At 47.0% G+C, this 528,619-nt stretch overlaps 4 protein-coding genes and 2 long non-coding RNA genes across 6 annotated transcripts; 3 read left to right on the forward strand and 3 right to left on the reverse strand.

Moving 5' to 3' along the window:
- Window positions 1-13,688: 13,688 nt before the first annotated feature.
- Window positions 13,689-15,598, reverse strand: LOC135056010 (uncharacterized). Its single transcript, XR_010243865.1, has 2 exons — window positions 15,116-15,598; window positions 13,689-14,917 (listed from the first exon to the last, which is right to left on the reverse strand). It is a non-coding gene; the product is annotated as an uncharacterized LOC135056010 (long non-coding RNA).
- Window positions 15,599-15,795: 197 nt separating this feature from the next.
- On the forward strand, window positions 15,796-302,203 carry ACSF2 (acyl-CoA synthetase family member 2). The gene is made up of 16 exons (XM_063960699.1): window positions 15,796-15,979; window positions 79,600-79,795; window positions 99,890-100,018; window positions 105,740-105,793; window positions 107,687-107,805; window positions 109,099-109,261; window positions 152,905-153,003; window positions 153,909-154,057; window positions 159,018-159,106; window positions 166,790-166,866; window positions 240,105-240,212; window positions 240,295-240,446; window positions 273,999-274,140; window positions 274,225-274,335; window positions 292,185-292,253; window positions 299,102-302,203. Exons 1-16 carry the CDS (start codon window positions 15,888-15,890, stop codon window positions 299,150-299,152), a joined length of 1,800 nt encoding a protein of 599 aa, XP_063816769.1. The 5' UTR covers window positions 15,796-15,887; the 3' UTR covers window positions 299,153-302,203.
- On the reverse strand, window positions 218,755-225,613 carry CHAD (chondroadherin). Its single transcript, XM_063960698.1, has 4 exons — window positions 224,804-225,613; window positions 223,871-224,034; window positions 223,644-223,789; window positions 218,755-221,375 (listed from the first exon to the last, which is right to left on the reverse strand). Exons 1-3 carry the CDS (start codon window positions 225,578-225,580, stop codon window positions 223,648-223,650), a joined length of 1,083 nt encoding a protein of 360 aa, XP_063816768.1. The 5' UTR covers window positions 225,581-225,613; the 3' UTR covers window positions 218,755-221,375; window positions 223,644-223,647.
- Window positions 302,204-366,388: 64,185 nt separating the features above from the next.
- Window positions 366,389-462,386, forward strand: RSAD1 (radical S-adenosyl methionine domain containing 1). Its single transcript, XM_063960701.1, has 10 exons — window positions 366,389-366,423; window positions 366,567-366,752; window positions 381,332-381,465; window positions 407,503-407,707; window positions 410,190-410,555; window positions 411,109-411,172; window positions 438,716-438,863; window positions 440,326-440,380; window positions 460,103-460,206; window positions 462,124-462,386. The coding sequence occupies exons 2-10, from the start codon at window positions 366,600-366,602 to the stop codon at window positions 462,263-462,265; spliced, it is 1,371 nt and encodes a 456-aa protein (XP_063816771.1). The 5' UTR covers window positions 366,389-366,423; window positions 366,567-366,599; the 3' UTR covers window positions 462,266-462,386.
- Window positions 424,649-431,640, forward strand: LOC135056012 (putative nuclease HARBI1). The gene is made up of 4 exons (XM_063960702.1): window positions 424,649-430,473; window positions 430,569-430,940; window positions 431,026-431,202; window positions 431,476-431,640. Coding segments are annotated over exons 1-3 (1,134 nt in total). The 5' UTR covers window positions 424,649-429,713; the 3' UTR covers window positions 431,028-431,202; window positions 431,476-431,640.
- On the reverse strand, window positions 435,494-437,586 carry LOC135056013 (uncharacterized). Its single transcript, XR_010243866.1, has 3 exons — window positions 437,410-437,586; window positions 436,163-436,341; window positions 435,494-435,999 (listed from the first exon to the last, which is right to left on the reverse strand). It is a non-coding gene; the product is annotated as an uncharacterized LOC135056013 (long non-coding RNA).
- Window positions 462,387-528,619: the final 66,233 nt, after the last annotated feature.

The following is a 528,619-nucleotide window of genomic DNA, read 5'->3' on the forward strand; positions in this document are numbered from 1 at the left end:
GACAAACCATTAGGGGGTACCATCAGGAACCAGGGTTTTCACAGATGTGGAGACTGTGGGATGTGTAAGAGCTGCCCTTCCAAAATAAAGAAGCTTTCGTCTTTTGATTGGAATGGCAAAACATATAAGATCCAGCAATTTATTACTTGGAATAGTAAATATGCCATATATGCCATACAATGTTCTTGTAATAAGTTGTATATTGGGAAAACCAGCAGGAGTTTAAAAGTGCGTTGGTCTGAACATCTTCGCAATATACGAAAGGGGCTGATTACCCACCCTTTTTCACTTCACTTTAAAGAAATCCATAACTGTTCTACGGACCATATTACATCTTTTTGGGCCATAGAATTAACTAAGGATCAATGGAGAAATAATAATAAAGAGATTAGGCTAGCCAAAAGTGAGATGAGGTGGATTTATAATCTAGAATCGCTCATCCCTATGGGTTTGAATCATGAATTCGAATTGAGATGGTTTTTATGATGTGTATGGTATTTACAATTTTGATGCACAACTACATTCCCAGGTGGTAGTGTTATAAATATGGGATAAGAGGGATGGTTACCATATTTTTCTACATACATACTTTTCTACCATCATTATTCATTAAATATTAGATTATTCACACAACAAACATTAGATCCATTATGTAAATGGTAGTATATGTTTTCATGCACTACCATGACAATTCCTATAGGAAGTGACGTCTTTGCTGGGTTAATATTATATTCAATCTGTATATGTAACATCACTCTAAATTCAGATTGTTAGGCACATCTATTGTGCCTACAGACATTACCTAAGATAGGTTAAATTATCCTTTTTCTGTGGTGGCCTGTAGCGACATAGGTCACCATGGAAATAGTGATAGGAAGTGACGTTACGTCAAGGTGAGCGGAAGCGTTTGCTTGTTCACGGGCGATTATGCCCACATAGGGCAACCATCCATATAATATTATTCCCTGGACATGTATTTGCCTGACTGGCACTGTTGCAGTTGAGGTAGATTATCCTATTCCTGTTCCTTCTGTGGCGGCTCGTAGCGGTACGGGTTGCCATGGAAACGAGGACCGGAAGTGACACGATGCTACTATGGGCGGAAGTGAGCATTCCGTCCATGGTGCAAAGATACCCATACACGATATGAATAATTGTCATTTATTCCCAGCATTTTGTGGCTCCACATGGAGGGACGTTGCTACAGTAACGCAGCTAACTCTATTCCTTTCTTAGCTCATCCCATCCCTGTTCCTTCTGTGGCGGCTCGTAGCGGTACGGGTTGCCATGGAAATGAGGACCGGAAGTGACGCGACGCTATTATGGGCGGAAGTGAGCTTTCCGTCCATGGTGCAAAGATACCCATACAGGATGTTAATAATTGTCATTCATTCCCAGTGCATTGTGGCTCCACGTGGAGGGACGTTACTATAGTAACACAGCTGATTCAATTTAATTGTTTATGAGCCAATTTCCGGATTTTTTATTTAAATAGTAGTTAGTCTAAGGCACTCTTGTTCCTTGAAAAAGCCCCATTTGCGGGGAGAAACGCGTTGGAAAGGGTGCAGCACAGGTAGTATCACATATTTACACTTGGGAGTGTAGTCGTGCATCACATCTGGCTGGGTTTGCCGTTTTCGGCCGGCGGTGAAATACTGGCTTTGTCACTTCTACCCCTGAGTTGTTATGTGTGGTCTCCTGTTAACTTTCTTGTTTTAAGTATTTTAAATAAACCAGTTTTTATTCATACTTCATTTGTCCGTGATTGAGGCAGAATATTCAAAGAAACCGTTATGGGAGTTTCCAATCTACATTCTGAGTGAGTAATGGTACGCTTTCAATGCTATTGAATATTCCTGCTATCCAGTTTTAAAAGATACCTTTATGTGTGGAGCCATATTCTTTCCATTGTGAGTGGGGTACGCCACCCTTGAATATTTGGCTTAATTGATTGAAAGATTAGAGTGATATTGGACATACTACACCATGAATTGTTATTTGTTTTTCCATTGCATATCATCGTGAGTCATCTGTGGAATAGAGGATTCATACGACATCTCCACAAGAGGTTTAAATTGAAGCGGGATTCTTCTTTCCATCAGCACATTTATGGACTTTAAGTATTGACTTTGTTTTTGATTGTATGAAACCACACTCAGCGCCTATTCTTGAGTATTTGTTTTCTATATCATTGTTTATTAGGGTAAGGTGGCCCTTTTTTTCCTCAAGTGGCTGCACAAGTGTGTTTGCGCCTTGGGTTTCTGGTTATTTGTTTTTGTTGAATTGTGCTACAAATCCAGCGAGCAATAGTCTGCTTAGAAGCAGGAGCACCCAGTTTGCTGGGTGCATACAGGATAAACAGCGAGTCAGTTCTCCTGACTCTAGCCGTCCTGGAAACATAATTTTTCAAGGGCCTGACTACGTCCAGTAACTTGGAATCCTCCAAGTCCCTAGTAGCCGCAGGCACTACAATAGTTGGTTCAAGTGAAAAGCTGATATCACCTTAGGGAGAAACTGGGGACGAGTCCTCAATTCTGCCCTATCCATATGGAAAATCAGATAAGGACTTTTATATGACAAAGCCGCCAATTCTGATACACGCCTGGCCGAAGCCAAGACCAATAACATGACCTCTTTCCGCGTGAGATATTTTAGATCCACGGTTTTTAGTGGCTCACACCAATGTGATTTTAAGAAACTCAACACCACGTTGAGAACCCAAGGTGCCACTGGAGGCACAACCGGGGGCTGAATATGCAGCACTCCTTTTACAATGTTTGAACTTCAGGTACTGAAGCTAGTTCTTTTTGGAAGAAAATCGACAGAGCCGAGATCTGTACCTTAATGGAGCCTAATTTTAGGCCCATAGACACTCCTGCTTGTAGGAAATGCAGAAATTGACCTAGTTGAAATTCCTCTGTTGGGGCCTTTTTGGCCTCACACCAAGCAACATATTTTCGCCATATGCGGTGATAATGTTTTGCAGTTACATCTTTCCTGGCTTGAATCAGCGTAGGAATGACTTCCTCCGGAATGCCCTTTTCCTTTAGGATCCGGCGTTCAACCGCCATGCCGTCAAAACGTAGCCGCGGTAAGTCTTGGAACAGACAGGGCCCCTGCTGCCGCAGGTCCTGTCTGAGCGGCAGAGGCCATGGGTCCTCTGATATAATTTCTTGAAGTTCTGGGTACCAAGCTCTTCTTGGCCAATCCGGAACCACGAGTATCGTTCTTACTCCTCGCCTTCCTATTATTCTCAGTACCTTTTGTTTGAGAGGCAGAGGGAGGAACACATAAACCGACTGGTACACCCACGGTGTTACCAGAGCGTCCACAGCTATCGCCTGAGGGTCCTTTGACCTGGCGCAATATCTTTTATAGCTTTTTGTTGAGGCGGGACGCCATCATGTCCACCTGTGGCCTTTCCCAATGGTGTACAATCCTTTGGAAGACTTCTGGATGAAATCCCCACTCTCCCGGGTGGAGGTCGTGTCCGCTGAGAAGATCTGCTTCCCAGTCGTCCACTCCGGGAATGAACACTGCTGACAGTGTTAACACATGATTTTCCGCCCATCGGAGAATCCTTGTGGCTTCTGCCATCGCCATCCTGCTTCTTGTGCCGCCCCGTTGGTTTACATGGGCGACTGCCGTGATGTTGTCTGATTGGATCAGTACCGGCTGGTTTTGAAGCAGAGGCCTTGCCTGACTCAGGGCATTGTAAATGGCCCTCAGTTCCAGAATATTTATGTGTAGGGAAGTCACTTGACTTGACCAAAGTCCCTGGAAGTTTTTTTCCCTGTGTGACTGCCCCCCAGCCTCAAAGGCTGGCATCCATGGTCACTAGGACCTAGTCCTGTATGCCGAACCTGCGGCCCTCTTGCATGGAACCTGCCGAATGGGATTGCTTCGTAGGAAGCTACCATTTTTTCCCAGGACTCGCGTGCAATGATGCACCGATACCTGTTTTTGCTTCAGGAGGTCTCTGACTAGAGATGACAGTTCCTTGGCTTTCTCCTCCGGGAGAAACACTTATTTCTGTTCTGTGTCCAGAACCATCCCCAGGAACAGTAGACGTGTCGTAGGAACCAGCTGTGACTTTGGACTGTTTAGAATCCAACCGTGCTGTTGTAGCACTTTCCAAAATAGTGCTACCCCGACTAGCAACTGCTCCTTGGACCTTGCCCTTATAAGGATATTGTCCAAGTACGGGATAATTAAAACTCCCTTTTTTCGAAGGAGTATCATCATTTTGGCCATTACCTTGGTAAACACCCTCGGTGCCATGTACAGTCCAAACGGCAGTGTCTGGACTTGGTAATGGTAATCCTGTACCACAAATCTGAGGTACTCCTGGCGAGGATGGTAAATGGGGACATGCAGGTAAGCATCCTTGATGTCCCGGGATCCCATGTAATCCCCCTCGTCCAGGCTTGCAATAACCGCCCTGAGCGATTCCATCTTGAACTTGAATTTTTTTATGTATGTGTTCAAGGATTTTAAATATAAAATGGGTCACACCGAACCATGCGGTTTCGGTACCCCAAACCGTGTGGAATAGTAACCCCGTCCTTGTTGAAGTAGGGGCACCTTGAGTATTACCTGCTGGGAATACAGCTTATTAATTGCCTCTAGCGCAGCCTCCCTGCCTGAGGGAGTTGTCGGCAAGGCATATTTGAGGAAACGGCGGGGGGGAGACATCTCGAATTCCAGCTTGTACCCCTGAAATACTACTTGAATGAAACAGGGATCCATCTGTGAGCGAGCTCACTGATCGCTGAAATTTTTGAGACGGCCCCCCACCGTACCTGGCTACACCTGTGGAGCCCCCGCGTCATGCTGTGGACTCAGAGGAAGCGAGAGAAGAATTTTGATTCTGGGAACAGGCTGACTGGTGCAGCTTTTTCCCTCTCCCCATGTCTCTGTACAGAAAGGAAGCGCCTTTGACCCGCTTGCTTTTCTGAAGCCGAAAGGACTGTACCTGATAATACAGTGCTTTCTTAGTCTGTGAGGAAACCTGAGGTAATGGATACGAGGTCCCAGAGACCATCCTCAAATAATTCCTCACCCTTATAAGGCAGAGTCTCTATGCGCCTTTTAAAGTCAGCATCACCTGTCCAGTGACAGGTCTCTAATACCCTCCTGACAGAATGGTCATTACATTCATTTTGGATGCCAGCCGGCAAAATATCCCTCTGTGCATCCCTCATATATAAGACGACGTCTTTAATATGTTCTCATGTGTGACAGGGTCACCGACCACGCTGCAGCAGCACGATCTGCAGGTCTCAGTCTAGTACCTGAGTGTGTAAATACAGACTTCAGGATAGCCTCCTGCTTTTTATCAACAGGTACCTTCAAAGTGTCCGTTCCTAAAACGGCAGTGCCACCTTTTTTGACAACCGTGTGAGCGCCTTATCCACCCTAGGGGATATCTCCCAGCGTAACTTATCCTCTGGCGGGAAAGGGTACGCCATCAGTAACTTTTTAGAAATTACCAGTTTCTTATCGGGGGGAACCCACGCTTTTCACACACTTCATTCATTCATCTGATGGGTGTCACAATCCTGACTGTAGGTTTATATTTGGTGACTTACCCCTGCCATCTGTCCTGGATCCTGTGTCTTTTCACTCACGGAGTTAAACAGCTTGTCAGCACTATGAGTATTCCTGAGTTCTCTGCCTGAGAGGTAATCAGCTCCACCTGTGGTGATCTCCTCCTGTGTGAGGCTGAATTCAGTAATCTAAAAGCAAGCATCCTGTGTTTTGCAGAAGTCCAGGCTTCAGTGTTCTCTTGGCCTGCTAGGCCTCATTCTACATCACAGCCTTGGCTAGAGTAGTCACATGTCAGTGACATCACCTAATCCTGCCCACCAATCATCAAGGACCAGGAAGTATAAATCAGGAGGCTGAGTTGCAATCTGGGCCAGTTCCTTGTGTCACATACAGCCTTGTGTGAGTCTGAAAAGCTGAGCTCCCTAAAGGTAACCTTTGTACCTAAGTTCCTGTGGAAACTCTGTTCCCTTGTTACCGTATGGTTTACTTTTGTGTTGCCATTGATTTCACCATTTCCCTGAGTCTCAATGTAAAGGCACAGCTGCAGTGTTTTGTCTTAAAGGCACAGTACAGAATTCCGTGTTCTCCACTAAAACCACAGTTGTCGTGTTTCAGTTTTACTACTGTTGTAGTTGGGATCTCCAGAGCTCAGTACTTCCGTGCTTCCAGCACCTCGTGCCTCAGTACCTCCGTGCTTCCAGCACCTCCGTGCCTCAGCACCTCAGTGCCTCAGTACCTCCGTGCCTCAGTACCTCCGTGCCTCAGCACCTCCGTGCCTCAGCACCTCCGTGCCTCAGCACCTCCGTGCCTCAGCACCTCCGTGCCTCACCACCTCCGTGCCTCAGTACCTCCGTGCCTCAGTACCTCCGTGCCTCAGCACCTCCGTGCCTCAGTATCTCCGTGCTTCCAGCACCTCCGTGCCTCAGTACCTCCGTGCCTCAGTACCTCCGTGCTTCCAGCATCTCCGTGCTTCAGTACCTCCGTGCCTCCACGCACCTCAGTGCCTCCACGCACCTCAGTGCCTCCACGCACCTCAGTGCCTCCACGCACCTCAGTGCCTCCACGCACCTCAGTGTCCGCAAGCACCTCAGTGTCCGCAAGCACCTCAGTGTCCGCAAGCACCTCAGTGTCCGCAAGCACCTCAGTGTCCGCAAGCACCTCAGTGTCTCCAAGCACCCCGTTAGCACAATTATACCTGGTATTCTTCACTGATTCATCAGTGCCTTTCCAGTTCTGTCTTTCAGGAGACCTTCAGCATGCCTCCTGTCTGCCGACCTAATCCTGCATGAGGAGAACCTAGATTCGGCCATCTCTGCTGCGGTTCCTCTTCCCAGTCACCGGAGGAAACCCAGAGTCCACAGCATTTCAGAAACCAGGTCAGTGGTAGTATTCACATAATCCTCCAGTCGCCCGCACAGACTTCACTACACCGGGTTCACAAAAACCTCAGTCATGACAGTAGGAACTGGCCACATGGACCCGGCCGAAAGTGTTAGTCTGACGCATGACCTCCTAAGCAATATTGCAGGACGCTTGGAAGGTCTGGAGTCGACTCAGCATCGATTGGCACAGTGTCTGCAGCGGAATTCGTCCTCCAGTGATTCGATGACCTTCTGCTCTAAGACTCCTGACCAACTGCAGATTTTCTACCAGATGTTACTACAGTTACAAGAACTTTTGCCTAGTATTCTCTCTGTGATGCCTGATCTCCTCAGGAATACTACCAACGTTGTTGATCCTGTTTTGTCCCATCCAGTTAATAGAGTCTCTTCCTCTGCGCAAGGGAAAGTTTTTCATCAGAGCTATCCACGGCCCAAGCTCTCTGAAGCTGAACGTCAGCGGCGTAAGGAGCTACATCTCTGTCTTTACTGTGGAAATTCTGGTCATTTTGTTAAAGACTGCATTCTTCGCAAGCCAGGTAATAGTGACAAATCTCAGTATCATAGTGCTCATGTCTACAAGTCATCCACAGTATCCGATCCTTCTGCTGCTGACGGGGGTATCAAGAAGGCTACTCTTCTGAGAGAGACTCAAATTTATGACTGGGGTCCGGTGGTTAAAAGACCTTATCCCAAGTTGGGTGTCCAGAGAAGAATGTTCAAGCCATTTACAGTCACAGAGGAGTCCGTGTCCACAGCCCCAGGAGGGGCGTCTTCAGAGCGTCCAGCCCAGCCAGAGATTCTACAGAGTGCTGTCCAGCCAGAGATTCTACAGAGTGCTGTCCAGCCAGAGATTCTACAGAGTGCTGCCCAGCCAGAGATTCTACAGAGTGCTGCCCAGCCAGAGATTCTACAGAGTGCTGCCCAGCCAGAGAGTCTACAGAGTGCTGCCCAGCCAGAGAGTCTACAGAGTGCTGCCCAGCCAGAGAGTCTACAGAGTGCTGCCCAGCCAGAGAGTCTACAGAGTGCTGCCCAGCCCCGTGAAGAGGGGGCTCTCGCCTCAGCCCAGCCCCGTGAAGAGGGGGCTCTCGCCTCAGCCCAGCCCCGTGAAGAGGGGGCTCTCGCCTCAGCCCAGCCCCGTGAAGAGGGGGCTCTTGCCTCAGCCCAGCCCCGTGAAGAGGGGGCTCTTGCCTCAGCCCAGCCCCGTGAAGAGGGGGTTCTTGCCTCAGCCCAGCCCCGTGAAGTGGGGGCTCTTGCCTCGGCTCAGCCCTGTGAAGAAAGGGCTCAGCCCGTCCCGGTTCCAGCCGGTCCAGCAATACTCCAGGCCCTGCCTGGTCAGTCCGTCCCGGTTCCAGCAATACTCCAGGCCCTGCCTGGTCAGTCCGTCCCGGTTCCAGCCGGTCCAGCAATACTCCAGGCCCAGCCTGGTCAGTCCGTCCCGGTTCCAGCCGGTCCAGCAATACTCCAGGCCCAGCCTGGTCAGTCCGTCCCGGTTCCAGCCGGTCCAGCAATACTCCAGGCCCAGCCTGGTCAGTCCGTCCCGGTTCCAGCCGGTCCAGCAATACTCCAGGCCCTGCCTGGTCAGTCCGTCCCGGTTACAGCCGGTCCAGCAATACTCCAGGACCAGCCTGGTCCGTCTCCTTTGGCTCCAGCCAATTCAAGTATCCTCGGATCCAATCCAGTCCTACTCGTCCAGCCAAAGCTTCCTTCAGTTTCATCCTCTAAGCTTTCGTCTGATGGTTTTCCACCTATTTTCTTTGATGGAGATTTATTGCAATATGCCGCTCTGGTTGAACAATTTCTCTCTCGGATGGAGTCTGATCCTTTAGGTGCAATAACTCCTTCCAACGTTACTCGATATCTGTTCCTGGCATTCAGAGGAAGAGCTTTGGAGTGGGCCAACATGCTCTTTGAGAGTAATGATCCTGTGTTCCATGACTTACAGACTTTTAGTAACGCTGTAGTTAAAGAATTTAGTCCTAAACCTTTGGAACCTTCTACAGTTTATTCCTCAGTCCTTTCGGATGAAGGAAATTCCAGTCTTGTCTATGATGGATGGTCTACCTGTTCTGAAGATGAAGATCAGGAAGACTTCTAAAGAATCCAGCTTAAGTTTTGTTCTGGACCCTCTGGTTTCCACTTTTTAGAAGCTTTGTGTACAAGTTATTCATCAAGTTCCTCTAAGATTCAAGATGGGTGTCCGGAGTCCACCCTTGAAGAGGGGGATACTGTCACAATCCTGACTGTAGGTTTATATTTGGTGACTTACCCCTGCCATCTGTCCTGGATCCTGTGTCTTTTCACTCACGGAGTTAAACAGCTTGTCAGCACTATGAGTATTCCTGAGTTCTCTGCCTGAGAGGTAATCAGCTCCACCTGTGGTGATCTCCTCCTGTGTGAGGCTGAATTCAGTAATCTAAAAGCAAGCATCCTGTGTTTTGCAGAAGTCCAGGCTTCAGTGTTCTCTTGGCCTGCTAGGCCTCATTCTACATCACAGCCTTGGCTAGAGTAGTCACATGTCAGTGACATCACCTAATCCTGCCCACCAATCATCAAGGACCAGGAAGTATAAATCAGGAGGCTGAGTTGCAATCTGGGCCAGTTCCTTGTGTCACATACAGCCTTGTGTGAGTCTGAAAAGCTGAGCTCCCTAAAGGTAACCTTTGTACCTAAGTTCCTGTGGAAACTCTGTTCCCTTGTTACCGTATGGTTTACTTTTGTGTTGCCATTGATTTCACCATTTCCCTGAGTCTCAATGTAAAGGCACAGCTGCAGTGTTTTGTCTTAAAGGCACAGTACAGAATTCCGTGTTCTCCACTAAAACCACAGTTGTCGTGTTTCAGTTTTACTACTGTTGTAGTTGGGATCTCCAGAGCTCAGTACTTCCGTGCTTCCAGCACCTCGTGCCTCAGTACCTCCGTGCTTCCAGCACCTCCGTGCCTCAGCACCTCAGTGCCTCAGTACCTCCGTGCCTCAGCACCTCCGTGCCTCAGCACCTCCGTGCCTCAGCACCTCCGTGCCTCAGCACCTCCGTGCCTCACCACCTCCGTGCCTCACCACCTCCGTGCCTCAGTACCTCCGTGCCTCAGCACCTCCGTGCCTCAGTATCTCCGTGCTTCCAGCACCTCCGTGCCTCAGTACCTCCGTGCCTCAGTACCTCCGTGCTTCCAGCATCTCCGTGCTTCAGTACCTCCGTGCCTCCACGCACCTCAGTGCCTCCACGCACCTCAGTGCCTCCACGCACCTCAGTGCCTCCACGCACCTCAGTGTCCGCAAGCACCTCAGTGTCCGCAAGCACCTCAGTGTCCGCAAGCACCTCAGTGTCCGCAAGCACCTCAGTGTCCGCAAGCACCTCAGTGTCTCCAAGCACCCCGTTAGCACAATTATACCTGGTATTCTTCACTGATTCATCAGTGCCTTTCCAGTTCTGTCTTTCAGGAGACCTTCAGCATGCCTCCTGTCTGCCGACCTAATCCTGCATGAGGAGAACCTAGATTCGGCCATCTCTGCTGCGGTTCCTCTTCCCAGTCACCGGAGGAAACCCAGAGTCCACAGCATTTCAGAAACCAGGTCAGTGGTAGTATTCACATAATCCTCCAGTCGCCCGCACAGACTTCACTACACCGGGTTCACAAAAACCTCAGTCATGACAATGGGGGAACAAAACACTGCCTGCTTTTTCTCCCCAAACATAAAACCCTTTTTTAGTGGTACTTGGGTTAATGTCAGAAATGTGTAACACATTTTTTATTGCCGGGATTAAGTCACGGATGTTCCTAGTGGATTGTGTATATGTCTCAACCTTGTCGACACTGGAGTCAGACTCCGTGTCGACATCTGTGTCTGCCATCTGAGTGAGCGGGCGTTTTTTGAGCCCCTGATGGCCTTTGAGACGCCTGGGCAGGCGCGGACTGAGAAGCCGGCTGTCCCACAGCTGTTACGTCATCCACCCTTTTATGTAAGGAGTTGACACTGTCGGTTAATACCTTTCACCTAACCATCCACTCTGGTGTCGGCCCCACAGGGGGCGACATCACATTTATCGGCATCTGCTCCGTCACCATATAAGCCTCCTCATTAAACATGTCGACACAGCTGTACCGACACACCGCACACACACAGGGAATGCTCTGACTGAGGACAGGACCCCACAAAGCCCTTTGGGGAGACAGAGAGAGAGTATGCCAGCACACACCAGAGCGCTATATAGTGGGGATTAACACTATAACTGAGTGAAATTTCCCCAATAGCTGCTTGTATATATAATATTGCGCCTAAATTTAGTGCCCCCCCTCTCTTTTTAACCCTTTGAGCCTGAAAACTACAGGGGAGAGCCTGGGGAGCTTTCTTCCAGCTGCACTGTGAAGAGAAAATGGCGCCAGTGTGTCTGAGGGAGATAGCTCCGCCCCTTTTTCGCGGACTTTTCTCCCGCTTTTTTCTGGATTCTGGCAGGGGTATTTACCACATATATAGCCTCTGGGGCTATATATTGTGGTATTTTTGCCAGCCAAGGTGTTAATATTGCTGCTCAGGGCGCCCCCCCCAGCGCCCTGCACCCTCAGTGACCGGAGTGTGAGGTGTACATGAGGAGCAATGGCGCACAGCTGCAGTGCTGTGCGCTACCTTGGTGAAGACTGATGTCTTCTGCCGCCGATTTTCCGGACCTCTTCTTGCTTCTGGCTCTGTAAGGGGGACGGCGGCGCGGCTCCGGGACCGAACACCAAGGACTGGGCCTGCGGTCGATCCCTCTGGAGCTAATGGTGTCCAGTAGCCTAAGAAGCCCAATCCGGCTGCAAGCAGGCGAGTTCGCTTCTTCTCCCCTTAGTCCCTCGCTGCAGTGAGCCTGTTGCCAGCAGGTCTCACTGAAAATAAAAAACCTAAATCTATACTTTCTTTCTAAGGGCTCAGGAGAGCCCCTAGTGTGCATCCAACCTCGGCCGGGCACAAAATCTAACTGAGGCTTGGAGGAGGGTCATAGTGGGAGGAGCCAGTGCACACCAGGTGACCTAAAGCTTTCTTTAGTTGTGCCCAGTCTCCTGCGGAGCCGCTATTCCCCATGGTCCTTACGGAGTTCCCAGCATCCACTAGGACGTCAGAGAAATTAATATACCCCCCAGCCCACCACCCAGATAACAGTAATATACCCCCATAATATTAATACACCTCCCCCAGCCCACCACCCAGATAACAGTAATATACCCCCATAATATTAATATACCCCACAGCCCACCACCCAGATAAGAGTAATATACCCCCATAATATTAATATACACCCCATTTCACCACCCAGATAACAGTATTATACGTCCATAATATTAATACACCCCCCAACCCACCACCCAGATAACAGTACTATACCCCCATGATATTAATACACCCCCACCCCAATAACAGTAATATATTCCCCATAATGTTAACACACCCCATCCTCTTAACATAACCCCCACAAATAACATCAATACAACTCCAGACTACATTAATATACCCCCCTACACTTCCCCATATACAGGTGCTTACCTCGGTAGGAAGTAGGCTGCCTGGTCTCAGCAGACTGCGGAGCTGGAGCTCATGGGGAGAAGGAGGGACAGTCACAGATAGGGCAAAAGAGAGGAGGAGAGGGAAATGGTGGAGGCTAGGGCAGGATAAACAATGACATAGAGAGTAAGGAGAGAAAGGGGCGGAGCTTCACGGCGAATAGGGGCGGGGTCTCAGCCGGGAGGGGAGTGAGTAGAGGCATCCTCACAGCAGCCCATTGGTGGCAGTGATTGACGACCAGTTAGGCTGTGACTGGCTGCTGAACCCACTGAGTGCTGGCCCCGATGACAGCAGCTATACAGCAGCAGAAGCTGCGTGCTCTTGGGGCCAAAGTGAACAATTCCTACTGGTCCAGGGGGGCCCCAGAGATTTGGGGGGCCCAGGGTAACGTACCCCCTGGGACCCCCCCTTAATCCGGCTCTGCATGTTGTTGCTTCTACCGACACAATAAGGTGGGTCCAGGCGGATGACCTAACTTTCCCTACCCTACCTCCAGTCCTCTGGTCATGGTAGCGGGAGCTATTCCTCTGCCGGCGTCTCCCCTTCCAGGCTGGAAGTTCGATGGCGTTCACAGAGATATCGTTAATACACACTGGTCTGATGGACCCGCGATATATCGCCCGTTATATCGGTCGATATATCGGCACCATAAGGGTCACTTATCTAGCACAGCCTGTAAAGTGACAGCAGATGACTGGTTGGTACTTTATCTCTCTCCCCACTGTATCTCTCTCCAAGCATCGATACTATGCTATGCACATCTCCAGCCATCGCCACTGACTGTGGGGAATGCTCGGTGTATCGTACTGTAGTTATAACACCGTAGTTTCCTGCACCTCAACAGTTGCAAACGCAGAATTTCAATGGATGTCACTGGGGATAGCGCTCCTCTTTGTCCAAAAAATTCCCTCAAAAGGAAAAAACAAACATAGTGTAGTCTGCCTTAAAGAAATAACTATAATGTAAAACATCATGAAGTGGAAGAAAGAAAGGGTGTGATTGAACTCCTTTGTTGATATCCCCTTTTGTGATTGAGGTTACCTTAAAGATTACATAAAAAAATCAATTGAGGCACAATTTACAGAGTGAAGTTACACAGAGGTAGAGAAGAGATTTCCACAGCCACTTCGCTAAAAACACCTCTTGTGGTAATATGGTTACCTCACAGACGACCTCAATAAGTTGACGTTAAAAGGCATAAATCATTCCAAGGCAATACAGCAGTCAAATAGTGAATTTTCTTTATTGCAGTGTCTGCAGCAGAACTGCAGCGGATTTATATGGAGAAAATATATATATTTTGCATACTGTGATACTGAATCAAATACTTTTTAATATACACTTAAAAATACATATAAAACAAATACAAAGAAAGGGAAAAAACCTAGTGAAATTGCACGCCTCCCAGATGGATAAATGTCTGAGCGAGAAATCAGACTTGCACATAGGGGGTAATTCCAAGTTGATCGCAGCAGGAAATTTTTTAGCAGTTGGGCAAAACCATGGCCCTCATTCCGAGTTGTTCGCTCACTATTTTCCTTCGCATCGGTGCGATTTTCTGCTAACTGCGCAATGTTCGCACTGCGGCTGCGCCAAGTAAATTTGCTAAGAAGTTTGGTATTTTACTCACGGCATTACGAGGTTTTTTCTTCGTTCTGGTGATCGTAGTGTGATTGACAGGAAGTGGGTGTTTCTGGGCGGAAACTGGCTGTTTTATGGGTGTGTGTGAAAAAACGCTGCCGTTTCTGGGAAAAACGCGGGAGTGGCTGGAGAAACGGGGGAGTGTCTGGGCGAACGCTGGGTGTGTTTGTGACGTCAAACCAGGAACGACAAGCACTGAACTGATCGCACTGGAAGAGTAAGTCTCGAGCTACTCAGAAACTGCACAGAAAAATCTTTTCGCAATATTGCGATTCTTTCGTTCGCAATTCTGCTAAGCTAAGATTCACTCCCAGAGGGCGGCGGCTTAGCGTGTGCACTGCTGCGAAAAGCGGCTAGCGAGCAAAAAACTCGGAATGAGGGCCCATGTGCACTACAGGGGAGGCAGATTTAACATGTGCAGAGAGAGTTAGATTTGGGTGTGGTGTGTTCAATCTGCAATCTAATTTGCAGTGTAACATTAAAGCAGCCAGTATTTACCCTGCACAGAAACACTATAACCCACTCAAATCTAACTCTTTCTGCAAATGTTATATCTGCCCCCCCTGCAGTGCACATGGTTTTGCCCAACTGCTAAAAAAAATTCTGCTGCGATCAACTTGGAATTACCCCCATAATTAGAGTCCCGGTTATTCTACAAAGATAGCAGTCCTTTGTCCCCAGGAGCAGATGGCAAGGGGCATTTCCACTTGGGTTCCCTCCATTGGCATCGCGTATCGGTTTCCCTTCCTCAGGCCACAGAAACGCAGAATTTCTAGAGGAAGGTTTTCAAATGCAATCCACAATCTCCCACTCTGTGGAACATGGAATACAGTATTAATATTTAACTCTATAGATAATCTGTTGTATAGGCTATATCAAACATATTTAAATAATATAAATAAGTGATCAGAAAAAAGGTTAAACATACTATAATTAATAAATAAATAAATACATAAATACGCAAACTTAGTAGAACCAACACTACACTTTCTAAGCACACATTTTCCCACCTCATGGTAAGGCTTCTGTCTCTTTGTCCTGGAAGCCACTCTCTGGTCCAATGCATTGATTGAGGACTCAGATCCACACACACACAGCATACTTGGTAGAAAAAAACTGCTACCACCGGGCATATGCAGCAGCTCTGCTTTGTCCCTTAAGATGCTTGATATGGTTGCAGCTCTAGTAATCATATTATATACAATTGCTCGTCATAATTTGAGCCACTTGCCAAGAGGAGGGGGGTTTCCAGGCAACCAGACCCCACCCCTTGCCTATTATTTATCAGCAGTTCATTAGCAGTTTCTCACGCAGCTTTGCAAACAGCAGTATTTAGCAGCAGGCAGAAGTAGAAGACACGCCTGGCCAGCCACATACATCAGCCACGCCCACACTCTCGGGTAAACACTACTGTGGCATAGCTAATCCGACCCTGGGCATGAAGCCCATACGGATTATGCACTGTAGCTGCCTCAGACTAGAGTGACAGCCAGGCCGCGCTGTAGCGTTCGTAGACGGCCCCTTAATGTCCACGTTCTATCCTTAACGCGTGTGATAGAATGTGGGCGGAGAGTGAGCGCTGTACGCTGCCAGGGTCGCCGCCTTCGGTGTTGGCGCTATGCCTTTTGAAAGGAATGATCTACAAATAAACTGCTGCCACGGGGCGGGGGCTATCACGATATGGGCGTGGTTTGAGGCAAGTTCGTCGAGGTTTTGAACGGGTTCCAGTGGTGCCGTCCTGCTGCTGCTGCTGTGGTCGCTGAGTGCGGTGTGTCAGTCACTATGGCGCTATTAGGGCTGATGCGGGTCCTGAGTCTGAAGGCTGGGAGAGCTGGGGTGCAGAGGGTGTGCTGTCAGGGCATCCACCTGGGAAGGTAAGGGTAAATTGGTATCTCGTTTGTGCACATATTCCTCTGCAGAGCTCAGGGCATGTGTGCAGCCTAAAGATTATTTGTTTGTGCCTGGTGTTTATACTTATTTATACTGGTGTGTATTGTCTGAAGTCAATCAACTGACAGTGCAACATAATAACAGTATAGGAAAGCTGTAGCACTGTACGCTAATAAGATATGTAACGACTAGGGGTCCTTCCGGGTGCACAGCTCTGCTGGGACAGTTGTGCATTAATGTGTTGTTCAACAGCTGCTTTCTATACACAGTGTAGGCAACATCTGTAAGTCAGACTAATGATAAGTGCATGTCCTCCAGGAAGCAATGCAGAGAGAAGGCACACTACACATTTACATGTTGTGGTTATGGGTAGTGCTGTAACTAGACACTTTGGCGCTGTGTGCAAGTGTAGGCAACATCTGTAAGTCAGACTAATGATAAGTGCATGTCCTCCAGGAAGCAATGCAGAGAGAAGGCACACTACACATTTACATGTTGTGGTTATGGGTAGTGCTGTAACTAGACACTTTGGCGCTGTGTGCAAGAAACGGCATTGGCGCCCCCCCCTTTATGTAAAATAGAGTCAGTGTGCGCGTGAAAAATTTAGGGGCGTGGCTTCATGGTGAAGGGGTGTGGCCACAAAATAATACCAATTCATATTACGGTGCATAGTAGTCTCCATTATTCAAATTACGCCGCACAGTGGTGCAACTACACCAGGTAGAGACCCTTTTACACATTACGGCAGACAGCGTCCCCTTTTTACACATTACGGCAGGCGTCATCCCCTTTTTACACATTATGGCAGACAGAGTCCACTTTTTACACATTACGACAGACCGCGTCCACCTTTTACACATTACGGCAGACAGCGTCCACTTTTTACACATTACGGCAGACAGCGTCCACTTTTTACACATTACGACAGACAGCGTCCCCTTTTTACACATTACGACAGACAGTGTCCCCTTTTTACACATTACGACAGACAGCGTCCCCCTTTTTACACATTACGACAGACAGCATCCCCCTTTTTACACATTACGGTATACAGCGTCCCCCTTTTTACACATTACGGCATACAGCGTCCCCCTTTTTACACATTATGGCAGACAGCGTCCCCTTTTCTCTAACGTCCTAGTGGATGCTGGGGACTCCGTAAGGACCATGGGGAATAGACGGGCTCCGCAGGAGACAGGGCACTTTAAGAAAGAATTAGGAATACTGGTGTGCACTGGCTCCTCCCTCTATGTCCCTCCTCCAGACCTCAGTTAGAATCTGTGCCCGGACGAGCTTGATGCACTTTAGTGAGCTCTCCTGAGCTTGCTGGATAGAAAGTATTTTGTTAGGATTTTTTATTTTCAGAGAGATCTGCTGGCAACAGACTCTCTGCTACGTGGGACTGAGGGGAGAGAAGCAGACCTACTAACTGCGGATAGGTCATGCTTCTTAGGCTACTGGACACCATTAGCTCCAGAGGGATCGAACACAGGAACGCACCCTTGGTCGTCCGATCCCAGAGCCGCGCCGCCGTCCCCCTCGCAGAGCCAGAAGCCGGCGTGAGAAGCAAGAAGACTTCAAAAGCGGCGGCAGAAGACTCCAGTCTTCATATGAGGTAGCGCACAGCACTGCAGCTGTGCGCCATTGCTCCCACATTACACCCACACACTCCGGTCACTGTAGGGTGCAGGGCGCAGGGGGGGGGGGGCGCCCTGGGCAGCAATTAGAGACCTCTTGGCAAAGTGGGCATATATACAGTTGGGCACTGTATATATGCATGAGCCCCCGCCATTATTTTACACAAAATCGCGGGACAGAAGCCCACCGCTGAGGGGGCGGAGCTTCTTCCTCAGCACTCACCAGCACCATTTTCTCTCCACAGCTCCGCTGAGAGGAAGCTCCCCAGGCTCTCCCCTGCAGAAGCACGATAGAAGAGGGTGAAAAAGAGAGGGGGGCACATAAATTTGGCGTAAAACAATATATACAGCAGCTACTGGGTTAACACTACGTTATTGTGTGATTCCTGGGTCATATAGCGCTGGGGTGTGTGCTGGCATACTCTCTCTCTGTCTCTCCAAAGGGCCTTGTGGGGGAACTGCCTTCAAATAGAGCATCCCCTGTGTGTGTGGTGTGTCGGTACGTGTGTGTCGACATGTCTGAGGTAAAAGGCTCCCCTAAGGAGGAGATGGAGCTTAATATGTGTGTGAGAGGGTGTCTCCGTCGACAACGCCGACACCTGTTTGGATATGTGTAATTAAGTGCTAAGGTGAATTTATTGCACAAAAGATTACAGAACAGACAGGAAATCTACCCATGTCTGTCCCTATGGCGCAGAGACCTTCAGAGTCTCACAATGCTCACTATCCAAAATAATAGACACTGATATCGACACGGAGTTTGACTCCAGTGTCGACTACGATAATGCAAAGTTACAGCCAAAATGGCAGAAAAGTATTCAATATATGATTATTGTAATAAAAGATGATTTGCATATCACTGATGACTCATCTGTCCCTGACACAAGGGTACACATTTTAAGGGGAAGAAAGCTGAGGTAAATTTCCCTCCTCTCATGAGGAAAAAGAGCGGGAATCTCCAGACAAGAGACTGCAGCTTCCCACAAAGAATTCTCAGGCAGTATCCTTTCCCCACTAGGGCCATGATGTGATGGGAATCTTCCCCTAGGGTGTCATGTTTGCCCAAAAGGTAGCCCTAGCTATTCTCAGGGATCCTGCAGATAGCGTGCACATTTGGGTACACTCAGTGGTGCAAGTAGAAAAAATGTCTTACGGGTACTGTGTGCGCGCGCAAAAAAATGGGTGTGGCCATGGGGGCGTGATACACATATGGGGGAGGGGTAGATACACGTATGACCCCAATAGTGCCATATACACGTTGCCCCACAGTGCCAGATATACATTGCCCCACAGTGCCAGATACACATTGACTAACAGTGCCAGATACACATTGCCCCACAGTGCCAGATACAGAAATGCCCCCAGAGTGCCAGATATACATTGCCTCGCAGTGTCAGATACACGTTGTCCCACAGTGCCAGATATACATTGCCCCACAGTGCCAGATACACATTGCCCCACAGTGCCAGATACACAAATGCTCCCACTGTGTCAGATATACATTGCCCCCCGTGCCAGATACAGAAATGCCCCTACAGTGCCAGATATGCCCCCAGTGCCAGATATCCCCCAGTGCCAGGTATACATGCCCCCCCAGTGCCAGATATCCCCCAGTGCCAGGTATACATGCCCCCCTGTGCCAGATATCCCCCAGTGCCAGGTATACATGCCCCCCTGTGCCAGATATCCCCCAGTGCCAGGTATATATGCCCCCCAGTGCCAGATATCCCCCAGTGCCAGGTATATATGCCCCCCAGTGCCAGATATCCCCCAGTGCCAGATAGAAATGCCCCCCCAGTGCCAGATAGAAATGCCCCCCCAGTGCCAGATATCCCCCAGTGCCAGGTATAACATGCCCCCCCCCCTTCCCTGCTCACCGCTGCCGCTGGCCGCTGCCGTCCTGTGTGAGGGAAGGAGAGCGCAGCCTGTGCCTCTCCTTCCCCTCAGTCTCCGGCGGGTGTCTCACAGTTTAATTCAGCGCCGATCCGCGAGCTCTGATTGGCTCACGGATCGGTGCTGAATTAAACTATGACACCCGCCGGAGACTGAGGGGAAGGAGAGGCACAGGCTGCGCTCTCCTTCCCTCACATCAGCGGCGGTGCGAGGAGCGGCGTCCCGTCGGTGTGGGTACGGCGTACCCACGGCTAAATTCTTACGGGTACGCCGTACCCACCCGTACCCGCCCACTTGCACCACTGGGTACACTACTCAGACCGGCGATTGTGTCGGCATGGGTTTATAGCGCTGTGGCGGCGTGGACAGGTACCTTATCAGCAGAAATTGAGACCCTAGTATTTATGTATATATATATATATATATATATATATATATGTGTGTGTGTGTATATATAGTAGTGATGAGCGGGTTCAGTTTCTCGGAAACCGAACCCCCCCGAACTTCACCCTTTTTACACGGGTCCGAGCCATACTGGGATTCTCCCGTATGGCTCGGTTAACCCGAGCACGCCCGAACGTCATCATCCCGCTGTCGGATTCTCGCGAGATTCGGATTCTATATAAGCAGCCGCGCGTCGCCGCCATTTTCACTCGTGCATTGGAAATGTTAGGGAGAGGACGTGGCTGGCGTCCTCTCCGTTATTGTTGAACTTGATTGTGCACTATTGCTTAATTGTGGGGAGGGCTGGGGAGCAGCTGTATAATATAGGAGGAGTACAGTGCAGAGTTTTGCTGATCAGTGACCACCAGTTATTCGTTCTCTGCCTGAAAAAAACGCTCCATATCTGCGCTCGGTGTGCTGCATATATCTGTGCTCACACTGCTTAATTGTGGGGACTGGGGAGCAGCTGTATTATATAGCAGGAGTACAGTGCAGAGTTTTGCTGACAGTGACCACCAGTATACGTTGTCTGCCTGAAAAACACTCCATATCTGTGCTCAGTGTGCTGCTTTATTGTGGGGACTGGGGACCACCAGTATAATATTATATAGGAGGAGTACAGTGCAGAGTTTTGCTGACCAGTGACCACCAGTATATAATATATAGCATTATGGTACAGTAGGCCACTGCTGTACCTACCTCTGTGTCGTCATTAAGTATACTATCCATCTAGATTCTATACCTGTGGTGCATTTCAGTTGTGCAGTTTGCTAACACAGTGACCACCAGTATATATAGCAGTACGGTACGGGAGCCACTGCTGTACCTACCTCTGTGTCGTCATTAAGTATACTATCCATCTACATTCTATACCTGTGGTGCATTTTAGTTTTGCAGTTTGCTGACACAGTGACCACCAGTATACTATATATAGCAGTACGGTACGGAAGGCCACTGCTGTACCTACCTCTGTGTCGTCATTAAGTATACTATCCATCTACATTCTATACCTGCGGTGCATTTTAGTTTTGCAGTTTGCTGACACAGTGACCACCAGTATACTATATATAGCAGTACGGTACAGAAGGCCACTGCTGTACCAACCTCTGTGTCGTCATTAAGTATACTATCCATCTACATTCTATACCTGTGGTGCATTTAGTTTTGCAGTTTGCTGACATAGTGACCACCAGTATACTATATATAGCAGTACGGTACGGAAGGCCACTGCTGTACCTACCTCTGTGTCGTCATTAAGTATACTATCCATCTACATTCTATACCTGTGGTGCATTTTAGTTTTGCAGATTGCTGACAGTGACCACCAGTATATATAGCAGTACGGTATGGAAGGCCACTGCTGTACCTACCTCTGTGTCGTCAAGTATACTATCCATCCATACCTGTGGTGCATTTCAGTTGTGCGCAGTATATATAGTAGTAGGCCATTGCTATTGATAGTTACTGGCATATAATTCCACACATTAAAAAATGGAGAACAAAAATGTGGAGGTTAAAATAGGGAAAGATCAAGATCCACTTCCACCTCGTGCTGAAGCTGCTGCCACTAGTCATGGCCGAGACGATGAAATGCCATCAACGTCGTCTGCCAAGGCCGATGCCCAATGTCATAGTAGAGCATGTAAAATCCAAAAAACAAAAGTTCGGTAAAATGACCCAAAAATCAAAACTAAAAGCGTCTGAGGAGAAGCGTAAACTTGCCAATATGCCATTTACGACACGGAGTGGCAAGGAACGGCTGAGGCCCTGGCCTATGTTCATGGCTAGTGGTTCAGCTTTACATGAGGATGGAAGCACTCATCCTCTCGCTAGAAAAATGAAAAGTTGGCAAAAGCACAGCAAAGAACTGTGCGTTCTTCTAAATCACTAATACCCAAGGAGAGTCCAATTGTGTCGGTTGCGATGCCTGACCTTCCCAACACTGGCGGGATGAGCTTGCGCCTTCCACCATTTGCACGCCCCCTGCAAGTGCTGGAAGGAGCACCCGCAGTCCAGTTCCTGATAGTCAAATTGAAGATGTCACTGTTGAAGTACACCAGGATGAGGATATGGGTGTTGCTGGCGCTGGGGAGGAAATTGACAAGGAGGATTCTGATGGTGAGGCGGTTTGTTTAAGTCAGGCACCCGGGGAGACACCTGTTGTCCGTGGGACGAATATGGCCATTAACATGCCTGGTCAGAATACAAAAAAAAATCAGCTCTTCGGTGTGGAATTATTTCAACACAAATGCGGACAACTGGTGTCAAGCCGTGTGTTGCCTTTGTCAAGCTGTAATAAGTAGGGGTAAGGACGTTAACCACCTCGGAACATCCTCCCTTATACGTCACCTGCAGCGCATTCATCATAAGTCAGTGACAAGTTCAAAAACTTTGGGTGACAGCGGAAGCAGTCCACTGACCACTAAATCCCTTCCTCTTGTAACCAAGCTCCTACAAACCACACCACCAACTCCCTCAGTGTCAATTTCCTCCTTACCCAGGAAAGCCAATAGTCCTGCAGGCCATGTCACTGGCAAGTCTGACAAGTCCTCTCCTGCCTGGGATTCCTCTGATGCATCCTTGAGTGTAACGCCTACTGCTGCTGGCGCTGCTGTTGTAGCTGCTGGGAGTCGATCGTCATCCCAGAGGGGAAGTCGGAAGACCACTTGTACTACTTCCAGTAAGCAATTGACTGTCCAACAGTCCTTTGCGAGGAAGATGAAATATCACAGCAGTCATCCTGCTGCAAAGCAGATAACTCAGGCCTTGGCAGCCTGGACGGTGAGAAACGTGGTTCCGGTATCCACCGTTAATTCAGAGGCAACTAGAGACTTGATTGAGGTACTGTGTCCCCGGTACCAAATACCATCTAGGTTCCATTTCTCTAGGCAGGCGATACCGAAAATGTACACCGACCTCCGAAAAAGACTCACCAGTGTCCTAAAAAATGCAGTTGTACCCAATGTCCACTTAACCACGGACATGTGGACAAGTGGAGCAGGGCAGACTCAGGACTATATGACTGTGACAGCCCACTGGGTAGATGTATTGCCTCCCGCAGCAAGAACAGCAGCTGCACCAGTAGCAGCATCTCGCAAACGCCAACTCGTTCCTAGGCAGGCTACGCTTTGTATCACCGCTTTCCAGAAGAGGCACACAGCTAACAACCTCTTACGGAAACTGAGGAAGATCATCGCAGAATGGCTTACCCCAATTGGACTCTCCTGGGGATTTGTGACATCGGACAACGCCAGCAATATTGTGCGTGCATTACATCTGGGCAAATTCCAGCACGTCCCATGTTTTGCACATACCTTGAATTTGGTGGTGCCGAATTATTTAAAAAACGACAGGGGCGTGCAAGAGATGTTGTCGGTGGCCCGAAGAATTGCGGGCCACTTTCGGCATTCAGCCACCGCGTACAGAAGACTGGAGCACCACCAAACATTCCTGAACCTGCCCTGCCATCATCTGAAGCAAGAGGTGGTAACGAGGTGGAATTCAACCCTCTATATGCTTCAGAGGATGGAGGAGCAGCAAAAGGCCATTCAAGCCTATACATCTGCCCACGATATAGGCAAAGGAGGGGGAATGCACCTGACTCAAGCGCAGTGGAGAATGATTTCAACGTTGTGCAAGGTTCTGCAACCCTTTGAACTTGCCACACGTGAAGTCAGTTGAGACACTGCCAGCCTGAGTCAGGTCATTCCCCTCATCAGGCTTTTGCAGAAGAAGCTGGAGACATTGAAGGAGGAGCTAAAACAGAGCGATTCCGCTAGGCATGTGGGACTTGTGGATGGAGCCCTTAATTCGCTTAACCAGGATTCACGGGTGGTCAATCTGTTGAAATCAGAGCACTACATTTTGGCCACCGTGCTTGATCCTAGATTTAAAACCTACGTTGGATCTCTCTTTCCGGCAGACACAAGTCTGCAGAGGTTCAAAGACCTGCTGGTGAGAAAATTGTCAAGTCAAGCGGAACGTGACCCGTCAACATCTCCTCCTTCACATTCTCCCGCAACTGGGGGTGCGAGGAAAAGGCTAAGAATTCCGAGCCCACCCGCTGGCGGTGATGCAGGGCAGTCTGGAGCGAGTGCTGACATCTGGCTCGGACTGAAGGACCTGCCAACGATTACTGACATGTCGTCTACTGTCACTTCATATGATTCTCTCACCATTGAAAGAATGGTGGAGGATTATATGAGTGACCGCATCCAAGTAGGCACGTCAGACAGTCCGTACGTATACTGGCAGGAAATAGAGGCAATTTGGAGGCCCTTGCACAAACTGGCTTTATTCTACCTAAGTTGCCCTCCCTCCAGTGTGTACTCCGAAAGAGTGTTTAGTGCAGCCGCTCACCTTGTCAGCAATCGGCGTACGAGGTTACTTCCAGAAAATGTGGAGAAGATGATGTTCATCAAAATGAATTATAATCAATTCCTCCGTGGAGACATTCACCAGCAGCAATTGCCTCCAGAAAGTACACAGGGACCTGAGATGGTGGATTCCAGTGGGGACGAATTAATAAACTGTGAGGAGGGGGATGTACACAGTGAAAGGGGTGAGGAATCGGAGGATGATGATGAGGTGGACATCTTGCCTCTGTAGAGCCAGTTTGTGCAAGGAGAGATTGATTGCTTCTTTTTTTGGTGGGGGCCCAAACCAACCAGTCATTTCAGTCACAGTCGTGTGGCAGACCCTGTCGCTGAAATGATGGGTTCGTTAAAGTGTGCATGTCCTGTTTATACAACATAAGGGTTGGTGGGAGGGCCCAAGGATAATTCCATCTTGCACCTCTTTTTTCTTTCATTTTTCTTTGCATCATGTGCTGTTTGGGGACAATTTTTTTGAAGTGCCATCCTGCCTGACACTGCAGTGCCACTCCTAGATGGGCCAGGTGTTTGTGTCGGCCACTTGTGTCGCTTAGCTTAGTCACACAGCGACCTTGGTGCGCCTCTTTTTTTCTTTGCATCATGTGCTGTTTGGGGACTATTTTTTTGAAGTGCCATCCTGCCTGACACTGCAGTGCCACTCCTAGATGGGCCTGGTCAGACGCGTGTGTGTGAGCTCCTGAGTTCCACTCGAGTGTCGGATTACACCCAAGATCCCTGGAGCCCTTCCCAGCTGGGATGGAGCCTCCCAGGGGTAAGGTGAAGCAGTTTCCCCCGGTTATGGAGCCTGACCCAGGGGAACCTATACTGTGCAAAGGTTCTGGTGCTGGGGATTCAAGTCCAGTGTCCCAGTCTGCTGTAAAATCATCCTGCATGCAGTCTGCTATGGAGGTCACTGTGGAAAGCCCCAGCAGTGTGTCTAAAGCCTGTGGTTTAACTACAATTACTGACCTATCTACAACAGCTGGTTTATCTACACCAGTGTTCCCTGATCCTGCAAAGACTGCTCCTAGTTTGCCTACTAGTGGATCCCCTGCTGCATCTGTTAATGGCCGGAGCATGGAATCTTATGTGGAGCCGCTGCAGAGTACCGGGGGCTGTGCTCCCTTTTCAGCGGGTGCTAGCGGCGGAGTCCGGTGGTCAGGAGAGCCGGTGAAGACCTTAATAGGCAGCCCTGAGCTCCCCCCTGCAAGCGCTGTGAATGGCGTCGGGATCCGGCATCTGGAAGTGAAGCCGCTGGAAGGAGAGTGTTCTGCCGCTGGAGCCCCTGCTGACGCGACGGTGAAGAGGTTAGTAAGTCCGGCCGTCGGCGGGTTCCCTGCGTGTGATCGTCGCTCTGTAGATGCAGGGGCTGGTATAGTGGCCCCTGGGTCTGCAGCACCAGTGTGCACTGCTGCCAGCCTTAATGTAAAAAATCAAAAGGAGGTGGAGGAGGTTTTGGATGGTGATAAGGACAATCAGGGAATAAACCCCCTGCTAGTAATGTTCCATCCATGCCAATAGGTGTTACTAAAGTGGTTCCCCCCATGTTAAGTTCGGCTGCCAATAAATCAGTGACAATGATTAAGGAAGGTGACGTTCAAGTGGCGCCTATTTCTACATCTGCTGTGCGTAAAAAAAATCCTGTGTGCCCAACTGGTGATGAGACATCTATGATTAAGGAAAAAGTGACTGGGGGCTCGGTTGCTGTGAAAATTGAGGGGTGTCTAGTGAAGATGACCCCCTGTACAGTGAATTTAAGTCCCCTTGTTTCCGTGCCATCTGGATCTGCTTTGTTGGTGTGTGAGGGAAAGTCTGTGGCTGCTACCGTGGGACCGGTGACCAGGTCCAGAGCTGTTAAACCTGTGGTAGCCCCTGCAAAGTTTATTGTGGGTAGCTCAGGGATCGGTGATGTCAAGAAACCAGCCACTGTGGCCTCTGTGTCAAAAACAAAGAAGCCGGGGCTGAAGTGTGATGTCTTGGTGGAGTCAGGTTCGTTGCTCGATGTGGTATCCTCTGACACCGAACAAACGCAAGCACAACTCTCATCCGCTGCAATTGGGGGTAATCTCCCTGCGACAATTAAGTTGGAGTGTAGGGCGGCTGGTGCCCGGAGTGTATCCTCTGACCTGCCTGTGGAGGTCCAGGACAAAGTGACAGAGCAGTCTGTCTGTGAGACGGGTTTGTCGTCTGGTGACTCCCAATCTTCTTGTGGGACTAGCAAGGCAATTATCGATGAGGGTAGTAAGGAGATGGAGATGCAGGACTTTGCTAGCACTGGTGAATCGAGTATTGACATTGCTGAGTTGAAAATGTTAGTTGTTAAGAAGGGGATTTTGATTGCGGAGAAGAAGAGGAGGAGGAACACTTGTCCAAAATGGGAAAGGGAGAGGATGGAGGGGGACATACGCAGGTTGGAGCTTGAATGTATATGTTTGGAGGCCAGGATGCTAGCACTTCAGAAAGAGCTGGAGGAAGAGGAGAAAATTGAGTGTGAGCCAAGTGGATCGACCGTGCCTGAGGAAGAGGATCCAAGGTGTGATGGTGGTGCTTCTGCTGGTGAAGATGCTGTGGATTCTGCGATGGATCAGGGCCTGGAGTGTAATGTTGCTATGGTGGAGGAGGCGTCTCCTCTTTTGATTGTGGAACAGCGGTTGGATGGTGGTCTGGGAGGTGTCGCTGTTCAGGCTGGTGTTGCTTGCTCGGGGTCGACCTCCCAAGATCTGGCCTCCTCCGCTGGGAAGCAGGTTGCGTCCATGGTGGGTCCGGCGCGTGCCGGTGAGATGGCTGAGGCGAGTCTCCCCAATCTGCCTACGGGTGGTGGCGTTAGCAAGCCAAGCATGGTGGCAGGGGTGAGTGTTGCCAAAGACGCCACTGGCACTAATGTTGATGGTGTCACTTGCTGTAAGGCTAGGGCTAAAACAAAACATGTTGCCGAGACTGGTGTTAAGAGTGTGTCGGTGGGTCCAGTGTCATCGTGTGGACTTGCCCAAGGTCTTCCGGCATTAAGGAAAGAAGATTTATCTGCAGAGGAGCGGGCTATTGTTGATGGTCTATATGGTAGCTTGGGCGTACCTGTGAGATCCTTGCCAGCTATATCCGTTATTAGAACCTCTTTGGCCAATAAAAATGCTAGTTCTGTATCTGTTGGGCAGGGTGCTGGGCGGGGTAATGTTGTAGGCTCTGTTGGGCAGGCCTCGCCTCAGGTAGTTCCTAAGCCGGGCTTGTCCTCTTATGCGGGTGCTGTCTCAAGTGGCAATAGGATTGTTGCTCCAAAGGTGTTTTCGGCTTCTGATCAGGCTGGTAAGCGTCGCAACGTGGTTTCACTTAAGTGGATAGGGGTTGAGGAACCCCCTTCTAAAGGGGATTTCCTGGAAATGGTGTTCTCATTAGGTTTCCATGCCCCTGATCTTTTTGCTTGCATCCACCCTGTAAAGACCCCTGACTTCGACCTTAGTTTCATATCTTACCAAGGGCTACGGGTGTTCTGGGAACAGTGGGAGCTAAAGAAGGGGTGTGAGCCGTATTGTCGCTATAAAGCGGCGGCTGTTACTCGCCAGGATAGAGTCCGTGCAACTGTATTGGTCAGGAATGAATCCCTCCCTGCTGCAGATATTGGCTATTGGTTAAGTCGATATTGCGACATCTTGTCTCCTCTGGTGAAGATTGATTTCACGAAAGGTGTGTGGGGTGGAGCCTGGTCGGCTGTGATCAGGCTTAGGCATAATGGTCAGGTGCCTTGCCATGTTCCCTCTGCTGCTTTCATTGGGAGAGACAAAATCCAATGTTTTTTATCCTGGTCAACCTAGACAGTGTCACCGCTGCAGAGACTTTCGTCACCTAAGCAGTGACTGTACTGTCCTGAAATGTGCCCTCTGTGGTAAAACTGGGCACGTGGCGAGGGATTGTGGCAACGTAACCTGCAACCTTTGTGGGTGCGAAGGCCATCCTTATAGTAGGTGCCCCAAGGCCTCCCATAACCTTGAGGTTATGGGGGAAGAGCTAGAGAGGGAAATGGGGCGTCGTTTTGAGGAGGAGCGACGGGAGGTTGTAGAAAAGCAAGTGGTGAGGGCGGTGGTAGAGGAACACTGTGGTGAGGAAGGTGTCTGCTGAGGTGGATAAAGATGGCTTTCAGGTGGTTGAATCTAAGTCAAGGAAAAGGTTGGCCAAAAGAAGGGATTCAGACCCTGGTATTTTTTGTGTTAATAGATTTCAGTTTAACTCTGAGGAAGAGTCTGAGGTGGAGGACAGTGATATTGTCTTATCTGAAGGGCAGCTTGTCCAGGTCCCAAGGGATAAACCCAAGAAACAAAGAAGGAGGTCCTCTGTTAAGAGTTCCTTTGGGGAAGTAGCGTCCGTGGTGGAGGGGAAGGGGTGTAGGAGGAGTGAAAGGAGGAGAAGAAGTAATGAGGTTGATAGTTCTGGTCAGGTGTCTTCAAAAGTTAGATCGGTGGTAACATCAGACACTGGTGGGAAACCTCAGAGTTCAGTCGGGGAAGATGTGGGGGATTTTTCCTCCATGCCTTCCTGTACCCCTCAAATCCTTTCCTCATTGCCCCATGATCTCGTGGATCCTCCCCCTGTCCCTGTGGACCCTAGGCCCTTTCCCGCTTCTCCAGGAGCGGAGCCTCCTGATCCGGGTCCTCCTCATGATGATTTGGGCCAAGATATTTCTGCTGTTTTGGGGGAGGCTCGGGGCATGGACCTCTCTGTCTCTCCCACTGCAGGTGAGAGTGATACTGAGGAGGTGTTTGTTGGGGAGGATGATCCTCTTCCCTTGGGGACTAGTTTTAAAAGGTATGGCTCCGATGAGGAGTCAAGTAGGCAAGCAAAGAGAAAGTGATTGGGTCCTACCTTACAATCCAATGAAACATGGATCCCCAGCCTATACGATGTGCCACAATTAATGTGGCTTCCGTTTTGTCCGAACGTGCTCGTTTTATGGCCTTTGATTTTTTCAGCACAATTGAGGCTGATTTTTTATTTTTGCAGGAGACCAGGACTGGTGATCTGGCGGTTCTTCATAGAGCAAAGCGTGAATGGAGGCGTGGACCGTCTTTCTGGTCTCTTGCGGCCGAGCCGTACGGTGGGGTGGCGGTGCTTTTTACCGGTATGGTAACCGTGCACAGGATTGTAGAGTTACAGGTAGGTAGGTGTATGGTTTTGGATATCAACTTGAAGGGACAGAACCTACGGCTAATTAACATCTATGGGCCCCAGTCCCCAAGGGACAGGAGATGTCTCTTCACGGAGATAAAACCGTTTCTTTTTTCAGCCCGGCAGATTGTCTTTGGTGGCGATTTTAACGCTATCACTAGGCCAAAAGACAGGGGGGGCACAAAGACAACCCTGGGTCATGATTCCAATTTTTTAGCTAGCATGACTAGGGAGGCTGGTCTGGTGGATGTGCACGTTCGCCATTTTCCAGACCTCACGGGTTACACCTTCTATTGTGGTAGTCGTAGGTCTAGGATAGATAGGTTTTTTGTTAAGGAGTCCGCGAAAACTTTGCCTCCTGAGGTGAAGCTAGTAGAGTTCTCCGATCACTGTATTCTGAGTTTTGCTTTGAATGCTTCGGAAACCCCTCAGAAAGGGCGGGGTCTATGGCGGCTGAATTCGGGGCTCCTGAAGGAGGAGATGGTGAGACAGTCCTTTAGAGATTTCTTTCAACTACAAGAGACTCTTTTGGAGGCAGGTTGGAGTAGATCCGAGTGGTGGGAGGAGTGTAAAAAGCGTACTCGTTGGTTTTTCCGTAGGCTGGTAGCCCGGAAAAACTTGAGAAAACAAAATGCCTACTATGACTTGCGAAGGAAACTTGATTTCTTGATCTCTGAGCGTGGAGATAGTGGGGAGATCTCTCGGGTGAAGGCTCGGTTGAGGGAATATCAATACAGTCGCATGGCTTCCTTGATTTTGGAGAGGGATTATGGAGCTTACCACTCACCTGATCCCTGTCAGAATTGTAGAAAGTCGGTTGATCTGAAGGAGGTGCGGGGTTTGGTTGATTCTCGGGGTGTCCTTCGTGAGGATAGGGAGGGCATTCTGGGGGTCATCAGATCCTACTACTCCGATCTTTTGTCCGAGCAGCCACTCATCAGAGAAAGGATGGAAAGGTTTCTTAGGGAGACACCTGGGCTCGGGGGCCTTGATGCCTCTTTTGACTCTTTGGGAAGTGATGTGATGGCGGAGGAGATCAGGAAGGCCATAGACGGTTTGTCTATAAAGAAATCTCCGGGCCCGGATGGCTTAACATCTGAATTTTTTAAGGCATTTTCGGACCTCTTGGTTCCTCATCTTGTGGAGGTTTTTAATGAGAGCCTGGCTGAGGGTTTGCTCCCTCCCTCCATGAGGTTGTCCGCCCTCACATTATTGTCCAAAGGTAAGGATCCATCTCGTGTTGAGAACTGGCGCCCCATCGCTCTTCTCAATACAGACAGGAAGATTTTGGCAAAGGTGCTCTTCAATAGGCTGATGGAAGTTTCCGGGCTGTTGCTTTCTTCTTCTCAGCATGGTACCGTGAAAGGCCGTAGCACCTTTAGTGCTGTCCTTGGTGTCCGGGAGGCTGTGGAGCGATGTCGTGCTGAGAAGTGGGGAAAGTACTTGCTGGCATTGGATCAGTCTAAGGCTTTCGATAGAGTCAATCATGAGTACCTGTGGGCCTTGCTTGAAAGGTATGGACTTCCAGTGAGGGTGGTGGTTTGGCTTCGCGTTATTTATAATCAGGCCGAGAGTTTCCCGCTTGTCAATGGTTGGGTAGGTCCTGCCTTCGCGGTTAACTCCGGTGTCCGTCAGGGTTGTCCCTTGAGCTCCCTTCTGTATGTGTTCGCAATCGACCCTTTCGTCAGGAGGGTTGAAAGTGGTGCACTCGAAGGGGTGCAATTGGGGCCGGAGTGTCTGCTGAAGGTGGTGGCCTATGCAGATGACGTCACGATTGTCGTGTCGTCTACGACTGAGGCACGTGATGTGGAACACCTTATCTGCGAGTACTCTGGGGCCTCGTGCTCCATGATAAACCAAGACAAATGTGAAGCTTTCTGGATAGGAAAGGAAGGTGAGGAGTTCAGCCTTCCGGACAGCCTTCCCCGGGCCAATTCGTCAATCAAAATCTTAGGGATTTGGTTTAGTCATGGTGATTATACCACTCTAAATTGGGTGAGTAGGCTGGAAGTTGCTGCCCGTAAAGTAGAGAGCTGGAGAAGATGGAAATTTTCTCTCAGGGAAAGGGTTGACCTGTGTAAGACTCACCTGATCCCGGTGTTTCTTTATGTCAGTTATGTGTGCTGTTTGCCTCAATCTTTGTGGTCCAGGATTTATTCTTTGTTCTTCCTGTTGTTGTGGGGGAACAGGATGAATCTCGTTAAGAGAGGCATCACCTACAGACCGAGGGCAGAGGGTGGACTTGGTATGGTCAACCCTGTGGTGTTTTTCACATCCACTTTTGTAAAGTTACATCTTGGGAGTCTGTTTTTGGAGGCCCCCCCTCGGTGGGTAGAAGGCTTTAGGGTTTGGGTGTACCTCTTCCTCAGGTCATGGATAGATGGCGGTCAGGTGAGAAACCTCCGAGTTGATAAATGCGGATACCTCCCGATCTACGTCATCTTGTGCTTGAAGGTGACAAGGCTATGGGGAATTTTGATGAGTGAAGTCAAAGGCTTCTCTAGAAGGGAGTTGGAGAGGAGCATTTTGCGATCTCATTTTTATGCCCAGCCATCGCTAAGGGACAGCCCGGGCAATGTGTACTCAGCTGGGTTGAATCTGATTAATTCTCGGAGGATCCCACTGAAGTTCAGGGACATTGCCTGGCTTCTTTTTCAAGGGAAGCTTTATGTTAGGGGGAAGATCGGGTTTCGAGGTGCCAGTGATCGTGTTTGCCCACGTGAGGAGTGTCCTGGGGTGGTGGAGACTGTGGACCACTTCTTGCTCGAGTGTCCCTTTAATGTAAAAATTTACAAAGCCGTTTCAGCCGCTTTACGCCTTCCGTGCCTTTCGGGGCTTAGTTACCCTGAGTGGGCGTATGGGGCGTTCAAAAAGAGGTTTGGGAGGTTTGATTTAGTCACCATTTACTTAGTTTAGCGGTCAGGTACCACACTTGGAGTGCACGGTGTCTAGTTTCCCTTAGAAGGTTAGTCCTTCCCTGTACTGAGGTGGTTGGTACCATTCTTCACGAGGTAAAGAGGATGATGGATATGGATCGAGGGAGGATGGATGCCGTCAGTTGGTCCAGGCTTTGGCGCCATCTGAGACCCCCTTGAGTGGGTGGCTGAAGTCTTTCCTTCCTTTCATCCTTCTGGCTTTCTTTTCTTTCACCCCCTGTAGATTTTGTGTTATAGTTTTTTTTATGTTATGGTTTTAACATACGACTAAAAGCTCACCTCATTTTCTCTATGTTTGGATTTTGTTGTGTGTTATGGCTTGATTTTGTACATATTGGTCTGTATATTGCTATTGATTGTCTATTTGACAAACTATTATTAATCTTGCCAGTGCTATGGAATTTTGAGTTTATTTGGCATTGCCTCTTCATACACTAATCTGATATATTATGCCATCGTAGTCGGACTAAAGACTTTGGACAATATTATTTAAGTATGGCTTTTGGCTGGTATCACCTTTGTTTATGTAAGTTATTATTTTTTTCTCGTGTTTGTTGATTGCTTTGTTTTGTTGTTGCAATTTTTCTAATAAAAACATAGCCACTCCTAGATGGGCCAGGTGTTTGTGTCGGCCACTTGTGTCGCTTAGCCATCCAGCGACCTCGGTGCAAATTTTAGGACTAAAAATATTGTGAGGTGTGAGGTGTTCAGAATAGACTGGAAATTAGTGGAAATTATGGTTATTGAGGTTAATAAAACTATGGGATCAAAATGACCCCCAAATTCTATGATTTAAGCTGTTTTTTAGGTTTTTTTGTAAAAAACACCCGAATCCGACAAAAAAATTTCGGTGGGGTTTTGCCAAAACGCGTCCGAATCCAAAACACGGCCGCGGAACCGAATCCAAAACCCGAAAAATGTCCGGTGCACATCACTAATATATAGAGATTATATATATATATTTTAAAGATGCTGTCTTAAGAGATATATATCATAAAACATGCCCAAAGAGACATGAGTATACTGGGTCCTAGAGGCAAAGCTATGTCGATTTCTGCTAGACGTATCCTGTAGAATATGCAATGGACAGATGATGCCAACTTAAGTGGCATATGGAAGGCTGAGGATTGTGTGGAGAAGGGTTCTCGGACCTGGTCTCCACAGCTATAGCTGGTAATTCTGATATTTTGCCTTATATTCCTGCACAGCCTAGGAAAGCACGTCATTATCAAATGCAGCCGTTCGAACACAGAAACAAGAAAGTCCGAGGTGCGTCCTTTCTTGCCAGAGGCGGGGGCAGAGGAAACCAGCTGCAGAACACAGCTAGTTCCCAGGAACAGAAGTCCTCCCCGGCCTCTACGAAAATCCACCGCATGTCGCTGGGGCTCCACAGGCGGAGCTAGGCCCAGTAGGGGCACGCTTTCGTAAGTTCAGCCACAAGTGGGTTCACTCCCTGTTAGATCCCTGGGCAATAGATATTGTGTCTCAGGGATACAGGCTGGACTTTGAGAAGATGCCTCCTCACTGACGGCCCTGCCGGCTCCCCCCCCCCCCGAGAGGGAAACAGGGTTAACTGCAATTCACAAATTGTATCTTCAACAGGTGGTGGTCAAGGTTCCCCTCCTTCAACAAGGAGAGGGTTATTATTCGACCATGTTGTAGTCCCGAAACCAGATGGTTCGGTCAGACCCATATTGAATTTAAAATCCCTGAACATATACTTGGAAAGTTCAAGTTCAAGATGGAATCGCTCAGAGCGGTCATCGCAAGGGAGGGGGATTTTATGGTGTCTCTGGACATAAAGGATGCTTACCTTCATGTCCCCGTTTATCCACCTCATCAGGAGTACCTCAGATTTGTGGTGCAGGATTGTCATTACCAATTCCAGACGTTCCCGTTTGGTCTGTCCACGGCACCGAGAATATTTACCAAGGTAATGGCAGTAATGATGGTGCTCCTGCGAAAGCAAGGAGTCACAATTATCCCATACTTGGACGATCTGCTCATAAAGGCGAAGTCCAGAGAGCAGTTGCTGATTAGTGTAGCACGCTCTCGGGAAGTGTTACAACAGCACGGCTGGTTTCTGAATATTCCAAAGTCGCAGCTGATTCCTACGACGTGTCTGCCCTTCCTGGGCATGATTCTGGACACAGACCAGAAGAAGGTTTTCTCCCGACGGGGAAGGCTCAGGAACTCATGACACTGGTCAGAGACCTCTTAAAACCAAAACAGGTGTCGGTGCATCACTGCACGAGAGTCCTGGGAAAGATGGTGGCGTCATACAAGGCCATTCCCTTCGGCAGGTTCCATGCGAGGACCTTTTCAATGGGATCTGTTGGACAAGTGGTCCGGATCGCATCTACAGATGCATCGGCTGATCACCCTATCCCCCAGGGCCAGGGTGTCTCTTCTGTGGTGGCTGCAGAGTACTCACCTTCTCGAGGGCCGCAAGTTCGGCATTCAGGACTGGGTCCTGGTGACCACGGATGCAAGCCTCCGAGGGTGGGGGGCAGTCACTCAGGGAAGAAGTTTCCAAGGGCTGTGGTCAAGTCAGGAGACTTGCCTTCACATCAATATCCTGGAGTTAAGGGCCATATACAACGCCCTAAGTCAAGCGGAGACCCTGCTTCGCAACCAATCGGAGCTGATTCAATCAGACAACATCACCGCAGTGGCTCATGTAATCCGCCAAGGCGGCACAAGGAGCAGGGTGGCGATGGCGGAAACCACCAGAATTCTTCGATGGGCGGAGAATCACGTTACGAGCACTGTCAGCAGTGTTCATTCGGGGAGTGGACAACTGGGAAGCAGACTTCCTCAGCAGGCACGACCTCCACCCGGGAGAGTGGGGACTTCATCAAGTAGTCTTCGCGCAGATTGTAGGTCGGTGGGAACTGCCACAGGTGGACATGATGGCACCCCGCCTCAACAAAAGGTTACAGAGGTATTGCGCCAGGTCAAGAGACCCTCAGGCGATAGCTGTAGACGCACTGGTGACACCGTGGTTGTTCCAGTCGGTTTATGTGTTTCCTCCTCTTCCTCTCATACCCAAGGTGCTGAGAATCATAAGAAAAATAGAAGTGAGAACAATACTCATTGTTCCGGATTGGCCAAGAAGGACTTGGTATCCAAAGCTGCAAGAAATGCTCACAGAGGACCCATGGCCTCTGCCTCTAAGGCAGGATCTGTTGCAGCAGGGACCTTGTCTGTTCCAAGACTTACCGCGGCTGCGTTTGACGGCAGGGCGGTTGAACGCCGGATCCTAGTAGAAAAAGGGATTCCGGATGAGGTTATTCCTACGCTAATAAAGGCTAGGAAGGACGTGACGGCTAAACATTATCACCGTATACGGCGAAAATATGTTGCTTGGTGTGAGGCCAGGAATGCCCGTACAGAGGAATTCCAGCTGGGCCGTTTCCTTCACTTCCTACAGTCGGGAGTGACTTTGGGCCTAAAATTGGGGTCCATTAAGGTCCAGATTTCGGCCCTATCCATTTTCTTTCAAAAAGAACTAGCTTCTCTACCTGAAGTTCAGACGTCTGTAAAGGGAGTGCTGCATATTCAGCCCATGTTTTTGCCCCCAGTGGCACCTTGGGATCTTTACGTGGTGTTGAGTTTCCTGAAATCACACTGGTTTGAGCCACTTAAAACCGTGGAGTTAAAATATCTCACGTGGAAAGTGGTCATGCTATTAGCCTTGGCTTCGGCTAGGCTTGTGTCAGAATTGGTGGCTTTGTCACATAAAAGCCCCTATTTGGTTTTCCATATGGACAGGGAAGAATTGCGGACTCGTCCGCAATTTCTGCCAAATGTGGGGTCATCTTTTCATATGAACCAACCTATTGTGGTGCCTGTGGCTACTCGTGACTTGGAGGATTCCGAGTTACTGGATGTAGTCAGGGCTTTGAAGGTTTATGTAGCCAGAACGGCTAGAGTCAGGAAAACTGAGTCGCTGTTTATCCTGTAGGCGTCCAACAAACTGGGTGCTCCTGCTTCAAAGCAAACTATTGCTCGATGGATCTGTAACACGATCCAGCAGGCTCATTCTGCGGCTGGATTGCCGCTTCCAAAATCAGTAAAAGCCCACTCCACAAGGAAGGTGGGCTCTTCTTGGGCGGCTGCCCGAGGGGTCTCGGCATTACAGCTTTGCCGAGCGGCTACTTGGTGTTAGGTTCCTGGTGCTCAGAACAAGGGAGATGTTATGAAGCGAGTCCAGAGCACCAGGACGTAATGCTGGGAAAGGGGAATGGAAAGGGAATAGCCCCTGGCGCCCTATCTCCGTTGTCTCGCCCGTGCTGTCAGTACACTCTTGCGAGACTATGGCTGCTTGAGCCCATGGCAGACGCGTTTGAAGGGCGGATCACGTCTGCCCAACTTCGATGCCCCCCCAGGTCCCAATGAGAGACAAAGAGTGAACCGAGACAGGGTGATAACAAGGGGCCCTCTGACTAAACAACAAGGCCGGGGGCTACTAACAAACCTAAAACCAAGGTATGTGCGGCTTGCCGCCAAAGGAAAAGAACAAAGGAAATGCTGACCACACGCCGACACAATACTTTTGTGTACCGGCGGTGACAGCATAAGCAGAACCCTCTGCAAAACACCAGTGACAGAAATAATAAGGGAATACAGCGGCCTAGGCCGACGGACGCGGCAGTGCCGCTACTCACGGAACCGGTACGAATACTGGCAAACGGACAGGAACTCCCAATGCTGCTGACACAGACTCTCAGAACTGGAGGTCAGACAGAATCCCAAACGACAGACCGGTGGACACCAAGAAGCCAGAAACTTGACCAGGCACAGGCAAAGGCACTGGAACCTCAGGACAGGAACGCCTCACGGCAGGACACGGGATCAGACATAGGAATCGACACAGGAAGCTCAGGAACTAGCAGGAACCAAGCTCAGAACTCAAGCAGACTGAAAACCCAGAAATATCACCAGCGTCTGTGAATAGCACTGAGCCAGCATATAACAGAGAGGCCTAATTAATAATCTCATGCAGCTGCCCTGTTGCATGACTCCAAACTGACAAGATGCAATTAGCAGCCAGGTGAGGCTGAACACATGGGAACAAGCTGCAATTACACAGACTCACCAGCGGCAGCAACCAAGAGTACTCTTAAACAGAGCAACGGGAAATCCTGGCCTGCGAAACAACTTATAAACATAAAATAGGAATGAACCACTACCTGTGGTTCATAACAGTATCCCCTCCTTAAGAGTGAGTTCCGAGCACCCCATGACACCCACGGGGAACATGAACAGAAGAATAACATAAAATACCTAACTGACATGCAAAACAGGAATGAGCCACAGCCGTGGCTCATAACAGTACCCCCCCACTTGAGGATGGGTCAAAGGACCCCAAAATACAGACTATCCAAAACAAGGGATACAAAAAAAAACCTGACACACTGGTCTAACAGATACGAAAACAGAAACAAGCTGCAACCACAGCTTGTAACAGTGCCCTCCCCCTGACGGTGGCCACTGGACACAAGATAAGGGAGAAAAAAACTTTTTTTTTTTATATCAAGGCAAGAGTCAAAAAATATTTCTTTTTCTTCTTCTTCTTTTTACAAAGCTCTTTAGGTCTGACCAAGGTAATTCCCCAAACATTGTCTGAACTGATGGTACCACCCAGCAAGGCTGCGTTCAAATCAGAGACAGGTTTCTTACCCTTGGGAGCTGAACTTTCTGGCAAAGTACTATTATTAGAAGAAGAAGAAGTCAGAAAAGCACATCCTGCAGTCAAAACAACGGGCTGGAACTCTTGTGCCGAGTTTACAGTATTTGGTGGACTCTCAGCAGACAAGACGGGTGACTTAGAGGAACCTGAACCAATTTCTTTGGAACCATATCTTTTAATAATTGCATCACTGAATGCTGGGGGATCCTGAAGAATGGGATCTTCAGCTTTCATTAGGCTGGTCGCCCACTCAAAAGGCTCTCCTCTAAAAGAATAAATCCGATAAAGCACAAGGTTCTCTGAAGTGATGCCCAGAAATGGTCTAGACAACATAATAATGTAATAGTGTTTGTAAAGTGCCAGAAATTGGGCTAAGTCCCCATCAAAGATTATGGATGTTGAGATATCAGAGGCAGGATCTGTTTCCTTCCCATCTGACTGACTGAAGTGCTTTGCTAGGACCTGGTCACTATTGACCTTACCCGGGGCAGTGACTTTCTGAACCCCACCTGGGGCAGTGACTTTCTGAACCCCACCTGGGGCAGTGACTTTCTGAACCCCACCCGGGGCAGTGACTTTCTGAACCCCACCCGGGGCAGTGACTTTCTGAACCCCACCCGGGGCAGTGGCCTCCGGGAACCCCGCTGGGGCAGTGGCCTCCGGGAACCCCGCTGGGGTCAGCACCTCGGATTCTTTTACTGGGACCGAGCCCTCGGCCTCCCCCACTGGGACCGAGCCCTCGGCCTCCCTCTCTGAGTCGATAATTGTCGAAACTTCTCCCGGAACTATGACTTCCGGGACTTTTGCTGAAGCTATAACCTTCAGCACCTCCACTAATGCTACGCCTCTTAAGTTCTTTCCTGGGGAAGCGACCTCTAGACCCTTCTTAGAGGCTGCGTCTCTCGAGACCCCACTTGAGGATATTACTTCAAATATCCCTTCTGGGGTTTTGCTTCTCGAGTTCCCTTCTAGAACTATGGTTTTAGATACCCTTTCTGGGGTTGCGCTTTTCAAGTCCCTACCTGGAGTAACAGCTTCTGAGACCCCTTCTGGTATGGACACCTGAACTATAATATTTGATGTCCCTCTATAAGCTAGGGCATCGGGTACCGCTCCAGAACTCTGGGCATCGGGTACCGCTCCAGCACTCTGGGCATCGGGTACCGCACCAAGATCCTGAGCATCGGGCACCTCTCCAGGACCCTGGGCACCACTCCAGGACCCTGGGCAACGGGCACCACTCCAGGACCCTGGGCAACGGGCACCACTCCAGGACCCTGGGCAACGGGCACCACTCCAGGACCCTTGGCAACGGGCACCACTCCAGGACCCTGGGCAACGGGCACCACTCCAGGGGCTTGCAACTCTGCTTCAACAGGAACCTCAAGAGAGGAGAGGAACATTCTCTTTTGATTCCTGAATCTATAATGGGGCTCCCTTGCCCAAGGACCCCAATTATAGGACAGAGAGCTTTTTAGTGTGGGTTGTGTGACAAGTACCTCTGCCACAGTAGAGACAGGAGTAGGTCTTGTATCCTGACTCAACACCACACTTTGGCTTGCACAACTCACAGGTCTGCAGATAGTGGCCTAAACCCCCACAATATAGGCATAAGTTTAAGTTTCTGCGACGCAGACGCTCCTCTTCTGAGAGCCTGGGCCGCAGAAAACTTTTAAACCTTTTCTCTTCAATTAAACCAGAGGATTCTCTTGTCACCATACTGTGAACAAGAGTCTCTTTAGAGATAGATGTACTCTCAACGACTTCTGGCAAGATGAACAAGATTTTAGTCAGAAGGTTTTGCAGTTGCTTTAGGGATTGCTGCAAAACTTCTAGTCGCTCTGGTCTCAAAGCACTGAAAGCAGAGTTCAGGGCTACGAGAGATGCCTGCAGGGCTTGCATAGTAGACATAGGAGGATTTAAAACTAGACAAGACAAGGCAAGACTAGACAAGGCAGGACTAAATTTTTGCTAAACAAAACAAGACTGTTTTTTTTTTAAAAACACCGGACTGGATTCTAAACACCGGACTGGATTCTAAACACCGGACTGGATTCTAAACACCGAATTCTAGACAGGACTGGATTCTAGAGTAGACACTGGACTGGGCCAAAAAAGAAAAAAGTTTTATTTCTTTTTTGTGGTATGGCTGGTGATAATGTTAGGTTCCTGGTGCTCAGAACAAGGGAGATGTTATGAAGCGAGTCCAGAGCACCAGGACGTAATGCTGGGAAAGGGGAATGGAAAGGGAATAGCCCCTGGCGCCCTATCTCCGTTGTCTCGCCCGTGCTGTCAGTACACTCTTGCGAGACTATGGCTGCTTGAGCCCATGGCAGCCGCGTTTGAAGGGCGGATCACGTCTGCCCAACTTCGATGCCCCCCCAGGTCCCAATGAGAGACAAAGAGTGAACCGAGACAGGGTGATAACAAGGGGCCCTCTGACTAAACAACAAGGCCAGGGGCTACTAACAAACCTAAAACCAAGGTATGTGCGGCTTGCCGCCAAAGGAAAAGAACAACAAAGGAAATGCTGACCACACGCCGACAGCATAAGCAGAACCCTCTGCAAAACACCAGTGACAGAAATAATAAGGGAATACAGCGGCCTAGGCCGACGGACGCGGCAGTGCCGCTACTCACGGAACCGGTACGAATACTGGCAAATGGACAGGAACTCCCAATGCTGCTGACACAGACTCTCTGAACTGGAGGACAGACAGAATCCCAAACGACAGACCGGTGGACACCAAGAAGCCAGAAACTTGACCAGGCAAAGGCACTGGAACCTCAGGACAGGAACGCCTCACGGCAGGACACGGGATCAGACATAGGAATCGACACAGGGACTGACACAGGAATCGACATAGGAAGCTCAGGAACTAGCAGGAACCAAGCTCAGAACTCAAGCAGACTGAAAACCCAGAAATATCACCAGCGTCTGTGAATAGCACTGAGCCAGCATATAACAGAGAGGCCTAATTAATAATCTCATGCAGCTGCCCTGTTGCATGACTCCAAATTGACAAGATGCAATTAGCAGCCAGTTGAGGCTGAACACATGGGAACAAGCTGCAATTACACAGACTCACCAGCGGCAGCAACCAAGAGTACTCTTAAACAGAGCAACGGGAAATCCTGGCCTGCGAAACAACTTATAAACATAAAATAGGAATGAACCACTACCTGTGGTTCATAACAGTATCCCCTCCTTAAGGGTGAGTTCCGAGCACCCCATGACACCCACGGGGAACATGAACAGAAGAATAACATAAAATACCTAACTGACATGCAAAACAGGAATGAGCCACAGCCGTGGCTCATAACACTTGGTCAGGTTCAAACACCTTTGCAAAGTTCTACAAGTTTGATACCCTGGCTAATGAGGACCTTGTGTTTGCTCATTCGGTGCTGCAGAGTCATCAGCACTCTCCCGCCCGTTTGGGAGCTTTGGTATAATCCCCATGGTCCTTACGGAGTCTCGAGCATCCACTAGGACGTTAGAGAAAATAAGGTTTTACTTACCGGTAAATCTATTTCTCGTAGTCCGTAGTGGATGCTGGGCGCCCGTCTCAAGTGCGGACTTCTTCTGCAATACTTGTATATAGTTATTGCTTAAATAAGGGTTATGTTATGGTTGCATCAGGTTTGTCTGATGCTCTGTTGTTGTTCATACTGTTAACTGGGTAAGTTTATCATGAGTTATACGGTGTGATTGGTGTGGTTGGTATGAGTCTTACCCTGGATTCCAAAATCCTTTCCTTGTACTGTCAGCTCTTCCGGGCACAGTTTCCTTAACTGAGGTCTGGAGGAGGGACATAGAGGGAGGAGAAAGTGCACACCAGTATTCCTAATTCTTTCTTAAAGTGCCCTGTCTCCTGCGGAGCCCGTCTATTCCCCATGGTCCTTACGGAGCCCCAGCATCCACTACGGACTACGAGAAATAGATTTACCGGTGAGTAAAATCTTATTTTTACACATTACGGCAGACAGCGTCCCCCTTTTTACACATTACGTCAGACAGCGCCCCTCTTTTTGTACATTATGGCAGGTGAAGCCCCCTTTTACTCATTACGGCAGGCAGAGCACCTTACATCCCCCCCTACGCTTAGGCTGTAATGTAGTGTAGTGTACTTTAGGGTAGTGTACTTTAGTGTAGTGTAATGTAGTGTAGTGTGTGGGCAGCCACTTACGTGATTTCTCCTTCTTCCTGTGGCTGTGCTGCTGCCGGCTCATGACCCAGCGCTCCCTCTGTACACTGCACTGCAGGCCAAGAGAGGGGGCGGGCCGCGGGAGAGCAGTACATGGGGGCCGATGGAGGGGGGCTGTGGGAGCGCAGTACACGGCCCAGAGAGGGGGCGGGCCGCAGGAGCGCAGTACACAGGGGCCCAGAGAGGGGGCTGGCCGCAGGAGCGCAGTACACAGGGGCCGATGGAGGGGGGGCAGTCGGAGCGCAGTACACAGGGGCCAAGAGAGGGGGCAGGCTGCGGGAGCGCAGTAGACAGGGGCGGGCAGTCGGAGCGCAGCACACGGGGGATTTACTGATAGCCAGCGCTGCCGCTGACTGTATGAGGCAGAGGCTTTAGCTGGTTAGGGCTTGTCTGCGGGCGCCAGATGCTGGAAGAGCATACAGGGGAGGGGGATCGAGAGGTGCGGCTGTCAGCAGGAGGAATATGCGCTGTAATTAGGCGTGCGCTGTGGGCAATACCCCTTCTGCACACACCTAGTTACGGCCCTGGTTATGGGTCAATAGATCTACAGTAAAATGGTCTACAATCAATAAGTTGACATTGAAATGGTCGACAGGGTCATTAGGTTGACAGTACAGAAAAATCGACACATGAAAAGGTTGACATGGAAAATGGTCGACACAAAAAGGTTGACGCAACATATATTTTTTTTAAACTTTTTTTGGTGTTGTTTTTTCGCCTTCAGCACACAGGGAACCCCAGTTAGTGCACTGTTTCCCCACGCATGGTGAGCAAACTTCCGTCAAGGCTAATATTCCAAATTTTAGTCCATGTGGATGGTAAAGTATAAAAAAGTGGGAAAAATGTAAAAAAAAAAAATCCTTAAAGGTTGTGTCAACCATCAGCATGCTGACCATTTGATTCTGTCGACCATAAGCACTTTTGACCTAATGACCACGTCTGCCTTTTCACTGTGTCAATCTAGTGCATGTCGACCATTTGGCGTCGACCTATTCACTGTAGATCTGTAGTCCAGATACCATTGTTGCATATTGCTTTCTGGCTCTTGACGAATTACAGGGAGGTTATATAGGGGCGCATTTATCATTGATCGCATATTTAATGCGATCTGGTCGCTAGAGTAGCACCCAGGATCGCATTGCAGTAAGCAGTCACATCAGCGGGATGTATGCAGGGCTTCTCTGCAGTCACAGTCCCTTTGACCATACATGCACAGAGGACATTTCCGTGGAGGGTTTCGCGGAGGAACCCTCTGCCAACTGAATACACAAGGTGTGGCCCATAGACTACAGTGGGCTACTGCTATCTTCAGATGGTGGTAGCTTTGTGGGTCAATCTCCAGAATGCTTCACGTTCCAGAAATGGATAAATCTGGCAGCATGGCATCATCCCCCATAGAAACCTATGGGGGATGTGGCTGCTGGTGGAAATGGAGGGATCACGCAGGTATGGAAGATATCTTCTGCAGTCCCGCCTACACACATTCGGGGAATACTTAAAATTTACGTCTAACCCCTGAAAACGGGTGTGTTTGGTAAAATATCCGCTAATACTGTTTGATAAAAGAGCAGTATAATATGTCTTATAGTGGTGGGGACACACATATAATACTTTATTAAGAGCAACAAGTAAACCAATTCTTATATGCAACAGGCATGTCCAGAAAAGTAACACATTGGGGTCAGTCCATTAACCTGCAGTTTACTTGCTGTTGTGGGTAAATGCCATTTTAGGCCGCACGTATGGCCCCGCGTGACTTTTGGATTTTGTACATAACCCCATAGAGTTCTGTACAAAAATCTTTGAATCTTTCCATATCCATGATTGATAAAAGGTAGAGTTGTGGATAATTAACAAACATGGCCGTGCATATGTTTGTGCATGATATATATATATATATATATGTATATATATATATATAAAATCTCCAACAGCAACACTAAATATAAAAATATAAACACAGCACTATAGCTTTGCAGACAGTCTGCAAAGCTGTAGTACTGTGTATATTTTAATCCTGAGTGCCACCGATGGAGAGATGTATGACATGCAGCTTTAGGCAGCTTTAGCTGTTTTGTGGAGGGTATCTGGAGCAGCATTCACGAGTGCCGGAGCTGGGAGATATAGATATATAGATATATAAAGCGAAAAAGGGATGGGGGTGTAGCGACCAACGGTGTCTATAATAAAGTGATATACCAGTATAAAAATATAAAAAGTAATTTATTAACAATATTCTAAAAAACAATTGTTGTAAAAATCTCTTTAAAAAAATGGGACAAGAAACATACACAAAAATAAATATAAATCTAAGTAAAGTGCAGAATATATGTAAAAAGGAGGTATCTTATCTGGATAAGAGGTCAGTACAGGTTGGCCAACGCGTTTCGTCACACAGACTTCATCAAGGCAGTATATCCAGATATATAAGCTACATTGATATATATATTTGTATTTTATCTGTCTCACACTCTGCGATATCGGCAATTATGCACTATTGCAGAGGTTCCCAAATGCGGTCCTCAAGACACCCCAACGGTCCTGGTTTTTAATGTATCCATGCCACAGGTGACTTAATTAGCACCTTAGTCAATTTGATTTAACCATCTTTCTCTGACGTCCTAGTGGATGCTGGGAACTCCGTAAGGACCATGGGGAATAGCGGCTCCGCAGGAGACTGGGCACAAAAAGTAAAAGCTTTAGACTAGCTGGTGTGCACTGGCTCCTCCCCCTATGACCCTCCTCCAAGCCTCAGTTAGATTTTTGTGCCCGAACGAGAAGGGTGCAAGCTAGGTGGCTCTCCTGAGCTGCTTAGAAGTAAAAGTTTAAATAGGTTTTTTATTTTCAGTGAGTCCTGCTGGCAACAGGCTCACTGCATCGTGGGACTAAGGGGAGAAGAAGCGAACTCACCTGACTGCAGAGTGGATTGGGCTTCTTGGCTACTGGACATTAGCTCCAGAGGGACGATCACAGGTTCAGCCTGGATGGGTCCCGGAGCCGCGCCGCCGGCCCCCTTACAGAGCCAGAAGAGCGAAGAGGTCCGGAGAAAGCGGTGGCAGAAGACGTTCCTGTCTTCAAATAAGGTAGCGCACAGCACTGCAGCTGTGCGCCATTGCTCTCAGCACACTTCACACTCCGGTCACTGAGGGTGCAGGGCGCTGGGGGGGAGCGCCCTGAGACGCAATAAAAATGATATAAAAACCTTATATGGCTAAATAAAATGCATCACATATAGCTCCTGGGCTATATGGATGCATTTATCCCCTGCCAGTTTCCTGAAAAAAGCGGGAGAAAAGGCCGCCGTGAAGGGGGCGGAGCCTTTCTCCTCAGCACACAAGCGCCATTTTCTTTCACAGCTCCGCTGGAAGGACGGCTCCCTGACTCTCCCCTGCAGTCCTGCACTACAGAAACAGGGTAAAACAGAGAGGGGGGCACTATTGGCAGCTAATATATAAATACAGCAGCTATAACAGGGAGTAACACTTATATAAGGTTATCCCTGTATATATATAGCGCTCTGGTGTGTGCTGGCAAACTCTCCCTCTGTCTCCCCAAAGGGCTAGTGGGGTCCTGTCCTCTATCAGAGCTTTCCCTGTGTGTGTGCTGGGTGTCGGTACGATTGTGTCGACATGTATGAGGAGGAAAATGATGTGGAAGCAGAGCAATTGCCTGTGTTAGTGATGTCACCCCCTAGGGAGTCGACACCTGACTGGATGGTAGTAATTAAAGAATTACGTGACAATGTCAGCACTTTGCAAAAAACTGTTGACGACATGAGACAGCCGACAAATCAATTAGTGCCTGTTCAGGCGTCTCAGACACCGTCAGGGGCGCTAAAACGCCCGTTACCTCAGATGGTCGACACAGACCCTGACACGGATACTGAATCCAGTGTCGACGGTGACGAGACAAACGTAATGTCCAGTAGGGCCACACGTTACATGATCACGGCAATGAAGGAGGCATTGCACATTTCTGACACTACAAGTACCACAAAAAAGGGTATTATGTGGGGTGTGAAAAAACTACCAGTGGTTTTTCCGGAGTCAGATGAATTAAATGAGGTGTGTGATAAAGCGTGGGTTTCCCCCGATAAAAAACTGCTGATTTCTAATAAATTATTGGCACTATACCCTTTCCCGCCAGAGGTTAGGGCACGTTGGGAAACACCCCCTAGGGTAGATAAGGCGCTCACACGCTTATCAAAACAAGTGGCGTTACCGTCTCCTGACACGGCCGCTCTCAAGGAACCAGCTGATAGAAGGCTGGAAAATATCTTAAAAGGTATATACACACATACCGGTGTTATACTGCGACCAGCGATCGCCTCAGCCTGGATGTGCAGCGCTGGAGTGGCTTGGTCGGATTCCCTGACTGAAAATATTGATACCCTGGATAGGGACAGTATATTGTTAACTATAGAGCATTTAAAGGATGCATTACTATATATGCGAGATGCACAGAGGGATATTTGCACCCTGGCATCTAGAGTAAGTGCGATGTCCATTTCTGCCAGAAGAACGTTATGGACGCGACAGTGGTCAGGTGATGCAGATTCCAAACGACATATGGAAGTATTGCCGTATAAAGGGGAGGAGTTATTTGGGGTCGGTCTATCGGACCTGGTGGCCACAGCAACGGCTGGAAAATCCACCTTTTTACCCCAGGTCACCTCTCAGCAGAAAAAGACACCGTCTTTTCAAACCCAGTCCTTTCGTCCCTATAAGGGCAAGAGGGAAAAAGGCCGCTCGTTCCTGCCCCGGGGCAGAGGAAGGGGAAAAAGACTGCACCATGCAGCCTCTTCCCAGGAGCAGAAGCCCTCCCCCGCTTCTGCCAAGTCCTCAGCATGACGCTGGGGCTCTGCAAGCAGACTCGGGCACGGTGGGGGGCCGTCTCAAGAATTTCAGCGCGCAGTGGGCTCACTCGCAAGACGTCTCCCCCTCGCCGGTTCCTGAAGTCTGCTCTACCAACGTCTCCCTCCGACAGGGAGGCAGTATTGGAAGCTATTCACAAGCTGTATTCCCAGCAGGTGATAATCAAGGTACCCCTCCTACAACAGGGAAAGGGGTATTATTCCACGCTGTTTGTGGTACCGAAGCCGGACGGCTCGGTGAGACCAATTTTAAATCTAAAATCTTTGAACACTTACATAAAAAGGTTCAAATTCAAGATGGAGTCACTCAGAGCAGTGATAGCGAACCTGGAAGAAGGGGACTATATGGTATCTCTAGACATCAAGGATGCTTATCTCCATGTCCCAATCTACCCTTCTCACCAAGGGTACCTCAGGTTTGTGATACAAAACTGTCATTATCAGTTTCAGACGCTGCCGTTTGGATTGTCCACGGCACCACAGGTCTTTACCAAGGTAATGGCCGAAATGATGATTCTTCTTCGAAGAAAAGGCGTATTAATTATCCCTTACTTGGACGATCTCCTGATAAGGGCAAGGTCCAGGGAACAGTTAGAGGTCGGAGTAGCACTATCTCAGGTAGTGCTACGTCAGCACGGGTGGATTCTAAATATCCCAAAATCACAGCTGATTCCAACAACACGTCTACTGTTCCTAGGGATGATTCTGGACACAGTCCAGAAAAAGGTGTTTCTCCCGGAGGAGAAGGCCAGGGAGTTATCCGAGCTAGTCAGGAACCTCCTAAAACCAGGACAAGTGTCAGTGCATCAGTGCACGAGAGTCCTGGGGAAAATGGTGGCTTCTTACGAAGCGATTCCATTCGGAAGATTCCATGCAAGAACTTTTCAGTGGGATCTGCTGGACAAATGGTCCGGATCGCATCTTCAGATGCATCAGCGGATAACCCTATCTCCAAGGACAAGGGTATCTCTCCTGTGGTGGTTACAGAAGGCTCATCTTCTAGAGGGCCGCAGATTCGGCATTCAGGATTGGATGCTGGTAACCACGGATGCCAGCCTGAGAGGCTGGGGAGCAGTCACACAGGGAAGAAATTTCCAGGGCTTGTGGTCAAGCATGGAAACGTCTCTTCACATAAATATCCTAGAGCTAAGGGCCATTTACAATGCCCTAAGTCAAGCAAGGCCTCTGCTTCAGGGTCAACCGGTATTGATCCAGTCGGACAACATCACGGCTGTCGCCCACGTAAACAGACAGGGCGGCACAAGAAGCAGGAGGGCAATGGCAGAAGCTGCAAGGATTCTCCGCTGGGCGGAAAATCATGTGATAGCACTGTCAGCAGTGTTCATTCCGGGAGTGGACAACTGGGAAGCAGACTTCCTCAGCAGACACGACCTCCACCCGGGGGAGTGGGGACTTCATCCAGAAGTCTTCCAAGTGATTGTAAACCGTTGGGAAAAACCAAAGGTGGACATGATGGCGTCCCGTCTCAACAAGAAACTGGACAGATATTGCGCCAGGTCAAGGGACCCTCAGGCAATAGCGGTGGACGCTCTGGTAACTCCGTGGGTGTTCCAGTCGGTATATGTGTTCCCTCCTCTTCCTCTCATACCAAAAGTACTGAGAATCATAAGAAGGAGAGGAGTAAGAACGATACTCGTGGCTCCGGATTGGCCAAGAAGAACTTGGTACCCGGAGCTGCAAGAGATGCTCACGGAGGACCCGTGGCCTCTACCTCTAAGGAAGGACCTGCTCCTGCAGGGACCTTGTCTGTTCCAAGACTTACCGCGGCTGCGTTTGACGGCATGGCGGTTGAACGCCGGATCCTGAAGGAAAAAGGCATTCCAGATGAAGTCATCCCTACCCTGATCAAGGCCAGGAAGGATGTAACTGCAAAACATTATCATCGCATTTGGCGAAAATATGTTGCGTGGTGTGAGGCCAAGAAGGCCCCTACGGAGGAATTTCAACTGGGTCGTTTCCTACATTTCCTGCAAGCAGGATTGTCTATGGGCCTAAAATTAGGATCCATTAAGGTTCAAATTTCGGCCCTGTCGATCTTCTTCCAGAAAGAACTGGCTTCAGTGCCTGAAGTTCAGACGTTTGTCAAAGGGGTACTGCATATACAGCCTCCTTTTGTGCCTCCAGTGGCACCTTGGGATCTCAATGTAGTTTTGGGGTTCCTAAAATCACATTGGTTTGAACCACTTGCCACAGTGGATTTGAAATATCTCACATGGAAAGTGGTAATGCTGTTGGCCCTGGCTTCAGCCAGGCGCGTATCAGAATTGGCGGCCCTTACCTGATATTTCATTCGGATAGGGCGGAATTGAGGACTCGTCCTCAATTTCTCCCTAAGGTGGTTTCAGCGTTTCACATGAATCAACCTATTGTGGTACCTGTGGCTACTAGGGACTTGGAGGACTCCAAGTTGCTGGACGTAGTCAGGGCCCTGAAAATATATGTTTCCAGGACGGCTGGAGTCAGAAAATCTGACTCGCTGTTTATACTGTATGCACCCAACAAGCTGGGTGCTCCTGCTTCTAAGCAGACGATTGCTCGTTGGATTTGTAGTACAATTCAACTTGCACATTCTGTGGCAGGCCTGCCACAGCCAAAATCTGTAAAAGCCCATTCCACACGGAAGGTGGGCTCATCTTGGGCGGCTGCCCGAGGGGTCTCGGCTTTACAACTTTGCCGAGCAGCTACTTGGTCAGGGACAAACACGTTTGCTAAATTCTACAAATTTGATACCCTGGCTGAGGAGGACCTTGAGTTCTCTCATTCGGTGCTGCAGAGTCATCCGCACTCTCCCGCCCGTTTGGGAGCTTTGGTATAATCCCCATGGTCCTTACGGAGTTCCCAGCATCCACTAGGACGTCAGAGAAAATAAGAATTTACTTACCGATAATTCTATTTCTCATAGTCCGTAGTGGATGCTGGGCGCCCATCCCAAGTGCGGATTGTCTGCAATACTTGTATATAGTTATTGTTACAAACAAATCGGGTTGTTTATTGTTGGAAGCCATCTTTTCAGAGGCTCCTACGGTTATCATACTGTTAACTGGGTTCAGATCACAAGTTGTACGGTGTGATTGGTGTGGCTGGTATGAGTCTTACCCGGGATTCAAGATCCTTCCTTATTATGTACGCTCGTCCGGGCACAGTATCTTAACTGAGGCTTGGAGCAGGGTCATAGGGGGAGGAGCCAGTGCACACCAGCTAGTCTAAAGCTTTTACTTTTTGTGCCCAGTCTCCTGCGGAGCCGCTATTCCCCATGGTCCTTACGGAGTTCCCAGCATCCACTACGGACTATGAGAAATAGAATTATCGGTAAGTAAATTCTTATTTTAACCATCTGTGCTGAGCCATGGATATACCTAAAACCTGGACTGTTGGGGTGCCTTGAGGACCGTGTTTGGGAACCTCTGGCATAAGGCAAAAGATAGCAACAGCAGCAGCAAGAACATCCATTGTGTCAGGCCCATTGTACCCTTTGTATTGCAATATTGTTTGATCAGGTGCAATCTGAAGACATTAGGGCTATTGCAGAGTCATTCCCAAATGGGTGTAAATTCCTCTTAGAAAAAAAAAAATGAAAGAAAGAAAAAAAAGAAAGCACACACAAAAATAGTATATTTGTGCATATATTCTGAGCTGTACACTTGTATACTGTAGATGTGGCTGACACCGCATTTGACGCATGTGCCTGTTTAGGCCAAGTAAGCATCATTAGCGTTTATATGATTATGTCCTAAGCTGCATGCTTCTGCAGGCCTGCATGAGCTGCATCTGCATTAATGCACCTTACTTTACATGGCATGTGTTTCATGCTTCTATCCTGCCATGTTCTACGTTTCCAGTCATAAGGAGTTGTGAATTCCAGATAAACACAGGTCTTCAGTTGCACATATATGCATGCATTCACTTTGTGAGCATGAACAGATCCATTTCATTCTACGCACCTGCAATAGTACTTGTTCTATGTCAGCCCCATTAGCTGGATTTCTTCCTCTCTGTAAGGGACTTAGGCTCGATTCAGACCTGATCGCTGCTGTGCATTTTCGCACAGCGGGCAATTATCGAACTACTTCGTATGCATATGTACCGCAATGTGCACGTGCATCACCAAACAAGGATGGTGTAAAAATTTTGATCGCACGGGCGTTCGCAAGGTGATTGACAGGAAGAGGCCGTTTGTGGGTGGTAACTGGCCGTTTTCTGGGAGTGTTGTGAAAAAGCAGGCGTTCCCAAGTGTTTTCAGGGCAGGTGTGTGACGTCAGCTCCAGCCCCGATCAGCCTGATTTCTTCACACTGGAGTAGTAAGTATTGAGCTATGCACAGACTGCACAGAATGGGAAAAACATTCAGCTGTGCGCCAGCGCATGCAAGACAGCTGACAGCTGTCTTAGCCCTGCGATCACCTCTGCCTGATTGACAGGCAGAGGCGGTCGCTGGGCAGGAGTGGATGGGCCGGCGGCATTTGGCCGCCATTTAGGGGGTGCAGTCCGGGCAACGCAGGCGTGCTCGGACCGTTGGTGGGGTGGGCCGCAGCGGCTGTGTGACATCACACGCAGCTGCTGCGACCCGGGCAGCGACGAGTAGCTCCCTGACAGTTTTTTCCAACATCCTAGGCATTTCCACGTATAATGCTTTCGGATTGTCCATCAAGATCAATCCAGCATGGAATATGACCTCGTTTCACAACAGGAGAATCTTCATTGAGAAGCTTGGCATGGCTTTGGTTTCCCACCACATTGAAGGAAGAAAGCATCTGCCAAGAGCAAGGGCTGCCCGAGAATTGGCGGTGAGTATTCGAAACTCAGAACAACCTGAACTCCGACCTGAAGCATCCGGAAGTGTAGCAAGTTCTAGCAAAAGGGGAAGATGTCACTTGTGCCCACAGACTAACAACAGAAGTTCTGTAAAGTGTTTCAAATGTGGAAAGTTCACTTGTAAGACACATTTCATTCAAGTGTGTAACGATTGTATACAACGTAACAACTTACAGACTAACAAATTTACAAATTTTCTATGACTGCCCTTCAATGTTTGTTCAAACATCTAAAATTGTATAGATGGATGTAACCTAAATGTTTCACAAATATTTTGTCTGTATTGTGTAATTTTAGTTTAGAAAATAAATAACTAATATACACAAGTGCGAATTTTCTTGTTCTATCAAACAAATGTAAAAATAAATATATGTAATAAATACAGGAAAAATACGTCATACATTGTATTTTTCGAAAGTTTACAGTGATTTTCAGGGGTGAGTGATTGAATTACACCATTTTTATTCCATAAATAAAATGCTCTGGTTCATTAAATTCATACTCCCTTATGGTTATGAAAACTTACCTGTAAGGCGATGTTAAATGATACACAAATACAAAAAAGGGGAAAAAAAGCAAAAACTAAATAAATAAATAATTAAATTACTAATATTAAATAAAATGTGACTATAATTCTATAACATTGAATAATACACCATGGGTCATTTTTGACCCGAACACCTTAGGTGTATGCTCCATTGCAACACCCTAGGAAGGTTAAACGATAATCCTGGTTACTCCAACTCTGTATGTTTTTCCACACTAACAAGGTGCCCCAACATGTCGACTTAACCTTAATTTAAATATGAGACATAAGGGGGAATCATAGTGTAAAACAGTACAAGTTTGTTTATATCAATCACAGGTAAAACAAAATGGCTGTGACCTTTTTTGAAAGTCACAGTATAGAGCGTATAAGGTGTCACCTTGAAAAAGACCTGGGATAGGTTGAACTATGTTGGTGTATCCTCTGGAAGTGCTGCCACCTTGACCCTGAGGGAGGCAAGGACAGCTTAGTAGACGATGCTATAACACCCCTATATATTTTATGCTGTGCCTTTCAAAAAAGGGCTATTGCAATGCCTTCTACCTGGGTCACCCAGCAAAAGAATTGCACTGCTTGCAGATGGTACAAAACGCAGCTGCTAACCAGCCAGCCCCGTTCCAGCCACACAACACCCATTCTCTACTCCCTTCACTGGCTGCCTGTAAGTTGGCAAATCGTTTTCAAGATAGGCTTACACACTTTCAAAACCCTACATGACCAGGGCCCAAGGTACTGGAAGCAGCGTCTGATTCCTTACTGTCCTATTCAATTACTGCGATCTGTAGATGAAGGACTACTAACAGTACCTATATCTACCGGAATTCATCTGGGAGTCAATCTTCCAGTTTTGTGGCTCTGACTTATGGAACTCTCTTTCCCTGCGCAGTTTGTGAAGCCACCACTCTAGAATCCTTCAAAACAGATTAAAGACTTACCTATTTACTCAGCATTTCACTAATATCTACTGTTACGCTTGTTTTGTTTTTTTGTGCTGTAAAAGCAAATGTAAAGCACTTTGAAGCCTATTAGGAAAAAAGTGCTATATAAATATTATTATTAATAATAATAATAATAATAATATTATTAGTTATAATACTAATACTTTTAATAATTTTGTGCTGTAAACCAAGTTTGTTTGCACTGAGCCATCAGAAAGCAAAGATGCCACTATCTCAGTCTTGCTCAAAAATTTTGTATTTTGAAATATTCCATATTTCGGAATTTTATATATGCGAGAGTCAAACTGTACAATAATTTTTGCATGTGATTAAAAGACAACTAGGCTATTAGTGTGACTTAATAAATCCTATTCTTTACTAGTATCTATCTCATGAGTGTAAAGGAAGTTGGGTAGTACAGGCAGGGTCACAGTGCTACAGGGGAAATCCTCAGTGGGCCCCCAGCCCTCCCTCCAATGTGAGGTTCCAGACTGCACTCAAATTACATGTATTTACTCTATTTCAGGGTCAGTTACACGGTCTTTAATGGCTGGCCAAGCCACACCCCTTAACCACTTGCCTGGAATGGTTGTATCGTTTGCGACCACACCAGGCTTGATCCGGTGCAAACAATGCGACCAGTCAGATGCACAAATGTCACTGAATTACTTTTGTTTTATCTTGTATGTCATCTCGCCACCTCAAACTCAATTATTTCCGAAAACAGAATTAATTATATTTCCACCGGCCAATAGTAGTTACCAACCTTATATCTCTATCACTGTTTCGAACTCAACAACCAATCCTACCTCACAAGCTAGTTGCCTAGCTCCCTGACTCTGAACTGTCCTTTGTTTCACACATTCATTCTGTCTCAAAATCATGCTACATGCCTGTAAAAAACATATCCAAAATACGACACTAAACTCACACATGATACTGCAAAAACTAATCTATGCTCTCATTATCTCATTATTGATTACTGCAATAGTCTTCTTACTGGTCTTACCAAAAAGAGACTCTCACCACTACAATCCATTCTAAGTGCAGCTTCAAGGCTAATCTTCCTTACTAGATGTTCACTGTCTGTGAATCCGCTCATTGGTTACCTGTATTCTACTCTTTTCAATACAAAATACTTTTATTCACACACAAGGCCATTAACCAAACTGCACCAACATACATCTCTTCACTTATCTTAAAATATCTCCCAACCTGACCTCATTATTCTCTTCAATTCACATTTGCAGGACTTTTTTCAGGCTGCCCCCACTCTGTGGAATGTCCTCCTATGCACTATAAGATTATTCTCCTCTAGTCTCCAAACCTTCAAGCATTCCCTGAAAACTCACCTCTTCATGTAAGCTTATCAAATTCCGGAACTGCCCCCATAACCTTCATAAACAGTTACATCCCCACTATACAGTCCACACATATCCTCACATAATTTCTCTTTCTTCATTTTTCCATTCTCCAGACCCCAGGCCAACATTGCTGTATGACCATATCATACAGCCCACCAAGAACCTTTGCAATCTGGTGGACTATTATGCAAAAGATAGCATCTATCCTTATGTATTAATGCCTATTTCCCTATAGATAGTAAGCTTGCGAGCAGGGCCTTCCTACCTCTATGGCCTAGTTTTGTGTTATTACTATTGTTTCCAATTGTAAAGCACAAAGGAATTTGGTAATTTTCTGTGCTATATAAGAAACTATAAATAAATAAATAAATAAATCATTCACAGTGTGGGCGTTTGCAGGAAGAGAATCTTCCCGCAGCTGCTGTTCTCAGATGGATCTTCCCACAGCTGCCGAGGAAATGTAGATCTGTAAATCCCCCCCAGCCTGTGAAAGACACCATGTTACAATGTTTGAAATGCTGATACATTTTTATTTTTTCTAACAATTATTAAAGAAAAACGTTTGTTTTTTATTTTTATTAAATTGTCTTGGATAAGTTTAAAAACATGTTCTTCACCTCGCTCAAAACCCCCCCTGACCATTTTAGAGTGGTTTTTAGAAAAAAAAAATTGCCAGTTAAGTGCTTAAGCAAGGATCCCTACCACTGCATTCCCGTGGGGGGCCCTTCATGTCGCAGTCCAACAGTTAATACAGTTAGTACAAGATTGGGCACATTAGCATTACTTGTGCTCTTTGTTTTCCTCTTCAGTTCATCTACAAGTTTCCCTTTGACATACTGTAATGTGAATTTGACGTTTGGTTGAGCATGAAGGGCGGCCCCAACTATTTCAATTTTATATAACAATTACAATACCACAGCTCTCTGTGACTGATCAGAGCTCTATACCATGCCACTTACTGCTGTCTATGACTCTTATCGCATGTGACCTACAGCATTTTACAACTCATGGGCTTTCAGAGGAAAGGACATGAACAGAAAGTTGCCTGTTTAATTGATGTCTAACCATAGTATATCAGAGGCGCGTAGCACCAGCAATCAATTCATTTTCAAAGTTCCGTAGTTACAGAAGGGTTGTGTATGAGTTACCTGTGGCCGGATACCCATACGGCTGAATGCCGGTGGGGTGGGGGTGGGGGCAAGCACAACAAAGCCCCTTGCGGGCTCACTGGCAAGCTGCGCTCACCACAGGTTCTATTCCCACTCTATAGGTGTCGTGTACACCCACGAGTGGGAATAGTCCCTGTTAATCGGCATGCCGACTGTCGGGATTGAGAGCGGCAGGATGTCTGAATCAGTATTGTTACCGGTGATCACATAACAACATCCCGTTACAGAAGACCATACAGCTTGTGCGTGATCATTTTAAAGGGTATATTTGCCAATAATCGGCAACTAAAACTATAAAACAAATCTCAAATAAATAGCTTTCTCATTACTCCAATTTCTCATTAAGTAAAAAAGCTTACAATTGCGACTTACTGTACAGTACCTTTTAGTAAATGCTGTGTAGTGGATCTTCCTGAGAAACACCATCATCCTTTTTGTCAATATTATACCTCTTTTCCACATTCCATTGCAGGAAGTTAGTTTCTGTTAGCTATTACATTTTTCCTGTCCATACAATACTGCAGTCTCAGTATCTGTCTGCTAAAAGGTGAGTGGCCTAGGAAGAGACAGGCGCTTCACTTGTACTGTTTGTCAGTAGTGTTGGTACCTGAGCTGCTATGTTTGCCTGTTTCACACAGTCTGAGTGTTCGTTACAGTGCTCTGAAATCTGAAAAATAAGGTTTTGTAATTTTGTAGAGGAATGAAACTGTATTGTGCCTGACTAATATTTTTGAATGTCTGCCCAGGTTAATCAGAAAAACACTGAGGAGTTGTTGTTCTATTCATGTTTCCTCAGCAGTTTAGTGAAAGTCTATTTATTTGCGTTCACTTCAAAAGTTTGTGCTTTGAGGGTAATTTAGATCTGATCACTGGGCTGCTTTTTTGCTGTCCTGCGTTCAGATAGTCGCCCCTTACAGTGGGAGTGCATTTTTGATGTGCAAGTGTGCGATGCTATGTGTACGCCGAGCTGCTAAAATTCTGTGAGCAGTCTCTGCGCAGCCCAGGACTTACTCTTCCAGTGAGATTGAATCAGGCTAATTGGGGCCGGAGCTAACGTCAGACAACCTCCCTTAAAACGGGTGGGCACGCCTGCCTTTTCCCGAACACTCCCAGTAAACGGTCAGTTACCACCCACAAATGGCTTCTTCCTGTCAATCACATTGCGATCGACCGTGTGAACTGATTTTTTGCACCATCCCACCTCTGACTGGCAATCCCTGTTGTTGTTTTCCGACGCACGTGCACATTGCGGTGCATACGCATGCACTGTTATGACCAGATCGTCTGCTGTGCGTAAATGCACAGCAGCAATAAGATCTGAATTACACCCTTTGTGCGGCATATTGCACCACCTATCCACAGGGGCAAATGCAGAATTTGTAAGGGGGGAGTTGAAGACATAATATACTGTATATTAAATATCACCTCCTTACTTCAATGTACCAGAGTTTAATCAGTCATCAGGAAGAGTGGAAGCAAGAATGTGTGATTTGTGCCATACTTTTAGCCCACTGGAGTTTCTGCCAAGTTCTTCTGATACACCAGAGTAATTATATAAGAACCTTAGAGCCATGCTAGAGTGGTCTTCTGCCTATAACAACCGCTTGTTGTTCCCTTAAAGTTAGGCACATTCACTGGTACTTAGGATGCCATCAGGTCTTAAACTCTGTACAGTAAGGGCTTATATATTTAAGGGTAACTGCAGGAGATAGACTTGTGCAGATAAGTACTGGTACAGGCCTGGCCAACCTGTGGCTCTCCAGATGTTGTAAAACTACAAATCCCAGCATGCTCTGCCACAGTTTTAGCATTCCCTAATAGCAAACCTGTGGCAAGGCATGATGGGACTTGAAGTTTTACAACAGCTGGAGAGCCACAGGTTGGCCAGGCCTGTACTGGTATATATGAAGTAGGGCTGAAGACTTGCAATTGACAATGGTAATGTAGCATCTAGTGTAGTATGATGATATATAATAGCAGCTGACAGATGTTGTTATTGCAGCAGTGCAGGAGTTAACCAGTTTCCAAATGCAGGGAGAGACGGCAACAGCTGACAGATAAGAGTTGGAGCAATGAAATAGCAATGCAGGGGCAAAGCAGAGTTTCAAATGCAAAGCTCAAGGATTCCAGGTATGACAGGCAAGGTGAGGCGCAATAAGCAATGCCAGGGCACACACAGCAACGACAGACCAGAATTTTAGGAGCACAGGAACAGGATTCGGTATCAAGACACCTAAGCATGAAGCTATCACTGGCAGGTGTGTGGGACTTGACCGCATTTTAACAGAAAAGACACCCAGTCAGCAGCCCATAGAGAGCCCAGCCCTAATGATAATCTAATGCAGCTGAGCTACTGTACATACACATCTAGCTGTTGATCAGGGACTAATGCGTCTGCCTGGAGTGCCGATTGCCTGGCAACCACTAGGACTACCTGGCAGTGCAGCCGGTGTGCTGCTGCATCAAGTATTGTATTTTAGTACCGTGCACTGTGGCAAGTTAAGTTTGTGGGGTTATCAGAGTGCCTTCCCTGATTGACTGTATATATCTTATGGTGTATAAACATGGCTCCGCACTTTAAATGCTGAAACATTGAAAGTAAAAGCTGCATATCTACAAATTCCTAAAGTGCCATGCCATGTTTATACTTTATAAGATGGGGGTTCTACACATTGGATCTGCATTATCTTTGATATAGGTACTCAGGTGGACGGGTGTGACTGGGTCCCACTAGTTTCTGCCAGTTCTGAGCTGATGGCACTGCTGGATATCTTCAAATTTAGAAGAGAAGTAAGTCTTTCACCTGATGCACTAAGTTTCCTCAGCCAACCATTGCGTCTTCAGCCCTCAATGTTGCCCGTTTCTTTGTGCTTCAATGCTGAGAAATACAGGCAGATACTTATCCATCATGCAATACCATCAAGGAGGCGTCTGATTGGCTCCAAACTTATTTTGCAGCAGAACAACGACCCCAAACATGCAGCCAATGTCATTAAGAACCATCTTCAGCATAAAGAAGAACAAGGAGTCCTGGAAGTGATGTTATGGCCCCCACAGAGCCCCGATCTCAACATCATTGAGTTTGAATGGGATTATATGAAAAGACAGAAGGATTTGAGCACGCCTACATCCACAGAAAATCTGTGGTTAGTTCAAGATGTTTTGGAACAACCTCCCTGCAGAGTGCCTTCAAAAACTGTGTGCAAGTGTACCTGGAAGAATTGATGATGATGATGATATGAAGGCAAAGGGTGGTCACACCAAATATTGGGGGTTATTCAGAGTTGTTAGCAATTGGGCAAAACCATGTAGCACTGCAGGTGGGTCAGATGTAACGTGCAGAGAGATTTAGATTTGGGTGGGTTATATTGTTTCTGTGCATGGTAAATACTGGCTGCTTTATTTTTACACTGCAATTTAGATTTCTGTTTGAACATACCCCACCCAAATCTGACTCTCTCTGCACATGTTACATCTGCCCCCCTGCAGTGAACATGGTTTTGCTCACAACTCTGAATAACCCCGATTGATTTGATTTAGATTTCTCTTCTGTTTATTGACTTTGCATTTTATTAATTGATAAAAAATAAACTATTACTTATATTTTTGAAAGCATTCGTACTCTGAGCATTTTTATCCACACCTGTCTAAAACTTTTGCACAGTATTGTGTGTGTGTGTGTGTGTGTGTGTGTGTGTGTGTGTGTGTGTGTGTGTGTGTGTGTGTGTATGTATGTTTGTGTGTATGTATATAATGTAATAGATATACCACTCCTGGGTGTGCGGTCGTGATCTGATATGCGCATGGCCCCAAGCGTTAACTACCCAAGGCATGCATATATGTCAGAGTGCGACTGCACACCCAAGAGTGGTATATCTATTTTATAAAATGGTCCTTGTTGTGACAAAATAATTCTATGTGGAGATGTAACAGAATAGAAGGACAAAATAGTTCAGAATAGGCTGTTTCAGTATGACTGCCGTATTACATGTATCTCAATGGCATGCATACAGTACAATGCAGGGAAATAAAAAAAAAACAGATGATATGGACAAACAATGAAATAGAATTACAATAATAAACAAAAATACTAGAAGATATATAACTGAATGTAAAAAGGAATAAAGTCCTGGGTTTGAGAAATTTGTGCAGTGCTGCGTTCCTTCTTGTGGACAAAAGTTCAGTTTAAATGGTAAATAGGTAGGTAGTGAGGTACGGCATCTCGCTTCCTCACTGGGAATATTCAGTGCACAGTGCGGTGGGTACCTTAATGCTCATCCTGCCCAAGAGAATGATCCTCGTTGTGACCCGTGGCAGCGTTCGCAGTGGCGACGGCTGTCAGGGGTGACGGCTGTCAGGGGCTCTGGTCTTGTCAGAGTTCAGTAGGAATACTGCGGCCAGTGGTCCGTCCTTGTTCTTGACGTCTCCCTGGTCTTAGATCCCCGTCTGAGTCTGACCGTTGAATGGGGAGGGAGTGTTAATGGTTCCGGCTTTTTAAGCCTGAGCCACACACACCTTTCACTTCTGAGTACTCGCATAACAACAGCCTCTGCCTCTTGCTGCACCATCCGATGCTGCAGGTTCATTTGCTGGCCGGACTTTCTCCTTTATAGAGTCAATCTTCCGGTTGCAGCGCTGTGGTATTGTGGGGTGCAGCTGCTGCTCTCCACTGTGTTACTGCAGAAGTTTAGATGTTTGCGAGTATGAGTAGAATGATTGTCTCCTATGTGTAGGGGCCTCCTGGCCTTCCTTCCTTGTCAACCCAGGGCACAGGATAGTAATCAAACTGAGAAACTTTATTTGACTTTCTGAAGTCATTACAGAATCTCAAAGCTCCCGAAGGCTTAGGCACTAACATAATGGGATTATTCCATTCAGGGCTGTCTTTTTATATGGGCTCAATGGGCAGTTACTCAAGGGCCCCAGGAGTAGCTGAGGGTCCCCTTTTTTCTAGGGGTACCAGATTTTTGGAAATCGTCCCTGGGGAACAAGAGATATCCACCTTCAAACCAGTGGTCCCATCCAAGCCTGTTAATTGCTCTTACCAGCCAGATATCTCGGGTTCTGTCTGACATACCATTTTTCTGAGGGCACACTCCAAAAGCTGGGACTCTCCCTTTTCAGTGGACACTGGTGGCTTGTCTCTACTATACCCCGAACCAGAGATATCATCCTTCCAGCAGCTATTCCTTGCTCCAGCCCCACACACCTCCCCAGAACCTCCTGAAAGGTGGGACTCTCTAACTATTTATCCAATTGAAAGCTAATAAATCTATTTCCAGGACCTGGAGATATCTGCAGTCAAGCAAGCTGCCCTCCCACCTGAAAATTATGAATATTAAGCCCACTCCAGTATCCACCCCTCCCCTGCATAATAAACACCCCCTCCCACCCTGGAAATCATGTACTGTGGCTCCTTCATTCAGCCCAATGCCCCCTTCTACAGTTTAGTGTTCTCCCTCCCACCTCATCTCCCACCATTTGTGCAGTAAAGGAGTAATTAGCAGAAATTACTGCTCCAGGTCCTACATGCTGAGTGGAAGATTGAACACACCCTACAGCCTGTGGGACATCATAGCTGCCGCTAGTAGCACCCCCCCCACCACCACCCCTATCACTGAAGGGTGGGTAGGAGCCCCGGAGCATTGCTTTGCCCAGGGGCCTATACAGCTGGTAAGACGGCCCTGATTGGGTTCAGTATATAATACCGATGGATGGGATGCTGACTGTCAGAATCCCACCTCCTGTCTGCATTTTGACGTTGTGATTCTGGCTGCAAGTTGGGATTCCGGCGTTGTTATTTTAACTGCATCCCCCCTGATTCCATTCATTGTTTGATTACTCTACAGTGATCGCGCTGAGCCCCCAAAAAAGTGGGTCCCAGGGACCCCTCACTTTTAAAAATTGGGGTCCTACCGGGTTTTTTTTGGGGTCCCATCGGAATGAAGGTTCTTATTCATCTTAATCTTGTTTGGACACTACAAAAGTGTTGCAAGGTGGGGGGGATGGGGTGACAATGCTGCTGGGCTGTGTAGCATGCAGGACACCAGAGCCGGCCCTAACCAATATGATGCCCTAGGCAAGATTTTGGCTGGTGCCCCCTAGCACCACCACCAGTTCCGCCTCTGACCCTGCACCCCTTTCACAGCACCATCACCCCCCCCCCTCTCTTCCACCCATAGCAGTTTTTTTTTGGGGGGGGGTTTCCTACCCCCTGTAATTTAAATAAGAACAGTTTGCACATTCGGCGCACAGCCCAAAAAGGTATGTGTTTTTACTGGCAGGGGCATGGCCACACACTAGTACCCCAATTCAAATTATTCCTTACAGTAGTGCAACTTTATTCACAATTTATCATGCAATAGTGTCCCTTATTCACATTACATCACACAGTAGTACCACTTTACCTTATATACGTTACGCCTCACAGTAGTGCCCCTCATTCACATAACATCATACTGAATTGCTCTTTATTCTCATTACACCACACCATATTGCTCTTTATTCACATTAGACCACAGTGTAGTGCCCTTTCTATACGTTATGCCACACAGTAGAGCACCTTATACACACAATGCCACACATTGGTAATGCATTTAGACACATAATACCACACAGTAATGCCCCTTACACATATGACACACATTATTATCCTTATAAACATAATACACATTATGCCAACCCTTATTAATGCCCTTATACACATAATGTCCCATACACATATGCCGCACATTATTAATGCCCTTATACACGTAATGACACACATAATGTCCCTTACACATATGCCTCACATTATTAGTTCCTTTATACACATAATGACACACAGTGCCCCTTACACATGTTACACATTATTAATGCCCTTATACACATAATGACACATATAGTGCCCTTTACACATTTGCTGCACATTATTAGTGCATTTATACACATGAAACACATAATGCCCCATACACATATGCCGAACACTATTGCACAACTAATCCACTCACACACACACACACAGCACTCACACGGCCGCTAACACTGCTTGGATACAGATGTGTCTTCCTAAATCTTGCCTCATGTGCCATGCAGCAGGTGATGCTTGGCGTGAGTCAACTGGCAGCTCTGCTAACTTCGATTTGCCTATTTATGATGAAAATGCATCTTATTTGTATTGCTATGTGACTAGGATGCACAAGCAGCTTCTGCTGATTAAAATGATATGCGGCAAGCCTATATACCGTGTGCGACTGTGGCTGTAGCTGCAGACGAAATGCTACGCACAGAATATAGGCATGCTGCATATCATTTTAATTAGCAGAAGCTGATTGTGCCCCTAGGCATACCAGATGCCCTAGGCAATTGCCTAGTTTGCCTATGCCTATGGCCGGCTCTGCAGGACACCCTGCACCAAAGGTGTAACTAGACATTTTGGTGCTCTTAGGCAGAAAGTGAATTGGTGTGCCACCTCCCAGATCGCAAAGTATAGGCAGTGCGCGCCGTAGGCGTGCCGCAATATTATAAAGGGGTGGCTTCATAGGGAAGGGGCGTGACCACATAATAGTGCCAATTCACATTACACCACACAGTAGTGCCGCTTATACACATTGCACCAGGTAGAACCTCCTATGCCCACTGCGCCAGGTAGAACCTCCTATACACACTGCGCCAGATAGAGCACGTTATACATATTGCGCCAGATAGAGCACGTTATACACTTTGCTCCAAGTACAGCACGTTATACACAATGCGCCAGGTAGAGCATGTTATGCACAATGCACCAGGTGGAGCACGTTATTATACACAATGCACCAGGTAGAGCACGTTATTATACACAATGCGCTAGGTAGAGCACATTATTATACACAATGCTCCAGGTAGAGCACGTTATACACAATGCACCAGGTAGAGCACGTTATTATACACAATGCGGCAGATAGAGCACGTTATTATACACAATGCGCCAGGTAGAGCACGTTATTATACACAATGCGCCAGGTAGAGCACGTTATTATACACAATGCACCAGGTAGAGCACGTTATTATACACAATGCGCCCGGTACAGCACGTTATTATACACAATGCACCAGGTAGAGCACGTTATTATACACAATGCGCCAGGTAGAGCACGTTATTATACACAATGCGCCAGGTAGAGCATGTTATTATACACAATGCGCCAGGTAGAGCACGTTATTATACACAATGCACCAGGTAGAGCACGTTATTATACACAATGCGCCCGGTACAGCACGTTATTATACACAATGCACCAGGTAGAGCACGTTATTATACACAATGCGCCCGGTACAGCACGTTATTATACACAATGCACCAGGTACAGCACGTTATTATACACAATGCACCAGGTAGAGCACATTATTATTCACAATGCGCCAGGTAGAGCACATTATACACATTGCGCTCGGTACAGCACGTTATTATACACATTGCCCCCGGTACAGCACGTTATTATACACATTGCGCCAGGTAGAGCACGTTATTATACACAATGCACCAGGTAGAGCACGTTATTATACACATTGTGCCAGGTAGAGCACGTTATTATACACATTGCGCCAGGTAGAGCACGTTATTATACACATTGCGCCAGGTAGAGCACGTTATTATACACACTGTGCCAGGTAGAGCACGTTATTATACACATTGCGCCAGGTAGAGCATGTTATTATACACAATGCACCAGGTAGAGCATGTTATTATACACAATGCACCAGGTAGAGCACGTTATTATACACAATGCACCAGGTAGAGCACGTTATTATACACATTGCGCCAGGTAGTGCACGCTATTATACACTATGCACCAGGTAGAGCACGTTATACACAATGCGCCAGGTAGAGCACGTTATTATACACATTGCGCCAGGTAGAGCACGTTATTATACACCTTGCGCCAGGTAGAGCACGTTATTATACACAATGCACCAGGTAGAGCACCTTATTATACACAATGCGCCAGGTAGAGCACGCTATTATACACATTGCGCCAGGTAGAGCACGTTATTATACACATTGTGCCAGGTAAAGGCACACTGCACCAGGTAGAGCACTGAGGCACATTGCACCAGGTAGAGCACTGAGGCACATTGCACCAGGTAGAGCACTGAGGCACATTGCACCAGGTAGAGCACTGAGGCACATTGCAGTAACCACTTATGACCTCCAGTCCGTCCCCCCGTCACGTGAAACCTTCAGCAAGACCATTCACCAACGACCACACGCAGCCTACTGCAGCCCGGGCACACATGCCGCTGAGGAGGAGTGAGGCAGATACGGAGCGCTACTCACTGTCAGAGGAGGTGCCTGGTGAGCGTGGCCAGTCTCTTGGTGCTGGCGGCGAAGTGTGCAGCGGGGAGGAGATGGAGCCGGATGAACGGGGCCAGTCTGTCAGCGCTGCAGCACAGAATCATGTGCTGGCGCGGAGCCCAGGTCAGCGGGGAGGAGGGGAGCAGGATTCAAAGCGGGCGGACTGGCGGTAGACACTGCAGGCTGTGATTGGCTGGAGACTACAGGAGGTGATTGGCTAAGGAAACAGCCAGTCACCTCCAGCGTTCCGCTGACTGGCTGGCGCGATGCAAGCACACATCCAGATGAGCGCGTCCTGTGGGACCTGCTCATCTTCTAAATGTGAGTCCCGGGCGTCCGTTTCTGGGTAAAATATGCGCCATAGCGCGTTTTTGCGATCACTGCTCTAAGACCCCTAAGCACAGCATCTCTTCCACTTCCCGTGTTACTGCTGCCCATTTGGCCTCAGGTACGCAATATGGCCTTTGTTTTATCACCACTCTGGGTGGAGTAATAGTATCATGCTGTATGATATGGGTTTTCCCCAGGAGGGCAGAAAACACATCCTGGTACTGTGCTACTAAGTTTACGACTTCTTGCTTCTGGCTAGGACCCAAGGTGACATCAATGGGCACCTGACATTCTGGGGTTTTCACAGCCACTAAAGAGGGCTGATTGTCACTTTCCAAGGGTTCAACAAATTCACATGGTAGACTTGTACCTCTTTCCTTCTACCCTCCTGCCATACCTTATAGTTCACAGGTCCCACTGCCTCTATTATCTCATAAGGGCCTCATCTTTGGGCATACAGTTTACTTTCAGCGGTAGGCACCAGTAACTTGTCTCCCGGATTAAAGGTCCGGTTGACAGAGGCAATGTCATAACAGCGTTTTTGATGCTGTTGAGCCTTTTCCATTTGTTAATTCAGAAGTGGTGCAATTTGCTTTAGATGGCTATACAATTATCACACAAACTGAACGATGTTAGGCACTTGAGACAACTGCTGTTCCCACCCTTCTTTTAACAGATCTAGTATCCCTCTGGTCTGTCTCCCACACAGGAGCTTGAAGGGGCTAAGCCCCGTAGAGGTTTGGGCACCTTTTGAACCGCAAACATAAGGTAAGAGTAGGTCCCAATATTGGGGGTAATTCCAAGTTGATCGCAGCAGGAATTTTGGTAGCAATTGGACAAAACCATGTGCACTGTAGGGGAGGCAGATTTAACATGTGCAGGGAGAGTTAGATTTGGGTGTGGTGAGTTCAATCTGCAAACTTAATTGCAGTGTAAAAATAAAGCAGACAGTATTTACCCTGCACAGAAACAAAATAACCCACCCAAATCTAACTCTCTCTGCACATGTTATATCTGCCTCCCCTGCAGTGCACATGGTTTTGCCCAACTGCTAAAAAATTTCCTACTGCGATCAACTTGGAATTACCCCCACTGCTTCTCATGTAACAACGCCTTTTTTATCATCTGCATAAGAGTTTGATTAAAGCGTTTGACCAAGCCATCTGTCTACTGGTGGTAAACCGAAGTGGTAATTCTATCTACCTTCAACAGACGACACATGTCTTCCATTAATTTAGACACAAAAGGGGTACCTTGGTCTGTCATGACCTCTTTTGGTATTCCCAGACAGGTATACAGCATCAACAACTCTTGGGCAATAGGGCCAGATTTCATGTTACGTGGTGGAATTACCTCCAGGTACCTGGTGGCATAATATCCCACCACCAATATATACTGATGCCCACGAGCAGATTTTTTCACTGTCCCTATCAGATCCATACCAATTTGTTTAAAAGGCACATAAATGATAGGCAGAAGAATCCTTGGCACCCTAAATTCTGGCCGGGGTGAGGTCTTTTGGCACATTGGGCATTCCTGACAATATATTTTTACTGTGGCATGAATGCCTGCCCAGAAGAACCATAGCTGGATATGTTGGAGAGTTTTCTCCTCCCCTAGCTAGCCAACCCATAAATGTGTGTGAGCCGTCCTCAATACCAGCTGTTTGTGTTTCCAGGGCACCAGCAACTGGTCTACCCTTTTACCAATCAAATAGGTTACACGGCAACCATGAAGTAAGGTACACTTTACCATTTACCATTACTACATTTTCAAAAGTTGGACTAATTCCCATCAGTCTGTTGATCTCACTCAAAGTCCTGCAAAGATACGATTTCAACAATGGGGAAACAGTGTGTCTTAATCTCACCTCCCCCATGCTGCTCACTTGCAAGAGAAGGCTTTACAATCATACAGCCATGCTTCCAGTAGATCTCGGCTCCTGGGTTAGGTCAGCCTCTGTCTGTCTGTCAATGTTATGCCAGGTAACCACCTTGTGTAACAGCGGAAAGTCCCGACCAAGGAATAGCGAATAAGGAAGCTTGTATGCTACTGCTGCTACCATTTTTATTGGGCATCCTTTAATCACCACCAACAGGTGCACTCATGGGCATTCTTCTATGTCCCCATGTATACACAACAACTTTACCGGGAGTGAAACCTGATCAGAGTCAGGAGGAACCAGTTTAGCTAAACTGATAGTCAGTGCACTGCCAGTGTCAACCAAGGCCCAAATATCCCAGCCTTCAATCTGTACCATCAGACCAAAAAGGGTGGTTTCAGCCGGGAGATTTACTTTCAGTCACCATGCTGACTACAGGTTGTGCTGATTTCCCTGCGCTGCAATCCATCAGCTCATTCTGCTTTGGAAAATCTTGCCTTACAAGACCAGGCTCACCACACTCAAAACATGTTTCCACTGCTCCACAGTCCAGTGTCTGTGTGCTTTACACCACTCTGCTTGGTATTGTACTTGGTGATGTGAGGCTTGTATGCAGCTGCTCGGCCATGGCAACCCATTCTATTAAGTTCCTGCTACACAGTTTGTGTGCTTACATTAATGCCAGTGGATGTTTGGAACTCTTCAGCTATGGAATGAGCAGAGCATTGGCAAGTGTTACGCACCATGTGCTTTAGCAGTCGTTGAGCCCTCTCTGTGATTTTACATGATCTTCCACTTTGAGTTTGAGTTGCTGTTACTCCTAAACACTTCCTTTTTCTAATAATATCAGTTACAGTTGACCATGGAATATCCATCATGGATGAAATTTCACAAAGCGTCATATTGCAAAGGTGGCATCCTATCACAGTACCACGATGAAGTCCCTGAGTTCTTCAGAACTACCCATTTGTGTCACAATGTTTGCAAATGGAGATTGCATAGCTAAGTGCTTGATTTTATACACCTTTGGCAACAGGTCTGATTCAAACACTTGAATTCTATAATTAACAGGTGTGGCCAAATAATTTTGTCCATTTAACATGTCCATGTTGCCCCTCAGAGGCTCTTTAAGAGTGGAGGGGCCCATGTGTAGTCTCCAATTAGGCCTCCCCTCTCCGGTGGTGCAGTAAACACTGGCATTGCGCCAAAGCCCATTGTGCAGGTCTCCGGGAACATGGCACCCATGACGCTTTTCTGGAAACATCTTTACTGCACATGTGCTAATCACCGTAAACTAGCTGCAGCGGCCATTTTCTGAGTGATATTTGCCACTGGGCCGACAGAGAGGTGAGTATAGTGAAATGGGTGCAGGGTGTGTGGTGTGTGGGCCCCCCTGGACCCAGGGGCCCATGTGCATAACATATCTTGCACCCATTATAGATACGCCAGTGCCTCTACTGACATGCTCATGCTGCATGGCAGTACAGATCTCAGAGTCGAGCTGACTACCCACCACTGCAAGGGAGGAAGAGCAGCTCCCTTTCAGACGTCTTCTCTCCTGTTCATTCCAAAGCAGAGAGCTGTGGCGAGCGCAGCTCTGTGTCTGCAGAGCTGCCGGCATCTCCGCTCATTGCTGCAGGAGGCAGTAACAGTCAGGCAGCTGTCTCCATCTCCAAAAAAAACCTTGGTCCATCAGGGGAGGTTTCTGGGTACTCAGACTATGGTGACCCATATAGTCTGTGAATGATTGCAGTGTTATAAATGTTGCCCATCATATTTTCAGTATTTATCTAACCATGCTTGTGATGTAATGTTTTTCACCTGGAACTTAATTTAGATTTAAATTTGTTGTTAAATGTACTGTATGATTTATACAAAACTGCTTGCATGTTACAATATGAATGACCAGGCGTTGTCAATGGTGAGGCACAACCAAGGAACTATGATGAAGCAAGATAGTAAAGCCATCATTTGTTGGTTAGTTTATTTCTGTAAATGCATAAGTGGGGGAAACACAACAATCATCCACGAAATCTAAGGGTAATTGGCAAATGACAGATAAATACTTTGCATTATAGTAGAGTATTGCTCACATTACAATGAAGTACATTTCTTTCCATTGCTTACTTTAAGCAAAGTGTATAATGTAAACCAAAGACATGGAATACTTACTTGAAGAATGATGTTTACATAGTTTGTTCAGAAACATGAGAAGGAATGTGTTCCTTTACCGGAAAGACTTTAGAGAAGATTATGGACCTTACTGAGGTTTGTTAACAAACCAAAAAAGTTAGCAATTGGGCAAAACCATGTTGCACTACAGGTTGGGCGCATGCAACCTGTGCAGAGAGAGTTAGATTTGGGTGTGGTGTGTTCAGGGTGTAGTATGGCTAACCGGCGGTCTCCTGACCGCCGGTCAGCTTACCGACGCCGGGATCCCGGCAGCATACCGACGCCGGGATCCCGGCGGGGAGGGGCGAGTGCAGAAAGCCCCTTGCGGGCTCGGTGGCGACCTGCGGTCGCCACAGGTTCTATTCCCACTCTATGGGTGTCGTGGACACCCACGAGTGGAAATAGTCCCTGTTGGTCGGCATGCCGACCATCGGGATAATGAGCCGGCGGGATGGTGGAGGAGGTCATGTGACTGTCGGTCAGCAGACCGGCGGTCACATGAATACCACCCGTGTGTTCAAACTGAAATCTAAATTGCAGTGTAAAAATAAAGCAGCTAGTGTTTACCAGGCACAGAAACAATATAACCCACCCAAATCTATTTCTCTATCGTCCTAGTGGATGCTGGGGTTCCTGAAAGGACCATGGGGAATAGCGGCTCCGCAGGAGACAGGGCACAAAAAGTAAAGCTTTTCCGATCAGGTGGTGTGCACTGGCTCCTCCCCCTATGACCCTCCTCCAGACTCCAGTTAGATTTTTGTGCCCGGCCGAGAAGGGTGCAATCTAGGTGGCTCTCCTAAAGAGCTGCTTAGAGAAAGTTTAGCTAGGTTTTTTATGTTACAGTGATTCCTGCTGGCAACAGGATCACTGCAGCGAGGGACTGAGGGGAGAAGGAGTCAACTCACCTGCGTGCAGGATGGATTGGCTTCTTGGCTACTGGACATCAAGCTCCAGAGGGACGATCACAGGTACAGCCTGGATGGTCACCGGAGCCGCGCCGCCGGCCCCCTTGCAGATGCTGAAGACAGAAGAGGTCCAGAATCGGCGGCTGAAGACTCCTGCAGTCTTCTAAAGGTAGCGCACAGCACTGCAGCTGTGCGCCATTTTCCTCTCAGCACACTTCACACGGCAGTCACTGAGGGTGCAGGGCGCTGGGAGGGGGGCGCCCTGGGAGGCAAAATGAGTACCTATAAAGGCTAAAAATACCTCACATATAGCCCTAGAGGCTATATGGAGATATTTAACCCCTGCCTGATTTCTCAAAATAGCGGGAGACGAGCCCGCCGGAAAAGGGGCGGGGCCTATCTCCTCAGCACACGGCGCCATTTCCTCTCACAGCTCCGCTGGTCAGGACGGCTCCCAGGTCTCTCCCCTGCACTGCACTACAGAAACAGGGTAAAACAGAGAGGGGGGGCAAATTTATGGCGATATTTTTATATAACAAAGCAGCTATAGGGGAGCACTTATTATAAGGCTATCCCTGATATATATATAGCGCTTTTGGTGTGTGCTGGCAAACTCTCCCTCTGTCTCCCCAAAGGGCTAGTGGGTCCTGTCTTCATTAGGAGCATTCCCTGTGTGTCTGCTGTGTGTCGGTACGTGTGTGTCGACATGTATGAGGACGATATTGGTGTGGAGGCGGAGCAATTGCCAAATATGGGGATGTCACCTCCTAGGGGGTCGACACCAGAATGGATGCCTTTATTTATGGAAGACACAGACCCAGACACAGGCGATGACTCCAGTGGTGACGGTGACGAATCAACCGTATTTTCCAGTAGGGCCACACGTTATATGATTTTGGCAATGAAGGAGGCGTTACATTTAGCTGATACTACAGGTACCACTAAACAGGGTATTATGTGGGGTATGAAAAAACTACCTATAGTTTTTCCTGAATCAGAAGAACTAAATGACGTGTGTAATGAAGCGTGGGTTGCCCCTGATAAAAAGCTGATAATTTCAAAGAAATTATTGGCATTATACCCTTTCCCGCCAGAGGTTAGGGAGCGCTGGGAAACACCTCCTAGGGTGGACAAGGCGCTAACACGCTTATCTAAACAAGTGGCGTTACCCTCTCCTGAGACGGCCGCACTTAAAGATCCATCAGATAGGAGGATGGAAAATATCCAAAAAAGTATATACACACATGCAGGTGTTATACTACGACCAGCTGTAGCAACTGCCTGGATGGGCAGTGCGGGGGTAGTTTGGTCAGAATCCCTGATTGAAAATATTGATACCCTGGACAGGGACAATATTCTACTGTCGTTAGAACAAATAAAGGATGCATTTCTTTATATGCGTGATGCACAGAGGGATATATGCACACTGGCATCACGGGTAAGTGCTATGTCCATTTCGGCCAGAAGAGCTTTATGGACGCGACAGTGGACAGGCGATGCGGATTCAAAACGGCATATGGAAGTTTTGCCGTATAAGGGGGAGGAGTTATTTGGAGTCGGTCTATCAGATTTGGTGGCCACGGCTACAGCCGGGAAATCCACCTTTCTACCTCAAGTCACTCCCCAACAGAAAAAGGCACCGACTTTTCAACCGCAGCCCTTTCGTTCCTTTAAAAATAAGAGAGCAAAGGGCTATTCATATTTGCCACGAGGCAAAGGTCGAGGGAAGAGACAGCAACACGCAGCTCCTTCCCAGGATCAGAAGCCCTCCCCGGCTTCTACAAAAGCCTCAGCATGACGCTGGGGCTTCTCAAGCGGACTCGGGGACGGTGGGCGGTCGTCTCAAAAATTACAGCGCGCAGTGGGCTCACTCGCAAGTAGATCCCTGGATCCTGCAGATAATATCTCAGGGATACAGGTTGGAATTAGAGACAGATCCACCTCGCCGTTTCCTGAGGTCTGCTTTACCAACGTCCCCCTCCGAAAGGGAGACGGTGTTGGAAGCCATTCACAAGCTGTACTCTCAGCAGGTGATAGTCAAGGTACCTCTTCTGCAACAAGGGAAGGGGTATTATTCCACTCTTTTTGTGGTACCGAAGCCGGATGGCTCGGTAAGGCCTATTCTAAATCTGAAGTCCTTGAACCTGTACATAAAGAAGTTCAAGTTCAAAATGGAGTCACTCAGAGCAGTGATAGCGAACCTGGAAGAGGGGAACTTTATGGTATCCTTGGACATCAAGGATGCGTATCTCCACGTTCCAATTTACCCCTCACACCAGGGGTACCTCAGGTTCGTTGTACAAAACTGTCACTATCAGTTTCAGACGCTGCCGTTCGGATTGTCCACGGCACCTCGGATCTTTACAAAGGTAATGGCCGAGATGATGATTCTTCTTCGAAGAAAAGGCGTATTAATTATCCCATACTTGGACGATCTCCTAATAAGGGCGAGGTCCAGAGAACAGCTAGAGATGGGATTAGCACTGTCTCAAGAAGTGCTAAAACAGCACGGGTGGATTCTGAATATTCCAAAATCCCAGTTAATGCCGACAACTCGTCTGCTGTTCCTAGGGATGATTCTGGACACGGTTCAGAAAAAGGTTTTTCTCCCGGAGGAAAAAGCCAAGGAGTTATCCGAGCTTGTCAGGAACCTCCTAAAACCAGGAAAGGTGTCTGTACATCAATGCACAAGAGTCCTGGGAAAAATGGTGGCTTCTTACGAAGCGATTCCATTCGGCAGATTCCACGCAAGAATTTTCCAAAGGGATCTGTTGGACAAATGGTCAGGGTCGCATCTTCAGATGCACCTACGGATAACCCTGTCTCCAAGGACAAGGGTGTCTCTTCTGTGGTGGTTGCAGAGTGCTCATCTATTGGAGGGCCGCAGATTCGGCATACAGGATTGGATCCTGGTGACCACGGACGCCAGCCTGAGAGGCTGGGGAGCAGTCACACAAGGAAGAAACTTCCAGGGAGTATGGACGAGCCTGGAAACGTCTCTTCACATAAACATTCTGGAACTAAGAGCAATATACAATGCTCTAAACCAGGCAGAACCTCTGCTTCAGGGAAAACCGGTATTGATCCAGTCGGACAACATCACGGCAGTCGCCCATGTGAACAGACAGGGCGGCACAAGAAGCAGGAGGGCAATGGCAGAAGCTGCAAGGATTCTTCGCTGGGCAGAGAATCATGTGATAGCACTGTCAGCAGTGTTCATCCCGGGAGTGGACAACTGGGAAGCAGACTTCCTCAGCAGACACGATCTTCACCCGGGAGAGTGGGGACTTCATCCAGAAGTCTTCCACATGCTGGTAACCCGTTGGGAAAGACCAATGGTGGACATGATGGCGTCTCGCCTCAACAAAAAACTGGACAGGTATTGCGCCAGGTCAAGAGATCCGCAGGCAATAGCTGTGGACGCGCTGGTAACGCCTTGGGTGTACCAGTCGGTGTATGTGTTTCCTCCTCTGCCTCTCATACCAAAAGTATTGAGAATTATACGGCAAAGAGGCGTAAGAACGATACTAGTGGTTCCGGATTGGCCAAGGAGGACTTGGTACCCGGAACTTCAAGAGATGATCACGGAAGATCCGTGGCCTCTACCTCTAAGGAGGGACTTGCTTCAGCAGGGTCCCTGTCTGTTTCAAGACTTACCGCGGCTGCGTTTGACGGCATGGCGGTTGAACGCCGGATCCTAAAGGAAAGAGGCATGCCGGAAGAAGTCATTCCTACTTTGATTAAAGCAAGGAAGGAAGTAACCGTGCAACATTATCACCGAATTTGGCGAAAATATGTTGCGTGGTGCGAAGATCGGAGTGCTCCGACGGAGGAATTTCAACTGGGTCGATTCCTACATTTCCTGCAATCAGGATTGTCAATGGGTCTCAAATTGGGATCTATTAAGGTTCAAATTTCGGCCCTGTCGATTTTCTTTCAAAAAGAATTGGCTTCAGTCCCTGAAGTCCAGACCTTTGTTAAGGGGGTGCTGCATATACAGCCTCCTGTGGTGCCTCCAGTGGCACCGTGGGATCTAAATGTGGTTTTGGACTTCCTAAAATCTCATTGGTTTGAACCACTAAAAAAGGTGGATTTGAAATATCTCACATGGAAAGTGACCATGCTTCTAGCCCTGGCTTCTGCCAGGAGAGTGTCAGAATTGGCAGCTTTATCTTACAAAAGCCCATATCTGATTTTCCATTCGGACAGGGCAGAACTGCGAACTCGTCCGCATTTTCTCCCTAAGGTGGTGTCAGCATTTCATCTGAACCAGCCTATTGTAGTGCCTGCGGCTACAAGTGACTTGGAGGACTCCAAGTTACTGGACGTTGTCAGAGCATTAAAATATATATTGCAAGGACAGCTGGAGTCAGAAAATCTGACTCGTTGTTTATATTGTATGCACCCAACAAGATGGGTGCTCCTGCGTCTAAGCAGACGATTGCTCGTTGGATCTGTAGCACAATCCAACTTGCACATTCTGTGGCAGGCTTGCCACAGCCTAAATCTGTAAAGGCCCACTCCACAAGGAAGGTGGGCTCATCTTGGGCGGCTGCCCGAGGGGTCTCGGCATTACAACTTTGCCGAGCAGCTACGTGGTCAGGGGAGAACACGTTTGTAAAATTTTACAAATTTGATACTCTGGCTAAGGAGGACCTGGAGTTCTCTCATTCGGTGCTGCAGAGTCATCCGCACTCTCCCGCCCGTTTGGGAGCTTTGGTATAATCCCCATGGTCCTTTCAGGAACCCCAGCATCCACTAGGACGATAGAGAAAATAAGATTTTACTTACCGATAAATCTATTTCTCGGAGTCCGTAGTGGATGCTGGGCGCCCATCCCAAGTGCGGATTATCTGCATAAGTTGTACATAGTTATTGTTAACTAATTCGGGTTATTGTTAAAGGAAGCCATCTTTCAGAGGCTCCGCTGTTATCATACTGTTAACTGGGTTTAGATCACAAGTTGTACGGTGTGATTGGTGTGGCTGGTATGAGTCTTACCCGGGATTCAAAATCCTCCCTTATTGTGTACGCTCGTCCGGGCACAGTACCTAACTGGAGTCTGGAGGAGGGTCATAGGGGGAGGAGCCAGTGCACACCACCTGATCGGAAAAGCTTTACTTTTTGTGCCCTGTCTCCTGCGGAGCCGCTATTCCCCATGGTCCTTTCAGGAACCCCAGCATCCACTACGGACTCCGAGAAATAGATTTATCGGTAAGTAAAATCTTATTTTCTCTGCACATGTTACATCTGCCCCACCTGCAGTGTAACATGGTTTTGCCCAATTGCTACCTTTTTTGGTTCGCTAACATACCTGAATAACCCCCCGCATACAATTCTACTGTCCCTCTGATTAGCTCTACTTCTGTATAAGTAAAGCTAATCAGAGGGACAGTAAAAATTGTATGCGGGGGGTTCTTCAGGTTTGTTAGCAAGCCAAAAAAAGTAGCAACTGGGCAAAACCATGAGATACGCAACCTGTATACAATATAGTGGTCTTTTTTACTCTTACGTGCCTATCTTCCATACCTCTTCTCTGGGAAATTGGTATCTAAGGTAGGAAAAGAAGAGGTGCATCATCACATGGCAAGACATACAGTGGCATTAATTGTGTTCTCACCAGTGGTGGTTCCAGAGGTGGCACTAGTCCAAAATGAAAATAGATGAGCCACTAGATGATAGTAAACAGATGATACTAAACTGTGTAGAATACTTAATTCAGACAAGGATGTTGAGCCTCTACAGAACGACCTATTTACATTTGAAGTTTGGGCAGATAATTGGAGAATGAGGTTCAGTATAGAAAAATGTAAAGTTATGCTCTTTGGGACTAAAAACTAAATGTGAAAAAAAACAGGGGGAAATGTTAGCTGAAAAAGATTTGGGGTGCTCATTGATAATAGACTTAGTAGCAGTAACCAATGTCATAGTGCAGCATCAAAGGCAGATAAGGTGTTAGCACACATGAAGTGGGGAATTGAGCCAAGGGATGAGAGTGTAATCCTGCCATTGTACAAATCATTGGTACGGGCTCACCTTGAATATTGTGTTCAGTTCTGGCCACCACTCCACAAAACAGACATCTTGGAACTTGAAAAGGTTCAGAGGCGAGCCACCAAATTGATTAATGGGTTAGAGGCACTGGATTATGAGGAAAGGCTTTCTAGTTTAGGTATGTTCACACTTGAAAAGAGGCGGCTAAGAGGAGACATTATTAATATTTACAAATATATAAAGGGACAATACAAGGATCTATCAGGAGATTTGTTTATTGGAAAAATCTCTACACAGGACATGCGGACACCCTCTGAGTTTAGAGAAGAGAAAATTTCATACATAACGAAGGAAAGCGTTCTTCACAGTAAGAGCAGTAAGGATCTGGAATTCCCTACCTAAGAAGGTAGTAATGATGGACTCAATCAATATGTTTAAAAATGGATTAGATTAATTCTTAACTGAAAGAAATATCCAAAGTTATAGCATTTAAAGTGAGTGTATTTTGGAGAAACCATGAATTATAGTGTTAGCTAAGACTTAATAACTTAACTTCATCTGGGCCATTATAGTTAAACTAGTGTTAAATGTAATAATTATATATAAAAAGGTTGAACTAGATGGACATTATATCTTTTTTTCAACCTCAGTGACCATGTTACTATGGGCCTAATTCAGATCAGATCGCAGCAGCAAATTTGTTAGCTAATGGACAAAACCATGTCCTCTGCAGGGGTGGTGGGGGGCAGATATAACGTGCAGAGAGCGTTAGATTTGGGTGGGTTATTTTGTTTCTGTGCAGGTTAAATGGCTGCTTTATTTTTACACTGCAATTTAGATTTCAGTTTGAACACACCCCACCCAAATCTAACTCTCTCTGCACATGTTACATCTGATTCCTCCCCCCTGCAGTGCACCTGGTTTTGGCCATTGGCTAACAAATTTGCTGCTGCGATCAGATCTGAATTAGGCCCTTGAGTCTCAGCTGGCAATATTTGGCAGCATTGGGAGGGTTAGGGTTAGTTGGTGTGGTTCCCCTATTTGAATTTATTTAAACTGTGGGCTGCGCAGCCTCACCTCTGGAACCGCCACTGGCCATCACCCTTGCCAACTCATTATTTGATTGTAAGCTTGCGAGAAAGGCCTCCTACCCCTATGTCTGTCTAGTTTTACCCAGTTTTGTTCTATTACTGTTGTTCTAATTGTAAAGTGTAACGCAATATGCTGCGCTATATAAGAAACTGTTAATAAATAGATAATCGTAAAATTATTCCCTACAGTGAGAGATGACCATATCACCCTGGTGCAAACCACATACCCCTGCTGGCTTTCTGAAATGCTGGACCTCTTCCGCGTAAAACAAAAAAACATTAAATGACATCTGCCATTGAAGCAATGCTGTCAGCAGGGCATTTTTCCTGTTTGTCCACCGCCACACACACACACACACACACACACACACACACACACACACACACACACACACACACACACTTTAAACAAACCGAAAACACAAGTTGATACCACTTAAAAGTGACCTTGTAATAGATGGAATATAAACTTTGAGTTTACAAGGAACTAATTTAATGAGCCACAGTTCTCTGACCTGCAGCTACATTTACATTTTACAATCCGCAGATTGTCAAATGTTTTGACCTCAAAATTTCAAACAACTAAAAAACTATGCAAAACCGGTAATGTTTTGTTTTTAGAATTATTGTAACTAGTAAATCTGTAATAGGGTGTAAGAATCATAAAGTGAGAGATTTTGTGAGAGTATGTGTGGGCTTTTTAAGTGGCAATCATTCACACAGCAAAATCAACCTGATTTTGCTGTGTAAATGATTGCCGCTTTAAAAAACCCAGAAAACTGTCACAAAAAATCTCATTTTCTGATTCTTACACCCTACTACATCCAATTATCTGTGGTAATTTACTGTGGATAATGGATTTGCTGTGCGCTATCCAATTATCCACCATAGACAGCACTTATCCCCCGATGCTGGCGCCTATGGAATTTGACATAGAATTTGACAGCAGATAAGAACCACTTGGCCCATCCAGTCTGCCCCTTTTTTACTATCGTGGTTTTGGTTTTACCTGACTCAGGCAGGCAAAGTAAAATCCGCAATAAGCTGACTTTTTTTCAGTGATCGCGGCTGCGATAATACATACGTAGATCGGTGGCTGCTCACAGACCATGTGTACTTTCACACGTACGTAACAATAGGATAGCAGCGGAAAAAAATCTGCAACATTGTTTTCAAAAATTGAGAAAGCCACAGAATAGTCACCATAGAAGTCACTGAAAAATAAATGTTTTTGTTAAAATGTCAACTTTATTCTGTTTGTACTGTTAATACACTTGGTGCTTGAAATATTTGTACTACTATTTCAAAAGAATAATAGATTTGGAACCAATACTTCCATTAAGAAATGTACTTAAACCCGCACTGCCTTGTTACTCATGTTTTGCTGGTATTAGTTACCTAATCGGATTTATAACAGTTATTGCCTTGTAACAGTCATTTTTGGTAACAAACACTTTTAACTTGTTTTATTTCTTGTATTTTTTAAACTATAAATAATTAGATTCATTATATTAAAATGGAGATGCAGTTCATATCCCGGATGTTGGGATCCCGGCGTTCAGGAGACCGATGCCAGGATCCCGACAGCTGATGAAATCTCGCTGGTCGGAATCTCGACAGATGCGGGTTATTCCCACTCAGTTGGTGGGTCCATACCACCAACCGATTCGGAATATAACCTGTGGCGAGCAACAGATTATAGATCCTAAAACTTTTAATAAAATAACAACAGAAAACAAACCGATGTTCATAAAATGCTTCATTCATGACATTTTAGTACAATTTTTTTTGTACCATTTTATCAATAAAAACAAAAAAAGTACACACATTAATGCTTTATTCTCTGCTCCACAGCGTTCTGCTCCGAGACACTCCTCCTCCAAGACCTGTCACTTCCACTAGTTATGTCCACGGTACATCGGAAATACCACTAACCAACAGGACTATGCAGCAGTGTCTGTACGACACCACTCAACGAATCCCAGATGATGAGGCTGTTGTAGTTGTGCAAAGCGCCACCAGGAAAACATTCAGCCAACTCAGCAAAGATGTATGTGCACGGCAATCAGAACATGTATGAATGAAATGAGTGTTGTGTACAAGAAGGAAAATAGGTTAACAGACACAGACAAAGAGCTGATGTAGTGTAGAGTAGAAAAAAAGAAATATGTTGTCCGCACAGACCTAAGAACGAACCAAAACAAAAAATAACTCAAAGTCGAAGGACAATCATTAAATAAATGACACTCATACCCCAATTTTCTATATCGTGCACTTCTATGCTTTTGTATTAATTAAAGACACGGGGGGGTGCTCCCTGAGAGTTAAGTTAAACTATTACACAAAACTATACCAAAGAAGGTAGACAAGAACTCTCCTAGAATGGGGCACTCAAATAGTGTTAAATGTGTGTGCTACAACATTGGATCAATAATAGGGGGGGGGGGGGGGGGAGAGAAAGAAGGACAATGTATTAAGACTTAACTTTTATTAAGGATCAAAAATTAAAATTATTTGGAGATTATACTCTCTTAATCTAAAAAGGCGAAATATAAACACAATACATACAGTACAAACTATAACAATTTAAAAGGTACAGGTGATCTATGAACTCCAACGGGCCTTAGCCCTTTCAATAAGGGAGAATCAATTTATGAATGACAATAGCAATACTAAGTCAATACCTTATGGCGTGTTTCGTGGTTCTGCTGCCTCGTATGTGCTACAGCATTATATACGTGGTGAGAGACCCTTACTTATGCCAGTCTCTAGAGTCATAGACAGTGCCGGAGCATCCACGGAGAGTGTCTCATTCACCTCTGCTTTTGGTTGATGACCCTAGGGTCAGCGCAGCCAATGAGAGAGCTACTGACACTCTACCTGCTCTGGTGTTGAAAAAAGTACAGAAAGTATAGAAGGCAAGACTATGTAGCAAACTTCGTGGTTCTGCTACCACGCATGTGCTATAGCATTATATGCGTGCTGAGAGACCATTACTGATGCTAGTCTATGGAAATATAGACTAAGCCAGATCAATATGCAATGTGTCTCATTCGCCTCCAACACTGGCTGATGATACTGAGATCAGTGCAGCCAGTTTGGGGGTTACTGACACTATGCTTTTCTGGTGTTGAAAAAGACACAGAAGGCACTGTTAAATTCAGTACAAGAAAGAGGGATATCACATCTACTTGCTCTTTATATAAATGCTGCGTCTATCACAGCATCCCAACCTCATCTCAGTACATAATATGAGGACATTTTGTCCCTTTAACTTGTGCCCTCTAATACCATATAATGGTTGGTCTCTAAATAGAGTGTACTTCGTTACAATATTTCACTTGCTTGAAACATCTATTATCATCTAATACACATTATCCACAGTAAAGATCAGCATATACTGTTTATCACAGAGAGGATAATTTTCTCTCAACACCCATCATAAGTGTTGCTCAGGTTTTGTTTTCTATATATACAAATGAATAGTTCATCATAGTTATAACCTTTTACACAACTAAATGATGTTTAGAATGTAACATGCTGTCTTTAGTATTCCCTTAGCCTTCTATCTTATACTTCTGAATTCTGATTGCTATACAGACAAATATAATCGTTCATCCAAAAAACAGCAGTGAATTTTATGGTATATACCCTGACTATGAAGCACGGTGGTTACACGTATATAAACTAGGTGGTCTGTTGCCCCTGGTAACAGTGCTTAAAGGCTTGTATTTTTATACCATATCCCTGGACACAGAAAAAGTGTACAGAGTTGATACAAAGTATAAATCTAATCAAAGAGGATGCTGATAATTATATCACACCTGCCTCCTAACACAGTACTTCAGGATTATCACTGCTGTATTTAAACATTAGAGTCATTCATAAAAAACGGAGAGACATAGTGAAATTAAGCATATACAAGCTGTGAAGCATACATATATACAGCCTATAATGGCCTATCACCCCTGGCAACAGTTATCATGGTAGACGGTATTCATATATCGTGCACGGACCGTGCATGTAATAGCATGCAATTCGTTATGACGTCAAACCAACAAATGCCTTTAGCTGGGGGTTTCACAGTTAAACAGAACATAAGAAAAAGTTTAAAGAAATGAATAATTGCACAAGGTAGATATTAGCAATGAGCAGATATGCTAATGAAACTAAAAAAATGAAAAAAATAAATAACATTTTTAAATAGCATTTTTACTGCTGGTTAAGAGTAAAAAACAACCCGTGTTTTCAATCCTGCGCTGTGTAAACCACTTTGTATTTCAATATGTGTTAAGTATTGTACATATTGTCTCCACATACATAAATCTTTTGTTAATATAACTCCTGAGGGTAGCGTCTGGGATGTGACAGTTACCCTCAGTTTACCCTAAGTCCTCATTGTTATACAGCTAAACAACCATGTATGTATCCCTGATCCAGCACTCGGTGTAAGTTGCACCCCGGGTTTGCTTATCTATTATAGGAGCAAAAGTAACAGTGTCAGCCATATAGTCACTAACTTTGCACACTATTTCATATATAATTAAATTAATATCCTACTAATAAAGTGTGAGTAAATAGATATCTAATGGTGAAATTAATAGTGTTAATATAACATATAAGTTATGTACCATAACTGATCAGTGTAATGTGAACGTGTGTGATTTGGATTTGGCATCACACACGTTCACATTACACTGATCAGTTATGGTACATAACTTATATGTTATATTAACACTATTAATTTCACCATTAGATATCTATTTACTCACACTTTATTAGTAGGATATTAATTTAATTATATATGAAATAGTGTGCAAAGTTAGTGACTATATGGCTGACACTGTTACTTTTGCTCCTATAATAGATAAGCAAACCCGGGGTGCAACTTACACCGAGTGCTGGATCAGGGATACATACATGGTTGTTTAGCTGTATAACAATGAGGACTTAGGGTAAACTGAGGGTAACTGTCACATCCCAGACGCTACCCTCAGGAGTTATATTAACAAAAGATTTATGTATGTGGAGACAATATGTACAATACTTAACACATATTGAAATACAAAGTGGTTTACACAGCGCAGGACTGAAAACACGGGTTGTTTTTTACTCTTAACCAGCAGTAAAAATGCTATTTAAAAATGTTATTTAGGGGCGTGGCCTAGCTGGCATCAAGGGAGGTCAGGATCTTGCAGAGCTCCAGCCAGCAACTTTTTAAAAAGACCCCCTGGCCCAGATTTGAGGGCTTCTATACACCTACACAGACCCCTAAGCCCTGCTGAATCACCCTGCATTCAGAGGTCGAGGCTGCGGAATCGGGGGGCCCTGCGCTGCCCCCTGCGGATTGCGGCCTACCTCTGTCCCTGAAGCCGGGGCCTCGATTTTGGGGTGAGGACGGGGAACCCGGGCCCGGAGCGGCGGCTGTACGGACTTTCCCCCCCACCTAATCAGCTCTCTGGGGGTCGGACATCCTGCCCAGCAAGCCCCTAAAGCCCCACTGAGGACTGGAGACCGGGCGGCCTGCGGGAGACAGTGGCCGGGACACACAGAACGGGCGGCCGGCGGCCATCTTGTGGTTGGCACCGCCTAAAATTTCATCTTCTGCGCTGCCTCGCCGATCCCCGGCCTCTACAGGCGCCTGACATCCGCCCCCCGCCTCACTTACCCCCGTTTCACAGCTCCCCCACTCCGCTGACGGGAGATAACGGCCAGCAGAGCTCCGGAGGGACCTGGTCTCATCGACTGGTGGCGGCCATCTTGAGTTTGGCATGGCACCCATCCTGCTTCATAGCTGGAGATAGGCTGTAACAGGAGCTCCCTCTGGTGGTTGCTTCTGGATTTGCAGCTGCTACATATGTATTCCTATAATCCTGCCTGTCCACAGGTCTCCTATCTGACAACCGAAGGGGAATCATCACTATATATCATCTTGAAATACCCGATGTGATACCTCAACAACCCTGTCGTAATCTGCTGTGTCCTGAAGCTGTGGGCTCACTGAAGTGGATGTCTAGCTCTCACCACGTCACCTCAAGCCTTTCGACATATACATCACGCGGCTGTGACATTTCGGAGTGTCACATGGTGACACCGCTAACACGTTACTTCTTGTGAATTTGCCCCGTAACGACCTGACATGTCGGCTATCTTCATAGCAATGTAACTTTCCAAGACCTCCCCTACGCTGATGTGACCCCCATCGAATCACTCTCTGCGCCCTACTTTATTTCTATTTTACATATCTATTTCTGACGACCTCATATGGAAAAGTTCCTGGTGTCCACTCCAATGTCCTCAACTAGTCTTATCTCAGGCACACGCGAGGACACATCCCGCAGAAATTCTTCTGACTCCGATTGCTCCACCACCCGTTCCCGTTCCCAAAGAAAACGTACTAATACTACGACTACTAAACAGCCTAAGATGAAACCCACTGACATTGCTGCGGTTCTCGGACCTCTCCTAGACGAAAAACTGGCGGGCATCAAAGAAGCCATTGACTCCACCTTAGCCCAGCTAACTCAACACAGTGGTCGTCTAGATGAAGTTGAACAGAGGGTCTCAACATTGGAGGACGACCTACAAGCCGCACAATCTACCATACAGTCCCAGACCACAGAAATTAAAGGACTTACTGATAAACTAGATGACTTGGAGAATCGGAGCCGTCGAAATAACCTGAGGGTGGTGGGCATACCTGAGTCGATAAGGGGCCATGCACTGCTGGACCTTTTAGCCAACTGGCTACCGGACAAATTAGGTATGGATCTTCAGGGCTCTTCGTTAGCCATTGAAAGGGCACATAGGATCGGCCCTGAACGCAGAGACTCAGCCGGACGCCCTAGACCTGTTATCCTACGGATTCTAAACTACGCGGATAAAGCCAAGCTCTTAGACCATTACCGCAAGTCAGAGAGTCTCCTCTATAAGGGTGAAAGGCTGCTTATCTTCCAGGACTTCTCCACCCATGTCGCCAACAAGCGCAGAGAGTTCGCTCCGATATGCAAGCGATTGTTTGAAGACAACGTCAAGTTCTCACTATTATACCCTGCCCGTCTTCGGGTCTTTGTCAATGGGAAACCATGCTTTTTTGATGATCCGATGGCGGCAAAGGCCCATTTTGCACACCCTGACACTTGACTGTCCACCATTACTTAACGTTTGCATATCTTTATACTTGTCTTGATTAACAGGTCACACAGTGTTCGGGATATGATATAGGCATGCTATTTGCGCATGCCGGAGGCTCCACCTCCCATTGTTTCATATTTGTTAGTTTAATGTCTTTGTCTGTTTGTTTGTTTGTTTGTTTGTTTGCTCGTTCTGCCTGCTGGGATAATGTGTCTCGATCCTCCATAGGTTGGCCCCTCCTTGCTCATTGGGACGGGGGGGGGGCACCATTTCACCTATACGATTTTGATATTCTACTTTCCATTTACGGGGGTAGGATAGCATAGCTACCCATGCTACCACTCAGACCTCAACTCCGGTGACAACCCCACTTTTAGATTTTAATATAGTTTCTTGGAATGTGGAGGGCCTCAACAGCCCCATTAAACGCAAGAAGGTGACTGCCCACCTTTCTCGCTTATCCCCCCAAGTCGTGTTCCTACAAGAAACACACTGGGTGCATGATTCCCCTGTGTCACTAAAAGCCCCCTGGATTGGGGAATGTATATCTGCTCTTTACACCAATAAATCCAGAGGGGTTGCCATCCTCTTTCATAGAAATCTCCAATTCTCCATCCTTAAAAAATATATTGACCCAGAGGGCAGATTTATCCTCCTAGATGTCTCCATTGATAGTGTGATATATACCTTTTTGAATTTATATGCACCCACCGGATCTAACAATCTCTTCTTTGCAGATATCCTTCAGAGAGTTCTGTCCTGGGGCGGCAAAAATTTAATCCTAGGGGGAGATTTCAACACGGTCGTTGATCCATCCATGGACAGGTCGGGGGTGAGTACCAAAAAACCCGGATCCTCTTCTACTCTGCTTTCCTCTCTTTGCTCTCAACTTACCTTACTAGACCCTTGGCGTACACACCATCCCCTCCAACGGGATTATTCTTTTTATTCACACCCGCACTCCACCCACTCTCGCATTGACTATTTATTTCTGTCTAAACACCTTTTCTTTAAAGTCACCCACACCTCAATCAAGGACATCATTATTTCAGACCACGCTCCCATCACCCTGTCCCTACATTTATCCCTACCCCAGAACATTTCTAAATGTTGGAGATTCCCAGCATATCTCATACACTCAGAGGATTTCTTATTACATCTCAAACATTCCTGGCATAATTATACTACTGACAACTTAGATCAAGTATCTAACACTCCACTCTTTTGGGGGGCCTCTAAGGCAGTCCTTCGAGGCCATATTATCTCCTATGTTAATTCTAAGCGTAAGAAATTCAACACCAAATTGCAGGAACTTAGCGCAGCTCTCACACTCGCATATCGCACTTACAAACAATGCGACAATCCTACTCATAGAGAAACGTACCTCATGGCAAAACAAATCTATGATACCTTTCTCACCGAACAGGCCCAGATCAGCTATGATTACGGCAGAAACAGATTCCATAGGTGGGGAAACAAGTCTGGCAGACTATTGGCCAACTTGGTTAGGGGGCCCCGAAACAAAACATGGGTTGACTCATTGCACAGCTCTGGAGGTGTTCTTTCTGATCCCACTGACATTTGCTCGGCCTTTATGAGGTTCTATAAATCCTTATATACTGCCGACACTGATAACGCAACTGATGGTCAGCTATTCCTGGCTGAGGCGCAGTTACCAAGGCTAGAAGTGGAGGAAAGGGACTCGCTGGATGCTCCCATAACCGATGACGAGGTACGGGCCACCATTAAGTCCTTACCCAATGGAAAGAGCCCTGGTCCTGACGGCTTCAGTGCCGAATTTTATAAGATGCTGGATGCCGATATACTCCCTACATTAACACGATTATATAACCACATCCTAACAACAGGAGAGACTCCCCTTCGTTTTAACGAAGCCAAGCTTATAGTACTCGCAAAACCGGGCAAAGACCCTGCCCAAGTAGGGTCATACCGTCCCATTTCACTCCTCAATCAGGACTTTAAAATATTGACCAAAATCATAGCTAATAGGTTGCAAGCCTACCTACCCCGCCTTATCTCACCCGCGCAGATGGGGTTTGTCAAGGGTAGACAATCCACACGAGGAGTGCGGGCGGCCCTGACTGCGATATCTCATACCCGCTTCAATCAGGCCAAAAACAACATCATTGTGAATTTGGACGCAGAGAAGGCGTTTGATAAAATTGCCTGGCCTCACCTATCCCGAGTACTCGCCCAGCAGGGATTCGGCACAGCGTTTTGCAACTTGGTACAGACCTTGTACAATAACCCAGTGGCACAGGTCTTAGTCAACAATGTGACATCTCCACCCTTCACGTTGGAAAGAGGCACTAGACAAGGATGCCCCTTATCCCCCCTCCTTTTTGATCTGGCATTAGAACCTCTTATACGCCACATTCTGCTACACCCAAACTATAGGGGCATCGAGGTGGGTACACAGGAATTACGGGTGGTGGCATTCGCAGATGACCTCCTCCTTTTTATGTCAGACCCTCACCGTACGATCCCACAGCTGATTGCTGTGATTGATCGTTTCTCCTCTTTTGCAGGGTTTTCCATTAATTACAATAAGTCGGAGGCACTAGCCATATACGGACAGGCGAGATTGGGTTAGGGGACCACTTTTCCCTTTAAATGGGCGAATACACACATTACCTATCTAGGCGTTGCACTCCCTACCCACCCCTGCCACCTGTATAGGCTTAATATCACCCCGGTCCTCCATAAGATTAGAACCGAACTTGGTCTCTGGCAATCCCTCCCCCTTAACATGCTAGGGAGATGTAACCTATTTAAGATGGCCAGCTTCCCAAAACTCCTCTATGTTCTACAGATGACCCCCCTTCTATTATCCAAGTCGGATATATCTTCTCTGAATACCTCTATCTCCAGATACATCTGGGCTGGCAAACGTCCAAGGATTAGCATGAAAAAATTGTACCAGACGGTATCTAGAGGAGGAATCAATCTACCTGATGTTAAACAATACAATCTTGCGTGCCTCCTCCGCATTGCTATGGACTGGCTTGGAGACAATAATTACTACACGGACTCCAACCTAGACTCTCAACTCTGCGCCCCCTTGTCCCTTGGTTATCTTCTTCATGCCAAACCCTCCAAGTTGGCGCTACATATCACCACTAATTCATTACTACTCCCCATAATACAGGCGTGGCAAATGGCGAGGAAATCTCTCAAACTTCAACACTTATACTCACTCTCGATGCCCCTTGTAGGCAACCTGGAGTTTCAGGAAGGAGAGGCTCTACAACCCTTCATTGCCTGGCACTCTCTTGGTATCCGCAACCTACGCAACTTGCTTAATTCCTCCCGCGTCCCGCTGTCTTTCGCGGAGGCATGAGAAAAATATGGCCTGCCCCCTCACCACGAGTTTGCCTACTTCCAGGCAATACATTATCTTAAAAATGTACTTTCGAAATTGACAGGGAATGATTTTCTTAACTTTCTAGATACATTACTCCAATCAACATGCTACTCTATATCAACCATTTATACACGTATTCGTCATGAACTCATCCCTGACACGGACCTTCCAGAGCTGTCCCAATGGTCCTCCCACATTTCAACGGTAACCCCTGAATCCCTCCTAAATCACTTTCAACTCACCCTAAAACTTATCCCTGCAAGCTCCTATCAAGAGATGGCCTATAAAATGCTCCATAGGGCATACATCTCACCTAAACGCCGATCTTTGATGGGCATCTCAGGAGACAGCAAATGCACTAAATGCTCAATGGAGGGGGCCAACCTCTTCCATTGTTTCTGGGACTGTACTCTGGTGTCACGGTTTTGGCATGGGGTACATTATTATGGAACCACCTCCTTAGGCATATCGTTTAGTTGCACTGTTTCTTGGGCATTGTTTGGGTGTTTGACCGACCAGCCAGACATCCCCAGGTCTAACAAAAAACTACTTATGATATTATCTGCGGCTGGCAGGAAGGCAATCCTACAACAATGGATCCACAACATACCTCCTAATCTTTCGATGGTGACCTCTAGATTATTTTTTCTATTCACCATGGACTGGCTGGAGGCCTCTATCCATAAGGAGAGGCTCACCCCTGCCCTGTTCCAATGCTGGGACACATACATTTTGACACTCCCCCTACACACTAAACAAGCCATTGACAAATGTTTTCAATCTACCTCATGGTACCTCCTCCACACATTAGCCCAACCTAACCCCTAGAACATCTGATTTGCCCTCTCTCCTCTCCTTTTTCCGGACCCCTCCTCCGCTCCGTTCTATTTTCAATAGTCTACCGGGTTGACTAGAAATATAGACCCTCGATATGGGAAGATTGCTCTGTGGATGGATCGACGGCCCGTGTCCCATAGTAGGCATTATATGTTAGTTTATTTTCTTATGTTCTAGATATTATGTATATGTTTAGGGAATTCGAAATACTCTGTCCATATTGGCAGAGAACCGATGTTTAAACCACCTCTTTTCATCTATAGTCTGCGACACTTGGAGATCTAAATCACGTTCTCAATTCCCTGATATCCTTAGTTATACATAAGTTACCTTTCTTGGAAGGGTACGAAGGTTTTATGTAGAGAAAAGTTTGAAAATATGTTTTGATCTCTACCAGGTTTTATATGAGACTGAATTATCTGTAACTTCCTGTCTTTTGTCTAGAGGCTTATATATAGTGCATATTATGTTGTACAATGCTAACTATATATTCCATTCGATGTCTCGAAATGCTATATATCTACTCTGTATGGTGTGAGATTATAATAAAAATAATTTGAAAAAAAAAAAAATGTTATTTATTTTTTTCATTTTTTTAGTTTCATTAGCATATCTGCTCATTGCTAATATCTACCTTGTGCAATTATTCATTTCTTTAAACTTTTTCTTATGTTCTGTTTGACATAGTGCTTAAAGAGACTTAGTAACTAACTATATGTATCTGGTTCTCTCCTCTTTACTTTTCCCTCAATATATCCTTTCCTTTCAGAATAAGTAGCGACTTGCTTTTCTCTAATTAGAGATAATTGTGCACTGGGTCCCCTGATTGACTCATGTGAAGGCTCTAAATAACACAGGCTTAATACTGGAACAATTAAGCACTTAATTCATGTAGCTTTTGTGTTTTCACGGCTTTTGACAAAATCTTAGCAACTTATGCATAGGCGCATACCAGCGCGGTTGTCATACGGCTACAACGTTTAACAACAATGTAAGCCGTTAGTCAGCTAAGTTTCATTTCATAAAGGTGAATAAATACACTTGAGAATGAATGATTCCCCCGTGAATAGAGGAAAATAGTTTTCACGCCCCCTACGGGGGGAGGGGATAATGGTTTATAAGGAAGTTGGACTGACACTAATCAGAAGCTGTTCCCCCCTTTGTGAGCAAGCCACCGGGCGAAACGTACGTTAAAGGAAGGAGTGCGCACGGCGGGCTGCCCCCCCGGTACAGGTCGTATTACATAGAAATATGTTCAACTGTGAAGCCCCCAGCTAAAGGCATTTGTTGGTTTGACGTCATAACGAATTGCATGCTATTACATGCACGGTCCGTGCACGATATATGAATACCGTCTACCATGATAACTGTTGCCAGGGGTGATAGGCCATTATAGGCTGTATATATGTATGCTTCACAGCTTGTATATGCTTAATTTCACTATGTCTCTCCGTTTTTTATGAATGACTCTAATGTTTAAATACAGCAGTGATAATCCTGAAGTACTGTGTTAGGAGGCAGGTGTGATATAATTATCAGTATCCTCTTTGACTAGATTTATACTTTGTATCAACTCTGTACACTTTTCCTGTGTCCAGGGATATGGTATAAAAATACAAGCCTTTAAGCACTGTTACCAGGGGCAACAGACCACCTAGTTTATATACGTGTAACCACCGTGCTTCATAGTCCGGGTATATACCATAAAATTCACTGCTGTTTTTTGGATGAACGATTATATTTGTCTGTATAGCAATCAGAATTCAGAAGTATAAGATAGAAGGCTAATGGAATACTAAAGCCAGCATGTTACATTCTAAACATCATTTAGTTGTGTAAAAGGTTATAACTATGATGAACTATTCATTTGTATATATAGAAAACAAAACCTGAGCAACACTTATGATGGGTGTTGAGAGAAAATTATCCTCTCTGTGATAAACAGTATATGCTGATCTTTACTGTGGATAATGTGTATTAGATGATAATAGATGTTTCAAGCAAGTGAAATATTGTAACGAAGTACACTCTATTTAGAGACCAACCATTATATGGTATTAGAGGGCACAAGTTAAAGGGACAAAATTTCCTCATATTATGTACTGAGATGAGGTTGGAATGCTGTGATAGACGCAGCATTTATATAAAGAGCAAGTAGATGTGATATCCCTCTTTCTTGTACTGAATTTAACAGTGCCTTCTGTGTCTTTTTCAACACAGAAAAGCATAGTGTCAGTAACCCCCAAACTGGCTGCACTGATCTCAGTATCATCAGCCAGTGTTGGAGGCGAATGAGACACATTGCATATTGATCTGGCTTAGTCTATATTTCCATAGACTAGCATCAGTAATGGTCTCTCAGCACGCATATAATGCTATAGCACATGCGTGGTAGCAGAACCACGGAGTTTGCTACATAGTCTTGCCTTCTATACTTTCTGTACTTTTTTCAACACCAGAGCAGGTAGAGTGTCGGTAGCTCTCTCATTGGCTGCGCTGACCCTAGGGTCATCAACCAAAAGCAGAGGTGAATGAGACACTCTCCGTGGATGCTCCGGCACTGTCTATGACTCTAGAGACTGGCATAAGTAAGGGTCTCTCACCACGTATATAATGCTGTAGCACATACGAGGCAGCAGAACCACGAAACACGCCATAAGGTCTTGACTTAGTATTGCTATTGTCATTCATAAATTGATTCTCCCTTATTGAAAGGGCTAAGGCCCGTTGGAGTTCATAGATCACCTGTACCTTTTAAATTGTTATAGTTTGTACTGTATGTATTGTGTTTATATTTCACCTTTTTAGATTAAGAGAGTATAATCTCCAAATAATTTTAATTTTTGATCCTTAATAAAAGTTAAGTCTTAATACATTGTCCTTCTTTCTCCCCCCCCCCCCCCCCCCTATTATTGATCCAATGTTGTAGCACACGCATTTAACACTATTTGAGTGCCCCATTCTAGGAGAGTTCTTGTCTACCTTTTTTGGTATAGTTTTGTGTAGTAGTGTAGAGTAGGTCACATAATTAGCATCAATTATATGTGTAAAAGTAGTGAATTTATGTACATATGCAACACAGGTAATTTATTCTGGTCTGTAGCCTACTGTATGTGTTTGTGTACTGTACGTCAGGCACATGTGACAAACACTTATGTCCCACTTTCTTCTATGTTGCAAACCATTTATTTTACGTGCAATAAACTCATTCTCTGTTATAAATGAATTAAGATACCATGACTGAGCAAGCTTTGGGGGGTGTATTTGAGGGTGGCGTTCTGTCCTGGTGTTCTGTTCCTATTAGTGATGACCTCTAGGTATCCTCTAAATGGGTTGGGTTTGTTTCTTAGTCAAAATTATATGTTAATTGTGGAATTATATAGGTGGTCATTCCGAGTTGATCGCTAGCTGCATTCGGTCGCTGTGCAGCGATGAAGCAAAAAAATGGCACTTCTGCGCATGCATATGCGGCACAATGCGCACGCACGACGTACTATTACAAAAAACAATGTCGTTTCACACAAGGTCTAGCGAAGCTTTTCAGTCGCACTGCTGGCCACAGAGTGATTGACATGAAGTGGGCGTTTCTGGGTGTCAACTGACCGTTTTCAGGGAGTGTTAAAAAAAAACGCAGGCGTGCCAGGAAAAACGCAGGCATGGCTGGGTGAACGCAGGGCGTGTTTGTGACGTCAAATAGGAACTGAACAGTCTGAAGTCATCGCAAGCGCTGAGTAGGTTTTGAGCTACTCTAAAACTGCACAAAAAAAACCAGTGGAAGGCGGCATAGCATTTATACGGCTGCTAAAAACAGCTAGCGAGCAATCAACTCGGAATGACCACCATAGTTATTACTGGTATATACATAATAACAATTTGTTTCATAATATTTGTAGCTGTAATGCTGATGATGAAATCCTGAAAACATGAACTGCTATGCGTATTTGTTTTCAGTTTTGTTTTATCAATATTATTTATTATTAAATTCTACACTTAAATGTTTATTATATAAATGTGATATTATACAGATGTATATTTCTGTCCACACATTTAAAATTCTTCACATGGCTGATATGTGCATTTTCTTTTTGCAGTGAAACAGAGAAAGCAATTTTGTTTCGTTTGTATAAAATGAATGTTAAGGCCTGTACACATTAGACGATTCGCTCCAGGAGCGATATCGCCTAGTGTTTCCCCTCCCAGGCCGCCGACATTGTGCATACACGCTGTGCGAAATCGCTAGGAAGCTTACAATCTGCACCTTTGTATAATGTCCACATGAACCCTAGGGATCATATATTGGGGCTATCCAACTAGATGCAATTTCGTCGTTAAAGACGATTAATGACCGATGGTCATTATTGTTAACTGAGGAACGCGAAGCATATTAGCCGATCGGGGTGATAACGGTGCTGGCATCGGGGCTAATTGGATAGCCCCGGGCGATCCTATTAGCAGCGGTAAAGTGTGTGTAAATCTGTCTCTGGTACTAGCCACTGCCAGCGCCTCCTCAGCACATCACTGATCGTAGTCTCCACTACAAATAAGGGGGACTGTGATGTGTAGTCTAATTAGCATTTTACAGGAAATTTCTGTCAAATCTTCTACATAAGGCTATTAGTACTTAACATTAATACATACATTTATATAGAAACTGCAATTACTACATAATTTTTTTTTTAAAAATTGGATAAATAGGCCCCTAATAGCCACATTTAGAAAGCATTAACACACCTTTATCACCATGCTATAATGTGCCACTGATAACTTAACACCATATTATTTCAAATATGCATATATGGATCCTTAGGGTGACATTAATGCAAGCACTTTATGTGACCTTTTGACCTTTATGTGATATATGCAGTATGACTGGTTGTTGAGTTTGGGGATCACACTGGGATATTATATACAAAAGCAAATAATCTTATTCAGGGGGGTATTAGGTGAGTCAGAAAGAGAACTCATTTGTGGTAGACACTTAATATTGTCAGAAGAATTATTAAAAAATAACTTTTAGTAAGTACTTATACAATAGTAAAAACTGCTAAACCAAAAAATCTCACTATAAATAAATAAATAATTAGAATTAAAAACATATAATGCTATTAATCTACTGAGATTAATGTGGAGAGAAAGCTCTTGTCAACCAGCTTCTAAATGCCATGTTACAGCCTTATGGCCTAGATTGATCAAGCCTTGGAGAGTGATAAATTGCAGGTGATAAAGTACCAACCAATCAGCTCCTAACTGCCATTTTTCAAACACAGCCTGTAACATGGCAGTTAGGATCTGATTGGTTGGTACTTTATCACCGTGCAATTTATCACTCTCCAAGGCTTGATAATTCTGGGCATATGTTGATTGGTTGTCTCTTTTCACTTTTCACTCTCCAAACTATGGTAAATTTCCACATAAATCTCAAGTAGTTAAGCTCATAATAAAACTTAATTGAGGGAAAAGTATAATAATACAGATGGAGCCATGCTCTTTGAGGGTGAGGTGGACTCAGAGGTGGGGGAGGGTACTCTATCGCAGGGAATAGAAGCTCTCATAGAAGCTATCAGAGATGTTCTGAATATCCCTGATAAGGTGACAGAGGAGATTGAGAAATATTATTTTAATATAAAAAAGAAATCCTCAGTCACTTTTCCTTTGTCAAAGGAACTAAATACCCTGTTTGAAGAACCGTGGGTTAATCCAGATAAGAAACTTCACTAAACGGTTGTTATCATCTTTCACTTTTCCTCTTGACCATAGGAAAAAATGGGAGAATCCACTGGTAGTGGATGCATTGTTCTCCAGGCTCTCACGGAAAATTGTATTGCCTGTCCCAGGTGCAGCATCCCTAAAAGACGCGGCTTACCACAAAATTGAGACTACGCTCAAATGTTTGTATACAGCTCCGGGGGTGGCCCAGATACCCACTATAGCATGTGGGTGGATTACGCGAGCCATTGCTAAATGGTCGGGTAACCTAATTGAGGGTTTAGATACCTTCCCTCAAGGGGAGATTATTTTGCTCCTGGAACATATACAGAACTCTGTGAACTTTATGGCGGAAGCCATAAATGAGATAGGTTTGCTTAATGCATGCACTACAGCTATGGCAGTGTCTGTACGCAGGGGACTATGGCTATGCCAGTGGACTGCGGATGCGGACTCCAGGAAAGGCATGGAAGGCCTACCTTTCACAGACAAGGCTTTATTTGGAGATAAACTAGACAAATGGATCTCCATAGTTACTGCGGGTAAGTCCACATATCTTCCTTCTGCTGCTCCCCTAGCTAGGAAGGCCTATTCAGGATCCAACTTACAGTCCTTTCAGACAGCCAAGTTTAGGGGCAAGGCCGGAGGTTCCTCTACCGCTGCCAGAGGTGCTAGAGATAAACCACGGAAACCAACTACTGCTGGTTCACAGGAACAGAGTTCACGCTCTGCTTCCTCAAAACCTTCCGCATGATGGTGGACTCCAATGCCTGGAAGACTGTCGAGTGGGAACCCGGCTAAACTTCTTCTGCCACATCTGGACAAGTTTTGCAAGGATCCCTGGGTCATAGACCTTATATCCCAGGGTTACAGATTGGAGTTCCAAGAGCTCCCACCTCAAAGATTCTTCAAATCAGGCTTACCAGTTTCAAAAGAGGCAAGAATAACCTTACAGGACGCCATTCAGAAACTATTACAGACCCAGAACATCAAATCATTGAACACATACTTACGAGTGTTCAAATTCAAGTCTCTGAGAGTGGTGATCTCAGATCTGGAGGAGGGTGATTTCCTAGTGTCTCTGGATATCAAGGATGCGTACCTTCATATTCCGATCTGGCCACCTCATCAGGCTTATCTACGATTTGCACTGCAGGTCTGTCACTACCAGTTCCAGGCCCTGCCATATGGTCTCTCCAGGGCACCGAGGGTGTTCACCAAAGTGATGGCAGACATGATGTTTCTACTCCGCAAACAAGGAGTGAACATAGGGGGTCATTCCGAGTTGTTTGCTCGTTGCCGATTTTCGCAACGGAGCGATTAAGGCAAAAATACTCATGCGCATGGTACGCATGCGCTAAGTATTTTAGCACAAAACTTAGTAGATTTACTTACGTCCGAACGAAGAATTTTCATAGTTGAAGTGATCGGAGTGTGATTGACAGGAAGTGGGTGTTTCTGGACGGAAACTGACCATTTTCTGGGAGTGTGCGGAAAAACGCAGGCGTGCCAGGATAAAGCGCGGGAGTGCCTGGAGAAACGGGGGAGTGGCTGGCCGAACGCAGGGCGTGTTTGTGACGTCAAACCAGGAACGGAACGGGCTGAGCTGATCACAGTGTAGGAGTAAGTCTCGAGCTACTCAGAAACTGCTAAGAATTATTTATTCACAATTCTGCTACTCTTTCGTTCGCAATTCTGCTAAGCTAAGATACACTCCCAGAGGGCGGCAGCCTAGCGTGTGCAATGCTAAAAGCAGTTACCGAGCAAACAACTCAGAATGAGGGCCATTATTCCGTACCTGGACGATCTTCCGATAAAGGCACCGTCCAGGGAACATTTGTTGGAGAACATTGGCCTCTCAACCAGACTACTCCTGGATTACGGGTGGATTGTGAACGTACCAAAATCTCACCTAGACCCAACACAGAGGCTTCTTTTTCTGGGAATGATACTGGACACAGAGTCTCAGAAAGTATTCCTTTCCTTGGAAAAGGCAATGGTAATCCAGTCGATGGTTCGGGCTGTCCTGAAGTTAACCCGGATCTCGGTGCATCTCTGCATATGCCTTCTGGAGAAAATGGTGGCCTCTTATGAGGTGATTCAGTATGGAAGGTTTCATGCAAGGCCCTTCCAGCTGGATCTGTTGGACAAATGGTCCGGATCGCATCTTCACATGCACCAGAGGATTCGTCTGTCGCCAAAAGCCAGGATCTCTCTCCTGTGGTGGCTACAAACTTCTCACCTAATCAAGGGTCGGAGGTTCGGGATTCAGAATTGGATTCTACTAACCACAGATGCAATCTTTGGAGGTTCAGTTTCAGCGAAGATGGTCAAGTCAGGAAGTCGTTCTTCCAATAAACATCCTGGAACTCAGGGCTATTTACAACACTCTTCGACAAGCAGCTTTTCTTCTTCTAAAGTAGGCTATTCAGGTCCAGTTGGACAATGTGATGGTAGTGACGTACAGAAACTGACAGGGTGGAACGAAAAGCAGAGCAGCAATGTCAGAGGTGTCAAGAATTCTCTTGGTGGAAAAACACGATGTGGCGTTGTCGGCGATTTTCATTCTGTGGTAGACAACTGGGAAGCAGACTTCCTCAGCAGACACGACCTGCACCCGGGGGAATGGGGCCTTCACCCGGAGGTGTTCCGGTGGTTGACACGTCGGTGAGGATATCCACAAATAGACATGATGGCCTCTCGACTCAACAAGAAGCTCTAGCGGTATTGTTCCAGATCGAGAGACCCACAAGCAGTGGCGGTAGACGCTCTGACTACTCCGTGGGTCTACCGGCTGGTGTACGCGTTTCCTCCACTTCCGCTGATCCCAAGAATTCTAAAAAGGGAAAAGGTTCAAGCAATCCTCATTGCTCTGGATTGGCCACGAAGGGCCTGGTATGTGGATCTTCTCGAGATGTTGCTTGAAGATCCATGGCCTCTACCTCTTCGCGAGGATCTTCTGCAACAGGGCCTGTTCGTCTATCAAGACTTACCCTGGCTACTTTTAACGGCATGGAAGTTGAACAGCTGATTCTAGCCAGGAGGGGGATTCCTGACAAGATCATCCCGACAATGATTCAAGCCAGGAAGGGGGTAACGTCTAAACATTACCTCCGTATCTGGAAGAAATATGTCTCTTGGTGTAAGAGCAGACAATTCTCTGTGGTAGAATTTCATCTGGGACGTTTCCTGCTTTTTCTGCAGTCGGAAGAGGAAGTGGGCCTACGTCTAGGCTCCATAAAAGTCCAGATTTCGGCCTTATCTATTTTCTTTCAGAAACTATTGGCTTCTCTCCCTGAGGTCCAGACGTTCTTGAAAGATGTTCTGCACATCCAACCTCCCTTTGTGTCCCCCACGGCACCTTGGGATCTCAATTTGGTGCTGCAGTTCCTCCAATCGGATTGCTTTGAACCGTTACAGGAGGAACACATAAATTACGTTATGTGGAAGACCGTCTCACTGTTGGCCTTGGCTTCGGCAAGACGTGTGTTGGAGTTGGGGGCTCTGTCTTACAAGAGCCTCTACCTAATTTTCCATGAGGACAGAGCTGAACTTCTTCCTAAGGTGGTGTCAGCGTTTCACATAAACCAACTAATTGTGGTTCCGGTGGTTACGCACACCTCTTCTACTTCAAAGTCTTTGGATGTTGTGAGGGCTTTGAAGGTGTATTTAAAGAGAACAGCTTGTCACAGGAAATCGGACTCGCTGTTCGTTCTCTATGATCCCAATAAAATTGGGTGTCTTGCTTCAAAGCAGTCCATTGCACGCTGGATCAGGCTCACTATCCAGCATGCTTATTCCACAGCAGGCTTGCCAGTTCCTAAATCTGTACAGGCCCACTCTACTAGATCGGTGGGTTGTTCTTGGGCGGCTGCCCATGTTGTCTTGGCTTTACAGCTCTGCCGAGCAGCTACTTGGTCTGGTTCGAACACGTTTGCTAAGTTTTACAAGTTCGATACTTTGGCCTCTGAGGACCTTCAGTTTGGTTAATTAGTTCTGCAGGAACCTCAGCACTCTCCCACCCGGTTTGGAAGCTTTGGTACTTCCCCATGGTACTAAATGGATTCCTAGTATCCTCTAGGACGTAAGAGAAAATAGGATTTTAATTACCTACCGGTAAATCCTTTTCTCGTAGTCCGTAGGGGATACTGGGCACCCGCCCGGGTGCTTCGTTCTTCCTGCAATGTTACTTGGTTAAGTAATGTTGTTTAGTTCAGCTGTTGCTGTTACTGTTTACAAGTTTTGGTTAGCATGGCTTTCCTCTTGTTATGGTTGTGCTGGTTCGAAATCTCAGCACTTTCCTTTTTCTATATGCTTCTCTCAAAGTATGTCCGTCTCCTCGGGCACATTTTCCTAGACTGAGTCTGGAATGAGGGGCATAGAGGGAGGAGCCAGCACACCTAATCAAACTTCTATAGTGCCCATGGCTCCTAGTGGACCCGTCTATACCCCATGATACTAAATGAATTCCCAGTATCCCCTATGGACTATGAGAAAAGGATTTACCGGTGGGTAATTAAAATCCTTTTTTTCCCATTATTTGGAATATTTGCATACACTAACGAGATATCTCGCGGATGGAACCAAAGTCTAAAGACAATGCATGTGTGTTTCTATTACACCTTATACACAGGGTCTGAATGTAAATGTATACAATATTTGTAATAATTTGTGCATGAAACAAAGTTTTTGTACATTGAACCATCAGAAATCAAAGGTGTCACTATCTCAGTTACACTCAAAAGATTCTGTAATTCTGAATTTTGGATTTGGGAGACTCTAAGTAACATTGCAGGGTGTCCCCAGCAGACAAGATAATGAGTAAGTATAGAGAAAATGTGTAAAGAAATACCTTTAGAATAGAGATCTCAAATCAATTCTTCCAAGGCTAGTTTAAGAACCATATTTTCTCTGTCATCAATAGAGCAGTGTTTTTTTTTTCAGATGGAGATTACGCTTCTATAAATAATAAATTGTGGATTTTTTTTTACATATGTAAACCTGAGAGATTGAGGCATGACTGCATACTATGAATGCAGTAGGTTCTAAGAGAATATTTTGCATGATTATTTTGTCTTTCAGGTAGAGACAGTGGCTGCTGGGCTTTTAGCACTAGGCCTGAAGAAAGGAGAGCGTCTGGGAATGTGGGGGCCAAACAGCTATGAATGGGTTGTTATACAGTATGCAACGGCTCAAGCTGGGATCATATTGGTGAGATCAGCTTTGTGTTTTAACCATGGGCATGGTGGTTTTATTTTCAATATAACCGTATCTAGCATATAAATATAAGCGTGGTCCTGCTATCTACACACTAAACATATATATATATATATATATATATATATGAAAAGGTAACAAAAATAATCATTGTTCTATTTTCTGCCAACTGCAAAACTTTCTTCAATCTCCACCTTATTCTTTATATATATATATATATATATATATATATATATATACATATAAAAATATATAATCAGTAAATATATTTGTAATGGCACTATTGTAATTCAGTTTTCACCATATGTCAGCACCAACCCATGATATCCACACATGCAAAGAAATCAAACCACAGATGTCAATAAATTATGTGAAATAATGAGCGGTTCTAGGCGTGGGTAAGCCTGCAGGTGCCCACCCACACCCCGCATCCCGGGTGCAGCAGGCGCCGTGGGCGCCAGCTGCAGCCAGCACCATTGAGGGAGAATAGTCAGACGCTAGAGGTCCTAATTGACCACTAGTGTCTGGAGAAGAACAGGGAGACAGACACTAGAGGTCAAGTGGGACCTCTAGTATCTGACTCTGACTGACTGTCTCCCTCGATGGTATTGGGTCCAGCAGAGAAGATAAGGCATGGCGGCAGCTTTGTGTGTCTGGAGCAGGCGGACCTGCTGCGTCCGGAGAGCTGGTGAGTAAGACACACTCGCCTCCACCACACACATACACATCTACCACACACACACCTCCACCACCACAGACACACACACACACACCAATCCCCTCCCTCCTCCACTCTCTCCTAAGAGACTCTACCTGTCACAATGTGTATAAGGGTCTACCTGGTGCAATGTGTGTAAGGGGTTACCTGTCACAGTGTGTATAATGGGCTACCTGTCGCAGTGTGTATATGAGTCTACCTGGTGTAATATGTGTAAGGGGCTATATGGTTCAATGTGTGTAAGGGGCTCTACCTGGCGTAATAAGTTTGAGGGCCTCTACCTGGCGCAATATGTACTACTGTGTGGTATAATGTGACTGACGGACACTACTATGCGGTGTAATGTGAATTGGTACTATTCTGTGGTCATGCCCCTGCCCCATGAAGCCAAGCCTCTATTTTTTGGCGTGCACTAACCTTATTTTACCTGGCGGGGGGCGAGGGGGAAGTGCTTCGGGGTCGCCATAAGGAAACTTTCGCCCTGGGCGCCAGAAGGTTTTGAACCGGCCCTTGTAATAATGTAAAATGACACAGGGAAAAAGTATTTAACACATGAAGAAAGGGAGGTGCAAAAAGGCATGGAAAGCCAAGACACCAGCTAAAATCTATCAGTAATTAGAAAGCAATCCTGCCCATTTTCAGTGCAATTAATATAAGATGGTTCAGTCCCTACTGATGGCCTAGTGTCTCATTACCAAGGTTTCACAAAAGAAACATCTCATAATGGGTAACTGCAAATAGCTCCCTCAAGACCTTCACAACCTTATTGTTGCAAAACATACTGATGGCATTCGTTACAGAAGGATTTCTAAACTTCTGAATGTTTCAATGGCACTGTTGGGGCTATAATACAGATGTGGAAAGAACATCATTTCACCATAAACCAGCCATGACCAAATGCTCCTCGCAAGATTTCTGACAGCAGAGTGAAAAGAATTATCAGAAGAGTTGTCCAAGAGCCAAGGACCACTTGTGGAGATCTTCCTAAAGACCTGGAATTAGCAGGTACAATTGTTTCAAAGAAAACATTAAGCAATGCACTCAACCGCCATGGCCTGTATGCATGCTCACCAGCAAGACTTCATTGCTCAAGAAAAAGCATGTTGAAGCTTGAGTAAAGTTTGCTGCACAACATTTGGACAAGCCTGTGAATTACTGGAGGAATATAGGGCCTAATTCTGAGTTGATCGCAGCAGCAAATTTCTTAGCAGTTGGGCAAAACCATGTGCACTGCAGGGGGGACAGATATAACGTGCAGAGAGAGTTAGATTTGGGTGGGGTATTCAAACTGAAATCTAAACTGCAGTGTAAAAATAAAGCAGCCAGTATTTACCCTGCACAGAAACAAAATAACCCACCCAAATCTAACTCTCTCTGCAAATGTTATATCTGCCCCCCCTGCAGTGCACATGGTTTTGCCCAATTGCTAACAAACTTGCTGCTGCGATCAACTCAGAATTACCCCCATAGTCTGGAGATCAAATATTTGCAGAAGACTCTTGTGTGACCCATGAGACATACACAAAGGGCTCAGGAACATCAATTTAATTTGCCTACATGTGTGTTGAATACGCCGCACTATTTTTAGTGCTCATAGGAAACTGTAATTTCTGATTTCCGATATACCTATTTGTGTCTCGAAGATTGGTGCTTAGGCAACTGCATTGAACAAATGTGACATGTATCAGAGTTATTCAGTGATGTCAATAGAGTGTGTAACGTAACCAAATGTTTACATACTCCAGACTGTATGTTCATTCCTCTCGTTCAAATCGAAACTAAAAGGCCGTATTCACAGGCCGATTTGGGTTAAGGTGTGTGCGGAGCGTGCGGGGGGAGACGAGGGGTAAAGTGACCGACCTGCTAGATTGGCCTGCATGCATGCTGCGCATCGCTATCGCTGTGAGGGGTACACATAGAGTAATTGCTGCTTAAAATCTAAGCAATCTAGTCAGATTGCTTAGATTTTAAGCAGCGGTCGCTCCGTGAGTACCCCCCTTAACTCTGCGGACTCCTACCTACAGATTGTATGCTTATTTCTTTCATTCATACCTAAACTTATTCTGTGGACTCTCATCTACGATTCAGAGGGTCAACCCTATGTCTAATGTGGACAGCAGATCCACAACCTTATCTCGTAACTATCTTAATTAGGTGTACTTTCATTGGTGATTCGGCAATTCTGGGTCTATTTTCTTTACTACCACACCTCACCGCAGGAGCCCAATCTCGTCCGATCTTGTAAGCAAAACGGTGATGGGCTGGGTCAGTACCTGAAGGGGGTACCCTCAGAGAATACCCGGTTTAGTAATCTTGGACCTTCCTCGACTAAACACCAACAGCAGGATCACCACTTTTCTTCTTTCCAATCCCTAGGAAATTTTCCTCCACTACTGAGGCTAATCCGTAGAGGTAAAATCAAATCACAGAGAGGTACAGACAATATGCATGTTTACCATTTTGAATACACGCATGAGGTCGATGTGCTCTTGATACAAGAGGTCCGGCCAATGTATGACCCAACAAGGTCCTATTAAGACAAGCATTGCTTGTGCTGGTATGGCAGGAGTCTGATCTTGAACTATAGTGTCCACATCCCCCTGCCAGTCTATTACGGAAATAGATAAACCGGAACATATCTTATTTTAAGAATTTGTATGTGTGTTTGTACTTTTGTTCTTAGTATATCGACTTTATGGTGGATCAGTGGATATTAAACTTATCTTAAATTATAATTATTAAACGTTATGTTTTAAACTTACTTCATCAAATTAAACACAAATAAGAGTGCACCCACACAAGAGTCTTCTGTAAATATTTGATCTCTAGTTTCTCTTCTGACTCTGGGTGCACCACCGGGTGTTTTATCAGAGACTCTTTCTCTTACATGGATACAATGCTGGTACGAAATATCATTTGAATTTATTGGAACTGGTGCGGAATCAAACACTTTTGCTTGTTAAGGAATAATGGGGGTCGTTCTGACCCGTTCGCATGCAGCGGTTGTTCGCTGCGGTGCGAACGGGTCAGAACTCAGCATGTGCGCTTGCGCACGCGCGCTGTTGCCCGGCGACAGAGCGCCTAGCGTGCAGAAAAGACGCAGCGCTGGACGGAAAGAAGATTGACAGCGAAGAGGCGGTCCGGGGTGGATACTCACCATTGGAGGTCGTTTTCAGGGAGTGATAAGAAGAACGCAGGTGTGTCCAGGCGAACGGAGGGCGGATGTCTGACGTCAGGACCAGGACCTTCATCGCTGGATCCGTCACACTGGGTATGTAGCTGTAGGGCTGGTCTTGTTTTGCAGGAAAATTTTAAAGCATAGCAGGGCTGCACAAGCGATCGCAGCCCTGCTATGCTAAAATACACTTCACCATAGACGGGGATTAGTTGATCGCAGCAACAGCAAAAAGTTGCTGGCTGCGATCAACTCGGAATGACCCCCATAGTCTGGTCAGATGAGACCAAAATTGAACTCTTTAGATGCCATAATACACACCATGTTTGGAGGAGAAATGGCACTGCACATTACCCCAGAAATACCATACTAACAATGAAGTTTGAAGGTGGGAACATCATGGTGTGGGGCTGTTTTTCAGCATACGGTACTGGCATACTTCATATATTTGAAGGAAGGATAAATGTAAAAATGTACCAAGACATTCTTGATAAAAATCTGTTGCCATCTACCAGGATGCTGAAGATGAAACAAGGGTGGACAATTCAGCAAGACAATGATCCCAAACACACAGCCAAGGACATTCTCAATTGGTATCAGAGAAAGAGAAAATAAAGCTGCTAGAATGACCCAGCCAAACACCAACTGAAAATCTATAGAGAGAACTAAAGATCATTGTTCATAGAAGAGGCTCAGGGAACCTTTAAAGATTTGAAGACTGTATGGAAGAATGGGCCAAAATCACACCTGAGCAATACATGCGCCTAGTTTCTCCATACAGGAGGCATCTTGAAGCTGTCATTACCAACAAAGGTTTTTGTACGAAGTATTAAATACATTTCAGTAAACGTGTTCAATACTTTTTCCCTGTGTCATTTCACATTATTACACATAACTTCATTTATGGACATCTATGGTCTGATTTCTTTGCATGTGTGGATTGCATGGGTTGTTCATTACAATAGTCCCATTACAAATATATTTACTGAGAAAAATGTTGATGCGTTCAATACTTATTTTACCCGCTGTATATATACTAATAAGTCACAGCCTAAGGCTCTATCTTAAAGAAGTTTCCTCTTTAAAATTGTATTTTACTAGAGAAATACCTTCTGTTAATGATAGAGATTAGTTTGTGGTCCTTCACCTGGGATCACCATACATGGTATTTAGCAGTGTCCCGGCATCTATAGTAGAGAAAATATGGCCATACTGTATACTAAACAGCTAATGGTAATGCTCACATGTGGAAGGACTCCTAACAAAGGGGGTCTTTCCGACCCGATCGCTCGCTGCAGTTTGTCGCAGCGCAGCGATCGTGACGGAACTGTACATGCGCCTGCGCAGCCATCGTTGCCTAGTGATCACCTCTGAGACAGAGGTGGTCGCTGGGCGGGAGGAGGATGCACGGCGGCGTTAAGCCGCCGTCTAGGGGGCGCGGTCTGGCCAACGCAGGTGTGGCCGGACCGTTGGGGATGCGGGCCACGGCGGCTGCGTAACGTCTCACCCAGCCGCTGCGGCCAGTGGCAGCGACATTCAACTCCCGGCCAGCCGCAGGAGCTGCGCTGGCCGGGAGTTACTCCACAAATACAAAAGTATCGCCACTGTGCGATGCTTTTGTATTTGTGCGGGAAGGGGGGGGGACTGGCATGCGGGGCGTCCCCCTACAATAAACTCGGAATGACCCCCAAAGACTATTACGTCAAATAGACTTGATGTTTAAGTTGGCAAACTGTTCAACTTTCTTCCTGTAAAATATGCTGAATAGATAGAAATACTTTCTAATTACACATACAGTGTATAATAGTTTTTCTGTCAACAGGTATCTGTGAATCCAGCATATCAATCAAATGAAGTGGAATATGTTCTCAGAAAGGTATGACAGACCGAATGCTGCTAAATGTATGTGGGCACGTGCCTAGGGGTGCCACTTGCTGGGGCGATGCTTGGATATTTGATTTATTACTGTCAGTCTAAAATTCCCCAGTAAACAGGCCATCTTGAGTGGAGCGTGGACAGATAGGACATGCTTACAGTATGGTACAGTGTTAACATTCTGTAGTTACTTGGAAATGGATGGATCAGTGCGTGCTTGGGTTTGGAGGCTGGCCAATCAGAAGGCAGCCTATGCTGGTGCCTGACCAGTTATCAGAGGCATCCCTGACTGGGCTGCAGATGCAGTGGGATATGTGACCCGTCCACATTCCAATCAAGATACGGAATGTTACAGTGGAAATATTTTGTAGCTACTGGGTAATTTCAGACCTACAGACCATCACCAGGTATCTGCTTGTTTTATTGCTAAGTATCAGTAAAAAAAAAAACAGCAAGTGGCTCACTTATCATGTCAAATGTAATAAGTCATGGCATGCTTTATTATGCTATACTTTTAATCATTAAGTTGGGGCTTTTAACGTAATAATGAAAATAATAAACTTGGGAGTGGGTTGCGGACATTAATGTTGTGCTTATGTGTGGTCTGATCCCTAAATCCGCCCCTGCTCCTATGTAAAACTGAGTAGGACTTCACTATGGAAACAACCAGCAGCATTAATTATAATTGTAATATATAATGAGTTATGCAGTTTTCTCACCTAATAAAAGGCTTAGTAAATCTGTCCGATACAGTGTCCATGAATGATGGCATTCCCAGAAGCAATAATCTTATTATCGGGGAGTGTTTAAATGAAGCAGCGAGGGAAGATCTAGTTCTTATACTATATAAATAAATATTAATATATATATGAGTATAGCAGAAGGGGATTATATGTATAGCTTTGTGACAAGTAAAGATTAAACATGGGGCTAAGACAAGTGGTATTGCTCATCATTATTCATTTTATTTTACTGTAATATTTTCTAACTAATATTTTAGCTTAATGACAAACAAAATTTCTGTAGAACAATAAGAAAACAGTTTAGGAAAGCCAGAGGAGGAAAGGGGAACAAAGGAGTGAAATAAGGAGGAGCCAGGGAGGCAAGGGGTGTGGGTCCTGTCTGAGTGCCCAGGTAGGTAGGATCAGTACGGAATGTGAAAGCAGGGTCATAGTGCCCAAGTGCCATACCTAATTATTTCCATGTGTGCCATTACCCAGATGTGGGCTTGAAAGAGGAAATGTGAGAAGTAGGATGTGGTCTCCTGATTCTTTAAAAATGTGTCTTCAGTTAATTAAAATGCTTTTCCCCAGATGACCTGTCCCTGTTCTTCATCTTCCCCCTCTCAGTCTTCTTCCTTGCAGTGATATGATGTGACAATATAGCCATTTTGGCTGAGAATGCATCATTTTTGGCCATGTTCACAATTCAGGTTGGCAGATGACCACGAAGGGTGCGCTCATCTGTTACTTCAGCTCAGCCTGAAAAAATTACAGATTTGGAAGCTCCTCCTGTCCCCGTCCCCCAGTGCTTCAGCTGAAGATATGTAAATTATTATTGTTTTTTTATTTTGACGTCAGACTTAAAGTGGTGCAAATTGTGTTCTTTACTATAGTCTGGGTGTGTAGGTGACGTGCTTCCCCACAAATCAGACTCACTGCATGTTTACATAAATATTCTCACTAGTTACTGGTAATTGCTTTATATTAAGCAGCTTGCATTTTAGTTTTATTGGTAACTTCTCTGGTGTTCAGCACCTCTGCAAGTTCAAGTTATGTATTTTATTGTTGTTATTATCATATTTCTTGTTTTTATGTTGTATAATTACGTTTATACTTTTGTAACTTTTCAGTCACCCTTATTGATATTCTCCCTCTTGTTTTCTAATCCGCAGGTTGGCTGTTCTGCCCTTGTGTTCCCGTCACAGTTTAAAACACAGAAATACTATGAACTATTTAAGCAGGTTTGTCCAGAGATAGAACATTCACCAGCAGGTGGCATTAAGAGTAAGACGTAAGTGGTCTGTTTCTCATTTCGTATGTTTATTTACCCCTCTACCCCACTGGGGTTCCCATTTCCACTTTTCTAAGGGAGCATTTAGTGAGCTGTACATGTTACATACAATAAGAAATGTGATATAGACGGATATTTCAGCTATTTCATTTTCTAGAAGACAAGGTGAGGTGACAGGAGATTTTTGAGATACATTTTTAAAAGTTGTGATGCATTCATACCCACTAGCACGCACCTCCCAGAACACTTACCACAAAACACAGCTTACTGTGCACAGCTAATAACGCCACATATAATTGAGGAACCACAAAGATATTTACTTCCAGTTTGTTTAATCCTTGTGTTTTAATCCTTGTTTATGCCTGTGTCCTTTATTTCCCAGGACATATCATTCCTAAAGCCCGCTGTATGACACATAAAATACTTTAGTTTTATGTGTTGTTGATGATTTTTTTTTTTTTTAAACTGCTGTAAGTCTTGAAAGATTGGAAGCAGATATTTCCTATTATATTATATTATATTATTTTATTTTGGGCAGTACGGATGGTGTAATGGTTAGCATTACTGCCTCACAGCACTGAGGTCATGGGTTCAATTCCCACCATGGCCCTAACTGTGTGGAGTTTGTATATTCTCCCTGTACGTGCATGGGTCTCCTCTGGGTACTCCGGTTTCCTCCCACATTCCAAAAATATACTGGTAGGTCAATTGGCTCCCAACAAAATTACCCTAGTGTGAATGTGTGTGCGTGTGCATGTGGTAGGGAATATAGATTGTAAGCACTACTGGGGCAGGGACTGAATGGTTGAATATTCTCTGTAAAGCGCTGCGGAATATGTGTGCGCTATATAAATAACTGGTAATAATAATAATATTATTTATGTTGCTCTCCAGTCTAACTGCTTTATATGCCTCATAGGCCCAAATGTAATATCCCGTGATTGGCAGGTACTGGCTCAATTTTTTTTTTTTTTGGCTCAATTATTTTTAATGCAAAACCAGGTTGTGTAGTGGCTATCTTGGCAATATCGCTCTTTGACCTGCTAATCACAGTCTATTACGTTTGGGTCATGGTTTCCATTTCTAAGTATAAGCCACTTACATATCCTGGTCATTTGCACTCATACTTCCGTGTATCCATGGTGTATCCATGGTCATTTGTTAAAACTGCCATGAGTACAGTTACAGCATTTGACATGGTGTTTGCTAGTTCTTTTAATGTGAGTACTTTACCTTTTAAAGAGTAATGATTTATTTTTTTTGCCATGTGTCTTCCCCATCTCCTGTTTGCAGACTCCCAGACCTACGCATTGTGATAACCTTGGACAAGAAGTATCCAGGTGCTTTTCAGTTTCAGGACGTGATTGATGCTGGAAGCTCTCAGTATGTAAATCAGCTGCATGATTTGCAGAAGACATTATCCTGCGAAGATCCCATCAATATTCAGTTTACTTCGGTGAGTTAACATACATCCAATACTAACAGCTAAATCATATCCTATTACTCCTGACCCACGGTCCTCCTCTTATCTGATGATACCAATAATAGTTTTTTTTTTAATAAGGCATTTGCATTCATCATGAGCGTGGTGCAATGTAACTAAACACTGGTCTCTGGAAGCTATGATATGATGTTTTGAAAGATTGATAAAACCATTCTTTAACAACTGAGCTGAAATTTTACATTTCTTGTACCTGAAAGAGTAGGTATTGCAAGAGGCATGTTTAGGCCCTAATAAAACACTGTAATGTGGGACAGCAGGACTATCCTGCTGGAAGACAAGAATGCTCTGCAGATCATTTACTAGCAGGCCTTTCACAAGAGAACCATTCATTCTGGCAAAACGATAAATGTATCATTCTGATGTGCAGCACAAAAACTTGTTATGTTATCCTTCAGTTTCAGAAATATATATATATATATATATATATATATATATGTTTTTTTCTTTAGTTATTTAACATATATTTCTGTGTGCTGTATTATCCCTCTACTCTGATTGTAGTTACAAAGGCAGCTGTACTTTGGAAATGCAGTGAGAAGACAGACTGAGCAGTCATTATAGTAGTTTGAAAAGAAAAATGGCTTCTATCTCTATAGATTTGGGCGGAGGCATTACAGCTTACTTTTAAATGCTGTTCTCTAGGTTTAGTAAATCATCTAGACAAACAGTCATGTGATTTTTTTCAAATAAACCAAACATATTTACCTGAGAAGTTTGTTTAAATCATGAGACTAAAACAAGAACTGCAGGATTCCTTGAAGTCAGCTGAAAAATTTAGAGGTACTAAAACCAATCTCTTCCAAATGTGTCTTTTCCCGAAATTTAAAAGGGCAATGCTTTTACTAGCCGTGCTTTGCTAGTAAAATCATTGCCCTTTTAAATTTCGGGCATAGACACAATCGGAAGCTCCGGGTTTTAGAACCCGATACATAGTAAATAAACCCCATAGTATCTTAAGTAGAACTTTGATAGCATAGAACAGTGATATGTGTAGAGGTATTTTATCTTTGAGACGCATCTCTACTGTTGTTATTATTATTATTATTATTAAATTTTATTTATAAGGCGCCACATGTGTTTCGCAGCGCCGTACAAAGGACAGTGCAGGGAGACAAAACATAGTATTACAGTAAATAAATAACCGAAATAGAGTACAGGTAACATAGAGCACCACATATTCTCAAGACATAATACAGCTAAGATGTAAGTATTGAGGGAGTGATCATCGTACTACTAGAGGGTGGTGGCCATAGATGGTGATGAGCCTTTACTAGCAGGGTAAAGATGGTCTTTGAGTAGGGAAGAGCTGCGAGTGAAATGTGTCGAGACGAGGGCTTAGATAACAAGAGGAAAGAGGGCCCTGCTCTGAAGAGCTGACAATCTAGTGGGGAGGGGCGACAGACAGATGACAAGAGGTGCAGGCAACATACTGTTATGTATTAGCCAAGATAACCAAACTTGTGTAAATCGATCACACTTCTTATGCAGATAGTATGTAGTAGTAGTAGTTGATCATCTAAGTGACTAGGATCTAGTTGCTTCTAAAGCTGGGTACACAGCATGCATTCCATGCAATGTCGCTTGGATTTCCCTTGAACTCCCGACAAACAATATGGGGGGTAATTCTGAGTTGATCGCAGCAGGATTTTGGTTAGCAGTTGGGCAAAACCATGTGCACTGCAGGGGAGGCAGATATAACATGTGCAGAGAGAGTTAGATTTGGGTGTGGTGTGTTCAATCTGCAATCTAAATTGCAGTGTAAAAATAAAGCAGCCAGTATTTACCCTGCACAGAAACAAAATAACCCACCCAAATCTAACTCTCTCTGCAAATGTTATATCTGCCCCCCCTGCAGTGCACATGGTTTTGCCCAATTGCTAAAAAATTTCCTGCTGCGATCAACTTGGAATTACCCCCATTGTGCGTATACACTGAGTGATTTTACAAACGACCAAATGATGTACCAAATGGTTTGTGTCACAACTGAGGGCCTGAGCTGACGGGAGGCAGCCTCAGTTGTAGGGGCTGAGATGTACCGGAACCTGGGAGGTTGTATCAGACCCCTGGACATGTAAGTAACATGAATAATAACTGCCCGAAGGCGTGACCACGACAACTTGGATAAAAGTCAATGATGTTTATTATGACAACTCCGCAACACAGCAGCAGTAAAAGAAAACGTAAAAGTCAGCAAATAATAAATACAGTTCCTGGGTACTACAGGATGGCAGGAGCCACAGGGCACTGGTAGTGTGAGATAGTTCTTATGATCTTCTAGATGGAAAGTCCTTACCAGGCCCGACTGTAGCAATGGAGATAACCCAGGATTGTGCCAGCTGGTGTTCCAGGAAAAGCTGGGTTGCTGAAGGTAAAACAGCTGCTGTGGATACTGGCTGGAACCAGACTGTTGTTAGCACGGAGTGGATACTGGCTGGAACCAGTTAAATAATAGATGAACTTGGGAGCGATGAAATATGAACTGAAATGTAGAACTTGAGAGCGGAGAAATAATAATACCGGTGGAGAGTGGTAAAGTGTAGAAAGGACACCGGCCCTTTAAGGGAAGCTGTACTCTGCTGGAAGCTGAGCTGGAAGCAGGTAATGTTGTAGCTGGAAACAGATGAATCCACAATGGATTGGAGAGTCAGGCTACACCGCAGGTGGAATGCTGGTGCGGGTCTCTATGGTGGAAGTCTTGAGACAGGAGCTGGAACCTGGAAGACAATCACAGGAGAGAGACAAACAGGAACTAGGTTTGACAACCAAAGCACTGACGCCTTCCTTGCTCAGGCACAGTGTATTTATACCTGCAGCAAGGAAGGGATTGGCTAGGCAATTATGCAGATTATCAATACTGAGAACAGATTGGTGGAAATGATCAGCTGACAGAATCCAAGATGGCTGCGCCCATGCAGACACTTGGAGGGAAGTTTGGTTTGTAATCCATGTGGTAATGAAAACAGTAATGGCGGCGCCGGCCACCGGAGACAGGAGGCGCCAGGCTGACAGATGCACATCCAACCACGCAGACACAGCGGAGGCCGCGGCTGACGTAATCGCCACTCAGACACTCTGCATGCAGAAGTTCAGGGACGGCGGCGGAGGCCGCGGGAGACGCCATGCCAGGTGTAATATGGCGTTTACTGTGACAGCGTCCCAGAGTGACAGGAGAGGATACAGGAATGTACACATCAGGATAACAGATGGGATCCGGTCCTGGAGCGCTGAGCCAGCCTTAGGAGGCATCTGATGGGTAAGAAATGGCGTCCAGATACCCGGATCGTGACAGCACCCCCCCCTTTAGGAGTGGCCCCAGGACACTTCTTTGGCTTTTGAGGAAACTTGGAATGGAATCTCCGGACCAAGGCAGGAGCATGGACATCAGAAGCATTGGTCCATGAACGTTCCTCAGGACCATAACCCTTCCAGTCAATAAGATATTGTAGTTGACCGTAACGGTGACGTGAGTCCAGGATCTTGGCCACTTCATACTCAACGCCTCGTTGAGTTTGGACTTTCGGAGTTGGAGGAAGTGAGGAATGAAACCGATTCAAGATCAGCGGTTTCAACAGGGAAACATGGAATGTCCTGGGTATTTTTAAGAAGGGAGGCAACTGGAGTCTGTAAGCAACAGGATTGATGACTTGTTCAATCTTGAAAGGACCGATATAGCGAGGTGCAAACTTCATACTGGGAACTCTTAACCTCAAATTCTTCGTGGATAACCATACCCGATCACCCACCTTGAGAGCAGGAACTGCTCGACGCTTCTTATCCGCAAACTTCTTGTACCTGAACGATGCCTTGAGCAGAACTGATCGTACGCTCTTCCAGATATTGGCAAACTGATGCAAGGTGATATCCACTGCTGGAACAGAAGTTGCTGGAAGCGGTTGGAACTCAGGGACTTTAGGGTGGAATCCAAAGTTAGTGAAGAATGGTGTTAAAGCAGATGAAGAATGATACTGGTTGTTATGACAGAACTCGGCCCAGGGAAGTAATTGAACCCAGTCATCTTGAGAGGAGGACACATAGATGCGGAGGAAGGCCTCCAAGTCCTGATTCACCCTCTCGGTTTGACCATTGGTCTGAGGATGGTAAGCCGTGGAAAACTTTAGCTTGACTTGGAGGACTTGACATAAACTTCGCCAGAATTTGGCTGTGAATTGAACTCCTCGATCTGAGATAATTTCTTCAGGAAGACCGTGGAGTCGGAAGATCTCTTGTATGAATACTTGAGCCAACTTGGAAGCTGACGGAAGACCGGTGAGAGGAATGAAGTGTGCCATCTTGGTGAACCGGTCAACTACCACCCAGATGGTATTGAACTTGTTGCACATAGGTAAGTCTGTAATGAAATCCATCGACAAGTGGGTCCATGGTCGACGGGGAACGGATAGTGGAACCAGTTGCCCCGCAGGCGACTGGCGGGATACTTTATGTTGGGCACACTTTGGGCAAGATGCAATAAACTCCAAGACGTCCTTTTTCAGAGTTGGCCACCAATAGGACCTAGAGATAAACTCCAGGGTTTTTTGGATACCTGTATGTCCGGCAAAACGGGAAGCATGGGCCCAATGCATGAGCTTCTTCCTTAGCATCGGCTTCACAAAACTTTTCCCTGATGGGGGCGTAGAGTCCATCCCTACCGTGGAGAATGCCAATGGATTTATAATAGGATGCTTGTCTGAAGACTCTGACTCATTTTCTTGCTCCCATGAGCGGGAAAGGGCATCGGCCTTGCGATTCTGAGAGCCCGGACAGAACTGGAGTTTAAAGTCGAACCTGGAAAAGAAAAGTGCCCATCTGGCCTGACGAGGGTTGAGACATTGTGCGCCCTTCAGGTATAAAAGGTTCTTGTGGTCTGTAAGTATGGTGATTAAATGAGAAGCTCCCTCCAACAGATACCTCCACTCTTCTAGAGCGAGCTTGATGGCTAGCAACTCCTGGTCGCCAATGGCATAGTTGCGCTCAGCTGGGGAGAACTTCCGGGAGAAGAAACTGCAAGGATGTAAATGGCCATCTTTAGCCCTCTGAGATAACACCGCTCCTACTCCAACGGAGGAGGCATCCACCCCTAGGATGAAAGGAGAGTCGATGTCAGGCTGTTTCAGGACAGGCGCAGAGATGAACCTCTGTTTTAAAAGATGAAAAGCTTGCATGGCTTCTTCAGACCACTTGGACGGGTTAGCACCCTTCTTGGTGAAAGCAGTAATAGGCGCCACAATGGTGGAAAAGTCTCGTATAAACTTTCGGTAATAGTTGGCGAACCCTAAGAACCTCTGGACCCCTTTGAGGGTTAAGGGTACCGGCCAATTTTGGATTGCTTGTAGTTTCTCAGGATCCATCTCTAGTCCGGAACCGGACACAATGTACCCTAGAAACGGAATGGACTTGACTTCAAAGACGCATTTTTCTAATTTGCAATAGAGATGATTGACACGGAGACGGGACAGAACCTCTTTAACCCAAAAACGATGTTCCTCTAAATCGTTGGCAAAAATGAGGATATCGTCTAGATAGACCACGACATGACGGTATAGAATGTCTCTGAAGATCTCATTGACAAAATGCTGGAAGACAGCTGGAGCATTGCTCAATCCGAAGGGCATGACGAGGTACTCATAATGTCCGTCACGGGTGTTAAAGGCGGTCTTCCACTCGTCACCCTCACGGATCCGGATGAGATTGTATGCACCTCGCAAGTCCAGCTTTGTAAAGATGGTAGCTCCGCTAACTCTGTCAAAGAGCTCAGTAATCAGGGGTAAAGGATAACGGTTCTTGATGGTAATGTCGTTCAAACCTCTGTAGTCGATGCACGGCCGCAGACCACCATCTTTCTTTTTTACAAAAAAGAAGCCTGCGCCGGCTGGAGAAGAAGAAGGTCGAATGAACCCCTTTGCTAGGTTCTCTTTAATGTATTCCTCCATAGAATGCGTCTCAGGCAGAGACAACGGATAAGTTCGGCCTCGAGGTGGAACCTTCCCTGGAACGAGATCAATCGGGCAGTCCCATTCTCTATGAGGAGGAAGGATATCAGCAGAAGCTTTACTGAACACATCCGTGAAATCTTGATATGGAGGAGGTGGAACATCAGACGACCTGGGGGAGGAAGAACAGACAGGCAATACTTTAAACAAACATGTCTCTGCACAGGAGGAACCCCATGCCAGGATTTGCGTAGTCGTCCAATCAATTGTAGGATTGTGAAGACGGAGCCATGGAAGGCCCAGGACCACAGGATGTGTGGCTCTTGGAATCACTAAAAGTGAAATAAGTTCGGAATGAAGAACTCCCACTCTCAGACGAACTGGTAGAGTCCTTAGAGCAATAACAGTATCAAAAATTTTACTGCCATCCACGGCAGTTAAGGAAAAGGAGGAAGGAAGTCTCTCGGTGGGTAGGGACCACCGTTTAACATAGGCTTCAGTAATAAAGTTCCCAGCTGCTCCGGAATCAAGGAGAGCAATGACGTTCCGATAACGTTGAGCAACTTGAAGCGAGACTGGGAGATTACAATCATGAGGAGATGGAGAGGAGATCATTACTCCTAGCCGGCCCTCTCCTGGGCGAGCTAGGGTTTGGAGTTTTCCCGGACGTTCGGGACAGGCATTGATGGTGTGAGACGGAGCTGCACAGTAAAGACAAAGAGACTCAGAGAGACGTCTTCGGCGCTCAGCAGGAGTTAAACGGGAACGGCCAATTTGCATGGGCTCATCTTTAGATGGTGACAGTTGACGAGGAGGAGGAGCAGAAGATTTTGGAGCAGATGATCTTCCACGCTCAGTTGCTCTCTCTCTGAAACGTAAATCAACTTTCGTGCAGAGTGAGATTAGCTCATCTAACTTAGAAGGTAAGTCTCTGGTAGCTAACTCATCTTTAATAAGCTCAGATAAGCCATGCCAGAATGCAGCATACAGGGCCTCGTCGTTCCATGCCAGTTCGGATGCCAGGATCTGGAACTGTATCAGATATTGTCCTACAGTACGTGACCCCTGGCGTAAACGGAGAATCTCGGATGAAGCTGAGGTTACCCGGCCTGGCTCGTCGAAGATGCGCCTGAATGTTGACACGAATGCAGTGTAAGAAGATAGCAGGGTGTCGGACCTCTCCCATAACGGTGATGCCCAGTCAAGGGCGGAGCCACTGAGAAGAGAGATGATGTAGGCAATTTTTGTACGGTCACTGGGAAAATTGCCAGGTTGTAGCTCAAACTGAATCTCACACTGGTTGAGAAATCCCCTGCAGAATCTTGGAGATCCGTCAAATTTTGCTGGCGTTGGAAGATGAAGACGTGGAGCAGAAATGGGTAAGGTGGGTGGGGTTATAGCTGGAGTCACTGTGGTTGACGCACCAGATGCGCCTGATCCACGGAGAGTTGTCTGAATCCCATCCAGCCGAGTAGAGAGATCCTGGAGACAGCGGATGATGTGGCCCTGTGCAGCCTCCTGATGTTCTAGTCGGGCTGCCAGTTCTTGCATCGGCCTGGCCGCTTGATCCTGGTCTCCGGCTGGATTCATTAGGTCAGTGCTTACTGTCACAACTGAGGGCCTGAGCTGACGGGAGGCAGCCTCAGTTGTAGGGGCTGAGATGTACCGGAACCTGGGAGGTTGTATCAGACCCCTGGACATGTAAGTAACATGAATAATAACTGCCCGAAGGCGTGACCACGACAACTTGGATAAAAGTCAATGATGTTTATTATGACAACTCCGCAACACAGCAGCAGTAAAAGAAAACGTAAAAGTCAGCAAATAATAAATACAGTTCCTGGGTACTACAGGATGGCAGGAGCCACAGGGCACTGGTAGTGTGAGATAGTTCTTATGATCTTCTAGATGGAAAGTCCTTACCAGGCCCGACTGTAGCAATGGAGATAACCCAGGATTGTGCCAGCTGGTGTTCCAGGAAAAGCTGGGTTGCTGAAGGTAAAACAGCTGCTGTGGATACTGGCTGGAACCAGACTGTTGTTAGCACGGAGTGGATACTGGCTGGAACCAGTTAAATAATAGATGAACTTGGGAGCGATGAAATATGAACTGAAATGTAGAACTTGAGAGCGGAGAAATAATAATACCGGTGGAGAGTGGTAAAGTGTAGAAAGGACACCGGCCCTTTAAGGGAAGCTGTACTCTGCTGGAAGCTGAGCTGGAAGCAGGTAATGTTGTAGCTGGAAACAGATGAATCCACAATGGATTGGAGAGTCAGGCTACACCGCAGGTGGAATGCTGGTGCGGGTCTCTATGGTGGAAGTCTTGAGACAGGAGCTGGAACCTGGAAGACAATCACAGGAGAGAGACAAACAGGAACTAGGTTTGACAACCAAAGCACTGACGCCTTCCTTGCTCAGGCACAGTGTATTTATACCTGCAGCAAGGAAGGGATTGGCTAGGCAATTATGCAGATTATCAATACTGAGAACAGATTGGTGGAAATGATCAGCTGACAGAATCCAAGATGGCTGCGCCCATGCAGACACTTGGAGGGAAGTTTGGTTTGTAATCCATGTGGTAATGAAAACAGTAATGGCGGCGCCGGCCACCGGAGACAGGAGGCGCCAGGCTGACAGATGCACATCCAACCACGCAGACACAGCGGAGGCCGCGGCTGACGTAATCGCCACTCAGACACTCTGCATGCAGAAGTTCAGGGACGGCGGCGGAGGCCGCGGGAGACGCCATGCCAGGTGTAATATGGCGTTTACTGTGACAGCGTCCCAGAGTGACAGGAGAGGATACAGGAATGTACACATCAGGATAACAGATGGGATCCGGTCCTGGAGCGCTGAGCCAGCCTTAGGAGGCATCTGATGGGTAAGAAATGGCGTCCAGATACCCGGATCGTGACAGCACCCCCCCCTTTAGGAGTGGCCCCAGGACACTTCTTTGGCTTTTGAGGAAACTTGGAATGGAATCTCCGGACCAAGGCAGGAGCATGGACATCAGAAGCATTGGTCCATGAACGTTCCTCAGGACCATAACCCTTCCAGTCAATAAGATATTGTAGTTGACCGTAACGGTGACGTGAGTCCAGGATCTTGGCCACTTCATACTCAACGCCTCGTTGAGTTTGGACTTTCGGAGTTGGAGGAAGTGAGGAATGAAACCGATTCAAGATCAGCGGTTTCAACAGGGAAACATGGAATGTCCTGGGTATTTTTAAGAAGGGAGGCAACTGGAGTCTGTAAGCAACAGGATTGATGACTTGTTCAATCTTGAAAGGACCGATATAGCGAGGTGCAAACTTCATACTGGGAACTCTTAACCTCAAATTCTTCGTGGATAACCATACCCGATCACCCACCTTGAGAGCAGGAACTGCTCGACGCTTCTTATCCGCAAACTTCTTGTACCTGAACGATGCCTTGAGCAGAACTGATCGTACGCTCTTCCAGATATTGGCAAACTGATGCAAGGTGATATCCACTGCTGGAACAGAAGTTGCTGGAAGCGGTTGGAACTCAGGGACTTTAGGGTGGAATCCAAAGTTAGTGAAGAATGGTGTTAAAGCAGATGAAGAATGATACTGGTTGTTATGACAGAACTCGGCCCAGGGAAGTAATTGAACCCAGTCATCTTGAGAGGAGGACACATAGATGCGGAGGAAGGCCTCCAAGTCCTGATTCACCCTCTCGGTTTGACCATTGGTCTGAGGATGGTAAGCCGTGGAAAACTTTAGCTTGACTTGGAGGACTTGACATAAACTTCGCCAGAATTTGGCTGTGAATTGAACTCCTCGATCTGAGATAATTTCTTCAGGAAGACCGTGGAGTCGGAAGATCTCTTGTATGAATACTTGAGCCAACTTGGAAGCTGACGGAAGACCGGTGAGAGGAATGAAGTGTGCCATCTTGGTGAACCGGTCAACTACCACCCAGATGGTATTGAACTTGTTGCACATAGGTAAGTCTGTAATGAAATCCATCGACAAGTGGGTCCATGGTCGACGGGGAACGGATAGTGGAACCAGTTGCCCCGCAGGCGACTGGCGGGATACTTTATGTTGGGCACACTTTGGGCAAGATGCAATAAACTCCAAGACGTCCTTTTTCAGAGTTGGCCACCAATAGGACCTAGAGATAAACTCCAGGGTTTTTTGGATACCTGTATGTCCGGCAAAACGGGAAGCATGGGCCCAATGCATGAGCTTCTTCCTTAGCATCGGCTTCACAAAACTTTTCCCTGATGGGGGCGTAGAGTCCATCCCTACCGTGGAGAATGCCAATGGATTTATAATAGGATGCTTGTCTGAAGACTCTGACTCATTTTCTTGCTCCCATGAGCGGGAAAGGGCATCGGCCTTGCGATTCTGAGAGCCCGGACAGAACTGGAGTTTAAAGTCGAACCTGGAAAAGAAAAGTGCCCATCTGGCCTGACGAGGGTTGAGACATTGTGCGCCCTTCAGGTATAAAAGGTTCTTGTGGTCTGTAAGTATGGTGATTAAATGAGAAGCTCCCTCCAACAGATACCTCCACTCTTCTAGAGCGAGCTTGATGGCTAGCAACTCCTGGTCGCCAATGGCATAGTTGCGCTCAGCTGGGGAGAACTTCCGGGAGAAGAAACTGCAAGGATGTAAATGGCCATCTTTAGCCCTCTGAGATAACACCGCTCCTACTCCAACGGAGGAGGCATCCACCCCTAGGATGAAAGGAGAGTCGATGTCAGGCTGTTTCAGGACAGGCGCAGAGATGAACCTCTGTTTTAAAAGATGAAAAGCTTGCATGGCTTCTTCAGACCACTTGGACGGGTTAGCACCCTTCTTGGTGAAAGCAGTAATAGGCGCCACAATGGTGGAAAAGTCTCGTATAAACTTTCGGTAATAGTTGGCGAACCCTAAGAACCTCTGGACCCCTTTGAGGGTTAAGGGTACCGGCCAATTTTGGATTGCTTGTAGTTTCTCAGGATCCATCTCTAGTCCGGAACCGGACACAATGTACCCTAGAAACGGAATGGACTTGACTTCAAAGACGCATTTTTCTAATTTGCAATAGAGATGATTGACACGGAGACGGGACAGAACCTCTTTAACCCAAAAACGATGTTCCTCTAAATCGTTGGCAAAAATGAGGATATCGTCTAGATAGACCACGACATGACGGTATAGAATGTCTCTGAAGATCTCATTGACAAAATGCTGGAAGACAGCTGGAGCATTGCTCAATCCGAAGGGCATGACGAGGTACTCATAATGTCCGTCACGGGTGTTAAAGGCGGTCTTCCACTCGTCACCCTCACGGATCCGGATGAGATTGTATGCACCTCGCAAGTCCAGCTTTGTAAAGATGGTAGCTCCGCTAACTCTGTCAAAGAGCTCAGTAATCAGGGGTAAAGGATAACGGTTCTTGATGGTAATGTCGTTCAAACCTCTGTAGTCGATGCACGGCCGCAGACCACCATCTTTCTTTTTTACAAAAAAGAAGCCTGCGCCGGCTGGAGAAGAAGAAGGTCGAATGAACCCCTTTGCTAGGTTCTCTTTAATGTATTCCTCCATAGAATGCGTCTCAGGCAGAGACAACGGATAAGTTCGGCCTCGAGGTGGAACCTTCCCTGGAACGAGATCAATCGGGCAGTCCCATTCTCTATGAGGAGGAAGGATATCAGCAGAAGCTTTACTGAACACATCCGTGAAATCTTGATATGGAGGAGGTGGAACATCAGACGACCTGGGGGAGGAAGAACAGACAGGCAATACTTTAAACAAACATGTCTCTGCACAGGAGGAACCCCATGCCAGGATTTGCGTAGTCGTCCAATCAATTGTAGGATTGTGAAGACGGAGCCATGGAAGGCCCAGGACCACAGGATGTGTGGCTCTTGGAATCACTAAAAGTGAAATAAGTTCGGAATGAAGAACTCCCACTCTCAGACGAACTGGTAGAGTCCTTAGAGCAATAACAGTATCAAAAATTTTACTGCCATCCACGGCAGTTAAGGAAAAGGAGGAAGGAAGTCTCTCGGTGGGTAGGGACCACCGTTTAACATAGGCTTCAGTAATAAAGTTCCCAGCTGCTCCGGAATCAAGGAGAGCAATGACGTTCCGATAACGTTGAGCAACTTGAAGCGAGACTGGGAGATTACAATCATGAGGAGATGGAGAGGAGATCATTACTCCTAGCCGGCCCTCTCCTGGGCGAGCTAGGGTTTGGAGTTTTCCCGGACGTTCGGGACAGGCATTGATGGTGTGAGACGGAGCTGCACAGTAAAGACAAAGAGACTCAGAGAGACGTCTTCGGCGCTCAGCAGGAGTTAAACGGGAACGGCCAATTTGCATGGGCTCATCTTTAGATGGTGACAGTTGACGAGGAGGAGGAGCAGAAGATTTTGGAGCAGATGATCTTCCACGCTCAGTTGCTCTCTCTCTGAAACGTAAATCAACTTTCGTGCAGAGTGAGATTAGCTCATCTAACTTAGAAGGTAAGTCTCTGGTAGCTAACTCATCTTTAATAAGCTCAGATAAGCCATGCCAGAATGCAGCATACAGGGCCTCGTCGTTCCATGCCAGTTCGGATGCCAGGATCTGGAACTGTATCAGATATTGTCCTACAGTACGTGACCCCTGGCGTAAACGGAGAATCTCGGATGAAGCTGAGGTTACCCGGCCTGGCTCGTCGAAGATGCGCCTGAATGTTGACACGAATGCAGTGTAAGAAGATAGCAGGGTGTCGGACCTCTCCCATAACGGTGATGCCCAGTCAAGGGCGGAGCCACTGAGAAGAGAGATGATGTAGGCAATTTTTGTACGGTCACTGGGAAAATTGCCAGGTTGTAGCTCAAACTGAATCTCACACTGGTTGAGAAATCCCCTGCAGAATCTTGGAGATCCGTCAAATTTTGCTGGCGTTGGAAGATGAAGACGTGGAGCAGAAATGGGTAAGGTGGGTGGGGTTATAGCTGGAGTCACTGTGGTTGACGCACCAGATGCGCCTGATCCACGGAGAGTTGTCTGAATCCCATCCAGCCGAGTAGAGAGATCCTGGAGACAGCGGATGATGTGGCCCTGTGCAGCCTCCTGATGTTCTAGTCGGGCTGCCAGTTCTTGCATCGGCCTGGCCGCTTGATCCTGGTCTCCGGCTGGATTCATTAGGTCAGTGCTTACTGTCACAACTGAGGGCCTGAGCTGACGGGAGGCAGCCTCAGTTGTAGGGGCTGAGATGTACCGGAACCTGGGAGGTTGTATCAGACCCCTGGACATGTAAGTAACATGAATAATAACTGCCCGAAGGCGTGACCACGACAACTTGGATAAAAGTCAATGATGTTTATTATGACAACTCCGCAACACAGCAGCAGTAAAAGAAAACGTAAAAGTCAGCAAATAATAAATACAGTTCCTGGGTACTACAGGATGGCAGGAGCCACAGGGCACTGGTAGTGTGAGATAGTTCTTATGATCTTCTAGATGGAAAGTCCTTACCAGGCCCGACTGTAGCAATGGAGATAACCCAGGATTGTGCCAGCTGGTGTTCCAGGAAAAGCTGGGTTGCTGAAGGTAAAACAGCTGCTGTGGATACTGGCTGGAACCAGACTGTTGTTAGCACGGAGTGGATACTGGCTGGAACCAGTTAAATAATAGATGAACTTGGGAGCGATGAAATATGAACTGAAATGTAGAACTTGAGAGCGGAGAAATAATAATACCGGTGGAGAGTGGTAAAGTGTAGAAAGGACACCGGCCCTTTAAGGGAAGCTGTACTCTGCTGGAAGCTGAGCTGGAAGCAGGTAATGTTGTAGCTGGAAACAGATGAATCCACAATGGATTGGAGAGTCAGGCTACACCGCAGGTGGAATGCTGGTGCGGGTCTCTATGGTGGAAGTCTTGAGACAGGAGCTGGAACCTGGAAGACAATCACAGGAGAGAGACAAACAGGAACTAGGTTTGACAACCAAAGCACTGACGCCTTCCTTGCTCAGGCACAGTGTATTTATACCTGCAGCAAGGAAGGGATTGGCTAGGCAATTATGCAGATTATCAATACTGAGAACAGATTGGTGGAAATGATCAGCTGACAGAATCCAAGATGGCTGCGCCCATGCAGACACTTGGAGGGAAGTTTGGTTTGTAATCCATGTGGTAATGAAAACAGTAATGGCGGCGCCGGCCACCGGAGACAGGAGGCGCCAGGCTGACAGATGCACATCCAACCACGCAGACACAGCGGAGGCCGCGGCTGACGTAATCGCCACTCAGACACTCTGCATGCAGAAGTTCAGGGACGGCGGCGGAGGCCGCGGGAGACGCCATGCCAGGTGTAATATGGCGTTTACTGTGACAGCGTCCCAGAGTGACAGGAGAGGATACAGGAATGTACACATCAGGATAACAGATGGGATCCGGTCCTGGAGCGCTGAGCCAGCCTTAGGAGGCATCTGATGGGTAAGAAATGGCGTCCAGATACCCGGATCGTGACAGTTTGATTTCAGCCCAATTTAACATGTCACTCGTTGTTAGTAGCGTACACACTGCACGATATGGTCCTAGTCGCTAACGGCAATGTTGAAATTAAGCTGCATGTACAGACGACACAGGACATCAGTAACGATCTGCGCGTGCGCGCATCGTTATAGGTTTATAGGGGGTCATTCCGAGATGATCGTAGCTAGTCCGCCCCGCATGTCAGTGAGGCCCCCCCCCGCAGAAGTGCAAAGGCATCGCACAGCGGCGATGCCTTTGCACTTCAAGAGTAGCTCCCGACCAGCGCAGCTTTAGCTTACTGGCCGGGAGCTATTCGTCGCTTCCCGGCCCGCAGCGGCTGCGTATGACGTCACGCAGCCGCTGCGGGCCACTCCCGCACGGTCCAGCCACACCTGCGTTGGCCGGACCGCGCCCACGAAACGCCGGCCAAACGCCACCATTCCGCCCCCTCCCGCGCAGAGACGATCGCAGCCCAGCTATGGCCTTCGGCCGTCTGGCATGCGCCAGCGCACTACGACGGCGGAGCATGCACAGTGGGTACCTGTTCGCTCTGCTGCGATAAAAAGCAGCGAGCAAACGGGTCAGAATGACCCCCATAGTACATACACACTGGATGATAAAACAAATTTCTTGTTAGATTGGTTGTTATCTGTAAATTTGTTTAAAATGTTGTCTAGTGTGTACCCAGCTAAAGACTTGACTATAAAACATTTAGTTGCACATAGACACACGACAAACTGTTTTCACTTACTCTATCTATCAGAGGACTTAAATTCTGGCCATGGACACCAGACAGCTCAGAACTCTTCATTTATATCAGCATCTAAGAAGAGGTCATCCATTGCCATGTAGTGGTCCAATCTATTGACCCATTCTTTAACTGTGGTTTGGGAAACAGCCTTCCAATGAATGTGAATCACTGGTTTAGCTGTACTATTAAAGTAAAGTAGGGATTTTTCTGTAGCCTGCAATGGAGCTGGGTACCAGGTTGAAAAGCCAGAAGGAAGGACCTGTAGGAGAGTCTCTGCCTAGGTGTGTAGTAGAGAAGGAGAAAACTTGTATCCAGAAGGGCCGCAATACCACCAGATATGTAGTGGAGAACCTACTGCTTGGTTACATCTCCAGCAACTACTAGAAATCGTAGGGAACATCTTTGCAGAGCTGAGTGACAGCGGTACCACCGAGACAATACCTTAAATTGTGTTTCTGTTACTGAATAACTCCCAGAATATGAAAAGGTTGTACGAAAAACTTTCTGCCAATTCTTCTGATCCAATTGTAACACCAGCTCCCATTCCCAATACTCCATAATTATTTAGGGAGCATCGGAAAGGAATACTCAATCAAGAGTTTATAACCGCTAGAGAGGAAATGAGCCGGACTTACAGAAGTCAGACACATGTCAAAGGGGGTCAAAGGCCTGCAACTGGCCCCTCGCAAGTCCTTGCTCTGGGTAAAATGTTTAAGCTGCAGGTATAGTCAAAATTCAGAATCAGGCGAAGACCAAGCAGCCTGTAAATCACCAAAGGACAGCACACACCCCCACCCCCCACCAGCTGACCCACACGTGTCACCCCCAACTGCAGCCACACTTTAGAAGCAATGATCGAAGTACCAGGGGGGAATTTGAGGTTGTCAAACTATGGGGTCAAGGGGGAGAACAGAGAGGACACCCTAAGCTGCCTCTGTAATGTGTTTCAGCTGGGGAATGTAGGGCCTATGGTATATTATAGATACCTTGGATCGCCAGGGATATACAGATATTGGGACCAGGAAGAAATGGTTTCCTAAAACGACCCACTGTTTGCCCTCTTCTATTCTAAACCAGCCCATGACCTGCCCCAACATATAATAGTGTCATAATATGAGGGGAAGTGAGGAAGCAGGAACCCTCCAACGTGTATATGTTGAAACAGGATATCATGTTTGAAACGGGGCTTCCGTCCCCCCCATACAAAAACCCTCACCAGTCTTTGCAAGTCAAGGAACCACAGTTTATGGAATAAATGAGAAAGGCCTGCAAGAAATAAAGCACCCTGGGCAGAACATTTATTTTCACTAACTGGCCCTCCCGAACCAAGAAAAGCTTGTTTCCGTAATGCCCCAAGCTCAAGGGGGCATGGCGGAGTATGAATCAGAAGGGCAAAAGTTGTCGGCATAAAGTCGGGATAAGTCAGTATTCAAAAGAATCCCTAGGTACTTAAAACTAGTGGTGTTTCAAGCGAATGCAAAGGACTGTTTCAATTAGGCCTGCTTTGAGGAAGGGGTTGTCAGATTAACAGCCACTGGTTTTGAGTCATTGACTTTAAAATTAGCAATCAGGCTGAATCTTTGGAATTCGGCCATCAGGTTGGGGATTGATACCAGGGACGTGCAGTCAGGGGAGGCAGGGGAGGCAATGCCTCCCCTGTCATTTATGATGAAAATAATACAAGGAAGATACATATGACACATATTATGTGTCATATGTATCTTCGTTATAATACTGTAATAATTTTGAGACGTGACTAGTATAGGAGGCACTGCTAGCAGTGCCTCCCGTTGTCAGTGTTAATGGGCATAAAGTGGGGGGCGGGGCCAAGGACTGGGCTGCAAAAGCCCATTGAAAAAACTATGATACAGCGGCACTAGTAGAAGTGCCTCTGGGACAGGGCCTGATATGATTGGACAGCGGATCCAGGGCTGGATCCGCTGGTCCAATCACCCACATGCTGTGGCGTCGCTCACCTCCCTCTCCTCCTGTCCTGTCATCGCAGCGCCGCCGGTGCGTTAACCTCCGTGACCCCGCCGGAATGTGAGGTGGCCGCTGCTACTGATCCACACCTGGTGGAGGGTCGGAGCCTTCCGCCTCCCTCCCCCGTGTAGTTGTCTCCCCTGCAGCGGCCCGATGATTACAGAAGCCACCTTCTGCTTCCGCCGGCAAGTGAGGACCTGGAGTCCGGAAGCTGCACGTCTGATCCGAGGTTTTTCTTTCTTTCTCTCTCTCTCTCTCTCTCTCTCTCTCTCTCGTAAATGTATTTTTATTTTCCTTGTCATAAGTAGCTCATTTCTGTACTCCTTCCTCCCACTTCTCTTTCCTTCTGTCTTTTTTTGGGTGGAATGTACTAACCTCCCCCGCAGCGTTAAATGCCTTTTCTGCTCTCCCCAGACATCTCTGTAACCTGGCTCCTCCCCGTCCCGGCACTGCTATTCGCTCCTGTTGTTTCCGCGTCACAGCTACCTCTCCGGATGCTGTGGTATGAGCACATGCGTCGCCAGTGAATACCAACGCTCAGCGCGGCATCCGCAATGCTGAGTCCTGAGTGGTTGCGGCAGTGAGGAGGCGGTGCATGTGAACAACAAGAAGCGAATAACAGCGCTGGGACGGGGAGGAGCCAGGTTACAGAGGAGATGTCAGGGGAGCGCAGAGAAAGGCAGTTAACACTGCAGGAGAGGTTAGTACACCCCGCCCTTTCTCACCTGTTTATTCTCTCTCTCTCCTCTCTTGTTTTTTTGTTTTTTACTTTTTTCTCCCCTACAGGTCCCCCTATTGGATTCTACTGGACAAGTGGACGTGATTATCGGCGTGGGATGTAGGTAAGTAATCTCTCATTTTTACAGGTCCCACTATTGGATTCTACTGGACAAGTGGACGTGACCGGCGTGGGATGTAGGTAAGTATGTGTGAGTGCGTGTGTGTTTTAATAAATTTTCACTTTCACGGTGTGTGTGTTGTGTTTTTATTTGGGTATTTTTGTTGTTGTAGAACTACAGGTACCAGCGGACCCGTTTTTCCCTGCATGCTGGTACTTGTGGTTCTCCAAGTACCAGCAAGTGGGGGAGGCTTGCTGGGCCTTGTAGTTCCACAACAAAAAAACAATATCCTTTTTTATTTACACACTTATGGCTATCAGCCGGCACCCACCGCCCAGGGGTGCTGGGGACAGCCTCGGGCTTCACCCCTGGCCCTTGGGTGCCTGGAGGGGGGGACCCCTTGATTTAAGTGGTCCCCACTCCTCCAGGGAACCCCGGCCAGGGGTGACTTGTTGGGGGGGTAATGCCATGGCCGCAGGGACCAATATAAAAGTGTCCCCCGGCTGTGGCATTATCTCTCTGGCTAGTGGAGCCCGGTGCTGGTTTTAAAAATACGGGGGACCCCTACATCTTTTGTCCCCCGTATATTTTGAACCAGGACCGGACTAAGAGCCCGGTGCTGGTTGTCTAAATATGGGGAACCCCTGTCCAATTTTCCCCCCAGTATTTAAACAACCAGGACCGGCTCAAAGAGTCCGAGGCTGGTTATACTTAGGAGGGGGGACCCCACGCATTTCTTTTTAAATTTTAACCCATTCACACCCTTTTTCACAGATAAGCATGCACGGATCTCACTGATCCGTGCATGACTATCACAACACACCAGCAAAAAGCTCAATTTTATTACGAATTCCATGCTTTCTCAGAAGTGTTTGACTATTGTCGGCAGTGACTGAGAATGCAGTGATGCAAATTAGTGGCGGAGGGCTGGGTCAGTTGATGGTGGGCGCGTTTGTAAGCCATTGGCTGTGGCAGCGGGCATCGGCTCAGGGGCAGTAGCGGGCATTGGCTCGGCGGCGGTAGGTGTCATCGGCAGGATTCGGCGGACATTATGGCTGCAGTGCCTCACCAGCCACTGACCTCACCGCACGCCACTGCCCTGGACCATGCAGGGAAGAGACTGGCGTGAGCTATCAGAGGAGCGGGACCCATCACTTCCACTCAGGCTGTCCGTCCGTCCTGTGTGAGCCTGCTATCAGCATGGAGGGATCAACGGTGGCTGGGACCCGGGAGCTGTTTAAGAAGAGGTGAGATCCATTTTCAGCTTATTCTAACTGCGCCGAGTCCCTTCCACTCTCATACTGCTCACTTCTTCCCACCACTACTCCCATCCTGCCCCCCTTCTAGTACTCCCTGCCTGACCTCGTACTCTGCACTACTGTTACTCCAATCCTGTCCCCCACTCTCTACTACTACTTCCATCCTGCCCCCTGCTCTCCACCACTACTACTCCCAGTCTGCCCCCTGCTCCTCCTCCCTTTCTCTCCAGTCTCTCCCTATTCCTCCTCTCTCTCTCTCTCTCTCTCTCTCTCTCTTGGCTCCCCCTGTTCCTTCCATCTCCATATTTCTCCTCTCTCTCCTATCTCCCCATATTCCACCTCTCTCCCATAAAATTATAAAAATGTACAATATATTAGCCACCTGCTCATCACAAGTTTGAGTAGCAATGATGGCAGCATCAGACTGAGATGCAGATTAGCGGCTGGGGGGCGGGCGGTTGATGGCGGTTATTTTGTAGGCCATTGGCAGGGGTGACGCCCATTAGTGGTGGCAGTAGCTAGCATTTGCCCAGCAGTGATTGGAAACATCGGCGGGGCTCGACGGACATTATGGCTGCAGTGCCTCACCAGCCACTGACCTCACTGCACGCCGCTGATTGATACAACCGGGTTGGACAAGATCGCTAGTAAATTATCAACAATAAACACCAATTTATACTCCATGCCATCCACCAAGAAGATTGAGGAGCATTTTAATAAAAGATGCAAAAGGACTTTTGTGCTCTCTGGTGTCAAAGAAAGGACCTGTTTCTGAAATTTATCGGTCTATTAACTAAGCCTTGGATGGAGATAAAGTGGACGGATAAAAGACATAAAGTACCAGCCAATCAGCTCCTAACTGCCATGTCACAGGCTGGGTAATAACAGTTAGGACCTGGTTGGCTGGTACTTTACCTCCACCCAAGGCTTAGCAAATAGACCGCACAGTCTCCTCTTCCAAATCTCACTATAGTGAGTATATGCTCGGCAAGGTCATATACAAAATGTAAGCAAACGTATTATAAATAAATGAAAAAACATTACTGCAATCTTACCTGTCACATGTAGCCCTAGCAAAGTCCAAAGTCTGTAACTTTAAACCTACACCAAGCAAAACCGGTATTTAGCATATAGTTATGAAGGCCCACTTATGTCTTAAAGTGACCATAATCATATTACTGGTTGAGTATCCCTTATCCAAAATGCTTGGGACCAGAGGTATTTTGGATATGGGATTTTTCCGTAGTTTGGAATAATTGCATACCATAATGAGATATCATGGTGATGGGACCTAAATCTAAGCACAGAATGCATTTATGTTACATATACACCTTATACACACAGCCTGAAGGTAATTTTAGCCAATATTTTTTATAACTTTGTGCATTAAACAAAGTGTGTCTACATTCACACAATTCATTTATGTTCCATATACACCTTATACACACAGCCTGAAGGTCATTTAATACAATATTTTTAATAACTTTGTGTATTTAAACATAGTTTGTGTACATTGAGCCATCAAAAAACAAAGTTTTCACTATCTCACTCTCACTCAAAAAATTCTGTATTTCGGAATATTCCGTATTTCGGAATATTTGGATATGGGATACTCAACCTGTATAGGGAATATGTTACTATACTCCAAATCTCTCCCCACGGGACCCTTATTTCACCACACCAGGACCTAGCTCCCCACGTTTCACAGGAGCAACCTTTTTTGGATTTGTAGATACAAATTTGCAAGCAGCACCAACCTTTTCTCATAAGCAAATGCAAATTTTCCACCCCTGCAGATGCCCAATCCTGGCACTTATGTGCCTTATTTTGTGTATGACATTACAACATTGCATTTGCTTGACTACAGAGGCAAAAATTATGGCTAAAGTGGACACAGATATGGATGCATATCTTCCGACATCTGTTTTTCAGGAATAGGGACACCAAACACTGCTTATAAAAAGACAGTGTTGTGAAAGCATGATGAAGGATAGACTGTGTGACAGTGTGACAAACTGTGGCTACATTCCAGATATGGCTACATTCCACGGGGAAGGGAGCCTGGCCTTAACATCCCTCCTACCCTCACATAAAAATATCTGAGAATTGCCTCGTGCACAAACGATATTGACACGGTTGTGAACAGGACATACATAACAACATTTGCGACTGAAAGGACATTGGGAATATCCCCTAGAGCAGAGACTGTCCTGACTGCATCAAGGAGCTGGGGTGTGTGCAGATGTTCTGCTTGTCAGACTTCATGTATGTAACCAATATAATTGAGTAGGTTTATATAGTGATCATATACTACTGGAAGTTCAAAAAGTCCCTCTGTAGTGAGCTCTGTCTCTGGCTGCAGATCTGCTCAGCAGCCTTGGGAGTTTATAGAGTGACAACACTTTCAACACCTAATGTAGATAAGTAAGTAACGAAATTCTCTTTTATTTCACATAAACAAGGTGTTTAAAACAATTATATTGTCATACAACTTGGCACACATTTTCTGCTCGGAGACTTGCTTAGCACACAGTCACTGCGGAGGGACTTTTTCAACTATAATTTCTGCTATAAAGAGATTTAATTACCAAGTAATAAATCCTATAGAAATGAGAAACCGCGCTTGTTAAGGAAATAAGATATTACACATTCCATATGGAATCGATAAACTCTAGCAATATTTAATAATGTGCACTAAAACATACAAACACAATTAAAAATGATGAATAAAAACAAAATATGCCAAAAATGGCCCCTTTTGCCAGTTCCAAATGTTCATTTGTACCAGAGGTTTGCAGCAATTTAAGTCATGTTCCTATATGGACCTCTAATTTATAAAGCAAATAGCACTGTCCAACAGTGTATAGTTGTGTGTATAGCGCCACTGCCCCAAGCCGCGACATTTGTAGATATTGCGGAACCATTTCAACATCCTGAACCAGCTCTCCAGAGTGGCCGTGTTTACAAGATGTCTGTGTGTTTAGCAGTGGCGTGCGGTGAGGTCAGAGGCTGGTGAGGCACTACAGCCATAATGTCCGCCGAATCCTGCTGATGACCCCTACCGCCACCAAGCCAATTCCCGCTACTGCCACTGAGCCGATGCCTGCTGCCACCGCCAATGGCTTACAAACTCGCCCACCATCAACTGACCCAGTCCTCCGCCACTAATTTGCACCTCAGTCCGATGCCGCCAATGCCCGCTGCCTGCCTGCTCATCATACTTGTGATATATTGTACATTTTTATAAAAAAAAAAAAAAAATTAGTGTTTGGGAAGGGAGTGGGAGGAGGACATGAATGCAATTTTGTTGTCCAGGGCTTCCATTAACTTAATGGAGAAGGGTCTGAATGGGTTAAAAAAAAAATGTGCGAGGTCCCCCTTCCTAAGTATAACCAGCCTCGGGCTCTTTGAGCCGGTCCTGGTTTTTTAAATACTGGGAAAAAATTGGACAGGGGTTCCCCGTATTTAGACAACCAGCACCGGGCTCTTAGACCGGTGCTGGTTCCAAAAATACGGGGGACAAAAGATGTAGGGGTCCCCCGTATTTTTAAAACCAGCACCGGGCTCCACTAGCCAGGGACATAATGCCACAGCCGGGGGACACATTTATGTAGGTCCCTGCGGCCGTGGCATTACCCCCCCAACTAGTCACCCCTGGCCGGGGTTCCCTGGAGGACTGGGGACCCCTTAAATCAAGAGGTCCCCCCCCTCCAGGCACCCAAGGGCCAGGGGGGTGAAGCCCGAGGCTGTCCCCAGCACCCCTGGGCGGTGGGTGCCGGGCTGATAGCCATAAGTGTGTATAAAAAAGAATATTGTTTTTTGTTGTGGAACTACAAGGCCTAGCAAGAGAACCTCAAGTGCCAGAATGCGGGGAAATAACGGGCCCGCTGGTACCTGTAGTTCTACAACAACAAAAATACCCAAATAAAAACACAACACACACACCGTGAAAGTAAAAATTTATTAAAACACACTTACACACTCACACATGCTTACCTACATCCCACGCCGGTCACGTCCACTTGTCCAGTAGAATCCAATAGGTGGTTCCTGTAAAAATGAGAGAGAGATTACTTACCTACATCCCACGCCGGTCACGTCCACTTGTCCAGTAGAATCCAATAGGGCCGGTACCTGTAAAAATGAAAATAAATACTTACAAACAAAGTAATCCACAGGAGGAGAGAGAGAAGTTAATGAATATTATACACTCGCTGACGCGGGAGGACGTTAGCACAGACAGGGGAGAGTGCTGCTGCTAGCTGGGATGATGGAGCAGGCGCCCCCGATAGTTGTGAGCCTAGTAGCTATACTCCTAGTAGCTTTGCCCCCTGTAGCAGTGCCCCCAGTAGCAGTGCCCCGAGTAGTTGTGACCCCTGTAGTTGTGCCCCTTTTAGCTGTGCCCCCTGTAGCTTTGCCCCTTGTGGCTGTGCCCTTAGTAGTTGTGACCCCTGTAGCTGTGCCCGTTGTAGCTGTGCCCCTTGTAGCAGTGCCCCTTGTAGCTTTGCCCCCAGTCGCTGTGGCCCCTGTAGCTGTGCCCCCAGTCGCTGTGCCCCCAGTAGTTGTGACCCCAGTCGCTGTGCCCCTTGTAGCTTTGCCCCCAGTCGCTGTGCCCCCTGTAGCTTTGCCCCCAGTAGCTGTGACCCCTGTAATTGTGCCCTCAGTTGCTGTGCCCCTTGTAGTTGTGCCCCCAGTTGCTGTACCCCTTGTAGTTGAGCCCCCCAGTTGCTGTGCCCCTTGTAGTTGACCCTTCCAGTTGCTGTGCCCCTTGTAGTTGTGCCCCCCAGTTGCTGTGCCCCTTGTAGTTGTGCCCCCAGTTGCTGTGCCCCTTGTAGTTGTGTCCCCAGTTGCTGTGCCTCTTGTAGTTGTGCCCCCCAGTTGCTGTGCCCCTTATAGTTGTGCCCCTTTTGCTCTGCCCCTGTTGCTGTGCCCCTTATAGTTGTGCCCCTGTTGCTGTGCCCCTTGTTGTTGTGCCCCCCAGATGCTGTGCCCCTGTTGCTGTGCCCCTTGTTGTTGTGCCCCTTGTTGCTGTGCCCCCCAGTTGCTGTGCCCCTGTTGCTGTGCCCCTTGTAGTTGAGCCCCCCAGTTGCTGTGCCCCTTGTAGTTGTGCCCCCAAGTTGCTGTGCCCCTTGTAGTTGTGTCCCTTGTAGTTGTGCCCCCAGTTGCTGTGCCCCCAGTTTGCTGTGCCCCTTGTAGTTGTGCCCCCCATTTGCTGTGCCCCTTATAGTTGTGCCCCTTATAGTTGTGCCCCTTTTGCTGTGCCCCTTATAGTTGTGCCCCTGTTGCTGTGCCCCTTGTTGTTGTGCCCCCCAGTTGCTGTGCCCCTGTTGTTGTGCCCCTTGTTGTGCCCCTTGTTGTTGTGCCCCTTGTTGCTGTGCCCCCCAGTTGCTGTGCCCCTGTTGCTGTGCCCCTTGTTGTTGTGCCCCCCAGTTGCTGTGCCCCTTGTTGTTGTGCCCCCCAGTTGCTGTGCCCCTTGTTGTGCCCCCCAGTTGCGGTGCCCCTGTTGCTGTGCCCCTTGTTGTTGTGCCCCTGTTGCTGCCCCCATCACAAACACATAAAAAAAACACCACACACACATACTTACCGCTCCTGCAGCGCTGAACTCCGTCTCCGTCCGCCGGCTCGTCTCTGCTGTAATATGGGAGAGACGTCATGACTCATGACGTCTCTCCCATAGTAGCGGTGCTGGCTGCAGCAGGCGCCCACACAGCCCACGGCGCCTGCTGCAGCCGGGAAGGGGGTGATTGGACAGCACTGGATCTGCTGGGCCAATCACATCTGGGGCACTGACAGGGGCGTGCATTCATCGCACGCCCCTGTCATTGCGGCACCAGTATAGGTGCCGCTTCCCCATTCATTTTCAATGGGCTTTCACAGCCCATTGCTGCGCCCCGCCCCCTGCCCGCCCCCCGCTGCCCGGACTTTTAGTGTTAGCAGCGGGAGGCACCTCTCCCGCTGCCTCACACGCAGCCACAGGGGAAGGGGGGATTATTAAAATAATAAAAAAAGATATGACTGTGTTATAAATATCTTCTTTTTATTATTTTAATCATTATGACAGGGGAGGCACTGCCTCCCCTGACTGCACGTCCCTGGTGTTTAGGTGCACGTTATCAAATATTGCTAGATTTTTATCGATTCCATCTGGTATGTGTAATATCTTTTTTCCTCAACAAGTGCTGTTTCTCATTTCTATATCATTGTGTTTTGGTTTGTGACTATCCCCAATATTAAACATCAGCTAGGAAAGTGTAACCCATTGTAGCGCCCGATCTGAAATTCTAGTTATTTCTTCACCTTTTAAGTAATAAATCCCATTTGACAGTCATTAGTCTTTTATATCTCTTTCTAATGTGTAAATTACTGAACAAACTGTATCCCTGACACATGCTGTATCCCTGTTACACACTAGCAACTTATAAATAGAATGTTACACACTTAAGTACAAATAGTTCTCTCACTTATGGAACTTGACTTGTACACATGAGCTTGTAGCATGCAAACAGTGACACCTAGTGGTGTAAATTATTGATAAAATCAATTTCTTCACTTGTCATTTAAGGGAAAGTTTATGTGCTATTTTATTTATCACATCCCTCTCACCCCAAGAATCAGAATAGTGGGTCTCTGAATCTTACACTTCATTCCAAGTACATCATGAATCTGGGTTCTTCAAGTTAAGTTGTAAGTTATACAGTGAATCCACTGTGCAGCATTTTTTAGGTTTCTTGCATAGACAGTATTAAGTGATTCACCTATGCACAAACTCAAATGGCAGCATTAGTGTATAAACATGATTAACGTGATACATGGTCATTAGCTGTAGACACCACACAAAAAGGATTTATACAGAAATAGTGTAAAAACAATATAAACTTTATGGGGGATATCCAATTAGCCCCGGTAAATTACCGTGGCTAATTGTCCTGCTGGGGGCTAGCTAATTAGCCCCGATAAGCCGCTGCATGTGCCGGCTTATCAGGGATTTTGTTTCACCTGCCTCCGGCAGGCGAAGCAGAATCCCCGAAAACAGCCAGTTTTCGTCCGAAAACGGTGCTGTTTCACACGAAAATTACACAGGTTTCACTGAACCTGTGTGTTTTCGGGAGAAAGGTTTTTTTTTTGTTTTTTGTTTGTTTTGTTTTTTACAGGCGATCCATCTGGATAGCCTGTAAAATAAATCGGTGAAACATCGGAAAAGAGTCAGAAAAATGGCTGTTTTTCGGACCCAATGTTTTACCGGGGATAATTGGATATCCCCCTATAACTAGCAGTAAGCAATAACTAAACAAGTCAGTGTAATGTGGGATACTCATTGTAAGGACCACTGTTACCTTTTGTTATGTATGTATGTATGTATACATACATACATACATACACACATACACACATACATACATACATACATACGTACGTACGTACGTACGTACGTACGTACGTACGTACGTACGTACGTACGTACGTACGTACATACATACACACATACATGGGGTGTGAAACTGTCTGAAAAAAAAAGACCACAATACATCAAGTTCATGATTGTGAGTTGCCCACAATTCTGACTGTGGACCAGTATAGCGATATTTAGTAAGCTGTAAAAGCGTTCCGGCCTGCATACGCAGCATAGAACAATTATGAGCGATTCAGAGTCTGACACATCTCTGTTTCTTCTCACATAGGGTTGTGATGCAGTTTTTATGTACAGTGAAACATTAAAAAATGATGTTGAGTTTTTAACTGTGAATTTCCTTGCAGTTACTGTTATTAAATAAACCACACCTATGGTGTATTGTGCAAATGTGTACCTTGGAATACCTCACACTGTTCCTGGCCAGCAAGGCAAACAGGACAACCCAGAGATCAGTCTTCAGCTAAAATGTTCTGAGGTGCACATTTGTGCAAAATGTATAAAGGACACTGATCTCTGGATTTGTTTGTCTTGTGGGGAAGAAAAGTCTAGTGTTCTGATGGGCAAATGTATACAAAATATCTGCTGTTAATTTCTTTTAACAAAGCTATGTACTTGTTATATAGGAGGCCTTCATTTTCAGCAGCACCCTCTGCCTCCTCTGACTTCTTGTATGACAAAAAGAATCAGACACCCTGGATAAGTTTACTAAGCGTCAGTTATGCAATCTGCTCATTTATTAAAGGCCAAACCGTCTTGAACCGACCAAGTGACCGACTTTAGAACACCATAGAACATTGGCTCGCTATTATTATTATTTTTGTTACAAGATTAAAAACCTCTGTTTTACAAGGTAGGCGAGTTGGTGTGAAGCACTGTACAGACCAGTGACGTGCGGTGAGGTCCGGGCCTGGGGAGGCACTGCAGCTAAACACCCCCCCCCCCCCCCCCGGAAAAAAAAAAAGTGCAGTCCCCCTACACCACTAAAACCAGCACCAGGCAGAACCAGCCAGGGGGGATAATGCCATAGCAGGGGAGACACTCAGTGTGGGGTCCCCCTGCCATGCCATTAAACACCCCCCAAACCAGTCAGCCCAGGGCTGGAATTCCTCGGAAAGTGGGGCCCCCAAAAAATCTAAATGGGGTCCCCCCTCCCGAGCAACAACCAGCACTGGGCTGATAGCCCAGTGCTATGCCCCGCACCCCTGGTGGCGGTGGGTGCGGGGTTCATTGTATGCTAATACTGTTCTTTACAGGTGGCCTACAGATCCCAGCAAGCCTGCCCCAGCATGCTGGCACTTGGAGAACCACAAGTGCCAGCATGCCCGGACATAAAGGGCCCGTTGGCACCTGTAGTCCACCTGCAAAGAATAGTAATATTGTTCTTTACAGGTGGCCTACAGGTCCCAGCAAGCCTGCCCCAGCATGCTGGCACTTGGAGAACCACAAGTGCCAGCATGCCCGGACATAAAGGGCCCGCTGGCACCTGTAGTCCACCTGTAAAGAAAATATTGAAAAAAAAACAAAACACATTCTTTAAAAAATCCTTTATTAAACTGGGTCTTCACCTGGGGGCGGCGGCCTTTAAGCTCTTTTGCATGGCCGCCGCCTTCCCAGGGCTTCCGGCGTCTTCACCTGGGGGGGCGCCACCTCCCCAGGGCTTCTGGGGTCTTCCTCCGGCGTCTTCACCTGGTATGCGGCGGCTGCTAAGCTCTTTTGCATAGCCGCCGCACATCCAGGACTTCCACGACGTCTTCACCTGGGAGGCGGCGGCCTTTAAGCTCTTTTGCATGGCCGCCGCCTTCCCAGGACTTCCAGCATCTTCACCTGGTGGGCGGCGGCTGCTAAGCTCTTTTGCATAGCCGCCGCCCATCCAGGACTTCCACGGCGTCTTCAGGAGCTCTTCTCCGCTCCTCCTCCGCCGTCGGAGTGACAGCCGCTGCCTCGCGCTGACTTATATAAGTCAGCGGGAGGGGGCGGGGCGATGACGCGGCGAGCCATGATTGGCTCGCGGCGGCCATCTTGAATTTCAAAAATGACGCTGAGGCGCCATTTTTGAAATGGGTACCGCTTCCGCTGCCAAACTCTGCACAAGAGGTCTGAATGCCGCGTCCCGCCGCCGCTACCGCCGCTCGCCTCTCTGCCGCCAGCACCTCCGCCGCCCGGCCCGCCGCATTCCGCATCTCCGCCGCACGCACCTCCGCAGGTACCGACGCCCACACAGTGATTGACAGCGGATCCAGTGACGGATCCGCTGGCCAATCACTGTGCCTTCACTCACAGGGACGTGCTTTCATAGGTTGAAAGCACGTCCCTGTAGGAAAGCGGCACCACTAATGGTGCCGCTTTTCCATGTTATTTCAATGGGCTTTTCCTGCCCATTGCTAGGCCCCGCCCGCGCCCACCCCCCGCTCCCCATACCTTTCCTAATCACTACGGGAGGCACCACGATCGGTACCTCCCAAACTGATTTTCACATAGGTAAAATAATAAAGAAGATACTTATGTGTCATAAGTATCTTCTTTGTATTATTTTACTCATTAATGACAGGGGAGGCACTGCCTCCCCTGCCTCCCCTGACTGCACGTCCCTGGTACAGACCACTACCTGTAAAAAAAATAAAATTAAAAAGACACAACAGGAAGTTCTAGCGGGTCCTTGTTGTCCAGGCATGCTAACACTTGTGGTATTCAACAAGTGGCATTCTAGAAACCTTGGCTTTAGTATGCGGTGGGTTTAGAGCCCACCATAAAGTCGACAGCAAACCTGCCCAAATAATAGACCTGAGTTGGTATAAAGTACTATACAAACCAATATGATCTGTACAGGCTTTGTTGTTTTAAAAATTGTTAAATGGTGTAAAAAATTAAAAAATAACCCCTTTGACTTATCTTCTCTATACAAGTGTTAGGGGAAACAGTGGGTTCTGCTGAAAAAGAAGAGTTCCAATATATCAAATCAAATTTGAAATGATCATTGAAATACATTTATGCTGTTTGGCCATTCTGTAAACATTTATCACCCTTGAAGCTTGAAATGTACTCCATATACTCTACATGCTTTATTTTATAGAACCGTGTAACAGCTGTTATAAAGAGAAATCGTAAATAGTAAATTACGCAAGGGAAGTCAATTAACCATCAGGTTGTGTCAGGCAGCCATAATAGTTTCTCTAACGTCCTAGTGGATGCTGGGACTCCGTAAGGACCATGGGGAATAGACGGGCTCCGCAGGAGATAGGGCACTTTAAGAAAGCTTTGGATTCTGGGTGTGCACTGGCTCCTCCCTCTATGCCCCTCCTCCAGACCTCAGTTTTACACTGTGCCCAGAGCAAGATGGGTGCACTGCAGAGAGCTCTCCAGAGTTCTCTGCCTGAAAGCATTTTTGTTTGGATTTTTCTTTCTACTTTTTACTACTTTTTCACAGGGAGCACTGCTGGCAACAGGCTCCCTGCATCGAGGGACTGAGGAGAGAGGAGCAGACCTTCTTGTCAAAGATAGGCTCTGCTTCCTCGGATACTGGACACCATTAGCTCCAGAGGGGGTGAACGCAGGTTCTTACTGGGCATCCACCCCCGGAGCCGCGCCGCCGTTCTCCTCACAGAGCCAGAAGTACAGAAGACAGAAGTCGTCAGGCGGCAGAAGCCTTCAGGTTCACTGAGGTAACGCACAGCACTGCAGCTGTGCGTCATTGCTCCCATACACCTCACACACTCCGGTCACTATAAGGGGGCAGGGCGCAGGGGGGGGGGGGGCGCCCTGGGCAGCAATATAAACCTCTGCATGGCAAAAAAGACTATATACATGTACAGGTGGGCTCTGTACATGTATATAAAAGAGCCCCTGCCATATTTTACTAAGTTTGAGCGGGACAGAAGCCCGCCACCGAGGGGGAGGGGCTTCTCCCTCAGCACTCACCAGCGCCATTTTCTCTCCACAGCACTGCTGAGAGGAAGCTCCCCGGACTCTCCCCTGCTTACACACGGTGAAAGGGTGCTTAAAAGAGAGGGGGGGAGGGCACATAATTGGCGGTTTACATATTACACAGCGCTGCTGGGGAAAAACATTTTGTGTTGGTCTCCAGGGTTATTGCGCTGGGGTGTGTGCTGGCATACTCTCTCTGTCTCTCCAAAGGGCCTTGACAGGGATACTGTCTTCAGAAAAGGGGTTCCCTGGGTGTGTGAAGTGTGTCGGTACGCGTGTGTCGACATGTTTGACGAGGAAGGCTCGCTTACTGTGGAGGGGGAGTGTTTGAATGTCAGGTCGCCGTCGGCAACGCTGACACCGGAATGAGTGGATATGCTGAATGTCTTGAATGCAAATGTCAATCTATTGCATAAAAGGTTAGACAAGGCAGAAGCTAGGGATCAATCAGATACCCAGTCCATGCCTGTCCCTGTGGCGCCAGGCCCGTCGGGGTCTCAGAAGCGCACCATATCCCAGATCGATGACCGAGATACCGACACAGATTCTGACTCTAGTGTCGACTATGAAGATGCAAAATTACAGCCGAAGGTGGCAAAAGGTATTCGGTACATGATTATGGCCATTAAAGAGGTTTTGCATATTACTGAGGAACCCCCTGTCCCTGACACGAGGGTACACATGTATAGGAGACCACAAGTTCCCAAAAGGATTCTTATGGCGTATCCTTTTCCACAAACTGATAGGATACGCTGGGAATCTTCACCAAAAGTGGACAAGGCGCTGACACGCTTGTCCAAAAAGGTGGCACTGCCTTCTCAGGATACGGCTTCCCTCAAGGAACCGGCTGATCGCAGGCAGGAAATTACGTCGGCCTGGGTTTGTAGTGCGGTTGTGGCATGGGCAGATTCCTTATCTGCTGAGATTGACACCTTAGATAGGGATGCCATTCAAATGACCATAGAGCATATCAGAGATGCTGCCTTGTATATGAGAGATGCTCAGAGAGACATTTGTTTATTAAGCTCCAGAATAAATGCTATGTCTATTTCTGCTAGGCGACTCCTGTGGACCCGGCAGTGGACGGGAGATGCCGATTCTAAGCGGCACATGGAGTCCTTGCCGTACAAGGGGAAGGAGTTGTTTGGAGACGGCCTCTTGGACCTTGTATCTACGGCTACGGCTGGTAAATCGAATTTCTTACCTTATGTCCCCCCGCAGCATACTAAGAAGGCACCTCATTATCAAATGCAGTCCTTTCGTTCCAATAAAAACAAGAAGGTGCGGGGATCGTCCTTTGTTACCAGAGGGAAAGCAGGGGAAAGAAACTGCACACAGCTAGTTCCCAAGAGCAGAAGTCCTCCCCTGCGTCTGCAAAGTCCACCGCATGACGCTGGGGCTTCCCGGGGGGAGGCAGATCTGGTAGGGGCTCGGCTTCGGTTTTTCAGCCACGTCTGGGTTCAATCGCAGGTGGATCCCTGGGCAGTAGAGATTGTTGCTCAGGGATACAGGTTAGAATTCGAAGACTTGCCTCCTCGCCGGTTTTTCAAATCGGCTCTGCCGACTTCCCCGTCAGAGAGGGAGTCAGTGTTGACAGCAATCCAAAAATTGTATGTTCAACAGGTGATTGTCACAGTTCCTCATCTCCAGCAGGGAGAGGGATATCATTCAACCCTGTTTGTGGTCCCGAAACCGGACGGTTCGGTCAGGCCCATTTTAAACCTAAAATCTCTGAACTTGTACTTGAAAAGGTTCAAGTTCAAAATGGAATCACTCCGGGCGGTCATCGCCAGCCTAGAGGGGGGGGGATTGGACGGTGTCCCTGGACATAAAGGATGCATACCTTCATGTTCCAATATTCCCCCCCCCCCCCCCTCCCCCCCATCAGGCGTTCCTGAGATTTGCAGTGCAGGACTGTCACTACCAATTTCAGACGTTGCCGTTTGGGATTTCCACGGCCCCGAGGGTTTTCACCAAGGTAATGGCGGAAATGTTGGTGCTCCTGCGCAGGCAGGGGGTCACAATTATCCCATACTTGGACGATCTCCTAATAAAGGCGAGATCTCGGAGAAGTTGCTGGACAGCGTGTCTTTGTCCATGAAGACGTTGCAGCTACACGGCTGGATTCTCAATATACCGAAGTCCCAGCTAGTTCCTACAACGCGTCTGACCTTTCTGGGCCTGATCCTAGACACAGACCAGAAAAAGGTTTTTCTTCCGATCGAAAAGGTTCAGGAACTCATGACCATGGTCAGGAACCTATTGAAACCAAAGAAGGTTTCAGTGCATCAGTGCACGCGGGGTCTGGGGAAGATGGTGGCTTCATACGAGGCCATCCCTTTCGGCAGATTCCATGTGAGGATTTTTCAATGGGACCTCTTGGACAAGTGGTCCGGGTCCAATTTACAAATGCATCAAAGGATCACCCTGTCTCCCAGGACCAGGGTATCTCTCCTATGGTGGCTGAACAGTGCTCACCTTCTAGAGGGCCGCAGGTTCGGCATTCAGGACTGGGTCCTGGTGACCACGGACGCAAGCCTCTGAGGCTCTGGAGCAGTGTCACTGGGAAGAAATTTCCAAGGTCTCTGGTCAAGCCTGGAGACTTGTCTCCACATCAACGTCCTGGAGTTGAGGGCCATATACAACGCCCTGCGTCAAGCGGAGAACTTACTTCGGAGAAGACCGGTTCTGATTCAGTCAGACAATGTCACGGCAGTGGCTCATATAAACCGCCAAGGCGGAACAAGGAGCAGAGTGGCCATGGCAGAAGCGACCAGGATTCTACGCTGGGCGGAAGTCCATATAAGCGCGCTGTCAGCGGTGTTCATCCCGGGGGTGGACAACTGGGAGGCGGACTTCCTCAGCAGGCACGACCTGCATCCGGGGGAGTGGGGACTTCATCAAGAAGTCTTTGCACAGATTGCGGATCGGTGGGGCCTGCCTCAAATAGACATGATGGCGTCCCGTCTCAACAAAAAGCTAAAGCGGTATTGCGCCAGGTCAAGGGACCCTCAGGCAGTAGCGGTAGATGCTCTGGTGACACCTTGGGTGTTCAGATCGGTCTATGTGTTTCCTCCACTTCCTCTCATTCCCAAGGTGTTGAGAATTGTAAGAATAAGCAGGGTCAGAACAATCCTCATTGTTCCAGATTGGCCACGGAGGACTTGGTATCCGGAACTGCAAGAGTTGCTCACAGAAGATCCGTGGCCTCTTCCTCTAAGGCAGGACCTGTCTGTTCCAAGACTTACCGTGGCTGCGTTTGACGGCATGGCGGTTGAACGCCGGATCCTAGCGGAAAAAGGAATTCCGGAGGAAGTCATTCCTACCCTGATCAAGGCTAGGAAAGACGTGACATTGAAACATTATTACCGTATATGGCGGAAATATGTTTCTTGGTGTGAGGCCAGAGCTGCTCCTACGGAGGAGTTCCATTTGGGCCGTCTACTTCACTTCTTTCAAACAGGAGTGACCTTGGGCCTAAAATTAGGGTCCATAAAGGTCCAAATTTCGGCCTTATCCATTTTCTTTCAAAGAGAATTAGCCTCTCTTCCTGAGGTACAGACTTTTGTGAAGGGGGTGCAGCATATTCAGCCTCCCTTTGTACCTCCGGTGGCGCCTTGGGATCTTAACGTGGTGTTACGTTTCCTCAAGTCACCTTGGTTTGAACCACTCAAAACTGTAGAGTTGAAATACCTCACTTGGAAAGTGGTCATGTTGTTGGCGTTAGCTTCGGCGAGACGTGTTTCAGAATTGGCGGCTTTATCGCATAAAAGCCCATACTTGGTTTTTCACGTGGATAGGGCAGAGTTGAGGACTCGTCCTCACTTTCTGCCAAAAGTGGTCTCATCTTTTCATGTGAACCAACCTATTGTCGTGCCTGTGGCTACAAGGGACTTGGAGGATTCCGAGTCCCTGGATGTAGTCAGAGCTTTGAAGATTTATGTGACCAGAACGGCTCGGATCAGGAAGACTGAAGCTTTGTTTGTTCTGTATGCGGCCAACAAGGTTGGCGCCCCTGCTTCAAAGCAGACTATTGCTCGCTGGATCTGTAACACGATTCAGCAGGCGCATTCTATGGCAGGATTGCCGTTACCGAAATCGGTTAAGGCCCACTCCACTAGGAAAGTGGGCTCTTCTTGGGCGGCTACCCGAGGGGTCTCGGCATTACAGTTGTGCCGAGCTGCTACTTGGTCGGGGACAAACACCTTTGCAAAGTTCTATAAGTTTGATACCCTGGCTGAGGAGGACCTCCTGTTTGCTCAATCGGTGCTGCAGAGACATCCGCACTCTCCCGCCCGTTTGGGAGCTTTGGTATAATCCCCATGGTCCTTACGGAGTCCCAGCATCCTCAAGGATGTTAGAGAAAATAAGATTTTACTTACCGGTAAATCTATTTCTCGTAGTCCGTAGAGGATGCTGGGCGCCCGTCCCAAGTGCGGACTTCTTCTGCATGACTTGTATATAGTTATTGTTAGGCGCGCGGTCCGGGGCTTCCTCCTTGCCCGGCGCCTAGCAACTAGGGACGCCGTACGCGCTGAGCCGCCGGGTCCCTAGCAACGCTAGGACGCCGTGCGCGCTGAGCCGCCGGGTCCCTAGCAACGCTAGGACGCCGGGCGCGCCGAGCCGCCAGGACCTTAGCAACGGGGACGCCACAGGCGGACCGCTTTCCCCGTTGCAGGGTTGATTATTGAAGTGTTCACATATGTTTCTCTGGTCGTGCAGCAAGGCAGCTGCACGACATTTATGGTAGTCAGGCTCTGTACTCTGATTGGAGGGTTCCCTGTTAAATGCCTCCTCAGTGCCTCACACAGACGCCGGTGATAGCTTCCTGCATGCTGCTCATGTTTGGTGAACGTCTGTTCCTGGTTAGCTGTGTCCGGTCCCTCCAGTTCTCTGAGTTCCTGAATCTTGGAGTTAGTCACCTGGTCCCAAGGAGTTCTTCTGGTCCAAAGTTACCTGTGGCAGTCGATTGAGGTTCTCTCTTGGTTTCGTGAGTGGCAGCCTGCCGTATGTTGCGGCCTAGGCCAATTTAGTATTGTTCCATAGTCCTCTCCGGTACTCGGCGGTGCCGTGTAGGAGAGTGGACAAGTGGAATATTTTGGTTGTTCTTTTCCCTGGCGGTAATCCGCGCATACTTTTAGTTTCAGGTTTGCCAGTAGCCCCTGGCCTTGTTGTTTAGTTAGAGGGCCCCTTGTTATCACCCTGTCTCAGTTCACTCTTTGTCTCTCATTAAGACCTGAGGGGGCATCAGAGTTGGGCAGACGTAATCCGCCCTTCAAACGCGGCTGTCATGGGCCCAAGAAACCATAGTCTCGCAAGAGTGTACTGACAGCACGGGTGAGACAACGGAGATAGGGTGCCAGGGGCTATTCCCATTCCATTTCCCTTTCCCAGCATTACGTCCTGGTACTCAGGTCCACCGTATAAGATCTCCCCTGACCTGAGTATCAGGATCATAACAGTTATTGCTTACATAAGGGTTATGTTATAGTTTTCGGTGATACCGTGGCTATGTTGTTGTTCATACTGTTAACTGGGTAAGTTTATCATAAGTTATACGGTGTGATTGGTGTGGCTGGTATGAATCTCGCCCTTAGATTTACAAAAATCCTTCCTCGTACTGTCCATCTCCTCTGGGCACAGTTTCCCTAACTGAGGTCTGGAGGAGGGGCATAGAGGGAGGGGCCAGTGCACACCCAGAATCCAAAGCTTTATTAAAGTGCCCTATCTCCTGCGGAGCCCGTCTATTCCCCATGGTCCTTACGGAGTCCCAGCATCCTCTACGGACTACGAGAAATAGATTTACCGGTAAGTAAAATCTTATTTTTCCCTACAGAGAGATATTGGGGGTTATTCCGACCCGATTGCTCGCTGCAGTTTGTCGCAGTGCAGCGATCGGGTCAGAACTGCGCCAGCACCGCAGTGCCGTTGCTGTCGCTGGGCAGAGGTGGCTGGACGGTGGCGTTAAGCCGCCATTTAGGGGGAGCGGTCCGGCCAAAGCAGGCATGGCTGGACCGTTGGGGGCAGGCCGCGGCGGCCAGCGACGAACATCTCCCGGCCAGCCGCAGGAGCTGCGCTGGCCGGGAGTTACTCCAGAAATACAAAAGCATCGCCGCTGTGCGATGCTTTTGTATTTGTGTGTGTGTGGGGGGGGGGGGCTGGCACTGACATGCGGGGCGGACTAGCCCTGTGCTGGGTGTTCCCCCTGCATGTCAGGGAAGACGATCGTAGCTGTGCTAAATTTAGCACAGCTATGATCAACTCGGAATGACCCCCATTAAACAGATGTTAATGATTAGTGGTAATATAGCTATGCAAGCTTAAAAGGTGCTTAACTTGCTCTTACCCACTGCAGTGCTGAGGCCGAGTAGAATCTCCCCCATCCTGACACCTACATCAGGGCCGGTTCTTGGGCGCTGTGCGCCCCGGGCGACAATAGGGGGCGTGGCTTTGTACAGGGGGCGTGGTCATTTACGCCCCCTGTACAGACTGAAATGATGTGCGGTGCGCGATGACGTCATCGCGCACCGCACAGCAAAGGTCCTCTCCACGAAGGGAAACTAGACGCGTGGCAGAGCACCTTCACAGCGGCAGCGGGGGGCACAGCAGCAGCGGATCTTGCCCTGGTGCGGCGCCCTCCGGAAGACGGCGCCCCGAGCAAAAGTCCTGCTTGCCCGTGGCAAGATCCGCTACTGACCTACATACTCGAAAGCACCCTAGTTTGAACAAATAGAGTCACCTCTTTTCATCCATACACCCTCTTAATAATTATCTGGTGATACCAGAGAATAACGGGATACGGTCTTTAGGTCGGCATGCATTATGTCCACATGGTCAGTAGGTCGACATGGTAAAAGGTCAACATGAGTTTTGTAAAAAAATTTTAAACTTTTTTATACTTTACGATCCGCGTGGACTACAATTGGGAATGGTAACCTGTGCCGAGTGCAGCGGTAGCGGAGCGAACTGAGCCATGCGAGGGGGCACGGTGCACTAATTGGGGTTCCCAGTCACTTTACGAAGGCAATGACACCAAAAACAGTAAAAAAACAACAACTCATGTCGACCTTTTTCCATGTCGACCCTTTTCCATGTCGACCTATTGACCATGTCGACCAACAGTTGTCGACCTAATGACCCATACCCGAGAATAACATCCTACGTTAGCGGTCGGTGGCAGGATCGTTCTAATGCCTAGATTTCCTCCTTCCCGGTTTCAATCTAGAGGTGTCCTCATTTGATGCATTAGGGTAGGATGTCTAGTTTTCAAAATGCCTTGTTGAGCTGTATTATTCACAGTTTGGGCCTGAGTCGGATGCAGTGGAAATGAGAATAGATCTCACAAATATTTGTAAAATGCGTATGTGCTTTTGAAAAGCGATCGATGATTTTGCATGGCTTGCACCGTGCATATGGGCACGGATGAAGAAAGAAAGCACAGACCGATTGAAATGCACCCCTCTATGCATTTTATTAGAACTAGCAAAAAAAAGTATAATGAACTAAAAATTTTAAGGGCAGCTTTTATTATGAAAACCCATGTGTAGAATTCTGCATTTTGCGGTTTTAATTATTGCAGTTTTAATTTGTGAAAAAAAGGCTTTGGGTATTTTGGTAGATTTTCTATGCCATGTGAGGAGGTGCAGTATAAACCAACTAATGGTGTTTTCTTAAACTTCAAAGTCGCCCGGAAAAAACAAAGACTAACTTGTCCTTGTAAAGCATAAAATAGTTAATTATATTGCTGTTGGGATGTGACCAACACAGGGGTGAGAAAAGCCTTTGAGATAAATGTAAAAAAAACAACAAAAAAAACTTATGCATGGTATTGCTGCTTTAATTCTTGTGTTATTGGATTGCTGTTTTCCTAGCACTGAATGATGCACCTGGGTCACCATTCAGCACAAACACTGTATTTAATATTACAAACTCCACAAATATGACACAAATAGGGCATGTGAAAATAGTCTTATTGTTCCCCATGCTTTGGTAATATGAATACAAAAAGGTTATATAGGAACCGTCCATGGCTGTTAACCTTCTAGAAGGTGCTAGATAAATGACAAGTAGAATCTGTTTGGTTGTTCTGACCGACATCTCCTAATTACAATCAAAAAATGCATTGAAACTTCCAAAAATTGCCATTTTGGGAGGTTTACCGCAATACATTTTGATCCCTATATACATATTAAAAAGGACCCGTTTACAGCAGTCTTCCAAGGTTTCTATGGGGCTGTGGTGTGCCCACATGCAGTAAGCTCCAGAAGTGTAAGGGAAGCAATAGAACAGCGGTGGCCAACCCGCGGCTCTCGAGCCACATGTGGCTCTTTCAACCTCTGCATGCGGCTCGATCACCTCCCGGCCACCGCTCCCTCCCTCTGCTGCTCACCGCGCTGCTGCTGTGAGGGGAGGAGAGTGCAGCGTGCGCCTCTCCTGCCCCTCGGTGTCTACCTTCAATTCGGCGACTGGCCCGTGAGCCAATCAGAGCTCGCGGACTGGCAGGCAAGGCTCCTGATTGGCTTCCAGACCGCAAGCTTTGATTGGCTCACGGATCGGCGCCTAATTAAAGATAGACACCTGCGCCACCGCCGGAGACTGAGGGGCATGAGAGATGCATGCTGTGCTCTCCTCCCCTTACACACAGGACAGCAGCAGCACGGTAAGCAGCAGGGGAGGGGGCACTGTGAGGACATGTGTACCAGGCACTGGGGGCATTTCTGTATCTGACACTGGGGGCATTTCTGTATCTGGCACTGGGGGCATATCTGGCACTGGGGGCATTTCTGTATCTGGCACTGGGGGCATATCTGGCACTGGGGGCATATCTGGCACTGTGGGGCATTTCTGTATTTGGCACCGGAGCATATCTGGCACTGTAGGGGCACTTCTATATCTGGCACTGGGGGCATTTCTGTATCTGGCTCTGGGGGCATATCTGGCACTGTGGGGACATGTGTATCTGCACTGGGAGCATATATGTATCTGGCACTAGGGGCATATCTGGCACTGTACGGGCATTTCTGTATCAGGCACTGGGGGCATTTCTGTATCTGGCTCTGGGGGCATATCTGGCACTGTGGGGACATGTGTATCTGCACTGGGAGCATATATGTATCTGGCACTAGGGGCATATCTGGCACTGTAGGGGCATTTCTGTATCAGGCACTGGGGGCATATCTGTATCTGGCACTGTGGGGGCATTTCTGTATCTGGCACTGGGGGCATTTCTGTATTTGGCACCGGAGCATATCTGGCACTGTGGGGGCACTTCTATATCTGGCACTGGGGGCATTTCTGTATCTGGCTCTGGGGGCATATCTGGCACTGTGGGGACATGTGTATCTGCACTGGGAGCATATATGTATCTGGCACTAGGGGCATATCTGGCACTGTAGGGGCATTTCTGTATCAGGCACTGGGGGCATATCTTTATCTGGCACTAGGGGCATATATGGCACTGTGGGGGCATTTCTGTATCTGGCACTGGGGGCGTTTCTGTATCTGGCACTGGGGGCATATCTGTATCTGGCACTGGGGGCATATCTGTATCTGGCACTGTGGGGGCCCTTCTGTATCTGGCACTGGGGGCATTCCTGTATCTAGCACTGGGGGCATATCTGGCACTGGGGGCATATCTGTATCTGGCACTAGGGGCATATATGGCACTGTGGGGGCATTTCTGTATCTGGCACTGGGGGCGTTTCTGTATCTGGCACTGGGGGCATTCCTGTATCTAGCACTGGGGGCATATCTGGCACTGGGGGCATATCTGTATCTGGCACTAGGGGCATATATGGCACTGTGGGGGCATTTCTGTATCTGGCACTGGGGGCGTTTCTGTATCTGGCACTGGGGGCATATCTGTATCTGGCACTGGGGGCATATCTGTATCTGGCACTGGGAGCATATATGTATCTGGCACTGTGGGGATGTGTATCTGGCACTGTGGGGCATATATGTATCTGGCACTGTGGGGACATGTGTGTGTATCTGGCACTGTGGAGGCATATACAGTATGCATCTGGCACTGTGGAGACACCCATGTTTTGGTGTTTTTATATGTATGTGGCACTGTACTGGGGCATAATATGTATGTGGCACTGCACAACATGACGAAAAATGGGCTTATGATATGAGGTCATACTCCTAAAACGTCATACCGAAAGGTGTGCGCACAAAAATGGGGTGTGGCTTTGTGACAACTTCGCCAACGCATAATAGTGTTTCTTACCCTTGACTACAAATCTTTTCTGGCTCTTTGCCTGTGACTGGTTGGCCACCCCTGCAATAGAACATTTACCACACACATACAAGAGATGCTTTACCAGATTCCATAGTCCATTGGTGCACCTAGTTTTGCTGGGCTGTGCAGAAACAAGATTTCCTTTTGTAAAGTGACTGAAATTAGCTACACGGGTCAAGAGAATGCATTGTACAGACGTCCTTTGCTGACTTCCACATACTTACTTTTGAAATGATTAGATGTGTGTTTCTATGGAACTGATTCAGAGGTGGATGCAGTTTTGATCCTTTAAGAAAGGCCGATGGTTTGTGATCTGCATGTGTGTCTGGGCCGTACTGCGCATGTGCGTGATGGTCTTTGACGGTGGCCGCAGTGTGGTTTTAGGCACAGTTTGACTGCAACCATTTGGGGGCAGTGACGGGGAATGGAGACGAAAACACAAGTGTGCTGGTGCCGCTATGGGGGCGTGTCACAGCAGCGGTTGTGTCTTTGGCACAGAATCACAAGCCCTGGCAGCATATTTGCAGTGGACATTCTGAGCAACCATAACGTTGTTTTGAGGTCCAATTATCTGACTGATGTTTTTTGATGTTCATCTGATGTGGCGTCTTCGGATGCGGTGGTGATTGTCTCACTAGCATATCTTCTCAGGTCTGTTGCAAACTTATATGCATACACCCCTGAATCAGGCTCTTAGCATATACTGTTATATTTATTACAGACTTTTTCAAATGGTTGGCCCTCATCAGGACCCAAAGGATATTTAATGCATTGTGTATACGCCAGACCTGTGTTGCACATGTGCAGTATGGGCCTGTGACAGCGAATGCCAGACTGTATTAGACTGTCAGTGATTAACAGTTTGATACCGTTTGTGTACGGGGAAGGGGGGCAGCGACAGTCCCCATTTCTTAAAATAGAAGCGTGTTGCTGGCGTTTCAGGGGAGAGTCGATACCAGGATCTTGATCAGAGGACGGAGGTTTCCTGGCCTCTGTGTAGCAAATGCGGTGGCCAGCTTTTGTGACCAACATGGGTTATGCAGCCAGCCGATGGTGTGGGAGATGATCCGATACTGGTCGGATCAGCAATGCAGCAGGAGAGTGATGCCCCCTGCTGTATTCCATAGTAACATAGTAATTGAGATAGAATAGAGGCAAATTGCCCATCGTGTTCAACCCGTATTAAGTTGTGATGATTCTAACCCATCTTCCCTGTTAAGTTTGATTAACTTTCAGGAAAAACCAATACCTTATTGCACAGTGGTTCGGGCCGCTGCGGCCGCTAAGTGTATTCGCTAAACCTTTATGAATATGTATACACGTTTGCGTAAGCACGCCGACACGCTGTGAGCACAATGCAGCTACGCGTGTGGGTGAATACACCTTAAATCCTTAACAGAAATGGAATGCGACACCAGTAGTTATATGTTATGTTGTGGTCCAACACAGCAACAAATATTTACTTAAAAGGGGTAAACACAGAATATACAACACTATTACAGAGAAGAAGCTACAACCAATGGATACATACGTTTGTTCGCCTGCGCCACCCGGATCCGGTCCTCAGTCAATCTGGAAAGATGACCTTCAGAGAATAGACTGAGGCCGGCCAGGAGGTTTGGCTTTTATGCAATAGTCCAAAGCATGAAACAAAGGAAACTGTAAGCTCTTCATCCATAGGTCAAGGGGCAGGTCATTTACAGTATGTGAAGGGTCATAGGTTGGTTTGAACAGGTGGGCGATGCTTGGTCCAGGTGTACTTGCTGGTGTCCGCCACTGGGTTCCCGCCGAATATCAGGAGTACAGTACATAAAGTGAGATATGACTATTGTATTCCTGTGCACAACTATGCGAAGGAGCATGCGATTATCTGCAAACTGCGATCGGAATATTGCCCATGAATTACTGTACATGTGGATACCAAACAGTATGTTCTGACCTATTTCTGTCCCCTCACAGCCTGTAAAGTTGAATACCTCCGTTGCTATATATTCTAAGCAAGTGTAAGTTGCTGGTGTGGTGCGTGTAGACTATGTGTAAATAATGCACTATGTGTATAAAATATAGAATATGTCTATGTGGCATTTCTATGCGTATGCTACCGTATTTACTCATACCATGCGCTAATACGCAAGGCCCGCGAGCCAACGTACGCTGCGTGCGAGTATGCGCATGCACGGCAGAACCCGTGCACGCACAGAGTCCACTCTGTGTGGTGTTTGCACGTGATGCATGTGGGTATAATATTTTCGACTTCGACATCCCTTATTCCCATCTTAGAGCTATTGCAGCTGCTTCCATGTAAGCAGAGCGATAGCATCTCTATCCACATCTGAATAAGGGGTATTATTATTTATACTTTATGTACGTGTCAGCTGAATGGTATTTTTTTCCTTCTGTCTCCTACCTGGAACTGATACAATTAAAATGTTTTTAATTCTAGTATACACATAAATATTGAAGCATTTAATTAACACAACAATAGATTTTCTTTGTGTCCCAGCATGATCCATGCGTAAAGACAATTGTGAGGTTCATATGTGTATTAGGAATGGGATCATAGACATTTTGGCTTATTTTAAAATATGTACTTGTATACAACTCCATTACAGGGATCATGGTTCTGTGCTTGTAGCATTTTGGTTCCTTAGTCATAAATCTCGTCTCTTCATTATATTATGTCATGCTGTCCATCTCATCTGTGATATCTAACATACACAATTCCTAATCTTCCTCTTAGTGAGTAACACTCGTTCCTTACTCTGCTCTGTCTTAGGGTACAACTGGATATCCCAAAGGAGCGACTCTGAGCCATCGCAACATTGTAAACAATGCGACTTTTGTTGGGATGAGATATGGCTATAACTGGAGGAAGGTGAGAGACTCAATACACGTAGGACATGATTCAGATATGGACGCAATGTCAGTGTACGCAGTGGAGCGATTTTTATTTATTTTTTGCCACTGCGCATTTGCCTGTTGCTCTGCACATGTGCTGCGATGGTTTTGCAGTGGTGAGCACAGCCACAGAGAGGATTTATTCGCAAAGTGAGTGGTATTGGGAGAGTGCAGGCATGCCGCAGTTGCTTCATGGGCATGTCACAGCTTGCCTCTGCGATCCTGTAGATAGTTGCAATTACTCTGGCATTCTACTTTGAGTGGCCATGTTGCGCGACCATAGGATTACTTGGGAGGTTGATGCTGATTGATGTTCATCCATTGATTGCATCTTTGGGCCTGATTCAGAGATGTATGTAAACCCGATGGTGCCCCCAAGCTGCAGCCTGATTGATAGGCATACCAGCATTTGGGGGTGTGGGCAGAGCTGGGCAAAGTTCCCGAAAAACGGGGGAATGGCGCCTCCATTTTCTGGGAGTAGTGAGGACCCAGTCTGCGCCTTCAGATACAGATTTCCTGGCCTCTGCAGCATGAACAGCCTGGCCGTCCTGTGTAACCTGAGGCCTACTCCGATGGCCGATGTCCATGGAAGTGATCTGGTGATGCACCTTCAGACGCAGCACTGGATCACAGAAGCATGCAGGAGGCGTCCATCTATGAATCCGGCCCTTTGTACGCAAGCAGCAATTCAGAGGCACATACAGTGGACGTTTCAATAGAAATCCTGACGGCTGTGACATTTGCATATTTTTGCAAAGCTGATGTATACAAATACACAGCTGCGATGCATTTACGTACATTTCTGAATCAGTCCCCTAGTTTACACATTATACTATATAGGCTAATCACCATACTTTACCCTTTTCATTGTCATTTCTTAAGGGAGACCGGGTAGCTCTTCCAGTACCCCTGTATCACTGCATGGGCTCCGTTCTTGGCAGTCTTATAATGGCTGTCTATGGTCCCACGCTGGTCTTGCCATCTCCAACTTTTGAAGCCCGAGCTGTGCTGGAGGCCATTTCAGCAGAGAAGTAATTTATTTATTTTAGTATTTGTGTTCCTATTTAAATGAATAATGTCTGAGTGTTTACTCTGTTCGCTATACACAATTGTTGCTAATATATATATATATATATATATATATATATGTGTTCCTATAAATAAAATCTGTAGAATCTGTGAGTTCTGATGATGTCACTTCGGTGGTCATCAGGAAAACCTGTGTGTTATAAGAGAAGTCACTTTTATTTCCATGACCTACATAAAGAAATTCTTGTCTCTAGCTTTGGGCCTTTTATATGGGAACAGACTCCTCAGTGACTTCTAATATCTTGATAATGTCTAAACTCCTGGTGATGTTGGCTGTATACAGATGTGTCCTCATACCCCTATCATGTATACATCATACTGTGTGAGAGGTGTAGCATACCGTCTTTTTATTTACATTTTGTGTCTTACATACACCGCAGACATAGTAAAACACCTCTTGCAGTGTACTAGAGACGCTGGGCTGCAACTTTAACCACACAGGAATTAGTTTTAGACACATCCAAAGTCACAGAGGAAGCTCAACTGAACTTAAGGGCCCTACACATTGAGCGATCCGCCGCCGAGCTGCTCGATGGCGGATACGGCTGACGGGCGACCCGGCAGTGGGGGGGCAGTGATGGGGGGAGTGAAGTTTCTTCACTTCCCCCTTCACCCGTCTCCATAGAAGTGCAGAAAAATATGGATGAGATCGTCCATATTGGCCTGCATGCACAGGCGACGGGGCACCAGCGATAAACGAGCGCGGGGACGCGCATCGTTCATCGCTGGTGCCTCCACACTCAAAGATATGAACGGTATGAACGAGATCGTTCATATCTTTGAGTATTATCGCCCAGTGTGTAGGTCCTATTAGAGTGAGAGAAAGCCACAGCTGCTGCTTCTTAGCCCTCCTTAGATACAGGCTCAGTCTCACACTGATGTACAAGTGTCACACATCAAACTGATCAGTCCAGTCTAGCTAAGTAGTTTTGTTGCTTTCACTTGTTTTATTTGTTTGAATAATACACATATTTGAGGAAAAAAGACGCACAATGCGGTCCAGTCACCTTGGACCTGGCAGACAGAGAGCAGATGTTTACGTGACTTGAGTAACAGAGTATGAGGTCACATCTGTGACCTGTAAAATAAATAAATATATATATATATATATATATATCTTATCAGATTAAGGGCCTAATTCAAGATACATGTAATGCAGATGTTTACACAAATCTCCAATGTTTTCAGATCTGCACGTGTTCAGAAGCAGCACTGTGCTTCTGCAAATCTGGAAATGGTGTGTTGGCCCATTTTCTAGGTGTGCTGAAGCCAGTGGCTGCGTCGCCTCAGGATTACTCACACAGTATGTCAGATGTTCACAAGGTTGATCCAAAGTCTTTGGATGTAGCAGCTAATCACAGAAGTCTGCAGTTGGCGGTTTTTAACACAAAACACCGCCTGTGGCTGTAGCTATAGTGTCCACCTCCTGATTCAGCCCCTGTATTATTCAATGTACGCAGTTTATTACACAAGCATGTATTTCTGTGTTATTTGCCTTGGTGAATATATGTTTTTATTTTGGATTAATATTATTTTCAGAACTTATGGTGGCACGAAATTCTTCATCATTGTACATTGAAGGAATAGAGCATAAAACATAAACTATAGAGGGCTACAAACAATATACAGAACAGGCAAGAATTATAACTCCAATAATAGCAAAAAATTAAGCATAACACGTAAAGTACTGAGAAAACAAAGCTTAGTAGCGAACATGCAAGAGGAATAATACAAGGACACACAGACCACATGAAAGTGGACATAAAGACAGTATTGAAAGAAACCTGTATGTGAAAGATTACAATTTTGGTTTTCTTTTCTTTTATGTTAAATGTAATAGTCTTTAGATATCCATAAGTATAAGTATATTGGCGATAAACATGTTACTACAACTACTGACTGACAAACTCATGCGTACACAGAAGAATAATATTTCTCCAGATATAGATAAAACACTGCCATCAACTTTCAGTTAGGTCCATATATATTTAGACACTGATACAATTTTTTGTATTTTAGCTGTTTTCCAAAACATATTTCTGTTAAGCTGGCGATACACCTAAAGATTTATTGTCCGATCTGGATGGTTGGCGCTAAAACCTAGCAATATATGGGGGCAAATGACCATTGACCATTTGCTCCTAAATGCCGTAAAACTGACAAAAATGGTCGTTCAGACAAATTGGTTAAATCAAGTGGATTTAACAAATTTGTGTGATTGACCATTTTTGTCTGTTTTCCAGTGTTTGGGAGCAAATGGTCAATTGTCATTTGCTCCCACCCATTAACAGATTTTAATTCCAACCAGCCGGATCGGACAATAAATCTTTAGATGTGTGGCCGGGCTAACAGTTATATAATGAGTATGATATTAAAGTGCAGTTTTTCAGCTTTAATTTTAGGGTATTCACATCCAAATTGAGGGAAGGATTTAGGAATTCCGGCGGTCATTCCGAGTTGATCGCACGCTGCCGATTTTCGCAGCGCAGCGATCAGGTTACTACTGTGCATGCGTATGCACCACAATGCGCACACGCGTCGTACGGGTACAAACAGCATCATTGCTGGGCAGTGCTTCTAGCGACGAATCCATTCGCAAGGGTGATCGCAAGGAGATTGACAGAAAGAGGGCGCTTATGGGTGTCAACTGACCGTTTTCTGGGAGTGTTTGGAAAAACGCAGGCGTGTCCAGGCATTTGCAGGGCGGGCGTCTGACGTCAATTCCGGGGCCGGACAGGCTGAAGTGATTGCAAGGGCTGAGTAAGTTCAGACCTACTCTGAAACTGCCCCAAATTTTTTTCGTCCCGCTCGGCTGCACATGCGATCGCACACTTGCACAGTGAAAATACACTCCCCCGTGGGCGGTGACTATGCGTTTGCACGGCTGCAAAAAGTAGCTAGCGAGTGATCAACTCGGAATGAGGGCCCACAACTGTTTAATTTGTACCCCCTTCTTTTTTAAGGGCCCAAGGGGGTGATTCATACCTGATCGTTGCTGTGCGTTTTCGCCCAGCAGGCGATCAGGTACTAACTGCGCATGCGTATGCACCATAATGTGCACGCGCGTCGGATAGCAACAAAGGGCATCGCCAGTCAGCGACTTGATGGTGCGAAAAATCCGATCACACGGGCATTCGCAAGGTGATTGACCGGAGGAAGACGTTTGTGGGTGGTAACTGACCATTTATTGGGAGTGTCCGGAAAAACGCAGGTATGGTGTCTGATGTCAGCTCCGACCCCGATCAGCCTGTTGTAGGCTGCGCAGAGACTGCAGGTCTGAATCACACCCCAAAAAGTAATTGGACATTTGACTCAAAAGCTGTTTCATGGCTAGGTGTAGGGTATTCCTTTATTATTTCTTCATCAATTAAGCAGGCAAAAGACCTGGAGTTGATTCCGAGTGTGCATTTGCATTTGGAAGATGTTGCTGTAAACCCACAACATGTGATCAAATGAGCTCTCGATGCAAGTGATAGAGGCCATCCTTAGGCTGCAAAAAAAAAAAAAAACTCCATCAGAGATATAGTGGGAACCTTAGGAGTGGCCAAATAAACAGGTTGGTACATTCTGAGAAAAAAACAAACACACTGATCAGCTCAGCAACACAAAAACTCCTGGACATCCATGGAAGACAACTGTGGTGGATGAATGCAGGCTCCTTTCCTTGCTAAAGAAAAACCAATTCACAACATGTGAAGAACACTTTCCAGGAGGTAGGCATGTAATTATCCAAGTCTACCATAAAGATAAGAATACACGAGAACAAATACAGAGGGTTCACCACAAGGTGTAGACCATTCATCAACTTCAAGAATAGAAAGGCCAGATTAGACTTGACATCTAAAAAAGCCAGCCCAGTTCTGGAACAGCATTCTTTGGACAGATGAAACTGAGGTCAACCTGTACCAGAATGATGGGAAGAAAAAAGTATTTTTAAGGCTCGAAATGGCTGATGACCCAAAGCAGTCAACGGTGGAGGCAGTGTGATGGCATGGTTATGCATGGCTTCCAGTGGTAAAGGGTCACTAGTAGAAGACATATATGGTCTGCTTAGTTTTAGCCTTTTCAGCCAAATTTACCAATTTACTGCGAAAGCAACACAGCTTTTTGTTTTTGTTATTTTTTTCCCACACAGAAACTTTATTTTCATGTATTAAGCCTTAAGGAAACCAACATATATACTGTACATAAGTCCCATCAATGAGGGTAACATATCTGGTTGGTGGTGTTCCCTAGAGTCCAATTACAGTACTGCAAACAAAGAGAGGGAGGAAACTCTTGCCGGGCCACCCAGGAGTTTTTTTTAAGACAAAGAAGTGGAATATTCTGCAATTTGCGAGTCAGTCACCCGAGCTCAACCCGATTTCACTTGCTAAAGACAAAACAACTAGAAAAACTCATTAACAAACAACAAATAATGACATCTGCAGTAAAGGCCTGGCAATGCATAACAAAGGAGGAAACCCAGAATATAGCGATTGCATTGGTTCTAGATTTCAGGCAGTCATTGCAAGTATGAAAAATAAACATGTTATATATGATTGTTAATTTGTCCAACTACATTTGAGCACCTGCAAAAAGGGGATTGTGTATAAAAATGGTTGCAATTCCTAAACGTTTAATACGATATTTTTTTTCAGATTGTTCAGTAGCAGATATGTATATAGCAGCATACGCTGAAAGAGGGGCATCTTTGTGTTTGCATGTTTTTGTGCTTCCTTTTACATGTTCTCCTGTTCCTTACATGTCCCCCTGTCGTTATAGCTATAGTTATGTACTTTTTATATATGAATGTCTTTTGTTTCTGATCAAAATCTGTGCAGAGATTTCAGCAGGCATTATGTGAGAATACTAGTGTGTTCTACTGTCATTTTTATGTATTGTTCTCTCAATGTACCACAGATGTACAAGTTTTTACGGGACCCCTACAATGTACGTAGATATGTTGGGGCAGCCAGACTATGCTTCTCTTACATCTACCCTCATTAATGGTACGTAACAGTCAGTTCGCATCCAGCATAATGTAACCAACTTAGATTAGAAGTGGGGTTTCCATATGGCTTAATGTGATGCTGAGTGGCCAGTGATCATCAAAAGCACTAACACAGGCATTCCCAACCTCTGTCCTCAAGGCACATAACAGTTATATAATGAGTATGGTATTAAACTGCAGTTTATCAGCTTTTATTTGAGGGTACTCACATCCAAATTGGAGAAAGGGTTTAAGGGGGGTACACACGAAGAGATCCGTGTTTAAAATCGAAGCAATCTGACTAGATTGCTTAGAACTTAAGCACAGATCTGCTGTGTGTATGCCCCCTAGCGATAGCGCTATCGCCAGTGCAAGAATGAGTCTGCATGCAGGCTCAATCAGGTCGCTCACTTCAGTGCTGTGTGAAGTGAGCGGCCCCCCATCCCCCTCCCCCTCGCTCAGCACACATCACGCTGTGCTGAGTGGGGGGAGAGATGTGTGCTGAGTGGTCTGTGATAGATCGATCAGCACACATCTCTTTAGTGTGTACCCCCCTTTAGGAATTACAACTGTTGAATTTGTACCCCCCTCCAGCCAGATTGGTCAGATAAATCTTTAGGTGTATGGCCAGCTTTACAGTCCAGGTTTTAGAGATATCCAGGCTTGAACACAGGTGACTTAATTAGTACCTCAGTTATTTTGATTGAACCATCTGTGCTGAAGCCTGGACATCACTAAAACCTGCACTGTTAGTGTGCCTTGAGGACGGAGGAGGTTGGGAATGCCTGCACTAACATTTTTTTTTTTAAATTCAATAATTTTTGTTGGTTTTTCACTTTGCAATTAAACAATACAACAAAACTACTAAACATACAGTGTTCCAGATAAGGGAATACGCAGATTCCCATCCAAAAAGTTTCAATCACAGCATGTGAGATGTGCAGGCTCCACTCATGCATATACATTTATAAATCAGGAGAAGTGACAGATATGGAGACAAATTATTCAGCTATAATAATCATATATATCTCAAAAACTAATCAACCAACTATATTTGTACAACACATAACCTCAAACCCGGGCAAATGGGTGGCCGGCCGCGGCCCCATGGGCGATACACGAAAGGGAAAACAACGCCATCAGTACAGACCCACCTACACACCTCCACACAATCCCCATGGTACATGGCCCATCTCTCCATCCCGTCATCATATTGGTCACATTGTAGCAAGTAATCAGTCACTATGGTTCGTTGAATTAGGAGAGTGGAGCCATCTGCCCCATAGGTCGTGATACTTTTTCCTTGCTTTTCTAGCCATGTATACATATTTTTCGTGAGCAGCCGTTTCATTGACAAGCGAAACCCATGACTGTACTGTGGGAGCATCCTTAGCCAACCATAATCTAGCGACACACACCTTGGCTAAAGCACACAGATTAATCAGATATCGTCTGCTAGGAGCATACAGGGTCTCTTCCTTCAAAGCCGACAACACACATACCACCGGAGTACACACATCCAATGGAATACCAGTCGACACCATAATACTAATTACACCAGACCAAAACACTGCCATCCTGGGGCAAAGCCAAATAATGTGCCAAAAATCAGCATCCAGACTGCCACATTTAGGACATCTGGTGGTATGCGTACCGCCCATGCGGGCCAATCTCACTGGTGTCATGTACACTCTGTGTATAATAAACAATTGGATTTGCTGATATCTAGTGGTGGTGGTAGATAACCGTGGGGAGCAAAGAGCATTCTCCCATACCTCGTCAGAAATTGTTCCCAGGTCCGATTCCCATTTATTTCTAAGAGAGGATAATGGGTCAGAGTAGTGAGAGCGGAGCATACTTGTATAAATACTGGATACCAAATGCCCGTTACCAAGATTCTGTAAGAGTAACTTGACTGGGGAGGCCAGAATCTTCGGAGGGGTATTAGAAAACTGTACAGTAATCGCATGTCTCAGTTGCAAATAACGATAAAAATAAGAGGAGGGTAAATTATAGTCCTGTTGGAGCTGCTGGAAAGATTTCAATATATCGCCATTATACAATTGCCCCAGGGATGTTACCCCCCACCTACCCCACACCGCCCTAGTATGGAGCGAGGCTAATTCTGGGAGACCAAGGACATTATCTAATGGAGTGTCTGGGTCTATACCCTGGCCCAGCAATATAGTATGTACCCGCTTCCACACAAGAGTGGCCTGCCTTATTATAGGGACCTCAGACAATTTAGCGTTCCCACAGAGTAACAACTGCAACGGCGTGCCATCAGGATACTCCTGCAGAAACATTTGTGAGTGTAAGGTGAGTCTGTCGGAGTCAGACATGCCTGCACTAACATTTACATAAAATGTGTCCTTATGCCAAGGAAACAAGATGGATATTTATGCAGTCTGTGTATGGTAAAATGTCTAGTCTGCTATACATGTTTTAATTTCTTAACTTTATCTATTCAAGTCAACCTTGGAGGCACAGTTTAGTAGCTGGACCATCCTGAGTCAGTTGTATTATTTAATGCCATATGCCGAGAAAAACTAAAGCAACAGGCTTACCTGTCCAAACAGGACATTATAATTGGCTAATAATCACTTGACATTTACATCCAATCATGAGGCCGATACAGAGTTGAATGTAAGTTGACTGTATAACCTGGTCAGTGCAGTCACTGTTGTCAACTAACCAGCTAACTTATTGGCTCAGATGTAGGCCTGTGTCTATTAGTCAGACTTACTGTAACTAACTTCAGGGGCAGCTGGTAAGGGAATCACAAAGTGAATATTCATATTCAGAATATTCATCAAACATACAAAATCTGGGACCAGGTAATTACAACCTAAAAATGTACATTTCTTATGTAGTGACCTACGTGTCTGAACATGGCTAAGAATAGGAGATGCACAATCAAAACTCTTAAGGTGCATATACACGTGGCGATATTTTAAACGATGTTGCTCCTTTTCACCCTTCTGAGCGATATTGTTTGTAATATCACCCAGTGTGTACGCTACAAACAATGGGGGTAATTCTGAGTTGATCGCAGCAGGAACTTTGTTAGCAGTTGGGCAAAACCATGTGCACTGCAGGGGAGGCAAACATAACGTGCAGAGAGAGTTAGATTTGGGTGTGTTGTGTTCAATCTGCAATCTAAATTGCAGTGTAAGAATAAAGCAGCCAGTATTTACCCTGCACAGAAACAAAATAACCCACGCAAATCTAACTCTCTCTGCACATGTTATACCTGCCTCCCCTGCAGTGCACATGGTTTTGCCCAACTGCTAACAAAGTTCCTGCTGCGATCAACTCAGAATTACCCCCAATGAACGATGCGCGCTCCTGCAGGTCGTTAATGAGGTCTTCTGTTGTCTGTGCATGCAGCTCAGTTTTGGCTATGTCGTTAACAAGAAGGTGCATATCGTTAAGTGTATACGCTACAAACGACCCCCATGAAATTCCGACCCAGTGCCTGAAAAACCCTAGTATCGGATGACTCCTGTATATCGTTGGTCATTTGTAAAAATCGTTCAGTGTGTTCGCTCAATATTATTTGTCCGGGACTCTGGGAAGTTCACGTGGCATCGTTCAACTATATCGCTCACGGAGCAAATTGTATAATGTGTACGCACCTTAAGAGCTGTGTGTGCAAATGCTAGGAGCTTTGGAGATAAAATTCCAGAACCAATTGCAATAGACAAGGGATGATTTGGATATTGTAGCTATTATGGAGTCCTGGCGCAATGAAAAACATGACTGGGACAGAGCTATACCAGGTTACCCTTTATTTAGAATGAATAGAATGGTAAAGATCGGAGGAGGGGTAGCAATGTATCTGAAAGAGTATAAATGGAATTTTAATACAAAATTTTGACAAAAAAACTGATGTCCTTTGGGAGACCATAGAAGTGGAGGAGAAAGACATTATTTGCACTGGGGTGATCTATAGACAACTAGGCCAGGGAGAAAAACTGGACAGGAAACTGTTGCAGGAAAAACCCTAGTATCGGATGACTCCTGTATATCGTTGGTCACGCCCGCGTTTTTCCTGGCACTCCCAATAAACTTTCAGTTACCACCCACAAATGGCATCCTTCTGTCAATCACCTTGCGAATGTCCGTGCGATTGGATTTTTTGCACCATCCCGTTGCTGACCGGTGATGCCCTTTGTTGCTGTCTGACACGCGTGCGCATTGCAGTGCATACGCATGCGCAGTTAGTACCTGATCGCCCGCTGTGAAGTGATCAGGTCTGATTCACCCCCATAATACCCACAAATGGTGACAGAATATCAAACATAGGGTCTAATTCAGACCTGATCGTAGATGTGCTACAATAAGCTTCCCTGGGGGGACGGCCAGCACAGGGCTAGTCTGTCCCGCATGCCAGGTCCTGCCCCATCGCGCAAGTGCAAAAGCATCGCACAGTGGCAATGCTTTTGTATCTGAAGAGTAGCTCCCCACCAGTGCAGCTCCTGCGCGCTGGCAGGGAGCTACTCGTCACTGCTTGGGTCGCATCGGCTGCGTGTGATGTCACGTAGCTGCCGCGGCCTGTCCCCCACAATGGTCCGGGAACGCCTGCGTTGTCCGGACCGTACCCCCTAAGCGGTGGCCAAACACTGCCAGCCCACCCCTTCCTGCCCAGCGACCGCCTCTGCCTGTCAGTCAGGAAGAGGCGATCGCAGGGCTGAGAAAGCCATCGGCGCAGGCGCATGTGCAGTTCAGACCTGATCGCTGCTGTGCGAAAACGCACAGCAGCGATCAGGTCTGAATTAGCCCCATAAATATGGGCGAAAACCTAGGATCCAGTGACCATCAAGCAGTGTGGTTTACTATAAATTCAGCAGGAACCAACTCATGTCACAAAAAAACCCCAAAAGGTGTTGGATTTTAGTAAGACTGATTTTGCAGTTATGCGGAGATGTATAAGCGATTCATTGGTAGATTAGAGGGGTGTAGTACTGCTGACCGGCGGTCAGGAGACCGCCGGTCAGCTTACCGACGCCTGGATCCCGGAAGCTTACCGACGCCGGGATCACGGCGGGGAGGGGTGAGTGCAGCGCTCGCCACGCTGCGGGCTCGGTGGCGACCTGCGGTCGCCACGGGTTCTATTCCCACTCTATGGGTGTCGTGGACACCCACGAGTGGAAATAGTCCCTGTTGGTCGGCATGCCGACCATCGGGATAGTGACCCGTCGGGCTGGTGGAGGAGGTCATGTGACTGTCGGTCAGCTGACCGGCGGTCACATGAATACCACCAGATTGGAGGAACTTGGAAGGAGTGCAGGAGAGGTGGGGAAACTTAAAAGGTGCAATACTAAAAGCAACAGACCTTTGCATCAAAAGGTTTAAGAAAAGCACCAGGAAAAGAAGGCAGTTTGATTTACAAAAAAAGTATCAACTAGTGTGAAAGTAAAAAAGATGGCCTTTAGGAAATATAAGCAAAATTAAATGAAGACAAAGAGGAGTATATCGTCAGGCGGAAGGAGGCTAAAAAGGTAATCAGACGTGCAAAGGCACAAGCTGAGGAGAAAATTGCCCTGTCAGTAGGTAAAGGGAGGAAAACTCCCTTTACCTACTTATTGATTTTTTTTTGCTCAGTGACTAAAATAATAGATGAAGGTGGGGCTGTCAATGTAGCATATCTAGGCTTTTGATATGGTCCCACAATGCAGACTGCTAAATAAACTCAAAAATGGGGGTTTAGATTCTAATGCCAGGTACACACTGTGCGATTCAGACTACGGCCGATATTGACTATATGATCTGGCCGGAGGCATGAACCTCTAATATAGTCAATATTGGCCTGCCTGCACAGTCAATTTTTCCTTGTGATGTCGATACCGTGGGACCGCGCATTGGCATCGCGAGGTATTTCCACACGGTGCAATGTTTTCTACCGATATGGACTATATAGTCCATATCGGTGGTTAATATCACACCGTGTGTAGGCCCCTTTATATGGTTGAATGGATAATAACTCTGCTGCAGGTTAAAAAACAGAGTTGTAGTAAATGGAGTGCAGTCTCTGGAGGGAAAGGCTACAAGTGGTGTACCCCAGGGATCTGTACATGCACCAGTGCTTTTTAATATCTTTGTTAGGGATATTGCAAATGGTATTAAAGGGAAAGTATGATTTTATGCAGATGGCACAAAAGTATGCAATAGGGTAGACACACCAGGAGGTGTGAAACAAATGATTGAGGATCTAGGTATTCAAGAGGAATGGTTAAGAACTTGGCAACTGCAGTTGAATGCCAAAAAATGCAAAGTCATGCACCCAGGTCTCAGAAACCCAAAGTCTAAATATAGTGACTGCACTATTATAAACACTAAATGAGGAGGAAGGGTATCTAGGAGTCACTATGTTAGGTGACTTTAAGGCAAGTACTCAATGTAACAAAGCAATGAGGAAGGCAAGTCAAATGTTTGGTTTCATAGGGAGAGGCATGGCCGGATTATAGGAGGGGCAACAGGAGTGGCCGTCACCGGGCTCCCACACACAGACTCCCCTCTCAGAGGCAGATCGATCGACAGTGGACAGTACTAATAATGAGGCAGACTGACTTAAGTTATTATTAGTTGCCGTGAGCAGTCGCAGCAAAAGCAACGGAGACCGAGGAGAGGAGGAGGGGGCTCATCCCTACCTGGTCTTTCATCTTTGGCTCCTCCTTTCTGCTGTTGCTAGCGGGGACTGACTCGTAATTGTGATGTCAGATCCCCCATCCCCTGCTGCAGCCGCCCCGCTCCCTGACCTTGCCAGTTGTGAGTGGACCCAGCCTCCCAGGTAGGCACCACACTCACCAATGAAGGGGGGGAGGGGGGTACTCTTTACCTGGGCCAGATGGAGGGGCCTGGCATGGGCCCAGGTCCCGCTGCCCCTCCTTCTCTGTTCCCAGTTCCAGACAGTAGGGAGAGAAAGGACTGAGTGCTGCAGCAGCAGCCTCTATCTCCCCCAGCCCAGCACATTGCACAGTCTTCTATCTCCCTGCATCTAGAGAAGCAGCATTGTGCGTGTGTACATACATAGTATATATACTGTATATGCATGTACTGAAATAAAATAAATAAATAAAAAAAAAATATATATATATATATAGAGAGAGAGAGAGTATTTGATAGGGCCCCCACATATTTGTTGCCCAGGGGCCCTCACAGACCTTAATCTAGCCCTGGGGAGAGGAATCAGTAGCAGAAATAAATAATTGATAATGCCACGATATAGGTCATTGGTACGCCTTATCTAGATCACTGAAAAGAAGGGTAAGGGGGGACATGATAGAAACTTTCAAATATATCAGGTATTTTAACAAGGTACAGGAGGGAGACATTCTTCAAAGGAAAATAAATATTAGAACACAAGGACACATGTTAAAACTGGAAGGTGGTAGGTTGAGGAAATATTACTTTACAGAAAGGGTAATGCATAGGTGGTAATAGCAATTTAAACATTCTTGGGAAAGGCCTAAGAATATACTTACAACAAAAATAAAAATAAGGATCAAATAGGGTTGAGGTTACCAAAAGGTAAAAAAGGGGCAGATTAGATGGGCTAAATAGTTCTTATCTGCCGTCAAAATCTGTTTCTGTGTAACTGTTATTTTCTTTTATTTTCCAGGCCTCCTAGAGGTAGGAATCAGGTCTGCAACCAATCAAGCCACCTATTGATTTTGTTTTCCTACATTTTTTTTTCTAGGAGTTATTGCTGGATCCATTGCTCCCCCTGAAATTGTAAGGAAACTTGCAACAGAAACCAACATGAGAACTATCTTGGTAAGTGGCCCAACAATGTTTTCATTTAATGCTTATGTATACATTACGTTTAAGTGCATATTTGCAGTAAACCATATCAATCTATTAGATAAGTATTTACTCTGCAGATATGGGTATTTTCACACAATTGCAGCCCGTGCAGAATACTACAATAGAAAACCTACATCTTGCATTTGTTCAACCACTGGTGCAAAATACATGGAGATGTTGATGTTAAGCAGCAGCAGATTCTGGTTGGCTATGTGTGTCTTGATCTCTTCTGTTCCACTGATACAGTGACTACTAGTAGTGTGGCTACTGCAGTCTATTTGCATTAATTAACTGATATTTGAAATCGCTGTGTGGCACAAAAGAAGATTCTCATGTTATTTTTTTTATACCTTTGTTTTTGTATTTGCATCTGTATTTAATTGTGTTTTACATGGTAAATCATTTTTCTCTAACGTCCTAAGTGGATGCTGGGGACTCCGTAAGGACCATGGGGAATAGCGGCTCCGCAGGAGACTGGGCACATCTAAAGAAAGCTTTAGGACTATCTGGTGTGCACTGGCTCCTCCCCCTATGACCCCCCTCCAAGCCTCAGTTAGATCTCTGTGCCCGAACGAGAAGGGTGCACACTAGGGGCTCTCCTGAGCTTCTTAGTGAAAGTTTTAGTTTAGGTTTTTTATTTTCAGTGAGACCTGCTGGCAACAGGCTCACTGCATCGAGGGACTAAGGGGAGAAGAAGCGAACTCACCTGCGTGCAGAGTGGATTGGGCTTCTTAGGCTACTGGACATTAGCTCCAGAGGGACGATCACAGGCCCAGCTTGGATGGGTCCCAGAGCCGCGCCGCCGGCCCCCTTACAGAGCCAGAAGGCAGAAGAGGTCCGGAAAATCGGCGGCAGAAGACGTCCTGTCTACAACAAGGTATCGCACAGCACTGCAGCTGTGCGCCATTGCTCTCAGCACACTTCACACTCCGGTCACTGAGGGTGCAGGGCGCTGGGGGGGGCGCCCTGAGACGCAATAATAAACACCTTGGATGGCAAAAAATGCATCACATATAGCTCCTGGGCTATATGGATGCATTTAACCCCTGCCAAAATACATAAAAAAACGGGAGATAAGGCCGCCGATAAGGGGGCGGAGCCTATCTCCTCAGCACACTGGCGCCATTTTCCCTCACAGCTCCGTTGGAGGGAAGCTCCCTGGCTCTCCCCTGCAGTCACTACACTACAGAAAGGGTTAAAAAAGAGAGGGGGGCACAAATTAGGCGCAGTATTAACTATACAGCAGCTATAAGGGGAAAAACACTTATATAAGGTTATCCCTGTATATATATAGCGCTCTGGTGTGTGCTGGCAAACTCTCCCTCTGTCTCCCCAAAGCTAGTGGGGTCCTGTCCTCTATCAGAGCATTCCCTGTGTGTGTGCTGTATGTCGGTACTTTTGTGTCGACATGTATGAGGAGAAAAATGATGTGGAGACGGAGCAGATTGCCTGTAATAGTGATGTCACCCCCTAGGGGGTCGACACCTGAGTGGATGAACTGTTGGAAGAAATTACGTGACAGTGTCAGCTCTGTATAAAAGACAGTGGTTGACATGAGACAGCCGGCTACTCAGCTTGTGCCTGTCCAGACGTCTCATAGGCCGTCAGGGGCTCTAAAGCGCCCGTTACCTCAGATGGCAGATATAGACGCCGACACGGATACTGACTCCAGTGTCGACGGTGAAGAGACAAATGTGACTTCCAGTAGGGCCACACGTTACATGATTGAGGCAATGAAAAATGTTTTACACATTTCTGATAATACGAGTACCACCAAAAAGGGGTATTATGTTCGGTGAGGAAAAACTACCTGTAGTTTTCCTGAATCTGAGAAATTAAATGAGGTGTGTGATGATGCGTGGGTTTCCCCCGATAACAACTGATAATTTCTAAAATGTTATTGGCATTATATCCTTTTCCGCCAGAGGTTAGGGTGCGTTGGGAAACACCCCCTAGGGTGGATAAAGCGCTCACACGCTTGTAAGGGCTCTATCCTCTCCTGAGATGGCCGCCCTTAAGGATCCTGCTGATAGAAAGCAGGAGGGTATCCTAAAATGTATTTACACACATACTGGTGTTATACTGCGACCAGCAATCGCCTCAGCCTGGATGTGCAGTGCTGGGTTGGCGTGGTCGGATTCCCTGACTGAAAATATTGATACCCTAGATAGGGACAGTATATTTTTGCCTATAGAACATTTGAAAGATGCATTTCTATATATGCGTGATGCACAGCGGAATATTTGCCGACTGGCATCAAGTCTAAGTGCGTTGTCCATTTCTACCAGTAGAGGGTTATGGACACGTCAGTGGTCAGGTGATGCGTATTCCATACGGCATTTGGAAGTATTGCCTTATTAAGGGGAGGAGTTATTTGGGGTCGGTCTTTCAGACCTGGTGGCCACGGCAACAGCTGGGAAATCCACGTTTGTACCCCAGGTCGCCTCTCAACATGAGAAGACGCCGTATTATCAGGCGCAGTCTTTTCGTGGATAAGCGGGCAAAAGGTTCCTCATTTCTGCCCCGTGACAGAGGGAGAGGAAAAAGGCTGCAGAAATCAGCCAGTTCCCAGGAACAGAAACCCTCCCCCGCCTCTGCCAAGCCCTCAGTATACGCTGGGGCTTTACAAGCAGAATCAGGCACGGTGGGGGGCCCGTCTCAATGAATTTCAGCGCGCAGTGGGCTCACTCGCAAGTAGACCCCTGGATCCTTCAGGTGATATCTCAGGGGTACAAATTAGAATTCGAGACGTCTCCCCCTCGCCGTTTCCTAAAGTCGGCTTTACCGATGTTTCCTTCTGACAGGGAGACAGTTTTGGAAGCCATTCACAAGCTGTATTCCCAGCAGGTGATAATCAAGATACCCCTCCTGCAACAGGGAACGGGGTATTATTCCACACTGTTGTGGTACCGAAGCCGGACGGCTCGGTGAGACCGATTCTAAATCTAAAATCTTTGAACACTTACATACAGAGGTTCAAATTCAAGATTGAGTCACTCAGAGCAGTGATTGCGAACCTGGAAGAAGGGGACTACATGATGTCTCGGGACATCAAGGATGCTTACCTTCATGTCAAAATTTACCCTTCTCACCAAGGGTACCTCAGGTTTATGGTACAGAACTGTCACTATCAGTTCAGACGCTGCCGTATGGAGGGTCCACGGCACCCTGGGTCTTTACCAAGGTAATGGCCGAAATGATGATATTCCTTCATAGGAAGGGAATTTTAGTTATCCCTTACTTGGAAAATTCCCTGATAAGGGTAAGATCCAGGGAACAGTTGGAGGTCGGTGTAGCACTATCTCAGGTAGTGTTGCTGCAGCACGGTTGGATTCTCAATATTCCAAAATCGCAGCTGGTTCCGACGACTTGTCTTCTGTTCCTAGGGATGATCCTGGACACAGTCCAGAAAAAGGTGTTTCTCCCGGAGGAGAAAGCCAGGGAGTTATCCGAGCTAGTCAGGAACCTCCTAAAACCGAGCCAAGTCTCAGTGCATCAATGCACAAGGGTTCTGGGTAAAATGGTGGCTTCCTACGAAGCAATCCCATTCGGCAGATTCCACGCAAGAACTTTCCAGTGGGACCTGCTGGACAAATGGTCCGGGTCGCATCTTCAGATGCATCAGCGGATAACCCTGTCACCAAGGACAAGGGGTCCCTCCTGTGGTGGTTGCAGAGTGCTCATCTTCTAGAGGGCCGCAGATTCGGCATTCAGGACTGGGTCCTGGTAACCACGGATGCCAGCCTGCGAGGCTGGGGAGCAGTCACACAGGGAAGGAATATCCAGGACTTATGGTCAAGCCTGGAGACATCACTTCACATAAATATCCTGAAGCTAAGGGACATTTACAATGCTCTAAGCTTAGCAAGACCTCTGCTTCAAGGTCAGCCGGTGTTGATCCAGTCGGACAACATCACGGCAGTCACCCACGTAAACAGACAGGGTGGCACAAGAAGCAGGAGGGCAATGGCAGAAGCTGCAAGGATTCTTCGCTGGGCGGAAAATCATGTGATAGCACTGTCAGCAGTATTCATTCCGGGAGTGGACAACTGGGAAGCAGACTTCCTCAGCACGACCTCCACCCGGGAGAGTGGGGACTTCACCCAGAAGTCTTCCACATGATTATAAACCGTTGGGAAAAACTTGACAGGTATTGCGCCAGGTCCGGGGACCCTCAGACAATAGCTGTAGACGCTCTGGTAACACCGTGGGTGTACCAGTCAGGGTATGTGTTCCCTCCTCTGCCTCTCATACCCAAGGTACTGAGATTGATAAGATGGAGAGGAGTAAGCACTATATTCGTGGCTCCGGATTGGCCAAGAAGGACTTGGTAACCGGAACTTCAAGAGATGCTCACGGAGGATCCGTGGCCTCTACCTCTAAGAAGGGACCTGCTCCAGCAAGGACCCTGTCTGTTCCAAGACTTACCGCGGCTGCGTTTGACGGCATGGCGGTTGAACACCGGATCCTGAAGGAAAAAAGGCATTCCGGATGAAGTCATCCCTATCCTGATCAAAGCCAGGAAGGATGTAACCGCAAAAACATTATCACCGCAATTGGCGAAAATATGTTGCATGGTGCGAGGCCAGTAAGGCCCGACGGTGGAAATTCAACTGGGTCGATTCCTACATTTCCTGCAAACAGGAGTGTCTATGGGCCTGAAATTGGGGTCCATTAAGGTTCAAATTTCGGCCCTGTCAATTTTCTTCCAAAAAGAACTAGCTTCAGTCCCTGAAGTTCAGACGTTTGTAAAAGGGGTACTGCATATACAGCCTCCTTTTGTGCCTCCAGTGGCACTTTGGGATCTCAATGTAGTTTTGGGTTCCAAAAGTCACATTGGTTTGAACCACTTAAATCTGTGGAGTTAAAATATCTCACATGGAAAGTGGTCATGCTGTTGGCCCTGGCCTGGGCCAGGCGCGTGTCAGAATTGGCGGCTTTATCCTGAAATAGCCCTTATCTGATGTTCCATTCGGACAGGGCGGAATTGAGGACTCGTCCTCAGTTTCTCCCTAAGGTGGTTTCAGCGTTTCACCTGAACCAACCTATTTGTGGTGCCTGCGGCCACTAGGGACTTGGAGGACTCCAAGTTGCTAGACGTTGTCAGGGCCCTGAAAATATATGTTTCCAGGAGGGCTGGAGTCAGGAAATCTGACTCGCTGTTTATCCTGTATGCACCCAACAAGCTGGGTGCTCCTGCTTCTAAGCAGACTATTGCTCGTTGGATTTGTAGTACAATTCAGCTTGCACATTCTGTGGCAGGCCTGCCACAGCCAAAAATCTGTAAATGCCCACTCCACAAGGAAGGTGGGCTCATCTTGGGCGGCTGCCCGAGGGGTCTCGGCTTTACAACTTTGCCGAGCAGCTACTTGGTCAGGAGCAAATACGTTTGTAAAATTCTACAAAATTGATATCCTGGCTGAGGAGGACCTGGAGTTCTCTCATTTGGTGCTGCAGAGTCATCCGCACTCTCCCGCCCGTTTGGGAGCTTTGGTATAATCCCCATGGTCCTTACGGAGTCCCCAGCATCCACTTAGGACGTTAGAGAAAATAAGAATTTACTTACCGATAATTCTATTTCTCATAGTCCGTAGTGGATGCTGGGCGCCCATCCCAAGTGCGGATTGTCTGCAATACTTGTACATAGTTATTGTTACAAAAATCGGGTTATTATTGTTGTGAGCCATCTTTCAGAGGCTCCTCTGTTATCATGCTGTTAACTGGGTTCAGATCACAGGTTATACGGTGTGATTGGTGTGGCTGGTATGAGTCTTACCCGGGATTCAAAATCCTTCCTTATTGTGTACGCTCGTCCGAACACAGTATCCTAACTGAGGCTTGGAGGGGGGTCATAGGGGGAGGAGCCAGTGCACACCAGATAGTCCTAAAGCTTTCTTTAGATGTGCCCAGTCTCCTGCGGAGCCGCTATTCCCCATGGTCCTTACGGAGTCCCCAGCATCCACTACGGACTATGAGAAATAGAATTATCGGTAAGTAAATTCTTATTATTATTAACACTGTTCAGACACTGTCTTATGTATATGGTGCTTCATTAAAGTACTATTTTGTTTATGACTTGCATACTGTGACTTCGGCATTTACTGCTAATACTGTCTAGTCCTATATTCTGGCTTAAACCAAGCACATATACCGGTGGCCCATGCAGGGAGTGTCTCTGAATACAAAAAAACTCCCCCTCCCCCTGACAGACAATTTTTTCCCCAGTAATGGCTGCAAGAGGGGTCACCATGTCATTAGGTACAGCCCCCTCATGATTAAATGCCACAATTCATGGGTCAGTGGAGAGGGGGTGGGACCAAAATGATGCAATTTCATTAAAATTATATAATTTTGTCCCCACCCCCTGCAGATAGACCCACAAATAGAGGAGATATACATATAAGCTTCAATTCAATAAAATTGTGAGTACGGGATATTGGCCCTCATTCCGAGTTGATCGCTCGTTAGCTGCTTTTAGCAGCAGTGCAAGCGCTAGGCCGCCGCCCTCTGGGAGTGTATCTTAGCTTAGCAGAAGTGCGAACGAAAGGATAGTAGAACTGCTACAAAAAAGATTGTGCATTTTCTGAGCTGCTCGAAACTTACTCCTTCCTTGCGATCACTTCAGTCTGTTTAGTTCCTGCTTTGATGTCACAAACACGCCCTGCGTTTGGCCAGCCACTCCCCCATTTCCCCAGGCACGCCTGCCTTTTCAACTGACACGCCTGCGTTTTTTAGCACACTCCCGGAAAACGGTCAGTTACCACCCAGAAACACCCACTTCCTGTCAATCACTCACCGATCAACAGAGCGACTGAAAAGCATCGCTAGACCTTGTGTGAAACTGCATAGTTTTTTGTGAAAGTACGACGCGCGTGCGCACTGCGTACCATGCGCATGCGCAGAAGTGCCGCTTTTTCAACTAATTACCGCGCTGCGAACGAAAGCAGCTAGTGATCAACTCGGAATGAGGGCCCTTGGTCTTCCATTTGGTTGCACGTCCGCTCTTAAACTCCTGAGGAAATCCAGCAGTAGCATGTAAGGACGAAACACATTGAGTGACAAGGACCACTACTTTACCCCTTTACAGATGGGATTGCAAGCCATCTCAGATAAGCTGTTTTAACTTTTTGAAATTGTACGGGCATTATTTTATTTTTTATTAATAAATCTGTGTAAAATTGTATTACACTATTTTGTATATTCTCTATTTCTCTAACGTCCTAGTGGATGCTGGGGACTCCGTAAGGACCATGGGGAATAGACGGGCTCCGCAGGAGACTGGGCACTCTATAAGAAAGATTTGGTACTATCTGGTGTGCACTGGCTCCTCCCTCTGTGCCCCTCCTCCAGACCTCAGTTAGATTTCTGTGCCCGGCCCGAGCTGGTTGCACACTAGGAGCTCTCCTGAGCTGCTAGAAAGAAAGTTTAAATTAGGTTTTTTATTTTACAGTGAGACCTGCTGGCAACAGGCTCACTGCATCGAGGGACTAAGGGGAGAAGAAGCGAACCTACCTGCTTGCAGCTAGCTTGGGCTTCTTAGGCTACTGGACACCATTAGCTCCAGAGGATCGACCGCAGGACTCGTCCTTGGTGTTCGTTCCCGGAGCCGCGCCGCCGTCCCCCTTACAGAGCCAGAAGCATGAAGATGGTCCGGAAAATCGGCGGCAGAAGACTTCAGTCTTCACCAAGGTAGCGCACTGCACTGCAGCTGTGCGCCATTGCTCCTCATACACACTTCACACTCCGGTCACTGAGGGTGCAGGGCGCTGGGGGGGGGCACCCTGAGCAGCAATAATATCACCTTGGCTGGCAAAATAACCACAATATATAGTCCCAGAGGCTATATATGTGGTAATTACCCCTGCCAGAATACAGAAAAAAGCGGGAGAAAGGCCGCCGAAAAAGGGGCGGAGCCTTCTCCCTCAGCACACTGGCGCCATTATTCCCTCACAGTTCCGCTGGAAGGAAGCTCCCTGACTCTCCCCTGCAGTCTACACTACGGAAAGGGTAAAAAAGAGAGGGGGGCACTAAATTTGGGCGCAGTTTAATATAATAAGCAGCTATAAAGGGTCATAATTCAGTTAGTCCCTGTATTATTATAGCGCTCTGGTGTGTGCTGGCATACTTTCTCTCTGTCTCCCCAAAGGGCTTTTGTGGGGTCCTGTCTCCTTGTAAGAGCATTCCCTGTGTGTGTGTGTGTGTGTGCGGTGTGTCGGTACGGCTGTGTCGACATGTTTGATGAGGAGACTTATGTGGAGGCGGAGCAGATGCCTATTAATGTGATGTCACCCCCTGCGGGGCAGACACCTGAGTGGATGGATTTATGGAAGGAATTACGTGCAAGTGTCGACTCCTTACATAAAAAATTTGACGACATGCCAAATGCGGGACAGCCGGCTTCTCAGCTCGTGCCTGCCCAGACGATTCAAAGGCCGTCAGGGGCCCTGAAACGACCACTACCTCAGATGGCAGACACAGATGTCGACACGGATACTGATGCAAGTGTCGACGACGATGAGTCAAATTGAATGTCCACTAGGGCCATTTGTGGCATGATTGAGGCAATGAAAGAGGTATTACACCTTACTGATATAAACCCGGGTACCTCAAAGAAGGGTATTATGTTTGGGGAGAAAAAACTACCTATAGTTTTTCCCCCATCTGAGGAATTGAATGAGGTGTGTGAAGAAGCGTGGGCTTTCCCCGATAAAAAATTGGTGATTTAAAAAAAATTACTAATGGCGTTCCCTTTCTCGCCAGAGGATAGGTCACGTTGGGAAACTCCCCCTAGGGTGGATAAAGCGCTCACACGTTTGTCTAAAAAGGTGGCACTACCGTCTCCGGATATGGCCGCCCTAAAGGAACCTGCTGATAGAAAGCAGGAGGCTATCCTAAAATCTATTTACACACACACTGGTGTTATACTGAGACCAGCTATTGCCTCAGCCTGGATGTGCAGTGCTGCTGCTGCTTGGTCAGATTCCCTGTCGGAAAATATTGACACCCTAGACAGAGACACTATATTGCTAACCATAGAGCATATAAAAGACTCGGTCTTATACATGAGAGATGCACAGAGGGAGATCTGCCGGCTGGCATCTAGAATAAGTGCTTTGTCCATTTCTGCTAGGAGAGGCTTATGGACTCGGCAGTGGACAGGAGATGCAGATTCTAAAAGGCACATGGAAGTTTTGCCTTATAAGGGTGAGGAGTTATGCGGGGACGGTCTCTCAGACCTTGTTTCCACAGCAACGGCTGGGAAGTCTGCATTTTTGCCCCATGTCCCCTCACAGCCTAAGAAAGCACCGTATTACCAAGTACAGTCCTTTCGACCCCAGAAAAACAGGCGGGGAAAAGGCGGGTCTTTTCTGTCTAGAGGCAGAGGAAGGGGGAAAAAGCTGCAACACACAGCAGGTTCCCAGGACCAAAAGTCCTCCCCCGCTTCTTCCAAATCCGCCGCATGACGGTGGGGCTCCACAGGCGGAGCCAGGTACGGTGGGGGGCCACCTCAAAAATTTCAGCGATCAGTGGGCTCGCTCACGGGTGGATCCCTGGATCCTTCAAGTAGTATCTCAGGGGTACAAGCTGGAATTCGAGGCGCCGCCCCCCCGCCGTTTCCTCAAATCAGCCTTACCGACGACTCCATCGGGCAGGGAGGCTGTGCTAGAGGCCATTCACAAGCTGTATTCCCAGCAGGTGATAGTCAAGGTACCCCTACTTCAACAAGGCCGGGGCTACTATTCCACACTGTTTGTGGTACCGAAACCAGACGGTTCGGTGAGACCCATTTTAAATTTGAAATCCTTGAACACTTACATAACAAAATTCAAGTTCAAGATGGAATCGCTCGGGGCTTGTTATTGCAAGCCTGGACGAGGGGGATTACATGGTATCCCTGGACATCAAGGATGCTTACCTGCATGTCCCTATTTACCTTCCTCACCAGGAGTACCTCAGATTTGTGGTACAGGATTGCCATTACCAATTCCAGACACTACCGTTTGGACTGTCCACGGCACCGAGGGTGTTTACCAAGGTAATGGCAGAAATGATGATACTCCTTCGAAAAAAGGGAGTTTTAATTATCCCATACTTGGACGATCTCCTTATAAAGGCGAGGTCCAGGGAGCAGTTACTGGTCGGAGTAGCACTATCTCAGGAAGTGCTACAACAGCATAGTTGGATTCTGAACATTCCAAAGTCACAGCTGGTTCCTTCCACTCGCTTACTGTTCCTGGGGATGATTTTGGACACAGAACTGAAAAAAGTGTTTCTCCCGCAGGAGAAAGCCAAGGAGCTGTCATCTCTAGTCAGAGACCTCCTAAAACCAAAACGGGTATCGGTGCATCGCTGCACACGAGTCCTGGGAAAAATGGTGGCTTCATACGAAGCAATTCCATTCGGCAGGTTCCATGCGAGGACCTTCCAGTGGGACCTCTTGGACAAGTGGTCGGGATCGCATCTTCAGATGCATCAAATGATAACCCTGTCTCCAAGGACCAGGGTGTCTCTACTGTGGTGGCTGCAGAGTGCTCATCTTCTAAAGGGCCGCAGATTCGGCATACAGGACTGGGTCCTGGTGACCATGGATGCCAGCCTTCGAGGCTGGGGAGCAGTCACACAGGGAAGAAACTTCCAAGGACTATGGTCAAGTCAGGAGACTTCCCTACACATAAATATTCTGGAACTAAGGGCCATTTACAATGACCTAAGTCAGGCAAGACCCCTGCTTCAAAACCAGCCGGTACTGATCCAGTCAGACAACATCACGGCAGTCGCCCATGTGAACCGACAGGGCGGCACAAGAAGCAGGATGGCAATGGCGGAAGCCACAAGGATTCTCCGATGGGCGGAAAATCACGTACTAGCACTGTCAGCAGTGTTCATTCCGGGAGTGGACAACTGGGAAGCAGACTTCCTCAGCAGACACGACCTACACCCGGGAGAGTGGGGACTTCATCCAGAAGTCTTCCTACTGTTGGTAAACCGTTGGGAAAGGCCACAGGTGGACATGATGGCGTCCCGCCTCAACAAAAAGCTAAAGAGATATTGCGCCAGGTCAAGGGACCCTCAGGCGATAGCTGTGGACGCTCTAGTGACACCGTGGGTGTACCAGTCGGTTTATGTGTTCCCTCCTCTGCCTCTCATACCAAAGGTACTGAGAATAATAAGAAGGCGAGGAGTAAGAACGATACTCGTGGTTCCGGATTGGCCAAGAAGGGCTTGGTACCCGGAACTTCAAGAAATGATATCAGAGGACCCATGGCCTCTACCGCTCAGACAGGATCTGCTGCAGCAGGGGCCCTGTCTGTTCCAAGACTTACCGCGGCTGCGTTTGACGGCATGGCGGTTGAATTCCGGATCCTAAAGGAAAAGGGCATTCCGGAGGAAGTCATTCCTACGCTAATAAAAGCCAGGAAAGACGTAACCGCGAACCATTATCACCGTATTTGGCGAAGATATGTTGCGTGGTGTGAGGCTAGGAAGGCCCCAACAGAGGAATTTCAGCTGGGTCGCTTTCTACACTTCCTACAGTCGGGAGTGACTATGGGCCTAAAATTGGGTTTCATTAAAGTCCAGATTTCGGCCCTGTCGATTTTCTTCCAGAAAGAACTGGCTTCACTGCCTGAAGTTCAGACTTTTGTAAAGGGAGTGCTTCATATTCAGCCCCCTTTTGTGCCTCCCGTGGCACCTTGGGATCTCAATGTGGTGTTGAATTTCCTAAAATCACATTGGTTTGAACCACTTAAAACTGTGGATCTGAAATATCTCACGTGGAAAGTGGTCATGTTATTGGCCTTGGCTTCGGCCAGGCGTGTGTCAGAATTGGCGGCTTTGTCTTGTAAAAGCCCTTATCTGATTTTTCATATGGATAGGGCAGAATTGAGGACTCGTCCCCAGTTTCTCCCTAAGGTGGTATCTGCTTTTCACTTGAACCAACCTATTGTGGTGCCTGCGGCTACTGGGGACTTGGAGGATTCCAAGTTACTGGATGTAGTCAGGGCCCTGAAACTTTATGTTTCCAGGACGGCTGGAGTCAGAAAGACTGACTCGCTCTTTGTCTTGTACGCACCCAACAAGATAGGTGCTCCTGCTTCTAAGCAGTCTATTGCGCGCTGGATTTGTAGCACTATTCAGCTGGCGCATTCTGCGGTAGGCTTACCGCAGCCTAAATCTGTAAAAGCCCATTCCACACGGAAGGTGGGCTCATCTTGGGCGGCTGCCCGAGGGGTCTCGGCTTTACAACTTTGCCAAACTGCTACTTGGTCAGGGGCAAACACGTTTGCAAAATTCTACAAATTTGATACCCTGGCTGAGGAGGACCTTGAGTTCTCTCATTCGGTGCTGCAGAGTCATCCGCACTCTCCCGCCCGTTTGGGAGCTTTGGTATAATCCCCATGGTCCTTACGGAGTCCCCAGCATCCACTAGGACGTTAGAGAAAATAAGATTTTACTCACCGGTAAATCTATTTCTCCTAGTCCGTAGTGGATGCTGGGCGCCCATCCCAAGTGCGGAGTGTCTGCAATACTTGTATATAGTTATTGCCTAACTAAAGGGTTATTGTTGAGCCATCTGTTGAGAGGCTCAGTTATATTTCATACTGTTAACTGGGTATAGTATCACGAGTTATACGGTGTGATTGGTGTGGCTGGTATGAGTCTTACCCGGGATTCAAAATCCTTCCTTATTGTGTCAGCTCTTCCGGGCACAGTATCCTAACTGAGGTCTGGAGGAGGGGCATAGAGGGAGGAGCCAGTGCACACCAGATAGTACCAAATCTTTCTTATAGAGTGCCCAGTCTCCTGCGGAGCCCGTCTATTCCCCATGGTCCTTACGGAGTCCCCAGCATCCACTACGGACTACGAGAAATAGATTTACCGGTGAGTAAAATCTTATTTTTCCTCACTTATTGCATATTCCTTGGGCATCCCATGAGAGGAATCTTTCCAGACTGCATTGGAGCTATGAATACATGTGAATTATTGATCCCGCATTGATAGAAGTGGTTGCACAACCACCATTCACCGTATACCTCCATTGCACAGGGTGATCTATTTGAGGTGAAGGGTAGAACTCTTGGTTATATATTGCACTAGGAGGTGCTTTTTTCACCTTTATTTCATGCAGCTGCACGTCATTAGTAATTAACTGCTCCCCTCTCACTGCCTGCATATTGATTGTTCAGTTACCCTTTATATACCTTGCTGGCCACTTCTTCTGTGCTGTGCTATAGTTTACCCTGCTGTGTAAACTGCTGGTCCATGTTACCTGTCTTGATCATTGTCCTGTGGATACTCTGCCGGAATACCTGCCTGTCAGTGTCCTGTGTCCTGCCAACTCTAGCTCCCAGGCTAGGAGCTTGCATTACGCCTGCACAGAAGAGGCATCTTCCCTGACAGAGGTTAATCCAGCTCGTGCCTCATAACTTGGGCAACCATGGGCCTCACTCTTGGCCGGTACTCAGTGCTATTCGTGGACTACAGTCTTTCGGGTGAGCTCCTGTTGCTGGAGGTATTCTGTCCAGGGGCCCCCTAAGTACCAGTGTGCGCAACAAGCACTAAGGGAACAGCGTGGGGTTGCTATTGGTGAAAACCCTCTTGAGGGCCATAGGAATCTCACCCCAATAGTACTAGAGTTCCCCACGACCCAAAGCTAGGCTAAGTGCCCTTCACGTCTAGCAAGTCCAAGTATCTTTACATCTAGGAAGTCCAAGTATCTTTACGTCTAGCAAGTCCAAGTATCTTCATGTCTAGCAAGTCCAAGTATCTTCACATTTAGCAAGTCCAAGTATCTTCACATCTAGCAAGTCCAAGTATTTCCACACTCATCAAGTCCAAGAACACTCTATTCCAAGCAAGTCCAAGAGTCTGGTTGCCAAGCAAGTCCATGGTTCCTAACAGATGGTCACAGATTGACACTTGTTCATGTAGGGCTAACTCTCAACTTTATTTGAACGTGTTTGTATGTTTCAAATTTAACTGGACTTGGAGGAAACTGGTTCTCTTTTCAAGAATCCCAGCTAAAGTATAGTTCCCCGACATTATTCTTGTCTATCAAATTGAGCACCAGATTGTAAGTATAGGAACACTTGGAAGAGCTGCTCTCTATCTCCATTACTTAATGCTGTAAACTAGGGAGGCCAAACCCGGGCCCTTTTTTCAATCGGGATTGAAAAATGGTCAATCTCGGGATTCTCAGTGATTTTCCCTCCTCCCCTTGATCCGCCCAGCTCACTCTAGCCCACTCAAATACTCACCATCCTAGACAAGAGGGTTCACTGGCTGTAGGCTGTGGCGGCAATGTGCTGTCCGGGCGGCGCAGGCGGTTGGCATCAGACAGCGCAGTGATAATGCAGATTTATCAACAGGAATGAAAAGCTATACCTTATACACACTTTAAACACACTTTACCATGGAGCCACTGCGGCCGCTAAACTTAATACACACTCTACGCACCTTTTACGCTGTTAGCGTACAGAGTCCCGTACCGTGTACACTTTAAACCTTATACAGCAATGCAATGCGATACTAATACACTTTAAACCGTAGCAGGGAAATGAAGACACGACACCAGTCTGTAGTTAAACCACTGGGTTCCAACACCACAGCGTATTATTGCTGAAAGGGGGTTACAATACATACAATACAATACAACAGAATAATGGCTACAATCAATAGTACATACGTGAGTGGATTAGCTGCGCTACCCAGATCTGGTCCTCGGTCATCTGATAGATAACTTTGTGAGTCTTGTGTCAGACCAGGCCTGCAGCAGGCTCTCTTTATACAATTCTTCCAAAACTTAACACAATGGATACTGTAATCTCTTTGTCCATTGGACACAGGGATAGTCATTTACAGTACAGGAGAAGTCATAGGTCGGTTTGAATAGGTGGGCGATGTCTGTTCCAACTGCTCTTGTGGGTGGTCTCCTCTGGATTCCCGCTGCATACATAATGTACAGTAAATACAGTTTATATCTATATTCTGCTCCTGCACATAACTATCCGCAGGAACATGTGATCTTCCTCAAACCAACACCGGAATATTACCCTTAAAATACCCTACAGCTGGATACCAAACACCACCTTATAACCTTGTTCTGTCCCCTCCTATCCTGTAAAGGTGAATCCCTTTGTTCTGAAACCATTTAAACTGCTGTAACTTGCTGCTGTGGTGCAGGGAGGCTATGTGTAAAATGTGCACTACTTGGATTAAATATGTAATGTGTTTTGATGGCTTTTCCACGCGTTCACAAACTCTACCGTAAATACTCATACCACGCGCTAATACGCAGGTCCGCGGGAGCGACCATATACGCAAATTGCGAATATGCGCACGCACGGCAGAGCAAGTACGCGCATAGAGGCCATCTGTGTGTAGTTTGTACGTAATGTATGTACTGCAATATTTTTCAACTTTAACAGTCCACCCTTTGGCAGTCACCAATAACTGCCACTATCTAATCACTAAACAGAAAAATATCTATACAATATCTACAGAAGCTTTGATGATCGGGGAGAGTTGTAGGTGGGAAATGTATGACCTAGTGGGATAGTAAAAAGCATGTATGTATGAATCTATGTCTGAGGGGCATGTATCATCATGCCGTATATGTTCTAAATAAGCTTCGAGGTACTGCTAAGTATACATTAAATCCTTCTCATCCCGTATTAAGGGTCTGTAAGTGGGCCAACAAACACTACCGAGCTCTTTTCGGCTTCTTGTTCCAACAAATGGGGTGCACATTTAGTTGATGATACATGGAGGGGGATACATATGTGAGTTCTAGTATATGTGGATATCACCTGTCGACTATGTGTGCCATTAACTGAAGGTTGCAGAGATGAAGATAAGACACATATATAAAAATACATTTACATAAACATTTTGGGTAAGGCTGAAGTCTTTTTCCGGATGGATGTATCTCGGCAGAGGGGGAGACAAAAGAAAAACGGGTGAAAGAAACAGGCCATGAAATTCATTTGCAATCCTTATCATAACACTGTCTCTATGGATGGGTCATAAATCAAATCTGCTGCTATAACAGCGCCCTCGCTCCTTAGACTCATCAACTTTGTGCCGTGCTTGCGCCGCGTCACAATTCGAACACACCTAAATATCAAACCAATAATTATGACGACTCCCAGGATACAAAGGAGAAACTTCCCTACACTCATGATGACATTTTGAGCCCACTCTACTAAACCTGAGAACCAATTGCGTGGGTTCAACCATGAGACCCAGCCGGTCAGTTCATTACTCACAGTCGCTAAGGTAAGGTTGTGCTTCCTCCTGAACTCCCACTTCAACTGCAAGATATCGTCCATCTTTTGATCGATGATCTCCGTGTGGTCGTCAGTGCTGTCCATGATATATGTACAGCACTTCACACCATATTGAGTTGCTAGAGTAACACAGTACCCACCTGTCACGGCTGTGGCATAATTAAGGACCATCCTGTGCTGAATCAGTTCCTTATTGTAGGCTTGTAACTCCCTTCCCATATACCTGAAGTTGTCGTCATACATCTCAGTGATATTGTCTATCAAGTTCGCTAGCGCGTGGATATACCTATAATTTATAGTTCCTCTGGCAGTACGGGTGATGTCTAATGTGAGAAGGAACTGAATCCCGGTGGATTCGTGGATCAAATCAGAGGCTGCGTGCTCTGTCCTATCTATGAGGTGTCTCTTGATGATGTGTTCATAGTGAGTATAAGTATAAGGAGCCTGAGCACTGCGGTGAACGTCTTTCATCTTATCATGGGTTATGGTCATGACCTCTGGCAGTACTCTCCCAATATAACACAATCCCTCTGAGCTTGGGGCAAGCCACTTGTACGCCTTCCTCCCACATATAAAATAGGCATCATCTGGGAGAACATAGGGGACAAAATATAACATTACCATATTACAAATTTTCCAAGTAAAGAAACCAATCCTTAGTTCTCCCATCTGCTCAGTACAAGTATCAGGCTGGATGATATGGGCACAATACCCTGGCGATACTTTTCCAACCCACATGGTCTTGCTTCCACGAGTATACCTATACCGAAAATACCTTCCACTGTTGGCTATTTGGCGTACAAGTTCAGAGTCTATGGGTATCCTATCAGCTCTATGTGAAAAGGTCATTGTCTGGTTGTTCCACGTCACTTCCCAATTTCCTGGTTTTAGGTAATTGGAAATATTAAAGCACAGTAAGGACCTGTCTACATGATACTGGTGGAGCTTCAAACTAGGGGGCCTAGAAATATTGAATTTCTTGTCCACCGGTCTCCCACCTCGTAATTCGAGTACCTCATCTACTGCTAAAGGGATGGTACCAATCCTGACTTGCTCTGACCTTGAGGTACTTCTGAGCACACCCAGCATTCTGTCTGGTTTAAGACCTTACCCACTAGTGAGTGGTAATCACTCAACGGATGACGGTCCATGTCGATACTAAGGTTGGACTGACATCTCTGGATGCAGCCATACTCGACTATATTTTCACAATTCCTGCAGATACAATTTTCATCAGACAATAACCCCTCACAGTGCCTCCGAGCTCCCTGACTACCAGAGCGCTTACTGATGCTAGCCTTTACTTGAGCGATGTGCCGCTCCTGAGATCTTACAAATTCATACTCGTCATCAGAAACCATTCCAGATCCCTGCTCGACCTCTCTGGGGCCCTCACCAAAACAAACTGTCCTGATTAAAACCAGAATTACTAACAGAACCCGAAACTCAGTCTCTTGTGATTGATCCATTTCGTTTGGGGAAAGGAGGAAAGTAAGAAGGAGAAAAGAAAGGAAAATGCAGGGGGAGGTGAAAAAAAAGAAAATGATACAACAACCGTTCTAGATCTGTGCTCGGATGCCCTTCAACAGTCCTGCCTCTCAACCTTCCCGGAACAGACACTCCAGTGATACGAGGTTCTTTACACTCTACTCTTTGTCACGAGTTCTCTCCGGGTCAGCGACCTTCTTGCAGTGGGACAAGTGGACCCAAGTCTCTCTCTCGGCGACCTTCAATGCTGTCATGCTGGTTAGCAAGACTTGGTATGGTCCTTCCCACCTGTCTATGAGGCAACCTGAGCGTAAGAAATTTTGAATCATTACATAATCCCCAGGTTCAATGTCATGACAATTACTGTTCGGTAGGTCAGGAATCACCAGCTTTAAATTTCTTTGTTGATTTCTCAGCTGCTGGCTCATCCCAACCAAATATTTCACAGTCACTTCATTATTACATTTTAAATCATCCTGGGGGTCTATCATTACATGAGGTTGTCGACCAAAAAGAATTTCAAAGGGTGATAGGTTAAGGGGAGACCTGGGAGTGGTTCTGATGCTGTACAACACTAGTGGCAAAGCTTCTGGCCACGACAATCCAGTCTCAGACATTAATTTGCTCAGCTTGTTCTTAATAGTGCTGTTCACTCTCTCCACCTTTGCACTCGCCTGTGGACGGTACGGAGTATGCAGCTTGCTATTAATTCCCATAAGTTTGCACATGACCTGAAAGACTTCACCTGTAAAATGGGTACCCCTGTCACTTTCAATTATTCTAGGGATACCATATCTACACACAAATTCTTGCACAATTTTCTTTGCAGTGAACGTAGCAGTATTTGTGGCAGCAGGATACGCTTCTACCCAGTTGGAAAATACATCAATACAAACTAACACATATTTTACATTTCTACAGTGTGGTAACTGCATGAAATCGATTTGTATTACCTGAAAAGGTCCATCTGTCGGGGGGATATGGGATGGCTCTGTTGGTATTGACTTACCAATATTCTTCCTCAAGCAAGTAAAACATGTCATTGCTCTCTTACCTGCATGAGAAGAGAATCCTGGCGCACACCAGTAGGCTCTCACCAGCTTACACATACCCTCTTTGCCCAGATGAGTCAGACCGTGTGCCGCCTCAGCTAAGCTTGGAAGATATGCTCTGGGGGCCACCGGCTTACCTTGTCCACCTGTCCACAGTCCTGAGGACTCCTGGCCATACCCCTTTGACCTCCAGACCGCCTTTTTCTGCAGGGAACACAAATCTTGCATTTCAATGTGTTTAACTGTTGTGTATTATCAGTTGTGTGAAGTAAACCGTCTGTGGAAAGCGAAAAGAGAGGGGAAATAATAAAAAGAAAATTTGTCAGATTTGCGTTCACCATCAGGCTGTCACACCATCATGCATATCGGTGTCTATGCACAGTCTCCCTTCACCAGTATTCCCATTCTCCACCCTTTGTGCATGACCAGGCACACTGCATTAATACTGGTGTCCCTATGCTGGTGAGATATACTGGATTTGGGCAGAACTCTGAAGGACCGAGTAGGCATGTGGCGTCTGAACTGTAATCCTGTCGGTGAACGTAAGAGATGAAGAGGAAACTGAAGACAAATCATATAGAGTTTAGTAACCGATAAGTTTGTAGAGGAAAAGAAGATTTTACAAAATTTGACATCTGGATTGGGCCCTACGGGGAATGATTCTCTACTCGGTCTGCTCCCCTAAAAAAATTCTATTTTTATGTGTGTTATATCTCTACTGGGACTATCCCAGCCATCAATCCAGTGTCCTGTCCATTCTAAGTTCATAGGGAACCCGGTATCTTTGAGATAATTTCCTCTACCTGTGATGGACATGCAACTAAAACAGTAAAATGAAACATTAGTCTTCGTGGGTATCCAACATACTTTGTACTTCCTGGGCGGGAGCACTCAATATGTATACCATCTCTAACAAAACTCCTGCTAAATAAATTAGAGGTCACTTCTGCTAGAGAGAGAAGCAAAAGTTTAGAGGCCTCCTAATCCCAGCAAGTTCTGTCAAAAGGGTAAAGTTGCATTTATTCTGTTCTTCCCATTAACCGAATCTGTGTTTTCTATATGGCTCGTGATTCCTTACTATATGTCCCTTGATCCCGTCTATGTGTTTAATAACATGGCTTGTTTTCTCTGTCTAGGGGTCTATCTTGACTATGTGTTCTACTATACCTACAACCTCTGGCAAAATGCCCTTCCTTCCTACAAGTGTAACATATCCTAGGTCTTTTCTTACTATCCGGTTTTTGGGGTTTAGGTTGATGAGACTTTGATGTAAGAGCCTGTATTCTTTCAATCCTCAGCCTCTCCTCCTGTAGTTCTCTACGCCTAGCAATATTCTCATGGTGTTCAATCGCGCACTCTCTAAGACAAGCTACTGTGGCCCCTCTCCAATCAGGCAAAAATGTTTGTACCCTGTCCCTTACTGTCTTATTGAGTCCGTCCATTAGCACAGAGACAGCCACCTCCCTGTAATTCGCATCGTTCCCTGTATCTGATACCCCAATGTATCTATCCATTATTTGCAGGGCCCGATGGAAATATTCAGATGTCATTTCATTTTCCCTCTGTTTTATGGAGAAAATTTTTCTCCACTTAACAGTTGTGGGGAAATACAACTCTAGTTGCATGTTAATACACTCTAAGTTCTCCTGATTGTGTTTGTCAGTCATAAGACTATCCGACTCTAATCTACAATCAGTGATACATTTTTTTGGTTGTCAATATTAGGGGGTAAGCATGCTTTCAAAAATATCCGCCAATGTTGGTTTGTCGGTTCATACGCATTACCCAGATCTCTGATAAATTTCTGACATCTGGCTTAATGCTTCCGAGGGTCGGGGAATTCTGAAATGATTGATCGCAGCTCATCTCTGGGCCACGGGCAACACATTGCATTATTCCTGGTGAGGACTATTCCCTGACTATCGGTTCCCCCATTGGGAGTTACTATTTCCAAGACAGGGTGTAACTCTACCATTCCATTCCTAATCTGTTTACTGTGAGGTGTTGTTGCAATGAACTGTCTCACACTTACTGGTAGCTGTGACCTCACCAGTTCTTTCACCCCACCTGAGTTCCCTGCAAGGTGACTGCTTGGAGGAGAGCTGCAATTTGGCTGGATCCTTCATCTTCTTGTGACCTATAACCTTGAAAAGACTTCAAAACAGGATACATCTTGCAAATATTAGGGTTAATACATTGTTTATGCATACTATTATCATTTACTGATATACCATTGACTGTAGCCGTCTCTTCCCCTTCGACCTGTGTCGACAATGTTGTGTTTGTGTTCTCATTCCCGCTAGGTTTTTAACCTGTTTTGCGAATTTGTTCCCTTTGCATATCCCCCTCTTGTTGCCATAAATTTAAACAATCATTATGTCTAATCCTTTGTTTTCTGGATTTAAGAAGACACATTTTACTGCTTACATTCTGCAGTGCCTCTGGTTCAAAGCTGCCCACTTTAGGGAATGGTACCCTATCTTTGTCAGTCATACGTACCCATTCAGACAAAAAGTCTTCCGTGTGTGGACCGTATTTCCCACACATAACAAACATCGCTGACCCCATGGGCCGCGGCTTTACAACCTGAACCCTGGTTACAAAACGTCCACCGCTTGTGCAATTGAATCCCATCACGGACTTTTTCCTTTTACGCAATCCCCAATGCACAATACGAATAGTCGGTGAAAGTTCTCAGAGCGCTTTCACCCACTCACGCCTACGTTGGCCAGTACTACCATACACTGTCGATAGCGAAGGCAATGTACCCAACCTAGGGCCCTATCACCTATATTTACTGGAAGTTTTTAGGAATAACTTACCTTTTCCAGTAAAGTATCGGACGTTGGAGATTTTCCTGAGAGAGACCAGTGAAAAAACTCCCTATGCACTTTATTGTACACAAATCACGCTTGCGTATGCTCTATATAGCGCTAATGATACCGCGATTTTACGCAAAAGGATATCAGGTTGCGCTATGTATCGCACCCACAAACGCGCGGTCCAATCGCTCAGCGTATAGGTACTTGTTACTTATCTGCTGTACGACCACGGGTCGTTGTACAAACTGGGACCCTCAGTCCGGAGCGTAATACCAAAAAAACCTTTTTACTTCAATACTTCGCAATACAATGCACTATCACGCTCCTCTACAAATCACCTCACGATTTGCGTATTAAACCTTATACTAACGTGAGTCAGCCTTCTCATGCCACCAAGCCTCCACTCACTTGATGTACCAAACGACGGGATCCCGAATTCCGGGGTTCGAATTTCACTCACTCCTACGTTCGCTCACTCAGGCATACTTTGTTTTTCTGTACAGAAAATTTTCATTCATTCGGATAAGCAGCTTTTCCCCCAGAGGCAATACAGTTTAAACAAAAAGTTTTATACTAATCTTTGGAAACCGAGCAGTTTTGTGCTATTGTAGCGTGGCTACTGTCCCACCTTTAAACTAAACGAACTATCGTGTGGTTTTATTATGCGCACACAACCCTACGCAAGCTTGCGTAATTACGCAACTGTGCGTACCTCTATGCCACGTGCACGTTTTTGTACACTGTCCTCACGTTCCGTACCACGTGTACCAATGTGCGTACGCAATAAAACAGATCACACAACTTCTATAAATGTGAGCAATAAAACTACTATTGCCCACTAAACACAACCCACACTTGTTCCGTTTTAACCCTCTTACTACTGGGCCAGAACTGCGTTTTGTGATTTTACTCTTACTTCCTTAAATACTTTTATTTTTTAACTATATAGCAACAAATGTATTCGGTTTCACACAGATCTAAATGAATATAGCAATCTGAGTGTTATGGCAACAATGTGAGAGGGTATACAAAGAGTATGGGTGCCTTTTGTTGTGTACGCTTTTGGTGCCAGAAAAAAAAAATTCACAGACTTTTAAATAGCTTTTTTCCTGTTTACTTTACGGGTTCTACCAGCATACCTACAAACCATACAGAGCAGACATCATCTAATCAGCAAACAAGTAGGGTTTTCAGTGCATCCACCGACCAAGAAGAGGTTACGTAGGATACTTTCTGTCCGCCCTTTTGCTGATAGATTAAGTCTGCTGTGACCTGTTAAGCTGTGGGTATGTGGAAAACTGGACGCCCCCCCCAATTGATAATGCTGATTTATCAACAGGAATGAAAAGCTATACCTTATACACACTTTAAACACACTTTACCATGGAGCCGCTGCGGCCGCTAAACTTAATACACACTCTACACACCTTTTACGCTGTTAGCGTACAGAGTCCCGTACCGTGTATGGACTTTGCGTACAAATGCTGCTCTGACGGTACAAAGTACACACAGCGCGTACACACCCAATGAATACACTTTAAACCTTATACAGCAATGCAATGCAATACTAATACACTTTAAACCGTAGCAGGGAAAGGAAGACACAACACCAGTCTGTAGTTAAACCATTGGGTTCCGACACCACAGCGTATTATTGCTGAAAGGGGGTTACAATACAAACAATACAATACAACAGAATAATGGCTACAATCAATAGTACATACGTGAGTGGATTCGCCGCGCTACCCAGATCTGGTCCTCGGTCATCTGATAGATAACTTTGTGAGTCTTGTGTTAGACCAGGCCTGCAGCAGGCTCTCTTTATACAATTCTTCCAAAACTTAACACAATGGATACTGTAATCTCTTTGTCCATTGGACACAGGGATAGTCATTTACAGTACAGGAGAGGTCATAGGTCGGTTTGAATAGGTGGGCGATGTCTGTTCCAACTGCTCTTGTGGATGGTCTCCTCTGGATTCCCGCTGCATACATAATGTACAGTAAATACAGTTTATATCTATATTCTGCTCCTGCACATAACTATCCGCAGGATCATGCGATCTTCCTCAAACCAACACCGGAATATTACCCTTAAAATACCCTACAGCTCAGGGGCGGATCCAGAAGAAAATGATAGGGGGGGCACCATGGAAGCGGCAAGTACATTTGCGTGCGGCTTCGGTGCATGGTGCAGTGTGCAGGGGGCAGCGTTTGAGGGACAGGGGGCAGCGTGTGAAGGTCAAGGTGCAGGGGGCAATGTGTGTGGTGCTGGGTACAGGGGGCAGTGTGTGAGGGGCAGCGTAATAATGCCCACAGTAGTAGCACCCCGTAATACACATAATGCCCACCACAGTAGCGCTTCTTATACAATGCCCACAGTTGTAGCGCTCATTATGCAATGTCCATTGTACTGGTAGTGCCCCTTATATAGACCCCATAGTAGTGGTGCCCCTTATGCAATGCCCGTATTGCCCCCAGTAGTAATGTTGTCTGTAGTAATACCCCCAGTCATTTAGCACCCTAGTAGTTATGCCCCCAGTGGTAATGCCCCTGCAGTTATGACCCCAGTAGTTTACCCCCCCTTTAGTTTAGCCTCCCAGTAGTAATGCCCCCAGTAGTTTGCCTGCTTGTAGTTTAGCCACCAATAGTAATGCCCCCCTGTAGTTTGCCCCATTGTAGTTATGCCCCCCTTGTAGTTTAGCCCCCAGTAGTAATGCCCACAGTAGTTTGGCCCCTGTAGTTATCGCCCAGTAGTTTGGCCTCCCTGTAGTTTAGCCCCCAAGTAGTAATGCCCCTGTAGTTACGCCACCAGTAGTAATGCCCCTGTAGTTACGCCGCCAGTAGTAATGCCCCTGTAGTTACGCCGCCAGTAGTAATGCCCCTGTAGTTACGCCGCCAGTAGTAATGCCCCTGTAGTTACGCCGCCAGTAGTAATGCCCTCCTGCAGTATGCCCCCAGTAGTTAGCCCTTTGTAGTTTGCCCCCTTGTAGCTTACCCCCAGTAGTTTGCCCCCTTGTAGTTGGCCCCAGTAATAATTTCCCCCAGTAGTTTGCCCCCAGTAGATGCCCCCCAGTAATAATGTCCCCCAGCAGTTTGCCCCCAGTAGATGCCCCCCAGTAAAAATATCCCCCAGTAGCTGCCCCCAGTAGTAATGCCCCAATAGATGACTCCCCCCCAGTAGTAATGCCCCCCAGTAATAATGCCCCCAGTAGTAATGCCCCAATAGATGACTCCCCCCCAGTAGTAATGCCCCCCAGTAATAATGCCCCCAGCAGTAATGCCCCTTGCTGCTGCCCCCTCCCCAGTAGTAATGTCCCCCGTAAATTGCCCCCAGTAAGTGCCCCCGCTGCACTAAGAAAGATAAAAAACGACATACTTACCGATCCCCGTTCCCGCTTCCAGACATCCTCCTGGCGTCCTCTCCTCAGCACTATGAGAGAGACGTCATGACTGACGTCTCTCCCATAGCACACGCCGCACACAGTGACAGCGCCGGAGGCCGGAGCTCAGTACTGAGCTCCTGCCTCCGGCTGCCGCTGTGCAGGGAGACGGGCGCCCGCTGGTAACACAATCTCAGCGGGCGCCCGTCATTTCCCTGTGCGGCGGCGGCAGCGGGGACGGACGACGGAGAGAGAACGAACAGGGGGGGCACGGGCCCGAGTGCCCCCCCCTGGATCCGCCACTGCTACAGCTGGATACCAAACACCACCTTATAACCTTGTTCTGTCCCCTCCTATCCTGTAAAGGTGAATCCCTTTGTTCTGAAACCATTTAAACTGCTGTAACTTGCTGATGTGGTGCAGGAAGGCTATGTGTAAAATGTGCACTACTTGGATTAAATATGTAATGTGTTTTGATGGCTTTTCCATGCGTTCACAAACTCTACCGTAAATACTCATACCACACGCTAATACGCAGGTCCGTGGGAGCGACCATACGCAAATTGCGAATATGCGCATGGAGGCCATCTGTGTGTAGTTTGTACGTAATGTATGTACTGCAATATTTTTTGACTTTGACAGCAGCATGACCTCTGACATCATGTCATGCTGTGTGGTACGCACAGCTGAGGGCAGGTGGATCTGGGAGGAAGGAGCTGTGCAGCGTCTGAGCCTGCTGAAGAGGTTCAACGCTGCCTTATAAGTGATTGCCTCTTTAAAAAAGTCAGAGATCAACCGGTATCTCGCACCTCCAGCGTCATTGCATCCAGCCCCTGGAATCTGGATGGGGGAAGGGAGCCCTGTAAGGAACACACAGATGGAGAAGCATTATAGTAATAAGGGAGGTGGGCTGTTCATGAGGAGCACATTTAAGTATATACAGATGGGTTGCAGGGAGTGGGGGTGAGTGGCACAATAAGGAACATCCAGGGTTGGAGGGAGTGCGTTTGAGGAGCTATGTAAACACAGGGCCTACTTCATGTTAGTATGGAATTGCACAGCTGCAAGGAAGGAGCTGTGCAATTCTGTGTAATTAAAATTCAGACGCCTCCTGCATGCATTAGCGAGGATCCGAGTGCTGCGTCTGAGGACCATCAGTTGCAATTCACAATGTTTTTAGGCTCTGGTCAGCATGCGTAAGCTGTAGCTTACTCAGGTTGTCCATCGGATCCCGACACACCTTCAAAACGGGGATGAGCCCCTCCCCCCATCCATTTTGAAGAACAGTGCCGGGAGACACCCCTCGCTCCACCCTCAAACACCGATAGGAGGCTGCGAGTGACATTGCCTGCACAGACCCCACAACATCGTCTTTGTATGTAAACCATTGGGTTTACACTAGGTAGAAATTTGAAATATGCCTATAGTACAGACAAGGTGGGCACTGTATGGAAAAGAGTTTTTTTTTCCCTGTCAAGATTCCTAATGGATTTGTAAGTAAGAGAAGGAGTTTTAATTTCAGTGTGTCATGTTTTTGTCAGATTTTCTTTACAGGTGCACTTGTGTTTCTCCAAGAGCAAGCATGCCCTGGAAACCCTTAAAATGGAAAATGACAGGGCTTCCTGGGACCTGTAGTGCACCAGTAAGGAAGAAAATGAATGCTATTAATAACCATTATTTAATTACCCCACACCCACTTTTTTTTTAAGGCACTACTTCCCGAGGGAGTCCAGCATTGTGCTGGTGGCCTAGGGCTGGTTGGCACTGTTGCAAGGAGATCCCTCGCTATAATGTCACCAGTTCTGGCTAGTAAAGTCTACTGCTGTTAAATAAAAATCAGGGTCGGGGGCTTTTGTTCCCCAATTTTCCCACTACCATCCTAGGCTTAAAGGTCTAGACTTGGATAGCATTTTGGGTAGACTCAGGCAATCAGTACCTAACTGCCTTGTTACAGGCTGGATTTGAAAAATGACAGTTAGGATCTGGTTTGTTGGTACTTAGGCCCAAATGTATTAAGACTTAAAAAGTGATAGAGTGGGGATGGATAAAGAGTGACAAATAACCAGCCAATCAGCTTCCCAACTGTCAGGTCACAGGCTATGTTTGAAAAATGACAGGAGCATGCGTTCCCCTGACTGTATGCAGAGACCACTGTTGCCTATGGAGTCAGTTGCAATAGAACTGGCAGTACACAACCATGGCTATTACGGGGTGGTGACCTGAAGTATTATGAAGTGGCTATCTCATGGGCATGTTATGGGAATGCCACAGGCCTGTCAGTGAAAGCAGCTGCATTCCTAAATGTATATCCATAGTGACAAGGTTCAGAGACGGGCGACCAAATTGATGGGGACTAGAATACGAGGAAAGGCTTACTAGGCTAGGCATGTTTACACTGGAAAAGAAGAGCTTAAGAGGGGACATGATTAACATTTACAAATATTTAAGGGGTCAATACACGGAGATAGCGGTGGATTTGTTTTTGGTAAGATCATCACAAAGGACACGTGGACACCCGCTTAGGTTAGAGGAGATGAGATTTTGCACACTGAGAAGGAAAGATTTCTTCACAGTAAGGACAATACGTATTTGGAATTCCCTGCCTGAGAGAGTAGTAATGATGGACTCTGTCACTACTTTTAAGAATGGGCTAGATAAATTCCTAATGGATAAGGATATACAGGGTTATGGTAGGTAAATCATGGACTAAAGTAATAACAATAAATAAATAAATAAAAACTAGGAGGAAGTGACATAACAGCTAAACATTCACTACAGTTAAAATTAGTCTTAAAAATATTACAGTGTAGGAGATCACTAACAGGTTGAACTCGATAGACAAATTGTCTTTTCTCTGACGTCCTAGTGGATGCTGGGAACTCCGTAAGGACCATGGGGAATAGCGGCTCCGCAGGAGACAGGGCACATCTAAAGAAAGCTTTAGGATCACCTGGTGTGCACTGGCTCCTCCCCCTATGACCCTCCTCCAAGCCTCAGTTAGATTTTCTGTGCCCGACGAGAAGGGTGCACACTAGGGGCTCTCCTGAGCTCTTTGTGAAAGTTTTAGTTTAGGTTTATTATTTTCAGTGAGACCTGCTGGCAACAGGCTCACTGCATCGAGGGACTAAGGGGAGAAGAAGCGAACTCACCTGCGTGCAGAGTGGATTGGGCTTCTTAGGCTACTGGACATTAGCTCCAGAGGGACGATCACAGGTTCAGCCTGGATGGGTCACCGGAGCCGCGCCGCCGGCCCCCTTACAGAGCCAGAAGAGCGAAGAGGTCCGGAAAAATCGGCGGCAGAAGACTTTCCTGTCTTCAGATAAAGGTAGGCGCACAGCACCGCAGCTGTGCGCCATTGCTCTCAGCACACTTCACACTCCGGTCACTGAGGGTGCAGGGCGCTGGGGGGGCAGCGCCCTGAGACGCAATAAATCGATAGAAAACCTTTTATGGCTAAAATAAATGCATCACATATAACTCCTGGGCTGTATGGATGCATTTAACCCCTGCCAAAACATACAAGAAAACGGATGATAAGGACGCCGAGAAAGGGGCGGAGCCTATCTCCTCAGCACACTGGCGCCATTTTCCCTCACAGCTCAGTTGGAGGGAAGCTCCCTGGCTCTCCCCTGCAGTCACTACACTACAGAAAGGGGTTAAAAAAAGAGAGGGGGCACAAATTAGGCGCAGTATAAACAATACAGCAGCTATAAAGGGAAAAACACTTATATAAGGTTATCCCTGTATATATATATAGCGCTCTGGTGTGTGCTGGCAAACTCTCCCTCTGTCTCCCCAAAGGGCTAGTGGGGTCCTGTCCTCTATCAGAGCATTCCCTGTGTGTGTGCTGTGTGTCGGTACGTTTGTGTCGACATGTATGAGGAGAAAAATGATGAGGAGACGGAGTAGAGTGTCTGTAATAGTGTTGTCACCCCCTGGGGGGTCGACACCTGAGTGGATGTACTGTTGAAATTGCGTGACAGTGTCAGCTTTGTATAAAAGACAGTGGTTGACATGAGACAGCCGGCTACTCAGCTTGTGCATGTCCAGACGTCTCATACAGGGGCTATAAAGCGCCCGTTACCTCAGATACAGACGCCGACACGGATACTGACTCCTGTGTCGACGGTGAAGAGACAACCGTGATTTCCAATAGGGCCACACATTGCATGATTGAGGCAATGGAAAAAGTTTACACTCTTCTGATAATATAAATACCACCAAAAAAAGGGGTATTATGTTTGGTGAGGAAAAAATAAGATTTTACTTACCGATAAATCTATTTCTCATAGTCCGTAGTGGATGCTGGGGACTCCGTCAGGACCATGGGGAAAAGCGGCTCCGCAGGAGACAGGGCACAAAAAGTAAGCTTTTAGGATCACATGGTGTGTACTGGCTCCTCCCCCCATGACCCTCCTCCAAGCCTCAGTTAGGTACTGTGCCCGGACGAGCGTACACAATAAGGAAGGATCTTGAATCCCGGGTAAGACTCATACCAGCCACACCAATCACACCGTACAACCTGTGATTTGAACCCAGTTAACAGTATGATAACAACGAAGGAGCCTCTGAAAAGATGGCCCACAACAATAATAACCCGATTTTTGTAACAATAATTATGTACAAGTAATGCAGACAATCCGCACTTGGGATAGGCGCCCAGCATCCACTACGGACTATGAGAAATAGATTTATCGGTAAGTAAAATCTTATTTTCTCTAACGTCCTAGTGGATGCTGGGGACTCCGTCAGGACCATGGGGATTATACCAAAGCTCCCAAACGGGCGGGAGAGTGCGGATGACTCTGCAGCACCGAATGAGAGAACTCCAGGTCCTCCTCAGCCAGGGTATCAAATTTGTAGAATTTTACAAACGTGTTCCCGCCTGACCACGTAGCTGCTCGGCAAAGTTGTAAAGCCGAGACCCCTCGGGCAGCCGCCCAAGATGAGCCCACCTTCCTTGTGGAATGGGCATTTACAGATTTTGGCTGTGGCAGGCCTGCCACAGAATGTGCAAGTTGAATTGTACTACAAATCCAACGAGCAATAGTCTGCTTAGAAGCAGGAGCACCCAGCTTTTTGGGTGCATACAATATAAACAGCAAGTCAGACTTTCTGACTCCAGCTGTCCTGGAATTATATATATATATATATATTCAGGGCCCTGACAACGTCTAGCAACTTGGAGTCCTCCAAGTCCCTAGTAGCCGCAGGCACCACAATAGGTTGTTTCAGGTGAAACGCTGACACCACCTTAGGAAGAAACTGGGGACGAGTCCCAGTTCTGCCCCGTCCGAATGGAAAATCAAATATGGGCTTTTGTAAGACAAAGCCGCCAATTCTGACAATCGCCTGGCCGAGGCCAGGGCCAACAGCATGGTCACTTTCCATGTGAGATATTTCAAATCCACAGATTTGAGCGATTCAAACCAATATGATTTGAGGAATCCCAACACTACTTTGAGATCCCACGGTGCCACTGGAGGCACAAAAGGGGCTGTATATGCAATACTCCCTTGACAAATGTCTGGACTTCAGGAACTGAAGCCAATTCTTTCTGGAAGAAAATCTACAGGGCCGAAACTTGAACCTTAATGGACCCCAATTTGAGGCTCATAGACACTCCTGTTTTCAGGAAGTGCAGAAATCGACCTAGTTGAAATTTCTTCGTGGGACCTTCCTGGCCTCACCCACGCAACATATTTTCACCACATGTGGTGATAACGTTGTGCGGTCACCTCCTTCCTGGCTTTGACCAGGGTAGGTATGACCTCTTCCGGAATGCCTTTTCCCTTAGAATCCGGCGTTCAACCGCCATGCCGTCAAACGCAGCCGCGGTAAGTATTGGAACAGACATGGTACTTGCTGAAGCAAGTCCCTTCTTAGCTCCTGAGGCCATTAGTCCTCTATGAGCATCTCTTGAAGTTCCGGGTACCAAGTCCCTCTTGGCCAATCCGGAGCCACGAGTATAGTTCTTACTCCTCTACGTCTTATAATTCTCAATACCTTGGTTATGAGAAGCAGAGGAGGGAACACATACACCGACTGTTACACCCACGGTGTTACCAGGACATCCACAGCTATCGCCTGAAGGTCTCGTGACCTGGCGCAATACCTGTCCCGTTTTTTGTTCGGGCGGGACGCCATCATGTCCACCTTTGGTCTTTCCCAACGGTTCACAATCATGCGGAAAACTTCCCTATGAAGTTCCCACTCTCCCGGGTGGAGGTCGTGCCTGCTGAGGAAGTCTGCTTCCCAGTCGTCCACTCCCGGAATGAACACTGCTGACAGTGCTATCACATGATTTTCCGCCTAGCGAAAAATCCTTGCAGTTTTGCCACTGCCCTCCTGCTTCTTGTGCCGCCCTTTCTGTTTACGTGGGCGACTGCCGTGATGTTATCCCACTGGATCAATACCGGCTGACCTTGAAGCAGAGGTCTTGCTAAGTTTAGAGCATTATAAATTTGCTCTTAGCTCCAGTATATTTATGTGGAGAGAATTCTCCAGACTTGATCACACTCCCTGGAAATTTTTTCCCTGTGTGACTGCTCCCCAGCCTCTCAGGCTGGCCTCCGTGGTCACCAGCATCCAATCCTGAATGCCGAATCTACGGCCCTCTAGAAGATGAGCACTCTGTAATCACCACAGGAGAGACACCCTTGTCCTTGGATATAGGGTTATCCGCTGATGCATCTGAAGATGCGATCCGGACCATTTGTCCAGCAGATCCCACTGAAGAGTTCTTGCGTGAAATCTGCCGAATGGAATCGCTTCGTAATAAGCCACCATTTTTACCAGGACTCTTGTGCAATGATGCACTGACACTTTTCCTGGTTTTAGGAGGATCCCGATTAGCTCGGATAACTCCCTGGCTTTCTCCTCTGGGAGAAACACCTTTTTCTGGACTGTGTCCAGAATCATCCCTAGGACCAGCAGACGTGTCGTCGGAACAACTGCGGTTTTGGAATATTTAGAATCCACCCGTGTTGTCGTAGAACTACTTGAGATAGTGCTACTCCGACCTTCAACTGTTCTCTGGACCTTGTTCTTATCAGGAGGTCGTCCATTTTCTTTGAAGACGAATCCTCATTTCGGTCATTACCTTGGTAAGGACCCGGGGTGCCTTGGACAATCCAACGGCATCGTCTGAAACTGATAGTGACAGTTTTGTACCACGAACCTGAGATACCCTTGGTGAGAAAAGGCAAATTTTGGGACATGGAGGTAAGCATCCCTGATGTCCCGGGACACCATATAGTCCCCTTCTTCCCGGTTCGCTATCACTGCTCTGAGTGACTCCATCTGGATTTGAACCTTTGTAAGTGTTCAAATATTTCAGATTTAGAATAGGTCTCACCTAGCCTTCTGGCTTCAGTACCACAATATAGTGTGGAATAATACCCCTTTCCCTGTTGTAGGAGGGGTAATTTTATTATCACCTGCTGGGAATACAGCTTGTGAATTGTTTTCAATACTGCCTCCCTGTCGGAGGGAGACATTGGTACAGCAGACTACAGGAACCTGCGAGGGGGAAACGTCTCGACATTCCAATCTGTACCCCTTGGATACTACTTGTAGGATCCAGGGGTCCTGTACGGTCCTAGCGTCATGCTGAGAACTTGGTAGAAGCGGTGGAGGGCTTCTGTTCCTGGGAATGGGCTGCCTGCTGCAGTCTTCTTCCCTTTCCTCTATCCCTGGGCAGATATGACTCTTATAGGGACGAAAGGACTGAGGCTGAAAAGACGGTGTCTTTTTCTGCAGAGATGTGACTTAGGGTAAAAAACGGTGGATTTTCCAGCAGTTGCCGTGGCCACCAGGTCCCATGGACCGACCCCAAATAACTCCTCCCCTTTATACGGCAATACATCTTTGTGCCGTTTGGAATCTGCATCACCTGACCACTGTCGTGTCCATAAACATCTTCTTGCAGATATGGACATCGCATTTACTCTTGATGCCAGAGTGCAAATATCCCTCTGCGCATCTCGCATATATAGAAATGCATCCTTTAAATGTCTATAGTCAATAAAATACTGTCCCTGTCAAGGGTATCAATATTTTTAGTCAGGGAATCCGACCAAGCCACCTCAGCTCTGCACATCCAGGCTGAGGCGATCGCTGGTCGCAGTATAACACCAGCATGTGTGTGTATACTTTTTAGGATATTTTCCAGCCTCCTATCAGCTGGCTCCTTAAGTACGGCCCTATCTGTAGATGGTACCGCCACTTGTTCTGATAAGCATGTGAGCGCCTTATCCACCCTAAGGGGTGTTTCCCAACGCGCCCTAACTTCTGGCGGGAAAGGGTATACCGCCAATAATTTTCTATCGGGGGAAACCCACGCATCATCACACACTTCATTTAATTTATCTGATTCAGGAAAAACTACAGGTAGTTTTTTCACATCCCACATAATACCCTTTTTTGTGGTACTTGTAGTATCAGAAATATGTAACACCTCCTTCATTGCCCTTAACGTGTGGCCCTAAAGGAAAATACGTTTGTTTCTTCACCGTCGACACTGAAATCAGTGTCCGTGTCTGGGTCTGTGTCGACCGACTGAGGTAAATGGGCGTTTTACAGCCCCTGACGGTGTTTGAGACGCCTGGACAGGTACTAATTTGATCGCCGGCCGTCTCATGTCGTCAACCGGCTTGTTTCAGCGTGTTGACATTATCACGTAATTCCATAAATAAGCCATCCATTCCGGTGTCGACTCCCTAGAGAGTGACATCACCATTACAGGCAATTTGCTCCGCCTCCTCACCAACATTTTCCTCATACATGTCGACACACACGTACCGACATACAGCACACACATAGGGAATGCTCTGATAGAGGACAGGACCCACTAGCCCTTTGGGGAGACAGAGGGAGAGTTTGCCAGCACACACCAAAACGCTATAATTATACAGGGACAACCTTTATATAAGTGTTCCTCCCTTATAGCATTTAATATATATTCATATCGCCAAATCAGTGCCCCCCCTCTCTGTTTTAACCCTGTTTCTGTAGTGCAGTGCAGGGGAGAGCATGGGAGCCTTCCCACCAGCATTTCTGTGAGGGAAAATGGCGCTGTGTGCTGAGGAGAATAGGCCCCGCCCCCTTTTCGGCGGGCTTCTTCTCCGGAGTTTGTGATATCTGGCAGGGGTTAAATACATCCATATAGCCTCAAGGGCTATATGTGATGTATTTTTCGCCATACAGGTATTATACATTGCTGCCCAGGGCGCCCCCCCCCCGCGCCCTGCACCCTCCGTGACCGCTGTGTGAAGTGTGCTGACAACAATGGCGCACAGCTGCAGTGCTGTGCGCTACCTGATGAAGACTGAAAGTCTTCTGCCGCCTGGTTCCGGACCTCTTCAATCTTCAGCATCTGCAAGGGGGGTCGGCGGCGCGGCTCCGGGACGAACCCCAGGGCGAGACCTGTGTTCCGACTCCCTCTGGAGCTAATGGTGTCCAGTAGCCTAAGAAGCCAATCCATCCTGCACGCAGGTGAGTTCACTTCTCTCCCCTAAGTCCCTCGTAGCAGTGAGCCTGTTGCCAGCAGGACTCACTGAAAATAAAGAACCTAAAAACTTTTTCTAAGCAACTCTTTAAGAGAGCCACCTAGATTGCACCCTGCTCGGACGGGCACAAAAACCTAACTGAGGCTTGGAGGAGGGTCATGGGGGGAGGAGCCAGTACACACCATGTGATCCTAAAAGCTTACTTTTTGTGCCCTGTCTCCTGCGGAGCCGCTATTCCCCATGGTCCTGACGGAGTCCCCAGCATCCACTAGGACGTTAGAGAAACTTCCTGTAGTTTTCCTGAATCTGAGAAATAAAATGAGGTGTGTGATGATGCGTGGGTTTCCCCCTGATAACAATTGATAATTTCTAAAAAGTTATTGGCAGTATACCTTTTCCCGCCAGAGGTTAGGGTGCGTTGGGAAACACCCCCTAGGAGGGATAAGGCGCTCACACGCTTGTAAGAACAAGGGCTCTACCCTCTCTTGAGATGGCCGCCCTTAGGGATCCTGCTGATAGAAAGCAGGAGGGTATCCTAAAATGTATTTACACACATACTGGTGTTATACTGCGACCAGCAATCGCCTCAGCCTGGAGGTGCAGTGCTGGGTTGGCGTGGTCGGATTCCCTGACTGGAAATTTGATATCCTAGATAAGGACAGTATATTATTGCCTATAGAGCAATTAAAAGATGCATTTCTATATATGCATGATGCACAGCGGAATATTTGCCGACTGGCATCAAGTATAAGTGCGTTGTCCAATTATACCAGTAAAGTGGTCAGGTGATGCGGATTCCAAACGGCATTTGGAAGTATTGCCTTAAAAAAGGGGATGTACCCCAGGTCGCCTCTCAAAATAAGACGCCGTATTATCAGGCGCAGTCCTGGTTGGCAAGCGGACAAAAGGGTTCCTCTTTTCGGCTCGTGACAGAGGGAGAGGAAAATGGCTGCAGAGATCAGCCAGTTCCCAGGAACAGAAACCCTTTTCCGCCTCTGCCAAGCTCTCAGTATGACGCTAGGGCTTTACAAGTTCAGGCACGGTGGGGGCCCGTTCTCAATGAATTTCAGTGCGCAGTGGGCTCACTCGCAAGTAGACCCCTGGATCCTTCAGGTAATATTTCAGGGGTACAAATTGGAATTCGAGACGTATTCCCCTCGCCGTTTCCAAAAGTCTGTTTTACCGACGTCTCCCGCTGACAGGGAGGCAGTTTTGGAAGTCATTCACAAGCTGTATTCCCAGCAGGTGATAATTAAGGTACCCCTCCTGCAACAGGGAACGGGGTATTATTCCACACTATTGTGGTACCGAAGCCAGACGGCTCGGTGAGACCGATTTAAAATCTAAAATCTTTGAACACTTACATACAGAGGTTCAAATTAAAAATTGAGTCACTCAGAGCAGTGATTGCAAACCTGGAAGAAGGGGACTACATGATGTCTCGGGACATCAAGAATGCTTACCTTCATGTCAAAATTTACCCTTCTCACCAAGGGTATCTCAGGTTATGGTACAGAACTGTCACTATCAGTTCAGACGCTGCCGTAGGGATGGTCCACGGCACCCCGGGTCTTTACTGAAGTAATGACCGTAATGATGATATTCCTTCGAAGGAAGGGAATTTTAGTTATCCCTTACTTGGACGATTCCCTGATAAGGGTGAGATCCATGGAACAGTTGGAGATCGGTGTAGCACTATCTCAGGTAGTGTTGCGGCAGCACGATTGGATTCTCAATATTCCAAAATCGCAGCTGGTTCCGACGACTTGTCTTCTGTTCCTAGGGATGATCCTGGACACAGTCCAGAAAGAAGGTGTTTCTCCCGGAGGAGAAAGCCAGGGAGTTATCCGAGCTAGTCAGGAACCTCCTAAAACCGAACCAAGTCTCAGTGCATCAATGCACAAGGGTTCTGGGTAAAAATGGTGGCTTCCTACGAAGCAATCCCATTCGGCAGATTCCACGCAAGACTTTCCAGTGGAACCTACTGGACAAATGGTCCGGGTCGCATCTTCAGATGCTTCAGCGGATAACCCTGTCACCAGGGACAAGGGTATCCCTCCTGTGGTGGTTGCAGAGTGCTCATCTTCTAGAGGGCCGCAGATTCGGCATTCGGGACTGGGTCCTGGTGGCCACGGATGCCAGCCTGCAAGGCTGGGGAGCAGTCACACAGGGAAGGAATATCCAGGGCTTATGGTCAAGCCTGGAGACATCACTTCACATAAATGTCCTGAAGCTAAGGGCCATTTACAATGCTCTAAGCTTAGCAAGACCTCTGCTTCAAGGTCAGCCGGTGTTGATCCAGTCAGACAACATTACGGCAGTCACCCACGTAAACAGACAGGGTGCCACAAGAAGCAGGAGGGCAATGACAGAAGCTGCAAGGATTCTTCGCGGGGCGAAAAACCATGTGATAGTACTGTCAGCAGTTTTCATTCCGGGAGTGGACAACTGGGAAGCAGTTTTCCTCAGCACGACCTCCACCCGGGAGAGTAAGGACTTCACCCAGAAGTCTTCCACATGATTATAAACCGTTGGGAAAAACTCGACAGGTATTGCGCCACGTCAAGGGACCCTCAGGCAATAGCTGTAGATGCTCTGGTAACACCGTGGGTGTACCAATCAGTGTATGGGTTCCCTCCTCTGCCTCTCATACCCAAGGTACTGAGATTGATAAGATGGAGAGGAGTAAGCACTATATTAGTGGCTCCGGATTGGCCAAAAAGGAATTGGTAACCGGAACTTCAAGAGATGCTCACGGAGGATCCGTAGCCTCTACCTCTAAGAAGGGACCTGCTCCAGCAAGGACCTTATCTGTTCCAAGACTTACCGCGGCTGCGTTGACGGCATGGCGGTTGAACGCCGGATCCTGAAGGAAAAAGGCATTCCGGATGAAGTCATCCCTATCCTGATCAAAGCCAGGAAGGATGTAACCGCAAAACATTATCACCGCATTTGGCGAAAATATGTTGCGTGGTGCGAGGCCAGTAAGGCTCGACGGAGGAAATTCAACTGGGTCGATTCCTACATTTCCTGCAAACAGGAGTATCTATGGGCCTGAAATTGGGGTCCATTAAGGTTCAAATTTCGGCTCTGTCAATTTTCTTCCAAAAAAGAACTAGCTTCAGTCCCTGAAGTTCAGACATTTGTTAAAGGGGTACTGCATATACAGCCTCCTTTTTGTGCCTTCAGTGGCACTTTTGGGATCTCCAGGTGGTTTTTGGGTTCCAAAAGTCACATTGGTTTGACCCACTTAAATCTGTGGAGTTAAAATATCTCACAGAAAAAGTGGTCATGCTGTTGGCTCTGGCCTGGGCCAGGCGCGTGTCAGAATTGGTGGCTTTATCCTGTAAAAGCCCTTATCTGATTTTCCATTCGGACAGGGCGGAATTGAGGACTCGTCCTTAGTTTCTCCCTAAGGTGGTTTCAGCGTTCACCTGAACCAAACCTATTGTGGTGCCTGCGGCTACTAGGGACTTGGAGGACTCCAAGTTGCTAGACGTTGTCAGGACCCAAAAAATATATGTTTCCAGGACGACTGGAGTCAGGAAATCTGACTCGCTGTTTATCCTCTATGCACCCAACTAGCTGGGTGCTCCTGCTTCTAAGCAGACTATTGCTCGTTGGATTTGTAGTACAATTCAGCTTGCACATTCTGTGGCAGGCCTGCCACAGCCAAAAATCTGTAAATGCCCACTCCACAAGGAAGGTGGGCTCATCTTGGGCAGCTGCCCGAGGGGGCTCGGCTTTACAACTTTGCCGAGCAGTTACTTGGTCAGGAGCAAATACGTTTGTAAAATTCTACAAATTTGATACCCTGGCTGAGGAGGACCGGGAGTTCTCTCATTGGGTGCTGCAGAGTCATCCGCACTCTCCCGCCCGTTTGGGAGCTTTGGTATAATCCCCATGGTCCTTACGGAGTTCCCAGCATCCACTAGGACGTCAGAGAAAATAAGAATTTACTTACCGATAATTCTATTTCTCGTAGTCCGTAGTGGATGCTGGGCGCCCATCCCAAGTGCGGATTGTCTGCAATACTGGTACATAATTATTGTTACCAAAAAATTCGGATTATTGTTGTATTGAGCCATCTTTTCTAGAGGCTTCTCTATTATCATGCTGTTAACTGGGTTCAGATCACAAGTTGTACAGTGTGATTGGTGTGGCTGGTATGAGTCTTACCCGGGATTCAAAATCCTTCCTTATTGTGTACGCTCGTCCGGGCACAGTATCCTAACTGAGGCTTGGAGGAGGGTCATAGGGGGAGGAGCCAGTGCACACCAGGTGATCCTAAAGCTTTCTTTAGATGTGCCCTGTCTCCTGCGGAGCCGCTATTCCCCATGGTCCTTACGGAGTTCCCAGCATCCACTACGGACTACGAGAAATAGAATTATCGGTAAGTAAATTCTTATTTTTTTCAACTTCAGCAACTATGTTACTATGACATAGGCCATGTTTACAGGAATTTCAGAAGAAAACACAGAGTAGGCCATAGGATGTCGCAAGTGCCGATGGTTGAGAGTTATGAACCACCAATGTAGTTGCACTGTCCACGAACACTACAAGTGGGCATTTCAGCACCATTCTGTTGCATGCTGGTGCACAAATGGAAAGCTGACTCCTGCATTTGCATATTAACGCTCCCATGGTCCCGACAGCACACCAACATGCCCCCCTACACACCTACAGATGAGTTCTCGTACATCTAGCCTCAATACGCCAAGCAGTACAAGGTGGGCATCTTTTTTTAGTTGCAACACAGTGTGACTAGGATGCAGAAGGAGACTATGCTGATTGATTTGATAGGACACTTGTATATCGGTGGTCATTCAGAGTTGTTCGCTCGTTGCCGCTTTTCGCTATGCTGTGATTTGTTGCTAAATGCGCATGCGCATTTAACTAAAAACTTAGCAGTTTAGCTGTTGTTCGTGCGGCGCTTTTCAGTCGCACTGCTGATCGTGAATGATTGACAGGAAAGGGGCGTTTCTGGGTGGTAACTGAGCGTTTTCCGGGAGTGTGCTAAAAAAACGCAGGCGTGTCAGGGAAAAACGCGGGAGTGTCTGGAGAAGCGGGGGAGTGGCTGGCCGAACGCAGGGCGTGTTTGTGACGTCAAACCAGGAACTAAACGGACTGAGCTGATCGCAATCTGTAAGTCCGGAGCTACTCAGAAACTGCAAGAAAATATTTAGCAATTCTGCTAATCTTTCGTTCGCTATTCTACTAAGCTAAGATACACTCCCAGAGGGCGGCGGCCTAGCGTTTGCAATGCTGCTAAAAGCAGCTAGCGAGCGATCAACTCGGAATGAGGGCCATCGTGTGACGGAGTGTATACGGAGCAGAACAGAACTTGTATTTGAAAAAAGCTGCAGCTACTATATTATAGTGCTTTGTATACAGATTCAGAGACAGTCACACACAGATATACAAGTGTCATATATCAAAATTATCATCACAGTCTCCTTGTGAGTCCTAGTTGCATTGTGTTGCGACTAAGACACATTTTCAGCAAAAAATATGCCCAATGCTAGAAGATTCTCATGCGACCTGTAGTGCCAAGAGGAGCTGTTTGTTGTGACTGCAGGAAAGATGTATAAGGACACATCTGTTTATGCCCTCTGCATACCAACATGCACGTTCCTCTGCACAGCAACATCCTTCCCCCACTGCACACCATGTTCTACTACATCAGTATGCCCCCCTTGCACACCAGCTTGCCCCCTAAACACCAGCCTTTCCTCCAGCACACCAACATGCTCTCCCTGCAGGTCAGTGTGCTCCCTGCACACATATATGCCCCACCTGCCTATCAACATGTTCTTACAGCCCACCAACATGCCTCTCACTGCAGGCCAGCATGCACTACCAGCTAATCACTATGTACCCCACTGCACACCAACATGCCCCCTGCACACCAACCAATCAGAGCGGTATAGCAATCAGATCAATATATGTGTTATTTAACTTACATTTTGCATCGGATTTCAAAATCCTGGAGGGTGGAACCTGGCTCATTATGTGGATCCTCCTGAGGTGCACTTGTATTGATGCAATGCGCCAAGCAAGCATTACTCTCTGGTGGCAAATTTTGTTTTGGATTGGCTATCCCACACAGCTACTTAGTGTTGGTAATTAAAAGGATCTCTTTTTCACTGCCTGGGAAATAATCTTATACTGGGTACACACTAGACGAAATGCAAACGATGCGATGCCGCTCACGATTTTCTTTGAAGTCCCTGGAACTCCCGGACAAACGATATTCTGTGTACACACTGAATTATTTTACACACGTCCTAATGATATACGTGAGTCATTCGACACTACCAAATTGTTGGGTTTCAGCCTAATTTAACACATCGTTTGTCGTTAGTAGCGTATACACTGCGTGATTTGCTCCTAGTCCTTAGCAACAATTTCTAAATTGAATTGCATGTACAGACAGAGGACGTCACTAGCTATATACATACTGAAAGATTTTAAGAAGTTGTCGTAACGAATGGTAGTTACCGGCAAATTTGTTTAAAATCCTGTCTAGTGTGTACCCTGCTTTATTCTTTGATTGGTGCCCTGGATTGTTGCTGTAAGGGAACCGTGTATAGTCATAGCTCTGCTCTCCAGTGGCTGACCCCGACCGAGTGAGTTATGTGCTTTTTAAAGCCTGTCCCTATCCTTCTGCCTACAATCCTACCATAGCTACTGTATCTCCACCCACCACTCCCTTTATCTTTAGGACTGAGCTAGCGGCAACAGAGGCGCAATGCCGCTTGGTCCTAGTATCACTGGGTCCTCCTAGTGCCCGGCAGCTGTCAACAAACAGAGCAGCTAGCACGGTGGCTGCACTGGTGGGGTTACTGCGGCTGTGCCCCTAGACTGCAGTACCCTGTGCAATAGCCCTGCCAGCCTGCCCCTTGAACACCATGGCTAGGGGTAGTTCCCTTCCTGGTGGTCTGTTGACAAAAAATGTGCCCCAGACTGTGCTCCCTAACAACCTTGGTACCCGGGGCATGACCTCATCAAACACTACACCCCTGCTTGCAGCTGAGAAATGTGTTATGAGTACAGTGGACAAATATAGTATTAGGTATTTGAATTTATATTACACAGAGCTCATGAACCACCTTCTTATTCTCCATAGATCCTGTTTTTCTATCTCCAGGCAAGCTAAATGTAATTATAATGTTAATGTTCCTGCTCAAAACATGTGTGCCTTGTATGTGGCTTTTATTGGTGCATCTGGACACGTAGGGGTAAATTTACTAAGCTCCCATGTTTTCTGCCGATGCTAACAGAGATCAGTCTCTGTTGGTATCGCCAGTTTCATGTCTATTCTAGAACAGACATATACATATACGTATGGTAATTTACTAAGCTCCCGTATTTGTCTAATTCGTGTTTTCCAATGTTGAATCTATTTGTAATGCAGAGCCATGTTTTATGGGAGAGTTTGTTAAAATGCTGCTGAACATGAAGCCATACTGGATTAGTGAGATTTGTGCAGGGCATCTTGGTATGAAGGGTATGAATGGGTTAATAAAGAAAAAAAAAACTGTGTGGGGTCCACCCTCCTAAACATAACCAGCCCCGGGCTCTTTGAGATGGACCTGGTTCTAAAAATCAAGGGAGAAAAAGTGCTTGAGGTTCCTCAGTCCACTAGACCCTTGGACCGGTCCTGGTTCCAAAAATAGGGGGGGGGGGGGGAGACGTTGGGGTCCTCCATATTTTTGAAACCAGCACTGGGTTCCACTAGTTAAGGATATAATGCCACAGCCAGGGGACACATTTACACAGGTCCCTGCAGCCGTAGCATTAAAACCTCAACTAGTCTGCCCTGGCCCCTTGTCCAAGTAGAAAACCATAGGGTAGCTTGAAAGAAAAATACATACTCACCTAAATCCAGTGTAGATCAGTCCTCTTGTTTCCATGTAGGCGTCCATAGAGTTAAAAAAAAAAAAACCCACTACCTGATCCACGCGGACGTAAGTGGATCCAGTATACAAACCTGAATCTCCACTGCCGAATGGCAGGCCTCCATGTGACTTATGTCACTTGGAGACCCGCCAGCCAATCAGGGAGCGCCACATATTTGCACTCTCCTGATTGGCTAGGCGCTCCTCAACTGTCAGTCAAGCAGAGCCCATAGACTTCAATGGTGAAAAATTCCCATTGAAGTCTATGGGTGGGAACTGACAGTCTACCACAGAGTGCAAGGTTGTTTGAGGTCACCGCAAGGTTATCAAAAATGGATGAAATGGATGTTAATTGTATAGGACCGTAACACTAACTTTACCAATCCAATATGCAGATTGGGAGGAGCTGCGATTTGGTTTGTCATTAATTGGTAGTGATTACTTTTTTTTTGATAGTCACGACCACTGTGCTGAAGAATTGATACAAATGTATATAGACAGGTGATACAAATCCTGCCTTTACGCACAGGATTATCTATTTGATATTTTCTCTGAAGGTTACTGATACCTCTTTCACACCGCTTATGCTGAGTCACCCCCAGGATTTGTGCACAGGTCCTTCCCGGATGCGACTTGACGAGACCCATTTTGGTCGGGATGCCGGAGTTCATGTGATCGATTCCGGAATCCCGACACCACTCAGGACACTGATGGTGGAACACCGACCACTGGGATCCCAAAGGTAAGTATCTGGGTGGGTATGAAGGTTAAATGGGCACAAGGGGAGGGCAGGCTTAGGCATTATGGGGGGGTAGCTGCCACCCACTGAAATTTAGCCGTAGTCGCCACTCTCCTAGATTTAACTGCCACCAGAGGAGGGTTAGAATAGAGGAGGAGGGTTATCTTACTTACTTGCCAAAAATTATTTATTTATTTATTAGCAGTTTCTTATATAGCGCAGCATATTCCGTTGCGCTTTACAATTAGAACAACAATTATAGAACAAAACTGGGCAAAGACAGACAGACAGACAGACAGACAGAGGTAGGAAGGCCCTGCTCGCAAGCTTACAATCTATAGGGAAATAGGCATTGATACACAAGGATAGATGCTACTTGTCACATAATGGTTCCCCAGGTTGCTAGGTTCTTAATGGGTTGTATATGATATGATCACCCAGCAATGTTGGAAGACAAAATGTGAGTTTATGTGGACTGTACAGAGGGGATGTAACTTGATAGGGAAGCTGTGAAGGTTATGTGTGTGGGTCTGAAATTTGGTAGGCTTGTCTGAAGAGATGAGTTTTCAGAGAACGTTTAAAGGTTTGGAGACTAGAGGAGAGTCTTATTGTGCGTGGGAGTGCATTCCACAGAGTGGGTGAAGCCCGGGTAAAGTCCTGTAATTTTGAGTGGGAACAGGTAATACATGTGGATGAGAGACGCAGATCTTGTGCAGAGCGGAGAGGTCTGGTAGGGAGATATTTTGAGATGAGTGAGGAGATGTATGATGGTGCAGTTTGGTTAATAGCCTTGTATGTAAGTAAAAGTATTTTATATTTGACACGGTAGAATACCGGTAACCAATGGAGGGACTGACAGAGCGGATCAGCAGATGAAGAACGTCTGGCGAGGAAGATTAGCCTCGCAGCTGCATATAAAATGGATTGAAGTGGTGATAGCCTATGTTTGGGAAGACCAGTAAGGAGACTATTACAATAATCAGTGCGGGAGATGATGAGTGCATGGATTAGAGTTTTTGCAGTGTCTTGTGTAAGATAAGGGCGTATTTTGGATATGTTTTTAAGGTGCATGTAACATGATTTAGAGACAGATTGAATGTGTGGAACAAAGGACAGTTCAGAGTCAAGGGTGACACCTAGGCAACGAGCTTGTGGGGTGGGGTGGATAGTTGCATTGTCAACAGTTATAGAGATATCAGGTTGGTAACTACTCTTAGCTGGTGGGAAAATAATTAATTCGGTTTTGGAAATGTTGAGTTTGAGGTGGCGAGATGACATCCAAGATGAAATGGCAGACAGGCATCCAGTGACACGAGCCAATACTGGTGGTGACAAATCTGGGGAGGATAGGTAGATTTGAGTATCATCAGCATACAAATGATACTGAAATCCAAAGGAGCTGATTAGTTTACCAAGAGAGGAGGTATAGATTGAGAAAAGCAGAGGACCTAAGACTGAGCCTTGCGGTACTCCAACTGATAGAGGTAGAGAAGAGGAGGTAGAATCAGAGAAGTGAACACTGAAAGAGCGATTAGATAGGTAGGATGAGAACCAAGAAAGGGCTGTATCCTGAAGACCTAGGGATTGTAGTGTTTGTATGAGAAGAGAGTGGTCAACAGTGTCAAAAGCAGCAGAGAGATCTAGAAGAATAAGTAGTGTGTAATGGCCTTTTGATCTAGCAGTGACTAGATCATTCACTACTTTGGTCAGTGCCGTCTCTGTGGAGTGTTGGGCACGAAAGCCTGACTGAAGTGGATCCAATAAGTTGTGCGAGTTAAGAAAGTGTGTAAGGCGAGTGTAGGCAAGCCTCTCAAGTAGCTTGGAGGGACTGGGTAGCTGGGAAATGGGACGGTAGTTAGAGAGTGTGTTTGGGTCAGAGTTGTGTTTTTTTAGAATGGGAGTAATGACTGCATGTTTAAACAGAGAGGGAAAGATACCAGTAGAGAGAGAGAGATTACAGATGTTAGTTAAGGTTGGGATAAGCACAGGAGACAAAGTTTTACTGACCTGTGAGGGTATAGGATCAAGAGGAGAGGTAGTGGAGTAGGAGGATGAAAAGAGTGTTGATACTTCATCTTCACTTGTGGGATCAAATGAAGAGAAAGTGCCAGAGGGTTCAGGTAGGGAATTGAGCAGGTCACTGGCTGAGTTAGAGCATACCATTTCATCTCGGATTTTATCAATCTTATTCTTGAAGTAGGAAGCAAGTTCTTGTGCACGGATAGTAGCTAGTGGGGGAGGTGAGGGAGGGTAAAGAAGTGATTTAAATGTATTAAAAAGTCGCTTGGGGTTGTTGGCATGATAAGAGATGAGAGATTGGAAATATGTTTGTTTGGCAGTGTCCAGGGCCTGACGATAAGAGTGGTAGGTAGTCTTATATGTGAGAAAGTCACTTGGATTCTGAGATTTCCGCCACTGACGTTCTACTTTACGTGACAGTTTTTGTAGGTGTCTTGTTGATTTAGAATGCCATGGTTGGCATCTAAGCCTACGTGGAGTGTGATGGGTAGCTGGAGCCACTTCATCAAGGGCACTCTCTAGGGTCTGGTGCAGGTGTGATACAGCAGTGTCAGGTGTAGTAAATGTAGAAATTGGTGAGAGCAGTTGTTGCAGAGAAGTGGAAAGTTGTTGAAAATGTATATTGTTAGTATTTCTGCGGGTTAGAGGAGGCTTGCTTGGTTTTAGTGTCCTAGAATTTAAAGTAATAGAAGAGATTGTGAAGGTGATCAGGTTGTGATCAGAGAGAGGGAAAGGAATGTTAGTGAATTCGGAAACTGAGCAGAGCCTGGTGAACACAAGATCAAGGCAGTGGCCCTCATGGTGAGTAGAGGAGTTGGACCATTGGGTTAGGCCAAGAGAGGAGGTTAGAGAGAGGAGTTTGGATGCATGAACAGATTGTGGACTATCAAGAGCTATATTGAAATCGCCCATAATGATGGTGGAGATGTCAGAGGATAAGAAGTGTGGGAGCCAGGCAGAGAAATATTCTAGAAATTGTTGTTTAGGTTGCCCAGGAGGGCGATAGATAGCTGCAACACGCAGAGAGAAGGGGGTGAAAATCCTGATAGAGTGAACTTCAAATGAGGTGAATGCGAGTGATGGAACCTGAGGTAGAACAGTGTATGTGAAAAACTGTGACAGTAAGATTCCGACCCCACCACCTTTACTATTATTAGGCCTAGATGTGTGTGAGAAGTGGAAACCACCATGTCGGGATTGTCGGGATTCTCGGTTTTGGGATGCCGGAGTCGGTCATTTGACCGCCGGCATCCCAAATGCGGGTTAATGTATCACACCCTTTCAGACAGGCGGCCAGACCTGGCTTATTGAGATGATCTCCAAGCGCTGCCTCTTTCTATTCAGTGAGACCCGGCTTGCCCGTTCACATTGAACCGAAAGCCGTGTTGAACCCGTGTTTAACCCTGCTCACTACCTGAGTTGAAATACCAGATTGCTTGACGATTATTTCAACTGGCCGCTTTCAGACTGCACTGCAACCTGGGTTACTGTGTATTATCCTGAGTAATTGCTGCCGGTCAGAAAGGGATATGATACAACTGCATTACCTTGTATATACCTGTTCCATGGTCTGTGTTGTGTAGTTATGACTGCTGTGATGAAGAGGTGATAAGCTGCTTCTACACACAATCACATTACCTTCTGACAACTTTTAAAGTTCTTGTTGTGTAGCCATGACTGCTGTGTTGACAAAAACCATACAGTATAAGAAAAATTAATACAGTATTGATCAGAATAAAAAATCATTGTTACCAAAGAATGACAAAACAGTTATTATCTTTGTTGGTGAGTTAAACACTTCAGAATTTTTCAGACGTGATAAAGTCATGTACATATATAGAATTTTTGAGACGTATCCTTTTGATTGTTAATTTTATGCCAGGATCTGACCTGTGGTCTATTTTAACACCTACCCATACCTAATAAAAGTTATATTTTAATTAATACATATATATCTTTATTGTAAGAGTCTTCTTTCTAGTAAGTGTTCTAATCCTGAATGACTGTCAGGTAATGAAATCCGCAATCTCAGATGTAACAAGCCATAGCTGTTATGTTAAGCCTGCATTCAATCTTTACATAATGGGGGTTATTCAGATGTGGAAGCAAACCAAAAAAGCACACAACTGGGCAAAACCATATTGCACTGCAGGTGCGGCAGATGTAACATGTGCAGAGAGAGTTAGAATTGGGTGGGATCTGTCCAAACTGAAATCTAAATTGCAGTGTAAAAATGAAGGTGTCTAACATTTGTGGGCCACATGTAAAAGCAGCAAGTATTTACCCTGCATAGTAAAAATATAAATGCATTTGCTCCCCGTGCATGGCAACATGATTTGTTCCAGATACAAACTAAGGGCCTGATTCATTGTTCACAAATCTGCTATTGCTAAAATTTGCATGTGAAAAGCCAGAAAGAATAAAAGTTGTCCACCGATGCATTCGCAGATCTGTGTGGGCATTAGCAGATTCGCAAATCATATGCAAAAAAAAGAAACCATCGACCTTTGCGGCTGACCCCAGCATATTCAAATCAATGAGAATGCAGTTGCACCAGGCGCCATATTTTTGAACGCAGCGTTTGCAGATGACGTCAGATACACACCCTGAAAATGGCCATAACACGACTGCGTTTTCCCAACCACTCCCAACAAACGCCATGATACCACCCACAAACGGTCACTGTCAATCAAAATGCATTCACTTTACAATTATGCTACATACGCAAGGTGATCGCATTTTGCCGTTCTCGCACTCGCAATGCAAACGCATTCTGCCTGACAATCGCTCACTGCGTGCAATCTCACATTTGTAATTGGTAATGAATCAGGCCCTTAATGTATTTTTTCTGCCTTGCTTCCAAATCCAAATCAGGCCCAATGTGGTTAAATACAGATGAACAGCATTATCTCACCAATTGTAGTGATTGCGGTAAAGTGCACTCGGTAGTGAGCTGGAAACTACCAAGGTGGTGAAGTGCAGGTAGTGCAGAGTGTGACAGGGAGCAGCGCTGATTGTTAAGCCGCCATTACTCCAGCTGGCTGTGTGCAGGTATCAGAGGGAGCCATGGTACCAGGGTCTCCACATTTCTAATATGATCCAAATATGGCATTTTTGCATATTAGAGACATCTGATACTAGTACTGGCTTGCGTCTTAATGCTAGCCATACATCAGCACTGCCAGTCGCAGATCCACCAATCAATAACGCAGTTCAGCAGCATTGATGATCATCGATTCGTCTGGGACTCGGAGAAATCTACTTTGAAAAAAAAACAGATTGGTTTTTTGGACAGAATTGGCAAATTGGAGAAATCCAACATGCTGAACATCAAAGTGGGAGATGTGGAAGGCATAGCACTGTAAATAGCATCCTCCTAGCCCCTCTTATTCAGAGCCGTGATCCCCAACATTGTGAGCAGGGGCGGGGCCACAATATTGTAATACATTGTGACTCATCAAGCCCCCTGTCTGCCCACTTCACTGGACAAGTGGGTGAGATTCGGGAGACTGGTCTTCTCTCTTGGAAGTCCAGGTGAGCTCCCCAAACTTCAGGAGTCTTCCTGGACATTCTGGGACAAGTAGGCAACTATATGGTGTTTCCCCAGATATCAGGACTGCCCGACCCTGTGGAGGGGTGTGTGAGGTATAGGACCAATCAGTAACAGAAACCAGTGTATATTCTAAATAACATTTAAAAAAAACATGATTTCAGCAGCATGTTCCACAGAATATTTTATTTAAATTGTGAGACACAAATCTATAGAAGAGAATTCCATTTGAAAAGTAAACTAAATAATTGTATATGCATTGCTGCTAACAGCACAACTTATATATTTGACCTATGGAACACATAAATAAGGCAGTGTTCACTTCAGAGAGGAATTTCTGACTGCATTCTGAGTAAACGGAGTTGCCCTGACATTCATGGAAAGATGAGAAATCTGCTCACCCTTCTCTATAACATAATTCTTTCTCTGTGTTTAGAGTTTAAGGGGTTTATATCAAGTTTCTTATAGCTGAAAATCATGCGTAAATGGAAGTTTTCACATATCTGTAATGTTCATATTTTATCATCTCTGTAATACAAGAGATATCACGGGGACAGAATGGGTGTCTGTGCTATTTACCATACTCCAAAATACTTAACTCTGGAACATGCCAGCTTTCATGAGATGTTAGCAGGCTTTTCCCAATGAAAAGATCTACAGAAGTACAAAAACAACATTTTTCTGTAATGGGCAAAACCATGTGCACCGCAGGTGGGGCTGATGTAACATGTGCAGAGAGTTAGATTTGGGTGGGGGTGTTCAAACTGAAATCTAAATTGCAGTGTAAAAATAAAGCATCCAGTATTTACACTGCGCAGAAACAAAATAACCCACCCAAATCTAACTCTCTGCACGTTATGTCTGCCCCACATGCAGTGCACATGGTTTTAGAGGAAAATGTTGTTTTGCAATCAACCTTGAATTAGGCCCTAAAAGCCAAAATACATATCCTCTAATCCTTATTTCAGGTGGGGGAAGATGACTAGCTGATATCAAACTATATTATCAAGCTGCACATTTTTCACAGATTGCCTCATACTTCCCATCTGGAACATCCTCTTGGCTTGAGATTGAGTCTAATAAAATAGATTTCCCAGACCTGCTTTCCTTATTGGACCTACAAAAGAAACACTGATGTCCCTCTTCCAGTCTGGGAAGACATGAGATTAGCCACAGCCAAAAGTTCCATTTCCACACATCTTAAAGATATATCATATAAACTATACTACTGCTGGTACTCAGGAGCGGTTCTTGGTCCGGGCAAGCAGTCACCCCGCAGGCACCGCTGCCTACTCGCACCCCGCTCCCCTCTCCCTGACTGCAGCAGACGCCGTGGGCTGTGTGGGCGTCCGCTGCAGCCGGCTCCAGTGACAGACACTAGAGGTCAGTATTGACCTCTAGTGTCTGTGCGGCGCTGCTATGGGAGAGACGTCATGACGTCTCTCCCATAGAGAGGACAGAGGAGCCGCGTCGGCCAGATGGAGCAGCAGCGGTCGAGGAAGCAGGAGCGGGGCAGTGGTAAGTATTGTTTTTTTATTTTTGTGTGTGTTTGACAGGGGGCACAACTACTGGGGGCACAGCAGCAGAGGGCACAACAGGGGGCACAGCAGCAGAGGGCACAACTATTGGGGGCACAGCGACAGGGGACACAACTACTGGGGGCAAAGCAACAGGGGACACAACTACTGGGGCAAATCCACTGGGGGCAAAGCAACAGGGGGCACAGCTACAGGGGGCAAATCAACTGGGTGCAAATCAACTTGGGTGCACAACTACAGGTACTTGGGGCAAATCTGGGGGCATAACTTTGGCCATGCCCCTCCCCTATGAAGCCACGCCCCTACCTTTTGACGCGCGCCCCCCTGCTGGTACTATACTCCAGTATGGATCTTCCCCTCTGCCTTGCCCAACTGTTGGAAAAACTGCGACCACCAGGACACAGTTGTACCAGGCCCGACACTCTGAGGGGCCCCAGCTACTGAGAAGACTGCAGAGACCTGTCCAAGTTCTGCCAGCTGAAGAGGGGCTGGGAGTCTATCAGCCATTGCATGAAGGGACAGGGAGCCCAGCGGCCATAGAAATGTTTTTTTTTTTTTTATTGGCACTGCAGTGTGACATCACGAAGAGGAAAATCAGAACACGGAGAAAGCAATTGGGGCTGGATCCAAAGAGGGTGCACTGCTGGAATGACAAAGGGGATGAGGCTGGAGCCGGAGAGGGGGATAGGGCTAGAGCCAGGGAGAGGATAGAGCTGGATTCGGAGATGAGGGGGATGAGGCTGGAGCCGGAGAGGGGGATAGGTCTAGATCCAGAGAGAGGATAGAGCTGGATTCGGAGATGAGGGGGATGAGGCTGGAGCGGGGGATGGAGCTGGACCCAGAGAGGGAGATAAGGCTGGAAGCAGAGAGGTATAGGTCTAGAGTCAGAGCCCTTCTCTGGGGCTGGAGCTGGGGTTGATGTTGGAGCTGGAGAGGGGGCTAGGGCTGGAGGCGGAGAGAGAGGTAGGGATGGAGCCTGAGATGGAGATGAGGCTGGAGCTGGAGAGGGGGATAAGGCTAGAGTCAGAGGGAGAAATGAGGCTGGAGTTGGAAAGATGGAGATGGGAATCAGGCTGGAGCCAAAGAGAGGGAGAATGGAGGGTGGCCGATGACTAGCCTGTACCTACTGGGGAGGGATGGGGGCCCCAAAAACATGTATAGCGAGCCCAAAGAGTTCTGTTGGCGGACCTGCCTGTTCTGCCATTACCCCCCCCCCCCCATCCCCTTTCCTTGTATTAGTGTAGGTATCCCTGTTACCTATGTTTAAATCACTACCGTATTATTTCCTGCTTGTTTTTTCCTGTTCTCTACTCATTTTATCTCTTTCTTGTGAACACTCACAAAAAAAAAGTTAGAAAAAGAGGCAAAATACCACTTATTTTCTATAAATAGCTACTAAGTATTGTCATGATGTTAATATTTCATGAAATGAAACCATCATCTCTACTGCCAATGTAATACCTGTCAATAGAGGATTTTCTGTATGCAGCAACATCAGGACAGATAAGGAAGCTCCCCAGGCTCACATGCATGCACACACAAACCAAGGACACAAGACACTCCATGTCATTTACAGGAAAAACCTTACTTTATTTTGCAGAGTATAAATACTGTACAGAGCATGTGTTTATAACTTGGCTGTTTGCTTCTGAAGATATTTGTATATATGCAATTTTTCAGGCAGATTGCTAAAGTGCCATTTTATGAAAATCATTTTTTGTAACGAGGTGGTTTATCAACCATACTTGGCCCTAAAAATCATCCCAGGAATATTTGTGTCAGTCATTAGAAGTTACAGAAACATTAATTGTTCCTATTAATGGTTGCTAAAAACAACTTGGTCATTGCCAGGCAATCTGCACAGACCAGTACTTATTTGTGTGAATGTTAATATGATTTTATATATATATATATATATCTATTTGTTACCCCTCCTCCCCCTCCCAATAGTTTTGTGGGGTCTGCCCCTTGGAACCTGTGCCCTGTACTGTGTTGCGCATGGTCCCTAGTACACTGGTGAGTAGGAGCCCCTGCTGCTGGTCCCAATTAGCAGTGGATCGTAGAGGGTATCCTCTGGTCTTATTGTCAATTTACTTCAACAGGTCCATTTTAATGTCACTTATATACATTATTCAAAGATACCATTTAAAGTAGATTTTTTTTTGTTATTATTCACATATTCTTTCTTAAATATACTCTTAATCAGAAATCATTGATAAGTGATGTACTACAGTAGGGTGGACGGGATGCAGTTACATTTCCAGCAGTCAGGATACCGACGCTGGAATCCCGACTGCTAACAATGCCACCTACCGGAATCCCGGCTCACAGGGGCTATTCCCACTCGTGGGTGTCCACGACACCCATAGAGCAGGGATAGAACCTGTGGCGAGTGCAGCGATCCACCGAGCCAGCAGAGTGGCGATCGCAGCGTGCCCGCAAGGTTACTCTCTGTGCTTGCCCTGCTGCCGGGATACTGACGGCCGGAATGCCGCCGTCTGTATACTGACGACCGGCATCCCGACCGTCAGTAATTTATACTGATCCCGGGTGGGTTTCACCTTGATTTTTATTTTTCTGTTATGAGAGAGTGTATTCACCGCACAGACTACTGAAAATAATGTGCTATATTCATTATATTTTTGCATTTTTATTAGAATCAATAAGGAGATTTATCCTACTTAACGCTGAATAATATACACAAAATAACTGAAGTACTTCTACTTAGCTTAGTATGTCCATCATGCTGTATGTCACTCCTATGCGTCATGTTACCATGGGCCTGGGTCAGAGGTGGACGCAGTTGCATTCGCAGCAGATCTGCAATAATATGCTAATGATGCAGCCGCCGTTATTTGTATAGAGATGCCCACCAGCGGTGTCTGTGATTGACTGCTTGTGTATAAAGACTCACATTGGACCTCTAGAGATGCTCAGAATATCTAATGCAGTTTTAGCCGCCAGAGCATTTACAACAGCGTACAATGATGAAGTCGCAGGCTGAGACTCTGCACCCCACCACCACAGTTACTTCCCACAAATGCTGACTGTCAAACTGTGTCCAATTTTACACTGCGCCCAGCAGAAAAAGACCATTGGGATGCATGCGCAGTACAATAATAATCGCTCAACTGTATAAACATCGGCATTGCAAACACAATGTTGGTAAAGTCAGTTGGATGTCTGTTTTTTCCTATCTAATAGACAAGAGAAAACAGACACCCAACCGACTTTTCAGATATTTGAATTCCCCCCTTTGTGTCCACCTCTGAATCAGGCCCCATGTGAGACTCACTTCACAATCTCCGATTTTGAACTGATGTTCCGTGGAATACCATTCTGCGCTGTTTTTATCTATCTGCACTTTCTATAATGAATAGAGCTGGGTAATGGCTAATACTGCACTGTGGTGTGGTTGGGGTAGGACTGTAGACACTTTAGGCAAATTCTGCTGGCTAAAAATAAGGAACATGGTAAACCGTTATCTCAACTCTATTTTCGGCCATTTGGAAAGCTGGTTTGCAGGGAGAGATCATCTTCCCCGCAGGAAACTCAGTGTGTTTTGAATACTTTACATATCAACATTACCAAACTTATATTTGTAATGTTACTTAATGTCGTTTTTAAAAATGTTTTTGTAATAATGTAGCTAATATTTTATCTGTAGATTATCCTTAACGTTAATGGTTCTCAGTTCAATGTTTGAGTTATTGTGGCAGTAATAATGATGATTTCAAATGTCATTAATCACTGGTGATTGCATAGCTTACTTTTGTATCATATTGGGTTGTAATATACGCCAAGCATATATTAGCAATGCACTCCATATATAATTTTATCATGTACAGATGTAGTTTATTTTCTTATGCAACATTTATGGCTTAGTCTACTAATATTTTTCTGACATTTAATTTATCACATAATTGTGATATGTGTCTTTATATAGTATATAATATATACAGTAAATGTACATACCTAGCTGGTCACATGATTAAGAGTGCAATGGCTGTAAGTTGATGACATAATTACATGCATAGAGGGTGGCATGGCTTGGTAAATGCAGATTCAAATTGGCAGTTGTAGAAAATTAGATGGTTCACAACATTGTGAGAAGAGCTTCTGGAAGGTCCTACAGGTCAGTAGTTTGCAGATCATCAGGGTCACAATTACCCAGACTGTCCATTAGGAGCCTGTTAGATTGAGAATAGTGAGAGTCGTGAGAATAGAGAATTTGTCCATTTTTAGGTTAAAATAGTAACTGTGTGCTTGCTTTAGGCTCCACAGCCCTTAAACTTTCTTTGGGAGCACTGCCAACTTTATAATAAACCAGTCTACTAGCACTGACTCCAGAGTGTCTCCATTAGCTTACAGTAGATCTCCGCTCCAGACTGACCCAGAAACACTGGCTTCTAGTAAAGAGCTGTTCCATAACAGCTCCTCTCTGGTGCTCCTGCTAATTTTGACAAGCTCCAATGTGTTCAGAAAAGTAACATAGCTTAGGTTTAGGCGGAGATTCAACTCATCACGAGGTCCTGAAGGAGCCTTGCATGATGTGCTGCTGTACACACTTCCATCTATTACAGTACAGAAAATGGCTTGAGTGTCCTGTGTCCTGATTTTTACCAGGGTTATTCCCAGGACCAACCCAGGACGCCTGCGATCTGAAGCCATGACCCTGGTCATGCCTAAAAGTTGATTGTCGGGGACAGTAGTGCTTGGAGAAGACATCATCTTCACGGGTCCACTGTGAGAAAAGAGACCTGGGCCACTGAAGGACCCATGTCTGGTGTGAACGGTGATGACCCAGGTCAGTCACCCATATGTGAAAGGTGTAAGTACTGAAACCCCAGTTTTAACCCGTGTTCAGTGTCTGGGGTCCGAGCTGGGTTTTTATATCTGCAAGGAGTATTAGTGTCCATTTTAACCCTCCAGAAGTGACGCCAAATTTTGTGATAGAAACCCTAACACTGGGTTTCTCATACTGAGCAGACAAAAGGAAGGGCTGTTGCAGCAATTGTGACTAGCACATCGTTATACTTTATCTGTCAACAGACAGTAAATGACACGATACAAAGCTACTCAAAAGTTTATCGCTCCTTCTCCGAAATTCGACCAGATATAACAACAATCCGAATGGCTGGGACTCACAGACCCAGCGTCAGCAGTGAAGGGTTAAGTTATTGTAATGGACTTGTCCAACCAATGGGAAAGATTCAGATGTGTACGCGTCGCAAACCCGTTGGTTTATGTACAAATCTGTTGGCGGGGGAATTGTGCATATGCAGGACCTGTTCTGAATGGGTCCTACGTGATCACTCGCGGTACCCCCAATCCGCTGCTTTATTGACATGCTGCAGCGTTTGAGGGGTGGAGCAGTGTTGGCGATCGGACCCATTCTACAAAATGAGGCGTCACCCCTATTTTGTAGGCATGCTGAGCCCAGGCTTTGTGTCATCAGATGCAAACTACCTAGACTTGGCAGAGAAGTTCTGCAGCCATCCTGAGTAAACCTCAGCTTAAACAGATGGCCAAGGGGTGCGACCATCACGAGTGATGGTTGCGATGGTGATCCAATGCTGCGTCTTTGGACACAGCACTTGGAACACAGATGCTAGCAGGAGAAATCTTTTTCCTGCAGACGACTCCTGCAATCTTAGAATGAGTTGTAGGGGCTGTGCAATACCCTACATACCAGAATCTAGCCCATTGTTGGATATAAATATCGATATAACTTTACATATTTGTTTAACACTTTTTAGCGAACAAAAGAGGAGCAGCTACTGAAGCCGAGCTCCTGCCCTAACCTTGTGAGCCCTATTTTATTGTGATTGCAGCTCTACACTTGTATGCCAGCTCTGGCTTTTAAAGGGACTCTATTTTACAATTTAGCTACTATAAATACTAATATCAATGATCTTGTAAAACTACTTCACCTTGTGATATGACGGCGATAGTAAGTCTAATAGCAGAGCTTGCTTTCATCAGGGGTATCCTTTTACTCTTAATGAAGTATGATAATCCTTCCACAATACAACAGTTTGGGAGCATGGCCTAACAGGACCAGATAGATGTTGCATACAGTAACTGGCCACCACCTAATGTATCATTGTGGGAGTGACCAGGGGCAGATGTGTCAGAAAGTGAACTAGTGGAGTGTTTCACATTCCAAACAATCGGTTTCTACCTATCATTTTATAGAATGTAATATAGGATAAATGCTAGCTACAAGCCGATTGGTTGCTATAGGCAACTTCTCATCTCTTTAGAAGGTTTGATACATTTCCCCTCCCAGTTATACAAGGTCCAGAAATAGATGACAGACATAACTGCCTGGTGAAGTCTGCACGGAGAGATAAAATAATCTAAAAAAATAAAATAAAAAATATTGAGCTTTAAACATGTTATTGTTATGTCTGTGTGTATTTTGGTAATACTGTGTTTGGTGTTTGTCGCGTTACCTCTTTATTGGCGTTCTCCCTTTCGTGATTTCTTTATTGGTTGTTTACATCCACGGAACGCTCCTGTGTCTCTCAACTGTTGCCCACGGTACTGAGCTGGGCTTGCGCATGTGGCATCCGGGCGAGAGCGGCTACTATCCATCCACCTACATCCAAATAAACAGTGTTAGGAATGGATCATGGAAAGTTTGGGATGCATAATGTAGGTGTATCTGGAACAGGCTCACCTTCTTAGAGCTGCCAGTTGGCAGTTACAGTGCCATGGGTTATTTGCCAGTGACAGATTTTGTAGGGTGGAGAATGGGGCGTTGGCAGGAAGTTGGCTTAGCTTGTTTCCTTCAATATTGAGTGTCTTTAGGGTTGTGACTCCAACAAAAGCTTTTTCTGAAAACTAAACCAAAAATGTGTGGGTTTGGCTACTGCTTAGGGAACAAACATTCCACCTATTCCTTGCTTATTTTCAGTGTCCACATCCTTCTCTACAGCCTTCTCACCCACGCCTTGCTCTCCCCACCTTCCTTTACCCTCAGTAATAATATCACTGGAAATTTCCACCTCTCATTGTGAGTTGCCCAAGTGGTCTCAGACAGACTCCTTGATAAAATAGGAAATAATTATACACAACCTGTCCACCTGGGGTTTCCCTAGCATAGCATGCTTTGGTATTATGCCATTACCTCTGAGAGCTGCTGTATATGCACCAATCATTATTTTATTTTTTTTGCTAGTTTAAAATGAGCAATGCAGGTGCCCCTCCTCTTAGCCTCATGAATCACAGACAGGGACTGCTTTGTGAACCACCGAGAAACTGCTGCTTATGAGACATCATGTCAATATACAGACTGTTCTTGAGAGGAAAAAAATTGCCCTTCCTTTCCTGACCAGGATGAAGGAGAGTTTATAGTTTGAAAGGTCAAAATTAACTCTTTCATTGCTATAAAGCCCATCTCACACAAACTATATTGTACTTAACAAAATATATGCAGGATGGTCCCATTATGCTATTCCACAGAACTAAATTACACTTTAATTTTGTCTGCAAGAGAAGCAACCACAAAACAGCTTGTGTGATAGTGCATATTTTGTCAAATCACGCTGTCTTGTAGCAATGAGGACACCTAACAGTTAATAAAATATCCTCCCCCTTGCTAATGGCTCACCTTCTCCAGACCCATTTTCTCCATGGACAACGATTCCATGTATCTGCCAAAGGACTGGAAGGCAAAATCAGGAATGACTTTAATAGGGTTTCGGGATATCTTGAAGTCCTCCACTACCCTCAGCTTACTGATGGTGGCCAGTGGATAAGAGCTCAGTTGGTTTCCATCTATGTGGAAGATGGCCAGGTTTTCTACTTCATCCAAGGATCCTGGCTGCAGTGAAGTGATTTCATTTTCAGACAGGTACAGCCAGCGCAGGTCCTTAGCACCAGCGAAGGTTCCTGCTTTTAGTTCACGCACCTTGTTATTGTTCAACTGAAAGATGAAAAGGTTGAAGAGAGGCGACAACAGTCCCTTGGGTAGCTCAACAATTTTGTTGTGATCCATGTACAAATAAGTGAGCTCAGTCAGTTCATCAAAGGCACCGGAACCTATCACACTGATATCATTGTGGGATAGATAGAGATAGACCAGCTTCTTAAGACCTCGAAATGCCCCACTTGAAACCTCTCGGATTTGGCAGTGCTGCAGGTGCAGAGACACCAAACCCTTTATTTCTTTAAATGAATTGGGAGCCAGCACGGGAAAGTTATTTTTCTGCAGATTGAGCAGGCGAGTTTGTTCTGCTACCTTGGGAATCTTAGTTAAACCTGCACTGTAACAAATCACGTGCTGCAGGTCTCCTCCATGACAGTGACAATTTGTGGGACATGCCTGCAGAATGGGGCATGCAACAGCTAGTATGCAGAGTATGAGGAAAAAACTGAGGTGTTCCATTGCAAGCACAGAGCACTGGCAGTGTGAGCGAGACCTTCACACACACCTATTTATATCATATTAAATAGAAAAAAAAGCTGAGAACAGCCAAACAGTGATGTGGAGGAGGCAGATTTTGGGAGGTGAGTGTGAAGTTAACCCACTATGAGTCAGAATGTGAAACTTATGTATCCAAAGGTACTGAACTGAGAAAGTACCCGTTAGAAGCAGATATTTTCAAAGAGAATAAAGTGTTTCAATAATTTTATACTGGTAATATCCTGCTATTTCTTCTGGATAACTTATTATATATCTGCTGCAGTGTTGTGCACAGGGCCGGCTCTACCATTAAGCAGCTTTAGGCAGCTGCCTAGGGTGCCGGGATCTGGGGAAGGGGGGTGGGGACGCGCCAATGAGTCTGCCTATCACAAAATTAAGGAACATCCTTGTACTTAATGCAAGTGGTGTCTGTGGACCTTATAAGTCACTCTTTCATCTGAAGGGCTGGGAAGTGAGTATTGGTGGTGGTTGGGGTCAGTAGGCTGTGGGCTTGCCTAGGGTGCAGAGAAACCTTTCACCGGCTCTGGTTGTGCACTCATCTGTTTGGAATTGTTACCCACAAAGTGATCACCTCAAGTTTCTAGGTCCTGCAGAACAAGTAATCACATATAGGGATATCAAATATTCACCTATTTGTCACCAATATACACACACATTATCAGCTAATATAGATTTCCATTGTAGGTCACACAAGATAGTGTATCTTACTCCAACAAGAGGTTAAAAGATTAGAACCTTGGTCTCCATCTTGAATGTTTTTAAACTTTGGTCAAACCACAAATATTACGATAACACTTTCTATACACCCTAGTCAGAGATCAAAGACAGTCAGTTCTTGTGTTACCTGGATCTCTATTCCAAGAGGTAAGTAATTATCATGCAGACACACAGGCATTCATTTATAGGTAGAAGTATGCTGGAGTTTCTTTGCAAAAGATACAGATTTTGGAGCTAATTCAGGTTGGATCGCAAATCGTGATCCAACCGGAATTATTGCGATCACCCCGGGGTCGCATGTGCCCGCACTGCAGAAAAGGCAATTCCCATTTGATTTTTAAAATGAGGTGTGGTAACCTGTAGAGAGATTGAGTTGGATGTTGAAGCGTTTACACAGGGACTTCAAGAACTTCCATACACACTGTATGCCTTTGCCAAAGACGAGCATGCAGGCAAAACATCATTATAATGAAAAGTGTACCCAATGTAGGAGCAGAAGGTGAGCCTGATAAATGAGCCTCTTTTAAGAACGGATCAGTTACTTTCCAAATGGTATAGAAACTGTTGCTTGGGGGTGGAGTAGTACAGGAATAAAATCTGCCAAGTTATGGTTCAACACTTGTTTGGACATAGGCAAAGGAAGCAATGGTCTGAGAGGAGCTTGCCAATTTAATTTGAGCTGAGCAGAGTGCAACATACTTGTTTACATTAAGGCCACCAATAATTTCTAGAAATCAGGTCTTGGGTCAGACCATCACAAGGTATGTGCTTCAGTAATCATTTTGCACATAAATTCAATGGAAAATTCCTCCAAGAAGAAAGGGTGATGTGAGTGGTCAATGTAGCAACTGTTTGAAACCACTATAAGTTGGTTTTCAGAAGAGGTCTTGAGTGTTTTCAGTCACAGTGTAATGAATTAATTCTCCTTCGGGTGCAATGCTGGTGTTCGTCCACCAGGTGTTGCTTTTGAAAACCACCATTGCGCATGTGTGAAGTCTCCATTGTAAAGTCAAACGATGCTTGTAGTTTAAGAACTACTTTTTTAGATTATCTCTACAGTATGCGAACACAGAAAAAGATTGGCTCAGCGTCTCTGACGCACACAAAGAAAAGCACAGTTCAGAGTTCTACACAGGTCTCTAATAGAAAATAAAATCATTACAATCAGCGATAGACTTGGTACACACAGCACCATAAAAATGTTTAAAAAATTACAATGAGCAACATCACTATGTCACTGCAGGTGTCCGTCACCTGTCTCCATAGTTCTCTTGGCATAGCGGTATTGCCGATGGTTACCATGCCTGTGTACTGCTTAGTAAATTACAGCATAAGCCATTCATTTACATACAGTAGTGTACCAGCCGTATTGTGTTTGTCATTTACTAAGCAGTATACCCAGTCACAAGTCTCACAGGGTGGGATTAGTGGTATGGGAGGCCTCCTATTAAAGCACTGGGGAAGCCTGGGAAGAAGTACAGTAAACTCGGCCTAATAAAGAGAACACTCTCGTAATTTGAGAGTGACCTACATTCAAAACAAGACAAAAAATTAACTTCCCAGTTACGGATGGCTGTAACTCTTGTTATCTGTATAATTAAATGTCTAACTTTAAACAAGCATTTGCATATATTCTGGTAGACATTATGTATAAATTTAGCTGAGGATGGATGACATTTCTGGCTCTCCCAAGAATATATGCCATGTCTGAGCTTGGAAGATATTAGCTCTATTGAGGGCTTCCTGAAGAACCTATGGGGGTAGTTCAGACCTGATCGCTAGGCTGTGTTTTCTCACAGCCTGCGATCAGGTCCGAACTGCGCATGCACCTGTCTCCCTCACTCTCCAAATCCGGAGTGAAAATGGCGTCGTCGCGCGGCTGTTTATATGGAATCCAAAACCCGCAAGAAACTGACAGCAGGATGATGACGTTTTGCCTCGTTCTGGTTTTCGAGTCTGGCGGGAAGTCCCGAGCCAGACTCGGATTATGGCTCGGAACGTGAAGTTCGGGGGTGTTCGGTTCTCTGAGAACCGAACCTGCTCATCTCTACTCTAAATCCACTCTGGTTCCACCTTACATACTGTACCATCTCTTACTATGGTGCAAGTACATTTAAATTCTTAGTGGTACGGTACCTAACCATCTTCCCTTTTCATGTGCACGCCAACACCATCTATTAAAGGTGCATTGCCTTAATTCAAAGCACACTTTTGTTATCATTCTTAGGGCCTGATCCAGAGGTACATACAGTGCCAACGATTCTTTTGCCTATGCACATGTGCTAAAAAGACTAGGAAACCCTTACTGTACATGTGCGAACCGTGTGATGGCATATATATATATATATATATATATATATATATAATATTATAAATATACTATATGCTGCGCTATTTAAGATACTGTTAAATTAATATATATTTATTTATACAATCATAGTTTCACACAGGCATCATGCTTGGCAACGTTTCAGATCCGTATATTGTGGTTGCACTTTCGTTAGGTGCTGCACCTATCCGCAAGTATTATTCATTGACTGTGGGGGCACCGGGCGTGCACTATACATACGGGGAGAGCCGGACTTATTGTGTACTATATTTATTGATACACATATATAAATATAATATGTATATCCCTCCTTCCTCCCCCACACACACCACAGTCTGTGTCTCCCTCTCTCCTTTTTTCCACACACCCCACAGTTTGTCTCTCCCCAATGACTCCATGCTGCATTCTCAGCTCCCCCACCCCATCGCAAAGCCCAGTATTCCTTCACCAAGCCACCCTTACCCCGAGGAGAGACCCCCTGCGCTGCACTTCCTAGTATCCAGACCCAAACACTGCACAGCAGGAACCATGCGGCCCTCACACCCCACCAGAAGAGGCTGATGTGGTGCACAGGAATCCGGCAACAAAGCTGGACCCGGAAGAGCGGGCACACCCTCGCGCCGCACAGTCACTGTGTATTAGTGGCTTCTGTCACTCTGAGGTTGCGTCCACACCACCTACAGCTCACTGCCCTATTTGGACAAGATGGCTCACATCACTGCCGGGTACTAAGCGGCGTATCCTTGGGGCCCGGGAAACAGGTATCCCCTTTGATCCCCCCTATCACCAGCCCTGGTGATTAATCACAGCCACACATGAGTTGCATGCACCTATGGATCAGGCCATTTGTATCCAGATTGTCCTAATTTTCACTAAACATTTCATTGGACATACACACTTTCTTCTGTTTTTCATCCTTCGCTACACTACCTCTTCCTCTACTGGGCTCTAGCTGCAGTGGTCAGTTCGTACACCCCCAGTGGTTTGAACATTTATAATTATTCCATTTCATTCACCAGAGACAAGTCTGCTTATCCAACACTCAGTGCGGCATGGGCGGAAACTTTATGCGAGAGCGTAGTGCATACCCATGGGCAAGCTTATCGTGGCAAACAAGTGTCATTTGCCCTGATTAGCCTTTAAGCTGAGAAAGGACACATCTGTTTGTCCTTTTGACATGTCTTTTTACAATGTTTCATAGTTTGAAATGTAAAAAGAGTGAAAGGGTGACAGGGAAAGGGTGAGAGTCAGTGGGTGACAGAGGGCCTAAGCAGTCTGAATCCTTTTGTGGAGTGCACACGCGCAGCAGCTGCACTGCACATGCGCACCCCGGTAGCCCAGGGAGATGCTAAAAGCATCTCAGGGCTACTATCTCTCCCTGTCACCCACTGACGTTTCTGTTACCCACTGACTCTCGCCCTCTACCCGTCACCCTTTGTCTCCTGCCATCCTCTCTCTGGGGGTAATTCAGATATGATCGTAGATGTGCTAAATTTAGCACATCTTTGATCATTTACTCAGACATGCGGGGCGGACTAGCCCTGTGCTGGGCGTCTCCCCGCATGTCTGAGTAAATGATCGTAGATGTGCTAAATTTAACACATCTACCATCAGATCTGAATTACCCCCAGAGAGAGGATGGCAGGAGACAAAGGGTGACGGGTAGAGTACGAGAGTCAGTGGGTAACAGAAACGTCAGTGGGTGACAGGGAGAGAGTAACTACAGGGAGAGATAGTGTGCAGAGTGAAGCTAGGGAGAGGCAGTGGGCAACAGTAAGAGGCGGAAGGTGACAATGAGAGGTAGAGGGTGACAAACAGAGGGTGAAAAAAGAGAATGACGGGGAGAGTGTGAGAGTCAGTGGGTGACAGGAGATCGAGGTGATGGGGAAAGGGTGAGAATCAGTGAGTGACAGGGAGAAGTGATGGGGAAAGGGTGAGAATCAGTGGGTGACAGAGAGAGAGGTGATGCGGAGAGGGGTAGGTGACGGAGAGGGTGACAGGAAAGAGGTGATGGGGAGAGGGTTGGATGACAGGGAGAGGGTGATAGGAGAGAGAGGTGATGGGGAGGGGAAGTGACAGGGAGAGAGTGACGAGAGGGAGGTGACGGGGAGAGGATGAGAGTGAGTGGGTGACAGGAGAGAGAGGCAGCGGGTGGCAGGCAGTGGAAAAATAAGAATTTACTTACCGATAATTGTATTTCTCATAGTCCGTAGTGGATGCTGGGGACTCCGAAAGGACCATGGGGAATAGCGGCTCCGCAGGAGACTGGGCACAAAAGTAAAAAGCTTTAGGACTACCTGGTGTGCACTGGCTCCTCCCCCTATGACCCTCCTCCAAGCCTCAGTTAGGATACTGTGCCCGGACGAGCGTACACAATAAGGAAGGATTTTGAATCCCGGGTAAGACTCATACCAGCCACACCAATCACACCGTACAACTTGTGATTTGAACCCAGTTAACAGCATGATAACAGAGGAGCCTCTGAAAAGATGGCTCACAACAATAATAACCCGATTTTTGTAACAATAACTATGTACAAGTATTGCAGACAATCCGCACTTGGGATGGGCGCCCAGCATCCACTACGGACTATGAGAAATAGAATTATCGGTAAGTAAATTCTTATTTTCTCTAACGTCCTAGTGGATGCTGGGGACTCCGAAAGGACCATGGGGATTATACCAAAGCTCCCAAACGGGCGGGAGAGTGCGGATGACTCTGCAGCACCGAATGAGAGAACTCCAGGTCCTCCTCAGCCAGGGTATCAAATTTGTAGAATTTTGCAAACGTATTTGCCCCTGACCAAGTAGCTGCTCGGCAAAGTTGTAAAGCCGAGACCCCTCGGGCAGCCGCCCAAGATGAGCCCACTTTCCGTGTGGAATGGGCTTTTACAGATTTTGGCTGTGGCAGGCCTGCCACAGAATGTGCAAGCTGAATTGTACTACAAATCCAACGAGCAATCGTCTGCTTAGAAGCAGGAGCACCCAGCTTGTTGGGTGCATACAGGATAAACAGCGAGTCAGATTTTCTGACTCCAGCCGTCCTGGAAACATATATTTTCAGGGCCCTGACTACGTCCAGCAACTTGGAATCCTCCAAGTCCCTAGTAGCCGCAGGCACCACAATAGGCTGGTTTAAGTGAAATGCTGAAACCACCTTCGGGAGAAATTGAGGACGAGTCCTCAATTCTGCCCTGTCCGTATGAAAAATTAGGTAAGGGCTTTTATAGGATAAAGCCGCCAATTCTGATACACGCCTGGCTGAAGCCAGGGCTAACAGCATTACCACTTTCCATGTGAGATATTTTAAGTCCACAGTGGTGAGTGGTTCAAACCAATGTGATTTTAGGAATCCCAAAACTACATTGAGATCCCAAGGTGCCACTGGAGGCACAAAAGGAGGCTGTATATGCAGTACCCCCTTGACAAACGTCTGAACTTCAGGAACTGAAGCTAGTTCTTTTTGGAAGAATATTGACAGGGCCGAAATTTGAACCTTAATGGACCCTAATTTGAGGCCCATAGACAGTCCTGTTTGCAGGAAATGCAGGAATCGACCCAGTTGAAATTCCTCTGTAGGGGCCTTCCTGTCCTCACACCACGCAACATATTTACGCCAAATACGGTGATAATGTTGCACAGTTACATCCTTCCTGGCTTTGATCAGGGTAGGGATGACTTCATCTGGAATGCCTTTTTCCTTCAGAATCCGGCGTTCAACCGCCATGCCGTCAAACGCAGCCGCGGTAAGTCTTGGAACAGACATGGTCCCTGCTGGAGCAGGTCCTTTCTTAGAGGTAGAGGCCACGGGTCTTCCGTGAGCATCTCTTGAATTTCCGGGTACCAAGTCCTTCTTGGCCAATCCGGAGCCACGAGTATAGTCTTTACACCTCTCCTTCTTATGATTCTCAGTACCTTGGGTATGAGAGGCAGAGGAGGGAACACATATACTGACTGGTACACCCACGGTGTTACCAGAGCGTCCACAGCTATTGCCTGAGGGTCCCTTGACCTGGCGCAATATCTGTCCAGTTTTTTGTTGAGGCGGGACGCCATCATGTCCACCTTTGGTTTTTCCCAACGGTTCACAATCATGTGGAAGACTTCTGGGTGAAGTCCCCACTCCCCCGGGTGAAGATCGTGGCTGCTGAGGAAGTCTGCTTCCCAGTTGTCTACTCCCGGAATGAACACTGCTGACAGTGCTATCACATGATTTTCCGCCCAGCGAAGAATCCTTGCAACTTCCGTCATTGCCCTCCTGCTTCTTGTGCCGCCCTGTCTGTTTACGTGGGCGACTGCCGTGATGTTGTCCGACTGGATCAACACCGGCTGACCCTGAAGCAGAGGCCTTGCCTGACTTAGGGCATTGTAAATGGCCCTTAGTTCCAGGATATTTATGTGAAGTGACGTTTCCATGCTTGACCACAAGCCCTGGAAATTTTTTCCCTGTGTGACTGCTCCCCAGCCTCTCAGGCTGGCATCCGTGGTCACCAGGACCCAATCCTGAATGCCGAATCTGCGGCCCTCTAGGAGATGAGCACTCTGTAACCACCACAGGAGAGACACCCTTGTCCTTGGAGACAGGGTTATCCGCTGATGCATTTGAAGATGCGATCCGGACCATTTGTCCAGCAGATCCCACTGAAAAGTTCTTGCGTGGAATCTGCCGAATGGAATCGCTTCGTAAGAAGCCACCATCTTTCCCAGGACCCTTGTGCATTGATGCACTGACACTTGGCCTGGTCTTAGGAGGTTCCTGACTAGGTCGGATAACTCCCTGGCTTTCTCCTCCGGGAGAAACACCTTTTTCTGTACTGTGTCCAGAATCATCCCTAGGAACAGCAGACGTGTCGTCGGAATCAGCTGCGATTTTGGAATATTTAGAATCCATCCGTGCTGTCGTAGTACTACTTGAGATAGTGCTACTCCGACCTCTAACTGTTCTCTGGACCTTGCCCTTATCAGGAGATCGTCCAAGTAAGGGATAATTAAGACGCCTTTTCTTCGAAGAAGAATCATCATTTCGGCCATTACCTTGGTAAAGACCCGGGGTGCCGTGGACAATCCAAACGGCAGCGTCTGAAACTGATAGTGACAGTTCTGTACCACAAACCTGAGGTACCCTTGGTGAGAAGGGCAAATTGGGACATGGAGGTAAGCATCATTGATGTCCAGAGACACCATATAGTCCCCTTCTTCCAGGTTCGCTATCACTGCTCTGAGTGACTCCATCTTGAACTTGAACCTTTTTATGTAAGTGTTCAAGGATTTCAGATTTAAAATGGGTCTCACCGAGCCGTCCGGCTTCGGTACCACAAACAGCTTGGAATAATACCCCTTTCCCTGTTGTAGGAGGGGTACCTTGATTATCACCTGCTGGGAATACAGCTTGTGAATGGCTTCCAATACCGCCTCCCTGTCGGGGGGAGACGTTGGTAAAGCAGACTTCAGGAACCGGCGAGGGGGAGACGTCTCGAATTCCAATTTGTACCCCTGAGATACTACCTGCAGGATCCAGGGGTCCACTTGCGAGTGAGCCCACTGCGCGCTGAAATTCTTGAGACGGGCCCCCACCGTGCCTGAGTCCGCTTGTAAGGCCCAGCGTCATGCTGAGGACTTGGCAGAAGCGGGGGAGGGCTTCTGTTCGTGGGAAGAGGCTGTCTGCTGCAGTCTTTTTCCCCTTCCTCTGCCCCGGGGCAGATATGAGTGGCCTTTTGCCCGCTTGCCCTTATGGGGACGAAAGGACTGAGCCTGAAAAGACGGTATCTTTTTCTGCTGAGAGGTGACCTGGGGTAAAAAGGTGGATTTCCCAGCCGTTGCCGTGGCCACCAGGTCCGATAGACCGACCCCAAATAACTCCTCCCCTTTATACGGCAATACTTCCATATGCCGTTTGGAATCCGCATCACCTGACCACTGTCGCGTCCATAACCCTCTTCTGGCAGAAATGGACATCGCACTTACTCTTGATGCCAGAGTGCAAATATCCCCCTGTGCATCTCGCATATATAGAAATGCATCCTTTAAATGCTCTATAGTCAATAATATATTGTCCCTGTCCAGGGTATCAATATTTTCAGTCAGGGAATCCGACCAAGCCACCCCAGCACTGCACATCCAGGCTGAGGCGATTGCTGGTCGCAGTATAATACCAGTATGTGTGTATATACTTTTTAGGATATTTTCCAGCTTCCTATCAGCTGGTTCCTTGAGGGCGGCCGTATCAGGAGACGGTAACGCCACTTGTTTTGATAAGCGTGTGAGCGCCTTATCTACCCTAGGGGGTGTTTCCCAACGTGCCCTAACCTCTGGCGGGAAAGGGTATAATGCCAATAATTTTTTAGAAATTAGCAGTTTTTTATCGGGGGAAACCCACGCTTCATCACACACCTCATTTAATTCATCTGATTCAGGAAAAACTACGGGTAGTTTTTTCACACCCCACATAATACCCTTTTTTGTGGTACTTGTAGTATCAGAAATGTTCAAAACCTCCTTCATTGCCGTGATCATGTAACGTGTGGCCCTACTGGAAAATACGTTTGTTTCCTCACCGTCGACACTGGAGTCAGTGTCCGTGTCAGTGTCTGTATCGACCTGAGGTAACGGGCGTTTTATAGCCCCTGACGGTGTTTGAGACGCCTGTACAGGTATTAACTGATTTGCCGGCTGTCTCATGTCGTCAACGGTCTTTTGTAAAGTGCTGACACTATCACGTAATTCTTTCCATAAGACCATCCAGTCAGGTGTCGACTCCCTAGGGGGTGACATCACTAACACAGGCAATTGCTCCGCCTCTACACCATTTTCCTCCTCATACATGTCGACACAACGTACCGACACACCGCACACACACAGGGAATGCTCTGATAGAGGACAGGACCCCACTAGCCCTTTGGGGAGACAGAGGGAGAGTTTGCCAGCACACACCAGAGCGCTATATATATATATATATATATAGGGATAACCTTATATAAGTGTTTTTCCCTGATATAGCTGCTGTATATATTTATCTGCCAAATTAGTGCCCCCCCTCTCTTGTTTTACCCTGTTTCTGTAGTGCAGGACTGCAGGGGAGAGTCAGGGAGCCTTCCTCCAACGGAGCTGTGAGGAAAAAATGGCGCCAGTGTGCTGAGGAGATAGGCTCCGCCCCCTTCTCGGCGGCCTTTCTCCCGCTTTTTTATTGAAAAATTGGCAGGGGTTAAATGCATCCATATAGCCCAGGAGCTATATGTGATGTATTTTTTGCCAAAAAAGGTATTTTTATTGCGTCTCAGGGCGCCCCCCCCAGCGCCCTGCACCCTCAGTGACCGGAGTGTGAAGTGTGCTGAGAGCAATGGCGCACAGCTGCGGTGCTATGCGCTACCTTATTGAAGACAGGACGTCTTCTGCCGCCGATTTTCCGGACCTCTTCAGTCTTCTGGCTCTGTAAGGGGGCCGGCGGCGCGGCTCTGGGACCCATCCATGGCTGGGCCTGTGATCGTCCCTCTGGAGCTAATGTCCAGTAGCCTAAGAAGCCCAATCCACTCTGCACGCAGGTGAGTTCGCTTCTTCTCCCCTTAGTCCCTCGGTGCAGTGAGCCTGTTGCCAGCAGGTCTCACTGAAAATAAAAAACCTACTTTAAACTTTTACTCTAAGCAGCTCAGGAGAGCCCCTTAGTATGCACCCTTCTCGTTCGGGCACAAAAATCTAACTGAGGCTTGGAGGAGGGTCATAGGGGGAGGAGCCAGTGCACACCAGGTAGTCCTAAAGCTTTTTACTTTTGTGCCCAGTCTCCTGCGGAGCCGCTATTCCCCATGGTCCTTTCGGAGTCCCCAGCATCCACTAGGACGTTAGAGAAAACTGCATTAAACATAAAAAATAAAAGGAACATAACAAGTCCAGACTTACAGTCCCATGGAGAGAAAACACTTCCTCCTTGGACTGCCTGTCTGGCTGTGATTAGCAGGGAGTGCTTCCTATGGGAAGTCACTGCCACTGCTAGGCAGTCCCTGCGGCTGGCAGATTTTACTGGGGGTATGCAGCCCTGCAGTCCATAAGTAAAATCTGTCACTCCTAGTAACCTTTACCCAACATATGGCGGTATCCTATTACCCACGGTCATTGATAGCGGGTAATTGTGTCTCCGGGGGACTATTCAATTAGCCCTGATAAGCCTGTGCGAGACATGGCTTATAAGGGATTTCTTTCATCTTCCCCCCGCCCCCAATGACTAATTAAGCAATTAATCCCCCTTACCCACAGCTACCCTGCAGCACACTCCCCGCACACACTACACTACTGCCACTACCCAGCACACCTGATATGTCACTTTATCCACCCCCCACCCCAGCACACACTAATATTCCACTTTATCCTCCCCACCCCAGCACACAGTAACATACCAGGTTATACCACTCCCCACCCCAGCACACAGTAACATACCAGTATATACCCCACCGCCACACAGTAACATACTAGTTTATATCCACCCCAGCACACAGTAACATACCAGTATATACCCCACTGCCACACAGTAACATACTAGTTTATGCCTACCCCAGCACACAGTAACATACCAGTATATACCCCACCGCCACACAGTAAAATACTAGTTTATACCCACCCCAGCACACTAACGTACCAGTACATACCCCACCGCCACACAGTAACATACTAGTTTATACCCACCCCAGCACACAGTAACATACCGGGTTATACCACTCCCCACCCCAGCACACAGTAACATACCAGTATATACCCCACCGCCACACAGTAACATACTAGTTTATACCCACCCCAGCACACAGTAACATACCAGTATATACCCCACTGCCACACAGTAACATACTAGTTTATACCCACCCCAGCACACGGTAACGTACCAGTATATACCCCACCGCCACACAGTAACATACTAGTTTATATTTATTCCCACCCCAGCACACTGTAACATACCAGGTTATACCACTCCCCACCCCAGCACACAGTAACATACCAGTATATACCACCCCCCAACACACAGTAACATACCAGTATATACCCCACCCCAGCACACAGTAACATACTAGTTTATGCCTACCCCAGCACATCGTAACATACCAGTATATACCCCACCGCCACACGGTAACATACTAGTTTATACCCACCCCAGCACACAGTAACGTACCAGTATATACCCCACCGCCACACAGTAACATACTAGTTTATACCCACCCCAGCACACAGTAACATACCAGGTTATACCACTCCCCACCCCAGCACACAGTAACATACCAGTATATACCCCACCGCCACACAGTAACATACTAGTTTATACCCACCCCAGCACATCGTAACATACCAGTATATACCCCACTGCCACACAGTAACATACTAGTTTATACCCACCCCAGCACATGGTAACGTACCAGTATATACCCCACCGCCACACAGTAACATACTAGTTTATATTTATACCCACCCCAGCACACAGTAACATACCAGGTTATACCACTCCCCACCCCAGCACACAGTAACATACCAGTATATACCACCCCCCAACACACAGTAACATACCAGTATATACCCCACCCCAGCACACAGTAACATACCAGTTTATCCCCCCCCCATCCCAGCACACAGTAAAATGGCACTTTATACCCCCCCACACACACTCTAGTAATATGCCCTTTCTCCCTACCTGAATCCACCATTGACGAGAGGGGACTCAGGGGAGGGGAGGTGCTGAAGACTGCTGTGACAGGGAGGGGAGATAGGAGGTGGGGACGACGCTCCTGCCTCCCAGTTTGACAAAGGCAATGGGGAAGAGCAAGATGGACAGGGAAGGGGGAGGGCTCTGACGGGTGTGGTTCGTTTTATCGACAGTATCTAGGTCGACAATGTTTAGGTCGACAGTCACTAGGTCGACATGGATGGAAGGTCGACAGGGTTTCTACGTCAACATGTGCTAGGTCGACAGGTCTAAAGGTCGACATGAGGATTTTTTTTTTCTTTGTCGTTTTCTTCGTAAAGTGACCGGGATCCCAAATTAGTGCACCGCATCCCCTCGCATGGCTCGCTTCGGGCATGGTGCCTTCGCTCCGCTACCGCTTCGCTCGGCACACTTTACCGTTCCAATCGTAGTCCACGTGGATCGTTAAGTATGAAAAAAAATTTTGAAAAACTCATGTCGACCTTTAGACCTGTCGACCTAGCACATGTCGACCTAGAAACCTTGTCGACCTTCCATCCATGTCGACCTAGTGACTGTCGACCTATAGTGGTCGACCTAAACATTGTCGACCTAGACACTGTCGGTCTTCAGACCGGATCCCAGCTCTGACACAGGAGGAGACCGAGGATCTTGTGTTCATGTTGCCGACACCGCTGCCTGTCACACAGTGTGACAGGCGCAGGCTGCGGCAGTCGGCAGCAACACTACGCATCAGCAAGGTACAGTAGCAGAACGGGGAGAGCACCTTTAGAGCCCGGCGCCTCCCTGCTTTGCAGACCTTGCTGAGCGGCTAGCGCCGGCACTGCTCATACCACATTAGATGTTGATAATATTAACCTCAGTAAAAGGATGTAAAATAGTTTGGTTGAGGAAGTGGCATTTGTACCTCCAGTTATGTGTGTGATTGATACAGGGAATTGATTGGATGGCCTGTTTTTGTTTTAAAAGTGTTGAATTTGATGGGTCTGTTTCTGAGCCATACTAGCAATTCAGATATACATATACAAAAGTACAGTTTTCACTGTAAGTCTGTAAGTGTACCTGAGTGTGCATGTAATGTGCTCAGTGAGAGTGGGACAAGCTTGTATTCAGAACGATGGCAATATATCTGGACTGGAGACTAGCAGAAAGATCAGAGCCACTGTTGGGAGCAGCCTGGCAAGGAGCCCTCATGTGCTATTTATATAGGTGGTTGGCGTGCACAACAACTAGTAGGAGACATTTTCTTGGCAACGGCAATATTTATATTCTCTATTAAGGCAGTTTGTGGCCCAGCTGTCTGATTCTCAGTGTTTGGCTCACTGACTGCAATGTGTTTCTTTCTATACTGAATGACTGTTTTGGTGAGAATGAATTAGAGAAATCACACAAAATGTCACTACTGTTTTCTGTATAAATGTTTCATCTGCTGTCGGATCATATATTCTACATGTGACTATAATTTATTTTTTTAAGACCCTACTATCTACTTCATCCGACTTCTGTTATGCCCAGCTCCTCTCCTAAACTGGTAGCTACAGATGTTTTGGAAAATCCCACAGACCTCTCAGGAAGCTGACACATGTCTCTTGCTTATGAGACAATTGAGGGGTACCTGGGAAATTTTCTTGAATATGTAATGTAGGAGAAAAAGGGAGCTACCATACACTTTGAAAAATCTGGGTATTAATCCCAGCAAATCAGAGTAGGGTTTTTTTTTTTTTTTTTAATTCTAATGCTTTTAATTTCATGGTGTTTTTTTTTCAGATCGGCTACGGCACAACAGAAAACAGCCCTGTCACTTTCATGGGTTTCCCTTATGAGGATCTTTTCCGCAAGACCAATACTGTGGGGCATATCATGCCCCATACTGAGGTGAGTCAAGGCTTTACCTACATTATTTCACAAACCCTCTGCTCCTAAATTTCCCTACACTAACTTTGCTCTTTCCTTTTAGGCAAAAATAGTCAATACCAACACAGGCGAGATAGTTCCACTTAACAGCCCCGGGGAACTATGGATTAGAGGTTACTGTGTAATGTTGGGTTACTGGGCAGATGAAGACAAAACCAAGGAGACAATCACCCCTGAAAGATGGTATAAAACGGGGTGAGTAAAGTGAACTGATGTTCTTACTCGGCCAAGACTTTTTGTACATGACAGTAAAGAAAGGCATTACCTAGAAACATTAAACAGGTTGCAGGATAAGAATTGGATTAAGGTTTTGAGGAATCCTGAGACACTTAAGACAATGGCACTTAATAGTATGAACAGGACCGGTGCTAGGGTGTTCGGCGCCCCCCTGCATACTATAAATTTGCGCCCTCTCATACTTTACAAAGAGACAGGACACCTAATGCCCCCTGTAGCAGTGACACGTATACACATAATGCTCCCTGTTGTAGTGCCGCTTACACACGTAACGCCCCTGTACCAGTGACGCTTACACATGTAACGCCCCCTGTAGTAGCGACACTTACACACGTAATGCCGCCCCTGTACCAGTGACGCTTACACACGTAATGCCCCCTGTACCAGTAACGCATACACATGTAACGCCCCCTGTACCAGTGACACTTACACACATAACGTCCCCTGTAGCAGTAACGCTTACACACATAAAGCCCCCTGTACCAGTGACGCTTATACATGTAAGGCCCCCCCCTGTACCAGTGATGCTTACACACATAACGCCCCCTGTTCCAATGACGTAATGCCCCCTGTACCAGTGACGCTTACATATGTAACACCCCCTGTACCAGTGACGCTTATACACGTACCGCCCCTGTAGCAGTAACGCTAACACACATAACGTCCCCTGTACCAGTGACGCTTACACACGTGACGCCCTCTGTAGTAGTGACGCTTACACACGTAACGCCCCAGTACCAGTGACACTTACACACGTACAGCCCCTTGTAGTGGTGATGCTTACACATGTAACGCCCCAGTACCAGTGACGCTTACACACGTAATGCCCCCTGTAGCAGTGATGCTTACACATGTAACGCCCCCCTGTAGCAGTGATGCTTACACGTGTAACGCCCCAGTACCAGTGACGCTTACACACGTAATGCCCCCTGTAGCAGTGATGCTTACACATGTAACGCCCCCCTGTAGCAGTGATGCTTACACGTGTAACGCCCCAGTACCAGTGACGCTTACACACGTAATGCCCCCTGTAGCAGTGATGCTTACACGTGTAACGCCCCCCTGTAGCAGTGATGCTTACACGTGTAACGCCCCAGTACCAGTGACGCTTACACACGTAATGCCCCCTGTAGCAGTGATGCTTACACGTGTAACGCCCCAGTACCAGTGACGCTTACGCATGTAACGCCCCAGTACCAGTGACGCTTACACACGTAATGCCCCCTGTAGCAGTGATGCTTACACGTGTAACGCCCCAGTACCAGTGACGCTTACGCATGTAACGCCCCAGTACCAGTGACGCTTACACACGTAATGCCCCCTGTAGCAGTGATGCTTACACGTGTAACGCCCCAGTACCAGTGACGCTTACGCATGTAACGCCCCCTGTACCAGTAATGCTTACACACGTAACGCCCCCTGTAGTAGTGACGCTTACACACATTATGCCGCACAGTCACACATACACACACCACATACACACACACACACACACACACACACACATACATACATACATTACACACATACACAGTCAGTCACACATACACATACATACATACATACAGTACATACACACACACATACTTTCACTCACTCTTTTTCCATCCACTTACCTAAGGAAGTCTCGCAGGCTGGAGCTGGAGCAGATCATTCTCCTATTCATCCTGGACCCGTGTAGCTCCGCCGCCCAGTTCTATGTAGCTCCGCCCCTTTTTAGGTCTGCGACTGTACAGTGCACACTGCACTGACACAGGGGAGGGGGAGAGGAGGATTCATGCTGCCGGCGCCGCTGCCAGTCATAGAGTGTGACAGGCGCAGCAACAGCAGCAGAGACATCAGCTCAGCACATGGATGCAGAGCGCCTCTCCATTCTGGCGCTTCCCTGCACTGCATCCCTTTGCTGAGCGGCTTGCGCCGGCTCTGAGTATGAACTAAAATTAAGTGATGAAAGTGTCATCATTCATGAGAGAGAGAGAGAGAGAGAGTTGCCAGTGTGTGGTTACTAGATGAGACAAAGGGCCATATGCAATTGCTGTCGAATTGCCGCAAATGTCGAAAAACGGGGCATTTTCGACACAAAAAAATGATTCGACAATGCAATACAGTACTTTTCGACAAAAAAAGTCAGTTTCAGATTCGATTTTTTGCAATTCGACAGATGTCAAATTCGACATGTCTGCAATGGTAAAAATGCGACTTTTCGACAAAAGTATATTCAATTGAAGAATGTCGATTCGACAACAGTGCTTTTCGACAGTAATTTCGTCAATTTCAGTCCGCCTCATTTTGCTGGCGGGATCTAATAAAAAAATTTAAAAACATGTTTTTTTGTGTGTTTTTTTTTATTGCTAATAGCATATCTATTTATATTAGAAGGGATTATCTACTTGGGTGTGTCTATTAGGAGCCACAAGTATTATTTAATATACACATAGGCGCTCCATTGTATCCAATGGTGGGAACGTTGTGTCAGCGGTTGAGGTTACTCGCGGTCAACCGCTGACCGCAAAGTTCCCACCATTGAATATAATGGAGCGGCATAGTGCTATGCGCCGCCTGACAGCTCAGACGCGCACAGCCAATCAGGAGAGTGCCACGACGTGGTGCTCCCTGATTGGCTCAAGGGACCCTCTTTGACAGGAGTCACGGGGGGGTCCCAGCAGTCGGGGAAAGGGGTCCCATGTGTAAACATGGGACCCCTTTCAGTGCGTGGATCGGGTTTTACGTTTTATTATTTTGCCAAGTACGTGGATTACAAGCAGAAGAGGACAGATCTACACAGGATTTTTGTGAGTATAATTTTATTTACAGGTAACCCGTGGATTCTACGCGGAGAAGGGGACCGAGCCTCGTGTCAACATAGGTAAGTATGTGTGTGTCGGTGTGCATGTATGTAATAACATTTTACTATCACGGTGTTTGTGTACTGTTTTTATTTGGGTATTTTTTTTGCAGTAGAACTACAGGTACCAGCGGGCCCGTTCTCCCCCCCCCCCCCCCGCATGCTGGTACTTGTGGTTCTCCAAGTACCAGCTTGCGGGGGAGGCTTGCTGGGACTTGTAGTTCTGCTACAAAAACCTATATTCTTTATTTTGTCACTTGGCTATCAGCCTCCCATCCGCCGCCCTTGCAATGGGGGGGACAGCCTCGGGCTTCACCCCTGGCCCTTGGGTGGCTGGAGGGGGGGACCCTTTGTTTTAAGGGGTCCCCACTCCTCCAGGGTACCCCGGCCAGGGGTGACTAGTTGGGGATTTAATGCCACGGCCGCAGGGACCGGTATAAAAGTGTCCCCCGGCTGTGGCATTATCTCTCCAGCTAGTGGAGCCCGGTGCTGGTGTGAAAAATACGGGGGACACCTACGTCTTTTGTCCCCCGTATTTTTTGCACCAGGACCGGACGCAGAGCCCGGTGCTGGTTGTTAAAATATGGGGGATCCCCTGTCAATTTTTTTCCCGTATTTTTACAACCAGGACCGGCTAGCCCGAGGCTGGTTATGCTTAGGAGGCGGACCCCACACATTTTTTTCAGGTTTTTTAAACACTTTTGTGCCGTCCATGAAGTCGAATCCAGGACGCACACTATCCGTCGATTGGTCCGTTTTTCGACAGCGGGACTGTTGAATCCGTTTTTTATTGAATATGTCGAATTCGGGTCCCGGCGGGAGGGTATCTGACTGCCGAATTGTGTCGAATTAAAAAACAGTCGAATTCCAGCCGGGATACAACCGCAATTGCATATACCCCTAAGGATGGAATTCAAATGTTTGAAAAGTCGGTTAAGTGTCTGTTTTTTCCTGTCTATTAGATAGGAAAAAACAGACTCCCAACTGACTTTTCAAACATTTGAATCTCCCCCAAAATATATATTTCTTCTTCAGGGTCCATAGGGGTTCACAGGGATTACATAGTTACATAGTCAGTGAGGTTGAAAAGAGGCAAACTGCCCATCGGGTTCAACCTGTATTCTGTGTTAATCTATACATATTATTACGTGCCTGCTAAAGTAATGGCTTAGTACCAAATGAAAACAATGATTCTTACCACTCCCAGATAATGTAATGTCCATATGTTAAATGCTATTGCTCTGGATACATTTACCAGTTAGGAATTTGTCCAATCTGCTTTTAAATACATTTACAGAGTCTGCCATTATTAACTTCTCTGGCAGGGAGTTCCAAATCTTTATTGCCCTTACCGTGAAGAACCCTTTCCTATGTTGTGTACAGAATTTCCTCTCCTCTAACCTAAGCGAGTTCCCACGCGTCCTATATAGAGTTCTTTTAATAAACAAATCCGCAGCTAGCTCATTGTAATTACCCTTTACATATTTAAAGATATTAATAATGTCTCCTCTTAGTCGCCCCTTTTCTAGTGTATACATATTTAACCTAGCAAGCCTGTCCTCGTACTCCAGAGACTCTAACCCTACCTTGGTGCAGTGGGTAAGTTTATAATCCTGGCCAGGAATATGCTAAACGCCTCTGGTTATTACAGGTTGAGCTAGTGTGAGATAGTGCACCTGCTACTTTTTCCCTCTGTATACTGTATTAAGTCTCAAGCAGAGTAGCACCTCATTACCTAATTATGGTGTACAAATTAGGGCCCCCTTCCCTTTGTAACTGATTCTATGTATTTATATTTCTGAAGGTAGGAGACACCTTCAGCCTAATTTAGCACCCTGCCCCACCCACACCCTCACTGATTTTAAATAGAAAAGTCCAGCACTCTGGCCTGCATATAAGGAGTGAGCACACTGAGGTAAGACTCCTACATTTTGTTTACTATGGCAGTCAACATGGGGGGGATTCTCTGGGGTGCTGGGCTCCCTGTGCCTGCCGTGGCTGGGCACCCCCGGGGCACCGCAATTTAATAATTATTTCAATACACTATGGCACTTATAGTTTGTTTTATATATATGTAAGACTAATTTCTTTCACTCTTCACATTACTTACACATGCAGCAGTAGCTGCTCCTACCCACTTAACTCTTTGTTTGTATCACTCTTGCGGTGCCCTGGGGTTGTCTGGCTGGGTGGCTTTGGGGTGTCCTGCCCCCCGGACCTGAACCCCTATAAGTGTTAGGGACTAACTATAGTGAGAGGCTACCTTGATGCGGTGGGTAAGCTCATAGCCCTGGCCAGGAATATGCTAAATGTCTCTGGTTATTACTAGTGATGAGCGGGTTCGGTTTCTCGGAAACCGAACCCCCCCGAACTTCACCCTTTTTACACGGGTCCGAGGCAGGTTCGAACCTTCCCGCCTTGCTCGGCTAACCCGAGCGCGCCCACACGTCATCATCCCGCTGTCGGATTCTCGCGATATTTGAATTCTATATAAGCAGCCGCGCGTCGCCGCCATTTTCACTCGTGCATTGGAGGTGATAGGGAGAGGACGTGGCTGGCGTCCTCTCCGTTTATTGTTGAGTTGATTGGTTTATTGCTTAATTGTGGGGAGGACTGGGGAGCAGCTGTTAGGAGGGGTACAGTGCAGAGTTTTGCTGATAAGTGACCACCAGTTTTTATCCGTTCTCTGCCTGAAAAAAACGCTCCATACCATATCTGTGCTCAGTGTGCTGCATAATATATCTGTGCTGAGTGCTCACACTGCTTAATTGTGGGGACTGGGGAGCAGTTATAGCAGGAGTACAGTGCAGAGTTTTGCTGACAGTGACCACCAGTATACGTTGTCTGCCTGAAAAACTCCATATCTGTGCTCAGTGTGCTGCTTTATTGTGGGGACTGGGGACCACCAGTATAATTAATATTATATAGGAGGAGTACAGTGCAGAGTGCACTGCTGTACCTACCTCTGTGTCGTCATCCATTAAGTATACTATCCATCTACATTCTATACCTGTGGTGCATTTTAGTTTTGCAGTTTGCTGACACAGTGTCCACCAGTATACTATATATAGCAGTACGGTAGGCCACTGCTGTACCTACCTCTGTGTCGTCATCCATTAAGTATACTATCCATCTACATTCTATACCTGTGGTGCATTTTAGTTTTGCAGTTTGCTGACAGTGACCACCAGTATACTATATATAGCAGTACGGTAGGCCACTGCTGTACCTACCTCTGTGTCGTCATCCATTAAGTATACTATCCATCTACATTCTTTTTTTCTTTTTTTTTATAAACTTTTTTATTGAGACATCATTGGTGTTGTATTACAAATTACAGATGCACATAAAAATCTATTTGCCTAAGCGTACAAGAATTGTAACCAAAAGTCGTACAGTGCATTCACATATGTCAATCGATAGTGAGTTTTGCATGATAGTCGATGGAGTAATCAGTACATGAATGGCGTTATACATCACAAACGTGTCTGTGAGGGGAGCCGTCAAAGATTTCCATCCCTAAACCAAAGATATAGGCTGGTCCTGTGCCGCCAGCCTAGTTAGGTACCATGTAGTGTTCTTGAGGCTATTATGAATGTTTAGCCATGTATTAAGGGGTAGGGTGGATATATAAGATTCCCAGAGAGTGAAAAACCTGTCTACCTGTTTACCTCTGTCAACAATAGCCTCCACCCAGTCCATCCTGAATATATGATGTAGTTTACTCAAAAATAGTGGCATCCGTGGTGGCCCGCTGTCTATCCACCCTTGTAGAATAGTTTTTTTCCCGGCCGCACTAAGGGCTATCAGTAGCTTTTTACATTCCGCTGGCATGCGGAGAGTGGGATCAATAATACCCAAGATAGCCCATTCTGGGGTGAAGGGCACATAAGTTATTAAATTAGCCTCCGCATATCTCTTAATGAGAAGCCAAAAGTACTGTATAATTGGGCATGCCCACAAACAATGGTATGTGTCAGCCTCACTTTGGTGGCATCTTGGGCAAGAATGTATTTCCGACGTTCCCATATGGTAGCGTCGTAACGGGGACAAATAGGTATTATGGTACACATTAAGAAACAATTCCGTGTACATACTTGCTGGGAGGACCTTTCGAGAGTATAGTAAAGCTTTTTCCATCGTTGGTATGGTCAGTCTGGGGAAGTGAGCCAACCACCTGGCCATGCCACCGGTCACAGTGGCATGGTATAGTATCGTCCTCAAGAAGGTATATTGTATGGATATGGCCTTGTGTCTCGGCACCGGGTGCAGTAATAGGCTGTCCAGTGGGTTAGTCCAATCCCCCTCCGCAAAGTGTGTAAGAATATGCCTAACGTAAAACTGCGTTTGCAAAAACGGAAGGGGGGACGTGACGACCACCGCATGCCGTGCCGAAATCTCTGAGAAGGTAAGCAAGCGGTGTTCCTCCACGGATACCAATGACCTAATTGAAGTTATACCAGCCTCCCTCCACATCAGGAAGGGGTGGGCAGCCATGCCATCCCACATTTTTCTAGTAGACCACAGAAGTGGGTTAGATTTAATATGATCCGATATCTCCCAGTCATGTTGGTGAAGAAAACATGTCAGATCCATTTGTGCTAAGAAATTTTGTTCGAGGGATGTGTTCGTATATACAGAACTATTTTGTAGCCAATCCCTCAGATGTCTCAGAAGTGCAGCGTGGTTATAAACCACTATATCTGGAAAATTAATACCTCCATTAGACTTAGGTTGGGCAAGTTTACGCAGAGCAATACGTGCCCGGCCTCCCTTCCATATGAAGGTTCTGATTAGTTTGGTAATCGTTTGGACGTCTTGTTTAGTCAATAGTATGGGAAGTGTTTGCAATGGGTACAATATGCGCAGTATAGCCACCATTTTTAGCAGGTTAGCCCTGCCTAGATATGACAGTGGAAGACGGTCCCATCTCTTAACATCCTCAGTTAGAGTAACTATGGCCTTGCTTATGTTGAGTTTGTATAATTCGGATACATAACGTGGTACCATCACCCCCAAATATATAATATATGTGGACACCCAGTGTAAGGGAAAGTGTGAGGTCCAGCTCGGACATGTTACATTGCCATACAACAGTAGCGCTTTAGACTTATCCATATTGATATTAAAACCTGATATGCGGCCAAATAATTGGATCTTGTCTAGGGTCAAATGAAGGGTGTGCTCGGGGTCAGATATGTACAGAAGAATATCATCAGCGAAAGCGGACAGCTTGATTTCCTGATCACCCACTTTTATACCCCGAAAGCCCGACCAATCCTGTAGTGTCCTAAGCAGCGGGTCGAGGGCCAGATTGAATAGCAGCGGTGACAGAGGGCATCCCTGTCAGGTACCCCTTTCTAAAAGGAACCGTTGGCCCCGATACCATTTATTAATAAAGAGGCGGATGGATTATCGTAGATGTATCGGACATAGTTAACAAAGTCTGGATCAAAGCTTCGTCTTTCCAACACGGTAAACAAATGTGGCCACAAGACCATGTCAAAGGCTTTATTGGCATCAAGGCTGAGAAGCATATTCGAGTCCACACATGGGGACTGAGATGCCGCTACCGCCGCCAGTGCCATGCGGATTGCTTTAACCGCATGTCTACCAGTTACAAAACCCATTTGCGTTGTAGTAAGTATATCAGGGAGGATAGATTGAAGCCTCACCGCCATTATCTTGGCCAATAGTTTATAGTCAACATTTAATAGACTAATTGGTCTGTAAGAGGAGAGAAAATTGGCGTCCCTACCAGGTTTGGGGATAAGTGTAATAAATGCCTCATTAAAGAGAGGAGATGGAGAGCTCTTTTCATGTATAGCTTGGAACAATTCCAGTAGGGTGGGAACAATGTGGGCCTGTAGCATGCGGTAGTAATCACCCGATAGGCCATCTGGGCCCGGGGATTTGCCATGGGGCAGTTTGGATATAACAGCATTAATTTCTTCCATCATTATTTTCCCTACCAGGGCTTCCCTCTGGTCTTGAGTCAGAGCAGGCAGTACCTCGTCTGTGAGCAGCCGTGATTGTATGTCAGTATCTATATGTGTCGAGCTAAATAAGGATTGAAAATAGGATTGAAATTGGTCCGCTATTTCTCGAGAGTTGGTAATAATACGACCAGATCCAGGGTGGTGTATAGAAGTTATAATGTGTCGTTTTTTAGGAGGCCGGGAGATGGTCGCCAATAGTCGACCCGCCTTGTTGCCCCATCTATAGTATTTATTTTTTGTAAAGTCTAAGGAGTGTTTCGCCTGGGTGGCTAGATAAGTTTCAAGCAGACGCCTGGTTTGCTTGTATTCAGTAAGGGTGAGCTCTGTTGGAGTAGAAGTGTAAGTTTGGAAGGCTGTTGACATTGCAGCTTTTAACTCAGTGTATTCCCGTTTAGATTCCCTTTTTTTCCGGGTGACATAACTAATAATGTGTCCTCTCATTACTGCCTTGGAGGCGTTCCAAAAGATGTCAGGTCTATCCCAATAATCTATATTTTCGTCCACATAGTTGGTCCAATGATACGTTAGATACAATTTAAAATCCTCCGAGTCAGCTAAGTATTGTGGGAATCTCCAAATACGGTCAGTCAGGTGCATATGGGGGTAAGTTAATGCCAGCGTGACAGGGGCATGATCAGAGATCAATATGTCAAGTATGTCCACCCCGGCAATCTGAGACACTAAGTCATCGGCAATCAGAAACCTATCAATACGCGACAGCGTTCCATGTGCCAATGATAAATGGGTGTGCGTTTTTTCAGTGGGATGCAGCAATCTCCACGGATCAGAAATGTCCAGGGAGTCTCTAAATGTCAGTAGGTGTCTGCTCTGGGAATCCGTGGTCCTTGGTATATTCGGTGACCTGTCAAGTTAGGGTCGTCTACCATGTTAAAGTCTCCACCCACTATTAAAGAATAATTAGTTCTGCCTAAAAGAATGTGAGTAATGTCTTGTAGGAATATGTGTGTATTAACATTCGGGGCGTACAGATTGACAAGGGTAAATATGGAGTGAAAGAGCTCAATATCCATTATGATATATCTGCCTTCGGGGTCAACGATTTCTGTCAAAACAGTGACGGGGAGATTTTTTCGAAAAAGTACTGCAACTCCTCTGGACTTCGAACGGAAAGGAGCAGCAATACAAGGACCAAGCCAGGGGGCTTTCAATACATTCTCCTCACCAGTCTTCCAGTGTGTTTCTTGTAAGAAAATCACATCCGGGTGAGAACGTTTAAGGTGCGTGATTACACGTCGTCTCTTGACAGGGGAGTTAAGTCCTCCCACATTCCAAGAGAGGAACTGCAGTGGCCTCGGGGGTATTACCTCAGATGAGGAAGAATCTGTTGGCGGCATGGCTACCCAATCCCCTCAGGGCGTTGAACTATCAGACGGATAAACAACGTAAATATGCGCAAATTGACGGCTCCCCTCTTTACCCAAGATCTCCAGGGTAGTAAAAAGGTTGACAGCAATAACATCAGTTGAACATGACATGCAATGCACAGTGCCAGCATTTGAGAATTCAATTGTGTACCATAATGTCTCATACCTCTATTTTCTAACATTTTCCTAACAACCAAAACTATGGTGGGCACCAACTAGGCCTAGTGGTGCGCTCACTGAATACAATCAGAAATAATCACTGAAGTAGTAATAATATATACTTTCAAGGTAACACAGAAACAACTAAAGACAAGAAAAAAAAAGTAAAGTAAAGAAGGAGAAAAAAAATAAATAAGTAAAATTTGTAAAGGCAGGTTAACATACCTCCGCCCGAGGCGATGGTGCCTGAATCGGTGAACCATTTGCGCCCCACCGGGTGCTTTCCTAGCTAATCGATTACCTTTGCGGTGATCTACGAGTCAGGAAGCGAGCTCAGGCCACCTCTGGGTCAGTATAAAAGACCTGATTTCCATTCTCTAAGACCCTCAATTTAGCCGGGTATAGCAGGGCAAATCGAATATTGTCACTGTGTAGGCGAGAGCAGACTTCAGAGAATTCCTTTCTTCTCTGAGCCACTGCCGCCGAGAAATCTTGGAATATCAAGATCTTATGGCCCTTGACCAACACTTCCCTGTTTTTACGGTAGGCTGCTAGGATTTGTTCCTTGGCCCTGTAGTCTAAGTAACGGGCAATGACCGGTCGAGAACGCCTTCGTGCCCCGTCCTGCACCGCTCCCAGCCTATGTGCTCTTTCGATATATGGGATCTCAATATCATCTACTATACCCAATGAGGTCGGTAGGTCTACACTAAGATAGGAGGAGAGAGCCGGGCCCGTCAAGGACTCTGGAATACCAATAAATCGGAGATTATTTCTGAGAGATCTATTTTCCAGGTCTTCAACCTTATCCTGCAGCTGCTGAATACATTTGTCCTGGGCTGATATCCCCTCCCTACAAGACTGAGTCAAGTCCTCAGTGTCACTCAACCTCGTCTCCAACGCGGTTATGCGCGTTGCATGAGAATCTATGCGAGCTAAGCCCGCGTCCAAACGGGCTTGTAAGTCATCAAATCTTTTATCAAGCAAGGGCATGAGAAAGTCGGAGATCTCTTTAGCTGTCAGGGGGGGGGGTTTATCACCATGTGACCCAGAGGATTCTGATCTATGTTCAGCTGGGGAGGGCGGTCCTGATTTAGGAAAAGCGTCCTTTCCCTTCCCCGCTTTACAAGAATTGGCAGATTGTTTCGGGGGCATGGTTCTGTCGAGGTATTTGTCCATACCCCAGGGAATGAGATATGGAATAATCAACGTCTCCTGTGGACAGCGATCCCACAGGTATAGACTGTGATATCCAAGCTAAAGTGATTATGTTTGGATCTCGAGCGGAAATGCGAAACCAACCAAATTATTCAGAACATGCTAAAACAATTTTCAAAATAACAAACGTCACAGATAGTACTCGGCAGGAGAAGACTAGAAATACATCACTTGAAACCCTGCGAGTGTGAAAAATAACAAATGTCACAGAGAGTAAGTGGTATGTATAAAATGATATAAGAAAAATAACAACGCTACATATAGGTTGCTCCAGGGGCCAGCAGGACTGAAAATACGGCGAAGATAACCAAGGAGACACAGAATAGAGGCGGAATAACTTTGTGAGTCTCCTAACACAATACCACTAGGTGGCACTATTCCTACTGTTGCCACACTACACAAGCTACATAACCCTTAAATCAGCTGCAGGTAAAATAATGTCTCTTACATAACAAGTAAAAGCTTAATCTCGGCAATCAGGGAACTGGTACACAGAGTCCTCCTCTGGAAGTGAAATGTCCCGATATAACACCGGTCGGTGCTATGCAGCTTTGGTGGAAACAATAGACACCGCAACAGGAACCATAGCAACTCAGTTCATGAGAAATGTCCATACATTCCTATTACAAAGAAGAGGCTCTTCAATGGAGGGGAGAGGAGAGAGAGGAACAAGTGAGGGTAGTTTTGGTCAGGGAGGAAAGGAAAGGTTTGCTAAAGGGGGAAAGGTTCACACATGAGGGGGGGCGGCATCAAGTAAGGGGTATGGTAGAAAAGAAAAATGGGGATCGTTAGTAAAAGGCAGTAGGGGGGACAAACAAAATTAGTACCTGGAGTGGCCGCAATTGAGTGGTAATCGCGGCAGACAGCAGGTCAGCTTCAGAAACCGCAGATGACAGTGAGCCCTGAGAGTCGCAATCCGGGGGTCCCCTGGGTTTCAACAGAGTGGATGGGCAGTCTCAGCGGCACAAAGATAGATGAGACACCTTAACAGTCAGAGTCATGCCGGGACGGGCTCACGGCCACTCAGCAGATACACACCCCCGTTGGCCTCCACGGTAAACCACCGGGGCACGGGCGGGCAACAGCAGCCCCAGCCAGGGGGGTGTCCACGGCAGGGCAAGCGGTCAGCTGCGGATTACAAAGGTCCCGAGGGAAACCGCCGTGTCTGCAGGGCGGACGGCTCCGCACAGACAGGCAGATCCCGGGGAAACACTGCCAGCCCGTCACTCAGGATAGGGGAGATCGGGCCGCCGTGGACTCCAGCAGACACACCAGGTAGGGGGGGCGAGCAGTGCAGCACGGCAGGGGGACGGCACGTAGGGCCCGGCCGTAAGGAAAGCAGCGAGGCACAGCTGCCAGGGGCCAGCACCACCGAGCGGCCAAAGAACCAGGGCCACCACGGGCGGATCGCCAGAGGGGGACTCGGCACCCCCACGACCAACGAGACACCGCTGTGGAGAGGCAGTGCAGCGCCTCCGCAGACACCAGGCGGTCAGATGTAGAGGAGAGGAGGCATCTGAAATGCGGGCAGCCCCCAGCCGTCAGGCCAGCAATGTAGCTCCAGCGATTGGCGCAGTTGGGCACACAGAAGACCCGTCGCCACGGGATCCTTGCAATGGAGTATGCCGGTAGACAGGGCCGCCGAGGGATAGCAGCAGTCAGCTTGCGGGCGGGCGGGGAGAGCCGCGGAAGCCAGAAGGACCTCGAAGACCTCAGATCCCGTCACCCGCAGCCGTCGTCACTCCGCACTGGGTCTTGCCGGCGGTCTGGAGGTAGGCATCAGATCAGCGGCTGCAGCAGGCAGATGATGCGGCAGGGAGTCCCGCGAGTCGCCGACCCAGGGATACCCCCAGCAGCCTGCTCGCAGCCGCCAGCGGGTCCACCCCAGGGGCCACCGATAGGAGAGGGGCTGATATAGGCAGCGAGGCCAAGTAGGTGTAGGGGCTGTCACGTCTATGTTGGAGGCGAACACAGTCGCTCCTCCACGCTAGGTTTCGCGCCAAAGAAGAGGCGCTCACACAGGCCACTTACATCAGAGGCCAGACTCCGGGGGGTACAAGAGCTCCAGACAGGTATTTGGTATCAGGGGGATCCCCAACACTGTGGCTCTTCAATGGTGCAGTCGGAAATCCCAAAATCGGAGGTATAATGGTGGATAAAGGTTGATTTAGTGGGACCCTATCTGGAGAGAAGTTAAAATGCGGCCACATGAGGTGCCCCGCCCACCGGAAGTCCCATCTACATTCTATACCTGTGGTGCATTTTAGTTTTGCAGTTTGCTGACACAGTGTCCACCAGTATACTATATATAGCAGTACGGTAGGCCACTGCTGTACCTACCTCTGTGTCGTCATCCATTAAGTATACTATCCATCTACATTCTATACCTGTGGTGCATTTTAGTTTTGCAGTCTGCTGACAGTGTCCACCAGTATACTATATATAGCAGTACAGTAGGCCACTGCTGTACCTACCTCTGTGTCGTCATCCATTAAGTATACTATTCATCTACATTCTATACCTGTGGTGCATTTTAGTTTTGCAGTTTGCTGACAGTGTCCACCAGTATACTATATATAGCAGTACGGTAGGCCACTGCTGTACCTACCTCTGTGTCGTCATCCAATAAGTATACTATCCAATATCCATCTACATTCTATACCTGTGGTGCATTTTAGTTTTGCAGTTTGCTGACACAGTGTCCACCAGTATACTATATTTAGCAGTACGGTAGGCCACTGCTGTACCTACCTCTGTGTCATCATCCATTAAGTATACTATCCAATATCCATCTACATTCTATACCTGTGGTGCATTTTAGTTTTGCAGTTTGCTGACACAGTGTCCACCAGTATACTATATATAGCAGTACGGTAGGCCACTGCTGTACCTACCTCTGGGTCGTCATCCATTAAGTATACTATCCATCTACATTCTATACCTGTGGTGCATTTTAGTTTTGCAGTTTGCTGACAGTGTCCACCAGTATACTATATATAGCAGTACGGTAGGCCACTGCTGTACCTACCTCTGTGTCGTCATCCATTAAGTATACTATCCATCTACATTCTATACCTGTGGTGTATTTCAGTTGTGCACAGTAAATATAGTAGTAGGCCATTGCTATTGATACTGGCATATAATTCCACACATTAAAAAATGGAGAACAAAAATGTGGAGGTTAAAATAGGGAAATATCAAGATCCACTTCCACCTCGTGCTGAAGCTGCTGCCACTAGTCATGGCCGAGACGATGAAATGCCATCAACGTCGTCTGCCAAGGCCGATGCCCAATGTCATAGTAGAGAGCATGTAAAATCCAAAACACAAAAGTTCAGTAAAATGACCCAAAAATCCAAATTAAAAGCGTCTGAGGAGAAGCGTAAACTTGCCAATATGCCATTTACGACACGGAGTGGCAAGGAACGGCTGAGGCCCTGGCCTATGTTCATGGCTAGTGGTTCAGCTTCACATGAGGATGGAAGCACTCATCCTCTCGCTAGAAAAAAGAAAAGACTTAAGCTGGCAAAAGCACAGCAAAGAACTGTGCGTTCTTCTAAATCACAAATCCCCAAGGAGAGTCCAATTGTGTCGGTTGCGATGCCTGACCTTCCCAACACTGGACGGGAAGAGCTTGCGCCTTCCACCATTTGCACGCCCCCTGCAAGTGCTGGAAGGAGCACCCGCAGTCTAGTTCCTGATAGTCAAATTGAAGATGTCACTGTTGAAGTACACCAGGATGAGGATATGGGTGTTGCTGGCGCTGGGGAGGAAATTGACAAGGAGGATTCTGATGGTGAGGTGGTTTGTTTAAGTCAGGCACCCGGGGAGACACCTGTTGTCCGTGGGACGAATATGGCCATTTGACATGCCTGGTCAAAATACAAAAAAAATCAGCTCTTCGGTGTGGAATTATTTCAACACAAATGCAGACAACAGGTGTCAAGCCGTGTGTTGCCTTTGTCAAGCTGTAATAAGTAGGGGTAAGGACGTTAACCACCTCGGAACATCCTCCCTTATACGTCACCTGCAGCGCATTCACATAAGTCAGTGACAAGTTCAAAAACTTTGGGTGACAGCGGAAGCAGTCCACTGACCACTAAATCCCTTCCTCTTGTAACCAAGCTCCTGCAAACCACACCACCAACTCCCTCAGTGTCAATTTCCTCCTTACCCAGGAAAGCCAATAGTCCTGCAGGCCATGTCACTGTCAAGTCTGACGAGTCCTCTCCTGCCTGGGATTCCTCCGATGCATCCTTGAGTGTAACGCCTACTGCTGCTGGCGCTGATGTTGTTGCTGCTGGGAGTCGATCGTCATCCAAGAGGGGAAGTCGGAAGACCACTTGTACTACTTCCAGTAAGCAATTGACTGTCCAACAGTCCTTTGCGAGGAAGATGAAATATCACAGCAGTCATCCTGCTGCAAAGCAGATAACTCAGGCCTTGGCAGCCTGGGCGGTGAGAAACGTGGTTCCGGTATCCATCGTTAATTCAGAGGCAACTATAGACTTGATTGAGGTACTGTGTCCCCGGTACCAAATACCATCTAGGTTCCATTTCTCTAGGCAGGCGATACCGAAAATGTACACAGACCTCAGAAAAAGACTCACCAGTGTCCTAAAAAATGCAGTTGTACCCAATGTCCACTTAACCACGGACATGTGGACAAGTGGAGCAGGGCAGACTCAGGACTATATGACTGTGACAGCCCACTGGGTAGATGTATTGCCTCCCGTAGCAAGAACAGCAGCGGCGGCACCAGTAGCAGCATCTCGCAAACGCCAACTCGTTCCTAGGCAGGCTACGCTTTGTATCACCGCTTTCCAGAATAGGCACACAGCTGACAACCTCTTACGGCAACTGCGGAAGATCATCGCAGAATGGCTTACCCCAATAGGACTCTCCTGGGGATTTGTGACATCGGACAACGCCAGCAATATTGTGCGTGCATTACATCTGGGCAAATTCCAGCGCATACCATTTTTGCACATACATTGAATTTGGTGGTGTAGAATTATTTAAAAAACAACAGGGGCGTGCAAGAGATGCTGTCGGTGGCCCGAAGAATTGCAGGCCACTTTCGGCATTCAGGCACCGCGTACAGAAGACTGGAGCACCACCAAACATTCCTGAACCTGCCCTGCCATCATCTGAAGCAAGAGGTGGTAACGAGGTGGAATTCAACCCTCTATATGCTTCAGAGGATGGAGGAGCAGCAAAAGGCCATTCAAGCCTATACATCTGCCCACTATATAGGCAAAGGAGGGGGAATGCACCTGACTCAAGCGCAGTGGAGAATGATTTCAACGTTGTGCAAGGTTCTGCAACCCTTTGAACTTGCCACACGTGAAGTCAGTTCAGATACTGCCAGCCTGAGTCAGGTCATTCCCCTCATCAGGCTTTTGCAGAAGAAGCTGGAGACATTGAAGGAGGAGCTAAAACAGAGCGATTCCGCTAGGCATGTGGGACTTGTGGATGGAGCCCTTAATTCGCTTAACCAGGATTCACGGGTGGTCAATCTGTTGAAATCAGAGCACTACATTTTGGCCACCGTGCTCGATCCTAGATTTAAAACCTACGTTGTATCTCTCTTTCCGGCAGACACAAGTCTGCAGAGGTTCAAAGACCTGCTGGTGAGAAAATTGTCAAGTCAAGCGGAACTTGACCCGTCAACATCTCCTCCTTCACATTCTCCCGCAACTGGGGGTGCGAGGAAAAGGCTAAGAATTCCTAGCCCACCCACTGGCGGTGATGCAGGGCAGTCTGGAGCGAGTGCAGACATCTGGTCCGGACTGAAGGACCTGCCAATGATTACTGACATGTCGTCTACTGTCACTGCATATGATTCTCTCACCATGGAAAGAATGGTGGAGGATTATATGAGTGACCGCATTCATGTAGGCACGTCAGACAGTCCGTACGTATACTGGCAGGAAAAAGAGGCAATTTGGAGGCCCTTGCACAAACTGGCTTTATTCTACCTAAGTTGCCCTCCCTCCAGTGTGTACTCCGAAAGAGTGTTTAGTGCAGCCGCTCACCTTGTCAGCAATCGGCGTACGAGGTTACTTCCAGAAAATGTGGAGAACATGATGTTCATCAAAATGAATTATAATCAATTCCTCCGTGGAGACATTCACCAGCAGCAATTGCCTCCAGAAAGTACACGGGGACCTGAGATGGTGGATTCCAGTGGGGACGAATTAATAATCTGTGAGGAGGGGGATGTACACAGTGAAAGGGGTGAGGAATCGGAGGATGATGATGAGGTGGACATCTTGCCTCTGTAGAGCCAGTTTGTGCAAGGAGAGATTGATTGCTTCTTTTTTGGTGGGGGCACAAACCAACCAGTCATTTCAGTCACAGTCGTGTGGCAGACCCTGTCGCTGAAATAATGGGTTCGTTAAAGTGTGCATGTCCTGTTTATACAACATAAGGGTGGGTGGGAGGGCCTAAGGACAATTCCATCTTGCACCTCTTTTTTCTTTCATTTTTCTTTGCATCATGTGCTGTTTGGGGACAATTTTTTGGAAGTGCCATCCTGTCTTGATTGACACTGCTGTGCCACTCCTAGATGGGCCAGGTGTTTGTGTCGGCCACTTGTGTCGCTTAGCTTAGTCAAACAGCCACCTTGGTGCGCCTCTTTTTCTCTGACGTCCTAGTGGATGCTGGGACTCCGTAAGGACCATGGGGAATAGCGGCTCCGCAGGAGACAGGGCACAAGAATAAAAGCTTTAGGATCAGGTGGTGTGCACTGGCTCCTCCCCCTATGACCCTCCTCCAAGCCTCAGTTAGATTTTTGTGCCCGAACGAGAAGGGTGCAGGCTAGGTGGCTCTCCTGAGCTGCTTAGAATAAAAGTTTAATTTAGGTTTTTTATTTTCAGTGAGTCCTGCTGGCAACAGGCTCACTGCATCGTGGGACTAAGGGGAGAAGAAGCGAACTCACCTGCGTGCAGAGTGGATTGGGCTTCTTAGGCTACTGGACATTAGCTCCAGAGGGACGATCACAGGTACAGCCTGGATGGGTCACCGGAGCCGCGCCGCCGTCCCCCTTACAGAGCCAGAAGAGACGAAGAGGTCCGGTGAAATCGGCGGCAGAAGACAATCCTGTCTTCAGACTAAGGTAGCGCACAGCACCGCAGCTGTGCGCCATTGCTCTCAGCACACTTCACACTCCGGTCACTGAGGGTGCAGGGCACTTGGGGGGGAGCGCCCTGAGACGCAATATAAATGATAATACCTTAGGTGGCAAAAGAATACATCACATATAGCTCCTGGGCTATATGGATGTATTTTAACCCCTGCCATTTTTACACAAAAAAGCGGGAGATAAGGACGTCGTGAAGGGGCGGAGCCTATCTCCTCAGCACACAAGCGCCATTTTCCCTCACAGTTCCGCTGGAAGGACGGCTCCCTGACTCTCCCCTGCAGTCCTGCTTCAGAATCAGGGTAAAAAAGAGAAGGGGGGGCACTATTGGCAGCAAATGACAATATAAACAGTAGCTATAAGGGAATAACACTTATATAAGGTTATCCCTGTATATATATATATAGCGCTGGGTGTGTGCTGGCAGACTCTCCCTCTGTCTTTCCAAAGGGCTCGTGGGGTCCTGTCCTCTATCAGAGCATTCCCGGTGTGTGTGCTGTGTGTCGGTACGTGTGTGTCGACATGTATGAGGAGGAAAATGATGTGGAGGCGGAGCAATTGCCTGCGTTAGTGATGTCACCCCCTAGGGAGTCGACACCTGACTGGATGATCGTGTTCAAACAATTAAGTGATAATGTCAACACTTTGCAAAAAACTGTTGACGACATGAGACAGCCGGCAAATCAATTAGTGCCTGTCCAGGCGTCTCAGACACCGTCAGGGGCCCTAAAACGCCCGTTACCTCAGTGGGTCGACACAGACCCAGACACAGATACGGAGTCTAGTGTCGACGGTGATGAGTCGAACGTAATGTCCAGTAGGGCCACACGTTACATGATCACGGCAATGAAGGAAGCATTGCACATTTCTGACACTACAAATACCACTAAGAAGGGTATTATGTGGGGGGTGAAAAAACTACCAATAGTTTTTCCTGAGTCAGATGAATTGAATGAGGTATGTGATAAAGCGTGGGTTTCTCCCGACAAAAAACTGCTAATTTCTAATAAATTATTGGCACTATATCCTTTCCCATCAGAGGTTAGGACACGTTGGGAAACACCCCCTAGGGTAGATAAGGCGCTCACACGTTTATCTAAACAAGTAGCGTTACCGTCTCCTGATACGGCCACCCTCAAAGAACCAGCTGATAGAAGGCTGGAAAATATCCTAAAAAGTATATACACACATACTGGTGTTATACTGCGACCAGCAATCGCTTCAGCCTGGATGTGCAGTGCTGGAGTCGCGTGGTCGGATTCCCTGACTGAAAATATTGATACCCTGGATAGGGACAATATATTGTTAACTATAGAGCATTTGAAGGATGCATTACTATATATGCGTGATGCACAGAGGGATATTTGCACCCTGGCATCAAGAGTAAGTGCTATGTCCATCTCTGCCAGAAGAACGTTATGGACGCGTCAGTGGTCAGGGGATGCGGATTCCAAACGACATATGGAAGTATTGCCGTATAAAGGGGAGGAGTTATTTGGGGCTGGTCTTTCGGACCTGGTGGCCACGGCAACGGCTGGAAAGTCCACCTTCTTACCCCAGGTCACTTCACATCAACAGAAAAAGACACCGTCTTTTCAAACTCAGTCCTTTCGTTCCCATAAATACAAGCGAGCAAAAGGCCATTCCTTTCTGCCCCGGGGCAGAGGAAGGGGAAAAAGACTGCACCATGCAGCCGCTTCCCAGGATCAGAAGCCTTCCCCTGCTTCTGCCAAGTCTTCAGCATGACGCTGGGGCTTTACAAGCAGACTCAGACTTGGTGGGGGCCCGTCTCAAGAATTTCAACGCGCAGTGGGCTCACTCGCAAGTGGATCCCTGGATTCTACAGATAGTATCGCAGGGGTACAAACTGGAATTCGAGGCGTTTCCCCCTCGCCGGTTCCTGAAGTCTGCTCTGCCAAAGTCTCCCTCCGACAGGGAGGCAGTTCTGGAAGCCATTCACAAGCTGTATTCCCAGCAGGTGATAATCAAGGTACCCCTCCTACAACAAGGAAAGGGGTATTATTCCACGCTGTTTGTGGTACCGAAGCCGGACGGCTCGGTGAGACCAATTTTAAATCTGAAATCCTTGAACACTTACATAAAAAGGTTCAAATTCAAGATGGAATCACTCAGAGCGGTGATAGCGAACCTGGAAGAAGGGGACTATATGGTGTCTCTGGACATCAAAGATGCTTATCTCCACGTCCCAATCTACCCTTCTCACCAAGGGTATCTCAGGTTTGTAGTACAAGACTGTCATTATCAGTTTCAGACGCTGCCGTTTGGGTTGTCCACGGCACCTCGGGTCTTTACCAAGGTAATGGCCGAAATGATGATTCTTCTTCGAAGAAAAGGCGTATTAATTATCCCTTACTTGGACGATCTCCTGATAAGGGCAAGGTCCAGGGAACAGTTAGAAGTCGGAGTAGCACTATCTCAGATAGTGTTACGTCAGCACGGGTGGATCCTAAATATTCCAAAATCGCAGCTGATTCCAACGACACGTCTTCTGTTCCTAGGAATGATTCTGGACACAGTCCAGAAGAAGGTTTTTCTCCCGGAGGAGAAGGCCAAGGAGTTATCCGAGCTAGTCAGGAACCTCCTAAAACCAGCCCAGGTGTCAGTGCATCAGTGCACGAGGGTCCTGGGAAAAATGGTGGCTTCTTACGAAGCAATTCCATTCGGAAGATTCCATGCAAGAACGTTTCAGTGGGATCTACTGGACAAATGGTCCGGTTCGCATCTTCAGATGCAGCAGCGGATAACCCTGTCACCAAAGACAAGGGTGTCTCTCCTGTGGTGGTTGCAGAGTGCTCATCTTCTAGAGGGCCGCAGATTCGGCATTCAGGATTGGATCCTGGTGACCAGGGATGCAAGCCTGAGAGGCTGGGGAGCAGTCACACAGGGAAAAAACTTCCAGGGCTTGTGGTCAAGCATGGAAACATCTCTTCATATAAACATTCTGGAACTACGGGCCATTTACAATGCCCTAAGTCAAGCGAAACCCCTGCTTCAGGGTCAGGCGGTATTGATCCAATCGGACAACATCACGTCAGTCGCCCACGTAAACAGACAGGGCGGCACGAGAAGCAGGAGGGCAATGGCAGAGGATTCTTCGCTGGGCGGAAAATCATGTGATAGTTCTGTCAGCAGTGTTCATTCCGGGAGTGGACAACTGGGAAGCAGACTTCCTCAGCAGACACGACCTTCACCCGGGAGAGTGGGGACTTCACCCAGAAGTCTTCCACCTGATTGTAAACCGTTGGGAAAAACCAAAGGTGGACATGATGGCGTCACGTCTAAACAAAAAATTAGACAGATATTGCGCCAGGTCAAGGGACCCTCAGGCAATAGCGGTGGACGCTCTGGTGACACCGTGGGTGTACCAGTCAGTGTATGTGTTCCCTCCTCTGCCTCTCATACCAAAAGTACTGAGAATCATAAGAAGGAGAGGAGTAAGAACGATACTCGTGGTTCCGGATTGGCCAAGAAGGACTTGGTACCCGGAACTTCAGGAGATGCTCACGGAAGACCCGTGGCCTCTACCTCTAAGAAAGGACCTGCTCCAGCAGGGGCCTTGTCTGTTCCAAGACTTACCGCGGCTGCGTTTGACGGCATGGCGGTTGAACGCCGGATCCTGAAGGAAAAAGGCATTCCAGATGAAGTCATCCCTACCCTGGTCAAAGCCAGGAAGGATGTAACCGCAAAACATTATCACCGCATTTGGCGAAAATATGTTGCGTGGTGTGAGGCCAAGAAGGCCCCTACAGAGGAATTTCAACTGGGTCGTTTCCTCCATTTCCTGCAAACAGGACTGTCTATGGGCCTAAAATTAGGGTCCATTAAGGTTCAAATTTCGGCCCTGTCGATTTTCTTCCAGAAAGAACTGGCTTCAGTACCTGAAGTTCAGACATTTGTAAAAGGGGTACTGCATATACAACCTCCTTTTGTGCCTCCAGTGGCACCTTGGGATCTCAATGTTGTTTTGAGGTTCCTTAAGTCACATTGGTTTGAACCACTCACCACTGTGGACTTAAAATATCTCACATGGAAGGTGACGATGCTGTTAGCCCTGGCTTCAGCCAGGCGTGTGTCAGAATTGGCGGCTTTATCATATAAAAGCCCTTACTTAATTTTTCATTCTGACAGGGCAGAATTGAGGACTCGTCCTCAATTTCTCCCTAAGGTGGTTTCTGCTTTTCACATGAACCAACCTATTGTGGTGCCTGCGGCTACTAGGGACTTGGAGGACTCCAAGTTACTTGACGTTGTCAGGGCCCTGAAAATATATGTTTCCAGGACGGCTGGAGTCAGAAAGTCTGACTCGCTGTTTATCCTGTATGCACCCAACAAGCTGGGTGCTCCTGCTTCTAAGCAGACTATTGCTCGTTGGATTTGTAGTACAATTCAGCTTGCACATTCTGTGGCAGGCCTGCCACAGCCAAAATCTGTAAAAGCCCATTCCACAAGGAAAGTGGGCTCATCTTGGGCGGCTGCCCGAGGGGTCTCGGCTTTACAACTTTGCCGAGCAGCTACTTGGTCAGGGGCAAACACGTTTGCAAAATTCTACAAATTTGATACCCTGGCTGAGGAGGACCTGGAGTTCTCTCATTCGGTGCTGCAGAGTCATCCGCACTCTCCCGCCCGTTTGGGAGCTTTGGTATAATCCCCATGGTCCTTACGGAGTCCCAGCATCCACTAGGACGTCAGAGAAAATAAGATTTTACTTACCGATAAATCTATTTCTCGTAGTCCGTAGTGGATGCTGGGCGCCCATCCCAAGTGCGGATTGTCTGCAATACTTGTACATAGTTATTGTTAACTAAATCGGGTTATTGTTGTTGTGAGCCATCTTTTCAGAGGCTCCTTCGTTGTTATCATACTGTTAACTGGGTTCAGATCACGAGTTGTACGGTGTGATTGGTGTGGCTGGTATGAGTCTTACCCGGGATTCAATATCCTTCCTTATTATGTACGCTCGTCCGGGCACAGTATCCTAACTGAGGCTTGGAGGAGGGTCATAGGGGGAGGAGCCAGTGCACACCACCTGATCCTAAAGCTTTTATTCTTGTGCCCTGTCTCCTGCGGAGCCGCTATTCCCCATGGTCCTTACGGAGTCCCAGCATCCACTACGGACTACGAGAAATAGATTTATCGGTAAGTAAAATCTTATTTTTTCTTTGCATCATGTGCTGTTTGGGGACTATTTTTTAAATCGGCCATCCTGTCTGACACTGCAGTGCCACTCCTAGATGGGCCAGGTGTTTGTGTCGGCCACTTGGGTCGCTTAGTTTAGTCATCCAGCGACCTTGGTGCAAATTGTAGGACTAAAAATAATATTGTGAGGTGTTCAGAATAGACTGGAAATGAGTGGAAATTATGGTAATTGAGGTTAATAATACTATGGGATCAAAATGACCCCCAAATTCTATGATTTAAGCTGTTTTTTAGGGGTTTTTGAAAAAAACACCCGAATCCAAAACACACCCGAATCCGACAAAAAAATTTCGGTGAGGTTTTGCCAAATCGCGTCCGAATCCAAAACACGGCCGCGGAACCGAATCCAAAACCAAAACACAAAACCCTAAAAATGTCCGGTGCACATCACTAGTTATTACAGGTTGAGCTAGTGTGAGATAGTGCACCTGCTACATTTTCCCTCTGTACACTGTATTATGTCTCAAGCAGAGTAGCACCTCATTACCTAATTATGGTGTGCAAATTAGGGTCCCCTTCCCTTTGTAACTCTAACCCTTTTATCAGTTTAGTAGCTCTTCTTTGAACTCCGAACTTAGTTCCCCGATATCTTTTTTTATAATACGGTGCCCAGAACTGAACACAATATTCCAGGTGCGGACGTACCAATGATTTGTACAGTGGCAGAATTACATCCTCGTCCCTTGTCTCTATTCCCCGTTTAATGCACGCAAGCACTTTACATGCCTTCTTTGCTGCACTTTAACTTTGTGTACTGTTATTAAGCCTATTATCTATAAGCACCCCCAAATCTTTTTCCACCATAGTTACTTCTATATTTTCCCCATCCAGAGTGTAGGATGCAAGTGTGTTTTTCCCCCCAAAATTCATAACTTTGCATTTGTCTATATTAAACCTCATTCCCCATTTAGACGCCCAGGTTTCCAGTTTAACTAAGTCATTCTGTAAAGACTTCACATCGCCTTCTGAATTAATTACCTTACACAGTTTAGTATCATCTGCAAAGATTGACACTGTGCTTTCCAGGCCTATTCCTAGATCATTGATAAATATAGTGAAGAGCAGTGGGCCAAGAACTGACCCTTGTGGTATTCCGCTGACTACTGGTGCCCAGCTGGAGAACATCCCATTGACCACTACTCGTTGCACTCTGTTATCCAGCCAATTACTTATCCATTTACAAATAATATAACCTAGACCAAGTTCTCGTCATTTGTTGATTAGTCTCCTATGAGGCACTGTATCGAAGGCTTTTGCAAAATCTAAATACACCACGTCAACTGCTTTTCCATGGTGAAGATTCTTGCTCTCTTCCTCGTAGAAGCTAATTAAGTTGGTTTGGCATGATCTGTCCCTTACAATCCCATGCTGACTTTTACTAATAAACTGTGTAGCCTGTAGGTGATCCCCTATGCTATCCCTCAAAATGCCTTCCAATAATTTACCCACTATAGAGGTTAAACTAACTGGTCTATAGTTTCCAGGATCATTTTTATTTCCCTTTTTAAATAAAGGCACTACCTCCGCTATGCGCCAATAACCTTGGTACCATGCCTGATCTAATTGAACTATGGAAAATCAAGTTTAGGGGTTTTGCTAGCTATAACCTAAGCTCCATAATAACCCTCGGATGAATACCGTCTGGCCCTGGTGATTTATTAATATACACGTTACCTAGTCTCTCCAGGACTACTTCCTCACTTAAACAAACATCAAGCCAAGAGTCATTACTCTCACTGTCGTTATGCACTAATGTCACCGGCTCATCCTCCCTGGTAAATACTGATGAAAAAAAAATTGTTCAATATTTCCATTAATTTGTCATCATTTAGCAAAGCTCCCAATTCATCTTTTAAAGGGCCTACGTTCTCCTTCTTTAACCTTTTACTGTTTATATATTTATAAAACTTTTTAGGATTGGTTTTACTCTCTATAGCGATTTTTATTTATTTATAATTTTAGCTGCCCTTATCGCTTTTTTTTTTTTTTTGAAAAATATTTTATTGGACAACTGTACAACCTTTGCATATATTATCGCAAAACAAAATGACACAGTAACATAACTATCTGCATGTATACATTTGAGATGGTCAGCTTGAAATTGATATTAGAGGTCTTTTTAGAAGGGTGGGTGTCCCTGGTCTAGAATTACCAAGTTATACCATGTAGTATGAAATATGGCTTGGCGTAAGGGGTTTTTGACAAGGCTGTCTAGTGTCTGCACATAAGGGAGCCATATGTCAAAGAACTTTGCTATTTTGTTCTCTTTATCAAGTAACATCTCCAGCCATTCCATGTGGAAAAGATATGATATTCTTGGCAAAAATATAGCTAGGGATAGGGAGTCGGTAGCTATCCATTGCGACAGTATTGTTTTTTTGCCTGCTGCTGCTATTTTGGTTAACAATTGGCGTTTGCCGATCGGTAGCTTAGAGGCAGGGTGAGTCGAATGCAAGTCCCACATAACCCATTCCGGGGAAACATCTATGTTGAGATGTAGTTTGTCTCTGACATATGTTTGAATTAAGCTCCAGAATTTACGTACTTCAAGGCAACTCCACAAACAATGATAAATATCTGCGTCTATCATGCCACACTTGAAACATTTAGAGTCAGAGGTTGTTCCCATTTGGAGCCGTAGTTTTGGTGTAATGTAGGATCGGTGTAGGATTTGATAATTCATTTCAGCGTAGGATGCTGATATGAGGGTTTTATTGATCTTATTAAAGGCAGTAAGCATAGTGGAAACATCAATAGATGGGAAGTCTAATAACCACTTTACTAATCCCGTCTGGGTAGACTCCCAATCAATGGATTTTTTGATGTATGTATATAGCAATGCAGTAGAGGGGTGTATAGTTGGCGTTAATTGCAGAGTAATGTCTAATGCATTAGTCCTGTCTTCTGCGGACATCAGGGCTATGGACTTATTTATGTAACTACGTATCTGGAAATATATGAATAATGGAATTTTAAATTGTGGAAAACTTTCGCAGAGATGCGAGTATGTATAAATCTGGCGAGTATCTCGGTCAATCAATTGGTATAACAATCTGATTCCTCCGCCTGATAGGGTAGTTAATGTGGCGCGTGCCGCAGTCCCACCAAAGTCTGGGTTATGAGTTAGAGGAAGGAACGTCGTGTTATAGCTGGAAATACCCATCCTCGAACGTGCCTGCCTCCAAGCCGCGCACGTCGAGGTCAATAATACATTATTTTTAACTAAGGATGGAAGGGCCGATGGACGCATGTGTAGCAAGCTAACAATAGAGAGCCCAGGGCAGAAAGCCTGTTCCAAGGCTGTGTTAGCAAAGGACTCAGTCTTATGTATCCAATCGATAGCATATCTATAATTCGCCGCCAGCATGTAACTTCTAATACAAGGTAAGTTAACCCCCCCAATTTTTGTGATTGGCTCAATTTAAACAAGGAGATTCTGGGGGTTTTTTTTGCGCCCAAATAAATTCACTAAAGGCTTTGTTTAGGGTTTTTATATCTGCTTCAGATATTAATAAGGGCAGCATCTGAATAGGGTACAACAGTCTCGGGAAGGAGATCATTTTGATTAATTGGCAGCGTCCTAAATAGGACAGGGGTAGGTGCTTCCACGCCTGAAAGTCAGTTAACATACGTGTTATAATTCGTGGATAGTTAAATCTGTATAAATCAGACGGGCAAACGGGTATCTGGAGACCGAGGTATGTAATTGATCGACTCGCCCATCGGAAGGGGAACTGAGAGTTCCATCCATGTGTGGCCTTTGAATGCAAAGCCAGGGCTTCTGTCTTAGATTTATTAATTTTAAACCCTGAAATCAATTCAAATGTCGCCAACAACGACATCAGACTAGGAAATGCATACTGAGGGTTCGAAAAGTATAATAACAAGTCATCTGCATAAGCCGTGACCTTAAGGTTATGACTATCAATTTCAATCCCATGCCAGTCAGAGTTCAAATGACAATGTCTGATGAGCGGATCTATTGCTAGGTCAAAAAGGAGCGGGGATAGTGGGCACCCCTGTCTCGTGCCTCTATGAAGTGTAAATGTGTCTGTGTTCAGTCCATTCACTGTAATGAACGCAGAAGGTGAGTCATAGATAGTACGGAAGAATTTGACGAAATCAGCTCCAAATCTCTGCCAGTGAAGCACCCTTAGCAAGTGAGACCGTGACACGCGATCAAACGCTTTATCAGCGTCACAACTCACTATCAAGGAAGATCCACCCGGCGTCTGGGCCGATATGGTCAAGGCGGCAACTAGCTGTCTTATATTGTGCACTGACGTCCTCCCCTTTACAAAGCCGGTCTGTGATGGATGTAGTAATGTGGGTAACACCATTTGCAGCCTATGTGCCATTAATGTTGTCAAGATTTTAAAATCTTGGTTTAAAAGAGAGATGGGGCGGTATGATTGAACTAAGGTAGGGTCTTTCCCTGGTTTCGGCAATACTATCATACGCGCATGGTTAAAGGTGGGCGGGGCAGCATTGCCGGACATAATGGAGTTAAGTAAGGTCAGGAGATAAGGTGTGATGTGGGGTTGCAGTAGTTTGTAATACTCTGCGCTTAGTCCGTCTGGGCCTGGAGATTTTCCATTAGCCAATTGTTTGATTACCGTCGTCAGTTCCAATTCAGTAATAGGGGCCATAAGGGAGTTTTGATCCTCTGCTGTCAGTGTGGGGGACCCTGCTGATCTCAAGAAGTTCATGCCACTAATAGCGTCATCTGGCGGAGCCTTATATAATTCTTTGTAGTAAGATAAGAAGGAGTCAGCTATTACTGCTGGGTCAGAGGATATTTGGGTATGTGCTTGAAGAGTGAGAATGTGCGGAGTGGGGCGCTGACTACGAACTATATTCGCCAGAAGTTTGACGGCTTTATTTCCCCACCTAAAGTATTTATGTTTTTGAAAATCTAAAGCGTATTGGGCTCTCTCTGTACAGAGGGTATCATACAGATGTTTAGTCTCTATATAGATTCTACGTGTATCCTCTGTTGGGAAGCTAACAGCGTGGCATATGAATTTGTTAATGCCAGGCCGAGATCACGGAACCTTTGATTGAGACGTTTACGCTTAGCAGCGACATATGCTATGATATATCCTCGCACTACCGGCTTGGAGGCAGACCAAAAGAGGCCAATGTCCTCTGTGTGTTGTGCGTTGTCTTTGGTATAGTTAAGGAAGTTAGTCTCTAAATATGACTTAAATTCAGGGGAATTATATAAGTGGGAGGGAAATCTCCAGTTATAGGAGGTCTTTTTAGGAGATTTCAACTCAAGTGTGAACCATGTAGGTGCGTGGTCAGAAATGGCAATATTTTCTACCCTGGAGTCAACCAACCTGGAAAGCAGTCTTGCTGGGAGCAGCCAGTAATCTATTCTAGTTGACGTGGCATGTGGGTGGGAGTAGAACGTGTATTCTCGACTAATAGGGTGCTGGTGTCGCCATGGGTCTATTAAATGAAGTGAGGACAATAGAAATTGCAACGATGCTGGAATAGAGTAACTGTGCCCACTAAAAGTACCAGACCTGTCTAGAGCTGGCTGCAAGGTGGAGTTAAAATCGCCTCCGATGATTAGATGACCCTCGGCCCACTCCTGAAGTCGGACATAAATGTCGGTAAAAAAGGCATTATGGTCCGAGTTCGGTGCATATATGGTCACTAAGGTGTATAGCTCCCCCTCTAATTGTACTTTTAAAAATAAGAATCGACCCTCCTCATCTTCCAGGGTGTCTAATATATTGTATCTGATGGATTTACGGAATATAATCACTACCCCTTGCTTCTTGGAGGTAAACGATGCAGTGTTAAAGCCCTTAATCCAGCTATCTCTAAGCACATTGGGATCCCCCGACCTCCAGTGGGTTTCTTGCAACATCGCCACGTCCGGTCGCAGGCGTTTGAGGTGCTGCAATATCTTTCTTCTTTTAATCGGAGTATTAAGACCCTCCACGTTCCAAGTAAGGAATTTTAGACTTGTCTTAATCTCTGTAGAGGCCGCCATTTTAGTGTCAAATCTAACCTATACCCGTCCTTTCGGACACATGAAACAGTGATAGACTAAATCGTGGGGCTCCCCATATCCCAGCGAGTAGGGAAACCCAACCTATAACAGGGGTAATTGACCTGTGTCTTAGCATTAATAACAATAGCGTTTGCAAACGTTGTGTTACAGTATATCCATTTTTCACATTTTTGTGAACCCATAACAGTGGTCCTAAGGACTCACTATATACCATTAGTATAACTCCGATTAGAGTAAGGAGAAGGGGGTGAAAGGGGGGGGGAGGGGAAATAAGAAAAAAAAGGACATAGAGATGGGGGAGAGGGGAAAGGGCGGAAGGGCACTGTGATTTCCAAATTCGAAAACAAGTAATACTGTGTGAAACAACATGTAGTGAGCAATAGTGATCGGCCATACATTACCAATCACGACCTCCATAAGGGAGATGATACAGATGTTAAGTCTATGAGGACGTTTGTGATCAGTCTCTGTCATTGGAGGCAGAGGAAGAGTGACTTCGTATAGATTCTGCAAATGTTTTTGCTTCCGAAGGTGATTCGAACAGATACGTCTTGCCGTTATGTTGAGCACGTAGTTTCGCAGGGTAGAGTAGAGCGAATCGTATGCCCTCATCAAACAGGATCTTACAAGTGGGAGAAAATTCTCTCCTTTTCATGGCCACGCCATAAGAGAAGTCCTGGAACAGGAGTAACTTGTCTCCATGATAGAAAAGTTCCTGAGCTTTGCGATACGCGTCCATCACTTTGACTTTGTCTGTGTAATTGAGAAATTTGAATATGACCGGTCTAGGTCTACGGTGGTCTGTCTGGAAATCGGGACCAATTCTGTGCGCCCGTTCTATTGCCAAGGTTTCATCATTTTTCAAGCAGCCCAACTCGAGCAGCAACCAGGAGGAGACCAGCGCCATCAATTCTTTAGGTCTAACGGATTCCGGTAAGCCAATCATACGGAGATTATTTCGACGATTGCGATTTTCTAAATCTTCTAGCTTCTCCTGTATCGCAGTGATGGAAGACGCTTGGGACTCAATTACAGAGCGGGCATTAGTCAGATCGTCCTCTAGGTTCGAGACCCGTTGTTCTACTTCATCTATTCGTGTACTATGTTCTTTTAACTGTGTCATGGTGGAATCGATAGCCTCCTTCAACCCCGCGAGTTTCTTGTCTAACAGCGGTGACAGTATATCAGAGATTTCCTGTGCCCTGGCCACGGCATCCATGGTGTATCTCGCAGGATCTGTTACGCCACCTAGGACACTAGCGTTGGGCGATGAAGGTGGTGAAGTAGCAGAAGCTGAAGCAGATGCTCTGGTGTCTTTCGTTTTTGCTGGTGCGGAGCCTCGTCCCCCTCTCTGAGGCTTGGCCACGTATTTATCCATATCTGCGCAGTGTTGGAGTGTTTCAGCGAGAAACTAGATATATTAAGGTATCCTGCCCTGCAGGGAGTATAGGTAGATGTGCAGTCACTGAGTAGGAGATAGTGACGTCTGGGGATGTGCAGACTGTGAGTAGCGGCTACGGGCTTATGTACTAGAGGCCGTCGTTCTCAGGGATTACTGTGGCGCTGACCAGATCCTGTTAATGGGAGAGGGTGGGTCCAGGTGTTTGCTGATCTAAGGGGGCGCAGTATGGCATGTGCAGGCCTGTCTTTGTCAGTGGTGGTAGTGGAATGAGTGGAGAGCCCAGCGTGGTGCACTCACCCCTTTACAGGCCTCCTCCGGCCACTCTCTCTCCTCAGACGCTTACCCGTGGCGTCTTCCGGCTGTGTTCTCCTCCGCCAGCGGTAGCCGTACAGGACTCGACGAGTTGCGGGGGGGAAGGGTCGAGGCGCCGCTCTGTCAGTGATGGTAGCAGGGGGGGGGAGGGAGCCCAGCGCTGTGCTCTCACCTCTGTACAGGTCTCCCCAGGCCGCGTCCTTTCCTCAGACGCGTGTGTGCGGCGTCTTCTGGCTGTGCTCCCCGCCGTCAGCGGTAGCGGCACAGGGCTCAACGGGATGCAGGCCGAGCGGGGCCCCTAGTCGCAGCCGCCTCAGACAGAGAGTCAGGACGAGGAGGGAAGGTTCAGGGTGTCCGGCCACAGCCAAGATGGCGGCCGCAGGCAGCATGCGCCACAGCTGGCGCTCAGACTCCGGTGAAGAGGGCGGTGGGGAGCCGGGGAGATGGTCTCCTCTTGCCCACCAGTATCTCCGCTGGCCCCTGGTGTATTTTTGAGGCGCAGGTCCCAATATATGGTCCCCAAATCAATTCAGGGTATCAGGGAACGGAGAGCTCTCCTAAAAAGCGGCCAGCAAGGGGTCCGCCCACCGGAAGTCCCCCTTATCGCTTTTTTAATTTTTTATTGCATTCCTTGTAATACCGGAATGACTACTCCCCTCCATTAGATTTAAATGTTTTGAAAGCATGCCTCTTATTAGCCATTGCTTCCTTGACCTCTTTATTAAGCCACATTGGTTTTTGTTTAGTACTCCTGCATTTACTGCTGATGGGAATGAATTTGTGAATATTGTTTTCAAGCAACCTTGAAACAAAGCTTCCCTGTCAATGTCGTTTAGTGCCTGTCTCAGCATATTGAAGTTAGCTTTTCTAAAGGTAAATGTTTTGGTCATTCCCTTATAGCTATGTTTCTTAAATTGTGATCATGTAGTGATCACTGTTTCCCAGGGTCTCTCCAACTTTAGTGTTTGATATAATGTCCATTACACTGGGGTGTAGGTGGTTGGCGCTGACCTGGGCACAAAACATTTAAAAGCTTTAGCTCTTAGGATGCACTGGTCCCTCATCCTTTACACCACGCCGCCAACCCCAGGCTAGCCAGTTTTAGTTTGGTGCCAGCAGGAGCCAGATTCACCTTTAGACAGAGTTGGTGAATGGCAGGCGAGACGTGCCCCTGAAAGAGGAGGGCACTGGGCACATACCCTCCCACCTTAATTCCGCTCTGTGCATGATGCTGTTGTTTCTGGAATATAAAATGGAAGCTGTTCATTCAAATTAGTAATAGCCCACAGGTGCTTAAATGGGAGGGGTTATTCTAAGCAAGAAAAATACACAAAAACAGGTTTTCCCCAGCACACCAAGGGGTATTAGCAACAAGATTCGAACACTACATGGTGGGAGATAATTCAGTGTTATCATACAGTGTTAGGGACTTCCAGTATCAGAGAAGCCTTGACTTTGGCCTGGAGGCTCATATCTTTGCAAAAATATGTAACTAAGGTCTCTGAATTATCTAACAGCATGTTGTGCACAAATCGTGTTGCTAATACTCCTTGGTGTGCTGGGGAAAACCTATTTTGTGTATTTTGTTGTTTCTGGAACAGAGATCAGTGTCCTATTCATTTTCTTATAGCTCAGAATAGGGACAATCCTAAATGTGGTTAACTGTATGTTCCTGCTAACGATCAAACTTGAGAAGTAATTAAATGTTAACACCTGACACAGACTGAAGTGGCACCTTGAGTATGTGTACACTGTAATTATTGCTCATGCTTTCTGGTAAATTTGTGTTTTTATCTGACAGAGATATTGCTACCATGGATGAATTTGGATACTGTCAAATTGTTGGGCGCTGTAAAGATATGATTATCCGAGGGGGTGAAAATATATATCCAGCTGAAATAGAGCAGTTCTTGCACACACATCCCAAAATCATGGAAGCCCAGGTACAGTAATTGGAGAGAATCGGTCATGCAGTGATCATTCACACAGTTACACTGTTGCACTGCTAACTCTGTCTGTTGCTACAGGTCATTGGAGTGAAGGATAAGCGAATGGGGGAAGAACTTTGTGCTTGTCTCAAAATTCATCCGAATGAGCAGTGTACTCCAGAGGAAATCAAGCAGTTCTGCAAGGGAAAGGTAAGGTGCTTGGCATGGACTAAGAACCTGAGATATGAACATTCATTTATGTTAGGACTTTACTGTATGCATTTATCTAACACTTTTAATAATAGTACTGCTTTTTCTACCTTACACAATTATATATTATACTAGCTGGAGTACCCGGCATTGCCCGGGATTTTAAGAATGTCTGTTTACAAAAAATAAGAATTTACTTACCGATAATTCTATTTCTCATAGTCCGTAGTGGATGCTGGGGACTCCGTAAGGACCATGGGGAATAGCGGCTCCGCAGGAGACTGGGCACATCTAAAGAAAGCTTTAGGACTAACTGGTGTGCACTGGCTCCTCCCCCTATGACCCTCCTCCAAGCCTCAGTTAGGATACTGTGCCCGGACGAGCGTACACAATAAGGAAGGATTTTGAATCCCGGGTAAGACTCATACCAGCCACACCAATCACACCGTATAACCTGTGATCTGAACCCAGTTAACAGTATGATAACAGAGGAGCCTCTGAAAGATGGCTCACAACAATAATAACCCGATTTTTGTAACAATAACTATGTACAAGTATTGCAGACAATCCGCACTTGGGATGGGCGCCCAGCATCCACTACGGACTATGAGAAATAGAATTATCGGTAAGTAAATTCTTATTTTCTCTAACGTCCTAAGTGGATGCTGGGGACTCCGTAAGGACCATGGGGATTATACCAAAGCTCCCAAACGGACGGGAGAGTGCGGATGACTCTGCAGCACCAAATGAGAGAACTCCAGGTCCTCCTCAGCCAGGATATTAATTTTGTAGAATTTTACAAACGTATTTGCTCCTGACCAAGTAGCTGCTCGGCAAAGTTGTAAAGCCGAGACCCCTCGGGCAGCCGCCCAAGATGAGCCCACCTTCCTTGTGGAGTGGGCATTTACAGATTTTTGGTTGTGGCAGGCCTGCCACAGAATGTGCAAGCTGAATTGTACTACAAATCCAACGAGCAATAGTCTGCTTAGAAGCAGGAGCACCCAGCTTGTTGGGTGCACACAGGATAAACAGCGAGTCAGATTTCCTGACTCCAGCCGTCCTGGAAACATATATTTTCAGGGCACTGACAACGTCTAGCAACTTGGAGGCCTCCAAGTCCCTAGTAGCCGCAGGCACCACCAATAGGTTGGTTCAGGATGAGACGCTGAAACCACCTTGGGGAGAAACTGAGGACGAGTCCTCAATTCCGCCCTGTCCGAATGGAAAATCAGATAAGGGCTTTTTCAGGATAAAGCCGCCAATTCTGACACGCGCCTGGCCCAGGCCAGGGCCAACAGCATGACCACTTTCCATGTGAGATATTTTAACTCCACAGATTTAAGTGGTTCAAACCAATGTGACTTTTGGAACCCAAAACTACATTGAGATCCCAAAGTGCCACTGGAGGCACAAAAGGAGGCTGTATATGCAGTACCCCTTTTACAAACGTCTGAACTTCAGGGACTGAAGTTAGTTCTTTTTGGAAGAAAATTGACAGGGCCGCAAATTTGAACCTTAATGGACCCCAATTTCAGGCCCATAGACACTCCTGTTTGCAGGAAATGTAGGAATCGACCCAGTTGAATTTCCTCCGTCGGGCCTTACTGGCCTCGCACCACGCAACATATTTTCGCCAATTGCGGTGATAATGTTTTTGCGGTTACATCCTTCCTGGCTTTGATCAGGATAGGGATGACTTCATCCGGAAAGCCTTTTTTCCTTCAGGATCCGGCGTTCAACCGCCATGCCGTCAAACGCAGCCGCGGTAAGTCTTGGAACAGACAGGGTCCTTGCTGGAGCAGGTCCCTTCTTAGAGGTAGAGGCCACGGATCCTCCGTGAGCATCGCTTGAAGTTCCGGTTACCAAGTCCTTCTTGGCCAATCCGGAGGCACGAATATAGTGCTTTCTCCTCTCCATCTTATCAATCTCAGTACCTTGGGTATGAGAGGCAGAGGAGGGAACACATACACTGACTGGTACACCCACGGTGTTACCAGAGCGTCTACAACTATTGCCTGAGGGTCTCTTAACCTGGCGCAATACCTGTCGAGTTTTTTAATCATGTGGACGACTTCTGGGTGAAGTCCCCACTCTCCCGGGTGGAGGTCGTGCTGAGGAAGTCTGCTTCCCAGTTGTCCACTCCCGGAATGAATACTGTTGACAGTGCTATCACATGATTTTCCGCCCAGCGAAGAATCCCTGCAGCTTCTGCCATTGCCCTCCTGCTTCTTGTGCCACCCTGTCTGTTTACGTGGGTGACTGCCATGATGTTGTCCGACTGGATCAACACCGGCTGACCTTGAAGCAGAGGTCTTGCTAAGCTTAGAGCATTGTAAATGGCCCTTAGCTTCAGGATTTTTATGTGAAGTGATGTATCCAGGCTTGACCCTAAGCCCTGGATATTCCTTCCCTGTGTGACTGCTCCCCAGCCTCGCAGGCTGGCATCCGTGGTGACCAGGACCCAGTCCTGAATGCCGAATCTGCGGCCCTCTAGAAGATGAGCACTCTGCAACCACCACATGATGGATACCCTTGTCCTTGGTGACAGGGTTATCCGCTGATGCATCTGAAAATGCGACCCGGACCATTTGTCCAGTAGGTTCCACTGGAAAGTTCTTGCGTGGAATCTAACGAATGGGATTGCTTCGTAGGAAGCCACCATTTTTACCCAGAACCCTTGTGCATTGATGCACTGAGACTTGGTTCGGTTTTAGGAGGTTCCTGACTAGCTCGGATAACTCCCTGGTTTTCTCTTCCGGGAGAAACACCTTTTTTCTGGACTGTGTCCAGGAACATCCCTAGGAAACAGAAGACAAGTCGTCGGAACCAGCTGCGATTTTGGAATATTGAGAATCCAATCGTGCTGCCGCAACACTACCTGAGATAGTGCTACACCGACTTCCAACTGTTCCCTGGATCTTACCCTTATCAGGGAATCGTCCAAGTAAGGGATAACTAAAATTCCCTTCCTTCGAAGGGATATCATTTCGGCCATTACCTTGGTAAAGACCCGGGGTGCCGTGGACCATCCCTACGGCAGCGTCTGAACTGATAGTGACAGTTCTGTACCATAACCTGAGGTACCCTTGGTGAGAAGGGTAAACTTTGACATGAAGGTAAGCATCCTTGATGTCCCAAGACATCATGTAGTCCCCTTCTTCCAGGTTTGCAATCACTGCTCTGAGTGACTCAATCTTGAATTTGAACCTCTGTATGTAAGTGTTCAAAGATTTTAGATTTTAGATTTAGAATCGGTTTCACCGGGCCGTCTGGCTTCGGTACCACAATAGTGTGGAATAATACCCCGTTCCCTGTTGCAGGAGGGGTACCTTGATTATCACCTGCTGGGTGAATGGCTTCCAAAACTGCCTCCCTGTCAGAGGGAGACGTCGGTAAAGCCGACTTTTGGAAACGGCGAGGGGGAGACGTCTCGAATTTCAATATGTACCCTTGAGATATTACCTGAAGGATCCAGGGGTCTACTTGCGAGTGAGCCCACTGCGCACTGAAATTCATTGAGAACGGGCCCCCACCGTGCCTGAGTTTGTAAGGCCCTAGCGTCATACTGAGGGCTTTTGCAGAGGCGGGAAAGGATTTCTGTTCCTGGGAACTGGGTAATCTCTTCAGCCTTTTTCCTCTCCCTCTGTCACGAGCAGAAAAGAGGAACCTTTTGTCCGCTTGCCAACAAAGGACTGCGCCTGATAATACGGCGTCTTATTTTGAGAGGCGACCTGGGGTACAAACGTGGATTTCCCAGTTGTTGCCGTGGCCACCAGGTCTAAAAGACCGACCCCAAATGTCCCCTTTTAAAGGCAATACTTCCAAATGCCGTTTGGAATCCGCATCACCTGACCATTTTACTGGTAGAATTGGACAACGCACTTATACTTGATGCCAGTCGGCAAATATTCCGCTGTGCATCATGCATATATAGAAATGCATCTTTTAAATGCTCTATAGGCAATAATATACTATCCTTATCTAGGATATCAATATTTCCAGTCAGGGAATCCGACCATGCCAACCCAGCACTGCACCTCCAGGCTGAGGCGATTGCTGGTCGCAGTATAACACCAGTATGTGTGTGAATACATTTTTGGATACCCTCCTGCTTTCTATCAGCAGGATCCTTAAGGGCGGCCATCTCATGAGAAGGTAGAGCCCTTGTTCTTACAAGCGTGTGAGCGCCTTATCCCCCCTAGGGGGTGTTTCCCAACGCACCCTAACCTCTGGCGGGAAAGGGTTCACACACCTCATTTTATTTTTCAGATTCAGGAAAACTACAGGTAATTTTTCCCTCACCATAATACCCCTTTTTGGGGGTACTCGTATTATCAGAAATGTATAAAACATTTTCCATTGTCTCAATCATGTAACGTGTGGCCCTACTGGAAATCACGGTTGTCTCTTCACCGTCGACACAGGAGTCAGTATCCGTGTCGGCGTCTGTATCTGCCATCTGAGGTAACGGGCGCTTTAGAGCCCCTGACGGCCTATGAGACGTCTGGACAGGCACAAGCTGAGTAGCCGGCTGTCTCATGTCAACCACTGTTTTTTTTTTTTGTTGTTTTTTTTTATACAGAGCTGACACTGTCACGTAATTTTCAACAGTACATCCACTCAGGTGTCGACCCCCTAGGTGGTGACATCACTGTTACAGACACTCTGCTCCGTCTCCACATCATTTTTCTCCTCATACATGTCGACACAAACGTACCGACACACAGCACACACACAGGGAATGCTCTGATAGAGGACAGGACCCCACTAGCCCTTTGGGGAGACAGAGGGAGAGTATGCCAGCACACACCAGAGCGCTATATATATATATATATATACAGGGATAACCTTATATAAGTGTTTTTCCCCTTATAGCTGCTGTATGTTTTAATACTGCGCCTAATTAGTGCCCCCCTCTCTTTTTTTTAACCCTTTCTGTAGTGCAGGGAAGAGCCAGGGAGCTTCCCTCCAACTGAGCTGTGAGGGAAAATGGCGCCAGTGTGCTGAGGAGATAGGCTCCGCCCCCTTTTCGGCGGCCTTATCACCCGTTTTTCTGTATATTTTGGCAGGGGTTAAATGCATCCATATAGCCCAGGAGCTATATGTGATGCATTTTTTGCCATGTAAGGTATTTTTATCGTGTTTTATTGCGTCTCAGGGCGCCCCCCCCAGCGCCCTGCACCCTCAGTGACCGGAGTATGAAGTGTGCTGAGAGCAATGGCGCACAGCTGCAGTGCTGTGCGCTACCTTATTGAAGACAGGAACGTCTTCTGCCGCCGATTTTTCCGGACCTCTTCGCTCTTCTGGCTCTGTAAGGGGGCCGGCGGCGCGGCTCCGGGACCCATCCAGGCTGAACCTGTGATCGTCCCTCTGGAGCTAATGTCCAGTAGCCAAGAAGCCCAATCCATTCTGCACGCAGGTGAGTTCGCTTCTTCTCCCCTTAGTCCCTCGATGCAGTGAGCCTGTTGCCAGCAGGTCTCACTGAAAATAACAAACCTAAACTAAAACTTTCACTAAGAAGCTCAGGAGAGCCCCTAGTGTGCACCCTTCTCGTCGGGCACAGAAATCTAACTGAGGCTTGGAGGAGGGTCATAGGGGGAGGAGCCAGTGCACACCAGTTAGTCCTAAAGCTTTCTTTAGATGTGCCCAGTCTCCTGCGGAGCCGCTATTCCCCATGGTCCTTACGGAGTCCCCAGCATCCACTTAGGACGTTAGAGAAATAAATGTAAATATTAAACACACAGTATAAATAACATTGTAGATAGCTGAATACCCGTGCTTCACTGCGAGATGAGGATGGTAAATTAGAATGATAGTTGTTTGTTAATTTACTTTGGTTGGAGATCTAGTGTATAGGCATATCTTGCTTCCCAGACGCACTTTGTGTAGTGGCCGGACCCCTTTTTGGTCCCCCAAGGGACCCTGCTCTTCCCACTATACAGCTCATAGTCTGTGGCTTCCTGCTGCCTCCATTCCCCTCCTCACATCATGTCACAGCCCCTGTCATCACTGACATATCATGCATGTCCTGATATAGTGTGTGCTGCTGGGCCACCCCTAGGGGTGCTAGTGGTGTGTTACCCCCACAGTGTTTGTTCCCAGAGTGTAGGTCATATCTGAAGCAAGTTTAGTGTAAATTGCTCTAGGCATTCCAGAGTTATGTCTGCTGAAAAACTCTGTGCTGCTGCCTCACCCCTAGGGTTGCTAGGGGTGTCTTACCCCCACAGTGTTTGTTCCCAGCTTGTAAATCATACGTGTACCAAGTTTGTTGTAAATTGGCATAGGCATTCGGGAGTTATGCTGTCTTCCAAAAAATTCTGTGCTGCTGTCCCATCTCTAGGGGTGCTAGGGGTGTCTAACCCCCGCAGTGTTTGTTCCCAGATTGTAAGTCAGATGTGTACCAAGTTTGGTGTAAATTGCTCCAGGCCTTCCTTCTGTCTGCTGACATACTCTGTACTGCTGCCTCACCCCTAGGGGTGTCTGACCCCCACAGTGTTTGTTTCCAGAGTGAAAGCCATATGTGTACCAAGTTTGTTGTAAATTGCTGCTGGCATTTCAAAATTATGCTGTCTGCTGAAATACTTAGTGCTGCTGGCCCACCCCTAGGGGTGCTAGGGGTGTCAAACACCCCCCCCCCCCCCCCAAGTGTTTGTTGCCAGATTGTAAGGCATATGTGTAGCAATTTTAGAGTACATTGCTCCAGCAGTTCTGGATTTATGCCGTCTCCCGATATACTCTGTGCTGCTGTCTGCCCCCCTAGGGGTGCTAGGGATTTCAAATTGTTTTAGTTGCCTCCGGTGTGTTTTAATATGCTCGTATGTCAAATTTCACGATCTTCGCTTGTAATCTGTGGATTTGTATAGAAAGACAGACAGAAGGACAAATTTTCACTTTTATATAGTAGATGTGGCATAACAAGTGGTTTCTGATAATAAAGCCTGCTAGTCCTACAATGAAGGTATCTTTCCTGCTAGTCCTACAGTGAAGATATCTTTCCACTTCATCGAGCTGGAAGCCCTATAGGCTAAGATTAGTCAGCAGAACTACAATAACAAGTTAAAAAGGACAGCACTGATAATTCCAACAATGCACTTTATCAATCACAGTACATCCCACAATGCCTCCATCGGGAGACCTCCACTCCCATCCAGACCTTGTATTTTGAGTTATGGAATGCTGGTAAGTCCCCGAAATGGTTAGTATTTCACCCACTTTACAAATAATTAGCATGGAATTCTACACCTGTTGTCAGCTTCATTAAAAGTTATAGTTTAATACAAAAATTACAGAATACAATGAAAAAATTAAATCCCAGGCACACACCACAATAAATACAAGAGAACTGATAAAATGGAAAAAAACAAACCATTGTATGTGTCACTATTGTAAATTTGAATACAGTTATTAATTGGTATTTGTGCAAATAAATGTGTACGTATTTGCTCAGGAGGATGTTGCCCCCCCCCCCCCCTTCCTCCCCACCAACATGGCCAATCTATGAACTTTTTTGAATGAAGTCACATAATCATTTGACCTCTGAGATTGCATTAATGCAGCTCCATGTCTGCTCACTTTTTATCAGTTCTCTTGTAGGGTGTATTTATTGTGGTGTGTGCCTGGGATTTAATTTTTACACTGCTTCTAAAGCTGCAAAGGTTGTACAGGGCATTTTTATGGGTACAGTTCCCAAAGTGTATGTACATATACACAGAAGCGGAATGTACCCTAGGCGCTGTGACAGGCCCAGCAGAGGGGGTACCGCCGACCATGGTATTTTACTACCGGGATGAGTGTCTCCCCGCCGGGCGTCTGTGTACGCTTACTGCACTGCTCCATTTCTGCTACTAATGTTCCGGACTGTCCAGGGTTGTGCGTGCAGGGCTGGCACAAAGCAGTCAGCTGGGTAAGCAATGCAGGGAGGAAGGCAGTGGGCTGGAGAGGCGCCTGTCCTCGCTACTGTCATCTCTCTGTTGCTGCGCCAGGCACTCAAGGCACTGCAGCACCTATCCTCCGGGCCTCACTCCTTATCGTGCTTCCCAAACCTCCATACACACACGCTTACGGGTGACCCCAATCCCCACCCCATGATTGCGGGTACCCCGCCTCCGACTATTAAGCAGCTCTCACTCCTGTCCTTATCATGCGCACAGAAGCACCTTCACCCCCCACCAGAACAGCAGCACAGACTCCCCTTCTCACAGCCCCCTAAAACAATAGCACAGCTTACCCCAGAACAGCAGCACAGTCTAGCATGCTCGCAGCCCCCCAGAACAAAAGTGTTATACTGTACTGTGCTGCCCTTACCACTCTGTATTATACTATACTACCCTATTCACTCTGTACTGCACAAACCACTCTTTATTATACTGAGCTATACTGCCGTAACTACTTTATTATATTGCCCTGCACTATACTATGCTGCCCTAATTACCCTGTAACTGTACTGCACTCCCCAGTATCACCCACTGCCTCTCCCCAGCATCACCTACTGCCTGTCGCCCACTGCCTCTCCCCAGCGTCACCTACTGCCTGTCGCCCACTGCCTCTCTCCAGCATCACCTACTGCCTGTAGCCCACTGCCTCTCCCCAGCGTCACCTACTGCCTGTAGCCCACTGCCTCTCCCCAGCGTCACCTACTGCCTGTCGCCCACTGCCTCTCCCCAGCATCACCTACTGCCTGTCGCCCACTGCCTCTCCCCAGCATCACCTACTGCCTGTAGCCCACTGCCTCTCCCCAGCGTCACCTACTGCCTGTCGCCCACTGCCTCTCTCCAGCATCACCTACTGCCTGTCGCCCACTGCCTCTCCCCAGCATCACCTAGTGCCTGTCGCCCACTGCCTCTCTCCAGCGTCACCTACTGCCTGTCGCCCACTGCCTCTCCCCAGCGTCGCCTACTGCTTCTCCCCAGCATCTCCCACTGCCTCTCCCCATCATCTCTCATTGTGTCACCTACTGCTTCTCCCCAGCATCTCCCACTGCCTGTCCCCATCATCTCTCATTGTGTCACAAACTGCCTCTCCCCAAAATCACCCACTGCCTCTCCTCAACGTCACCCACTGCCTCTCCCCAATGTCTCCCACTGTCACCTACTGCCTGTCATCCACTGCCTCTCCCCAGCTTCTTCCACTGTCACCCACTGCCTATCTTCAGCATCACCCACTGCCTGTCACCTATTGACTGTCACCCACTGCCTGTCCCCAGTGTCACCCACTGCTTGTCATCCAACTGCCTCTTTCCATCCTCACCTGCTGCTTGTCACTCATTGCCTTTCTCCAGCATAACCGACTGCTTGTCACCTACTGCCTCTCCCTAGTGTCACCCACTACCTCTCCCATTTGTAGGAGGGTGCGCATTTATAGTTGGCAGGGGGGCAGCTGAACACCTTAGAACTAGTCCTGCGTGCATGGGTATGGGTAGACGGCACCAGGCCAGTAAGAATAGGGATTTCATAAGGAGGTAGCCGCCACGCTGCCAAAAGGAACAAGATGGGGTGGGGATTCGGGATGCAGCCGGAGATAACGTCATTGAGTGGGTGGGGTGTCGGGAGGCAGTCATAAGTTTCGAAAATCCCAAACAGAATCTGCATAGCTGGCAGGGTTGGCGCCAGAGCGGGGCTGATGGGCGGCATGACAAGCGAGCCAAACTGGGGGCCGCAGTGAGGAGGATTGAGAGACTGAGGACTGAAAAAGTACATTGAGACAGAGGCTCTCATCTCAACTGCTCTGCCTGCCTCCCTGCGATTTTATATTGCAGTGTCTGTCTGCTCTATGGAGCCTGGTCCTGGAGGGCAGCTGTAAGTAAACTCTGCGATGCACAGACCAGAATAATTGATTTGACTGTCTGTCTGTCTCCAGTCTCAACCATGTTAAGTTTTAAGGTGGATGGTGGGCCTGTACTTGTACTGTGTGGTATAATGGGTACTACTACCTATAATGTGTATAATGGGCACTACTACTGTGTGGCATGACGTGTATATGAGGTACTACTACAATGTGGCGTAACTTGTACATGGGGTACTCATAGGTGTGCGCAGGGGGGGGGTGCCTGGTGCGCACAGGCACCCCCTAATGTCTGGCATGCCTAATGTCTCACATGCCTGATGCAGCGTTCGCCGAGCAGGCTGATTACTGTCCTCTCTGCGCTGCACCATGTCAGGACTGCATTACTGACCGGACGCCACCGCCCACCCATCACACCCGCCACATGCCCACCTCTCTCCTTCTATGCTATGCCAATGCCAGACACTGATGAGGATCAGCATGCAGCCAGCGTTCCTCTTAGGAAGACAAATACAATACTGGCAGGCGGCTGGCAGTAGCATTGACACGTCACTCGTTTTTCCAGCAGCAGCAGTACTAGTCTGCGACTGTCAGTGTCAGTGAGTGACTGACTTGTAAGTAAGCTGCTGCAGCTTGCAGGGGAAAGAGAGGGGGAGCCAGACCAGGCTGAGGAGGAGCAGTGTAATTGCAGTGAGTGCCATCAGGGGTGTTTGTTTGGTGCACTCCACAACATCTGACAATGTATCTGCTTTATTAGGATTGGCATAAGGGTGGATATTTTATATTGCGTTGACGTCAATAGATGGTGCTAGACACGCCCAAAAGGCGGTGCTAGACACACCCCTCCGACAGTGCACCCCCTAATAAAATGTGCTGCGCACGCCTATGGGGGTACTACTACTGTATGTAATGTGTATGGGGTACTGCTACCATGTGGTGTGATGTCTATAATAGGTACTACTACTGTGTGGCATAATGTGTATAATTGGTACTAATTAGTGATGTGCACCGGAAATTTTTCGGGTTTTGGATTTGGTTCCGCGGCCGTGTTTTGGATTCGGACGCGTTTTGGCAAAACCTCCCTGAAAATTTTTTGTCGGATTCGGGTGTGTTTTGGATTCGTTTTTTTTTTTTTTACAAAAACCCCTCAAAAACAGCTTAAATCATAGAATTTGGGGGTCATTTTGATCCCATAGTATTATTAACCTCAATAACCATAATTTCCACTCATTTCCAGTCTATTCTGAACACCTCACAATATTATCTTTAGTCCTAAAATTTGCACCGAGGTCGCTGGATGACTAAGCTAAGCAACCCAAGTGGCCGACACAAACACCTGGCCCATCTAGGAGTGGCACTGCATTGTCAGACAGGATGGCTGATTTAAAAAATAGTCCCCAAACAGCACATGATGCAAAGAAAAAAAGAGGTGTACCAAGGTCGCTGGATGGCTAAGCTAAGCGACCCAAGTGGCCGACACAAACACCTGGCCCATCTAGGAGTGGCACTGCAGTGTCAGACAGGATGGCAGATTTAAAAAATAGTCCCCAAACAGCACATGATGCAAAGAAAAAAAGAGGTGTACCAAGGTCGCTGGATGGCTAAGCTAAGCGACCCAAGTGGCTGACACAAACACCTGGCCCATCTAGGAGTGGCACTGCAGTGTCAGACAGGATGGCCGATTTAAAAAATAGTCCCCAAACAGCACATGATGCAAAGAAAAAAAGAGGTGCACCAAGGTCGCTGGATGGCTAAGCTAAGTGACCCAAGTGTCAGGTGCATTCCCCCTCCTTTGCCTATATCGTAGGTAGCTGTATAGGCTTGAATGGCCTTTTGCTGCTCCTCCATCCTCTGAAACATATAGAGGGTTAAATTCCACCTCGTTACCGCCTCTTGCTTCAGATGATGGCGGGGCAGGTTCAGGAGTGTTTGCTGGTGCTCCAGTCTTCGGCACGCGGTGGCTGAATGCTGAAAGTGGCCTGCAATTCTTCGGGCCACCGACCGCATCTCTTGCACGCCCCTGTCGTTTTTTAATAATTCTGCACCACCAAATTCAATGTATGTGCAAAACATGGGACGTGCTGGAATTTGCCCACATGTAATGCACGCACAATATTGGTGGCGTTGTCCGATGTCACAAATCCCCAAGAGAGTCCAATTGGGGTAAGCCATTCTGCGATGATGTTCCTCAGTTTCCGTAAGAGGTTGTCAGCTGTGTGCCTCTTCTGGAAAGCGGTGATACAAAGCGTAGCCTGCCTAGGAACGAGTTGGCGTTTGCGAGATGCTGCTACTGGTGCTGCTGCTGCTGTTCTTGCTGCGGGAGGCAATACATCTACCCAGTGGGCTGTCACAGTCATATAGCCCTGAGTCTGCCCTGCTCCACTTGTCCACATGTCCGTGGTTAAGTGGACATTGGGTACAACTGCATTTTTTAAGACACTGGTGACTCTTTTTCTGAGGTCTGTGTACATTCTCGGTATCGCCTGCCTAGAGAAGTGGAACCTAGATGGTATTTGGTACCGGGGACACACTAACTCAATAAATTCTCTAATTCCCTGTGAATTAACGGTGGATACTGGACACACGTTTAACACCACCCAGGCTGCCAAGGCATGAGTTATCTGCTTTGCAGCAGGATGACTGCTGTGAAATTTCATCTTCCTCGCAAAGGACTGTTGGACAGTCAATTGCTTACTGGAAGTAGTGCAAGTGGTCTTCCGACTTCCCCTCTGGGATGACGATCGACTCCCAGCAGCAACAACAGCAGCACCAGCAGCAGTAGGCATTACACTCAAGGATGCATCGGAGGAATCCCAGGCAGGAGAGGACTCGTCAGACTTGACAGTAACATGGCCTGCAGGACTATAGGCTTTCCTGTCTAAGGAGGAAATTGACACTGAGGGAGTTGCTGGTGTGGTTTGCAGGAGCTTGGTTACAAGAGGAAGGGATTTAGTTGTCAGTGGACTGCTTCCGCTGTCACCCAAAGTTTTTGAACTTGTCAGTGACTTCTGATGAATGCGCTCCAGGTGACGTATAAGGGAGGATGTTCCTAGGTGGTTAACGTCCTTGCCCCTACTTATTGCAGCTTGACAAAGGCAACACACGGCTTGACAAATGTTGTCTGCATTTCTGTTAAAATAATTCCACACCGAAGAGGTGATTTTTTTTGTAATTTGACCAGGCATGTCAATGGCCATATTCGTCCCACGGACAACAGGTGTCTCCCCGGGTGCCTGACTTAAACAAACCACCTCACCATCAGAATCCTCCTTGTCAATTTCCTCCTCAGCGCTAGCAACACCCATATCCTCATCCTGGTGTACTTCAACAGTGACATCTTCAATTTGACTATCAGGAACTGGACTGCGGGCGCTCCTTCCAGCACTTGCAGGGGGCGTGCAAATGGTGGAAGGCGCCACCTCTTCCCGTCCAGTGTTGGGAAGGTCAGGCATCGCTACCGACACAATTGCACTCTCCTTGGGGATTTGTGATTTAGAAGAACGCACAGTTCTTTGCTGTGCTTTTGTCAGCTTAAGTCTTTTAATTTTTCTAGCGAGAGGATGATTGCTTCCATCCTCATGTGAATCTGAACCACTAGCCATGAACATAGGCCAGGGCCTCAGCCGTTCCTTGCCACTCCGTGTCGTAAATGGCATATTGGCAAGTTTACGCTTCTCATCAGACGCTTTTAATTTAGATTTTGGGTCATTTTACTGAACTTTTGTTTTTTGGATTTTACATGCTCTCTACTATGACATTGGGCATCGGCCTTGGCAGACAACGTTGATGGCATTTCATCGTCTCGGCCATGACTAGTGGCAGCAGCTTCAGCACGAGGTGGAAGTGGATCTTGATCTTTCCCTATTTTACCCTCCACATTTTTGTTCTCCATTTTTTAATGTGTGGAATTATATGCCAGTTATATATCAATAGCAATGGCCTACTGTACCGTACTGCTATATATTATATACTGGTGGTCAGCAAAATTCTGCACTGTCCTCCTACTATATATACTGCGCACAACTAAAATGCACCACAGGTATGGATGGATAGTATACTTGACGACACAGAGGTAGGTAGAGCAGTGGCCTACTGTACCGTACTGCTATATATTATATACTGGTGGTCAGCAAAATTCTGCACTGTCCGCCTACTATATATACTGCGCACAACTAAAATGCACCACAGGTATGGATGGATAGTATACTTGACGACACACAGGTAGGTAGAGCAGTGGCCTACTGTACCGTACTGCTATATATTATATACTGGTGGTCAGCAAAATTCTGCACTGTCCTCCTACTATATAATACTGCGCACAACTAAAATGCACCACAGTTATGGATGGATAGTATACTTGATGACACAGAGGTAGGTAGAGCAGTGGACTACTGTACCGTACTGCTATATATTATATACTGGTGGTCAGCAAAATTCTGCACTGTCCTCCTACTATAATACTGCGCATAACTAAAATGCACCACAGGTATGGATGGATAGTATACTTGACGACACAGAGGTAGGTAGAGCAGTGGCCTACTGTACCGTACAGCTATATATTATATACTGATGGTCAGCAAAATTCTGCACTGTCCTCCTACTATAATACTGCGCACAACTAAAATGCACCACAGGTATGGATGGATAGTATACTTGACGACACAGAGCTAGGTAGAGCAGTGGACTACTGTACCGTACTGCTATATAATACTGGTGGTCACTGGTCAGCAAAATTCCGCACTGTCCTCCTATACTACAATGCAGCACAGATATGGAGCGTTTTTCAGGCAGCGAACGTAGATATTTTCAGCACACTGAGCACAGATATTTGCATGCACACTGAGCACAGATATTTGCAGCACACTGAGCACAGATATTTGCAGCACACTGAACACAGAAACTGAGAACGCTGCACGTCCTCTCCCTATCATCTCCAATGTACGAGTGAAAATGGCGGCGATGCGCGGCTCCTTATATAGAATACGAATCTCGCGAGAATCCAACAGCGGGATAATGGCGTTCGGGCACGCTCGGGTTAACCGAGCAAGGCGGGAGGATCCGAGTCTGCCTCGGAACTGTGTAAAATGGGTGAAGTTCGGGGGGGTTCGGATTCCGAGAAACCGAATCCGCTCATCACTAGTACTAATACTGTGTGGCATGTGTATAATAGGTACTGCTATGGTGTGGCATGTGTATAATGGGCACTACTATAGTGTGGCATAATATGTTTAATGGTCACTACTACTGTTTGGCATGTGTATAATCAGAGCCGGCCCTAGGCATAGGCAAACTAGGCAAATGCCTAGGGCATTTAGTGTGCCTAGGGGCATCAGCAGCTTCTGTTGATTAAAATGATATGCAGCATGCCTACATTCTGTGTAGCATTTCGTATGCAGATACAGCCACAGTCTCACACATTTTATAGGCATGCTGCATATCATTTTAATCAGCAGAAGCTGCTTGTGCATCCTAGCCACAAAGCAATGCAAATAAGATGCATTTTCATCAAAAAAGCGCCCGACGTTAGCATTGAGGCAAGATTTATGAGGACACATTTGTATCTAAGCAGAAGCAGAGGTCACAGTGTTAGTGGCCGTATAAGTGCTGTGTGTGTGGGGGTGGGTTGGTTGTGCAGTAGTGTTTGGCATATGTGTAAGGGGCATTAAGTGTGTCATGTAAAAATGCATTAATAATGTACGGCAAATGTGTAAGGGGCACTATGTGTGTCATTACGTGTATAAGGACATTAATAATGTGCGGAATATGTGTAAGGGACATTATGTGTGTCATTATGTGTATAAGGGCCTTAATAATATGTGGCATATGTGTAAGGGACAATATGTGTTTAAGGGCATTAATAAAGGTTGTCATAATGTGTAAGGCGCATTATGTTTATAATGACATTAATAATGTGTGTCATATGTCAAGGGGCATAACTGTGTGGTATGCGTATACATGCATTACTAATGTGTGGCATTATGTATATAAGGTGCTCTACTGTGTGGCGTAATGTATACAAAGGGCACTACTCTGTGGTCTAATGTGAATAAGGAGCAATTCAGTGTGGTGTAATGTGAATAAGGGGCACTACTGTGAGGAGTAATGTATATAAGGTATAGTGGTACTACTGTATGATGTAACGTGAATTAGGGACACTAGTATATGATAAAATGTGAATAAAGTTGCAGTACGGTGTGGCGTAATTTGAATTGGGGGTACTATTGTGTGGCCATGCCCCTTGCCAGCAAAAACACACCCCTTTTTGAGCTGTGCGCCGAATGTGCACACTGTTCCTATTTAAAATATAGGGGGTAGGAAAACTCAAAATAAGGACTGCTATGGCTGAGGGGTGATGGTGCTGGGAAAAGGGTGCACTGTCAGAGGCAGAACTAGCGGTGGTGCTTGGGGGCACCAGCCAAAATCTTGCCTAAGGCATCATATTGGTTAGGGCCAGCTCTGTGTATAATGTGCACTACTAGTGTGTGGCGTAACATGTATATGGGGTACTACTACGGTGTGGTGTAATGTGTGTATGGGGTACTACTATAACTGTGTGGAATGTTTATAATTTATAAAAAACCATCCTGGGGACGCCCCTTGCATGAATAGTAAAAAAACATAGGGAAAAAAAAACAAAAAACCTCCAGGACTCTCATTTGTTAAAAAAGCTCAAGGGAATGAAACCATGGCCCTCATTCCGAGTTGTTCGCTCGGTATTTTTCATCGCATCGCAGTGAAAATCCGCTTAGTACGCATGCGCAATGTTCGCACTGCGACTGCGCCAAGTAACTTTACTATGAAGAAAGTATTTTTACTCACGGCTTTTTCTTCGCTCCGGCGATCGTAATGTGATTGACAGGAAATGGGTGTTACTGGGCGGAAACACGGCGTTTCAGGGGCGTGTGGCTGAAAACGCTACAGTTTCCGGAAAAAACGCAGGAGTGGCCGGAGAAACGGTGGGAGTGCCTGGGCGAACGCTGGGTGTGTTTGTGACGTCAACCAGGAACGACAAGCACTGAACTGATCGCACAGGCAGAGTAAGTCTGGAGCTACTCTGAAACTGCTAAGTAGTTAGTAATCGCAATATTGCGAATACATCGGTCGCAATTTTAAGAAGCTAAGATTCACTCCCAGTAGGCGGCGGCTTAGCGTGTGTAACTCTGCTAAATTCGCCTTGCGACCGATCAACTCGGAATGAGGGCCCATGTTCCCTCCCAGGTCGACCACGCCCCCATTTCGGTAGCACACTCACTGAAGCTACTGCCCGCACCTCTACACCTGCCCAGCCCCTATTCTAGCAGGAACACCAGATAATGTATTTATATAAGATTTCTATCATACTTGTATAGTTTATTTTATTTATTTATTTATTATAATAAAAAAAAAATTTGGGGGGAGCGATTTTTCATCTTGCCCTGGGCTCCAAAAGCCTTAGTTACGCCTCTACATACTGTATGCATAAGACTTTTCTGCACACATGTGCAGTACAGTAATGCATGTTTTATGCAAAACAAAGATGCATACAGTGACGCCTGCAAGAGCCATTCTATGTTAAACTGCCTAAGAAGAACTGATTCCCCATTGTGAAGACACACCATTAGCCATAGCAGTATGAGTTTAACTTTCACATTGTTATGCTATATGAGGGTTGTTGTTATTTTTGTTGTTTTTTTTCTGAGCAAATCTATTGTTCATAGGGGGTAATTCCAAGTTGATCGCAGCAAGAAATTTTTTAGCAGTTGGGCAAAACCATGTGCATTGCAGGGGTGGGGGGGGGCAGATATAACATGTGCAGAGAGAGTTAGATTTGGGTGTGGTGTGTTCAATCTGCAATCTAAATTGCTGTGTAAAAATAAAGCAGCCAGTATTTACCCTGCACAGAAACAAAATAACCCACCCAAATCTAACTCTCTCTGCAAATGTCATATCTGCCCCCCCTGCAGTGCACATGGTTTTGCCCAACTGCTAAAAAATATCCTGCTGCGATCAACTTGGAATTACCCCCATAGTACTTATGTTTGTGTTACTGTCTATTTTATATGTAATCTGTTTCTCTTTTATCCCAATAGATCTCTCATTTTAAGATTCCTCGTTACATTGTCTTTGTAAATGAATATCCTCTAACAGTTTCTGGAAAGGTAAGTGGGGGGTGGGGTAGTTTAGAAAACTGTTATGGCAATAGTGTAAAACCATAATTAACATGCGTGTGTGTGGGGGGGGGCATCTAATCTTTGTGTTTGGTTGGTTTGTGCATATTTGGGATAACTAAACCTGTGAATTATTTGATCTATCAACATGCAACACGTTAAAATAGCAAATAGGCTTCTGTAGCATAAACCCCCCCATGTATAGTACAGGGCCTCTGTCCCAGGGGAGAAACAATGATATCTATAGTGTGCTTGATACTTACCCATCATAAATATTCAGGCATAATCCTGTTGAAAAGATAACATATTTAAGTACAGTTGTTTGAGAGCTACATAATTTCATGCAGAGACCAATACCAATTGTACAATCACACGTGCCTTTTCTTCTGCAGTTTCCTTTCTAGGACACTTAGCAAGTCACAGATATTGCCTCAGCTTATAAAGGTGGTTCTGTGAAAATACGCTAATGTCACAGCTGTAGGGATTTGTAGAGAGACACCCTCTGGCATCTCTAATCCACCACTAGTGCACATCGACGCACCATTGGTCGGACCATCAATCATATGAGTAACCCAGTGGTAAGCTGCTGGAGCCTTTACAACTGCATATGACAACGCAGTCTCAGGTTGAGACACTTCCTGAAATGGTGATGACACCCCTGCATTGAACTCTCCACCCCCGTTACCTCCCACAAACACTCACCGACTGTCAGCTACTCACTGTCACTGCCTTCAGTTTTAAATCTTGGCGCAGTAAAAAGTGATCACTCAAATCCGCAAACCTGGGCATTGTGTCTATCTCTGAATCAAGCCCCTAGTTACATACCCCAAAACTTGTTGTCTGAGATAACAACCTCGGTTGCCTCAATAGGCACACCATGGGGTAAATTTTCTAAGCTGCGCTTTTCAGAGATGCTGCGTCTTTAGTTGCTGAATTTACTGGTGATAAAAATAGTTTTTTTATTTATTATTATTATTATTATTATTGCTCATTTAAATCCAACTGTCAAAGACACGGTTGTTAAGAAAAGCGCAACTTACAGTAAGTTTAGTCCTCTGAACTCTATCTGTGTTATTTTGTGTTATATTACATTACATTTCTATAGAAGTGGTTCTCAGGCTGAAAGGCTGACATTCTAAGTTTTGTTTGTTTCTGTACAATAACATATTTTACATATGAGGCAAGTATTACAATCTGCATTTTGTAAATCAAATAACTAATTGTTTCACACACATTGTCATTTTGAATGATAAAGCACAAAGATATTTGAAGTACATATGCAATATAGACAGCTGTAAGATCGTTAGACTGTAATTGGACTATTGTAGTATACACTTCAGTCAGCTTCAGGCCAATCACTTTCTTCTAAATAGTGTTTCATCAGTTGATTTGGCTATTTACTGTACATATGGTTGTGTAGAACAAGGGTAGGCAACCTCCAGCACTTCAGCTACTGTGAAGCTACACATCCCAGCATGCCATGCAACTGTTTTAGCATGCCCTAACAGCAAAACTGTTGCAGGGAATGCTGGCAGATGTAGTTCCACAGCATCTGAAGTGTTGGATGTTGCCTAAACCTAGCATAGAATCACATGTTAAACTGTAAATAGGATTTTAATTACCTACCGGTAAATCCTTTTCTCGTAGTCCGTAGAGGATACTGGGAATCCATTTAGTACCATGGAGTATAGACGGGTCCACCATGGGCACTTTAAGAATTTGATAGTGTGGGCTGGCTCCTCCCTTTATGCCCCTCCTACCAGACTCAGTCTAGGAAACTGTCCCAGAGGAGACGGACATACTTTGAGAGAAGGATATAAAAGGATAGTGGTGAGATTCCGAACCAGCACACATAAAACAAGAGGAAAGCCATGCTAACCAAACTTGAAACTAGGAACAGCAACAGCTGAACCAAACAACAATTCTTAAACAAGTAACACTGCAGGAAGAACGAAGCACTGGGCAGGCGCCCAGTATCTTCTACGGACTACGAGAAAAGGATTTACCGGTAGGTAATTAAAATCCTATTTTCTCTTACGTCCTAGAGGATACTGGGAATCCATTTAGTATCATGGGGAAGTACCAAAGCTCCCAAACCGGGTGGGAGAGTGCTGAGGTTCCTGCAGAACTGATTGACCAAACTGAAGGTCCTCAGAGGCCAAAATATCAAACTTGTAAAACTTTGCAAACGTGTTCGAACCTGACCAAGTAGCTGCTCGACAGCTGTAAAGCTGAGACACCCCGGGCAGCCACCCAAGAAGAACCCACCGACCTAGTAGAGTGGGCCTGTACAGATTTTGGAACCGGCAATCCTGCCGTGGAATAAACATGCTGGATAGTGAGCCTGATCCAGCGCGCAATAGACTGCTTAGAAGCAGGACACCCAATCTTATTGGTATCATCGAGAACAAACAGCGAGTCAGATTTTCTGTGATGCGTTGTTTATTTTACATACACCTTCAAAGCCCTCACAACATCCAAAGACTTTGAAGTAGCAGAGGTGTCGGTCACAACCAAAACCACAATAGGTTGGTTGATGTGAAACGCAGACACCACTTTAGGAAGAAATTGCTGGCAAGTTCTGAGTTCAGCTCTGTCGTCATGGAAAATGAAATAGGGGCTCTTGTGAGACAACACCCCCAGCTCTGACACACATATTGCTGAAGCCAAGGCCAACAGTGTGACGGTCCTCCACGTAAGATATTTTACGTACCCCTCCTGTAACGGTTCAAACCAGTCCGATTGGAGGAACTGCAGCACCAAATTAAGATTCCAAGGTGCCGTGGGAGGCACAAAGGGAGGTTGGATGTGCAGAACACCTTTCAAGAACATCTGGACCTCAGGGAGAGAAGCCAATTGCTTCTGAAAGAAAATGGACAAGACCAAAAATTGGACTTTAATGGAGCCCAGACGTAGGCCCACATCCTCACCTGACTGCACAAAAAGCAGGAAACGCCCCAGGTGAAATTCCACTGCAGAATATTGTCTGCTCTCACACCAAGAGACTTATTTCTTCCAAATACGGTGGTAATGTTTAGACATTACCCCCTTCCTGGCTTGGATCATAGTCAGGATAACCTTGTCAGCCATTCAACTTCCATGCCGTTAAACGTAGCCGCGGTAAGTCTTGATAGACGAACGGGCCCTGTTGCATAAAATCCTCACAAAGAGGCAGAGGCCACGGATCTTCAAGGAGCATCTCCCGAAGGTCCTCGTACCAGGCCCTTCTTGGCCAGTCCGGACTTGAATGGCCTGATCTTGAAGAAGATATGAGGCCCGCAGAAGGGCGTTGTATATAGCCCCGAGTTCCAGAATGTTGATTGGAAGGACGACTTCCTGACTTCACCATCTTCCCTGAAACTGTACCCCCTGGGTGACTGCTCCCTAACTAATGAGGCTTGCGTCTCTGGTTAGCAGAATCCAATTCTGAATCCCAAACCGTCGACCCATGATTAGGTGAGAAGTCTGAAGCCACCATAGAAGAAAAATCTTGGCTTTTGGCGACAGACGGATCCTCTGGTGCATGTGAAGATGTGATCCAGACCATTTGTACAAGTGATCGAGCTGGAAGGGTCTTGCGTGAAACCTTCCGTACTGAAGCACCTCGTAAGAGGCTACCATTTCCCCCAGAAGGCGAATGCATAGATGCACCGATATCCGGGTTGGCCTCAGGACATCCCGAACCATTGACTAGATTACCAATGCATTTTGCAATGAAAGGAACACCTTCTGCGACTCTGTGTCCAGTATCATTCCTAGAAACAGGAGCCTCCGAGTTGGCTCTTAGTGATATTTCAGAAGATTCAGAATCTATCCATGATCCAGGAGTAGTTTGGTTGTGAGGCCAATGCTGTTCAACAACCTCTCCCTAAACGGTGCCTTTATCAGAAGTTCGTCCAGGTACGGAATTATGTTCACTTCCTGCTTGCGAAGGACAAACATCATCTCTGCCTTCACCTTGGTGAACACCCTCAGTGCCGTGGAGAGACCAAATGGCAGGGCCTGGAACTGTGGTGCAAAGCGTAGATAAGCCTGATGAGGCGGCCAGATCGGAATGTGAAGGTCCGCATCCTTGATATCCAGAGACACTAGGAATTCCCCCTCCTCCAGACCTGAGATCACCGCTCTCGGAGACTCCATCTTGAATTTGAACACTCGTAAGTAAGGGTTCAACGACTTGAGGTTCAAAATCGGTCTTACTGAACTTTCCGGTTTCGGTACTACAAACAAGTTGGAATAATACCCCTTGTTTTGCATATGAGGTGGAACTGGAACAATGACCTGAGTCTGTACCAGTTTTTGAATGGCGTCCTGTAAAGTTATACTTGCCTCTTGCGAAACTGGTAAGCCTGATTTGAACAATCTGTGAGGTGGGAGCTACTGGAACTCCAGTCTGTAGCCCTGGGAAATAAGATCTATGACCCAGGGATCCTGGCACGAACTTGTCCGGATGTGACTGAAGAATTTGAGTCTGGCTTCCACCCGCCAGTCGTCTAGGCATCGCGGTCCACCGTCATACTGAAGGCTTTGAGGAAGCAGAGCTTGAACTCTGTTCCTGATAACCAGCAGTTGCTGGTTTGCGTAGTTTACCTCTAGCGCCTCTGGTGGCTGTAGAAGAACCTCTGGTTTTGCCCTTAAACTTGGCCGTCCAAAAGAACTGTAAATTTTAAGCTGAGTAAGCCTTCCTGGATGGGGGCGCTGCGGAAAGAATATATGTAGACTTACCCGCCGTAGCTTTGGAGATCCATTTGTCCTCTCCAAATAAGGCCTCGCCTGTGAATGACAGGCCTTCCACGCCTTTCCTGGAGTCCACGTCAGCAGTCCACTGGCCTACCCATAAGCCCCTGCGTGCTGACACTGCCATAGCAGTGGTGCATGCATTAAGCAAACCTACTTCTTTTATGGCTTCCACCATAAAGTTTGCAGAGTCCTGTATATGTTGCAGGAGAAAAAAAACCTCTCCCCTCTAGATAAGGAATCTAACCCCTCAATTAGGTTACCTGGCCATTTAGAAATGGCTTCAGTAATCCACGCACATGCTATTGTGGGTCTCAGGGCCACCCCAGCAGCCGTATACAAGGATTTGAGTGTGGTCTCAATTCTACGATCAGCCGTGTCTTTCAGGGAGGCTGCACCAGGGACAGGCAACACTATTTTCCGTGACAGCCTGGATACTGATGCATTTACTATCGGTGGATTTTCCCATTTTTTCCTATGCTGAGGAGGAAAAGAAAAGGATGAGAGTAACCTTTTAGGAATTTCAAATTTCCTATAAGGATTAACCCACGGTTCTTCAAACAGGGCATTCAGTTCCTTTGACACAGGAAAAGTGACTTGAGGACTTCTTTTTTACATTAAAATAAGATTCCTCACGCTCCTCTGTCACCTTCTCAGGAATTTGCAGAACGTGTCTGATAGCTTCTATAAGAGCCTCTATTCCCTGTGACAGAGCAGAATCCCCCCCCCCCCCCCTTTGAGTTACCTCACCCTCCTCCATGTCTGACCCTTGAACATCAGAGTCAGACTGCAGGATATGGGCCAGAGTACGTTTTTGCGGACAAATGGTAGGGGTCTGAGACGCTGGTTTGGGGACTGAGTCTCTGTTCATAAACTCATCCACAGACTGTCTTAAGTATTGTGTTTCTTTCTCATTGCGGGACAATTTAGTAGACAGCCCAGCTAGCCTGGGAAGGTGCACTACACTGAGTACACAGAAGTGAGCCCCCTGGGGAAGAGGAACACTCTGCCGTACATGAAGCACACTCTTTGCCCGACATATTGTGACAGCACACACACACACACACACACACACACACACAGGAAAAGGTTAAAAGCACAATTAACCCACAAAGATCCCTTCAAGGGAAACACAGAGATATTATGGAGCCAGCACACAGCGCCCTTATCGCTAATGCCAAGTGTAGCCGGGTCGCAGACTAAGTACCCAGATTGGGGACTTAGTACACCAAGAATCGCTCCCCCCCCTGCTATGACCCCTTGGTACCGCTGAGGTAATCTGGAGTCACTCCGGAGGAGCTGCGCGTCCCTGTCAGTCAGTGTCTGTGTCCACTGCAGAGGGAAAATGGCGCTGGTGAGCTGCTGGATCTGCTCATAGTGAAGCCCTGCCCCCTCAATGGCGCACGGTCATCCCGCTTTTTTTTATACTGGCTAAGGTAATTAGTGCTTAAAATGGAGTCAGAACCATTTTTAGTCTGTGTTTACCAGTGTGGGTACTGTGTACAGTGTACTGAGACTCAGTTCGCCCTCTCAGAAGCTGTGCGTCTGCACTGTGTACCGAGTCTGGAGACGCAGTCCGCCCCGGTTAGAAGCCATGCATCTCCGTACCCTCATGCAGCCATAATGGGTGGCGACTCGTTAACCGGGACGCCAGCTTAGTACTCACCACTCTTCACTCTTTTGGCATCTGTTAGAGGTGGCGGCGTGCTGCGGGAATGTACGCTCGCCGTGGTGGGGCTTGCGAATAGGTCCCTCAGGAGCTAGTGCCCTGTCAGTGGGGAACGGGACCATTAACCCTTCAAGAGGTTATGTCAATTCTTGTAAGTAAGACTGTGAAAATGCATTAGAGCTATTCTCAGTACTGTGGTATTTACATACAGCATCGTTCTCAGTGAATGCAAGGATGTGATATAGGTGAGACAAAATCCTGGTATAAGTCAGGCCAAAGGAAATTATGTTTTTAGCAACCCACACTCAGATTGGAACTTTGGTTGGTGAAACAGCAGATGTTATTTAGTCATATGTGGTGTAATAGTAAATGAGTCAGCTAAAATTATATCTGCAGTTAATTTAAATGAGTATATTACTTTCATCCATTTCAGATACAAAAATTCAAGCTGAAAGAAGCAATGGAGAAGCAGCTGGGATTATGAAGAGGAGTTACTCACATCTCTGATTGTCCTTCACTGTCCTAATATATGTCAGTGTTGCCTTAGGGGCATCCCCACTCCTATGCTCTATTCTTTTCTTTTCTGCTGTTTTCGTTGGCACCCTCAGCTTCTATAAAGTGGTGAATACCTATAGATGACTTAACTGTGAACCCATGAAAATTGTACATCTCGCCCACCGTCAGCCTTCAGCAGGGCCGGACTGCCCATCTGGCACATCTGACAAATGCCAGAAGGACCGATGGGCCAGTGCTGTCGAGAGAGAACCAGGAAGGCCGCGTGCAGCGCAGCTTCTGGCTCTCTGGTTTGTCCCTCGCTGCCACCCGTAGTGCTGAGTTGCTAAGCACCCCATTTGCGCCACGCGGGCACACGGATTCAAGGGACGAAAAAAGGTCCCAGTCCGTCCCTGGTCTTCAGCATGGTTCTGACTGCATGAATGTATGGCTTGCACAGACCAAACTGCCCAAGCTATTTCCCTGCAGCCCTGTGATCAGTGATGTGACAGCTGCCACTTTACCCAGACCATATTGTACATATAGATCTGAACACTTACATTACGTACATAAGAGGATAAAGGTCAGGAGACATTCTCTATACTTCATTTCCTGTGACTGCAAATTGTACTTTCAAAGGAAAAATATCAGGCTACTTTAATTTGTATTGTTAACTATTGATTATCATCATGACCGTCCATTTATTACAGTATGTGCCTTCCCATTAGACTGTACAACGATGTCGTCATGTCTCAGTCACAGGTTATCCTATATACTTCCCCAGCAGTGTATTGCTGTGTTTTCCATCACAATGCTAAGTTTCCACTTTATTCCTATGGATAAAAAAAAAATGAGAGAGAATGTAGTTTTGCAGACTTTGAAGTCTGTTTATCAAAGTGCAAATTAGTTGCATACAAGGTTTTCTAGACAAGGTGCTAATGCATTGCTCAAGGGGGACTTTGGGATGTGCTTAAGCTATGAATACACCTAAGTGCCTAGAGTGGGTACAGCACACTCAGAACTATCTGTATACCTTTTTATCTAGGACAGGAAACACCTCTTTGCACTTGAGTGGTAAGCTTTTCTATACCATTTAATATTGCATTACAAAGAAGTCTAATTAATGAGGACATTGGCATGCTGTGTAAGGCTGTCTTTATCAACATTTGGCCGGAATAGAAAAGGCGATAGGACATCTTTACATTGAAGATCACGGGTTGGGGCTGTAATACCGGCAGTCGGCATCCCAGAAGCCAGCATACCAACCCCGGGTTCCCGGCTGGCAGAATGCCGGCTGCGCTTGCCACAGGCTCCATTTCCCCTCTATGGGAATAGTACGAGTGGGAATAGCCCCTGGTAGCCGGCATTCCAGCTGTTGGCACTATCAGTGGTCGGGATTCCGGTGTTGGTATCCTGACTGCCGGCAAATCAACTACTTCCCAAGATTACTTTAACTAACTTTGGAAATGAGTATACTTGGAGTTACCCTGAAGGCAGCAGTGCTGACTTCCTATATGGAGATGTACCTGGTTCTCATGTTACTCCTATCTCTGCTGCTCACCAGCCTCTTGCACATTCCAGTCAGCAAGTTTGCATAGTGTGAGCATCTGTAAAATGTGGCACATACATACTGCTTTTGGCTCAACCCTTTCAGTAGCGAGGAAGAAAACACTGACATCTTTCATCATTAGCTATTTTGTTTTGAAAACACAAAGTATTTTTTGCAACTTGAAAAATTTGGTATCAAATTGAACATTTTCAATTGAAAACCTTTTTAACAAAAATTGTGGACAAATTACATATATTTAAGACCTACCTTATCATTTGTTGCAGGGCCTCAAAGAATCTGTAGTCTCTATTTAATGGCAACATATGTACCAGAACAATACAAGTTATACAATAAGATATAATTTTCTTTTAAATGCACCACATTTTACATTTTCCACCTTACAGTTCTTTTCCAATCCAATGCAGCAAATAGGTCAATAAAACACAAACACGCTTTTGATGCACAGGACCTTTTGTTTTCATCACAACAGATTTTTACATATCATTTCAACTCCTTCTCTTCATATGTGCTGAGGCTCCTTGTCTTTCATAATGTCACTACTCTATGCGGGATATTCGGTTAGGGGCGATGGGCACAGTGTGCCAGCATTCTGGCCTATCTCTGGGATCTGGCACCACTGTCATAGAAGAGATGCGCAGAAGAATCTGCGATATTAGGCACCAGAATTAGAGGGATGTGTGCAGCCACATATCGCAAACCACACATTGCCATTAATTGATTACTCCCTGTATATCTCTTTCCTAAATCTTTTTGCTGGTTACTGCTTCATATACTATAACAAGTTGCTATAACAAGTTATTTCCTTCTCGCATATCTATTTTCTAACCACCCCTCCATCCCATATTGTTCTGTTGCCTTTGGATGTCAGGTTTCTTGAAACAAGGTTTAATCCATTGTTCATGAAAGACCTTGGGATGGTTAAGCTATATATGCTCCTAAATGCCCTATACTGTGAGTGCTAGGTCACCATGTGCTACCTTCTATGGAGCAGCTATAGGCATTGTATGGTGCTCCACATTCGGCCATGCATCTGTTAGCAGAATGTGCCCTTGTTCTCTGCCTATAATGGTTCCCCGAGCCTGTGGCACCAGTACCTTTATGCCATGCAGTCTGGAAAGTGCAGTATATAAAACAAACCTTTAGATGCAGAACTCACTCTGCAGGGACAGATAAATCACTAGCTTTCCAGCCGTGACATATGAAAATTATTTTAATACCGCTGTTTATAACATGCACAACATAGAGAGAAATGTGTCTGCCACCTACTCTGGAAAATGGCATACCTTCTGCTGTCATAGACTTATCTTTGGCATTAGGTCAATTTGTATTGGACTGGAAGTAGAATACCAGCAAAGTGGCAACCATCGAAGGAACAACGATTTGTATCTGGCACAAACTAGTAATAACTAGCTGGAGTTTTAGAAAATGTTTTTGATTGTTTCAGTTTTTAATAAAAGTCCTGTATTAATTTGAGATATTGAAATTATCTTGTTCTTTGGTTAGCGAGTGGTAGAGAATACTAGTTGTGTGTGTGTGTGTGTGTGTGTGTGTGTGTGTGTGTGTGTGTGTGTGTCTGTGTATGTTAATGGCTGGTATAGAGTATCCCACTATGTTAATAAATGTAGCTCACAACAGTCAGTCCTGGTCAAAAGCTCCATCTGTATACATTGTTATGCACATGTTAGGCTTGGTTAATGAGGAACAGATAGAATCCCTTTGAGGGCCCTTTCCCGTACAGAGAATTCAAATGCACCCATTACTCCAGCCAGTTGTGGATTGGGGTCTTTAATGAATGAGATTAGGGTCTGTCCTTCTGACCAGAAATGTGATACTGGTGAAAAAAAAATGGTATGTCCTGCAGTGCTGGTAACACTGGAATCATATTCTGGGGACAGGTAATAGCATGGAAATGCACTGGTGTTATATACACACCATGGAGAATTGTATTTATTTAGTCTATAGCCAAAATAGCCATACTCCAGAGCCTCATCCTTCTGCTTTTCAGTCAGTACCGCAATGTCAGCATGCCATTTATCAAAACACTTATGCACTCTGTTGTCATGAGGACTGAATGGTGTCTGTTTGTTTTCTAAACTCAAATTTCAAATTCATAAAATGTCAGAATACTATACATATATACCGGAAAACTGTGCAGAGCCACATACGGCATACCAAGTGCAATACAGGATTCAAAGCAATTATGGCAAACTGATCGTTGTGTGACCAAATAATGTAAGGTGCAGTACTATGTTAGTGATTGATAGTCTCCTTCTACAAAAGAAACAATGGGGGTAATTCAGAGCTGATCGCAGCAGCAAATTTGTTAGCAGTTGGGCAAAACCATGTGCACTGCAGGGGGGGCAGATATAACATGTTCAAGTGAGTTAGATTTGGGTGGGACATTTTGTTTCTGTGCAGGGAAAACAGGATTTTAATACCTACCAGTAAATACTTTTCTCCTAGTCCGTAGAGGATGCTGGGGTCCACTTCAGTACTATAGACGGTTCCGCAGGAGCCATGGGCACTTTAAGACTTTTCTAGAGTGTGAACTGGCTCCTCCCTCTATGCCCCTCCTCCAGACCTCAGTATAGGAACTGTGCCCAGGGAGACGGACATTTCGAGAAAAGGATTTACTTTTAAGTTAATGGTGAGATTCATACCAGCTCACACTTCAACCATGCCGCACAACATGGCATTCAACAAAACACATGCCAACGAGCATGAACATTACAGCAAACGTGCGGAAAACAGTATCCTCTATAGTAGGCATTCCCAACCACGGTCCTCAATGCACACCAACAGTGCAGGTTTTAGTGATATCCAGGCTGCAGCCCAGATGGTTAAATCAAAATAACTGAGCTACTAATTAAATCGCCTGTGCTGAAGCCTGGATATTACTAAAACCTGCACTGTTAGTGTGCCTTGAGGACCGTGGTTAGGAATGCCTGCTGTACGGACTAGGAGAAAAGGATTTACCGGTAAGTATTAAAATCCTGTTTTCTCATACGTCCTAGAGGATGCTGGGGTCCACCTTAGTACCATGGGGTTATACCAAAGCTCCAGTACGGGCGGGAGAGTGCGGATGACCCTGCAGCACCGATTGCCAAACTTTAAGTCCTCATCGGCCAAGGTGTCAAACTTGTAAAACTTAGCAAACGTGTTTGTCCCTGACCAAGTAGCTGCTTGGCAAAGTTATAATGCCGAGACCCCCTGGGCAGCCGCCCAGGATGAGCCCACCTTTCTAGTAGAATGGGCATGCACCGAATTTGGTATCGGCGATCCTGCCGTGGAATGAGCGTGCTGAATCGTACCTCTGATCCAGCGCGCAATGGTCTGCTTAGAAGCAGGACACCCAATCTTGTTGGGAGCATACAGGACAAACAGAGCCTCTGTTTTCCGTATCCGAGCTGTTCTTGCAACATAAATTCTCAAAGCTCTGACCACATCCAGAGACTTTGAAGTAGCGAAGGTGTCAGTAGCCACTGGCACCACAATAGGTTGTGTTATATGAAGAGAAGAAACCACCTTTGGAAGAAATTGCTGACGAGTTCTTAACTCAACCCTATCTTCATGCAAGATCAAGTAAGGGCTCTTGTGAGACAAGGCCCCTAACTCAGACACCCGCTTGCGGATGCCAAGGCCAACAGCATAACCACTTTCCAAGTGAGAAACTTTAACTCTATCTCCTGGAGAGGTTCAAACCAATCCAATTGAAGGAACTGCAACACCACGTTAAGATCCCATGGTGCCACAGTAGGCACAAATGGAGGTTGGATGTGCAGAACCCCTTTCACGAACGTCTGAACTTCTGGAAGGCAGGCCAATTGTTTCTGAAAGAAAACCGACAAGGCCGAAATCTGGACCTTGATTGAACCCAATCGTAGGCCCGCATCCACACCCGCCTGGAGAAAATGGAGAAAACGTCCTAACTGAAACTCTTCCGTTGGAGCTTTCTTGGTTTCACACCAAGACACATATTTTCTCCAAATACGGTGGTAATGTTTAGACGTTACTCCTTTCCTGGCCTGAATAAGAGTGGGAATGACTTCTTTGGGAATACCCTTTCGGGCTAGGATCCAGCGCTCAACAGCCATGCCGTCAAACGTAGCCGCGGTAAGTCTTGATACACGCATGGCCCCTGCTGCAGCAGGTCCTCGTGAAGAGGAAGAGGCCAAGGATCTTCTATGAGCAACTCCTGAAGATCTGGATACCAAGACCTCCTTGGCCAGTCTGGGACAATGAGGATCGCTCAAACCCCAGTTCTTCTTATGATCTTGAGAACTTTCGGTATGAGTGGAAGTGGAGGGAAGACATACACTGACCGAAACACCCACTGGGTCACTAGTGCATCCACTGCTATTGCTTGAGGGTCTCTCGACCTGGAACAATATCTCTGAAGCTTCTTGTTGAGACGAGATGCCATCATGTCTACTTGAGGAACTCCCCAAAGACCTGTCACCTCTGCGAAGACTTCTTGGTGGATGCCCCATTCTCCTGGATGGAGATCGTGTCTGCTGAGGAAGTCTGCTTCCCAGTTGTCCACTCCCGGAATGAAAATTGCCGACAGAGCTCCTGCATGTCTTTCTGCCCAGAGGAGGATCTTTGTCACCTCTGCCATCGCCGCTCTGCTTTTCGTTCCGCCCTGACGGTTTATGTACGCGACTGCTGTTACATTGTCCGACTGGATCTGTACTGGTTGATCTTGAAGAAGATGCACCGCTTGTAGAAGGCCGTTGTAAATGGCTCTCAACTCCAGAATGTTTATGTGAAGACAAGTTTCTTGACTTGACCATCTTCCTTGGAAGCTCTCCCCCTGTGTGACTGCTCCCCAGCCTCGGAGACTTGCATCCGTGGTTACTAGGACCCAGTCCTGAATCCCGAACCTGCGTCCCTCTAGGAGGTGAGAATTGTGTAGCCACCACAGGAGCGAAATTCTGGCTTTGGATGACAGGATTATCCTCTGATGCATGTGTAGATGGGATCCGGACCACTTGTCCAACTGGAATACTCTGGCATGGAATCGGCCAAACTGTATGGCCTCGTAGGCCGCTACCATCTTTCCCAACAACCGAATGCACTGATGAATCGACACTCTTGTTGGTTTCAGGATTTGTTTGACCATTCTCTGGATTTCCAGAGCCTTCTTTACTGGAAGAAATACCCTCTGTAGTTCTGTGTCCAGTATCATCCCCAGAAAAGATAATCTTGTCGTTGGTTCCAATTGTGATTTTGGAAAATTTATGATCCAACCGTGTTGTTGAAGTACTGTCAGGGAGAGTGCAATGTTCTGCACCAACATTTCCCTGGACCTCGCTTTTATCAGGAGATCGTCCAGGTAAGGAATTATATTGACTCCTTGCTGTCGAAGGAGGACCATCATCTCCGCCATCACCTTGGTGAACACCCTCGGTGCCGTGGAGAGTCCGAACGGCAACGTCTGAAATTGGTAATGACAATCCTGTATCGCAAATCTCAGATAAGCTTGATATGGAGGATAAATGGGAACATGTAAGTAGGCATCTTTTATGTCCACTGACACCATGAAGTCCCCTTCCTCCAGACTGGAAATCACTGCCCTCAGAGATTCCATCTTGAACTTGAACCGTTGCAGGTAGAGATTGAGTTTTCAGGTTTAGAATCGGTCTGTCAGGAATCTGCATTCTCCATCGCATCACTACTGTGGAACTACAGGTTCCAGCAGTACAGTTCCAGTTTTCAGTCTACTGTAGCCTGGAGTACACAGTGCTTCAGCTAACTCACAGCTGATCTGAACACCCAATCCAGCGGGGTGTGTTCTCACAGATGCAACATCCAATCATCACAGACCAAGGGGTATAAACTCCAGTTCCTGGCTCAGTCTCATCGCCTTGGACAACACGTCACATTCTGTGAACAGGCATCTCCTGTTTGCAGTCCTCTTTCTGCAGAGATACCCCTGTGTATTGGACCTGTGGAACTACAGGTCCCAGTAGTTCCAGTTTCCAGTTCCAGGTTCCAGTCTTCAATTCTTTGTTTCTAGCAATCTCCTATTTCTGGCATTTCCAAGTTGTTTCCCTGTTCCAGTGTTCCTGTGGAACTACAAGTACCAGCATCCATTCCAGCTTTCCTACAAGTCACATTCGGTGTACAAGTTCTCCTGGTTCCTGTGTTCCTGTTTCCAGTGGTTTCCTTGTCATTCTTCAGTTTGCTATGAACTCCAGCCACAGTTTGCCACAACAACTTGCAGTAAGAGACTTTCTTCAGGTGTTCTTCCATTACTCAGCCTGTGCACCTGATTACCAGCATCTAGCATTGTGCATTGCATTCAGCACTTAACAACTTGCTGTGTTAGAACTGTCTCCTGCTAGGGCCTTGCTTGGCTTAAGGACGTGTGCTTCTACAGAGACTGTGTGCTTTGATTGCTATTTGTTATATATCGGAGTTTCATTTGCTGCATCTGATTTCATTATTGCCTTATCATTTATATCAAGTTACAAGTTCATCTTCATTGCTCATTTGTTGCCAGTGACTTTTGAAATATTCATTTATCGGATTAAGTTATTATTCATTGTTCCTGTCATCCGTTATCCCTGTGTGATAATAAATATCAAGCGCACATGCGCTGAACTTTTCGTCAGTTTCCCCATTTCCTCTATCACTCCTACACTGACCCACTAGTGCCCCCTCCGGGGACAGACAAAGTTACAGAATCCTGACAGTTTGTCCAAGGCCCATGGACCCGGACGGTGGTCAGAGTGTGGGATCAGGGTCACTCCAAAGTTCAGTGTCACGACTCAATGATCAAGAGTCAAGTATCAATGGACCTAACCCGGTTCCAGCCGTCGGTCCAAAGACTCCACTGGTTCCAGCCAGCCCGAGTAGCTCTGTTTCCAATGATGAGCTACCTCCTTCGGTTCCAGCCGATTCCAGTAAGACTCCTCCGGTTCCAGCCGGTTCAAGCTCTTCGGTCCGGATCAGACTCCTCCGGTTCCAGCCGGTGCAAGCTCTTCCGGACCCAATCCGGTTCTATCCGTCAGTCCGGATCAGCCTCCTTTGGTTCAGCCGATTCCAGCATTTTCGGATCAAATCCGGTCCTATCCGTCAGTCCGAAGATTCCTCCTCCGGTTCCAGCCGGTTCAAGCTTTTCTGGACCCAGTCCGGTCCCATCCGTCTGTCCAGATCATCCTCCTTCGGTTCCAGCCAATTCCAGTATGACTCCACTGGTTACAGCCAGCCTGAGTGGCTCCAATGATGGGCTACCTCCTTCGGTTCCAGCCGATTCCAGCATCTTCGGATCAAATCCAGTCCTATCCGTCAGTCCGAAGACTCCTCCTCCGGTTCCAGCCGGTTCAAGCTTTTCTGGACCCAATCCGGTCCCATCCGTCTGTCCAGATCAGCCTCCTTCAGTTCAAGTCAATTTAAGTAGTCCTGGACAAATCCCGGTTCCATCCGTTTGTCCAGAGTTGCCGTCGGTTCCTACCGATTCCAGTTCCTCCGAACCCGGTGTGGTTCTCTCCAGTGTTTCAAGTAAGCAACTCCTGTCGCTATGTCCAGAGTCCACAGTTCTTGCAGATATTGCAGTTGCCTCAACCCAGATGGAGGCTCTAAGCATCTCACCCCAAGATAAAGCTTCTAGTGTTCAGTCAACCTCAGCTGAGAATTCCCGTCAGTCAATCCTGGAGATGACGTCCTCTCTCCACCCTAGAGTATTTCAAGTTGATTCTACTCCTGCTTATGAATGCTTATTCCAGTCCTCTACTCTCAAGTGTCCTACAATGTCTTCTGAGACTTCACATTCAGCCTTCCAAGTTCCAGCGTGGGTGTTCGGTGCCCACCCATAAAAGGGGGGGTACTGTCAGGAATCTGCATTCTCCATCGCATCACTACTGTGGAACTACAGGTTCCAGAAGTTCAGTTCCAGTTCCAGTTTTCAGTCTACTGTAGCCTGGAGTACACAGTGCTTCAGCTAACTCACAGCTGATCTGAACACCTAATCCAGCGGGGTGTGTTCTCACAGATGCAACATCCAATCATCACAGACCAAGTGGTATAAACTCCAGTTCCTGGCTCAGTCTCATCGCCTTGGACAACACGTCACATTCTGTGAACAGGCGTCTCCTGTTTGCAGTCCTCTGTCTGCAGAGATACCCCTGTGTATTGGACCTGTGGAACTACAGGTCCCAGCAGTTCCAGTTCAGTTCCAGTTCCAGGTTCCAGTCTTCAATTCTTTGTTTCCAGCGATCTCCTATTTCTGGCATTTCCAAGTTTTCCCTGTTCCAGTGTTCCTGTGGAACTACAAGTACCAGCATCCATTCCAGCTTTCCTACGAGTCACATTCGGTGTACAAGTTCTCCTGGTTCCTGTGTTCCTGTTTCCAGTGGTTTCCTTGTCATTCTTCAGTTTGCTATGAACTCCAGCCACAGTTTGCCACAACAACTTGCAGTAAGAGACTTTCTTCAGGTGTTCTTCCATTACTCAGCCTGTGCACCTGATTACCAGCATCTAGCATTGTGCATTGCATTCAGCACTTAGCAACTTGCTGTGTTAGAACTGTCTCCTGCTAGGGCCTTGCTTGGCTTAAAGACGTGTGCTTCTACAGAGACTGTGTGCTTTGATTGCTATTTGTTATATATCGGAGTTTCATTTGCTGCATCGGATTTCATTATTGCCTTATCATTTATATCAAGTTACAAGTTCATCTTCATTGCTCATTTGTTGCCAGTGACTCTTGAAATATTCATTTATCGGATAAAGTTATTATTCATTGTTCCTGTCATCCGTTATCCCTGTGTGATAATAAATATCAAGTGCACATGCGCTGAACTTTTCGTCAGTTTCCCCGTTTCCTCTATCACTCCTACACTGACCCACAAGTGCCCCCTCCGGGGACAGACAAAGTTACAGAATCCTGACACGGTCTGACCGAGCCGTCCGGCTTTGGAACTACGAATAGGCTTGAATAAAACACTTCTCCTTGTTGTAACAAGGGAACCAGGACAATGACTTGGTCCTGACACAATTTTTGTATTGCTGCTGCTACCACTTCCCTGTCTGAGATAGAAGCTGGTAAGGTCGATTTGAAAAATCGTCATGGGGGAATGTGTTGAAACTCCAGTTTGTACCCGTGGGACACTATTTGTAAGACCCACGGGTCCAGGCCAGATTGAACCCAGAACTGACTGAAGAGTTTCAGCCGTGCCCCCACCTGAGCGGACTCCCGCAAGGGAGCCCCAGCGTCATGCTGAAGATTTGGCAGAAGCAGAGGCTGATTTCTGCTCCTGTGATCCTGAAGACACTGTGGACTTTTTTCCTTTTCCCCTTCCTTTACCCGCAAAGAAAGGGGAACCTTTACCCTTTTTGTATTTATTGGGCCGAAAGGACTGCATCTGAGAGTGATGCGTCTTTTTCGCCAGCGCAGGAGCATTAGGGAAGAATGCCGACTTACCTGCGATAGCCGCAGAAACTAAGGCATCCAGCCCATCTCCAAACAAGGCCTCCTTTTGGAATCTTCGTCAGCAGTCCATTGGCGAATTCACAATGCCCTCCATGCTGAGATTGCCATGGTAGCGGCTCTTGATCCCAAGAGACCAATATCTTTCATGGCTTCTAGCATGTACGCAGCAGCGTCTTTGATGTGACCTAACGTTAGGAGTATCTCGTCTCTATCTATTGTGTCTATGTCTGATGACAAGTTTTCTGACCACTTTTCATAGCACTACTCACCCATGCACGCATTCCATTGGCCACATAAATAGATTTCAATGTAGTCTCTAACTTGCGGTCTGCCGGCTCCTTTAGTGAAGCCGTCCCAGGCGCAAGGAGAATCACCTTTTTTGTTAACCGCAACAGGGCACTGTCTAAAACGGGGGGTGACTCCCACCTTTTCCTGTCCTCTGCAGGGAAAGGGTAAGCTACCTGAATTCTTTTGGGAACCTGAAATTTCTTTTCAGGATTTGTCCAGACTCCCTCAAAGAGACTGTACAGCTCATGAGATGGAGGAAGAGTTACATTAATTTTCTTTTATTTACAAGAGTAAGCCTTCTCCTGTGGTAAAGGAGAGGCCTCTGTAACTTCTAACACCTCCTTTATAGCAACAATCATGTACTGATAGTTTTTCGCTAACTTTGGATCTATTTCCCTGGAATCACTAGTGTCGACACAGGAATCAGAGTCCGTGTCGGTATCAGTTTGTACTATTTGTGCAAATTACCTTTTATGTGACCCAGAGGGGTCCCCTGTGGATGAAAAGGCAGAACTATTAAAAATCACATCTTCAACAGATTTTCTCCAGTTTTCTGCATGAGACTCAGACTTATCCAATCTCTTACTGATAGAATTACGTGATAGTGTGAATCATTTCACCCATTCAGGCTCGTGGTGTGCCGGCAGCGCCACCACATTACAACTCTGTGTCCCTAAAATGGCTCCCTCAGGGGAAGAGCTCCCTGCCTCAGACATGTCACACACGTGCACAATCACACCACAGACACTCCGGGGCTTAATGGGGACAGACCCACAGTAAAATCTGTCAGAAGGACACAGAAGGAATTGCCAGCTCACAACTCAGCACCAACAGAAAAAATCCCTGTGCCGCGTACGTTGTACACAGAGACAAAAAATCCCTGTGTCGCGTACTTTGTACACAGAGATCCTCAAGCGCTTTATATTATGAATAATAGGTTATAGCACCGAATATTACACTCCCCCCCCCCCTTTTTTTGCACCCTGATACTTGATTCAGAAGTGGAGAGGAGGATCAGCATTTCTTGCCCTGCAGCTGCTGGGAGGAAATGGCGCTGAACAGTGTGCTGGCTGCCTGAGGAAGAAGCCCCGCCCCCTGTAATGGCGCATCTTTCCTCAGCTTTTAGAATAGATATTTATACTGGCGGGGGTGTAGGACAGTGTAGACACAAAGTATGCTACCTTTTGCCAGTGAGATAGGTTTCATGCTGCCCAGGGCTCCGCCCCCTTCCCCCACACACCCCCTCCCCCGTGCCCTGCACCCTGCTGTACACTGTGTTATGGATAGCATGTTCGCGCAGCGTTCCCGCTCGCTGCGCGGTACCTTAAGCCGTCACGATGACCGGAGATCCCTCTCTGCAGATCTCCGGTGATACAACTCACCAGTCTTCTGACTTCTGGCTCTGTTAGGGGGGTGACGGCATGCTGTGGGAGTGAGCGCGTAGCCGCAGCTAGTGTTCAGTACCCTTCAGGAGCTAATGGTGTCCTGTCAGCAAGAAGAAGAGCCATTAAACTCTTTAGGAAGTTGGTTCCTACTTCTTCCCCCTAAGTCCCACGAAGCAGGGAGACTGTTGCCAGCAGTGTCCCTGAAAATAAAAAACCTAACATAAAGTCTTTTAGTGAAACTCAGTAGAGCTTCACTAGAGTGCGTCCAGTCTGCCTGGGCACATTTTCTAAACTGAGGTCTGGAGGAGGGGCATAGAGGGAGGGGCCAGTTTACACTCTAGAAAAGTCTTAAAGTGCCCATGGCTCCTGCAGAACCGTCTATACCCCATGGTACTGAAGTGGACCCCAGCATCCTCTAGGATGTATGAGAAATACTGGCTGCTTTATTTTTACACTGCAATTTAGATTTCAGTTTAAACACACCCCACCCAATTCTAACTCTCTCTGCACATGTTATCTGCCCGCCCAACCCCCAGTGCACATGGTTTTGCACAACCGCTATCAAATTTGCTGCTGCGATCAACTCTGAATTACCCCCCAATGTCTTTTTGGGTAACAGAGGCTTTTCTACAGGCTCAGGACACAGCCGGGGGTAGACTTGCTGTCACTATCCTGGCCCTGCTGTTACATCATGTCTGCAGTGTGTGATAATCACCTGAGGAAACATGGCAGGTCAGGTAAAAATGCTTTAATTCCACACATTATGAATGTAAGAACTAGAAAATGCTCCATTCACAAAAAGATCCTTGACTACTACAGCACTGAGGATAGCGCCTGTGTGACCTGTAGGATTGATGGTGAGGACACTATGGGGGTCATTCCGAGTTGTTCGCTCGTTGCTGATTTTTGCTATATTGCGATTAGTCGCTTACTGCGCATGCGCAAGGTTCGCAGGGCGCATGCGCTTAGTTATTTTACACAAAAGTTAGGTATTTTACTCACGGCATAACAAGGTTTTTTTCATCGTTCTGGTGATCGTACTGTGATTGACAGGAAGTGGGTGTTTCTGGGCGGAAACTTTCCGTTTTCTGGGCGTGTGCGAAAAAACGCTGGCGTTTCTGGGAAAAACGCGGGAGTGTCTGAAGAAACGGGGGAGTGTCTGGGCGAATGCTGGGTGTGTTTGTGACGTCAAACCAGGAACGAAACTGACTGAACTGATCGCAATGGCTGAGTAAGTCTGGAGCTACTCAGAAACTGCTAAGAAATTTCTATTTGCAATTCTGCTAATCTTTCGTTCGCAATTCTGCTATGCTAAGATACACTCCCAGAGGGCGGCGGCTTAGCGTGTGCAATGCTGCTAAAAGCAGCTAGCGAGCGAACAACTCGGAATGAGGGCCTAAGTGCAGTCACTGGATAAGGCCTCTGGGAAAAAGGAAATAATGGGCGTGATTCAGAGGTTGATACATTTGCATAATTAAAAAAATATGCTAATGATCCATCACCGATATCTCAGATCCGCTGCTTATGTAGAATTGACGGAACATCAGTCGTACCAATGAACTTCTGAGCAATCATAAGGTGCCACAGAATGTCCATCTCAACAAAGACACCAGGGCCAGTTCGAGTGTGTACAGATTTTGCAGTGGCCAACTAGGACATGCTCAGAATACGGTTTTGACACACCTACATTTTTAAAGTCACCCCTGATTACCTCCCCCATAGGGTTACTACTGGTCACTCACTTTGTGAACAAATCCTCAGTGCGTCTGCTATTGCTAATCAATCTTGCAAACAAACTACAACAGCGCAGGAGAAAGCAGCTGGTGTAACCGAGAGAATCACATCACAGTCCTGTGTAACGATATCAGGAGACAGCTGGAAGACACAGAGCAGAGTCCTGAGTGAGGTCTCCAGGCAGGGAGAGCAGGTTTCCATCTCATCCTCTGGTCTGATCTGGAAGCTGGAAATAAATAGCAATGATCTGTTCAAAGAGATGCATCACTAAGGTGCTGTGTAACATGACTGGTCCAGCAGCTGTACTACATTGCCAGGCAGAGGTGACTTGTGTAATACTGAGGAGGGAGACAGGGAGAGCACGTTATCCAGCTCCATGATGTGGGACATCTGGGAAATTACATAAAGCATTATATGAAATAATAACATAATTATATAAAAAGAGAAGGAACCTGAGAACAGAGATTGCAATCATATGAAAATCTAAAAATGTAATATAATAAAGAAAACTAAAACTTAACTTTTAGTATAACTGCATAAAAGAAAAAGTAGCTACTATGTAAGCAAACATATAGGGCCTGATTCTGAGTTGGACGCAGCAGTGTCTGCGTTTTTTTTCCGCAGCTGCGTCTTATGCTAATGCTGCGTTAATTTCATCTGAACTGAGATGCCCTCTTGCTTTCTGCCTTGGAGCATCTTTAGAGGCACCATTGGTCACTCCACCAAAACTTGCAGCAGCCCTACGCAGGTGCAGCTTCTCTGTCTGAGTTTGGTGTCCTGTGTGAGCGGCTGAGCATCTTTGGACACAGCTGTTCAGTGACATGCCCACATTGACTTAGCTACCCCCTGCTACCTCCCATGAGTGCCCACTAGGAGCATCCTTTTCTGTACTGTGCCTCAGAGTGGCTACAATCGGGTCACATGTGTGACACAGACATATATCAGCCAACTGCGTGCAGCATCGACACTGTATCCACCTATGATCAGACCCATAATTATCAGCACAGTTGCTGTGTATGGTGGTGGAAAAGACAAAGTCAATGAAAATTATTCAATTAGTTAACACCTACGTATTGCTAATATAATATGCTGGTTTAATGATTTAATGCCATCTGCTTAAACTAATAGTTGTATCACAAAGGTGCACTGTAGTATCTGAAGGATGTAGCTGCCTATAATCCTATATAATAAAAGCATGATGCTGCTCCTCATCTCTATGGGAGGAATCAAGTTTTTTTGCACGCCGGCGGCCACTAGATTAATTCAAATGTTACGCCTTTCGGGCGTGCACAGCTGCCGCCGCTGACATTATAGTTATGATGTTCTGTAATTTTGACGGGCTGGTAACTAGTATGTGAATAAATCATTCAAGAGAAATCCAAGTATAATCTCCAAACATCATATAGAGGATGTGTAAAAGTCATAGCAAGTTTGATGCAAGTTTTATGCAGTACATACTGTATATATGCATAACAGGTAATAAGTGATTATTATTATGGAGGAATACCTGTATAATTCTAATGCATTCACTTATGATATATATAAATCACAACAATGTTATATAATGCATATCTTGCTGTTTTAAAACTTCCCACTCCAAGTGTTTGACCTGCCTCAGAGGTAAATAAATGTGTATTAACCCTTCGGGGTTTGTACTTTGTCACCTTGCTAACTGATGGTTGGACAGTACTATAGCTAAGAGTTGATCACAGTGTATTGATAATTCACAGTATATTCAGCATGACAACAGAGTGTGTAACTGCTAGATCTAGCCTCCTGGTGATACTATACACATGTGATATTGCTGACTTTCACGTTCCCTGTATGAATCAGGTACATTACCTGATTCAGGTACAAGACCCATGAATGGCTCTTGCGTGCAGCTGCTTCACAATTGCAATTATCCGTCAGCCTGTAACCTGTTCACAGGTACATATACTCCATGCATTCCTATGGAAGCGGGTGCGTACACAGATGGCCGGGCATAGCCGTGGGCACACTATTTGTGCCAAACAGGCGTGGTTGTTGTGAACAGATGCCACAATAAACAGGGACACATATGTAGGTTCCGATTTTGGAAAACATCTGCAATTCCAACACATTTCCAGTAAGTTTCAAGTGGACATATGTAATGAAAATGTGACTAGTCAAACTCGCCAGATAATGTTGAAAATATCCTTAGGAAAGAAAGCTATACCTTAAACACACCTTAAATACACTTTACCATGGAGCCGCTGCGGCCGCTGTACTTAACACACAGTCTGCGCACTTTGTACGCTATTAGCGTACAAAGTCCCGTACTGAGAACGGACTTCGCGTACAAACGCTGCGCTGATGGTACAAAGTACTCACAGCGCGTACACACCCAGAGATACACCACAAACCCTGAACAGTTATGCAATGCAATGAAAATACGCTTTAAACCTTAGCAGGGCAATGAAGACACGACACCAATTGTGATTTTACCGCTGGGTTCCGACACCACAGTGGATTATTGCTGAAAGGGGGTTACAATACAAATAATACAATACAATATAACAGAGTAAATGGCTACATTCAATGGTACATACATGAGTGGACAAGCTTGCGCAACCCGGCCAGTCCTCGGTCATCTGATAGATAACTTTGTGAGTCTTGTGTCTGACCAGGCCTGCAGCAGCTCTCTTTATACAATTCTTCCAAAAAGCAATACAATAGATACTGTAATCTCTTTGTCCATTGGACACAGGAATGCACATTTACAGTACAGGAGAGGTCATAGGTCTGTTTGAATAGGTAGGTGATGTCTTTCCCAACTGCTCTTGTGGGAAGTCTCCTCTGGATTCCCGCCGCATACATAATGTACAGTAAATACAGTTTATATCTATATTCTGCTCCTGCACATAACTATCCGCGGGAACATGCGATCTTTCTCAAACCAACACCGGAATGTTACCCTTAAAATACCCTTCAGCTGGATACCAAACACCACCTTATAACCTTGTTCTGTCCCCTCCTATTCTGTAAAGGTGAAACCCTTTGTTCTGAAACCATTTAAACTGTTTTTACTTGCTGCTGTGGTGCAGGGACGCTATGTGTAAAATGTGCACTATTTGGATTAAATATGTAATGTGTTTTGATAGCCTTCCATGCGTTCACAAACTTTACCGTAAATACCCATACCACGCACTAATGCGCAGGACCGCAGGAGCGACCATACGCAAGTTGCGGATATGCGCACTCACGACAGAACAAGTGCACGCAGAGAGGCCATCTGTGTGTATTTTGTACGTGAAGTGTGTACTGCAATATTTTTCGACTTTGACAGTCCACCCTTTGGCAGTCACCAATAACTGGTACTATCTAATCAATAAACAGAAAAATATCTACAGAAGTTTGGATGGTTGGGGGAGAGTGGTAGGTAGGAAATGTATGATCTAGTGGGATAGTAAAAAGTATGTATGTATGATCCATGTCTGAGGGGCATGTATCATCGTGCCGTATATGTTCTAAATAAGCTTCGAGGTATTGCGAAGTATACATTAAATCCTTCTCATCCCATATCAAGGGTCTATAAATGGGCCAACAAACACTACCAAGCTCTTTTCGGCTTCTTGTTAAAACAAATGGGGTGCACATTTAGTTAATGATACATGGAGGGGAAACATATGTGAGTGCTAATATATGTGGATATCACCTGTCAACTATGTGTGCTATTAACTGGAGGTTGCAGAGGTGAAGATAAGACACATATCTAAAATACATTCATATAAACATTTTGGGTAGGGCTGATGTCTTTTCCGGATGGATGTATCTGGGCAGAGGGGGAAACAAAAGAAAAACGGGTGAAAGAAACAGGCCATGAAATTCATTTGCAATCCTTATCATAACACTGTCTCTATGGATGGGTCATAAATTAAATCTGCTGCTATAACAGCGCCCTCACTCCTTAGACTCATCAACTTTGTACCGTGCTTGCGCCGCATCAGAATTCGAACACACCTAAATATCAAACCAACAATTATGACGACTCCCAGGATACAAAGGAGAAACTTCCCTACACTCATAATAACATTTTGAGCCCACTCTCCTAAACCTGAGAACCAATTTCGTGGGTTCAACCATGAGACCCAGCCGGTCAGTTCATTACTCACAGTCGCCAAGGTAAGGTTGTGTTTCCTCCTGAACTCCCACTTCAACTGCAAGATATCGTCCATCTTTTGATCGATAATCTCCGTTGGGTCGTCAGTACTGTTCGTAATATACGTACAGCACTTCACCCCATATTGAGTTGCCAGAGTAACACAGTACCCACCTGTTACGGCTGTGATATAATTTAGGACCATCCTGTGCTGAATCAGTTCCTTCTTGTAAGCTTGTAACTCCCTTCCCGTATACCTGAAGGTGTCGTCATACATCTCAGTGATATTATCTATCAAGTTCGCTAGCGCATGGATATACCTATAATTTATAATTCCTCTGGCAGTACGGGTGATGTCTAATGCGAGAAGGAATTGAATCCCGGTAGATTCGTGGATCAAATCAGAGGCTGCGTGCTCTGTTCTATGAGGTGTCTCTTGATAATGTGTTCATAGTGAGTATGAGTATAAGGAGCCTGAGCACTGCGGTGAACGTCTTTCATCTTATCATGGGTTATGGTCATGACCTCTGGTAGTACTCTCCCAATATAACACAATCCCTCCGAGCTTGGGGCAAGCCACTTGTACGCCTTCCTCCCACATATGAAATAGGCATCATCTGGGAGAACATAGGGGACAAAATATGACATCACCATATTACAAACTTTCCAAGTAAAGAAACCTATCCCTAGTTCTCCCATCTGCTCAGTACAAGTATCGGGCTGGATGATATGAGCACAATACCCTGGCGATACTTTTCCAACCCACATGGTCTTGCTTCCACGAGTATACCTATACCGAAAATACCTCCCACTGTTGGCTATTTGGCGTACAAGTTCAGAGTCTATGGGTATCCTATCAGCTCTGTGTGAAAAGGTCATTGTCTGGTTATTCCACGTCACTTCCCAATTTCCCGATTTTCGGTAATTGGAAATATTAAAACATAATAAGGATCTGTCTACATGATACTGGTGGAGCTTCAAACTAGGGGGCCTAGAAATATTGAATTTCTTGTCCACCGGTCTCCCACCCCGTAATTCGAGTACCTCATCTATTGCTAAAGGGTACGGTACTAATCCTGACTTGCTCTGACCTTGAGGTACCTGTGAGCACACCCAGCATTCTGTCTGGTTTAAGACCTTACCCACTAGTGAGTGGTGATCACTCAACGGATGATGGTCCATGTCGATATTAAGGTTGGACTGACATCTCTGGATGCACCCATCCTCAACTATATTCTCACAATTCCTGCAAATGCAATATTCATCAGACAATAACCCATCACAGTGCCTCCGAGCTCCTTGACTACCAGAGCGCTTGCTGATGCCAGCCTTTACTAAAGTGATGTGCTGATCCTGAGATCCTACAAATTCATACTTGCCATCAGAACCCATTCCAGATCCCTGCTCGACCTCTCTGGGACCCTCACAAAAACAAACTGTCCTTATCAAAACCAGAATTACTAACAGAACCCGAAACGCAGTCTCTTGTGATCGATCCATTTCGTTAGGAGAAAGGAGGAAAATAAGAAGGAAAAAAAAAAGGAGAAATGCAGGGGGAGGTGAAAAAAAAGAAAGTGGTACGACAACCGTTCTCTCTCTTGTTACTCTCTGTGCTCAGATGCCCTTCAACAGTCCTGCCTCTCAACTTTCCCAGAACAGACACTCCAGTAATACGAGATTCTCTACACTCTGCTCTTTGTCACGAGTTCTCTCCGGGTCAGCGACCTTCTTGCAGTGGGACGAGTGGATCCACGTCTCTCTTTCGGCGACCTTCAATGCTGTTGTGCTGGTTAACAAGACTTGATATGGTCCTTCCCACCTGTCTATGAGGCAACCTGAGCGTAAGAAATTTCGAATCATCACATAATCCCCAGGTTCAATGTCATGACAATTACTGTTCGGTAGGTCAGGAATCACCAGCTTTAAATTTCTCTGTTGATTTCTCAGCTGCTGGCTCATCCCAACCAAATATTTCACAGTCACTTCATTATTACATTTCAAATCATCCTGGGGGTCTATCATTACATGAGGTTGTCGACCAAAAAGGATTTCAAAGGGTGATAGGTTAAGGGGAGACCTGGGAGTGGTTCTGATGCTGTACAACACTAGTGGCAAAGCTTCTGGCCACGACAATCCAGTTTCAACCATTAATTTGCTCAGCTTGTTCTTAATGGTGCTATTCACTCTCTCCACCTTTGCACTCACCTGTGGACGGTACGGAGTATGCAGCTTGCTATTAATTCCCATCAGTTTGCACATGACCTGAAAGACTTCACCTGTAAAATGGGTACCCCTATCACTTTCAATTATTCTAGGGATACCATATCTACACACAAATTCCTGCACAATTTTCTTTGCAGTGAACGTAGCAGTATTTGTGGCAGCAGGGAACGCTTCCACACAATTTGAAAATACGTCAATACAAACTAACACATATTTGAAATTCCTACAGGGTGGTAACTGTATGAAATCGATTTGTATTACCTGAAAAGGACTGTCTGTCGGAGGGATATGGGATGGCTCTGTTGGTATTGACTTTCCAATATTCTTCCTCAAGCAAGTAAAACATGTCATTGCTCTCTTACCTGCATGAGAAGAGAATCCTGGCGCACACCAGTAGGCTCTCACCAGCTTACACATACCCTCTTTACCCAGATGAGTCAGACCGTGTGCCGCCTCAGCTAAGCTTGGAAGATATGCTCTATGGGCTACTGGCTTACCTTGTCCACAGTCCAGAGGATTCCTGGCCATATCCCTTTGGCCTCCAGACTGCCTTTTCCTGTAATGAACATAAATCTTGCATTTCGATGTGTTTAACTGTTGTGTATTATCAGTTGTGTGAAGTAAACCATCTGTGGAAAGTGAAAAGAGAGGGGAAATAATAAAAAGAAAATTTGTCAGATTTGCGTTCACCATCAGGCTGTCACACCATCATGCATATCGGTGTCTATGCACAGTCTCCCTTTACCAGTATTCTCATTCTCCACCCTTTGTGCATGACCAGGCACACTGAGTAAATACTGGTGTCCCTATGCTGGTGAGATATACTGGATTTGGGCAGAGCTCTGAAAGACCGAGTAGGCATGTGGCGTTTGAACTATAATCCTGTCAGTGAACGTAAGAGATGAAGAGGAAACTTTGAAGACAAATCACATAGAGTTTAGTAACAGATAAGTTTGTAGAGGCAAATAATTTTTTACAAAATTTTACATCTGGATTGGGCACTACGGGGGAATGATTCTCTACTCGGTCTGCTCCCCTAAAAGAAATTCTATGTGTGTTATATCTCTACTGGGACTATCCCAGCCATCAATCCAGTGTCCTGTCCATTCTAAGTTCATAGGGAACCCGGTATCTTTGAGATAATTTCCTCTACCTGTGATGGACATGCATCTAGAACCGTGAAATGCAACGTTAGTCTTCGTGGGTATCCCACATACTTTGTGCTTCCTGGGTGGGAGCACTCTATATGTATACCATCTCTAACAAAACTCCTGTTAAGTTAATTAGAGGTCACTTCTGTTAGAGAGAGAAGCAGAAGTTTTAGAGACCTCCTCCTAACCCCAGTAAGTTCTGTCAAAAGAGTAAAGTTGCATTTATTCTGTTCTTCCCATTAACCGAATCTGTGTTTTCTATATAGCTCGTGATTCCTTACTATATGTCCCTTGATCCCATCTATGTGTTTAATAACGTGGCTTGTTTTCTCTGTCTAGGGGTCTATATTGGCTATGTGTTCTACTACTCCTACAATCTCTGGCAACATGCCCTTCCTTTTTACAACTGTAGCATACTTAGGTGTGCGCAGGGGGGGTGCCTGGTGCGCACAGGCACCCCCTAATGTCTGGCACCCCGATCTCACATGCCTGATGCAGCGATCGCCGAGCAGGCTGATTACTGTCCCCTCTGCACTGCACCCTGTCAGGACTGCATTACTGACCGGACGCCTGGGTTAATCAAGGGTGCCACTGACACCGGCTTTCAGATTTTCTGCTCTACTTCCATGTACAAAAACAGCGTGCTGTGAAGTGATTACGTCATGCTGCTCGCACGCCCACCTCACTCCTTTTATGCTATGCCAATGCCAGCCACTGAGGAGCAAGAGAAGTTATACCAAATGGTAGTTAAGGCGCTGATGTGGTTTGCTTCTACCTAGCGGCTGCTGAGTGGAGATAGTCAGTCTTCATAATACAACAAATACAATAACCTAAACCAGCGCTTATGTGAATACACAATTCTGGTATGAATTATTAACACAATTTAATATTATTAAAAACCATTACATATTGCACATCATTTGTTAAATAAAATGACTTTAAAAACAAGTATCTCACCCACTGAAATGTGATAATACACAGATTTAGTCAATCCTATATGCCCGTTCCTAAATTGCTCTCGGTAGATTGGTGCCCTTAGTATTTCAACTTTATACTGTGGTTTTTCACCTTATAATTAGGTGCTACAGTTCCAAGACAAATGGATTTTGGAGGTTTGTTCTTGTGCTCACCGCCCAAGGAAAAAATGCCAGGCTGAGGAGGAGGAGTGTAATTGCAGTGAGTGCCATCAGGGGTGTTTGTTTGGTGCACACCACAACATCTGACAATGCATCTGCATTATTAGGATTGGTACAAGGGTGGATATTTTATATGCGTTGACCTCAATAGATTATTATTATTATTATTACATTTTATTTATAGGGCGCCACAAGTGTTTCGCAGCGCCGTACAAAGGACAGTACAGGGAGACAAAACTTAGCATAACAGTAAATAAATAACAAAAATGGAGTGCAGGTAACAAAGAGCAACACAATTCTCAAAACATAATACAGCTTAGATGTAAGTAGCGAAGGAGTAATCATTGTACTACTTGGGGCTGGCGGCCATAGATAGAGATGAGCCTTTACCAGCAGGAGAGAAAGCAGGTAAAGATGGTCGCTGAGTGAAATGCGTCAAGAAGAGGGTTTAGACAAGAGGAAAGAGGGCCCTGCTCTGAAGAGCTAACAATCTAGTGGGGAGGGGCAACAGACAGATGACATGAGGTGCAAGCAGGTAAGCCTGATGGTGGTATGCGAGCAAAGCAGAGATGTTCAAGGCGTGGGGCAGGGGGATGGAGGAGCAGCCTAAGGACTAGGTTATGCATTGGAGGGGTACGCTTTGATGAATAGGTGGGTTTTCAATGCCCGTTTGAAGCTTTGCAAGGTCGGGGAGAGTCTAATGGAGCGGGGGAGCGCATTCCAATGAAGGGGTGCAGCACGGGCAAAATCATGAACTCGTGCATGGGAAGCAGTGACCAAGGCAGAGGAGAGGCGACGGTCATCAGCCGACCGTAGTGGGCGGGAGGGAGTATGAAGGGAGAGGAGGTTGGAGATGTAGGGAGCAGTGGAATTAGAGATGGCCTTGTATGTGAGGGTGAGGAGTTTGAAGAGGATTCTGTAGGGGAATGGGAGCCAGTGTAGATTTTGTTGAAGGGGAGTGGCAGAAGTGGTGCGGCGGGAGAGGAAGATGAGCCTAGCTGCAGAGTTGAGGACAGATTGGAGGGGAGCGATGTGGGAGCAAGTGAGGCCAGTGAGGAGCACATTGCAGTAGTCAAGTCGTGAGATGACCAGTGAGTGGATGATTAGTTTAGTTGCACTCTGGGAGAGAAATGGCCTGATGCGAGCAATGTTGCGTAGCTGGAACCGACAAGATTGCGCCAGAGCTTGGATGTAGGGTGCAAAGGAGAGGGAGGAGTCAAGAGTGACGCCCAGGCAGCGGAGTTGGGGAACGGGGGAGATGATAGTGTTGTCAACAGTGATAGAGATGTTTGTAGGGGGTGTTGCTCTGGCTGGGGGAAAGATAATAAGTTCAGTTTTATCCATGTTGAGCTTCAGAGAGCGCTCAGACATCCAGGAGGAGATGGCAGAGAGGCAGCTGGAGACCTGAGAGTGGACAGAGGGGGACAGATCAGGAGAGGAGAGGTAGAGTTGTGTGTCATCAGCATAGAGGTGGTATTGAAGGCCAAAGGAGTTAATGAGCGCACCCAGGGAAGAGGTGTAGAGGGAGAACAGAAGGGGGCCTAGGACAGAACCCTGAGGGACACCAACAGGAAGGATGGAAGGGTGTGAGGTGGTTCCGGAGGCAGACACAGAGAAGGAGCGGTTAGTGAGGTATGAGGTAAACCAGTCAAGGACGGTGCTAGAGAGGCCAACATTTTGGAGTGTGCGGAGGAGGAGAGGGTGATCCACGGTGTCAAAGGCAGCAGAGAGGTCCAGAAGGATGAGCAAAGAGAAGTGGCCCTTGGATTTGGCCGAAAGCAGGTCACTGGTGACTTTCACCAGGGCAGTCTCGGTGGAGTGGAGTGGGCGAAAGCCAGATTGTAGTGGATCAAGGATGGAGTGGTCAGAGAGGTAGCTTGTGAGACGGCTGTAGACCAGTCGTTCAAGTAGTTTGGAGGCGAAAGGGAGAAGAGAGATGGGGCGGTAGCTAGTGAGTGATGAAGGGTCGAGGTTGGCTTTTTTGAGAATAGGGGACACCAGAGCATGTTTGAATGGTGAGGGAAAGATGCCAGTAGAGAGCGATAGGTTAAAGAGGTGAGCAAGGTGGGAGCATGCAGAGGGGGGGAGGGAGCGGAGAAGACGGAAGGGGAGGGGGTCCAAGTGTCAGGTTGTGGGGGGAGAGGATAAGATGAGGGAGTGGACTTCCTTGTCTGAGGTGGGACGGAAGCAGGACAGAGTGGGATAGATGGACGGGAGGGATGGTGGGAGCAGGGGGGCAGCAGAGGGGTGACGGGAGGAGATGTAATTTTGAATATCCTCAATTTTGGAGATGAAGAAGGAGGCAAAGTCAGTGGGAGTGAGGGAAGAGGGGAGGGGGGCGAAGGAGAGTGTTGAAAGTTTCAAAGAGTCAGCGTGGACTGGAGGACTGAGAAGAGATGAGTGTTTGGAAAAAGGATTGCTTGGCTAGAGAAAGAGCAGAGCTATAGGAAGAGAGATGGTGCTAGACACGCCCAAAAGGCGGTGCTAGACACACCCCTCTGACAGTGCACCCCCTAATAAAATGTGCTGCGCACGCCTATGCTAGCATATCCTAGGTCCTTTCTTACTATCCGTGTTTTGGGGTTTAGGTTGATGAGACTTTGGTGTAAGAGCCTGTATTCTTTCAATCCTCAGCCTCTCCTCCTGCAGTTCTCTACGCCTAGCAATATTATTATGGTGTTCAATCGCGCACTCTCTAAGGCAAGCTACTGTGGCCCCTCTCCAATCAGGCAAAAATGTTTGTACCCTGTCCCTTACTGTCTTATTGAGTCCGTCCATTAGCACAGAAACAGCCACTTCCCTATAATTCGCATCGTTCCCTGTATCTGATACCCCAATGTATCTATCCATTCTTTGCAGGGCCCGATGGAAATATTCAGATGTCATTTCATTTTCCCTCTGTTTTATGGAGAAAATTCTTCTCCACTCAATGGGGAAACACAGCTCTAGTTGCCTATTAATTCATTCTATATTTTCCTGATTGTTTCTGTCAGTCATAAGACTATCCGACTCTAATCTACAATCAGTGATAAAAAAAAATTGTGTCAATATTAGGGGGTAGGCACGCTTTCAAAAATATCTACCAGTGTTTGTTTGTCGGTTCATACGCATTACCCAGATCTCTGATAAATTTCTGACATCTGGCCAAATGCTACCGAGGGTCGGGGAATTCTGAAATGATTGATCGCAGCTCATCTCTGGGCCACGGGCAATACATTGCATTATTCCTGGTGAGGACTACTCCCTGACTATCGGTTCCCCCATTGGGAGTTACTATTTCCAAGACAGGGTGTGATTCTACCATTCCGTTCCTAATCTGTTTACTGTGAGGTGTTGTTGTGTCTGTGCAATGAACTGTCTCACACTTACCGGTAGCTGTGACCTCACTAGTTCTTTCATTGGGGAATATTGTTACTGCTCTACCTGGTTGGACAGGCCCCACCTGAGTGTCCTGCAAAGTGACTGCTTGGAGGAGAGCTGGAATTTGGCTGGATCCTTCATCTTCCTGTGACCTATAACCTTGAAAAGACTTCAAAACAGGATACATCTTGCAAAAATTAGGGTTAATACATTGTTTTTGCATACTACTATAATGTACGGATATACCATTGACTGTAGCCATCTCTTCCCCTTCGACCTGTGTCGACACTGGTGTGTTTGTGTTCTCATTCCCGCTAGGTTTTGAACCTGTTTTGCGAATTTGTTCTCTTTGCATATCCCCCTCCTGTTGTCATAATTTTAAACAATCATAATGTCTAATCCTTTGTTTTCTGGATTTAAGAAGACATATTCTACTGCTTACATTCTGCAGTATCTCTGGTTCAAAAAATACAAGAAAAAGATAGCAGCGCTAAGAGAAATGTTATAAACAATTAATAGTAAGAAGGATTGAGTGATAAATTGATTTTACAATTTAATAAAAGATAATAATGATATTAACGGCCTTTATATAAAAAAATGGATACACATCCATACACTTATTGGAACAATTAAAAACAATTCATATGGGTCTGATGAAAATAATGACTGCCTGACACATTAACATCCGTTCCTGATTTAGAAACCTGGAAATTTAGCAGATGGAGACAGACTGACGGCGCAGTCACACCAAAGCACTTTACCCAAAACCGCTAGAGGTGTAGTCCCTTTGAGAATGTCACTGATGTTCTTGCTTAGAACATCAGTGACATTTGATAAAGCTGCAGTGCCTTGCAGTGAAACGCGTTAGGAGGAGGCTACTTGGGTCAACTATTACGCCATTTTGACTGCCGTATTACATCCGGACCAAACACTGGACTTTACCATCTGCAGTTCAATTGAGACAACCAATTCCTGACTAAGGAACACCATCTACCCTATCTTCACAAAGAGGACACCGTGCTAAATGAGGATCCCGAATCTGGCTGATTCTAAGCAAGAACATCAGTGACATTCTCAAAGGGACTACACCTCTAGCGGTTTTGGGTAAAGTGCTTTGGTGTGACTGCGCCGTCAGTCTGTCTCCATCTGCTAAATTTCCAGGTTTCTAAATCAGGAACGGATGTTAATGTGTCAGGCAGTCATTATTTTCATCAGACCCATATGAATTGTTTTTAATTGTTCCAATAAGTGTATGGATGTGTATCCATTTTTTTATATAAAGGCCGTTAATATCATTATTATTTTTTATTAAATTGTAAAATCAATTTATCACTCAATCCTTCTTACTATTAATTGTTTATAACATTTCTCTTAGCGCTGCTATCTTTTTCTTGTATTTTTTGACTATATGGTTGGGGTGTAACTACCCCCAAATATTATAGCAGCAGCATTAGAAACACAGCACCTGAAAGCGCCCGATCTTCCATTCATTTGGTAAAATTTCTTCTTGCCTATCTCTGGTTCAAAGCTGCCCACCCTAGGGAATGGTTCCCTATCATTGTTAGTAATACATACCCACTCATTGCATAAAACTTCTGTGTGTGAACCATATTTTTCACACATGATAAACCTTGCTGAGCCTTTTGGCCACAATTCTACCTGAACCCTGTCTAAACGTCTCTTACTTGAGCAACTGGCTCCCATATTTGTGGGTCTCTTCTAATAATTTTAAAAAATTCCCACAAACACCAAAATACTCAATATAAGTAGACGGTGGAAGTATACCCGAGCGCCTTCCACTCGCTCTCACCCACGCTGGCCAGTACAACGATACACTGTTGGCAGCGGATCGCAATGTACCCAACTTAGGGCTCCTATCAGACCTTACACCGTAATTTCTTTCGGTGGAAGTTCTGTTTGGAATATTTTCCTGAGAGAGGCAGTGAAAATTTCCTTTTTGGTATCTTTCAACTGGAATTGTTTGTAGGGTGAAAAACAGAGACATTAGATAACTATCTTTCACCCTTTCCAGTGAAGCCCACCAGGGAGATTTCCCGAAGTTATCAAAGAAAAACCCCTTTGTCTAATACAATCACGTCTGCGTATGCTCTTCCACAGCGCATATGACACAATAATATCACGTTGCGCTGTGCAGAACAAACGGACATGTGATGCAATAGCACAGCCTATAGATACTAGTTATCTATATGCCCTACGATTGCTGTAGACCACCTAGCCTAGACCACTTCAGACTACTAAGAGTTGTATGGGATACCACTCAGTCCACTAAGACCACCTAGTTAATAACGCAGGGTTTGCGAACCCTACGCCACCGGGCCTCTACTAACCCAGTGTGTACACCTAGACCACCTAGCTTAGACCACTTCAGTTCTTCGGTTCAGTATCCACTCACTCCTGCATTCGCTCACTCAAATACACTTTATTTTTTTCTGTACAGAAAATTAGGATTCATTCAAGTTGGCAGCTTTACCCCCAGAGGCAATTTAAAAAAAATTATTTATACAAAATGTTGTTTTTATAATAAATTTATGTAGAAACCGGGTAGTTTGGTGCTATTGTAGCGTGGCTACTGTCCCGCCTTTTAACTAAGCGAAACTATCGTGTGGTTTTATTATGCGTGCACAACCCTACGCAAGCTTGCGTAATTACGCAACCGTGCGTACCTCTATGCCACGTGTGCGGCCTTGCGCTACGTGCACGTTTTTGTACGCTGTCCTCACGTTCCGTACCACGTATACCAATGTGCGTACGCAATAAAACAGATCACACAACTTCTATAAATGTGAGCAATAAAACTACTATTGCCCACTAAACACAACAGTTTCTTTCTGTATAAACCTTTACAACTAGGCCAGACTGTGTTTGTGCTTTACACTTACTTCTTTAAACATTAATTTTAGTTTTAACTATATAGCAACAAATATCTCCGGTTTCACACAAGTCTAGATGAATCTAGCAATCTGAATGTTATGGCAACAATGTGAGAGAGTATGCAAGGTATGGGTGCCCTTTTGTGTACGCTTTTGGCGCCAAATTTTTTTTCACAGATTTTAAATAGCATTTTTCCTGTTGTACTACGGGTTCTACCAGCACCTCTACAAACCATACAGAGCAGACGCCATCTAATCAGCATACAAGTAGGGTTTTCAGTGTCTCCAATGACCACGAAAGGGTTACGTAGGACACTGTCCTGTGCACCCTTTGCTGATAGTCTGCTGTGACCTGTTAGGTAGTAAGAATGTGGAAAACCGGAGGAGCCCCCAATTGATAATGTTGAAAATATCCTTAGGAAAGAAAGCTATACCTTAAACACACCTTAAATACACTTTACCATGGAGCCGCTGCGGCCGCTGTACTTAACACACACTCTGCGCACTTTGTACGCTATTAGCGTACAAAGTCCCGTACTGAGTACGGACTTCGCGTACAAACGCCGCGCTGACGGTACAAAGTACTCACAGCGCGTACACACCCAGAGATACACCACAAACCCTGAACAGTTATGCAATGCAATGAAAATACGCTTTAAACCTTAGCAGGGCAATGAAGACACGACACCAATTGTGATTTTACCACTGGGTTCCGACACCACAGTGGATTATTGCTGAAAGGGGGTTACAATACAAATAATACAATACAATATAACAGAGTAAATGGCTACATTCAATGGTACACACGTGAGTGGACAAGCTTGCGCAACCCGGCCGGTCCTCGGTCATCTGATAGATAACTTTGTGAGTCTTGTGTCTGACCAGGCCTGCAGCAGCTCTCTTTATACAATTCTTCCAAAAAGCAATACAATAGATACTGTAATCTCTTTGTCCATTGGACACAGGAATTTACATTTACAGTACAGGAGAGGTCATAGGTCGGTTTGAATAGGTAGGAAATGTCTTTCCCAACTGCTCTTGTGGGTGGTCTCCTCTGGATTCCCGCCGCATACATAATGTACAGTAATACAGTTTATATCTATATTCTGCTCCTGCACATAACTATCCGCAGGAACATGCGATCTTTCTTAAACCAACACCGGAATGTTACCCTTAAAATACCCTTCAGCTGGATACCAAACACCACCTTATAACCTTGTTCTGTCCCCTCCTATTCTGTAAAGGTGAATCCCTTTGTTCTGAAACCATTTAAACTGTTGTTACTTGCTGCTGTGGTGCAGGGAGGCTATGTGTAAAATGTGCACTATTTGGATTAAATATGTAATGTGTTTTGATAGCCTTCCATGCATTCACAAACACTACCGTAAATACCCATACCACGCGCTAATGCGCAGGAACGCAGGAGCGACCATACGCAAGTTGCGGATATGCGCACGCACAACAGAACAAGTGCACGCAGGGAGGCCATCTGTGTGTATTTTGTACGTGATGTGTGTACTGCAATATTTTTCGACTGACACACCAGAATCATGCTTCAATCATTCTGTGAATCAACACACCCTCCAAATGTTTGTGATATTATAAACAGTGGTCGAAGTGGGGCAGTATACGGCGGTATGGTATACCACCACTTCTTCCACTGACTCGGAAATTAGGAAATTAAAGTGCAGCAGGAGGCGAGGGAAGTGGCAATCCTGCTGCACATGTTGCTCCCCGTCCCTGCGCGGCGGCCGGCGGCTCTGTAGAGCGCTGTACTAGCTCACAGCCGCTCACCGCCGCCGCCAGCCGCCCACTGCTCACCGCTGCCAGCCGCTCACCGCCGCCAGCCACTGCCGCCAGCTGCTCACCACCGCCAGCCACCCGCCGCTCACCCGCAACAAATGAGGTAATGTTCCCCTGCTGTCACCTTTCTCCCTGTCGTTACCGTCCCTGTCCCTACTGTCACTCTCTCTCTCCCAGCTGTCACTGTCGTCACTCTCTCTCTCCCTGCTGTCACTGTCGTCACTCTCTCTCCCTGTCGTCACTCTCTCTCTCCCTGTCGACACTCTCTCTCTCCCTGTTGACACTGGCTGTCCCTGCTGTCCCAATTTCGGCTCATTCAGTGTGCTATAATGTGAGTTTCGGCTCATTCATTGTGCTATAATGTGAATTTTGGCTCATTCAGTGTGCTGCAATGTGAATTTCGGCTCATTCAGTGTGCTACAATGTGAGTTTCCGCTCATTCAGTGTGCTACAATGTGAGTTTCGGCTCATTCAGTGTGCTACAATTTGAGTTTCGGCTCATTCAGTGTGCTACAATGTGAGTTTCGGCTCATTCAGTGTGCTACAATGTGAGTTTCGGCTCATTCAGTGTGCTACAATGTGAGTTTCGGCTCATTCAGTGTGCTACAATGTGAGTTTCGGCTCATTCAGTGTGTATAGTCAAATTTTGCTATGGTGCGCTCCCTGGGTTACTAGGGCAAAGTTCACTCTTCGGAAGGAGGGTGTTAGATTCTGATGAGGGTGTTCTTCTATTCGGCAGTGATTCCCCACTCCAATTTGCGTGGTTTTACCCAAAAGGTGAAAGAAAGAGCAATATATAGTGAAGTAAGGTCAGAATGAGTTCTGCTCACATTAATTAAATGACCTCAAATATATATTAAAAAATTATCCAACAGATTGGAATCCACTTAAATTGGCAGGCCCACGTACCAGATTGTGTGGGGTGTCAATCTGGTACGTGGGCCTGCCAATTTAAGTGGATTCCAATCTGTTGGATAATTTTTTTATATATATTTGAGGTCATTTAATTAATGTGAGCAGAACTCATTCTGACCTTACTTCAGTACTAGATATGAACTGTAGTGCCAACAGTTCATATCATGCCAAACAATACTGCCCACATTTCATATCATGCCAAACAATACTGTCCACAATTAATTTTATGCCAATGTATAGCGTCCACAGTTAATTATGTGCCAAACAGTAGTGCCCACACTTCATATTATGCAAAATAGTAGTCCCTGCAATACACATTATGCCAAACAGTAGTGGCCACAGTCACAGTGGCAAAGAAAAACCTCTCAGGGCACAGGACTTATCAATTCTTGTATTCTCTGTTAAAATGTCATTATGTACTTATTCAATTCCAGAGATAGACTGCCCAATACAAACCCATAAAATATATAATTTCTAACTCCTAAAGTATAAATGCCTTAACTTGGTGGTTCCCAAACATGGTCCTCAAAGCACCACAACAGTCCAGGTTTTAAAGATGTCCATGCTTAGGTACAGGTGACTTAATTATTACCTCAGTTTGATTATACCATCAGTGCACAAACAGGAATATCCCTAAAACCTGGACTGTTTTGGTGACTTGAGGACCACGTTTGGGAACCACCTCCCTAACTGCTTTTCACACTGTGTCTGTTTGTCATTATCTTTCTCTACAAGTGTGAGAAGCAGTACTAATTTGTAGAAGTAATGTCCCTGTTTTGTAACAACTCATTTTCCATTTGCACAGCTGTTTAATTCATGGAAACCCCATTTAGGGCTAACATTTGTCCTACAAATAAACTAACTATTCACTAACTTGGGAACCCCACTTGTGCTTGGTCCACTGTAAACCTCCCGAGTCCTGATTGAAATCTCCCAATGGCCGTTGAGATGAGACGCTTTTGCTAGGTTTGGGAAGCCGCTCCCATTTTGCCCACGTTAAACAAAAATAGTGACACTGCAGTGTATTAAACACCGCTTTCTCTAATGGTTGTTGTCGAAGTCCCAAAAAAAAAAATTACATAAAGAGAACATACAAACTACACACATTATGAGTCGCTATACTTGCAAATACGCGCAGCGAGCACAGCAATATATGGTAACACACGCATTTACACGGACATGCCATAGAGATGGATTCGACACTTATCTCATACAGTACATAATTATAATAATTTCAAATGCCAGACATCATGATGATTTAAAATTAGATATATTGAAGTAATGTCATGTATGCGTATTATTTGAACAAAACCAGATAGACCTGTCATGTTTACTATTGAGGCAACCAGATTGATGTGTAGATTCATTTGATGCTTGTTGTGAAGTTGTGGGACATTGCAGCGGATAATTATGATTGAATGTATAAAAGCTAAAATCACTTTTATTAGAACAATAGATATTCCAAACAGGTGGTGGACAGGAAACTCAGGCCAGCCCCTTTGGATGTCTGCAAGGCTGAACCTGTTCAGCATATACAAAGGGACTGGTGACTCATCGTGAACCCCTCCCCCAGAAACTAGATAACACACTGATCTCACAGGAGCTTAGTTCCTGTTTTGGTCTAAGAGTGGCTGAAAGGTCTGAGACGATGATGGACTTGCTGGCAGTTCAGTTCCTGTATTTAAACACAGAGAGAGAGAGACATAAGATGCATTGGAGGGAATGGTAATTGTATCGCTGGCCTGTAACTGTATGTAACTGTATGTAATTGTATGTTTTAACTGCTTATTGTGTGAGTTGTAATCATGTAACTATAGGTATACTGTACTTTGTAATATATATTGAATCCATATCCTTTTAATAACAAATATATACATCAATGAGCTTTGGAACTCAGATAATGTGTGGGTGTATTGTTTTCTCTTATGGGATGCAGTGTTTTGCGATGTATAACGCACATTCATGGGATATGGTAATAAGAGGTGCAGGCATTTACAATATATATTAGAGCGAGCATTTTAAATATTTGTGAGAAATCTATTTGGCATTCTTAGATGGGGGCTCGTCCGGGATATCAGGGTCTTAATGATGCACTGTATATTACAAACGTGGCTGTAATTGACCGGCTCCTATGGACGCATTGCGAAGCTGATGAAAATAACATCCACATTAATGTATTGTTGTGTTATCAGTAAGCCAATGATATGAAATTTCAAGGGACAATGCGTTTCTCATAATATTTAAGATGCTAAAATTTATTTTTATGGTTGCAAAACAAGGTTCAAATAAGTCATATTGTATTTGATTCAGATTGGATTGTTTATCTGTTTAAGTAGGTTTAAAAGTACATTTAAAAGTTGCTGCATAGCCTTGATATATTTTTTATTTTTAACTCAGGCCTAAAATAACTTCTGGTACTTGTATGATGTGTGATTTCTTTGTGACAAAGGAAGCCGCATGGTCTGTCCTCCATTTTGGACTAACCACATGGCCTGTCCACCATTTTGTGTAACCCTCATGGATGTGGAAGGGGGAGGAGCAGTGGCCATTTTGGTAAGGTCATTTTCTAAATGGCTGATTTTCACTGCTCAGAACAATCAGCTTTCCTTGGTCACATCAAACACCATTTATGAGTTACCAATGCATTTATTTAACCCATGCCATAGTCAATTACAAATAGTTTCAGCTGGGCCTAGTGAGAGTTAATAGATGAATACTTGATGTAAGAATTACACACAGATATAAACAAAGTATTTTTTTCTCTTTTTCCTTCCATGACTTGTAGAATCTGCTTGCTATAAGATAGCCATTGAAATGCAAATTAACCTGTGTAACTGCTTTTTCTTAGCAGCGAAAAACCACTTTTACAGGCAGGCAAAAGCACATAGCTTTGATATGCAAATTAGAAGCACTGAATGGGTAAATGAGTCTCATAGGAGACCAGTGAATGGTACATATATATAATATTATTATAATTATGTGTATATTTATATCAGTGTATGTTCTGCAAGATAGCTATCCAATCTGAATCATATCATTTAAATTATTGATTATTGCTAGAGTCATTATAGATCTGTGCGAAATAGGATACATTTATTGCTATATAGTTAAAACTGAAATAACAGTATTTTAAGGAAGTAAGCGTAAAGACACAAACGCAGGTCTGCATAAAAGTTTATACAGAACAAATTGTGTCTAGTGGGCAATAGTACTTAGTATTGCTCACATTTATAGAAGCTGTGTGATTTGTTTTATTGCGGACGCAAGGTTTTGTACACGTGTCTAGGACAAAGTAAATGACTGCGTATGCAGCGTAAGGGACACGCACGGTTGCATGTTTACACAAAGTGCGTAAGAATGCGGGCGCTGAGTACAAATTATACAATAGTGTTGTTTAGTTCAAAGGTGGGATAGTAGACATTTAATACAATAGCACATAACTATCAGATTTCAAAAGCAGGTTACTCTAAATTTAGTTTAAAAACTGTATTGCCTCTGGGGTAAAGCTGCCTATCTGAATGAAAATATTTTCTGTACAGAAAAACCAAAGTGAATTTGAGTGAGTGAAAGCGGACAGAGTGGAACTGAACCCAGAAACTGAAGTGGTCTGAAGTGGTAACACCGGGTTAGTAGAGGCCCGGTGGCGTAGGGTTCGCTACCTTGCGTGATTAGAACTGATGTGGTCTGAAGTGGTATTAGTGATCCCATACAACTAAGTGCTGAAGTGGTCTGGAGTGGTCTAGGCTAGGTGGTCTACAGCAATCGTAGGGCATATAGATAACTAGTATCTATAGGCTGTGCTATAGCATCGCATGTCCGTGTGTTCTGCACAGCACAACGTGATACCATTATGTCATATGCGCTGTGGGAGAGCATACGCAGACGTGATTGCATAGACAAAAGAGTTTTTTCTTTGACAACGTCGGGAAATCTCCCTGGTGGGCTTCACTGGAAAGGGTGAAGGATAGTTATCTAATTTCTCTGTTTTTCACCCTACAAACAATTCCAGTTGAAAGATACCGAAAAGGAATTTTTCGCTGCCTCTCTCAGGAAAATATTCCAAACAGAACTTCCACCGAAAGAAATTACGGTGTTGTAAGGTCTGATAGGAGCCCTAAGTTGGGTACATTGCCTTCGCTATCGACAGTGTATGGTAGTACTGGCCAACGTGGGCGGTGAGCGGGTGAAGAGCGCTCGGAGAACTTTCACCGTCACCTTATATTGAGTATTTTGGTGTTTGTGGGAAAAGGCCCACAATTATGGGAGCCAGTTGCTCAAGTAAGGGACGTTTAACCAGGGTTCAGGTTGAAGAGCCACGGCCCAGGGGGTCAGCGAAGTTTAAAGGAGAAAATGTATTATGTGTGGGAAATATGGTCCACACGCTGAAGACTTTTTGTCTGAATGGGTATGTGTGACTGACAAAGATAGGGTACCATTCCCTAGGGTGGGCAGCTTTGAACCAGAGGTATTGCAGAACTTAAGGATAAGAATATGTCTGATAAAATCCCGAAAACAAAGGGTAAGACATACAAATTGTTTAAACCTGTGACAGCAAGAGGGGTTGGTGAGTTTGATCCTAAGGTATTGCAGGTGGTATGTTTAACCAAAGTCATATAAGACAAGAATGGAAATATAAGAACTGTTTGAACTTGTAGCAACAATAAATAAGTAGGGAAAAAAAAGAGAATGCAAGTACACCGCCTTATGTAGATGTGGAAGCAGTTACGGCCAGCATACAAACTATAGAAAATAATAAAAATATGAAAAATATGACTGTAACCTATATATGTACTAATGAATGTTGAAGTTTTATTTAGGAGGAGAAGGTGACCTGATCGTTTTCAGCCATTTCTCATGCACCCAGAGGAGTATCCAACCGGTAAAAAAAGAGCAGTAGCCTGTGGGGGAAGTGGCTGAGACCAGTGGAACAGGTAAGTATGGTATCATTCGTGTACATATATAGTAAAACCCAAAAATAAAACAAAAAAATCAAGAAAGTAACGTCAGAAATGGAGAAAAAAAACCTGTCCGCACATTAGTATTTGCCAGTAGGAAAGCGGACAAAGACAAGGTAACCCCAGGGTATTTCTTTCAGTTACCATATAAGAAGTATTCATTCCTAGTAATGCCCCTAGTAAAGATGAGCTTGGAAATGTTTGTTGGACCATGTACAGACCCTTAATACGGGATGAGAAGGATTGAATGAAATACTTCGCATGACCTAGAAGCTTGTTAAACTTTTTTTTTTTTTTTTGTCTCTTGCAGTAATAGAAAACTCTCCATCTGGATAAGACCACTGGTAAACACTAATTCGGCAAATGGGAGATGGCTGTCTCTGTGCAAATGGACGGGCTCAATAAGGCATTGAGTGTCAGGGTGCAGACTTCTTTGCAAAATTGGAAAGGGGTCACAGTAGCTAATCTTAGATAGTGTGCTATTGAACATAACAAGAATAGTGTTAGGCGCAGAGAACAACAGGTGGAGAGGTTGAGGACGGTAAGTATACTGGCACATACAGGAAAGACCCATCAGTCCAAACCCCAGATCCCTAATGGTCAATAATATGTTACACTTGTAGGAAGGAAGGGCATTTTGCCAGAGGTTGTAGGAGTAGTAGGACACATAGTCAATATAGATCCCCTAGACAGAAAACACAAGCTACATTATTAAACACATAGACGGGACCAAGGGACATATAGTAAGGAATCATAAGCCATATAGAAAACACAGATTCGGCTAATGGGAAGAACAGAATAAATGCAACTTACTTATGTTACATTTCACTCTTCTAGATGCATGTCCATCACAGGTAGAAGAAATTAACTCACAGATACCGAGTTCCCTATGAACTTAGGATGGACAGGACACTGGATTGATGGCTGGGATAGTCCCAGTAGAGATAATAAACACAGAATTTTTTTTAAGGGGAGTAGACCAAGTAGAGAATCACTTCCCCGTAGTGCCCAATCCAGTTGTCAAATTTGTATAAAATCTTCTTCACCTCTACAAACTCATCTGTCACCAACCTCTATTCTGTTTCTCTACAGTTTTCCTCTTCATTTTTTGCGTTCACACAGGGTGGTACAATACATGGACCCAAGTACAGTTCAAACTCCACATGCCTAGGTCCTTCAGAGTTCTGCCCAAACCCAGTATATCTCAACAGCACGATGACACCAGTATTACAGCAGTGTGCCTTGTCATGCACAAAGGGTAGAGAATGGGAATACTAGTGAAGGGAAATTTTGTATAGACACTGATATGTCTGTTGGTGAATGGCAAACCTGACATTTTCTTTTTCTTCTTCCTTATCTCCTCTAGAGATGTTTCTTTTTTCTTTTTCTTTCTTTTGAGTTATGCTCATGGTACTCTACATTGCAAACACACGATAGTTAAATTAAGATACAAAAAATTTGTGTTCCCTGCAGGAGGAGGCAGTCTGGAGGACAAAGGGGTATGGCCAGGAGTCCTCAGGACTGTGGGCAGGTGGACACGGTAAGCCAGTAGCCCCCAGAGCATACCTTCCAAGTCTAGCTGAGGTGGCACACGGTCTGACTCATCTAGGCAAAGTAGGTAGGTGCAGGCTGATGAGAGCCTACTGGTGTACGCCAGGATTCTATTCTCATGCAGGTAAGAGAGCAATGACCTGTCTTGCTTGCTTGAGGAAGAATATTGGTAAAGCAATACCAACAGAGCCATCCCATATCCCTCCTGCAGATGGGTCTTTTCAGGAAATACAAATCGACTTCGTACAGTTAACACCCTTTAGGAATTATTGTTATGTATTGGTGTGCACTGATGTTTTCTCAAACTGGGTAGAGGCATTTCCTGCCGCCACGGATGCTGCTGTATTTACTGCAAAGGAAAATTGCGCAGAAATGTGTGTGTAGATAATGGTACCCCTAGAAGTAGGAGCAAAGCTTGAAATTGTACTATTGTGATCATAGATACTGCCACTAGTATTATGTAGCTATGGAACCACTCCCAGATCTTCATTCGACGAATTACCCTCTTCGAAATTTGTTTTGTTTTGGTATTTGTGTCTTTTTGGGTTGTTTTTGGAAGACAACCTCATGTCATGATTGATCCACACAATGATCAGAAATACACCAATGAGGTGACAGTACAGTACCTTGTTGAGATGAGCCAGCATTTGAGAACTTGACAAAGAACTTGAAACTGTTGATTGCTGGTATGCCAAATGCTAACTGTCTTGATTGTGAACCAAGAGACTGTGTGATTGTTCTTACGCTCAGGTTGCCTAATAGACAGGTGGGAAGGACCATACCAAGATTTGTTGACAGCACTAAAGGTCGCCGAAAGAGAGACTTGGGTCCACTCGTCCCACTGCAAGAAGGTCGCTGACCCGGAGAGAACTCGTGACAAAGTAGTTTATTGCTCACATTCATCGAGTTTGTGTGTTCGAAGTGAACTGTGTGTTCCAAGTGAACTGTGTGTCCAAAAAGCAAGGTGGAGAGCAAAGTGAACTGTGTGTTCCAAGTGAACTGTGTGTCCAAAGAGCAAGGCGAAGAGAACCTCGTATCCATAGGCGTGCGCAGGACATTTTATTAGGGGGTGCACCGTTGGAGCGGTGTGTTTAGCACCACCTACTGGGTATGTCTAGCACCGCCTATTGGCATCAATGCAATATAAATTACATACCACAAGGGGCGTGGCCACTGCAAACAAGGGCATGTCAACATGACACGCTACCTGTTTCTAATCACTCTGGGAGCGTTCCTTCCCATTCCATATGCACCTTACCTATACGGTGGTTTCTCAGAACGGGGAACCTCTGAAGAAATGTTCTCCCTGGGCAGACAGCATCTTCAGTCAGTATTCACTATTCATGTAGGAAATTACATTGTCTAGAGGATGCTTGACCGTGTAGGAAAATAACCAATATCATCATCATGCAACAGAGGTTCAACCAGACTTGTGTCACCTCCTGCCATCTGCGTCTCTCAGCGACACAAACATCTCCTCCCTGTGTTTCTCAGCCACACCATCATCTCCTCCCTGTGTCTCAGCCACACCATCATCTCCTCCCTGTGTGTCTCAGCCACACCATCATCTCCTCCCCTCCTCCCTGCGTTGTCTTTCACCCCTACGTCTTCTCTCATATACACCATCATCTTCTGACTGCGTCTCCCTGTCACGCATCTCTCACAATCCACCTCACTTTGTGTCTCTCAGTCTTCACTCTGTGCCTCTCAGCGCCCCTTCACTCTGTCTCTCAGCTTGTCCCCCTTCATTCTGCGTCTCTCAGCCATCAACCCTTCACTCCATGTCTCTCAGCCTGCCTATCCTTTACTGTGTCTTTCAACCTCCACCTTCCTTCTTTTTGTGTCTAATGCTGCTTACATACAATGCCCACAGCCGTAGTGCCCCTTATACAATGCCTATAGTAGTGGTGCCTTTTACACAATGCCCACTACAGTTGTGGTCCTCAGACAGTGCTCACAGTGGTTGTGCCCCTTACACAAGAGGGGCAAAGAGAGGAGAAAGAGGCAGAAACTTAAGAGAGAGGCAAAGAGAGAGGAGAGAGTCAAAAAGATGAGAGAGGCAGAAAGAAAAGAGAGCGGAGATACAGACAGAGAGGAGATAAAAGGCAGAGAGGAGAGAGGGATGAAAGAGGCACAAAGAGGAAAGAGAGGAAGAGCAGAGAGGAGAGACAGAAGTGAGGCAGAAATATGGGAGAGAAGCAGAACAGTGAGAGAAAGAGCGAGGAGAGAGGGGGCAGAGAGAGAGATGGAGGCACAGAGAGGAAGAGAGAGTGCAGAAAGGAGAAAAGCAGAGAGGAGAGAGGCAGAAAGATGAGAGAGATGCAAGGAGAAGAGAAAGAGAGAGGAAAGAGGGGGCAGAGGGGAGAGAGAGGCATCAAGAGGAGAAAGGCAAAAAAAGATAGGCAAATCAAAAAAGAGAGAGAGGAGACAGTGTCCCCATTAATCCTCAGGATCCCCCTAGTGTTCCCTATGAGCCATCAGACCCTAGATAGTGGGCCTCATATCCCCCTTTTACACAATGTGGCCCCCATCACCCCCAGTTTGTGGCCCTCATTACCCACAAACTGTGGCCCCCACACAAACCAGCACTCAGTGTGGCACCTGTCAGCCCCAACCCATAGCCCTCACCCCCCCCTGCACTAAGTGTGGCTTCTGTCACCCCCATCATGTGGCCCTTACACCTCCTTGCACTTAGTGTACTCCTTTATTTCCCCCCTTGCTCATCAGCCATGCCCCCACCCCCAGCTCCGTTATCACTACTCATCACGCTCCCTGTCCTCATTGATGGGAAAGCTGTTACTTGCGCCGGGGACACTCCGCCTGCTCCCCTGCCGGCCCCGGGACTCTTACCCTCCTGCAGGTGTCTGATCTGGCTGTCTCCGTCCAGCTCTCCATCCGCCATCACAGTGATTGCACCTGCGTCCTTGATGCTGCCCATGGATCCTCTTGCAGACTGTCCCCATTGGTGAATAGATGATCCTGGCCTGGCCCCTCCCAGTCGGCTCGAGTTCTGCTGCACCGCGTCCCTGCCACAACCCCCAGCAGTGTGACAACTGCTCCTGCTGCGATCTGTGCCACGGGTGCGGAGAGGAGGCAACACTGTGGTCCACTTTGCTTACAATGACAGGTGCCAGCGGGCACTTGAGACCTGGTGGGCCCTAAGCAGCCGTGCCAGGAGTGGCGTGTGTGAGGGGTTTCCGGACATTAGGGGGTGCCTGTGTGCACCAGGCACCCCCCGTGCGCACGCCTATGCTCGTATCTCTAGAGACTCTGTTCCGTGAAGACTGAGAGGCTGCACTGTTGAACATTACCTGAGCGTACTAAAGGATTGCAGAAAGACCAGTCATTGTAATTGATTTGTTATGAACAAGAGTTGTTTTGTTCTATTTCTCTTTTCTCTCTTTTCCCGCTGACAAACATTTTCTTTCAGGATATTCTATTTTTGCGAGGTTTTTTATGAGGAGTCGAGTGTGGGACTGGAACTGGTTCTGTAGGAAGGAGTGATTTCCTTATAGGATCCCAGGGTTAGCCGATCAGTTTGTTAAAGTCAGAGAAAAATCAAAGGTCTAGTAGTTATGGAGTTCAGAGGTAATCAGGAACAATCAGACAATGGCTATTCACACATTGCAGATAAAGAGCTCATTAATATATGTGGAAGAAAGGTTTATGAGTGGCTCTCACCAAACTCCGAAGGTTTATGTTATTTAGGAAGGACACTACTTATAACCCTTGTTCAATGATTAAACAGACCTAGCATACGTTCCAGAAATGGAAACAATGTTCAGAAAATGATAGGAATATGTAGATCATGAAAATTTTCTATGTCACTGTCACGATTTGTTTGTGTCTTCTTCATCTACCCAGCAGAACCTCAATCGAATCCAAACATCAGTGTACAAAGACGTAGGTACATGTATGTGTGAAATGTTCGTCGCAAATCAGACATTATAGGCCAAAGCACTGTCCCAGTATACTCTATAGGTTGAATGTTGTCCCACACCCAACCAGTGGTCCCGTGACCGCCGAGTGCATATAGAGGATGTCTCGTCCTCCTCCCTGTCTTCCCCAAATATAGTCAAGCGTCTGATTTGCGAAATGCATACATACTTGTGTCTAGGTCACCGATTATGGTATGAAATATTTTTTTCTTATGTTAATAATTGATGGCAGTTATTGTTTAATGCCAAAGGGTGGACTGTCAAAGTAAAAAAAAAAATTACATAAAGAGAACATACAAACTACACACATTATGAGTCGCTATACTTGCAAATACGCACAGCGAGCACAGCAATATATGGTAACACACGCATTTACACGGACATGCCACAGAGATGGATTCAACACTTATCTCATACAGTACATAATTATAATAATATCAAACGCCAGACATCATGATGATTTAAAATTATATATATTGAAGTAATGTCATGTATGTGTATTATTTGAACAAAACCAGATAGACCTGTCATGTTTACTATTGAGGCAACCAGATTGATGTGTAGATTCATTTGATGCTTGTTGTGAAGTTGTGGGACATTGCAGCGGATAATTATGATTGAATGTATAAAAGCTAAAATCACTTTTATTAGAACAATAGATGTTCCAAACAGGTGGTGGACAGGAAACTCAGGCCAGCCCCTTTGGACGTCCCCAAGGCTGAACCTGTTCAGCATATACAAAGGGACTGGTGACTCATCGTGAACCCCTCCCCCAGAAACTAGATAACACACTGATCACACAGGAGCTTAGTTCCTGTTTTGGTCTCAGAGTGGCTGTAAGGTCTGAGACGATGATGGACTTGCTGGCAGTTCAGTTCCTGTATTTAAACACAGAAAGAGAGAGACATAAGATGCATTGGAGGGAATGGTAATTGTATCGCTGGCCTGTAACTGTATGTTTTAACTGCTTATTGTGTGAGTTGTAATCATGTAACTATAGGTATACTGTACTTTGTAATATATATTGAATCCATATCCTTTTAATAACAAATATATACATCAGTGAGCTTTGGAACTCAGATAATGTGTGGGTGTATTGTTTTCTCTTATGGGATGCAGTGTTTTGCGATGTATAGCGCACATTCATGGGATATGGTAATAAGAGGTGCAGGCGTTTACAATATATATTAGAGCGGGCATTTTAAATATTTGTGAGAAATCAATTTGGCATTCTTATTGTAAAAGCAAACATAACTGACAGATTAAATAGAAATGTATTAGTTATTTTAGGAATAATATTTAGCTCAGTAATACACAGACTAGACCAGTGGTGGCCAATCTACCTTCCGCCTCCTCCAAAGTGCCACAAAGTACATATAAGCTTGTATACAGTATGTGGCACTGCTGGAGCAAATCATATCCTGCTGCCACTCACCCACCACCATATAACAGTCCTGGGGTTGCATGCCTCTGCAAGCTGGGCACCACAGTTGTTGACTATATTAACTAAAACTGAATATATTTAGCCATTTAGGAAATATTTTCTACAAAATGTATAATTGTTTAATATTATTCCGAATATAATTATGTATTTTAGCTTTAGTGTAGTAAACATGTTATATTAGCTATCTGTGTTAAAAAATTGTCACTTTTCCTTACATGTTCTTTGTCTACGTTTTTGTTTTCAAACATTTTACAATGAGAACCTCTAAAGTCAACATCAACTAAGGGAAATCTTTACGTGTAAGAGAAATCTATTACACTTTAGACACAATTCTTACAATCTAATGGAATAAGCAAATTACAGCAGTCATTTTATGGGACATCTTTAAACACACTTGTATAGACCATTTATTGTCATTGTTGTATTTATAGTCCGCAGATATGGTTGGAATGTATGCCTAAAGAAAACAAAAAGAGAGGGTGAGAAGAGGAGGGGAATGCAGGGAGGGACAAGAAAGGACGAGTGATATGAGGGATAGGCCTGGTGGAGGAGACCCACATCTTATGGAGGAAAATGGAGGGGAGGCAATCACGAGACCATCTGTCGGGATCCCAGCGTTCAAAATGCTGCCGCCGGAATACCGACAGGTGGTGAAGTGCTGTTGCCGGAATCCTGGCGCCACAGGCTTTTCTCCCTCTTTGGGTGTCCACGACACTCATAGAGGAAGAATAGAGCATGTGGCAAGCATAGCGAGCAACCATGCTCGCAGCATGTCGAGCCCGCAAGGGTCTTTCTAGTACATGCCCCGCTGCCGGCATACTGGTGGCCAGGATCTCGCTGTCAGGATCATGACAGCCGGGATCCCGGCCGCCAGTAATAATAGGATTTTAATTACCTACCGGTAAATCCTTTTCTTGTAGTCCATAGAGGATGCTGGGGTCCACACTAGTACCATGGGGTATAGACGGGTCCATTAGGAGCCACTGGCACTTTAAGAGTTTGAGAGTGTGGGCTGGCTCCTCCGTCTATGCCCCTCCTACCAGACTCAGTCTAGAAACTGTGCCTGAGGAGACATCTTTGAGAGAAGGATTATACACAGATAGTATTGAGATTCATACCAGCTCACACATACAAGGCAAATCAAGCTAACTAGCTTGAAACTCAGCAACGGCTGAAACATTACTTACCAAGTAATAATGCAGTACTCAACTAAAAACAAACAAAGTTGTACTGAACCAGATAACCACTGCAGGAAAACAAAGCGCTGGACGGATGCCCAGCATCCTCTACGGACTACGAGAAAAGGATTTACCGGTAGGTAATTAAAATCCTATTTTCTCTTACGTCCTAGAGGATGCTGAGGTCCACATTAGTACCATGGGGATGTACCAAAGCTCCCAGAACGGGAGGGACAGCGCGGAGGTTCCTGCGTAACCAATTGACGAAACTTAAGGTCCTCAGATGCCAAAGTATCAAACTTGTAGAACTTTGCGAACTTGTTCGACCCCGACCAAGTAGCTGCTCGGCAGAGTTGCAAAGCCGAGATACCCGAGTCAGCCGCCCAGGAAGAACCCACCTTACGAGTAGAGTGGGCCTTAACAGATGTAGGACATCACTATCTGATTGAGCAGTTCACCATTTTTTGCATTGTATTGAGAGGCATGAATGGGTCAGCATTAGGAGGGATTGCTGACTCTAGACTGCCATAGGGGAAGCCGGGGTATCCCCAGGTAAGCTGGCTCTCAGATGCTGTAGGAGCCATTACCATGTGGCCTTACACTGGGAATTCAACCCAGACATATTTGTAATTATTTGTGGGGTGGGTGTGGGGTGTGGTGGCCCCTGTGTCGGTATGGCTGGGCTGCTTCAGGTCGGCACACCCTAACACTTTATTAACACTTATGAGTTTCCCTATCACTTTGTATATATTTTTGTATTATTTTAATCACACCACTTACATAGCACTTCTGTGCTTCTTATTAACCCTATTAACTTTCACCTGTGTGCTGACCTGGGGTAGCCGACATGTGCCGACGTTATGGGGTCCTGCACCCCGGACCCATACCTAATATTAGGGACCCCCAGTGACGGAGAAGCCTTGTCGATCGGCCTGGGGGCTTAACCCTATATCTGCAGATATACGCAACCAAGATCTCCGTATTATCTGACTATTATGTAGGAATATTATTCACTCAGTGTGCATTAGGGAACCATTGTTTTTCCTACACAGAATTACCCCTCCCTTTTAGCACCTGAGTGACATCACTATCTGATTGAGCAGTTCACCATTTTTTGCATTGTATTGAGAGGCATGAATGGGTCAGCATTAGGAGGGATTGCGGACTCTAGACTGCCATAGGGGAAGCCGGGGTATCCCCAGGTAAGCTGGCTCTCAGATGCTGTAGGAGCCATTACCATGTGGCCTTACACTGGGAATTCAACCCAGACATATTTGTAATTATTTGTGGGGTGGGTGTGGGGTGTGGTGGCCCCTGTGTCGGTATGGCTGGGCTGCTTCAGGTCGGCACACCCTAACACTTTATTAACACTTATGAGTTTCCCTATCACTTTGTATATATTTTTGTATTATTTTAATCACACCACTTACATAGCACTTCTGTGCTTCTTATTAACCCTATTAACTTTCACCTGTGTGCTGACCTGGGGTAGCCGACATGTGCCGACGTTATGGGGTCCTGCACCCCGGACCCATACCTAATATTAGGGACCCCCAGTGACGGAGAAGCCTTGTCGATCGGCCTGGGGGCTTAACCCTATATCTGCAGATATACGCAACCAAGATCTCCGTATTATCTGACTATTATGTAGGAATATTATTCACTCAGTGTGCATTAGGGAACCATTGTTTTTCCTACACAGAATTACCCCTCCCTTTTAGCACCTGAGTGACATCACTATCTGATTGAGCAGTTCACCATTTTTTGCATTGTATTGAGAGGCATGAATGGGTCAGCATTAGGAGGGATTGCGGACTCTAGACTGCCATAGGGGAAGCCGGGGTATCCCCAGGTAAGCTGGCTCTCAGATGCTGTAGGAGCCATTACCATGTGGCCTTACACTGGGAATTCAACCCAGACATATTTGTAATTATTTGTGGGGTGGGTGTGGGGTGTGGTGGCCCCTGTGTCGGTATGGCTGGGCTGCTTCAGGTCGGCACACCCTAACACTTTATTAACACTTATGAGTTTCCCTATCACTTTGTATATATTTTTGTATTATTTTAATCACACCACTTACATAGCACTTCTGTGCTTCTTATTAACCCTATTAACTTTCACCTGTGTGCTGACCTGGGGTAGCCGACATGTGCCGACGTTATGGGGTCCTGCACCCCGGACCCATACCTAATATTAGGGACCCCCAGTGACGGAGAAGCCTTGTCGATCGGCCTGGGGGCTTAACCCTATATCTGCAGATATACGCAACCAAGATCTCCGTATTATCTGACTATTATGTAGGAATATTATTCACTCAGTGTGCATTAGGGAACCATTGTTTTTCCTACACAGAATTACCCCTCCCTTTTAGCACCTGAGTGACATCACTATCTGATTGAGCAGTTCACCATTTTTTGCATTGTATTGAGAGGCATGAATGGGTCAGCATTAGGAGGGATTGCTGACTCTAGACTGCCATAGGGGAAGCCGGGGTATCCCCAGGTAAGCTGGCTCTCAGATGCTGTAGGAGCCATTACCATGTGGCCTTACACTGGGAATTCAACCCAGACATATTTGTAATTATTTGTGGGGTGGGTGTGGGGTGTGGTGGCCCCTGTGTCGGTATGGCTGGGCTGCTTCAGGTCGGCACACCCTAACACTTTATTAACACTTATGAGTTTCCCTATCACTTTGTATATATTTTTGTATTATTTTAATCACACCACTTACATAGCACTTCTGTGCTTCTTATTAACCCTATTAACTTTCACCTGTGTGCTGACCTGGGGTAGCCGACATGTGCCGACGTTATGGGGTCCTGCACCCCGGACCCATACCTAATATTAGGGACCCCCAGTGACGGAGAAGCCTTGTCGATCGGCCTGGGGGCTTAACCCTATATCTGCAGATATACGCAACCAAGATCTCCGTATTATCTGACTATTATGTAGGAATATTATTCACTCAGTGTGCATTAGGGAACCATTGTTTTTCCTACACAGAATTACCCCTCCCTTTTAGCACCTGAGTGACATCACTATCTGATTGAGCAGTTCACCATTTTTTGCATTGTATTGAGAGGCATGAATGGGTCAGCATTAGGAGGGATTGCTGACTCTAGACTGCCATAGGGGAAGCCGGGGTATCCCCAGGTAAGCTGGCTCTCAGATGCTGTAGGAGCCATTACCATGTGGCCTTACACTGGGAATTCAACCCAGACATATTTGTAATTATTTGTGGGGTGGGTGTGGGGTGTGGTGGCCCCTGTGTCGGTATGGCTGGGCTGCTTCAGGTCGGCACACCCTAACACTTTATTAACACTTATGAGTTTCCCTATCACTTTGTATATATTTTTGTATTATTTTAATCACACCACTTACATAGCACTTCTGTGCTTCTTATTAACCCTATTAACTTTCACCTGTGTGCTGACCTGGGGTAGCCGACATGTGCCGACGTTATGGGGTCCTGCACCCCGGACCCATACCTAATATTAGGGACCCCCAGTGACGGAGAAGCCTTGTCGATCGGCCTGGGGGCTTAACCCTATATCTGCAGATATACGCAACCAAGATCTCCGTATTATCTGACTATTATGTAGGAATATTATTCACTCAGTGTGCATTAGGGAACCATTGTTTTTCCTACACAGAATTACCCCTCCCTTTTAGCACCTGAGTGACATCACTATCTGATTGAGCAGTTCACCATTTTTTGCAGATGTAGGACACGGCAAGCCTGCCATAGAATACGCATGCTGGATGTCACACTCGCGGCGCTGCGGCTGCCGCGCTTATCGCTCCGGGTGCGCTGGGTCTCCCGGCGGTCGCCGCCCCCCGGTGGGCTCCGAGTCGTCGCGTCTTGCTGGCGCTGCCCCCGGCGGGTTCCCGGGGTATGGGCGCCGCCATTGCGCCCAGCATCTACAAGAGCGTGGTGAGCGGGTGATGTCATCGGCCCCTTCCGCCAATCGGGAGAGGGCGGGAAGTTCAAAGGCAGGCGCCGTACAGTGCTCCGGCGCCTGAGTATCGTCTTTCCAATGATCACCAGTGCTAGCAGCGTTCAGCGTGTACTCAAACTGAACGTCTCCTGTGTTCCAGCGTTGCAGAGTATCGTTCAGTGGGACATTTCCTGTGCTACCAGCGTTACAGAGTATCTCTCAGTGGGACATTCCCTGTGCTACCAGCGTTACAGTGTATCACTCAGTGGAATCTTCCCCGTGCTACCAGCGTATCACTCAGTGGAACCTTCCCCGTGCTACCAGCGTTACAGTGTATCACTCAGTGGAACCTTCCCTGTGCTACCAGCGTTACAGTGTATCACTCAGTGGGACATTCTCTGCGTTACCAGCATTACAGTGTATCTCTCAGAGGGACACCTCCTGTGCTTCCAGTATTACAGGGTATCCCTAAGTGGAACGCCTCTCAAACTTCCAGAGTTACATTGAATCTCAAATCCTCATTTATTTCTTCAGCATCACTCACAAGTTCTTCATTCTTCTGTGTGCTTCAACATCGTTCTCAAATCTTCATTCATTTCTTCAACATCGCTCACAAGTTCTTCATTCTTCTGTGTACTTCAGCATCGCCCCCAAGCTTTGGCCACAACTAATTTTTTAGCATTACACGTTGGTTACAACGGCTAAGTTCTGCATGAGGAAAACCTACATCCGGCCATCCCTGCTCCGGCCCAGCTGTGGTTCCTCTTCCCTATCATCGGAAGAACCCCCGAGTTCTCAACACTCCCAACCCAGGTCAGTGACAGTATACTCAGGCCACATGGACCCGGGGGATCGGAACCCAGAGTCAAGCGCCATCCAAAACTTGGCTTCCCGAGTTCAGAGTCAGGAGGCGGCACAGAGCCAGGTGATGCAGTATCTCCAGGAATTATCCGGCCGGCTGGATCAAATTCAGGCCTCCCTGGCTTCAGTAGTTCCGGCTCCTGCTCCAGTACCCGCTCTTTAGTCGTCTCCAGTAATGTTCAATCCTCGTCTGGAACCAGGTCACGCCTTCAGCTTCCCACTCCCTCTCGCAATAATGGGAATCCAAAGAATTGCCGTGGTTTTCTCAACCAATGCGAGGTGCATTTTGAACTTCTCACACACAATTTCCCCACGGATCGGTCCAAAGTGGCATAATTTCCTTGCTTGAAGGTTCAGTGTTGGATTGGGTGTCTCCGTTGTGGTAACGATCTGACCCATTGGTTTCCAGTTACACTAATTTCATCGCGTCATTCCGAAGGATTTTTGATGAGCCCGGCAGAACGACCGCTGCTTCCTCGGACCTGCTCCAAGTCCGTCAAGGCTCCCGTTCTGTGGGACAGTATGTGGTTCACTTCCAGACCATTGCCTCAGAACTACGCTGGAATAATGATGCTCTCAGGAACGGGCTCTCTGACCGTCTGAAGGACGAGCTGGTCACTAGGGATCTGCCAGATCCTTTAGAAGAGTTGATCTCACTCTGTGTCAAGGTGGATCTTTGCATGCAGGAACGAGGAGGCGAACGTAGTCGGTCGGATCGATCCAGATTCCGGCTTCTCCCGCCTTAGCAAACAGTTACCCCGAGTCCGGACGAACCCATGCAAATCAAGCAATCCCAGCTGTCCCCGGAGGAACGCCGTTGTGAGGGTAAACTCTGCCTCTACTGTGGAGCCGCGGATCACTTTATCAAGTTCTGCAAGTCCTGTCCGGGAAACGGGCAGGCCTAGCTTGTTCCGGAGGAGTCAAGTTAGGGGTTACATCTAAATCTTCTCCGACAGTGGATTGTTTACTCTCCGTGTCTCTGTTTTCTGAGTCTATAGCCAAACCTGTTAAGGCCCTGCTGTACTCTGGGGCTGCAGGGAATTTTGTTTCTCTTTCTTGTGTTCATAGTCTGGGTTTACAGTTACAGTCTGTCAAACGACCTATAACTTTGACTGCCATCAATGGTACCAAAATATCTAATGGTCTTATTACAAGTCACACAGAGCCAATCAAGCTGCAGGTCGGAGCTCTGCATCAAGAACATTTGGAGTTTCTAGTAATTCCGGAGATGCCTCACGATCTTGTTCTTGGTCTACCTTGGCTTAAAATTCACAACCCTCACGTCGACTGGAAGTCGTAACAAATATTGTCCTGGAGTTCGTTTTGTCACTCTAGTTGTCTCACTCCTGTTTACCCGCTCCGTGCATCTTCCAAGTCGGATGAGGAGCTCATTCCGGAGGCCTATCGGGAGTTCACAGATGTGTTCTCGGAACAGGCGGCTGATCAGTTACCACCCCATAGACCCTGGGACTGTCCCATTGAGCTTATCCCAGGGAAAATGCAACCCCGGGGACGCACATATCCCTTGTCATTACCCGAGACCCAAGCTATGTCGGACTATATCAAATCTAATCTACTGAAAGGATTCATTCGCCCCTCTACCTCCCCGGCTGGAGCAGGTTTCTTTTTCGTGAAGAAGAAGGACGGGGGGTTAAGACCATGTATTGATTATCGTGGCTTAAACGATATCACCGTTAAGAACAAATACCCTTTGCCGCTAATTACTGAGCTATTTAATAGGGTTCGTGGAGCCCACGTCTTCACTAAGCTCGACTTAAGAGGAGCCTATAATCTGATACGTATCCGACAGGGGGACGAATGGAAGACGGCCTTCAATACCAGGGATGGGCATTACGAATATCTGGTAATGCCGTTTGGCCTCAGCAATGCCCCTGCCGTTTTTCAGGGATTTGTAAATGAAATCTTCCGAGATATGTTATACCAAAGCGTAGTGGTGTACTTGGATGACATTCTGATATTTTCTAAGAATCTTGCAGAGCACAGAGTACAGGTCAAAGAAGTACTTCTTCGCTTACGAAGGAATCGTCTCTACGGCAAGATTTCCAAATGTATCTTTGAGGCCCCTTCAATTCCGTTCCTCGGTTATGTCATCTCGGGTACGGAGCTTCGCATGGATCCGAAAACTCACTGCCATTCGGGACTGGACTCAGCCACTCTCCTTGAAAGCGGTACAAAGATTCCTGGGCTTTGCAAATTACTACCGGAAATTCATTAAGGGATTTTCTACCATCGTTGCACCCATTACTGCCCTAACCAAAAAGGGGTCTGACCCAAGTCTCTGGTCTTCCGAAGCTGTAGAAGCGTTTGCCCGGTTGAAATCAGCCTTTATGTCTGCTCCGGTACTCCAACAACCGAATTTCTCGAAACCATTCTTCTTGGAAGTCGATGCTTCCTCAGTAGGCATCGGTGCCGTCCTTTCACAGTACTCTTCTGATGGGAAGTTACATCCATGTGGTTTCCATTCTCGTAAGTTCTCTCCTGCTGAACGAAACTACACCATTGGAGATCAGGAACTTTTAGCAATAAAATCTGCCCTAGAAGAATGGAGGTACTTATTGGAAGGTGCTAAACACCCAATTACTATTTACACCGACCACAAGAACTTATTGTATATCAAGACGGCCCAGTGCTTGAATCCCCGTCAAGCTAGATGGGCGCTCTTCTTCACTCGGTTCTCGTTCGTTATTAAGTACCGGGCCGGGACTCTTAACGCTAAGGCTGATGCTCTGTCTCATTCTTTAACGGCCTCGGATGAGGAGAATTCCATTGAAAAGAGTTTAATTCTCAGTCCAGTCTCTATTTCAGCAGCTCCCACCTCTCTGGGTCCTCCTCCTGGGAGAATGTCTGTACCAGTTGAATTTCGACCAAAGTTACTGCAGTGGGCTCATATCTCCAAGTTTTCCGGTCATCCTGGAGTTCAAAAAATGTGTGAATTTCTACGAAGGTCATATTGGTGGGACACCATGAAGAAGGATATAAAAGATTATGCCAATTCATGTCCTCAATGTGCTCAGCACAAAAGTCTTCGTCTGCCTCCTGCGGGGTTGCTTCGTCCACTGTCCATTCCTAAGAAACCCTGGACCCATATTTCTATGGACTTTATTACCGAATTACCCCTCTCCAAGGGTTACAATACCATCTGGGTGATTATTGACCGCTTTTCAAAAATGGCACACTTTGTTCCGTTGACCGGTTTACCAACGGCTCCCAAGTTGGCTTTACTATTTATTCGTGAACACTTCCGCCTGCACGGCTTACCTCGGGAGATAGTCTCTGATCGAGGGGTACAGTTCACTGCAAGATTTTGGAGGGCCCTCTGCTCAGCCTTACAAATAAAACTCAAGTTCTCATCTGCTTACCATCCACAAACCAATGGGCAAACTGAACGTGTCAATCAAGATTTAGAGACTTTTCTCCACGTTTATCTCTTTCCTTCACAGGACGATTGGGTAGAACTGTTACCCTGGGCCGAGTTTGCCCATAATCATCTGTACCACTCTTCCACTGGTGAGTCCCCATTCTTCATTAATTACGGATTCTATCCACGAGTCCCAGAATTACCAATTTTTCCTTCGGAAGATGTTCCTGCTGCAGCTTCCACTCTCCGGCACTTCAGTCAAATCTGGAGTAGGGTTCATGCTAATCTCAAGAAAATCTCTGGCCGCTACAAATTCTTTGCGGATAGAAAACGGCGAGCTGCTCCTCAATACAAAGTTGGTGACAGGGTATGGCTCTCTACCCGCAATCTTCATTTAAGAGTACCCGCTATGAAGTTTGCTCCGAGGTTCATCGGTCCTTACCCCGTTTTGCAAGTCCTGAACCCTGTTGTCTGCAAATTGGGATTGCCTTCCCACTTTCGGGTACCAAATTCTTTCCATGTTTCTCTCCTTTGTCCCCTCATTTTAAATCGGTTTCATTCGGAGTCTCCTAGCCCAACCTCGGTAGAGACTGAAGCTGGAACAGAATTTGAAATCAAAACTATTCTTGACTCTCGTTATCTTCACAAGAATTTACAGTATCTGGTAGAATGGAAAGGTTATGGTCCTGAGGAGAGGAGCTGGGTCAAAGCTTCTGAAGTCACTGCTCCCCGACTAGTCCGGATCTTTCATTCTAAACATCCAACGAAACCAGGAAAGTGTCCAGGGGCCACTCCTAGAGGAGGGGGTACTGTCACACTCGCGGCGCTGCGGCTGCCATGCTTACTGCTCCGGGTGTGCTGGGTCTCCCAGCGGTCGTCGCCCCCGGTGGGCTCCGGGTCGTCGCGTCTTGCTGGCACTGCCTCTGGCGGGTTCCCGGGGTGTGGGCGCCGTCATTGCGCCCGGCATCCATGAGAGCGTGGTGAGCGGGTGATGTCATCGGCCCCTTTCGCCAATCGGGAGAGGGCGGGAAGTTCAAAGGCAGATGCCGTACAGAGCCCCGGCGCCTGAGTATCGTCTTTCCAATGATCACCAGTGCTAGCAGCGTTCAGCGTGTTCTCAAGCTGAACGTCTCCTGTGTTCCAGCGTTGCAGAGTATCTTTCAGTGGGACATTTCCTGTGCTACCAGCGTTACAGAGTATCTCTCAGTGGGACATTCCCTGTGCTACCAGCGTTACAGTGTATCACTCAGTGGAACCTTCCCCGTGCTACCAGCGTTACAGTGTATCACTCAGTGGAACCTTCCCCGTGCTACCAGCATTACAGTGTATCACTCAGTGGAACCTTCCCTGTGCTACCAGCGTTACAGTGTATCACTCAGTGGGACATTCTCTGCGTTACCAGCGTTACAGTGTATCTCTCAGAAGGACACCTCCTGTGCTTCCAGTATTACATGGTATCCCTAAGTGGAACGCCTCTCAAACTTCCAGAGTTACACTGAATCTCAAATCCTCATTTATTTCTTCAGCATCACTCACAAGTTCTTCATTCTTCTGTGTGCTTCAACATCGTTCTCAAATCTTCATTCATTTCTTTAGCATCGCTCACAAGTTCTTCATTCTTCTGTATGCTTCAACATCGTTCTCAAATCTTCATTCATTTCTTCAACATCGCTCACAAGTTCTTCATTCTTCTGTGTACTTCAGCATCGCCCCCAAGCCTTGGCCACAACTAATTCTTTAGCATTACACGTCGATTACAACGGCTAAGTTCTGCATGAGGAAGACCTACATCCGGCCATCCCTGCTCCGGCCCAGCTGTGGTTCCTCTTCCCTATCATCGGAAGAACCCCCGAGTTCTCAACACTCCCAACCCAGGTCAGTGACACTGGATAGTGAACCTGATCCAGCAAGATATCCTCTGCTTAGAAGCAGGACACCCAATTTTTTGGGGATCAAACAGGACAAACAGAGTCCGATTTTCTGTGATGAGCAGTCCTCCTCACATAGATTTTTAGAGCCCTTACAACATCTAAGGACTTTGAGGAAACAGAGGAGTCAATCGCAACTGGCACCACAATAGGTTGGTTGATATGAAATGCCAACACAACCTTCGGTAGAAACTGCTGACGTGTCCGAAGCTCAGCTCTATCTTCATGGAAGATCAAGCATGGGCTTTTACATGACAAAGCCCCCAACTCCGACACACATCCAGCAGAAGCTAAGGCCAACAAAGTGACAGCCTTCCATGTGAGAAACTTGACCTCAACCTCCTGTAGAGGTTCAAATCAGTCCGACTGGAGGAACTGCAACACCACGTTTAGAACCCAGGGCGCCGTAGGTAGTACAAAGGGAGGTTGGATGTGAAGAGTTCCCTTTAAAAAAGTCTGAACCTCAGGGAGGGCAGCCAACTGTTTCTGGAAGAAAATGGATAGGGCCGAAATTTTGACCTTTATGGATCCCAACCTCAGGCCCATATCCACACCTGCTTGCAGGAAGAGGAGAAAACATCCCAGTTGAAACTCCACCGTAGGAAACTTCTTGGACTCACACCAAGATACATATTTTTTCCAAATACGATGGCAATGTTTATACGTTACTCCTTTCCTAGACTGTGTCAGGGTAGGAATAACCTTGTTTGGAATGCCCTTCCGAGCTAGTATCTGGCGTTCAACCTCCAGGCCGTCAAACGCAGCCGAGGTAAGTCTTGATAGGCTAATGGCCCCTGCTGCAGCAGGTCCTCCCGAAGAAGAAGAGGCCTCGGCTCTTCTAGCAGTAGATCCAGAAGTCCACGTACCAAGACCTTCTTGGCCAGTCTGGAGCAATGAGGATCGCTTGAACCCTTTTTCTCCTTATGAGCTTTCGCACTCTTGGAATGAGTGGGAGTGGTGGAAACACGTACACTGACTGAAAAACCCACGGAGTCACTAGGGCGTCCACTGCCACTGCTTGCGGGTCCCTCGACCTGGAACAATATCGCCATAGCTTCTTGTTGAGACAAGAGGCCATCATGTCTATTTAAGGTACACCCCAAAAATCTGTTACCTCCTTGAAAACCTCCGGATGGAGACCCCACTTTCCTGGATGGAGATCATGTCTACTGAGGATGTCCGCTTCCCAGTTGTCTACTCCCGGAATGAAGATTGCTGACAGCGCCAACGCATGTTTTTCTGCCCACGGGATGAATCTTGTTATCTCTGACATTGCCGCCCTGTTAGTTTATGTAAGCCACTGTCGTTACATTTTTCGACTGCACTTGAATGGCCTGATTTCTCAGAAGATGGGCCGCTTGGAGAATACCATTGTAGATGGCTCTTAGTTCTAGAATGTTTATCGGCAGGCCGGCTTCCAGACTTGACCACCTTCCTTGGAAGGTCTCCCCTTGAGTGACTGTGCCTCAGCCCCGGAGACTTGCATCCGTGGTTAGAAGGATCCAGTCCTGAATCCCGAACCTGCGGCCCTCCAAAAGGTGAGGCAGTTGCAACCACCAGAGGAGCGAAATCCTGGCCTTTGGCGACAGACATATTCTCTGGTGCATATGTAGATGGGATCCCGACCACTTGTCCAGGAGATCCAGTTGGAAGGACCGAGCATGAAATCTCCCGTACTGCAGAGCCTCGTAAGAGGCCACCATCTTCTCCAGAAGGCGAATGCACTGATGAACCGACACCCGGGCTGGCTTCAGGACATCCCGGACCATTGTTTGTATCACCAATGCTTTTTCCTCTGGAAGAAACACCCTCTGCACTTCCGTGTCGCGGATCATTCCCAAAAAGGACAACCACCTGGTTGGTTCCAAATGTGATTTTGGAAGATTCAGGATCCAACCATGTTCCCTGAGCAGGTGGGTCGTGAGAAGAATGGATTGTAACAGCTTCTCCCTGGACGATGCCTTTATCAACAGATCGTCCAGATATGGAATTATGTTCACCCCCTGTCTGCGGAGGAGAACCATAATTTCTGCCATCAACTTGGTGAATACCCTCGGTGCTGTGGAGTGACCGAATGACGGGGCCTGGAACTGATAGTGACAGTCCAACAGTGCGAATCGGAGATAAGCTTGATGCGGCAGCCAAATCGAAATGTGGAGGTACGCATCCTTGATATCCAGGGATACCAGGAATTCCCCCTCCTCCAGACCTGTTATCACTGCCCGTAGAGACTCCATTTTGAACTTGAACTCCCTCAGAAAGGGGTTTAGTGATTTTAAGTTCAGAATGGGCCTGACCGAAACATCCGGTTTCGGTACCACGAAAAGGTTCAAATAGTAACCCTTGTTTCGCATCTGTGGATGAACCGGTGCAATAACCTGTGCCTCCACCAACTTCTGAATGGCTCCCTGTAGGATAGATTTGGCATAGCATCAACTTTGCAATCAGCCGTCTCCTTTAAAGCGGTAGATCCTGGAACCGGCATAACCACTTTTTTTGAGAGTCTGGATACAGATGCGTCCACTATGGGTGGGTTTTCCCATTTTTTTCTATCCTCTTCAATTTCAAAGATAACATTCAATTCTTTGGACGCAGGGAAGGTTAGCGAGGCTTTCTTACTGTCTGTGAAGTAAGTCTCTATCATCAACTGCACCCCTTTAGCAAGCGATGCAGTCCCCCTGAGCATGTACACATCACCGTCTGCCATATCAGAATCGGTATCCATGTCATCTTGCATAATCTGGGCAAGAGTACGTTTATGGGAACCTACAGAGAGAGGCCCAGAGGTAACAGAACCGGACCAAACTGCTACAGAGTTCTGTAATACCTGAGTTGCAGATTCATTCTGTGAAACCCTAGTAGAAATCTCAGCCATCATAGATTTAAATGAGGAAAACCATTCAGACTCCCTTGCTGGTATCTGCACTAAAACAGTGCAATCCTGATTACCTGGAATGAGATCATCCTGAGAGGATAAATCCTCTGCAGCATATGACACAGAGTCCCTAGACATAGCTAAAATGAGACCCCAAACACTCCACACACACAGAAGGGACGTTACACAGAGTTTCACCCCCACACACAGCGCTTTCAAGGTATAGGGACTCCCCTACCAGCGCTGACTGTGTACCTTAATAGGTTACACAGCCTGTATACAGCCCCCCCCCCCCCCCCTTCTACAACCCCCTGGTACCGTTGGAGATAGCTGGAGTTGACATGGGGGGACTTGCTTTCACTGACAGCGCTTCTGCAGCCAGGAAAATGGCGCTGCACGCTGCTGGGTCCGCTCTGAGAAGCTCCGCCCCCTTAATGGCGCTGTCTTCACGCTCTTCAGAAGATTATACTGGCCTGAGGAATTGTGCTGGCAGCGATCCTGGGACCCTGACAGGCTTGGAGGTCAGTGTAGGGTTTAGGCGCTGGCTCAGGACGCCACTCACAGCGCCGCACTATGTACCGCTGAGCCTTGGAGCGCAGTCAGTACTGTGCTCCATACCCTGTTGCCGCCATCTTCACACCGGCTCCCCGCTTGCCAGAGGGGCTGGTGACTGACTCGCCACTGATCTTCTGGCTCTGTAAGGGGGTGGCGGCATGCTGCGGGAGTGAGCGGCCGCCTAGGGCGGCTAACGATCATCACCCTCAGGAGCTCAGTGTCCTGTCAGCGGAGATAGTGGCTTAGACCCCGCAGGGCGGACACTACTCCCCCCCCTTAGTCCCACGAAGCAGGGAGGCTGTTGCCAGCAGCCTCCCTGTAAAAAAATAAACTCTAAAAATAAACTTTACTAGAGAAACTCTGGAGAGCTCCCCTAGCTGTGACCGGCTCCTCCGGGCACATTTTCTAAAACGAGTCTGGTAGGAGAGGCATAGAGGGAGGAGCCAGCCCACACTCTCAAACTCTTAAAGTGCAAGTGGCTCCTAATGGACCTGTCTATACCCCATGGTACTAATGTGGACCACAGCATCCTCTAGGACGTAAGAGAAAGTTATGTATTCCAAATGGAGGATAGTATAACAAGAGTACCAAGGAGCCCAAATCTTCTGGAAATATTTAACATTATTGTTTTGAAGACTGGTTTTATTTTTGGAGATTGATGATCCAGATACAGTTCATAATTAGTACTAGCACAACATATATTTAATACTTGTTACAGACTCTGTGTCTGTAGGGTCAACCTTAGCCGCCCTCAGTCTTGCCCACTCTCCTACTTTTTGTTTGCTTTGCTCCCAGCTCAGAATCCACCCATGATGTGACTGAAACATGGTGCTTAGAAGATAAGTTTAACCATACAGGGGCATATTCAGTTAGTCAATTGCCGGCTAACTGCGGCACGACGAAAGGCTATTCATTTAAATAACTTTTTCTTCATGCTTTAAATCGAGGATTACCTTGTGGAAGCTCACTGATTCCGTGCAAGCTGCAGAATCATTGGGTTTCTCACAAAAGTGAATCCCAGAGTGTGCCTTTTTGTAGCTGGATTCACGCATGGTTGAATCCCCACTAACTGGATTTGGCTGGCGCAGTCAATAATTGAATATACCCCAAAATTAATTCATTTCATATATGTGAGAAGAGCTGCATTCTCCTACAAGAACACCACATGCTCATGGATGTGTCCTGCAATGGAAGGTGAAAAGTAAAGTACTAAGGGGGTCATTCCGACCCGTTCGCTCGCTGCGTTTTCACGCAGCAGAGCGAACACGTCTCTGCTGCGCCTGCGCATGCGGGACGGCCGACGGCCGTAGCAGGACAGCGATCGCCTCTGCCTGATTGACAGGCAGAGGCGATCGATGGGCGGGAGGGGGCGAAACGGCGGTGCTTGGTCGCCGCTTCGTAGGCGCGGTCCGGCCAACGCAGTCGTGACTGGACCGAACGGGGGGCGGGCCGCAGCGACTGCATGACATTATACGCAGCCGTTGCGGGCCAGGGAGTGAGGAGTAGCTCCGGCCAGCACGCTAAAGCTGCGCTGACCGGGAGTTACTCCTGAAGTGCAAAGGCATCGCCGCTGTGCGATGCCTTTGCACTTCTGCGAGAGGGGCCGGACTGACAGGCGGGGCAGACTAGCCCCGTGCTGGGCGTCCCCCCGCATGTCAGGGAAGTTGATCGTATCTGTGCAAAATTTTGCACAGCTACGATCAACTCGGAATGACCCCCCAAGGGCCTAATTCAGACCTGATCGCAGCAGCAAATTTGTTAGCTAATGAGCAAAACCAAGGGGGTCATTCAGATCTGATCGCTGGGCAGCGATTTTTGCAGTACTGTGATCAGATAGTCGCCGCATACAAGGGGAGTGTATTTTCGCCATACAAGTGTGCAATCGCATGTGTAGCAGAGCTGCACAAACTGATTTTGTGCAGTCTCTGCGCAGCCCGGGACTTACTGTTCCTGTGCGATAGAATCCTGATGATCGGGGCCGGAGCTGACATCAGACACTGTCAGAATGGATCCTTCGCACAATCCCGTCGCAGGGTGCCTATGCCCGTTGCAGCCGCGTAATGCATACGCATGTGCAGTTCGGATCTTATCGCCCGCTGTGCGAAAACGCACAGCTGCGATCAGATCTGAATGACTCCCCATGTGCACTGCAGGAGGAGCAGATATAACATGTGCAGAGAGAGTTAGATTTCGGTGGGGTGTGTTCAAACTGAAATCTAAATTACAGTGTAAAAATAAACCAGACCGTATTTACCCTGCACAGAAACAATATAACTCACTCAAATCTTTCTCTCTGCACGTTATATCTGCCCCCCCTGCACTGCACATGGGTGGTCATTCCGAGTTGTTCGCTCGCTGCTGATTTTTGCAGTGCAGCGATTAAGTAAAAAAAATGCGCATGCGCATGGTACGCAGCGTGCATGCGCTCAGTACTTTCACACAAAACTTAGTAGATTCACACAAGGTCGAGTGACGTTTTGATGATTGTCGAGTGATCGTAGTGTGATTGACAGGAAGTGGGTGTTTCTGGGCGGAAACTGTCCGTTTTCAGGGAGTGTGCTAAAAAACACAGGCGTGCCAGATAAAAACGCAGGAGTGGCTGGAGAAGCGGGGGAGTGGCTGGCCAAACGCAGGGCGTGTTTGTGACGTCAAACCAGGAACTAAACGGACCGAGGTGATCGCAGTCTAGGAGTAGGTCTGGAGCTACTCAGAACCTGCAGCAAATTATTTCGTAGTTCTGCTAATCTTTCGCTAAGATACACTCCCAGAGGGCGGCGGCCTAGCGTTTGCAATGCTGCTAAAAGCAGCTAGCGAGCGAACAACTCGGAATGAGGGCCATGGTTTTTCCCATTAGCTAACAAATTAGCTGCTGCGATCTGGTCTGAATTAGGCCCTAAGTCCAGTATGCTGACAGTGGGGGGTTTATGTATGGGTGTCATGTATAGTCACAAAAAAATATCCTTGATTTTCTCTTTCTGTCTGAGTGCACCTGCAGATTTACTAACTGACTGACTGAGTGGTGACTGAGCGCAGGTGGGCGTCACATCACAAGGCGGAGACAGAAGGAGGTTTATACTTCAGTGCAGCCGCCGGCCACTAAAGTAACATCAGTCCGTACTGATAATGCTGATTATCTTACAGGAAAGAAAGCTATACCTTATACACACTTAGAATACACTTTACCATGGGGCCGCTGCGGCCGCTAAACCTAGTACACACGCTACGTATTTTATACACTGTTTGCGTACGGAGTCCCGTATCACTGTACGGACTTAGCGTACAAACGCCGCGCTGGGGGTACAAAGCACACACAGCGCACACACACCCAGAGATACACTTTAAACCTTTACAGTAATGCAATGCAATGCTATTACGCTTTAAACCTTATGCAGCAATGCAGTGTGATGCTATTACACTTTAAACCTTAGCAGGGGAAGAAATACACGACACCAGTCTGTAGTTAAACCACTGGGTTCCGACACCACAGCGTATTATTGCTGAAAGGGGGTTACAAAACAAACAATACAATATAACAGTAAATGGCTACATTCAATGGTACATACTTGAGTGGACAAGCTTGCGCAACCCGGCCGGTCCCTGGTCATCTGATAGATAACTTTGTGAGTCTTGTGTGTGACCAGGCTGCAGCAGGCTTTATTTATACAATTCTTCCAAAAGCAATACAATGGATACTGTAATCCCTTTGTCCATTGGACACAGGAATGCACTTTTACAGTACAGGAGAGGTCATAGGTCGATTTGAATAGGTAGGCGATGTCTTTCCCAACTGCTCTTGTGGGTGGTCTCCTCTGGATTCCCGCCGCATACATAATATACAGTAAATACAGTTTATCTCTATATTCTGCTCCTGCACATAACTATCCGCAGGAACATGCGATCTTCCTCAAACCAACACTGGAATGTTTCCCTTAAAATACCCTACAGCTGGATACCAAACACCACCTTGTAACCTTGTTCTGTCCCCTCCTATCCTGTAAAGGTGAATCCCTTTGTTCTGTTACCATTTAAACTGATGTTAATTTCTGATGTGGTGCTAGGAGACTATGGGGTCAATTCTATTCGGCAACTAAAGAATAGCGCCGGGAATTAGCTCCCGACGCTATTCAATTCTGCTACTAGTTGCCCGCAATTGTCGGGAATTCTTCTCTCATCCCCGGGGGATGAGAGAATAAACCCGACAAAAGTGCTGCCTCGCGGCCGGCGCGAGGCTGATTCTGTCGGGAATCAGCCTCGCGCCGGGTAGTTAAGTCGGAGAATGCCCGTTCTCCCGACAAAACTACCTGTTAAGTCGGCGAGAACGGGACATCGCCGACTTAACTTTAGCTGAATTGAATAGCGTCGGGAGCTAATTCCCGGCGCTATTCTTTAGTTGCCGAATAGAATTGACCCCACTGTGTACATTGTGCACTATTTGGATTAAATATGTAATGTGTTTTGATAGCCTTCCGTGCGTTCACAAACTCTACCGTAAATACTCATACCAAGCGCTAATGCGCAGGACCGCGGGAGCGACCATACGCAAATTGCGGATATGCGCACGCACGACAGAACAAGTGCACGCAGGGAGGCCATCTGTGTGTAGTTTGTACGTGATGTGTGCACTGCAATATTTTTCGACTTTCACAGTACTGACCAAGCGACGGGTGCAGTGTGCGGGGTACAGGAATTAGCAGCAGGCTCGGCGTCCGAGAGAGGGCAGAAGGAGGTAGAGATAGTGCAAGCAGGCACACGTCACAATCGGAGCCGGAAGGATGTTCCTATTTCAGTGTGGCCACCGACGATCACTGCTGCATGTGCCAAACATTAGGCACCCTCCATGTGCACGCCTATGATGGTGCTTCTGAATTTGAGAAATATTCAGTGAGATGAACTTACCTCTACTGCTCAATGCTTTTCTGTTTAGGCGCACCTGTACCATAATTCCAACCACCAAGTTCAAACTTAGAATACAAGTTGACAACAACGTACAAGATGCTCTGTAGAACTCCAGACTAGCGGTGGCTCCTGCCTTGGTGGAGGAAAAGGGCTGGCGTTGCTGTCAGGTCTCCGCCACCTTGCCTCTAGGACGCTTCGGTAAATTTACCTACCCCATAATTTCTATTGCCAGCCTTGGTAGTAGCGCAGCCAATGAGGTAACCATAGAGGGACCCAGCGCACGGGGAACACAGTACCTTGGAGCCGTAGGCAGGCATCACCATTAAACCATGGTCCATGGAACATGGTCCGTTAAAGTCAAAGGAGCAGCGCCAGAAGATGTGTCCAGGCACCACCGGAGCTGCAGGTGATGAGAGACAGAGGCTCTGGTAATGAAGGTGGCAGGCTGTGGGTGTGAGCTCTGGTCAGGAGAGGCACAGAGAGAGATGGAAATCCACCGGAGGGATCCTGCACTTCAGGCGCCGGTCACATTGGTAAGTCGGGTCAGACGGCAGGAGACAGCCTTCTGACGTAGTGGAGACAGGTCCCCATGGGCAGTCGGAGGCGGTGCAGCCAGAGAGAAGCCAGCCTCCTTTATAATCAGACAGCCGCAGCTGCCAGTACTTAGATGTTTTGACCGGACAAGGTGGGCGGGAGGAGGCGGAACGCGTTCCACCTCCAATTACAACTGACTGAATGCAGTTCCGCTCCGTTCCAGCCTACTTTAACCCCTGCCCCAGACCTGCACCTTCTACCTCCCTCTCACACATACTGTATATGGGAAGCAGTTACCTCACCGACATACGGGATACTGGTGGCCAAAATACAGACGCTGGGATCCAGAGGGAGTATGCAATGCCGGCGTCAAGATACTGACGCCTCTCGTGATGCTGGTGTCACATTACCGCCAGCCGGTATACCGAACGACCTTACAGCGGGACGCACTGCCATCCTGCCGTGTGTGTGAGGGGGTTAGGGTTAGGTTTAGGCAGCAAGGGAGGGTTAAAGTTAGGCAACAAGCGGGAAGGGTTAGGGTTAGGCACCACCGGGGAGATTAGGTTTAGGCACCTAACAGGGACGGTTAGGTTAGGGGTAAGATTAGGGGGTTACTGGCGGGTTGTTGGTATTGTGATGGACGGGGTGCCGCTGTCTGTATTCTGACCGCCAGCATCCCGTCCATCGGCAAAGCATACTGATCCAGGGACTGTGCAAGGTCTCTCTCTGCACCCTAGGCACAGCTTCACCCTAGTGCCCACTAACCTGCAATCTCCACCACCACCTCTTGGAGGGGAGATGCAGGTGGGCTGGGGTGAATTGCATCATTATACATATGATTAGACCTGCAGCAGCAGCCAGCACAGTGTAAAAGGATGCGGCTGCATACAGAGACATCCTTCAGATTTTGGCTAGATTCATTCAGTGGCGCCCAAAGGTGGGATGGCCCGGGGGGCACGGTGCCATGTGCCCCCCGGGCCACGCTACTGCCAAGGGTCACGGGCCTGCCGCCACCTTCCACTACACCAGCGGCGGCCAACCCACGGCTCTCGAGCCGCATGCGGCTCTATCTCCACATGCGGCTCGTAAGCTCCCGTGGCACCTCCCGCTGCACTAGTCTGCAGTGCCCGGCGCCAGCCCGTGAGCCAATCAGAGCTCGCGGACCGGCAGCCAATCAGGAGTCTTAGCTACCGGTCCGCGGACTCTGATTGGCTCACGGACCGGCGCCTAATTAGAGAGAATCAACGCCGCCGGAGAGTGGAGACTGAGGGGCAGGAGAGGCGCACGCTGCGCTCTCCTCCCCTCACAAGCAGCAGACTGAGCAGAGCAGCAGCGAGGTGGTGAGCAGCACTTGGGGGGCGCAGTGTGAGGACATATGTTTCTTATACTGGGGGCATATCTGGCACCGGGGGGACATGTATCTGGCACTGGGGGCATATCTGGCACTGGGGGAACGTGTTTCTGGCACTGGGGGGGGACGTGTATCTGGCACTGGGGACATATCTGGAACCAGGGAGGGGGGGGGGGGGCGTGTATCTGGCACTGGGGGCATATCTGGCACTTACGTAGATGTGTAGCTGGCAGTGGGGGCATATCTGGCACTGGGGAGATGTGTAGCTGACAGTGGTGGCATATTTGGCACTGACTGCGTATTTGGCACTGGGGGGACATGTGTATCTGGCACTGGGGGCATATCTGGCACTTACGGAGATGTGTAGCTGGCAGTGGGGGCATATCTGGCACTGGGGAGATGTGTAGCTGACAGTGGTGGCATATTTGGCACTGACGGCATATTTGGCACTGGGGGGACATGTGTATCTGGCACTGGGGGCATATCTGGCACTGGGGGGACATGTCTATCTTACACTGGGGGCATATCTGACACTGGGGAGATGTGTATCTGGCACTATGGGGACATATGTGTATCTGGCACTGTGGGGGCATATGTATCTGGCACTGTGGAGGAATATATGTATCTGGCACTGTGGGGACATATATATATATCTGGCACTGTGGGGGCATATATGTATCTAGCACTGTGGGGGCATATATGTATTTGGCACTGTGGAGGCACCCATTTTTTGGTATTTTTATATGCGGCACTGTACAGGGGCTTTATTTGTATGTGGCACTGTACAACATGACTAAAAATGGGGTTTTGATACAAGGTCATACGCCTACAAACGTCAAACCGAAAGGTGTGCACATAAAAATGGGGTGTGGCTTTGTGCCAACTATGCCACGCCCCCATTGTTGCTTGCGCGTGCATGATATGGCTCTTACCCTTGACTACAGATCTTTTCTGGCTCTTTGCCACTGACTGGTTGGCCACCCCTGCACTACACAGCTCTGCTGAAGCCGCACCTGCACTGACAAATTTATAATAAAGAATCTTTGGGATAATTTACACCAGGCCTACTTTTTTTTTTTTTATTAATAAATATTTTTTAAACAAAAAAAAAAAACTCCATTTAAGATGGCGCCATTACTTATGGGCCAGTACTCTGGACTTGCCCACCAGGCTAAAAGTTGCCTGCCAGCCCCTGGTGGTGCCCCCCAGAGGCCGGAAGCCCTAGGCAGCCACCTAATGGTAGAGCTGGCCCTGTACTGATCCCCTGTATATAGCCCTTGCCCCAGCCACCTCCCTCTCAAACAAATAGATGCCCTGCCCAATCCACTTCAGTATATGATACAATTACATAAATACCCTCATGTCCCCTTCACCTCACTCTCAGACACATATTCCAGCCACCTCCCTGTAACACACATACTGTACACCCAGTCCTGCGCCCGTCACCTACAGTACCTCTCACACACATATACACATTATACAAAGTCAAACCATACCTCCCAACATGACCCTCTTCAGGAGGAACAGAATGCCCTGCTTCTGGACTTCCCTCTTAATATATGATTGCCATCACCTGTGCTGCAACACCTTTCTTATCCATTAACTAGTTCAATACAAGTGCCGGCAATCATAAATTAAGAGAAAAGTCCAGAAGTAGAGCATTGTGTCCCTCCTGGAGAAGGTCATGTTGGGAGGTATGGTCAAACTATAATGTACGACCCTTTAGTACCCACTTCAGCCATCAGGTGTCTCCCGTTCCTCACCTGCTGCCTCGTCATGAGACGATTCTCATTCTCAATATATTAGATGTAAGATACTCGGAGGCGCCAGCAGGGGTCGCTCAGCTGCAGAGAGAGAGAAGCCGATCCGGATGTATGTGTTGTGTATGGAAGGGGGCTGCCAATGTGTTTGTGCAGAGGACAAGTGTCTGTGAGAGATGCTGTAGTTGGGGTAATATGGTTAGAAAAGCTATAGGGGGTATACTATCTTATTATGTTAAACACCCTTCCTCGCAGGGAGTATTCTGCGGGCGATGTGTCTCTCGGAGGATGATCGCCTGTGTGTCTGTAGCCATGCTTCGTACCAGGGTATTAGCGATGTCTCTGGCTGCCACACGGAAGTTGTGCATGTCCCCTCGGCAGGGGCAAAGCTGTCTGCAGGGCATGTATACAACTGAGGAGGAGGCAGCTGTGTATGTGCACGTAAGTAAGGCAATCCCGGCCAGCTCTCTATCGTTCCAGCAGATCACATGCTAGCCTGAAGTTGTTTATTGTCGGTTTGCCTTCCCAGCATGTAACTTGCTGGATTGTGGATGCAGTATTTACATGTGTTGTGCAGTTTAATAAGGGCCATTGCTCTCTATCAGCCACAGCTCTGCAAAAGGCAACTATATGGGAATGCATTTAATTTACCGGCTGTCGGGATTCTGGCGGTTAGGCTACCCACGCCGGAATCCCGACAATGCCGCCAGCTGGACTCTCGGAGCAACAAGGCTATTCTCACTTGTGGGTGTCCACGACACCTATAGAGTGGGAACAGATCCTGAGGCGAGCCAGCAGCATGAAGAGCACAAGGGGACTCTTGGCGCTTTCCCCGCTGCTGGCATTCTGGTGGGAGGGATGCCGCTGTGGGGATATTGACAGCTGACATCCCGTCCGCCGGTCATCCATACCGAACCGCTACATGTACCATTCATTAGCAGTGGCAAATTTCCCGTTAGGCACATGAGGCATGTGCCCAGGGGTGGAACTTGTTTGGGGGCGGCACTTGGTCTTGTTGGTAGTGTCAGCCCAAAATGTAGCAGTAACTCCAAAATATATCCACTGTACTGTACCGTATGCCATCTTGAATGGAATGTAAATGGGTAAGACATGCACATACTGCCCCTGTATGCTCTCTCCCTTTAAAAATAAAAAATGTCATTCTTTTTTCTCTGACGTCCTAGTGGATGCTGGGACTCCGTAAGGACCATGGGGAATAGCGGCTCCGCAGGAGACAGGGCACAAAATAAAAGCTTAAGGATCAGGTGGTGTGCACTGGCTCCTCCCCCTATGACCCTCCTCCAAGCCTCAGTTAGATTTTTGTGCCCGGCCGAGAAGGGTGCAATCTAGGTGGCTCTCCTGAGCTGCTTAGAATAAAAGTTTAGTTTAGGTTTTTTTATTTTCAGTGAGTCCTGCTGGCAACAGGCTCACTGCATCGTGGGACTAAGGGGAGAAGAAACGGACTCACCTGAGTGCAGAGTGGATCGGGTTTCTTAGGCTACTGGACATTAGCTCCAGAGGGACGATCACAGGTTCAGCCTGGATGGGTCACCGGAGCCGCGCCGCCGTCCCCCTTACAGAGCCAGAAGAGACGAAGAGGTCCGGTGAAATCGGCGGCAGAAGACATCCTGTCTTCAGTCTAAGGTAGCGCACAGCACCGCAGCTGTGCGCCATTGCTCTCCGCACACTTCACACTCCGGTCACTGAGGGTGCAGGGCGCTGGGGGGGAGCGCCCTGAGACGCAATATAACAATATACCTTAGGTGGCAAAAAGAATACATCACATATAGCTCCTGGGCTATATGGATGTATTTTAATCCCCTGCCATTTTTACACAAAAAAAGCGGGAGATAAGGACGTCGTGAAGGGGCGGAGCCTATCTCCTCAGCACACAAGCGCCATTTTCCCTCACAGCTCCGCTGGAAGGACGGCTCCCTGACTCTCCCCTGCAGTCCTGCTTCAGAATCAGGGTAAAAAAGAGAAGGGGGGGCATTTTTGGCAGCAAATAACGATAATAACAGCAGCTATAAGGGAATAACACTTATATAAGGTTATCCCTGTATATATATATATATATATATATATATATATATATATATATATATATATATATATATATATATATATATAGCGCTGGGTGTGTGCTGGCAGACTCTCCCTCTGTCTCTCCAAAGGGCTAAGTGGGGTCCTGTCCTCTATCAGAGCATTCCCGGTGTGTGTGCTGTGTGTCGGTACGCGTGTGTCGACATGTATGAGGAGGAAAATGATGTGGAGGCGGAGCAGTTGCCTGTGTTGGTGATGTCACCCCCTAGGGAGTCGACACCTGACTGGATGATTGTATTTAAACAATTAAGTGATAATGTCAGCAATTTGCAAAAAACTGTTGACGACATGAGACAGCCGGCAAATCAATTAGTGCCTGTCCAGGCGTCTCAGACACCGTCAGGGGCGCTAAAACGCCCGTTACCTCAGTGGGTCGACACAGACCCTGACACAGATACTGAGTCTAGTGTCGACGGTGACGAGACAAACGTAATGTCCAGTAGGGCCACACGTTACATGATCACGGCAATGAAAGAGGCATTGAACCTTTCTGACACTACAAGTACCACAAAGAAGGGTATTATGTGGGGTGAGAAAAAACTACCAATAGTTTTTCCTGAGTCAGAGGAAATAAATGAGGTGTGTGAAAAAGCGTGGGTTTCCCCCGATAAAAAACAGCTAATTTCTAAAAAATTATTAGCATTATATCCCTTCCCGCCAGAGGTTAGGGCGCGTTGGGAAACACCCCCTAGGGTAGATAAGGCGCTCACACGTTTATCTAAACAAGTAGCGTTACCGTCTCCTGATACGGCCACCCTCAAAGAACCAGCTGATAGAAGGCTGGAAAATATCCTAAAAAGTATATACACACATACTGGTGTTATACTGCGACCAGCAATCGCCTCAGCCTGGATGTGCAGTGCTGGAGTCGCATGGTCGGATTCCCTGACTGAGAATATTGATACCCTGGATAGGGACAATATTTTGTTAACTATAGAACATTTAAAGGATGCATTACTATATATGCGTGATGCACAGAGGGATATTTGCACCCTGGCATCAAGAGTAAGTGCTATGTCCATCTCTGCCAGAAGAGCGTTATGGACGCGACAGTGGTCAGGGGATGCGGATTCCAAACGGCACATGGAAGTATTGCCATATAAAGGGGAGGAGTTATTTGGGGCTGGTCTATCGGACCTGGTGGCCACGGCAACGGCTGGAAAATCCACCTTTTTACCCCAGGTCACTCCACATCAGCAGAAAAAGACACCGTCTTTTCAAACTCAGTCCTTTCGTTCCCATAAGTACAAGCGAGCAAAAGGCCACTCTTTTCTGCCCCGGGGCAGAGGAAGAGGAAAAAGACTGCACCATGCAGCCGCTTCCCAGGAGCAGAAGCCCTCCTCTGCTTCTGCCAAGTCTTCAGCATGACGCTGGGGCTTTACAAGCAGACTCAGATATGGTGGGGGCCCGTCTCAAGAATTTCAACGCGCAGTGGGCTCACTCGCAAGTGGATTCCTGGATTCTACAGGTAGTATCGCAAGGGTACAAACTGGAATTCGAGGCGTTTCCCCCTCGTCGGTTCCTGAAGTCTGCTTTACCAAAGTCTCCCTCCGACAGGGAGGCAGTTTTGGAAGCCATTCACAAGCTGTATTCCCAGCAGGTGATAATCAAGGTACCCCTCCTGCAACAAGGAAAGGGGTATTATTCCACGCTGTTTGTGGTACCGAAGCCGGACTGCTCGGTGAGACCAATTTTAAATCTGAAATCCTTGAACACTTACATAAAAAGGTTCAAATTCAAGATGGAGTCACTCAGAGCAGTGATAGCGAACCTGGAAGAAGGGGACTATATGGTGTCTCTGGACATCAAAGATGCTTATCTCCACGTCCCAATATACCCTTCTCACCAAGGGTACCTCAGGTTTGTAGTACAAAACTGTCATTATCGGTTTCAGACGCTGCCGTTTGGATTGTCCACGGCACCTCGGGTCTTTACCAAGGTAATGGCCGAAATGATGATTCTTCTACGAAGAAAAGGCATTTTAATTATCCCTTACTTGGACGATCTCCTGATAAGGGCAAGATCCAGGGAACAGTTAGAAGTCGGAGTAGCACTATCTCAGGTAGTGTTACGTCAGCACGGGTGGATTCTAAATATTCCAAAATCGCAGCTGATTCCAACGACACGTCTACTGTTCCTAGGAATGATTCTGGACACAGTCCAGAAGAAGGTGTTTCTCCCGGAGGAGAAGGCCAGGGAGTTATCCGAGCTAGTCAGGAACCTCCTAAAACCAGGCCAGGTCTCAGTGCATCAGTGCACGAGGGTCCTGGGAAAAATGGTGGCTTCTTACGAAGCGATTCCATTCGGAAGATTCCATGCAAGAACATTTCAGTGGGATCTACTGGACAAATGGTCCGGATCGCATCTGCAGATGCATCAGCGGATAACCCTGTCGCCAAGGACAAGGGTGTCTCTCCTGTGGTGGCTGCAGAGTGCTCATCTACTAGAGGGCCGCAGATTTGGCATTCAGGATTGGATCCTGGTAACCACGGATGCCAGCCCGAGAGGCTGGGGAGCAGTCACACAAGGAAGGAATTTCCAGGGCTTGTGGTCAAGCATGGAAACATCTCTTCATATAAACATTCTGGAACTAAGGGCCATTTACAATGCCCTAAGTCAAGCAAAACCTCTGCTTCAGGGTCAGGCGGTGTTGATCCAATCGGACAACATCACGTCAGTCGCCCACGTAAACAGACAGGGCGGCACGAGAAGCAGGAGGGCAATGGCAGAAGCTGCAAGGATTCTTCGCTGGGCGGAAAATCATGTGATGGCACTGTCAGCAGTGTTCATTCCGGGAGTGGACAACTGGGAAGCAGACTTCCTCAGCAGACACGACCTTCACCCGGGAGAGTGGGGACTTCACCCAGAAGTCTTCCACCTGATTGTAAACCGTTGGGAAAAACCAAAGGTGGACATGATGGCGTCACGTCTAAACAAAAAACTGGACAGATATTGCGCCAGGTCAAGGGACCCTCAGGCAATAGCAGTGGACGCTCTGGTAACGCCGTGGGTGTACCAGTCAGTGTATGTGTTCCCTCCTCTGCCTCTCATACCAAAAGTACTGAGAATCATAAGAAGGAGAGGAGTAAGGACTATACTCGTGGTCCCGGATTGGCCAAGAAGGACTTGGTACCCGGAACTTCAAGAGATGCTCACGGACGAACCGTGGCCTCTACCTCTAAGACAGGACCTGCTACTGCAGGGGCCTTGTCTGTTTCAAGACTTACCGCGGCTGCGTTTGACGGCATGGCGGTTGAACGCCGGATCCTGAGGGAAAAAGGCATTCCAGAAGAAGTCATTCCTACTCTGGTCAAAGCCAGGAAGGACGTAACCGCAAAACATTATCACCGCATTTGGCGTAAATATGTTGCGTGGTGTGAGGCCAAGAGGGCCCCTACAGAGGAATTTCAACTGGGTCGTTTCCTTCATTTCCTGCAAACAGGACTGTCTATGGGCCTAAAATTAGGGTCCATTAAGGTTCAAATTTCGGCCCTGTCGATTTTCTTCCAAAAAGAACTGGCTTCAGTACCTGAAGTTCAGACATTTGTAAAAGGGGTGCTGCACATACAGCCTCCTTTTGTGCCTCCAGTGGCACCTTGGGATCTCAATGTTGTGTTGAGTTTTCTAAAGTCACATTGGTTTGAACCACTTTCCACTGTGGACTTAAAATATCTCACATGGAAGGTGTCGATGCTGTTAGCCTTGGCTTCAGCCAGGCGTGTGTCAGAATTGGCGGCTTTATCATATAAAAGCCCTTACTTAATTTTTCATTCTGACAGGGCGGAATTGAGGACTCGTCCTCAATTTCTACCTAAGGTGGTTTCTGCATTTCACATGAACCAACCTATTGTGGTACCTGCGGCTACCAGGGACTTAGAGGGCTCTAAGTTGCTTGACGTTGTCAGGGCCTTGAAAATATATGTTTCCAGGACGGCTGGAGTCAGAAAATCTGACTCGCTGTTTATCCTGTATGCACCTAACAAACTGGGTGCTCCTGCTTCTAAGCAGACGATTGCTCGTTGGATTTGTAGTACAATTCAGCTTGCACATTCTGTGGCAGGATTGCCACAGCCAAAATCGGTAAAAGCCCATTCCACAAGGAAAGTGGGCTCATCTTGGGCGGCTGCCCGAGGGGTCTCGGCTTTACAACTTTGCCGAGCAGCTACTTGGTCAGGGGCAAACACGTTTGCTAAATTCTACAAATTTGATACCCTGGCTGAGGAGGACCTGGAGTTCTCTCATTCGGTGCTGCAGAGTCATCCGCACTCTCCCGCCCGTTTGGTAGCTTTGGTATAATCCCCATGGTCCTTACGAAGTCCCAGCATCCACTAGGACGTCAGAGAAAATAAGATTTTACTTACCGATAAATCTATTTCTCATAGTCCGTAGTGGATGCTGGGCGCCCATCCCTAGTGCGGATTGTCTGCAATACTTGTATATAGTTATTGTTACAAAAATTCGGGTTATTATTGTTGTGAGCCATCTTTTCAGAGGCTCCCTTGCGTTTATCATACTGTTAACTGGGTTCAGATCACAAGTTGTACGGTGTGATTGGTGTGGCTGGTATGAGTCTTACCCGGGATTCTATATCCTTCCTTATTATGTACGCTCGTCCGGGCACAGTATCCTAACTGAGGCTTGGAGGAGGGTCATAGGGGGAGGAGCCAGTGCACACCACCTGATCCTTAAGCTTTTATTTTGTGCCCTGTCTCCTGCGGAGCCGCTATTCCCCATGGTCCTTACGGAGTCCCAGCATCCACTACGGACTATGAGAAATAGATTTATCGGTAAGTAAAATCTTATTTTTTTACTTTCTTCTTTTTATTATTCTATTAAATTAGCTATCATCAGAGGAGGGCTTATAACCATGCAATAAAAATAATAAAATTAGGCCGCCCTCACCCCTAAATCCACCCCTGTTCATTAGGTAACAAGGCTGAAGTTAGCTTCTTTTCTGCTGCGGGGTACACTGGGCTCCACAAGGGTAGACATTGGGGTGTAGAGTAGGATCTTGATCTGAGGCACCAATAGGCTCAAAAGCTTTGACTGTTCACAGAATGCATAGTGCCACCTCCTCTATAACCCCGCCTCCCTGCACAGGAGCTCCATTTTGTAGTTGGTGCTTGCAGTAGCAGGCATGTCAACAGGAGGCTGCTCCAGGCAGTCTAAGAAAAGAGCTTTTTTTTGAAGAAAAAAGTGAAGTCTACAAGGGCTGCAGCGGAGGTTAGATCTCAGGGACATTCTCTGCTGCGGCTCCATCTCTCCCACAGCGGCGCTGTAGACTCCCGCGCCCTGGTTGCCGGGTGCACACAGCAGGAGGATCCGGTTTTCTTCTTAGTCAGACACACACGGATCAACTGGTTGGTATTCGTCAGGAATCCTGGGAAAACCCAGGAAAGACGTTCACGCCTCACAAGAAGCTACTTGCTCGCTATCCTGTCGCGCCGGAGCTGACTGAAAATTGGGGGACACCTCCGCTGGTGGATTCACATGTGGCAAGGATGGTGGTCTCCTCAGCTCTACCTGTCACTACCGTTACATCTCTGAAAGAGCCTACGGATAAGCGTGTGGAGGGTTGTCTAAAAGCGATTTATACCCTTGCGGACGCCGTTCATAGGCCCACTATTGCAGCAACATGGGCTGCAGAAGCTATTGAAGCGCGGGCCCAGGAGTTGGAAGCTGAAATCTCTTCTGACCATGCTAGACAATGCTTGTCTTATATTGTCACGGCTTCTCACTATGTTAAGGAGGCGACTTCTGATGCCGGTGTTCTGGCAGCCAAGGCTTCGACTACGTCAGTTCTAGCTCGCTGGATCTTATGGCTGCTCTCCTGGTCTGTGGATCTGGACTCTAAAAAAAACCCTGGAGGTACTCCCTTTTAAGGGAAATACCCTTTTTGGAGAGGACTTGAATAAGATAGTGGCTGATTTGGCGTCTGCTAAAACAGCCTGTCTACCAAGTACTGCCCCTTCTGTACTGAAGGTTAAAAGTACTTCCTTTCATCCTTCAGGAAAAGCAAAAGGTCAGGCGTACACCAAACAGGGTCGCACTTCCAAATCTGTCAAGCCAAAGCCCAAACGTACCTGGGTTGCCCGTCAGCCAGCTTCCAAGACCGATAAGCCTGCCGCATGATGGGGCGGGCCTCCCCCTGGGAGACCCCAGGGTGGGGAGCAGGCTTCTAAGGTATACCCAGGAATGGTTGAAGACCACTTCAGATGCCTGGGTACGGGAAGTCGTCACTCTGGGTTACGCCATCGCTTTCAAAACCCGTCCCCCCTCATCGATTTTGCCTGACAGATGTTCATTCGGATCAGGTAAAGGCAAAGACTCTTCATTCAGTGGTACAGACCCTCCTGGAAACAGGAGTGGTAGTACAGGTGCCTCTTGCTCAGAGGGGCCAGGGGTAATATTTGCCGCTGTTCCTAGTCCCGAAACCGAATGGGTCCTCCCGGCCCATTCTCAACCTCAAGGCGTTGAACAAATTTGTGAAGGTATCCAAGTTCTGTATGGAAACTCTTCGCTCTATTGTCCTGGCCTTGGAACCTGGAGATTATATGGTCTCCCTGGACATACAGGATGCCTACCTGCATATCCCTATAGCAGTGTCGCATCAGCAGTATCTGAGGTTTGCGGTTGGCAATCTACATTACCAATTTCGGGCGTTACCTTTTGGTTTGACCACGGCTCTGTGAGTCATGGCGGTGATGATGGCTGTACTCCGCCGTCAAGGGGTCAGGATCCTACCGTACCTGGACGATCTTGGCAAATTCCCCAGAAATTCTCCTACGTCATTTGGATCTGACTGTCCGGTTTCTGCAAGCCCACGGGTGGCTCATCAACTGGAAGAAATCATCCCTGGTTCCTGCTCAGAGCATGGTTATTGGACACTCGCAACCAATGGTTGTTTTTGTCTCAGGAGAAAGTCCTGAAGCTTCAGGACAGGATTCGATACTTCATATCTCGTCCGCAAGTGTCGTTACATTCGGCGATGCAAGTGCTAGGCCTCATGGTGTCGGCATTCGACATGGTGGAGTATGCTCAATTTCATTCTCGCCCCCTCCAGATGCTAATTCTGGCCAAGTGGGACCGCCTGCCTCACCGGATCAGGTCTCAATTGATCTCCTTGACACCGGAGGTCCGTCTGTCACTGAGCTGGTGGCTTCAGGACCAACGATTGAGCAGGGGTTGTCCCTTCTGGATACCCGACTGGGTCCTGCTGACGACGGATGCCAGTCTGAGAGGCTGGGGTGCAGTGTTGGAGCAACACTCCCTTCAGGGTCAGTGGACCGTGGAGGAGTCTCGCCTCCCGATCAACCTTCTGGAATTACGGGCGGTATTCCACTCATTGAACCTGGCCCAGCATTTAATACAGAACTGACCTGTTCAGGTACAGTCTGACAACGCCACCACAGTGACTTACATAAATCATCAAGGTGGCACTCAAAGCCGCTTGGCAATGAAGGAAGTATCATGGATTCTTCAATGGGCGGAACGCCATCTACCGGCCATATCGGCAGTATTCATTCCGGGGGTCCTGAATTGGGAAGCGGACTTTCTCAGTTGTCAGGACGTACACGCCGGAGAGTGGGGCCTCCTTCCAGAAGTGTTTCAACTCCTAGTGGAAAGGTGGGGCCTTCCAGACGTGGACCTGATGTCGTCTCGACACAATCACAAGGTTCTGGTCTTCGGAGCAAGAACAAGGGATCCTCGAGCAGCGTTCGTGGATATGCTGGCGGTTCCCTTGGGATTTTCGGCTGCCGTACGTGTTCCCTCCGGTGTCACTCCTGCCCAGGGTAATACGGAAGTTCAAGTAGGAAGGAGGACTTCTGCTTCTCGTAGCTCCGGCGTGGGCCAGACGGCACTGGTTCTCAGACCTCCGGCGCCTCTCGCTAGAGTGTCCCCTTCTACTTCCACAACGACCTTGGCCCGGCTGGCTTTGACGGCGTGGCTCTGGAAGCTTCCGTCTTGAGGGCTAGAGGTTTTTCTGAGTCTGTCATTCAAACTATGCTGCGGGCCCGGAAACCGGCTTCTGCTCGGATTTACCATAGGGTCTAGCATTCTTACTTTGTTTGGTGCGCATATAACAATTATGACGCTTCCAAGTTTAGTACGGCCAAGCTTTTAGCTTTTCTTCAGCAGGGCCTGGACCTTGGCCTGCGTCTGGCTTCCATCAAGGTTCATATTTCTGCCTTGTCGGTTTGGTTTCAGAGAAAAATCGCAACCTTGCCTGATGTACATACCTTCACTCAGGGTGTATTGTGAATCCAACCTCCCTACGTCCCGCCTGTGGCTCCTTGGGATTTGTTGGTGGTTTTGGAGGCATTGCAAGAATCTCCGTTTGAACCTCTTGAATCGGCTGACCTTAAGTGGCTTTCCCTTAAGGTGGTGTTTCTGCTGGCTATTGCCTCTGCTAGAAGAGTGTCTCTGACTTGGGCGCCTTGTCTTGTAGTTCCCCATATCTGATTTTTTTTCATCGTGACCAGGCGGTTCTTCGGACTCGTCCCGGGTATTTACCTAAGGTGGTGTCTTCGTTACACCTTAATCAGGAGATAGTGGTTCTGGCTCTTGTCTCTTCTACTTTGGCTCCCAAAGAGCGGTCTTTGGATGTGGTACGGGCTCTCCGTATCTATGTGAAGAGGACTGCTTCCATCCGGAAGTCTGATTCTCTCTCTCTCTCTCTCTCTCCTCTCTCTCTCTCTCTCTCTCTCTCTCTCTCTCTCTCTCTCTCTCTCTCTCTCTCTCTCTCTCTCTCTCTCTCTCTCTCTCTCTCTCTCTCTCTCTCTCTCTCTCTCTCTCTCTCTCTCTCTCTCTCTCTCTCTCTCTCTCTCTCTCTCTCTCTCTCTCTCTCTCTCTCTCTCTCTCTCTCTCTCTCTCTCTCTCTCTCTCTCTCTGTGTTCTGTTCTGTTCTGTTTGGTTTCCACAAACGTGGCTGGCCTGCTCACAAGCAGACCTTGGCCAGGTGGATTAGAATGGTGATTGCACATGCTTATGTGAGGGCTGGTCTGTCCGCTCCTGCTCACATTAAGGCCCAGTCTACTGTCTGTCGGACCTTCTTGGGCGGCCCGCCGTGGTGCGACCCTTGCACAATTGTGCAAGGCGGCTACGTGGTCCTCAGTGAACACGTTCATAAGGTTCTATGCCTTCGATACTGCCGCTTCCCAGGATGCTTCCTTTGGACGCTGGGTTCTTGTGCCTGGTACATTGCGTCCCCTCCCGTAAGGAACTGCTTTAGGACATCCCCAATGTCGATCCTTGTGGAGCCCAGTGTACCCGGCAGCAGAAAACGAGATTTATGGTAAGAACTTACCTTTGTTAAATCTCTTTCTGCGAGGTACACTGGGCTCCACAAGGCTCCCACCCTGACGCACTTAGCTTCTTTGGGTTTGTATGGCATTAGCCGCTGACACTTTCTCCTGTGGTGAAATTGTGTTGTCTGTGGCTACTAACTGTTGTTGTCTCTTACCTGCTACTACATTGGGCTGGTTAACTAAAAACTGAGCTCCTGTGCAGGGAGGCGGGGCTATGCATTCTGGGAACAGTCAAAGCTTTTGAGCCTGTTGGTGCCTCTGATCAAGATCCTACTCTACACCCCAATGTCTATCCTTGTGGAGCCCAGTATACCTCACAGAGATTTAACAAAGGTAAGTTCTTACCATAAATCTCGTTATTCGGCCAGCTTCTTATTCCCTTCTTGTTCATGACCCAGCTTCTTATTCAGACCATGTTGTGTTAAAACAATTAAATCAAGGTGGATCACTCAGTTAACAATGTCTAAACAAGAAAATATCCCTTACACAAATCTCAATGGTATTTTGTTTGGGCCAACACTGTTATGGGCTTGCCAAATGGACACATGCACCATATTTTACCCTTTTTGAATAAGTAACAGTATTTTTGTAAGAGTTAACTAGTCTTGGGGCACACATTTGACACCTGAAACCCACAGAGGGAGCTCACATATGACCCACTTGTATTTTGCCTGGCCCAACACTTGTTTTGGGCATGAAATAAACTGAAAAAGTGGGTAAAAATGCCATGTTAGAATTCACCATTTTGAATTAGTAGCTGTAGTTTTGTGAGGGTTAAATAGTCTTGGGCCACAAATTTGACTAAAATTGGCGTTGGCTTACACAGCTAATATATGCAAAGCTTTACTTTTTAAATACGGTCCCCATAAAAATCTATGGGGAGAGCTGCTGTGGAAGGTGGTGGATGGAAAGCAGTACGTCTGAGGGATGCCACAGTCGGCCTGGTTGCCGACTGTGCCATCCCAATGGTCAAAATCCCGAAGATCTCAGTAAGTATTTTAATCCTACTTGCCCCTCCCACCGTCTAACCCTAACCTCCCCTTTCCACAGCCTAACACTAACCACCCCCTCCCACGCAGCCTTAAGGTGGGTACACGCGATAAAGTAAATGTCACTCATTTTAACCCTTCCTGAGTGACGTCATTTACTGTTTCGCCAAGTATGTATGCCACCGCTGCCGAGCGATGCGCGGCCCCGCAGGACGTTAACGACACTCTGTGCTGGCCGTGCATGCAACTCAATTTAGACTCATCGTCCAAAACGTCTGGCAGCGGCATGACGTCTCTGTGCGATATCATTAGTGATATCGCACAGTGTATATGCCCGCCGTTGGGCGCCCGGCATGGGAGGGAAAATACTAGGCGACGTCGCTCATCGAGCACATCGCCTAGTGTGTACCCACCTTAACTCTAACCATCCCCTCTTGCAGCTTAACACTAATTGTCTCACCCACAGCTTATCCCCATGTATACCCACCTGCAGTCTAACTAACCATTCTTTCTGCAGCCTAGCCCACCCCTCCCGCAGCCAAACCTCCCCCACACCTGCAGCCTAACCCTAACCATCCCCTCTTACAACCCAAAACTATCCCCATCTTCTCCCACCCCCGCATCCTAACACTAACAGTCCCCTCCGCAGTCTAACCATAACCTCTCCCACCCCCGTAGCCTATCCCTCCCCCTATTCCCAGTACTTACTATCAGGATTCTGACCATCTATATGCCATTGTCGCTATTCTGACTGTTGGGATCCCAACTGCCAGGATCCTGACAGCATTCCTTTACAAATATATACACACTATTATGCTTCAGTCTTGGTGGGGAAATTTACTAAGAATTAGGGGGCAGATGTATTAACCTGGAGAAGGCATAAGAAAGTGATAAACCAGTGATATGTGCAAGGTGATAAAGGAAGCAGCCAATCAAATCCTAACTGTTAATTTACATATTGGAGCTGATTGGCTGGTGTGTTTATCACCTTGCACATATCACTGGTTTATCACTTCCTTATGCCTTCTCCAGGTTAATACATCTGCCCCCATGTTTGGTCTGAGTTTAAACACACTGTGCATTGCGAGGATACATGAGAGTTTTTTTCAAGATCAAACACTTGAATTCGCTAAGAATCGTGTTTTCCGTTGGTCTATAGCAGCGATTCCCAAACTTGGTAACAGTTCATATTTTCCAGGTCACTTGTGGATTTCTATCTTGTAACAGTTGGTGATACACTGCACCTGCCGAGTGGCCTGGAAAATGTGGCCTGTGCGGGCTCCTAAAGGACCGAGTTTTGGAACCACTGGTCTATGCAATCCTATATAGTGGCTTGCGAGTTCCGAGTTCAGTTGTAATGTGCTCAAAATCAATAAACCTGCCTGTGAGCAGCATCTTTTGCGGAAGCCTGCAAATATCAGTGGGACATATGCAGCACTTCTGTGTGTTAAAGTGTGAAGAAATGGTTAAAAGTTAGAAAAAACATTGTGTGCTGTCACCTTCACTCCATCATCCATCCTTCCCCGCCAGCTGAGCTAAAGACCTCCACTGAGTGACACTGCTGTAGTATCTGCTACTCATCAACATCCATGGACCTGGCCACCTGCTGTGCTAGCCGATGCTGGAGCTTAGCAGCCTACACTGTTATGTCTGCGGGCTGGAGGCCATGATTATAGGCCTGTGCCAAAGCCCTGGGGGGAGGGTCAACTGGACTCCGGAGATTGGTGTTTACTCTCACTATATACTGCAGTGATTGCAACTAACCCCTCATTACCCCCAGTATTGCCTGCCCCTAACCACCTCCTTGCCTCAAGTACCGCCCCTTCCCTACCCCCAGCACTGCCTGCCCCTAACTCCCTCATTGCTCCCCAATACTGCCCCAGCTGCTATCTACCCTTGCCCCCACCCTACTGTCAGTACTGCCCCAGCTGCTAACCACACTTAGTCCTCCCTATCACCCAGCACTGTCTGCCCTTAGTCCCCTCTACCCCCGTCTCTACCCAACTTCTCCCTGTCTCTACCCTCAGCTCTACCCCAACTGCTGCTTGCCCTTATCCCCCTCTACCCCAACTGCTACCTGCCCCCAACACTGTCCCAACGGCTGCCTGCCCTCACCCCTCCATAATATGTGATGGAACCCAGAAATGGTGGAGTAGGAAACCAATTTTTTGAATTGAGGCCCAGCGCGATTACTGCTTATGCCCACTTTGCCAGCCTGTTTCATGTCCAAAAGCTAGTTGAGCCAGGCAAAATATAAGTGGATAATATGTAAGTAACTACCCTCTGTTGATTTCAAGTGTTAAGAATGTCAGATGTGTTTGTGAATGAACACCTATTATACACACAACCACACACCCAAAGATCATAACTCCTGATACTTTACAGGTAGCAAGGTTTACAGCACTTAGCCTGGGCAATGTAGGAGACATTTTATAGAAAATATTTATTTGTTAACTTTATTAGAACTGCTTTTTAATTTTTCTGAAACATTTTGAATGTTAGATTTAAGTATAGTCTAAATATAGATTTTAGGAACACAAGTTAAAAAACAGAAGCAGGAAAAAACAACTTTAAGATCATAATGACATTGGGATGTCTAATGTCGCTCTTCTTTCTGTAGTGGCCGTACTGTGAGAAGCGCTGCACATACTGCAATTTCAACAAGTACATTGCACAGTCTGACAATGAGGATGCCATCCGTTTTTGCCTGGTGCAGGAAGCTCGTACCTTGATCCAGCTCAGTCAGGTGCGCAGGTGAGACCCTTGTGAGTAATCTCTTTCCGACAAAGAGGGTACAGCAGAGTTGTTGAATGTTCAGGGACCTTTTTTCTCTATCATCCATAGGGGACGCTGGAGTTCTGTACCATGGGGTATAGATGGGGTGATCAGGAGAGCTGGCACTTTAATTCTTTCAATGTGTGACTGGCTCCTCCCCCTCTATATTCCTCCCCTGACCAGTTTTAGAAATGTGCCCGGGAGAGCCGGTCACTTCCTCTGGAGCTCCAGAGATATCTTTAATTTTTTTATTTTAATTTATAACTTTTTCACTCTAGAACGGCCTGACAGTTTGCCCCTGCCAGTCTGCTACGTGGGAGCTGCCGGGGTGGGAGACTTTGTCCCAACCTGCGGGGTTTGGAGCCCCAGTTCTGGCTGCAGGGACATCAGTCCCCAGGTGTTTCGAGTCCAGCAGTTCACTGCTGACATGAAGCCCCAGCAGCCTGCCGCCACCGGCAGCATGGCTGAAGACTACAACTTGGTAATATATAGCCCGGGGCCCTTGGTCAGATGGCGGCTATAGTAGGTAACATCACTAACAGTGCTCTGTTTATCCTCCTCCCTTACTGCTAATAGCAGATGCCCACTTAGCATTATAGAGGATAGGAGATGTGCTCTCCATTAGCATCTATTATAAGCTCCACTGTAATATGCACCTTACTCACTCTTATAATTTACTTGTGAGCCCAATATACATCCCTGTATGTAACTAATATCTGTGGAGATGGGGCTGAGGCGGGTGCATGCAGTGCTGCAGCCACACGCCGCTGCCATTATGAGCAGCAGGGGCGGCTGGGAGGGGGGCCACCACGCTGAAGCCGCGCTCTGGGAGTTGTCCCTCTCTCCTAACACTGGAGCAGCATGTTATTCGCAGGGAGCGGTTGATTCCAGCGCGGGACTCCTGGGGTACGGCCGCCTAACACTGGGGCAGCGTGTTGCTCACTCTCGCAAGACACCCCCAATAAAGGAGTTGTTCTGCAGGTGGTGACCACAGACCACTTCTCAACTCCTATGCTTTCTGGTTGATGTTTTGGTCACTTTTGAAAGCTGGTGGTGTTTTCACTCTACTGGTAGCATGAGACAGAGTCTACAACCCACACAAGTGGCTCAGGTAGTGCAGCTTATCCAGGATGGCACATCAATGCGAGCTGTGGCAAGAAGGTTTGCTGTGTCTGTCAGCGTAGTGTCCAGAGCATGGAGGCGCTACCAGGAGACAGGCCAGTACATCAGGAGACGTGGAGGAGGCCGTAGGAGGGCAACAACCCAGCAGCAGGACCGCTACCTCCGCCTTTGTGCAAGGAGGAACAGGAGGAGCACTGCCAGAGCCCTGCAAAATGACCTCCAGCAAGCCACAAATGTGCATGTGTCTACTCCAACGATCAGAAACAGACTCCATGAGGGTGGTATGAGGGCCCGACGTCCACAGGTGGGGATTGTGCTTACAGCCCAACACCGTGCAGGACGTTTGGCATTTGCCAGAGAACACCAAGATTGGCAAATTCGCCACTGGCGCCCTGTGCTCTTCACAGATGAAAGCAGGTTCTCACTGAGCACATGTGACAGAGACTGGAGACGCCAAGGAGAACGTTCTGCTGCCTGCAACATCCTCCAGCATAACGGGTTTGGCAGTGGGTCAGTAATGGTGTGGGGTGGCATTTCTTTGGGGGGCCGCACAGCCCTCCATGTGCTCGCCAGAGGTAGCCTGACTGCCATTAGGTACCGAGATGAGATCCTCAGACCCCTTGTGAGACCATATGCTGGTGCAGTTGGCCCTGGGTTCCTCCTAATGCAAGATAATGCTAGACCTCATGTGGCTGGAGTGTGTCAGCAGTTCCTGCAAGACGAAGGCATTGATGCTATGGACTGGCCCGCCCGTTCCCCAGACCTGAATCCAATTGAGCACATCTGGGACATCATGTCTCGCTCCATCCACCAACGCCACGTTGCACCACAGACTGTCCAGGAGTTGGCGGATGCTTTAGTCCAGGTCTGGGAGGAGACCCCTCAGGAGACCATCCGCCACCTCATCAGGAGCATGCCCAGGCATTGTAGGGAGGTCATACAGGCACGTGGAGGCCACACACACTACTGAGCCTCATTTTGACTTGTTTTAAGGACATTACATCAAAGTTGGATCAGCCTGTAGTGTGTTTTTCCACTTTAATTTTGAGTGTGACTCCAAATCCAGACCTCCATGGGTTAATAAATTTGATTTCCATTGATAATTTTTGTGTGATTTTGTTGTCAGCACATTCAACTATGTAAAGAACAAAGTATTTAATAAGAATATTTCATTCATTCAGATCTAGGATGTGTTGTTTAAGTGTTCCCTTTTATTTTTTTGAGCAGTGTGTGTGCAAGTAGAGTGGTTTTTACTAGTGAGATGGAAGACTGTTGATCTGTCCTCTCTATGCATTGATCTGGTATTACACTTACACCAGGGTAACTATGTAATTCCAATACGTCTATAAGGACATGAAGTAGTCTCAGATTGGCATTTATAAAACGCTATAGTTCTTATTGAAACCATAGCATACTGTGTGCAGTACCTGGGAGAATTCTCTAGTGTGTATTCTAGTCTGTACTGTCTAATGATCTTTATTTTCCACAGATTCCTACAATACCGGCGTCTCACTGAGTATCCAATTGACTACGGTCAAATCGGTTTTCTCCAGCAAGCTGAATTTAGCTACAATGAACAGGGAAGTTTTTGAGGATCATTAGATCCTCATTAAACAGATATTTGTATAGATGATACTTCTGTTCCAGTTTTCTAAAATTTGTGATTCTGTACAGCACAAATAGTAGTCTGAGAGGTGTTCTAGTTTCTTTATACGCTTCCGCAGCTCGACCTTTATTGCTTATGAGGAGGGAGTTTTCCCGCTTAAGCACATGCGTTACCTTAAAACGGAGCTACCCACTAACTTGGAGGCTGTAAGACGTAATATATATATATTTATTTACAGTTTTGCTGGTAAAATTGTGGCATGTCGAAAACAAAAAATTTACACTTTATGTAATGTTAGGTCATGCTATTGCCTTCCTAGGATTTTGGATATATATACTACATGTATGTATAAGGTAATATATATGTATATGTGTACTTCCTATTCCTACAGGTTAGAGAACAGCATTACACCTTGAGGAAAACTCCCTGCGTGGTGTTGAAACATCGGTGTCTATAATGCCATACATCTTTTGAATACAAGCCTTTTCTTCAAAATCCAACGAGTGCCGCCTGGTTCCTATGCATTGTGGGGGATTGCTTTCACTCTCACCCAGGGGACCCTATCGTCTTTATAAATATTAGGAAGGCACCTGCTTTTACAGGGAGTGCATATTTACAGTGCATGTGTGGGTGGGTGTGTGTGTGTGTGCATGTGTATATATGTGTGTGTGTGTGTGTATATATGTGTGTGTGTGTGTGTGTATGTATGTATGTATGTATGTGTATATATATATATATATATATATATATATATATATATATATATACGCGCTATGGTTCAGAACAAGCACGGCACTACAGGACTTTTTGATGAAATTATTTTATGTAAACAACGAATGTAAATATCTGTACATCACCATAAGCACTTAGCCATCATAACGATGCTGCATTTCGGGCCCCGCAGGGTCCCTTCTTCAGGTTGGTGCAAGTGCTGTGAAAAAAAGACAAATTTTTTCCCCCCCCCCCCCCCTCAAAATATATAGATATATATCTCCAATTCTATATATCTATATGTATTACTTGGTAGACATGTACAGGTGATGGGTACATTTGGATTCTCTTAGGTAACGCTATTTGTCTATAGAACCAACTATCATCTTAACTGAAGAATCGCAAAGGGGTCTCCTGACTTTTTTATGCTTGGGAGTAAGGCCTCCACATTCATGGATCATATATCTCATTTGCTTACAGGGATAGTCATTTTTCAGCCCCCTGACTTCTCTCCGCAACCATCATTCCAGTTGATTGGCACAGAGGGTCCTGAGTCTTATGGTACTAATTCAGATTCCAAGCCTTCAGATTACATACCCATTTTCCTTTTAAAGTTCAGGAGAAACTTACCTGGAACTTCTAACGCTATAGGGACCTGAGTTAAAGTCACGGTCTCTTTTGGCACTGAAGGGTTTTTCTTCCCAGTTTAGTCTGGGTGTAAGGAGTTTTCCTGAATATATTTACGCATTCCTCCTGGTTCCCTTATATAAGATTCTTCTTTGGTAACTCGAGTTGTAGTCCTCTAGTTATCTTCCAGTTTTTAATATGTTTTTCATAGCCACCCATGACTTGGGAGGCATTATTCGTGGTCACAGGAATTGCTCATCTATGATCTCAACTATCTTTTCTGCTCCTTCCCTGTTACAGTGTAAACTCTGGTGGCTCAGCATGTTGGGGGTCTCTCATTTTATGCAACATACAGTGTATTTCCTAGGACGGACATATAGCATTCCGTGGTGTTATTCTGCCGCATCTGTGGACGCAGACCACTGTTAGTCCAGGTATCCCGCACCTATCGGACGGCATATGTTGCCTGAGTGGCACAGCAGGTCTCTTCATGTTCCTTAAGGAAAAGTTTCCCTTGTTGGTCTTCTCTATAAGACACCCTACCGGACATTCAACTGTTGGTTCAGAGCGATCTTGGCGTTCACCATTCTGCCTTAGTTCGGGCTAGCCTCTGCAGTCTATATGCCTTCGGGACTCGATTTTGACTTTCGTTTTTTGTGAAACGGTGTTTCTTTTGATGCATGCCGGGCTAACCATCCCATAAGGTCTGGCTCGCTGGCAGGGCTATCGGTACGATATATGTCTCCCAGTTGTCTGGGTGGGTCACTGTATCGGTTGACTCTGGGTCATAATGCATCTTAGGTTACCTGTCATCCTTTCGTCACGTTCCACAGTTCTCTTGGTTGTGACTTTGAGTCTCGGCTTGACTGTGCAGTTTTCCGGAATTCTCAGCGCTCTCCCGCCCGTTTGTGAAGCTCTGGGACGTCTCCATAGTACAGAACTCCAGCGTCCCCTATAGGTGATACAGAAAATAAGAATTTACTCACCGGTAATTCTATTTCTCGTAGTCCGTAGTGGATGCTGGGTACTCCGTAAGGACCATGGGGAATAGACGGGCTCCGCAGGAGACTGGGCACTCTTAAAAGAAAGATTAGGTACTATATCTGGTGTGCACTGGCTCCTCCCTCTATGCCCCTCCTCCAGACCTCAGTTAGGGAAACTGTGCCCGGAAGAGCTGACATTACTAGGAAAGGATTTGGAATCCAGGGTAAGACTCATACCAGCCACACCAATCACACCGTACAACTTGTGATAACTATACCCAGTTAACAGTATGAACAACAACTGAGCCTCATTCAACAGATGGCTCATAACAATAACCCTATAGTTAAGCAATAACTATATACATGTATTGCAGAAAGTCCGCACTTGGGACGGGCTCCCAGCATCCACTACGGACTACGAGAAATAGAATTACCGGTGAGTAAATTCTTATTTTCTCTGACGTCCTAGTGGATGCTGGGTACTCCGTAAGGACCATGGGGATTATACCAAAGCTCCCAAACGGGCGGGAGAGTGCGGATGACTCTGCAGCACCGAATGAGCAAACTCCAGGTCCTCCTCAGCCAGGGTATCAAACTTGTAGAATTTTGCAAAAGTGTTTGATCCCGACCAAGTAGCAGCTCGGCAAAGTTCTAAAGAGACCCCTCGGGCAGCCGCCCAAGAAGAGCCCACCTTCCTCGTGGAATGGGCTTTTACTGATTTAGGATGCGGCAGTCCAGCCGCAGAATGTGCAAGTTGAATCGTGCTACAGATCCAGCGAGCAATAGTCTGCTTTGAAGCAGGAGCACCCAGCTTGGGTGCATGCAGGATAAACAGCGAGTCAGTTTTTCTGACTCTAGCCGTCCTGGAAACATAGATTTTCAGGGCCCGGACTACATCCAGCAACTTGGAATCCTCCAAGTCCCGAGTAGCCGCAGGCACCACAATAGGTTGGTTCAAATGAAACGCTGATACCACCTTTGGGAGAAATTGGGGACGAGTCCTCAATTCTGCCCTGTCCATATGGAAAATCAGATATGGGCTTTTACAGGACAAAGCCGCCAATTCTGACACACGCCTAGCTGAGGCCAAGGCCAACAGCATGACTACCTTCCACGTGAGATACTTCAACTCCACGGTCTGAAGTGGCTCAAACCAATGTGATTTTAGGAAATCCAACACAACGTTGAGATCCCAAGGTGCCACTGGAGGCACAAAAGGGGGCTGAATATGCAGCACTCCCTTAACAAACGTCTGAACTTCAGGCAGTGAAGCCCGTTCTTTTTGAAAGAAAATAGACAGGGCCGAAATCTGGACTTTAATGGATCCCAATTTTAGGCCCATAGTCACTTCTGACTGTAGGAAGTGCAGAAATCGACCCAGCTGAAATTCCTCTGTTGGGGCCTTCCTGGCCTCACACCAAGCAACATATTTTCGCCATATGCGGTGATAATGTTTTGCTGTCACATCCTTCCTAGCTTTTATCAGCGTAGGAATGACTTCATCTGGAATGCCCTTTTCCATTAGGATCCGGCGTTCAACCGCCATGCCGTCAAACGCAGCCGCGGTAAGTCTTGGAACAGACAGGGCCCCTGCTGTAGCAGGTCCTGTCGGAGCGGCAGAGGCCAAGGGTCCTCTGAGATCATTTCTTGTAGTTCCGGATTGGCCAAGAGGAACTTGGTACCCGGAACGATGAGTATAGTTCTTACTCCTCTCTTTCTTATTATCCTCAGTACCTTTGGTATGAGAGGAAGAGGAGGGAACACATAAACCGACTGGTACACCCACGGTGTCACTAGAGCGTCCACAGCTATCGCCTGAGGGTCCCTTGACCTGGCGCAATCTTTTTAGCTTTTTGTTGAGGCGGGACGCCATGTCCACCTGTGGCCTTTCCCAACGATTTACAATCAGCTTGAAGACTTCTGGATGAAGTCCCCACTCTCCCGGGTGGAGGTCGTGCCTGCTGAGGAAGTCTGCTTCCCAGTTGTCCACTCCCGGAATGAACACCGCTGACAGTGCTAGCACGTGATTCTCCGCCCATCGAAGAATCCTTGTGGCTTCTGCCATCGCTATCCTGCTTCTTGTGCCGCCCTGTCGGTTTACATGGGCGACCGCCGTGATGTTGTCTGACTGAATCAGCACCGGTTGGTTTTGAAGCAGGGGTTCTGCTTGACTCAGGGCATTGTAAATGGCCCTTAGTTCCAGAATATTTATGTGTAGGGAAGTCTCCTGACTCGACCACTGTCCTTGGAAGTTTCTTCCCTGAGTGACTGCCCCCCAACCTCGGAGGCTTGCATCCGTGGTCACCAGGACCCAGTCCTGAATGCCGAATCTGCGGCCCTCGAGAAGATGAGCACTCTGCAGCCACCACAGCAGAGACACCCTGGCCCTCGGGGACAGGGTGATCAACCGATGCATCTGAAGATGCGATCCGGACCACTTGTCTAACAGATCCCACTGAAAGATCCTTGCATGGAACCTGCCGAAGGGAATTGCTTCGTAAGAAGCTACCATCTTTCCCAGGACTCGCGTGCAGTGATGCACCGACACCTGTTTTGGTTTCAGGAGGTCCCTGACCAGAGATGACAATTCCTGGGCCTTCTCCTCCGGGAGAAACACCTTCTCCTGTTCTGTGTCCAGAATCATGCGCAAGAACAGCAGACGCGTCGTAGGAATCAGCTGCGACTTTGGGATATTCAGAATCCAGCCGTGCTGTTGTAGCACTTCCCGAGATAGTGCTACTCCGACTAACAACTGTTCCTTGGACCTTGCCTTTATAAGGAGATCGTCCAAGTACGGGATAATTATAACTCCCTTCTTTCGAAGGGGTATCATCATTTCGGTCATTACCTTGGTAAATACCCTCGGTGCCGTGGACAGACCAAACGGCAACGTCTGGAATTGGTAATGACAGTCCTGTACCACAAACCTGAGGTACTCCTGGTGAGGTGGGTAAATGGGGACATGTAGGTAAGCATCCTTGATGTCCAGTGACACCATAAAATCCCCCTCTTCCAGGCTTGCAATAACCGCCCTGAGCGATTCCATTTTGAACTTGAACTTCCTTATATGTGTTCAAGGATTTCAAATTTAGAATGGGTCTCACCGAACCGTCTGGTTTCGGTACCACAAACATTGTGGAATAGTAACCCCGTCCCTGTTGAAGGAGGGGAACTTTGATTATCACCTGCTGAAGGTACAGCTTGTGAATTGCCGCCAGTACTACCTCCCTTTCCTTGGGAGCAGCTGGCAAGGCTGATTTGAGGTAACGGCGAGGGGGAGACGCCTCGAACTCCAGCTTGTATCCCTGAGATACCACTTGTAGAACCCAGAGATCCACCTGTGAGCGAACCCACTGGTCGCTGAAGTTCCAGAGACGCGCCCCCACCGCACCTGGCTCCACCTGTGGAGCCCCAGCGTCATGCGGTGGACTTAGTGGAAGCAGGGGAGGATTTTTGTTCCTGGGAACTGGCTGTCTGGTGCAGCTTTTTCCCTCTACCCCTGCCTCTGGGCAGAAAGGACGCGCCTCTGACCCGCTTGCCTTTCTGAGGCTGAAAGGACTGTACTTGATAATATGGTGCTTTCTTAGGCTGTGAGGGAACCTGAGGTAAAAAAGTCGACTTCCCAGCTGTTGCTGTGGATACGAGGTCCGGGAGACCGTCCCCAAACAATTCCTCACCCTTATAAGGCAAAACCTCCATGTGCCTTTTAGAATCCGCATCACCTGTCCACTGACGAGTCCATAATACTCTCCTGACAGAAATGGACATTGCATTAATTCTAGATGCCAGCCGGCAAATGTCCCTCTGTGCATCCCTCATATATAAGACGACGTCTTTAATATGCTCTATGGTTAGCAAAATAGTGTCCCTGTCAAGGGAATCAATGTTATCTGACAGGGTATCAGACCAAGCAGCTGCAGCACTACACATCCATGCTGAAGCAATTGCAGGTCTCAGTATAGTACCTGAGTGTGTATACACAGTCTTCAGGATAGCCTCCTGCTTTCTATCTGCAGGCTCCTTTAAGGCGGCCGTATCCTGAGACGGCAGTGCCACCTTTTTTGATAAGCGTGTGAGCGCCTTGTCCACCCTAGGGGAAGTTTCCCAACGTAACCTGTCCGTTGGCGGGAAAGGGTACGCTATTAGTAACCTCTTAGAAATCACTAATTTCTTATCTGGGGAACACCACGCTTCTTCACACAATTCATTTAACTCATCAGATGGGGGAAAAGTCACTGGCTGCTTTTTCTCCCCAAACATAATACCCTTTTTAGTGGTAACCGGGTTAATGTCAGAAATGTGCAACACATTTTTCATTGCCGTAATCCTGCATCGGATGGCCCTTGTGGACTGTACATTTGTCTCATCCTCGTCTACACTGGAGTCAGACTCCGTGTCGACATCTGTGTCTGCCATCTGAGGTAGCGGGCGTTTTTGAGCCCCTGATGGCCTCTGAGACGCCTGGGCAGGCGCGGGCTGAGATGCCGGCTGTCCCAAAGCTGTTACGTCATCGAACCTTTTATGCAAGGAGTTGACACTGTCGGTTAATACCTTCCACATATCCATCCACTCTGGTGTCGGCCCCGCAGGGGGCGACATCACACTTATCGGCTCTTGCTCCGCCTCCACGTAAGTGTCCTCATCAAACATGTCGACACAGCCGTACCGACACACCGCACACACAGGGAATGCTCTGACTGAGGACGGACCCCACCAAGTCCTTTGGGGGGACAGAGAGAGAGTATGCCAGCACACACCAGAGCGCTATATAACAGAGGGATTTACACTAACACAAAGTGAATTTTCCCCCAATAGCTACTTATATCACCTTTTGCGCCTAAATTTATGTGCCCCCCCCCTCTCTTTTTTTTTTTTACCCTTCTTGTAGTGTATACTGCAGGGGAGAGCCTGGGGAGCGTCCTTCCAGCGGAGCTGTGAAGAGAAAATGGCGCCGGTGTGCTGAGGGAGATAGCCCCGCCCCCTCCGCGGCGGGCTTCTCCCGCTTTTTTAATAATGTTAATGGCGGGGGATTAGGCACATATACAGTTTATAACTGTATTATGTGCACATTTGCCAAAAGGTATACTTATTGCAGCCCAGGGCGCCAGCACCCTGCACCCACCAGTGACCGGAGTGTGTGGTGTGCTGTGGGAGCAATGGCGCACAGCTGCAGTGCTGTGCGCTACCTTATTGAAGACCGGAGTCTTCAGCCGCCGATTTTCTCCTGGTTCTTCCGTCTTCTGGCTCTGCAAGGGGGACGGCGGCGCGGCTCCGGGAATGGACGATCGAGGTCGGGCCCTGTGTTAGATCTCTCTGGAGCTAATGGTGTCCAGTAGCCTTAGAAGCACAAGCTAGCTGCAAGCAGGTAGGTTTGCTTCTCTCCCCTCAGTCCCTCGTAGCAGTGTGTCTGTTGCCAGCAGATCTCACTGAAAATAAAAAACCTAACAAATACTTTCTTTTCTAGTAAGCTCAGGAGAGCCCACTAGGTGCATCCAGCTCTGGCCGGGCACAGATTCTAACTGAGGTCTGGAGGAGGGGCATAGAGGGAGGAGCCAGTGCACACCAGATATAGTACCTAATCTTTCTTTTAAGAGTGCCCAGTCTCCTGTGGAGCCCGTCTATTCCCCATGGTCCTTACGGAGTACCCAGCATCCACTAGGACGTCAGAGAAAACAGGATTTTGGTACTTACCAATAAATCCCTTTCTCTGAGTCCATAGGGGACGCTGGACTCCCATCCTGCCCTGCTCTCTTACGGCAGTGTGGTTATATAATGGGATGCTGTGGCTCAGCAGAGTAATGCTGAGGTCTGGTAAACACAGAGTCCTGGGTTCAACCCCAGCTCTAGACAGAATTGTTTTAACTGGTTACAAGGTTTCCTAGCATTTCTGTAATTTTCTCTTCCTCTTAGTATGGTTATTCTGCAACCGTACATGACTGACTATGCACGGGTGCTGCCTTCAAGACCTGGTCTTAGGTTCTAATGATGGGTGTGACTGCTAAGACCTGTGTGTTACAATATATTGCTACCCTATGTATATATCTATATCTGAATATATGACAATCCTGTGTGTGTGTATGTATGTATGTATATGTGTGTGTGTGTGTGTGTGTGTGTGTATACATACATACGTACATACGTTCAAGGTTTATATGTGTTTCCGGGGTTTCTGTTCTGCAGAGTTTTCTCATATGGTTGTCTTACTTACCTCCTCCTCTGTTCATCGTCTTGCCGTCTCTCCTTGGGCATAGTTTCTTAACTGGTCTAGGGGGGAGGAACAGTCACACACATTGAAAGCTTTAAAGTGCCAGTTCTCCTGATCACCCCATCTATACCCCACATCACAGAACTCCAGTGTCCCAAAAGTACCAAAATCCTGTTTTTTTTTTTTTGTTTTGTTTTTTACAATAACAGCAAATACATGGTAAGCCTTATTCCAGGGCTGCACTTCAGTATGTCCACATATTTTATGACTGGCCATCAGCACTGGTTTTGCCAAACACATTAACCATCAATAATTTTATTTGGTCCTGGACCAAGAACCCGTGGCACCACTGCAAGTGCCCTGCTGCACCCAATTTGGGAATCACTGCTATAGAAGATACATCTCTGTTCTCTTATAATGGGCACACAGCCCATTAGCAAGCACCTGATGGACTCATTGTGGTGTATTTACTAGAGCTTCTACAAATGAAAAGTGGTGATGTTGCCCATAGCAACCAATTGGATTCTGTCTTTCATTTTACAGGATGCAATAGAGAAATGATAGACAAAATCTGATTGGTTGTGTTAAGTCTGATTATTTTTCAGGAAGAAAAGCAATACCTTAAATGTACAACTGTTCAGGCCGCTGCGACCGCTAAGCGTGTGTATGTGTGTAAAACCCCTATGAAATGCGTACACTTTGCGTAAGCACGCCGTCATGCTGTAAGCACAAAGTAGCTACACGTGCGGCGGAATACACTTTTTCTCTAACGTCCTAAGTGGATGCTGGGGACTCCGTAAGGACCATGGGGAATAGCGGCTCCGCAGGAGACTGGGCACAAAAGTAAAAGCTTTAGGACTACCTGGTGTGCACTGGCTCCTCCCCCTATGACCCTCCTCCAAGCCTCAGTTAGATTTTTGTGCCCGAACGAGAAGGGTGCACACTAGGTGGCTCTCCTGAGCTGCTTAGTGAAAAGTTTAGTTTTAGGTTTTTTATTTTCAGTGAGACCTGCTGGCAACAGGCTCACTGCACCGAGGGACTAAGGGGAGAAGAAGCGAACTCACCTGCGTGCAGAGTGGATTGGGCTTCTTAGGCTACTGGACATTAGCTCCAGAGGGACGATCACAGGCCCAGCCATGGATGGGTCCCAGAGCCGCGCCGCCGGCCCCCTTACAGAGCCAGAAGACTGAAGAGGTCCGGAAAATCGGCGGCAGAAGACGTCCTGTCTTCAATAAGGTAGCGCACAGCACCGCAGCTGTGCGCCATTGCTCTCAGCACACTTCACACTCCGGTCACTGAGGGTGCAGGGCGCTGGGGGGGGGGCGCCCTGAGACGCAATATAAACACCTTAGATGGCTAAAAATACATCACATATAGCTCCTGGGCTATATGGATGCATTTAACCCCTGCCAGAATTCACAGAAAAACGGGAGATAGGCTCCGCCCCCTTCTCGGCGGCCTTATCTCCTCAGCACACTGGCGCCATTTTCCCTCACAGCTCCGTTGGAGGGAAGCTCCCTGGCTCTCCCCTGCAGTCACTACACCACAGAAAGGGTTAAAAAAGAGAGGGGGGCACTAATTAGGCGCAGTATTAAAGATACAGCAGCTATAAGGGGAAAAACACTTATATAAGGTTATCCCTGTGTGTGTGTGTATGTATATATGTGTATATATATATATATATATATATATATATATATATATATAGCGCTCTGGTGTGTGCTGGCAAACTCTCCCTCTATCTCCCCAAAGGGCTAGTGGGGTCCTGTCCTCTATCAGAGCATTCCCTGTGTGTGTGCTGTGTGTCGGTACGTTTGTGTCGACATGTATGAGGAGAAAAATGATGTGGAGACGGAGCAGATTGCCTGTAATAGTGATGTCACCCCCTAGGGGGTCGACACCTGAGTGGATGAACTGTTGGATGGAATTACGTGACAGTGTCAGCTCTGTATAAAAGACAGTGGTTGACATGAGACAGCCGGCTACTCAGCTTGTGCCTGTCCAGACGTCTCATAGGCCGTCAGGGGCTCTAAAGCGCCCGTTACCTCAGATGGCAGATATAGACGCCGACACGGATACTGACTCCAGTGTCGACGGTGAAGAGACAAATGTGACTTCCAGTAGGGCCACACGTTACATGATTGAGGCAATGAAAAATGTTTTACACATTTCTGATAATACGAGTACCACCAAAAAGGGGTATTATTTTCGGTGAGGAAAAACTACCTGTAGTTTTTCTGAATCTGAGAAATTAAATGAGGTGTGTGATGATGCGTGGGTTTCCCCCGATAACAACTGATAATTTCTAAAATGTTATTGGCATTATATCCTTTCCCGCCAGAGGTTAGGGTGTGTTGGGAAACATCCCCTAGGGTGGATAAAGCGCTCACACGCTTGTAAGAACAAGGGCTCTACCCTCTCCTGAGATGGCCGCCCTTAAGGATCCTGCTGATAGAAAGCAGGAGGGTATCCTAAAATGTATTTACACACATACTGGTGTTATACTGCGACCAGCAATCGCCTCAGCCTGGATGTGCAGTGCTGGGTTGGTGTGGTCGGATTCCCTGACTGAAAATATTGATACCCTAGATAGGGACAGTATATTATTGCCTATAGAACATTTAAAAGATGCATTTCTATATATGCGTGATGCACAGCGGAATATTTGCCGACTGGCATCAAGTCTAAGTGCGTTGTCCATTTCTGCCAGTAGAGGTTTATGGACACGACAGTGGTCAGGTGATGCGGATTCCAAACGGCATTTGGAAGTATTGCCTTATTAAAGGGAGGAGTTATTTGGGGTCGGTCTTTCAGACCTGGTGGCCACGGCAACAGCTGGGAAATCCACGTTTGTACCCCAGGTCGCCTCTCAACATAAGAAGACGCCGTATTATCAGGCGCAGTCTTTTCGTGGGCAAGCGGGCAAAAGGTTCCTCATTTCTGCCCCGTGACAGAGGGTGAGGAAAAAGGCTGCAGAAATCAGCCAGTTCCCAGGAACAGAAGCCCTCTCCCGCCTCTGCCAAGCCCTCAGTATGACGCTGGGGCTTTACAAGCAGAATCAGGCACGGTGGGGGCCCGTCTCAATGAATTTCAGCGCGCAGTGGGCTCACTCGCAAGTAGACCCCTGGATCCTTCAAGGGATATCTCAGGGGTACAAATTGGAATTCGAGACGTCTCCCCCTCGCCGTTTCCTAAAGTCGGCTTTACCGATGTCTCCCTCTGACAGGGAGGCAGTTTTGGAAGCCATTCACAAGCTGTATTCCCAGCAGGTGATAATCAAGGTACCCCTCCTGCAACAGGGAACGGGGTATTATTCCACACTGTGGTGGTACCGAAGCCGGACGGCTCGGTGAGACCGTTTCTAAATCTAAAATCTTGAACACTTACATACGGAGGTTCAAATTCAAGATTGTCACTCAGAGCAGTGATTGCGAACCTGGAAGAAGGGGACTACATGATGTCTCGGGACATCAAGGATGCTTACCTTCATGTCCCAATTTACCTTTCTCACCAAGGGTACCTCAGGTTTGTGGTACAGAACTGTCACTATCAGTTCAGACGCTGCCGTATGGATGGTCCACGGCACCCCGGGTCTTTACCAAGGTAATGGCCGAAATGATGATACTCCTTCGAAGGAAGGGAATTTTAGTTATCCCTTACTTGGACGATTCCCTGATAAGGGTAAGATCCAGGGAACAGTTGGAGGTCGGTGTAGCACTATCTCAGGTAGTGTTGCGGCAGCACGATTGGATTCTCAATATTCCAAAATCGCAGCTGATTCCGACGACTCGTCTTCTGTTCCTAGGGGATGATCCTGGACACAGTCCAGAAAAAGGTGTTTCTCCCGGAGGAGAAAGTCAGGGAGTTATCCGAGCTAGTCGGGAACCTCCTATAACCGAGCCAAGTCTCAGTACATCAATGAAAGGGTTCTGGGAAAAATGGTGGCTTCCTACGAAGCAATCCCATTCGGCAGATTCCACGCAAGAACTTTCCAGTGGGACCTGCTGGACAAATGGTCCAGGTCGCATCTTCAGATGCATCAGCGGATAACCCTGTCACCAAGGACAAGGGTGTCTCTCCTGTGGTGGTTGCAGTGTGCTCATCTTCTAGAGGGCCGCAGATTCGGCATTCAGGACTGGGTCCTGGTGACCACGGATGCCAGCCTGCGAGGCTGGGGGGGCAGTCACACAGGGAAGGAATTTCCAGGGCTTATGGTCAAGCCTGGAGACATCACTTCACATAAATATCCTGAAGCTAAGGGCCATTTACAATGCTCTAAGCTTAGCAAGACCTCTGCTTCAAGGTCAGCCGGGGTTGATCCAGTCGGACAACATCACGGCAGTCACCCACGTAAACAGACAGGGTGGCACAAGAAGCAGGAGGGCAATGGCAGAAGCTGCAAGGTTTCTTCGCTGGGCGGAAAATCATGTGATAGCACTGTCAGAAGCATTCTTTCCGGGAGTGGACAACTGGGAAGCAGACTTCCTCAGCAGATACGACCTCCACCCGGGAGAGTGGGGACTTCACCCAGAAGTCTTCCACATGATTATAAACCGTTGGGAAAAACTCGACGGGTATTGCGCCAGGTCAAGGGACCCTCAGGCAATAGCTGTAGACGCTCTGGTAACACCATGGGTGTACCAGTCAGTGTATGTGTTCCCTCCTCTGCCATCTCATACCCAAGGTACTGAGAATTATAAGATGGAGAGGAGTAAGCACTGTATTAGTGGCTCCGGATTGGCCAAGAAGGACTTGGTAACCGGAACTTCAAGAGATGCTCACGGAGGATCCGTGGCCTCTACCTCTAAGAAGGGACCTGCTCCAGCAAGGACCCTGTCTGTTCCAAGACTTACCACGACTGCGTTTGACGGCATGGCGGTTGAGCGCCGGATCCTGAAGGAAAAAGGCATTCCGGATGAAGTCATCCCTATCCTGATCAAAGCCAGGAAGGATGTAACTGAAAAACATTATCACCGCATTTGGCGAAAATATGTTGCGTGGTGCGAGGCCAGTAAGGCCCGACGGAGGAAATTCAAATGGGTCGATTACTACATTTCCTGCAAACAGGAGTGTCTATGGGCCTGAAATTGGGGTCCATTAAGGTTCAAATTTCGGCCCTGTCAATTTTCTTCCAAAAAGAACTAGCTTCAGTCCCTGAAGTTCAGACGTTTGTAAAAGGGGTACTGCATATACAGCCTCCTTTTGTGCCTCCAGTGGCACCTTGGGATCTCAATGTAGTTTTTTGGGTTCCAAAAGTCACATTGGTTTGAACCACTTAAATCTGTGGAGTTAAAATATCTCACATGGAAAGTGGTCATGCTGTTGGCCCTGGCCTGTGCCAGGCGCGCGTCAGAATTGGCGGCTTTATCCTGTAAAAGCCCTTATCTGATTTTCCATTCGGACAGGGCGGAATTGAGGACTCGTCCTCAGTTTCTCCCTAAGGTGGTTTCAGCGTTTCACCTGAACCAACCTATGGTGGTGCCTGCGGCTACTAGAGACTTGGAGGACTCCAAGTTGCTAGACGTTGTCAGGGCCCTGAAAATATATGTTTCCAGGACGGCTGGAGTCAGAAAATCTGACTCGCTATTTATCCTGTATGCACCCAACAAGCTGGGTGCTCCTGCTTCTAAGCAGACTATTGCTCGCTGGATTTGTAGTACAATTCAGCTTGCACATTCTGTGGCAGGCCTGCCACAGCCAAAATCTGTAAATGCCCATTCCACAAGGAAGGTGGGCTCATCTTGGGTGGCTGCCCGAGGGGTCTCGGCTTTACAACTTTGCCGAGCAGCTACTTGGTCAGGGGCAAACACGTTTGCTAAATTCTACAAATTTGATACCCTGGCTGAGGAGGACCTGGAGTTCTCTCATTCGGTGCTGCAGAGTCATCCGCACTCTCCCGCCCGTTTGGGAGCTTTGGTATAATCCCCATGGTCCTTACGGAGTCCCCAGCATTGATAAAGCTAAAAATTTCTTACTTAAAACCCTTTAAGAGGTCTAAGAACACTGTACGCTATTGACGTATGGAATACCGTAAGGGTACGCACGTTGCGTAACAATCGCTTAGCCGTAGTCGAGACGCTCAAGCGTCACGTTCGCTCACGGCCAAGAGATCACAGGCAGGCACGCTATTGGCTGCCGACTAACGTAATGGTTTGTTATTAGCGTAGCGGACGCTCGGGACCACGAGGAGATCACCAGCGGCGCAGACGCTCACAATGTTAAACCTTTATAACTATACCATAAAACAGTGTATTATGCAGTAAACCCTGGTGTAGTGATAAAGTGTAAATGTAACACAGTGTAACCTTATTAACTTAAAAGCTGTTCGAGCGTCTCCGACGCTCTGAGAATACTTAGAAATATAAGAAATACACTGATACCGACCTTAGGTTCTAACACCCTATATGAACGTTATATTTGCAAAAGAATAATACAATACAAGTCATACACTACCAATATAACACAGACTAACTAACCAGATAACTACACATGAAATACAATACAATACAATTACGTTTAAGGGAAAAGAGAGGGAAAGGGGAGAAAAGAGAGAGAGAGAGATATGGCTCACAATAACAATAAAGACAATATGATTGCGGAGAAAACTTACGCACAAAGGGAACGATCGCATGCGCCTTTCTGAATATCCAGCTCCCGATTATCAGTGATGAGAACCGTTGAAGAGAGTGTGAGCTGGATCAGATCGGCTTGTCTATTTATGCCCCACACACAATACAATACAATGGTCCCTACAATCTCATTGTTCATTGGACACAGGAATTCGTCTTCGCATTATAACAAAAGGTCATAGGTTGTTTCATACAGGTGGGCTGTGACTATTTCCAACTGCTCAGGTGGGTGGGAAACTAGGTTTCCCGCCGCATGGATAAGTGAGTGCAAATAATAGTAAAAGTACATAAACTTCTTATGTCCATAACTATTCGCACGAGCGATTAATCCGCTTCAAACCAACACCGGAATATTGCTAATTAAATACTCTTCCGATGGATACTAAACACCACTGTATAACCCTTGTCTGACCCTTCGTATCAAACAAAGAGGGATCTCTTTGTTTATGAACATGCTACATTAACTAAACTTTCAGATTCTATCAAAGGGACCATAATCTACAAAATACATTATATGGTAAAAATATGTAACGATTGAGTCGCACGCTAGGCACACATAAACTCTACCGTAAATGCGCATACCGTGCGCCTGCGGGTGCACGTAACAGCGGGTATGCGTACGCACGGGAGAGCGCACGCATGCGCAGCGCGGACCTGTATGAGGTGCAAATATGGCAGTGTGCATCATGATATTTTTCTGACTTTGACAGCATCCACTTAGGACGTTAGAGAAAATAAGAATTTACTTACCGATAATTCTATTTCTCATAGTCCGTAGTGGATGCTGGGCGCCCATCCCAAGTGCGGATTGTCTGCAATACTTGTACATAGTTATTGTTACAAAAATCGGGTTATTATTGTTGTGAGCCATCTTTTCAGAGGCTCCTCTGTTATCATACTGTTAACTGGGTTCAGATCACAGGTTGTACGGTGTGATTGGTGTGGCTGGTATGAGTCTTAACTGGGATTCAATATCCTTCCTTACTGTGTACGCTCGTCCGGGCACAGTATCCTAACAGGCTTGGAGGAGGGTCATAGGGGGAGGAGCCAGTGCACACCAGGTTGTCCTAAAGCTTTTACTTTTGTGCCCAGTCTCCTGCGGAGCCGCTATTCCCCATGGTCCTTACGGAGTCCCCAGCATCCACTACGGACTATGAGAAATAGAATTATCGGTAAGTAAATTCTTATTATAACCCCTAACAGGAAAGGAAATGCGACACCAATTGTATATGTAATGTTGAGGTCCAACCCAGCAACAAATATTTACTCAAAAGGGGGTTACAACAGTAATACAATCACATTAGAGAAAAGGCTACAATCAATGGATACATATGTTTGTTCGCCTGCGCCACCCGGTTCCGGTCCTCAGTCAATCTGGATAGATGACCTTCAGACAATGTGTCTGACCGGCCAGGAGGCTTGGCTTTTATACATTAGTCCAAATCATGAAACAATAATAGAAACTGTAATCTCTTCACCCATAGGTCAAAGGGCTGGTCATTTACAGTACAGGAGGGGTCATAGGTCGGTTTGAATAGGTGGGCGATGGTCCAGGTGCACTTGCAGATGTTCTCCACTGTGTTCCTGCCGAATATCAAGAGTACAGTAAATACAGTGTAATATTAATATTCTGTTCCTGCGCATAGATATGCGCAGGAGCGTGCTACCTTCTGCAAACTGCTACCGGAATATTGCTCTTGAAACACTGTACAGCTGGATACCAAACACCACGTCCTAACCTAATTCTGTCCCCTCATATCCTGTAAAGTCGAATCCCTCTGTTGTTGTACCTTTTGAAGCAAATGTAACTCGCTGGTGTGGTGCATGTAGGCTATGTGTAAATTATGCGCTATGTGGATTAAATATGAGATATGTCTTTGTGGCTTTTCCATGCGAATGCATATGCTACTGTATTTACTCATACCACGCGGTAATACGCAGGTCCTCGTGAGCCAATATACGCAACGTGCGAGTATGCACACATGCACGGCAGAACAAGCACCTGCACGGAGGCCACTCTGTGTGGTGTTTGCACGAAATGCGTGTGATTATAATATTTTCGACTTCGACAGTTGCTATGGGCATCATCACACCTTTTCATTTTAAGAAGCTTTAGTAAATTTACCCCACTGTCTGAGCTATACACATGGACCAAACAAATCCTATAGTGGTTCATAGTACTATTTAGATTACTATGGTATAAAAATATTTTATTCAGTTTGCATAAATATTCAGCAATGCCTTTTCCTGTATAAACAGCCATAATTATATTTCTCTGACGTCCTAGTGGATGCTGGGACTCCGTCAGGACCATGGGGAATAGCGGCTCCGCAGGAGACAGGGCACAAAATTTAAAAGTTTGACCACTAGGTGGTGTGTACTGGCTCCTCCCCCTATGACCCTCCTCCAAGCCTCAGTTAGGTTTTTGTGCCCGTCCGAGCAGGGTGCAATCTAGGTGGCTCTCCTAAAGAGCTGCTTAGAAAAAGTTTGTTAGGTTTTTTATTTTCAGTGAGTCCTGCTGGCAACAGGCTCACTGCAACGAGGGACTTAGGGGAGAAGAAGTGAACTCACCTGCGTGCAGGATGGATTTGCTTCTTAGGCTACTGGACACTAGCTCCAGAGGGACGATCACAGGTACAGCCTGGATGGGTCACCGGAGCCGCGCCGCCGACCCCCTTGCAGATGCCGAATAGAGAAGAGGTCCAGAAACCGGCGGCAGAAGACGTCTCAGTCTTCATGAGGTAGCGCACAGCACTGCAGCTGTGCGCCATTGCTCTCCGCACACTTCACACCAGCGGTCACTGAGGGTGCAGGGCGCTGGGGGGGGCGCCCTGGGCAGCAATGTAATATACCTATTCTGGCTAAAATATATCACATATAGCCCCTGGGGCTATATGGATGTATTTAACCCCTGCCAGGTTCCAAAAAAACCGGGAGAAGAAGCCCGCCGAAAAGGGGGCAGGGCCTATTCTCCTCAGCACACAGCGCCATTTTCCTGCCCAGCTCCGCTGCGAGGAAGGCTCCCAGGACTCTCCCCTGCACTGCACTACAGAAACAGGGTAAAAACAGAGAGGGGGGGCACTTATTGGCGATATTTATAATATTTGAGCTGCTATAAAGGGAACACACTTATTAAGGTTGTCCCTATATATATTTATAGCGCTTGGGTGTGTGCTGGCAAACTCTCCCTCTGTCTCCCCAAAGGGCTAGTGGGGTCCTGTCTTCTATCAGAGCATTCCCTGTGTGTCTGCTGTGTGTCGGTACGTGTGTGTCGACATGTATGAGGACGATGTTGGCGTGGAGGCGGAGCAATTGCCTGTAATGGTGATGTCACCCCCTAGGGAGTCGACACCAGAATGGATGGCTTTGTTTATGGAATTACGGGATAGTGTCAGCACGCTACAAAAGTCGGTTGACGACATGAGACAGCCGGCAAACCAGTTAGTACCTGTCCAGGCGTCTCAGACACCGTCAGGGGCTGTAAAACGCCCTTTACCTCAGTCGGTCGACACAGACCCAGACACTGACACTGAATCCAGTGTCGACGGTGAAGAAACAAACGTATTTTCCAGTAGGGCCACACGTTATATGATCACGGCAATGAAGGAGGCTTTGCATATCTCTGATACTGCAAGTACCACAAAAAGGGGTATTATGTGGGGTGTGAAAAAACTACCGATAGTTTTTCCTGAATCAGAGGAACTGAATGAAGTGTGTGATGAAGCGTGGGTTACCCCAGATAGAAAACTGCTAATTTCAAAGAAGTTATTGGCATTATACCCTTTCCCGCCAGAGGTTAGGGCGCGCTGGGAAACACCTCCTAGGGTGGATAAGGCGCTCACACGCTTATCAAAGCAAGTGGCGTTACCGTCTCCTGATACGGCCGCCCTCAAGGATCCAGCTGATAGGAGGCTGGAGAATACATTAAAAAGTATATACACACATACGGGTGTTATACTGAGACCAGCAATCGCCTCAGCCTGGATGTGCAGTGCTGGCGTGGCTTGGTCGGAGTCACTGTCTGAAAATATTGATACCCTGGGTAGGGACAGTATTTTACTGACACTAGAGCAGTTAAAGGATGCATTTCTTTATATGCGAGATGCACAGAGAGATATTTGCACTCTGGCATCAAGAGTAAGTGCGATGTCCATATCTGCCAGAAGAAGTTTATGGACGCGCCAGTGGTCAGGTGATGCGGATTCCAAACGACATATGGAAGTATTGCCGTATAAGGGGGAGGAATTATTTGGGGTCGGTCTATCGGATCTGGTGGCCACGGCAACGGCCGGAAAATCCACCTTTTTACCCCAGGTCACCTCCCAGCAGAAAAAGCCGCAGGCTTTTCAGCCGCAGTCCTTTCGTTCCTATAAGAACAAACGAGCAAAAGGATATTCCTATTTGCCCCGAGGCAAAGGAAAGGGTAAGAGACTGCAACAAGCAGCTCCTTCCCAGGAGCAGAAGCCCTCCCCGGCTTCTACAAAGGCGTCAGCATGACGCTGGGACCTTACAAGCAGACTCAGGGGCGGTGGGGGGTCGCCTCAAACATTTCAGCGCACAGTGGGCTCACTCGCAGGTGGACCCCTGGATCCTGCAGGTAGTATCTCAGGGTTACAGGTTGGAATTCGAGAAGTCCCCTCCTCGCCGTTTCCTAAAGTCTGCTTTGCCAACGTCTCCCTCCGACAGGGCGACGGTATTGGAGGCCATTCACAAGCTGTATTCTCAGCAGGTGATAGTCAAGGTACCCCTCCTACAACAGGGACAGGGGTATTACTCCACGCTATTTGTGGTACCGAAGCCGGACGGCTCGGTAAGACCGATTCTAAATCTAAAATCTCTGAACCTGTACATACAAAAATTCAAGTTCAAGATGGAGTCACTCAGAGCAGTGATAGCGAATCTGGAAGAAGGGGATTTTATGGTGTCCTTGGACATCAAGGATGCTTACCTTCATGTTCCAATTTGTCCTTCACACCAAGGGTACCTCAGGTTCGTGGTCCAAAACTGTCATTATCAGTTTCAGACGCTGCCGTTTGGATTGTCCACGGCACCCCGGGTCTTTACCAAGGTAATGGCCGAAATGATGATCCTTCTTCGAAGAGAAGGCGTCTTAATTATCCCTTACTTGGACGATCTCCTGATAAGGGCAAGATCCAGAGAACAGCTGGTGGTCGGAGTAGCACTAACCCAAGTAGTGCTCCAACAACACGGGTGGATTCTGAATTTTCCAAAATCCCAACTGATTCCGACGACACGTCTGTTGTTCCTAGGGATGATTCTGGACACTGTTCAGAAAAAGGTATTTCTTCCGGAGGAGAAAGCCAGGGAGTTATCCGATCTAGTCAGGAACCTCCTAAAACCAGGAAAAGTATCTGTGCATCAATGCACAAGAGTCCTGGGAAAAATGGTAGCTTCTTACGAAGCAATTCCATTCGGCAGATTCCATGCACGAACTTTTCAGTGGGATCTGCTGGACAAATGGTCCGGATCGCATCTGCAGATGCATCGGCGGATAAAATTGTCCACAAGGACAAGAGTGTCTCTGCTATGGTGGTTGCAGAGTGCTCATCTGTTAGAGGGCCGCAGATTCGGCATACAGAACTGGGTCCTAGTGACCACGGATGCCAGCCTGAGAGGCTGGGGAGCAATCACACAGGGAAGAAACTTCCAGGGCGTGTGGTCAAGCCTGGAGATGTCTCTTCACATAAATATACTGGAGCTAAGAGCAATCTACAATGCTCTAAGCCTGGCAAAACCTCTGCTTCAGGGTCAGCCGGTGTTGATTCAGTCGGACAACATCACGGCAGTCGCCCACGTAAACAGACAGGGCGGCACAAGAAGCAGGAGGGCAATGGCAGAAGCTGCAAGGATTCTCCGCTGGGCAGAAAATCATGTGTTAGCACTGTCAGCTGTGTTCATCCCGGGAGTGGACAACTGGGAAGCAGACTTCCTCAGCAGACACGATCTGCACCCGGGAGAGTGGGGACTTCATCCAGAAGTCTTCCACATGATTGTGGTCCATTGGGAAAGACCAATGGTGGACATGATGGCGTCCCGCCTCAACAAAAAACTGGACAGGTATTGCGCCAGGTCAAGAGACCCTCAGGCAATAGCTGTAGACGCTCTGGTAACACCATGGGTGTACCAGTCAGTGTATGTGTTTCCTCCTCTGCCTCTCATACCAAAAGTACTGAGAATTATACGGCAAAGGGGAGTAAGAACGATACTCGTGGCTCCGGATTGGCCAAGAAGAACTTGGTACCCGGAACTTCAGGAGATGCTCACGGAAGATCCGTGGCCTCTACCTCTAAGACGGGACCTGCTTCAGCAGGGACCGTGTCTATTCCAAGACTTGCTGCGTTTGACGGCATGGCGGTTGAACGCCGAATCCTAAGGGAAAAAGGCATTCCGGAAGAGGTCATCCCTACCCTGGTAAAAGCCAGGAAGGAGGTGACTGCACAACATTATCACCGCATTTGGAGAAAATATGTTGCGTGGTGTGAGGCCAGGAAGGCCCCGACGGAGGAATTTCAACTGGGTCGATTCCTACATTTCCTGCAAACAGGATTGTCTATGGGCCTCAAATTAGGGTCCATTAAGGTTCAAATTTCGGCCCTGTCGATTTTCTTCCAGAAAGAATTGGCTTCAGTTCCTGAAGTCCAGACTTTTGTAAAAGGAGTACTACATATACAGCCCCCGGTTGTGCCCCCAGTGGCACCGTGGGATCTTAATGTAGTTTTGGATTTTCTCAAATCCCATTGGTTTGAGCCACTCAAATCGGTGGATTTGAAATATCTTACATGGAAAGTAACCATGCTACTGGCCCTGGCTTCAGCCAGGAGAGTGTCAGAATTGGCGGCTTTATCGTATAAAAGCCCATATCTGATTTTCCATTCGGACAGGGCAGAACTGCGGACGCGTCCTCACTTTCTGCCTAAGGTGGTTCCAGCGTTTCACCTGAACCAGCCTATTGTGGTGCCTGCGGCTACTAGCGATTTGGAGGATTCCAAGTTGCTAGACATTGTCAGAGCATTGAAAATATATATTTCAAGGACGGCTGGAGTCAGAAAATCTGACTCGCTGTTTATACTGTATGCACCCAACAAGCTGGGTGCTCCTGCTTCTAAGCAGACGATTGCTCGTTGGATTTGTAGCACAATTCAACTTGCACATTCTGTGGCAGGCCTGCCACAGCCTAAATCTGTCAAGGCCCATTCCACAAGGAAGGTGGGCTCATCTTGGGCGGCTGCCCGAGGGGTCTCGGCATTACAACTCTGCCGAGCAGCTACGTGGTCAGGGGAGAACACGTTTGTAAAATTCTACAAATTTGATACCCTGGCTAAGGAGGACCTGGAGTTCTCTCATTCGGTGCTGCAGAGTCATCCGCACTCTCCCGCCCATTTGGGAGCTTTGGTATAATCCCCATGGTCCTGACGGAGTCCCAGCATCCACTAGGACGTCAGAGAAAATAAGATTTTACTTACCGATAAATCTATTTCTCGTAGTCCGTAGTGGATGCTGGGCGCCCATCCCAAGTGCGGATTGTCTGCAATACTTGTACATAGTTATTGTTACAAAAAAATCGGGTTGTTATTGTTGTGAGCCGTCTGTTCAGAGGCTCCTACGTTTGTCATACTGTTAACTGGGATCAGATCACAAGTTGTACGGTGTGATTGGTGTGGCTGGTATGAGTCTTACCCGGGATTCAAAATCCTTCCTTATTGTGTACGCTCGTCCGGGCACAGTATCCTAACTGAGGCTTGGAGGAGGGTCATAGGGGGAGGAGCCAGTACACACCACCTAGTGGTCAAACTTTTAAATTTTGTGCCCTGTCTCCTGCGGAGCCGCTATTCCCCATGGTCCTGACGGAGTCCCAGCATCCACTACGGACTACGAGAAATAGATTTATCGGTAAGTAAAATCTTATTATTTCTTGCTTTAATTCCATAAAATTACACCATGTAAACTTTACAGTTACTAACCTATCAATTATGAAGCTTGAATGTTAGCGTGACTAATCTTTCTGGAAACAAAACTAAAAACTAAAATAAAGCACAAATCAATCCTGGAGGTATCCGTGCTAATATTACCAGATTACCTGCACACTAAAGACTTTGTTTTTTTCCTTTATAGAGTTTCTTCCGTGTTTTTTGGCGGAGGTACTCCAAGCCTTGCCAGCCCTTCCACCATTAACGCAGTATTGGAGGTGATATCCAAGTATGCTTATCTGCCACAGGATGCAGAAATCACTTTGGAGGCTAATCCCACATCCTCAAGGAAAAGCAAACTGCAGCAATTCAGGGATGTTGGTGTGAACCGTCTGTCTATTGGTGTACAGGTAACTGTGTATTGGTGGGGTGATCGTCTGTATGTTGGTGTACATGCGATCAGTGGTGGAACCTGGTGGTGGAGAGGTGGGCAGGCAGGCATCAGGATGCTCAGCCCAGCACACAGCCATAGCAGTCTCTGCTCTCCTATCTCCATCCCCCGAATTTGTCAGGCCATACCTTTACTGCTATTGGGGATATACCATGTTTCTGCTGAATGCCAGCGATGGACCGCAAAATGGAACACCACAGGAGTCAAATAAAAATGAATATAATGCCTCAGATACTCATGAGGGTTTGAAAGAGTAAGATCAAAGGCCCTCATTCCGAGTTGATCGCACCAAGCAACATTTTGCTGCTGGTGCGATCAACTAATCTCCGCCTATGGGGGAGTGTATTTTAGCATAGCAGGGCTGCGATCACTTGTGCAGCCCTGCTATGCTAAAAAAGTTTCCTGCAAAACAAGCCCTGGACATACTTACAGTGTGCGACGGATCCATCGATGATGCGCTCGGCTTTGACGTTAGACAACCGCCCTCCATTCGCCTGGACACGCCTGCGTTTTTTTTGCCACTCCCCGAAAACGGTCTCCAATGGTCAGTTGACACCCCGGAACGCCTTCCTGCAGTCAATCTTCTTGCGATCGCAGCTGTGACCGCTTTTTCAGCTGTTAGCGTTGTTGCGGGCAACGGCGCGTGTGCGCATTACACCCCCTGCGCAGAAGTGAACCGGTCGCTGCGATTGCGTCGGAATGACCCCCAAAATTCTCTCTTCCTCCACACACTGTAAGACCGTTCCTAGACACTGCCCCAAAACCTTACACCCCTTTATGATCTCCACCCTAAGCACCGCTATCTTGTTTGACAGCTATTTCTCTGTTCCAGTCTTCTCCCTGCCTTTTCTGCAGTGAAAATCAATGTCTGTGATACAAAACGCATCTTCTTCATCAAGGCAATAATCCTTAATGAGATGATACTAATAATAACCTTACACTCTTAATAAAATGTAAAGAGAATAAAGGAGATTGACAGAAGTTAGCACATCTAATATATTTTTTACGCATCATACGTCTCACTGGTGGGCTTTGTATAAGCCTCTTTGGAAGGATTATAAAAGGGAACCAGGATACAGGAAATTCTCGATCTCTGGAACTTCAGCTTTGTTTTATTTTCCATGCACTATAAAAGAAATAACATACGCTTATTTCATGCATGTTATAGCAGTCACTGGGGCTAATTCAAACCTGATCGTAGCCGTGCAAAATTTTGCACAGCTACGATCAGCCACCCTGATATGTGGGGGGACGCCCAGCACAGGGCTAGTCCGCCCCACGTCTGGCCCTCCCCCTGCTGCACAGTTACAAAAGCATCGCACGTCTGCGATGCTTTTGTACCTGAAGAGTAGCTCCCTACCAGCGCAGCTCCTGCACGCTCGCAGGGAGCTACCCATCGCTCTCCGGGTTGCAGCAGCTGCATGCGACATCATGCAGCCTCCACGGCCCGCCTCCCGCACAGTCCAAGCATGCCTGCGTTGCCTGGACCGCTCCCCCAAAGCGGCGGCCAAACGCTGTCAATCAGGCAGAGGTGATCGCTGGGCAGAGATGCTGATCGCATCTCAGACATGCACCGGCGCACTTCGGCGCCTGCACAGTTCAGACCTGAACGCTCGCTGTGCGAAAACGCACAGCAGCGAACAGGTCTGAATTAGTCCCATTGTACATACATAGAAACACAATACAGACAAATTTGTTGGTATCCTTCCATGCAAAAAGAAGAACCCATGCTTTTCACTGAAATAACTTGAAAGTGACCAAAGGAATTGGCCTCCAGCTTTTTTATTCCATATCTAATAGAAATCAGACTTTGCATTAGAGTTTTGATTCAACAGAATATTTAAAAAAATTAAACACAAAAAAATGCAGTGGACAGAACTAATATTTGTTAGATGCAATTAGTGCAATCAAGTGATTTCTGTGGCTCTTAATGAGACTTCTGTACCTGTCACCAGGTAGCTTGGCCTACTCTTCTTTAGCAAACTGCTTCAGTGGTTTCAGTCTCCCGACTGCCTGTTTCAACTCTTTTTCCATAGATGTCTGATAGGATTCTGATCAAGGTCCATAGAAGGCCACTTCAGAATAGTCCAATGTTCTGTTCTTTTCCATTCTTGGATGCTTTTATCTGATTTTTTGGGTCATTATCCTATTGGAGAACCCATGGCCTGCGACTAGGACAGAGCTCTCTGATACTGGGCAGTATTTTTCACTCCAGAAAGCCTTGATAGTCTTGAGATTTCATTGTGCCCTACAGAGATTCAAGGCACCTCGTGCCAGAGTATGTGTATTTTACTTATATTTTTATTAGCTCTAATCTGCATAACATTCTTTATCTTTCTTTTCTATTTGTGTGATATCTGTGAAGTACCGTCTATATTTTAACCTTCCTACTTATGTACTTGCCATTTTCTGACTGTTTTCTATTTGTGTTTTGGTGGAAGTCCCTGGATGACTGTGACCTGGCGCTCCTTGGCAGGACACATACAGCCTCAGATGCCCAACTCACACTACAGGAGGCATGCAAGATCTTCCAGGGTCACACATCAGTGGATGTGATGTTTGGGCTTCCAGGCCAAAGCCTGGCATCATGGCACAACACCTTACACAAGCTCTTGGAACAGTGCGATGACCACGTGTCTTTATATCAGCTGACCTTGGAAAGAGGGACTATACTGTTTAAATTGAGAGAGAAAGGACAGCTTGTTCTTCCCGATCAAGAGCTTACTGCCCAGATGTATGACGATGCCAGGTGGATTCTACAACAGGCTGGGTTCCGGCAATATGAAGTTTCAAATTTTGCCAGGAATGTTAGTAATCTTGACTTTGTTAGTATTTGTATCTTTATTATTTTCTATACCAGGAAGAGCTGATATTGCTACCTACCATGTCTGGCATATCATAGATTCTGCAACTGTCCACTGCATGTTACTGCTGTAGATTGCTCATGGTTCTGATGTACTTGCAAAGTTCTCGTTGAGTATTTAATATCTACCATTATGTGTCCTCAGTTCCAGATATTGCTTATCTTGCCCAGTGTAAGCCTATGTAGTGCGCCTAAAACGGATGCCTCCCCTGGATCCTGCACGGGTGTAGTGAATAATTCTGTAACTGGTGACCCAAAATGGACGCCGCACCCGTTGTAATATCTCCGTGCTCTCTGTATTTCATGCAAAGCTCTTTATTGTGGTTAATATTCCTGTATTATGTTCATTCTATCTCTTTAGCACATTGAGTCCAATTGGTGTGCCCTTCTGTACTTTAACAAATAATTTCTGATGCCATAACAAATGCAGCATGTTTTGTTTAATTCCTTATAAACTAAATAAAATGATGCATATAATGTTACTTAACTATTTGCAGGAGGCGGTCAGCAAACATAACCTGACTTATTGGCTGGGCAAACAGTATATTGGCGTAGGACCTGGTAAGAATTCCCATTATGGCTGCTTGTGTTCACTGGGACATATCAGGGGTTGGGAAATATATATCTGGCTGTAGACAATACTACTAAGAAAGGTAATAGTACGAAGTGTAATAATAGTCAAGAGTAAATGCTTATGGCATTTGTATTCTATGTTCCTTTATCATACAAGTTCATATTACAATATTTACACATTATTTGACTCGTATACATTCTCCATATAGAAACCCATCAGGAAACATAAGAATTTGCCACTTTGGAGACAGTTCACATAGCCATGAATTACTCGCTCCTGCATAGCAACACATTACTACCTCTACTGTAGCACCACATTACAATCTAACCATAATTCCCCTGTAAATGAACTTACCTGTATTCCCCGGCTGCCAGACAGTGTCTGCAGCTGTACAGGGAGAGTTTGACAGGGATTCTGAGAGAAACTCCTTTATGCTGATTTGCTGTCAGAATGACGTCACTGGCGAATGCCTGACTGGAAGAGTCCCCACTCCACTAGCCACAGTGAGATTTGGTACAGTGCCAGTGTTTACAGGGGGGACTTGGGATGCTGGGACAGACATACTGCAGTCGTTCTGTCCTGTCTCCCTATGTCTGTTCTGCTTCCTAAGGCCGAACAATACTTGACCCCCCTAAGTTGATGATAATATATATATATACATATATATATATATATATATATATATTTATTTATTTTTTTAGATATATATATATATATATATATATATATATATATATATATATATATATATATATATATATATATATATATATATAATTTATTTTTCATCCACAGGGGGCACTGGAGTACTCTTGGGATATGGACGGCTTCCGCAGGAAACAGGGCACTGAATATGAACTCTCCACCCCTCCATATCCCAGAGTACCTCAGTGTTTTTTCTGTGCTCATGCACTAACAGAGGCTTGTGTGGGGTTCCCACACTTTTCTTTGAATATTTTTTTGATTTTTAATTTGAATTTTTACTTTTTTATTACTACTTCAGCACATCCCTTCCCAGTTTCTACTAAAAACATGGGTCCGGGATAGTGCCGCTGCACGGAGCAGCGCATGGCGTGTCGGTCCTCACAAAGAGCACCCTCACAGCCACACGCAGCTCACTGCCTGCTGCTACAGCTGGACGGAGCTTACAGAAAGAAGCCCCGTCGCAGCCCTCCCTACAAGGAGACAAGGTATGCTGGGGGGGAACGGGGCGGTCAGCGAGCGCTGCTGCCCCGCCGTGTGGGGTCCGTGTTCATCAGCCGCCGCCCGCACCCGCCGCTAATACAGTTCGCCAGCCGCTCCGTCCGCGCTGTACGTACTTCAAAGTTGCTCCAGCGCTAAGAGGGGGAGAACCGCCGCAGCTCAGCGCTCACACTAGCGCCCCCGGAAGCCGCTACGCGCCGCTCCAGCCAGCCGAACTCCGTTCACTCGGCCGCTCTCTTCATAAGCGTCCCCCTCCTCCCTGCAATGACACCAAGGTCAGCTTCCCGGCAACGCTCCCCGCTGAGACACAGCGCTACACGGAGCACAGGGGGAGGGGGGGGGGACAAGTCTGATCACAGGCAGCGCTGCTGCAAGGGAGAAAAACTTATATGGGAACAATAGGCTGCATGACAGGCTGCCAGATTTCATATGCACCATAGGTTATATTAATAGACTATTGAGCCTATATTAAACACAGGAGGCATGTATTGTAACCTGACCTGTGATTATCACTGTAAGCATGGCATGGGGGCCATTTTAACCATGCTTCCTGTTTCTTCCTGTTTGTAATTCCAGAACGTTCCTGTCCTACATCTCTACTCCACCGGAGGCGCAGGGGTGTTAGTGGGAATTTTTGGTTCAGGTTTTCTTTTTGATCCACTAGGGGTCACTGGAGTACTCTTGGGATATGGACGGCCTCCATAGGAACAGGGCACTGAATATTTAAATTTAGAACACTCCACCCCTCCATATCCCAGAGTACCTCAGTGTTTTTTCTGTGCTCAAGTAGCAACAAGGTCTGTGGCTTAGTCCACAATTATATTGAATATTTTTTGATTTTTTTAAGTTAATATTTTTTCTTTTTCATACACATCCATTTCCCCCTTCCAAAAGGCAGGGTCAGGGATAGTGCAAGCTGCTACAAGCAGCTTTGGCGTGTCGGTCCTCAATAAAAGAGCACCCTCACAGCCATACAGATCCTGCAGACAGGCTGGCCGGCGCTTACACAGAAGCCCCGTCGGAGCCTCACCACAGGAGCAAGAGTCAAGGTATGTTGGTCGGGGCGGTCCCCGCTGTGTGGGGACAAGGTTTTCTTTAACTCTGATGGCGCTGGGATCCCTCTACAGTCCGCCCGCCCGCCGCCGCTGCTCCGGCCACCGCCGCTGCTCAGCGCTTCAGGACGCGCTCCCCGCTGTCTGTTTCCAGCGCGTCCCGCTACCCGGCTCCCGCTGGCGGCCCCACACGCTGCCCGCCCAGCATACTGCATCCGCAACGGAGCATACAGGGGGAGGGGGGGCATTACAGACAATCAGCGACACGAGGGGGGATAAAATGCAGCAACAGCAGTATGCTAGGCTGCAGGGAGATTACACAGGATTTTCATACAGAGTTATATATCAGTTTATAAGCTTGCAACCTGTACTGTGACTATAATTTTAAGCATGGCAGCCATTTTAACCAGGCTTCCTGTGTCTTCCTGCTGTGATTCCAGAACGTTCCAGTACTACATCTCTACTCTACCGGAGGCGCAGGGGTGTTAGTGGGAATTTGGGATCACATTTCATAGTACTGGCCACGTGTACTGCACTTGGCCAGATATATATATATATATATATATATATATATATATATATATATATATATATATATATATAGAGAGAGAGAGAGAGACACCTTAGTACTATTTTACTGAGTCGTGCAAGTGTCTGTTTTTTGTGTATTGTATTGTCTGTCTCCATAATGAGTAAGGCACCAGCAAAAATGAAAAAGCATCACTGCAAAGTCTGTAGCAGTGTGTTACCAGATGGATCTACCACATGTACAGTATGTTTTGTGGATTCGGTTCCGAATACAATTTCTGCTCCGGTTTTAAAGCCAATTTCCTCCCTGGACCCTCCATGGGAAATGCTAGCCAATGTACTGGCTGGGTTGCAATCGGAATTGACCGCCGCTCGACAAGAGCGGGAAGCGGCAAGATCTGAGTCTAGGGTGAGACCGCCAGAACTACCGGAGGCGTCTCCGCCTTGCGAAAGGTCCAAATCCATTTTGGGTAGACGGGATAAATTTCATATGTCTTATGATTTACCAGTTTCTGCTATGTTGCATTCTGACAATTCCATGCCAGACCTCACGGCACAAAATGAGGGTGAGGAGGGCGAAGTGGAGTCAGATAGTGAGGATTTTAACAGCTCAGGCATTGATAATCTCATCAGAGCGGTGCGTCAGTCTCTGAAGTTTACAGAAACTGAGGAGCCTCTGACAAATGATCAGGTCGTATTTATTAAACGACAGAGAACTCCAATGTGTTTTCCTGTTTCGGAGTCTCTTAATAAGATGTTAGTAGAAACACGACAGACTCCAGATAAACGGTTTTCTATACCTCGCAGATTTAAGTCTAGTTACCCGTTTCCAGACTCTGTGACATGTACATGGGAGAATCCACCAATAGTTGATTCGTCAGTGTCGAAGCTTACAAAGAAATTAACCATACCAGTGCCAGCGGCTACTACGCTTAAAGACCCTTCAGATCGCAAAATAGAAACTATGCTAAAGTCCATGTATGTAGCAGCAGGAGTGCTGCTGAGACCTGGCTTGGTTGGTATCTGGGTCACTAAGGCGCTCATAGTATGGATAACAGAACTCAAGTCTGCCCTACCTGACGAACACCTTATACTTCTTGCTGATCAAATGTGTGAGGCTGCGGAGTATCTCTGTACAGCTTCTACTGACGTCTGTCAGCTCACTTCTCGCCTTTCATCGTCGCTAGTTACGGCACGACGAGCACTCTGGCTACGTTCTTGGCAAGCGGAGGCAGAGGTCAAAAGAGGCATAGAGGCGTTACCTTACGGTGGCAAAAAGTTGTTTGGTCCTGAATTGGACACATGGATTTCTGAGGCCACGGGAGGAAAGTCTGTTTTCTTACCATTGCCTCCACCGGTACCAAGACACGGAGGTACTCTGGACCTGCGTTCAAATCCTTTAGACCTCAGTCCTTTCGCGGACGTGGCAGAGGAACAGCCACGCCTGGTAGACGGGGTCGTGGACGTGGTTTCCAACAAACCAACACAAGTCGTCAGGACGCTAAGGTCACCGACAAGCCAGTGGCATGACGGGCTACCAGCCCATCTCGGTTCTCCGATTGTGGGAGCACGCCTTCAGACGTTCCATTTGGCGTGGTTCCAGACATCCGTGGATGGGTGGATCCGCAAGTTAGTGTTAAGAGGTTACAAAATACAGTTCGACTGTCTTCCGCCACTGCGGTTTTTCAAGACAGGACTGCCTCTGTCGGACGACAAGAGGGCGGTTCTGCAAATTGCCATTCAGTCCCTACTGGATTCAGCAGTTTTGATTCCGGTCCCTGTACACCAACAGGGTCAGGGTTATTATTCCAGTCTGTTTGTGGTACCGAAGCCGGATGGCTCAGTCAGGCCAATATTGAACTTAAAGGGTCTCAATCGGTATGTAACTTACTACAGATTCAAGATGGAATCTCTGCGTTCAGTGATTTGCGGGTTTAGAGCCAAAGGAATTCATGATTGCGCTAGATCTCAAGGATGCGTACTTACACATTCCGATTTGGCAGCCTCATCAGAGATTCTTGCGGTTTGCAATACGCCAGAACCATTACCAGTTTCAGGCTCTACCGTTTGGCCTTTCGTCAGCGCCTCGGGTATTCACCAAAGTGATGTATGTGATGATAGCTCATCTCAGATCCCTGGGAGTGACAATAGTTCCATATTTAGACGATCTGCTCATCAAAGCCCCGTCTCAACAGATACTTCTCCAACATGCGCTGCTAACGTACAATGGGGCAGATGTATTAACCTGGAGAAGGCATAAGGAAGTGATAAACCAGTGATATGTGCAAGTTGATAAAGGTGCCAGCCAATCAGCTCCATTATGTAAATTAACAGTTAGGATCTGATTGGCTGGTGCCTTTATCACCTGCACATATCACTGGTTTATCACTTCCTTATACCTTCTCCAGGTTAATACATCTGCCCCATTGTACTGGTTCACCACGGTTGGATTGTCAACTTCAAGAAATCACATCTAATTCCGTCTCGACGACTTCAATTCCTAGGTATGATTTTCGATACGGTCAATCAAAGAATTTACCTACCACAACAGAAAGTACAGATTATTCGCCATCTGGTACAATTAGTGCTCAAGCCACGCACAGTCTCGGTACATTTGTGCATTTGCCTCTTAGGAACAATGGTGGCGGCTTTCAAAGTGCTTCAGTTCGGAAGATTTCACTCACGTCCATTTCAACTGGATGTGCTCGCACAGTGGTCGGGCTCACATCTGCAGATTCACCACAGGGTGAGGTTGTCGCCAAGGGCAAGGGTGTCTCTACTCTGGTGGCTCAAGGAACACAATTTAACTGCAGGGAAACTGTTCGGCGGCTGGAATTGGATAATTCTAACGACGGACGCGAGTCTCAGAGGTTGGGGAGCTGTAGTTCAAAATTGTCAGCTCCAGGGTCTCTGGGCGGATCACGAAAGATTGCTGTCTATAAATGTCCTGGAACTCCGCGCAATTTACAATGCACTATGACAAGCAGTACACATGCTTCGCTCTCAGACTGTCCAAGTGCAGTCAGACAACGCAACGGCAGTCGCATACATCAACAAACAAGGAGGAACGAGAAGCCGCATGGCAATGCGGGAAGTAGCTCGAATCCTCAATTGGCCAGAATACCACCAGGTGATATTGTCGGCAGTGTTCATTCCGGGAGTGGACAACTGGGAGGCGGATTATCTCAGCCGTCGGGATTTTCATCCAGGAGAATGGGCATTAAATCCAGAGGTGTTTCACATGTTGGTTTAGCGGTGGGGTTACCCTCAGGTGGACCTGATGGCGTCTCGCCACAATCACCAAACACTCCAGTATGTGTCCAGAACGAGAGATCCAAAGGCAGTGGCGGTGGATGCTCTCACAATCGCGTGGCCATACAGCCTAGTGTATCTGTTTCCACCGTTTCCGCTGCTCCCTCTGGTGCTAAAACGGATCAAAAGAGAGTCCGTTACAGTCATACTAGTGGCTCCTCATTGGCCTCGAAGAGCTTGGTTCTCGGATCTCCACGGACTACTCGCAGACGATCCTTGGCCGCTCCCTCTACGTCCGGACTTGTTACAACAGGGTCCGTTCCTTTACCCCGATTTAGCGCGGCTGCGTTTGACGGGGTGGCTGTTGAGACCGCCCTCTTGAGAAGAGAGGGCATTCCGGAATCTGTTATACCAACCATGTTACGTGCTAGGAAGCCAGTTACGGCAGCTCATTATTACAGAATTTGGCGTGCCTATATAGGTTGGTGTGAAGCTTGGAAGTTTCCGACATCAGCTTTCAAGTTATCCCGTCTTTTGTTATTTCTCCAGACGGGGTTAGATGGAGGACTGCGTTTATCTACACTAAAGGTGCAGGTATCTGCGTTGTCAATTTATTTTCAAAGACGATTGGCTCTATTGCCGTCGGTACACACGTTTCTGTAAGGTGTCCTCCGAGTACAGCCTCCATTCATTCCACCTACAGCGCCATGGGACTTTAATCTGGTTTTAGATTTCTTACAGTCTTTATATTTTGAACCCTTACAGCAAGTGGATATAAAGTTTATCACTTGGAAAACAATTTTTCTCTAACGTCCTAGTGGATGCTGGGGACTCCGTCAGGACCATGGGGAATAGTGGCTCCGCAGGAGACAGGGCACAAAAGCAAGCTTTTAGGATCACATGGTGTGTACTGGCTCCTCCCCCTATGACCCTCCTCCAAGCCTAAGTTAGGTTTTTGTGCCCGTCCGAGCAGGGTGCAATCTAGGTGGCTCTCCTAAAGAGCTGCTTAGAAAAAGTTTTTAGGTTTATTATTTTCAGTGAGTCCTGCTGGCAACAGGCTCACTGCATCGAGGGACTTAGGGGAGAGATTTTCAACTCACCTGCGTGCAGGATGGATTGGAGTCTTAGGCTACTGGACATAGCTTCAGAGGGAGTCGGAACACAGGTCACCCTGGGGTTCGTCCCGGAGCCGCGCCGCCGATCCCCCTTACAGATGCTGAAGATCGAGGGTCCGGAAACAGGCGGCAGAAGGCTCTTCAGCCTTCATGAAGGTAGCGCACAGCACTGCAGCTGTGCGCCATTGTTGCTACACACTTCACACTGAACGGTCACGGAGGGTGCAGGGCGCTGCTGGGGGCGCCCTGGGCAGCAATATTTAATACCTTTGATGGCAAAGAATACATCACATATAGCCATTGAGGCTATATGTATGTATTTAACCCAGGCCAGATATCTCAAAACCCGGGAGAAAAGCCCGCCGGATAGGGGGCGGGGCTTATTCTCCTCAGCACACAGCGCCATTTTCCTGCTCAGCTCCGCTGTGAGGAAGGCTCCCAGGACTCTCCCCTGCACTGCACTACAGAAACAGGGTAACAAAGAGAAGGGGGGCATATTTTGGCGATATTTATATATTTAAAGCGCATATAACAAAAACACCTTTTAGGGTTGTTTTATATACATTTTATAGCGCTTTTGGTGTGTGCTGGCAAACTCTCCCTCTGTCTCCCCAAAGGGCTAGTGGGGTCCTGTCTTCGATAAGAGCATTCCCTGTGTGTCTGCTGTGTGTCGGTACGTGTGTGTCGACATGTATGAGGACAATGTTGGTGTGGAGGCGGAGCAATTGCCGGTAATGGTGATGTCACCCCCTAGGGAGTCGACACCGGAATGGATGGCTTTAATTATGGAATTACGTGATAATGTTAGTACATTACAAAAGTCAGTTGACGAAATGAGACGGCCGGAAAACCAGTTAGTACCTGCTCAGGCGTCTCAGACACAGTCAGGGGCTGTAAAACGTCCCTTACCTCAGTCAGTCGACACAGGTACCGACACAGATGAATCTAGTGTCGACGGTGAAGAAACAAACGTATTTTCCAATAGGGCCACACGTTATATGATCACGGCAATGAAGGAGGCTTTGCAGATCTCTGATACTGCAGGTACCTCAAAAAGGGGTATTATGTGGGGGGTGAAAAAACTACCTGTAGCTTTTCCAGAATCAGAGGAATTGAATGACGTGTGTGATGAAGCGTGGGTTAACCCAGATAGAAAACTGCTAATTTCTAAGAAGTTATTGGCATTATACCCTTTCCCACCAGAGGTTAGGGCGCGCTGGGAAACACCCCCTAGGGTGGATAAAGCGCTCACACGTTTATCAAAACAAGTGGCGTTGCCATCTCCAGATACGGCCGCCCTCAAGGATCCAGCAGATAGGAGGCTGGAAACTACCCTGAAGAGTATATACACGCATACTGGTGTTATACTCCGACCAGCAATAGCCTCAGCCTGGATGTGCAGTGCTGGGGTAGTGTGGTTGGATTCCCTGACTGAAAATATTGATACCCTGGATAGGGACAGTATTTTATTGACTCTAGAGCAATTAAAGGATGCGTTTCTTTATATGCGAGATGCTCAGAGGGATGTTTGCACTCTGGCATCGAGAGTAAGTGCGATGTCCATATCTGCCAGAAGAAGTTTATGGACGCGACAGTGGTCAGGTGATGCGGATTCCAAAAGGCATATGGAAGTATTGCCATATAAAGGAGAGGAATTATTTGGGGTTGGTCTATCGGATCTGGTGGCCACGGCAACTGCCGGCAAATCCACTTTTTTACCTCAGACCCCCTCCCAACAGAAAAAGACACCGTCTTTTCAGCCGCAGTCCTTTCGCTCCTATAAAAACAAGCGGGCAAAAGGACAGTCTTATCTGCCACGAGGCAGAGGAAAGGGTAAGAGAGGGCAGCAAGCAGCCCCTGCCCAGGACCAGAAGCCCGCCCCGGGTTCTACAAAGCCATCAGCATGACGCTGGGGCTTTACAAGCGGACTCAGGAGCGGTGGGGGGTCGACTAAAGATTTTCAGCAATCAGTGGGCTCGCTCACAGGTGGACCCGTGGATCCTGCAGATAGTATCTCTGGGTTACATGTTGGAATTCGAAAGATCTCCCCCTCGCCGTTTCCTAAAGTCTGCTTTACCAACGTCTCCCTCAGAAAGGGCGACGGTATTGGAAGCCATTCACAAGCTGTATTCTCAGCAGGTGATAGTCAAGGTACCCCTCCTACAACAGGGAAAGGGGTATTATTCCACACTATTTGTGGTACCGAAGCCGGACGGTTCGGTAAGACCTATTCTAAATCTGAAATCCTTGAACCTGTACATACAGAAATTCAAGTTCAAGATGGAGTCACTAAGAGCAGTGATAGCGAATCTGGAAGAAGGGGACTTCATGGTGTCCCTGGACATAAAAGATGCTTATCTGCATGTCCCAATTTACCCCTCACACCAAGGGTATCTCAGGTTCGTGATACAAGACTGTCATTATCAGTTTCAAACGCTGCCGTTTGGTTTGTCCACGGCACCTCGGGTCTTTACCAAGGTAATGACCGAAATGATGGTTCTTCTACGAAGAAAAGGCGTATTAATTATCCCTTACTTGGACGATCTCCTGATAAGGGCAAAGTCCAGAGAACAGCTGGAAGTCGGTGTAGCACTAACCCAAGTAGTGCTTCAACAACACGGGTGGATTCTGAATCTTCCAAAATCTTAATTGTCCCCGACAACACGTCTGCTGTTCCTGGGAATGATTCTGGACACGGTTCAGAAAAAGGTGTTTCTCCCGGAGGAGAAAGCAAGGGAGTTATCCGAACTTGTCAGGATCCTCCTAAAACCAGGAAATGTGTCAGTACATCAATGCACAAGAGTCCTGGGAAAGATGGTGGCTTCTTACGAAGCAATTCCATTCGGCAGATTCCATGCACGAATATTTCAGTGGGATCTGCTGGACAAATGGTCCGGATCGCATCTGCACATGCATCAGCGGATAACACTGTCACCAAGGACAAGGTTGTCTCTCCTGTGGTGGTTGCAGAGTGCCCATCTGTTAGAGGGCCGCAGGTTCGGCATACAGGACTGGGTCCTGGTGACTACGGATGCCAGCCTACGGGGCTGGGGAGCAGTCGCACAGGGAAGAAACTTCCAGGGTGTATGGTCAAACCTGGAAACGTCTCTTCACATAAATATACTAGAGCTAAGAGCGATCTACAATGCTCTAAGCTTGGCGAAACCGCTGCTTCAGGGTCAGCCGGTGTTGATCCAGTCGGACAACATCACGGCAGTCGCCCACGTAAACAGACAAGGCGGCACGAGAAGCAGAAGAGCAATGACAGAAGCTGCAAGGATTCTTCGCTGGGCGGAAAATCATGTCATAGCACTGTCAGCAGTGTTCATCCCGGGAGTGGACAACTGGGAAGCAGACTTCCTCAGCAGACACGACCTTCACCCGGGAGAGTGGGGACTTCATCCGGAAGTTTTCCACATGATTGTGAACCATTGGGAAAAACCAAAGGTGGACATGATGGCGTCTCGCCTCAACAAAAAACTGGACAGATATTGCGCCAGGTCAAGAGACCCTCAGGCAATAGCTGTGGACGCTCTGGTAACACCGTGGGTGTACCAGTCAGTGTATGTGTTTCCTCCTCTGCCTCTCATACCAAAGGTACTGAGAATTATACGGAAAAGGGGAGTAAGAACAATACTAGTGGCTCCGGATTGGCCAAGAAGAACTTGGTATCCGGAACTTCAAGAGATGCTCACGGAAGATCCGTGGCCTCTACCTCTAAGAAGGGATCTGCTTCAGCAGGGACCTTGTATGTTCCAAGACTTACCGCGACTGCGTTTGACGGCATGGTGGTTGAACGCCGGATTCTAAAAGAAAAGGGCATTCCAGAGGAAGTTATTCCTACCTTGATTAAAGCTAGGAAGGAAGTGACCGCACAACATTATCACCGCATTTGGAGAAAATATGTTGCGTGGTGTGAGGCCAAGAAGGCCCCAACGGAAGAATTTCAATTGGGTCGATTCCTACATTTCCTGCAGGCAGGATGGTCTATGGGCCTCAAATTGGGGTCTATTAAAGTTCAAATTTCGGCCTTATCAATCTTCTTCCAGAAAGAATTGGCTTCAGTGCCTGAAGTACAAACTTTTGTCAAGGGTGTACTACATATACAACCCCCAATTGTGCCTCCAGTGGCACCGTGGGATCTAAACGTAGTTTTGGAATTTCTCAAATCTCATTGGTTTGAGCCTCTCAAATCGGTAGATTTGAAGTATCTTACATGGAAAGTAACCATGCTATTGGCCCTGGCTTCAGCCAGGAGAGTTTCAGAGTTGGCGGCTTTATCGTACAAAAGCCCATATCTGATTTTCCATTCGGACAGGGCAGAACTGCGGACACGTCCTCATTTTCTCCCTAAGGTGGTTTCGGCTTTTCACTTGAACCAGCCTATTGTGGTGCCTGCGGCTACTAGCGACTTGGAGGACTCCAAGTTACTGGACGTTGTCAGAGCATTGAAAATATATATTTCAAGGACAGCTGGAGTCAGAAAATCTGACTCGTTGTTTATCTTGTATGCACCCAACAAGATGGGTGCTCCTGCGTCTAAGCAGACGATTGCTCGTTGGATCTGTAGCACAATTCAACTTGCACATTCTATGGCAGGCCTGCCACAGCCTAAAACTGTAAAAGCCCACTCCACAAGGAAGGTGGGCTCATCTTGGGCGGCTGCCCGAGGGGTCTCGGCATTACAACTTTGCCGAGCAGCTACGTGGTCAGGGGAGAACACGTTTGTAAAATTTTACAAATTTGATACTCTGGCTAAAGAGGACTTGGAGTTCTCTCATTCGGTGCTGCAGTCATCCGCACTCTCCCGCCCGTTTGGGAGCTTTGGTATAATCCCCATGGTCCTGACGGAGTCCCCAGCATCCACTAGGACGTTAGAGAAAATAAGAATTTACTTACCGATAATTCTATTTCTCGTAGTCCGTAGTGGATGCTGGGCGCCCATCCCAAGTGCGGATTGTCTGCATTACTTGTACATAGTTATTGTTACAAAAATCGGGTTATTATTGTTGTGAGCCATCTTTTTTAAGAGGCTACTTCTTTGTTATCATACTGTTAACTGGGTTCAGATCACAAGTTGTACGGTGTGATTGGTGTGGCTGGTATGAGTCTTACCCGGGATTCAAGATCCTTCCTTATTGTGTACGCTCGTCCGGGCACAGTACCTAACTGAGGCTTGGAGGAGGGTCATAGGGGGGGAGCCAGTACACACCATGTGATCCTAAAAGCTTGCTTTTGTGCCCTGTCTCCTGCGGAGCCGCTATTCCCCATGGTCCTGACGGAGTCCCCAGCATCCACTACGGACTACGAGAAATAGAATTATCGGTAAGTAAATTCTTATTTTCTTCTAGCCTTAGCTTCGGCAAGGCGTGTTTCAGATTTGGGTGCCTTGTCATGCAAGCCACCGTATTTGGTGTTTCATGATGACAGAGCGGAACTTCGGACGAATCCCGCTTTCTTACCAAAGGTAGTGTCATCTTTTCACATCAATCAACCAATAGTAGTTCCTGTGTTAACAGCACATTCTGGAACTCTGGATGTGGTACGCGCTTTACGCGTTTATGTATCCCGAACGTCTACAGTTCGTAAGACTGATACGTTGTTTGTTCTCTATGATGCTGCCAAGATGGGTTGGCCAGCGTCTAAGCAGACCTTATCCAGATGGATAAAACTGACCATATGTCAGGCTGCTAGGTTACAGCCGCCTACATCAGTAACAGCTCATTCCACACGTTCTCTGGGAACTTCATGGGCAGCTGGTCGTGGAGCTTCTACGACGCAGCTTTGCCGTGCGGCTACATGGTCTTCAGTGCACACGTTTGTGCGCTTTTACAAGTTTGATACGTTTGCGGCATCAGCATCTAGCTTTGGCTGCCTAGTGTTACAGGTGCCAAACAGCTCTCCCGCCCACGGGGGAAGCTTTGGTACGTCCCAAGAGTACTCCAGTGACCCCTAGTGGATGAAAAAGAAAATAGGATTTTGGTACTTACCAGGTAAATCCTTTTCTTTGAATCCATAGGGGGCACTGGACGCCCACCCAGAGCAGTTTTTACCTGGTTTGTGGTAAGTTTAGGGGCTCTTATGGTAACACACTCTCACCGACTGGTTCAAATTATCAAGTGCTGGTTATGGTGTCAACTGTTTAGTTGTCAGTAACGTTATGTGTCAACTTCATTGTTGTCCGTTATGTTATATGTAATACTCCATTGTCAACCTCTCTATAGCTCCTGTTCGGCTCAGTAAAAAACACTGAGGTACTCTGGAATATGGAGGGGTGGAGTGTTCTAAATTTAAATATTCAGTGCCCTGTTCCTATGGAGGCCGTCCATATCCCAAGAGTACTCCAGTGCCCCCTATGGATTCAAAGAAAAGGATTTACCTGGTAAGTACCAAAATCCTATTTTATATAGGTATTACACACCTTAACAATTTTACTGAGTCGTCCAAGTGTCTGTCTTTGTCTTTTGTGTTGTCTGTCTGCATAATGAGTAAGGCACCAGCAAAGACTAAAAAGAAGTTTTACTGCAATGTCTGTACATGAATCTACCACATGTTGAGTATGTTTTGTAGGTTTCCACTCCGGAACCCGGTTTCATTCCCAGATCCTATGTTAAGCAAATGTAATGGCTGGGTTGCAATTAGAATTGGCCGCCGCTCGACACGAGCGGCAAGATCGGAGTCTCTGGTGAGACCGCCAGATCTAACGGAGGAGTCTCAGCCTTTGCAAAGGTCCAACTTCACTTTGGGTACAAGGGATTAATTTAATTTGTCTTATAATTTACCCGTTTCTGCTATATTGCAGTCTGACAATTCTATGCCAGACCTCACGGCGCTAAATAAGGGTGAGGAGGGCAAATTAGACCAGCAGTCAAATAGTGCAGCTTTTGACAGCCCAGACATTGATAATCTCATCAGGCCAGTGCGTCAGTCTCTGAAGGTTACAGAGACTAAGGAGCCTCTGACATATAATAAAGTCGTATTTACTAAACGACAGAGATCTCCAATGGAGTTCTTATTTAGGAATATCTTCATAAGATGTTAGTAGAAACACGAAAGAACCGAATAACCGGTTCTATACCTCACAGATTTAAGTCTACTTACCCGTTTCCACACAGTGGCATCTACATTGGAGAATCCGCCATTGGTGGATTCGTCTGTGTCAAACCTTATAAAGACCCTTCAGACGTAAGATAGAAGGGCATTTGGGTCACTAAGGCGCTATTTGTATGGATAACCGAACTCAAGTCTGCTCTGCATGACGATCACGTTATACTTATCGCTAATCAAATCTGAGAAGCTGCTGAGTATCTATGTACAGCTTCTGCTGCCGGCTGTCAGCTCACTTCTCGCTTTTCATCGTCGCTAGTTACAGCACGACAAGTACTCTGGCTGCGTTCTTGGCAAGCGGAGTCAGAGGTCAAAAGAATACGGTGGCCAGAAGTTGTTTGGTCCTAAATTGGACAAATGCATTTCTCAGGCCAAGGGGGGGGGGGAAGAGTCTAGTTTCCTGCCATTGCCTCCACCGGTACCGAGACGGAAATACTCTGGCCCGACGTTCAAATCCTTTAGACTTCAGTCCTTTCAAGGCTGTGGTAGAGAAACAGCCACGCCTTGTAACGTCAGGGCGCTAAGGTCACCGACAAGCCAGTGGCTTGACGGGCTCCCAGGCCATCTCTGATTTCAGCGCGCCTTCAGGCGTTACATTTGCCGGGATTCCAGACATCCAGTGCTGGATGTATCCGCAATTTAGTGATTAAAAGATGTCTCCTGCCACTGCGCTTTTTCAAGACAGGACTGCCTCTGTCGGACGACAAAAAAGCGGTTTGGCAAATTGCCATTCAGTCTCTGCTGGATTCAGCAGTTTTTAATTCCAGGCCTGGTACACCAACAAGGTCAGGGTTATTATTCCAGTCTGTTTGTGGTACCGAAGCTGGATGACTCCGTCAGAGTCTCAATCAGTAAGTCACTTACTACAGATTAAAGATGGAATCTCTGCGGTCAGTAATTGCAGATTTAGAGCCACAAGAATGCATGATTGCGCTAGATCTCAAGCATGCGTACTTACACATTCCGATTTGGTCACCTCATCAGAGGTTCTTGCATTTTGCAATACGCCACAACCATTACCAGTTTCAGCCTCTACCGTTTGGCCTCTCGTCAGTGCCTCGGGTATTCACCAAAGTGATGTCTGTGATGATAGCTCATCTCAGATCCCTGGGAGTGACAATCGTTCCGTACTTAGACGATCTTCTCATAAAAGCTCCGTCTCAACAGATGCTCCTCCAACATGCGCTGCTAACGTACAATGTACTGGTTCACCACGGTTGGAGTGTCAACTTCAAGAAATCACATCTAATTCCGTCTCAACGACTTCAATTCCTAGGTATGATTCTCGATACGGTAAATCAAAGAATTTACCTACCACAACAGAAAGTACAGATTATTAGCCATCTTGTACAATTAGTGCTCAAGCCACGCACAGTCTCGGTACATTTGTGTATTCGCCTATTAGGAACAATGGTGGCGGCTTTCGAAGCGCTTCAGTTCGGAAGATTTCACTCACGTCCATTTCAGCTGGATGTGCTCGCACAGTGGTCGGGCTCGCATCTGCAGATTCACCACAGGGTGAGGTTGTCGCCAAGGGCAAGGGTGTCTCTACTCTGGTGGCTCAAGGAACACAATTTAACCGCAGGGAAACTGTTCGGCGGCTGGAATTGAATAATTCTAACGACTGACGCGAGTCTCAGAGGTTGGGGAGCTGTAGTTTAAAATTGTCAGCTCCAGGGTCTCTGGGCGGATCACAAAAGATTGCGGTCTATAAATGTCCTGGAACTCCGCGCAATTTACAATGCACTACGACAAGCAGTACACATGCTTCGCTCTCAGACTGTCCAAGTGCAGTCAGACAACGCGACGGCAGTCGCATACATCAACAAACAAGGCGGAACGAGAAGCCGCATGGCAATGCGGGAAGTAGCTCGAATCCTCAATTGGCCAGAATACCACCAGGTGATATTGTCGGCAGTGTTCATTCCGGGAGTGGACAACTGGGAGGCGGATTATCTCAGCCGTCGGGATTTTCATCCAGGAGAATGGGCATTAAATCCAGAAGTGTTTCACATGTTGGTCCAGAGGTGGGGTTACCCTCAAGTGGTCCTGATGGCATCTCGCCACAATCGCCAAACTCCCCAGTATGTGTCCAGAACGAGAGATCCAAAGGCAGTGGCGGTGGATGCTCTCACAATCGCGTGGCCGTACAGCTTCGTGTATTTGTTTCCACCGTTTCCGCTGCTCCCTCTGTTGCTAAAACGGATCAAAAGAGAGTCCGTCACAGTCATACTAGTGGCGCCTCATTGGCCTCGGAGAGCTTGGTTCTCGGATCTCCGCGGACTACTCGCAGACAATCCTTGGCCGCTGCCACTACGTCCGGACTTGTTACAACAGGGTCCGTTCCTTTACCCCGATTTAGCGCGGCTGCTTTTGACGGGGTGGCTATTGAGAACGCACTCTTAAGGAGAGCATTCCAGAATCGGTTATACCAACCATGTTACGAGCTAGGACCAGTTACGGCAGCTCATTATTACAGAATTTGGCGTGCCTATATAGGTTGGTGTGAAACTCAGAAGTTTCCGACATCATCTTTCAAGTTAATCCCGTCTTTTGTTATGTCTACAGACGGGGTTAGATGGAGGACTGCGTTTATCTACACTAAAGGTGCAGGTATCTGCGTTGTCAATTTATTTTCAAAGACGTTTGGCTCTATTGCCGTCGGCACACACTTTTCTGCAAGGAGTCCTCAGAGTACAGCCTCCATTCATTCCACCTACAGCGCCATGGGACTTGAATCTGGTTTTAGATTTATTACAGTCTTCACATTTTGAAAGTGGATATTACTTGGAAAATAATTTTTCTCCTAGCCTTAGCTTCGGCAAGGCGTGTTTCAGATTTGGGTGTCTTGTCATGCAAGCCACCGTATTTGGCGTTTCATGATGACAGAGCGGAACTTCGACCGAATCCCGCTTTCTTACCAAAGGGTAGTGTCATCTTTTCACATCAATCAACCAATAGTAGTTCCTGTGTTAACCGGACATTCTGGAACTCTGGATGTGGTACGCGCATTCCGCGTTTATGTATCCCGAACGTCTACAGTTCGTAAAACAGATACGTTGTTTGTTCTCTATGATGCTGCCAAGATAGGTTGGCCAGCTTTTAAGCAGACCTTATCCAGATGGATAAAACTGACTATACGTCAGGCTTACCTTCATGCTAGGTTACAGCCGCCTACATCAGTAACCGCTCATTCCACATGTTCTGTGGGAGCTTCATGGGCATCTGGTCGTGGAGCTTCTACGACGCAGCTTTGCCGTGCGGCTACATGGTCATCAGTGCACACGTTTGTGCGCTGTTACAAGTTTGATACGTTTGCGGCATCAGCATCTAGCTTTGGCCGCATAGTGTTACAGGTGCCAAACAGCTCTCCCGCCCACGGGGGAAACTTTGGTACGTCCCAAGAGTACTCCAGTGACCCCTAGTGGATGAAAAAGAAAATAGGATTTTGGTACTTACCAGGTAAATCCTTTTTCTTTGAATCCATAGGGGGCACTGGACGCCCACCCAGAGCAGTTTTACCTGGTTTGTGGTAAGCTCAGGGGATCTTATGGTAACACACTTTCACCGACTGGTTCAAATTATAAAGTTCTATCGGTTATGGTGTCAACTGTTTAGTTGTCAGTAACGTTATGGGGTATATGCAATTGCGGTCGAATTCCAGAAAAAGTCGAATTCCGGACCTTTTTCGCCTCAAAAAAACAATTCGCCTATGCAGTCCAGTACTTTATCGCAAAAAAACGGACATTCAAAATTCGACTTTTGGCAATTCGACTTTTTTCGCATTCGACTTTTCTGCAATGGTACAGATGCTGCAATTCGCCCAAAGCATATTCAATTCAAGTTTGGAAATTCGCCTGCAGTGCTTTTCGACCGCAAATTCGCCTATTTCAGTCCGCCTCAGTTGACTGGCGGGATCTAAAAAAAAAATTTTTAGTACATGTTTTTTTTGGATATTTGAGGATTGCTAGTAGCATATCTATTTATATTTGAAAGGATTATCTGCTTGGTTTGTCTTTTTTTGCTTCACAAGTATTATTTAATTGATTTTTTAAAGGAATATTTTTTTCTTCAATCTCCTGAGGGAAATTTACCCATGATTCCACAGTTTTTCCCAGGATACACTTCTGCAAAGCCCCTCCTATCTCCTCACTCCCAGGTTTGAGACTACAGGGAGAAGGAGCCATTTTACAGTCAGCTCTGTGGAATCGTTTTTTTAGGAAAATTCCTGCGTTTTAAAACACATTCCTATTTTTGTACTGACTACAATAATGGAGCCTTTTTCTGACCAGATTGTGATGTTCATGCTGGCTGCAAGCATGATGGAGGAAGAAAGTGCTGATGAACATCAGGATCCAGGTCAGCAAATGTCTGCATTGGGTGAGCCAGTATTGCGGGTTTCATTTCCACGTCCACGCCAGTATCGCACTAGGCGTGAACTGGAGGATCTCAGCGAGTTCGAGGTGATACAAAATTATCGCTTATCGACTCGCGACATATATTCGCTGTACGCTCTGTTGGAGGCCGACTTGGAACCTCGGGCACGGACAAATCGTGCAATCAGCGGTTTTCAGAAACTGCTGGGGACGTTACATTTTTTGGCGTCAGGCACATTCCAGCCTACACTGTCTCAAACATGCGGTTTTTCACAGTCGACACTGTCGCGCTGTATAACCCAGGTCATTAGGGCTTTCCGCAAATTGACGATCCAGTACATCACATTTCCAGAGACGGACAGCGAATGTCGTGAGATCAAATTAGGCTTTTTCAACAAATACAAATTTCCCAATGTGCTGGGCGCGATTGACTGTACCCACGTGCAGATCAGACCGCCACGGAATTCAGAGGAATGTTTTCGGAACCGAAAACCGTTCCATTCCCTGAACGTTCAGGCGGTCTGTGATGTAAACATGAGATTTTTGAACATTTTTGTGGGATTTCCTGGATCATCTCACGACTCCTTCATCCTAAGCCAGTCATCGCTGTTTGACAAGTTCGAAACAGGAAACATGCCTGGTGGCTGGCTGTTAGGTATGTATTTTCATTTTTTTATTTTTTTATTATTTTATTATTATTTTTTATTATTTTTTACAAGTACCTAACATTTTTTTTTATATTTTCTATAGGCGATGCGGGTTATCCAAACAAACCGTGGCTGTTGACCCCATTGTCTAATCCTGTTGGTAGAGCAGAAAAACGTTACCAAGAGACACACATTGCATCGAGGCAAATAATTGAACGTGCCTTCGGTGTACTTAAAAGCCGGTTTCGATGTTTAGACACTTCCGGCGGTGCTCTTTTGTACTCACCGTCGAAGGTTTGTGGCATGGTAAATGCATGTTGTATTTTACACAACATATGTGTCGCAAACCGTTTGCCGGTGACTCTTCGTCGCAGTGCTTTCCGACGCGGGAACCGGTCTTCAGCTCTACCGGTGGGTATGGACGAAGGAGAGGATTCCCGGCGGACATTGATCCAAAATTATTTTGCAGTTGCCTGTGAGTATACTGACAACATTTGTATTATCGTGTAAACTGACATTGGAATATTTTTTAAAAAAACCTCTTCATTTATGTATTTCAGAGTTTTACATCCTGTTGATGTATATCCCCAGGCCATGTTTGTACAGTTCGTTACCCCGTTTTATCCTGTTGTTGGGTTACCGCAAATATTTGATCCTTTTATCCAACTCTACCATGGGTGACCCTACTGGTGATGTGGACCTGACCCTCCGCCATGTAGCAGACAACCCCCCCTCAGGTGAGATGTATTGCCCAAAACTCCCTTGTCCAAAATCACCCCGACATGTCCAAAGTGCAGCCCTCCGGCATTTGCAAGACTGCACATCCAAACATTCCCTGAAACAGCAATGCTAGGGAATGTTTGGATGTGTAGTGATGCAAGTGCAGGAGGGTTGCATTTGGGCCGCTGCAACCCGCTTGTGTTGTGTGGACTGTTGTATGTACCTCTTTTTCCAGTCCCAGGGTGACACTATCACCCATATCTGGAAGCTCAAACTGTTCTCTTCCACAGGTCCTGCGATGTATCTTCCCAAGTGGCGTGGATGTGAGGAGACACGACATTTCACCTGATGTTCCATGGGTGACCCTACTGGTGATGTGGACCTGACCCTCCGCCATGTAGCAGACAACCCCCCTCAGGTGAGATGTATTGCCCAAGACTCCCTTGTCCAAAATCACCCCGGTATGTCCAAAGTGCAGCCCTCCAGCATTTGCAAGACTGCACATCCAAACATTCCCTGAAACAGCAATGCTAGGGAATGTTTGGATGTGTAGTGATGCAAGTGCAGGAGGGTTGCATTTGGGCCGCTGGAACCCGCTTGTGTTGTGTGGACTGTTGTATGTACCTCTTTTTCCAGTCCCAGGGTGACACTATCACCCATATCTGGAAGCTCAAACTGTTCTCTTCCACAGGTCCTGCGATGTATCTTCCCAAGTGGCGTGGATGTGAGGAGACACGACATTTCACCTGATGTTCCATGGGTGACCCTACTGGTGATGTGGACCTGACCCTCCGCCATGTAGCAGACAACCCCCCTCAGGTGAGATGTATTGCCCAAGACTCCCTTGTCCAAAATCACCCCGGCATGTCCAAAGTGCAGCCCTCCGGCATTTGCAAGATTGCACTTCCAAACATTCCCTCCTGATACACCTAATGCTTGTCAGGGAATGTTTGGATGTGTAGTGACGCGAGTGGCGGAGGTTTGCATTTGGACCCACTGTTCCCCGCTTGTGTTGTGTGGACTGTATGTACCTCTTCTTTCCAGTCCCAGGGTGACACTATTACCCATATCTGGAAGCTCATACTGTTCTCTTCCACAGGTCTTCCGGTGTATCCTTCCTAAGTGGTGTGGATGTGAAGAGACAGTTCCCTTGATGTTCCCTGGGCAATCTACTTACGTACAATTCAAATGCATTACAAATTTTAATAAAAACCACAGGAAACTTCTATTTTTAAAAGTTTATTGAAGAAAAATATTTTTTAATAAAGTTTGAAAGTTAATTAAAACAAAAAAGTAGTTTGTTCTTCTTTACATTCTTTTCTTGTGTATATAGATATCTGTGGGGAAAAGAAAAAAAAGTATATTAAAGTAAAGACACACTAAATTCATGTTCATTTATTTTCAAAAAAAATTTGTGGAACAACACAGCCCAGCATGACCCATTGCTGGACTGTGTGGTTCTACAAAGGCATGCGGTTCAAAGTGAAAGAGTGGCGTCAGTGGTCAGCACTTTGACACGCTAACATTTGTGGAACAACACAGCCCAGCATGACCCATTGCTGGACTGTGTGGTTCTACAAAGGCATGCGGTTCAAAGTGAAAGAGTGGCGTCAGTGATCAGCACTTTGACACGCTCACATTTGTGGAACAACACAGCCCAGCATGAACCATTGCTGGACTGTGTGGTTCTACAAAGGCATGCGGTTCAAAGTGAAAGAGTGGCGTCAGTGGTCAGCACTTTGACACGCTCACATTTGTGGAACAACACAGCCCAGCATGACCCATTGCTGGACTGTGTGGTTCTACAAAGGCATGCGGTTCAAAGTGAAAGAGTGGCGTCAGTGGTCAGCACTTTGACACGCTAACATTTGTGGAACAACACAGCCCAGCATGACCCATTGCTGGACTGTGTGGTTCTACAAAGGCATGCGGTTCAAAGTGAAAGAGTGGCGTCAGTGGTCAGCACTTTGACACGCTAACATTTGTGGAACAACACAGCCCAGCATGACCCATTGCTGGACTGTGTGGTTCTACAAAGGCATGCGGTTCAAAGTGAAAGAGTGGCGTCAGTGGTCAGCACTTTGACACGCTAACATTTGTGGAACAACACAGCCCAGCATGACCCATTGCTGGACTGTGTGGTTCTACAAAGGCATGCGGTTCAAAGTGAAAGAGTGGCGTCAGTGGTCAGCACTTTGACACGCTAACATTTGTGGAACAACACAGCCCAGCATGACCCATTGCTGGACTGTGTGGTTCTACAAAGGCATGCGATTCAAAGTTTCTTGAATGAAACATGGTTCTACTCACCTTGGTACGCACAACACGAACTTATGCCGTCCACTTCATTTTTCCCCACCAATCCTATGAATAAGACAAAAACACAGACTAGTGAATAGTAAATTCACACAATTAAAGCCTACTGTACACCATTACAAAAAGGATTTTTGGAAGAAAAAAGTGGTATCAGAATAGCTCTTTGGCCCATCATACATGTAGCCACAAGGAGCTTTCATCCGTTACCACACGCGCCCGCATACATGCCCACGCATGTATGCCTACACAAAGCTCCTTGGTAGTACCCGGTCACGGGTGGGGAAGCCCAACACAGAAAACAATAGTAAGAAAAAAAACAAACTAATGGGAGGGGAAGAAAGGGATACATGAAAAACATTTAAAAGTAAATAAAACAATACGACCGGGTTTATGGTGGAAGTCTGTCCGGATCCTCTTCTTCCCCCTGATAGGGCGTCGATGTCCTGGAAGGCTGGGTAGTATGTTGTCTGGGCCTCTGTGCCCATGCGGCTGAAGATTGTGTGGCCGGTGGTGGAGGCATCTGGGGGGTGGGGTACATCCCTGTATATCCCTGGTACATCTGTGACTGTCTGTACTGGGATGGGACTTGAGGAAGGGTACGAGGCGTCCTTGTGGCTTGCGACGGCGGATATGGTGGATCACCAGCGTATTGATGAGCTGATCCTGGGAGCTTATCATGGATCATCTGCAGTGTGGTTGCGATGACCTGTTGGCTGGATGAGGAGTGTCGATGACTCTCCGACATGTTTTTATTGCTTTCTGCCAGACATGAAGTGTTGTCCACGAGCCGGGTCATGGATTCGGCCAGAATGTTAAGTACGTCCATATTCTCCCTATGATCTTGCATTCTGACCTGTAGTATTGTGGCCGTGCTGTCGGAAAGAGTCTTTTGCAGTTCAAGCAGACTGTTTGCCATTTTCTCCATTGTCCTCTCAATGTTGTCCAGTCTGCTTCCCACGACATTTGTGTATGTATCCTGGCGTGTCCCAATCTCTGATGCCAGGGTGTGAACCCTCTGAACAGTTGAGGGATTCTGCCCTTCCTGGATGTCTGCCACCACTTGGATTTGGGCAGCTGAAAAGAAAATTAGACAATATTATACACATTCATCATACATTTTTTTAAAAGGCTCACAATTCAAATTACTCACACAGGGATGTAGCAACTGGAGCCTCCTGCACTTCCACCTCGTCATCCTCTGAAGACTCCTGTAGGAGGAGATCCGGCCTGAAGTAGGAACCAATCCCCGAAGCTAGTCCGCTGCTGGTTCGTGGCACCACTGTTTGCAAAATAATTTTTTGGGGAAAGTTAATAAACTTTACACAACTGCTGACCCCCCCCCCCCCCCCCCTCCACCCTCCCACACACACAAAATAAATACAAACCTTCTCCATCCTGTGATGCCGCTGCTCCAGGAGCTCCACTTGTCCTCGTTTCGGAAGACTTTTCAAGGGTCTGGCTGGATACGTCTGCACGGCTGTCCTCAAACCCAAGAAAAGTTTCGTCTGTTAACCCTATAGACTCAAACAGATCGGGTGATGGGTCCACAAGGGTTGTGTCTTGAGGCTCTTCAGTCACAGTCCCAGAGCTCCTGGAGAGACGACGATCTGGTGATGGCCTGCGCGCAGGAGCTGTAGTTTGGCGCCCATCTTGTGGTGTGGTCGCCGACGGTGTCTGGCGCACAGGTGATAGTCTGTGCGCTGACGTCGTCTGGTGCACAGGTGACAAACTGCGCGATGACGAACTGTGGCGCACAGGTGACGATCTGTGTGCTCGCGATGCTTGCGGCGCAGTTGATGGTCCGCGCGCTGCTGCCGATGCCTGCTGCACAGGTGACGGTCCTTGCGCTGGCGATGTCCTGTGCGCAGGTGATGTCCTCTGGGCAGGCCTGTCTGAAAAAAAAAAAAAAAAAAAAAAAGCACATTGGCACATACAAAAATTTTAAAGGGAAGTACAGTTCATGTGAATGTATTCTTACCATCGGACCTCCTTTTGGACGGTTTATCTCCCGCCTTCTTCCGTCTTCTGGGCGGTTCTTCCTCCTCGGGAAAGCCAGCAGGACGGCTAGAGTCCACACCTCCGCGAACTCCTTCGACCATGGCAGGGTTCATGCGCCTTCTAATAACATCCTCCCAGGGTAGCCACTTCAGGTTGAGAGCCGGGCCACCTCCCGTAGCTGTCTCATGTCGGCGCTGAATCCCCATCTTCTTCTTGGTCTGTCTACGGCAATCACTGTACCGCTTCAAGCAATTTCTGGTGCTCCGGCGGTTTCCAGATATTGCAGTGACTTGACTCGCAATGGATTCCCAGATGCTTCGCTTTGTCCTAGCTGCTGTTGTCTGTGCCCTTAGTCCATACAAAACGTCGTAGGACCTGTCGACGCAATCCACTAGGGTACAGTTTTCCGCCTCAGTGTATCTGGGTCCACGCGACTTTTTCGGTCCTGCATCTTCACCAGAGGCTTCCTCCTCCGACTGCTCCTCTGGCTGGCTTCTTGCCTTTAGGGATTAAAAAAAATAATAATAATAATAAGATCGGTATGTACCTGTGAGTGTCAGTATCCCTGGCATTGCGCACATATTCCAGTAGGTGTGCATGGCATTGCGCAAACTACAGTAAAGAAAGTTTGATGCTATTTGTGTCTGCAGGTGTGGTTAGTACCTTTCTACTAGGCTTTTTCTTGGACTTCTCATGGGCCCTTGACGACCGCGGCTGGTCACTACATGCCTGGTCGGTCGTATCCGCCTCCTGGGTTGGCTCCCACTCCTCGTTGCTATGCAGGGATAGATCTGAGGGGGTGGGGGAAGGGGCGGATCGGGTCTGCTTGTCCTTTGACATCTCTGTTATAAAATAAAATAAAAATACATACATACATACATACATACATACATACATACATGTATAAATGGCTGACCCACACAAAATGGCTGACCCACACAAAATGGCGACCAGACCGTCGACAAAACTTGCTCCAAATTACCCCAAAATGGCCAGAAAGCATCCCAGCACACTCAGGAGGTACACCACAGCAAAATTAGGATGGAAAACACATGTTTGCCAAACAGTCTACAGCACATGTCGACCAGGCTGTCGACCAAACTTGCTCCAAATCACCCCAAAATGGGCAGAAAGCATCCCAGCACACTCAGGAGGTACACCACAGCAAAATTAGGATGGAAAACACATGTTTGCCAAACAGTCTACAGCACATGTCGACCAGGCTGTCGACCAAACTTGCTCCAAATCACCCCAAAATGGCCAGAAAGCATCCCAGCACACTCAGGAGGTACACCACAGCAAAATTAGGATGGAAAACACATGTTTGCCAAACAGTCTACAGCACATGTCGACCAGGATGTCGACCAAACTTGCTCCAAATCACCCCAAAATGGCCAGAAAGCATCCCAGCACACTCAGGAGGTACACCACAGCAAAATTAGGCGGGAAAACACATGTTTGCCAAACAGTCTACAGCACATGTCGACCAGGCTGTCGACCAAACTTGCTCCAAATCACCCCAAAATGACCAGAAAGCATCCCAGCACACTCAGGAGGTACACCACAGCAAAATTAGGCGGGAAAACACGTTTGCCAAACAGTCTACAGCACATGTCGACCAGGCTGTCGACCAAACTTGCTCCAAATCACCCCAAAATGACCAGAAAGCATCCCAGCACACTCAGGAGGTACACCAATGCTAATAGAAGACCCAAAAAAGTCAATTAAAGAATAAAAAAAAAATGTGAAAAACTACCCCAAAACACAAATCTCCCCCAAAAAATGCAGCAACACAAGCAAGGGGCTATACACATACCTGCACACATACCCAAACACCCCATGTACACCTCATGGCAACCCCCACTACACAAACACATACATGCAACACCAGACACACATGTGGTACTTACCTACAAATGTAGTAAAAGCTCCTAAAATGGCTCTCCTCCGGGTAACAGGAATCCTCCTGACTGTCCTGGAATAAAGCCTGCTGGGGTGTCCAAACGATATCCACAGCAAACAACCAAATTGCTAGCTCTGCACCTCCTCACACCTCTCTGCAGGTTCACAAAATGGCTGCAGAGCACGCAGCAAACAAGCCCTAATAAAGGGCTGCTTTCGGCGGGATGGCGAATTCAGTACTCCCACTACTCGCCGATTGGCCGTAATCCGCCTGGGGGTGGGTCGAATCAGTTATACATTGAATATGGTGAATTCAGGGTCCCGGCGACAGGGCTGCGGCTGGCGATAGCGGGCGAATTATACAGGGGCGGATTAAATGACGCGATTCGCCCACTATTGCATATACCCCTATGTGTCAACTTTGTTGTTTTCCGTTATGTTATATGTAATTCTCCATTGTCAACCTCTCTATAGTTCCTGTTCGGCTCAGTAAAAAACACTGAGGTACTCTGGGATATGGAGAGGTGGAGAGTTCTAAATTTAAATATTCAGTGCCCTGTTTCCTGCGGAAGCCGTCCATATCCCAAGAGTACTCCAGTGCCCCCTATGGATTCAAAGAAAAGGATTTACCTGGTAAGTACCAAAATCCTATTTTTTATATTTATTTATATATATATATATATATATATATATATATATATATATTTGCTTTTATAGATGGTACATTTTTTGGGTGGTTTTCTTATCTGATATTGGGGATTTCCAAATGTTTAGGTTGTAATATCAGTAACCTTATCCATTCAAATACGTCTATATTTCTGAGCAACACATTTAACAATTATGCCAAGTTAATTATTGAAATGAAGTTTTTATTCACCTTAAATAACTATGCTGTTCCAATTTCTGGCAATGGATTCGGTGACCAACTCGCCATTTCCTCACGGATCTTGCATATGACTTGTTTAACTTTAATTAGGAATGTACCAATTTTAGAATTTGTTCAAGTAGTATTAAAAACAAAATAATGTGCTTATTACTTTGTAAAAATGTTTTCTGTATATTATTAGGACATTGTAGTAACAGTGTTGTACATAAGGCACACAGGGGTTGGTGTATCAAGCAGGGATGGGAGTGGAGAAGTTGCCCCTAGCAGCAATCAGCTTTGAGGTAGCATTTATCAAGTACATGCTATAAAAAGATAGGTAGATGCTCATTGGTTGCTATGTGCAAAATCTCCACTGGTCTACTTCTCTACTCTTTTCACTTCTTGATACATCAACCCCACTGATATTTTTTAATTATGTTTTGACATAGGTGCTCATGGACGGTTTGTAGCTCAGACCAATGAGGGAAAACGAAGGGAAGCCCGTATACAGACCCTGGAACCGGAACCATGGATGAAGGAAGTAATGCGTTATGGGCATGGCACACGAAAAGTCACTAAGCAAAATGATTTTGATGTGTTAGTATCATATTTAGGTATTGTAGTTTTTTAAGTACATGCTCCCTTCTAAGTGCTATGTGGAAATATATATAGGACCAGTGTTGGTTGTGAAGGTGAGTCTGCAGCACAGCCCTAAACTGAAAGAGGGGAGCCCCGCCAACCACACAAATTCTGGGTGCAGGACAGCAGCAGGAATGGATCAGCCCGCCCCCTAGTCTCTGGTGCTAACCAGCTTCTATTGGATAACTATTTGCTAGCTGGCAGATATTTCGCTAGCCAACAGATACTGGTTGACACCAGAGACTGCCTAATCTGTCACTGCTGCTGTCCTGTCTGATCTGTCACGGCGGCTGGTTCCTAGTGGCTTCACATTGATTCCCAGACGGCAGGGTTGGCAGTGTTTCAGTTGTGTGATTGATGTTGCTCCCTCTTCGAGCCCCACCTTCACAACCGCCAATACATAGTACTAGTCTTTATGCGTTTTCTCCTCCTAACCACGCTGTCTTCACCTGGAGATACTAAGGGGTCTATTCATGTAAGAATGCAATGTTTATGTTTAACTTTTCACTAAACATCGCATTCTTATTTCAGGTTTTTTTTCATTTGTCCAACGCAATTCATTAATACTTACCTGTTCCCTGATGCGATGCGGTATCCGGCTGTTCCATGATCACAGCTTCTCCAGTCTTCTCTCGTCATACCGCGGCTGGGGTCTTCTGCACATGCGCAGTGTCCCGCCCTGCCTCCAGGTGTCATCTGCGCATGCGCCAGGGAAAAGAGACCACCAGCGGCGGTGGGACACGGGGGACTGGGGTGGGGGGATCGCGCCGACAAACAGCTGAGCAAGGAGGAGGTGACCCGGCATATGTATATGTCGGGTCACCTCAGAGGCGGAGGGGGCGAACAGAAAGTGGGCGCAATGCATGGGGGAATTGTCACAGCGGCCCTGGCAGTCAGGAGGAGGAGACCCAGCATATGCAAATGCCTATGCTCTGGGCTACTCTGATTGGCTCCTGTCACGGAAGGGCGCGGGGAGAAGGCAGGAGACGGACGTCTTCACTGCTCTTCTCCTGTACAAGCCTCCCTACGCCTGTCTGAGATGGCGATGGGGTTTTGCGAAGGGGAACGGAAAGCTGGGCTTTCCGTTCCTACATGAATTGTAGTCACCATACAAAAGTATGGTGATGCGATTCAGCCACAGAGCGGGGGTGCCGCTGGGGAAGTCAGGGACTTCTCCACGGTAACCCGCTCTGTGAATTGCGGTAAGCAGAGAAAAGCCCTGTTTACCGCAAAACAGGGCTTTTCTCTGCTTCATGAATAGACCCCCTATCACTGAGTGTTTTGCAAAGGAGAATTTGGCTAAAAGAGGGTTTTAAGCAGTATGTTACCCAAATTCTTTCTTCTATAATAACTGCTCTTTTCTCAGTGTCTCCTACCTGTAACATGTATTAGTATTAAGTGGCATTCTTTGTTTCCTCAGCTTGTCAGAAATGTTGGTATTAGGGTTACGAACTGACATTGGAATATCTCATAAGGTGAGAACTTTTTTTTATTGTGTTGGTGTTGAATCACTGAGGATGTTGAAATGTCAATTGCAACAGCGGTAGATGAGTTTTAGATAAATGTTATAGCTGAGAAATAGGTTGCACTATAAATTGAAAGGCAGTAGAAGCAGGAAATATATGGCTGGGCACACACTGGGCATGATTCAGATTGGTACGTAAAACTGATGGTTTACATACTAGTCCAGTGTTTGTGGGTCTGCTAATGTGCTGAATGTCATTGTCCTGTGTCATTCCACCCCCCCCCCCATGCTTGATTGACATGCTGTGCATTTGGCATTCTTAAATACTTGGTGATTACATCTGTTGTGTTTTATTATAAACCGCAATTGTTACTGTATCTTTCTCTAACCTCCTAGTGGATACTGGGTTGACATTAGTACCATGGGGTATAGATCGGGTCCATTGGAGCCTGGCCCTTTAAGAAATCATTAGTGTGTGCTGGCTCCTCCCCTTTATTCCCCTCCTGCAGATTCAGTTTAGAAAAATGTGCCCAAGGAGCCGGGTGCATTCTCTGCCCTGACAGGACATAGCTCCTGAGGTGTTGTTTTTCGCTCGCCTCCAGGGTGTGCGCACAGTCCAACAGCATGCCGCCACCCCTAACAGAGCTGAAGACGCTGGTGTGGCGAGTACAGGAATCGGGGTCCTGGTTAGTGGGTCCCTGGTTCACATGGCGGCATAAAGGCGTTAGCGGACACTCAACGCTGCGGTGCCCGCTGCATATACCCACACTGGCGCTGACACAGCAAAGGGGTTTTAATTCCGATTTTCTGTAACTTAAAGAGACTTGCCAGTATAATAAAGTACAGGGACTGTGCGCCATTAAGGAGGCAGGGCTTCCCTGAGAACGGGACCAGCGGCTCAGAGGCGCCATTTCCTGCTGCATCACACTACAGGCTGCATGCAGGAAAGCGCTGTTCCTCCAAGGACCCTCAAAAGCACCTTAAACTGCTACCAGGGGGTTTTGTAGTAGGGGGAGAGCAATATATTTTATAAATAAACTAGTTACCTTATCTAAGGATCTAGTTCTGCCCGGCAAAGCACTGCTTTGGCTGATTGAGGCAGTAGTGTGCTGGTTTATCTCCCTCTGTTTCTCTCCATCCAGGCTGTAAACTGGATCACTGTGTATATTTCACTACTCCTGTGTGTGTGTTCTAATGTATAAACATATCTGGCAAGAAAGTTATATGTCAGTCCTGTAGCACAAAGTTTTCCCCCACCCCAGGGGGGTCTATGTTGTGTATCCCTTCACAGGGAAGCAGCACACAGGAACCAGAATGGCTGGATTCAATTAAAGGGATGATGTCTAACATATCATCTCAACTGGCTACTGCTAGGCAGGAAAGACAAGTTTTTAAAAAAATCTATGGATAATTTTCTGGTTCAGACTTCTGATCTCAGACCTGCCTCTCAACCCCCTATGCTGGTTTCTCAAACGCACGCTGCCCCATGTGCTCCAGTCTGACTCTGATAATGAGATGCCAGATTTGGAGGAAGAGGAAGTAGAGGTTGATAAAGGAGACAGTACTTTGTCTCAGGGTGTGGAAGCACTTACAGTGCATTGCTAAAGTATTCAACCACCTTGGCTTTTTACCTATTTTGTTACATTACAACCTGTTATTTAATTATTATTTTTTAATCTGAATTTTATGTGATGGATATACAAAAAAGTCTGAAGTGAAATGAGAAAAATTTATATAAAAAATAATTTTTATAAATAAAAATTTGAAAATTGGCATGTGCATATGTATTCACCCGCTTTGCTATGAAGCCTCGCAAAAGTTCTGGTGCAACAAATTACCTTCAGAAGTCACATAATTAGTGAAATGAAGTCCACCTGTGTGCAATCTAAGTGTCATATGATCTGTCAGTATAAACGCACCTTTTCTGAAAGGCCCCAGAGGTTGCAACACCACTAAGCAAGAGGCATAACACCATGAAGACCAAGGAGCTCTCCAAATAAGTCAGGGACAAAGTTGTTGAGAAGTACAAGTCAGGGTTGGGTTGTACAAAAATATCCAAATCTTTAAAGATCCCCCGGAGCACCATCAAATCCATCATCTTCAAACGGAAAGAACATGGTACCACAACAAACCTGCCAAGTGAGGGCCGGCCACCAAAACTCACAGACCGGACAAGGAGGGCATTAATCAGAGAGGCAGCACAGAGACCAAAAGTAACGCTGAAGGAGCTGCAGGGTTCCACAGCAGAGACTGGTGTATCTGCACATGTGACCACAATAAGCTGTACACTCCATAGAGCAAGGCTTTATGGAAGAGTTGCCAGAAAAAAGCCATTACTTGGTGTTAAAAATAAGAAAGCACATTTTGACTGTGCCAAAAGGTATGTGGACGACTTCCCAAATGTATGGAGGAGGGTGGTCTGATCCGATGAGACTAAAATTGAACTTTTCGTCCACCAAGGAAAACGCTATGTCTGGCGCAAACCCAACACATCCCTTCACCCCAAGAGCACCATCCCCACAGTGAAACATGGTGGTGGCAACATCATGCTGTGGGGATGTTTTTCAGCAGCAGGGACTGGGAAACTGTTTCGAGTCGAGGGAAAGATGGATGGTGCTAAATACAGGGATATTCTTGAGCAAAACCTGTTTCAGTCTGCATGTGATTTGAGACTGGGACGGAGGTTCAACTTCCAGCAGTAAAATGACCCGAAGCATACTGCTAAAGCAACACAGAAGTGGTTTAAGGGGAAACATTTAAATGTGTTTGAATGGCCTAGTCAAAGCCCAGATCTCAATCCAATTGAGACTCTGTGGTAAGACTTGAAGATTGCTGTTCACAAGCGGAAACCATCAAACATGAAGGATCTGGAGCAGTTTTGCCTTGAGGAATGGGCAAAAATCCCAGTGGCAAGCTCATAGAGACTTACCCAAAGCAACTTGCAGCTGTAATTGCTGCAAAAGGTGGCTCTACAAAGTACTGACTTTAGGGGGATGAATAGTTATGCACGTTGAAGTTTCCTGTTATTTTATCCTATTTGTTTCACACACCAAAAAAAAAAAAAAATCTTCAATGTGGTAGCCATGTTCTGTGAATTAAGTGATGCAAACCTTCAAACAATCCATTTTAATTCCAGGTTGTGAAGCAACAAAACATGAAAAGTGCAAAGGGGGGTGAATAGCAAGGCCCTGTATCTATTCTATTAGGGAGGTCCAGAACATCCCTGATAAAGAGGCAGAACCTGATGAGGAATTGTTTTTTAATGTAAAACAAAAGTCTACTGCCACCTTTCCTGTCTCTAAGGAATTAAACACACTTTTTAGAGACGTGGGTTAATCCTGACCCCTAAGCGGTTGCTAACCTCCTTGCCTTTCCCCCCTGAGGATAGGAGGGTGTGGGAGAATCCTCCAGCTGTGGATATATCTGTGTCCAGGCTGTCACGTAAAATATACTGCCTGTACTATCTCATTAAAAGACCCAGCTGATCATAAGATTGAGACTACACTCAAATCCATTTACACTCTCAGTGGGAGTCGCACAAAGACCTACCATTACTTGTGGTTGGATCTCTAGGGCCATTGTTAAATGGTCTGGTAATGTGATTGAGGGTTTTGACACTATGCCTCAGGATGAACTTCTGACGCTTCTACAACATATTCAGGATTCTGCTAACTTCATGTGTGAGGCAATCAAGGAGATTGGCCTAATCAATACAGGTGCCACGGCTATGGCTATGTCGGCTTGCAGGGCGCTATGGCTGCGACAGTGGACAGCGGATGCTGAGTCCATGAGGGGCGTGGAGAATCTTCCCTTCACAGGGGAGGCTCGGTTTGGTGAGGAACTAAACAAGTGGATTTCACAAGCAATGGCTGGTAAGTCCACCTATCTGTTGTCTACAGCTTCTCCGGCCAGGGGTGCCTCAAATACAGCTAGAGGAAATCGAGGTAAGCCTCGCTGGATCACTGGAGCAGAATTCAAGTTCTTCCTCAACGAAGCCCTCCGCGTGACGGTAGGCTTGCAGACCTAATCTCACAAGGTTACCGGTTGGAGTTTGAGACACTTCCTCCTCACAGATTCTACAAGTCGGGCTTACCAGTTTCACCTGTGGCACGAGTTACCTTGCAAGATGCCATACAAAAACTGCTGTTAACGCAGGTTATTGTTCCAGTCCCTCCTCTACTTCAAAACAAAGGGTTTTATTCAAGCCTATTCGTGGTACCGAAGCCGGACGATTTGGTACGACCGATCTTTAACCTTAAATCTCTAAACCCGTACCTATGGGTGTTTAAGTAAAAAATGTAATCTCTGAGAGCGGTGGTCTCTGGCCTAGAGGAAGGGGAGTTCCTGGTATCCCTGGATATCAAGGATGCGTACCTTCACATCCCGATCTGGCCGCCTCATCAGGCTTTCCTCAGATTTGCGCTGCAGGACAGCCACTTCCAGTTTCAGGCCTTGCCTTTTGGTCTCTCCACGGCACTGAGAGTGTTCACGAAGGTTATGGCGGAGATGATGTTACAACTCCGCATGTTGGGGGTGAACATTGTCCCGTACTTGGACGATCTCCTCATAAAAGCTGTGTCCAGAGCTCGGTTTTGGAAAGCATCAACCTGACTATGCGACTTCTCACAAGTCACGGGTGGATTCTCAATCTACAAAAATCACACCTGGAGCCTTCGCAGAGACTTCAGTTCCTGGGGGTGATACTTGACATGGTGGTTTTCCTGCCTATGGACAAAGCCTTGACAGTCCAGTCTATGGTCTGCTCCGTTCTGAAACCACACAAGATCTCGATGCATCATTGCATCCGCCTACTAGGCAAGATGGTGGTCTCCTATGAGGCTATTCAGTACGGCAGATTACATGCCCGTCTGTTCCAGCTAGACCTGCTGGACAAGTGTTCAGGGTCATATCTCGACATGCACCAGAGGATATCCTTTTCCCCAAAGGCCAGGATCTCCCTTCTATGGTAGTTGCAGATCTCCCACTTAGTGGAGGGCCAACGGTTCGGAATTCAGTCATGGATTCTGTTGACAACGGATGCGAGCCTCCGCGGTTGGGGGGGCTGTGACGCAAGGGGCTCAGTTTCAGGGAAGGTGGTCACCCCAAGAAGCTTCTCTTCCGATAAACATTCTGGAACTCCGGGCGATTTACAATGCCCTTCTGCAAGCCTCTTACCTCCTTTATCATCAGGCGGTGGCGTACATAAACCGACAGGGAGGAACAAAAAGCAGCAATGCGAGAAGTATCCAGGATACTCCTCTGGGCGGACCGCAACGCCAAGACCATGTCAGCCATATTCATTCCGGGAGTGGACAATTGGGAAGCAGACTTCCTCAGCAGACGAGATCTGCACCTGGGGGAATTTGGCCTTCACCCGTAGGTGTTTTAACTGTTGGTTCAACGGTGGGGCTGATCGACATAATGGCTTCTCGCCTCAACAAGAAGCTGCGTCGCTACTGCTCCAGGACGAGGGATCCACAGGCTGCAGTGGTGGATACTCTGACGGCACCATGGGATTACCAGTTCGTCTCTGTTCCCTTCACTTCCTCTCATTCCCAGAGTTCTCAAAAGGCTAAAACGGGAAAGTGTTCAGGTAATTCTCATTACCCCGGAATGGCCTCGCAGGGATTGGTATGCGGACCTCCTGGCCATGTCCCTCGAGGAGCCCTGGCCTCTGCCACTTCAAGAAGATCTTCTTCAGCAAGGCCCGTTCGTCTTTCCAGACTTACCGCGGCTTTGTTTGACAGCATGGAGGTTGAAAGGGAGATTTTAGCCAGGAAAGGGCTTCCCGCCACGGTTATCTCGACCATGGTCCATGCCATAAAGGTTTTTTTTTTTTTCAACATATTTTTATTGAAGCAATATATGTAATACATATAGAAACAAGCATGTTAGAACAGACATACAATAGAAGGGTAAATACGAGTTGTAACATATCAGATTTATCGTTGAGTCTGTGGTCAAAATACAAATGTATCATGAAAATGAAAATATATATTTTTTTTAAAAACCCGTGTCCGTGCAGGGTCGACAGTATTCTACTGTAGATTTTCATCTTGGCCGGTTCTTACTCTTCCTGCAGGCAGGTTTGGATATGGGCCTACGTTTAGGTTCCATTAAAGGTCAGGTCTCGGCCTTGTCTATCTTCTTCCAAAGGCAGTTGGCTGTGATCCCAGAGGTCCAGACTTTTTTTTAAGAGTGTCCTTTGTATTCAACCGCCCTTTGTGCCTCCCACGGCTCCGTGGGATATCAATTTGGTCCTGACCTTTCTCCAAACAGATTGGTTTGAACCAATACATAGGGTGGACGTGAAGTATTTGACTTGGAAGATGTGTTATTGGCCTTGGCCTCTGCAAGGCGTGTATCGAAATTGGGTGCATAATCCTGTAAGAGCCCTTACCTGGTGTTCCACGAGGATAGAGCGGAGCTCAGTACTCGCCCGCAGTTTTTGCCTAAGGTGGCGTTTCACATCAATCAGCCGATAGTGGTTCCCGTGGTGTCTGACATGTCAGTTACCCCAAAGTCCCTGGACTTGGTTCGGGCTTTGAAGATTTATATCAAGAGGACAGCTCGTCACAGGAAATCTGACTCGCTTTTTGTTCTGTATGACGTTGCCAAAATCTGCTCAGGCCCACTCCACACAGTCGGTGGGTTCTTATTGGGCAGCTGCCCGTGGTGTTTCGGCTTTACAGTTGTGCCGAACAGCTACTGGTTCACGCACGTTTGTAAAGTTTTACAAGTTCGATACATTGGCTAAAGAGGACCTTCAGTTTTGGTCATTCGGTTTTGCAGGGGTCTCGGCACTCTCCCATCCGGTCTGGGAGCTTTGGGACTTCCCCATGGTACTAAGACCATCACAGTATCCCCTAGGACGTTAAATAGGAATTTAATACCTACATGTAATTCCTTTTCTCGTAGTCCAAAGGGGATACTGGATGCCCACCTCTGTGCTTCATTGTTTTCCTGCAAGCTTGTTCTTGTATTTCTTGGTTGGGTCTGCTGTTGCTGTCACTTGTTTCAAGTTGTGGTTAGCATGGCTATCCTCTTGTTGTGTTGTGTGCTGGTTCGGTTCTCACCACTTTTTTGTCTGTTTTCCTTCTGTCAAAGTATGTCCATCTCCTCGGGTACAGTTTTCCTAGATAGAGTCTGCAGAAGGGGCATAGAGGGGAGGAGCCAGCACACTGAATAATTTTTAAAGTGCCAGGCTCCAATGGATCCCATGGTACTAAGGCCATTCCAGTATCCCCTACAGAAAACGAGAAAAGGAATTACCGGTAGGTAATTAAAATCCTATTTTTCTTGTTCTCACATTTCTTTTTCTTTGTTTTTAATGCAAAGACTTCATATAAAATGTTCTGCCTAAAGGTCCATACACACTTAACGATAAAATGAGCGACGTCGCTCATTTTCCCCCTCCTTGAGCGACGTCGCTCATTTTATCGTCAAGTGTGTATGCCGCCAGCGACGACCGATGCGCGTCCCCGCGGGTCGGCAACGATCGTCGCTATCGGTAGGGCATACATGAAGGATGTGGACTGTCGTCCACGACCTTCATGCAGGGCTGGCGAGGGCGTGACGTCACTGAGCGATATGAGCGGTCATATCGCTCAGTGTGTACAGTCGGCCGGCCCGGGGAAACATTAGACGATGTCGCTCACAGAGCGATGTGTATGCACCTTTAATTGCATCACTACAGTATTACAGCTTTATTACTATCCACTATATGAACAGTAATAAATAAATAAATAAAACGCTTACGATGTATATTAGCAATAGTAGCTTCTTGGTAGGCAACCTGTATCTTAAGGCTGAGCTAAACACATGTACTGTACTGTCAGTGACATGAGATGAAATTCAACACAGGGAAGTTTGCAACAACTCTGCATGAAATTAATGATCAGACCATTTCTCTTACTTGTGGTATTTTTCAGTCACAATAGTCTACATCTTTATTTTGCAGTTTTATTCATCAATATTTTCTTTTATATGGTCTATAATCCTCCTGGAGCTAAGGGGTCTATTTACTAAGCCTTTGACGTAGATAAAGTTGATGGAGATAAAGTACCAGCCAACCAGCTCCTAACTGTCATTTTTCAAACGCAGCCTGTGACATGGTAGTTAGGAGCTGATTGGCTGGTACTTTATCTCTGTCCAAGGCTTAGTAAATAGACCCCTAAGTCTCCTGCTGACTTGATGGAAACCGTGACACAAAATAAATGCTGTGAGATCACCATCAAATCTGTTGTAGTGCTTGCAGTGTGAAACTACAGAGAGCTGTTGAAATTTTTAATCTCTGAATAACAGATTACACTTTAATATAGACTGGGCCTAAAAGTCACTGCCTATAAAAGAAATAGGGGCTTTTTCTCTGACGCCCTAGTGGATGCTGGGTACTCCGTAAGGACCATGGGGAATAGACGGGCTCCGCAGGAGACTGGGCACTCTAAAGAAAAGATTAGGTACTACATCTGGTGTGCACTGGCTCCTCCCTCTATGCCCCTCCTCCAGACCCCAGTTAGAATCTGTGCCCGGCCAGAGCTGGATGCACTCTAGGGGCTCTCCTGAGCTTCCTAGAAAGAAAAGTATTTGTTAGGTTTTTTATTTTCAGTGAGATCTGCTGGCAACAGACTCACTGCTACGTGGGACTTAGGGGAGAGAAGCAAACCTACCTGCTTGCAGCTAGCTTGTGCTTCTAGGCTACTGGACACCATTAGCTCCAGAGGGATCGAACACAGGGCCCGACCTCGATCGTCCGTTCCCGGAGCCGCGCCGCCGTCCCCCTTGCTGAGCCAGAAGACGGAAGAAACCGGAGGAAATCGGCGGCTGAAGACTTCGGTCTTCATTAAGGTAGCTGTGCGCCATTGCTCCCTATGCACACCACACACTCCGGTCACTGATGGGTGCAGGGCGCTGGGGGGGGGGGGCGCCCTGGGCAGCAATTAGAGTACCTCACATGGCTAATTGACACACAATACAGCTTTTCTCTATCGTCCTAGTGGATGCTGGGGTTCCTGAAAGGACCATGGGGAATAGCGGCTCCGCAGGAGACAGGGCACAAAAAGTAAAGCTTTAGGATCAGGTGGTGTGCACTGGCTCCTCCCCCTATGACCCTCCTCCAAGCCTCAGTTAGATTTTTGTGCCCGGCCGAGAAGGGTGCAATCTAGGTGGCTCTCCTAAAGAGCTGCTTAGAAAAGTTTAGCTTAGGTTTTTTTATTTTACAGTGAGTCCTGCTGGCAACAGGATCACTGCAACGAGGGACTTTGGGGAGAAGATGTGAACTCACCTGCGTGCAGGATGGATTGGCTTCTTTGGCTACTGGACATTAGCTCCAGAGGGACGATCACAGGTACAGCCTGGATGGTCACCGGAGCCTCGCCGCCGGCCCCCTTGCAGATGCTGAAACGAGAAGAGGTCCAGAATCGGCGGCAGAAGACTCCTCAGTCTTCTTAAGGTAGCGCACAGCACTGCAGCTGTGCGCCATTTCCTCTCAGCACACTTCACACGGCAGTCACTGAGGGTGCAGGGCGCTGGGAGGGGGGCGCCCTGGGAGGCAAATGAAAACCTTTTTTGGCTAAAAATACCTCACATATAGCCTCCGGGGGCTATATGGAGATATTTAACCCCTGCCAGAATCCATTAAAGAGCGGGAGACGAGCCCGCCGAAAAAGGGGCGGGGCCTATCTCCTCAGCACACAGCGCCATTTTCCCTCACAGAAAGGCTGGAGGGAAGGCTCCCAGGCTCTCCCCTGCACTGCACTACAGAAACAGGGTTAAAACAGAGAGGGGGGGCACTAATTTGGCGTTAGAAATATATAAAAGATGCTATAAGGGAAAACGCTTATATAAGGTTGTCCCTATATAATTATAGCGTTTTTGGTGTGTGCTGGCAAACTCTCCCTCTGTCTCTCCAAAGGGCTAGTGGGTCCTGTCCTCTATCAGAGCATTCCCTGTGTGTGTGCTGTGTGTCGGTACGTGTGTGTCGACATGTATGAGGACGATGTTGGTGAGGAGGCGGAGCAATTGCCTGTAATGGTGATGTCACTCTCTAGGGAGTCGACACCGGAATGGATGGCTTATTTAGGGAATTACGTGATAATGTCAACACGCTGCAAGGTCGGTTGACGACATGAGACGGCCGACAAACAATTAGTACCGGTCCAGACGTCTCAGAAACACCGTCAGGGGTTTTAAAACGCCCGTTTACTTTAGTCGGTCGACACAGACACAGACACGGACACTGAATCCAGTGTCGACGGTGAATAAACAAACGTATTCCTTATTAGGGCCACACGTTAAGGGCAATGAAGGAGGTGTTACATATTTCTGATACTACAAGTACCACAAAAGAGGGTATTATGTGGGATGTGAAAAAACTACCGTAGTTTTTCCTGAATCAGATAAATTAAATGAAGTGTGTGATGATGCGTGGGTTCCCCCCGATAGAAAATTATGGGCGGTATACCCTTTCCCGCCAGAAGTTAGGGCGCGTTGGGAAACACCCCTTAGGGTGGATAAGGCGCTCACACGCTTATCAAAACAAGTGGCGGTACCGTCTATAGATAGGGCCGTCCTCAAGGAGCCAGCTGACAGGAGGCTGGAAAATATCATAAAAAGTATATACACACATACTGGTGTTATACTGCGACCAGCGATCGCCTCAGCCTGGATGTGCAGAGCTGGGGTGGCTTGGTCGGATTCCCTGACTAAAAATATTGATACCCTTGACAGGGACAGTATTTTATTGACTATAGAGCATTTAAAGGATGCATTTTCTATATATGCGAGATGCACAGAGGGATATTTGCACTCTGGCATCAAGAGTAAGTGCGATGTCCATATCTGCCAGAAGATGTTTATGGACACGACAGTGGTCAGGTGATGCAGATTCCAAACGGCACAAAGGTGTATTGCCGTATAAAGGAAGAGGAGTTATTTGGGGTCGGTCCATCGGACCTGGTGGCCACGGCAACTGCTGGAAAATCCACCGTTTTTACCCTAAGTCACATCTCTGCAGAAAAAGACACCGTCTTTTCAGCCTCAGTCCTTTCGTCCCTATAAGAGTCATATCTGCCCAGGGATAGAGGAAAGGGAAGAAGACTGCAGCAGGCAGCCCATTCCCAGGAACAGAAGCGTTCCACCGCTTCTGCCAAGCTCTCAGCATGACGCTGGGACCGTACAGGACCCCTGGATCCTACATGTAGTATCCCAGGGGTACAGATTGGAATGTCGAGACGTTTCCCCTTCGCAGGCTCCTGAAGTCTGGTTTACCAAGGTCTCCCTCCGACAAGGAGGCAGTATGGGAAACAATTCACAAGCTGTATTCCCAGCAGGTGATAATCAAATTACCCCTCCTACAACAAGAAAAGGGGTATTATTCCACATTATATTGTGGTACTGAAGCCAGAAGGCTAGGTGAGACCTATTCTAAATCTAAAAAAAAAAAAAAAAAAAATTTGAACACTTACAAAGGTTCAAATCAAGATGGAGTCACTCAGAGCAGTGATAACGAACCAGGAAGAAGGGGACTATATAGTGTCCCGAGACATCAGGGATGCTTACCTCCATGTCCAAAATTTGCCCTTCTCACTAAGGATACCTCAGGTTCGTAGTACAGAACTGTCACTATCAGTTTCAGACGCTGCCGTTTGGATTGTCCACGGCACCCCGGGTCTTTACCAAGGTAATGGCCGAAATGATGATTCTTCTTCGAAGAAAAGGCGTCTTAATTATCCCTTACTTGGACGATCTCCTGATAAGGGCAAAGTCCAGGGAACAGTTGGAGGTCGGAGTAGCACTATCTCGGATACTGCTACAACAGCACGGGTGGATTCTAAATATTCCAAAATCGCAGCTGATCCCGACGACAAGTCTGCTGTGCCTAGGGATGATTCTGGACACAGTCCAGAAAAAGGTGTTTCTCCCGGAAGAGAAAGCCAGGGAGTTATCCGAGCTAGTCAGGAACCTCCTAAAATCAGTGCATCATTGCACAAGGGTCCTGGTAAAGATGGTGACTTCCTACGAAGCAATTCCATTCGGCAGATTTCACGCAAGAATTTTTCAGTGGGATCTGCTGGACAAATGGTCCGGATCGCATCTTCAGATGCATCAGCGGATAACCCTATATCCAAGGACAAGGGTGTCTCTCCTGTGGTGGTTACAGAGTGCTCATCTTCTAGAGGGCCGCAGATTCGGCATTCAGGATTGGATGCTGGTGACCACGGAGGCCAGCCCGAGAGGCTGGGGAGCAGTCACACAAGGAAAAAATTTCCAGGGAGTGTGATCAAGTCTGGAGACTTTTCTCCACATAAATATACTGGAGCTAAGGGTAAATTTATAATACTCTAAGCTTAGCAAGACCTCTGCTTCAAGGTCAGCCGGTATTGATCCAGTGGGAAAAACATCACGGCAGTCGCCCACGTAAATAGACAGGGCGGCACAAGAAGCAGGAGGGCAATGGCAAAAACTGCAAGGACTTTTCGCTGGGCGGAAAATCATGTGATAGCACTGTCAGCAGTGTTTCATTCCGGGAATGGAAACTGGGAAGCAGACTTCCTCAGCAGGCACGACCTCCACCCGGCAGAGTGGAAACTTCATCGGGAAGTTTTCCACATGATTGTAAACCGTTGGGAAATACCAAAGGTGGACATGATGGCGTCCCGTCTGAACAAAAAACGGGACAGGTATTGCGCCAGGTTAAGAGACCCTCAGGCAATAGCTGTGGACGTTCTGGTAACACCATGGATGTACCAGTCGGTGTATGTGTTCCATCCTCTGCTTCTCATCCTAAGGTACTGAGACTTATAAGACGTAGAGGAGTAAGAACTATACTGGCCAAGAAGGACTTGGTACCCGGAACTTCAAGAGATGCTCACAGAGGACTTATGGCCTCTGCCGCTAAGAAGGGACTTGTTTCAGCAAGTACCATGTCTGTTCCAAGACTTACCGCAGCTGCGTTTGACGGCATGGCGGTGGAACGCCGGATCCTAAGGGAAAAAGGCATTCCGGAAGAGGTCATTCCTACCCTGGTCAAAGCCAGAAAGGAGGTGACCGCACAACATTATCACCACATGTGGCAAAAATATGTTGCGTGGTGTGAGGCCAGAAAGGCCCCACGAAGAAATTTCAACTCGGTCGATTCCTGCATTTCCTGCAAACAGGAGTGTCTATGGGCCTCAAATTGGGGTCCATTAAGGTTCAAATTTCGGCCCTGTCGATTTTCTTCCAGAAAGAAGTGGCTTCAGTTCCTGAAGTCCAGAAGTTTGTCAAGGGAGTATTGCATATACAACCCCCTTTTGTGCCTCCAGTGGCACTGTGGGATCTCAACGTAGTTCTGGGATTCCTCAAATCACATTGGTTTAAAACCAGTCAAATCTGTGGATTTGAAGCATCTCACATGAAAAGTGACCATGCTCTTGGCCCTGGCCTGGACCAGGCGAGTGTCAAATTGGTGGTTTTTTTCTCAAAAAAGCCCATATCTGGTTGTCCATTTGGACAGGGCAGAGCTGCGGACTCGTCCCCAGTTCTCTCCCTAAGGTGGTGTCAGTGTTTCACCTGAACCAGCTTATTTTGGTGCCTTGCGCCTACTAGGGACTTGGAGGACTCCAGGTTGCTAGATGTTGTCAGGGCCCTGTAAATATAGGTTCCAGGACGGCTGGAGTCAGGAAAACTGACTTGCTGTTATCCTGTATGCACCCAACAAACTGGGTGCTCTTGCTTCTAAGCAGACTATTGCTAGTTGGATGTGTAATACAATTCAGCTTGCACATTCTGTGGCAGGCCTGCCACAGCCAAAATATGTAAATGCCCATTCCACAAGGAAGGTGGGCTTATCTTGGGCGGCTGCCCGAGGGGTCTCGGCTTTACAACTTTGCCGAGCGGCTATTTAGTCAGGGGCAAACACGTTGGTAAAATCCTACAAATTTTATACCCTGGCTAAGGAGGACCTGGAGTTCTCTCATTCGGTGCTGCAGAGTCATCCGCACTCTCCCGCCCGTTTGGGAGCTTTGGTATTATCCCCATGGTCCTTTCAGGAACCCCAGCATCCACTAGGACGATAGAGAAAATAAGAATTTACTTACCGATAATTCTATTTCTCGGAGTCCGTAGTGGATGCTGGGCGCCCATCCCAAGTGCGGATTATCTGCAATACTTGTACATAGTTACAAAAATCGGGTTATTATTGTTGTGAGCCATCTTTTCAGAGGCTCCGCTGTTATCATACTGTTAACTGGGTTCAGATCACAGGTTGTACAGTGTGATTGGTGTGGCTGGTATGAGTCTTACCCGGGATTCAAAATCCTTCCTTATTGTGTACGCTCGTCCGGGCACAGTATCCTAACTGAGGCTTGGAGGAGGGTCATAGGGGGAGGAGCCAGTGCACACCACCTGATCCTAAAGCTTTACTTTTTGTGCCCTGTCTCCTGCGGAGCCGCTATTCCCCATGGTCCTTTCAGGAACCCCAGCATCCACTACGGACTCCGAGAAATAGAATTATCGGTAAGTAAATTCTTATTTTAAGCTGTATATGTGCATAATCCCCCGCCATTATACAGATAAAAAAGCGGGAGAAGTCCGCCGAGAAGGGGGCGGGGCTATCTTCCTCAGCACACCGGCGCCATTTTCTCTTCACAGCTCCGCTGGAAGACAGCTCCCCAGGCTCTCCCCTGCAGTTTCCAGACATCAAGGGTAAAAAAGAGAGGGGGGGCACTAAATTTAGGCGCAAACTATATATAAAAGCAGCTATAGGGAAAATCGCTTTTGTTAGTGTATACTCTCTCTCTGTCTCCCCAAAGGACTTTGTGGGGTCCTGTCCTCAGTCAGAGCATTCCCTGTGTGTGTGTGTGTGTGTGCGGTGTGTCGGTACGGCTGTGTCGACATGTTTGATGAGGACGCTTACGTGGAGGCGGAGCAGGTGCCGATAAGTGTGATGTCGCCCCTGCGGGGCCGACACCTGAGTGGATGGATATGTGGAAGGTATTAACCGACAGTGTCAACTCCTTGCATAAAAGGTTCGATGACGCAGCTTTGGGACAGCCGGCATCTCAGCCCGCGCCTGCCCAGGCATCTCAGAGGCCGTCAGGGGCTCAAAAACGCCCGCTACCTCAGATGGCAGACACAGATGTCGACACGGAGTCTGACTCCAGTGTCGACGAGGATGAGACAAATATACAATCCACTAGGGCCATCCGATGCATGATTACGGCAATGAAAAATGTGTTGCACATTTCTGACATTAACCCGGTTACCACAAAAAAGGGTATTATGTTTGGGGAGAAAAAGCAGCCAGTGACTTTTCCCCCATCTGATGAGTTAAACGAATTGTGTGAAGAAGCGTGGGGTTCCCCAGATAAGAAACTAGTAATTTCTAAGCAGTTACTAATGGCGTACCCTTTCCCGCCAACGGATAGGTTACGCTGGGAGACATCACCTAAGGTGGACAAGGCGCTCACACGCTTCTCAAAAAAGGTGGCACTGCCGTCTCAGGATACGGCCGCCTTAAAGGAGCCTGCAGATAGAAACCAGGAGGCTATCCTGAAGTCTGTGTATACACACTCAGGTACTATACTGAGACCTGCTATTGCTTCAGCATGGATGTGCAGTGCTGCAGCAGCGTGGTCTGATTCCCTGTCTGATAACATTGATTCCCTTGACAGGGACACTATATTGCTAACCATAGAGCATATTAAAGACGTAGTCTTATATATGAGAGATGCACAGAGGGACATTTGCCGGCTGGCATCTAGAATTAATGCGATGTCCATTTCTGCCAGGAGAGTATTATGGACTCCGCAGTGGACAGGTGATGCTGATTCTAAAAGGCACATGGAAATTTTGCCTTATAAGGGTGAGGAATTGTTTGGGGACGGTCTTTTCGGACCTCGTATCCACAGCAACAGCTGGGAAGTCGACTTTTTTACCTCAGGTTCCCTCACAGCCTAAGAAAGCACCGTATTATCAAGTACAGTCCTTTCGGCCTCAGAAAGGCAAGCGGGTTAGAGGCGCGTCCTTTCTGCCCAGAGGCAGGGGTAGAGGGAAAAAACTGCACCGTACAGCCAGTTCCCAAGAACAAAAATCCTCCCCTGCTTCCACTAAGTCCACCGCATGACGCTGGGGCTCCACATGTGGAGCCAAGGGCGGTGGGGGCCCGTCTCCGGAACTTCAGCGACCAGTGGGTTCGCTCACAGGTGGATCTCTGGGTTCTACGAGTGGTATCTCAGGGATACAAGCTGGAATTCGAGACGTCTCCCCCTCGCCGTTACCTCAAATCAGCCTTGCCAGCTACTCCCCAGGACAGGGAGGTAGTACTGGCGGCAATTCACAAGCTGTACCTCCAGCAGGTGATAATAAAAGTTCCCCTCCTTCAACAGGGACGGGGTTACTATTCCGCTATGTTTGTGGTACCGAAACCAGACGGTTCGGTGAGACCCATTCTAAATTCGAAATCCTTGAACACTTTTATATAAGGAGGTTCAAGTTCAAAATGGAATCGCTCAGGGCGGTTATTGCAAGCCTGGAAGAGGGGGATTACATGGTATCACTGGACATCAAGGATGCTTACCTACATGTCCCCATTTACCCCCCTCACCAGGTGTACCTCCGTTTTGTGGTACAGGACTGCCATTACCAATTCCAGACGTTGCCGTTTGGTCTGTCCACGGCACCGAGGGTATTTACCAAAGTAATGGCCGAAATGATGATACTCCTTCGAAAGAAGGGAGTTATAATTATCCCGTACTTGGACGATCTCCTTATAAAGGCGAGGTCCAGGGAGCAGTTGTTGGTCGGAGTAGCACTATCTCAGGAAGTACTACAACAGCACGGCTGGATTCTGAATATCCCGAAGTCGCAGCTGGTTCCTGCGACGCGTCTGCTGTTCCTGGGTATGATTCTGGACACAGAACAGAAGAAGGTGTTTCTCCCGGAGGAGAAGGCCAAGGAGTTGTCATCTCTGGTCAGAGACCTCCTAAAACCAAAACAGGTGTCGGTGCATCACTGCACGCGAGTCTTGGGAAAGATGGTAGCTTCTTACGAGGCAATTCCATTCGGCAGGTTCCATGCACGGATCTTTCAGTGGGATCTGTTAGACAAGTGGTCCGGATCGCATCTTCAGATGCATCGGCTGATCAACCTGTCCCCGAGAGCCAGGGTGTCTCTGCTGTGGTGGCTGCAGAGTGCTCATCTACTCGAGGGCCGCAGATTCGGCATACAGGACTGGGTCCTGGTGACCACGGATGCAAGCCTCCGAGGTTGGGGGGCAGTCACTCAGGGAAGAAACTTCCAAGGACAATGGTCGAGTCAGGAAGCTTCCCTACACATAAACATTCTGGAACTAAGGGCCATTTACAATGCCCTAAGTCAGGCAAAACCCCTGCTTCAAAATCAGCCGGTGCTGATTCAGTCAGACAACATCACGGCGGTCGCCCATGTTAACCGACAGGGCGGCACAAGAAGCAGGATGGCGATGGCAGAAGCCACAAGGATTCTCCGATGGGCGGAAAATCACGTGATAGCACTGTCAGCAGTGTTCATTCCGGGAGTGGACAACTGGGAAGCAGACTTCCTCAGCAGGCACGACCTCCACCCGGGAGAGTGGGGACTTCATCCAGAAGTCTTCCAGCTGATTGTAAATCGTTGGGAAAGGCCACAGGTGGACATGATGGCGTCCCGCCTCAACAAAAAGCTAAAAAGATATTGCGCCAGGTCAAGGGACCCTCAGGCGATAGCTGTGGACGCTCTAGTGACACCGTGGGTGTACCAGTCGGTTTATGTGTTCCCTCCTCTTCCTCTCATACCAAAGGTACTGAGGATAATAAGAAAGAGAGTAGTAAGAACTATACTCATCGTTCCGGATGGGCCAAGAAGGACTTGGTACCCGGAACTACAAGAAATGATCTCAGAGGACCCTTGGCCTCTGCCTCTCAGACAGGACCTGCTACAGCAGGGGCCCTGTCTGTTCCAAGACTTACCGCGGCTGCGTTTGACGGCATGGCGGTTGAACGCCGGATCCTGACGGAAAAGGGCATTCTGGTTGAAGTCATTCCTACGCTGATAAAAGCTAGGAAGGATGTGACAGCAAAACATTATCACCGCATATGGCGAAAATATGTTGCTTGGTGTGAGGCTCTGAAAGCCCCAACAGAAGAATTTCAGCTGGGTCGATTTCTGCACTTCCTACAGTCAGGAGTGACTATGGGCCTAAAATTGGGATCCATTAAAGTCCAGATTTCGGCCCTGTCTATTTTCTTTCAAAAAGAACTGGCTTCACTGCCTGAAGTTCAGACGTTTGTTAAGGGAGTGCTGCATATTCAGCCCCCTTTTGTGCCCCCAGTGGCACCTTGGGATCTCAACTTTGTGTTGGATTTCCTAAAATCACATTGGTTTGAGCCACTTCAGACCGTGGAGTTGAAGTATCTCACGTGGAAAGTGGTCATGCTTTTGGCTTCGGCTAGGCGTGTGTCAGAATTGGCGGCTTTGTCATGCAAAAGCCCCTATCTGATCTTCCATATGGACAGGGCAGAATTGAGGACTCGTCCCCAATTTCTCCCTAAGGTGGTATCAGCGTTCAATTTGAACCAACCTATTGTGGTGCCTGCGGCTACTCGGGACTTGGAGGCTTCCAAGTTGCTGGATATAGTCCGGGTCCTGAAAATCTATGTTTCCAGGACGGCTAGAGAGTCAGAAAAACTGACTCGATGTTTATCCTGCATGCACCCAACAAGCTGGGTGCTCCTGCTTCAAAGCAGACTATTGCTCGCTGGATCTGCTGCACGATTCAACTTGCACATTCTGCGGCTGGACTGCCGCATCCTAAATCAGTCAAAGCCCATTTCGCGAGGAAGGTGGGCTCTTCTTGGGCGGCTGCCCGAGGGGTCTCGGCTTTACAACTTTGCCGAGCTGCTACCTGGTCGGGATCAAACACGTTTGCAAAATTCTACAAGTTTGATACCATGGCTGAGGAGGACCTTGAGTTTGCTCATTCGGTGCTGCAGAGTCATCCGCACTCTCCCGCCCGTTTGGGAGCTTTGGTATAATCCCCATGGTCCTTACGGAGTACCCAGCATCCACTAGGACGTCAGAGAAAATAAGATTTTACTCACCGGTAAATCTATTTCTCGTAGTCCGTAGTGGATGCTGGGAGCCCGTCCCAAGTGCGGAATTCTGCAATACTTGTATATAGTTATTGCTTAACTATAGGGTTTTTTGTTCTGAGCCATCAGTTTAATGAGGCTCAGTTGTTGTTCATACTGTTAACTGGGTATAATTATCACAAGTTGTACGGTGTGATTGGTGTGGCTGGTATGAGTCTTACCCTGGATTCCAAATCCTTTCCTAGTAATGTCAGCTCTTCCGGGCACAGTTTCCTTAACTGAGGTCTGGAGGAGGGGCATAAAGGGAGGAGCCAGTGCACACCAGATGTAGTACCTAATCTTTTCTTTAGAGTGCCCAGTCTCCTGCGGAGCCCGTCTATGCCCCATGGTCCTTACGGAGTACCCAGCATCCACTACGGACTACGAGAAATAGATTTACCGGTGAGTAAAATCTTGTTTTTTTATACTTTGCTGTGAAACAGTGAGTTGTGCTCGGTAGCCATGCCTATGTTTAGACTTCTTCTACAATGGTGCAAGAACCATTCCATAATCAGATGGCCACAGCATAGAGGGTTCTTTATATCTGCAGGGAACAATGTCTTTTAGTAGAAAGCTTCACAGTCTAATATTTTTCTGTTACACAGCGCTGGCAGAAGCTCTCCTCGACATTCACCTTACATGACTTGTTTGAGGCTTCACAGGAACTGAGAGAGCTACAGAAGAATGGACTTTTGGTGCTAGATCTAAAGTAAGTAAAGACATAGGGGAACATTTACTAAGCAGTGTTAAGAGCGGAGCAGTGAGCCAGTGAAGAAGTTGCCCATGGCAACCAATCAGCACTGAAGTCACATCTATAATTTGCATACTATAAAATTATACAGAGCTGCTGATTGGTTGATGGGGCAACTTCTCCACTGGCTCACTTCTCCGTTCTTATCACTGCTTAGTAAATGTCCCCCATAATCTAGAAAATAATGGAATGTGGAGAACAAATCCCCATTAATCTTAGCTGTACTAGGTTGAGGAAACGGTCTCAGAGTTATCAGAGGTCATCGGTGGATAAACTAAAACAGATGATAATGGGCACATGGCTGACTTTCTCCATTCACTAATACTTGATTTTAAACTAAAATTACACTGATGGAAATACTTTTTTATGGTCAAGATATTATATTCCTATAATTGAAAGACTCTTCTATGTACTGACCTATTTTAAAATGATAAATCACTTGCTGTATGCTGTTTGACTACTCCTGCCTAAGAGGAATGTCATGTAAGGGTTTGGACATGGGACACCTGCTGTAAGGATGTCGAAGGTCAGAGTACCGATGTTGGCATCCCGACTGCCAAAATCCCGACAAGTGGGATAATCTAAACTAACCTTAATCCTACCCCCTGCAGCCTAACTCTAACCCTCCCCAGGATACTTACATTTGGGATTCCGGCATCTGCATTCTGACAGGTGTCGGGATTCTGGCGCCGGTCTTCTGACCACCGGGATCCCATCTGTTGGGATGCCGACTACATCTTCATGTAAGTGTGGTAATGCATAAAGTGATGTGTAAGTGTATCCAGTCATGATGCTAGCCCTTGTCTTTGTCACCTTTTTCTGTGGTTTAAATAACTTGATTCAGCAGTGTAGAATACTGGGGATGCGATTAATATACCGCTTGTCGGTATCCCGACAGGCTGGGAAATGCCCGGCTGTCTGAATCCAGACTGCAGCCCCGTATTCCCACTCGGGTGGTGGATCCACGTCACCACCCGAGTAGTAATATAACCTGTGGCGAGAAAAGCTCACCACCAGGCCCGATGCGTGGCAAGCCCACGAGGGGACTTGCTGCTGGGATTCAGTTGTCGGTATGGTGACAGTCGGCATCCCGTCGGCCGGTCTCACATATGTATTCCAAATACTCAACACCTATTACACTTGCATACAAATCTCATAGTACCATTATTTATCTTTCATCCACGAGGGGGAACTCTGCTACCCTTAAGCTGGGTACACACCTGGCCGAGGGGACCCACCAACCTATCAAAAGATGGTAAGTGCATATACACTTACCAAACAACCACCTGATGTGTCTTGCCTAATGTCACAACTGGTCGGGCACTTAAATGTGCCCGTCCAGTTAAGATGCCATTCACCAGTGGTCCATGCAGTAAGTGTACAGGCAGTTGGCAGACCGCTCGTGCACAAAGCCAAATGCCGACACAATATGTCTGTGAATTACATAATTTACAGGTATATCATCTGTACACGCCCGGCATTGCACTACAGATATATTACCTGGTAAATGAAGCCGGTGATATGTCATTGTGTACCCAGCATTAGGGTATAGAGGTTGCTGTAAACTGGTTTGTATTCTAGCTACTGTACCCCTCCATCAGAAAATGCTCAGGTTTCTTCTTTAGTGTACATGGAGTCGGGTAACTTCTTTTGGCTGCTCAGGCAGCAGGATTTATTTTTCAATCATTTAACTTTATTCGCATTGGCAGAAGCGTTGTGTATGTTTGATGCATTGGACATATACCAATTGTTTTTGCATATTCTACAGTTTTTAAGGAGACCCATAGTTGTCTGACCTGCAGATTGGTCACATTTTGTATTGTCTTTCACTGTTACAGTGTGGTCCTTATTCTTAGTTTCTTTCCTTTATTTTAGTGGCCTGCGATGCTCTTGGAGTGGTCTCGCTGTACTAGACAGCATTTTACTGCCTATTTTATCACAGCTTCAAGAATCATGGACTCTGCAAAAGAGTATCACCTCCCCAATGGCCACACAAGATCCTGGTGTGGAAATGTGATCAGAATTGGACAAGATATTTATTGAATATGCAGTTTTATTTGCTGGTGCTAAAACTGTATTTCTCTTACGTCCTAGAGGATGCTGGGGACTCCGTAAGGACCATGGGGATAGACGGGCTCCGCAGGAGACATGGGCACTTTAAGAAAGAACTTTAGGTATGGGTGTGCACTGGCTCCTCCCTCTATGCCCCTCCTCCAGACCTCAGTTTACTACTGTGCCCAGAGGAGACTGGGTGCATTACAGGGAGCTCTCCTGAGTTTCCTGAAAGAAAGTATATTTGTTAGGTTTTTTATTTTCAGGGAGCCTGCTGGCAACAGACTCCCTGCATCAAGGGACTGAGGGGAGAGAAACAGACCTGCTTTAATGTTAGGCTCTGTTTCTTAGGCTACTAGACACCATTAGCTCCAGAGGGATCGGTACGCAGGTCTCACCCTCGCCGTTCGTCCCAGAGCCGCGCCGCCGTCCTCCTCTCAGAGCCGGTAGATAGAAGCCGGGTGAGTATGAGAAGAAAGAAGACTTCAGAGGCGGCAGAAGACTTCAGATCTTCACTGAGGTAACGCACAGCAGTAAAGCTGTGCGCCATTGCTCCCACACAGCACACACAAACGGCAGTCACTGTAAGGGAGCAGGGGCGCCCTGGGCAGCAATAAAACCTCTTTTTCTGGCAAATGTGTATATATACAGCTGGGCACTGTATATATAAAGAGCCCCAGCCAGGTTTTTCGATATTTGAGCGGGACAGAAGCCCGCCGCCGAGGGGGCGGGGCTTCTTCCTCAGCACTCACCAGCGCCATTTTCTCTACAGCACAGCGCTGAGAGGAAGCTCCCCGGACTCTCCCCTGCTTATCCACGGTGAAAGAGGGTTTTAAAGAAGGGGGGGGGGGCACATAATTGGCGCAATATACAGATTACAGCGCTATCTGGGTAAACATATTGTGTGTTTTTTCCTGGGTCATTGGCGCTGGGTGTGTGCTGGCATACTCTCTCTCTGTCTCTCCAAAGGGCCTTGTGGGGGAACTGTCTTCAGATAAGAGGATTCCCTGTGTGTGTGGTGTGTCGGTACGCGTGTGTCGACATGTCCGAGGTAGGCTCTCCTAGGGAGGAGGTGGAGCAAATGAATGTGGTGTCTCCGTCGGCAACGCCGACACTTGACTGGATGGATATGTGGAATGTTTTAAGTGCTAATGTGAACTTATTGCACAAAAGATTAGACAAAGCTGAGGCTAGGGAACAGCCAGGGAGTCAACCCATGTCTGTCCCTATGTCGCAGGGACCTTCGGGGTCTCAAAAGCGCTCACTATCCCAAATAGTACACGCTGATACCGACACGGATTCTGACTCCAGTGTCGACTATGATGATGCAAAGTTACAGCCAAAATTGGCTAAATGTATTCGATATATGATTATTGCAATAAAAGATGTTTTGCATATCACAGAGGAACCCCCTGTCCCTGACACGAGGGTACACATGTATAAGGGAAAGAAACCTGAGGTAACCTTTCCCCCTTCTCATGAGCTGAACGAGTTGTGTGAAAAAGCGTGGGAATCTCCAGACAAAAAACTGCAGATTCCCAAAAGGATTCTTATGGCATATCCTTTCCCGGATAGGACAGGATACGGTGGGAATCCACCCCTAGGGTGGACAAAGCGTTGACACGCCTATCCAAAAAGGTAGCGCTGCCATCCCAAGATACGGCTACCCTAAGGGATCCTGCTGATCGCAAACAGGAGGATATTTTGAAGTCCATTTACACACATTCTGGTACTTTACTCAGACCGGCTATTGCGTCGGCTTGGGTTTGTAGCGCTGTAGCAGCGTGGACAGATACCTTACCAGCGGAGATTGAGACCCTGGATAAGGATACCATCTTATTTACCCTAGGACATAAAAAAAGATGCTGTCTTATATATGAGAGATGCTCAAAGAGACATTGGTTTACTGGGTTCTAGAGTCAACGCTATGTCGATTTCTGCTAGACGAGTCCTATGGACCCTGCAATGGACAGGTAATGCCGACTCAAAAAGGCATATGGAGGTTTTACCTTACAAGGGTAAGGAATTGTTTGGAGAACGTCTCTCGGACCTGGTCTCCACAGCTACAGCTGGTAAATCCAATTTTTTGCCTTATATTCCCTCACAGCCTAAGAAAGCGCCACATTATCAAATGCAGTCCTTTTGGTCACAGAGAAACAAGAAAGTACGAGGTGCGTCCTTTCTTGCCAGAGGTAAGGGAAGAGGGAAAAAGCTGCACAACACAGCTAGTTCCCAGGAACAGAAGTCCTCCCCGGCTTCTACAAAATCCACCACATGACGCTGGGGCTCTGCTAAGGGAGTCCGCCCCAGTGGGGGCACGTCTTCGACTTTTCAGCCACATCTGGGTTCACTCACAGGTGGATCCCTGGGCAATAGAAATTGTTTCTCAGGGTTACAAGCTGGAATTCGAAGAGGTGCCTCCTCGCCGGTTTTTCAGATCGGCCCTGCCGGCTTCTCCCCCAGAAAGGGAGTTAGTGTTAAATGCAATTCACAAATTGTATCTTCAACAGGTGGTGGTCAAGGTTCCCCTACTTCAACAAGGGAGGGGATATTACTCAACCCTGTTTGTAGTCCCGAAACCGGACTGTTCGGTCAGACCCATTTTAAATTTAAAATCCTTGAACCTATACTTGAAAAGGTTCAAGTTCAAAATGGAATCGCTCAGAGCGGTCATCGCCAGCCTGGAAGGGGGGGATTTTATGGTATCCCTGGACATAAAGGATGCATACCTTCATGTTCCCATATATCCACCTCATCAGGCGTACCTGAGAGTTGCGGTACAGGATTGTCATTACCAATTTCAGACGTTGCCGTTTGGGCTTTCCACGACCCAGAGGATTTTCACCAAGGTAATGACGGAAATGATGGTGCTCCTGCGCAAGCAGGGTGTCACAATTATCCCGTACTTGGACGATCTCCTCATAAAAGCGAGATCAAGAGAGCAGTTGCTGAGCAGCGTGTCACTTTCACTGAAAGTGTTACAGCAACACGGCTGGATTCTCAATATCTCGAAGTCGCAGTTGGTTCCTACGACTCGTCTGACCTTCTTGGGCATGATTCTGGATACGGACCAGAAAAGGGTTTATCTTCCAATAGAAAAGGCTCAGGAACTCATGACCCTGGTCAGGAACCTATTGAAGCCAAAACAGGTGTCAGTGCATCACTGCACTCGAGTCCTGAGAAAGATGGTGGCATCGTACGAGGTCATTCCCTTCGGCAGGTTCCATGCGAGGACCTTCCAATGGGACCTACTGGACAAGTGGTCCGGATCACATCTACAGATTCATCAGTTGATCGCCCTGTCCCCCAGGGCCAGGGTATCTCTCCTGTGGTGGCTACAGAATGCTCACCTTCTAGAGGGCCGCAGGTTCGGCATTCAGGACTGGGTTCTGGTGATCACGGACGCGAGCCTCCGAGGTTGGGGAGCAGTCACACAGGGAAGAAACTTCCAAGGACTGTGGACAAGTCAAGAGACTTGTCTTCACATCAATGTCCTGGAGCTGAGGGCCATATCAACGCCCTTCGTCAAGCGGAGACCTTACTTCGCGACCTACCAGTTCTGATTCAGTCAGACAACATCACCGCAGTGGCTCATGTTAACCGCCAAGGCGGCACAAGGAGCAGAGTAGCAATGGCGGAAGCCACCAGGATTCTTCGCTGGGCGGAAAATCATGTAAGCGCACTGTCAGCAGTGTTCATTCCGGGAGTGGACAACTGGGAAGCAGACTTCCTCAGCAGGCACGACCTGCATACAGGAGAGTGGGTACATCATCAGGAAGTCTTCGCACAGATTGCAAGTCAGTGGGGACTGCCCCAGATAGACATGATGGCGTCCCACCTCAACAAAAAGCTACAGAGGTATTGCGCCAGGTCAAGAGACCCTCAGGCGGTAGCTGTGGATGCCCTAGTGACACCGTGGGTGTTCCAGTCGGTTTATGTGTTTCCTCCTCTTCCTCTCATCCCAAAGGTGTTGAGAATAATAAGAAAAAAAGGAGTACAGACAATTCTCATTGTTCCAGATTGGCCGCGAAGGGCCTGGTATCCGGATCTGCAGGAGATGCTCACAGAAGATCCGTGGCCTCTTCCTCTAAGGCAGGACCTGTTGCAACAGGGGCCCTGTCTGTTCCAAGACTTACCGCGGCTGCGTTTGACGGCATGGCGGTTGAACGCCGGATCCTAGCAGAAAAGGGCATTCCGGATGAGGTCATTCCTACTCTGATAAAAGCTAGGAAGGACGTGACAGCTAAACATTATCACCGTGTATATGGCGAAAGTATGTTTCTTGGTGTGAGGCCAGGAATGCTCCTACGGAAGAATTCCATCTGGGCCGTTTCCTTCACTTCCTACAAACTGGAGTGAATTTGGGCCTAAAATTAGGCTCCATTAAGGTTCAGATTTCGGCCTTATCCATTTTCTTTCAGAAGGAATTAGCTTCTCTCCCAGAAGTACAGACTTTTGTGAAGGGAGTGCTGCATATTCAGCCTCCTTTTTTACCTCTGGTGGCGCCTTGGGACCTTAATGTGGTGGTGTTTCCTGGTTTGAACCACTTAAAACGGTGGAGTTAAAATATCTCACTTGGAAGGTGGTCGTGTTGTTAGCCTTGGCTTCGGCTAGGCGAGTGTCGGAATTGGCGGCTTTGTCTCATAAAAGCCCCTATCTGGTTTTCCATATGGATAGAGCGGAATTGCGGACCCGTCCTCAATTTTTGCCTAAGGTGGTGTCATCTTTTCATATGAACCAACCTATTGTGGTGCCTGTGGCTACGCAAGACTTAGAGGATTCCGAGGCCCTTGATGTGGTCAGGGCTTTGAAAATTTACGTGGCCAGAACGGCTAGAGTCAGAAAAACAGAAGCACTGTTTGTCCTGTATGCAGCCAACAAGGTTGGCGCTCCTGCTTCAAAGCAGACTATTGCTCACTGGATCTGTAACACGATTCAGCAGGCTTATTCTACGGCTGGATTGCCGTTACCAAAATCGGTCAAGGCCCATTCAACTAGGAAGGTGGGCTCTTCTTGGGCGGCTGCCCGAGGGGTCTCGGCACTACAGCTGTGGTTCAAACACCTTTGCAAAATTCTATAAGTTTGATACCCTGGTTGAGGAGGACCTCATGTTTGCTCAATCGGTGCTGCAGAGTCATCCGCACTCTCCCGCCCGTTTGGGAGCTTTGGTATAATCCCCATGGTCCTTACGGAGTCCCCAGCATCCTCTAGGACGTAAGAGAAAATAAGATTTTAAACCTACCGGTAAATCTTTTTCTCGTAGTCCGTAGAGGATGCTGGGCGCCCGTCCCAAGTGCGAACTACTTCTGCAAGACTTGTATATAGTTTTGCTTACTAAAGGGTTATGTTATAGTTTCATCGGTCTCGGACTGATGCTATGTTATTTTCATACTGTTAACTGGTTAGTATATCACAAGTTATACGGTGTGAATGGTGTGGGCTGGTATGAATCTTGCCCTTGGATTAACAAAAATCCTTTCCTCGTACTGTCCGTCTCCTCTGGGCACAGTTTCTCTAACTGAGGTCTGGAGGAGGGGCATAGAGGGAGGAGCCAGTGCACACCCATACCTAAAGTTCTTTCTTAAAGTGCCCATGTCTCCTGCGGAGCCCGTCTATCCCCATGGTCCTTACGGAGTCCCCAGCATCCTCTATGGTCTACGAGAAAAAGATTTACCGGTAGGTTTAAAATCTTATTTTTTGCAATGTGTATTAATGCTAATGAATATGTACTTAAGTCACATCTGCTGGTACCATACCGCAGATTGATATTTTTAAATGATGGAGAAGAGGAGATTGCAGTCCTACGTGACCTCCCTACCCATGGACCACAAATCTATGATCTTTACTAAAAGTATCTGAAATATTATACATTTATGTCAATATGTTCCCAAAAGAAACACCAATATTTCTACAAACAATAAAAGAATTGTTTGGGTGCAAGAGGAAATTAAAAAGTATGTCTTTGAATTTTATGGAGCACAAAACAATAAAATAGGGAAGGTGAATAAGTTCTAAAAGCATCTGTTCTTGTATTGGTTATTCTTAATGAATATGAAATGTCAGTCACTGCATAGCTGTGCTATCAGTAGCAGAATAGACCAGGCTCGCCCTGAACATTCCACTCTCATGGGACAGAGCATGCTATTCTCTCTTTAGAGCTGCCTTTCATATCACCGCTCTGCTGCTGTGGGAAGCCAGCTGGGAGACAGTATGAGTACTCGCTACCATGTCCTCTTATCAAATGGAAACTCGCTAGCGCCTTACAAATAAGCTAACTTCCCCTCATTCAACAGACTTTTCTTGCCCCCTAGTGTTCAAGTCCTGGGGAAATTAATGTCAGCGAGCAACTGTGATTGTTATTGATAGAATGGGCACATATTCCAAAATGTATAGGTATAAATGTATTGGTTAAATGCATTGTACTTTATATAGTCTAGGGATACTGAATGGAAAGGGTTATAAATTAAGGGGAGTATCAAATTACGTGTTGTTATTGGTAATTGTTTTGCTGGGGGCTATCCAATTAGCCCTGATGCAGTGCGCTCCTCCCCCCCGATGCCGGCACTAATCGGGGATTATGCTTTGGGTGCCTCAGGCACCTGAAGCATAATCCATGATAACTGGCCGCTGGAGACACTATAACACATGGGATCAGGAGCTTATCCTGGATCCCATGTGTTATCGCACGATCGCGGATCCGTTTTCGGCCAATCAAAACGGCCTCTAATTGGATGCCACGATAATGACCATTGGCCAAAAATCGCAATATCAGGCCATTTTGATCCACCAAAAACGGATCACATCTAATTGAATACCCTCCTAAGAATGCTAGTGGACAGAGATTCCTAATATGCTGAAGGAGACGGTATGACAAAACTAGAGGTTATTAATATGAATTTATCCAGCCTGCATACCATTTCCCAGGGACTGGAATTAATGTACTTTTTACCCCTATGGTTCCCTATCTGGTAGAAGTGTTATACCCAGGACTAGCGAGCAATACTCTTTTGCATAGCCACACCAAAGGCTTATCCCTAGGACATAGTACACAGGCTTGGAGCTTTAAACATTCAGGGCTCTGCAAAACTAGCCAGGAGTAAATAGCTAGTTTGGAGAAGCACCAATTAGAAAACAGTGTCTCATATGCCTACCCTAATCTCCTGATGGGGGTACATACTTTTCCAATTCTACAGGGATCTAACTCCCAAGCAGACTGTTGATACAATCCTACTAGAGACCTAGGTTGCAGATACAACACTCAATCTATGCATACACACCTGTCTAATGTTGTTGCAGATCTCCGATCTACATCTGCTGAAAGGACCGACTGTCACTCTCATACTCTCTTTGCCTGCCACAGGTTCTATTCCCACTCGGATGGTGGCATGGACACACCAACCGTGTGGGAATACTGAGTGTTTGTCGGGATTTCACCGGCTGTCATGCATCCCTTACAAAATCATTGTACTACAAAATGAATAAACAAAATAGCTTATTTAGATTTTATTAATTCCTTTCACACCGTAGCACAGTAACATAGTAACATAGTATCTGAGGTTGAAAAAAGACAATTGTCCATCGAGTTCAACCTATTTGTGGTCTCCTATGCATGATGATTTGACTAAAATTTCTGACTGATGCTGCTGTCAGCCATTGCATTTTATCCCTATTTATAGTAACTATAATGCATGACTATGCACCATACCCCTGGATATCCTTATCCATTAGGAATTTATCTAACCCATTCTTAAAGGTGTTGACAGATTCCGCCATTACAACTCCCTCGGGCAGGGAATTCCAAACACGTATTGTCCTTACCGTGAAAAAGCCTTTACGCCGTATTGTGCGGAATCTCCTCTCCTCTAACCTGAGCGAGTGTCCACGAGTCCTCTGTGTTGATCTAACCAAAAACAGGTCCCACGCAAGCTCTGTGTATTGTCCCCTTATATATTTGTAGATGTTGATCATATCCCCTCTTAGTCTCCGCTTTTCCAATGTATACATGCCTAGTCTTTCAAGCCTTTCCTTGTATTCCATGCCCTTAATTAGTTTGGTCGCCCTCCTCTGTACCTTTTCAAGCTCCAGGCTATCCTTTTTGTAGTACGGTGCCCAGAATTGTACACAGTATTCAAGGTGTGGCCTCACTAGTGATTTATATAACGGGAGTATAATACTCTCGTCCCTAGCATCAATACCCCGTTTTATGCATGCTAATATCTTATTAGCCTTCTTTGCTGCAGTCCTACTTTGGGTACTACTGCTTAGCTTGCTATCTATGAGGACACCTAAGTCCTTTTCCAGTACAGAATCCCCTAATTTTACCCCATTTAGTAGGTAGGTGTAATTTTTGTTCTTGTTACCACAGTGCATTACCTTACACTTGTCTGTGTTGAAGCACATTCTCCATTTGGCTGCCCATGCTTCTAATTTAACTAAGTCGTTCTGAAGAGACTCGGCATCCTCCTCTGTATTTATAGCCTTACACAATTTGGTATCATCTGCAAAAATTGACACCATGCTCTCTAGACCTTCTGTTACGTCGTTAATGAAAATATTGAACAATAGCGGTCCTAATACTGAGCCTTGCGGCACACCACTTAGCACTTCAGTCCAAGTTGAAAAAGATCCATTAACCACAACGCGCTGCTCCCTATTATCTAACCAGTTTTTGACCCAAGTGCATATTGTGCTTCCTAGCCCTGATTCTTGTAGCTTGTAGATAAGTCTCATGTGTGGTACAGTATCGAACGCTTTGGCAAAGTCTAAAAAGATTACATCCACGTCTTTACCCTGATCTAGGTTTGCGCTTACTGTTTCATAATTGACACAAGTAACATACAGATTTTAACAGACTCCTAACTGTTTTCCATGGTGGCAACTATAAACATATATTAATATACATACAGACACTCCAAGGGCACCTACCTGGAGCCAGGGACGGATCTAGACTTTTCTTTAGGGGGGGCGGTTTACTGTTTAATCTTGACTCCTTCCTCTACAGTCCCAACTCCTCCCATCTGCAATCCTAACTCCTCCTCTCTCAATTCTGACTGAACTTTTTGAGTGAGACTGAGATAGAGCTTCGTGATTGTTCTATGTACAAGTGACTGTGCTATGGGGTAACTGTATTTATTAGCCCTAGTACCCACACACCAGCAAGTGAGGAGCAAATGCTCTGTAACCCTTGCTCTCCTGGCTCCTCTGTGCTGCTGTGGTATAAGCTGCAGCACATCGTTCTGCCTCAGGCTCTCCCAGGAGAGCTCTCTTCTGCTCAAAAGTGGGCGTGGCTATGACTGTTAGGGGGGGCGGTCGCCCCCTTCGCCCCCCCTAGATCCGGCCCTGCCTGGAGCAGTAGCATTTCCTCTTGTGGTTCAACTAATGCTGGGTACACACTGAAGCGACAGGCATTTGTTCCGACAGCGGAATGAATGCCCGTCAGTGGGGACTGCTGTACACACTGGCACGATGTTAATGAAGGACGGAACGACAATGTTCCGACCGCGCAATTTCAAATGAAAGGGACAAAAACTTAAGAGTTAACACGTAGCTAATTCTGCCCGGGAAGAGCAGAAGGAAAATGTAGGATGCAGGTTACAAATGTTCAATGCAGACATTGATCACCCAGTCTGAACATAGAACAAAAGGTGCTTATGCCTTCTATCAGCAGAGCACCACACCTTGGATGAGGTCACCTCTACTGACTGGCTGGTTAGTTAATTAAATCTGGGCTCCTCCCTGAACTTCTCAAATCACTTTTAACTTAAATCCCCATAATTATGTATAACTTCCCCTGCGAAATGAAGACCTAGTATATGGGATGTCCATATTACTCTCTGCTATTTTAGCTACACAATTACCTTAAATATGATACACTGGGGTAAATTGACTAAGGTGGGAGCGTTTTTTTTTTTAGAACTGGTGATGTTGCCCATAGCAACCAATCAGATTCTAAGTAACATTTATCTAGCTGCTTCTAGAAGATAATAGAATCTGGTTGCTATGGGCAACGTGACCAGTTCTAAAAAAAAACTCCCACCTTAGTCAATTTACCCCACTGTGAGGTAGAATTGGTTAGATGATTGATATCTTTGAAATGGTACTTCTAAAGCCCAGTACCCACGGGCCGATGCAGAACCGCTCAGCACACATCTCTCCTGCCGCTCAGCACAGCGCGATCTGTGCTGAGCGTGCGGGGGGAGACGGGGGGCCGCTCATTTCACCCAGCGGGTGAAGTGAGCGACCCGCTAGATTGGCCTGCATGCAGGCCAATCTAGCAGCAGCGATAGCGATGTGCTGGGCCGCGCATCGCTATTGCTGAGGGGGCTACACACGAAGCGATCATGCCGATATTCTAAGCAATCTAAATATCGCTCCGTGAGTACCCCCCTTAAGAGATTTGCAACTTGCTTCCCACCTGAGAATCCACCTCAGCTATTTGTCATATTATTTCTCTGACGTCCTAGTGGATGCTGGGAACTCCGTAAGGACCATGGGGAATAGACGGGCTCCGCAGAAGACTGGGCACTCTAAAAGAAAGATTAGGTACTATCTGGTGTGCACTGGCTCCTCCCTCTATGCCCCTCCTCCAGACCTCAGTTAGAATCTGTGCCCGGCCAGAGCTGGATGCACTTAGTGGGCTCTCCTGAGCTTGCTAGAAAGAAAGTATTTGTTAGGTTTTTTATTTTCAGTGAGATCTGCTGGCAACAGACTCACTGCTACGTGGGACTTAGGGGAGAGAAGCAAACCTACCTGCTTGCAGCTAGCTTGTGCTTCTAGGCTACTGGACACCATTAGCTCCAGAGGGTTCGAACACAGGGCCTGACCTCGATCGTCCGTTCCCGGAGCCGCACCGCCGTCCCCCTTGCAGAGCCAGAAGACAGAAGAAGGAGATAAAATCGGCGGCAGAAGACTCCGGTCTTCATTAAGGTAGCGCACAGCACTGCAGCTGTGCGCCATTGCACCCACTGCACACCACACACTCCGGTCACTGTAGGGTGCAGGGCGCTGGGGGGGGGGTGCCCTGGGCAGCAATAAGTATACCTTTTGGCAATATATACACATAATACAGTCTGAAAAACTGTATATGTGTAAAACCCCCGCCATTTTTAGTCAGAAACAGGACAGAAGCCCGCCGCTGAGGGGGCGGGGCCTTCTTCCTCAGCACACCAGCGCCATTTTCTCTTCACAGCTCCGCTGGAAGGAAGCTCCCCAGGCTCTCCCCGGCAGTATCCTGGTACACAAAGGGTGAAAAGAGAGGGGGGGGGCACATAAATTTAGGCGCAAAAATTTGTATATACAGCAGCTACTGGGTAAACACTGAGTTGTAGTGTAATCCCTGGGTTATATAGCGCTGGGGTGTGTGCTGGCATACTCTCTCTCTGTCTCTCCAAAGGGCCTTGTGGGGGAACTGTCCTCAAATAGAGAATCCCCTGTGTGTGTGGTGTGTCGGTACGCGTGTGTCGACATGTCTGAGGTAAAAGGCTCCTCTAAGGAGGTGATAGAGCGGATGTGTGTGAGAGGGTGTCTCCGTCGACAACGCCAATACCTGTTTGGATATGTGTAAGTGCTAAGGTGAATTTATTGCACAAAAGGTTAGGGAACAGACAGGAAATCTACCCATGTCTGTCCCTATGTCACAGAGACCTGCAGAGTCTCTCAATGCTCACTATCCATAATAACAAACACTGGTATCGACATGGAGTTTAACTCCACTGTCGACTACGATAATGCAAAGTTACAGCCAAGATGGCTATAAGGTATTCAATATATGATTATTGAAATAATAGATGATTTGCATATCACTGATGACTCATCTGTCCCTGACACGAGAGTACACATGTTTAAGGGGAAGAATGCTGAGGTAAATTTCCCTTCTCTCATGAGGAAAAAGAGCGGGAATCTCCAGACAAGAGACGGCAGCTTCCCACAAGAGAATTCTCAGGCTGTATCCTTTCCCCAGTAGGGCCAGGATATGTTGAGAATCTTCCCCTGGGGTGTCCTGTTTGCACAGATGGTAGCACTTGCTATTCTCAGGGATCCTGCAGATAGCGTGCACATTCTAGTATACTACCCAGACCGGCGATTGTGTCGGCATGGGTTTATAGCGCTGTGGCAGCGTGGACAGGTACCTTATCAGCAGAGATGAGACCCTAGTATGCAATATAAATATATTAAAGATGCTGTCTTAAGTGATAGATGTATAATTATAAAGCATGCCCAAAGAGACATGAGTATACTGAGTCCTAGAGTCAAAGCTATGTCGATCTCTGCTTGACGTGTCCTGTAGAATATGCATTGGACAGATGATGCCGACTTAAGAGGCATATGGAAGGCTGAGGATTGTGTGGAGAAGGGTTCTTGGGCCTGGTCTCCACAGCTATAGCTGGTAATTCTGCTAGTTTGCCTTATATTCCTGCACAGCCTAAGAAAGCACGACATTATTAAATGCAGCCTTTCGTATAAAGAAACAAGAAAGTCTGAGGGGCGTCCTTTCTTGTCAGAGCCGGGCAGCTAGTTCCCAGGAACAGAAGTCCTCCCCGGCCCCTACAAAAATCCACCAATGTCGCTGGGGCTCCACAGGCGGAGCTAGGCCCGGTGGGGACACGCCTTCGTAAGTTCAGCCACAAGTGGGTTCACTCCCTGATCCCTGGGCAATAGATATTGTGTCTCAGGGATACAAGCTGGACTGTGAGAAGATGCCCCCTCACCGACGGCCCTGCGGGCTTCCCCCCAAGAGAGGGAGCCAGTGTTATCTGCAATTCACAAATTGTATCTTTAACAGGTGGTGGTCAAGGGTCCCCTCCTTCAACAAGAGGGTGTTATTATTAGACCATGTTGTAATCCCGAAACCAGACGGTTCGGTCAGACCCATATTGAATTAAAAATCCCTGAACACATACCTGAGAAGGTTCAAGTTCAAGATGGAATCGCTAACAGCGGTCAGTGCAAGCCTAAAAAGGGGGAGACTTTATTGTGAATCGGGACATAAGGGATGCATACCATCAGGTCCCCATTTATCCACCTCATTAGGCGTACCTCAGAATTGCGGTACGGGATTGTCATTACCAATTTTAGATGTTGCCGTTTGGTCTCTCCACGGCCCCGAGAATATTCACCATGGTAATGGCGGATATGATTGTGCTCCTGCGGAAGCAAGGTGTCACTATTATCATGTACTTGGACGATCTCCTCATAAAAGCGAGATCAAGAGAGCAGTTGCTGAACAGCGTATCACTTTCTCTGGAAGTGTAACGGCAACACGGCTGGATTCCGTATATATTCCAAAGTCGCAGTTGTTTCCTACAGCTCATCTGCCTCTCCTAGGCACGATCCTAGACACAGACCAGAAAAGGGTTATCTCCCGATAGAGAGAGCTCAGGAGCTCATGACACTGGTCAGGAATCTATTAAAACCAAAACAGGTGTCAGTGCATCATTGCACTCGAGTCCTGGGAAGGATGGTGGCATCATACGAGGCCATCCCCTTAGGCAGGTTCCATGCGAGGACTTTCCAATGGGACTTACTGGACAAGTGGTCCGGATCACCTCTTCAGAGGCATCGGTTAATCACCCTATCCCCCAGGGCCAGGGTGTCTCTCCTGTGGTGGCTGCAGAGTGCTCACCTTCTCGAGGGCCGCAGATTCGGCATTCAGGACTGGATCCTGGTGACCATGGATGCAAGCCTAAGAGGGTGGGGGGCAGTTACACAGGGAAGAAATTTCCAAGGTCTTTGGTCAAGTCAACTGACTTGCCTTCACATCAATATCCTGGAACTAAGGGCCATATACAACGCCCTAAGTCAAGCGGAGATCCTGCTTCGCGACTAACCGGTTCTGATCCAGTCAGACCGCAGGGGTTCATGTAAACCGCCAAGGCGGCACAAGGAGCAGGGTGGCGAGGGTAGAAGCCACCAGAATTCTTCACTGGGCGGAGAATCAAGTAAGCGCACTGTCAGCAATGTTCGTTCCGGGAGTGGACATCTGGGAAGCAGACTTCCTCAGCAGGCACGACCTCCACCCGGGAAAGTGGGGACTTCATCAGGAAGTCTTCACGCAGTTTGCAAATTGATGGGAACTGCCTAAGGTGGACTAGATGGCGTCCCACCTCAATAAAAAGCTAAAAAAGGTTTTACGCCGGGTCAAGGGACCCTCAGGTGATAGCTGTGGTCGCACTAGTAACACTGTGGGTGTTCCAGTCGGTCTCTGTATTCCCTCCTCTTCCTCTCATACCCAAGGGCTGAGAATTGTAATAAAAGGAGGAGTGAAAACAATATTCTTTGCTCCGAATTGGCCAAGAAGGACTCGGTACCCGGAGCTGCAGGAAATGCTCTCAGAGGACTCAGGGCTTCTGCCTCTCAGACAGGACATGTTGCAACAGGGGCCCTGTCTGTTCCAAAATTTACCGCGGCTGCATTTGACGGCATGGCGGTTGAACGCCGGATCCTAGCGGAAAAGGGCATTCCGGATGCAGTTATTCCTATGCTGATAAAGGCTAGGAAAGACGTGACAGCAAGACTTTTTCACTGTATATGGCGAAAATAGGTTGTTTGGTGTGAGGCCGGGAAGGCCCTACAGAGGAATTCCAGCGGGGTCGATTCCTGCACTTCCTACAGTCAGGAGTGACTATGGGCCTAAAATTAGGATCCATAAAGGTCAAGATTTCGGCCCTATACATTTTCTCTAAAAATGAACTGGCTTCACTGCCTGAAGTTCAGACGTTGTTCCGGGGTGCTGCATATTCAGCCTCCTTTTGTGCCACCGGTGGCACCTTGGGATCTTAACGTTGTGTTGGATTTCCTGAAATCCCACTGGTTTGAGCCACTTAAGACCATGGAGCTAAAATATCTCACGTGGAAAGTGGTCATGCTATTGGCCTTAGCTTCGGCTAGGCGTGTGTCAGTATTGGCGGTTTTGTCATGTAAAAACCCTTATCTGATCTTCCATATGGACAGGGCAGAATTGAGGACTCGTCCCCAATTTCTTCCTAGGGTGGTGGTATCGTTTCATTTGAACCAGCCTATTGTGGTGCCTGCGGCTACTAGGGACTTGGAGGATTCCAAGTTGCTGGACGTAGTCCGGGCTTTGAAAATGTATGTTTCCAGAAAGGTGGGAGTCAGAAAGTCTGACTCGCTGTTTATTCTGTATGCAGCCAACAAGGTTGGCGCTCCTGCTTCGAAGCAGACTATTGTTCGCTGGATCTATAGCACGATTCAGCTGGTTCACTCTGCGGCTGGATTGCCGCATCCAAAATGGTGAAAGCCCATTCCACAAGGAAGGTGGGCTCTTCTTAGGCGGCTGCCCGAGGGGTCTCGGCTTTACAGCTTTGCCGAGCTGCTACTTGGTTGGGGTCAAACAAGTTTGCTAAGTTCTACAAGTTTGATACCCTGGCTGAGGAGGACCTTGAGTTTGCTCATGCGGTGCTGCAGAGCCATCTGTTACTGAGGCTCAGTTGTTGTTCACACTGTTAACTGGGTATGGTTATCACAAGTTGTACGGTGTGATTGGTGTGGCTGGTATGAGTCTTACCCTGGATTCCAAATCCTTTCCTTGTTGTGTCAGCTCTTCCGGGCACAGTTTCCTTAACTGAGGTCTGGAGGAGGGGCATAGAGGGAGGAGCCAGTGCACACCAGATAGTACCTAATCTTTCTTTTAGAGTGCCCAGTCTCCTGCGGAGCCCGTCTATTCCCCATGGTCCTTACGGAGTTCCCAGCATCCACTACGGACTACCAGAAATAGAATTACCGGTGAGTAAATTCTTATTTTTCCACATGCTCTGCTATTATGGTTACATACAGTGCCTTGCTAAAGTATTCATCCCAAAAACCACCCCAGAGCTGGCCATCGGTATAGGCAAACTAGGCAATTGCCTAGGGCATTTGATATGCCTACGGGCATCAGCAGATTCTGCTGATTAAAATGATATGCGGCATGCCTATATTCTGTGTGTGGCATTTCATATGCAGATACAGCCACAGTCTCACACAGTATATAAGCATGCTGCATATCATTTTAATCAGCAGAAGCTGCTTGTGCATCCCAGCCACATAGCAATGCAAATAAGATGCATTTTCATAAAAAAAATGTGCCCGACGTTCACATTGAGGCAAGATTTATGAGGACACATCTGTGTCCAAGCAGAGGTAGAGGTCACAGTGTTAGTGGCAGTGTGAGTGCTGTGTGCATGTGAGTGGGTTGGTTGTGCAGTAGTGTTCGGAATATGTGTAAGGAGCATTATGTGTGTCATGTACAAATGTATTAATAATGTGCAACATGTGTAAGGGGCACTATGTGTGTGATTATGTGTATAAGGGCATTAATAATGTGTGGCATATGTGTACCAGGGTACTACTGTATGTGTCATTATGTGTATATGGGCACTAATAACGTGCAGCAAATGTGTAGGGGGTACTATGTGTGTCATTATGTGTATAGGGGCACTAATAACGTGCAGCAAATGTGTAGGGGACACTGTGTGTCATTATGTGTATAAGGGCATTAATAATGTGCGGCGTATGTGTAAAGGACATTATGTGTAAAAGGGCATTAATAAAGGTTGTCATAATGTGTAAGGCACATTACTGTATGTTTATAAGGACATTAATAATGTGTCTCATATGTGTTAGGGGCATTACTGTGTGGCATTATGTGTTTAAAGTGCTCTACTATGTGGCGTTGCGTATAGAAAGGGCACTACTGTGTCGTCTAATGTGAATAAAGAGCAATAGGGTGTGGTGAAATGTGAATAAGGAGCAATTCAGTGTGATGTAATGTGAATAAGGGTCTCTACTGTGAGGAGTAACGTTTTATAAGGTAAAGTGATATTACTGTGGGATGTAATATGAATTATGGACACTATCGCATGATCAAATGTGAATAAAGTGCAGTACTGTGTGGCGTAATTGGAATTGGGGTTTCTATTGTGTGGCCATGCCCCTTGCCAGCAAAAACACACTCCTTTTTGGGCTGTGCGCCAAATGTGCGAACTGCTCCTATTTAAAATATAGGGGGTACAAACGCCAAAATAAGGACTGCTATGGATGAGGGGTGATGGTGCTGGGAAAGAAGTGCAAGGTCAGAGGCGGCACCAGCCACAATCTTGCCTAGGGCATCATATTGGTTAGGGCCGGTTCTGAAACCCCCCCCCCCCCCCACCACCCTTGGCTTTTTACCTATTTTGTTACATTACAACCTGTTATTTAATTATTATTTTTTAATCTGAATTTTATGTGATGGATATGCACAAAATAGTCTAACTTGGTGAAGTGAAATGAGAAAAATTTATATAAATTTCACCTCCCAGCAGGACAATGACCCCAAGCATACTGCTAAAGCAACACTCGAGTGGTTTAAGGGGAAACATTTAAATGTGTTGGAATGGCCTAATCAAAGCCCAGATCTCAATCTAATCTGAGAATCTGTGGTCAGACTTGAAGATTGCTGTTCACAAGCGCAAACCATCCAACATGAAGGATCTGGAGCAGTCTTGCCTTGAGGAATGAGCAAAAATCCCAGTGGCAAGCTCATAGAGACTTATCCAAAGCGACTTGTAGCTGTAATTGCCGCAAAAGGTAGCTCTACAAAGTACTGACTTTAGGGCGGTAAATAGTTATGCACGCTGAAGTTTTCTGTAATTTTGTCCTATTTGTTGTTTGCTTTACAATAAAAAAAAAAATCTTCAAAGTTGTAGCCATGTTCTGTGAATGAAATGATGCAAACCTTAAAACAATCCATTTTAATTCCAGGTTGTGAAGCAACAAAACATGAAAAATGCAAAAGGGGTGAATACTTTAGCAAGGCACTGTACTTTCAAGTCCTAAAGCACATCAAATAAGATGCGTCTTTAATCTGGTGTAGATACCTGTGTGAGACTGAATACACTTTGTGATTTGGTTACCCACAACTCTGTGCTTACTTAGCTGTAAAACAGAGACACAGTGATCATGCTGTTCGGAAAAAAAAGTGGGTCCCAGGGACCCCTCACAGTAAAACATTGGGGTCCTACTATACTTTTTCTGGGTCCCATCGCTATTTATGCTTGTGAGCCCCTCATATGCCATCAGCCAGGGAGGCAGTATGTGGGGGTACAGGAGTGTATGAACCATGACGTGCTGTGTAGGGCACAGGGAGGGAGTATGTGGGGGTATAGGAGTGTATGTACAATGAGGTGCTGTGTGGGACACCGGGAGGTAGTATGTTGGGGTATTTGAGTGTATGTACCATGAGGTCCTGTGTAGGGCACAGAACATAGTGCTGTGAGGAGAGTAATCATCACCTATTAGGTTCAGGAGGCAGGGGTGAAAGGTAGATAGTGGGTGACTGGGGAGGCAGGGGTGACAGAGAGAGAGTGCGTGAATGAGGCAGGAGTGACATGGGGATAGTAGGTGACTGGTGAGGGAAGGGTGACTGGGAGACGGGAGTGATAGTGGGTGACTGAGACGGGTGACTGGGGAGGCAGGGATGACAGGGAGATACTGAGTGACTGGTGAGGCAGGGGCAATGGGGAGAATGACAGTGAGATAGTGGGTGACTGGGGAGGCAGGGGTCGCCGGGACATAGTGACAAGGGACATTGTACAGGGACCAGGGCACACATATACATTGTACTTCCTTCCCGGCGTATAGTGGAGGTAGTGCCGATATTCAAAAAGAGGAGCAAAGCCGAACCAGATAATTATTGACCAGTTAGTCTTACATGTATAGTGGGGAAAGTATTGGAAGGTATTCTAAGGGACAGTATTCAAAAGTTCCTTGAAGCAAATAAGGTCATTAAAAAGAACCAACATGGATTTGTGAAGGACAGATCATGTCAAACCAACTTACTTGGCTTTTATGAAACAGTAAGTGCGAACCTTGATCAGGGTAAGGAGGTGGATGTAATCTTTTTAGACTTTGCCAAAGCTTTCGATACTGTACCACACATGCGTCTTATCTATAAGCTACAAGAAATAGGGCTAGGGAGCACAGTATGCAATTGGGTTAGTAATTGGTTAGATAATAGGGAGCAGCGCATTGTGGTCAATGGATCATTTTCAAATTGGACTAAAGTACTAAGTGGTGTGCCACAAGGGTCTGTACTTGGACCACTTTTGTTCAACATTTTCATCAATGACCTAACAGTAGGTCTAGAGAGCATGGTGTCAATTTTCGCAGACGACACCAAATTGTGTAAGGTTATAAATACGGAGGGGGATGCTGAGTCTTTTCAGAACGACTTAACTAAACTGGAAGCATGGGCGGCAAAATGGAGAATGAAATTCAACACAGACAAGTGTGAGGTAATGCACTGTGGGGGCAAGACCAAAAATAACACCTACATACTAAATGAGGTAATATTAGGGGACTCTGTACTGGAAAAAGACTTAGGGGTTCACATAGATAACAAATTAAGCAGCAGTACCCAAAGTAGGAGTGCAGCAAAGAAGCCAAATAATAAGATTTTAAACCTACCGGTAAATCTTTTTCTCCTAGTCCGTAGAGGATGCTGGGGACTCCGTAAGGACCATGGGGATAGACGGGCTCCGCAGGAGACATGGGCACTAAAAAGAACTTTAGATATGGGTGTGCACTGGCTCCTCCCTCTATGCCCCTCCTCCAGACCTCAGTTAGAGAAACTGTGCCCAGAGGAGACGGACAGTACGAGGAAAGGATTTTTGTTAATCTAAGGGCAAGATTCATACCAGCCCACACCATCCACACCGTATAACCTGGATATACGAACCAGTCAACAGTATGAAACAAAACAGCATCAGCCCGAGATTGATCAAAACTGTAACATAACCCTTATGTAAGCAATAACTATATACAAGTCTTGCAGAATGTAGTCCGCACTGGGACGGGCGCCCAGCATCCTCTACGGACTAGGAGAAAAAGATTTACCGGTAGGTTTAAGATCTTATTTTCTCTTACGTCCTAGAGGATGCTGGGGACTCCGTAAGGACCATGGAGATTATACCAAAGCTCCAAAATGGGCGGGAGAGTGCGGATGATTCTGCAGCACCGATTGAGCAAACATGAGGTCCTCATCAGCCAGGGTATCAAACTTGTAGAACTTTGCAAAGGTGTTTGAACCCGACCAAGTCGCTGCTCAGCAAAGCTGTAATGCCGAGACCCCTCGGGCAGCCGCCCAAGAAGAGCCCACCTTCCTAGTGGAATGGGCCTTTACCAAATTTGGTACCGGCAATCCAGCCGTAGAATGAGCCTGCTGAATCGTGTTACAGATCCAGCGAGCAATAGTCTGCTTAGAAGCAGGAGCGCCAACCTTGTTGGCTGCATACAGGACAAACAGAGACTCTGTTTTCCTCACCCTAGCCGTTCTGGCTACATAAATTTTCAATGCCCTGACCACATCAAGGGACTCGGAATCCTCCAAGTCCCGCGTAGCCACAGGCACTACAATAGGTTGGTTCATATGAAAAGACGAAACCACCTTGGGCAAAAATTGAGGACGAGTCCGCAACTCTGTTCTATCCACATGGAAAACCAGATAGGGGCTTTTGTGAGATAAAGCCGCAATTCCGACACTCGCCTTGCCGATGCCAAGGCCAACAACATGACCACTTTCCAAGTGAGATCCTTAAATTCCACTGTTTTAAGAGGCTCAAACCAGTGAGACTTAAGGAAACGTAACACCACGTTAAGGTCCCAGGGTGCCACTGGAGGCACAAAAGGAGGCTGGATACGCAACACTCCCTTCACAAAAGTCTGTACTTCCGGAAGAGAAGCCAATTCCTTCTGAAAGAAAATGGATAGGGCCGAAATCTGAGCCTTAATAGAGCCTAATTTTAGGCCCAAATTCACTCCAGTCTGTAGGAAGTGAAGGAAACGGCCCAGATGGAATTCTTCCGGAGGAGCATTCCTGGACTCACACCAAGAGACATACTTCCTCCAAATACGGTGATAATGTTTCGCTGTCACGTCCTTCCTAGCCTTTATCAGAGTAGGAATGACCTCATCCGGAATGCCCTTTTCCGCTAGGATCCGGCGTTCAACCGCCATGCCGTCAAACGCAGCCGCAGTAAGTCTTGGAACAGACAGGGCCCCTGTTGCAACAGGTCCTGTCTTAGAGGAAGAGGCCACGGATCTTCTGTGAACATTTCCTGCAGATCCGGATACCAGGCCCTTCGCGGCCAATCTGGATCAATGAGAATTGTCTGTACTCCTCTTTTTCTTATGATTCTCAACACCTTGGGAATGAGAGGAAGAGGAGGAAACACATAGACCGACTGGAACACCCACGGTGTCACCGCCTGAGGGTCTCTTGACCTGGCGCAAAACCTCTGTAGTTTTTTGTTGAGGCGGGACGCGATCATGTCTATTTGGGGCAGTCCCCACTGACTTGCAATCTGTGCGAAGACTTCCTGATGAAGTCCCCACTCTCCTGGATGTAGATCGTGTCTGCTGAGGAAGTCTGCTTCCCTGTTGTCCACCCCCGGAATGAACACTGCTGACCGTGCGCTTACATGATTTTCCGCCCAGCGAAGAATCCTGGTGGCTTCCGTCATTGCCACTCTGCTCCTTGCGCCGCCTTGGCGGTTTACATGAGCCACTGCGGTGATGTTGTCTGACTGAACCGGTAGATCGTGAAGCAAAGTCTCCACTTGATGAAGGGCGTTGTATGTGGCCCTCAGCTCCAGGACGTTGATGTGAAGACAAGTCACATGGCTTGACCAAAGACCTTGGAAGTTTCTTCCCTGTGTGACTGCTCCCCAACCTCGGAGGCTCGCGTCCGTGGTTACCAGAATCCAATCCTGAATGCCGAACCTACGACCCTCTAGAAGGTGAGCACTCTGCAGCCACCACAGGAGAGATACCCTGGCCCTGGGGGACAGGGTGATCAACTGATGAATCTGTAGATGTGACCCGGACCACTTGTCCAGTAGGTCCCACTGGAAGGTCCTCGCATGGAACCTGCCGAAGAGAATGGCCTCGTAAGACGCCACCATCTTTCCCAGGACTCGAGTGCAGTGATGCACTGACACCTGTTTTGGCTTCAATAGGTCCCTGACCAGAGTCATGAGTTCCTAGGCCTTTTCTATCGGAAGATAAACCCTTTTCTGGTCCGTATCCAGAATCATGCCTAAGAAGATCAAACGAGTCGTAGGAACAAACTGTGACTTTGGGATATTGAGAATCCAGCCGTGTTGCTGCAACATCTTCAGCGAAAGTGACACGCTGTTCAACAACTGCTCTCGTGATCTCGCTTGTATGAGGAGATCGTCCAAGTACGGGATAATTGTGACACCCTGCTTGCGCAGGAGCACCATCATCTCCGCCATTACCTTGGCTCCTGTACTGCAAATCTCAGGTACGCCTGATGAGGTGGATAAATGGGAACATGAATATATGCATCCTTTATGTCCAGGGATACCATAAAATCCCCCCCTTCTAGGCTGGCGATGATCGCTCTGAGCGATTCCATCTTGAACTTGAACCTTTTCAAGTATAGGTTCAAGGATTTTAAATTTAAAATGGGTCTGACCGAACCGTCCGGTTTCGGGACTACAAACAGGGTTGAGTAATACCCCTTCCCTTGTTGAAGCAGGGGAACTTTGACTACCACCTGTTGAAGACACAATTTGTGAATCGCATTTAAAACTATCTCCCTTTCTGGGGGAGAAGCTGGCAGGGCCGATTTGAAAAATCGGCGAGGAGGCACCTCTTTGAATTCCAGCTTGTACCCCTGGGAAACACTTTCTATTGCTCAGGGATCCACCTGTGAGTGAAGCCAGATGTGACTGAAAAGTCGAAGACGTGCCCCCACTGGGGCGGACTTCCTCAGCGGAGCCCCAGCGTCATGCGGTGGATTTTGTAGAGGCCGGGGAGGACTTCTGCTCCTGGGAACTAACTGTGGTAGGCAGCTTTTTCCCTCTGCCGTTACCTCTGGCAAGAAAGGACGGTCCTCCTACTCTCTTGTTTCTATTTGACTGAAAGGACTGCATCTGATAATGTGGCGCTTTCTTAGGCTGTGAGGGAATATAAGGCAAAAAATTTGATTTACCTGCCGTAGCTGTGGAATCCAGGTCCGAGAGACCTTCCCCAAACAATTCCTCACCCCTGTAAGGTAAAACCTCCATATGCCTCTTTGAGTTGGCATCACCTGTCCATTGCCGGGTCCATAGGACTCGTCTAGCAGAAAACGCCATAGCGTTGACTCTAGAACCCAGTGGGCAAATGTCTCTGAGCATCTCTCATATATAAGACAGCATCTTTAATATGACCCAGTGTCAATAAAATGGTATCCTTATCCAGGGTATCAATTTCCGCCGATAAGGTATCTGTACACGCTTTCACAGCGCTACAAACCCAAGCCGACGCTATCGCCGGTCTGAGTAAGGTACCAGAATGCGTGTAAATGGACTTCAAGGTAGCCTCCTGCTTGCGATCAGCAGGATCCCTGAGGGTAGCCGTATCTTGGGATGGCAGCGCTACCTTTTTGGATAAGCGTGTTAACGCTTTGTCCACCCTTGGGGAGGATTCCCACCGTATCCTGTCCTTATTCGGGAAAGGATGCGCCATAAGAATCCTTTTGGGAATCTGCAGTTTTTTGTCTGGAGATTCCCAAGCCTTTTCAAATAACTTGTTCAGCTCATGAGACGGGGGAAAGGTTACCTCGGGTTTCTTTTCCTTATACATGTGTACCCTCGTGTCAGGGACAGGGGGGTCCTCTGTGATATGCAAAACATCTTTTATTGCAATAATCATATATTGAATACTTTTAGCCAATTTTGGCTGTAACTTTGCATCATCGTAGTCGACACTGGAGTCAGAATCCGTGTCGGTATCAGTGTCTACTATTTGGGATAGTGGGCGCTTTGGAGACCCCGAAGGTCCCTGTGACATAGGGGCTGGCAGGGCTTGACACCCTGTACATTCCCTGGACTCAGCTTTGTCCAACCTTTTGTGCAATAAATTCACATTAGCACTTAAAACATTCCACATATCCAACCAGTCAGGTGTCGGTGTTGCCGACGGAGACACCACGGTCATTTGCTCCACCTCCTCCCTAGGAGAGCCTTCTACCTCAGACATGCCGACACACGCGTACCGACACACCACACACTCAGGGAATCCTCTTATCTGAAGAGAGTTGCCCCTTAAGGCCCTTTGGAGAGACAGAGAGAGAGAGTATGCCAGCACACACCCAGCGCCAATCACCCAGGAAAAAAAACACAATATGTTTACCCAGATAGCGCTGTTTATCCTTATCTGCGCCAATTATGTGCCCCCCCCCTTCTTTAAAACCCTCTTTCACCGTGTAAGCAGGGGAGAGTCCGGGGAGCATCCTCTCAGCGGTGTGCTGTGGAGAAAATGGCGCCGGTGAGTGCTGAGGAAGAAGCTCCGCCCCCTCAGTGGCGGGCTTCGGTCCCGCTGAAAATTTTCAAAAACTGGCGGGGGATCTCTTATATACAGTGCCCAGCCTGTATATATCATTTTAAGCCAGATATGGAGGTTCTTATTGCTGCCCAGGGCGCCCGCCCTGCACCCTTACAGTGCCTGCCGTGTGTGAGTTGTGTGGGAGCAATGGCGCGCAGCGTTACCTCAATGAAGATCTGAAGTCTTCTGCCGCCTCTGAAGTCTTCTTTCTTCACATACTCACCCGGCTTCTATCTTCCGGCTCTGCGAGGAGGACGGCGACGCGGCTCCGGGACGAACGGCAAGGGTGAGACCTGCGTTCCGTACCCTCTGGAGCTAATGGTGTCCAGTAGCCTAAGAAACAGAGCCTAACGTTACTCTCCCCTCAGTCCCTCGATGCAGGGAGTCTGTTGCCAGCAGGCTCCCTGAAAATAAAAAACCTAACAAAATACTTTCTTTTCAGGAAACTCAGCTCAGGAGAGCTCCCTGTAATGCACCCAGTCTCCTCTGGGCACAGTATTAAACTGAGGTCTGGAGGAGGGGCATAGAGGGAGGAGCCAGTGCACACCCATATCTAAAGTTCTTTTTAGTGCCCATGTCTCCTGCGGAGCCCGTCTATCTCCATGGTCCTTACGGAGCATCCTCTAGGACGGAAGCATCCTCTAGGATGTAAGAGAAAAGATATTAGCATGCATAAAACGGGGAATTGATGCAAGGGACGAGAGTATTATACTCCCATTACATAAATCACTAGTGAGGCCACATCTTGAATACTGTGTGCAATTTTGGGCACCATGGGGGTCTTTCCGAGTTGTTCGCTCACTAGCAGATTTAAGCAGCATTGCACATGCTAGGCCGCCGCCATCTGGGAGTGTATCTTAGCCTTGCAGAATTGCGAATGAAAGATTAGCAGAATTGCGAATAGAAAATTCTTAGCAGTTTCTGAGTAGCTCGAGACTTACTCCTACACTGCGATCAGCTCAGCCCGTTTCGTTCCTGGTTTGACGTCACAAACACGCCCTGCATTCGGCCAGCCACTCCCCCGTTTCTCCAGACACTCCCGCGTTTTATTCTGGCACGCCTGCGTTTTTCTGCACACTCCCAGAAAACGGTCAGTTTCCGCCCAGAAACACCCACTTCCTGTCAATCACACTCCGATCACTTCAACGATGAAAATTCTTCGTTCGGACGTGAGTAAATCTACTAAGTTTTGTGCTAAAATACTTACCGCATGCGAAAATCGGCAATGAGCGAACAACTCTGAATGACCCCCCATATTACAAACACGATATCCTGGAGCTAGAAACGGTTCAGAGGCAGGCGACCAAACTGATCAAGGGCATGGAGACGCTGGAATACGAGGAAAGGCTTGCAAGGCTAGCATGTTTACATTGGAAAAGAGGGGACATGATCAACCTCTACAAATATACAGTATAAGGGGTCAATACACAGAGCTTGGGAGGGACCTGTTTTCTATAACAGAGGACACGTGGTCACTCGCTTAGGGTAGAGGAGAGGAGTTTCCACACATTGAGGCGAAAAGGTTTTTTCACAGTAAGGACAATATGTGTTTGGAATTCCCTGCCTGAGAGAGTAGTAACATCGGACTCAGTCAACACCTTTAAGAATGGGTTAGATAAATTCCTATTGGATAAAGATATTCAGGGTTGACGAAGTCTTACGACGAAACGCGTCGTCCTCCCCGTGCAGACAGCAGCGGTGTCCTGGCGTGCTGAGGATCGTTAACGTGAGGCGGGCAGCACGAGTACCAGGGATCTGACGCTGGATCGGCGGTTGGTGGAGGCGATACCAGGGGATATTTTACAAAAAACCAAGTGGTATTTAAGCCCACTCAGAAGAACCATGAGGTATTAAGCCAAATATCATTGTGACAATTGCTGGTTTTAATATATATTGTATGAATAAACGATAATGCACTATGAGGCGCTCCTCTAATTTCTTTCTATATATATATATATATATATATAAAAAAATAAGAATTTACTTACCGATAATTCTATTTCTCGTAGTCCGTAGTGGATGCTGGGGACTCCGTCAGGACCATGGGGACTAGCGGCTCCGCAGGAGACAGGGCACAAAAGTAAAAGCTTTAGGATCAGGTGGTGTGCACTAGCTCCTCCCCCTATGACCCTCCTCCAAGCCTCAGTTAGGATACTGTGCCCGGACGAGCGTACACAATAAGGAAGGATTTTGAATCCCGGGTAAGACTCATACCAGCCACACCAATCACACTGTACAACCTGTGATCTGAACCCAGTTAACAGCATGATAACAGCGGAGCCTCTGAAAAGATGGCTCACAACAATAATAACCCGATTTTTGTAACAATAACTATGTACAAGTATTGCAGACAATCCGCACTTGGGATGGGCGCCCAGCATCCACTACGGACTACGAGAAATAGAATTATCGGTAAGTAAATTCTTATTTTCTCTGACGTCCTAAGTGGATGCTGGGGACTCCGTCAGGACCATGGGGATTATACCAAAGCTCCCAAACGGGCGGGAGAGTGCGGATGACTCTGCAGCACCGAATGAGAGAACTCCAGGTCCTCCTCAGTCAGGGTGTGCCCCTGACCAAGTATCAGCTCGGCAAAGTTGTAAAGCCGAGACCCCTCGGGCAGCCGCCCAAGATGAGCCCACCTTCCTTGTGGAATGGGCATTTACATATTTTGGCTGTGGCAGGCCTGCCACAGAATGTGCAAGCTGAATTGTACTACACATCCAACTAGCAATCGTCTGCTTAGAAGCAAGAGCACCCAGTTTGTTGGGTGCATACAGGATAACAGCAAGTCAGTTTTCCTGACTCCAGCCGTCCTGGAAACTATATTTTCAGGGCCCTGACAACATCTAGCAACTTGGAGTCCTCCAAGTCCCTAGTAGCCGCAGGTACCACAATAAGCTGGTTCGGGTGAAACACTGACCCCACCTTAGGGAGAAACTGGGGATGAGTCCGCAGCTCTGCCCTGTCCGAATGGACAATCAGATATGGGCTTTTTTGAGACAAACGCCGCCAATTCTGACACTCGCCTGGCCGAGGCCAGGGCCAACAGCATGGTCACTTTCCCTGTGAGATATTTCAAATCCACAGATTTGAGCGGTTTAAACCAATGTGATTTTAGGAATCCCAGAACTACGTTGAGATCCCACAGTGCCACTGGAGGCACAAAAGGGGGTTGTATATGCCGTACTCCCTTGACAAACTTCTGGACTTCAGGAACTGAAGCCAATTCTTTCTGGAAGAAAATCGACAGGGCCGAAATTTGAACCTTAATGGACCCCAATTTGAGGCCCATAGACACTCCTGTTTGCAGGAAACGACCGAGTTGAAATTTCTTCATGGGGCCTTCCTGGCCTCACACCACGCAACATATTTTCGCCACATGTGGTGATAATGTTGTGCGGTCACCTCCTTCCTGGCTTTGACCAGGGTAGGAATGACCTCTTCCGGAATGCCTTTTTCCCTTAGGATCCGGCGTTCAACCGCCATGCCGTCAAACGCAGCCGCGGTAAGTCTTGGAACAGACATGGTACTTGCTGAAGCAAGTCCCTTCTTAGCGGCAGAGGCCATGAGTCCTCTGTGAGCATCTCTTGAAGTTCCGGGTACCAAGTCCTTCTTGGCCAATCCGGAGCCACGAGTATAGTTCTTACTCCTCTACGTCTTATAATTCTCAATACCTTGGGTATGAGAAGCAGAGGAGGGAAGACATACACCGACTGGTACACCCACGGTGTTACCAGAACGTCCACAGCTATTGCCTGAGGGTCTTTTGACCTGGCGCAATACTTGTCCAGTTTTTTGTTCAGGCGGGACGCCATCATGTCCACCTTTGGTCTTTTCCAACGGTTCACAATCATGTGGAAGACTTCCCGATGAAGTCCCCACTCTCCCGGGTGGAGGTTGTGCCTGCTGAGGAAGTCTGCTTCCCAGTTTGCCATTGCCCTCCTGCTTCTTGTGCCGCCCTGTCTGTTTACGTGGGCGACTGCCGTGATGTTGTCCCACTGGATCAATACCGGCTGACCTTGAAGCAGAGGTCTTGCTAAGCTTAGAGCATTGTAAATTGCCCTTAGCTCCAGTATATTTATGTGGAGAAAAATCTCCAGACTTGATCACACTCCCTGGAAATTTTTTCCCTGTGTGACTGCTCCCCAGCCTCTCAGGCTGGCCTCCGTGGTCACCAGCATCCAATCCTGAATGCCGAATCTGCGGCCCTCTAGAAGATGAGCACTCTGTAACCACCACAGGAGAGACACCCTTGTCCTTGGAGATAGGGTTATCCGCTGATGCATCTGAAAATGCGATCCGGACCATTTGTCCAGCAGATCCCACTGAAAAGTTCTTGCGTGGAATCTGCCGAATGGAATCGCTTCGTAATAAGCCACCATTTTTCCCAGGACTCTTGTGCAATGATGCACTGACACTTTTCCTGGTTTTAGGAGGTTCCTGACTAGCTCGGATAACTCCCTGGCTTTCTCCTCCGGGAGAAACACCTTTTTCTGGACTGTGTCCAGAACCATCCCTAGGAACAGCAGACGTGTCGTCGGAAACGGCTGCGATTTTGGATATTTAGAATCCACCCGTGCTGTCGTAGAACTACTTGAGATAGTGCTACTCCGACTTCCAACTGTTCTCTGGACCTTGCCCTTATCAGGAGATCGTCCAAGTAAGGGATAATGAAGACGCCTTTTCTTTGAAGAAGAATCATCATTTCGGCCATTACTTTGGTAAAGACCCGGGGTGCCGTGGACAATCCAAACGGCAGCGTCTGAAACTGATAGTGACAGTTCCGTACCACGAACCTGAGGTACCCTTGGTGAGAAGGGCAATTTGGGACATGGAGGTAAGCATCCTTGATGTCCAGGGACACCATATAGTCCCCTTCTTCCTGGTTCGCTATCACTGCTCTGAGTGACTCCATCTTGATTTGAACCTTTGTATGTAAGTGTTCAAAGATTTCCCATTTAGAATAGGTCTCACCGAGCCGTCTGGCTTCAGTACCACAATATAGTGTGGAATAATACCCCTTTCCTTGTTGTAGGAGGGGTACTTTGATTATCACCTGCTGGGAATACAGCTTGTGAATTGTTTCCAATACTGCCTCCCTGTCGGAGGAAGACGTTGGTAAAGCAGACATCAGGAGCCTGCGAGGGGGAGACGTCTCGAATTTCCAGTCTGTACCCCTGGGATACTACTTGTAGGATCCAGGGGTCCACTTGCGAGTGAGCCCACTACGCGCTGAAACTCTTGAGACGACCCCCCACCGCACTTGAGTCCGCTTGTACGGCCCCAGCGTCATGCTGAGGACTTGGCAGAAGCTGTGGAGGGCTTCTGTTCCTGGGAATGGGCTGCCTGCTGCAGTCTTCTTCCCTTTCCTCTATCCCTGGGCAGATATGACTGGCCTTTTGCCCGCTAGCCCTTATGGGGACGAAAGGACTGAGGCTGAAAAGACGGTGTCTTTTTCTGCTGAGATGTGATTTGGGGTAAAAAAGGTGGATTTTCCAGCTGTTGCCGAGGCCACCAGGTCCGATGGACCGACCCCAAATAACTCCTCCCCTTTATACGGCAATACTTCCATGTGCCGTTTGGAATCTGCATCACCTGACCACTGTCGTGTCCATAAACATCTTCTGGCAGATATGGACATCGCACTTACTCTTGATGCCAGAGTGCAAATATCCCTCTGTGCATCTCGCATATATAGAAATGCATCCTTTAAATGCTCTATAGTCAATAAAATACTGTCCCTGTCAAGGGTATCAATATTTTCAGTCAGGGAATCCGACCAAGCCACCCCAGCGCTGCACATCCAGGCTGAGGCGATCGCTGGTCGCAGTATAACACCAGTATGTGTATATACCTTTTTAGGATATTTTCCAGCCTCTCAGCTGGCTCCTTGAGGGCGGCCCTATCTGGAGACGGTACCGCCACTTGTTTTGTGAGCGCCTTATCCACCCTAAAGGGAGTTTCCCAACGCGCCCTAACTTCTGGCGGGAAAGGGTATACCGCCAATAATTTTCTATCGGGGGAAACCCACGCATCATCACACACTTCATTTAATTTATCTGATTCAGGAAAAACTACAGGTAGTTTTTTCACACCCCACATAATACCCTTCTTGTGGTACTTGTAGTATCAGAAATATGTAACACCTCCTTCATTGCCCTTAACATGTAACGTGTGGCCCTAAAGGAAAATACGTTTGTTTCTTCACCGTCGACACTGGAGTCAGTGTCCGTGTCTGTGTAGACCGACTGAGGTAAATGAGCGTTTTACAGCCCCTGACGGTGTTTGAGACGCCTGGACAGGTACTAATTTGTTTGCCGGCCGTCTCATGTCGTCAACCGACCTTGCAGCGTGTTGACATTATCACGTAATTCCTTAAATAAGCCATCCATTCCGGTGTCGACTCCCTAGAGAGTGACATCACCATTTCAGGCAATTGCTCCGCCTCCTCACCAACATCGTCCTCATACATGTCGACACACACGTACCGACACACAGCACACACACAGGGAATGCTCTGATAGAGGACAGGACCCCACTAGCCCTTTGGGGAGACAGAGGGAGAGTTTGCCAGCACACACCAAAAACGCTATAATTATACAGGGACAACCTTTATATAAGTGTTTTTCCCTTATAGCATTTTAATATATATATACATATCGCCAAATAAGTGCCCCCCCTCTCTGTTTTAACCCTGTTTCTGTAGTGCAGTGCAGGGGAGAGCCTGGGAGCCTTCCCACCAGCATTTCTGTGAGGGAAAATGGCGCTGTGTGCTGAGGAGAATAGGCCCCGCCCCCTTTTCGGTGGGCTTCTTCTCCCGTTTTTCTGAGACCTGGCAGGGGTTAAATACATCCATATTGCCCCCAGGGGCTATATGTGATGTATTTTTAGCCAGAATAAGGTACTATCATTGCTGCCCAGGGCGCCCCCCCCCCAGCGCCCTGCACCCTCAGTGACCGCTGCTATGAAGTGTACTGACAACAATGGCGCACAGCTGCAGTGCTGTGCGCTACCTTATGAAGACTGAAGAGTCTTCTGCCGCCGTTTCTGGACCTTCACTTTTCGGCATCTGCAAGGGGGGTCGGCGGCGCGGCTCCGGGACGAACCCCAGGGTGAGACCTGTGTTCCGACTCCCTCTGGAGCTAATGGTGTCCAGTAGCCTAAGAAGCCAATCCATCCTGCACGCAGGTGAGTTCACTTCTCTCCCCTAAGTCCCTCGTAGCAGTGAGCCTGTTGCCAGCAGGACTCACTGAAAATAAAAAACCTAACAAACTTTTACTCTAAGCAGCTCTTTAGGAGAGCCACCTAGATTGCACCCTTCTCGGCCGGGCACAAAAATCTAACTGAGGCTTGGAGGAGGGTCATAGGGGGAGGAGCCAGTGCACACCACCTGATCCTAAAGCTTTTACTTTTGTGCCCTGTCTCCTGCGGAGCCGCTAGTCCCCATGGTCCTGACGGAGTCCCCAGCATCCACTTAGGACGTCAGAGAAATATAGGATTTTAATACCTAAAGGTAAATCCTTTTCTCTTAGTCCGTAGAGGATGCTGGGGACTCCAAAAGGACCATGGGGTATAGACGGGATCCGCAGGAGACATGGGCACTTTAAGACTTTAAATGGGTGTGAACTGGCTCCTCCCTCTATGCCCCTCCTCCAGACCTCAGTTATAGGATCTGTGCCCAGGGAGACGGACATTTCGAGGAAAAGGATTTTTGTTAACTAAGGGTGAGACACATACCAGCTCACCACACACACACACACACACACACACACACACACACACAGTGTACAACATGGCTTTTAAGTAAATTCCAGTTAACGGAATGAACTAAAATCAGCAACAGGCTGACCACAACCAAAACACAACCTTTGTGTAACATAAGCAATAACTAAAGCAAGTACTGCAGATAGAGTCCGCACTGGGACGGGCGCCCAGCATCCTCTACGGACTAAGAGAAAAGGATTTACCGGTAGGTATTAAAATCCTATTTTCTCATACGTCCTAGAGGATGCTGGGGACTCCAAAAGGACCATGGGGATTATACCAAAGCTCCAGAACGGGCGGGAGAGTGCGGATGACTCTGCAGCACCGATTGAGCAAACATGAGGTCCTCATCAGCCAGGGTATCAAACTTGTAGAATTTAGCAAAAGTGTTTGAACCCGACCAAGTAGCTGCTCGGCAAAGCTGTAACGCCGAGACCCCTTTGTCAGCCGCCCAAGATAAGCCCACCTTTCTGGTAGAATGGGCCTTCACCGACTTCGGTAACGGTAATCCAGCCATAAAATGTGCATGCTGTATCGTTTTACAGATCCAGCGTGCAATATTCTGCTTGGAAGCAGGAGCCCCAATTTTGTTGGACGCATAGAGGACAAACAGAGCCTCCGTTTTCCTAATATGAGCTGTTCTGGCGACATAAATCTTCAAAGCTCTGACTACATCGAGAGACTTCGAGTCAGCCAAGGCTTCAGTAGCCACAGGCACTACAATAGGTTGGTTCATGTGAAACGAAGAAACCACCTTTGGTAGAAATTGTTGACGAGTTCGCAATTCCGCTCTATCCACATGGAAGATCAAATAGGGACTCCTGTGAGACAAGGCCGCTAATTCCGACACCCGCCTTGCTGACGCCAAGGCCAAAAGCATGACCACTTTCCAAGTGAGGAATTTTAAGTCAACCTTCTGTAAAGGTTCAAACCAATGTGACGTAAGGAACTGCAACACCACGTTAAGGTCCCATGGTGCCACCGGGGGGTACAAATGGAGGTTGGATGTGCTGCACGCCCTTCACGAAGGTCTGAACTTCCGGAAGGGAGGCCAATTCTTTTTGAAAGAAGATCGATAAGGCCGAAATCTGGACTTTAATGGAGCCTAACTTTAGGCCCGCATCCACACCTGCCTGCAAAAAATGGAGAAAACGACCCAGCTGAAATTCTTCTGTAGGAGCCTTCCTGGCTTCACACCAAGACATGTGTTTTCTCCAAATACGGTGATAATGCTTCGCCGTTACCTCCTTTCTTGCTTTAAGCAGTGTAGGGATGACTTCACCGGGAATACCCTTCCGGGCTAAGAGTTGGCGTTCAACCGCCATACCGTCAAACGCAACCGCAGTAAGTCTTGAAACACGCACGGCCCTTGCTGTAACAGATCCTCCCTTAAACGAAGAGGCCAGGGATCTGCTATGAGCAGTTCCTGAAGATCCGGATACCAGGCCCTCCGTGGCCAATCTGGAACGACGAGTATAGCCTGAACTCTTGTTCTTCTTATGAGGCTTATCACCTTTGGGATGAGTGGAAGTGGAGGGAACACATAAACCGACTGAAACACCCAGGGCGTCACCAGGGCGTCCACCGCACTGGCTTGAGGGTCCCTCGATCTGGAACAGTATCTCTGAAGTCTCTTGTTGAGGCGAGACGCCATCATGTCTATTTGAGGAATTCCCAATGACTCGTCACTTCTGCAAAGACCTCTTGATTAAGACCCCACTCTCCTGGATGGAGATCGTGTCTGCTGAGGAAGTCTGCTTCCCAGTTGTCCACGCCTGGAATGAAGACCTCCGACAGAGCGCTTGTATGTTTTTCCGCCCAGCGGAGAACTCTTGTGGCCTCCACCATCGCCGCTCTGCTCCTTGTTCCGCCTTGGCGGTTTATGTACACCACTGCTGTTATGTTGTCCGACTGAATCAGGAAGGGCCGGCCTTGAAGGAGATGCTCCGCTTGTAGAAGGCCGTTGTAGATGGCTCTTAATTCCAGAATGTTTATGTGCAGGCAAGCTTCCTGGCTTGACCATTTTACTTGGAAATTTTCCCCCTGTGTGACCGCACCCCAACCTCGGAGACTTGCATCCGTGGTTACCAGGATCCAATCCTGGATCCCGAACCTGCGCCCCTCCAGGAGGTGAGAACTTTGGAGCCACCACAGCAGAGAAACTCTGGTCCTGGAAGATAGGCTTATCTTCTGGTGCATGTGGAGGTGAGACCCGGCCCACTTGTCCAACAGGTCCCACTGAAACACCCTGGCATGGAACCAGCCAAACGGAATGGCCTCGTAGGCCACCACCATCTTCCCCAGCACCCGAGTGCATTGATGAATCGACACTCTTGCTGGTTTCAGAATCTCTTTTACCATGCTCTGGATCTCCAGAGCTTTTTCTACTGGGAGAAAAACTCTCTTCCGTTCCGTGTCCAAAATCATGCCCAAGAATGACAGGCGCGTTGTTGGAACCAACTGTGACTTTGGCAAATTTAGGAGCCAACCATGTTGTTGCAGGATCGTCAGGGAGAGCGTGACGCTTCTTAGCGACTGCTCCTTTGATCTCGCCTTTATCAGGAGATCGTCCAAGTACGGGATAATTGTGACACCCTGCTTGCGCAGGAGCACCATCATTTCTGCCATTACCTTGGTGAAAATCCTCGGAGCCGTGGAAAGCCCAAACGGCAACGTCTGAAACTGGTAATGACAATCCTGAACCGCAAACCTCAGGTAAGCCTGATGTGGAGGAAAAATGGGGACATGTAAGTAGGCATCCTTTATGTCGACCGACACCATAAAATCCCCCCCCTTCCAGACTGGAGATCACTGCTCAGAGAGATTCCATTTTGAATTTGAATCTTTTCAGATACACATTGAGGGATTTTAAATTGAGAAATGGTCTGACCGTCCTTTTTTTAATTTATTAGACCGAAAGGACTGCATATAAATAATGGGGCGTTTTCTTTTGTTGCGCTGGGATGTACGGTAGAAACGATGACTTACCCGCAGTAGCTGTAGACACCAGGTCCGCGAGGCCCTCACCAAACAAAACGCCACCTTTATACGGCAGAGACTCCATAGCCCTCTTAGAATCAGCATCGCCATTCCATTGATGAGTCCATAACTGTCTCCTAGCCGAGATTGCCATGGCATTGGCCCTTGATCCCAAAAGGCCAATATCTCTCGCAGCCTCCTTTAGATAGACTGCCGCGTCCCTGATATGACCCAGTGTCAAAAGAACGCTATCCCTAGCCAGAGTGTCTAATTCAGATGACAAGTTATCTGCCCATTTTTCAATTGCATTACTTACCCATGCCGATGCTACGGCAGGTCTGAGGAGCGTGCCCGTAGTGACATAAATAGATTTCAATGTAGTTTGCTGCTTGCGATCCGCAGGATCCTTCAGGGCTGCCGTGTCGGGAGACGGAAGCGCCACCCTCTTGGACAGCCGCGCTAGAGCTTTGTCGACAGTGGGGGTTGACTCCCACTTTTTCCTGTCCACAGAGGGAAATGGATATGTCATAGCAATTCTCTTAGGAATCAATTACTTTTTGTCAGGAACTTCCCAAGCCTTTTCAAAAAGGGCATTCAGTTCATGAGAGGGAGGAAAAGTTACCTCTGGTTTCTTCCCTTTAAACACACAGACCCTCGTCTCAGGAACGGCAGGGTCCTCCGTGATATGTAACACCTCTTTTATAGCCACAATCATGTACTGAATGCTTTTAGCCAGTTTCGGATTCAAACTGGCATCCCATTCGTCGACACTGGAATCCGAAACGGTATCAGTATCTGCTATTTGGGTAAATGACCGTTTCAGTGACCCCGATGGGAGCTTGAGTTTGGGACAAAGCATCTTCCATGGATTGTCTCCACGTTTGGTTCTGGGCCTCAGATTTATCCAATCTCTTATTTAATAAAGCCACATTTGAATTCAAGACACTCCACATATTCACCTAATCAGCAGTCGGCGGTGCCGACAGAGTCACTCCCACAGTCTGTACTGTCCCCACTCCAGCCTCCTCCTGGGAAGAGCATTCAGCCTCAGACATGTCGACACACACGTACCGACACGCACGATCACACTCGGCTATAGGGGACAGACCCACACTAAGGCCTGTTAGAGAAACACAGAGAGCGTTTGCCAGCTCACACCCAGCGCCTATTCCGGACTGAAACTAATATATATATATATATATATATATATATACATATATATATATATATATATATATATATATATATATAGTCCCAGATCCGCCAGCGCTTTTAATATAAATATATATATATCAACACCAATTAGCTGTGCCCCCCCTCCCCCGTTTTGCACCCTGTTACTTGACAGTAGTGAGAAGGCCAGGGCCAGCGTCTCTGCAGCTTCTGTGGAGAGAAAATGGCACTGATTAGAGCTGTGAGGGCTAAGCCCCGCCCCCGTAATGGCGCGCTTAAGTCACGCTTTTTTACATACTGGCGGGGGTCTGTATACAGTGCCTATGCACTGTATACCTTCTTTGCCAGGCTGAAATTGAGGTTTATTGCTGCCCAGGGCGCCCCCCCTGCGCCCTGCACCCATGTAGTGCCGCTTGTGTGTGGGAGCAATGGCGCGCAGCGCGACCGCTGCACGGTACCTCTGAGATCTGAAGTCTTCTGCCGTCTTATATGAAGTCTTCTTTGCTTCTGCTACTCACCCGGCTTCTTTCTTCTGGCTCTGTGAGGGGGGGGGGGGAACGGCGTGGCTCCGGGAACGAGCAGCTAGGCTATACCAAGTGATCAGACCCTCTGGAGCTAATGGTGTCCAGTAGCCTAAGAAGCAGAGCCTTTAACTCACAGAAGTAGGTCTGACTTCTCTCCCCTCAGTCCCACGAAGCAGGGAGCCTGTTGTCAGCAGTGCTCCCTGAAAATAAAAAACCTAACAATAAAGTCTTTTTCAGAGAAACTCAGTAGAGCTCCCCTGTTATGTGTCCAGTCTCTCTAGGCACAGAATCTAACTGAGGTCTGGAGGAGGGGCATAGAGGGAGGAGCCAGTTCACACCCATTTAAAGTCTTAAAGTGCCCATGTCTCCTGCGGATCCCGTCTATACCCCATGGTCCTTTTGGAGTCCCCAGCATCCTCTAGGACATATGAGAAGTAGATCCGGACCATCATGGGCTGGGAGGCGGCAGCTGCGTATGTGAATTACAGGCGGGCAGCGGCAGCAGTGGGTACCAGTTCATGGGAGCGGCGGGAGTTATAGCTGGTGATGCAGACTCTGATGACCGCCTTAAGAGCTTGGCGCCGTATGTGGCTGCGTACCGCGTCCGATAGGGTGGCCTGCCCTGCCCAACACAGCTCTGCTTCTGCTGCCACCCGCCGCCCGAGTCCCACCTGCAAACCCCCCCGCCCATGACGCGCCCAGTCACACAGATGCTGACTTGAATTGTAGCACTGTCTGACTATCTTGTCAGGTGTAGATGTGTCCTACATTTATTTTATTGAGGCCATGCACCATGAGATGCCTGGTGTGAGTGAGCCAGAATCTTCCTGGGTAACTGCTAACGTTGTACGTCTTTTTTGCATTGGTATGCGAATGCGACATACAAGCAGAGTCTGCTGATTAAACTAATATGTGGCATGTCCACTATATTCTGTGGGCAACTGTGGCTGTATCTGCATTCAACATTAAAAACACTAACATGTAAAATCGGATTAAGAAAGCTTATGAAGATACTGGTTGTTCGTTGACTGACCATAACTAGAGAGCGCTTGTTCTATAATTGTGTTTTCATGTTTAAACATGGTGGATGATCACCACGTATAAATTAAGCTGCTTCCGATACTGGAGCGCAGGAGATACAGAATTTCCTCTTTATTGTAAATTCAAATGCCCGCCCAGTTGTGATGTCTATCCAGACATATCAAGCGGCCATTTGGTATATGTATGCTTACCAAATTGGCAGATCCCATGGTCGGCATAGCGTGTACCCAACATTACCCTCACATTACAAAGGGATAAAACCGACAAAAATAATACACAATAAAACAAATTCTTACCTGAACGTATAATACTGAACCCCAGTGTGTAGTTATAGCTGGTTCCTGGGTAACATCCAAATGTAGTCAAACTCTTACATTAGCTTGCACAACACTTTTCTGAGCAAACTCTGGGAACATTTTCCTGTATTCACAACATCAATGTGCCAGTCTAAAAGCTCTTCTAAATAGCTGGTACTGTTCCCAAAGCAAACAGTTCTCCAGTCCAGCCTGGCTGTTAGCGAACTGTGGGACTTAAACACAGAATAAAATACATGTTAACTGGTGGAAGCACGTTTGCAGTGTGGTATGATCAGCTATGACCTAATTTGCAGTAATGGGCAGTCTGCCTTGTGTTATCTCTGCAGTGTGCTACTATCACGGTGGACCTGTGGTGCTCAACCTGCCATGTGTTCACTGACGTATTTGTAATGAGTGCACACCGCACACCCTGCTTTATGGCAAAGGCGGTGAACACTTATGTACATGTGATTTCTTATTTTTTTATTTTTAATACATTGCAAACATCTAAAAAAAACAACAACTTTTCACGTAGTCATAATGGGGTATTGTGTGTAGAATTTATTCCACTTTGGAATAAGGCTGTAACATAACAAAATATGAAGCGCTGTGAATACTTTCTGGATGCACTGTATATTTCCTAAAAGTCGATTTTTGATTTAGTGTTTAAGGGTCTAAATTCATACATTTACCAACAGATGATTTTTGACATGGTTTAAAAAAAATTTCAAAAATGATCTGTCAGTAAATGTGGAATTTAGACCCTCAAGTACAAAGTCGTCCAAAAATCGGAGGTGATTCAGACCTGATCGCTGCTGAGCATTTTCGCACAGCGAGCGATCCGGTATTAACTGCACATGTGTATGCACTGCAATGCGCACGCGCTTCTGACAACAACAAAGGGCATTGCCAGTCAGCGACGGAATGGTACGAAAAATCAGTTCGCAAGGTGTTTTGACAGGAGGAAGCTGTTTGTGGGTGGTAACTGACCGTTTATTGGGAGTGTCCAGAAAAACGCAGGTGTTCCCAAGCGTTTTCAGGGATGGTGTCTGACGTCAGCTCCGGCCCCGATCAGTCTGTTCTCGTCGCACTGTAGGAGTAAGTCCTGGGCTGCGCACAGACTGCACAAAGTGAATTTTTGCAGCTCGGCGTACACATGGGATTGCACACTTGCACAGCGAATTTACACTCCCCCTGGAGGCGGCGACTATCTGAACGCAGGACAGCAAAATTAGCAGCCCAGCGATCAGGTCTGAGTCACCCACATCAATCGAACACTGACCAAAATATACCCCTAAATCCCACATTTACTAACAGATGATATTTTACTTTTTCTTTTTTAAAGGATGTCTAAAATCATGTTAGTAAATGTGTGATTTAGACCCTGAAACACAAAATTGGTCAACATCAACTTTTAGTAAATATAACCCAGTGTACGTAATGGCATCACCAAGCCAGGAAACCACCAATCAGAATCAAGGGGACAATGGTTGCCACGCACAGATTTGAAAGCCTCTCCATTGGAACAAAAACTTTAGTGGCTATGAACCTTCAGTTTCTGATGGCCATCCCTCATTCATAATTCACAACAGTGGCATGGTGCCCAGAAGCACAGTGCACATGCCTACAGGGCAACCTGAACTCTCAGGAATGTGCTTACAGGGCAAACTTCCTGCTGCGCATGTGCTTAGAAGACACATATTACAATGAGGAACACTTACAGGTGAAACTCATAAAATCATAATATCGTGCAAAAGTTCATTTATTTCAGTAATTCAACTTAAAAGGTGAAACTAATATATTATATAGACTCATTACATGCAAAGTGAGATATTTCAAGTCTTTGTTTGTTATAATTTTGATGATTGTGGTTTACAGCTTAAGAAAACCCCAAATCCAAAATCTCAGAAAATTCGAATATTACATAAAATCAATAAAAAAAATAAGAATTTACTTACCGATAATTCTATTTCTCGGAGTCCGTAGTGGATGCTGGGGTTCCTGAAAGGACCAGGGGGATAGCGGCTCCGCAGGAGACAGGGCACAAAAGTAAAGCTTTTACAGGTCAGGTGGTGTGTACTGGCTCCTCCCCCTATGACCCTCCTCCAGACTCCAGTTAGGTACTGTGCCCGGACGAGCGTACACAATAAGGGAGGATTTTGAATCCCGGGTAAGACTCATACCAGCCACACCAATCACACCGTACAACTTGTGATCTAAACCCAGTTAACAGTATGATAACAGAGGAGCCTCTGAAAGATGGCTTCCTAAACAATAACCCGAATTAGTTAACAATAACTATGTACAAGTATTGCAGATAATCCGCACTTGGGATGGGCGCCCAGCATCCACTACGGACTCCGAGAAATAGAATTATCGGTAAGTAAATTCTTATTTTCTCTATCGTCCTAAGTGGATGCTGGGGTTCCTGAAAGGACCATGGGGATTATACCAAAGCTCCCAAACGGGCGGGAGAGTGCGGATGACTCTGCAGCACCGAATGAGAGAACTCCAGGTCCTCCTTTGCCAGGGTATCAAATTTGTAAAAATTTACAAACGTGTTCTCCCCTGACCACGTAGCTGCTCGGCAGGGTTGTAATGCCGAGACCCCTCGGGCAGCCGCCCAAGATGAGCCCACCTTCCTTGCGGAATGGGCCTTAACAGATTTAGGCTGTGGCAGGCCTGCCACAGAATGTACAAGTTGAATTTTGTTACAAAACCAACGAGCAATCGACTGTTTAGAAGCAGGTGCACCCAACTTGTTGGGTGCATACAGTATAAACAGCGAGTCAGATTTTCTGACTCCAGCCGTCCTTTAAATGTATATTTTTAAGGCTCTGACAACGTCCAACAACTTGGAGTCCTTCAAGTCGTCTGTAGCCGCAGGCACTACAATAGGCTGGTTCAGGTGAAACGCTGATACCACCTTAGGGAGAAAATGCGGACGCGTCCGCAGCTCTGCCCTATGTCGAATGGAAAATTAAATAAGGGCTTTTATAAGACAAAGCCGCCAGTTCAGATACTCTCCCGGCCGAAGCCAGGGCCAGTAACATAGTCACTTTCCATGTGAGATATTTCAAATCCACATTCTTTAGTGGTTCAAACCAATTGGATTTGAGGAATCTAAAACTACATTTAGATCCCACGGTGCCACCTTAGGCACCACAGGAGGCTGTATATGCAGTACTCCTTTGATAAAAATCTGGACCTCAGGGACTGAGGCCAATTCTTTGTGGAAGAATATTGATAGGGCCGAAATTTGAACCTTAATAGATCCCAATTTGAGACCCATAGACAATCCTGATTGCAGGAAATGTAGGAAAACGACCCAGTTGAAATTCCTCCATCGGAGCACTCCGCTGCTCGCACCACGCAACATATTTTCGCCAAATACGGCGATAATGCTTCGCGGTGACTTCCTTCCTTGCCTTTATCAAGGTAGGAATGACTTCTTCTGGAATGCCTTTTCCTTTTAGGATCTGGCATTCAACGCCATGCCGTCAAACGCAGCCGCGGTAAGTCTTGAAAAAGACAAGGACCCTGCTGAAGCAGGTCCCTTCTCAGAAGTAGAGGCCACGGATCGTCCGTGACCATCTCTTGAAGTTCCGGGTACCAAGTCCTTCTTGGCCAATCCGGAGCCACTAGTCTTACTCCTCTTTGCCGTATAATCCTCAATACCTTTGGTATGAGAGGCAGAGGAGGAAACACATATACCGACTGGTACACCCAAGGTGTTACCAGCGCGTCCACAGCTATTGCCTGCGGATCTCTTGACCTGGCGCAATACCTGTCCAGTGTTTTGTTGAGGCGAGACGCCATCATGTCCACCATTGGTTTTACCCAACGGTTTAATAGCATGTGGAAAACTTCTGGATGAAGTCCCCACTCTCCCGGGTGAAGGTCGTGTCTGCTGAGGAAGTCTGCTTCCCAGTTGTCCACGCCCGGGATGAATACTGCTGACAGTGCTATCACGTGATTCTCCGCCCAGCGAAGGATCCTGGCAGCTTCTGCCATTGCCCTCCTGCTTCTTGTGCCGCCCTGTCTGTTTACATGGGCGACTGCCGTGATGTTGTCCGACTGGATCAACACCGGTCTTCCTTGAAGCAGAGGTTCCGCCTGGCTTAGAGCATTGTAGATTGCTCTTAGTTCCAGAATGCTTATGTGAAGAGACTTTTTCAGGCTCGACCACACTCCCTGGAAATTTCTTCCCTGTGTGACTGCTCCCCAGCCTCTCAGGCTGGCATCCGTGGTCACCAGGATCCAATCCTGTATGCCGAATCTGCGGCCCTCCAATAGATGAGCCTCCTGCAACCACCACAGAAGGGATACCCTTGTCCTCGGCGACAGGGTTATCCGCAGGTGCATCTGAAGATGCGACCCTGACCATTTGTCCAACAGATCCCTTTGCATGGAATCTGCCGAAAGGGATTGCTTCGTAAGAAGCTACCATTTTTTCCCAGGACTCTTGTGCATTGATGTACAGACACCTTTCCTGGTTTTAGGAGGTTCCTGACCAGGTCAGATAACTCCTTGGCTTTTTCTTCGGGAAGAAAAACCTTTTTCTGAACTGTGTCCAGAATCATCCCCAGGAACAGCAGACGAGTTGTCGGCATTAATTGGGATTTTGGAATATTCAGAATCCATCCGTGCTGCTTTAGCACCTCTTGAGATAGTGCTAAACCCATCTCTAGCTGTTCTCTGGACCTTGCCCTTATTAGGAGATCGTCCAAGTATGGGATAATTAATACGCCTTTTCTTCGAAGAAGAAATATTATCTCGGCCATTACCTTTGTAAAGACCCGAGGTGCCGTGGACAAACCAAACGGCAGCGTCTGAAACTGATAGTGACAGTTTTGTACAACGAACCTGAGGTACCCCTGGTGTGAGGGGTAATTGGAACGTGGAGATACGCATCCTTGATGTCCAAGGATACCATAAAGTCCCCTTCTTCCAGGTTCGCTATCACTGCTCTGAGTGACTCCATCTTGAACTTGAACTTCTTTATGTATAGGTTCAAGGACTTCAGATTTAGAATAGGCCTTACCGAGCCATCCGGCTTCGGTACCACAAAAAGAGTGGAATAATACCCCTTCCCTTGTTGTAGAAGAGGTACCTTGACTATCACCTGCTGAGAATACAGCTTGTGAATGGCTTCCAAAACCGTCTCCCTTTCTGAGGGGGACGTTGGTAAAGCAGACTTCAGGAAACGGCGAGGTGGCTCTGTCTCTAATTTCAACCTGTACCCCTGAGATATTATCTGCAGGATCCAGGGATTTACCTGCGAGTGAGCCCACTGCGCGCTGTAATTTTTGAGACGACCGCCTACCGCCCCCGAGTCCGCTTGCGAAGCCCCAGCGTCATGCTGAGGCTTTTGTAGAAGCCGGGGAGGGCTTCTGTTCCTGGGAAGGAGCTGCCTGTTGCTGTCTCTTCCCTCGTCCTCTGCCTCGTGGCAGATATGAATAGCCCTTTGCTCTCTTATTTTTAAAGGAACGAAAGGGCTGCGGTTGAAAGGTCGGTGCCTTTTTCTGTTGGGGAGTGACTTGAGGTAGAAAGGTGGATTTCCCGGCCGTAGCCGTGGCCACCAAATCCGATAGACCGACCTCAAATAACTCCTCTACGCATCGCCTGTCCACTGTCGTGTCCATAAAGCTCTTCTGGCCGAAATGGACATAGCACTTACCCGTGATGCCAGTGTGCAGATATCTCTCTGTGCATCACGCATATAAAGAAATGCATCCTTTATTTGTTCTAACGACAGTAAAATATTGTCCCTGTCCAGGGTATCAATATTTTCGATCAGGGACTCTGACCAAACTACCCCAGCACTGCACATCCATGCAGTCGCAATAGCTGGTCGTAGTATAACACCTGCATGTGTGTATATACCTTTTTGGATATTTTCCATCCTCCTATCTGATGGATCTTTAAGTGCGTCCGTCTCAGGAGAGGGTAACGCCACTTGTTTTGATAAGTGTGTTAGCGCTTTGTCCACCCTAGGAGGTGTTTCCCAGCGCTCCCTAACCTCTGGCGGGAAAGGGTATAAAGCCAATAACTTCTTTGAAATTAGCAGTTTTTTATCGGGGCACCCCACGCTTCATCACACACGTCATTTAATTCTTCTGATTCGGTAAAAACTACTGGTAGTTTTTCACACCCCACATAATACCCTGTTTAGTGGTACCTGTAGTATCAGCTAAATGTAACATCTCCTTTATTGCCAAAATCATATAACGTGTGGCCCTACTGGAAAATACGGTTGATTCGTCACCTTCACCACCGGAATCAGTGCCTGTGTCTGGGTCTGTGTCGACCGACTGAGGCAAGGGACGTTTTACAGCCCCTGACGGTGTTTGAGGCGCCTGGACAGACACTAATTGAGTGTCCGGCCGCCTCATGTCGGCAAACGACTGCTTAAGCGAGTTGACGCTATCCCGTAATTCCACAAATAAAGGCATCCATTCTGGTGTCGACCCCCTAGGAGGTGACATCCTCATATTTGGCAATTGCTCCGCCTCCACACCAATAACGTCCTCATACATGTCGACACACACGTACCGACACACAGCAGACACACAGGGAATGCTCTATACCAGGCTTTCCCAACCACGGTCCTCAAGGCACACTAACAGTGCAGGTTTTAGTGATATCCAGGCTTCAGCACAGGTGACTTAATTAGTAGCTCAGTTATTTTGAGTTAACCATCTGTGCTGCAGCCTGGATATCACTAAAACCTGCACTGTTGGTGTGCCTTGAGGACCGTGGTTGGGAAAGCCTGCTCTATACGAAGACAGGACCCACTAGCCCTTTGGGGAGACAGAGGGAGAGTCTGCCAGCACACACCAAAAAGCGCTATATATGACAGGGATAGCCTTATGATTAAGTGCTCCCTTATAGCTGCTTTTATATTAATATATTGCCATTTATTCTGCCCCCCCTCTCTGTTATACCCTGTTTCTGTAGTGCAGTGCAGGGGAGAGACCTGGGAGCCTTCCTGACCAGCGGAGCTGTGACAGAAAATGGCGCCGTGTGCTGAGGAGATAGGCCCCGCCCCTTTTTCGGCGGGCTCGTCTCCCGCTATTTAGTACATTTAGGCAGGGGTAAATATCTCCATATAGCCTCTGGGGCTATATGTGAGGTATTTTTAGCCTTTTTAAAGGTTTTCATTTGCCTCCCAGGGCGCCCCCCCCCAGCGCCCTGCACCCTCAGTGACTGCCGTGTGAAGTGTGCTGAGAGGAAAATGGCGCACAGCTGCAGTGCTGTGCGCTACCTTAAGAAGACTGCAGGAGTCTTCAGCCGCCGATTCTGGACCTCTTCTTGCTTCAGCATCTGTGAGGGGGCCGGCGGCGTGGCTCCGGTGACCATCCAGGCTGTACCTGTGATCGTCCCTCTGGAGCTTCATGTCCAGTAGCCAAGAAGCCAATCCATCCTGCACGCAGGTGAGTTCACTTCTTCTCCCCTCTGTCCCTCGTTGCAGTGATCCTGTTGCCAGCAGGAATCACTGTAAAATAAAAAAACCTAAGCTAAACTCTCTAAGCAGCTCTTTATGAGAGCCACCTAGAATTGCACCCTTCTCGGCCGGGCACAAAAATCTAACTGGAGTCTGGAGGAGGGTCATAGGGGGAGGAGCCAGTACACACCACCTGACCTGTAAAAGCTTTACTTTTGTGCCCTGTCTCCTGCGGAGCCGCTATCCCCCTGGTCCTTTCAGGAACCCCAGCATCCACTTAGGACGATAGAGAAAGGATTTTAAATACAGAAATGTCAGCCCTCTGAAAAGTATGATCATGCATAAGTACTCAGTACTTGGTTTGGGCCCCTTTTGCATGAATTACTGCCTCAGTGCGGTGTGGCATTGATTCGGTCAGCCTGTTTCACTGCTGAGGTGTTATGGAAGAGTAGGATGCTTCAATAGCGGCCTCAGCTCTTCTGCATTGTTCGGTCTCATGTCTCTCATCTTTCTCTTGGCAATGCCCCATAGATTCTCTATGGGGTTCAGGTCCGGCGAGTTTGCTGTCCAATCCAGCACAGTAATCCCACATTCATTGAACCAGGTTTTGGTACTTTTGGCAGTGTGGGCAGGTGTCAAGTCCTGCTGGAAAATGAAGTCAGCATCTCCATAAAGCTTGTCTGCTGAAGGAAGCATGAAGTGCTCCAAAATGTCCTGGTAGACGGCTGCGTTGACTCTTGACTTAATAAAGCACAGTGGACCAACACCAGCACATGACATGGCTCCCCAAATCAACACAGACTGTGGAAACTTAACACTGGACTTCAAGCATCTTGGATTGTGTGCCTCTCCATTCTTCCTCCATACTCTGGGATCTTGGTTTCGAAATGAGATGCAAAATTTGCTCTCATCAGAAGAGAGGACTTTGGACCACTGAGCAACAGACCAGTTCTTTTTTTCTTTTTTCTGACGTTTGTTGTTCAGGAGCGGCTTCACAAGAGGAATATGACATTTGAAGCCCATGTCCAGGATCTGTCTGTGTGTGGTGGCTCTTGATGCACTAACTCCAGCCTCAGTCCACTCCTTTTAAAGCTCCCCCACACTTTTCAATGGCCTTTTCCTGACAATCCATTCCAGGCTGTGGTCATCCCTGCTGCTTGTGCACCTTTTTCTTCCACACTTTTCCTTCCACTTAACTTTCTATTAATCTGCTTTGATACAGCACACTGAGAACATCCAACTTCTTTTGCAATTTCCTTTTGAGGTTTTCCGCCCTTGTGGAGGGTGTCAATGATGTTTTTCTGCACAACTGTCGGGTCAGCAGTCTTCCCCATGAATGTGAATTGTACTGAACCAGACTGAGAGACCATTTAAAGGCTCAGGAACCCTTTGCAGGTGGTTTGGATTTATTAGCTGATTAGGGTGTGACACTTTGAGCCTACAATATTGAACCTTTTCACAATATTCTAATTTTCTCTAACGTCCTAGTGGATACTGGGGAATAGTACACTGCTCAAAAAAATAAAGGGAACACTAAAATAACACATCCTAGATCTGAATGAATGAAATATTCTTATTAAATACTTTGTTCTTTACATAGTTGAATGTGCCGACAACAAAATCACACAAAAAATTATCAATGGAAATCAAATTTATTAACCCATGGAGGTCTGGATTTGGAGTCACACTCAAAATTAAAGTGGAAAAACACACTACAGGCTGATCCAACTTTGATGTAATGTCCTTAAAACAAGTCAAAATGAGGCTCAGTAGTGTGTGTGGCCTCCACGTGCCTGTATGACCTCCCTACAACGCCTGGGCATGCTCCTAATAAGGTGGCGGATGGTTTCCTGAGGGATCTCCTCCCAGACCTGGACTAAAGCATCCGCCAACTCCTGGACAGTCTGTGGTGCAACGTGGCGTTGGTGGATGGAGCGAGACATGATGTCCCAGATGTGCTCAATTGGATTCAGGTCTGGGGAACGGGCGGGCCAGTCCATAGCATCAATGCCTTCGTCTTGCAGGAACTGCTGACACACTCCAGCCACATGAGGTCTAGCATTGTCTTGCATTAGGAGGAACCCAGGGCCAACCGCACCAGCATATGGTCTCACAAGGGGTCTGAGGATCTCATCTCGGTACCTAATGGCAGTCAGGCTACCTCTGGCGAGCACATGGAGGGCTGTGCGGCCCCCCAAAGAAATGCCACCCCACACCATTACTGACCCACTGCCAAACCGGTCATCCTGGGGGATGTTGCAGGCAGCAGAACGTTCTCCTTGGCGTCTCCAGACTCTGTCACGTCTGTCACATGTGCTCAGTGAGAACCTGCTTTCATCTGTGAAGAGCACAGGGCACCAGTGGCGAATTTGCCAATCTTGGTGTTCTCTGGCAAATGCCAAACGTCCTGCACGGTGTTGGGCTGTAAGCACAACCCCCACCTGTGGACGTCGGGCCCTCATACCACCCTCATGGAGTCTGTTTCTGATCATTTGAGTAGACACATGCACATTTGTGGCTTGCTGGAGGTCATTTTGCAGGGCTCTGGCAGTGCTCCTCCTTTTCCTCCTTGCACAAAGGCCGAGGTAGCGGTCCTGCTGCTGGGTTGTTGCCCTCCTACGGCCTCCTCCACGTCTCCTGATGTACTGGCCTGTCTCCTGGTAGCGCCTCCATGCTCTGGACACTACGCTGACAGACACAGCAAACCTTCTTGCCACAGCTCGCATTGATGTGCCATCCTGGATGAGCTGCACTACCTGAGCCACTTGTGTGGGTTGTAGACTCTGTTTCATGCTACCACTAGAGTGAAAGCACCGCCAGCTTTCAAAAGTGACCAAAACATCAGCCAGAAAGCATAGGAGCTGAGAAGTGGTTTGTGGTCACCACCTGCAGAACAACTCCTTTATTGGGGGTGTCTTGCTAATTGCCTATAATTTCCACCTGTTGTCTATTCCATTTGCACAACAGCATGTGAAATTGTTTGTCAATCAGTGTTGCTTCCTAAGTGGACAGTTTGATTTCACAGAAGTGTGATTGACTTGGAGTTACATTGTGTTGTTTAAGTGTTCCCTTTATTTTTTTGAGCAGTGTATATTACCATGGGGTATAGATTGGGTCCACTGGAGCTTAGCATTTTAAGAAATCAATAGTGTGTGCTGGCTCCTCCCCTCTATGCCCCTCCTAGCAGACTCGGTTTAGAAAATGTGCCCAAGGAGCCAGGTGCATTCTGTTGCTCTCCAGAGAGTTTTCTTCAGAAATTTCTGTTAGTTTGTTATTTTCAGGCAGCACTGGTTGGCAACCAGTCTGCCTGCATCGTGGAACTGAACCAACTTCATTAACAGAGTTAATGGTTCGTAATCCCAGCTGACAGGACACTGAGCTCCTGAGGTGATATTTCTCTCACTCCCAGAATGTGAACCCACGCCGGCAGCATGCCGCCACCCCTTAACAGATGCCGAAGGCAGACACGGTGCGGTGAATGTTACACCGGGGACCTGACTAGCGTGTCCCCGGTGCAAATTGGCAGCATGAAGGGATGGTGATCACCCGGCTACGGTGCCCACTGGGAACCCAAACTGGCAACATGGTAAACGGGGGTGGCGTGCTCTCTTTTTACACTTTTAATGGAGAAAGCCAGTATAAATAAAATACAGGGACCGCGTGCCATTATGGGGGTGGGGCTTTCCAGAGAGCGGGACCAGAGGCTAAACGGCACCATTTCCTGCTGCTGCTGATACAGGCTGCATGCGGAGACTGCTCCTCTACAGGACCCACTGAATCACCATTGTAACTGGTACCAGGGGGTTATAGTGAAGGGGGGAGCAAATAATCAGCGGTTATACCGCTGTGTGGAAAATTACACATAGAAGACACCCAGCAGGGCGCTGCTTGGTCTGTGGTGTAGTGTGCTGGTTCCAATACTCTCTGTGTCACTCCATTCAGGGTAGTCTGGGATAAGAGTGCATACCTCACTAATACTACACTGTGTTATCATACTGTGTTTTCTGCTCAGCATGTATGCAAATAAGTCTGTGTGTACTTTATGCAAGGCTAGGTTTACACCTTCTTCACAGGGGTCCCTTATGTGTACCCAGTGTGCAGTTCCTTCACATGGTAGTAATGTGCAGGAACCTGAGTGGATGGAATCATTTAAAACTATGATTTCCAGTATTAACTCAAAGTTAGCTATGGCTAAACAAGAAAGACAGACCCTGAAACAAACTATGGACACATTTATGGTTGCTGCTGCAGACCACAGACCGGCTGTTCAGCCCCCCCCCCCCCCCCCCCCCCCCCTTTTGGTCTCTCACAAACGCACTCTCCCTCAATTATTACAATCTGACTCTGATTCTGAGTACCAGAGTTTGATGAAGGAGAGGCTGAGGAGGACGAGGATAATTCTCTGTCCCCAGGAGTTGAGGCCCTCATATATGCCATTAGAGAGGTGCCCAATATTCCCGATAAGGAGGAAGAACAGACAGAGGAATTGTTTTTTTAATGTGAAACCAAAGTCCTCTGGAAACTTCTCGGTTTTTAAAGAATTAGATTCCCTGGCTAAGGCAGCATGGATAAATCCTGACAAAAAGTTTATTACCCCTAAACGGATGTTAAATTCTTTCCCTTTCCCTACAGAGGATAGGAAAGTCTGGGAAACCCCACCGACAGTGGATACTTCTGTGTCCAGGCTGTCACGTAAAATTGTTTTACCTGTACCTGGGGCTGTTTCTCTTAAAGACACAGCTGATCGCAAAATTGAAACCACTGTTAAATCAATTTACTCTGCAGCAGGTGTAGCCCAACGCCCTACCATTGTATGCAGATGGATTTCTAGAGCCATGGTAAAATGGTCTGATGAGATTCTGAAGGAGCTGCTCACACTACCTCAGGAAGAGATGTTACATTACTCCAACACTACTCCAACACATCCAAGATGCTGCAAACTTTGAGTGAGGCTGTCAAGGAACTTAGTATCATTAACGGCCGTACCACTGCTATGGCAGTATCGGCTTGTAGAGCCCTGTGGCTGCGACAATGGTCAGCAGATGCTGATTCTAAAAAAGGGGCTGAGAACCTTCCTTTTACAGGTGATGCCTTGTGTGGGGAAGAGCTGAACAAGTGGATATCTCAGGCAACTGCAGGTAAATCTACATATCTGCCGTCTGCCCCGCCACCTTCCAGGTGGCCCTACCCTGGCCCCCCCCTGCAGTCCTCTCAGAAGGCCAGATTCACAGGCAAGGCCAGAGGTGCATCCAATGCTGTTAGAGGAACTTGTGGTAAGTCCCGTAAACCAGCAGCTGCTGGACCTGCGGACCAGGCCACAGGATCCTCTTCCACGAAGCCCTCCGTGTGACGGCAGCAGGGCGACTTTCAGGTAGGTGCTCGCCTTCAACACTTCGGGCCAACCAGGTGCAGTCAGACAACGCCATGGCAGTAGCATAAATCAACCGACAGGGAGGAACAAGAAGCAGGGCCGCAATGCAAGAGGTTTCAAGAATACTCCTCTGGGCGGAAGCCAACACAAGGGCCATCTCATCCATTTGCATTCCAGGAGTGGAGAAGTGGGAAGCGGACTTCCTAAGCAGGCTCAACCTCCATCCGGGGAAATGGGGCCTCCACCCTCAGGTGTTTCAACAACTTGTTCACCGGTGGGGTTGTCCACAGATAGACCTGATGGCTTCTCATCTCAACAAAAAGCTCCATCGTTACTGCTCCATAACGAGGGACCCACAGGCGATAGCGGTAGATGCTCTGATGACGCCTTGGACTTACCAGTTCGTTTACCTGTTGCCTCCAATTCCTCTAATCCCAAGAGTTCTCAAAAGACTCAAAAAGGAAAGAGTTCAGGCAATTCTCATTGCTCAGGATTGGCCTTGGCGGGCCTGGTATGAGGACTTCCCGACCCTATCGTTGGAGGATCCCTGGCCTCTGCCGCTTCTCAAGGACCTTTCTCAACAAGGACCGTTCGTCTATCCATACTTACAGCGGCTAAGTTTGACAGCCTGAAAGTTGATTGGGAGATCTTGACCAGGAAGGGTCTTCCCTCCAAGGTGGTTTCCACTATGGTTCAGGCCCGTAAGGTGTTTACCTCCAAACATTACCACCGGATTTGGAAGAAATATGTTTCTTGGTGTGGGGGTTGAAAATGTTCTCCTGTGGAGTTTAGTTTGGGCCGGTTTCTTCTGTTCCTGCAAGCAGGAGTGGATAAGGGCCTACGGTTAGGCTCCGTCAAGGTTCATATTTCGGCTCTCCCTATCTTCTTCCAGAAACAACTGGCGGTTCTTCCTGAAGTACAGACCTTTCTAAAGGTGGTGTTGCACATTCAACGACCCTTTGTTCCTCCCACTGCTCAGTGGGACCTCAATGTGGTATTGACCTTTCTCCAATCAGATTGGTTTGAACCCTTGCATAAGGTTGACTTAAAATAGCTAACGTGGAAGACTGTTATGTTATTGGCCTTGGCTTCGGCTCGGTGAGTGTCGGAATTGGGGGCCTTGTCCTGTAAGAGCCCTTACTTAGTGTTCCATGAGGATAGGGCGGAGCTCAGAACTCGCCCACAATTTTTGCCGAAAGTGGTGTTGGACTTTCATGTGAATCAACCTATTGTGGTTCCTGCGTTATCCGACACTTCTTTTGCTCCAAAGTCCCTGGACGTTGTGAGGGCTTTGAGTATTTACATCAAAAGGACTGCTCGTCACAGGAAGTCTGACTAGCTTTTCGTCCTTATGATGCTACGAAAATTGGTCATCCTGCCTCCAAGCAGTCCATTGCTCATTGGCTAATATTGACTATCCAATAAGCATATACTTCGGCGGCTCTGCCGTTGCCGAGTTCTGTTCAGGGTCACTCCACTAGGTCTGTGGGTTCTTCCTGGGCGGCTGCCCAGAGCGTCTCGACCTTACAGTTGTGCCGTGCAGCTACTTGGTCTGGTTTGAACACGTTTGTTAAGTTCTACAGGTTCGACACATTGGCCAAGGATGACCTTCAGTTTGGTCAGGCGGTTTTGCAGGGGTCTCAGCACTCTCCCATCCATTCTGGGATGTCCCCATGGTAATATACTATTCCCCAGTATCCACTAGGACGTTAGAGAAAATAATAATTTAATACCTACCGGTAATTCCTTTTCTCGTAGTCCGTAGTGGATACTGGGCGCCTGCCTCAGTGCTTCGTTTTTCTGCTTACCGGGTTGTAAGTGTTATGGTTGGGTTTGCTGTTGCTTTCCGTGTTCCATGTTTGATTAGCGTTGCTATCCTCCTTTAGTTAGAGTTGCTTTTCTCTTTTCTGGTTAGCTCTGCTATCCTATTGTTTGTGTGTTGGTTCGTTACCTCATCGCTTTATGTGTTATATCCTTCTCTCAAAGTATGTTTGTCTCCTCGAGCACAGTTTCCTAGACTTAGTCTGCTAGGAGGGGCATAGAGGGGAGGAGCCAGAACACACTACTGATTTCTTAAAGTGCCAGGCTCCAGTGGACCCGATCTATACTCCATGGTAATATGCTATTCCCCAGTATCCACTACGGACTACGAAAAAAGGAATTACCGGTAGGTATTAAATTCCTATTTTCTGAGATTTCGGATTTGGGGTTTTCAATCATCAAAATTATAACAAATAAAGGCTTGAAATATCTCACCTTGCATGTAATGAGTCTATATAATATATTAGATTCACCTTTTAAGTTAAATTACTGAAATAAATTAACTTTGCATGATATTCTAATTTTCTGAGTTTCACCTGTACTAGGCTGACCATATTATCCCTTTAACCTGGGACATTCATGAATTACACAGGTTCTGTGGCTGGCTGACTAGAAGCCGGCATTTCACCTGGTTTTAAGCAGCCACAGAACCTGTGTAATTCATGAGTGTACCAGGTTAAAGGGATAATAAATGGGAGGATAACCTCTCATTTCCACCATTCAATGTGACTTCCAACCACACTTAAGTCCCACATTCAGTGTATGTATCTAATGGACACATACCTCTACCCCCTTCCCTGTGCATGCACTTTGCACCCCACTCCCATCTCATGTATGTGCTTACTGGGCTAGGGTTGCTATATGTACCGTTTTCCCGGGATCATTCTGGAATTGGGCACATTGCCTTGCCGTCCCGAAGACTGCCTTTCTCTTCCTCGGAGTCTGTATTGGGGCTGTCCCAATCAATGCTATATTGTGTGTGATGTCCCGATGAGTGTGTGACAGGCAGCACAAGCATGAGCTGGAGGAGAACACAGTGATTGCCAGTGCCCACTCACCCAGGGCTGGTGTGAGATGGTAACGGGTTCAGCATTGCAGGACGGTGCTGGACTGGAGAGGCGCCGTACCCGCTTTGCTGTGCCGGTTACAGCTCAGAGAGGCAGGATCAGCGGCAGAGCTGGGCCATCATCTTAGTGGTGGATCAGGGAGAAAGGTTTGAACGTAGCACGCAGCCATTGATGTACTTATCAGTGCTGGAGCTAGCAGCGATGCTGCCAGTGCAATGGAGGGGGTTACAGCTGGTGGCCTGAACACTGCCACTGTATGCTTTCCTCAGCTAGCCCTGCTAACCCAATTGCCAATAGGGATGGTCATCGATTATTTGAACATCAGTCATAGACCATAGGGTTGGTCTATGACTGATGTTGAATACTTTTACCATTGATGGTGGAGAACCAGATGGTTTCCCTCCATCGATGGTTTAGTGCTACCGAATTAATTTTTTCTCTCTCAAAGTGTCAGGGCACAGAGCTTAGCCATGCCCCCTGACACCAGCAAAGCCACACCTCTGTGCTCTGAATGGCCTGCATTTCATTGTACAGTAATGCAGGGGTGCAGAGGTTTTACACCATCGAGGTTATCCATCATGGATAACCCACCGATGGCCATCCCTAATTGCCAGGAGCCTGCTGTAATGCGTGATGCACTGCCTTTCTTATCCTTCCACACTGAAGGCTGTCAGCACAGAGTATCTGGGTAGTGAATTGGTGCCGTGCCGCAAGATGGTCACAGCTTGCATACCCTCCAACATTTTACACATAAAAATCGGTACAAATGGGGAAAAGGGGCATGGCCACATCCCTTTTCCTATACTTTCAATGGAGGTTTGGAGAGTCAAAAATCGGTACAGACCATAAAAAAATAAGAATTTACTTACCGATAATTCTATTTCTCGGAGTCCGTAGTGGATGCTGGGGTTCCTGAAAGGACCATGGGGAATAGCGGCTCCGCAGGAGACAGGGCACAAAAAGTAAAGCTTTAGGATCAGGTGGTGTGCACTGGCTCCTCCCCCTATGACCCTCCTCCAAGCCTCAGTTAGGATACTGTGCCCGGACGAGCGTACACAATAAGGAAGGATTTTGAATCCCGGGTAAGACTCATACCAGCCACACCAATCACACTGTACAACCTGTGATCTGAACCCAGTTAACAGTATGATAACAGCGGAGCCTCTGAAAAGATGGCTCACAACAATAATAACCCGATTTTTGTAACTATGTACAAGTATTGCAGATAATCCGCACTTGGGATGGGCGCCCAGCATCCACTACGGACTCCGAGAAATAGAATTATCGGTAAGTAAATTCTTATTTTCTCTATCGTCCTAGTGGATGCTGGGGTTCCTGAAAGGACCATGGGGATTATACCAAAGCTCCCAAACGGGCGGGAGAGTGCGGATGACTCTGCAGCACCGAATGAGAGAACTCCAGGTCCTCCTTAGCCAGGGTATCAAATTTGTAGGATTTTACAAACGTGTTTGCCCCTGACTAAGTAGCCGCTCGGCAAAGTTGTAAAGCCGAGACCCCTCGGGCAGCCGCCCAAGATGAGCCCACCTTCCTTGTGGAATGGGCATTTACATATTTTGGCTGTGGCAGGCCTGCCACAGAATGTGCAAGCTGAATTGTATTACACATCCAACTAGCAATAGTCTGCTTAGAAGCAAGAGCACCCAGTTTGTTGGGTGCATACAGGATAACAGCAAGTCAGTTTTCCTGACTCCAGCCGTCCTGGAACCTATATTTTCAGGGCCCTGACAACATCTAGCAACTTGGAGTCCTCCAAGTCCTTAGTAGGCGCAAGGCACCACAATAAGCTGGTTCAGGTGAAACACTGACACCACCTTAGGGAGAGAACTGGGGACGAGTCCGCAGCTCTGCCCTGTCCGAATGGACAAACAGATATGGGCTTTTTTGAGAAAAAAAAACACCAATTTGACACTCGCCTGGCCCAGGCCAGGGCCAAGAGCATGGTCACTTTTCATGTGAGATGCTTCAAATCCACAGATTTGACTGGTTTTAAACCAATGTGATTTGAGGAATCCCAGAACTACGTTGAGATCCCACAGTGCCACTGGAGGCACAAAAGGGGGTTGTATATGCAATACTCCCTTGACAAACTTCTGGACTTCAGGAACTGAAGCCAATTCTTTCTGGAAGAAAATCGACAGGGCCGAAATTTGAACCTTAATGGACCCCAATTTGAGGCCCATAGACACTCCTGTTTGCAGGAAATGCAGGAATCGACCGAGTTGAAATTTCTTCGTGGGGCCTTCCTGGCCTCACACCACGCAACATATTTTCGCCCCATGTGGTGATAATGTTGTGCGGTCACCTCCTTCCTGGCTTTGACCAGGGTAGGAATGACCTCTTCCGGAATGCCTTTTTCCCTTAGGATCCGGCGTTCCACCGCCATGCCGTCAAACGCAGCTGCGGTAAGTCTTGGAACAGACATGGTACTTGCTGAAGCAAGTCCCTTCTTAGCGGCAGAGGCCATAAGTCCTCTGTGAGCATCTCTTGAAGTTCCGGGTACCAAGTCCTTCTTGGCCAATCCGGAGCCATGAGTATAGTTCTTACTCCTCTACGTCTTATAATTATCAGTACCTTAGGTATGAGAAGCAGAGGAGGGAACACATACACCGACTGGTACACCCACGGTGTTACCAGAACGTCCACAGCTATTGCCTGAGGGTCTCTTGACCTGGCGCAATACCTGTCCCGTTTTTTGTTCAGACGGGACGCCATCATGTCCACCTTTGGTATTTCCCAACGGTTCACAATCATGTGGAAAAACTTCCCGATGAAGTTTCCACTCTCCCGGGTGGAGGTCGTGCCTGCTGAGGAAGTCTGCTTCCCAGTTTCCATTCCCGGAATGAAACACTGCTGACAGTGCTATCACATGATTTTCCGCCCAGCGAAAAGTCCTTGCAGTTTTTGCCATTGCCCTCCTGCTTCTTGTGCCGCCCTGTCTGTTTACGTGGGCGACTGCCGTGATGTTTTTCCCACTGGATCAATACCGGCTGACCTTGAAGCAGAGGTCTTGCTAAGCTTAGAGCATTATAAAATTACCCTTAGCTCCAGTATATTTATGTGGAGAAAAATCTCCAGACTTGATCACACTCCCTGGAAATTTTTTCCTTGTGTGACTGCTCCCCAGCCTCTCGGGCTGGCCTCCGTGGTCACCAGCATCCAATCCTGAATGCCGAATCTGCGGCCCTCTAGAAGATGAGCACTCTGTAACCACCACAGGAGAGACACCCTTGTCCTTGGATATAGGGTTATCCGCTGATGCATCTGAAGATGTGATCCGGACCATTTGTCCAGCAGATCCCACTGAAAAGTTCTTGCGTGAAATCTGCCGAATGGAATTGCTTTGTAGGAAGCCTCTTTTCCTGGTTTTAGGAGGTTCCTGACTAGCTCGGATAACTCCCTGGCTTTCTCTTCCGGGAGAAACACCTTTTTCTGGACTGTGTCCAGAATCATCCCTAGGCACAGCAGACGTGTCGTCGGGAACAGCTGCGATTTTGGAATATTTAGAATCCACCCGTGCTGTTGTAGCAGTATCCGAGATAGTGCTACTCCGACCTCCAACTGTTCCCTGGACTTTGCCCTTATCAGGAGATCGTCCAAGTAATTGATAATTAAGACGCCTTTTCTTTGAAGAAGAATCATCATTTCGGCCATTACCTTGGTAAAGACCCGGGGTGCCGTGGACAATCCAAACGGCAGCGTCTGAAACTGATAGTGACAGTTCTGTACCACGAACCTGAAGTACCCTTAGTGAGAAGGGCAAATTTGGGACATGGAGGTAAGCATCCCTGATGTCCCGGGACACTATATAGTCCCCTTCTTCCTGGTTCGTTATCACTGCTCTGAGTGACTCCATCTTGATTTGAACCTTTGTAAGTGTTCAAATTTTTTTAGATTTAGAATAGGTCTCACCTAGCCTTCTGGCTTCAGTACCACAATATAGTGTGGAATAATACCCCTTTCCTTGTTGTAGGAGGGGTAATTTGATTATCACCTGCTGGGAATACAGCTTGTGAATTGTTTCCCATACTGCCTCCTTGTCGGAGGGAGACCTTGGTAAAGCAGACTTCAGGAGCCTGCGAGGGGGAAACGTCTCGACATTCCAATCTGTACCCCTGGGATACTACTTGTAGGATCCAGGGGTCCTGTACGGTCCCAGCGTCATGCTGAGAGCTTGGCAGAAGCGGTGGAAGGCTTCTGTTCCTGGGAATGGGCTGCCTGCTGCAGTCTTCTTCCCTTTCCTCTATCCCTGGGCAGATATGACTCTTATAGGGACGAAAGGACTGAGGCTGAAAAGACGGTGTCTTTTTCTGCAGAGATGTGACTTAGGGTAAAAACGGTGGATTTTCCAGCAGTTGCCGTGGCCACCAGGTCCGATGGACCGACCCCAAATAACTCCTCTTCCTTTATACGGCAATACACCTTTGTGCCGTTTGGAATCTGCATCACCTGACCACTGTCGTGTCCATAAACATCTTGTGGCAGATATGGACATCGCACTTACTCTTGATGCCAGAGTGCAAATATCCCTCTGTGCATCTCGTATATATAGAAATGCATCCTTTAAATGCTCTATAGTCAATAAAATACTGTCCCTGTCAAGGGTATCAATATTTTTAGTCAGGGAATCCGACCAAGCCACCCCAGCTCTGCACATCCAGGCTGAGGCGATCGCTGGTCGCATTATAACACCAGTATGTGTGTATATACTTTTTATGATATTTTCCAGCCTCCTGTCAGCTGGCTCCTTGAGGACGGCCCTATCTATAGACGGTACCGCCACTTGTTTTGATAAGCGTGTGAGCGCCTTATCCACCCTAAGGGGTGTTTCCCAACGCGCCCTAACTTCTGGCGGGAAAGGGTATACCGCCAATAACTTTCTATCGGGGGGAACCCACGCATCATCACACACTTCCTTTAATTTATCTGATTCAGGAAAAACTACAGGTAGTTTTTTCACATCCCACATAATACCCTCTTTTGTGGTACTTGTAGTATCAGAAATATGTAACACCTCCTTCATTGCCCTTAACATGTAACGTGTGGCCCTAAAGGGAAATACGTTTGTTTCTTCACCGTCGACACTGAAATCAGTGTCCGTGTCTGTGTCTGTCGACCGACTGAGGTAAAAGGACGTTTTAACGCCCCTGACGGTGTTTGAGACGCCTGGACAGGTACTAATTTGTTTGCCAGCCGTCTCATGTCGCCAACCGACCTTGCAGCGTGTTGACATTATCACGTAATTCCATAAATAAGCCATCCATTCCGGTGTCGACTCCCTAGAGAGTGACATCACCATTACAGGCAATTTGCTCCGCCTCCTCACCAACATCGTCCTCATACATGTCGACACACACGTACCGACATATAGCACACACACACAGGGAATGCTCTGATAGAGGACAGGACCCCACTAGCCCCTTGGGGAGACGGAGGGAGAGTTTGCCAGCACACACCAAAGCGCTATATTTTACAGGGATAGCCTTATAATAAGTGCTCCCTTATAGCTGCTTTTATAAAATCACAATTTCGCCAAATTTTGCCCCCCCTCTCTTGATTTAACCCTGTTTCTGTAGTGCAGTGCAGGGGAGAGCCTGGGAGCCTTCCTGACCAGCGGAACTGTGTGAGGAAATGGCGCTGTGTGCTGAGGAGATAGGCCCCGCCCCCTTTTCGGCGGGCTCGTCTCCCGCTTAAAAATGGATTCTGGCAGGGGTTAAATATCTCCATATAGCCCCGGAGGCTATATGTGAGGTATTTTTTGCCAAAAAAAGGATTTTCATTGCTGCCCAGGGCACCCCCCCCCAGCGCCCTGCACCCTCAGTGACTGCCGTATGAATGTGCCGAGAGCAATGGCGCACAGCTGCAGTGCTGTGCGCTACCTTAAGAAGACTGAGGAGTCTTCTGCCGCCGATTCTGGACCTTCTTCTCTTTTCAGCATCTGCAAGGGGGCCGGCGGCGAGGCTCCGGTGACCATCCAGGCTGTACCTGTGATCGTCCCTCTGAAGCTAATGTCCAGTAGCCAAAGAAGCCAATCCATCCTGCACGCAGGTGAGTTCACTTCTTCTCCCCTAAGTCCCTCGATGCAGTGATCCTGTTGCCAGCAGGACTCACTGTAAAATAAAAAACCTAAGCTAAACTTTTCTAAGCAGCTCTTTAGGAGAGCCACCTAGACTGCACCCTTCTCGGCCGGGCACAAAAACCTAACTGAGGCTTGGAGGAGGGTCATAGGGGGAGGAGCCAGTGCACACCACCTGATCCTAAAGCTTTACTTTTTGTGCCCTGTCTCCTGCGGAGCCGCTATTCCCCATGGTCCTTTCAGGAACCCCAGCATCCACTAGGACGATAGAGAAAAAGGTACTGTAAGTTGTACCTATTAAAAAGGTACAGTTGGAGGAGATGAGCTTGCGGACCGGCAGCCAGCCATGGAGAGACAGCGGCCACTCCCTATTGGCTGTGTGTGTGTGAGCTGTGATTGGCAAATTGAATAGCCCTCGGCGAGACAATTACCCGCAATCAATAATAGCAGGTAATTAAATTAGAGATGAGCGGGTTCGGTTTCTCTGAATCCGAACCCGCCAGAACTTCATGTTTTTTTTCACGGGTCCGAGCGACTCGGATCTTCCCGCCTTGCTCGGTTAACCCGAGCGCGCCCGAACGTCATCATGACGCTGTCGGATTCTCGCGAGGCTCGGATTCTATCGCGAGACTCGGATTCTATATAAGGAGCCGCGCGTCGCCGCCATTTTCACACGTGCATTGAGATTGATAGGGAGAGGACGTGGCTGGCGTCCTCTCCGTTTAGACACTTGATTTACTAATTTTGGGGAGCATTAGGAGTACTCAGTAGTGTACAGTGCAGAGTTTTGCTGATAGTGACCAGTGACCACCACTTTTATTTATAATCCGTTCTCTGCCTGAAAAAAGCGATACACAGCACACAGTGACTCAGTCACATACATACCATATCTGTGTGCACTGCTCAGGCTCAGGCCAGTGTGCTGCATCATCTATATATATTATATATCTGTCTGACTGCTCAGCTCACACAGCTTATAATTGTGGGGGAGACTGGGGAGCACTACTGCAGTGCCAGTTATAGGTTATAGCAGGAGCCAGGAGTACATAATATTATATTAAAATTAAACAGTGCACACTTTTGCTGCAGGAGTGCCACTGCCAGTGTGACTAGTGACCAGTGACCTGACCACCAGTATATAATATTAGTAGTATACTATCTCTTTATCAACCAGTCTATATTAGCAGCAGACACAGTACAGTGCGGTAGTTCACGGCTGTGGCTACCTCTGTGTCGGCACTCGGCAGCCCGTCCATAATTGTATATACCAGTGACCTAACCGTGGTTTTTTTTTCTTTCTTTATACATACATACTAGTTACGAGTATACTATCTCTTTATCAACCAGTCTATATATTAGCAGCAGACACAGTACAGTGCGGTAGTTCACGGCTGTGGCTACCTCTGTGTCGGCACTCGGCAGCCCGTCCATAATTGTATATACCAGTGACCTAACCGTGGTTTTTTTTTCTTTCTTTATACATACATACTAGTTACGAGTATACTATCTCTTTATCAACCAGTCTATATATTAGCAGCAGACACAGTACAGTGCGGTAGTTCACGGCTGTGGCTACCTCTGTGTCGGCACTCGGCAGCCCGTCCATAATTGTATATACCACCTAACCGTGGTTTTTTTTTCTTTCTTTATACATACATACTAGTTACGAGTATACTATCTCTTTATCAACCAGTCTATATATTAGCAGCAGACACAGTACAGTGCGGTAGTTCACGGCTGTGGCTACCTCTGTGTCGGCACTCGGCAGCCCGTCCATAATTGTATATACCACCTAACCGTGGTTTTTTTTTCTTTCTTTATACATACATACTAGTTACGAGTATACTATCTCTTTATCAACCAGTCTATATATTAGCAGCAGACACAGTACAGTGCGGTAGTTCACGGCTGTGGCTACCTCTGTGTCGGCACTCGGCAGCCCGTCCATAATTGTATATACCACCTAACCGTGGTTTTTTTTTCTTTCTTTATACATACATACTAGTTACGAGTATACTATCTCTTTATCAACCAGTCTATATATTAGCAGCAGACACAGTACAGTGCGGTAGTTCACGGCTGTGGCTACCTCTGTGTCGGCACTCGGCAGCCCGTCCATAATTGTATATACCACCTAACCGTGGTTTTTTTTTCTTTCTTTATACATACATACTAGTTACGAGTATACTATCTCTTTATCAACCAGTCTATATATTAGCAGCAGACACAGTACAGTGCGGTAGTTCACGGCTGTGGCTACCTCTGTGTCGGCACTCGGCAGCCCGTCCATAATTGTATATACCACCTAACCGTGGTTTTTTTTTCTTTCTTTATACATACATACTAGTTACGAGTATACTATCTCTTTATCAACCAGTCTATATATTAGCAGCAGACACAGTACAGTGCGGTAGTTCACGGCTGTGGCTACCTCTGTGTCGGCACTCGGCAGCCCGTCCATAATTGTATATACCACCTAACCGTGGTTTTTTTTTCTTTCTTTATACATACATACTAGTTACGAGTATACTATCTCTTTATCAACCAGTCTATATATTAGCAGCAGACACAGTACAGTGCGGTAGTTCACGGCTGTGGCTACCTCTGTGTCGGCACTCGGCAGCCCGTCCATAATTGTATATACCACCTAACCGTGGTTTTTTTTTCTTTCTTTATACATACATACTAGTTACGAGTATACTATCTCTTTATCAACCAGTCTATATATTAGCAGCAGACACAGTACAGTGCGGTAGTTCACGGCTGTGGCTACCTCTGTGTCGGCACTCGGCAGCCCGTCCATAATTGTATATACCACCTAACCGTGGTTTTTTTTTCTTTCTTTATACATACATACTAGTTACGAGTATACTATCTCTTTATTAACCAGTCTATATATTAGCAGCAGACACAGTACAGTGCGGTAGTTCACGGCTGTGGCTACCTCTGTGTCGGCACTCGGCAGCCCGTCCATAATTGTATATACCACCTAACCGTGGTTTTTTTTTCTTTCTTTATACATACATACTAGTTACGAGTATACTATCTCTTTATCAACCAGTCTATATATTAGCAGCAGACACAGTACAGTGCGGTAGTTCACGGCTGTGGCTACCTCTGTGTCGGCACTCGGCAGCCCGTCCATAATTGTATATACCACCTAACCGTGGTTTTTTTTTCTTTCTTTATACATACATACTAGTTACGAGTATACTATCTCTTTATCAACCAGTCTATATATTAGCAGCAGACACAGTACAGTGCGGTAGTTCACGGCTGTGGCTACCTCTGTGTCGGCACTCGGCAGCCCGTCCATAATTGTATATACCACCTAACCGTGGTTTTTTTTTCTTTCTTTATACATACATACTAGTTACGAGTATACTATCTCTTTATCAACCAGTCTATATATTAGCAGCAGACACAGTACAGTGCGGTAGTTCACGGCTGTGGCTACCTCTGTGTCGGCACTCGGCAGCCCGTCCATAATTGTATACTAGTATCCAATCCATCCATCTCCATTGTTTACCTGAGGTGCCTTTTAGTTGTGCCTATTAAAATATGGAGAACAAAAATGTTGAGGTTCCAAAATTAGGGAAAGATCAAGATCCACTTCCACCTCGTGCTGAAGCTGCTGCCACTAGTCATGGCCGAGACGATGAAATGCCAGCAACGTCGTCTGCCAAGGCCGATGCCCAATGGCATAGTACAGAGCATGTCAAAACCAAAACACCAAATATCAGTAAAAAAAGGACTCCAAAACCTAAAATAAAATTGTCGGAGGAGAAGCGTAAACTTGCCAATATGCCATTTACCACACGGAGTGGCAAGGAACGGCTGAGGCCCTGGCCTATGTTCATGGCTAGTGGTTCAGCTTCACATGAGGATGGAAGCACTCAGCCTCTCGCTAGAAAACTGAAAAGACTCAAGCTGGCAAAAGCACCGCAAAGAACTGTGCGTTCTTTGAAATCCCAAATCCACAAGGAGAGTCCAATTGTGTCGGTTGCGATGCCTGACCTTCCCAACACTGGACGTGAAGAGCATGCGCCTTCCACCATTTGCACGCCCCCTGCAAGTGCTGGAAGGAGCACCCGCAGTCCAGTTCCTGATAGTCAGATTGAAGATGTCAGTGTTGAAGTACACCAGGATGAGGAGGATATGGGTGTTGCTGGCGCTGGGGAGGAAATTGACCAGGAGGATTCTGATGGTGAGGTGGTTTGTTTAAGTCAGGCACCCGGGGAGACACCTGTTGTCCGTGGGAGGAATATGGCCGTTGACATGCCAGGTGAAAATACCAAAAAAATCAGCTCTTCGGTGTGGAGGTATTTCACCAGAAATGCGGACAACAGGTGTCAAGCCGTGTGTTCCCTTTGTCAAGCTGTAATAAGTAGGGGTAAGGACGTTAACCACCTCGGAACATCCTCCCTTATACGTCACCTGCAGCGCATTCATAATAAGTCAGTGACAAGTTCAAAAACTTTGGGTGACAGCGGAAGCAGTCCACTGACCAGTAAATCCCTTCCTCTTGTAACCAAGCTCACGCAAACCACCCCACCAACTCCCTCAGTGTCAATTTCCTCCTTCCCCAGGAATGCCAATAGTCCTGCAGGCCATGTCACTGGCAAGTCTGACGAGTCCTCTCCTGCCTGGGATTCCTCCGATGCATCCTTGCGTGTAACGCCTACTGCTGCTGGCGCTGCTGTTGTTGCCGCTGGGAGTCGATGGTCATCCCAGAGGGGAAGTCGTAAGCCCACTTGTACTACTTCCAGTAAGCAATTGACTGTTCAACAGTCCTTTGCGAGGAAGATGAAATATCACAGCAGTCATCCTACTGCAAAGCGGATAACTGAGTCCTTGACAACTATGTTGGTGTTAGACGTGCGTCCGGTATCCGCCGTTAGTTCACAGGGAACTAGACAATTTATTGAGGCAGTGTGCCCCCGTTACCAAATACCATCTAGGTTCCACTTCTCTAGGCAGGCGATACCGAGAATGTACACGGACGTCAGAAAAAGACTCACCAGTCTCCTAAAAAATGCAGTTGTACCCAATGTCCACTTAACCACGGACATGTGGACAAGTGGAGCAGGGCAGGGTCAGGACTATATGACTGTGACAGCCCACTGGGTAGATGTATGGACTCCCGCCGCAAGAACAGCAGCGGCGGCACCAGTAGCGGCATCTCGCAAACGCCAACTCTTTCCTAGGCAGGCTACGCTTTGTATCACCGCTTTCCAGAATACGCACACAGCTGAAAACCTCTTACGGCAACTGAGGAAGATCATCGCGGAATGGCTTACCCCAATTGGACTCTCCTGTGGATTTGTGGCATCGGACAATGCCAGCAATATTTTGTGTGCATTAAATATGGGCAAATTCCAGCACGTCCCATGTTTTGCACATACCTTGAATTTGGTGGTGCAGAATTTTTTAAAAAACGACAGGGGCGTGCAAGAGATGCTGTCGGTGGCCAGAAAAATTGCGGGACACTTTCGGCGTACAGGCACCACGTACAGAAGACTGGAGCACCACCAAAAACTACTGAACCTGCCCTGCCATCATCTGAAGCAAGAAGTGGTAACGAGGTGGAATTCAACCCTCTATATGCTTCAGAGGTTGGAGGAGCAGCAAAAGGCCATTCAAGCCTATACAATTGAGCACGATATAGGAGATGGAATGCACCTGTCTCAAGTGCAGTGGAGAATGATTTCAACGTTGTGCAAGGTTCTGATGCCCTTTGAACTTGCCACACGTGAAGTCAGTTCAGACACTGCCAGCCTGAGTCAGGTCATTCCCCTCATCAGGCTTTTGCAGAAGAAGCTGGAGGCATTGAAGAAGGAGCTAAAAGGGAGCGATTCCGCTAGGCATGTGGGACTTGTGGATGCAGCCCTTAATTCGCTTAACAAGGATTCACGGGTGGTCAATCTGTTGAAATCAGAGCACTACATTTTGGCCACCGTGCTCGATCCTAGATTTAAAGCCTACCTTGGATCTCTCTTTCCGGCAGACACAGGTCTGCTGGGGTTGAAAGACCTGCTGGTGACAAAATTGTCAAGTCAAGCGGAACGCGACCTGTCAACATCTCCTCCTTCACATTCTCCCGCAACTGGGGGTGCGAGGAAAAGGCTCAGAATTCCGAGCCCACCCGCTGGCGGTGATGCAGGGCAGTCTGGAGCGACTGCTGATGCTGACATCTGGTCCGGACTGAAGGACCTGACAACGATTACGGACATGTCGTCTACTGTCACTGCATATGATTCTCTCAACATTGATAGAATGGTGGAGGATTATATGAGTGACCGCATCCAAGTAGGCACGTCACACAGTCCGTACTTATACTGGCAGGAAAAAGAGGCAATTTGGAGACCCT

Source organism: Pseudophryne corroboree, chromosome 3 (assembly GCF_028390025.1).
Source record: "Pseudophryne corroboree isolate aPseCor3 chromosome 3, aPseCor3.hap2, whole genome shotgun sequence".
Classification (NCBI taxonomy): domain Eukaryota; kingdom Metazoa; phylum Chordata; class Amphibia; order Anura; family Myobatrachidae; genus Pseudophryne; species Pseudophryne corroboree.

What these genes read in the sequence shown, in the direction of transcription:
- ACSF2 (XM_063960699.1), top strand. Translation starts at nt 15,888, where the DNA reads ATGGCGCTATTAGGGCTGATGCGGGTCCTGAGTCTGAAGGCTGGGAGA. An exon ending in CTCAAGCTGGGATCATATTG is followed by an intron (nt 100,019 to 105,739) that starts GTGAGATCAGCT and finishes TTCTGTCAACAG; the next exon opens with GTATCTGTGAATCCAGCATA. An exon ending in GAAAGATGGTATAAAACGGG is followed by an intron (nt 240,447 to 273,998) that starts GTGAGTAAAGTG and finishes TTTATCTGACAG; the next exon opens with AGATATTGCTACCATGGATG.
- CHAD (XM_063960698.1), bottom strand. Translation starts at nt 225,580, where the DNA reads ATGGAACACCTCAGTTTTTTCCTCATACTCTGCATACTAGCTGTTGCA. An exon ending in AGAAAATGGGTCTGGAGAAG is followed by an intron (nt 224,035 to 224,803) that starts GTGAGCCATTAG and finishes TTTTTGGTTTAG; the next exon opens with TTTTCAGAAAAAGCTTTTGT. An exon ending in CAACTGGCAGCTCTAAGAAG is followed by an intron (nt 223,790 to 223,870) that starts GTGAGCCTGTTC and finishes ATTTGGATGTAG; the next exon opens with GTGGATGGATAGTAGCCGCT.
- RSAD1 (XM_063960701.1), top strand. Translation starts at nt 366,600, where the DNA reads ATGATCGCCTGTGTGTCTGTAGCCATGCTTCGTACCAGGGTATTAGCG. An exon ending in GTCTGTCTATTGGTGTACAG is followed by an intron (nt 407,708 to 410,189) that starts GTAACTGTGTAT and finishes TTTTGGTGGAAG; the next exon opens with TCCCTGGATGACTGTGACCT. An exon ending in ACATTGGAATATCTCATAAG is followed by an intron (nt 440,381 to 460,102) that starts GTGAGAACTTTT and finishes TCTGTTACACAG; the next exon opens with CGCTGGCAGAAGCTCTCCTC.
- LOC135056012 (XM_063960702.1), top strand. Translation starts at nt 429,714, where the DNA reads ATGGAGCCTTTTTCTGACCAGATTGTGATGTTCATGCTGGCTGCAAGC. An exon ending in GCCTGGTGGCTGGCTGTTAG is followed by an intron (nt 430,474 to 430,568) that starts GTATGTATTTTC and finishes TATTTTCTATAG; the next exon opens with GCGATGCGGGTTATCCAAAC.